Below are 539,708 nucleotides of genomic sequence, written 5' to 3' on the forward strand. Positions count from 1 at the left end.
TGAGAGTTTTCAGCGAAGTTCTCATATTACTAAATATTTTTTCTTGAACTCTTTATGGCTTTGACCTGTATTTTGGTGTTAACATTCAGAAATGTGATTTTTTTTTTTCTTCCTTCAAATATTGCCTAAGTACATGGTCTGTGTAGATACACACCAATTAATTGTCCTCAAAAATACAGGCATGAAAGTCCTCACATTATTTTGCACTGAGCCTTCCAGTTTTGTTCGTCATAAATTCTTGCACTGTATTATTATAGTTCTTCAAGATTATACAAGTTAATGCTTAATATTAAACAATAAAATGTTTGAAGTTCAAATTCTGAAGCACAAGGCCTCTGACTGAAGTACAAATTCTATAACATGTGATGGAAATACTGTAGTTGCTGAGGTTAGCAGTATACCAAGCTCTCCTTTCTTTCAGACATTATCAACTCACTTTATGATTTCCAACCTTCTTCAAGTTTAGCTGCCTTTCTGTCCTTTCAGCTGTGTCATGATCCAGTGCTGAACAAAAATGTAGCACTTTACTGAGTGTACGAATACCACACCAAGCTGTTGCTCTGGTAAAGAAATATAACTACCTCAAGAGAGGTTGTAGACAGGTGGGGGTTGGTCTCTTCTCCCAGGCAACCAGCACCAGAACAAGAGGACACAGTCTCAAGCTGTGCCACGGGAAGTTTAGGCGGGAGGTGAGAAAGTTCTTCCCAGAAAGAGAGATTGGCCATTGGAATGTGCTGCCCAGGGAGGTGGTGGAGAAACCATCCCTGGAGGTGTTCAAAAAAGGATTGGACATGGCGCTTGGATCCACGGTTTAGTTGTCATGAGGTGTTGGGTGACAGGTTGGACTTGATGATCTCTGAGGTCTTTTCCAACCTTATTGATTTAATGATTCTATGATAATGCACTTCTAAAACAAACAAAAGCATAGTAAACTGTATCTGAAACACAGCTACCTTCCTAAACAAGTCTACAAGTGCTTCTTCCTACATCGCTGTCCAACATTGCTTTAGTTTACTTTTCATAATTGAGAAACTAAAGTTTAGTTTGTGACATCCACACTATAATATTGTTAGAATAACATTAACAACTCTATACTCTTTTGCATGCATTGTTTTCCCAACTGGTATTTCTTCAGCTGTATCAATTTGCATCAGCTTGAAATGTGCAGTGTCATTTGAATTTCATTATATCTTAATATAAAAAGCCTCTCGGTCAGAAATTAAATAAGTGAAAATCCCAAACCTCATTTACAACCTACAGACTAAGAAATGTTTTTGTTTGTTATTTTTTTTGTTAGAGGGAGGTGATATTTTAGTCAGATTATAAAACATTTTGCTGCTTTGTGTAATTTATATGACCGAAGCACTCCATCTTGGAAGCAGCATATTTGTTCAGCACTGAAGATTTCCAAGGGCTTTCTAATACACTATTGCTGTGCATGTTAAACAGTTTTACATCCATTATGTTCATCAACCCTTTTCCTGTTGCGTAGTTGGGACTGATCCTCATTAGTTAGATGCAGAGAATTATCTGATTTCTGAGTGTTCAGACATCCTCCTTGCCTCTACTGAATTAAAGGTGTGATGACTACTTAAAATTTGCTTCATGTTCTGATGGGATAGCCAAGTAGGATTCAGCTAAAATGCTTCATCAGACACTAAAACACCCACCTGCACTTTGAAAGATGTTAATAAATGAAATGGTTATTAAAGAAAAATCAGTGCAATACTGATTCCTTGTATAATCTTGGAAGCTCTTTTCCATAGCATGTGGAATAGAGTGAGAACAGTGTACATTACCAGGAGGACTGAAGGCGAGGCAGTTAAAAATTGTATTTTGATTGTGTCTGGCATTTCTTAACTTGATTTAATAGGCTTCTTTTCCTGTGTTATCAAGAAGTAATGACAGTTGATAATCCATAAATAATGACTGTAATTTGCAAAGAGATTAATGCTCATGAGCACATAGGTCAGGGGCACGTTTTGCCATGCGTGAAGGATCCATGCAGACCCCACACATTTGCAGAATGGGAATTAATTTCTTGCCATTCTCAAGGCCTCTAGCAGGCAGTTCTCCTCCTGATATTCAACTGGCAGCTTTAGGAAGGTTTCCCTTATGCCTAAACCAGTAAAATTTCTAGAATTTTCCTAAAACTCAATTTCAGTAGTTTTCTGGAATACTAAAGTGTTATGTGTCTGCTGAACTGCTGTGAACGGCACATTCAGTGCCTGCCTATCAGGCAGATAAAAAGGGTTTTAGGAAACTGCCCCTCTTTAAAAAGATGGAACAAAGAGTAATTGTTTAAGGACCTCATCAAAGGAAATGTTAAAACTGTGAAATGTGAGGAGTGCATTATGCTTTCAACACTGCAGTCTCCTTATTAGACTTCAGCAAATCACTCTCATTTAATCTCCACAAGCCCTGGTGCCGTTTATATTCAGGATTCCAGGCAGCACACAATGGAGTGTCAAAACCAAAATACTGACAGGACTCCAACATGTGTTTTTACCTGACTTTCACCCAAATTTCTGAACATTATATAGCACCATCTGGTTTTGGGGAGGGGGATGGGGGAACATATTTATTCCTGGTAATCGATCAGGGAATAACATATGTTCCCATTATTTTGGGTTGGAGGAGAGTAGGCAGAATTTATGGATCCAACATGAAGGATTATTTTTATAATGGATAAGAATAAGTAAGATAAGTTATTTTTGACCTGAAGCTATTCTGCAAGAAACTGGGATAGATAAACTTCTTTAAAAAAAAAATAATAAATCCAAAAATTGTGATAATTAATACTGTGCAGTTTAAGAGAGAGGGGAGAAGAGTCACTTCTGCAGTAAATGCTGCAATTAGGGTTTCTTCAGGTTACAAGTGAATAATGAAAAGATACCATGATCTGGGAAATAACAAATACTTGTGAGGGTCTCTTCATGAAAAACAAACAAACATTGTTATTAGGAGGAAATCTCTGATCTAAATTGTTTCTATTTTTTCCACTGAGTGACTGTTTAAGCACTCATACAAATGTACTAGTGACATTTCTTAGGGTTTTGAGTTTTGTGTGGGGGTTTTTTTTCCCCAAGAAACTAAAATCTTTACTGTGCATTCACTGATTTTTTAAAACACCTGTGTATTATAGAGAGCTTTATATAGTTAGCTTTATATATTTGTGGTGATTTGGCCCCGGCTGGGGACCGGATGCCCACTACAGCCTGTCTATCACTTCCTTTCTTGTATGGACAGGGGAAAGGGAAAAATATAATGAGAGCCCTGTGGGATGAGATAAGAGTAGTTTAATAAAGCAAAAGCAAAGGCCATGCACCGAAGCAAGAGCAAACAAAAATATTATTCTCTGCTTCCCATTAGCAGTGAAGCTCAGCTGCTCCCCAGGAAGCAGGTCTTCAATATGCATAGCAGTTGCACTGGAGGCCAAATTCCATCATCAAATGCTCACACACTTCCCTCTTTCTTGTAGCTTTTCTATCTGAGCTCACATCATATGGTATACAATACCCCTTACATCAGTTTGGGACAGCCGTGTCCCCTCCCAAGATCTTGCCCACCCCTCAGGTTACTGTTTGGGAGTTGGGGGGTGTGAGTAATGATGGAAAAGCACAGCCTTGGTGCTGAGCAAGCACTGGTCAACAGTAGCAAAACCAGTGGTGTGTTATCAACACTCTTCCAGCTACTGCTACAAAACACAGCTCTACAAAAGATGCTGTGTGGATAACTAACTCTATCTCAGCCAAACCAAATGCAATATTTACTTTACATGATTTTTTATATTACACAGCAAGTCTTTTTTTAGCAGCTGGGTCACAACATTTCATTCAGTAGAAAAGTAGAAGTTGCCATGCAGACAACATACAGCTACTTCAACTTCCTTTCATTAATAAGCCAATATCAAACATTTTGGAGGGAAACCAGAACAAGGGGACACAGTCTCAAGCTGTGCCAGGGGAGGTTTAGGCTGGAGGTGAGGAGAAAGTTCTTCCCAGCAAGAGAGATTGGCCATTGGAATGTGCTGCCCAGGGAGGTGGTGGAGTCGCTGTCCCTGGAGGTGTTCAAAAGGTATTGGACATGGCACTTGGAGCCATGATTTAGTTGATTAGATGGTATTGAGTGATAGGTTGGACTGGATGATCTCTGAGGTCTTTTCTAACCTTACTGATTCTGTGAAATTTAGGATCTCCACATATGTGATATCATCAGCCACATGTTATCTATTATCTGGACTTCTAATAATTAGGTTGCTGTAAGGGTCTATTTGAGCAACACTGAAATACAGGCCATGCATCCCTTGGAAAGGGTTACACTTTCTAAAGGTTTACAGTCTCTCAGGGAACAGAGAGTGGTACCAATATGCATATACTGTGACATTAGTGAGAAATTCTTTAGATTCCAGTTTGGATCCAATTGCAGTTTGGATCCACAGGTAGCTTTTGCCCTCCCTGGAGGGTGTTTTCCCCCTGGGAAACTGAATTAGTCTGTTCCACTCCCCCTCCCTGCCCACAAGGCTGTAAAAAGAAGGATACTGCAGCCCTTAGGTCTCTTTTGGCCCTGGCTTTGCCTGGACAAGGACTGCCACTGGTTCCCCTGCTTCTCTGCCACGTGGTCCTCCTGCTGCCCCCACACCTTTGCAAAGGACTGCTTTTGTATTTCATATTTCTTTTTTTTTTCCATCCATCCTTGTTCCCTACCCTTGTGAACCCTACCTGTTATTGTTACAAATAGATATATAGATACATACATACTGTTTAAAGAAAAATCTTTACCTCTCTACTTCCAAGCCAACTCCAAATTATTTCTTGATGGATTTGCTCCTTTCCTTTCTTTTTCTTCTCTATTGGGAAAGAGGAGGGGGGAGTGGGGGAGGTATTCTCAGCCTGGCCCCCATCTGAGCTCTTAAGTCCCAGCTAAGGCTCAAACCACCACAAGCTCTAATTCTTCCAAGCCATAAATCATTTGATCTTTGCACTTCTGACTCAACTCATTGCATACTTTAATAAAGAATAGAGGTAAATTCTATTGTAACATACACATACATATATCCTTCCCTTTAATTCATTATGGATGTAAAACCTTTCATGGCAATTGTTAACTGTGATAAAGCGCACACATGAGTAGGTTTAGTTACATTTTAGAAGATAGTCAGTTTGAATTAAAGATCCCTTAGTATTTGGAATACAAATTGACAAATTAAAATAATTTATGGGAATTTTATTGCAGTTTTTGCAATTCCATAGCACATATCATAATTAAAAGTTGCTTGGTACAAGATGCAGGACAAAAAATAGCCAATCTGTATTAACTAGGCAGTTGGCATAGGGGAAGATTATGACATTTCTGGGATGCAAACATTTGGATCAGAGTAAGGTTGCCAAAACCACATCAGTGTAATTTTTAAGTTTTTAGTCCATTTGATGTGCATGTATATCTTTCTCAAAGTCTTTGGAAAGTAGTCATTGAGTAGCCAGGTTTTTAGAGGTACAAATGGTACTTAATTTACAGAAGCACCAGGAGGAGCTGAAATTTCTCGGTGTTACCATTTTAAGGCAATGCCTGAGGTGTTTTTTTTCAGAGAATTCAAGTTTAAGGATAAATGGTTTCAGGGATTGGACACAGGATAATGCAAGATAAGTTTATCTCATTCCATTGGCCTGCTGAATTTTGTAGCACAAACTTGTTTTCTCTTTGCTCTCCTGGCTGCCTCTTGCTTTGCTTCTGGATGCTTTATCTCTGACCTTGCATTGCAGCTGACCTGTCTTCTGGTTTGGCTGTGTAAGGTGCAGGGGGAGGGAGACACAGGGGGCTGGCTATTAATACAGCTCCCTGGCTTGTTTGTCTGGGGTGGGGGGTGGTGGTCTTGTGCTGTTGTTGAGCTGTAAAATATAAATAAATATCCCTTGTACATGTTTATTGCATTTTATACTTTTACATTTAGTCTTAATTTGTAAATACTATATCATTTCACTTCTGAAATTCTGAGCCAAGTGTGGTAAATTTATCCTGGGGAGTAAAGGGGCTAAATTTCCAATTTGTTGGGGTGCAGTCAAACCCACAGCATTCTGAAACTCATAGGTTTGGATTTTCAGTATATGCTGCTGGTGCATTTTCCATTTGGAGAATTTTCCAGGCTAATTATTGCGGCAGCCTGTTCTTTTATTCCCCATCTGTGTGTTTACCTCCGAGCAGCTGTAAAGATCAGGGTTTTGCAGACACGCTCCTGGGTGGGTTATTGACAAAAAACGCGCGTCTGTTACAGCGAGCAAATCCCATCATGGAGATCATTACAAGATGTTTGTGAAACACTGTGGAGATGTTGTAATTGAGATGACAAGGTCACGTGGCTAAAGCCACCTGTAGAAAGGAAACTTAGAGGGCAGTGGTCCCTGAGCTTGCAAGTGGAGATAATGGCCAGAAGGGGTTTTCCAGTATTTTGTGGCAAGAGGCAAGTTGCAGGGAAATGTTTTTCCTCATAACATTCTTTAAGAATGCATACACACGAGTTAAGATTTGACTAATAAATGAGTGTGAATAAACATAGCATTACCCCCAACCTTTTTAATCAAGACTTGAATTGATAGGATAAGAAGCATGCAGAAAATCTCTTCTTAACACATTTCTCACATAATGAGGGTTCTCTGGATTTTTGTAAACCACAGATGATGTTGGTGAAATTGTCATCTGTACAGAATAATCAGCACAAAGCCTATGCTAGCATGAGCTTTAAAGTAAGTCTCTTAGCTTCAGAATCCTCTCAGCTTTGTGGATTTTGGAATAAGTGTTTCTAAGCAAAACAAACAAAAGAAGTTAGCTATAAATATATTTTTCTGTTGCATGTTTTTCTACAGCATTTACTATGTTAACTCTTGCAACAACTAAACAGGTATAGGGCTTGTTACAGCTACTGTGTCATCACAAGCAAGCTTTCAAATAAGTAAAAGTGAGAAAACTTTTCTTAAAAAAACAAAAAACTCTGTCTTAATCATTCTACTGCATTCAAAACACAAAATTCTATTTATTTAAACACAACTCAATGCAAAATTCTATTTAAAGCCTACATCTAGCAGTTTTTCATGTTCCCAGCCTCTTGTCTGGCTAACCCAGCCAGTATGCTAATGTAGAGGACTGAGCCAAAGCTATTATAAAATCAATTGAAGGGCTACCTTTGGTTTCAATAGGGTTTACATCAGTCTGAGATGCACTGTGCTGTAAACCTGCTGCTTATAACCCCAGTGGACTAATTATGCCAAAGTTTTATGGCTGGAGAGAGATCATACATCCACTACACGCATTTGACTGTGGGTATTCCTGGGCTGCACCAGAGATGGCTCCAGGAGATCACAGAATCACAGAATGTTAGGTATTGGATGGGACCTCCAGAGATCATTGTGTCCAACCCTCCTGCCAATGCAGGATCATCTAGGGCAGGCCACACAGATACACTTCCAGGCTGGCTTTGAAAGTCACAGTATCACAGTGTAACTTAGGTTGGAAACGACCTCGAGGATTATCGAGTCCAACCTATCAACACAGACCCCATGACTAGACCATGGCACCAAGTGCCACGTCCAATCTCCTCTTGAACGCCTCCAGGGTCGATGACTCAACCACCTCCCTGGGCAACACATTCCAATGACAAATGACTCACTCAGTGAAGAACTTCCTCCTCACCTCGAGTCTAAACCTCCCCTGGCGCAGCTTGAGACTGTGTCCCCTTGTTCTGGTGCTGGTTGCCTGGGAGAAGAGACCAACCCCTTCCTGGCCACAACCACCCCTCAGGTAGTTGTAGTCTCCAGAGAAGGAGACTCCACAGCCTCTCTGGGCAGCCCATTCCAGTGCTCTGTCTGTTGATATATTCTCTGGGGATGATAGCTGTGATGACTCATGCACAAGAGCCATGTAGTTCAAACATTGGAGTTGCACTTCACAACAGCCTTATTCCAGTCCAGCTGTGTGTCTGCCAAAAGTCATGGCCTGTCTCATCAGCCACATGCTCCTGTTCCAGCTTCCCAGTATTAGTAATTTGGCGACCACACTGTGAGAAAAATCAGCTCTGTCATTTGATGACATGATATTAAATTGTCAAAAAAAAATAAGTTTTCTCTTAACTTCTCCGACTGGTCCAACTCACTGCATACTCATAAGATCACTTATATTTTATACAAGAGAGGAGTCAGCTACAAGTGGCCAAGTTTAGAGAGGAAAGAAAAGAAAGAGAGGAAAAAGAAAGATAGGACTTCCTACAGTCTACTTTGTATCTAATGTGCAAGTGTTTGAAATGTTTGCACACTCTACGAGCCCCATATGGGTATGATTGTGCTATCTCTGTGTCCCTAAGTCTATGTCTTCCAGAAAATCCAGAATTTTGTAGCACGCTGCTTGTACTATTAAAATCACTTAGAAAAAAATCAATGTGACTTTTCAGTCTGATTTCTTCCCTTTTCTGCCTTTCAGATTCTTTGAAAGGATTTATTTGGTTTCCTCTTGAATTAAGCAATCCTTTCTTTATTTCCTGTCCTGTGGGGATAACCAAGCTGCTTCCTTCAAGACTTCTTATGGCACATGCTTAATTCTCTTGGTCTCTTCTCCACTTTCCTCATGTTTATTCTTTTTTCTCCATAATAAAATAAGTCAGCAACAGAGGTTTGTGCAGTTTTTCATTTTATGAACTTTTGGCCTCATTTATTGGTTCGGTACCTTGGGCATAGAGATTGTACTCAAAAGAAAACAGATGATGTTTTCCATAATTGCTTTGCACACACTGAAAATGCTGAAGTATCTTAAGGGAAGGCTTTTTATCTATGTAATCATAACCTGAAATTGAAGCCATGACATGGAAAAGAGAGAGATAAGTAGGAATGAAATTAGTACTTATTCAGGATAGCTCATCCTTCCGCACACTTCATTATGAACTATAGATCTGGAAAATGCTTTTCAAACTATGATTTCTAACGTCCTAAACACTTCATCATCAATTCCACTTCTGACTAGTATACAATGATAAATGGAGCAAGTAGTTCAGGCACCCTTTTCCCATGGAAATGAGAAAAATTATAAACTTCACAATCCAAGCTAATGAATTCAGTTGAGTGCTCTCAGCTATACAGTTTTCCAGTTATGGAAAACACTGAGTATCAAAGAACATATATTTACTTAAGTAGTTTTGCAGGGCCAAGCAAAGAAACAAGAAACAAGAACTGGACACAGGACTCAAGGTGTGTCCTAACCAGTGCTGAGTACAGGGGCACAATGACTTCCCTACTCCTGTTGGCCACACTATTCCTGATAGAGGCCAGGATGCCATTGGCCTTCTTGGCCACCTGGGGCACGCTGCTGGCTCATGTTCAGCCAGCTGTCAACAGATCATATAGTCAACATTAATTTCTTGGAAAGCCAACATTTCTTGGAGGAATGGACTACCTAGTTCTGTATCAACTTAAAAAAGAAAAAAAAAATGAGGTTGAAACAACTGCTGACATCAGAAGTTTTTAAAAGCAAGAAGTGAAAGGCTCCCAGGAAACAAGCAGAATGCTACCAAAGCAATCATCTTCAGTATATTTTTCTAACACCATAATATGAACATGGGGAAAGCTTTTATTGCTTGTGATGCACGTGCTGATACAAAATTCTCTGTTAGCAATAGATTTGCTAGGGTGTTTGGCTGTTCCCTGCAAGATTGCAACGCCCAGTCCTTGTGGTTTGAAGCTAACATGGCATGCTTCCTGCTGTTGGCAGTCACTGCAATGCTGTTCTCAGGCACTTTGAACAGAGTGCTGACAGCAACCAGCAATGGCTGCCACTGCCCATCTGGGACTTCTGCATCTTTGTTACCAAAGGTCTATTAAAATTAAACTCCCTGCTGACAAGCAAAAATGTTGTGCTTTCTCTAATGATTTTCCCTGCCAAACTACATTGCCTAACTTCACATGTAGCCAGTTAGCTATATTTGAGATCCACCACTGCTACTTTGACAGGATTCAGATAACACATTCTGAGATGAACATGCTTTCAGACAGGCTGAAGTAATCCATAGCATTTTGTATAATGGATTGCTGCTGACTTTAGACTCTACAAACTATGAATGGAAATGACCTTTTCTGCAAAGAAGCTGTCCTGGTTTGCTCTCTTGCCCCTTAGAATGGCAAAAGAATGACACACAAATGGATTGCAGAAGTGATGGAAAGTTGGAAAAGCAATTAGTGTATTACAAGAACTTCAAGCACAGTGACAAAAGAATCCCAAAGCATACAGAGTCCCCTCTAGAGTTGTTTTGTTAGTACTTAGCCAAAACAAAGCAATGCAGCCAAGGTCATCAAAGAGCCAGCAGAAGCACCAGCCAGAGTGAGAAAGCTGAAAAAAGAGAAAGATAGTTTACCTAATTATGTTTCATGGAAGATATCTGTCCAATGGGGTTACTTAGATCTTATCATCATTTTCCATTTTACACCCAATAGTAATTTGTTTACATTCTACCACTTTCTGTTCAAGATCCATGGAATATTTTCTAGGCACAGCCTGAAACTACCACAGTCTGCAATAAATTTTTGTACTTTCTGAGCTTTAACATACTGTGCTGCACATGAGTCAGTAGTTTTTCTCACTGGGAATAATATAATGAAGGAACTTTTTTTGCAGCAGTAAATATTTATAATTCATTTTAATACTGATAGGGAATTGCATACACATATTCTTAGACTAAAAGGATAAAATCCTGGGACCACTCTTGATTAACATCTTTGTGGGTGACATGGACAGTGGCATTCAGTGCACGCTCAGCAAGTTTGCTGATGACACCAAGCTGTGTGGTGCAGCAGACACGCTGGAGGGAAGGGAGGCCATCCAGAGGGACCTTGACAGGCTGGAGAGGTGGGCACAAGCCAACCTCATGAGGTTCAACAAGACCAAGTGCAGGGTCCTGCATCTGGGTCGAGGCAATCCCAGGCACAAATCCAGGCTGGGTAGTGACTGGCTGGAAAGCAGCCCTGAGGAGAGAGACTTGGGGGTGTTGGGGGTCGAGAAGCTCAACATGAGCTCTCAATGTGCACTTGCAGCCTGGAAAGCCAATCAGATCCTGGGCTGCATCAAGAGCAGTGTGGCCAGCAGGTCAAGGGAGGTGATTCTCCCCACCGAGTCAGCTCTGGTGAGACCCCACCTGCAGTACTGCCTCCAGTTCTGGAGCCCCTATTACAAGAGGGATATGGGGGTGCTGGAACATGTCCAGAGAAGGGCCATGAGGATGAGCAGAGGGCTGGAGCACCTCTCCTATGAGGACAGACTGAAGGAGTTGGGGCTGTTCAGTCTGGAGAAGAGAAGGCTCCAAGGTGACCTCATTGTAGCCTTCCAGTATCTGAAGGGGGCCTACAGGAAGGCTGGAGAAGGACTTCTCAGGATGTCAGGTAGTGATAGGACTAGGGGGAATGGAATGAAGCTGGAGATGGGGAGATTCAGGCTGGATGTGAGGAGGAAGTTCTTCCCCATGAGAGTGGTGAAACACTGGAATGGGTTGTCCAGGGAGGTGGTTGAGGCCCCATCCCTGGAGGGGCTTAAGACCAGGCTGGATGAGGCTCTGGGCAGCCTGATCTAGTGTGGGGTGTCCCTGCCCATGGCAGAGGGGTTGGAACTAGATGATCCTTGTGGTCCCTTCTAACCCTGACTGATTCTGTGATTCTGTGAAGTAAATATGAGAAAAAAAGTTGCTACACTCCAAAACCTTGCAGAGGAAATGAAAAATCTTTTCAACTGAGTATCAGAAAGTGGTAGCAAAGGTAGTGACTATATTTCCTGTTAGCAGATACACTGGAGACAGCAATGATTATGCTTTGCAACAATAGAGTATAGTGTCTACTGCCAGTAGTTCTAAATCTCTCACAGTGAGGAAATCCTTCCTGTGATTAATTTTGTTACATTTAGGATTTCAAGATTGATATTTGGCAAAGGTTTTCTGTGGTGAAATAGGGAAGATTATTTGTGTTTCATCTAGCATGAGATCAGGAGCAAGCTTTTGATGTTGACTGTTTCCTTGCTCTATCAAGAACAAAGAATACAGTACTTAATTGTGCCTCCTTCAAAACTCATGATCACATGCTCAGAATCAGTTATGGATAGAATGCTGTAGTGAAAGAAAGTAATCAAGATCACCTAAAATCCATTTTCTTTCTCAGTATCTAGACTTAAACTTGCACACTTCAGTGAACTACAAGTTAACTTTGTTCCTATGTTCTATCAAAAAGTGAATCCAGATTAACATTGCAGACAAGAGACCATAGTATTTATTTTCTAAACACTTGCCTAATGTGAAAATCCTGAAGTACCAAGACAAGGAATAAAGCTGTGCTGGAATAAAACCCTCTCTTTTGGACTATCTGAAAAACTTATGGAATGCCACCTTGCAAGGCATGAGCACTTCATTTCTTGCACAGAACCAGCCCTTATGTTATCGTGAGCTATTTGAACAGCCATGTGCAGTAATACACATTCACAAGCTAGTGAGCAACCTTTAGGGGCATAAAAATCCTCAATTTCCTAAGATAACAGAACCTTTTTTTCCCCTCTTGGGACAGGAAAGCATAAGGCTGTTTGCTTCATTATTAGCTTTTTACTTCAGGGCAGTGGCAACATAATCCCTATTGTTTCTACCACCCACTACTCACGGGGAAAACACAATCCTGCTGCATGTGTTTGTGGCTCTCTTTTCATTTGTGTTTCCTGCTGTGCCAGTGCTATGACAGGGCAACAGCAGGTGCCATAAATAAAGGAGAAACCTGACAGAAAACAGTAGAGAGCTTCTGAGCTTTTGAATTGGATGCTTTGGAGTGCTGTTTTTTCAAGCACAAAAGAACAGGTTTTGGGGTTTGGGTTTTTTGTGTGGTTTTTTTTTTTTGTCTGTCCAAACTGCTTTCAGTGCAGCAAGGATAAACTCCCTACCTTTTAGCAGGAAGCAACAATAAAAGCAATGTTTTTGCTGCTCCTGAGAATAATTTCATGATTAAATTATATTTGTGTGTTTCTACTCCTGTTGGGCTTGGAAAGTGAAATGAAATTTTAACTCGCTGTGAGTGAATGGAAAAGGAAGGATTTCTCCTTTATCACTGTACATGAAATATGATTGTTCTGCTTGTTACCCATGGAAAGATTTTAGTGGTTCCTGCAAAAGAAAATAGTGACCATAGAATAGAAGAGAATAGAATAGAATACAATAGAATAGAATAGAATAGAATAGAATAGAATAGAATAGAATAGAATAGAATAGAATAGAATAGAATAGAATAGAATAGAATAGAATAGAATAGAATAGACCAGGTTGGAAGAGACCTTCAAGATCATCACGTCCAACCTATCACCCAACACCACCTAATCAACTAACCCATGTAACCAAGCACCCTGTCAAGTCTCCTCCTGAACACCTCCAGTGACGGCGACTCCACCACCTCCCCGGGCAGTCCATTCCAATGGGCAATCACTCTCTCTGTGTAAAACTTCCTCCTGACCTCCAGCCTGAACTTCCCCTGGCGCAGCCTGAGACTGTGTCCTCTTGTTCTGGTGCTGGCTGCCTGGGAGAAGAGACCAACCTCTGCCTGTTTGCTTCAGTTCTTTTGCATTCCCTCTGATGAATATACCTGGTGTGTTTTTAAATGTCTGGTTGGTTAAAATAGATTTCCATTAAGGCAGTTTCAAATTCTTGTCCAAAGCAAAATGACTCCGGCTGCCTTTTTTACCAAGATCCCCTTGAGGCACTTAGCAATTTTGGAAATGTGTGAGACCAAAAGGGAAGACTCCACTCGATCAGGGTAGCAACCATTTTCTTGTTTTCCAAGCTCCCAGTGTGAGCTTCCTTTTGTCATCAGACCAGAGAGCTGAGCCAGCACCATGCCCAGCAATCTGGTAACATGTAGATTTTCTCTTGCAGAGAATTTCTTGTCATTGCATTTCTTTCAACATCAGAACAAAAGCATTTATTGTCCAGCTGGGCTAGGGCAGAGTTAGAGACCAATGAGAGTTAGAGACTGATATTTTATTTAGAACTTCTCACACAGAATATAAAACAGGAACAAAATATTTCAGTTCATGGTTTAACATTGTATATAGACACCAGATTTCTGTTTGTTATAAAAAATGGTAGTTAAAGTATTTCTTGTTTTCCTAGAGTCTGCATTGCTGGTAGTATTACTTCACATGATTCTTTTGCAACAAGTAACAGCACAAGGTACTGATATAAATTTTAAATGTCTCCCTGGACTTGCTTTGCAGTACAGACAAGAGTAGGTGAGTAATCTGTATGTAATTTCTTGATGAATTATAGAGCCTGTATTTGTGACAGTGAATCTCTCTTGGGTTTGCAACTAGTTACCTGTGCATTGTCAGTGGTAGTAATTTGACTGGAAATTTACAGAAATAAGTGCAAAATGTGCTAGAAAAGGTGGAGACACTGAAATTGAATCTAAATATGTGGCACAAAAGCTAAAAATAGGTTGAAACCACTAATCCTCCTATGCAAATCTGAAGTTCATTGAGTGTTTTGGTTACTACAGTAAGTTGGTAACAGAAGACTGTATCACTTAGAGGACTAGAATTAAAATTACAACTATTGCTCTCACAAAATATGGCCACAAATAACTAAAAAGTGAAGAATTAAGCTGCTGCAGTTTCTTGGATCATCAGGAAACCACATGAGCATTAAAAAACAAAAAAAAAAGGTAATAAAAAACTGTCTCCTTTGCATCCTACAGAAGATTGGTCAGATTCAATGAACAGAGAAGTAGCCACTTAAATGTGGAGCATAAGCAGACTGAGGTTGCTTTCGGTATGATTAGATGAAGAACCTCAAGCATAGAAAGTCATAGTGAACACACAAAGTAGAAAATTAACAGATTGAATAAGAGGATTTCTCTGGCCTATTAAAAGCCTAGATCTGACATTCTTAAACTTGTCATGTGTGAAATACTGCAAAGTGCTTATGAAAGCCATGTATCAAGAAGTTTCTTTCTCAGCATACGAGTAGATGAGGAGAGAGGCTGGGAGATGCTTGTGTTACCAGTGCAAATAGTGGAATGTGGCCACAATACTTATAGTCAAAATGGTATGGTTCTTAATGTCAGTCTGTGTTTTGCAGTGTTTGCTTAGCCAATAAATCTATGCTGAAAGAAGGTTGCAGCAGGGTAGAGTTTGGTCTCTTCTCCCAAGATGGATCAAGAGGAAATGGCCTCAAGTTGTGCCAGGCAAGGTTCAGATGGTACATTAGGAAAAATTTCTTCACCCAAAGGGTTGCTAAGCATTGGAAAAGGCTGCCCAAAGAAGTGGTGGAGTCACCAACCCTGGCAGTATTTAAAAGACCTGTGGAGGTAGTTGAGTGGTGCTTGGCAGTGCTTGGTGGACTTGATGATCTTAAAGGTATTTTCCAAACAAAACAATTATTTGGTTCTCTGCTTATATCACAACAGGTCATTAAAAAGTACAAAACACTTTTCTTAAGTGTAGACTAAGCTGTTTGTTGTGGGCATAGACACTTTATTAGAAGACTCATTTGAACTTGGAATGTGAGTAGCTTTATGTGATAAAAAGGACTGACGTGGAATTCAGACCTCCTTGGAATTCAGCCTTGTGGGGGAGGTCAATGACAACAGAAAGGGCTTCTCCAAATGCATAGCAAAAAAAGCTAACAACAGAGTCAATGTAGGCCACTGGTAAATGAGGTAGGTGCCTTGGTGACAGAGGACACAGAGAAGGCAGAGTTGCTAAATGCTTTCTTTGTCTCTATCTATACTGCTGGAGGCTGTCCTCAGGAGCCTGAGGCCCCCAAGGCTCCAGAGAAAGACAAGACAAAGGAAAATTTTTCCTTGGTTGATGAGGACTGGGTTAGAGAACAGTTAAGTCATCTGGACATCCATAAATCCATGGGTCCTGAAGGGATGCACCCAAGGGAGCTGGCAGAGGTCATTGCCAAACCACTGTCCATCGTCTTTTGTAAGTCATGGTGGGCAGTAGAGGTGCCTGGGGACTGGAGGAGGGCAAATATCACTCCAGGCTTCAAAAAGGGTAAGAGGGAAGACCCAGGTCAGCCTCACCTCTATTCCCAAAAAGGTGATGGAGCAACTTATCCTTGGCACTGTCCTTAGGCATGTCAAGGACAAGAGGCTCATTAGAGGCAGTCAACATGGCTTTACCAAGGGGAAGTCATGTTTTACTGACCTGATAGCTTTTTATGAGTATATAACCAGGTGGATAGATGATGGTAGAGTAGTGGATGTGGTTGACCTTGATTTCAATAAAGCATTTGACACCGTCTCCCACGGCATCCTTGCAGTTAAGTTGAGGCAGTTAGGTCTGGTAATGAGGTGGATTGAGAACTGATTGAAGGGAAGAAGTCAGAGAGTTATGGTCAATGGGACAGAGTCTAGTTGGAGACCTGTGTCTGGTGGTGTCCCTCAGGGATCAATGCTGTTCAATTTATTCATCAATGACCTGGATGAGGGCACAGAGTGCACTGTCAGCAAGTTTGCTGATGACACCAAACTGGGTGGAGTGGCTGCCACAGCAGAGGCTTGTGCTGCCATTCAGCCAGATTTGGACAGGCTGGAGAGTGGTCAGGGAGAAATTTAATGAAGTTCAACAAGGGCAAGTGTAGAGTCTTGCACCTGGGAAAGAACAACCCCATGTACTGGTTGGGGCCTAAGCTGCTGGAGGGCAGTGAAGGGGAAAAGGACTTGGGGGTCCGGGTGGATGGAATGTTGACCACAAGCTATCAATGTGTTCTTGTGGCCAAGAAGGGCAATGCAGCTCTAGGGTATACTAGAAGGAGTGTGGTCAGTAAGGCAAGAGAGGTTCTACTCCCTCTCTACTCTGCCCTGGTGAGGCCACATCTGGAATATTGTGTCCAGTTCTGGGCCCCTGAGTTCAAGAAGGATCTCAGGGAACTGCTTGAAAGAGTCCAGTGCAGAGCCACAAAAATGATTAAGGGAAGGGAATATCTTCCTTATGAAGAGAGACTGAGGGAGCTGGGGCTGTAGCTTGGAGAGGAGGAGGTTAAAGGATGATTTCATTCATGTTGATAAATATGTAAAGGGTGAATGCCAAGAGGATGGAGCCAGGCTCTTGGTGATGCCCAATGACAGCACAAGGAGCAATGGGTGGCAGTTGAGGCATAGGAAGTTCCATGGAAACAGGAGGATAACTATTTCCCTGTGAGGGTGACAGAACACTGGAACAGGCTGCCCAGGGGGGTTGTGGAGTCTCTCTCTCTGAAGATATTTAAGACCCACCTGGATGAGTTCCTGTGCGACCTGGTATAGGTGATCCTCATCTGGCAGGGGGGTTGGACTCAGTGATCTCTCAAGATCCCTTCCAGCCCCTAACACTCTGTGATTCTGTGATTTTTTCCCATTCAGAGTAAGTGGGCAATGAGTGAAAAAAATGCAGCAGTGATAAACCATTTAAGTTGACTGAAGAGTATTAGTAGAAGTCAAAGTGACATCTCGAAGTCAAATGTGACAGGCAGATTATGGTATCTTTATTGCATAAAGACAAAAAATAAGAGTAATGTTAAGGGTTTATTTTACTGGTAAGATCTGCTGTTGAGACTCCCTACTCCTTCAGCACCAGTGGGAGAGAGGCATTATCCATAGTATTGGATAATGGAGCTAAGGATCACTTAAAATAGTTAAATAGGGATGAGCCCATGGGACCAGAGGGGATGCACTCAATGGTGCTGAAGAAGCTATGTGATGCCCTTGCAAGGCTACTGTCTATCACCTTTCAAAAGTCATGGTTATCAATGGAGGTTCCTGGTGGCTGGAAAAAAAGGAAATGTCACACCTGTCTTCAAGGGAGGCAAGGTCAAGAGGATCCAGGCAAATCAGTGTCAGGTTTACAACTACATTAACAACAAAAACAAAGCCAAGGAAAATGTCCAGCCTTTACTGGATGCAGAGGGAAACGTTGCTATCAAGGATGAGGAAAAGGCTGAGGTACTTAATGCCTTCTTTCTCTCAGTCTTTAATAGTCAGATTCATTATCCTCAGGGTATTCAGCCTCCTGATAGGGATGGAGAGCAGCATCAACTCCCAATAACCCATGAGGAAGCAGTTAACATGTTATACCACCTGGACACCCATAAGTCTGTGAGGCCAGGTAGGATTCACCCAAGAGTGCTGAGGGAGCTAAGCTTGCTAAGGCATTCTCCATCATCTATCAGCAGTCCTGGTCAAGAGGGGAGGTGCCAGATGACTGGAGGCTTGCCAATGTGACACCAGTCTACCAAAAAGGATGAAAGGAGGATCCAGATTTTTGGAGAATAGTTTGAGCAGTCAAAGCTTGGCAATGTCAAAGCTTCTGTTCTCCCTTTCCTCAGGAAGCTCATGATAAAGCTGGAGTCAGTCATGTGTTGTCAGACTTTTTTCCATTTCTCATTCTGCTTTGTCAATTTTTATTACTGCCCCTCTACTCTTGTTCTTAAGTGTCGATGCGGCTTACAGTGCTCACCTGTGAGTGGTATGGCAGGCTCAACTGAGCAATCATTACAGTTGTAGATCATTCTTGTTTGTGATTTTTTTTCCCCAAATGGAAGAATACTTTCCTCAACAGTAACATTTGCTATTTTCCATATACCTTGCTTGTTTCAGTTTATGCTGGGTGTACAGAACCTCAATCCACCTTATGTGGACAGCAACACTGAAAATATTTATATTTCTTCCTCTCATGCAGTCCACAGAGCAAATTCACCTCAGAGTTGCTAGGAGTTGTAGTAATGTACCTCAGTCCTGAGTCAGCCTGTTGGAACTCAAGTTGTTCACAGCTTGGAAGCCCCAGCAGTTCTTCAGGACAGCTGGGAGGAAAATAGGTAGGTTGTTAGAGATCTGTTGAAGCTTCTTTGTTTTTCCCCAGAATATCCATTTACTGCAACTAGCATTTTCCAGGGAAAAACTATTTTGTTGATAAATTGCTGAGCTGCTCTAAACAAGACCAGCAGGAGAGGTCACTGTCAGTTTGGCAGCCTTAAAACACAGCTATAGCTATGACCCTCTGAGTAACAAACATTCATTTACATGAATTCAATTCATGAGGAAATGAGTACATGCTAATGGGTATGCTGACTCAAGTAGGGAACAAGACACTAGAATCAGAGTGTCAAAGATACAGACTGGGTATCTACTAAGAGAAACAAGGCTGGGGAGAGGTCTGGAGCACAAGCCCTATGAGGAGAGGCTGAGGGAGCTGGGGTTGCTTAGCATGGAGAAGAGGAGGCTCAGGAGAGACCTTCTTGCTGTCTACAACTACCTGAAGGGTGGTTGTAACCAGGAGGGGGTTGGTCTCTTCTCCCAGGCAACCAGCACCAGAACAAGAGGACATAGTCTCAAGCTGTGCCAGGGGAAGTTTAGGCTTGAGGTGAGGAGAAAGTTCTTCCCAGAAAGAGTAATTGGTCATCGGCATGTGCTGCCCAGGGAGGTGGTGGAGTCACCATCACTGGAAGTCTTCAAGAGGGGATTGCATGTGGCATTTGGAGCCATGGACTGTTATGGCATAGAGCTATTTCAGGGGGAACCTCTGTTAGAAGTTGAGCTAATTTTCTTTATAATAATAATGTCTATTGTTTTCTTCTAAGGATAATTTAGCTCTTCAAAGCAAGTAGAAGCATCAAATATGACAAAATTGCTTTAATCACTGATGTTGGTAGACAGAGGTCAGAAGGGGGAGATCTGTTATTTTTAAGATTATTCTTTTTAATTAAGATAATTGTTTTTCTAACAGGTCTCATTTCTATTTGGCATCATATTTTAAATAACATGCCACACTGGAAATCTTTACTATTTGGTATCATGTGTGATTTTCTTATTTGGCAGTGTTATCAGCTTAGTCTGACAGCAGAGCTTATCAAAATCTTGTCTCCTCAGCATTGTGAATTTGTTCACATTCAAAAACTTCATTGTTTTATTAAATTAAGAAATCAATAGCTAAAAGGATCAATGGATTGGGTAGCACCTGGTTTAATCTCAGCAGAAATGGATTGCTGCCAAATCCTGTGTTGCTTGTTGATTCAGCCAGACATCTTTTGCTCACAAAGTCAATTATGGTGAAAGAAAAGCATTTTGTTTAAAAGTTGTATGTAAAATGGGTGGGGTTTGTGCCTGTGTTTGCATTAACACATACATACATTACCACCTTTTATCGAAAAGACACTAGAAAACAGAAATTGCTTCACTCAAGAGACCATCTCAGCACCTTCTGATAGGTCTTTCTTTCTAAAGCTGGCACTAGTGCTTATAAAAATGAGAAAGTATTAAATTGGTTTTCTCCTAATGTGTTGTTGGTTTTTCTTCTCTACATCTCTGTGCATGTGATGCTGCTTTCTATTTTCTCAGTCACTCAGGGTATACATGTGACACAGATAATTTTCTGTGTTGTTGCTGAATGCCAAGTGAAAGATAGCTAGGTACATAGCAGGCATTTTACAATCCTTATCACACACCATTAGACACTAATGTACTATAATAACGATCTTGATAATTGCCGTCTCACCTCACAGCACACCTTCAGCTTGGATAGCACATTTCAGATCTTTTTCTTGTGTATAAATTAAATCTCTTTATCAGTGTTACACAATGAAAATTCTGCTGTTAATGATGGATAGTGAACATGTAAAGAACCATATATAGAACTGTGATTTAGATAAGCATGAAACATTAGAAATTCTACTGTCTGATGAGACTGCTCTTTGGAGAAAAGGGTAACATAAATGTCCATTAATTTTGGAATATTTAAGTAGAGGAACAGACTGGGTTGCTTTGTCTAGAGCCAGAAGTTTCCTACTTTTTCTTTTTTATAACATTAGTAAATTGTTTACAGTGAATTTTAAATGGCACAGGTTATAAAACTTCCTTATCCTTTGGGAGAGTATTTCACAGCTGGAAAGATATTGCTGTTTAAAGTTGTTTTTTTTTTTCTCAGCAACTGGACTGCACTTTTCCCTTTGTTTTCCTTTGCCTATTTTTAACTTTGCACTGTTACCTCCACTAACCTAGGGCCCACCTTATCCTCACTAAGTACCTTTTCTGTGTGATTATATGCTCTACGTATTTCTACAGTGTTTTCCTCTTCTGGAGTCTGCTTCTTATCCAAGCTCCCAATATTTAGCCATTTTTATATTTGTTAGTTTCTGTAGCACAATACATTCCCCTTATTGCTTTTCTTTTATACAATACCTGCTGCTTCAGCTCTTTCTGGAAAAGGCAGTCCCTGAAATGCAAGTAATATTGCAGCTAAAAAACCATCAGAAATGTTCATCAATGTCTGTTGCTCAAGGTTGCAATTGTGCACTTGATGGAGAATGGCTTGGCCAGCTCATCTGCCAGCATTCTCAGCACCCTAGGATGGATCCCATCTGGTTCCATGGACTTGTGGGGATCTAAGTGGCTGAGTAGATCTCTAACTAACCCATCCTGCAATACAGGGAAACTATGCTGCTCCCTGGCTCCTTCTGCCAGCTCTGCAGGCCAGCTGTCTGGAAGACATTCTGTCCTGCTAGTAAAAATTGAGACAAAGAAGGTGATAAGTAGCTCTGCCTTTTCCTCATCCTTTGTTACAACATTCCCCTCTGTGTCCATCAAGGAGTGGAGGTTGTCCTTGCCCTTCCTCTTGCTATTAATATATTTATAGAAGGACTTTTTGTTGTCCTTCACAGCAGAGGCCAGTCTAAGCTCCAAATGTGCTTTTGCCTCCCTACTCACATGGAGTTTTTCTGCATGATGTCTTCCAAAACAGACCTGTGGCCAGTTTCCAATCCAGGCTTTCCTCCTTTCTCCCAAACCCAAATCTGTTTGATCTGAAAAGCCAAATATGAGAGAAAGGAACATTTCTTTTAGTTTGTCATATCTCTGTACAGAGTGCTTACAAGACTCAAAGTATTTCTGCCTGTTTCCTGTTTGAGATTTTCCTGTCAGGGAAAATAAAAGTTTTCCTTTCTTCTTTTTGGGTCCTTTTTGAAATCAGTTTTTCCTTTGATGTCTTATCCCTATCTTGACTATGTCCTGAGGCTCAGTCTCTAAGATCATAGAAACCTGCATGGGGAAGGCATTGCTTCTGCCATAGACCTAGACACATGCCTTGCTGTCTACTTCAGATCACTAAAAACACAAGGACAGAGAATAAAATCATTCTCCATCCATATAACAGTTCCCAAGGTCTCATCACTCAAGTAGTCTCCTCTGATTCTTATGAGAATTTACTTCTTATCATTCAAAAATCCTTCAACAAAGAAAAGAATCACAAAAAGATTAGGAAGCAGTTATGTCAGTGCTAGCTATTTGGTCCCTGCAAGAGACAACTCAGAGAACAGTCCTCCTGTTATTCACCTTCTCAAAGGGAAGAGCTCTCAGAATTTTTCACCTCTGTTCTAGTATTTCCCCTAAATATTTCCAATCATGTGGTAGCACAGGAGAAGGAGTTTGGGCCTCCTTTTCAGTTGCTGTTTCAGTCTATTAACATTTTCAGAACACATTTCCATGCCTTTCACTAAGACTTTTGTAGATAAAAATGGATAGATCTTGTCTCATGCTTCAACAAGTAGCTGCTAGCTAGCTTACAGCTCTATGGGAAGCGTGTAGAGCTTAATTTAATCTGAATTTGGTCTTCGTAGTTTGATTTTAGAATAGGGACCTTAATTTTCACTAGAATTTAGGGTTAATGATGCCCATAGCATGAAATGCATACCTGCAATGTATCTTGAGGTGCATTCAGTGACTAATGAGTCATATTCCTTTAATTCCCTCCACATTAAGCTAACCATGTTCTGGTGAGGGGCAGAGAATTGTGTGCTTCCTTCACCTTGTTGTTCAAATTGTCACTACTAGTACCTGGCAATTCTTCTCACTCACCCCAATCCATCACAGAATTTCAGTGGGATGGAGAGTGGCAGGCAATATAAATCTCCCAGAATATAAGTCCACTCCTAATTTGTTTTTCTCTGAGCCATTATTTCTTGCACAGTGGACATCTCCCAGGTGTTTTATGCCTCACAATGAGTTGTTGCAAGAACTTGTTTTTCTTTTCCAAGTTGTGGTATCTGTGGACCTGGCAGTAACAAAGTGAAACACCTAGCAGCTGCATTGCCGTGTTAAACCTAAGCAAAATGCAAAGCTTGTCACAAAAATCTAAACCAAACTGCATTACCAGAAGGGCAAAGTGTGCCATGAAAGGATCTAGTTCAGTTCCCTGGATGTTGATGAGAGAGTGCTCTGATCACTGGTGGAAAATTAATTGCCATAAGACATTGACTGATAGAATCAGGATGTCTGTGCCTTCCATGTCACAGCAGAGTATTTTGGGATGTAACAAAAACTTCTGTGCATTGGTACTGCCTATGCATTACAGAAATTTGCCTCACAGATGTGCTCTCTGGATGACATCCCTTCCCTTCAGCGTGTTGACCACACCACGCAGGTTTGTGCTGGCAAACTTGCTGAGGTTGCACTTCATTCCATTGTCTCTGTTGACAGCCAAGATGTTAAAGAGCCCCTGAGGATGCAGCGATGCAGGCACAGTCTCCAAACACAGTTCCAAGCTAAGATGTTTCAAATGAAGATGTTTACTGCATTACACAGCATATCTGTTTCTACACAAACCTAATGCATCATCGTCACACCTAAATTGATTATCTTTCTACTAACATGCACTCAAGCAAGGCATACAATTGGTTAATGCTAGCAAACAAGCTTTTCAAACACTCCTCAGCATATCCAGCCAACTCCTCTCTGGTCCCTCTCAGTTCCTGATAGGATGTTCATTCCTAACCCAAGGACAGAACATAGCCTCCTCAAAGCTACTCGAATACGAACCTTCTCCTATACGAGGGACTCTGCCTGTTATTAGTCTGCCATTGATCTCAACTCTTTGAGAGTGGCCATCTGGCCAATTCTGTATCCACTGTGTGGTCTACCCGTCATACCCACCTCCTTCCAATGTAGAGACCAGGTTGTCATGTAGGACAATACCAAACACTTTGTACAAGTCCAGGAAGATGGCATCAGTTGTTGTTCTCTTATCCCCCTATACTGTGACCACATCACAAAAAGCCACCAAATTTGTCAGGCAGGATTTGACCTTGGTGAAGTGATCTTGGCTGCCAAGAATCACCTCCTGATTTTCCATGTGCCCTATCAGAGTCTTTGGGAGATCAGTGAAAACGGTTTCTAGTCCATACAAGTAGGTTTCAAAATATTTACAAAACTGAGTTAGGGTTAGCAAATGGTTAGGGTTAATGAAGGAATAAGGTTTATATATTATTATATATTTATTATTTGATATTTATTATTTGATGTATACTGCATCACCACCTTAACAGGCCTCCTCTGTAATTTAACAGCTGGGCATGTTAAGGTCTGTATCGGTATTCCTATGAATTGTCTAATAGAAAGGAAATGTTGGCAATTGCCAGGTGTTTTTCTTTAGTTTCATGTACTAACAAATTCTCTTTCTTTCCATTCTGTCCATTCTATTCTGGGTAAAGTCTGCAGTCAGTAAAAGGATGCATTTTTCCTGTAACATTTTTTTGCCTGTGAGGAGAAACAGTCAGTGATTTGTTGGGGTCAGTTCTATTGGTGTGTGCTTTCTTTGAACTCAACGTGTCAAAGAAATAGAGAAAAGAGTAATTCCATGTCCCTTGAATTGTTTTAATGGACTGAAATAAGTGAAAGGTGGAAGTTGTGTCACACTGCATCTGAAATAACGTTCATTTGTTAGGATATAATAAAGCCTGACCACTACACTACTTAACATTGAACCTGATGGTACACTTGTTGGATTTGCCCTCCCACTAGGAGGATGTTGTTTTCTGCTAGCAATATCTGTTTCATTCCATGAAAGGCCTGCCCAGTAAAACGGCAGTTTGAACAGCTTAGCTAAAATCACCGAATTCAGCAGTGAGTTGTTTGATGTTAAGTAACAGAGGATATATTTCATAAAATGTAATATTTAGTAAAATAAAATCAGCACTAATTTATAAAAAATGTAATCACCCATTGCAACAGATGGGCTGGATGGGTATGCATAAATTGTAGTCATTCCAGCTTCTTTCTCACTCCACTGTGTATCAAATGCCTGACCTTTGCTTCTGTATGTTTTATACAAAAGACGAGAGAGAGGTGACACTGCCAGTGGTCACTGAAATATTTTTACAGGAAAAAAGACCTCCCTGTCTTGGGGATGATCTTGGGGACTTCAACTCCTTATCTATGCAGAGGCTAACACAAAAGTATCTCTTCATCTTTGTACAGTTTAGGGGTGCCTTGAGAAATCTGGGCAAATTTCCTTATGTATACTCAGGCAGCCATAATAAAGGGGTGATTGTTGTTTATGTTGTGAGGAGAGGTACTCCTTTTTAGCTGTATTTGAAAAGTCAACTCACTTTTTGAATTCTAGCACTTTGCTACTGGCTATGAGAATGGGTAATCCAACAATCATGATGGTTACACACTTGCCTCAGCAGTCTGCCTGATTCTCAGCCTCCTTGACAGTTATTGAACAGGACGGGAAAGGCACTATTTACATCTTTCACCTCTCTCAGACATGTTAGCTAGCTAAATCATGTTGCTCTGAACAGCGTTCTCATCTTCATGGCTACAGGACTATACCGTGTCAAAGCAAGCTTTTCCTGGTCTCTTCCAGTTTGCTGGAAGTGAGTTATGAGAGTCACTTGTCAGAATGTAGGGGCAATATGTCTGTCTTCCCCAGTGTTCTTGAAGTGTCAGTGCACCTGATGAACATTAGCATTAATGATAGGAAGGTGTCTGCAGCCATAATGCAGTATTGGCACAGCTTGAAGCTCCAGTTTTTCACAGACACCAGAGAAGTCCTTTTCTGTCCCTTGCTGTAACAGTGATAACTGATAGGCACTCATTTTCTAGAGCTCTTGCAGAAATGATCTTTTAGAAAACAAGCTTTTCTTTCTCAATTGGAGAACTGCAGTTTAAAGTTCCTCCTGACTATGACTTTGAACAGATGAGTTGGAAGTGGTTCTGATTTCAGAGTTCCTGTAGCTTCCTCATGAAAGCATGCAATTTGGGTCTTCAAACAACCTGCTGGGAAATGCTTCAAAATACAGCTTCTACTTTCAGGCAGGATGCTGAAAGCCATGCCAGCAGCATAGGTTAAAGAGTATAAAACTGAACACAAATGTTGCTGAGGTGGCTTATTAGTGTGACCAGTATGAACTTTTAGTATTTACATTAATGTTTACAATTTCTTTCTCATAACTTCATCCTCATCCCCTCAGTTGAAAGGCTAACATTGCCATCTGGAAGGTGATATTGCTGGGTTTGATTAGATTATTGGGAAAGGAGATTTTTCATCTTCCCACACCTCATGCCAATTAAGATTAAGAGTCTCATAGTTGGTTCAAATCTCATTAATCCACAAACATTAAGGTTGCATGTACTTCAGTTTTGCATTAGAATGGAGTCTATAAAGAAGCATCTGTAATATTATGGATGAAGTTTTAATGACTTAATTGAGATCATGAGGGAGATACTAGGAGCATTATGAAGCCTTAACACTTTATGTACCACTGAAAAGAGCTTCCTTCCAGATTTATTTTTCAACAACATTAAAACCTAGTGACTCACAGGCATCCCCATTCTGTTGGCTTTTTTTCTGTTCTTATGTTTCTTGATAGCTAGGTTAAGTCCTTTTTCTGTCAATATTCAAAGAGGATCTGAGTTCATTATTTTCTTCCAAATATTATCAAAACTGACTGGGAATCTAGCTGACAGTCATCTTTGTATGATGTTTGTATGCCTTGAAAGCTTATCTGTGTTATATGAAGGAGACTGGTTAGACTGATTGGTAACCATTCTGTATGTGCAGTATTTATGATATATGATGGAAGAAGTAGGGGGGACAATAGAGAGAGCTTGTAATTAATTCCAATGTATTATAAGTATTATAGATCATAGACTGGTAGCATGATCTGATGTCAATAATTATGTCAGAGATGTTGCATTTGTTTCTCCAAACCAATACAATCTGTAAATTAAATTACCTGTAATTCCAGTCTTGTGCCCTTTATAATCAGAGCCAGTCAAGTTCCTTGCTGTCAGATGTGGAAGATTTGGAATGGGTACATACAGATTTACAACTGAGATTAGTCTGCTTATATTAATTTCCATTTTTGACCTAAGATGCTGCTTCCTTTGACTCCTAAAACATTTGTCATTTTATGAATTACAAATCCAATATCAAGAGGTGGAGGACTATTTGCCATCCTTAGGTAATATAAGAGAGTCTTCTCATTTTACATGCTGTTTCCATTTCGTAACAAAAAGAGTTCTTGTATCACATAAGTGGCATTATGTATTATCAAATGGAAAGCTGTCTGGTTTGGTTTTTAGTTTTTCTGAGTTTTCCAATTAATTTTATTTCAGGAAACTTGCACAAATTTTGAGCATAAACAAGCCATCTCTATCTGTAGTATGTGCATCACGGTGAAGACTCTAGTCTCACCCAGAGCTCCTGATAGTATAATGAATCACACACAGAATCAACCAGCTTGGAAGAGACTTCCAAGATCAGCAAGTCCAACTGATCACCCAACCCTATTTAATCAACTAGACCATGGCACTAAATGCCTCATCCAGTCTCTTCTTAAACACCTCTAGTTAGAGACAATAACAACGCTGGGCAAATAAGACTCATGAAGACAATGAGTACCCACTGGTTTGGGCACCTGTAAGAGCTTTATCATCATCTGTGCAACAATCCTTGCCTTCTTCAACACAATTTAAATTAAAGTTTTAGTACCTAAGAAATTGATTCCCCCTCTTGTACCAAGATTTCTTCCTTAATGAATTTTTATTGCTGTGTTGCTGGCACAGAAATTTGCTTTCTTTTAAATTCCCATTTCATGCAGATTCCACCTTCAACACAGTGGTATTAACTTCTAGTTTATTTTAAACTTCCCAGCCAACAAAGCACTTAGCCATTTTTCACTTCCATAGCATCTGACCAAGATGCAGGCATGCTTTCACTGAGGAATTGTATAGCTTTTAAAAATGAAAATACAGAAAATGTATGGGGCCTCTTCAAACTGGGAACACAGAGTTGTAGCTTCAAACAGCACTCTTAATAATTCTTACTAACATGGAACATAGGCAAAAGAAATTGGAAGAAAGGTAGAAAAGGCACAACATATTTGGGGGAAAAAAAAAAAAAAAAAAAAAGAGAAAATAATTTTTATTAATTCCCACATACAATGAAAGCATTTTGTTGTGTGTTAATTAAACACACAAACACAAAACCCCATACAAAAACAAACAAGCAAAAAAACCCCACAAATATCGAGTATTATGCCCCTGTACTCAAAACCAGAATCTGTAGAAGAGAAAAACAGATTCTGATATAATTGCAGAAGGAAAAGATGGGAAAACCAGCTTGGGAGGCAAGTAAGATCATCATGGTAGAGAAGAAAAATTGCAGATTCTTTGAATGAAAACAGTATGGAACTTCATAAAGCAAGTGATCCATGGCATTGTTCTAAGGTAGATGGCATTTGCAATAGAGCTGGAAATCTATTGCAGGAATTCAGAATAGGTGACCAAACTGATAGTTACCAATGACCATACAGTGAAATGCTGTGACAAATACAGGGTTTTAAAAACTAAGCATTGTGTGACATGCATGTTTATGATTTGATATATTAATTGACAATGTAGGTGGCAAGTGTAAATTGCAGTATTGTGGCTGAGATGAACAGAGCTGGCTGTGCCTCCCCTCAGTTTTCAATCAAAAAAATTAATCTATTAAATAAGACCAATATGATATCAAAGAAATATGCCTGTGATGGTTTAACCCACCAACAGCAACAAAAACTCAGCTGAGCCCAGTTGGGGAACATGCATGTTAGACAATTTAAACTTGCTTGTTTGTTTTCTCAGAATTAAATCTGTCATATGAATTAATGTATTTTAAACTAGCAGGATACCACAGTTACACAACCACACTTAAATGATGCCAGTAACTTTAAAAAGAGCCTTTAAGCTAAATGATCTGTAATTAAAAGTTCAATTTCATGCCAAATGTGTGTCTGGTCATATGTTTGCAGCTGAGGAGAAGCTTAGGGGGGAAAAATAAATCTCTTGTAAGCTGAACTTGGCTGTTGCTGGTTACTGTTCTGTGCTGTCTGGCTCCTCATTTAGCTAACTACAGCCCCCTGCCTGCCCTATGGATTCCAAAGGTGTTGCACTTGTAGCCAGGATAATTAGCTGGGTGTCCTTGTCTCTACTATAAATCATATTGACTTCTCTAAGCTTAAAGTTCTGGTTGGGATTTTTTGAGGAAGGAAATAATGATTTATACTTCCTTTGGAAAGCACTGAATGCTGAAGTGTGTATCCATTATAGCTGGAAACAAGAAATAAGCTACTCAGGTACTTCAGCAAACCTAGGAACATTCAGATGTTACACAGAATTAATGTTCTTATGCTCAGATTTCTCTGTCCATATTGGGACACAGTCTCAAGCTGCACCAGGGGACGTTTAGGCTCGAGGTGAGGAGAAAGTTCTTCACTGAGAGAGTCGTTTGTCATTGGAATGGGCTGCCCAGGGAGGTGGTGGAGTCACCATCCCTGGAGGAGTTCAAGAGGGGATTGGATGTGGCACTTGGTGCCATGGTCTAGTCATAAGGTCTGTGGTGACAGGTTGGACTCAATGATCTTTGAGGTCTCTTCCAACCTTGGTGATACTGTGATACTGTGAGTCTTACTGGAGGGAGCTTTTCTCACATCAACCTGGTTATTTGAGTATTTATATTAAATCCACGGTTCATCACAGTGAGATTCCTGTGAAATTACTTAGTACATTCAATAGTGATACTTAACTGTAATACTTATCATCAATCAAGTGAAATATTCTAGACACAGTGATTGAAGGGAAATGCCACATAACTTGTTTTGGTGAAACAGAAGGTAGAAAACCTCTTCTGCTAAAGGGCACTTTCATAATCTCTGATTTACTAAAATGGGGTTGGATTTGCATCACCAAATGACTCAGTTATTCCTGTCATATAAGGCAAATAGAGGAGTATTTGAGATGATGTTCAGAGCTTTCCCTTGGTTTACCAAGGCATTGGCTATTTATTGAAATTTATACAAATCCAAGGGCGGGGGGGAGGGGTGTTTTTTACTTGTTTCTAACCAAACAGTTTAGTAGTGTGTAGTGGTTTAAGCCTTAACTGGAGTTTAAGAGCTCAGATGGCAGCAAGAAACCAAGAAATCCTCCCCCTGCCACTGAAGAGACTGGAGGTAAATCTACCAAAAAGTAATCTGGAGTCGGTTTGGAAGGAGGAGAAGTAATTTTTTTAACAGAATATATATATAGCAGTAACAGGGAGGAGTTACAAGGGTAACTAATGAGTAGGAAAATATACAAAACCAGATGTGGATGGCCTTGTATCTCCCTTGATGTATATAGATTTCAGTCCTTTAGATGAGCATGGTTGCAGCAGGGAGAAGATCAGGCCTGACCAGGTGGCAGAACCAGAAGGCTGACAGTGGCTGCTGGTCCTTTCAAACAGGCAAGGCAGGAGCAAAGAGAGGAAAAGGGCTGCAGAGTCTCCTTTTTTATAGGCTTGCTGGACAGGAAGGGGGAGTAGAATAGACCATCTTCAACCTGGGGGACCCCTCCTCCTGGGAGGGGGAAACCAAGTCCCTCTCTGTTCACCTGGATCAGGTTTCTTTTGTCCCCTGGGGAAGCAGGGCTCTCACAGCCCTCCCGCAGGATGGGGCTAACCCAGCACATAGTGTTTGCTTAATTCATTGCTAAGATCAGTTTGTGGTTCTTGCATAAACCCAAGGCTGTACTTTAACATTGCTCTTCACTATTCTATAGCCAGTATTCCTACTGCAGAGACAACAATGTGTGGTACATATCAGGGCAGATAGTCATAAATGTATTTATGTAAATACAATGAAGTAATTAATAAAATTTGGAACTAAGTTCTGCAAGCAGTTCTACATGTATGCTGGGGAAAGGGGAAAAAGGGGAAAGAGAAGGGAAACTTGAATGAATTAATTACAGAACATGCTGTGCTGCTTCCATGGTAAAACTGGCTGGAACAAAAGAACAAGAAAACTAATTGTTATTGATGTGAGAAATAGATTAATGTAATTGCTCTTACCTTGATTGTGAGCTGTAATTAATGAACAGCTTCCTGAAAGATTGACAACAACACTGGACAACACAAAAATAATTTTGTATTAAAATCAAGGACAATTTGACAATAAGGCCACTGAAGTTTCTGAGAGCAATCTTTCAATAAATCTCCCTCTATTTTACAGGCAGACACTGTTTTTGTAGGACAAAAATGCAACCAACCAACCAATGAAAACCCAAACCAACCAAGCAAAACCTGCAGAAAACCAAAAACCACAACCAAGTCAGAAATAAAACTGAATGTGCAGTTCTTTTATGAGTTATTGACATCACTGGACATTCAAATGGATGGATACATTCCATCACACAATATATGGACTACAAGTTGATGAGGTTTATTAACAATTCTCTGTGACACCTAACAGCCACAGTGGTGATCACTATTTAAATATTGTGAATGTTGCTGACATGAGATGTGCCTTTATCCTGAAGTACCACATCATGTTACTCCAGGTCTTACAGTATTGATAGAATATAATAAAATTACATAGTATCTAGTACGATAATGTAGAAGATACTGTCTCAGTCCAGAGAGGGAAAGAGCCTCAGTTCTTTTGAATATTCCCGTGTCATGATATTAGAGGCACAAATGAGGCCAAAATATCAACAGCTAGGCAATTTATTACACAAATAAAGTGGATGGATCAGAAGGGGAGAGAGAGGAAATAGAGAGTGAGAGAGAGAGAAGAGAGAGAGGAGAGAGAGAGAGAGAGAGAAGGGGAAAGGAACTATATTACCATACCACTCACCCCCCAAGACAGTTAGAGTCTGTGGAGGAAGGCTGCTGCAGCTTTGGAAGGGAGGAGATGTTGGGTGTGTGAAGAAAGGCTACTGCAGCTTTGGCATAGAGGAGGAATTGTCCTTGTTGGCTGTGCTGTCCTCTGAGCAGCCTCTTCAGCTCCATGAGTTGAAGCAGGTGGAACTTAGGACACGGAGAGAGGATTCCTCCGGGTCTGCTCCTTCCAGGCTACATGGTGATGTCTCTGTCAGTTTTCTTTGCTGGTATTCTCTCCATTTTTCTTCAGAGCAGAATTGTTCCAGGCTTTTCCTTCTCTCCTGTTTTCTTTCCCAGCGGCATTGTCCAGGTCTTTTCCTTCTCCTGAGCCAGTAGTTGCTCAGATCTTTTATACAGTTTCTAGGTATGTATATTCCAGAGAGTGGCTTCTGTCCATTATTTCCAGAACAGCTGCATTCTGGTGAGCAATCCTTATCTATGCACCTTCCTGAGAGTCGTTCCAGTGGCTCTGCCCAATACACATCAGCTATTGTCTGGGCAAGCAGCAAAGGTGATTTTATCTTTGTTGAGTCACATCAAGAGAGACAAGATTTAGTCTCTCACAGATACAAAGATGTGTTTGAAATAATTTAGAGTGAGGTTGAAGGGGCTCAGAGAAAATACAAATGAAAATACAAAAGAAAATAACATTCGGTTCTCATGGAAGCATGAGAGGTTAATTTCCTTTGTTTTTGAATATGGTAGATGACAGCTGAAAGACTCCCATCTAGGGGAGTCACTAATCATGTTTGGTGTATTTGAAAATCAAGCTTGTGAGTTTTCTACAAACACACCAAAATGGATTTTGTTTGGAAGACTAAATGCCCAATTTTATACAAACATTTAAGATTTGTTGGGTTTTTTTTTTCCCCATCAGAAACTGCACACCTGTATGATTACCTTTTTTTTTGGGGGAGGGGGAGGGGATTTATATATTACCAATGATTACAGCAATTGTGCGTGCATGCACAAACTCCTGACTTGTACATGCAAATAAAGCAGAGACTTAAATAAATTGCACATAAAAATCTATATTTGAATGTGCAGTCTTGGTAACCATAATTAAGAACATAAATGCATTTTTGAGCCTCTCCTTTAGGGTCATAAAGTATTTCTTAAAGGGTAGCTTCATTACTGTGATTTGTTGCTATGAATTGTTGCTAATAGTTACACTGAGAAGATAAAAAGAGAATTGCGTAGCTATAGCTGATCTGTTATAAAAGCTATTGGTCCTGTGATAGTTGTGAACCCAAAGAATGAGCACTGAGATAATAAATCAGTAAAAACTGCAGCCTTATAATAAGACAGTAACAAAAAATGGTATCCTTGTAAATAGTGACTAAACTATTATTCAGATCTTTATTGTTAATAACTGTCTGTAAGAATATTAAATTCCTTCAAGGTATGTTTTATATAGGAAGCTATTCTACAGATGTGTAATAAAGACATAAGTCATGTCAGGGAGAGCTTTAGTAGGCTTTCAGAGTGCACCTTGAGTGTGTTCAGAGGCATGAAGACAAGCACCATTAGTTATTTAAGAAGTGTACTGGTACCTTTTTATTCTTACACAGAAAATCAGCCTGACATAATGGCAGGCAGCAGATGACATTGCAACAATTAGCGGTCTTGGAGTTTTGGTATTTGTCAAAAGTTGAGACCTTTCAGCTTCAGAAAATCTGATTAAAAAAACAAAACCAAACTACAAAATTAATTACATAATTGCTATCATAGGAATTCATTAACCAAGGCTAGCTGATTACTTTGTTAAGGACATAGAAAAGTGTGTCAAATTATCTGTTCTTGCACATAGAATAGAGAAATCCAGGATGAAGTAGAATAGAATAGAATAGAATGGAATGGAATGGAATGGAATGGAATGGAATGGAATGGAATGGAATGGAATGGAATGGAATGGAATGGAATGGAATGGACCGGACCAGACTGGAAGAGACCTTCAAGATCATCATGTTCAACCTATTATCCAACCCACTTAATCAACTAAACCATGTAACCAAGCACCCTATCAAGTCTCCTCTTGAATACCTCAAACGATGGTGACTCCACCACCTCCCCGGGCAGCCCATTCCAATGGGTAATCACTCTCTCTGTGTAGAACTTCTTCCTAACATCCAGCCTAAACCTCCCGTGGTGCAGCTTGAGACTGTGTCCTCTTGTTCTGGTGCTGGTTGCCTGGGAGAAGAGACCAACCCCCACCTGTCTACAACCTCCCTTCAGGTAGTTGGAGAGAGCAATAAGGTCTCCCCGAGCCTCCTCTTTTCCAGGCTAAGCAACCCCAGCTCCCTCAGCCTCTTTTTTCTAGCATTTAGTTATTATGCTTAGACCAAGAGATGATGATTTTAGAACTGTTATCACCACTGTCAGACAGCTCTTTTTTAACATTCTCACAGAGGAAAATCTGTTTTGAAATCAACACCACATTGGCCACTACCTGAATGCATTTTTGATACTGGGGCAATTCTTACAAATAATATAACTGATATTTACTGGAACTAGACCACAAAGCAATTTAATTGGAAGATGTTTTATGGGTTTTGTTTGGTTTTTTAGTTATTATTATAAAAAGAAGGCAAAAGGCAGGTTGAAGAGGAAGCTGAAGGACTGAGTTTAGGGAGTAGAACCTCAAGCAATGCTCAGCTGATAGAAGGAAATGTTTTAGCTCTTGTGGGCCATAAACACTGGGAACAATCTGCAGCTGTGTAGAGAGAAAAAAGCATTTAGCTGATTACCAATGGCCATTGTGACTCAGGGAAGCTACACAATGACCTGAAAATAGGAGCTGGTAAACATTGCAACTGAGTCTTTTGTCTTCTGTCTGAACTTAGATAAGAGATGTGTGTTCATTTGTCTTTTGTCTAACACCTGTCTGAGCCTTGCCAAGGGATGTGTGTTCCCTGGCATTTTCATGGCAGCCAATCATGAGTCTGTAACTGTCACACGGACACATCTAATAACCCATCACAAGTTGCTTTTGATTATGTTAGCCTATATAAAGAAAATATTTTGTACAATAAAGGAAACACTTTTGCTTGTATCAAGCTTTGTCCCATCTCTCAGTCGCGGTAGGAGGCCATAGCTTAAATGAGCTTGACCATTTATTCAGGCCCTACACTAGCATTTGATACAGTCTAATGCCTGATTGCAGTATCTTCTGATGTGGTAGGAGTCTTAAACTCTACACAAGAGTATAAATGATTCTATGATATGATACAGAAGCATTCCAGCAAACACAGGTTGCTTACACAGTTACGTTTTTCAGACTTCCCTTTTGTAGTGCTCACTGCAGTGTTCAGAAACTTACCACTCTCCTGCCTTACTCCGTCCCCTAAAAGCCCTTCCAGCTACAGCTGCAGCCTAACCACTCTTTCAAGTTTCATTTATGAAAAGCAATTTGTTATGCTGAACAGCTCCCAGCAATGTTAAATAAAATACTGCATTCTGATACTGTGTCCTTGTTCTAACAGATTTTCTTGCTTTCCTTATGTCTTTAGTTTCAGGATTACAGCAGCAAGAGTTTGTTGGGGGGTAGGGGTGGTGTTTGTTGGGGGGTTGTTTGTTTTGTTTGGGTTTATTTGTTTTGTTTTGTTTATCTGGCTTTGTTTGGGGTTATTTTGTTGGAGGGTTGTTTTGTTGTCATTTGTTTGATTTTTCTTGGGATTTTGTTTGTTTGTTTTAATTTTTAGGAAGTGGTAAAGAAGCAGAATCTATCCTCTTCAAAAATTCAAGGAAGGACATGCCACTGCAACATGCATCTGATAAGAGTAGATGTGCTGCACTCTCTTTACAAGTCCACAAATTCTTCCATTAAACCTTGGCTTGTGCATCTACAATGAGCTAAACATGTCAAACAGATATTATTGAAGTTTACCTGGAGATGCAAGCATTCTCTCCACTATTCTGACATGTGCTATTGAGCTTTCCTGACTCGTGCTAGCTACCCTTTTGGTCCTTTGTGTTATGAATAAAGCAGGGCAGCGAAGTAGACAAATGATTCTTCTGGCCTAGAGATGCTCTGCAGCAAAGACGCTGGGATGTCTCTATTACAGCTATTATCTAGTATTTCAGTGTAAAATACTCCTTGGCACTTCTGTTGCTCCACAGAATTCAGATACCAGCTTTTTACTAGAGAGAACTGAAGGAATAAAGGAAACATTTTCTTTAAAAATAAAGCTTTGCAATAATGGAGCAATAATGAAAAAGTAATAAAATGCATTATTAAGATTATACTTAAAAATTAAAGAGTTTTTACAGCTGCTATGGACAGACTTTGTGACTTAGTAACTTTTGCCATTTACTCCAGCACTGCAATGCCCTGAAGTATTCTCAGGGTTACATTTCTCTTGCTAGTTAAAGGTGGTTACTGGAGATGCTGGAGGTGACTACTTGAAGATGCAATGATCTTTTCTTTCCATTCTTTTCCTGCAGACCTTCCTGATCCCTAGAGTATGCATTAGTATATTGCAAGAAATTACTTCCCTTCTTTTTCACTGTTGTTCTTTGATTATAATGTCTATTGTGCTGTGTACCTTAATTAGCTTGGCTGCTTTCTTTGGTTCACTAGCTTCTTAAAACACAGTTGCAAAATATGCAATGTAAAAAAAATAGTATTCATACCACTTTCTTCAAAGATTTATGAAGTCTGTCTAACTGTGGATTTTCTATGGAATCTAGCCATAAAATATCAACAGAAATAAAGAATTCTTTAGGTATGGAACAGTGTGTTTGCATAGGCATAGTTCCCACCTCAAACAATTTATTAGACTTCAGGGATCCTCACAGCATAAATAGTTGCTGGCCTTTACAGGGAGGTGACAACCACAGAATCACAGAAATGTTCAGGTTGGAAAAGACCCTCAGGATCATCAAGTCCAACATCTAACCCTATTTTACAAGGTTCACCCATAAACCATATCCCCAAGGACCACATCCAAACAGCCTTCAAACACACCGAGGGTTGGTGACTCAACCACCTCCCCAAGCAGCACATTCCAATGCCTCACCTTTTTTTCCATGAAAAAAGTTTTCCTGATATCCAGTCTAAACCTATCCAGCCACAGCTTGAGGCCATTCCCTCTTGTTCTATCATGAACTACCTATGAGAAGAGACCAGCACCAGCCTCTCCACAATGTCCTTTCAGGTAGTTGTAGACAGTGATGAGATCTCCCCTCATCTTCCTTTTCACCACATTTATTCTCCAGGCCCTTCACCAGCTTCATTGCCCTCCTCTACACTCGCTCCAGCACCTCAACATCTTTCTTGTATTGAGGCGCCCAAAACTGAGCACAATGCTCAAGGTGACAATCACCTCCCTACTCCTGATGGACACTGCATATCTAATACAAGTCAGGATGCCATTGGCTTCGTTGGCCACCTGGGCACACTGCTTGCTCATATTCAGCTGCTTGTCGATTAGAACCCCCTGGTCCCTTTCTGCCAGACAGCTTTCCAGCCACACTGCCCCAAGTTTGAAAGGGTCATGTGTGGTTTTTTTAATGCTGGTTCCTTGTGATAATTCCACTAATGCAGTGCTGCAGTAATGTGGTAGTGCAGTCTCTGTGCAGCTAAAAATTGGAGTCTTCCCACCATAATAGCTTCTGCTTTTTACCTAGGCAGCTTTTTATTGACTCAGATTCCAGAAACAATTATGTTTGTCTCAAATCACTGACACATCTTCACTAGTCAGAGAATAATCACTAATTCCTTACAGAAAAGAGAGCTGCTTTTGTTTTGATTTTACCCTGAGTTTGTTTTTCACTGCTGGAGCTTACAGAGGCATATGTAAAAGGACCTAACAGAATGAAACTGTACAGGCCTCTCTGGGTCCCCCTTTAGGAAGGTGTATCTCTGCTAAATGCAGATAAAATAAGTTGCAGTATAGCAGCTTTCTCTTAAAAAGAAATAAAATAAACAGTATTGATTCATCAATACAATTTATAAAATGACAACTGAAACTTCTTAATTTTGATTGATGGGTTCTCATCAGGTTATACCAGTCCCATTTTCATGAGAAATATCTTCTCACCGACCAACAACATCAGACATACTTAAAAGTTGCTCCTTAGTTTCCTCATTTTTCTGTTTCAACTAACCTGATAAGATTTGATGCAGATGTTTAAAACTGAAACAACTGAAAATTGGAGTCAGCTTCTTTCTTTCACAGTGACATGCTCTCACAGAGCAGCAAAAGGACCCTGTTTTCATGTGTGTATTTTCTGGATTTTGTGTCTGTATGTTGTACACCTCCCATGCTGGCAAAGAACTTAATGGCTATAACGGTCTCAAGCAGTAATGACTCATCTGCAAGAGAGCCCACAGCTATATTTTGTAACAACTAACCTCACTCACTCAACTGGTCGATTCAAAAGACCTTTAAAAGTACTGTCCTGTCCAGCATGAAATGAAACCCTCACTCCTCAATGCCTGAATAATGCCATGAGACCAGGTCCTGTGTCCTGCCAGCCTGCACACAGCCTGCAGACTTCATCTGCCTCCCCCTGGGTTTGGAAACATGTCTGATTTCCCAGAGAGATCTCAGAGAATTATAGCTTTCTCTGCATTTGCTGTAATATATATCAAGCCCTTGGTTTAGGTCACTGTGGCACCACGGGGACAGCACCTCCCTGGGGTTCAGTAGTAGCAAGGGCTCCCAAGCAGGGCCTGTGCCACCACCTTGGGCTTTTGGTGGTGGGCTGGGCCAGAGTGTCAGTCTGCAGGTGACCCAAGCTTGGCAGGATCTATTGCCAGGCAAGGCAGGGTTGTGTCATGGCCAGGCAGTAACCAAGCCCTCGGCCAAAATCAGCTTCCACAGGCAGAGGTCAGTCTCATGATCACTCTGTCAGAGACCCTTTTCCCATAGCCCCACCAAGATGGAGCCACCCTCAGTTATACTGCTGCTGAGCCAGCTGTAAGTCCATACAGCCAAATTCCTGGCAAGGAGATATAATCAGGGGCATTTAAGGGTGGTAACCACCCCAGATCAACCATGTAGCCATGCATGGAGAAGGGTGGTGTCTCACAGAGTCCTGCCCCACACACATACCATCCTGTTTGGAACAGCTAAGATCATATGTAATTTTAGGCAGTAAGTGTACAATACACCTTGAGAGTTTTTCCAGTCTGCTTCAATACCTCTGCAAATAATATCAGCAGGGCTAAACTGATTGCTGCTGCTTCCCACTCTGTTCAGGCTGGAAGGCTCACAAGCCATGAATCATTTTGTTTAAGACTTCACTAGAGCTTTGTGTGGCGTCAATTTCTTTTTGCATGCGTCTATGTCTAATATAAACAAAACAATATTCCATAGATTCAACATTAATTAATTGCAAGGTTTCTGTAGTTTAAAAACCTCTCAGTCAAATCCTGATAAAGCTGCAGCAAAACACATGTATAGATGTGTTATCTTTTATGGTGCCAAATAAATAATCAGTGCTTCTTTGCATGGTTTCTGGTATTTTATAGGAGAAAACTTTACTGTCTTTGAATTGTTCAGATACCCTGCTAATTACTCAGCCATTAAGATACACATTGTCTTCCCTTAGGCTTTACAAAAGTCAAATCTAATACAGTTCATAGAATCAGTAATGTACAAAGTCACTTCTGTTAGATAACATCAGGGAAGATAAGATGCATCCCAGTGATTTGAAAGATAGAAAACAATACTCTATGATAACTAAAATAACTAACTTTTTTTTTCCCAGATGGCAGCTTTTTGTAGTTTGAATTTTAGTTTACACTAACATATGATCAAATATCTTTTGAAAATGATTGATGCAACAACTTTAGCTAAGTCAATAAAATGGTATGAGAAATGATCTGAAAACAGTGATTTATCAACCTATACAAAATGGAACTTTCTCCATATATACATCTGAAATAAACTTCTAACTTACTAATACATATTTACATAGAGAACAGTTTTGCATGGAAAATAATGGCTTTTCTCCTTCTCCAGATACAAAACCACGACTCATAATTAAAAGTGGCTGTTGCCGATCGGGCGGTTTGCACACTTATTTTGTGTGGCTGTGTGCTGGGTTACCCCCATCTGGGGGAGGACTGTAAGAACCCTGCTTCCCCAGGGGACAAAAGAAACCTGATCCAGGTAAACAGAGAGGGACTCAGGTTTCCCCCTCCCAGGAGGAGGGGTCCCCCAGGTCAAAGATGGTCTATTCCACTCCCCCTTCCTGTCCAGCAAGCCTGAAGAAAGGGAGCCTCTGCTTTCATTTTCTCTTTTTGCTCCTGCCTCACCTGTTTGAAAGGACCATGGTTCTGCCATGTGGTAAGGCCTGATCTTCTCCCTGCCACATCCATGCTGATCCAAAGGACTGAAATCCACATATACCACGAGAGACACAAGGCCATCCACATTTGGTTCTATATATTTTCCTATTCATCCTTATTCCTCACCTTTGTAAATCCTCCATGTTACCGCTATATACATTTTGTTAAAAAAATTGCTTCTCCTACTTCCAAATTGACTCCAGATTATTTTTTGGTCTCTTTGGGGGTGGGGAGAGGATTTCTTATAGTTTCATTCATTCAGGGTTGGAAGGGACCACAAGGATCATCTAGTTCCAACCCCCCTGCCATGGGCAGGGACACCCTACACTAGATCAGGCTGGCCAGAGCCTCATCCAGCCTGCTCTTAAACACCCCCAGGATAGTTTCATAGTTTCATTCAGGGTTGTCATAGTTTCATTCAGGGTTTCTTGGTTTTCTTGCTACCATTTGAGCTCTTAAACTCCAGTTAGGGCTCAAACCACTACAGGCTGAAACCACCACCAGAGAGTAAAAAGTAAAAATAACAGGGTTGTAAGCAAAATCTGAGGAACTTTATTCAAGTAAGCCTATTGATCAATCTCTTCACAGAGTGGTATCCTACTACTTACTTTTTACTTGCTTAGCTAACATGTGTCTTTAGGACACAGTGTGTCAAGAGGACACAGTCTCAGGCTGCACCAGGGGAAGTTCAGGCTGGAGGTCAGGAGGAAGTTTTACACAGAGAGAGTGATTACCCATTAGAATGGGCTGCCTGGGGAGGTGGTGGAGTCGCCGTCACTGGAGGTGTTCAGGAGGAGACTTGACAGGGTGCTTGGTTACATGGGTTAGTTGATTGGGTGGTGTTGGATGATAGGTTGGACGTGATGATCTTGAAGGTCTCTTCCAACCTGGTTTATTCTATTCTATTAACTCTAAAGTTTTATACAACATCTAGTGCTTGTGTGTGGTTTGATAACACAACCTAGTCACACAGTGCTTCACATGTAGTAATGCAATCTGCAGTCTCATAGCAAAACATTTGCAAATCCCACTTTAACAAAATGTTATGCATAAATCAGAAATTCGAATGGAATGCGTATACCATCGGCTCCTTTGTGCAGTTTTCCTGTAAATTTTAAATTAAATTGCTGTGGGCTACAGTTGGCTTACTGTAGTTTTATACAGCCTTGAAATTCCATGAAGACACCTTAGGGTGAGAGAACAGGGATTCTTTACTTCAGAGGGAGATACATCTCTGAAATCACAGCAGTTGAGCCATTTTCTAAACGAGCTTTTAAAAGCCTCAGTGGTAAGTCTACTGCTTACAAATTTGCTGTGGAAAATGGTAAATACAGCAATTGTTTTTGTCGATTGTGTTACTGCAACACACTATTTGTTAGCAGAGTGTAGATATGTACAGCATCTGTATTTCAGATTCATCTTCCCTGATAGAGTAATAGTTTAGTTTATTTCACCTTGAATGTTGGCAATCCACATTGAGTTACCCAGAGGTGAGTTATCTCAAGCTTGTGATCATTTAGAGATATTCAGCCTGTGTCATTTTATCTTGTTTATGAAGTGTGATTTTGTTATTTGAAAGTTATCTAGTAATCATGGTTGTATGATTCTGTATCTGGGCAGGAAGTGTGTTATCCACAGCCTCAGAAACTTACCCTTTGAAAAACTTCCCTGATACCTTCATCCGCCGCAGAATTTGTGGTGCCTACTGGCTTAATGCAAAAATGTATTTGGATTGGTTTCAAAAGAAGTAAAATGTTCTACTTATTCATTTCCCTGCCCCCCCTTTCTTTTAAGAGCTACACCATAGCAAAACCATAATTGCTTGAAATAGATTACAGAAGAACATTTCAGAACAAATCATTCTCTTTTTACAGTTCTCCTGGACTTGTCTTTTGCAGTAGTGAGCCACCTGTAGTTTAACAAAATATTTTGCTTGAAAGACAACACTATGTTACTTCTGATCCACAGTTGTGGTGGTGGTTTCAGGCTATGCCTCTAAAATTTAGTTACAGATTTTGAGCAGAAAAGTAGAAAAATATAAATAGATCACTCTTGGGTGTAAAAAGGAAACCAAAAGATTATTCTAAACAAATTCATTGTGTAAATAAGAGGAATAAGAGGAGCTGTACCATAACAATTCTTCCCTTTTCTCTTCTGATCTCAGCTGTTTTGCTTTGCTCAGGAGAGATAACCTGCTTAATGGCTGGCCTTGGCTAAGCCTAACTTCTCTGCTCCTTTCTCTTGTCCCTTTTATACAGGGGGGTAAGGGAGTAGGGAGGGAGAAGCTGGTAGTTTCCCCTGGTCCTTGGCCGGGGAGGGTCCTTGTGCTGTTTATTAATTGTAAATATCTGTATACTATTGTAACTCCTGTATGTTTTGTACACATTCATTGCATTCCATCATAGAGTGTAGATTGTGCTTGTAAATACAGCTCCATTTGCTTCTAACTGAGTTGGTCTGGCAAAGTTAATGCTGGGGGAAACTTCAACCCACCACAGTTGTTTGTGGTTTGGGTTACAGAAGGGAAGGGACGGATTTCAGAAATAATAAGGACTTTCAGGAGCACTCATTTTGCTTTAACTGACACTGTAACCTAGAATTGCCAGCTCTTTGATTGGAGACTTCATTGTATCACACCACGTGTATGAAGACTAGATACTAAAAGCAAGAATTTAAAATTCATCCTGAACAGGATTGAGAGGATTGAGAAAAGAAGAAAGGAGCAGGCAAGCATAGCACCTTTCCCTGGTTTTGCCTTGCCTCCTCCCTTCCTTCCAGGGTTGTCAATGCCTATGGCCTGTATTGACAATGCTGCCTTCAGTGCACTAGACCTGCTGTCTTTCCAATCAGTAGAAAATTACCATTCACTAAGACCCTTCTCTCAAGGGGAAAATCCCTGCTGTTCCCATCCAGAATCTTTTTTACTTCTTTTTCATGTCAGTGACAGCATGGTATGATGCCTCCCTAATGTCTATTCAGCAAACTCAGGAGAACACACTGGGAGAACTGCTGGAATTGTTAGTTCAAAAATAATCTCTTACAATTACATTGAAAAAAAAATGGTTCCTGGATTCTGACAGGCAATCAAGTGTTATTTTTTTCAGTTCCATCTTCTCACTCCTTTCTCTCATCTACTAGTGAAGCTGCTTTTATATCAGGCAAGTCCTTTGGAATCAAAAGAACAGCTACTCTATGTATATGGTTTTTTATGAGTTCATAAGCTTTAAGAAGTTACTTAACATGAGCTGACAGTGCATACTTTTGTGAGTACTTTTTACAGAACACCTCATTTTAATATTGTTATTTTGTCCTATTGCAAGAGAAGGAAGGACTGCCTAGCTCCTCTAGCAACGTACGGAAAGCTGTCTTGTATATGTCCAAATTAGAAAAAGCCACAGGAGTCTTCAACTTGCTGTCTACAACTACCTGAAGGGAGGTTATAGCCAGGTGGGGATTGGTCTCATCTCCCAGGCAACCAGCACCAGAACAAGAGGACACAGTCTCAAACTGTGCCAGGGGACATTTAGGCTGGATGTTAGGAAGAAGTTCTTCCCAGAAAGAGAGATTGGCCATTGGAATGTGCTGCCCAGGGAGGTGGTGGAATCACCATCACTAGAGGTGTTTAGGAAGAGCCTGGATGATTAGTTGATTAGTTGATTAGATGGTGTTGAGTGATAGGTTGGACTTGACAATCTCGAAGGTCTTTTCCAACCTGGTTTAATCTATTATATTCTATTTATAGCAATGGTTTCCTGTGTCCTGCTGGAAGAGTCAGAAGGTATGTGGGACTGTATGGTCTATACATATTTGAGTTGCTCTTTCATTTGTTTCAGTTCCATTTTTGGATTGGGAAACCAGAAGACAGAACTGCAATACATATTGGCATATGTGCGTGTGGTAGCAATGTGCAGTGAAGTCTTGAGTATGGCTTTAAAATACCTCAGAATGCAAAGCTGGCAGAGTTATGATAAGATTTATTTTAATTAATTGCTTCTGCTTTAAAGACCAGCAAAAAGGCATGTAAGGTCATGCTATGGTTGGTAATGGCAGGGACCCCTACTCCAGGAAACTAGGAATGTAGGGAGTTCTGACTGTTGCAATATGCCCCATCCTCAGGGCAGCTGCTATCCAGGTTGTTTCCTGACACAGTTAAGGGTAGCTTGCAGTATTTTATGTGCTAGAGGATATTGGCATCTCCTCCCTATATCTCTGCAAATGGTTATAGCAGCAGGACCCAGCTGATATAGCCTTTCTGTCAGACTCTTCTCAGGGGACTGTAGACAAGTCAGACTCATCTATAAGTATATAAAGATGTCATCTTTGTCTCATCAGGATGTCTCGAGGGTAAACATATTAAGCATTACAATACTGAAGCCATAGAAATAGCTTTGGTGGATGGAACCAACATAAATCATAGATAATGTGCTTATGTTTAGTAACTGTAGCAATGTTGTCTGGATAGTTTCAGGTAGCAGTAAGGACTCTGTAAATTTGAAAACTGTATCTTGTAATGATATCCTATTACATGCCAAGGACAGATTATTTTTATCTTTTTTTAGTCCACATACCAAAACAAAAACTGTGAAGAACTGTATGATTGAAATGGCAAATATATCTGGGCTGGAAAGGAAAGTGCATTATGACTTCGAGGATCAGATTTTACTTATATCTAAAACTTGCTTCTATTAAACTTATTTTCTTGTTTTACAGCTTGCAGGCCTGGATTCTATAAAGCATTTGCTGGAAATGTGAAGTGCTCCAAGTGCCCTCCACACAGTTCAACTTACATAGAAGCAACATCTATCTGTCAGTGTGAGAAAGGTTACTTCAGAGCTGAGAAGGATCCACCAACTATGGCATGTACCCGTAAGTCTGATCAGTACCAGTGTCTTCAGTTCTCTTCTCCTGTGCCTCATTTATTTGTTTTTGCATTTAAAAAACACAAACTACATGAGTTTGTACATTTTGTGACAAATTTCATTCTAGAACATTCTGTGCTACAGCTGTCCTCTTCGTAATACAATGTATATTTTTATATATTTTGCTATTTAATGTCTTGGGCAGTGGGATCTCCAAACACCACCATATCTTACTTACAAAGTATATTTACAGGGTGTGTTATTCAGCTGTGTGTATTACATTCCACATATGAAGACAGTTAAATGATTTAAGCAGAGATCTAACATTTCCAATACAGTGATTCAAACTGGAAATAAAGGTTCTGAGATCTGCAGTTTCCCACAAATGGGATTCTGTGGCAGACTAGCCAGGGACTCACGACTTGCTCCTCTCTATGGTATCTTCCCAAATGCTGTGACTACAATTCAAGTTTCCCTTGGCTTGGAAAGGGCTAGGGGTGCTCTCTCTTGTGTGCTCCATCACTGGGCTGTAGTCTTTCCATGGCTCTTCTGGGATTCAGTTCTCTTGGAGCTTTCTCCTTTCTCTCCTTTGGTCCAGGTGCCAGGCCTGGGTGTAGTCATTGTCTGTTAGGATAGGTTCTTCAGTTGCTACTTGGGCAGCATTTACCTCTTGTCTCTTTTGTAGTAAGAACAAGGTATAGTTGGTCTGCTAGTGCAGGCCCTTCAGCTGCTACTCTGGCAGCATTTGGCTCTTGTTGCTTGCTGAGTAAGAACAAGGCAAGTTGCCTGCCTTCTTTGGTTTAAATACTGTCCCAAGACAATTAATGCCCTGACAACTGGGCCCATAGGATGGGGCATATCCAAACATGGCTAGGGATACACACAGTTCACAGCTGTGTCACAAAGTTAATTACACATGCTATGTGTTTATCTGGACCCCAGGAAGTGTCCAGGTTTGCACATCCACAGGTGCTCACAAGGTTAATTACAGATGCTGTACATTTGCCTGGACCATCTGGACCCCAGGAACTGTCCAGGTTAGCACATTCACAAGTGCATAACCCATTGTCTGGGCTAGGGCATGTTTTGGGGTTTGACCTTTCAGGACACTGTTAAGAGAATGCTTAAAAAATCAACATGTTAAATGCATGAAGTGTTTTAATAGACTAAGTATACAAAAAGCTTAAGAGGTAAAACAATAAACCCAAAGCACTGTTACAACAACCATCAGTGTACTGTCATCATTTTGGTATGTTTACACCATGCAAGACAGAATCATGTAAAAATAACTGAGCTGACAGAATTGAACTACTAACACTACTACTAGCACAACTGAACTGCCTCTTGTGCTGATGTTAGTCTCCCCAGATGTTAGTATACTGGGAAAATTGGGAATATACCAGATTATTTGGAGCTGATCACAAAAGCATAGTAATCCTGAAGCCATTACATAGACCAAGACATTACTCATCTACTACATGTGAATAATGGTTACTAAAATTGGCTTTCCTCAGATCCAAGGCACTTAGCAGAAAGCTGTCTAATCTAACCACAGAGTTTACAGGGGGCAAGGATAAGTGCCAGCCTCCAGGTACTTAAGGCACATAGGGTTCAGAGAGGCAGCCCAATCAAACACACACCATGTGCTGTCAGTTCACTTCAGAGCAAGACAGCATCGACCTATCTTTTATGCACAGAATATGTGAGGGGATAAACAATGTTGTTCCAGACTCCTCAAAAGAAAATAGCAATTACAAATAATTCCACTTAAATGAGTGCCCCTGGCACAGGCCATTAAAAAATTACACACAGAACTAGCACATCTTCTGTGCTCTTGACAATTTCATGCTTAGAAAGCCTGTTTCAGTCATGTGTTATGCAGATGTGGTTCCATATTATTTATACCATTGATTTTTCATCTCCAGAAGACAGCTTTTCTCAGAAAAATTATTCATAGATGGCATTATGTTTCCATAATTATCTATAAGTGCACAGCTTTAAGCCTTACTGCCCATTGGTATCCATAAGGTGAGGAGGAGCATGCGATCCCTGTGGCATCAGGTACCTTCAACACACAGATGTTTTCCAAACAAAAGCAGAGTGTAGAGAGCTGCTTTGGCCAAAAAACTGTCACGGGAGGACAGGCTGTTAGACCTCTCCATTCGTGCTGAGGATGTCAGCCTGAGTGACTGAGTGGGTGGAAACAGGGAAGAAATCAACCACAGTAGAGGTACCAATGCCTCATTTCACCCTGACTTGGAAGAAATATGAAATAAAGGAGAAAGTGAACTACATTTTAGTTTCTGCCTTGCTCTAGGTTTAGTGCCACCCTGCATTGTCTCTTATTTAGCCTAGATTGCAAGGTGTGAGTATTTCATTTACTGTAACAGCAGATGCATTCATCTTATATCTAATGATAATTATTTCATTAATTGTCAGCTCTGCATATGACACTGAGACTCTTGTTGGGCAGACTATGCTCTTATCTTGCTCTTATCTTCTTGTACATCAGTAGTAACGAAAAGTCTGCAGGCCAATTTATTCACCAAGTGGTATCTTTAGCCCCAATGTTTTCAGATTATGCTCTTAGTTATTGAAATTAGGTTTCTGTAATAAATGCAAGCTCACTGCCTTTGGTGGGTCTGTACAGATGTGACTAATTTAAATGTAATAAACAAAGATACGGATATGAGTGGCTTAGATTGTCCCTTCTAAATTGTCATGCTTTACTGTAGTAAAAGAAGTTGATTGTTTTGTTGTGTTTTTTGTTGTTTTTTTTTTTCCCAATGGGGGGCAGTTTCACTAAATAGAGAGGAAAGGCTGTTCAGTAAGAAAATACCCTTTCCACAGAACCACTTTTGGGGCAGATCTGCATTTTGGGTGTTCATTTGGCAATTTGAATCTTGAGATGTGATGTAAGAGATTAGAAATTTTTCTTACAGCTTTTTTAATGAGAATTGTTCTTGAATGAACCACAGAATGAATAATGAATCCCCTTTAAAAAATAATTCATGTTCAAAGTTTGGACAAACAGCATTTGTACCTATTTTATTTGATTCCCCAAGTCCTGAAAAGCAATATGCCTGCAATAGGTAGTTATTTTATTCTCTCTTTTCATTCCTGTATAGGGTTAGACAGTGTGTCTCACTCTAGAATTTTTCCTCAGTACTGGAAAACTTGCATATGCAGCATTATGGAAAGGAAGGATTTTGATTTAAGAGGCTATGAAATTAAGAGTTTGGCTTCAAGCATCCACTTTTTTCAAGATGAGCTTCAAACCTAATTTCATTCATTCTATGAAAGAGCATACACTCTGCTTTTCAAACATTGTACAGTTGTACAGTTTTACTCCACGTAACTGTAAAAGCACAGTGTGCACAAAGAGAAAAGCATATGGAAATCTAATTTTAATAAGACAAATGAAAATGTTATTAGGATATATTGTTAATCTCTTTCACCTAGCTTTTTTTCATTTGTTTTGCACTTGGTATCAATCTCTTACTGCAGCTCTTTCTCCTTCTTGTATTTCTTTGTCCCATGCAACTACTCTGTCAGTGATCTCTGTGTACACAGTGAGTGACAAATAGCGTCATATCTAATCCCCTATCTGATTACTCTCTGCATAAAGTGTAACATTCATCACTATAATGTAATTGGATACATTGGCTTATATTTGGGATCTGAATCAGAATGCATCCATTTTCATGTTATGCGCTACAAAAAAATTGAACTCAATAAAGTTATGCTTTGTTCAATAATCTTTGCCACAAACTATAGCCTGTGTTTTTAAGAATCAATACAGTATTCTAGCAGCAAAACAAAGCAACAAACTTTAAGCCTTTGACTCTACTGCCTCTATAGTTATTTATATATATATATTTGTTTGTGATTAATCATTGCATTCAGACTTAGGAGTATTGTTCTGCAGTCACTGGCTTCCATTCTTCCTGCCTGCCTCACAGAAAGAGAGTAAACGATTCTGAAAAGGAAAAAATATAATACAACATTGCACATCATGATATAACTTATCTCTGCTGTGTATATATGTATATAAAAAAAGCAGTATGTATATAAAAAAGCAAACAAAAATGGTACAGGAAGATGTTTATTCTGAGTATTCTCAGAAGACAATGGCTACTTTTTGCCCTTCTTTGTAAATTCAATAGTCAAAATAACACGCACTTCTAAGAGTCCAATAGTCAGTAATGGACAGTACAGCTTTTTCCAGACAGTCATTGCTCTGTAGTGTTTAAAATACTGCACTGCCCTCACTGAAGGTCTGCAGCATTGAATTTGCTCATCTCTCCTTCCATAAAGGTCAAAATGCACTGTGCAGGAGAGAATATGCAAACCAAGATGAGGTGCAAATCATTGCATGAGGCTTTGCTGCTTTTGGAGTTGCCCTGCTACTCTGTGAGACACCAATGCCAGTCCACTCCACAGAGAATGTAGAAATACTTTTTACATTGTAAATGAAGCAGAAGACATTGCTCACATTTGAGCTGTGTTTCAGCTAAGAAATAGAATAGCTGCATGTCTTTTAATTCTTATCCATCAGAATCGTGTTTTACTCTTCTGCATAAAATCCAAAGTCATGAAATTTGCTATGAGGAAAGGATCCGTCATTTTCACCAATGTATCTGTTTTCCCTAAAAAGTCCCTGAGAGCTTCGCACACAGATATCTCCTGAAGGGTTATTGCTGCCAAGTTTTTCCAGTGTGTCAAATAATCTGTGTAATGTACAAATGATAACAAAACAATCAGGCCACATTCATAAAAGCCCAGTGACACACAGCTTAGATGAATCTGAGGAACAGAATTAATTGTCTATCTTTGTTCCAAGTTCTAAATCTTAGTAAATGATTCACTGCTTGTCATTATAGCTTAATATTTCCATGAAATCAGTTTAACTGGCATAATTTAACAGCAATTAAAAAGCTATTTAATTGTCATGCAAATTGGCATGAGGAGCCTCGAGTATGAAGTGTGTCTGAGTTCTTTTGCAGTGTTTGCAGGCGGACAGCCATATACTTTAAGACACTTCTAACATAATTGATAATCTTCTCTCTTTTCATTGAAATGTGATGTATAATAATTCATATTTTCTCTTACAACTGAAGATTAAATCCCTAGTCATGAATTTAACAACCTTCACTTTCTAGCACAAATAAAAGTGTATTTTATCTAATGTATTGGGGGTTTTTGCTGATGCCACTTATATACAGTACAAGAAAAATCTGATAGATTAACATTGACAAAACTAGACAAAACTCTGCTATTGCCCAGATTCACCTTAATTCCTGTTTCAGCCTGTGAAAATTGATGAAGTAACATTAAAAACACTGAGCTTTAATGACCTATTGTCATAATAGCTATAATTTATAGAAGAACCTGGCAGGGGGGTTGGACTGGATGATCTTTTAAGGTCCCTTCCAACCCCTAATGTTCTGTGCTCCTGTAATAAATTTGGGCCAGTTTTAAAACATTGGCTCCGAGTCTTTGAGCAATTACACAGATGTTTAGTTTTAAGTGCCTGAATATTACCAATTATTTCAAGGGGATTACTGATCTGCTTAAAGTTATGCACATATGTCAGTACGATTAAGGCTCATCCTCAATATTGCTAAAACTTTTCATTGGTTTTAGCAGTGGGAATTTGTTAAGACCAGTCATTATTTAATTCTCACAGCATGTTTAGAGGAAACATAATTATTCCTGCTTTCTGCACATAAATACTAAGATCTGAATCTGAAGTAATCTTTGCTAGTTTTAGCTTATTCCAGTCTTGGGACTGTTTTTCACACTAGATAGAACCATCAACCCCATGGGAAGTGTAAGGATTTGTAAATTTGAGAGACTCTAAAATTATAGAGGCTTTTGCACCACATCAGCATCTTCAAGATTCTTCCTTGTCTGTGTTTTCCACACCACTGGGAAATTATATATGAATACAATAACTCTTTGTTAACAAATTACATTTATAAATACTTGCATATTTTTGTTTGAAGACCAGCAGCTAACTCATCACTTACTTTAGGGCACAAATCATCTAAATGAAAACATAGTCTCCATCATTTAAAGTTAAAAATACCAGAAAGAAAAAAAAAAACACAACTCCCAACATTCAACTACTCTTCACAGAAAACCTTAATGTTTATTAGTTCACATTGTCTTTCCCACACCCTACAAACTTTTTCCCTTTTATGAGCTTCCAACTGCTATACCCACATTTATGGAACATAAGTAAACAAAAAGCATCCTTTAAAAGTTGGTGAATAGTGGCTTTTATTCTTCTGCATTTATACTGCCTCTTTCTATCATTACAGTTAGTATTCACTCTTGCTGACATGTGTAGGTGTTGTAGTATAGATACAATAGAATAGATCTATAATTTACTAGTAAAATGTGATATAGTAATATTTTCTGTTACAGATAAGTATTCAGTGCTGTAATAATTCCAGATCTTAAGAAAAAATAAATGGAATTGAATTATTAGGAAAAGAAAAGGGGGTTGGGATTTGGGGTTTGAAGTTGTTTTTTTTTTTGGTTGGTTTTGGTTGTGAGTTTTTTTTCCCCCTGAGATTTGAGATTGTAATTTATGCAGGAAATCTTAGGGGGATATATCCCTTTTTCCATCCTAACACAAAGTTTTGGTCACCATTTTTGCCCAAGTTTTATGCTACAAATTTTAGATCTGGAATTTACAAGACTGTAAATTTATATAGTTGTTTGTTTCTTTAGTTCTTCTCTCACTGTCCTAAAATTTTTATAAAGGTTATGATATTTTAATTATCTGACTCTTAGATTTGCTGTGCCACTCAATTTGTTGGGTGAAATACACTCTGTGTAAGAATTGGCTGATGCCATTTGTAAATGTTTCACGTAGTCTTTCAGCCCTGTTAAGAGGCCCAGAAGTAATGAAAAGCTCATTCAAAGCTGAAACAGAGCTTAATCAAAACTTTATACATAAGTGTTGTTGGCAGGTTGTATAAATCAAGAAAGCTGCAAAGCAGGCTGAAAATTTTCAAAGTTCTGCTAACCATTGGTGAAGTAAACCAAGTGCACTGTGATTTTGTGTTGAGACCTGGGAATACAGTGCTTACTCAACTCATTCAGCTCAGAACCCCCCAGAGATCACTAGCTGAATTTACCACAGTCATCTTTAATGTATCAAGACCTTGCACTTTGCCAAATGTTTCTTCCATACTTTTTATGGTCATGTCTTGGCCTTACATGCAAATAATTTTTGAAAATCACACAAGTGCTTGGTTGAAATATGTTATGGAAGAATAATACAGTAAGAAACGGAGATAAGATTTTTCAGCCTTCCTTGAACAATTTCTGCCTTCCCTTCACCCCATCACTAATTTGTCAGACTATGGAAGCTGATACACAAAGCCTCAGATGATTTACACATGATCCTACACAGTAGACTAGCATAACAGCTTAGAACTTTGGTCATACCTTGACTGTAGTGAAGCTAATCTCAATGATGGTCTCTGGAGGCCCCTTCCAGCCCCTACCATCTGTGATTCTGTGAGATCAATGCAAAATAGATCACTTTAGGCTGACAGTATACAGAGAGCTTTACTACCTGCTTGCTAGCTGAGATTTCCTATGCTCTGCCTGCAGCTATTATCTTTGCAACCCTCTCCACAGTCTTCAAGAATGATTTTTTTTCTGCTTTGCAGCCATCCTTTTAGACCTTTAACTTGCAAAGTTATTGTCTTCATTGTTACACTGATGCTTGTTAGGTGCCAGGTGGGAAAGAAAAACCCTGTAAACCTTCTCCTGTACCTAGTAGTAATGGCCTGTAGTCACCTAATCAGTTAATGAACAGCAGCAAGGAAATCCCTAGAGAGTGAAGGATGAAAACAAATAACTGACACTAATACAACCAATTCTAAAGCTGCTATTTATTATACAACTTGAGTCTTATAAAACATCAAAGATGTTTCAGGAAAATATCAGAAAAGTCTACATTACTAGACATACAAGTAAAAAATAAATTTTGTGGTTGAAACTCTCCCTCAGTATCTCACAGGGTCAAGAGATACCTATTATAAATTGTGTGATCGAGTCTAGATTTGACATTCCCAAGTAATTTTTATGTTGACTTAAGTAATACCTGAATTAATTCTGATTTATTCAGATTATTCAGCATTTCATGATCTAACCCATTAATTCTTCTTGCTTAATTTTCAAAGACTGTAAGTGTTTACATAAATTTTAATTTTGGCATTGAATTTGTTATGAAACATAACCCTTTTAGCTTCTATTTGCATGTAATTGCCTGAAGACAAATGAACTTTTTGATGTTGATTTTTTTTCTCCAAGATAAACAATTGTCACTTAGCAGGCTTTCTCCTTCCCTGCAGGGCCACCTTCTGCTCCAAGGAATGTGATTTTTACCATTAATGAAACAGCTCTCTTGTTGGAATGGAGCCCTCCAAGTGACACTGGAGGAAGGAAAGATCTCACTTACAGTGTCATCTGTAAGAAATGTGGATCAGACACCAGCCAGTGTGAGATTTGCGGGGGAGGGATCCGTTTCATCCCCAGGCATACAGGTCTCATCAACTCCTCTGTGACAGTGCTTGACTTTGTGTCACACGTGAACTACACCTTTGAAATAGAAGCCATGAATGGAGTCTCACAGCTGAGTTTCTCTCCCAAGCAGTTCACAGCTATCACAGTTACCACAGACCAAGATGGTAAGTCCCAACATTGCATGGCTGTTATGGGGGCCTTGTCATCTATGCACTTATTAGGGGGATTGTTTTATTATTTGGAAGTCCTGGTCAGCAATTTAGGATGTTTTGCAGATTAAATGTTTTTAAGTGCCTTTGGTGAGGACTTAGAGGTTCCCCTGATGAGGACATTAAATGCTTTCGGCAGTTGGCCCATGACTCCATTATGCAGGGTACAAAAACATAGCCTGCTCTTTAAATGCAAGTTTTAACTACCTGAGACTAACTATGTAAGTAGTTGATCAGAACTGGAGTCTGTGTCTGGTTCTTTGGTTCTTTTCCAAGTCTTTCTTTATGATTTCAGTTTTGAAAGAATAAAACACTGCAGGTTAGGACAGTTTCAAAATTTACAGGCAAAATCAAAGTGAAGATGCTTCCCTTAGGATACATTTTTCATAGTATTAATACAGTATTCTGCACTGTAAGATATTTCAATGTCTGTACAAGCCATTTCTTTAGGTGAGGTATCCTAATAGATTTCTTTTTTTGTTCCCTTAATTGTCTGCTTTGCCTTATTGGTTTCGAGCTTGCTCTTCCCCCATTGTAGTTCAAATGGTCAACCTTTATGAGAAACATGGGAAACTAACAGAGCTCTGCATCTTTATTTGTTTCTGCAGCTTTCTCTGACTATGCCAGGAAAGAGCATCATAGGTTACCAGCAAAGCAATCTATATAGCAGCATTATCTTCTGGCTTGTGTTACTGTAGATGAGAAGGTTATTTAAAAATTATCCCTTGCTGACATTTGTTCCAGAAGTGTTTTTCACCCACTGTGCTGTGACATTGTAACTGCAACTGAAGTGTTTTGTGTAGAACAGGAACTAAACTATCAAAACCACTGTTTTGAGTAGAAGACCTTTGATAATATGAAAGTATTTAGTAACAGTGCTAATGTTCAGGAGGATGCTGTTATGCTCCAATTGTAGGAAGACCCTAGGTTCTTTCACTGATCAGCATAGCAAAAATTTGCTTACCTGTGTGTCTGGGACAAGCAGTTCTGTTGATGAGTAAGTAATGACTTGTTTGCCTTTGGGCATAGAAAAATTAACAGCTCGCTGTGATGATGATCATGATAATGACAATGATGGTAATACTAATAATATTCATTAAAATGGATTAGAAGAAGCAGGAAAACTACTCCCTGTTCATGTGATGATGGTTACAGAAGAGCTAATTATATACGATGCCTAATGATCTATGCCTTGCACTGAGAATTGCCTTAAGCTCTTAGGCTATGCATCATGTTGTGAACCTGTATCTCTCTTTTCCTTTCTTATTAAAGGAAAAAGCCATGGTGCAAGAAACGTCCCTTATGCATACTTATTTTTTGATGTTTTGGTACAGGGTACTAAATGCAAGTCACCAAGCATGCACAGGTGGAATTCACCAGAGATATGGTTAGGTTTTAAACTATGAGCTGTGTGAGCACAGCTTGTCATATGTATTTATATGGTGAGCTTTTAAAACAATAATGGCTTTTGCTGTTGGCTGTTCCTGGTTTAAGACTACAGATTTTCACTGCAGTTTACTCAAAACAGGGAAAAAAAAACAATGTTTGGGTATTTTGTGACATGCTGACAGTAAACTCTAGAATGTAGACTGCTTGTGTTCCCTGTAATAATTCCTACATGACTAAAAATGCTGTCTTTAAATTTATTTGGATATAAAGAGACAGCTTTACAGGATAAAGCATTGTAATAAATGAAGCAGAGGCATCTATAAAATGTACTTATAAATACAAAACCCTTTTTGTATTTGTAGGCTTAGAAACTGCGTAGTTATATAAAATCATAAGCACATTCACTGTATATTTAGAAGTAAAAAAGAGAAGGATAATATATAAAATATGGAGAAAATTAATGGTGTTTTCATTGATGGAAACTGTGAGGACAATAAACATTTTTTGTGAGTTGCTTTTAATCATAAATACAAAGTGATACAGAAAAAAACTGGTATTTCTAACCTCAGAAAAGGTAGCTGTGGAACTAAAGCTTCAGAACATTGCAGAGATTTTATTAATGTTTATAGATCAAATTTAAGTTCTCAGATAAAATGAATGACCTTTTGAATTCGATTAATGACCTTTTGAATTTTTACTATTAGACAGCTATTAGTAAACAATTTACACTTCTGCATTAGCCCCATTTACCAAAAAAAAACCAACCTAAATAATCACCCTTATATTGCATTTTGTTTTCTATCTGTACCACCAAATAGTAAACCCACTGTTCCAATCTTTCCTTATCATCTTAATTATACTGAAATGGACAGTATTTATTGCAGGTTTGTGCACATGCTCCTATAAAACAGTCCAGTTCTGGGCCCCTCAGTTTAGGGAAGATGTTGAGTTGCTGGAAGGTGTTCAGAGAAGGGCAACAAAGCTGGGGAGAGGTTTGTGGCACAGCCCTGTGAGGAGAGGCTGAGGGAGCTGGGGCTGTTTAGCCTGGACAGGAGGAGGCTCAGGGGTGACTGTACTGCTCTCTACCACTACCTGAAGGGAGGTTGTAACCAGGTGGGGGTTGGTCTGTTCTCCCAGGCAACCAGCACCAGAACAAGAGGACACAGTCTCAAGCTGTGCCAGGGGAGGTTTAGGCTGGGTGTTAGGAAGATATTCTTCCCAGAAAGAGTAATTTGCCATTGGAATGTGCTGCCCAGGGAGGTGGTGGAGTCACCATCACTGGAGGTGTTGAAGAAGAGACCGGGAGAGGCACTTGGTGCCATGGTTTAGTTGATTAAATGGTGTTGGGTGATGGGTTGGGCTTGATGTTGAAAGTCTTTTCCAACCTGGTTAATTCTATTCAAAGATCCAAGATCATACACATGATGTGGCAACATATCAAAAATGTCTTAGTGTGTAGGACTGCATTACCAGAAGTCCAGTCATAATGGTTTAAAATGTGGGTGCTTTTTCCCCACAAGATCTATAATAAATTGTACCTACACATCATCTATATTCCATGTTCATGCTACCTTTCTATATATAATCTTTTCATATATTCTATTTCAATGCTTTTGCTGTACACACTGTGTGAAGTGCTATACCTCTTTATAAACATGTAAATTGTTTTTTTCAGCTGTTACACTTTTGTTAAGAATAAGAACAGTATCTTCAGCTGTTGTAAATCCAGACCATTCTGTTAACTACAATAATTTACAGTAGCTGAGGAGCTAGCATTTTATTTTCTTTAAGCATATTGGATGTACTTGCCCCTAGTGGCCCCTTCTTTTAGATGGCTTATGTGAAATTAACAGATTTTTCTTTTCACTAGCAAAATGATTAGCTCATTCTTCAGGGTTTTTTCTCTCTTTTTGGTGAAGATATGTTTGTTGGTATCCCTAGACACTGAAGAATTGTATTCTACCACAGTTAGTGAGAACATCAAAGAGGGAGAATATTTGCTAGCAGCAGAAGTGAACTAATTCAAATGTGATTAAGGCTCATCATTATGCACAGAGCTCTAGCACAGCTAATATTCAAATCTTAACTGCCTTCTAATGCAATCATCAGTATCAACAAGATTAAGTATACTGCTCAGCTGTAACAATGACAAGCAGACTAAAGGAAAGTAACACTTTGGAAAGGCCTTGTAAAGAGCACCCCACAAATCTTCCTATGATCTGATGACTGAAGCATTACCAAACTTGAAAAAATACTGGGGGAAAAAAGTTATTGGCATTAACATAAGTCATAAAATTAGCTTGGTATCATTCATGACTTTTTTAGTTATTAATGTTATGTAAGTATTCATAAATTCGCTCTCTCTGGTTTTCTCTTTTCTTTCTGGGCTTCATAAGGAACCAAAGTTTGTGTGCTCACACTGTCTGTCAAATCCTGTGAAGAACTGTGAAGCTATTAGCCCATATGAATTTGATAACAGGGAAAAAGGATCATAGATATTGTGTTCTCTCAACATAAGTGTGGCAAGTAACCACTTAGCCATCAAGCTGTTGATTTGGTCTACAAGTTGAAAAGCAAGGTTCAGCTATGTAAGGCTTGCCTACTGGATGCCAGCTGGCTGACTACTTCACTTGTCTGTTGGCTACTTGTTAAGGCAACTGTATATAGAGTTTCTCTATAACCGCAGCATATGCTGTGCCTTGGTCAGCAAGTGTGGCAAACACACAAGAATGGGATGTGTTACGAAGTGTAGATTGTGCAGATGGAGAGATTAGGCAGGTAAGCTGCCAGTCTTGTCTAACTTTGTTTAAAAATGTTTTGAGCTATCAAAGAAAAAAAAAACAAAACAGGGGTTTTTTGGACAAGTTTAGGGGTTTGGTTATTTTTGTTTTGGTGGTGTTTCATGGTGGGTTTTTTTGTGGTTGTTGTTGGTTTTGTTTGGGTGTTTTTGGTGGTGGTGGGTTTTAGGGTTTTTTTTTGGTAAGTGTGTAAAATCATTTGTTACTGTACCCACATGACAAACTGGAAAGTCTGGACCTGAGGGGTGGACCATTCACTGGATAAGGAATTGGCTGTAAACACTCAGAAAATTGCAGTCAATGGCTCAATGTCTATATGGACACCAGTGACAAGTGACATCCCTCAGGAGTCAGTACTGGGACTACTGCTGTTTAAGATCTTTGTCAACCATATGGGCAGTGGGATTGAGCACACCCTCAGCAAGTCTGAGGATGACACCAAAATGTGTGGTCCATTTGACAAGCAGGAGGGAAGGGATGCCATCCAGAGGGACTTGGACAGGTTGGCTTACTTGGACAGGTTGAACTCACCTCTCAAGCCACCCTCATGGAGTTGAACAAGGCCAAGTGCAAGGTCCTACACCTGCGTGAGGGCAATCCCAAACACAAGCATAGGCTAGGTGAGGAGTAGCTTGAGAGCTGTCTTGAAGAGAGGGACTTTGGGGTGTCAGTTGATGCAAACCTCAACATGATCTGGCAATATGCACTTGCAGCCCAGAATGCAAACCATGATCTGGGCTGCATCAAAAGAAATGTGACCAGCAGGATAAGGGAGGTGGTTCTGCTCTACTACTCTGCTCTCATGAGACCTCACCTGGAGTATTGCATCAAGTTTTGATGCCCCCAGTATAAGAGGGACATTGAAGATGATCAGAGGGCTAGACACCTTCTCTATGGGGACTGGCTGAGAGAGTTAGGGTTGTTCAACCTGAAGAAAAGAAGGCTCCAGTGACCTTCCAATCACTCCAGACCTTCCAGGGGGCCTACAAGAAATCTAGGAAGGGACTTTTTGCAAGGGTTTGTATGACAAGAGGGAATGGATTGAAGCTTGATAAGGGTAGATTTAGACCAGATGTTAGAAAGAAGTTATTCACAGTGGGGGTGGTGAGACACTTGAACAGGTTGCCCAGGTGAGGCCGTGAATGCCCCCTCCCTGGAGGTGTCCATGTTGGATGAGGCCCTGAGTGACCTAGTCTAGTGGAAAGTGTCCCTGCCCATGGCAGGGATTTTGGAGCTAGGTGATCTTTAAGGTCCCTTCCAACTTAAACCATCCTGTGAATCTATGAAAATAATCCCTGCTTTAAGGTCAGATAAATGAACAGATAACAAGATTCTGCTCAGAAAAGGATTTAACCAAAGTGCCTGTTGAAGGAGAAACATTAGCACATATTCTTTCCCAAATCACTGCTAAATTAATTTGGAAACAACTGAAAAGATTTTGGTTCTTTTCTCCTCAAAAAAATTCTTGTTGAAAAATGTTTAATAGTCCTGTTGCTTGGAAAAGTGTCTGGATGCCTTTTCTTTATGAGATTGAGAAAGTTTTATACAGCAGTAAATGTGCTGAGTATAAAGTAACTGTACTCAATTGACTTTAAATCATTGTGTGAAGAAGCAGAGAAATATATGCTGAATTGCAGTTTATGTTTCTCTTATGACTAATGGAAGCAAGAGGCACCCCACTATATATAACTTTCTTAGCATGCATTAGGATCTGCGTTGCCCAAAGAAAATTCAGAACTACTGAAGCTTTTTCATGCATAATTAAAGTAGTATATAATGAATAATTAAGCAAAACAGAACTTAACACAATAGTTTCTGTTTCCAGATAATAGTCTGCATAGACATTCACTCAGTGGGTATTCATATGTTCTATTCCTTGAGAACAGATGAGTTTTTAACATTGCACTGTGCAGAGTGGAAGAAGAGTCATGAGACATAGCCCAAGTACATCATTCTACCAAGAGTGGCCTGCTCTGTTTCAGTTCACCGTTTCAACTCCACCACTGATGAGTGAGGCTTTGTAGCTGTTGTGTTTCTCTGAATTAATAATCTCCTTATCTTATGATCTGCATCTTCACTGAATCATGTCCCTGCTGTACAACTCCATGCTGGCAGCACCCACCTCACCTGTTGCCTGAATGTCCCAGAGCAGTGACCTGCCCTAAAATCAGAGTCCAGACATGTGGCTCCACAGACATCATTCCAATTGTGGACTCCTTCTGCAAGTCTTTTCTTCCTTGGTGGAAAGTTTACACTCCTGCCACTGCCTCCTGGGAATCTCATTTTCTCCCTCCTCAGTTCTTCATTTTGTCTGTGGTCTCCATGACATAAAAGACCTGATACCAATGGGCAAAGTCTGAGGCATGAGTCTTTACTCTGTCTAGGCACAGGCTTTATTGCTGCGTTAAAGACCTGTCTACTTTTGCTGTGTCTGTCTAGTTTTGGCAGCCTGTGACTACCTGAGGTTCTCAGAGAGGCTCAGAAGCTGGCAGGTTTCCTTTGCCCATTTTGTGTGGGCCACTGGTAAATATATTCTAGGTGGTTTTTCCTAATCTGATGGGATACTCTTGACAGTGTCTGAAAGGTATTGCCTTTCATCTAATTCTTTTTTCCAAGTAACTTATGGCCAGTTCATTATTCCTAGTACAGGTGGCTCCTCAGACTTATTTGTAGCCTAGTGTGGATGTTTGTAGCAACAACAACCTCTCTTCTCTCTCTTAGAGCTATGGGAATTGAGGAACACATGGATGGATTTCAGTGTCCCTTTGGAGGAATAGACATGACAGTATCACCATGAAATAATGGTATATAGCATTGCAATAACAATGCAGATGTTGTGAATTGTAAAGTGCCTCAACCAATTATCAGAAAAGCTTCTCAGTGACAGTGCCAGGAGAATTTAACAGGATTAATTCTTCTGGCTGATGTCAGTATACTTTCAGGATGCTCACTGAGGTGGCAAGGATGTTCCTCGTTCACTCATCCTAAATTGTAGCATAGCATAGTAACATCTGGCATTCACCCTAATCAAAAGTTAACTTTCCATTTTTTTCCTCTGAGACTCAAAACTCTACAGATGTGATTGTCCTTTGTAACTTTAAATTCAAGAAAGCTTCTCTTTTCATAATGACATGGAGGCCCTTTGAACTGCCTTTCAAACTGTTTATGTTAATGGAATAGCTGTTTCTAATCACTGATTGTCACAATGGAACAGCAGGTCATCCAAAAACCTGTTATGAAACAACCATTGTCATATATTGCCTGAGCTCAAGCTGCATGAAAGAAAGAGCAGGAAATTTTCATTGATAACAATGAGAAATTTATGACATCTGTTTAACTGACACTGTATCGACAGTTCTACCAAACACTGCATTGTCATGGGAGCAGTGCTGAACAGTGCTGTTGATGGGGGGGAAAAAGTGAAGATAAATATCAAATTGTTTTTACTGGCTAGGAATAGTCTGTAAACATCAATACTGAATGCAGTTTGAAGACAGGAAGAGAGATTACTAACAACAGCAAAAAGTTTGAGATATGTGCTCCCTATGTTGTCACTTCTGAACAATACATTTAAATGATACATTTTTAAGAAAGGTAATTCAGCATTATGTAGCTAATAGCCAGGTCAATGTGTTAAACTATATGAATGTATATGCATGTTCATGTCAGCGTGTGTATTAATTAAGCACTTACAGCTGGAAAGAAAGCCACAAGGCAAGAAACGTTAAACCTCGGTTCTCAGACTTGTTCAACTAACATCCTCTGTTCTCCAGGAACAGAACATTTTGTATGCTCTTCATCCATCATAATTCAAAGTTTTGAGTCAAGGTGTTAGTTGTTACGCACAGATTTCATCTGCTACCCTGTAGATTTAGACTACATTGTGCTAGTGTTTCTTGGCATGTAGCCCTGATTGTTAACCATCGGTGGGAACTGGCTTTTGAAACAATCTTTAGTTATATTGTGAAGGTTTTTGAAGTACATTTTCTTTAATAAATATGGTCTTTTTCGTTCTGGTAGATATTAATGTTCAGTCTTTAATGCAGAAAAAGTCAATCTAGTTCAATTTATTTTCATCTCTCATTCTTCAGTATCATCCATTAAGCTGGTCAGACTATGCATAGCTTTAACATAAGTTTCTTCAATATGGGGAGAACAAAATGGAATTCTAGTTTGAAGGAGGAGAAAAGGTTAATCAATACTGCAAATTATTTTTCCCATAGTATACTTAATCAATGTGTTTCTTTCACCTTTTATAACAGTTTCTCTCATTGCATTGCACACTATTATTTATAACCACTGGCAATTTATCTGTGATGTGTTTTCATCAAGCTTCTCAATGAAGGTGTAGTCACTGAAATATGTTCTAATGCTGCAACATTTGTATGGTTAATAATAATAGTTAATTTCAGTATGTCAAAGGGACATTTGTGGAGAAAAATGTAAAATGGTAATTACAAATAAAGAGGCAGGTATGAGGCACTTGGGTAAGAAATATATTTTTCCCTTTTTTTCCTATTGTAGGTAGTAACTGTGAAGGGCATTCAGCACTTAAGTCCTCTAAGAAGGTTTACTCATCAACTTTGCTACAACAACAACGTCAAATAAGCTTATTGCTGCTACCTGCACACCAGTCAGCTAAGAATTGATTTAAGATAATCAAATACATTCCAATTAACTGCAGCCTCTCACAATGAATAATACACAGTTAGAAGAATCATTCCAGTCAAGGTAGAGTGCAAGTTACTTCAACTATAAACTGGTAACTTAAGTAATTAGAAACTTCTGCCACAGATTTCAATTAATCAACTTCCAAAATCCTTCAGAGTTACTTTAGGAACCTTCTGTTGTCAAAGATTACCTAAACATTTCTGAAAGCTATTTAATTATTTGTTTTTTTAACAAAAAAAACAAAGGCAACTGAGGTGTTCCCAGTATATGAGAAGCGAAATTAAAACTTCTGTTGCACTCTTGGCAAGAGGAATGATTTTGGTCAATGGCAGTAAAGGAAGACATACATCACAGATAGTCAGTCTGAAATAAATTGTGTTTTTAGATGTTGTGACTTTCACGCAAACCTTTAGGGAGTGTGTTCAAAATGAAGGACACGGTAAATTACAAACCAATTTTGCTGATGTTTGCTATGGGGTCTTTAAAGCAATTAGATTGGCAGCAGGTAGCTCTGATTTATTTGCTTCTTAAAATATAGTTTCTTCATTATACTCAATAACCCTTCCACTTCCACTTCTGTGACTCTTCTATATGCATTTGGCTTAAGCTCACAATTTGGAAAGAGGTGGGGTTTTTCCATGTGCAATAATGACATTGAGGTGTGCATACGGGAATAAGGTTTAGAGTGGGCTCAATATTACATAGTTTCCTAAGCTTCTGAAGTCTATTTATTTTACAGTTCTATTAACTTCAATATAATATTTCTAATTACATGTTTTCACCTCTTTCTGCCTGGACGAACAACAGGAGATCTGTTTATTATTCTCAGATTTGCTGGTGATACAAAACTGGAAGGAATGGCTGATGCACCAGAAGACTGTAATGCCATTCAGCGTGACCTGGACAGGCTGGATAGCTGGACAGAGGTGAACCTCAGGAAGTAGAACAAGGGCAAGTGTGCAGTTCTGCACATGGGGAGGAATAACTCCATGCATTAGTAAAGGTTAGGGGTTGACGTGCTGGAAAGCACTTCTGTGGAGAAGGATCTGTTGGATAACAAGTTCACAATGAGCCAGCAATGTGCCCCTGTGGACAAGAAGGCCAACAACATTGTCAGGGATTAACTCCACTTCTTTTTTACCTTCCCCTTTTCTCCACTGGTAGGAGAGTAAAAAAAAAGAAAGTGGAGAGCTTTAGTTGAGTCACACGAAATGATTTACCACTCTGCTGCACAGATATCACATGTTACACCAAAAGAGAAACGGGAAAGGGAATAAAAAGGAAAAACATACCCACCACATGGGGGAGGGGGCGAAAACAAACACAAAAACCCAACAAAAACCAAAAGAAAGCCCAGCCCCCGCATCTTGCAATTGTTATTCCAGCAGCACCCATTTCCTGTCGTGTTGCCAGCATTGCTCAGAACAGCATCTGATATATCATGCGGCTCAAACCATTACATTCTCCACCTCTCATCCTACACTGTCCTGCACCATGCTCAACAGCAATTAACATCATACACTATACATAATTTACTGTGTATTCTCACCCAAAGTGAGATAATTTTGTGGTACACATTAAATTTCTCTGTCTTCCTGCATTACCCACTAGGTGCATCCTGGTTCTTGGGCAAAAGCAATCCTATGGATGGGTTTGCCTTTACCTGGAGCAGGGCTAACCCAGACCTTCTTCCCTAGGATATTCTTCATGTGTACCATGGGAACTTTATCACCTTCTACAGCACGTGGCAGTTTGGATTGGGCAGGACTGGCCCAATTAATAGATCCTCTGGTGTTAAGTAGCCAAGTTGCTATGTGCTAAACATGCATCCCAGTTTTTGAAGATCCCTCCTCCCATTGCTTTCAGAATGGGTTTTAGTAGGCAGTTGCAACATTCAACCTTCCCAGCAGCTAGTGCATGGTAAGGGTTGTGATACACCCACTTGATGCCATGTTTCTTAGCTCCAGTGTCTATAAGGGTGTTTCACAAATGACTCCCATGATCTGATTCAATTAAATTTCTGAGGTACTGTGTTGTCACAGGACTTGTGTTTCAAGGCCTAGGATGGTGATTCGAGCAGCTGCAGAAGCCACCCCAGCCCCCAGCCAGCCCAGCAGAAAAAAGACCAACACCCCATACCTGGAAACTGAAAGCAGCAACTGGAACAGGAAGCTACAATCTGAACCCCAAGCCCCATGATACTTTGCTCCAGCCACCACTTTCATTTTGAAGCTGGCCCAGGACAGTATGGTATTGAATATCAGCAGTATATTCAACTCAAACCATCAGTGAGATGCTTAATGGAAACTGGCTTGTTTAACAAGCTGAGCCATTTCTTAATCAATAAAATTCACTGGAAGGATAACATTTATTTGAGAAAGATGAGGGGTCACATTATCTTGTACCCTGGAATAGTGTGGAATAGAGTGGAACAGCTGTGGAAGCAAATGATTTCAGCACAATGTGCTGCATGAGTACTTCTGATCCCTTGATGTAAGTTGAGAAGGCCAAAACTGAGAGCTTTATACTCTTATCTTTCTTGCTAGGTGGCAAGTGTTTTGACCAGATTTTTCTGTTTCCTAAAGCATTAATAAAATCACCTAATAGATTCGGGATTTTTTGCCTTTTTGCCTTTTCTTTTTTCTACCTAGAAACCCCTGCTGGTCTATTGAATTTGCTTAGGTACCTTTACAGTAATTAAATATAAAAAAGATTTAATAAGGTTAAATGTTATTACAGTACACTGTTCAAACTTCGTTATATGAAAACTTTCCATTATTCTGAATTAAAGCAATATGAGATAGTGCTTGCAGAAACAGCAGGATTTGCAACAGGAAGCAAGACCAGCACAATGTCATTGGCAGTAATACAAATACTTCAGATTTTAATAAAAGAAATTATTCATCCTCAAAGAAGCCTAGAAACACCACTGGCATTTTCACAACAGTAATTTTAATGAAGTATCTTCTTCCGTTTTCTAATTTCTCTTAAACATTTGTTCCTGACTTCTATCTGTGCAGCACCAACTGTCTTAGAAGAGGGAATGCAGATTATCACAGTATCACCAAGGTTGGAAAACATCTCAAAGATCGTCAAGTCCAACCTGTCACCACAGACCTCATGACTAAATCATGGCACCAAGTGCCACGTCCAGTCCCTTCTTGAACAGCTCCAGGGATGGTGACTCCACCACCTCCCTGGGCAGCACGTCCCAATGGCAAACAACTCTCTCAGTGAAGAACTTTCTCCCTACCTCGAGCCTAAACTTCCCCTGGCACAGCTTGAGACTGTGTTCTCTTGTTCTGGTGCTGGTTGCTTCAGAGAAGAGACCAACTCCCTCCTGGCTACAACCACCCTTCAGGTAGTTGCAGACAGCAATAAGGTCTCCCCTGAACCTCCTCTTCTCCAGGCTAAACAATCCCAGCTCCCTCAGCCTCTCCTTGTAGGGCTTGTGCTCAAGGCCTCTCCCCAGCCTCGTTTCCCTTCTCTAGACACGTTCAAGTGTCTCGATGTCCTTCTTAAACTGAGGGGCCCAGAACTGGACACAGGACTCAAGGTATGGCCTAACCAGTGCAGAGTACAAGGGTACAATGACTTCCCTGCTCCTGCTGGCCACACTATTCTTGATACAGGCCAGGAGGCCATTGGCCTTCTTGGCCACCTGGGCACACTGCTAGCTCATGTTTAGGCAGCTGTCAATCAGCACCCCCGGGGCCCTTTCTGTTTGGCAGCTTTCCAGCCACTCCGACCAGAACTAGCAACAATCCAGGCAGTCCAGAAACCACCATTTGTATATTAGTGCATTCTTCTTTAGGACGAGGCCCTCCTACTTGCTTTGCAGTTTTTGCTGAGAACATAACATGGATAGTCCACTTCTGCTCACATAACAGCAGGATACTGCTGCTGTAAAAAGTTATTCTCACTATTCAAGTGGGAAAAGAACTGTTTGAAACATTAAATTCTTTCTGTCAGGCAGCTGGGATTTAACTGGAGCACACTCACTTATAAAACAGGTTTTCATTGATCTGAGTGTTTGAATTCTTAACTGCAGTTTATTTTCCCTGTGATTTTGAAATCCATATCTGCCAGTCATAGCTCTAAGAACTAAAATCATTGACATGAGAGTTTAAATTAAAAGTGATAAATGGAGGCTGCTAGTGACCACTACCTCCACCAAACACAAATGCCATGTCTGCAGCTTTAAACATTGCTGCATGCTACAGTTTAAATTATGTGTGAAGAATTAGTCAGGGAGTTAATTGCTCTCTTAGAATAAAAGCAATTATGCTGATTGGAAAAGGCATCATAAAACAGTTTTCTACTTTACCATAAGACATCAAAAATATAAATGAACACTAATAAAAATTAGACTGATTGGAAAGTGGGCATGTGCTTTGCATTTGTGTATCTGTGACAGTGCCTGTGTTCATATAAAAGTGATTTTCCCTTGAAAATGTCTTTATCACCTCAAATATAAGAGCAAATTGAAAGATGCATGAGGCATTCTTACACCTAGGTTGAAGGTTGTTGGGGGTTAGATTCATATGCCCCTGTACTCAGCACTGGTTAGGCCACACCTTGAGTCCTGTGTCCAGTTCTGGGGCCCTCAGTTTAGAAAAGATGTTGAGGTGCTGGAAGGTGTCCAGAGAAGGGCAACAAAGCTGGGGAGGGGTCTGGAGAACAGCCCTGTGAGGACAGGCTGAGGGAGCTGGGGTTGCTTAGCCCGGAGAAGAGGAGGCTCAGAGGAGACCTCATTGCTCCCTACAACTACCTGAAGGGAGGTTGTAGCCAGGTGGGGGTTGGTCTGTTCTCCCAGGCAACCAGCACCAGAACAAGAGGACACAATCTAAAGCTGTGCCAGGGGAGGTTCAGGCTGGATGTTAGGAAGAAATTCTTCCCAGTAAGAGATTGGCCATTGGAATGTGCTGTCCAGGGAGGTGGTGGAGTCACCAGCCCTGGAGGTGTTTAGGAAGAGCCTGGATGAGGCACTTGGTGCCATGGCCATGGTTTAGTCATGAGGTCTGTGGTGACAGGTTGGACTTGATGATCTTTGAGGTCTCTTCCAACCTTGGTGATTCTGTGATTCCGTGCTTTAGTTGATTACATAGTGTTGGATGATAGGTTGGACTTGATGATCTCAATGGTCTTTTCCAACCTGGTTAATTCTATTCTATTCTATTTTATTCTATTCTATTCTATTCTATTCTATTCTATTCTATTCTATTCTATTCTATTCTATTCTATTCTATTCTATTCTATTCTATATTTCTATATCACTACTGACTAGAGTTGCCATTAACTGTTTTAGTGGCAGCAAGTGCCAGGATAAACAATTACTCTTCGAGACTGTGACCTCAAAGACCAAACAGAGGTATAAATCTTATATCTCTTTAACTAGTTTGTCATTTATTTTACTTTTATGGCCACTATGCATAGGTATAAAAACCAGACACAATATTGAGTAATTCACTGACAACAGCTTTCCTTTTCTAAAGTTTCAGATCTAATGCTAGTTTCAGTATCAGTGAGACTATTTCTCAACTAATCAGCTATTTGTCCTTTTTGGCAACACATTAGTTGCTCATTAGTAGTATGAACATGCCCTTACTAATATATAAATTGGTGAAATATTTATGTTTGTCACAGGTGAAAAAAAATATTTTTAGAAGGAACTGCAGAAGGTGAAGTCAGTGCAAATGAGTCTTTACTTCCTAAACTAAATACATAAGCATTTGAAGTTGAGCATTTAAGCTTCTCAAGTTTCTACATTACAGCCCATCTAATACAGTCTGAGGAGTTAAAATAGAGCTCTCAGTTGCAAGGGTACCAGTAGAGAGTGATAAACTAAGCTTTTTTGCTTTCCTTGTTATTAACAAGTTTGATTTGTCAGTTACCATGACATTTGTTACCTTCTGCTTTTCAGTGAGCTGCCTTCACCCTACCATCCATCTCAGTAGATGAGGCTGCACATTTATTACTCACTAAGGTTTCCTTGCCGCAGTCCCCAATCTGATGTTCAACAATAAACCTTTATTTAGAATAAATCAAACCGGGTTGGAAGAGACCTTCAAGATCATTGCGTCCAACCCATCAACCAATCCAACCCACCCAAACAGCTAACTCATGGCACCAAGCACCCCATCAAGTCTCCTCCTGAACACCTCCAATGATGGTGATTCCACCACCTCCCCGGGCAGCCCATTCCAATGGCCAATCACTCTCTCTGTATAGAACTTCTTCCTAACATCCAACCTGAACCTCCCCTGATGCAGCCTGAGACTGTGTCCTCTTGTTCTGGTACTGGCTGCCTGGGAGAAGAGACCATCATCCGCCTGTCTACAACCTCCCTTCAGGTAGTTGTAGAGAGTAATAAGGTCACCCCTGAGTCTCCTCCTCTCCAGGCTGAGCAACCCCAGCTCCCTCAGTCAGTTCAGTTCTCTTCTCTTCTTGCCAGATCTCTTCTGTCTCCTAAAACAATTATTTACAGTATCTTTTTCTATCATCTTGCTTGTCTTTCCTCTGTAGCTACCTTTGCCTGTTTTCATTGTTCCCAAAAAGTCCTCAGTCAAATGATTTCTTTCACATTGTCCACTCAGGCCACACTGTACTATTCCTCCTTCCAGAGTACCCAGCAGGCTTGCCATTCCTAACGTACTCTTTTCCTACATCTTATGTTCCTGTACATCCTATTTCACATCTCCTGAGCCCACAACTCTGCCTTTTGCCTTTTAGCTTTGTATCCAAAACAATCTTTTAGTAGCTTGCTCAGCATTTCCCTTTTCTAGTCCTGCAGTTCCCTGTTGATTCATTATTATAATTCTTTTCCCACTGCAATGTTGATAGCATGTTCTGTGTATGTTATTATGCCTGAGAGTGGTTATACATACATGTATCTTCAACAGTTCATCATACTTCATGGCAAGACTAACACATTTTTCTGAAGAACTAGCAAATAAAAGGGACCATGATGGGCAGACAGCATGCTCCCATAAACTGCTTTCGTGGAAGAGAAATTGTTTTTCATTTTAAAAGGCAATATTTCATCCTACCTAGAATTCTTTTTTTACTTTGAGACACAGACAATGACAAAGGCAGAATAAATTCATTGCAATTTTTCATTCATGTCAGGCCTGCATTTTCTATACACAAACACACATATGGACATATATATAAATACATATGCATGCATATATAATAGAATAATAGAATAGAATAATAGAATAAACCAGGTTGGAAGAGACCTTCAAGATCATCACATCCAACCCGTCAACCAATCCAACCCACCGAAACAACTAACCCATGGCACCAAGCACCCCATCAAGTCTCCTCCTGAACACCTCCAATGACGGTGACTCCACCACCTCCCCAGGCAGCCCATTCCAATGGGCAACCACTCTCTCTGTATAGAACTTCTTCCTGACATCCAGCCTAAACCTCCCCTGGTGCAGCCTGAGACTGTGTCCTCTTGTTGTGGTACAGGCTGCCTGGGAGAATATATATACACATTTATGTAGAGAGAGAGAAAGAAAAAAGTTAAAAATAAGATCAACAGGGTTTCAACTCTTTTTTCTTGCCATCATGGGCAATGCTTGGTGTGGCAGTTTTAGGCTATGCCTTTAAAATTAGCTGCAGATTTCAAGCAGAAAAGTAGAAAAATATGAATAATTCACTCTTGGGTGTAAAAAGGAACACAAAAGGTTATTCTAAAGAAATTCATTGGGCAACGTCTGGGGTATAGAAGCAGTTATACCATAACATCTTTCACATTTCACTTCCTTTCCCATTCCTTTTCTTTTCTCCTGTGGTCTTAGCTGTTCTGCTTCATTCAGGGAGCTGGCCTTGAGAAAATCTAAGAACACTAACACTGCTTCTCTCTCTTTACTCTTTTTTTTCTCTTTGGTACAAAAGGAAAGGGAGGGGGAGGTTTGAGGGGAAGGAACAGTGGAACAGTGTCTTGGTCCAGAGAGGGAAAGAGACTCAGTTCTTTTGAATATTTCCATGTTGTGAAATTAGAGGCACAAACGAGGCCAAAATATCAACATCTAGACTATTTATTACATAAATAAAGTGGATGGATCAGAAGGGGAGAGAGGGAAAATAGAGAGTGAGAAAGAGAAGAGAGAGAGAGAAGAGGAAAGGAATTCTTTTACCACACCCCTCACCACCCCAAGACAGTTTGAGTCTGTGGAGGAAAGGAGCTGCAGGTGATGTTTGGTCTGGAGAGAATGGGTGCTGAGGCTTTGACTGTGGAAGATATGTGGTCCTCTGGGCAGCCTCTTCAGCTCCATGAGTTGCAGCAGGCAGATCTTAGGACATGGTGAGAGGGTTCAGTCTGCTTCCTCCAGGCTCCATGATAATGTCTCTGTCATTTTTCCTCTCTTGGTATTCTCTCTGTTTTCCTTCTCAACAGCATTGTCCTGCTCCTGTGGTTTTTTTCATCTGTGTTTTCCTTCTGTGTTTTTCTTCTCCTGTGTTTTGGTTCTCTCTCTGAGCCAGTAGTTGCTCAAGTCTTTTATACAGTTTTTAGTTCTTAGGTATGTGTCCAAGTATTGTCCCTCAGGAAATCAGGGGCCAGGTGGTGAATCCATTGTCTCAGCATCCTCCCCTTCCAGGGTACTTGATGGGTGGACATTGTCTTGTTTTATACATATTCCTAAAGGTGGCCTCAGTCCATTGTTGTGAGGCCAGCTGCGGTCCAGTGAGTAATGTTATCTTTGCACCTTCCCAAGAGTCATTCCAGTGGCTCTGCCCAATACACATCAGCTATTGTCTGGGCCAGCAGCAAGTGATTTTATCTTTGTTGAGTCACATCAAGAGAGACAAGCTTTAGTCTCTCACAAGCAGCTTCCCTCATCTCTGGGAAACCAGAGCGGTGCCAGAGGTGTTTCTATGTTATTTGCTAATTGTATATACCTGTATAATATTGTAACTCCTGTATATTTTGTACACATTCATTGCATTCCATTGTAGAGTGTAGATTTTGCTTGTAAATACAGCTTCATTTGCTTCCATCTGAGTTGGTTGTGTTAAGTAATGGGAAACTTCAACCCACCACACTTGGCCAGTACCAGCTTCACTCTCCAGGCTGTTGCACAGTGCCATTCCACATCTCATCTCTGCACGTTGGCTATTTGAAAAGACCAAATGAGGAAATAAATAGACTTCTGCCATTTGGTGAATGAGCTCTTTGCTTTATTAAATTTTGTATCATCGTGGTAAGCTCAGAACAGCAGTATGAGAAAATAAGTAATAATCTATGTTCTCTCTAGGCTGCCCCACAAAACTGTAGCAAAACAGTAAGAGTAGGAGCCTGAGACTAAAACTGAATGAAGAGGCCAAGATCCAGGTTCTGTGCAGCTCTGAATTGGAGTGTCTCGGTGTGGCTGCTGGTACTTGCTGCCAGGAAAGTTAGTGCCTTCCTTCTTTATCCTCAGAAGCAAAACTGATGCCAAATTGCACTCCTTCCTAGGACAGAACAGCTTTCAGCATAGATTTTTGTCTAATGTTTGATGGGTATGGAGGAATTATAAAAGCTTTTACAAACTGAGTTTTTCTTTTCAATCACTGTTGAATCAGCATTGCAGTAAATCTACTGGATGTCATCCCTCACAGTCATGTAAGTGACGGATCTGTCTGTCACATAAGACCTCAGAGAAAGGAGAGGCACAGACACTGTACTGAAGAGGTTGCATATTCATCTGGAAGCCAGATCTGACTTGTATCAGCAAAAAGCTTTGCACTTCTGTACTCTCAGCAGCAGCTATTATTGTAGTCTGAAGTCACCTGAAAAATTGGACAAGATAATTTCTGGAAGATCTGGCAGCTTCAATATGCAAAAATTAAGTCATGTATGATAATCACCCCTGACTTAATGTGTAAATAAACTTGGTTTTGCCTAACTTAAATTAATTAGGAATTGCTTTCTACATATGCAAGTTATGTGTGAATATGCAAATTAAATTATTAGCACCAAATGCTTGTAGGCTTGGAAATTATCAGAGCCCATTTGCTGCAGTCTTGAATTACACAAGAGTCACTTCTCATGTGCCTCAGAGCACTGGAAGGAGCACTATGAGAATAGCTGCAGCAAGGGAAAACAGTGAATGACATCTTTATATTTGTAAACACGGGGCAAAAATAGAAATTCCCCAAACAGAAAAGAGTTAAAGATATTTGGTTTTTCACATATGCTGCAGAGTGAAGATTGCGACAGTTCTGATTGCCTTGGCATTTTCGTGTTGATTTCTAGACCTCTGGGGGTCAGATAAGTTGTGAGCAACTCTCCAGTTTGTAGCTCAATAGCAAAGCCTGCAGTAATCAGTATGCAGCACATTGATTGTTATTTTAATAGTACTACTAGCAGGATTGTTACTGATACTACTACTCTAAACTGTCACTGTCCTTCCTATGGCCCTGTGAACAGTCAAGTCCTTGAATGTTAAAGGAAAAGATACAAATTCTCATTTGGATTATATCTTTCCCCACCAGGCTGTGAGTTGCTAAACTCACTCTTGAGGGAGTTTTTCAATTCAGGTCAGGTATCTATTTTCCATTTCGAATCAGTGTTTTAAAAGAGCACTTTTATTGCAGTTGATGAATCCTAGTTTGGGAATATGTTCAAAGCTCTGAAATTAAATGGGGTATTACAGGAGTGTTCTAATCTCCTGGTGCTGCTGGTGATGGTGCCCATGCAAGCAGATGAAGATTTGATCTCTTCTCTGCCCCCTAAGCTAGTAAGATCCTTCTCAGTGATCATCCTCTCACCGGTGTCTCAATGCTTTTGTTTGAAAGCATGGCAAGAATTGCTTCCTTCTGGACACAGAGCAGAAGCTCACAAGGTCTCCTGTAGAGGGATCATCTTCTGTCCTTGCACCTTTGCAAGGTGTTTGCAAATGGGGCTACCAATAGGTGGGTGTCATTTTTAAAGTGAAGATTTTCTAGACCAGCAAGGGAACTGTTCACAGCACCCCAAACGCAATAGTATTTTCTTAAGTCATTCTGTCTGGGACCTGAGCACGCACACAAATATTGCATGCCAGTGCAGCATAAAATTCCCAGTAATGGGCTGACATATAACAGGTCTCCACTGGGAACTCAGCAGAGCATTTGAGTGGTGCTAGGATGTTAGAAATTATCATGCTGTAATTTAGCCACATCCCTTTAGATTTTGTGTTCACCTCTGGAGTGAGATATGTCAAGGATTTATTTATTTCTGAACTTAAATAAATCCAGAGATATTTGAAACAATTTCAGATCTTTGAAACAGTTCTTGTCCCAAGAAATGGCTTTTCTGTTTTCAGTAAAATATAATATTAAAGCCTGGAGTACAATTACATAATTTTCTGATGACTTGAGAATTTCTGGTAATTGGAGCACATACGAAAACTAATGTGAAGATAACACACCTTTATTGTAAATGCAAAGTGATCAGCTGTCCAGCTAATAAAGCACCATGCATGTGCAGGCTTCATCACTTTCACTGGAGTATATTTAACTAAGGTACTGTATGCCTAAAAGGCAAAAGCATTGAAGTTTGGGAATTGGAATGGAGTGACTGGAGACACGTAATTCAATTGGCATTTGCAATGTAAGTAGTCAGAAATGTGCTCTAAAATGTGATTGATTCAGACAAATGTGCTGATGAGGAAATTTCAGGTACAGACCTTGTGGTGGTTTTAGGCTATGCCTTTAAAATTCAGTTACAGATTTTGAGCAGAAAAGTAGAAAAATATAAGTAAATCACTATTGGGTGTAAAAAGAAAACCAAAAGATTATTCTAAACAAATTCATTGTGTAAATATCTGGAATAAGAGGAGATGTACCATAACAATTCTTCCCTTTTCTCTTCTCTTCTGATCTCTGCTGTTTTGCTTCGCTCAGGAGAGATAATCTGCGTGCTTTGGCTGGCTTTGACTAAGTCTAACTTCTCTGCTCCTTTCTCTTGTCCCTTTTGTACAGGGGAGTAAGGGGAGAGGCAAGGCGGGAGAAGCTGGTAGCTGCCCCTGGTCCTTGGCCAGGGGGATCCTTGTGCTGTTTATTAACTGTAAATATCTGCATAATATTGTAACTCCTGTATATTTTGTACACATTCATTGCATTCCATTGTAAAGTGTAGATTGTGCTTGTAAATACAGCTCCATTTGCTTCTAACTGAGTTGGTCTGGCAAAGTTAATGCTGGGGGAAACATCAGCATACCACAGACCTTCTCACTTTTATGCACTAGTTCTGCCTTTCCACAAGAAATGAAGGGTATAGCTGATTTCCTTTAAGCCTTGCATGATTCCATATACTTTTCTAAAGTTTGAAAACAATGGCTGTAAAAAAACATGTGCAAAAATGCATACTTTGGAAACAGCAGCTGTGGCCAGAGAAAGGCAGCAAACAAACAGTTGAAATTGTGTAAGATTTTAGAAGTGGGGAATTATATGAAATAGCATATATGAATAAGAAACCATTCAAGCTTTAACTAACTAAAATGAAATATCTCTGAGAGTATATTCAAGTGCAGATTATATTTCACAGCCCCAGTAAATATGGAAAGCTTTCAAAATTTTTGCCTCTCTAACCTACACTATTTTCTTGTTTTTTTCATGATTCCCCAGATCATTACTACTTAAGTCTCCTGAGCAAATCTTTGTGACTAATTGATTTTTTCATCTCACTGACCATAATGAATATTAAAAAACTTACAGTAGGTGAATATTTATGAAAGCTTCTAAACGATAAGTTCAACTCAGGCATGCAGGTAGCAACCAAAGCTTTATTCTTTCTCCAAATTCAGTTTTTGAATTTTCTAAATGCACTGCCCTTCATGCTAATTGTTTGTCTTCCTTGCCTAGCAAAACCACTTAGACAAGATAATTAGATGTTAGGCGTTATGGAGGGTCCATTTAAAATTGCGGGCTGTGCAAATGATGGGTCTGAGAATCTCTGTATAATCTCACCACTGATTTCTGTCACATCAGACAGATTTCAGTCTGATAAAAAAGATTCCTAAACATATCTGCTCTTAAAAAGCTTAATTTGGCATTAGCCAAGGCTAAACCCTGTCATGACTCTCTTCTTTGTTTACAGAGATTTTACATCATCCCCTAACAAAGAGTTCTCATTTTTAGCAATTATGAAACCTCTTACTGTCAGTGATTAACTAAGCAAAAGACACAAGGCCATTTATTTATGCTAGGTCTTTTAGTTGTTTGTTTTTTTTACTATTATGGATTGATTATCAAAGAAAGACTTTGCAAATGGTTCTAGAAATACAGGGCCAGAGGGAAACAGATAACCGACATCACACAATGATGCGTGGTTCCAGTCACTGCTGGAGTCAGGGAGGCTTTTACCTTTTACTCACCTTGAAAATGGGTCCCAGAATTACTTTTTTAGAATTTCTTGTGGCATTAGATCCTGCCTGTGCTGAGAAATGAAGAAATGAAGAAATCTGTATTCCTTCTGGAAATGTCTCCTGATAAATAAACTGTGTTATATGTAATTAACCAAAACTAATTTCTCATGAGAGTAAATATGCCAGACTGAGATAATTTTGTTTATAAAGTAATCATTCCTCTCTGAAACTTCTAAACTTCATGATTTCAAATACCTTTCTGACCAACAATAAAAAAAATTTGGTTGGTTGGTTTTAAATGTCAAATATAGAATCAATTGTTCCCTTAGTCCAGTAATTATTTTTTTTCTGATAGTTATCAATGTCAGATAATAAGGAAAATTCAATAACTATTTCTCAGTTACAAGATTATCTTCAAAAGATTTATAATATTTGTTATAATTTATCTCTTTCAAAATGTTTATTTGCTTTAGGGTTTCCTGTTCTTTACATATCAACATCCAGTTTGTTTTAGATGTATTTGCTAAACATTTACCCTTAGCTAGTGATGATTTATGACAGGTAGAATCAGATTGTCACAAGTCCAAGTGCCGGGTACTGCACTTTGGCCACGGCAACCCCATGCAGAGCTACAGGCTGGGGTCAGAGTGGCTGGAGAGCTCCAGCCAAACAGGGAGGGACCTGGGGGTGCTGATTGACAGACACATAAACATGAGCCTGCAGTGTGCCCAGGTGGCCAAGAAGGCCAATGGCATCCTGGCCTGCATTAGGAATAGTGTGGCCAGCAGGAGCAGGGAGGTCATTGTGCCCCTGTACTCTGCATTGGTTAGGCTGCACCTTGAGTCCTGTGTCCAGTTCTGGGCCCCTCAGTTTAAGAAGGACATCGAGACACTTGAACGTGTCCAGAGAAGGGAAATGAGGCTGGGAAGAGGCCTTGAGCACAAGCCCTATGAGGAGAGGCTGAGAGAGCTGAGATTGTTTAGCCTGGAGAAGAGGAGGCTCAGGGGTGACCTCATTGCCCTCTACAACTACCTGAAAGGTGGTTGTAGCCAGGAAGGGGTTGGTCTCTTCTCCCAGGCAACCAGCACCAGAACAAGGGGACACAGTCTCAAGCTGTGCCAGGGGAAGTTTAGGCTCGAGGTGAGGAGAAAGTTCTTCACCAAGAGAGTCATTCATCATTGGAATGGGCTGCCCAGGGAGGTGGTGGAGTCACCATCCCTGGAGGTGTTCAAGAGGAGATTGGATGTGGCACTTGGTCTAGTCATGGGTCTGTAGTGACAGGTTGGACTCGATGATCCTCGAGGTTTCTTCCAACCTTGGCTATACTGTGATACTGATATACTGTGATTTCACACGGTCACATAAAGCTATTAAAAGTACTTAAAAAGTCTGATTAATTTCTTTAACTGGATGATTACTCGGAGGATTTCCACTGCCACAGGGATTAATTTCTGTAACTTGCTGCAGGAATTTTTTAGGCAGAAAATATCAACCAGTTTCAGTGGCTTTTGATGGATCTGTACACAAGGCTGCTGCCAGTGGTGCTGTTGTTGCCCAGAATGGATGCGATCGTCCTATTTCTGCATCTGACTCTCTGCAGGGATTTCAGAGCAGTTTAGATCCCTCTGGAAGCTCATTGAGACAACGTGGGCATGTAGCTATCATTAGGAAATACCACAAAATCCTCACCACCACAGAAACAATATCTTAAACTTCCCTATTAGAAAGATGATTGGACGTGGCACTTGGTGCCATGGTGTAGTCATGAGGTCTGTGGTGACAGGTTGGACTTGATGATCTTTGAGGTCTCTTCCAACCTTAGTGATACAGTGATACTGTGATAAATATTGTTTTATTCCATAAAAAAAAATAAATATATATTTGCATGTAATTTTGTAGTGGTTTATTGCAAAGGCTAACCTGTCTGCTCCCCAACACAAAAGTGAGGGGAAAAGTAACACACAAACTCACAGTTGAGATAAAGAGATAAGAGTTTAATATAACATAAGATATCATAATCAAAATCTATAATTACCTTAGATGATAATCTAATTAGAATCATAGAATCATAGAATCAATAAGGTTGGAAAAGACCTCAGAGTTCACCACATCCAACCTATCACCCAACACCTCATGACTAACTAAATCATGGCTTCAGGTGCCACATCCCATCCTTTTCTGAACACCACCAGGGATGGTGATTCCACCACCTCCCTGGGCAGAACATTCCAATGGCAAATAACTCTTTCTGGGAAAAAACATTCTCCTCACCTCAAGCCTAAACCTCCCTTGGCACAGCTTGAGACTGTGTCCTCTTGTTCTGGTGCTGGGTGCCTGGGAGAAGAGACCAACCCCCACCTGGCTACAACCTCCCTTCAGGTAGTTTTAGAGAGCAAGTAGGTCTCCCCTGAGCCTCCTCTTCTCCAGGCTAAGCAACCCCAGCTCCCTCAGACTCTCCTCATAGAGATTGTGCTCAAGACCTCTCCTCAGCCTTGTTGCCCTTCTCTGGACACTTTCAAGTGTCTCAATATCCTTCTTAAATTGAGGGGCCCAGAACTGCATGATTACTTTAGCTTAGCCTATTTGCAGAAGAACTTTAGTGAAATACAGGGGAAAAAACAGCGTAAACCAGAAAACCAAAACCAGCAGCTACCCAGCTCCCAGCCATTCCACCACCATGCCTGCAGGAAGAAAAGCCAACACCCAAGAACCCAGAACCCAGAATCAGCAACCAGAACAGGAAGCTTCACATGTTGCAATCTAAACTTGAAGCCCCATAATACTTTGCTCTAGGTAGCACTTTCATTTTTGAAGCTGGCATGACTGCAGCATGCTGTGAATAGCAGCAGCAGACTCAAATTTGCAGCAGAGAAAGAAGAAGCCGTAACATTTACGATTTTCAGAGGCTTAGGCAGGAATTTGCACACTGTCATAAAAATTTGTAGTAAAGCTTCAGTGTTTGGAGAGTCAAGCTGTGTGTGACTTCCAGAGCTGGAGAGAGTTTACTGAGAAGGTCCTGCTCACTGTCTTGAACAGTTCAAAGGTAAAAAGTTAAAGGAGTGGCTGCACATATTGTACTGTGGGACAAAAAAGTAAAACACAAAATTCTCCATGAAGCTGCAATTCTCTGTAAAAGCTGCTGTCCAGCGTTTTGCCCAGGCAGCAGGCTTACACTTTCTTGTTGCTTATTTAATTTTTTTTTTCCTTTTACTTTGCTAACTCCTTCTCCACCTTGTCATTTACTGATTCTTATTTCTCATCCTTTCATTTCTTATTTATTTTTTATTTTGCACTCTTTATGCGGTTGGAGCACATCTACGTGAGCTGCCGAAAAGGCTTGCTTTTTTAAAAGGAATTTTCTATTTGTTTGACTGCTAATATTACACAACAGAAGGAACACAGCTGCCTGAGGCCCCACTGCATCTCATGGTGGGGTGGAAATAGCCCACAGCAGCAGAATATTTTGCAGTAACGAGAACAACATTATTGTAGAAGTCATGCCACAAGTAGTCTATCACTATTTGGGTTTTCTGGAAATGGTTTTCAGGATAAGGAGATCTTCACATGCATAAAAATAATGTGAATGTTTGTGCTTCATTTTATTATTTTAGCCATTTCTTAAATATATTCTCTACTGTTTTCTGCATTTTCACTTTAGCATTTCTAAACAACTTCAGTAAAACCGGTACCATTAGCGTCTCTTTAGTAAGCTGATCATGCCCTGTGAGGAGAGGCTGAGGGAGCTGGGGTTGTTTAGCCTAGAGTAGAGGAGGTTCAGGGGAGACCTTATTGCTCTCTACAACTCCCTGAAGGGAGGTTGTAGCCAGGTGGGGGTTGGTCTCTTCTCCCAGGCAACCAGCACCAGAACAAGAGGACACAGTCTCAAGCTGCACCAGGGGAGGTTTAGGCTTGAGGTGAGCAGAAAGTTCTTCCCAGAAAGAGTAATTGACCATTGGAAGTGTGTGGCACTTGAAGCCATGGTTTAGTTAGTCATGAGGTGTCGGATGATAGGTTGGCTTGATGATCTCTGCGGTGTTTTCCAACCTTATTGATCTGTGATTCTATGATTCTATGGTCATTACTAATACCTGGCTTGATATTGCCATCTAGTGAAAAAAAAAATGTCAGGAAAGGTGACAGGAAATACAGTGCATGTCAACTTAATGCAAAAAAAAACCCCAAACAAACAAACCACCTGTGACTGGAATGTAAAGTAATTGAAAAAATAAGAAAGGACATGATTTAGATTACACATAAGGAAGAATTTCTTTACAATGAGAGAGGTAAAATATTGAAACAGGTTGTCCTGGGATGTGGTCGAGGCACTGTCCCTGGAGACATTGGAGATCAGACTTGATGTGGCCCTGGGCAACCTGATCTTGTTGGAGGTTGCAGGGGCATTGAACAAAATGACCTGTGAGGGTCCCTTCCAACCCAATTCAATGTGTGAATCTATGAGGGAGGTCAGAAAAGTGAAAAAGATTGTTTGAAGTTTTCTCTGTGTGATATGTGAGGACTAATTGGAGCCCTGTCTGCCCATGCAAAACTCCTTTACAAGACAGGGATCTGATCGTGCTCTGGCAGTATCACATGATTAGTAACAGTCTGAGGAAGAATCAACTTATTTTAGAAATATACAACGTGTCTTGGGCCAAGTAATTTCCATGGGCTTCTTGTGCTTCTTAGACATAGCACCTCTGCTTGTGAGGAGAAGGTTCACTGGTGTGAGGACAACTACAGTAGATGCCCAATACAATTAATCTAATGAGCAAAGACAGATGAGCTGCTGACAGTTTCGCTGTTTATTTTGAAAGCTCTGCCTTGATAGTGTATTGTGTCACCATCTCTGCAGGCATATTATCCCATATGTGGACACAAAAGGATATAGCAACACATGACACAAAACTTTAGAAAGTGGGTGTTACACTGCAGGTGTTCTAACATTGACATTGTCTATCTCCAACATATGTATCTGGCTTCCCCAAGAACAGTGAAAAGTCATTTTTACTAGAGTGGTATTTGCTCACAGGTTTCCTATGTACAAAACCATGAGTTGGCTTTTAGTTTGCTTTTTTGTTGGAATGTCAGAAGAGCCTGTTTGTTGGCCTTTAGTTTTGTTTATAAAGCAAAAATAATGAGGAATCGTTGTGATTATCCAATTTGTATGAAAGGTTATGCTACAGCATTCTCTTTTTGCCTATTTAATGGCATTATACTAGCAAATTTCATTACTGACTTGAGGTATTTTTTTTCCTTTTTATATATGTTGTGAAGATATTTGCTTAGTAAAACTCTGAAACATCTATTTGACAGACGTAAGTTTATTGGTGGTACTGCCTTTAGCATTTCATTTCAGTGAAAATGTCCCTGGATGGTTTCCTTTGTACATGTGACCAAACTCTGCTTGTAGTCATCACTTTGCCTTAATCCCTCAGTGTGCCTTCCAGGGAGATTGTGCAGAATGAGAACAAATGACAACAGGCCAGCTTTTATCATCATCTACTGTGTGTACATAGGCAGTAAATACTAGAGCAAACTGAAAATATGGAAATCTTCATCAGCTGCCACTGGGCCAGAACAGTTGTTGGGCAGTAGTTTACTGTTCTTGGTGTTAATTTTATGTTAGCATGACTGGCATGTAGCTTATCCCATGGATATTAACCCTGACATACTATGCCTGACAGTATTTGAGAGGAAAAGTTTCTATTGGACTTCAAGCTGACAAACCCTTGTATATAGCAGTTCTCAAGACAAATAGCTGTAACACTTACATAGGCTACAAAAGACTCTCTGCAGTCTGTCAAGGCACTGCCCCATATTCACTTGGAGAATTGTGGTGGTTTGAGCCTTAACTGGGACTTAAGAACTCAGATGGGGGCAAGGCTGAGAATCCCTCCCCTGCTCCCCCCTCCTCCTTCCCAACAGAGGGGAAAAAGAAAAGGAATGAGCAAATACACCAAGAAATAATTTGGAGTCAGCTTGGAAGTAGAGAGGTAAAGAATTTTCTTTTATGTATATATACATATATTTACACACATATACACATATATATATATGTGTGTCTGTGTGTGTGTATATATATGTATATGTATATATATGTGTGTGTGTGTATATACATATATATATATATGTATAACAATAACAGGTAAGGTTCACAAGGGCAAGGAACAAGGATGGATGGGAGGGGGAAAAAAACCCACCAAGAATACAAAACCAGTCTCTCTGAAGAGGCATGGAGGCAGCAGCGAGAAAGATCAGGCCCAACCACATGGCAGAGCAGCAGGAAGCCACCAGCAGTCCTTGCCCAAGCAAAGGGAGGGCCCAAGAGAGCTAATGGCTGTAATATCCTCCTTTTTATAGCCTTGCTGGGCAGGGAGGGGGAGTGGAACAGACTAATTTAGTTTCCCAGGGGAAAACACCCTCCAGGGAGGGCAAAAGCTCTCACAAGCTCTCCCCTGCTGCTTCCAGGATGGGCGTAGCCCATCACAAGAACACACATTAAAAACTCAAATGCAGAATTTCATTTTTAGATCCTATTTAATTTTCAAATATTAAATTGTAGCTAATTAGCAAGCTTTTAAATATCATAAATATCAACATTTTTCATCTCTATATGTGCCTCGGTGATTACAAAGAAGAAAGAATCAGACTGCTGTGTTTTCTCTGTAAATGGGTAAATATGCTATATTTATGGTGAAAAATAACCCAGCTCTTAAAAGACTTAGGACATCAGCATTAAAAAAAAAAAACCAGTACTGGCAGAGAAATACAGGATCAATAACTACAATTCACAGCAGAAGTCTTCTTGTTTTTTTCCAAATCCAGAATTAGAGAATAGAATATTAAAGAACAAAATAATTGGTACAGGACAAGATAGGTTTAGAAAATACCTGAAAATACCTGGAAAAAGCTGAATTGCTTTTAGTGAACTGTCCATCATATTTATTGTGGTAGAATTTTTAGGTAGAAAGGATTGACAAAGAAAACCATCAATTCAGAAGAACATATTCATTCATTCATATTACAGGAAGAAAGTATCAATTCCCTAAAAACAAACAAACAAACAAACAAGAAGTAATATATTCTTGAAATATTAATTTCTGGTTCATTTTTTCTTTAGACAAAATCAAATAATTTTGACTATTATTTTCAAGAGAAAACTCAATTTCCTGTTATTCATGAAAATATGCAGCCTTTCTGAGTGCCTGTTTTAGTCTGTCCTATATTCCTTTTAAATTAATGTATCAGAGTCAAGATCTGTGGCTTCAGACCTTGTGCATGAATTGGTCATGCACAGCTAATATAGCCAATTTCATGCCCTTCCTACAGTCCTGCAGGAATTTCTGCAAGAAAATATTCTGCAAGCTGATGTAGGAACTGGAGGGAGAGAACTGGGCTGTCCTTCATGAATAAGAATCTCTTTTTCCAGAATAAATTCCCTAACAATATTCTGCTCATGGCTTCATGCTCACAAAGAAATGAGGAGACAGCTAAGAAGAAGGACAGATGCTTTTCCCTTACTTGTTTAGGAATCAGTATCAGTGGATTATATCAGAGATAGAAGAAAGAGGTGACTTTCCTCAGTGTAAAAAGGGATTTAAAATGTACCCAGTAATCTATACAATACTATATGGAAAAATGAGGACACTTTTGTGCTACTGAGAGCTCTGCTAGAGACAGCTTCACAATCTGCTTCAGACAGTTGTTTTATTTAATGATGTAGAAAAAGCACTAAATCAGGTAACTATTAGCTCTTTATATTAATTTTTTATCTATGTGTTTACCAAACTACTATGTCCTCAACATATTTCCTGTGCTAGCTAACATCCTACAGATTAAAAGGCCTGGAGGGAAATATTGTTCGCTTTCTTTTTCCCCTTTTTTTCCTTCTCCAAGTATTATTCTATTTAAGGGAAAAGTCTCTTGGTAACAAATGGAACCTTCAATAGAATAATGCTTACATGAAACAAGCTGTCATTTGAGAGCTATGTGGTTGAAATGCTGCCAGTCAATAATTGTTGTGGTTTAACCCCAGGCAGGAACAAAGCCCCACCCAGCCATTCCCAGTAGGATGAGGGAAGAAAATCAGAAAGGTAAAAGTGAGAAAACTCCTGGACTGAGATAGGCAGTTTAATAGCTAAAGCAAAATCCACACAGACAACCAAAGCAAAACAAGAAATTGATTCACTACTTCCCATGGGTAGGCAGAAGTTCAGCCACCTTCAGGAAAGCAGTGCTCCATAACTCTGAATGTTTTCCCCTTCCTTATTCTTCCCTCAGTTTTACATGCTGAGTATACTCTATAGAATATCCCTTTGGTCAGCTGAGGTCAGCTGTCCCAGATGTTTCTCCTACCACCTTCTCTTGCACCTCCAGCCTACTCACTGGTGTTGTGATGTGTAGCACAAAAGATTGACTCTGTGTAAGCACCGCTCAGCAATAACAAAAACATCCCTGAATTTTCGATTCTGTTTTCAGCACAGATCCAAAACATAGTTCCACACCAGCTCTGTGAAGAAAGTTTGAGGCCTTTGAGGATGATTTTTAATATAAAATCACAGTAACAGAAAACTGAGATTACTAGTAGCACATGCTCCTTCATAGACAAAGAGGTGCAATATTCCATAAGTGGCAATGTCTGCTTCCAGCCTCTTTGAGAAATAATAGGGAGGGTTATGAAAATATTTTCTTAATTAAAATGGAAGGTAATTAAGAAAACATAATGCACACTAAGGTTGCAAAAGTTCGTGCACCTGGTGGCCTTTACAGATTTGCAGGAATGTTATAAAATTATAAGGTGTTGTAGGCTAGTTTCTTTACTGCCTTTCATTAGGGATGTGCTGGGTTGAAGTTTTCCCCAGCATTAACTCTCCTTTTCCGTATTCATATTTCTACAATTCAGAGCTTAATTTTTCATGATATTTCAGCCCTCTAAGTTGTGGATACCAAGAAGTTTTTAAGTGCAGTTTACTTAAACCTAAACAAAGAAAACAGTTTTAAAACAGGCATGTGTATTCTTTAAACTGCTTTATTGCTCCTACTTATTTCTGGGGATAAAATGTAGTCACACTGCTGAAAGAGTAATTTTGGTTAGTTTAGTATGTCTCTAATGTTAATGCAGGGTATTCTCAATTGGTAGGGAACGAATCTTGGTTTGTACTTATGTCTACACTTGGTTTTAGCCAGAAGGAAAAGTAGCAATAAAGCACATGGAAATTAGAGCCAGATTCTTTACTACATTTCATTTTGTGTACACATGTACTGTTTTGCAAGGAGAAATTGTGAGCTGATGTCTTTTAGCTCTCATACTGCATGAATCGAGCCACTTATAGAAGATATATTGTAATAAAGAATAAGACTCAATATCTCCTTAAGGAACAGCTTCACCTATATGCCATTCTTTAAAAAATGTTAAAGGTACTTGATACAGGCTGTGTGCAGTCTTACACATTGCTCACAGTCATCTATGGGTGTAGTTTTTCTCAAAATAAGCTGTTGTGGTTTGAGTTTTTTCCGGAGCCCAAAAGCCCAATGGAACAGATTTAGGGTGCCTCCTCTCTCTCCCCTTTTCCTGGTAGGGAAAGAAAATTAGGCAGGAGGAGAAGAGAGAGGTAAAACTACAAAAGAACAGTCTTGAATCAATTTGGAAGTAAAAAGGTAAGTTTAATAAAAACATGAAGGCATTTGAGTCAAAGGAACGTTACAAAGGTATAGGGAAAAGGGTTAAATAACAATATATACAAAACCAGACACAGCTGCAAAGGATTCTCTGAATGTAAGATGGATTCTCTTTAGATGCAGTTCCCTTCGGTGTCTGGAACAGCATAAAACAGGCCTGACCACATGGTTAACAGCAGCAGGGTGTCAGCAAACTAAGGGGGAACAAAGCAGAAAATCACACACACCCCGTCCCCCCCCAACACACACCCTCCCCCTGGTCTCTATCCCCACCCGGGTCAGATTTCCTTTGCCCACATGAGGCTAGGTATTTTCCAGCCCACTCCTCCTGGGCTGGCCTTAACCCTGCACACAAACTAATACTGAAAAGTGTAAAGGAAATAGATTATTTCTTTTTTTTTAAGAGTGAGGGTACGAGGCAGGACTGGTAAGCATTGTGTTGTACTTTGGAGCATTTTGTGCTTGTATAACCAAAGCGGCAGGTATATTAATACAAACTCTTTTCAATGTCCTCAAAAGCAATTTCTTTGATAATGTAGTTAGAGGGTTTAAATTTTAAATGACCACCACAGGTGGCATCTATCTATCAAATAACTTTCTATGAAGTAGGGCTGATTTCTCTCTCCCATGTTTTTGCAGCATGGCATAAAAAGAACTACTCCTTTGGGAATCTCTTTTTTATTTAGGTGCTTCCTCCTGAAAGCCCTGTGACCATACTGTTCCTTGGCCAGCCTGAAATACAGAGCAGACACGAGAGGACACAGTCTCAAGCTGTGCCAGGGGAGGTTTAGGCTGGATGTTAGGAAAAAGTTCTTCATAGAAAGAGAGATTGGCCATTGGAATGTGCTGCCCAGGGAGGTGGTGGAATCACCATCACTGGGGGTGTTTTCCGGGAGAGACTGGATAGGGTGCTTGGTGCCATGGTTTTGTTGATTAGATGGTGTTGTGTGATAGGTTGGACTTGGTGATCTCAAAGGTCTCTTCCAACCTGGTTAATTCTATTCTATTCTATTCTATTCTATTCTATTCTATTCTATTCTATTCTATTCTATTCTATTCTATTCTATTCTATTCTATTCTATTCTATTCTATTCTATTCTATTCTATTCTATTCTATTCTAATTCTATTTGAGGCTGCACAAGCCTGAACAGCTCCCATGACTGTTCTTAGTGGCACTAGGGGCCAAAGATCATGAGCCAGCCTACCCCAGAGGCATGAAAACTGTATTTTCTTTCCACTTCACTAATGCTTGACTTATGAAGGAGAATTCACTAAGCCCAAGTGATTTTTAAAAGTTAGTGAAGTGTCAGTGCATGTATTTTCATATTCTTTGAAACTTTTAAGTTGTTTTATTCCAAAATTTTAATCCATTACTAATATATCACCTGTCTTGTAAAGGATTGTTCATTTCAACATAATAATAAGTATTGAAAGCAGAACAAAAGATTACAAGATCTCTACAGAGTTATTTTTGTGAAAACATCTCATGATTCCCACTGGATTCAACATTCTTTTAAAAAAAAATAATTTTAAACCAGTAATGCTATAGTGTTCTTTCTCTTGAACTGCCACCAAGATCAATGATCTGAAAAATCACATTCCTGACAGTTCAGAAACTTTCTACTTCAGATTCTGAAAAGAACTAAATTGTGTCTCACTCTTCACTGTATAATGTGATACAGCAGTCATCCATTAAACAATACATAGACCATAGAGTCACCATCCCTGGAGATGTTCAAGAGGGGATTGGACGTGGCAACTTGGTGCCATGGTTTAGTCATGAGGCTACGGGTTGGCCTTTATGGTCTTTGAGGTCTCTTCCAACCTTGGTGATTCTGTGATTCTGTGAAACAAAGTTTGGAAAATTTCCAGAATTTTTGAATGAGTTATATCTGAGACTTTACACCTGTGAATGTCGACTAGAAACAGAAAGATTTAATGTTGACTTACGAGAAAGGTGTACTTCATGGCCTTAAAAATGCAGTTATAAGTAGAAGGCTTTCAAAGTAAGTTTTGTCCTCTAAGCTAGACAGTCTCTAAGCTGCCAAATTTCTACCACAGCTGTTAGAAAAAGCAACATTCTTGATGTGAACAGAGTAAAATGTAATGTATGTATCTTTGCAAGAAAGAAATCTTTTGCAAATAATTATTTATAACCTAGAGTGAGGGTAGAAAGTAGCCAACTGAAATATAGTTACTGGAAAACTGGTTTTCCAGTAGTGGCAACCTAGGGAAAGTCTGGCATAGAAAAAGTGTCTAGAAGATATGTAGAAATGAAGAAAGGGTTGAATAGCAAAGAAATCCCCAAATCATTGTCAGGAAGTGCTTTAGAGGGAGGATGAAGAATTATATCAAAAGGACATTTTGCTTAAGGCTTCCACTGCACTAGGCCATTTAAACTTTGAGAAGACATATGAAGGGATTTGCAGAACTGTTTCTAACTTCCTGGTGCGTTATTCAGATTTAAAAGTAATAATTCTACACATTCCACTTAATTTTCATGGAATTTAACTCTAGACATGAAAAAAAAAAATAATTAAAAATTCTGAAGGCTTTAGTGAAGTGAGGACAGGATTCCCTCACCCACTGTCCTGCCATCCTTGTTCAATAGAATGTTTCCTCTCAGGATACTAACTAATGCATATGTTAGCATCTCAGCTCTGTGTCCAAAGAGGTGAGAGAATGTATGACGCAAAGTGAAAGAGTCAATGGATAAAACCCTTTCTAGCAGAATGGGCAGTGCTAACACCACCAAGAGTGAGGCCTGAATTCTAGAGATGCAGGAAGATACACTGAAAATGCAGGAGCAGTGTAATAGCAGCTGTAAATGGAGTATATTGCAATAGACCTGTCTTGAATCTGGGACCACATAGTTCTTCAGAGCAACTCTGCCCTCAGGACCTGAAGGGCAATGTGGAATCAGTACCAGACTGACATTTGATTGTAGAGCAAAATCAGGGAAAATGTAGTCTTAAAATACTTGGATAGATTTCATCTTGTCCCCCTTGTCCTGTCTCTGTAGCTGAAGATTGTTGCACCCCTTCAAAAGTGAGAGGAAACATGGATTTGAAAGATTCGATATCCACAAAAATATTAACAGTCAGTACAGGTTGTAGAATTAGACCTCCAAAGACCTCATCTTGCAGTTCAGTACTTCACAGGGTACATTTCATTGCCCAGGGAAGTGTGTGAGAATACAGAACACTGCTATGCTTCCCAGACTGTGCGCTGACAGATCTGCTGGCAGTATCTGCTGGCAGTATCGTACAGGAAACCCAACACATATTGTAGGCTGCATCTTTAGCTAGCACTTTTTCTTCTTTGCCTCTTACATGATTGTGATGCTGTAATTGTGCATGAAGGAATGCATATGTGTCACAGATGGAGCATGGCAGAATGAGTGTTGCTGGGAAAAAAATGTGAAGGTTTTAAGTGCTGGAGAACAGAGTAAGATACTGGGAGATGGTAAGGGACTTACTGTAGGATGATGGAGATGAAAAAGAAGAGGGAGGCATTTTGTTGATGAGAGGTTTTACATGGCTTTTGCACCAGCTAGTGTGCTTTACTATGTCACTGTAGGCACCGCTGAAAAAAAATGTCAAGTTTTATTTTTCTGTATGATGAAGATGCATTTGAAACCTGCAAATGTTATGATGCTGCTGAGGAGAGATGTATAAACTTAGCAATATTTATAATTTTCATTTACTTGCCTTTATATGAATGTATTCCTATTCTAAGCTCTTTCTAGAGTAAAGTAATCTTTTCATTATATGAATTAAGTGCCTCACGCAATGGGATGCTACTAATAATATCTAATCATAAGTTCAGAAATTATGACTGTTTAACTATTAAAAAAATGTGTCCATCAAATTACATTCACATCATCATTTAAACTCAGCTCAAGGAGGTCTGTGATTCAAACCAAATGTTACTTGTTTCAGTGCTCATTATAGCCCTGTGTCTATGTTTCACAGATTTTAATTATTCCCTTTACCAAGTAAGTGAGGAGTCTCTGCTTGTGTAATAGGAATAGAACACTAATAGCCTGTACCTTTATAAGCATCTAAAGCAGCATGGGTTGTTTTTTTTTTTGCCATTTAAGATCAGATTGTCCTACATTTCCGGTCTGAGTGCTTATAATCTTTGCAGAGCAGCAACGGCTGGGAAAAATACACCTCTTTTTGCCAAGACCCCAGCTGGTGTCTCTCCTTTCCTGAGATCCTTTTGATATATTAGCTGGCCAACTAAATAATGAGTGCTGGGAAAACAACTCATTGTTGTTCCCAAACCCAGTAAGTGTCAGGACATGATCAGAGTTAAGGGAATGCATTCTGTCTTCTGAGCTGGCAAAGCAATGAGTACTGCAGAATATGTGAAAAAATCTGCCAGTTACAGTGCAGTAAGCAAGCTCCTTCCCTGTGAAGCACTGCCACAGTTAATGACATACTTCAGAGGGTCGAGAATATTGGCATTACAAGAAACTCCTAGGGCTGACAAATCCTTCTCAGGTAAAGCAACAAATGAGCATTTCACAGGAAGGAAAGAAAGTGACAGGACAAAAAGCAGCTCTTTGCAAGGTTTATGAGGCAACTTCCTCTCCTCCCTCACAAGATACAAGTCACACAAATATCCAAAAAAAATCTGCCTTGGAGGTTTGTGATGAAGAGGTTATTAATTTATGAATATGAAATGTCAATTATGTAAATAATATTATTATTCTCAAAATTATTAATAACCAATTAATCACTATTTTATATACATGTTCTAGTGCACGATTGTGAATTACATCCTATAAGTATTTATAATTAGAGCTCAATTAGAATATTTACAGAATCACTTTCTATTTATATCACGAAGGGTGCAATTCTGCCGCTTGTCCACCAGATGGCGATTCGACTGGGCGCGGGCGGCTGCTAACTATATACAGCGAATGTTTCTGTGCGTCAGAGGTGACGCTGCTAGACGCGGATGCTTTGAACTGAATGTTAGTGGGTGGAAAGCACGTGGAAGATAACCTGTGTCCTTTGTTTGTAGCGAGGTTGGGTTCCGGTGGACTACTGTCGCTGGACTGGTTCCTAGGCTGGTCTGAATGGCAACGCTGGATGGCAATCCTCTCTCCGCGGCAGTGGAGAGGAGATGGAACCTAGGCTTAACTGGTAGGCAGGTTCCCTTCACAGGAATCCGACAGGTTCCCTCCAGACGACAGGGAATGGTTCTGCAGGGTCGGCCCGGCAGGGCCGGTAGGGCTGGTCCCGGGATGGGGTCGGTCCTCACAGAGTCAGCTCGCACGGCAGGGCAAGGCGACAATTCCCAACAGGTGGGCTCGGAGGCACGGTAGCAGGCAGGGCTGGACCCAGAGGGGTGAGCCCTGCGGCAGCGGGCTTCGAGGCTGGTGTGGATGGCCCATAACGTGCCTTCATCACAAGGTTCCACCCAGCCCTGACTATAAACTACAAATCATTTTTTTAGATGGAACAAAAGTGGTGGGGAATAAAGGGCCAACAACACAGCTGGCATCCTTCTCTTAGAACTGAGTAAACATTTGCCTTCTCAAAGTATCATTTTCCCTTATCTTTGCTTTCTGTCACTATGAAAGTAGTAGATTACAAAGCCTCCAAAACCAAAGGGTCCAGGGAGATCCATGGCAATTATTCTGTCTCTTCTTACGAGAGTTCTTGTGTTAGGAGAATACTTCGTATTTCCTCTTGTGAAAGACTCAGGAATGTTTGAGAGAAGTAGAAGGTGTCTTTGTGTCCCTAAGGGGAAGAACGTATAACAGTTTCTCCACATTTGGAAATTATCTGAATATCTTGCACAATAAGTTATTCCACAGTAGCTGTCTTTATACAGAGATTAGTGTGAAATATTTGATGCATTTTCTGACTATTCAAAGGAAAAAAACAATTCTAAGATAGAACAACTGCACAGGGAGTTAAATAGCTAAGCTAATTCTTTAATAATCGTTCTTGTGACCTAGATAGGCAGGATGTGAATGCTGTTTGTTGTGATACAGGTAACATCCTACTGCCTGTCTGCCTGTCTCAGAATCTCAGGACTCTTACTGGAACTATTTGACAGAATTAACATTTGCCTCTGTTTTCCAGTGCCCCAATAAGTACTTGCTAGAACAATCAGATTGTTTCATTTCTTTAAGTGACAGATACAACAGATTTGAGATTGCTGGTGATAAATGCACTAACTGCAAGATTATCTCAGGTACCCAGATTTATTGGAGACAAAAACCTTTGCAACAGCTTCAATATATAATAGAAATGCAGCAAAAGTTCAGCTGCACATTGAAGATGCAATTCTTACTAAGAAAGGTGTGCCTGCCTAGGGTGGTGGAAAAGCAGCACAGCCTGTTAACACCTCCTCATCTCTGTCTTTCCCTCCTGTCTGCTACTGCTGATGCTGCTATACCTCTTGCAGCTGGTCCTGCAACTCTTGCAGCTGGCCCTGCAACTCTCGCTGCTGGTGCTGATGACAGTGCTGGTGCTGGTGGCAGTGCCCCTGCACACCAACAGGTATTGCTCTTGTGGGTTCTACACAGTAGCCCTGGCTGTCTCTGACTTCTGGGTGGTGCTTAGCATGATCTGGGGGGGAGTTGAGCAACATAGTCATATATGTTTAGCATGCACTCAGTTTAGCTCATTAGCATACTGGGGGGTGTCAGCTTTAATGTTAAAATTCCAGTTAATTAGGCAAATGTATTCACTCAGGCACTCTGGCCCTCAAAATCTGCTATGAAGTTGTGTGTTTGTGTTATTTAGCCTTGTTTAATCAGTTTTAGCCAAAATAGGGCCATCTTATCTTCACACAGCCCCCTCCTTCAGCTGTTTGGCAGGCCAGCTTCATGGATCTTCCCTTGACACAAATTCCTGCTGATTGTAAAGAACTTTGGTCCCAAGGTGTGCTAAATCAATCTGCATTCCTGTCCCATGGTAAGCTAGACAGTTATCTCACACTGTCCATAGCGAATAAAAATGTCTCAGTTTTCCCACCAGTTGTACAAAGGACATTCTAAGTTATACTCACCCAGTGAAGTGCAATAAATGTTGGATCATTTAGGGTTCCGACACTGCTTGAAATTTAATTTCCTTAACAATTAAAGGAATTAGATCTGGTTTGTGTTCAGCATCACTGAATTACTCAGAATAAAATATAAATGAAACCCACTTGGGAACGATTTGTAGATGTTCAATGAATAGATCCTAAGCATCCTACTCAGTTATGCAATTAACTCTGTCTTTTCCCTCCTAGCACAAGTTTCTGGGTGGGAAGAAAGAAAGGAAGTGATATCTTGCTGGGAAAAAATAATCATGTCAGTCAGTTTTGGTTTGTTATACTTGGGCAATACTGATGGGCTGCAATGTGTAATGGAGGTAGAATTTTGCTCACCCTGTGTTTAATTTTCAGTTACCCTGTACTCCTAACTTATTAGTAATTTAGTTCAAAATCTATCCTCCTGCTTCTTTTCTATTCATATTAATTAAATAGATTTCTTGTGAGCAAAATTCTTCCAAGTTTAATAGTACTGGCACTTGGGTGCATTTATTTTCTGTGAGTTAAAATGTGAGGAAAATTTGGGAAATGGGTGGGGGCCAAATGACATGTCAGAACTCATTCTTGATCTCATTTAGCAGTCTGCTCTCCTCAGGATGCAGTATAATGATGCTGAAATTACGATCTGCATTTGCTAAATCAAGATAGGCAGTTCTGTGGGATGAAAAACAAATGCAGATTTAAAATACCTGAAGGGATGGTGCAAAGCAGGCAGAAATCAGTGACAGGAAAAGAGATAATGTTTGGAACTCAAGAGGTACCATCTGAACAGCAGGAAACCCTTTGCTACTGTCAGGGTGACTGAGAACTAGCAAAGGTTGCCTAGAGAGATGGAGTCTCCATCCTTGGAGACATAAGCAGGCAGTCAAGACATTTAGGGATGCAGGGGGTTTCTCTGGGTGTCTAAGCTCTCTGCTGACAAAATCTTTAGCTTGCAGGAATAAGTCCTAGTATGTGACAGGTGTGAGGTTTATTTATTAGTTTTTATAAAAGAGCAGATTTTGCTGTAATTTGCTTTTCTCACTATTGCTGGTTAATTTTCACCCTCTAGCAGGAGCCGATTTCTGTTTTCCCTTTGAGCATTCAAAGCCTGTCCTGTCATCAGATCCAGGCAATGTCAAGAAATTGTTCAAAAGAGGCTCTTTCCCTGGACCAAGTGGAAAAAATATTATGTCCACAGTTTAGAAGTGCTTGGTAGCTCCTCCAGAATGCTTCTTTTGTTTTGATAAAGTCAAATTTTTGAACAGGCAAAACTGCACTCCTGTAGACACAAACACCTATTTACACAGGTCGGGGGGGGGGGGGAAATGTGAAAGTTTTATTTTGTTTTGCTTTAATTTTCCTTCTTGCAATATCAGTTTATGATATCTGTCAGCTTCAAGGGTGTCAAAGAGCACAATTTTAATAGGATTTAGTCTGGTTTGAGATTCCGTCTTTCCTATCTCATCATTACTTCATGTGTAATCAGGTTTGTTTCACTATAATTTGTTCCAAGGAAGTATCCAAGTTGAATTAAGATTAAATTCCAACTAAAAGAGCCTTCCTTCACAGTAAAATGCAGTAGCTTTATTGGAGAATATTCTTTCAGGCAATGAAACAGTGATATCTCTCATCTGGAAAAAAAAAAACAAAACACCAAAGATGAATTAGCGTTTCATGTTTCTTCACCATAGTAACTGAATAATTGCTGATGTCTCTATTCAGATTAAAACTGGGTTAGCTACTTCTGTCAGCAAAAAAAAAAAAGGAGTGATTTAATTTATACTTGACTGTTTGACCCAACTTCATGTGCGTATATCTGCCATAAAAGATATCTACCATAAAAGAAAGTCAGTGATCTTATGAAAGTAGGACACTCATAAGGCTTCACCAGACAAACTGAGAAATATATATACTGTTAACTTCAGTAGGTATACAGAGTGACATACCAAGCACAGGCCAGGCCAGCCCACAAGGGAAGACATGCACGGCACCAATACCAGAGCATGTCTGATGCCATCTAAAGTTACTACATTGTGTGAAGTTATTCATGCTATTTTAAAAGTGCTATGGATTATAGGTCTATGCAAAGATGGAAATTGTCTACAGTGGAAAAGACAATAGCTCCTAGGCTACCACTTGGAATCATAGAATCACTGAATGGCACAGGCTGGAAGAGACCTCTAAAGGTCAACTCCCAGGAGTTGCAGGCCAAAGTTCTTGATCCTTGCTCTAGTTTTCCTTACACCAGTGCAAGCCAGGAGTCCAGGTGCTGAAGTTAGCAGGCTTACCTCAGTGTAAATGCAGAAGGGATATGAAAGTAGCATCAGCTATCTCATATAGAACTGTCCAGTGTATAGGGGCATTAATCTAAAGGCCTTCTAAGAGCTGCCCTGTTGCCTTCAGTGGTCTTTTGACCAGAGCTCTGCACACAAATCTGTCACAAACAGCTGAACAATTTTGTATTACTTGACCCTGAACAATATTTTTTTATAGGCAGGACACAGAACTGGGGATGCTGTGAGCTGCAGACTGCACAAAAATATACCCATCTTTAACCTTCATAAACATCCAGGTAACTGTGAGTGCCCAGTGTGTATGAAAAGCTACTTATTTAGAGGACAACCCGCTGAGTAGGCAGAGGTCCTCAGCACCTTCTTCACCTCTGCCTTTACAAAACTGCAGGCTGATGCAGACACAGACCTGCTTGCAGTGAAGGAAGAGTTGGTGTGTCAACTATTACAGGAGCTTAATCAATACAAATCAATGGGCACAGATGCCATCAACCCGAGAGTCCTAAGACAGCTGGTTGATGCTGCTGTGAAGGACCTTTCCATTGTCTATGAGAAGTCATGGAGATCAAGAGACATCTCTGAAGACTAGAAGAAAGCTAATGCCACCCCCATTGTAAGAAGGGTTCCGAGGAGAACCCAGGTAATTATAGACCCATTAACCTCACTTCAATTCATGGAAAAGTTATACAAAAAAAATCTCCCTGGGTACTGTCACAAGTCATGTGAAACACGCGTTTGGGAAAAGCCAATGTGGATTCACCAGGGGCAAATAGTGCTTGACAACCTGATCGCCTGTGACAGAGTAACTTGCTCCGTTGATGCAGGGCAAGCAGTTCACGGAATCACAGAATCAGCTGGGTTGGAAGAGACCTCCAAGATCATCAAGTCCAACCAATCACCCAACTAAACCATAGCACTAAGTGCCTCATCCAGTCTTTTCTTAAATACCTCCAATAACATTGACCCCACCACCTCCCTGGGCAGTCCATTCCAATGGCCATCTCTCTTTCTGTGAAGAACTTCTTCCTAACATCCAACCTAAACTTCCCCTGGCACTTCTTGAGACTGTGTCCTCTTGTTCTGGTGATGGTTGCCTTTGAGAAGAGACCAGCCCCCACCTGGCTACAACCTCCCTTCAGGTAGTTGTAGAGAGCAAGAAGGTCTCCCCTGAGCCTCCTCTTCTCCAGGTTAAGCAACCCCAGCTCCCTCAGCCTCTCCTCTCAGGGCTGTGCTCCAGACCCCTCCCTAGCCTTGTTGCCCTTCTCTGGACACATCCCAGCAACTCTTTCCTAAAATGAGGGGCCCAGAACTGGACACAGGAGTCCAGGTGTGGCCTAACCAGTGCTGAGTACAGGGCAGAATGACTTCCCTGCTCCTGCTGGCCAGGTTGTCTACCTGGATTTCTCCAAGGCTTTTGACACCACCCCCCCACAAACCTTGTCCTAGAGAAACTAACACATTATGGCCTAGGTGGTCTGTGCTGTGGGTGGGGAACAGGCCATACCTAGTGGGTGGTATTAAATAGTTCTTTTTCACCCTGGCAGCCATTCACATGGGCCCAATGGGCCCAATGCTATTTAATATCTTCATAAGTCATCTGGGGTTTGGGATCAATAGCATTCTTATGATGTTTGCAGATGACACCAAAACAAATGGGGAGGTTGACGTTCCAGAAGGGAGAGCCACCCTCCAGGAAGACCTGGACAAGCTGAATGAGTGGGCCAGCAATAAACTTACCGAGTTAATGGTGACAAATGTAGGGTCTTGCACCTGGGAATACATAGCTCAGGTGTGTAGTTCAGGCTGAGACCCACCTCTCTGGAGAACAGCACAGGGGCGAGGGACCTGGGGCTCTTGATAGATAACAAGCTTAGCATGAATAAGCAAGGTACTGCAGTGGCAAAGAAAGCCAATAGGATCCTGGGTTGCATCAAAAAGGGAATTACCAGCAGAGATAAAGAAATCATTATCCCACTCTACTCAGCACTTGTCTGACCATACCTGGAGTACTGCCTTTAGTTTTGGTCCCTGCTGTACAAAAAAGATGTGGACAGACTTCAAAGTGTCTAGAAAAGGGCCACAAGAATGATCAGAGGACTGGAGGAATTGCCGTATGAGGAAAGGCTGAGAGAACTGGGTTTATTCAGCCTTGAGAAGAGAAGGCTCAGGGGAGACCTTATTACCATGTACCAGTACCCAAAGGGTGGTTACCAGTAGGATCAAGACCCTTTTTATAGGGATTCACATGGAAAAGACAATGGGTATAAGTTACTCCTGGGGATATTCCAATTGCAATCCAGAAGAAAATTTTTCACAAGGAGAATGGTTGGACATTGGAATGATCTCCCAAGGGAAGTAGTGGATTCCCCTACATTGTTCAGTTTTAAAACTCAGCTTGACAGGGTGCTGGGCCATCCCATTTGAACTGCATTATCACCTGGAAAGGTTGGACCAGAAGATTCTTGAGGTCTCTTTCAATCAGGCATTGTGTGATTCTGTAAAGAAATAAAACCTCATAGATAGTATTGGAAAATCACTTTTCCTTTTGCTTCAGTAACAAAATGGATGAAGATACCAGATTAAATGCAGGAAGAAATTTCAGACATCTATCGTCCACTAAAGATGAGTCCAAATACTACTGTGGGAGACTCTGACCAAATCCACTCTTCATGCTTGGTATTTTTATTCTACTGGACAAATTAATTCATGGCAAACTCCAACACTGATGTCACTGGGAAGCCTGACAAGGCATCAGTATCGATGTACTTCCAAACCCCCATGCAAGAAGACATATGACAGTCATTATAATGTGCCTTGCTGATTTTTTTTCCTATGTCACATACAATATGAATAAGGTAAATTAGTTCAATTTTGCTGAAGATGAATGGCCTTTACTTTTATAAACATTGTAGTGCTGGTTTAGTAATCAGCAGCAGAGGCAATTTGTTGTTTCACATATTGCTTCACCATTAATGGCATTCCCAAGATAATTTCTCAAGTAACTGATTAAGTGTTGCTACCATGCCCATAGAATGATACTTACTGGAGACACAGAGCAAAAATAATGAGAAAAATGGCAAGAGCTAAATTGCCTGACACAGGAGTCTAAACATAGCATTTTTAAGGGGTCCCTCGACCACTCTAAACAAAATTTCTAGTTTATGTGTTAAAGTGCTATCAGGAGAGGTTGGGCTTTCGTTGTATGGAGGGGTTTTTTAAGTGCAGAGTTGGTGGTTCACGAAGATTGTCTTTAGCTAGTCCAAACATTACCTCAACTTTCAGATGTTTATTTTTGATATGCTGTTAGTCAATACTGCAATCACGACATTTTATGCTGGAAGCTGGCATGTCAACAAGTCCCTTATTCTCTACAGGCAGTGCAGTGGCATTTGCTAACATTTTCTATAAGCATTTCATTGAGCTGTTAGTGATTGAATGTCACTAACTGAAGCAAATTTAAAACAATATAATAAAAGCAGGTTTCTAATTTTTCCTTCAATAATGCATGTCTTGGGATAGCTCTGATTTCTGTGGACTATTTTCTTGAGGCAGTCTTCTTATTCAAAATGTGCCCTTAATTAAGTGCACAACAAATGCCGTGCAAAGGTGAAATTCACGTAGAGCCATATCATCTTGGCTTGCAAACCATTTTCTCTTATCTTTGGGGCTTACACTGTCTGAAGAATATGTCTGTTATCTTGAATTATACAGTCTTAATCTTTGTTGAATACTTGAAGAAAATGAAGTACTTTTTAAATCTAAATCCTATTCTGACATGTCATGAAAACAGTGGGATTTGTTCTTTTCATCCTGTAGTTTTCAACTGATAGAAAAACTACTGTCTTCAGATGCCTTTGAGCCTGTTTCTTTCAAATTAAACAGCACACCAAATCCACATCCTCCCCCTCAGCTGTGTCCTCTCTGCTTCTTGTTTTCTGCTAATTTTCTCTTTATCTGAAGTTTTCTCCATTCTCTTCCTCTTTAATCTCAGCATGTGATGTGTCAGCATTTCATGCTTTTTAGCCCAAAAGCTTCATCCCTTCCTAGGTAGTAAACCACTGTAGAATATATGTGCCGTGGCTCTTTGAGCTTCTCTTATTAAATCGATGCTTCTGAATACTCTATGTGCTTCTGTCTTAACAAAGGAAGTGGGTTACTAAGGCATACAAACCAGTATGGGAAAGCAGGGTCTCCCGCTGTAAGTCCCAATGTCAGATGTTCCTAGGTCATTCCACCATTTGATTAAGATATAGCAGGCGTGAATTAAGGTTCTGGTGTCTTGAACTGCTGCTTTCGGAACACAGGAAGAATGTGTATCATGCAGTGCTAGTGTAGTTCCCAGCGTGCCATAAAGTTCAGGAGTTGTGTTTTTTTCCTATAGTGTGCGATAGAAAGTTACAGTATACTTTATCATGGTGTACATTTCACTGCATCAAAGGCATCATGCACACATTTGAAGAAAATTCCATTTAAAATGCTTGCCTTTTTTTTTTTCCCCCTTGCAAAGTGTACAACAAGAAATTTGTCACTGTATTTTGGTACTACACTTGCAAAATCCCAGAATGGCAACATGGATTTTTAGAGCCACAACCTGCTGGCTTAGTCTAAGAAATGTTGAATGACTACTCTGGAGGGTGGCTATCCTGCTTGTTTCAGACCAAGAGCACACCAGAGGATGGTGCAGTAACTTCCTCAGCCAAAAAGCCATAATATGGCAGCTCTGAAAAGGACACTGACACCAAGTCAAGCGTTCTAGGGCCTGTCTAAACCTGGAGAATGACATTTACTGTGGTGTTGCAGAGTGGCTGCCCTGGTCCTTGCTGTCTTGTCTTTTAGAGACTCAGACATAGAGGAAGTCAAAAGGAGACCATGACATGCTGCTGGAGTGAGCCACACAGGCAGAGACTGCATGTACTCTGCAAGAACCTTGAAACAAGATAAGGACTTATGATTCTGGCAGAGTACTTGCCAAGATCTAGCTTGTTGTTGGACAGTGGCTGACCCAATTTTGGCCATCCTGCCAATTTCAGCCTGAGGCAGAGACATGGAGCACACCAGTGCAATGTCTTCCTCAGTCCAAGAGCCAGAGATGTGGCAGCTTTGAGAAGGACACTGACACAAAATTCAGTGTTCTAGGGCCTGGCTTAAACTAGAAGAGGACATTTTTTTGTAGAATTATATGGTGGCTGCTGCATTGCTTATTTTCCTGCCTTTGACTGTCTCAGGCCCAGAGCAGCACAGGACCAGCCCTTGATGTCTTCTGCATGGCCACTGAGAAAAGATGAGTAGTCATGATTCTGGCAGAGTAATGGGCAAGGTTTAGCATGTTGACGGAGGGTGACTGACCCAATTTTTGCTATTCCCCTGTTTCAGCCTGAGACCAAGACAGGGAGTAGGCCAAACAATGGTTCAATGCCTTTGTAAGCCACAAAGCTAGAGATGTGCTGCCTTTGCAATGGACACTGACACAAAGTTAAGCTGTTAATGCCCTGGCTGCACTTGGAAGAGGGTGTTAACTGTGGAGATGGAGGGCAGCTTTCCTGGTCCCTGTTATTCTTTTAGAGCCTCAGGCACAGGGCAGAACAGGTCCAAACCACATCATGCTGCTGCACTGAGCTACACAGGGAAAGATTTCTTATGCTCTGCAGGGACCCTGAAAGAAGATAAGGACTCTTACAGTAACAGAATCATTGAATAATCATCTGATCCAAGCCCAAATCAAAACATACCAAATGAAATCAAGTTTCTCAGGGTCTTGTCCATTTCAGTTTTGAATATCTCCAATGAGATAGATATATCCCACACTCTCTCTGGTCAACTTGCTCCAATCAAGTTTACTCTAATGGCAAAATAAAATAAAATAAAATAAATGAAAAATAAAATAAAATAAATTAAAAATAAAATAAAATGAAATAAAATGAAATAAAATGAAATAAAATAAAATAAAATAAAATAAAATAAAATAAAATAAAATAAAATAAAATAAAATAAAATAAAATAAAATAAATAAAATAAAATAAAATAAAATAAAATTCTTCATATCTAAACATTTAATTTCCCTTTTCCTCTAGTGTATCAGTCACTCATGCAAATTTGGTATTGATCACAAATTTGATGAGTGTTTATTCCATCCCACTGTCTAAAATTATAATGATGACATTAAGTGAAGCTGGCCCCAGTAAGGTATTTTAGGTATCTTAGATGGTTGGTTTGTTTGTTTGTTTTTCCTAAAGCCTCTAAAACTAGTTTTGTTTAACTCCAAATTTTGCCTTCCTTTGGGGATACTAATTGATGATTGCTGAGTTGCTTACAGCCCTAGGGTTTCTATTATTGTGGTATGACTATACTTTGAAGGTGTCTGCTATGATATGCCTGTATTTCTTGATGCTGCAGGTATTCTGTAATTATAGATAGTTCATTCAACACACAGTAACTCCTTGTCATCACTGGCTATTAGTAACAGAATGTATACATATAACACAAAGCTCTACACCACATAATCATACAGAGAAAAGAAAAAGCTAAAACAAGTTAAATGAGGACCAATCCCCTGGCCCTCAGATAGTTGCTGTGATTAACTGCACTAGTTACAGCTAACCAAGCTGAAGAACACTTCAGGCAAGCCTAGGTAAATCCAGGGACCTGCACTGTTAGCTTAACTCCATCTGGCCTGTCACGACCAATGGCAACACCACATTTACTGAACTATGACTCTGCACACAGTAGTAGACTTGCAACTTGACCTGGATGAGGATATTGAGTCCATCATCAGTAAATTTGCAGATGACACCAAGCTGAGGGCAGGAGTTGATCTGTTAGAGGGTGGGAGAGCTCTGCAGAGGGACCTTGCCAGGCTGGACAGATGGGCAGAGTCCAAGGGCATGAGACTGAACATATCCAAGTGCCAGGTTCTACACATTGGCCACAACAACCCCATGCAGTGCTACAGGCTGGGGGCAGAGTGCCTGGAGAGCAGCCAGGCAGAAAGGGACCTGGGGGTACTGGTTGATAGAAGGCTGAACATGGGCCAGCAGTGTGCCCAGGTGGCCAAGAAGGCCAATGGCATCCTGGCCTTTATCAGGAACAGTGTGGCCAGCAGGAGCAGGGAAGTCATTTTGCCCTGTATTCAGCACTGATTAGGCCATACCTTGAGTCCTGTGTCCAGTTCGGGGCTCCTCAGTTTAGGAAAGATGTTGAGTTGCTGGAAGGTGTCCAGAGAAGGGCAACAAAGCTGGGGAGGGGTTTGGAGCACAGCCCCATGAGGAGAGGCTGAGGGATGTGGGGTTGCTTAGCATGGAGAAGAGGAGACTCAGGGGTGACCTTATTGCTCTCTACAACTCCCTGAAGGGAGGTTGTAGCCAGGTGGGGGTTGGTCTCTTCTCCCAGAACCAACAGAACAAGAGGACAAGAGGACACAGTCTCAAGCTGTGCCAGGGGAGGTTTAGGTTGGATGTTCAGAAGAAATTCTTCCCAGCAAGAGAGATTGGCCATTGGAATGTGCTGCCCAGGTTGGTGGTGGAGTCCCCATCACTGGAGGTGTTTAGGAAGAGACTGGATAAGGCACTTGGTTCCATGGTTTTTTGATTAGATGGTGCTGGGTGATAGGTTGGACTTGATGATCTCAAAGGTCTCTTTCAACCTGGTTAATTCTATTCTATTCTATTCTATTCTATTCTATTCTATTCTATTCTATTCTATTCTATTCTATTCTATTCTATTCTATTCTATTCTATTCTAAACCCATGCCTACAGCTAAATTTTCACATTTTAATTCTCTTTTTTCTAAAGTATTGTAACCAGTAAAGACTTTTAATCACACCTAGTTAATCAGCCAGAGGTCTGAAGGATGAAATCTTTCTTCTGGGTGATCTGTTACTGATAAGAAACACACAGTATGCACCACAGAGGAAAGGTTTAAGGGAACTTCATGGCACCCAGGGTGACACATCAGCAGACAATAAAGGTCTCCAGGCTATGTCTGTGTGTCTGCATTGCCTCACTCTCGGATCAAAGACAGGCAGTGTTGCTGGTGTGAGGAACACTACCCAGAGTGGCTAAAAGCCACTGCCCAAAAGATTTGGTTTGTTTTCCACAAAACTGAATGATTCTTAATTGGTGGGGGTTTTGTTATTGTTGTTTGGTTGGGTTTTTTTTTCCTGGAGAGTTGGTTTGTGATTTGTTGGATGACAGGTTTATCCATGCTTAATTTACTCATTCAGTTGGGCTGTCCAGCACTTGGCAAACTTCAGACTGAATTAAAAATGGTTCATTACACTTATTTTCCAGGTTACATCTGTAGTTTAATTTAATTCACAATCAATTAATCATTTACTTCCCTATGTATTTATTAGATTAATGTAATTTAGTGTACACAAATTGATGCCTTGGTGCTAATGTGTCATTTTCATTGCCTGTGGTGTAGGTTTTAGGAAGTTTTGTCTTTTTCTTTTTTTTTTTGTGAGCTTTTGTCCTGAAGGCAGAACATTAATTCTGAAAGCAGTAAGCCCAGTAAAGCTTCATGTGCTGTGGTTTCAAATCTCAGGCACTCCCATGTGGATTGTCTGGTGTTTCATAAGAGTTGAGAGCTGCGTTTTTATTCAGTGAAGGATGCTAATAAAAGCTTTCTACTCTTCTGAGCTATGTACTTAGTACTTGTGGAAACTTGATACCTTGATGACTCCTACTCTATCTTTGGAATTATTCACAACTTTACTACCCAAAGCCCTGAAAATCTGATCCAGTTTGGCCCTCTTTTGAGCAAAGGGTTGGACAAGGTGTCCTCCAAAGTCCAGAAGTATTCCTTGTTTCCATGTAGAGCTTGACTGGGATTGACCATCAACTCAGAAGCCTGACAAGCATGTATATGGCAGGGCATGGTGATCATTTTAACACTATCCCAAGCTAACAATAAACAGGGTTATATAAGTACTCTAAATTTAGGTACATGTATCTGCAGGATATGTTTTAATAACAAAACAAATTACTTGTATAGGATTTTTTCGTTTGCATCTGAGTTTTGGCTCATGTAATTAGAATTTGCAGTCTGGTTTTATAGAACACTGTTGAAATGCAAAGATGTATTGGTTTAAGTAGGCTGATTAACAGGATTTTCATTTTGTTTAAACAAACACCTGGTACATGCTTCTACTACAGGAATAGAAAGATCAAAAAAGATGCTAGTCCATAAGCTAAAAAGAAATGAATAGTTCTCTTATTATTCTTATTGTTGGCTTTCAGACTTTTGTGTAAATAAGTTAAAGTAGGGAAGTTAAGATTTCTCAGTAGGTCAAGTGTAGACTTGAGCTCCATATTTGAAAAATGCTCCCTGCAGTAATTACAAAACCTCTATGTGTTTCTGTGTCTTTTAGGTAGAAAGGAAGGCAAGTATAGGAGAGTAATTTATAGAGGAGGTTGTTGAAAGCATCACTGCTCTAGGATTGCTTGTGGATGTCATACAGCACAGTCGCATGCCCAAATTTAAGACTTTGTGAATAAAGCCATTTAAATTCACTTTCCTATATAATTACTAATGACAGAAAGAGAAACTGAGAGTTTCCCCCCTCTTCTTCAAAGGCATGTCTCTGAATGTATTGCCTTGGCAAAAGCTAAGATTTTTAAAGTAGCTATTTAACTATCATCTTATCAAAGAGAGTAAGTATCACTCTATTTTTACTTATTGACCACATTTGGTTGAATAGGATTGCTGCCAGATTTGGAGAAACAACAATTGGTCATGCTGTGAAATGACCTGTCGGCTCAATAACTGCAGAGAGAGCTGATACAGGCTGGTGTAGTGCAACACCACAATTATGTTAGATCTGCAGTGCATTTTATTTCAAAAGCAAGCTGATTTTTTTCTGTGCTGTAAAAAAGTCTTAAAATAAAAAACTATTTTTGATATAATGTACTCATGTGCTCCAAAGTGGGGCTTTCCCCCCACTTCCTCTGTAAACAGCAATAAAAGATACCAACAATAACTACCACAAGAAAACTTAAAAGATTCACAGTTTTCTTGTAGTTGCATTAACTGCATTTTATAAAATGTTTTAGTCTTCATTTTTGATTCTATCTGACAAGATTAGACTAGACTAGACTAGACTGGAATTAACTAGGTTGGAAAAGACCTTTGAGATCATCAAGTCTAACCTATCACTCAACACCATCTAATCAACTAAACCACAGCACCAAGTGCCCCATCCAGTCTCTTTCTAAACACTTCCAGTGATGGTGACTCCACCACCTCCCTGGGCAGCACATGCCAATTTTGTTTGTAAGAAACTTTTGTTTTCCTTTTTTTCCTTTTTACACCCAGCTGTGGATTTGCTCAAAATGTTTTTAAAGGCACAGCCTGAAACTGTCACAGCTACCCACACAGCCTGGGATGAGAGGCACATGGTCCTTCAGAACATGCCAAAATTATAGTACTGTCCAGTGTACTTATGCCACATCTGTGGCTTTCAAAGGAGAATATTTGGTTTGGTCATAAAAGGGTTAACAGTATAGAATACATAGAAGAATACATAGAATAAACCAGGTTGGAAGAGACCTTCAAGATCATTGCGTCCAACCCGTCAACCAATCCAACCCACCTAAACAGCTAAACCATGGCACCAAGCACCCCATCAAGTCTCCTCCTGAACACCTCCAATGATGGTGACTCCACCACCTCCCCAGGCAGCCCATTCCAATGGGCAATCACTCTCTCTGTGTAGAACTTCTTCCTAACATCCAGCCTAAACCTCCCCTGGTGCAGCCTGAGACTGTGTCCTCTTGTTCTGGTACTGGCTGCCTGGGAGAAGCTCAGTAGGCTCAGTAGGCTCAGGTCACATTTCAAAAGCAGTGACTATGTTTAAAGCTCCTCCTCTGATTAAAACTTTTGATTACCTGGCAGGAAAAATAGATGAAATTTGAAGGAAAATTCATGTAACAGGAACTGCTGAGAATACTGTTGCTGAACTAATATCAAGGATGCAGTAAAAAACATTTTTTTTAATCTATGCCATTTTATTACACCTCTTCTTCAGACTCTAAAAACAAAGTGTTTAATAATTTTATTGTTAAGAGGTTATTCAGTCATGAAAATTAATCCCTACTGTTTTTCAAGTCTTGTATGTTTTAAAAATACTGCTGCTGAAAAGACATGGGTGTCCTGCTGCTGGCAGTACAGCACGGTTGACATCACTCTGCTTCATCTGCACAGCTATTGATTTTTCTTTTTCTCCTCATTTTGACATTTCTCATTATTTAGTCCAGGACTCACCTTTTTGGAAATGCCAAGTTTAAGGTAGTTCTTTTTTTATTGTTTGGGAAGAGTAATCTTTTAAATGGTTTGCTACTTATCTTTTTTTTCAGACAGTTGGCTAAACACAGCACTGAATCAACTCGGAACTGACAGACCATATTTTTGCTTTCCTCCATAGCATATTCCAATGTGCCTTTTTACTGAGTAGCTAATTGTATCAAAGTCAAAGACTGCAGCAGTGTTTTGGATAGATTTCCAGCATCTCAGCACATTTCATGAAAAAAAGCTCTCTGGGGATAAAAGCCTTTATGCAACATCACACTATGTGTTGGGAAAGTTATAGAAAGCAAGCATGAAACATACTAATGCAGTATATATTATAGAAGTAGCAGCATTCCTGACATTTATTCAACTCCTAATAGTTAGGTTTATAGTCAACGGATGCATAGGGCATGAGAGGAGTAGGAACCTGAAAGGAAAATGGCCATCTGAGCTCAACAGAGAAAAGTAGGCAGCACCATGGACTTCAACTTCATACAGAACTGGGGCTACTGCTTTGTTCAACTTTATGCCTGTTTGCTCTCCAGATACCTGGCTGAAAGCTGAAAAGTTTCCAGATCACAATGTGAACTTGAATGTCTTTCTAATGGCTGCTCCAACACACATCAAAAATGCTGAATGGCTGCTGAAAAGAAAACTTACAATGTTTGTTCACTGTGTAGTGTCCCAGCAAACCCTCCAAGCAACACATTAAACTGTGTGGCCTATCAATAGATCTAAGGTATGTGCCACACCTCAGAAACCAGAGAGGAGCTGGCCACCAGGAAATTACAGAGGCTCTCTCCATGTTTAGGATTTCATTTTGACACAGGATTGGCATCAGAAGACATCTGGCTCCCAGGGAAAACCTAGGGAGTTTGCCTGCTACTGTCTCACTTTCTCTCATTGCTGTGAGTCTGCATTGTCAAGCAGCCATTGTGGCAACCTTGCTCCCCTGCCATGCAGGAGAAGTAGGGGCCCTCAAACCATATGCAAGCTGCTTAGTTGGTTCCTGAAGCAGTCCCAGGACTGGTTCACTCCTGTAGCAGCCTTGGCGCTGCCCTGGTCGCAGCAGGCTATGTTTGGTCTCTGGCTAATGGAAGTTTCACTATATACAGATCTGATCTAGACCATGCCACTTGCTTTCTCATCTCTTTTTACTGACTTTTATGTATCTGTCAGAATTTTCTCTTTACATCACAGCACCATGTGGCTGTCCTACATAACAACACAGCTCAAGCTGAGGCTAGCTACTGCTTGCTACATTCAGTATTTGCTGAAATGTTAACCTCTTATTGTCCTTCCCTGTGTGGTACTTCCTAATGGGCAGCACTATCTTAAAATTATTCAGAAATTTTCCATTAAAGATTCATGAGGGAGGAGACATGTCTCACACAGATAAATGCTGCTTTGAATGTCTCAGTGGAAGGTATATTGGCAAGATGATAAACAGGGCACGGGATATGTCTTTTGAAACACTAAAGCATGTATGGTTTACTCATGCCATGCAAGAGTTTAAATGTATGCAAGCAGAAGCTGTCAAAAGAACCACAATAAAACATTTCAAAGGATCACAGGATCACAGGATGTTAGGGGCTGGGAGGGCCTTCTGGATAACTCCAAGTCCAACCTCCCTGGCCAGAGCAGAACCATAGAATCTAGTGTAGGTCGCACAAGAACACACCCAGATGGATCTTGAAAGTATCTGGAGAATGAGACTACAATCTCTCTGGGGAGCCTGTTCCAGTGCTCTGCGACTCTTATAGTAAAGAAGTTCCTCCTCACGTTGAGATGGAACTTCCAGTGCTGTAGTTTACATCCATTGCCCCTTGTCCTATTGCAGGGTGCAACTGAGAAGTGGCTGTCCCTTCCTTCTTGACAGCCAGCCCTCAGATCTTTATATACATTTATTAGGTCCCCTCTCAGTCTTCTCCTCTCCAGACTAAAAAGCTTCAAGTCTCTCAGCCTTTCCTCATAAGGCATATGCTCCAGTCCCTTAAAATCATCCTTGTATCCCTCTGTTGTACTCTCTCAAGTAGATCCCTGTCCCTCTTGAACTGGGGAGCCCAGAACTGGATGCAATATTCCAGGTGGGGCCTCAATAAGACAGAGCAGAGGGGCAGGAGAAACTCCCTCAATCTGTCGGGCACACTCTTTTTAATGTACCCCAGGATATCATTTGCCCTCTTGGCCACAAGGGCACATTGTTGTCCCTTGGATAGCTTGTTGTCTACCAGGACTCCCAGGTCCTTCTCCACGGGGCTGCTCTCTAGCAGATAACCTAAACTCTACTGGTGCAGGACTCTGCACTTATCCTTGTTGAACCTCATTAGGTTTCTCTTTGCCCAGCTCTCCTGTCATCCTTGCTGAATGGCTATACAGCCTTCAGGTGTATCAGCCAAGCCTCCCAGTTTGCTATGGTCAGCAAACTTGCTGAGCAGACACTTTCCCATCATCAGTGGACCAGGACTGGACCCAGCACCAATCCCTGGGGGACTCCACTCATCACAGGTCTCCAGATGGACTTTGCACCACTGACCACCATTCTGCACTCTATTGTGTAACCAGTTCTTAATCCATCTCACTGCCTGTTCTTCTATCCCACACTTGTTCACAAGGATGTTATGGGAGACAGCGTCAAAATTCTTGCTAAGGTAAAGGTAGACCACATTCACTTGTCCCCTTGCATCTACCCATTCAGTTATGGCATCATGGAATGATATCAGATTACTCAAGCAGGATTTCCCCTTGTTAAATCCACGCTGAATACTCCTGATAACCTTCTTCCCTTCCAAGTGCCTAGAGATGACCTCCAGAAGGAGCTGCTCCATCATTTTTCCAGGGATGGAGGTGAGGCTGACTGGTCTATAGTTCCCTGGAACCTCTTTCTTGCCCTTTTTAAAGACTGGAGTGACATTGGCTTCCCTCCAGTCCTCAGCACCTCTCCTGTTCACCACGACTTTGCAAAAATGACGGAGAGTGGTGGAGTAACATCAGGCAGCTCTCTCAACACTCTTGGGTGCATCTCATCAGGGCCTATGGACTTGTGAATATTCAGTTTGTGAACTGATCCCCAAGGTTTTATCTTCATATGCTGAAGGTTGATGAATTAATATTTGAAATGCTTCTCTGTTCTTTGTCTACTATTTGTCTAGCATTACCTGGGCATGGCAGTAGTTGCATAAAGCTTTGTCCAGTTCCTATGTCCTCATCATCATATTCAATACACTTCCTAGGACCCCATTTTCTTCAGCATATGTGATTCAAGATTTCTTCTATTAACTCCTCCTAACACTCTCATGATATTAAAGACATGCCCCTAAGCAAATAAGAATTTAATGTTCTCTAAAAGAAGTTAATCTAAATTTGAAATACAAGATTTTATGAACTGCTGGCTCTGGCACATCAAACATTCAGCCTTTTGATAAGATGATTCAATTTCTTACCTTAAGATTTCATGGGTATGAAGAGTGATGTGTTTCTCTGGTTTTTAGTTTCCTATCTGTGATAATTTCCTTTCATCTGAGAAATGTTTAATACCTTTGTACATTAAACATGGGGAGCATCCGCTGAACAAAGCAAAACAAAGTAGAAGTCTTCGTATCTTATTACATTATTTAAAGCATTGCTTTCAGAATAACCCTAACAACTGATAAATTTCAACTATTTCTCATTCAACTGGTTTCTTCTTGCAGTGTTTTCCTACTGCCATTACTGTTTCTCATCATTTCTTTACCAGAGTGCATATTACGACCCCAAAGACATAGTACTGCTGTGACATACACAGGAATGGATGCCTTTGAATGGTATGTGAATTTGATGCACAGAGGAGAAAGAAAAGAAATTCTTTTGCACTGTGAAATTAACCTTTTTCAGGAAAACATATTAATATTAGAAACCATACTTGTCCACTGCAAAAACTGTGTTACAAGAAAGAGATAAATAATGGCAAAGAATGAAGGGAGAAAAACGCAATAAGGCCGGATATGTCCAGCACCGCCTCAAGCTCTTATCACTTGTGACAGCCATGAAGTCCATGCATTGTGTATAATTTTAAAACACAATGCAGCCTCCAGTGAGTGTTTCTGCTGAAGGTACTCCTGAAGGCCCCATAGTACTTGAATCTAGTAAAAGTGGACCAGCAGTGTGATTTACGCAGCACACTGATAAAAATAATTTGGTAAATAAACATGCTAGATCAGCACTTTGGCTTTTAAGAAACAGCTCTTATCATGAGATTTAGAGCTAAGCACTCATAAATAAATAAATGTATTTTATGCCATAGAATAAAGAGGATGACAATAAAATGAGCAAGGGAAATTTACTCTGCTCGTTGTAATTACTGCATGTTCTATCATAGTATCATTCAGGGTTGGAAGGGACCACAAGGATCATCTAGTTCCAACCCCCCTGCCATGGGCAGGGACACCCCACACTAGATCAGGCTGGCCAGAGCCTCATCCAGCCTGGTCTTCTGTAATAATATAGCACAAGTGTTATTAACTACATTACTACATACACCCAGTAAACAGTTTTCTTACACCTGCTTTTTTACATTTTGAAGACAAAATCTTGCATTTTTTTGTATTTTTCAGGACAATTAATGAGACATTTTGAAAGATACTGGACAATATTTCAAAGTGGAGATACCTGACTCAGTAATCTTGAATTATTCCTGACAAAAAGGTTGACATTGTTCTGCAGATAAAAGTGTTTGCAAATAACATCGCTACTGATCTCCAGTTCAGCTTTAACTTTTTCATTCCATAGCATTTATTAGACTAGCAATTTTGAGCCTGTAGACTGAAGGCAATATGAATAGGAGCCATCATTGTTCTCTATCATATTTATTCTATTTCAATGAGGTTCAAGAGAGGCTTTTCTTTAAAATTCCTGCACAGAAAGGGGTCTGGGATTTGGGAGTGTGTCTTGGGTTTTTACGGAGCAGACAGATGCTCTTTTACCCATTCCTGAAGGAGTAAAAGAAAGCACTCCACACAGGATTGGAACAAATTGGAAGTACTATTCACAACTACATACAACAGTACAAAAACATTCCAAAATACCCAACCATTCATATTCAGCCCAGCTGTCCAGTTTGGGCTTCTGCAAAACCTCACTAGGCCATCACCTTCCAAAACCTTTCCCCAACCAGGCCTCAAAGCACACTCCCATACCGTACCTCCCTACCCCTCCTTACCATACCTCCCTACCCCTCCATGCCATACCTCCCTACCCACCCATTCCAGGCCCAAATGTCACAGCTCAAAATCAGCTTGCCAGCATCAGGCCACACTCCCCAGCATTGCAAGAGATAGCAGTCCATGCTGGGAAGGGAGCAGGGAGAGGAGAACTGAGAAGAAGGAGTCAAACAGCCTGTCCTGTCCATTTATAAAGGGGAGATACAGGCATTATGGGAACTAAATGACAAAAGATTACACTTTCCATTGTCCACTTCCTGGGCAATCTAGTCCCTCTGGAGGACTGTACTGTCTGGTTAAGACAACGAGCCTTAAATCCACAACAAAGGGGGATGAAGGGGCACAAAATCATGCCCTGAAAAATGAACAGGACATGCAACCCCTTCTTTCTTGTAAGAAGTCAATAAGGCAGTGTGCAATGGGTGCAAAGCAGCACTGCAGGGGACTGAGCTAATTGCTGTCACTTTTTTCTGCTTTGGGCAGATATTCCTTTGATAGGAAATCTGACTTTCTTCTAGGTGAACTTTGAAGAAGTCTTGGAATGAGCATTCCTTAGTGAATGCCTTGCTGATTCCATCTCACCTAAATGTACATCTCCCCCCTATGGGGAGGTCAATGCTTTCCTTCTAGCACACTGGTAAATCACTTGGAAATTATGAAGGCTGTGATGATGGCTCTTGGGCAGGCAGTACTTGATTAAAATTTGTCATGCACTATCTTGAATAAAATATTGCTGATTCCCATAAGAATTAGCAAAGATGTGATCTAGTTAGCTGTGTCCATCTAGTTAACTGTGTCTCTTTGTGAATGCCAGGACAACCAAATAAGAAGCAAACATTTCAATGCTGCCAAACACTATAAATTGCTAAGCAAGTTATGCTCTTTTTTGACAAGTTTTGTTTGACTACAATTCAGTGAAGAGCACTGAAAGCAAAAGATAAGTGAAAACAGAATGCTAATGTGATTTAAAACTAAACAAGGCATCTGTCTTTCAAATGAGGCAGAAGCACAGGTCTGTGAGCAACCAACCACACTGTATGCAATTTCTGGCAATTGCCTCTCTTAAAATGAATGGAAGCAGCAGAAGTATACCTCACATATGTGAATTACATTAAGCAAGGCAATCATGCTAGCTTAAGGTATCCAGTTCTACTCGTGAAATGTTATCTCTAAGAAAACCAAGATGGCCTCTGGGATGAAGCTGAAGGATGAGATGTCAGAGAATAAGCTCCATCATGGCATATAGAATAGTTTCTCCTCAAGGGTGGTAATTTGAAGTAATGAGTAGTCCTTGTTGAATGACCTTGTGCATCTGCTGTACTGCCTATTCAATCTGTAACTCACTTTCCATCAGTTGCACTTTTAGTGCAATTAAATGTGCTATCATGAAGTCCTTAAAATTAGCAGCACAATCTCTGCATATGTTCATAGCTATTTAGCTTGGGACTGGCAGGGTGGCAGAGGTCCATCTTAAACCTTCTGCTCATGCCAAAGTGCAATTTGTTGATTGAAAGATGCTAGCTGATAGAGCTGGAAGAGGACAGCAGGATTTGCTTAACATGCACAGAAGCAAAGACAAAGCAATTTGCAATTGGAATGCATGCTTGAGCCAACTTGCTGCTAAGAGGCCACCTGGATGGTGGCATGAAGAACGAAGTGCCCTTTCCCTTCCCACCCCTACTGCCTTATTCTAGGCAATTTAAAATCCTTTATAGCATAGCATGATTAAAAATGTGCTGCGATGCTGACAACAAAGAGGCATGCCTGTGTTGTCATAATAACATCAAAGGAAGAACATTTTGTACTGCTTTTGCTTTCACATGGGTTCTGGTAGAGCCAGAGTCCTTTTGTTATGCATATTTATAATTTGGCACATATCACGAGGAACTTCAATTCTCTCTAAGCAAAAGTGAACACCCCCATCTTGCCAGAGTATCTATGATGATGGGGCCTCATGACACAGAACTCTGAGGCATTCCCTTGGGGCTGCTGAGCAATGCTTTGCTGGCTGAGATGCTACTCCCCCTGAATGCACTTCACAGGTGAATGCCACTTGTCACCACCTTACCACTAGTGGTTTGCCTAGGGCAGAGGAGCAAGTACCTGTCTCCTGGTCCTCTCTCACACTCCCTGTGCTTGCTACAGCCATGTACCCCAAAGAGTTCATAGAATCAGTAAGGTTGGAAGAGACCTCAAAGATCATCAAGTCCAACCTGTCACCCAAGACCTCATGACTACTAAACCATAGCACCAAGTGCCACCTCCAGTCCCCTCTTGAACACCTCCAGGGATGGTGACTCTACCGCCTCCCTGGGCAGTCCATGGCAGTGAATGGAGCTAAATCCAGTTCACAGCTGATCACAAGTTGCATTCCCCTGGGCTCAATAACTGAGCCAGTTCTCTTTAATATCTTTATCAATGATCTGGATGAGGGAATTGGTGCACCCTCAGTATGTCCGCAGATGATGTTAAATTGGGAGGGATTGTTGATCTGCTTGAGAGTAGGAAGGCTCTACAGAGCTGCCTGGACAGGCTGATTTGAAGTTGTAACAATCCCATGCAATTCTACAGGCTTGTAGGAGGAAAAACTGCCAAATAAAGACCTGAGAGTGTTGATTGCAGACTGGCTGAATATGAGCCAACAGTGAGCCCAGGTGGCTAAGGCGGCCAACAGCATATGCTGGCCCATACTGGAACTAGTGTGATCAGTAAGACTAGGGAAGTGATTGTCCCCATGTACTCAGCACTGGTGAAGCTACACCTTGAGTACTGTGTTCAGTTTTAGGGTCCCCGAAAGACCTTGAGATGCTGGATTGTGTCCAGAGAAGGGCAACAAAGCTGGTGAAGGTTCTGGAGAACAAGTCCTGTGAGGAGCAGCTGAAGGAACTAGGGTTGTTTTATCTGGAGAAGAGGAGGCTGAGGGGAGATTTCATTGCTCACTACAGGCTGAGGAGAGACCTGAAAGGTGATTGTCATGAGGTGGGTGTCAATCTCTTTTGCTTAGTGGCGATAGGGCAAGAGGAAGTGACTTCAAGTTGTGCCAGAGGAGGTTTAAATTGAATATCAGAAGAAACTTCTTCGGTGAAAGGGTTATCAAACACTGGAATAGGCTCCTCAGGGAGGTGGTAGAATCACCGTTCCTGAAGGTGGTGAAGAGGTGCGTAGATGTGGTGCTGAGGTACATTGTTTAGCACCAGACTTCATAGAGTTAGATACCAGTTTGAATGATTCTATGGTTCTATGACATATGACCAAACTCATTTATTTCAAAATTGGTAGTAATTTACATTTAATCTTTAACTGTAACAGATTATACCTTTGGCTTTGACTGTAATGAAGGGATCCTGGAGCCAAGCCTGTTCTGCTTGAAAGGCGGTTTCACTGTAATGTGCCTCTGCAGTATGCAGCTGATTCTGATTAGAACAGTATTTCTGACACTTAGGTTAGTCTAAACACATTTCAACAGCAACCAGCACTGCTTATGCATTGTTTAGGAAAAAGTCTCAGATAATTTTGAGTAATTTTATTAATGTTGTTACATATTCCAAACTTTGATACAGCCTGCTAGGAGTGAAAGGAAAACCCAAATTATACCTTCAATTAGGAAATAATATCTTCCTTTCCCTCCTGTGTTTTCTTTAATTCCTCATCTCTTAGATTCAAGCCTTTGAGAAAGGGACCTTTTCCTCCTACCCCCACTCTTCTTCCTAGATTATAAATAATGGATCATAGTCAAGCACTTTGAAGTACTTCTATCAGCTTCCAGTGTCATCTCCAGTACTTAGCTTGTCTACACTTTCCTTCAGTGCTTCCAAATTTGGTAAATCTGAGACCCAGGCCTGGTAGTAATCTAATCTTTATGATCTCATCGATTGAAAAATCAGATATACAATCCCTGGTTTTCCTTCCATCATATCTTAAGAGCTTCCTTTTACTGTGTCATCAATTGTGCAATACTAGATTTGCTTTGTCACAGAAATAAGATTCTCACTTTTGTCTGATTTTGAAAATTCTGTTCCTCAAATGTCTCATTTGCAATGCTTGTGGTGAACCAACATGTGGAGTTGTGGGATTAATTAGAATTCATCAGGCTAGCTGCAAGCAGCCACCCCCGATCATTGCACTGTATAAATTTTGTAGGATTGTAGTACATCATTATGATAAGAGGGTTTTTCAATTACTCAGAAAATGTGCTCTGCCTGTGTCCCAGATATGTATTCCAGAAAATCCTGTGTGCTCCAGGAGGAACCTGTGTGTTCACAGGCATCCAAATCTTTTGTAGTTCTGATACATTTAAAAATGGAAGTGTATCATACAGGGAGAAAGTAGAAAACTTATAGAAGAAAACTTATAGATGTAAACATAGCCAGACTGGCTAAAATTTTCCACTAAACTAATCATTACTGTTCATTTTTACCTATACAAAGTTTGGTTTTATTGAAAAGATTTTGCTTTCTATTTAAGAATCAAAACCTTGAAAACTGAAATTTAGCTGTGATCAGAGTTGTAATTTTCTCATGTCTTCATCAAACAGTGTCTCACACCGTCACAACTGCCAAATGTCCCTAGGATTATTTGCCTTCTTTGCAAGTAGAAGAGAAATCTGCATGGACCCTGAATAGCAGCTCATATAAAATGCCATAGGCACTCCCTCCTCCTTGAGGGGAGCAGAGAGTTCAATATGCCAGATGGACCCTCCCAGGTATGATGTCTTCCTGGAGCTCTAGTAAAGGGCATCACTAAGATTCTTCCTGGTTAGTATGGCCTTTGGATTGCTATCCCTTATTTATCTTCCATGTGAGTGGGGAACAGGCTGTGACTGGTAGTTTAAAAGCAATCAAAAGAGGTTTTCATGCCCTGAGCAGGTGGTGAGGAATTCAGGGGCACAGGTTATCTGTCTCTTCTCCCAGTTGCAGGCAGTGACAGTAGAATAAACATAGCTGGATCCACTCTAACAATTTTGGCTTCTTCAACAATGGGTTAATATACAGGACATCAGGTATGCTGGAAACAAGTGGGGAAAGCCTAACCCAAAGGGGAAGAAGGATCTTGGGACAACAGTTAGTAGGGTCCATTAAAATGGCTTTAAACTAGGTTTGAAGCAGGTTGGAGAAACCACCATTACTAGAATGGTGCCTGGGAGCAGCATGCTGGTGATTGTGGGCAAAAACACTAGCAAGGATTTGCAGTCTGCTCTCAGTGGAGGATGGAATCCTTTTGGTAGGGATAGGTTGATAACTACAGAATTGTCTGAGCATGGTCAGATGGGATTTAGGGCTTATCTCCCAAAAAATGAGGCAGGACAATTAACCCAGCTGAAGTGTGTCTACTCGAATGCAACAAACAGGAGGAGTTGGAGGCTATTGTGCAACAGGAGAACTATTATACAGTTGCCATCACAGAAGCATGGTGGTATGCTTCACATGACTGGAGTGCTGCAATCAATAGCTACCAACTATTCAGAAGACATGGGAGCAGAAGAAGAAGAGGTGGGGTGGCCCTCTCTATCGGGAATACACATGAATGCCTACAAATTAATGAGAGGGATGATGAGGTTGAGTCCCTGGGAGTAAGAATTAGGGGGATGGCCAACAAAGGTTCCTGAACTGTGTAGAGGATAACTTCCTGATGCAACTGGTAAAGGAATCAACTAGGGAAGGTTCTTTCCTGGACTTACTGCTTGTGAACAGAGCAGGACTTTTGGGGGAAGTGATGGTTGGAGGCTGTCTTGGGCATAGTGATCATAAAATGTAGTTCTCAATTCTTGAGGAAGGTTAGTAAAACTGCTGCCTTGGACTTCCAGAGGGCAGAGTTTGATCTGTTCAGGAGCCTGATTGATGAAGTCCCTTGGGAGGTAATTCTCAGGGGTAAAGGAATCCAGGAAGTATGGACATACTTCAAGAAGGAAATCTTAAAAGCCCAAGAGCAGGCTGTGCCTGTGTGCTGAAAGACAAGTTGTCAGCCTGGCTGAATAGAGAGCTTTGGCTGGAGGAAAAGAAGAATTTATGGCCTTTGAAGAGGAGGCAGGCCTTTCATGAGGTCTGCAAAGATGTGGTGAGGTTATGCAGGGAGAAAATTAGGAAAGCTGAAGCTCAATTAGAACTCAACCTAGCTATTGCTGTTTAAAGACAACAAAAAATGTTTCTATAAATACGTTAACAAGAAAAGGATTAGGGAGAATCTTCATCCTTTACTGGATGCAGGGGGTAATAGAGTGACAAAGGATGAGGAAAAGGCTGGGGCAGTTTAATGCTGCCTTTGCCCACTCTTTAGCAGTAGAACTAGCTGTTCCCTAGTCACCCAGCCCCCTGAACTGGAAAACAGGGAAGGAGGGCAGAATGAGACCTTTGCAGTCCAGGACCTGCAGTCAGTCAGTGACCTGCTACGCCACTTAATCAGACACCAAAAGGTCCTGAAGGAGCTGGCAGATGTACTCACCAAGCCTCTTTCAATCATTTACCAGCAGTCCTGGCTGTCTGGGGAGGTCCCAGTGGTCTGGATGGTAGCAAATGTGTCTCCCATCTATAAGAAAAGCTGAAGGGAGGCTCTGGAGAATTACAGACCTGTCATTCTGAACTTGGTGTCAGGGAAAGTCATGGAGAAGATCAACTTGACTTCCTTCTATGACAGGATGACCTTCCTAGTGGATGAGAGAAAGGCTGTGCATGTTGTTTACATGGGCTTCTGTAAGGCCTTTGACAGAGTTTCTGATGGCATTCTGATGGAAATGGCTGCTCATGACTTAGATGGGCACACACTCTGCTGGGTAAAGCACTGACTGGATGGCTGGGCCCAGAGGGTAGTGGTCAATGAAGCTAAATCCACCTGGAGGCCAGTCACAAGTAGTGTTCCCCAAGGCTCAGTATTGGGACCTGTCCTGTTCAAATTCTTTATCAGTGACTAGGATGAGGGGATGCAATGCACCCTGAGCAAGTTTGCAGACCACACATAATTAGGTGGGAGTGTTGATCTGCTTGATGGTAAGGAGGCTCTACAGAGGGACCTAGATAGGTTGGATCAATGGGCTAAGGTCAACTGTAAGAGCTTCAACAAGGACAAGTGTCAGGTCCTGCACCAAACCTGGGCCACAACAGCTCCATGCAGTGCTACAGGCTTGGAGAAGAATGGCTAGAGAGCTGCATGGCAGAAAAGGACCTGGGGGTACTGATTGACAAGTAGATGAATATGAGCCAGCAGTGTGCCTGGGTGGCCAAGAAGGCCAATGGCATCCTGGCCTGTATTAGAAATAGTGTGGCAAACAGGAGCAGGGAGGTGCTTAGCATTGGTGAGGCTATATCTTGGGTACTGTGTTCAATTTTGGGCACCACAGCACAGGAAGGACATCAAGGCACTGGAGCAGGTGCAGAGAAGGGCTACCAAGCTGGTGAGGGCCTGGAGAAGAAGTCCTATGAGGAGAGGCTGAGGGAACTGGAACTGTTTAGTCTACAAAATAGGAGGCTGAGGGCAGACCATTATTATTCTCTACAACTACCTGAAAGGAAGTTGTAAAGAGGTAGGCACTGGTCTCTTCTCACAAGTTTACGAATGATAGACAAGAGGGAATGACCTCAAGCTGCACCAGGGGAGGTTTAGGCTGGACAGACCTGGCGGAGTGAGCAAAGTGGCTGGATTTGGTGATCGTGGAAATCCTTTCTGGCCTGGATGATTCTATGATTTTCAAATTAAAACATTTAGAGTAATGGCCTGAATTATATGACATTGCTATTCTTTTTAACCAATTGCTTAAATTGATAATTACAACAAAAACATACTTTATTTTCTGCTCAGATTTCTCTGGGTGGGAAAACACCCTTGTCATCAAGGATGCTATGAGACAGAAAGGGACTAGAATGGCTTCAAGGCAGGAAACCTAAAGATTTTCTGTGAGCTATTGCTGGCCACTTTGACAACATGCCATCTTTACCCTGACTACTCATAGAAGGGTCAAAATAAGCCACACTGAAAATAATAGAGTTTCATGGTTAAATCAGATATAAGTCGCTCACTTAGTTGATCCCACCAGTCACATATAAGCTCACAAGGTTAAACCGTAGTCTTGTGTTGTAGATGAGCACACTGGGCCCCTCAGTTTAGGAAAGATGTTGAGTTGCTGGAAGGTGTCCAGAGAAGGGCAACAAAGCTGGGGAGGGGTCTGGAGCACAGCCCTGTGAGGAGAGGCTGAGGGAGCTGGGGTTGGTTAGCCTGGAGAAGAGGAGGCTCAGGGGAGACCTTCTTGCTCTCTACAACTACCTGAAGGGAGGTTGTAGCCAGGAGGGGGATGGTCTCTTCTCCCATGCAACCAGCACCAGAACAAGAGGACACAGTCTCAAGCTGTGCCAGGGGAGATTTAGACTGGATGTTAGGAAGAAGAAATTTTTCATAGAGAGAGTGATTGCCCATTGGAATAGGCTGCCCAGGGAGGCTGTGGAGTCACCATCATTGGAGGTGTTTAGGAGGAGACTGGATGGGGTGCTTGGTGCCATGGTTTAGTTGATTAGATGGTGTTGGATGATGGGTTGGACTTGATGATCTCAGTCTCTTCCAACCTGGTCTATTCTATTCTATTCTATTCTATTCTATTCTATTCTATTCTATTCTATTCTATTCTATTCTATTCTATATAAGCACTGGTTCTTACATGCACTTCTCAAAGTAAGCAGTGTCTACTACAGTTGTTAGATAACAGTAATAGATTCTGATCTGTACCTGTTTTAAATATATTTTCACAATGTGCATTGACAGGAAAAAAAAAAACCACACCACATTTTCCAGAAGCAATTAATTTTCTCCAATTATTACAGATTGATATGTCTAGGGGAAAAAAAAGTGTTTAATGAAAATTAAAGCAAAAGTTGGGGAAAAAAAGTGCTAGTGTGTTGCAAACAGAAGTGAAAATGTATTCTTAAAATGAACTACAAAAATGCTCTCTCTGGGAACCTGTATAGCTTTAATATTTTTGGTCAGAATTCTCTTTTCATCTTGTGGGGTTTTTTTTCTATCACCATGGTTGCTTCACACCTCTTAAGTAATGCACAGAGATTTTCACAAGTATGCAGTGTACTTCAAGTTCAGACCTTACATTTTCTCCATCCAAAAACTTTTCAGTAGGTTGTTAAAACTTGACTGAAGCCATCTGGTATGTCAATGTGTTCATGGTGTGTTTCTTACCCCTGGATAAGAAAACTCAATTTAAACTTCCAAAGAAGTTTCGTGTCTTTATTTTCCACTGCATGGTAGTAGCATAATCGTGAATAGAAACTGTGAGGGCAGAAGGGATGATTTGTTTGGGTTTTTTTTTTCACATGCTGAGACATCTCTCCATTTTAAAAGAATGGTACATAAATACATGATGACCAAAAAATGTAATGCATGTAAAGCCACCCAGGAGCTGAGTATTTTTATGCATTTTTAAGTTCACATACCAGGTAGAATTAAACCTAATCATTGCAGAACCTTACTTTCTGGACAGTTAAGACAAAACAGTCAGTTCCTACACAGGTGATCCACTGGACTAGTGAGGGTGCAGCATATAAATGGCTGTAGGCAATGATAATGATGTAGTTGTGAGCCTGACATGCCACCCTTGTCTCAGGCCTTCAGATGCTTACCCACCTGCAGCTAAAGTGTTTGTAGGTGCCTTTCAGTGCACAGGTAGGGTAGAACTCAAGCTTGGGTCTCTGAGTCACTTGCAACATGCCTCATACAATTTGTTGTGAGAATACAGATGAGACAGCCACAGTCTCTATGTATTTTCATTTTGATCAGTAGCCAAAATGTGCTTATTATTTTCTGACCTACTGAAGGGGACTAGATAGTCCTTATTTTATGTACTGCAGGATGTATACAGTGAACAGAACAGAATACAGAATTAACCAGGTTGGAAAAGACCTTTGAGATCATCAAGTCCAACCTATCACCCAACACCATGTAATCAACTAAACCATGGCACCAAGTGCCCAATCAAGGCTCTTTTTAAACACTTCCAGGGACAGTGACTCCACCACCTCCCTGGACAGCACATTCCAACGGCAAATAACTCTTTCTGGGAAAAACTTTCTCCTCACCTCAAGCCCAAACCTCCCTTGGCACAGCTTGAGACTGTGTCCTCTTGTTCTGGTGCTGGTTGTCTGGGAGAAGAGACCAACCCCCCACTTCTGGCTGCAACCTCTCTTCCAGTAATTGTAGAGAGTAATAAGGTCTCCCCTGAGCCTCATCTTCTGCAGGATAATCTCCCTCAGCCTCTCCTCACAGGGCTGTGCTCCAGACCTCTCCCCAGCCTCGTTGCCCTTCTCTGGACACATTCAAGTGTCTCAATGTCCTTCGTAAATTGAGGAGCCCAGAAATGGACACAGCACTCAAGGTGTGGCCTAACCAGTGCTGAGTACAGGGCACAATGACTTCCCTGCTCCTGCGGACCACACTATTCCTGATGCAGGCCAGGATGCCATTGGCCTTCTTGGCCACAATGTTCAAGGGTTTATGATTTCTATCAAAACTAAATGTGCTACACAAACTTAATTAAGTAATAAATATTTTCATATAGATTTTTCAACCCAGTTCCATCTTTACTGAATTAAATGGTTGCTGGTTGATGTTTTGATAGCGATGATGCTTAAGGCAGTGCTGCGTTCTTTATCCCAGAGAGTGATGTTAAGGAGTATAGTTCATACTTTAAATAATTTCTGAGCCACTCTGAGTTATGAAAAAAAAAATCAGTTCAGTGGTGTATTAATTTCAGCATCTACTTTGTGTGATTATAAAAATCCACAGGCAGTATAGATTTCTCTTGGAAAATCCACTCATACAGATGAGTTACTATTGCAGCTTACCTGGTTTTTGGTACAATTTCCTGCAGACATTCCATAAATTTTATAGCAGTGCTTCCCTCCATAGGATCGTTTTCTTCTTTGTTGCTGTGGTAATCCTACTGTCTTCATTTCTGCATTTCTCTTCACTCAATGCACATCTTTCATCCTTCACTCATCCTCAGAAACAGAACATGGCTAACTAATGGACCAGTAAGGAATCCTTCTATTCATGACCATCCCAGAATAGTTTTTTCACCTAGGAGTCTGCCTCCGGCCAGAGAAACAAAATAACCCTCCCCCTGGGAGCCTACCTGTACCCACTATCAAGAAATTGCCTCATTTTACCTGTCTGCCTAGCAGATTACCTTGGTCAACTAGCTGGCTGTCCAAAGAGTGGATCTGCAGAGGTTTGCCAACTGCCTCACTCTGGGGGCACTTAGACTGCCTCAGCCACCAAACTGGCTGAAGAATTCCTGTGAGTGTTGTACTCAAGATTAAATGAAAGAGTTCTGTGCTTTATGTTTACTTGTTTATCTCACTCGTGTGGCTTCATGCAAGTTCATGACAGACTGGCATCTTCCTTACAAAACATGCTGAATTAATCTCATGCACAGATTGTGAAGATTTGTACAACACGCCATATGCAAGCAGTTTCTTTATGCACATGCAGTCAATTTAGTGAGAAGGTACCAGACATCACCACCACCCACACAGAGGCTCTTCATCAGGCTACTAAGTACAAAAAAAAGTCAGAAGAGCAGCTATATTGGATGTCACTTTTAGTCCATCTGGCTTCTCTCTGACAGTAGCCAAACTCTGAAAATTAGAGATTAGTAAGAGAACATAAAAACTTTGCAGGAGTACTCATCTGGTTTCTGACAAATTGCACTTTGGGGACTTCTTTGCCTAGTAGCAGTATAATAATTTGTTCCTCAAAGAAATCCAGTATGTCACGAAGCATGCCTTCCCCTTAAAAACCCTGTATTTATTCATTCCTGGTAAATCCCAGGTATCTGGGAAGCCACTAACCCAAACATCAATCAGCTCCCTGCTAGGGTTCCCACAACTGCAAGGAGCAAGAGTTAGAGCCTTAGAGTCAAGATAGTAAGCAAGGGTTAGAATCAAGGTCAAGGCACTCCATTTATGTGGTGACTGGGAGATTAGAGTGTCAGTGATGGTTAGCTGCAGGTTTATCAGGCTCCTCATCAGCAGAGGTAGGGACAAGGGAGGCTGCAGTCAGTAGTCACATGCCTAGGGCTGCATCTCACTCCCTAGTATGGCTGGAAGTCAACAAGGGAATAGGGGAGCCAGATGACAGCCCCACTGTGCTCATCCTGGGGAGTCCTGCTCACACAGGAGGTGCTCCTTCCCTCAGCAGCCTGAAGTGCAGACCTCAGAAGGGCTGTCCAATTTACTGAACTGCTGTATGCATGCACAAGCAGTGGATTTGATATCATATCAGATTTCAGGCAACTTCTTACACTGAAGTACATAAGTCTTCCAGCTCATGGAATCGCTTCCCGTGTTTATTATCTCATGTAAATAAAAACTTCAAGTACATGTTCTCCGATCTTTTTTTTCTCTTACTTTATAAAAAAATAAAATCTCCATGAGCCAAATTCTAAACAAGAGTTGTGCTTATTCAGGATTAGGTTTTGAGTCTAGTCATCAAAAATTATACTAGAAATACGAGGAAACCTAATTTGATTTGGTGTTGTAAGAACACCTCTGATTCCATATGCTTATATTCTGAAATTATAAATGTACATTTGTCTTTTGTGTGTTTGTTTAAAGCAAAGAATGGGAAACAGCTATCTCACTTCTACTGAGATTTTTTTTTTCCTCAGTGCTGCTTTATATGTAAATATGAATTATTCATAGAGAAAAAAATATTGCATTCACCTATTACCTTAATGAGACAAGAAGTCTAGATAGCTTGGTAATAGCATACATATAAGAATTCCTTCAACTTGTGACTTGATTATGTAGAATATAAACATGATTCAGAGACTGAGATTCGTCTGGTGTCTGAAACAGAATTATGATAACTGAATATTTCAGTTCTGTATTATCATAACAGTTATATTTACAAATTATAATTATTAATATAAACTGTCTAGAAATCACATTTAAAGACAATATTTTCCTAATGATTTCATCAAGCCATTTAAATGTATCAATCATTGTCTTCCTTGCTAATTCAAGTTATTTAAGAATGCTAATAAATAACACATCCAAGTGCCGGGTTCTGCACATTGGCCACAACAACCCCATGCAGTGCTACAGGCTGGGGTCAGAGTGGCTGGAGAGCAGCCAGGCAGAGAGGGACCTGGGGGTACTGGTCGATGGTAGGCTGAACGTGAGCCTGCAGTGTGCCCAGGCAGCCAAGAGGGCCAATGGCATCCTGGCCTTTATCAGGAACAGTGTGGCCAGCAGGAGCAGGGAGGTCATTCTGCCCCTGTATACTGCACTGGTTAGGCCGCACCTCGAGTAGTGTGTCCAGTTCTGGGCCCCTCAGTTTAGGAAGGAGGTTGACTTGCTGGAATGAGTCCAGAGAAGAGCAACAAAGTTGGTGAGGGGCTTGGAACACAAGCCCTATGAGGAGAGGCTGAGGGAGCTGGGGTTGCTCAGCCTGGAGAAGAGGAGGCTCAGGGGTGACCTTATCACTCTCTACAACTACCTGAAGGGAGGTTGTAGACAGGCGGATGATGGTCTCTTCTCCCAGGCACCCAGTACCAGAACAAGAGGACACAATCTCAGGCTGCACCAGGGGAGGTTCAGGTTGGATGTTAGGAAGAAGTTCTATACAGAAAGAGTGATTGCCCATTGGAACAGGCTGCCCGGGGAGGTGGTGGAGTCGCCATCATTGAAGGTGTTCAGGAGGAGACTTGATGGGGTGCTTGGTGCCATGGGTTAGCTGTTTGGGTGGGTTGGATTGGTTGATGGGTTGGACACGATGATCTTGAAGGTCTCTTCCAACCTGGTTTGGTTTATTCTAATAAAGGTTTATTCAATCAGCTATTTTGCATTAATTTAGTATTCAGGTTGTGTGCTTAGAAAAACCTTATGCAATAATGGTTCTTGTTGTCTTGGAATCCACAGCATCATGCTTATGTTTCTACCTATTTTAAACAGAAACAGGCAATATCCTTGAAAATTATATATCAATGTTATGACAGGATTATACCTGAATACCCTGATGGGAGGTTCTGATACAAAAGGTTGCATTACAAAGTGTTTAATTAATCATTTTAAAGACAGTACGTGGTGGTATTTTATAGAACACAGTAGGTTTAGTGTGATTGTTATCTTTAAAAAAAATCAAGGTGGTTTTTTGAATGTGGATCAAAGATCAGAATGTTCTATGAGCTGAGAAAAGAGAACTCTGTTTTACAGACTTCAGCATATTTGTGTAATTTTACTAGCAAAATTCATTAGCTTTTATGTCAGTGCAGATATTCGTGTGTAGATATGCTTATGTGGAAGGCATTGCTCAGGGATAAAATGCAGAGATAGATAGCATGTCTTAAATTACCATTGCACACATTGTAGCTATACTCCTTCTCTGTTCCTTTGAGCAGTTCCACCAATCTCAGTGCTTGAGGAGTAAATTAGGACCATATAGTAAACTAAATGCTCCCAGCTGGAGCGGTGCATAAGTAGACATGCAGAGTAGAATACATAGAATACATAGAATAAACCAGGTTGGAAGAGATCTTCAAGATCATCGCATCCAACCCATCAACCAATCCAACCCACCTAATCAACTAAACTATGACACCAAGCACCCCATCAAGTCTCTTCCTGAACACCTCCAATGAGGTTAGGAACTTCTTCCTAAACCTAAACCTCCCCTGGTGCAGCCTGAGATTGTGTCCTCTTGTTCTGGTACTGGGTGCCTGGGAGAAGAGACCATCATCCGCCTGTCTACAACCTCCCTTCAGGTAGTTGTAGAGAGTGATAAGGTCACCCCTGAGTCTTCTCTTCTCCAGGCTAAGCAACACCAGCTCCCTCAGTCTCTCCTCATAGGGCTTGTGTTCCAAACCCCTCACCAACTTCGTTGCCCTTCTCTGGACACGTTCCAGCAAGTAAACCTCCTTCCTAAACTGAGGGGCCCAGAACTGGACACACTACTCGAGGTGCAGCCTAACCAGTGCAGTGTACAGGGGCAGAATGACCTCCCTGTTCCTGCTGGCCACACTGTTCCTGATGCAGGCCAGGATGCCATTGGCCCTCCTGACTGCCTGGGCACACTGCAGGCTCATGTTCAGCCTACCATCGACCAGCACCCCCAGGTCCCTCTCTGCCTGGCTGCTCTCAGCCACTCTGACCCCAGCCTGTAGCACTGCATGGGGTTGTTGTGGCCAATGTGCAGAACCTGGCACTTGGATGTGCTCAATCTCATGTTGTTGGACTCTGCCCATCTGTTCAGCCTGTCAAGTACATTTGAGACACACCTCTCAACAATTAGCAATCCTAGGTGAGGGAAAAGCCACATTTGTCTCACTCATTCTGATCTCTGAAAAAAAAAAAAAAAAAAAAAAATAGAACCAGGAGCCACTTTTCAACTCAGCTCTGTCTGTCCAGTCTAGCCACTGAGAAGAGATGCAGAGCATGGATCAGACAGGCTGAGGTCATAACACTTTTAAGATGCACTATTTTATAATCTTCAGAGTAAAATTAATTCCTAAATTTCACTGGCAAAATGATGTTTTATTGTGTATGTCATAGAATAGAGTCATAGAATTGTTTTGGTTGGAAAAGACCTCTAAGCTCATCAAGCCCAACCATTGACCTAACACCACCATAGCCACTTAGACCATGTTTTGAAGTACCATGTCTTCACTTGTCTTTTTTAACACCTCCAGAGTCCTCTACCACCTCCCTGGGCAGCCTGTTCCAATTCCTGACCACCCTTTCAGTCAAGAAATTTTTCCTAATATCCAATGTAAGTTCTTGTTTCACTGTTTGGAAAGTGAACAGTGCAGGATTTTTTTAGAGGAAGGGGAAGTCATCTGTCTCTGGTCAAGCAGCATTAAAAGACAAAAACCCATATAGCTCCTTAGCTACTCCATGGAGCACCAAAGAAGGTGTGGTGTGTTCAGTAAAGTTGGACATCTAAACTCAGTGCTCTGCATCTCCATCTGGAGGCATTATGTGTCTGCAATATTTATACAGGGTCCTGATGTTCCAAGCTTCAGATCTTCCCATTGAATTCAATGCCTAAAGTAACTGAGAGTAGATGATCTGAATACCCTTGTGTAAATGTAATGGGAACTGACCAGTAAGTGAGCACCAGTAATAAACACTGACAAACTCAAAGCTGTTACAGTTAGAGGAGTTCATTCCCACGGCAGCTGAACCCTCCTTTGTCAGCTGGAGCAAATTAGTTAAATATGAAAACAGCCTTTATTCCTCACGATTTTTTTCATCAGTCAAAGTAGAAATTTTTGGAAGGACATTTCAGGAAAGATCAGCTTGCATAAGAGGAGCAGTTGCAAATCCAATCACAATGTACCTGACCACCCATGGCATTAGTAGATATGTTACCACCACAAGACCTTTGTCATCATGCACAGAAAATTCTAATTTAGGAGAGAGTTAGCATGATGGCTCAGCAAATTAATGCCATTGATGCAGCTCCTCAAAATGATAAGTGTATTTCAGGACAAAAAAACTTCGATACATAAATCTCTCATTCATTTTCATTAACTCCTTTACAAAAGTTTATCAGCACAGAATCACTCTGTGCAAGCAGAATAATATTTTTAGAAAGCTATTTTGAAGTTCTTCTGTATGATTTATTTTCTTGATATTTTAAACTTCCTTTTTGATCACATTTTTCTAACCCTTATTTGCTGAGCAGTGTATATAAAGAACTAGTAGATCTGGAGTGCAAACATCTAAATGTGACAGGAACCTTTCATAGCCATGCTAGTAGAGTATCCTCTAGATGGTATTCAAAGAATTGCTACATGTGGAAGATATTTTATTTGTATCAAAGATTCCCTTAGTAATTGTGATGTTTCAGTGGTGGTTTTGCTCAGGTGTTGCCATATATTTGTGTACACAGAGGGACATGAGATGATTGTCTTGAATGTTGCAGAATATTTAATGTAACATTACATAGAATTACATAGAATAAACCAAGTTGGAAGAGACCTTCAAGACCATCACATCCAACCCACCTAAACAACTAACCCATGGCACCAAGCACCCCATCAAGTCTCCTCCTGAAAACCTCCAATGACGGTGACTCCACCACCTCCCCAGGCAGCCCATTCCAATGGGCAATCACTCTCTCTGTATAGAACATTGATACTGAGAATCATAGAATACCACGTTGAAAGGATCCTCTGCTTCAACTTTCTTGGCAGAAGCCTGGTCTAGACAAGATGCCCAGCACCCTGTACAGGTGAATCAAAGTTATCCAGTGTTGTGGAATCCACCACTTCCCTGGTGGATTATTCCAGTGACTCGTTGTGAAAATTTTTCCTTTATTGTCCAGTTGGAATCTCCCCAGGAGTAACTTGTATCCATTACTCCTTGTAAAAAGGGACTCTCCAAGGGACCTTGTTTTTATGTTTCCTAAAGGATTTAAATTATCCTGTGTGAACACAATAATTTCCCAAATTTTCCAGTCAAACTCCAGACCCACAAGTGAATCACAAATCAAAGTGTGATATTGAACAAAGAGAATTATTTAAAATACTTGAGGATTCAAAATAGAAAGATTTACTTAGTGAAGTCATAGCTGGACCAGCCACTAGACAAATGATAAGTTCTCTGTTAAACCCTCTTCCTTCCCAAATGGGAAGAAAACAGGAATGTGGGGGGGACATTATGACTGCAAAATAAAACAGCTGTAGTGAAAACAATAACATTATATATATATATACAAATATATAATCAATATTCAACCCAATCCCACTCTGATGCTGTGGTGAAGTTCCAGAAAATACAGTTAGAAGACTTAGCTGAAAAGGAAAATCACTGAACAAAATTAGTTCTGCTCTAGCTCAAACCAGCATAAATTATAATCATATTTTCCTAAGGAACACATTATTGGGTGGGTTACTTCAATGTGACAATATTAGTTGTAATCAGTAGTGCAATACCAATGTCTAACCCTGATGGTGCTTAACACCCATGTGTATGCAAATCTGCTCTCAAGCTGGAAGTTGTTTCTGTTTTCAAATTCTGGTTTTGTGCACATTCTGTATTGTTTCTGTTTTGGTAGTATTAAAGAGTTTGGATAAGCAGCATAATTTAACTCTAAATTTTATTTTGGGGATCAAGCACTTAAAAGTTAGACCCTGAAGCAGTCAACTCCATGTCACTAATGTACTGTGTGGATATAAGCCATTAGCTCTGACAAGCAGCTCCCTAAGCTGCTTAGCTGGGTCGTTTTCTCTCTGTAAAATTTCTGCGGCACAGGAGGTTGTTCAGGTATAAATAAATGCTTATTCCAGAGGAGTGCCTTTCTGCTTGGGACTGAGTTGAACAGAAGGCTCTCTAATCAGATAATATTTCTGATTTTTAAAAGGCAATCTAGTCCATTACTTTGTCTCTGACAATAAGCAACAAGGAACATTGATGGAAGAAAATCAGGAAAGTATCAAACAGTACTTCTCTCTGAGTATTCTTCTAGCTCCCAGCATTAGCCAGTTAGTTAAGGCATGTTTTCTCTGTTTCTTGCCTGAATTTCTCTCAACCTCCCAAGCTTTTGGAGGCTGCAGAATTATCATGGTCCTCTTTAGAAAGTGACCAGTGCGAACTCTGCTTGTGTTGGCTGCTCACCTATGCCTTGTCCCTTACAGAAGAAGAAGTTGTGAAGAAAGGGACAGCAGTGCTCAGCAGTGCTTCTCAAACCTTCTTGCATTTCCTTTCTATACAAAATACTTCTGTTGTGCTGGTTTGGCAGAGCGACACGACATGAAGAATAGATTTAGAGGAGGAAAAATACGAGGGCAGAGTTCAGCATGGGGAACACTGAAGAACACAAAAAATGGTTAAGACAGTGCTAAAAAAGAGAGAATAGAAATACCAAAGAGGCAGAATGGAAGAGTTCTGAGAGTTCAGAGGCTCTTGGTTAGAGGACAGTTATCAGATAATTACTTTCTTGGAAACAAAATTCAGACTCCTTAAGCTAAGTAGTGCACTGATCTGCAGGTGTGAATGCACAAGTTTCTCACCTGGTTATCTGTCAGGAGATTGCCTATTGTGCATAAGCATCAATATGTGTATTAAGTATAAAACCACAAGCTTCAGGGCATGAGCTAACTAGTAGATAGTGTTTGAAGCTTTCCTTTTGAAAGGTTATTCCAAAAATGCCCACGGTTCCATAAACTTTCATTTGAAACATCTTCTCCTGCCATCATCTGATCTAATTTCTAGGCTGCTCTTTTTTCTTGGTGTTTTGATTTTTATGAAAGTCAGGAAGATGAAAGCGCTTTAGCTCCCGATGGTTGTGCAACTCTGGGGAGTTTTGTCTTTGAGAGTAAATAAATAAATAAATAAGAACTCAATCTTCTAGAAAGATAAAAACACCCCCAAAAAAAGGACATTTCAAATGCATTTGATATTAGTGTGACATCTTTTCAGAATATATGACTAGTCAGAAAAATCTATTGCCTCTTCTGAACCTCAAATCCTGGACATTACAGAAGTTGAAAGTGACAGCTACCTGGCTGCTGTTCAATTTTATGGTTGATTTGCCCTGTTTCCTTCAAGTGTCATTGCTTCAATCTCTCACCTTGAGAACCTATCCTCGGACTCAGAGGTGTGTAAACATCCTTTTCACCTAACGAATAGAAGGTGTACTCTTCTACTACAGAGAGTGTGTTCCCTGATTTTTGTCTATGGTTTCTTGAAAACTTGACCATACTACTTCATTAATTCTTTTTCCCACTCACAGACAGCAGAAGAGAATTATTGCAACTTACCTTTGTGAACTGCTATCATTTGCACATAAGCAGTGTGAATCTTTCCTTAAAATTACCTCATGGGTCTCCTATCCATTGTTCTTTTCAGTTCTTTATATCTTTCTACTGTATTTCCAGTACAGAAGTACTGTCTCAGTATATTGTCCAAAGAGTTAATAAGGCCAAGCTAAAGCAGATCTATTCGTTTCACTATACAAACTGGCTAGCTGAGATATGTCTATGCAACACCCAATTGGAAAAACAAACAAGCAAACAAAACAAAACAAAACAAACCCCACTTTATTTAGGATGTTGACATACCAAAAATTACTCTTGCATTATTCTAGATGTCACCTTTAAAGAAGATCCATGGCTGATTTTGCACTGAGCTTCTGTGCCAATAGCAGTGATGCATATGTTGAATGTGTGGCTGAAACTCGGGGATATATTTGATCTATCTGCAGCTGTTGCAGTTCATTGTCTAAGCAAGAAGCTTCAGTGTGCATTGTGTGCCACACTAATAGGATGCCTGCAACAGGAATGATAAATTACCTTTTGGAATTGTCTGTCTCCCTCTAGAGGAACTCAAAACAACTTCACACAGAATCAACCAGGTTGGAAGAGACCTCCAAGATCATCAAGTCCAACCTATCACTCAATTCTAACTAATCAACTAGATCATGGCACTAAGTGCCTCATCCAATCTCTTCTTAAACACCTCCAGGGACGTTGACCCCACCACCTCCCTGGGCAGCCCATTCCAAGGGGCAATCACTCTCTCTGTGAAGAACTTCTTTCTAAGATCAAGCCTAAACCTCCCCCTGCACAGCTTGAGACTTTGTCCTCTTGTTCTGGTGCTGATTGCCAAAATTAAACCCAGTTTTTAAATTGAATCAAGTAATATGAATTCCACCCTTCTTAACTAGAAATTGGACACAATTGAGTACAAACCATTGACTTACTGGCCTTCTAGGAGTGTTTCTTATTGTCTGTATGACAAAGTTTAAAAGGATGTTCTTCTCTTTACAAAGGTCTACATATAAAGGTTTAAAAGGTACTTGAACCTAGGGTAGATAGGCTAAACCATAGAGTTCATTGTTATCTAGTGATTCTTTGTAATCAAGAGATGTGAGTATACCTTTGGAATAATTGTGTCTATTACATAGTATGTAATTTTGTTTGTAATATCAGTGGGAATAAAAATTTATCAGGGCATATTTATTTAGGGCACACTATGATCGAAAAAATGCTTTGTCAAAATCAGCATTTGCAGGGAAGTTATTTGATGTACTTTGTAAGTCAGTATCAGATGTGCCTCTAAGCACTTACAAATAGTCATTCAAATTGTTGGAGTACAATAGCTTGACATTTTCTGTACATGCCAATAAACATAGCTTTTACAAAAGGTTCAGAGAAGATGTTAAAATAAAATATTCATTATTTTCTTGCTAAAAGAAAAACTTCTTTGAGACCTATAAAGTACTGTTCTACAGAAAATTACCTGCGATCTGGTATAAACAAGTGCAGGAAGGATTTGCTGAAAGGAGTGTGCATTTGAGGTTTGTCTTCGTTACATCGCAGGATGAGTAGCAATTAATAGAGTGGAAAGATTGCAGATTTCCTGGTGCTTTTTAACCTGCTTGTTTCATTTTCAAACTTCTGAGATCAATTTAGCAGCAGGAAGTTCTGCAGAGTAATTTGGTTCCAGTTGACCCTGGAGAGATTTTTTGCTGAATGAGACTTACTTACAGTTCTGTTTCTATAATGACACCTTCCTGCAAAAAAAAAAAAATGCTGCCACCTTAACCTCAACTTGTATTTCCAGTAAATTTATAGCAATTTCCAGTTTACATTAGCAAGTTGGAAACAAAGTTTTCCAGAGAAATATTGTCCTCACATCATAGGGCATCTAGAAGTGCTGGCACAATATTTATAATCTAACTAATACGCTGTCTGGAGCACATCCTTTTATCAGGCTGATTAATGTCATTATAGTAGCAATCTCAATCTGCTGATAAATAGATCTTCCTTACCTCCTTCTCTTTTAGTACAGATTTATCTAAAAAGGAAACCCTATAAGCTATTCTGCCTTTATTCTTAAGAGGAATGAATGAATGCCAGTGTACTTCCCCAAAAGACCATGCACGCCAATTTCAATTGCCGATGGCTGCGAATCAGTAGCTTGCCACTATAGCTGAGTCAGGAGAAACAGTGAACAGTATAACACTTAACATCTGAGCTTGTGAAAGCAGCACAGATGAAGAGCATGGATTTCCATTACTTATGCTGTAGGTACCACAACAGGGTTTATTAATTGCCATAAGAGGTGATAAAAAGGGGAATTATGTGTCTGAGAGTTCTCTTGAACCCTTCATTCTGCCATCAAATAACATGTTTCCTTGATCCGGAACAAAAAGTCTGAAAGAAGCAAATTAATGGAGAGAGTTTTTCACCCCAGTTGCCATGTTCTTGCATTCAACCACATACGTTGCTGCTGCTGATGTGGGTTGCTATGCCAGTACTACACAACCATAGTGTTCTGTTCTGCCAAATAAGAGCAGAGAAGCTCTAATTTGGGGAGAGCTGTTCCCTCAGGAATCACAATGGCCTGTTAGGTCTTTAAGTGATGTAATATCTCCTGCTGCTCCAGTAATAAAAGGCAATGGAAGGGAGCCAAGAATCTCCTTATTCAGCACTGGTTAGGCGACACCTTGAGTACTGTGCCCAGTTCTGGGCCCCTCAATTTAAGAAGGACATTGAGACACTTGAACGTGTCCAGAGAAGGGCAACAAGGCTGGGGAGAGGCCTTGAGCACAGCCCTGTGAGGAGAGGCTGAGGGAGCTCAGGTTGCTTAGCCTGGAGAAGATTAGGCTCAGGGGAGACCTTCTTGCTCTCTACAACTACCTGAAGGGAGGTTGTAGCCAGGAGGGGGTTGGCCTCTTCTCCCAGGCAACCAGCACCAGCACAAGAGGACACAGTCTCAAACTGCACCAGGGGAAGTTTAGGCTCAAGGTGAGCAGAAAGTTCTTCGTAGAAAGAGTAATTGGCCATTGGAATGTGCTGCCCAGGGAGGTGGTGGAGTCACTGTCCCTGGAGGTATTCAAAAAGGGATTGGATGTGGCACTTGGAGCCATGCTTTAGTTAGTCATGAGGTGTTGGGTGACAGGTTGGACTTGATGATCTCTGAGATCTTTTCCACCCTCATTGATTCTGTGATTCTATGAATCCCTTTGCTCTGGTATGATTTGACACGATTTCCATTGATTTGGCAGGCAACCTATTCAGTTATGCAGATTATTCTTGTTTGCATGTGATTTCCTGGAATCATAGCTTTCCACTACAACTGTTGAACTTCATTCATTCCCCTGCTTTCAGAAATACAATAACTCCTTAAGACATAGGTGTGATTTTAATATTTTTTTAGCTACTGTTATTTAAAGAACCATGTTATTAACATATTAAGATATTTTAAATTATTCACTATATTATAAATTATGCTAGCTATCTCACAATACTTTTTAGCTTGGAGAGTTTTGCACATACATGAGAGATTGGAATGTCCACATAGGCTGACTGACAGCTGGTAAGGCTTTATTTTATACAATTGCTCTTAAATATCTTCTACTGTAATTCATTTTGAAGAATCGGGGACTGAGCAGGTTCCGTTAGAGGAAAAGATCTAGAAGTGCTTCTGTCTCAAGCTTGCAAAATATTGGATGGCAACACATTCTGTAAGTGAAAGAAAATCTGCAGTGTTGAAAAACGGCATGGGTGAACAATTACTGTCTTCATATATCAGACTGACAATAGAGCATCGAGAAATTAAGCAGCAAGGAAGAAAGAATTGCATTATGGAATGTAATAGGGAAAAATTGTGTTGAATCTGTGTTTAGCCTGGAGGAAATTGCAGGGTTGCATCTATCATGACCTGTAGCCCACAACACAGCAGCAAAATCCATTTTTAAATGGTAGCATTAGGTTCATACGTCTTCCATCCACCATTTCTGAGCAAGCAAAGAAAAGGCAAACAGATGATAATTCTAGCTTGCTGGAGGCCTACTTTTCAGTAAATTAAGTACCTCAAATGAAGCATACTGTTGTGTTGTTGTTGTTTGAATGCAAACATTTGGGAATTGGTGTAAGAAAGTAAAGTTAAAATGTTATTTTTCACCCTTAATTTCTTAATTTGCCGGCTCCTATACCTTGTCAGGAAAAGTCCATGCTCAGCTTTGAATCTTTGAATCATAGAATTATAGAATCAATAAGGTTGGAAGAGACCTCAGAGATCATCAAGTCCAACCTGTCCAATCCCCTCCAGTGATGGTGACTCCAAAACCTCCCTGGGCAGCACATTCCAATGGCAAATTACTCCTTCTGGGAAGAACTTTCTCCTTACCTCCAGCCTAAACCTCCCCTGGCACAGCTTGATATTGTGTCCTCTTGTTCTGGTGCTGCTTGCCTGGGAGAAGAGACCAACCCCCACCTGGCTACAACCTCCCTTCAGGTAGTTGTAGAGAGCAAGAAGGTCTCCCCTGAGCCTCCTCTTCTCCAGGCTAAGCAACCCCAGCTCCCTCAGCCTCTCCCCACAGGGCTGTGCTCCAAACCCGTCCCCAGCAAAACCTGTTTGGCCATAGCCCTTTCTCCTCCCTCCCTGTTCAGGGTCCAGGTTTGAGGTCAAGGAGCTAATAGGCAGGCACTTTTGAGGCCGCCTGGAGGGGGTGGAAGCTGGACCCTGTGCCTCATGCTTCAGAGAGGCAACTACACGTATCAGAGGCTATGAGAGAAGGCTGTGCAGTTTTGCCCACCAGGCAACATTTTGAACTGATTGGCAGGATTTGCAGAGGTAATCTGCCACTGGGCCATTCAAAAAGGGAATTTATAGGGGAAGATTTCAGAGCCCACATATCTCTCTCTCTCTCTTATCTCTAGTCTTCTCCTCCCCTGTTTGTTAATGGGATTCAAGGTGGCGACAAGCACCTACTTTGTGCTCCCATCTTCAGGGCAATTAGCTTCTTTTGTCCTGTCTCTCACTTCCTCTAATTTTGCATACTCCCCTTTGGATTATTCCTGCCCTTTGGATTACAAATATGAACTCAGAGCATCCCTTCATTCAGCAAAGGTTTTGGTAGTTAACAGCTCAGCAGTTAATGAGTAATTTATGCTAATTTACCTGCTTATTTCTAAGGTTTATAGCTTGGTTACCTGTTGGTTAGCTCTGTTGTGAACCCAAGGAGCGCCATCTTACCACCCAGAGTGGCATTGCTGTTTGTTTTGTGTCTGTAAGAAGATTCCAATTTGTTCCTCTGCATTCCAAGTTCTGATTTCTCTAGACTGTTATTCCACTGTTTATTAGCCTATTGTGTGTAATTAACCTATAATCGACCGGGCAAATGAACCTGGATCAAATTGGCTCAGAAACATACTTTTTAAATATTTAATAAATCATATTCATATTTTATCATATTTCCAGCTTATCAATTTGATCAAAACTATATCAGTCACATACTCGAAACAATAGGAGACATTGACATTCAGGTTGTATGTTAGGATAGCTCAGTCAAAAGATTAAAGAGAATCTCTAGAGCACAACAAGAAAAGAATATAAACACAGGTCTCCTGAGTCCTGAATTCCTGGCTCAGAAAATAGTTTATCTTCCCTTATCCTACAAAGATAGCAACAAAAATATTAACAAGTAAATGCAAAAGAAAAAAAAATAAAAGGATGAAATGCATCTCTGACGGAGGACTAATAATCATACTGCAAGAATGAAAACTGTAGGTGATTGGCAGCACAACTCCATCCTTGTTGGTTACTGGTAATACATGTCATGCATGGCTTTAGTAACAGAGATTGAAGGCTTTTGGCTCTCCTTCCTTGGTAAATAGTTCAAAAGCTAACAATACTAGGGGCATTAGCATTGATAGGAAATGTTGATTCGTTACTTACAGATCTGTTACTGGAGTAAAATGTCTTCCCTAAGAAAACATCTTTTTGTTACTTATTCCCTTCCTTACAGACTTCCTAGAATCAGAAGTAAAATCAGTGTTTTTCCATACTGTGCTCTGAACTAGCAGTTTTTCCAAGGATGGGATCATGAGTAAAATCTCAAATGTAATCTATTGATAATGTAATCTATTGATATGTGTAATATAAAATCATACTCAGTGTCCAAAAGTATAGGAATTCTAACACAGTTACAGAACCTAGAGTTCTTTCACCTGGGAAGGAAGAATAAACTGCAGCAGTACAGGTTGGGAGGGGGTCTGCTGGAGAGCAGCCCTGTGGAGAAGGACCTGGGAGTCCTGTTGGATAACAAGTTCTGCATGGGTCAGCAATGTGCCCTGGTGGCCAAGAAGGACAATGGGGTCCTGGGGTGCATTCAGAGGAGTGTGGCCAGCAGATCCAGGGAGGTTCTCCTTCCCTTTACTCTGCCTTGGTGAGGCCACACCTGGAATATTGCATCCAGTTCTGGACTCCCCAATTCAAAAGGGACAGGAAGCTACTAGAAAGAGTCCAGCGGAGCGCTAGGAGGATGATTAAGGGACTGGAGCACTGCCCTGTGATGAGAGGCTGAGAGCCCTGGGGCTTTTCAATCTGGAGAAGAGAAGACTGAGAGGGGATTTAGTAAATGTTTATAAAGATCTGAGGGCTGGGGGTCAAGAAGGAGGGGACAGGATCTCCTCCATTGCCCCTTGTGATCGGTCAAGGGGTAATGGATATAAACTATGACACAGGAGGTTCATCTCAACATGAGGAGGAACTTCTTCACTGAGAGGATCACAGAGCACTGAAACACGCTCCACAGAGGGGTTGTGGAGCCTCCTTCTCTGGACACTTTCAAGATCCATCTGGATTCTTTCCTGTGCAGCCTGTGCTAGATTCTATGGTCCTGCTCTGGCAGGCAGGTTAGACCCAATGATCTTCAGAGGCCCCTTCCAAGTCCCTAACATCCTGTTAGCCTGTGATCAGTGATCCTGTGAAAACACTGCCTACACATAATCACATTTTCTGGTATAGAAAAAGGTGCAAATGTTGGTTTTACCAACATTTAAATGGAGCCTTGGTACATCTTTACAATTAACAATTATAAATACCACATATGCATGCTGTGGCAAAAATTTGACAGTAGTTTTGTTAAAGTATAGCTGTATTTATAAAGAGAAACACATACCAAGATGACTTTTTCCTTATCAATATAGTATTAATTTTAAAAACAACTTTCTACTATTACAATTATCAATTGACTTTGACCATAACAGACACAATACAGGGGGCAAGGAGAAAAGATGGCAAAGATTATACAGCCAGTCTTGATTTTTGGATGGTAGGTAGGAGGAAAGTGATTGTGAATACCTGGTAGGGCCTATTCTGCCAGTGAATAAAAGGCTATTGAGCTGTCAGGATTTCTCTTCACCAGAGAAAGAAGAATTGATATGAGATACCAGAGGGGTATAGAATCATAGAATCATAGCATCAATAAGGTTGGAAAAGACGTCAGAGATCATTGAGTCCAACCTATCACCCAACACCTCATGACTAACTGAACCATGGCTTCAAGTGCCACGTCCAATCCGTTTTTGTACACCTCCAGGGATGGTGACTCCACCACCTCCCTGGGCAGCACATTCCAATGGCCAGTCTCTCTTTGTGGGAAGAACTTCTTCCTAACATCCAGTCTAAACCTTCCCTGGCACAGCTTGAGACTGTGTCCTCTTGTTGTGGTGCTGGTTGCCTGGGAGAAGAGACCTACCCCCACCTGGCTACAGCCTCCCTTCAGGTAGTTGTAGAGAGCAAGAAGGTCTCCCCTGAACCTCCTCTTCTCCATGCTAAGCAACCTGAGCTCCCTCAGCCTCTCTTCACAGGGCTGTGCTCAAGGCCTCTCCCCAGCCTCATTGCCCTTCTCTGGACACATTCAAGAGTCTCAATGTCCTTCTTAAACTGAGGGGCCCCAGAACAGTACTCCATGTACAGACAGGCATAAAGTATCATTTTGTCATCAGCTGATGTTGTGTCGGAAGCTTCTTCTCAGTGCATAGACACCATATTAAAGTTGTTCAACCCTGGAAACCAGTGGGGAAATGCTGGCAATTCTTGCCTGCTTTAAACAGTATGAAACAAAACATTGAAAAACTGGAAAAAGTGAAAAATTAGAAAAATGCAAAAAAGTTTCAGAAATGCTACAGATCTCCTGTTTCAAATTCAAGCACAGATAATGGAAGTCAAGTTCAGAAGGGAAAGTCTTTAGGGAAATGACACTGGAATTCAGCCATCATTTAAAGTACACATTTTCTGTCCTTTGTGTAGTGTATGAGAAAAGGGATTCCGAAAAAGAAAAGCCAAAGAGATTTAGAATAAAATGAGCTCACTCTGAATTAAGGAATGAACTTCCATTATTCAACACAAATTGGAAGAGACAAAGAAACTTCTCAGAATATATTAAATTAAGGAGCTCACAGCATTGTAGATGACTCATTGTAATTCAAGAAATTTATAACAGTGTAGAGGAAAGCATAGTGAACAGATGGTGCAAAGAATCCTCAGTACAAAACAGAGATCAGCGCTGAGCTCGAGAGCCAGAAACCATCCTTCAGACAAGTACCAATGGCAAGAAAATGCAGACATTAAAATGATTAAAAGCCTTGCTGAGTTTCTAAGCATTTTTTTTTTTTCATATGGTTTCATCAGGTAACCAAATTAGAGCTCTTCTGCTGCTACTGTATTTGAATGAACTAATTAAAAGGACTTCCCATTGATTCGCCCTAGGAAAATTAGAGCAGTCTTTCAAGTGGGCAAATAAGATTTACCTGCCTTAAAAAGAGCTTTAACAATAAGTGGGTAGGAACTTAAGGGTCTGAACAACTTTAGTTAGCACCTGTTACAATAACCTGAACTTTCTCCATAGAAAGTACTGCTTTTGGTAACAATTCATAGCAGCTAAAGGAACAAGACCTGAGCTAGCAGCAGCTTTTCATAGTTTCATAGTTTCATAGTTTCATTCAGGGTTGGAAGGGACCACAAGGATCATCTAGTTCCAACCCCCCTGCCATGGGCAGGGACACCCCACACTAGACCAGGCTGGACAGAGCCTCATCCAGCCTGCTCTGAAACACCCCCAGGGACGGGGCCTCGACCACCTCCCTGGACAACACATTCCAGGGTTTCACCACTCTCATGGAGAAGAACCTCCTCCTCACATCTAGCCTGAATCTCCCCACCTCCAGCTTCATTCCATCCCCCCTAGTCCTATCACTACCTGAGATCCTGAGAAGTCCTTCCCCAGCCTTCCTGTTTGTCTGTTTCATTGCACAATCAATTTCTGCCTGGAATCCTTTTCCTGAAAGTCATTATTTCCTCTATGACATGAATAAATAACTTCTGCATGGCAAATACAGGATCATTCTTCTGAACACATTAAGAGATAGCCAATTCTGGCTCATTTGTGGCTTTTTGTTAAGAAAAATGTTTTTTATTCATACCAGTTACACCATAAGAAGCACAAATACTTTTCTCCTGTTCATAGCCTTATGTACCAGTGCTACTTGTGTAATGTGAGTTTTGCTGTACAGGGGTTTGAGTTTCAAGTGCAGGTCAAGCATAGCTGGTTTAGGAGAGGACTAAAGTCATTGTCTTCCATTAATTTGCTACGGAGTTGTTTCCCAGGAAGAAGATTTGAGCTATTTCTTACACCAAAGTTTTGAGAGGATCTTCTTATGCGCCAGGACTGTTTTGACATCCGCTTCCTCAAATGGAAGAGTTATTGCAGGGAACTGAGGCTGAAAACATGCATAAACTGCTGTATAAATTTGAAAATCAGAACCCAAGGAAAAATGCACAGTATGGTACATTTGAAAAGTTTGTAAGGACTATGTCACAATTTGAAGCCTAGAAAGGCCAGGAATGTCATTATGTATTTCTGCAGTTTAAACTGATGTTTTCTGTAATCAACTGTAATAGTTTTGCAGGTTTTGAAGCCGTGGTGTGCTGTGAAAGGTGACCCAACGGGTGTCCCTCGCCTGTGACGCCTATCTTTGTTCCTAGTTTGGAGTAGCTGATTTTACCCCAGAGAAATATTACAAAAGCTCAGCTCTACCCTCAATTTCAAGTGCAGAAATGTCTTTTAAACTGAGGGAGGAGTATAGGTACCCAGAGACAACATTTTGGCCCAGAACCTATGAATGCTTTATATTCAATTATTTGCATTTTGTTATCTTCAGTTACTTATATTATGCTGTTTAAGGACTTCCTGAAAAACAGTTTGATCTTTTATTTAGCATAGCAGAAATTCTCCTTTTTTTCATTTGCTTGCATCAGACTTGTGGCTAAAATGACAAAAGTAGTAGAAATCTGTAGTAGAGAGTATAGAGAGTAGAGATCTGTCTAAGCTCTGTTTTACACACTTAAGACTTTTGGGAGGGTTTTTTTCACATCAGACAGGACTGGACCATTATATTGCAGAGTAGTTATCCACAGGGAGGATTGACAGTGGATGGCATTTTATTTTCTCTCTCAGATAAATGCACTGTCGCAAAGAAAGAGATTGTTATGTGAATGTCTCTGTGTGGAGTTTTCACTTTTTCAAAGAAAAACAACCAGATTTGCTCTCTTTAGTGTTTGTTTGCATACTGGAATTTATTTACTCTTTTCATTTCTTCACTTTCCTGAAATATTGACAGGAAATGTTGTGACTAGAAGCAGATTCTTATTTTGTTTTTTTATAGGGAGTCTTTCATTGGAAAGATAGAATAGAATAGAATAGAATAGAATAGAATAGAATAGAATAGAATAGAATAGAATAGAATAGAATAGAATAGAATAGAATAGAATAGAATAGAATAGAATAGAATAGGTTGGAAGAGACCTTCAAGATCATCACGTCCAACCTATCAACTAATCCAACCCACCTAATCAACTAAACCATGCAACCAAGCACCCTATCAAGTCTTCTCCTGAACACCTCCAGTGATGGTGACTCCATCACCTCCCTGGACAGCCCATTCCAATGGTCAATCACTCTCTCTGTGTAAAACTTCCTCCTAACCTCCAGCCTAAACCTCCCCTGGCACAGCCTGAGACTGTGTCCTCTTGTTCTGGCGCTGGTGGCCTGGGAGAGCAGACCAACCTCCGCCTGTGTACAACCTCCCTTAAAGTAGTTGTAGAAAGCAATAAAGTCACCCCTGAGTCTCCTCTTCTCCAGGCTAAGCAACCCCACCTCCCTCAGCCTCTCCTCATAGGGCTTGTGTTCCAAACCTCTCACCCAGTCAAAGTCATAACAATGTTTTATTTTAGGAGACAGATCTCTGGAAGCTTAGAAGAGGTTAAGTAAGATTCATAATATAAGTGGGGAAGGGTGTGTAATGCACTGGTATTTGTTAGTGGGAAGACAAATGGTGAAACCCATGCACTCTGGAAGAACTTTTTATTATTCTTTTTTAACAACAGCTGGTCTGTTCAGCTTACTCACTTGTCTTGAAGAGTGTTGAACAACATTATTTGTTTGTTGTAACAGTTGAGAAAGCTGCACATCAGTATTTTTGGAACAGAATCAGTGTTCGGAGAATATTAGACCTTCTTTGGCATGTTTGATCAAATTAATGAAGTAAGCAAAGATCATTTTCTAGAATGTTACTTTATTATTGCATACAAAATAGTACATCTTCTTTTCCAAAAGGGCAGAAAATATGTATCCTAGAATTAATTAACCCCAAAGTGAGATAATTTGGCTGTTGGGTGCATCTGCCTATGTTAAGCCTCTTCCAAAAGCTGCTGGAAGTTGTTCATTCTTGTTGCCGTGTTGCAGACCTTCATTATGAGTTACAGCAGGTTTGGGGGCATCTTTGCCCCATGGTTTGCTTGTAACCTAGTCCGTGCTACTGGCCTCCACTAACAAGCTGGCTCTTCCATGCGCAGAGCTACCTCATGGTGTGCTCAAATGCCCTTGCTGCTGCCAGTCTAGCTAGCAGAAACAGAATTCATTGCATCTGTTTTAAGCTGTGTCACATTATTTTACCCCAAAGAGTAAAGTGAATATACATTTTACACAATGGCATTCTAACATTTAGTGAAGATTATCTTGAAGGTAGAATTTACTGCCTCTGAAATATGGTTCTGGACACGATGTCCTAGGATCCAGCAGTGCAACCTGGTTGCACACAGCTGGCAGTAAGGTCTGGCACAGGTGGTTATTTCTACATTTTTATATATAGCCATTTTTCAGAAATTAGTCTGCACTTCAACAAAGAAGTTACTACTATGTACTTGGGACATTAATTCCAAGTTGTATGGTTTCCCTGAGAATTGCCATCTGTCATACTTTTCTGTCTGGAGGTCACTCAAAGTTGCCTCAGGTTGGTATCCTAAGACAATAGGTTGAAAGGATAAACCGTATGCTTTGTCTTTAACCCTTAGTTATCCTTTTCCCTTTCAGCACCCTCCTTGATAGGTATGGTAAGGAAGGACTGGGCTTCCCAAAACAGCATTGCCCTCTCCTGGCAAGAGCCGGACTTTCCCCATGGAGCAATTGTGGACTACGAGATCAAGTACTATGAGAAAGTAGGTTTCACTTATAGCATCACCCAACCTCAGAGCCTAAAAAGCAGTATGTTTTGTATTTTTAATATTTAATTAAAAATACTTTAAACTTTTCACTTGATCCTGCATACAATGCTGTATAAGTAGACATTTTATTTTATGTTGCTTTTTTTGCTGTTTTACTTCTAACTTGTTAATGACTGTCTTCTTTCACATCAGAATCAAGCAGAGCAGCAAGTAGGAAGTAGATATACCTGTCTCATAGCAATTCATTTACAAACATCAATAAAGGATTGTATTGATCATATTGAATATCATGTTGAACATATTTTGGGCTGTAAAAATTTATTACATTCACGTGACACTGTCAAGACGAATGCCAGTGTGATTTAATTTTGCAGTATTACCTAGCAATAATCTGCTTAAATGACAGCATGCACCAGCCCTGTTTAGAGGGTTATGAAAGATTGCAAGAGAGAGAAACTGCATGGCATTCATATAAAATTTCAGGCATTCTGCCAAATTAGTGTGATTTCACTAAAAAAGAGGCTAGCAATATACATTATGAGTAAAGGTACAAAGGTGCACAAGGCATAGTATGTCATGTGAAACTGTCATTTGAAGTCTGCTTCTCCCAAAACACAAATCATATTTTGTCCATTCCAGCTGGCTATGTAGCATTGTACCAGTGTAAAATTCAGTGCTAATCAGTGCCTTCATTCCTAAAGACACAGACAGGGATTTTTTCATGGTCATACTTTAAGCAGCTGCCTGCTAAGTCAGGACTTGCTGTTTCTCTGACCTTATCTGAAAGTCACAATGAAGCTAATGGACACGTGAGAAGATCACAAATAACACAAATATAAGCCAAGTCATGAAGGAAAAATTTAGGAATGTTAAGCCCTGTAAATATCTGAGAAATTTCATCCTTGGCTGCATTTCTGTATTAAGATTAAATAATTGAAGTTTTAATGATGCAGAAAAAAAAGAAGGGTGAACCGGGAAAAAAGCCTAACCAACTTAAATATCACAGCTAACAGGAGGAGACAGGCTGCTTACAATATTTTGTAGCCAAGGCCAGGAAACCTTATATTCCTGTCCTTGAGGTTTTAATCCATTACCATAGTAAGCCACATTATGGCTTGCATTGCTCTTGTTTCCTTTATTGTTATTTCAAATAATAACCAGGTGAATTAAACAAGGGAATTAGAGAGATTTTCTTCATTTGAATGGGAACAATGCCAAAGATCAAAAATCATTTCTACAGATGTCACATTATTAAGTTTATAAATATTCTTTATCAATAGATTGCAAATATCTGCCAACAGTGGCATGACAAATAGCTGTCCTTAGAGGTCTACATACTGTGTAGGCTTTTCTGTTCTAAGACTACATGCACAGGCTTCACAGCCCTTTGATGCATGCATATTAAACCACTCCTTTCTGTTTCTACTAAAAAAAAAAAAGAATCATTGGCTGTTTTCATCCTTTATATCACTGTTGTCATCTGGTACTGGTGCACAGGCATTTTCTTGTTAATAAGTTAGAACAGGCATGCTCTCTGGCAATGATATATAGTAGACAGAATGAGAGACAAACAAGCCAGCAACAGCAGTAAGAAAATCTCTTATTAGAGCAGAGGAATAGGTATGTGACAGATCTTCAAGAACTCTTGGAGATCAAATTCTAGAGCAGAGGAGACAAATCATCTAGTACTCCAAGTCAGTCTCCTTGTTTCCCCAATTAAGCTAGAAAATATAGAAAGTATTAGCGTATTCCACTATAAGTGTATTTAAATACTGTTGAAAAAATGTGCACTCTAACTGTAACAATGGGTAAGTAAATGGTCAAATGTAAATGGCATATATTAAAGAAAAAGAGGGATGTTTCCTAACACAGTTCATTCAATTATTACCAGTTTCAGTTAACTCATTCTTCTTCACCTTGGTTTGTACAATGTCAGGTCTAGTTATAGCAAGTGAAACTGTAATCTTCTAGGCTTCTCAATAACCCTCAAATACACAAGTAACAACATTCATGCTCTCAGCAGCAGTGACAAAATAGGAATGATGTTGCATGCTCATAAGAAATGTGGTAGAAGAGAAATAATTGTCTATGTTTTAGCATTAATTTTCCAGAGACATCCCTCTACTGAATAACAAAAAATGCAGCTAGAGTTCAAGAACATGTTAAGTATGAAAAGCTCAGAAGTTTTATTAATGTCTTAAGGAGTTAAGAAAAAGGCAGAAAGCAGAACTCTCAGGTACTAATAAAAAAATTATTTGTAAAATGGAACAGCTTTTGCAGGCCTTTCCTTGTTCCTTTTTACCTGTCATTTACATTTACAAAAGAAAAGAGGTTTTGTTCTGATATACAATATAATCACTCAATCCCCCAGTTTCATCAATACAATCAGTGTGAATGTCTGAAGAACTCTGCAAGGCTTTAACATTGCACAAGTATGAACTACTGTTTCTTAAAAGATAATGCCTTCTCTGTGAAAATTATCCACATCTTACCAAATAATAACAAAATAAAGTACAAAGGAAAACTGTATAAGGTTGTCAATAAGCCATAAGTATGTAAAACATACATCAGTTTTAAAATCTAGTAAAGCTCAGCAATGTGTCTCCTTCAAAGCACCTTCTTCCATGACCTTCAGCAAATTTCTTCAGCAAATGGCTGCTAAGTACTCAGAATTATAACTTCGTGAAATATTGTTTGGCTTTTCATCTGTCTCTAAAAATCAAAATCTTGAGAATATAACAAAACATTGTTGTGAGCCAATTCTGTATGGATTATACAGATTTTTAGTTTCCTATTTAGGAATACACAGGCACATATTTATATGGTTGTCTGGCAAGAGGTCACTGTTCCGCAACTTTTCAGCCAAAAATGTAGGGAATATAAGCTGGCCTAGGCCATAATTAGAGAGCTGACTTGGCTTGTGAGGAGAACAAAAATTCCTAAACATTCAGTCCAAGAACCATACATGTTCCAGTTAGACCATTCAGGGATATTTCTTATTAGAAGCCACATCACGTAGATCAGACAAACCTCTGAATTTCTGGGTGATATTTTGGAAAGGCAAAGTCAATTCTCTTCCATAGGCCTATACTGTTCTGTGAGACCTATGTGGCATTGACTCTCAACCTCTCTGCTACTTACAATAGCTGAACTGCTCCAATCTTTCCACCTCTTTAATTACAATTTTGCATAATGTTTAACCAAGTTAGAGCAATCACTTTTTTTTTAGACACAACTGTGTTATAACTGCGCCAGGGGAGGTTCAGACTCGAGGTGAGGAGGAAGTTCTTCACCGAGCGAGTCATTCGGCATTGGAATGGGTTGCCCAGGGAGGTGGTTGAGTCATCGACCCTGGAGGCGTTCAAGGGGAGATTGGACGTGGCACTTGGTGCCATGGTCTAGTCATGGGGTCTGTGGTGTCAGGTTGGACTCGATGATCCTCGAGGTCTTTTCCAACCTAAGTGATACTGTGATACTGTGATACTGTGATAACTTCCCTATGTCCCTTAAGTACCAAGGATTACCTTCTTTGATAAAATTTTGCTTACATTAGATTTGTAAATCATGAAGAATAATATATGCACCAGCTCTAATACATGTGAAGGAAGCTGGCAGACCTGGGAGTACTGGTTGGCAGCTAGCTGAACATGAGCCAGCAGTGTGCCCAGGTGGCCAAGAAGGCCAATGGCATCTTGGCCTGCATCAGAAACAGTGTGGCCAGCAGGAGCAGGGAGGCCATTCTGCTCCGTACTCAGCACTGGTTAGGGCACAACTTGAGTCCTGTGCCCAATTCTGGGCCCCTCAGTTTAAGATTTTGAGTTGCTGGAACATGTCCAAGGAAGGGCAATGAGGCTGGGGAGGGGTCTGGAGTGCAAGCCCTATTACGAGAAGCTGAGGGAGCTGGGGTTGCTTAGCATGGAGAAGGGGAGGCTCAGGGGAGACCTTCTTGCTGTCTACAACTACCTGAAGGGTGGTTGTAGCCAGTGGGGGTTGGTCTCTTCTCCCAGGCAACCAGCACCAGAAAAAGAGGACAGAGTCTCAAGCTGTGCCAGGGGAAGTTTAGACTGGATGTTAGGAAGAAGTGCTTCCCAGAAAGAGAGATTGGCCATTGGAATGTGCTGCCCAGGGAGGTGGTGGAGTCACCATCACTGGAAGTGTTTAAAGTAAGACTGGATGACGCACTTGGTGCCATGATTTAGTTGATTAGATGATAGGTTGGACTTGATGATCTCAAAGGTCTTTTCCAACCTGGTTAATTCTGTGTGATTCTGTGACTGCGTGACATTACTCATGAGCAGCAGTAGCTCATTCGGTACTGTTGTCTCTGGATTTTTAGCATGTACTGCTTCTTTCTCTGGGCACATTCTTTCATTGTTGCTATACCTACCACTGCATGCTTCCTAACTTTTCATGCTTCAAAGTTAACATCAGGGGCAAGACTGGGGAACAGGAAAAGGCTTATAACAATAGGGATGAACATAGGAGGACTTCAAGGGCAGCCAGTAAGTCAACTCTGTATAAAATAGCGAGCACTGTGCTGTTAGCTTAGAATTGTTTGGGTAACTTTTAGCCTTATGATAATAATTCTCTTTTAAAGCAGTAATTTTACTCTTGTAATATTTTTCAGTTATTCAAATTATTTGAGGCATGAATATCAGTCTGCTTTTTCTGATATGATTAGAAGCCAGAAATGCGGGGCTTAGGCAATAATTTTCATAACCTTTTCAGCACATTCTTGTAAAAACAAGAGCAGTGAATAATTTGGATGTATAAGGACCTTTTGGACAGTAGCATTAAGGAGTTCTTAGTATCTGACCATAGCTGTAGGAACAGATAAGCACGTTGCAGTGAGATGTCAGGCCTTCAAGGAGTGCCTCTGGCATTCTTGGCCATTCAGAGCTCCTGAGAAATTAACCATGTCTTGCTGATTATTTTTAAAAAATAATCACTACAAATGTGCTTTGGGAGGCAATTAGTAAAATGAAATCTCCTTGCTTGTTTTAGCATAGCAAGTGATGTTAAACAAGCTTCTCAGTTTTCTGTTATTAACCTAGTGTCCTAAGGGAAGACCTGCAAAAGCCTTGGATTCTAAAAAAGAGGAAAAATCAGGTCCCAGAAGTGTTAAAAATGAGAATGAATAATTATGAGGCTTTCTGACCAGACATCATTTTTGCCTGCAGAGAGGAATCTAAGCACATTGCAACAGCCATTATCAATGACACTGATATAATTACTATTAGGAGGAAAAGAAATCTGGCCTGGAAATATCAATTACATGCAGCAAAGGGCTTATCAAGAATTTCTGAACTAGGCCTTCTCCATAAGATGCCTGCTTTGGCTAGCCTCCTAATCCTTGTTGTCAATTACTTAGAGATAGCTTCCAAACCTTTGTATTTAATAATGAAGTAGCCTATTATTGTTGTTATTTCTGCTGAACCAAAAAAAATCTCAATGAGAAATACAATGCTGTTTAAGCAAGCCTAGTGGATCTGATTTTTTAAAAAGCATGGTTCAGTCTCCTGATCTTATGTCTGTAGCCAATACCATTTTCCCCAAGGAAAATTGCACATACAGTGTTTATTCCAGTAACTGCTAGGAGAGCTGTGCAAATGCAGTAAAAGTGCATTAATAGTTATGAGCAAATGGTTTTCAAATTCTTTCAAAGGCATAGGAGGTATGCAGACAAAGCAGCACAGCTAGTTCTGTACCTTGAAGAAAGCTAAGAAAGCCTAATCCACAGATAGCAGAGGCTGATTCCTAATAAAAGGAATTACTAAGGATTGTACTAGCCATTCAGGCTCTGAACTTCAGGGAAACAATAAATTAACAGTTTGCTGACACATCAAGAATAATAATGTTAACCACAGGAATCAGCTGCTCATCTTAAGCATGTGATTAAATGGAGTCAAATATCAGCTATTTCATAGAAAGTTTAAGCTCCCTCCTGAGAACAAACTTTAGATTATTTTGATGGACATACTGTAGAAAATAAAGGTTGTCTCTTCAGATAGAATATATCAATTGCACAAAAGAAAGTGGTAAGAAGTTTAACATGTTTAATCCTGAATTAATGTACTCTCAACTTAGAGCATTTTATTATTGCTGTTCTTGCTATTTTTATTAAGTAGTGTGTTTGCCTTTGAGTTTAGGTGCAGTAAGTTTTAGTAGTATCTGAAGTCAGAGCTGCAGTTTCCTCAGGTATCTTAACACATATTCAGGAGTCAAATTCTGGATTTGAAAGTTTGACATATTTTAACAAAGAGAATGGTGAGTTTCATGAGCAATGAATAGAATAGAATAGAATAGAATAGAATAGAATAGAATAGAATAGAATAGAATAGAATAGAATAGAATAGAATAGAATAGCTCACATATCTGCCAAAAGATAGCCAAAATAATAAAACAAGTTAAATACAGTGTCCAGGTCTCCATTTCTCTAAAACCTGTCAGAATGTTTCCTTCGGACCTTCTTGAAGTAAGAACCAGCTTAAAAGTTCTCCAAAGTCTTCATCTATGAGCCCAAACTGTTTTAAAAGCCAAAGCTAGGACAGTGCTTTCATAATACAGAAGCTACTTAGTGTTCAAAAATTCTTGTTTCACAACCATAAAAAGAAAATGAAAATGAGTGAAAAAATAACAAAACTCTTCAGGGACATCTAGAGAGGCTGAAGTTAGAAAGATTCCTGGAATATGGCTGCAGAGGTTTTCTCTGGTAAATATTTTTAACTAGCAAACAAATATAATTATAGTAGTTCATAGCTGCTAGGAAGATGCAATTTAATATCTGTGCTTATCTGGCAATTCAATTCATGTTTCCCACCTTGCTTGGTTGCATTTTGAATTGCACACTGTTTCATCACCAACTTAAGGCACACACCTGGTTTTATTCCTTAATCTCTTCCTAAGTATGATCCACAGGATCACATTGGCTGTCTTCACGCCTGGTGTTCCTGCTTGACCCTCTTGCTTTTGCTCTGCCCATCTCTCATATCATTTTCCTAGCAATAGCGTTAACACTGGTTTAAAGTCACCCTGTCCTCATCTCTCCTCATTTAACTTAGTCTTTTTCATGATACATACCACATCAACTCATTTCTTCCTTTCCTAGTATATAATGCAATTAAAATGAGATTTGGGTGGGTTTTGGCCTTTCTATATCTTCTTTATGATTGGTTATCTGTTCTTTCCCTTTTTTTGTTGACAGCTTCACTATATGTATGGAGAAAGTGATGAGCTGACTGACAGGTAATCAAACTATAAAATATTGAAAGGCCAAACTGGTAAATTACACTTTAGTATTACAGCTTCCCCAAACTGCTATGTCTCAGATTAATCATAAGGGAGGTCAAGAAGGAAAGGCAAGAAGATTACAGCCTGAAGTGGCTGATGCCTTAAAATGCTGCAGGTTTCTCCTCTGAAGCAAATACTAGTGCTACTGGAATTTTCACTCTTTCCTGTCATAATTTTCATCTTAGCTCAGATTGGTCCTCAAATCTCTTTATTCACTTTCCTAAATTTACTTTAAGTTTCTTGGTCATGTGGAAACCAAAGGTATAAGATTTCTAGAAAATATTTTTTAAAGAACATGAATTTACTATTATTTCTAATGAAATTTTTCTTATCACTGTATTGTGATGAGAATTTACCTAATCTTGTTGAAATCATATTGTAATCAGATATTAATTAATGCTAGAAGCACATTTTTTAACATAGGAGTGTGCTTTAATAGCTTCCAAATATTACTGCTGGCAGTCATGTTAATAAATATACTGCAGGTCAAAATAGTCTTCTAAGAGAAAATCATGCATGAATTTATTAAATACAAAGGAGCTTCCAAAGGCAGACTTTGAGTTTCCCAGGTGGAGTTAATTTTACTGATTTCAGTGCAATTACTCCTCATGTACAACAATCTGTGCGAGACAAGAAGTGGGATGCGGTAAGGGCAATAAGGGGCAATATGTATTCTGTTGTGGGTTGAGCTGAACCTGCTGCTGTTACTCACCATTCTGCAATCATGCCAGCTTCAGAAATGAAAGTACTTAGCTGGAGCAAAGTGCTATGGGGCTTGAAGTTCAGACTGCAACGTGAGAGGCTTTCTCTTCTGGTTGCTGCTTCTGGGTTCTTGGGTGTTGTCGTTTCCACTGGGATGGCAGCGGGACAAGGAGGGATGGGGAAGTAGTTTTCTGGCTTGGGCTTTTGGCTCACTTGTTTCTGCTTCCTGCTGCTTTGTGCCATCCTTTTTCTGCAAAGAGGCTAAAGTAATGATGCATTTACTATTATGTTTATCTGGTTTTGCTTGATAGACTCTGTTCTTACCTCACTTGGTCTCAATCCCAGTTTTCCTATGTTACTATTCCCTCACTTCTGTGCTGGGTTAAACTGCTAGTTCAGCTTGACCCGAGTTGCTCTGATTTAAACCAGTACACATTCATAGACCATATCACAGAAGTATTTTATTCCAAAGAAAGACAATAATGTTTGAGAAATATTAGGGACAATTAGTTGTGAAAGCAGTATAAATCAGAGGCAATTTGCAAAATTTAGAGCTGTGAGGGCTATGTAATTTTTGGAAAACACAAACAGGAGGCACAAGGTCCATAGTTAGCTCTTATTTGATTGTGACCAGTTCTGTTCAATGTCTTCTTTAGTGATATAGACAGTGAGATTGAGTACACCCTCAGCAAGTTTGCAGATGATACCAAGCTGAGTGGCGTGGTTGATACGGACCGGGACACGCTGGAGAGGTAGGCTGTGGAGAATCTCATGAGGTTCAATAAGGCAAAGTGCAAGGTCCTGCACCTAGGTTGGGGAATCCTCAATACATGCTGGGGGATGATGAAACTGAGAGCAACTCTGCAGAAAAGGAATTGGGGGTACTGGTGGATGAGAAGCTGGATGTGAGCCAACAATGCACACTTGCAGGCCAGAAGGCCAATTGCATTCTGGGCTGCATCAAAAAGAAACATGGCCAGCAGATCGAGAGAGGTGATTCTGCCACTCTACTCTGCCCTGCTGAGACCTCACCCAGATTATTGTGTCCAGCTATGGGACCCTCAACACAAGAGGACAAAGACCTGCTGGAGCAGGTCCACAGGAGGGTCACGAAGATGATCAGAGGGCTGGAGCACCTGTGCTATGAAGACAGGCTGAGAGATTTGGGGCTATTCAGCCTGGAGAAAAGAAGGCTCCAGGAAGACCTTATAGTAGCCTTCCAATACCTGAAGGTGCATATAAGAAAGCTGGGGAAGGACTGCCTAGAAGGACATATAGCAATAGGATGAAAGGCAATGGTTTTAAGCTGGAGCAGGGTAGATTTAGTTTAGACATAAGTAGGAAGTTCTTTACAATGAGAGTGGTAAAATACTGGAACATTCCTGAAGACATTCAAGATCAGAATTGATACAGCCCTTGGTAGCCTGATGTAGTTTCAGGTGTCCCTGCTGACTGCAGGGCAGTTGGTTAAGATGACCTTCAAGGGTCCTTTCCAACCCAATGCAATCTGTGAATCTGTAATTTTACAAGAGGCAGAATATTTTGACTTGCAGTCAGCAGAGCACTTCAGGCATCAGATCAGGGCTGGCAGTTGAGCCAATTAGTTGACACTGAAGTGCTGATATGCACTGATGCTGTGAGCTCACAGCTGGCAGGATAGGGCCTGTGCAAAATACAATTCTAATCAGTTAATTACCTTGTGTATATGAAGTGTTGGAGAGCAGCTCTGGGGAGAAGGACCTGGGAGTCCTGTGGACAACAGGATGACAATGAGCCTGCAATGTGCTGAGAAGGCCAGTGGCATCATGGAATGCATCAAAGAGAGTGTGGCCAGCAGGTTGAGGGAGTTTCTCCTGGCTTGCTACACTGCCCTGGTGAGGCCACATCTATAGTATTGTGTCCAGTTCTGGGCCCCTGGTTCTACAACTACCTGAAGTGATGTTGTAGCCAGGTGAGGGTTGGTCTCTTCTCCCAGGCAACCAGCACTAGAAGAGGACACAGTCTCAAGCTGCACCAGGGAAGGTTTAGGCTGGATGTTAGGAAGAAGTTCTTCGTAGAAAGAGTAATTGGCTGTAGGAATGTGCTGCCCAGGGAGGTGGTGGAGTCACCATCACTGGAGGTGTTTAGGAAGAGACTGGACGGGGTGCTTGGTGCCATGGTTTAGTTGATTAGGTGGTGCTGGATGATAGGTTGGACTCAATGATCTCAAAGTTCTCTTCCAACCTGGTTAATTCTATTCTATTCTATTCTATTCTATTCTATTCTGGACAGGGACTTCCTAGAGAGAATACAGAAAAGGGCTACAAAGAGAAGACTACAGCATCTCCCTTATGAAGAAAGACTGAGATAATTGAGTCTTTTTAGTCTGGAAAGGAGCAGACTGAAGGGGAATCTTATTGATGATTATGAATACTTGAAGTGTGGGTGTCAGGAGGATGGGACCAGTCTTTTTTCTGTGGTGCCCAGTGACAGGACAAGACGTAACAGGCACAAACTTGAAGATAGGAAGTTCCATCTAAACATGAGGAAGAACTTCTTTCATTTAAGGGTGATGGAGCACTGGAGCAGGCTGCCCAGAGAGGTGGTGGAGTCTCCATATCTGGAGACATTCAAAATCCACCCAAATGTGTTCCTCTGTGACCTTCTTTAGGTAAACCTGCCATGGCAAGGGGGTTGGATTTGATGATCTCTGGAAGTCCCTTCCAACCTGAACCATTCTGTGATGCTGGGATTAACTTAGCAGTTACTGTTTCATTCTAATGTGTATCAAAACATTAAAGTTTAGGTGGCTCTGGAGGTAATTAACTGCCAGCATAGTTGATTCCATCAGAAAAGAAAGAGGTTGAAGATTTCATTTTGTGAGGGACCAGAGCTATGATTCATAAAAATTCCTACCTTCCGTAATGGTGGTCATTTATGTCAAATAATGATGTTTCATTTGTAAGTCATATTGTATGTATCCTTCAAACAGTTATATCTAGGAAAGAGGAAAAAATATGACCAAATGCTCTTTAAAAATATTCTTTTTTTTTTAATATTGGTGCTTCTCTTTAAACATTGATACTGTCTGAGCCACAGAACTCCGAATCTTCTGTGCTTTAATGTGGTACTTATACAGCTCTGACATTGTGCTTTAGTGCACAGGAGAAGTACCTCATCCCTGTGGTATATAGATTTAATCTCTATTAGTATTTCTTTCTCTTTAAGTGATAGCACTCCAAAAAGGCTAAGCAGGATTATATAGCTTAAGTACAGAATTTTCATGTTGGAGGACAATGGATACAAGGTAGACAATGTATTTGCAAACAGTTCATATTAAATTCAGCTACTCTCTCCCTAGCTTCTTTCCACAGACACATATTTGAGAGTTGTAGCTACAGAATAAGTATGTTTTCAGCCGTCATGAAGAAGGTTTTCAGTTATTCATGGGACTAAATGCACTGAATACCTTGATTGTCATTCATAAGATAAGCTAGACAGAGTCAATTGCAAGAGAGTGGTAATTCCTGGATACTGTTTTGACTACAGAACCATTGAGTCATTTGGGTTGAAAAATGCCTTTAAGATCACTGCACCTAACAGTCAACCTAACACCACCATGGCCATTAAACCATGCCTTGAGGTGCCACATCTGCACATTTTTTGAACACCTCTAGGGCCTGTGACTCCACCACATCTCTGGGCAACCTATTCCAAGGCCTGGACACCCTTTCAGTGAACATTTATTTTTCCTAATATCCAATCTAAACATTCCCTGGCACATTTTCAGAATATTTCCTCTTGTGCCTAGATTTTTATCCGTGCTTTACTGGTAAAGTTCATCTTTTGAAGGTTATTTGAGCACTTCATACAAAATTCTGCATTTCACCTTTTGGTTTTTAGTTTCATATACTTTTTCTCACTCAGAGCATTACAAAGTAAACTGATTGCAGTGTGAGTCTAAGCTGACAAAAGGTCATAATATTTTGATTTGTCTTTATTTTATTTCATATATGTGCACAAAATTTCCATTTTCTGAAGTAAGGTGGGGATAAAATTAGAGAGCAGCATGTTCACAGAAGTGTGGCATGTGGAGGTTTATATTTCTGCAGGTGTGAGTCATTGGAGCATATGACAAAAATTCTAATAGTCTTCATGATAGCATCTGGGTATTGAATGAATAGGACATTCATAAGTAGATTATTTCAGTTAGTGCATTCTAGTGTACTGCAAAAGATGAAAGCTTTTGGTTGCTGTTGTTTGCTCTTTTTTTAACTCTGATCCTGTTACTCCATTAAATTGGTTTGTTTAGTCTGAGACTGTTGGCAGCAATATATGTTACATTCAGTCAGCCTATTTCTTTAGATATGAGGAAGTGTCTTAGCTATAAAGCCAGGTATAAAATTAGGATAGATTCAGTTTCAGATAATCATGCAGAGGTGACCACAGGAAAGCGTCACATATCTGTGAAGTCAGAACTGAATCCACTGACAAGAGGAATCATACAAGCAATAAGAAAAATGCAATTTCCTTAGAAATAGAGATAGCATTTTCAAAGTTCATAAAAAAGAGATCTTCAATGTGGAAAGCTAGTCATAGGCTCTGTATTTCATTCTGTAATAACATTGGCATCACTTGTCATTTGGATTGCATTTATGTTTTAATTACAGATTTTCACCAAGATAAATTTGCTATGGAGAAGGTCTTATGAATTTCTTTGTATCAGATTTTGAATAGTAGCTACAACAGTATATTGTATTAGATAAACTCATTTCACTTATTCTTAAACACCCAGCCACTTTGTTCCCAGAAATTATTCCTATGAGTCCTATGCCATCTTAAGATCACAAATGCTGCTCTGATACTAATATGAAGAGTCATAGCACTTCTTTTGCTTCTTTTAAACAAACTCTGAGATGTATGTAGTAGCCAATAGTTCTCTTAATGCTTACATGCAATGGGAAATGCAACCATATCAGAGAAACTTCTATTTTGCAGATGTTTTAGTAGCACCGCGTAGTTATCAAGAAATACAGAACAGATGTAGTCCTTGACATTTCCCATTGATCTTGGTGCTGTTACTGTCCAGGTCAGAGTTCTGTCACAGACCATATTGTGGTTTCTTCTAGGCCACAAAATTATCCTTCCTTCCTATGGACAATATGGTGCATGACTGGAGTGCTGATACATGTCAAAACTTTGGCACAACCTAATCAGGGTCCAGTTAAAGCATGCACTAGCAGGAAGTACATCTAAGTCCTGCAGTCTAGAATTCACATTTTGAACCCAGAACTCATGCAAAAGTAAGTGTGTATTCTCTGTGGCAAGAATAGGACAAAGCATCCCATACTTCTCTGCAGGCTAGAATTGTATGTTTTATTCTGAGACTGTGGCAGAAAGAGTGGCCAACATTGAAAGTCACCCCCATGAATCCCAGATTTTGTCTCTGAGGAAAATTAGCTTCCTAGGTCAACTGCAGATCATGTCATTGTTTTGAGAAGGCAGTAGTGGCGAAGCATCCACTCTCAGGGAATTTTCTCATTTATTAATCCAGCCTAAAAAGGATGATTTCTTTGTGTGAACACTCACACAAAACAGAGTGAAGTTTCCAGCTATTTATCATTTTGTCTCAAGTTTGAGCAACTCTTTTTTCAGGTACAGGCTTCTGAAGCTTCTCAAACACACCAAGGTGACAAGTTTCCATTTCCCTAATATACAGACTGCATATATACTTTCAGCTTGTGGTGGGTTGAAGGGCTGATCCTCCCTTCCCTCCCACCATGGGCAAAAAAGTGAGACTCAGACAAACAGATTGCAAAAGTGGTGGAAAGTTTCAATGGAAAAGCAGTCAATGTTTTACAGAGAACCACAAGCACAGTGACAAAAGAGATCCCAAAGTATACCCAAAGAACATCCCAACACTTCCCTCTCCCCACCTGAGGGTACACCCAAAGCCCCCAGGGCTCTTTCTTCCTGCCCCCTCTTCCACTGTTAGGCTAATCTCAGCTGGCCAGATCTGAGATTGCCCTTCCCCCCAGCCTGGGGCCTAGCCAGGCCCAAGAGGCCATGAGATGAGTTGTCCCCCCTCATTACCAGACAGGGACCAATCTCCATGGGAGTGGTGAGGGAAGAAAGAGGAAGTGCAGAACCTCGGTGATGGTCGTACAGGGAGCAGGGCATTATGGGATGAAACACATAGCTTCCCATGTCCCCCGCTGGGCTGGACCCTCGGGACACCGCAGGTGTGGCTTGTGTGGTGGCAACAGCAGGCACTGAGCCTGAACCACCACACGGCTTAATTAATAAATTCAAGTATTGTGTTCCCTAAGGTTGCTTACCCTGGCAAGTTATGTGTTAGGTTATACAACTATTCTACACATGACGACTCTGGAATCTGCACATATAAAAAGTCTATAGAATAAAAAATAGCCACGGATGACACACTGAATGTTTGTGAAACATCCATTGAGTAATATGAAAACTTCCCTCTCTGTGTAGGACGCCTCCATTTCCTTACAAATTTGAATATTAAACCATTATAATTTGTTTTTGCTCACAGTGTATTTATCAAGTTCAAGCAAATCCAAATCCACCTCTTGCATAAGATGGTCTACTGTCAGAGGAAAATAGATATATTCTGAAGTTTTTACAAAAAAAGTGTATGTCTAAAATTCACTAACCTGTTCCAACTGAAGTTATAGCACTGCACATAATCAGGAGGGATCTCAGTTACAGAAGTGTTTTGGTGATGTATTAATCATAGGATTATAGGCACACCATGTCTCACTGTTTCAGTTTAAATGTATACTTGTTGTTGTTTCAGAATTTGGAAATAGACTATAGAACAAGTCAACACTTCCTCTTACTATAGTTTTCCAAATTATTTCTGCTGCTTGAAGTAAAGATTAAATGCAATTATTTTAGACACTGGTCATTGTTGCCTTCTTTCTGCTCCTTCACTTAACAGAATCATTAAGATATTACTGTGTGGGTTTGGGTTTTTTTTTAATATGGTTTTCTTTGCCATCTCCTTATATGCCTACTCAGGGAATACTGATTATATCTAGAGCCCTATGCTAACATGACTTTGTTAAACCATGGCCAGAGCTGACTCAGCATATTTTATATAAAACTGTTTGGTTTATATTAAAACAAACCCTCATTATTGCTCAGAAGAGATTGAATCCAACATAATCCAACTGAAACCTATTCTTCTGTTTATATCTCTTCTATGAAACAGATTGTTTCCTTCTTAACAGACTGGAAGCACCCTTTGAAAAACTTATACCTACACTAAGTATCACTGCACGGTATAACAGATGTGTGTGGTGCCCCATGGGTGTTACAGTTGGGTTCTTAAGCATATGCCAAGGACATTTCTACTCATATGTCAATTTGGAGACAAATCCTGCTGCAACAAAGTAAAGCTAGCCTTGAGGCATCATATAAAATATTACAGATTACTGACTTACCAAGTGACAGTAACTAATGATAGGGAATAAACTTCCTCTTCTTCTAAGTCATCCCCTCATGGAAAAGTATCATCAATGAGCTGTCTAGCAAATCAGCAGAGCAATGGATGTGGCTACTGTCCAAACTACAGCATCTGGTCTTCAGTGGTAATTCCCAGTGTTCTCTGCACATGCTAATTTTCAGTGATCTCTGCAGAGAGGCAGAAATTCTCAGCAGATGCCCAGGATCAACCGCCTGGAGATTAACAGGGGACTTTGGCACAAAGTGTTTCCCCTTATACAGTGTGAAAGGGAATTTCATGTACACAACGTTGCAGCTGCCTGGAAAGAGAAATAAAGTTCAACAGCAGCAAAGCAATTGAACCATAGTAGAAGTTTACAGACTTTAAAGAAAAAGTTAATTTGTATTTTCTTTTACCCACAGGTCTACCCCCGGATAGCGCCGGCATTTTGGCACTACCTGCGGGTAGAAGTGAGTAGCGGGTATTTGAATACTCCCACATCTTTGCTTTACAGCTTTACAGCTTTACAGCTTACTTTACAGCTTACTAGTATTTACCTCCCTCCTAGTTTGTCCATTGTACAAAAATAATTAGCTGCCATTTTAGCTGCCATTTTCTGTGAATGTAGTCTTGCACTAATTCCATACTGGTTTGGCTACAGTGTAATTACTAACCCAAGTCACAGAGATGTAGTACCTTTATATGCAAGATTAAAGACCAAACCCTGAAATCTAAGCCAAGGCCATATCATGCATTATGAGTGTAGTAAAAATCAAAGTACACGAATCCATACCTGCACCTCCTTTGATAAACACGTTTTGCATTCATGAGAAGGATATGGAGCTTCGGTGCTGCGATATCATTTGTGTGAAGTTTGTGCGACTCAACTTGAAATCATCTCTCCCCTCTTTTGTCCCTCAGGAGCATGAGCAGCTCAGCTATTCCTCCACAAGGTCCAAGGCTCCAAGTGTAATCATCACAGGTCTCAAGCCAGCCACCAAGTATATATTTCATATCAGAGTCAGAACGACAGCAGGATACAGCGGCTATAGCCAGAAGTTTGAATTTGAAACTGGAGATGAAAGTAAGTTTCACTGAAGGAAAAATAAAACAAATACAGTAGAAGTAGCATCTACTACTAAAACAATAAGACACCGTGAGTTGAATGGCTGAATCTATTTTTGTTTATAACAACAAATAGAAAATTTAGCCCAATGCTGGTATTGAAAGATGTTTTCTTCTGCAGAGTTTCCTTATGGGTCCCTTCCAGCTTGAGCTACTCTATGGTTCTATGATCCTTTCTTTGCTTAAAGGTGGCCTTTCTTTGGACATCTAGAAATACCCCTAGTCAGGCTTTATGTAAATCCAGCAACTTCATCCAAGCTCCCAGAATGCAGTGGTGAAATCTTTTCTCTCTAGATGTTAGTACTCTCAGACTCTAAAAATCATGAAAAAATAAACCTTCTATTTTTCTGTTCACAAATAAGCCTACAAAATTTGCCCACCAAGAAGAAAAAAGCCTACATATTCCTGCAGAATGTGAGAAAGGACCTGATGCTGTGTGATGTTCATGCTCAGAACAATTTTGTAATTAAATCCTATATTGTATTTCATGTTCAAAGAAAGTGCAAATGAGGTATTTGCAAGAATTTCAGCCAAAATTACCGTAGCAGATACAACACTAAAACACTTGTTAATGAAATTAACTTAGTTAACCAATTCTGTAATCATGTTTCTCGTTACTGTTCTAGAATTTGTGTTGGTTAAGCTAAAGTACAGACTCGAAAATATTTAAGTGTTTTCAAGTGCACCCATGAGTTTGTCCTTCATTGCTGCTTCTGTTTCAAAAATGCTTTAGGGACAGCTTTCCAGGTGCTTAATGCCTAACTGGACCTTTAAAAAATTTCTTGGTATTCAACCCAATTGGTTTGAATAAGAGCTGAGAACTTGGGTGCTTTCAAGATCTTGCCTGTATCTTCTGATGCAACAAATACTAGGCTTTAGGCACACTGGGATATAACTCTTATGAAAAGTAAATAGTATTTAAACTCCTATGGGCCTGAGTCATGTTTGTGAAAGTGTGACTTACCCACCTAAATCAGGAAGACTGTGGTTCCAGTGACATTTATTTGGCACTGCTGACAGAAACATCTCCTGGGAGTGAGATTCCACCCACTCCTTCCTAGCCCCACGTCTCCTTCTCTTGGGCTGCACAGTGACCTAGAGTTTACAACACTCTTAAATATTTATTACTTCTATTACTTCTAAGCACCCAGTGTGAACCTTTATAGTGAAACATAAATATATACTGTATGGTTTTGTTTACCAACACTTACTATTTGAGCTGGTGCTTGACTAGAAGTGTTTGATTTATTATAAATCTAAATCTTGTGATTTAAAGGAAATGTAGACAGAAGAGCTTTTGTTTATGATCAGTTGAGATGGATGTTGAAATAAATTCTGCTGCTATAGGAATGGTACCTTGAGCTAGATAAAAGCTTCAATTAAATTAAAGGGGCAGTTCAAAGGACTATAGCCTTATTAAAATATTTATACAGTACTGCTTTAGATTTCACAGAGGAAAAATAAAAAAGGGGGGGAAAAGCAAAGTGTCTGCTGGTAAAAGTTACTTATTTTACATTGAAGCAATACTCAATGATCAGTCAAATGATGCCTTGTTACTGTCCAAATATCTAATTTCCTCAATGTGTTTTGAAAACTGACCTATTTTAAACTTTAGGGCAATATCAGATGGTGATTCAGTTGGCCCTTTCATAAAGCAGGACGAATGTCTGTAACTCTGTAACTTTCCCAGGTGGCTAATGCTAATAGATTGAAATGTAAAATGTACCATGTACAAATAGTATTTATTTAAATTCTTACAGTAATGGGGAGCTGTAATGGACTAGTGAGCTGTAATGGGTTAGCCTTACTGTTTCCCCCCAAGGCAGAAATGAGGAAAAAGTAACATACAAAAAAAACCCCTCTGGGTTGAGATAACAATAGTTGAGATTAAAACAGTTTAATGTAAACAAGATATAATGCACAATTGCTTTACCTAATAATACAATGTACAATTACATTAGCTTAACCTATTTGTAGAAAAATTGCAGCAAAATGCAGGGAAAAAATCCAGCATAAAGCAGAAAACCAGTGAGCTAACCAACTCCCACCAGCGTCACCAATACCCAAAATCCAGAACCCAAAAGCATCACAGGCTCACCGGATGTTAGGGGTTGGAAGGCACCTCTGAAGATCATTGAATCCAACCCCCATGCCAGAGCAGGACTATAGAATCTAGCACAGGTTGCACAGGAACACATCCAGACAGGTCTTAAAAGTCTCCAGAGAAGGAGACTCCAACAACCTCCCTGGGAAGTCTGTTCCAGTGCTCTGTTGACCCTTACAGTAAAAAAGTTCTTCCTCAAACCAGAAGAGTCAGCCTCTCATGTTACAATCAGAACTTCAAGCCCTGTAATACTTTGCCCCAGCCAGCACTTTCATTTTGAAGCTGGCATAAGGCAGGATGGTTTTGAGAAACAGCAGCAAATATTCAGCTTAACTCATGAGAGGAGCTCAGCATGTTTGTAGGTGGATAGTGCCAGTGCATAAGCCTCGCAATTAAAAATCTTCACCTCATTACTAGCCTGATTTTTTAAATTAGCTTTTACCTTGTGACCTTTTTCTTACGAATTAAAAAGGCAAATTGTGTAAGAAATGCCTTCTTCACCTAAATCTGCATATGTCATTTTAAAGAATTCTCTTGTCTTTCCCGTAAGTGATATAAACACTGTCTCTCACTCTAAAAATACCCCATTGTTTCCAAACAGTAAATCATTTTGTAGCTCTCAAAAATTTTAGCATCTTTTTTGAAGTATAACATGAGAGCTAAACTGTTTATTAGAGCTCCAGTTCTCACTGTCATACAGATAGTCACTATTATCTCTCTAGCTGTCTGACCCTTTTTTATCTTTCAGTCTGTGGGAAGGTCTGCTGCCTGATAGATGTCAAATTGAAATAACCAAAGGACATAGTTAAGAGGCAGAAGAGAGCTGTCATTAGGGCTTTATATACCAAATTATACCAAATACAGAGCATTTTTAAAGATTTTGGAGAAATTTCTTCAAAGAAAAGAAAGAAAACAGATCTGGAAGATTCTTTTATCCTCTTGCACCATAAGTAAAACACGTGCACCATTTCTTCCAGTCTTCCCAGTGAGGAAGTGAAGAAGCCTCAGGATATTTACTTTCAGTCCAGGGAGGAGGAGCAGTTCCTCCTCCATACATTCAGCTGAAGAATCCAGGGAAGACCTGAAATAGGGCATGGATGTAAAGAACAGATAGTAGGGACAGAACTGTCACCAGGCTGTATGCACAAGGGATTACTGGGCATATTGTTAAGCAACGAAGCTGGAACAATAGAGTTAGAGACTTTATATGTCATTGTGGGCATATAACCTGAGTTAAGCACGAAGAGTAACAGGAGTGAAGAGTTTATCTGGATAATAAACTTCTGGGTATGTGTATGATGCATGCTGCAGTTTTGAAATCAAATCACAACGCTGACTAATAACATTAGTTACAGCTACAATGTGTTTGGGGAGTTTTGACACAAACAATATACTATAATCTACTGGGATAAGTAATAGAATCCTCTTTCTCCTTGTCTTATGCTACTCATTTTGTAAATTATGTTTCTGCCAAAATGAACTTACTGAGCAGACAGGTGAAGAGAACAGAATGTACTATCAGATAAAACAGCCAAACCAGTTAGATAAGTACTAACTTCCCTTATGAGTCTTAGTACTAAAAGTGGTTTTCATATTCCTATGGCACCAGCACTCCCTCACCCCCTTGCCTATCATCTTTAACTACCAAATAGGGTATGGCCACATATATGCTACAGCCACATTCATCCCTCTGATCACATTGCTACTAGTCATCCCTGCACTGGACAGATTTGGCTGGTGCATAGGTAGCAGACTGTACACTGGACAGTGCAGAGACAAGAAAATACTGATTTTATCTGTAGGAATGCTGGTTGTGTAGTTTAACAAAAGAGATTCTGGGGGAAATGGTATGTACATCTATGATTAAATGCAGCACTCTAATATGTACACACAAAGAGATGAAATAAGATTGCAGAAGCTTGCTTGGATTTGCCACCTATCATGATTTGCCTTTTTTTTTTTTAACTGAGTTTTTCTGTCTTGAATAACCAAGTAGTCCTGAGAAGAAACAGAGGAGCAGGGAGGTCATTCTCCCCCTGTACAACACACTGGTTAGGCCACACCTTGAGAGTCCCATGTCCAGTTCTGGGCCCCTCAGTTTAGGAAAGATGTTGAGTTGCTGGAAGGTGTCCAGAGAAGGGCAACAAGGCTGGGGAGGGGTCTGGAGCACAGCCCTGTGAGGAGAGGCTGAGAGAGCTGGGATTGCTTAGCCTGGAGAAGAGGAGGCTCAGGGGAGACCTTCTTGCTGTCTACAACTACCTGGAGGGAGGCTGTAGTTGGGGGGGGGGGGGTTGGCCTCTTTTCCCAGGCAACCAGCACCAGAACAAGAGGACACAGTCTCAAGCTGTGCCAGGGGAGGTTTAGGCTGGATGTTAGGAGGAAATTCTTCATAGAGAGAGTAATTAGCCCTTGGAATGTTCTGCCCAGGGAGGTGGTGGAGTCACCATCCCTGGAGGTGTTTAAGAAGAGACTGGATGAGGTGCTTGGTGCCATGGTTTAGTTGATAAGATGGTGTTGGATGATGGGTTGGATGCAATGACCTTGATGGTCTCTTCCAACCTGTCTATTCTATTCTATTCTATTCTATTCTATTCTATTCTATTCTATTCTATTCTATTCTATTCTATTCTAATATGCACAGCTGATATAGAGGAAAAACTGAAGGGGGGAAAAAAAAGCAGGAAATGACAAAAAAAGATACAAGAACATACACAACAGAAAAACAAACCCAAAACATGTTAAAGATTTGCAACCTGAATTTTACCTTAAGATAAGTATGGAGAAATGAGAAAAGAACAGAAAGATTGAGAAGCATGCTGGCAAAATTATATTTATAAAAAATATTATTCCATGCCACAGATTACTTTTTTTTTCTCACTGCCTAGACAGCATTTCATGGAACCCTTTCCCTCTGTATGAGGACTGTGTGTATGAACATATACATGTGCTTATACTTGTGCTGGTCACTGCACTGTGCCTTTATTGATTTCTAGAAGGATCACTTCAAGCACAAATAAGTATTTCCATCACTTGCCTTACCTGCCTCTCTGTCAGTTTTTAACAACTCCACAGTTTCCAATTATACTTTTCCGTCATTTGACATTTTTATCTGACAAGTAAATTAAGGTCATTGGAAAGTTTCAGGATTGAAAGCCCCTTAGAGTGGTTTGGCTACTTGAAAAAAAAAAACTAATCATTATGTGTTGGACTCTGGCACCTCTGCCAGCACAGCAAAGTACAAACAAGAGAAACAAAACGATCACTTTTGAAGTACATACAGTCTCAACTAAAAATGGCGTTGCTCAGAGGTGGAAAGAAGTCTGTCAGTCTGGAATTGTCCTCCTTCATGAATTTGACTCTGGTTCCTCAGAAAATATATGTTATTAAACTTACATTCTGATTTAGATAAAACACCTGGAAATATCAGCTCTATTCAGCAGCAATTACTTTCTTCATCTGGATAGCTACAGAGTGCTGCTTTTGACTATGGAATCAATCCCTCCAACTCTTAGGAAGAAAGGTCCTTGATTGTCTCCTTGGCAATAATCTCTGTTGAAGAAAACCACAGATAATTTGCTAATTTATGTGAGCCCATGGCTTGCTTTTCTCCTGCTGAATTAATTATTTTTGCATGGCTGTAGTTCATTCTCTCACTGCCATTGTAAGGATGGGCAAGACAACTCATTTAAATCCTCCTCCTCCATTGACATCTTCAAATTCTGCCTGGCTTTAACAATCATTGTAGCATTTAGCACAACCTCAGCTACTCTGAAAATAGTATTGAGCATTGAGGAGTGGACTGCTCTCTGGATAAGAAATTGGCTAGCTGGCCACACTCAAGAGAGTTGTGGTCAACAGCTCAACATCCAAATGGAGACCACTGACAAGTGGTGTCCCTCAGTGGTCAGTATTGGTGCCAGTGTTAACATCTTTGTCAGAGATATGGACTGTGGAATTGAGTACACCCTCAGCAAGTCTGAGGATAACACCAAGCTATCACAGTATCACAGTATCACCAAGGTTGGAAGACACCTCAAAGATCATCGAGTCCAACCAGTCACCAGAGACCTCATGACTAGACCATGGCACCAAGTGCCATGTCCAAACCCCTCTTGAATGTGGTCTGGTTGACACACTGGAGGGAAGTGATGCCATCCAGAGAGACTTGGACAGGGTTGAAAGCTGGGCCCACACTGTCCTCACAAAGCTCAACAAGGCCAAGTGTAAGGTCCTTCACGTGGGTCCTGCAAACCCAAGCACAAATATAGGCTGGCCGAGAAGTAGCGTGAGAGCGCTCTTGAGGAAAGGGACTTGGGGGTGTCAGTCTTCCCTCATGGGGCTTGTGTTCCAAACCCCTCACCAACTTTGTTGCCCTTCTCTGGACTCATTCCAGCAACTCAACAGCCTTCCTAAACTGAGGGGCCCAGAACCGGACACAGTACTCGAGGTGTGGCCTAACCAGTGCAGTGTACAGGGGCAGAATGACCTCCCTGCTCCTGCTGGCCACACTGTTCCTGATGCAGGCCAGGATGCCATTGGCCCTCCTGGCCACCTGGGCACACTGCAGGCTCATGTTCAGCCTACCATCAACCAGCACCCCCAGGTCCCTCTCTACCTGTCTGCTCTCCAGCCACTCTGACCCCAGCCTGTAGCACTGCATGGGGTTGTTGTGGCCAATGTGCAGAACTCGGCACTTGGATGTGTTCAATCTCATGCCGTTGGACTCTGCCCATCTGTCCAGCCTGTCGAGGTCCCTCTGCAGAGCCTCTCTACCCTCCAGCAGATCAACTCTTGCCCCCAGCTTGGTGTCGTCAGCAAATTTACTGATGATGGACTCAATGCCGTCATCCAGATCAAGGCCCAGCACTGATCCCTGGGACACTCCACTACTGACTGGCCGCCAGCTGGATGTGGCACCATTCACCACCACTCTCTGGGCTCGGCCATCCAGCCAGTTCCTAACCCATCACAGTGTGCTCCCGTCCAAGCCATGGGCTGACAGCTTGGCCAGCAGTTTGCTATGGAGGACGGTGTCAAAGGCCTTGCTGAGGTCCAGGTAGACTACATCCACAGGCCTCCCCACATCCACCAGGTGGGTCACCTGATCATAGAAGGAGATCAGGTTGGTCAGGCAGGACCTGCCCTTCCTAAATCCATGCTGGCAGGGCCTGATCTCTTGGCCATCCTCTAAGTGCTGTGTCCTAACCTCCAGCCTAAACTTCCCCTGGTGCAGCTTGAGACTGTGTCCTCTTGTTCTGGTGCTGGTTGCCTGGGAGAAGAGACCAACCCCCACCTGGCTGAAACCTCCCTTCAGGTAGCTGTAGAGAGCAAGAAGGTCTCTCCTGAGCCTCCTTGTCTCCAGGCCAAGCACCCCCAGCTCCTTCAGCCTCTCCTCACAGGGCTTGTGCTCCAAACCCCTCCCCAGCTTTTTCACCCTTCTCAATCAAACCAACAAAAATTATTTTTCCTGATAAATATAATTTTTCTTTTATTTTTGTCATTTTTTTATTCTTCCAGAACAATGTTATATTTGCTATGGAAATGGACAGTAAGAATTTGATAAACATCTTGTGGTAAAAGTGTTCAATTGTAACAGAGTTTAAAAAATAAAACTTTGGAGTCATAAGACAGGCGGGAATGAAAAAAAGTTGACCTAATTCTTTTTCTGCTCAGGTAGTACTTGGACAGTGAGGAACAATTGGACTGTAAGTAGGTAATTTGTCAATGTGACGATTTAATTGTATACAGGATAAACTAATAAAAAGACTGAGTGTCTGCAGACCAGATGATTTCAGGGGTTCTTTTTTAACTCCTAATGTTCTATCCCCCCAAAAAAATAGAGAAAAAAAAAACAAGGCATATGAAATGTTGTTTCAGTTGCAGTGTTGCAAATCATTAGAGCATGTTAAAGGTACAGCTGAAACACCAATCATACAGAAGTGTGCGTGAGGCTGCACATTAAGTGAGCTGAAGGTCTGAATTAGGTGCGAGGTTAAACTAAAGCTAAAGAAAACAATCCACAATCTTGTCATATCCACACTTCAGTACAAGTGTCTAATAATGCTAACTCCACATTTTAAAAACCTGCAAGCATCTTCTCTCCTTCACCATCGTTGGGACATGGATTGTATTTTTTCACTTCACAGGCACATTGCATTTAATGTCCTTCATAAACACCAAGAAAAGTGAACCTTATTGACTGATGGAACTTCATGAGTGGGATACAAAGTATCTCATGAGGTTCAATAAGGCAAAGTGTAAGGTCCAGCACCTGGGTCAGGGCAATCCTCAACGTCAGTACAGGCTGGGAGATGATGAATTTGAGAGCAGCCCTGCAGAAAAAGACTTGGAGGTGCTGGTGGACAAGAACCTGGACATGAGCCAAAAATACACACTTGCAGGCCAGAAGGCAAATCGCATCCTGGGCTACAGCAAAGGAAGCATGACCATCAGATCGAGAGAGGTGATTCTGCCTCTCTGCTGAGACCTCAGCTGGACTACAGTGTCCAGCTCTGGAGCCCCCAACATATGAAGGACATGGACCTGCTGGTGCAGGTTTAGTGGAGGGCTGGAAAGATGATCAGAAGACTGAAGCACCTCTGCTACAAAGACAGGCTGAGAGAGTTGGGGTTATTCAGCCAGGAGAAAAGACTGCCCTGGGGAAAACTTACAGCCACATTTCAGTATCTGAAGGAAATCTACAGGAAGTCTGGGGATGAACTGTTTAGACGGGCTTGTAGCAATAGGACAAGAGTCAATGGTTTTAAACTGGAACATGGTAGACATGAGAATGAAGTTCTTTACAATGAGAGTGGTCAAATACTGGAACAGGTTGCCCAGGGGTGTGGTTGAGTCCCTATCCCTGGAGATATTCAAAGTCAAACTTGATGGTAACCTAAGAACCTGGTCTAGTTGGAGGTGTCCCTCTTAATTTGAGGGGGGTTTGGCAAAATTAACTTTGAGGATCTTTTCCAACCCCATGCATTCTGTGATTCTGTTATTCTGTGAAAGTGTTACAGAGTAATTGCAACATTTGACCAATTAAATGTTTTTACCTCTGCTGCAAGAACCCTATTGATGGAGCTTTAACCACTTTTTCCCCCCATGTGCTTCTCTTTCAGCTTCCGATATGGCTGCAGAGCAGGGACAGATTCTTGTGATTGCCACTGCTGCTGTTGGTGGATTCACCCTTCTGGTCATCCTCACTTTGTTCTTCCTGATCACTGGGAGGTAATTGACACAACAATGTTCTCAGGGTCAGAGTCATCCAAAACTAAGAACTTAAGAATAGTGGTGCAGTCATTCAACCATGTTTTCAGTGCTAAAATAACTGTTAGATTAAGTGAGGCGAATGTCCTCCTTGTTCAGCACTGCTCATATTCACGGCTCCATTGAGAGTGTTGCTCTTCATAAAAACCCAATTTGGGTAAATAAACAATTATCTGAAATCAGGAAATAGTTTGGCTATTGTCATAATAAGTTTCTGGACCTCTTGCCTGCAGAGTGAGAATTGAAAAATACAATTTATCTGCAAGCCCAAAGCTTTACAAAGTCTCCCAACTTTAAATTGAAAGCTTTGGCAAGTGTAACCTTAAGATTTTTGATGTCTTGATGTTGACAACATAGCTTGCTAAAGGCACTTAAGTGTACAATTTTTAGTACATTTGAAATATTGAGTTTGTAGGGAAAATCATACACAATTATGCATATATTTTATATACACATATCTCCATCTATTAAGATAAAATACAGGAATTAAGTAATGAAGTTAAACAAAGGAAAAATTTACTCCAAAATACAAGAATGGTTCTACTGTCTGTGATATCACTGGTGAATGAAAAATATGGTTATCAGCGACGGAGATAGGAATCAATACGGCTGACCAATGTGATCGAGTATTGTTCCTTTATTGTTCCAGTGTTGCAGGCCGATGGTGCAGGCCTGAGGTGCAGGCCTATGGAGCAGGCCTGTAGTGCAAGTATAGCTCAGTAAAGTGTAGAAGAAACAGGAGACAGGAAAGGCAGAAGTGCGTAGCAAGACAACTGCTACAACTTATATAAACTCGGAGTGCCCTGTTGGCATAGCTCCATTGGTTCCCTATGAGTGACCACACATTGCACTATTACAGATTATTGGTCCAACTACTAATGACACAACGAGGTTGTTGACGCAGGTGCATGTCCTGTTGTCCCAAGATAACTGTCCATGTTTATAGCTACCAGTGTCTTCTTTTAGTTACATGCTGCAGGCACAGCACTGTTTTGCTCCACTGCTAGCTAACTCTGCATTTATGCTGAGCATGGCCTACCATCATGTCAGGCTCTAGGCCTGCACTGCCAGATTGCTCACACTGCTCGTCGCTGGCATTGCCACAGAAAAAAAGCTTCCTGAAGGTCCTGTTTTATTGCTTTTTACTTTTGGGTGTTTTTTAATTGGTTCAAAGATAGAATCATAGAATCATAGAATCAATAAGGTTGGAAAAGACCTCAGAGTTCATCAAGTCCAACCTATCACCCAACACCTCATGACTAAACCATGGCTTCAAGTGTCACATCCAATCCTCTTTTGAACACCTCCAGGGATGGTGACTCCACCAACTCCCTGGGCAGCACATTCCAATGGCCAATCTCTTTCTGGGAAGAACTTTCTCCTCACATCCAGCCTAAGCCTCCCCTGGCACAGCTTGAGACTGTGTCCTCTTGTTGTGGTGCTGGTTGTCTGGGAGGAGAGACCAACTCCCCACCCAGCTACAACCTCCTTTCAGGTAGTTGTAGAGAGCAATGAGGTCTCCCCTGAGCCTTCTCTTCTCCAGGCTAAACAACTCCAGCTCCCTCAGCCTCCCCTCACAGGGCTGTGCTCCAGACCTCTCCCCAGCCTCGTTGCCCTTCTCTGGACATATTCAAGAGTCTCAACATTCTTCTTAAACTGAGGGGCCCAGAACTGGACACAGGACTCAGGATGTGGCCTAACCAGTGCTGAGTACTGGGCAGAATGACTTCCCTGCTCCTGCTGTCCACAATATTTCTGATGAGGGCCAGGATGCCATTGGCCTTCTTGTCCAGTTGGGCACACTGTTGGCTCATGTTCAGCTGGCTGTCAACCAGTACCCCCAGCTCTCTTTCTGCCTGGCTGCTCTCCATCCACTCTGTCCCCAGCCTGTAGCACTGCATGGGGTTGTTGTGACCAAAGTGCAGCCCCCAGAACTTGAACTTGTTGAATGCCATCACGTTGGACTCTGCCCATCTGTCCAGCTTGTCAAGGTCCCTCTGCAGAGCCCTTCTACCCTCTAACAGACCAACATCTGCTCCCAACTTGGTGTTGTCTGCAAACTTACTAATGGTGGAGTCAATCCTGTCATCCAGATCATCAATAAAGATACTGAACAGGACTGGGCTCAGCACTGATCCCTGGGGGACATCGCTAGTGACTGGCTGCCAGCTGGCAGTGGCACTATTCACCACCAATCAAATCTCCATCACAGCATGCTGTTGCACATGCAGGGGAATTCACCAGGCTGGACAATTTTTATTTATTTATTGTTTTAATAGCTATGCTGATTCTTATACTTACTATTCTTGTACTATGGTGCTCATTGTCCACCTGCCTTCAGTTGATCTGTTGATCGGGTGTATTCATTCTGATGCAAGTGGCCAGATGCCATTCTCAGTTACACACTGAGGATTTTACGATGACTTACAAATTCTACTTGGACATGCTAGGAAACGCACATAGATTGTGTCTTTTCTGGAACTCTGATTCCCATGGGCTTAGCTGCTTCCATGATGCCTTGTTTCCTTTTTCACTGACCCTCCAAGTCCTTCCTCTATGATTCAGGACTTCACCTGCCTCCAGTGGGAAGTAAAAACAAGATTTAAAAGGACAAAGATGTGTCCCCATTTACTCTGTGAGACATCAGTAGGGCCAAAGTGCTGCCTTTGACCAAGAAAGGCTAAAACCTGACTGATATTTTGTAGAGCTATGGGCCTTTGAGCAAAGGAATCAGGCTCATAACTCCTGCAGTGGGTTCTGTGAGAGATTTGTATAGACTCTGGAGCCTCCCTACCCTTTTCCCCTCTCACCCTTGCAGACAGACAAAACAGCTGTTGGAAGACACTCCATGCAAGGATTCTCTGTGGAGTATCCTTCTCACCTGCCTCGAGGATAAAAAAACCGAACCAAGAGTTGGAATAGGATTCTGCATTATTCCTGTCCTGATTTAGTGCCTGTGTTTGCACTTAGAGAAAAGATGACCAAATGGTGGGTTAACACCCATCCTGAAGAAGAACAAAACAGGGTGGAGGGCTTGTGGGTGCTTTGTCCTACCTGCAGGGCATTTTCCCCCTGGGAAACTGAGTCTGTTCCACTCCCCCCTCCCTGCCCAGCTAGGGTATAAAAAGCAGGACATTGCAGCTATTAGCTCTCCTTTTGTCTCCTGCCTCCCCTGGATGAGAGCTACTGCAGCTGCCTTCCTGCTCCTCTGCCACATGGTCAGGCCTGATCCTTCTCCCTGCTGCCTCTGTGCCTCTTCAGAGAGAGACTGGTTTTGTATTCTTCTTTATCCCCCTCCCATCCATCCTTGTTCCTTGCCCTTGTGAACCTTACCTGTTGTTGTTATATATATGTATATTGTTTAAAGAAAACTCTTTACCTCTCTACTTCCAAGCCGACTCCAAATTATTGTTTGGTGGATTTGCTCCTTTTGTTGGTTTGTTTTTTTTTCCTTTCCCTCTCTTTTGGGAGGGAGGAGGTGGGGAGCGGGGGAGAGATTCTCAGCCTTGCCCCCATCTGAGCTCTTAACTCCCAGTTAAGGCTTAAACCACACCAAATAAAGCAGTACAGTAGCTACTACTATGTGAAATAATGATCTCTCTGTTGAATAATAGAATCAGTTAAATCTAACATTCTGATGAAGCTAATGGGAACAGTTAGCACTTAGATAACCATGGACACTAAGAAAATAGCTCTGTGATTACTGCAAACACTGACAAACAGTAGTGTCTTTCAGAAGAGAGAGGAATTATACAAAGACAATTTTTTTTGAGAAAATGTGTGGAATCCTTACACAGAATTTTAAAATAAACATTTCCTTTAGAAAAATAAAATTAAATCACCAAACTCAGGAATGGAAAAAAAAAAAAGTTTTTCTCTGTGTTTATTCGCCCTGCTTGTTAATGTTAAAAATATTAAAGATTCTCTTAGCTTTCTAGCATCTTAATGGCACCTCTTCAGTTACATAATATATTGATTCATTTTGAAGTGCTGCTTAAATGCAGTGATAAGAGTGCATTCCACACAAGACAGAGCAAGAAAACCTTGAATAAATACTTAATTTACTCTAGGACTGGAGGCAAATTTCTGTGTGAAAAATGGGACTGGCACCCTATAGATGTGCTCTACTTCACAGTTTGGAATTAACAATTTGATGAGCTGTTGAGTCATAGGGCTACTGATGAGTCTATTCAGAGTGGAGAGGCTGGGTTAAATGTGCACCTGCCTCTGCACTTTGCTGATTACCCAGCAGGCAGGAAGCACAGTTGTCAATTGCACACAGAAAAATGAAAGCAACAGAGACTTGAAGGTGCAGGGCATGCAGTGAGAAGGGGGTCTTGGCTAAATTCCACGAAACACAACGTTGAAGCTCAGTTTGATTTATTCTCATCATTACAGAAATTATTCCTCTCTGTTCTGTAGCCAACACTAACAAGGAATGGGGAGCTAGAAGACTGCTCTGTTGGTAATTACTCACTGTCTTCTGTAGTCACACTTTGGGGCCACATGCATACTTAGAAGGATTGGTGAGAGTTAAAGCCTTGTTTCTTTGAGTGCTTACTTGAGCAGACACTTTTAAGAGCTTGTGTTCAATGTGCTTGACAATTGTCACCTGCAGACCAGTTCTTCAGGTCCTAAAAATGACACTGGCATGTTTAGTGGTCCCACTAACTGGTGTGCTATCAAAACATTTCCACAGAAGCTGAGGATCTGCTAGTTGTTGTTTCCCTCCATAAGGGTACGTAACCATAATAGCCTCAGAAACTTCTGCCCTTCAGAAAGAGGTGCTCATCATCAATCTGTAGTAATGAAAGAAGCTGTGAGTGTTCCTACCCTGTTTCAGAAGCATAAATGAACCACTAAAATGAGATATTTCCCGTATGACCACTGTCATTAACACAAATAGGCCACTCTTATTTTGCAGGCTGGCCTTGGAACTTCATGTCTGTACATCAAAACACGTGTCCACATGCACTGTTGCTCTCCACTGATGTCAATACATCAAAAGTCCTGAGCCCTTAGCCTTGCCCTTAGACCAAAAGATTTCCCTCCCTTTATTAGGCTGTTCAGTGAGTTAGAAAAAACTTTGACTAAGAGTAAATATTTTATTTCTTCTTCACCAAAACAGTTGCTTCTTGGCATTGACTCTTTTGGCCACCAGGGCACATCATTGTTGTCCTATGGAGAACTTGCTGTCCACTAGGACTCCAAGGTCTTTCTCCGTGGAGCTGCTTTCCAGCAGGGCAGCCCCTAACCTGTGCTGGTGCCTGCTGTTATTCCTCCCCAGATACAGGACCCTGCACTTGTCTTTATTGAACTTCAGGAGGTTTGCCTGCACCCAGCTCTCAGCCTGTCCATATCTCATTGGATGGATGGCTGCACAGCTTGATGGGGTGTCAGCCACCCCCCTGCCACCCCCCCGTCCAGTTTTGTATCATCAGTGAATTTGCTGAGGGCACTCTCAATCCCCTCATCCAGGTTGTTGATAAAGATATTGAACAAAACTGGACCCAATTCCAAACTCTTGGGAACATCACTGACCACAGGCTTCCAAGTTGATTCTGTGCCACAAGAAACTATTACGAAGAAAATGTGAACTTTTTTTTGACAAGGCTGGATGTTAGGAAGAAGTTCTACGCAGAGAGAGTGATTGCCCATTGGAATGGGCTGCCCAGGGAGGTGGTGGAGTCACCACCATTGGAGGTGTTCAGCATGAGACTTGATAGGGTGCTTGGTGCCGTGGTTTAGTTGATTAGGTGGGTTGGATTGGTTGATAGGTTGATGGAAGTGATGATCTTGAAAGTCTCTTCCAACCTGTTCTGTTCTGTTCTATTCTATTCTATTCTATTCTATTCTATTCTATTCTATTCTATTCTATTCTATTCTATTCTATTCTATTCTATTCTATTCTATATGAAAGTTGATAGGGTAAGGTTAAATCAGCACAAACTAATGTATACCAAAAAAAAAAATCAGGAAAGCAATAATTTATTCAAGTATCAGGATTCCTTGGAGGAGTCCAACTGTGCAATAAAGTATTGCTTTATGGAAAAAGTGGCCAGGCATTGGAGTGTGCTGCCCAGGGAGGTTGTTGAATCACCAACCCTGGATATGTTTAAAGGTCATTTGGATGTGGTGCTTGGGGATATGGTTTTAGGGGTGAACCTTGTAGAGTTATTGGTTGGACTTGGTTTTCCTGAGGGGTCTTTTCCAACCTGAACGTTTCTGTGATTGAGTTGGTGGTTCAAGCTTTTTTCATACTAATCATTCAACTATGATTTATTTCTATTTGTATCTAATATCTTTATTGTCCTTCATGCATATTTCTCTCTGCTGTCTACAACTGCCTGAAGGGAGGTTGTAGCCAGGTGGAGGTTGGTCTCTTCTCCCAGTTAACCAGGACCAGAACAAGAGGACGTTTAGGCTCGATGTTAGGAAGAAGTTTTTCCCAGAGAGATTGGCCATTGGAATATGCTGCCCAGGGAGGTGGTGGAGTCACCATCACTGGAGGTGTTTAGGAAGAAACTGGATGGGGGCACTTGGTGCCATGGTTTAGTTGATTAGATAGTGTTGGATGATAGGTTGGACTTGTTGATCTCAAAGGTCTCTTCCAACCTGGTTACTTCTATTCTATTCTATTCTATTCTATTCTATTCTATTCTATTCTATTCTATTCTATTCTATTCTACTCTACTCTACTCTACTCTACTCTACTCTACTCTACTCTACTCTACTCTACTCTATTCTTTAGAGTCTTAACTAAATAGTCCAAATGCAAAGATTTTTGCTTTCATCAAAGTGAATATAAGACATGTATGCATGACAAATATTGTCATTAAAAACTGACTTGTTTTTGTTCAAAGGTGCCAGTGGTACATAAAGGCCAAAATGAAATCTGAAGAGAAAAGAAGGGCTCATTTGCAAAATGGACATTGTAAGTAGTTCAGCACTGTTTTATGTAATATTTATATAATTTCTTAAATTAAGAATGTTCATTGTTTTCTGTGCAGCTTTTGCCTTTAATGTTTTATTTTGACCAGTTTAGGAGTTCCTTGTTGTCTGCATCATCAGGGGTGTTTATTTGTATTTTTATGGCCTCTTGAACAATTTTACTGAATTCATTCTCCCTAATCAGATTTTTTGGTATTCTATCAATTCATCAGTTTTTCAGATAAGTGTCTGAATTCTCAGCTGATCTGGACCCTATTGAAATTCTGCCACAAAATTCCTCTCTTGGTGTCTTATATCTACTCAGTTCTCTTTGGCTTTTGGGATCTACGCTTCCAGTCATCCAAGAAATAAAATGTGGAATGAGTTGTCTTCCCTCATGTTCCTGCTCACTGATCAGTACAGTGATATAAAAACCTGTCAGTCTCTTATGGGAAGTATATCAGGTTATTTAGTTTAGCTACTTAGTTTACATTACCATACTTATTGCTTTCCACTAGATTGACTATTTCAAATTTTTATATATTCAAAGAACATTATTTTTTTTGTTTGGTTTGGTTTTGTTATTCTTTTATAACACCCCTGGAAATACTATGACCAAGATAGAAGCTTAATCACCAAAGGTAAAATCATTTTTTTTTCAGGTGACACCACTATATGCAGCCAAGTGGCTCTTTCTGCCAAGGAAAAGGGATGTCCTCATAAAGAATAGGAAATTTTTTTGTAGTTTCCTTCAACCATGGTCAGAGAGGAAAGAAGACCTTTCTGCCACAGAGTTTGATATATGCTTCTTAGAGAAAAAGCCTCACTTAGTGTTTTTTAGGCCAGGGTAATTTATAATTGTATCTCATGATGACACGAAGCTTCATCTCAGAGCCTTCTCATTCATTTGCAGTTATCACAGTATCAGACTTGACAGGGCAAGTCTCTACTAGTGCATGTGCTCCATACAACCAAGGCTAAAGACAAATTACTGTGATTTGGTCCAGCTTCTAAAACTCTGTAATCAACAATACTCCCTTCTTTTGCCTGAGTACTCAGCACCTCCATAAGAACTGACTCCATGCTAGTAGCAATCTTTATCTCTCTGGTGATTACCTATAGATTCAATATCTAATATCTCAGATTGAAACAATTTGTTTGGCTGCACAGCCTCTGATGAGATCATTTTAAAGGTGACCTTTCCTAGACTGGCTGAAGCTATTTTTAAAAAACCTTTGTTGCACTGGTGACCATCACAGGTTCCTGCTCCTAGATTTGTCAGGTCCACACTTTACATCCTATGCTTCTGTTGTGTGCAAAAGAAAACCATCTCCTGTTCAGACTTCTTTCCCTTGGGAGCTCAGCATGAATCAGAGGAAGATTTCAGGAAATAAACTCATTGAAGGGAGTTGGTAAAGGGTCCTTGTCAATATGACATCTCATGATACTCTGGGCAACCTGATCCAGTTGATGATGCCCCTGTTTACTGCAGAGGGAGTTGGACTAGATGACCTTTGGGGGTCCCTTTCAATCCAAATTCTTCTGTGACTCTTTGATTCTGTATGGTGTGTGTACTTACTGGCAGTGGTCCAAATGATTGTGGCATGCAACTTAAGGAAGCCTAGCCACATTCACGTGTCCTAAATGTGTGTTTTTCACCTAATGCATTCAGACTCATCAGATAATAAGCTGTTTTAAACTCAGATATTAAGTTATAAGAAGAAGGAGGCTGAGATGTACTTAATTCTTTTAAAAGAGGTTCTCAGGATCCAGCTGCTGTATCTTCCTCTTATCCTGATAAGTTCATGCATTATCTACATCAACTTCTGTAAATAGATTGAAAGTTTTACAAACTCAATCACTGCATCACAGCAGCCTAAAAAAATCCCCATCCACATAGTGCAAGAGAAGCCATGTAAATTCTTGAACATGATATCCTCAGGAGCACAGGGGATATTAACCCTGCCAGAAAATGATGGCTTGCTGGAGCCTGCCAGAGAAATTTGGCATCAAACAACTATTGCCACTGCCGTCTCCAAGGAAGCAGAGAGAAATTATTTAAGACTTTTAAATAGATTTGAATATTTTTGTTTTTGTCTTGCACCTGGCTTTCTGTTTTTTCCAGCTGATCAGAAGAAAACAAAGCAGCACACTCCTCCAGGACCCATCCTCAGAGAAAGGGATCTCAAAAGCTGGACCTTCTTGACAAAAAGAACATTCAGACATCTATCCATAAATGAAAGGAGTGAATTAGGAAACATTACTATCATAGTAAGGGACAGATTGCCTAAATCACCCAAGGAGCAGCAAAGGAGACTATAAATGGCTTGGACCGTAATCGGTGTTAGCCTTTGAGAATCTGCTTTTCACTGTATCTTTGAGCACTCACTTGGTGTCCCTGTAGTCAAGTGACCTGCAGATTTGCTGCATTCTCCAGATTTACCAGCTGTACTTGAAGCATTCCCTAAGGATGACAGCTAAGAGCAGAGTCTCCAAGGAGCCTCTGCAGTCTAAAGTACTAGATAGCATTTACAAATTAAATGCTTACAATTTAAAAATGTTTAAAAAAAAAATACATATATCTTACCCAAAACAGCATTTTCCTTACAACTTAGCTAGGTCTCTTTTAATTTTTTTTATCCTAAGGAAAAGCTTCCAAAATTTTTATTGTCATCTTAATTTTTCAGCCTGAACATCTCCTCAGGAGATCCTTGTGCTCAGCTAGGATAGAAATAAAACAGCATAGGAGTTTGACACTACCTCATCACTTCACTACCAAAGAATGAACTTTCTAAAGGCCTTTGGCTTATTATTCCCATAGGAGAGGAAAAAAACCAGGAGCATGTAGCTAGCAGACATGACAGTAACCAAAGGGATAAATAACATTCAGAGAGCCTAATACCTTTATGTCCTCCATTCTTTTTACACTCACACTGGTTATCACTTATAACTGTAAGCTGAAAGGATGTTTGATGTTACAATGCACTGCAACAATCCTGAAGTATCCATGTATCCATCTGAGATGAGCAGGGTCTAACAGAGCATGTCAGGAGCACAGGGAATATTAGCCATGCCAGTACTTTCGAAAGCTGCTCTAATGTTGTGTTGGCAGAGGCTTGTGTGCTGCTAGTGAGGCTGTAACACCCAGCTCTTTACTGTCTCAGAAGCCTCACCTAAAATGTTTAACTCTGTGCTCAGTCAGTGTTTGAAATCTCTGGCACTAACAGCAAATGGAGAGATTCTTATATTCTGGAGCTGGTTTCTGTGAAATCAGTAGCAAGCTTAGTAATTCAGGGTCAATAGTTTCATCTGTTGGGTTCTGGAACTTTAAAAGTGGAATATACAGTAAATTATTTCCAATCCTTTCAATTCTTTAGTAAAAAAAAATGAAAACAAGCAAACAAAAAACCCACCACCAACACACACCTCCCTCCCCCCTCCCCAAAAAAAAGACAAACCAAAATGACCAAGATCACAAACCAATCCAAATATATTGTTCTAATGCATGAATGTCAAAGAATTCTTCATTCCTAGTATTCTCTCTTTTTTTACAGTAAGTTTCCCAGGAGTCAAAACATACATTGATCCAGACACGTATGAAGACCCATCTCTTGCTGTCCATGAGTTTGCAAAGGAGATAGATCCTTCAAGAATTCGCATTGAGAAAGTTATTGGAGCAGGTAAAATTATGCTTGCTTTTTAAAACATCTAAGCATGGGAAGGCTGCTGCTCTTAAGTCACCAGGGCAATGCAAGCAGTCAGGTATTGCACAAAATGTGGACATACTTCTCTGATCACACCAGCTAGCTCTCAAGTCTTGTGTGCATGAGGTATTTTATTTGGCCAATGTTTCAAATGTATATTCAGATAAGTTCTTGACAGGCTGTTTTCTAAAGCAATAAGTTTCACCCAAACCTTTTTTTAAGGCTTTCTCACTTCTTTGAGTAGGGCTGCTTTTTTGGTTAGGGTTGGGCTTATTTTCCCTCTTTATTCCAAATACTCCAAGTACTCAAAACACTGTGATGCAGCATTTGCGATAGTGAGTGTCACATATTCTCTGTCACTAAGGCAAAGATTAGATCAGAATCTCTTTCTCTGGGAAGATAAGGTTGGAATATTCAAGATTGAGAAAAAAAAAAAGAAAGAAAAAGAAAACCAGAAATAGGAGGAGTACAAGATGAAAAGATGAAGCTGGCTGGGGACAAGCTTTCCTGTAGCTGCGTGTGGTGGGTTGAAGTTTCCCCTCAACATTACCTTTGCCAGATCAACTCAGTTAGAAGCAAATGGAGCTGTATTTACAAGCACAATCTGCATTCTACAATGGAATGCAATGTATGTGTACAAAATATACAGGAGTTACAATATTATACAGGTATTTACAATTAATGAACAGTACAAGGACCCCCCCTGGCCAAGGCCCAGGGGAAGCTACCAGCTTCTCCCTCCCTGCCTCTTCCCTTACCCCCTTGTACAAAAGGGACAAGAGAAAGGAGCAGAGAAGTTAGACTTAGCCAAGGCCAGCCGACAAGCAGGTTCTCTCTCCTGAGCGAAGCAAAACAGCTGAGATCAGAAGAGAAGAGAAAAGGGCAGAATTGTTATGGTACAGCTCCCCTTATTCCAGATATTTACCCAATGAATTTGTTTAGAATAATCTTTTGTTTGCCTTTTCACAGCCAGTAGTGATTTATTTATATTTTTTTACTTTTCTGCTCGAAATTTTTAACTAAGCTTTAAGGCATAGTGTAAGACAGCCACAGCATGGAAAAGGATCTTCAGCAGAAAGGGGGAAAAGGGAGATCTGATGAGAAAGCTTAGACAGTCTGAAAGGTGTTGTGGAGCTGGGAAGCAGAACGAATGAGAAAAATAGCAGCAGACTTTCTTCTTACAGCCCAGTTTGTCTGTGTGTGGTGAGCATAGAAAGGAATTACTTGTGAACAATTGTTTTAGACCCTGGTCTCATCTATGGGATACTTACCTTCAGCTGAGAACATTTCATTGGAGCTGTAACTGTAAGCCATTTCATAGCTTTTTGAAAGTAAGTTGCAGAAGCTCATTAATCCAGCATCTATTTTGGCCCTTTTTTTTCAAAGGAAGATACCATGGCCTTTGTATTTTCAGGGGTCTTAACCTTTGCTAATATGCTGTATTTATAGGCTTGGAAGTGTTATCCTCTTGTCTGAGCTTTGGTTTAATTATCAGGTTTTGCTGCTCGGGAAGTGCTGTGTAAGTGTTCCTATGCATTCACTGTTGGAAATCCTTTTTTGTAGAGACAAACTCTTATGGCTGCTGTATAGAGCTCACTGGGGCTCCTGGTGGCTGTTCAGTGGTGACAGAAAACACACTTGTGGTTAACACAACACAAGTGAAATATTTATAAAGATCAGAATCATGTGAGACCATTTCATGTAACTTGTTCTGCCTATCTAGAGCAGATAGCATTTCATTGGTGACCAGGTCCTGAGATTGTTTACTCCCTGTTTTACCCAGTTGTAGTTTACTGAGGACTTAGAGAGACAAAGCTAGAGAAAAGCCTTACAAACTTTTCTAACTAGTGGATCTCCATGTGTGGTTTGTTATCATGTTATCAGGAGGCCCACCAGCACTTCTCACAGTTATAACAAATTGAAACAAAACAAAGCAAGGAGACAAGGAGAGCTTTAAATTCCTGTGATGCATTATGTTCTCTGTGTTACCCATACACTGTCATTGGCTGGAGACCATTAGTCATTTCGCAGCCCCAACAGAAAATGAAAGGTAGGAGAGCTAAGGGTCTGTGTCAGAAATTTTGATGAACATAGGAACAGAATCCTGAGTTTTAATTCCAGTCCTGTAAAGTAATTTCTTCCTGTGAAAGGCATTAACATTATACTTGTCTTCAGCTTACACAATATGGGTATTTCTCAGTGTCCTTAGGATATTAAGAATGACTGAGTTTTGTAAATTGCTTTCTGAAAAGTACTTATAATGCTGACTACACAGACCTTTCATCTTCACCTCACTGCAATTTTATTTCAGTAGCAATAATTAGTATGTTCATTCTCCAATGCCCATTTTGAGCTATCTATTCTGAGCTTTCTTTAACGATATTGTTTTATTACTTGCTAAGTAAATGCCAACAGTATTGTCAGAAAAATTACTATCTGAAGGCATAATGCACTGTGATCCTTCTTTTTAAGAAAGAAGGATGCGTTTTTCAGTTGAAACCCCTCATTTAATGATATATTACTACACTGATAGCAAAGGAAATGTCTCCAGTGTTGTCAAAAATCGTATTATGCACAAGAAAATGTTGTGGAAAAAAAAGCCATAACAGAAATAAACACAGGGGTTTTAACAAACAGGGGAGAAAAATTACCAGTCTTAAAGCAAAAGACTTTCACATTGCAGTCCATATCACTGCAGTAGAGTTTACTGACTGCTTAAGCTAAATTATATGTAGCCAGCACTGTGCACCATTGGAATTATGAGCCTGAGAGAACACCCAGAGGGCTGAATTACCCAGAAAACATTATGTCTGATTTCTTTCATTTTTCCCTCTTCTTCAGACTTACTATATTGATATCTTAGATTATAAAGCATATTAAGCTACATTCAGCACTCGTATAACTGCTGATTTTTAAGCAGCTGAATATGACAGGCAAGCCTATTTATTTTCAGGGAATACAGAATACAGAATTAACCAGGTTGGAAAAGACCTTTGAGATCACCAAGTCCAACCTATCACCCAACACCATCTAATCAACTAAATCATGTCACTAAGTGTCTCATCCAGTCTCTTCTTAAACAATTCCAGTGACGGTGACTCCATCGCCTCCCTGGGCAGCACATTCCAATGGCCAATCTCTCTTTCTGGGAAGAACTTCTTCCTAACATCCAGCCTAAACCTCCCCTGGCACAGCTTGAGACTGTGTCCTCTTGTTCTGGTGCTGCTTGCCTGGGAGAAGAGACTAACCCCACTGGGCTACAACCTCCCTTAAGGGAGTTGGAGAGAACAAGAAGGTCTCCCCTGAGCCTCCTCTTCTCCAGGCTAAGCAACCCCAGCTCCCTCAGCCTCTCCTCACAGGGCTGTGCTCCAGACCCCTCCCCAGCTTTGTTGCCCTTCTCTGCTACATTCCAGCAACTCAACATCTTTCCTAAAAAGAGGGGCCCAGAACTGGACACATTTTAGTTCAGATAAAAAATTTATCCTTATTCTCAGCTTAATTATTTTTTTATTTTTTTTTTAATTAGCTGTCTCTCTCTTTTCTTGCCTATGTGGCTTTGAATTTTTTTCCTCTTTCAATTTTTTTTTTCCTTTTTTTTTCTTCCAAAATTACTTGGATACTGAGCTCACAAGATTACTGTGAGAAAAAAACAGTATTCTCTCTCTTTAAAATCTTTTTTCAGGTCCTTCTAGTGGGCATGATGCTTCTAGTGATACAGAGCTGATGTTTTTGAGTGTACCCACTGCATTCTATGGAGCCAGTGAATTGAAACTTTGGTCTCAGCTCTTCCCGTCTTCTCCTCTGGCATGCTTTTGGTGTTCCAGTCTGCAGATTCTCTGAATAGCTGTCATTCATTCTGATGCTTTGATGAAAATCAAGCAAGTAAAATACAGGCTTTGCAAAGTCCTTCCTACATTTTTTGTGGTTTACTTACTCCATGTGTAGATGCAAGAGATCTCCATTAAAGTAACAACTTCTATCTGCACATACATACAACACAGATGTGTAGTTAGGTTACTTTCTTCATGTTGTTTCCCATCACCTCCTACCTTACACCTGGTTCATCTGGGAGAAAAAAAATAAAAAATACTGGTTTATGGGGTGGGGGAGGAGGCAATTTTGTGAGCAGCTGCCTGGGGCTTGACTGCCAGATGGGTCTGAGCCACTTTCAAACATAGCTAGGGAAGCACATGGTGTGATTTGTTTGTTTAAATTAAATAGAAATAAAACAAATAGGGGTTTCTTGGCAGAAAGAAGACCTAGGGACACTTGGCTTTTGTTAGCAGTTTAAGAAGCTGCCAATTTATTCAGAGGTTATGTTCGGCATCTGTTAATTGTACTATTGCACATGATGATGTCTCTATTTTGAAGTGAAAGGCAAGCTATGAAATTGGTCTTTTAGTTCCTCCACTTTTCCTGGATTTTCTAGCCTAACAAAATCTTATTTTGTTTTAGTGGAAGGGATAGAACCTAATAAAATAAAGGCAAAATGACAATATCCATTTTAATCCTATAGCATCAGGGAGTTATAATTTTCTGAACTGAAGCTTCTGATGTTAAGGCCTCTCTCTGCTAGATTCGGTTCATAACTGAAGACACAATGTTACAGGATAGAGCTCTCTTATTTTGTTTTCTTTTGTTCTATCCTCAAAGTTTAAGGAAAGCTAATTCAGGCAGCACTCAATGGAAGGGGTAACAAATTATTTCTTCCAGTAAAATATACATCTGTTTATGAGTCCTGTTTTGTTTTTACAAAGTTCTGATTCAAAAATTACTGAGGTAGAGAAATTAGTGTTGGTGTGGAAGTACCCTGCAGTGAAAAGTGCTTTGAAATATTTTTGTGAACATTAATTTTCATTTACTGAATTATGACCCATTGAAAACTGACCTGCAGGCATCCAGAGTATATCTGGTAGGAGGGCTAAGTAAATTTTGCGTGGCTTCAAGATCAAAGGAAACTTGTGATTTCCACATAAACTTAATTAGTAAATGTGTAAAGGGAATTCAAGGAGACAAGCATTCTTTAAAGGCCCTCACATGTGCAGGAAAACATCAGGGGAACAAGCTTTAAGATTCCTTTTGTTACACAGCTCAGACCTGATTTGCTGAAACTGTTGGTCTTTGGGTGTCTGAACAGTGAAATATGTAATTTAACACAAGTAGGTGTGGAGGTCCACTTAAATAAATCATATACAAATGCTTTGGGGGGGTGGGGTGTTTAATAATATTGTCTATTTTAAACACTTTCTACAATTGGAGGACAGTCAGCTATTCTAATATTCTCCTGGCATTTCTTTTCACATAAGTCTTAGTACGTGACACCCCTATAGATAGATGCTGCTATGAATAGATATTTTAGACTGATATTTTGTCATCATCAGAATTAAAATCTAAGTTTCATTACATTCCTTCCTCATAGCATACTCAGTCATATCACAAAGATATTGATATTAAAGTTCAGTCTCAAAGTGTCAGCCAAGCAAGATGAACCACACTGGAGGGCAGATGGTTTGACTATTGTAGTGAAAGTCTCCAAGATCTCATGGTGTGTCACAAAGGAAAGGTGATTATTTGTTGTGAAGTAATGGTGAACATTTTTCTTTTCTGGGATGTGATGAAACCAGGGAACTTGAATATCCCATCTATTATTTCTCTGTCCACTTCTACAGGACCTGCCCAGGGTGGTGGTGGAGTCACCATCATTGGAAGGGTTTAAGAAGCGGCTGGATGAGGCACTTGTTTCCATGGTTTAGTTGATTAGATGGTGTTGGGTGATAGGTTGGGCTTGATGATCTCAAAGGTCTTTTCCAACCTGGTTAATTCTAAATTCTGTAAGTTTCTTGGATATTTTTGCATTCTTGTTTCACTGACAACTATGAATAACCTTTTTAAAAGACAGCTTTTAAGACAGCTATTGAAGGTTATTTTGAAAAAGGATGTATGTAAGACCATTGTGGTGGTGAGAAAAAGTTCAGTTCTCCCACACACACACAAAGAAACCATGGCTAACTCAGTCAGAGAAGCAAAAAAATAAATTGATAAGCTATATTTACAAGCAGAATGACATGCAGATGACTATATACACAGTATACAGTATTTACAATATATACAAAACTATACAGCAAAGAACATAACACAGAAAATCCTGCCCTCCTCCGGCACGGAGGGTCCCCCAAAAAAATACTCCCTTCTCGCCCTTCCTCCCTTTTTTCCCGAAAAGGATTAGAGAGAGAAAAGGTAATTATTAAGGAGGAAATTCTGTTAGCTCAAAGCATATGCAAGAATTAGTTTTCGTATCGGGTTAGTTGAAAGGTCAGCACCTGCCAGCACAGACAGAAGACAGCTGTTCAGAGAGACTGGAACAGGCAGACTGAACTGACTGACTGACTGAGACTCAAACTGAACTAAAACTTAAATTTTAAAGTTGCATTCTACCAATCTACCAATGAAATTCATTTAGAATATCTTTGTTTTCATTCTTACACCAAAATATTCAGCCAGAGTGTCCTAGTAACTGTCCCTTTCTTAAAGGCACAGCCTAAAACGGTCATAACCATCAATGCAAACTGTGTTGTTGCTTTTCTCCAGGCAAGATGAATGATCCAACAAATGTTTTATGTATTTCAGGTGAATTTGGAGAAGTATGCAGTGGACGTCTGAAGACACCAGGAAAAAGAGAGATACCTGTTGCAATTAAAACTCTAAAAGGTGGCTACGTGGACAGACAGAGAAGAGATTTCCTGAGAGAGGCTAGTATCATGGGGCAATTTGATCACCCAAACATAATTCGCCTTGAAGGAGTTGTTACAAAAAGTAAGTTGCTTTTAATAGCTTGTTGTTGTTTTCCCCATTCTGTTGTGGTTCAGTATCAAAATTAAGCATTACTTCCACATTCACTATGGATTGTGGTTCCCAGAAATTACCCAAATCTTTATGCGACAGCGGGTACTGCAGAGTTTGGGACCACCACAGCAAATGCATAGTCTGTCTGCTTTCAATCACAAATGTTTTGGGTTTATCTCACAATTAAAATGCTCATTCAAATGAAGTCTTTGCATGTTCATATGAAATACTGTAGCATTTTCTTATAGGTAACTGGAATACAGTAGAGAAAACCATAAATGTAATCGAGTTGACAATGAAGTCAAATTGTCTTGTAAGGTAACAGGTATATTCCTTTTTTTCTCACTGATTTTGGTACCAGAAAAGAACAATTTCCTGGTTTAGAGAAATTAAATGTAAACTCTTTCAAACTTATTGTACACTTGCAAAGGAATCACTAAAATTCCTGAAAAATCTCTGAAATGTCTTATTCTTTATTTTTGTTGGAGCTTCCAAGATATATCCCTTTCCTCCAAGATATATCCCTTCCTTCCAAAACCTAGCATTTTTTAGCAATGTTCCAAGCTTTTCTGAAATGCTGAAATATCTAGTTGGTGTTTAAGTGTTTAGTAAAAAGTCTTATTAATGTGCATCTCATTTCTTTCATTTCAACTTTTTGCAGTAATGAATTTAAAAAATCATAACATAAATAATCACTACTTCAAATAAATCATGTTGTTTGCTGATTTGAAGTACTACTAGCTTTTGGTAAGATCAAGTGTTGTATGTGTAAAGCAATAATACCATCACAGTAAATATAATAAGTAAGTCAAGAATATTTCCTGTTTTCACCTTGTTACAACATCAAAAAGCTATGTTCATAAAAGACAACTTACTAGAACATGGAGGAAAATCTTGCTCTTGAATTCATGTTCTTGGAGTGGAATTTCAAAAGGTTTATTGGGCAACCTTGTTCAAATCCCTCTCTAAATTAAAATGAAGAGGATCTTTTTTATTTCTTCACACAATATTGCAAGGATAAATTCATTATTATTATTATTATTATTTAGAAATGTTGAAGACTTCTGGAAAGATACAGCTTAGTCTTCTCCATTGCTCTCCTGTCAGCAACTGCTCTGCTGACAACAAAGAAGTTAATAATGGCGGAGGAGCATTAGAGATCTTTGTCAGGAGTCATAAATACATAGGAACTTCATTGAATTTAACTCCTTACTTCATAATAAGCAGTACAGCAGCTGTTCTGCCAGTCTTCAGCAGGATAGGCAGTTTATGAACCAGATATGAGTAGGATGCATGTGGTGAATCTAGTAGTGTATGTCTCATTTCTGAGAAAGGCCAATGGCTGTAATTTATGAACATTGTTTAAATCTAATTAGATGCTGCAAAGAGAGTACAGTATATTTGGCAATGGCACACGGGTTTCAATTTTGACATGTTTATGAATTTTCTTTCATCATCAGTCTAGAGAGAAATGAAGATGGCATTCAGAAAGCAGAAAAAAAAAAATAAAAAAATAGATAAATCAGTGCTCCAAGAATAGAGTATTTTTGCTCTACAGGAAAAGTGATTATGCACCAACTGTAAGTCAAGAAGTCATCATTAGCAGTTCTGCTTTTCTCAAAGGAATGAGCAAACTTGATTTTTGGTTTTGGAATGTTTATTTAGGGATAATGTAAAAATAATACATGCTACTGTTATAAACATTGTCCTATAAAATATGCATCTCCCAGATACCAAGTAAGCAGAGAAAGGTAGGAAGAAGACATTACTGGGTCAGGCAGGTTAAAAACCAAACCAAACCAAACAAACAAAACCACCCCAAACACAATTATACAGCAGTAATTATAAAATGGACAAAATACAGGAGTTATTGCAGTGGGTTGGAAATTACCCCCCAACATTACATTTGTCAGACCAGCTCAGCTGGAAGCAAATGAAAGCTGTATTTACAAGCAAAACTACAATCCACAATGAAATGCAATGAATATGTACAAAATATACAGGAGTTACAATATTGACAGATACTTACAATTAATGAACAGCACAAGGACCCCCCTGATCACAGATCATGGGAGCTAACATCTTCTCCCTCCCTGCCGCCTCCCCCACTCCCGTGAACACAAAGGGACAAGAGACAAAGCAGAGAACTTAGAACTCAGCCAAAACAATGCAGCCAAGGTCAAGCAGAAGCCAGCAGGACAACGTTAATATCTCCCAGAGTGAAGACACATGGGGAGAAATTATTTACCAAACTAATTTTTATGGCAGATAACTCTGCAATGGGATTGTTTAGAACTATCAGTATTTTCTTTTTTACACCCCATAGTGATTTATTTACATTTTACTGCTTTCTGTTCAAGATCTGTGAAAAAATTTTAAGGCATAGCCTGAAACTACCAGTATTCACCCCTTCCAAACAATTCTATTGGTTGCTAATACTATCCATCTAATCTAAAACAATATCTATGGTAATGAGTAAATAAAGTTTGTAGTCCATATCTTCAGATTATCTTCCATTCTGGCTATCTCAGATTTAGATGATTCAAAAGTTCACAGAACGAGAAATAAGAAAAGAGATTGTCTCTTTGCAGATGAGATGAAGAAAAGGAACAGGGACTCTCAGGTGACTCAGGGCTCTCAGGGTTCGTGCACTGTAGATTCCTCGTGGATTATTCCTTTGGGCGCGATGTTGTATCTGTACTCTGAATTTAAACTCTCTCAGCTAAAGTTAGATTTCTTTGTTGAATGCACTGAATTTCACCATTCTCTTGCATTACCCAGTAAGTGTGACCAGGATCTTCAGCAGAAACCGCCCTTCGGGCATGTCTGGCCTCTTCTGAAAGAGAAAATAACCAAACAGTTTTGCCTAACAGATTCTTGTCTTGAATAACAGGAACTTTTGCTTTTTGTAGCAAATCTGAGTGTGCAGGTCCAGCTTGATTCACTGAACCTCTACTATTTACCAGCTAGGTTGCTTTTGCTAGATGTTTTTCCCAGTTTTTCAAAGATCCACCCCTCCATGGCTTTAAGAGTGGTCTTCAGCAAACCGTTGTAGCGTTCAGTCTTCCCTGAAGCTGGTGCATAGTAGGTGATGTGGAATATCCACTCAATGCCGTGCTCTTTGGCCCAGTTCTTTACATGATCGTTCTTGAAATTAGTTCCATTGTCTGATTCAATCCGCTCCGGAGTTCCGTGTCTCCACAGGATTTGTCTCTCCAGACCAAGGATGGTGTTGCGTGCAGTTGCATGTGGAACTGGATAAGTTTCCAACCATCCAGTGTTTGGCTCTTCCATAGTTAGCACACATCGCTTATGAGAATGTGGTAGAGTGATATAGTCACTCTGCCAAGCTTCACCATACTTGTACTTGGACCATCTGTCACCATACCACAAGGGCTTAAGTCGTTTTGCCTGCTTAATAGCAGCACAAATGTCACAGTCATGGATGACTTGTGTGATAGCATCCATGGAAATGTCTATGGATCTGTCACAAGCCCACTGTTAGGTTGCATCTCTGCCTTGATGTCCTGACGAATTGTGAGCCCACTGAGCTAAGAACATCTCACCTCGGTGTTTCCAGTCAAGATCAAGATCAGAGTCCATGTCTACTTGAGAAACTCTTGCAGCTAGATCTGCCTGATAGTTGTGTTGCTGTTCCTCAGTAGCTTTGCTCTTAGGAATGTGAGCATCAATGAGTCTCGCCTTCACTGGAATTCTCTTGATTCAATCAGCAATGTCCTGCCACAGGTCAGCTGCCCAAATAGGCTTTCCTTTCCTTTGCCAACCATTCTTTTTCCAGTCCTTTAGCCAACCCCACAGAGCATTGGCTACCATCCATGAGTTGGCGTAGAGATAAAGCTTTGGCTATCTCTCACATTCAGCTACGTCGAGAGCTAGCTGGACAGCTTTTACCTCTGCAAATTGACTGGATTCTCCTTCTCCATCCTTCGCCTCTGCAACTCGGCGTGTTGGACTCCACACCTTCGCTTGATCCTGACCAGCCGACAGGAACCGTCTGTGAACAAAGCATATTTCTTTTCATTATCAGAAAAGTCATTGTAAGGAGGAGCCTCCTCAGCACGAGTTACTCTCTCCTCTGGAGGTTTAGCACAGTCAATGCTTTCAGGCCAACTTGTGATCACCTCCACCAGACCAGGTCTTTCAAGATTTCCCATTTGAGCTCTCTGTGTTATCAGAGCCATCCACTTAGACCTTCTGTCATCTGTGGCATGATGTGGTGTAAAACCTTTACCTTTGAACATCCAAATCAAAACTGGTAATCTGGGAGCTAAATGAAGTTGTGACTCAGTTCCAATTACTTCAGAAGCAGCTTTTACTCCTTCATAAGCAGACAGTATCTCTTTCTTTGTTGGAGTATAGTTTGCTGCCATGTGAACTAACGACTCACCCCCCTTTGCTGGTGCTGCCGTGGTTTGTTTCTGCCTGTGTCATTGGGAATTTATTTTGCTGTGGCAGCACATGCACCAGAGGTACCCATATCACCTCTGGATCAGAGGAAAATTGGGGATCTGGGGCTTCTCTTTCCTTTCTAAAGGCACAGCAGCCACATTTTTTCACATGCCACTTCTCTCTTCTCCCCCCTTCCCCACTATGATCCAAACCTGTTTGTTAACACTTAGCTCCTTACCACTGCCAGCAGAAAAAGTAAAACACCTGCCTAGTTTTACATCTTTTCCTCCACAATGCCATAGCCAGCTGTAATATAATAACTGAAGACTGCCAATTCAAGCACAGAAGACTGTTGTAGGAGTCAAATCACTTCAGTAACTTGCTTTAACTCCAGAAACTCAGGTGGAATATGTACTGAAAAATTACCATATTTCACATGACTGACAAGACCAAGGCAATAATCACCAGCATCCCCAAACACTGCCTTCACTGATTTCCAAAGCCTAATTTTGGTTTCCTTAATCTGAGGAGGAATTAATCAATCAAGCAATGCCCTAAGTTGGGTGCCAATTAATTTTGTAATGTGGTGGGTCAACAAATTTTACCCTTAGGCATGGAAGGTGCAAAGCATATAAAACTCTAAAGGACAAAGTTGTGCAGTATTGTTCTGCTGCAGGGAGGAAGCTAGAAGGCAGGCTGAGCAATGGACGCATACTCTGGTCTGCTTTTCTTTTGTCAGACTATGTTTAAGATGTTGCCTTGCATTTATGCTGCCCTGTCTGCAGTATTTAGAGAATAGGATGGCTTCAACTGGAAGCAAGAACAGTTAGTTACCTTTCATTTCACTGAATTTTAAATCTAGGATTGCACAAGCAGATATCTGACAGAAATTTCCTGTAACTAAAAGGTGTGTTGTAAAAGTCAGATAGGACCTTAGCCTAGCCAAATTATTTATGTAGCAACAGCATGATTAGAAGGTATTTAATGATAAAACTTACATTAATAACAGAAATTATCTGGTGTGCATTACAATTCCACTAACCTGTAAAGACACATTTGATGCGGTAAATTCAATTAGTAAGCATGTAATGCTGTCCTTAGCCTGTGATTTCCTCTTTGTGACTGTTAATCATTAACTTCTAGTAGTTGCTGATATATATTGCATCAGTTTGTAAGCAGTAGCTCCCATTACAGTGTCATTGACTCTTGAATAAAAATGCATTCGGTTGTAATAAGCAGGAGTGCTCTACCAAGTCAATAGCTATTGACTGGGGCAATAACAAATTTGCCTGTTCATTACAAATGAGAGCCTTTCTCTCATTTGCTGAGAGCTAAGCAGCTGTTAACTTTTAAATAGTAGTGTTTTCAAAGTTGTTATGGCATGTGTACTGTACAGGATGAAAAAAATGCTACATTAAGTCAGCTCAAAAGTAGGTCTGAAACAGAGTTTTAATCCCCTTTTCTGATTGCTTCATTTCTCATTTGTCCTAACTTCAATCCCTCTGCACAGTGGGTGAAAAAGTTGCTATAGCACAGCATTCTGTTAGCAGAGTTCATTTGAAGGGCAATTTGTGGGACCAAGGTAAATATACATCCAGCATAGAGGCTGGATCAGATCATTCACTTACATTGCTAATGAGAAGTCACAAGGGAAAATTCATTTCTGTTTGGCCTGGTTTAGTAACACCATTCTTTGGATGATTTGCCATAAAAGTCTACTTATTGCCTTGCAAATGTATGAGATGCTTGGGCATTTTATAAAAGCATCCAAACTTCCCTTTCAAGTCATACTAGCAAGTTATTATTTTAGAAACTCTTCTTGGGTGTGTCAGGGCATGCTCAGCTGGGTTGTATCTCATTGTCCAAGCTGCTGGTACTTCATAAGCAAGTGTATGGAAAATAAAACTTCTTTCTCCAGCATGAACATATGTAACCAACACTGAGATCTGATTAGCAGGAAAATGCATCTTCCACTTCTCCATCATGTGGAAGCCTGCATTGCAAGTGAAGTAAATTGTGAAGTTAAAGCTGTTCTTGCAGCAAACACTTGCTGACATCATTATATTAGAATCATGGAAAAATTATCTCTGACCATTATAATGGTGCTGGAATAAAACACTAGTGTTGCACTAGCTAATTGGAATCCATATTTATCTTAGCTTGATGGTATCTCACACAATAAAGAACAGCCTTGTCAGTACTGTGTAATAATACATGCAAGGGCTTTCTTGTTGTCATAATCTTAATTTATTCCTCCTTCCCCTCAGGCTTTATCCCAAATAACTTTGTTGACATTAATTCATAAGGAATTATTTCTATTTCTGAACTGTGAGTAGTGGAGAATTTGCACCTTCTCTTGTCACATGTACAAGAGAAACATTTTTAATGAATTCATTTTCTTCAAAAACATTATTCTCCAGAAGAATTTTCCAAATAACCCTTCACAAAAGGAGGTTGAATGAAGAGAGCACTTTGATTTTTGGTTCTGTGTATGCTCAACATCCTCATGGCATCAAATCAGGGTTTGGAATGACACCCTTCTCACACTGCTTTGGTGACTTTCAAACTGTGCATGCTATCACAGCTCTGAAATCTTTCATCTGTCCGAATAGATTCAGTTTTTTTAATCATTCAGTTTCATATTAAATTATTGTATATAAGTTGTTCAGTGCACAAAGTGTCCTTGCAAGTCCAGTGCAAGAAGTGTATCTTACCTTGTCTATGAGGAAGGCAAAATAGCAACACAATCCTCTATCACTACAATTTGCAGTATGTAGCACTTTGTATCTGGCCCATTTTCCATTTTTCAAAACTGAAGGAAATGAGTTTAGGATTATATTTTTTTTTCAGCCAAGACATGGTACTCTAGGCCTTTGAGCCCTTAGTGTAATGAATTTAATGTTGTATTTTTCTCCACCCTGCTAACAGCTTGAGACTGTTAAATGGAGTTCAGAATTCATTTTGGAAGGTGACATATTTTTCAACAATAAATCATTTTCGTGTAATTCACAGCATGTAAAGCATTGGGCTGTAAAGGACGCTGAGAGGTCATCTTGTCCATCTTCCTGCCCCAAGGCAGAATCAATTGTATTTAGACTCTTCTGGATAGATGATTGCCTATCCTCTTCTCAGAAACCTCTCCTGGTGATGATTCCAGCCTCCTTGAGCAATCTGACTGTTTAACTATACTCAAACTTCCTTGTGTTAATTTTTTTGGAGGGGTTGGGGTTTTTTTTGTTTTCTGTTTCTTTATACCATTAACTCTTTTCATGTCTGTGGTGGAACAGTTTGTGCCATTCCTCTTTGCAGCAACATTTTACCATTGTGGATCATTAAAATGTCTTTACCACCTTCAATAAATCACCCAGGTTCCATCAAGTCTTTCTTCCTGGCATATGTTTGCTAGACCTTTGGTTGGTCTTAATGTTTTCCTTTGGACTCTTTCTAGTCAATTCATATAGTGGTGTTTTTTTCTAAGTATGGCTTTCAAGAGCATCCACAGTGGATGCTGAGGCTTACCTTCCACTATCAAACAGGAAATAATTATTTAAAATGTGATTTGTGTTATTCATCTTTAAATATGTGTGGTTTCCAATAGCAATTGTTGCTGAATTTTATTTTGATTTCTTATTACCCATAGATCCTATTCTACAACAGCTGGCTGTCTAGTTTTTCCTCCAGGATGTATTTCTGTGACTGTTTACTGACATTTCTATTGACCTGCTTTGTCTTCCAGAATGCTATCCTATTCTCACACCTTTCCCTAAAATGCCAAATCCCTCCACTTTGCTGTCTTTCTCAGATTCAGAAACACATGCCTACTTCCAGCACTGCAGTCATTAAGAAAGCAGGACAGTAGCAAAAGCTCTTTTATCCTTTCCAGGTTAATAGTGGATCACTGAGGACAGTTTCCCAGCTGTTATTACTCTGACTGTGCAGTAGCCTCATCAGCAACTGGGGAACTTTGAGGAAAGCATTAAAGGAAAAAGTAGATGATGTGAACTGTTAGAGAGAAAGAGAGAAGGCAATGTGTAAAAAAATACATTGTTTTACAACAGCTTTAGATGGTGTAAGTTTACAGAGTTTAAGTATGTTCTTAATATAAGCACAACAACATCAATAAGTAGTTGAAGGGAGAACACCAACAATGTGGCAAGGACAAGTTACAGTCCACAGATTTACCTGAACTAGAGTAAGAAAGAACCTATGACCCCCAAATATGGAGACCATCAGCCCTAAGGAACTGCTAGTTCCTCAGGTAGCTATGGTGCTGGTGGTCCAGAAGTCACACATGTTCTGTTACATAAACCTCTGCCTCACGAGATCGTGGTGTGGTCTTTACTATAGCTTAAAGGCTCATACTTACATTTCTAATGGAAAGCAGCCAGCTTGAACAGCAGACTTGTATGAAGATGAAGAAATGAAATATGGATTGGTAGTTCTCTCATGTAAATGGAATGGAATGGAATGGAATGGAATGGAATGGAATGGAATGGAATGGAATGGAATGGAATGGAATGGAATGGAATGGAATGGAATGGAATGGAATGGAATGGGATGGGATGGAATGGGATGGAATGGGATAGACTAGAATAGAATAGACCAGACCAGACCAGACCAGACCAGACCAGGTTGGAAGAGACCTTCAAGATCATCGTGTCCAACCTATCATCCAACACCACCTAATCAACTAAACCATGCAACCAAGCACCCTATCAAGTGTCCTCCTGAACACCTCCAATGATGGTGACTCCACCACCTCCCCGGGCAGCCCATTCCAATGGGCAATCACTCTCTCTGTGTAGAACTTCTTCCTAGCATGAGTTGGATGTGAGGAAAAGACACCTCTTGTAATTAACTTAATCTTCTTTCTTATGCAAATATTGCTGTAAACAACTACAGTTTTGACGCTTCAGATGGGGCAGAAAGAGAGCCAAAGAGAAAAGAAAGGAACTTCTTGAGAAGGAGGTAATACCAGTTTGTCTTAGCAAAGTGTTACAAGTTTCTCTGAGTAAGGGTTTATCTCAAACCAGACACATCCTCCTCACACAGGAATCAAAGCTGTTGTATGGAATATTGCCAGCTGGGACATGTTTCCCACAGAGAGATAGATTTTCCAGTGTACAGAAGTAAAAGCTGCTGAAAGTTAACCATTTTCAGTGAGCAGCAAGAAATCTTTGAAATTTGGAAGCGAAACAGTCATATTATGCAATGGCAATCTGTTCAGACTTGCTTGAGTCATGGTCTGTTGAGAAGTGCCATGTGTTTTCTATATTCTCTCCTGGAGATCAAGTGATATCTTCATGACAAAGGTTTGCAGTGAAGATACATTCATGCATTTTGCTTTCTGATCTCACTCAGCATTGAGCGAGGGGAAGTTTAGGCTCAAGGTGAGGAGAAAGTTCTTCACAGAAAGAATAATTGGCCATTGGAATGTGCTGCCCAGGGAGGTGGTGGAGTCACCATCCCTGGAGGTGTTCAAAAAAGGACTGGACATGGCACTTGAAGCCATGGTTTAGTTAGTCATGAGGTGTTGGGTGATAGGTTGGACTTGAGGGTCTCTGAGGTATTTTCCAACCTTATTGATTGTATGATTCTATTTCTGCTTCAGACCTTCCTCTAGCACAGTCATCAACATCCACACAAAATAATGTCATCATTTTAATCATCTGTAAACAATTTATTCAGAATCTATTAACTCAGCCCATCACTACATTCTTTATCTATTTGTGACCTCTACATTCTTTTCTTTATTTTCACTCTGCTGTGGGTCTTACAATATCCATTTCACAGACTATAATTATCTTCCTGATTCTTAATACACATGTAGCTCAGGTTCCAGATGAGTAAATAATTTACATCTGGGATCCAGTCCAGACTCCTGAAGTTTTGATCCAGAACACAGTTTGCAAAAATTACTATTTCTTAAATCTGAACAGTTCTTCACAGATAAACATAGCCTGTTTATAAATCATGAGTAGATGATGTAAACTGTTAGAGGGGACACAATTGAAAGAGAGAAGGCAATGTGTAAAAAAATACATTGTTTTACAACAGCTTTAGATGGTGTGAGTTTACAGAGTTTAAGTACACTCTTAATATAAGCACAAAATAGTAAAGACAATCCTGTAAACACATTTTAAGAGGCAAATGTACTGTCTGACATTCAGAATCGATACATGACTATGAGAGCTGGTAAATTTTGTCAGTTTTCTACTAAATTTTAACAAGGTAATTTCTGCTGAATAAAGTTTGAAAGTAAGTTCCGCTAATCATGACTTAATTTCAGTATTTCATCTAGGGATGCACAGTACAGAATTTTCCTAATGGTGGAAACCTGAAACACTGGCTACCCAATATTCATCTTGCTAGAATCACTGTTGCCAAAACTAGCACAAGATCAGATCAGATTCACCCTTAGAATCATAGAATCAATAAGGTTGGAAGAGACCTCAAGGATCATCAAGTCCAACCTGTCACCCAACACCTCCTGAGTACTAAACCATGGCACCAAGTGCCATGTACAATTCCCTCTTGAATACCTCCAGGGGTGGTGACTCCACCACCTCCTTGGGCAGCATATTCAAATGGCCAACAATTATCTCTGTGAAGAACTTTCTCCTCACCTCAGGCCTAAACTTCCCCTCACACAGTTTGAGACTGTGTCCTCTTGTTCTGGTGCTGGTTGCCTGGGAAAAGAGACCAACCCCCACCTGGCTACAGCCTCCCTTCAGGGAGTTGTAGAGAGCAATAAGGTCTCCCCTGAGCCTCCTCTCTTCCAGGCTAAGCAACCTCAGCTCCCTCAGCCTCTCCTCACAGGGCTGTGCTCCAGACCTCTCCCCAGCTTTGTTGCCCTTCTCTGGACATGTTCAAGTGTCTCAGTGTCCTTAAATTGAGGGGCCCAGAACTGGACACAGTACTCAAGGTTACAATAAGTGATCTTTGAGCTGGAAGGAAAATCCTCTGAATATACCAATATACACAAAGACATAAGTGAAAACCAAAGCTAATGCTCTTTTCTCACTAGCATTACAGAAAAAAAAAAAAAAATAAGAAGCAGGCTCCCAGGGTGTTAGGGGTTGGAAGGGACCTCTGGAGATCATTGAGTCCAACCCCCCTGCCAGAGCAGGACTATAGAATCTAGCACAGATTGCACAGGAACACATCCAGACATGTCTTGAAAGTCTACAGAGCAGGAGACTCTAAGAACCTCTCTGGGAAGCCTGTTCCAGTGCTCTGTTGACCCTTACAGTAACATTCTTCCTCATGTTGAGGTGGAACTTCCCATGCTGTAATATACATCCGTTGCCCCTTGTCCTATCACAGGGCACAGTGAGAAGAGGCTGTCCCTTCCTTCTTGACACCCAGCCCTCAGATATTTATAAACACTTACTAAACCCCTTCTCAGTTTTCTCTTCTTCATTCTAAAAAGCCCCAGGTCTCTCAGCCTCTTCCTCACAAGGCACTGGTAGCTCAAAGCTAGTACAGGGGAAAAAAGCAAAATGAATAAAAAAGAAGCAGAGGAGCTGTAGATCTGAAAATTCAGCCTATATCATGAGTTTCATCAAGAGGAGTGTGGCCAGCAGGACAACAGAGGTGATTCTTCCCCTTTACTCTGCTCTTGTGAGACCTCACCTTGAATACTACACCAGTTATGGTGTCCCCACCATAAGAATGTCCATGCATATGCCATAGCCCTTCAGGTTGGATGTTAGGAAGAGGTTCTACACAGAGAGAGTGATTGCCCCTTGGAATGGGCTGCCCAAGGAGGTGGTGGAGTCGCCGTCATTGAAGGTGTTCAGGAGGAGACTTGATGGGGTACTTGGTGCCATGGGTTAGCTGTTTGGGTGGGTTGGATTGGTTGATGGGTTGGACACGATGATCTTGAAGGTCTCTTCCAACCTGGTTTGATTTATTCTAAATTCTAAATAAAGATAGCTACAGGAGGTCCTTACAACCTAGCTTCTAGCATGGGTTATCAAATGTGGACTAGGACACATTCCTGAACCCAGGCATCAAGGGTTTCTTTTCACCTAACATCCAGATTTATAAGTATTAACCATTTTATAGTACACTCCTAATCAAAGAGTCCATCAATCAATTTTTTTTTTACTTCATTTCACTGATATTAATGAAATGTGAATTGTGAGTTAAATGACTTTGAAAAGTGAAAGCAATCCTCACCCTCAATTTATACTCTACATTTTTTTAGCAAAAACTCATGGCATCAATAGACTCCCCGGAAATTCAGGCCCAATGTTTGGCATAACTGAAAACAGTGAGCCTTTTTCAATGGTACTAATTGCTGTCTCAAAGTGGAGAACATTTATCTCCTACTTCTTTTTCATTCTTATTACAGGCTAGCATGGCTGAAAGACTTGATAATCAGAGCTTTAATTGCAGAACTGTAGCATGTACAGCAGGCTGCATGAATGCACTCATCTTCAGATGTCACCCATAAAAAGCTATTTCACTCATAAAATTAAAACTCATTGCCATTTTTAAACATGAATTACAAAATTAAAACCTATTATCTCTCTTTTTATGGAAATACCATATGGAAAGGGACATCTGAAAAATCTGAAAGGCCCTGGAACTTCTTAACCATCCCATTTATAAGACCCCATTAATATTTCATGAGAGGATCCTGTCATCCATATCATAGGAATGCTAAGATTTTACTCAGGAGCTTTCCTCTTAAAATCACAAAAAACTGAGAGATCAGAAGATTAATTCATATTGTTAATTATTAATGGGGTAATCAGTCCCCAGAATCATGAAGCGTATGAAAGTAATCATAAAAGTTTAGACTTTATTGTAGGCTTTGGTTTTTCTATCATGAAAGCTCTCATTTTGAAGTCTTTTGTTTCCAGCTAATTTGATAATACACTCAGGTTCACAAAGTCAAAATGCACAGCATACAGAGCTTGGAATGGTGTTCTGGTTATCATACATATGTATAAATACATGAAGACTTCAGAGTTCTTGTTTAGCATCACGCTAAATCTATTTTCAGTTTAAGCACTGACTGAAAAATACTTAATAGACAACAGAAACATGCACAGAGTGGTTTACACCATAACAGAAGAACAGCATTTCCAATTAATATTGCATTAAGACTACATGGATGATTTTAAAAGCAACAACAACGACAAAAAACCCCACCTTGCTATTGCTGTCAGATATTAATATTGTCACACTGCTCTTCTCAGCAACCAGTGTGCACTGACATTTAACACATCGCAAAACAAATAGCTGTGGGGTTTGTAGAGCTCTTTTCAAGCAATTCCTTCTCTTTTTGTCCCCCCAAAACTGCCTGTTGGTCTAGAAGCAGCAGGGAAATGAAATTAGATGTTAATATTCTACCCAAATGTGGTGGGTTGAGAGAAGGCCTAGCTCTCCCTCCCCCACAACAGAAAGAAACCACAGCTAGCTCAGTCGGAGAAGCAAAGCTGTATTTACAAGCAATATGGAATGCACGTTGTATATACACAATATATACAGTATTTACAATATATATACAGAAATATACTGCAAAGGAAAATACAGGAACAAAATTCCCTCCTCCAGACAGAGGAGGGTTCCCCCCCTGTATCCCCCTCTCTCCCCCTACCTCCCTTTTTTCCCAAAAAGGGTTGGAGAGAGAAAAGGCAGTTATTAAGGAATTCTTATTAGGCCTCCAAGCGCATGCAGGATTAGTGCTTATCTGGTATTCAAGGTCAAAACTCTGGCTAGTTGCTCAGAAGCAGACAGGCTGGAAAGGGAGAACAGAGACAACTGAGCAAAATTCCAACTGCACTAAAACTTAAAGTTGCATTCTATCAATCTACCAATGAAATTCGTTTAGACCTATCTTTGTTTTTTCACAACATTCAGCCAGAGTGTTCCAGCACTGTCCCATTCTTAAAGGCACAGTCTCAAACGGTCACACCAAATATTCTCTAACTTCCATCAGCTCCTCCTTAGGGATGATAAACTTCTTTCAGCATTTGCTTTTTCTCCCAGAGAAGTCATAAGTAAAGCCAAAACTTACTGTAATTAGGATTTTGTAGAATAATCTTATTCTATGTACATATTCCTAAATCTGGATTTATGGTCCTCCACCAATCAAGAAATAAGACAACTCCAGCACTTAAAGTTCACGGGAAGGTATTGTCTTTCACAAGGATATTAAGGATAAATTCATTAGGGCTGGAGGCCTGAACAGCAGCATTACCCCAAAAATGTTTGTCCTCTTCACGTTTCCAAACAGACTCCCCAAATTTAAATCTGGAGCAGAGATTAGGAGACTTGATATGGAGAAGCAGGCCTTGCAAAATCTTTTTCCAAAAACTAGCTTATAGTAGTCTACTTCTTAGAATAAACAATAAACCTTATTAGAATAAACCAAACCAGGTTGGAAGAGACCTTCAAGATCATCGTGTCCAACCCATCAACCAATCCAACCCACCCAAACAGCTAACCCATGGCACCAAGCACCCCGTCAAGTCTCCTTCTGAACACCTTCAATGACGGCGACTCCACCACCTCCCCGGGCAACCCACTTCTTAGAAGTGAGGCCTAAATATGTGACTGCTTTATTATTCCCAAATGATAAAATTAAGGAAATTGAATGTTAAAATGGAAGTGAAAAGCAAACCCAAAAAGGCATGGGAATAAATCACCCAGACATCTGAATTATGCATTATACTATCAAGCAACAACATCTCAGTGAAAAAAAGCAAAATGGCATTTGTAGCAAACAGGGTGATGATGGTGATGATGATGATAATGATGTTTATTACTGGTGGTGGTGTTATTATTATCATTATTGTTATTATTATTTATTAGTTATTTTCACTGGAGAAAACAGAAGAGTTTTCAGACACCGAAGCCCTTCTTCAGATTGTTCTGTTGAGCCTGGGTGCTTGAAAGTTTCTCTGTTCTTCACGAAAATGTTCACAGAATCACAGAATGTTAGCGATTGGAAGAGACCTTGAAAGATCATCTAGTCCAACCCCCCTGCCAGAGCAGGATGACCTAGAGTAGGTCACATGAGAATGCATTCAGGCAGATTTTGAATGCCTCCAGAGGAAGCTCCAAAACCTGTCTTGACAGTCTGTTCCAGTGTTCTGTCCCCCTCAATATTGCTTGGATAATAAAAGAGACAGACCTCTGGGTTTGTATAATACTTCCATAAGGCCATCAGAAGTCTTACAGTGCTTGTGACACGGCAGTGCCTCTGCCCCCACACCAGGTCAAACAAAGGCAACACTAGGTCTTCCTTAGCCTACTGGCAGAGGTGTAATTTGGGCATACTGAGTGTTTTGTAAGACTGATGCAGTTGTCCAAATAATCACCTAGCTGTAACTAAGATATAATTTCAGCCCTATTGAGAATAATGACAGCTGACTTGCTGGGGCTGTTGTGCCATAGGGATATTACTCTTCAGCCCTTTCTAAGAGAGAAACTTTTGTGTGCAAAATAACAGGGAAAAACCTACCTTTTATTATAAAATAAAATTTCCACGTGCACACAACCCCTCTAACATACAGTAAAAAGAGAAATTGTAAGCGTCTGTTCCATTTTTAAGACTATTCAGGCCAAATATATGATGCAGTTTGTTCAATTGTGTGGAAAGTTTTTATTAAGGAGTGTTTTGTTTGAAAGTAGAAAACTTGCCCATAAATATTCAGAAAATCTATCCAGTTTTCATCAGTAAAACTCATCAACTGGGACCGGATGAATTATTGCTTTAAATGCACAGCAGAGTTTAAGACATACAATTTCTTCAGGATTGAAAGAATTATCTGTGAGTGCTCTGAGATGATGTCATTTACTTGAGTGGAAACACTCATGTGCTACTGGGCAAACAAAATTGGACCACCCTTTGAAAAGTTGCTGCTGAATATTAGAGTACAAATTTACATCTGCACAGCAAAATGTATTTCATATAGGTTTTGGGTTTACTGGCTTTGCTACTCGAGAGCAGAAGTTTTCACTGTGTTATTTGCAAGGTAATAGAAATCTTTCCATGATTTAGTTGGACTGGGTGACTTCAAGAGGTCTCTTCCAACCTCAGCCATCTATGATTCTGTGCTTTCAATACAGATAATCACACTCAGTCTTGTTAATTGTTGTTGTTGTGCTCCAGTATTTTGTGATATGCCATTAGCGCCCACGTGCCATCATCTCAGGCCCAAGCCAGCCAAGACTCCATCCCTGCAAGTCTTGTGGGCCCAGAGATTGCCGCATCATTAGCTCAAGTGCTGCTTATGGTAGTGGGGCAGAGAAGCCAGTAGCTGGCAAAGAAGAAAGAGTGGGATGTGGGCCCTTCAGGATGGCATTTTACTGCATATGAGGCCAAAATTGGTGGGAAAGTTTTCACTCAAGTCATCAGACACAAGTGAGAATGTACTGCCATTAATAGATTATAACTGTGTTCAGCTTCTGCTGGAAGTTTCTGCAAAGTGTCAGCAGCAAATATCATGGATCAGGGTAACACTTCTCAGCTTCCTCAATCCCTGAGAGCTTTGAAGCTTTTTACTGTAGCTTACCAGGGCTTGTCCACCCCCCATTTAAACAGAACTTGTGCTTAATTCTAGTCCATTGGGTTCCACCACTACTGCACTGGGTGTGTTTGGTGCCATTAATTTCATCCACCCATCCATCTGTTCACTACTACTGAGCCATATGCTTTGCAGAACTTTATGTCCTTTGTAGATCTAGGAACCCTCATCACAGTTACACTGCCATTACACCAGGCCATAGGATGTGCCTTTGGCGTGGGGAAAAAAAAGGCTGTTCCTTCTGGCTGGCCATGCTGTTGTGATGCAAGTGCTAGCAAATATGTGCAAAATAATGCCTGTGCTCTGGAGCTGAACTGAGCATTTGTGTTTCTTTTACCTATCTATCTATTCTTGCCCTTCTAGCTCTGTGTGATAATAAGCTACTAAAACCATACCAGTTTAGGATGCTATATGAGTGACTTCCCTATCAAATTCTACAATTAGTGGGGTGAAATTCCCTCTGGAACAACAGATGAAGGTGCAAGACAGGCTAATTGAATCAGCACTCACAGACTGCCTCTGAGCCAAGCCACCTAGCTGTAATAATTGTGAAACAAAAGAATTTACACTGAGTTATAAACTGGTATCACAGGACACAGTAAATCATGTATACTTTATGAACTGTCAGCTATCAGAGTATTGCCATATATTTTGATTGTTTTAATGCACTTTTCTAACTAATATCTGTAGCTAATGAAGTTTTCCATGCTAATGTATGTGAAGGAGGGAGGAGGTTGGAGTTCTTTTTTCTCAATAAATCCATGGCTGTAAGCTGCTAAATAGCAGCTGTATTTCAGGGCACTGAGGAACATTGGTTTAATATTCATGTTTCCTTTTCCCAGCTTAGAACCAGTAAGACTTTATACTAAAGACTCTTCCCATCATTGTACCTGTTATCTGCTGCAAAATAGAGTATTAACTTTCAGAGAAAACAACAGAACAGGTGTAAACTACTAGTGTCTGTATGATGTGCACTGACAGAATGGCATTTCTCAAGAAAGTTTAGATGAACTAAAGAAATAATATACTAGCTGTTATGATTATATGGTTATTAATGTGTGATTCGTGGGATGATTAATAAAAATATTAATAATGTTATTAACTCAAAATCCCATGCCAAACATCAATACACTTATTTACAACTCATTCAGGTTCGTGTATCCAGTGGGGAATTACCTACACAAAATGTTGGTGTAAGGAAAACTTCTCTCTCTTCTTAGAAGTTTCTCTTCATAATGGAGACAGAGGAGTTGAGTAAGGCTTTATTCGAATAAAGGGAGAGCCCACAGGACAATTCCTGGTGGTATCTCTCAAATTGCTGGGAGATGCAGCTCCCTTTTATCCTAATTTCCCAGCCACAAATTTCCCTCTCTTTTTCCGTATAGGCTAGGTACTCAGGATTTACAGTCTGTCCTGAAATGCCTTCTGTCTGTCCCCTTTCACATGCAGACCCCACACACACACTACATCCATTGTATGTGCATTTAAATTAGGTTCTTCATGACTTTGGGTGGAGAAGTTAATATTTAGAAGTCTATTAAACCTGTGCACTGGTCAGAAAGTTCAGGAGTTCAGGAGTTCAGTGTCTTGTCATCCTCTGACAGACTCGCACTGGTTTACCTTGAATTTAAGATAAAGGTCTTTTGCAGCTGCTGCTTCGTTGTTTATACACATCGATAAGGGAAACTAAGGGACACAAGGATGATCAGAGGGCTGGAGCACCTCTCCTATGAGGACAGACTGAAGGAGTTGGGGCTGTTCAGTCTGCAGAAGAGAAGGCTCTGAGGTGACCTCATTGTGGCCTTCCAGTATCTGAAGGGGGCCTACAAGAAGGCTGGGGAAGGATTTCTCAGGATCTCAGGTAGTGATAGGACTAGGGAGAATGGAATGGTGGGGAGATTCAGGCTGGACATGAGGAGGAAGTTCTTCCCCATGAGAGTGGTGAAGCCCTGGAATGGATTCTCCATGGAGGTGGTTGAGGCCCCATCCCTGGAGGTGTTTAAGCCCAGGCTGGATGAGACTCTGGCCAGGCTGATCTAGTGTGGGGTGTCCCTGCCCATGGCAGGGGGATTGGAACTAGATGATCCTTGTGGTCCCTTCCAACCCTGACTGATACTATGATACTATAACTGTCTGATTCTCCTCCCTTCTTCTTCCAGCCCCCCTTCAGACAATTCTTCCTTAGTAAAGACACTAGTTACTTTTAATCCCAGCATTGGTAATAATAATAGTGTGTGCAATTTAGGGAAAGGAAGGGTTCAACAAAAGTAACTGTACACCTAATACCAAGTTCAAAGTTAGAGGGAGAGCGAAAAGCCTCAATTCTTGACTCAGCAACAAGATGGGCCTCCATTGCTCCCTGATGGTTCAAAGGCACAAAGAAGAAAGAAAAAGAAGAAAAGAAAGAAATGTCCAATATGCTTTTATAGAGTCACTAATCAGGAGCACTTACGAGAGCAGTATTCAGTTTGGAAATTCTGGTCAATCCAAGACGTGGCGTTGAGAGCGGCAGTCAGGACATTTTATAATCCAGAAATTATGTTCTTGATGTAATTTTGTAAAGCCAAGGGAAAATAAAATAGGAACCAAGCATCTTGTCCAAAATGAAAGTAAAACCGAAACCATGTGGTGAGCGCTGGAGGGGGATGGGGCCAGCAGCACACAACCAGCAGGCCGGCACATGGGCAGGAGCCAAGAGGAAAAAAGGGGAGGATTTAGCAAAACCCCTCTATTTAACTGCTTTTGAAACAAAACAGACCACTGGCAGAAGAGTGATTTGAAACTTAGCCAATTACTTTCTGAGCATCAGCGGAGCAGCGAGTGGTCAGGGTACCTGCCAAACTGATTTGTTGACTTCATGCTGCCTGCAAGTCTGGACAAATCTATGTACATGTTTTCTTTTCTTTACCTCCCCCTACTTCTTAGGGGCTCATAATGCAACCTGTTTGGGCCTGGTCATGCCCAATCAGGACACTAGCATCTTAGAAGTGCCGACTATGGTTGGTTCAAAGAGACTGAATTAAGCATTGAACCTGTTGCTAGCACACATCTGTAAAAAAAAGAATATTGCTCTTGTAATTTAGAGCATGAAGCAGAAGGATATAAACCAGGTAGATTTTTTTCTTTGGTTAAACATAATTCCAATTTAGAACAGGAGGAAAGACTACATCTTCATTGCCAATTTAAATAAACAATGGAATGTTCAGATAGAAGGAGTTGCAATTATTCATCAATTTCCACACAAAAGTTTATAATATTTCTGAGAAGCTGGTATTTACTCTTTAATATCATGTTCTTACTTCATTTTTTCAGTATTTACTCTTTAATATCATGTTCTTCTTCCTTTTTTTGTTGTGTTAGCAGAGAGCTAGAAAGCTCTTGAACACAATTTGTTTGTGGCACACCTTCTTTCAACTATTTCAAGATACACTCACCTTGAGTACTGTGTCCAGTTCTGGGGCCCTCAATTTAAGGACATTGAGACTCTTGAACGTGTCAAGCTGCACCAGAGGAAGTTCTTCACAGAGAAAGTTGTTAGCCATTGGAATGGGCTGCCCAGGGAAGTGGTAGAGTCACCATCCCTGGAGGGGATTCCAATCCCCAAGAGAGGATTGGACATGGCACTTGGTGCTATGGTTTAGTAGTAATGAGGTCTTGGGTGACAGGCTGGACCTGATGATCTTTGAGGTCTTTTCCAACCTTATTGATTCTATGATTCTATAAGATAGTTTACACAAACAAAAAGAAATTTGAGTAAGCTTGTAAATTACTATAAATTCCCAAACTTCTGTCCTTCTGGGGGTGACTGATGGGACTTAGTGAGAATTAATTTTCTTTCTCAACTACCTGCAATGGTAATCACCTTCCACTTGTATGGTCATGTAACATACTCTAATACTCTATTCATTGTGCAGATAATGTCACCAAAAGCACCCATCTGTTCATTCTGGGACATTTGCTGTATTTTAATTTAGGACCAGGCATATTTTAAGATGAATGAACTTTCAACCTCTCTTTTTTGTGCATTTTTATATTGATTAATACTGATCAAGACTGAACACTACCTTTTTCTTCTCAGAAGCTGTTTGTGGGCTTCTAGAGAGACTAAATGAGGTCTCATTCTTGTAACTCTGTATTCTGCTTAATCAGAGACATTTTTTACATGAGGTGAGACTATTTGGATGGCATTCAGTTGCCTGAAATAACAGTAGGTGCCTACTGTTAGATACCAACAATTGCTTTGCCTTTTGCTGCCACTTTCAAAGTGTGCAGATCTGCAGGTCTTGTCAAGTCTGGCACTGAAATGTGAATGCCTCAGATTTTCCAGAGGTTCTCAACTGACGCAAAGCATTTGCACTTAAGCAACTGAATCCTACCTTGCAAGTGTGAGAGAAAAATACTATTTATGTGCATTCTTTTTGTGATTTGCTGCTTATAAAGCCTCAATAATTTTAGCCCTCTATCTCTCCTTTTTATATCACAGATTGGATTACTGCTTTTTGTTTTCTCAATATGTACAGTAAGTGGAATAAATTTGGTTATGTCTTCATGACTTTCTGTAACACAATAATTTATTGCAATACTACTAGGAAGCCTGAGTTATTTGCCATTTACCAACATTTTTATGTAGGAAAATGTCAGTGGTGAAGCTCAAGCTGTGTGGCTTTTCCAAAGGTCTGTGCCTATGGCATGTGACTCATTTTATGGTTCTGTAACTCATATTTTGGAACAGAGAAGCAAAGCTTTATTTGGGAAGTCTTAATATGTTAATTCTATAACCTTCATGATTTAAGATGCTGTTTAGTACTAAACATCTTAGAATTAATGAAACAATTTTCCATGTCAAAATCGAATTTCTGTTTATTGCATTCTGGACTCTATCCATGATCACTTCTGAAAATATTTTGAAATGGGAGTTGTGGAATTTGGAAACACTTTTAGAAGAATGCCAAAGGGTTCTCTGGAGTAGCCTTATCTTCAGCCTTCAGATAGAAAAATACTGCAGCCAGAGCATTAATTAAGCAGATTCTTTTTCCACAGACTGCAGCAGGTCTAATAGCAAATCTAAATGGCAAATGTTCTGAGGAGAAACAATAAAACCCTTGACTGAAAAGAAAAGAAAAGAAAATTTAAGAGTTTTCATAAGCTACTTTAAGTTCACTAAGTTTATATCTGTATGTTCTGAGGCTAAGTTTTCCTTACGATATTTTTACTCCTTCTTTTTCCTCATAGTATATAAATATTAAGATATTTTCTGTCTCTCAAAAGAAATATGAAATAGTGCAAAATTATGTAAGTGAATTTGCTATTGCCTGATGTACTTGCAAAAATACACTAATTATTCTGATTGTTGGTTTAAATTTATTGCAAGGTAGGACAGTCTTGACTCTGTGCTTTTAATCAAGATGTTTAGACCTCTCATTTCAGATCCATATTTGAGGCTGGCATGCACTGAACACTTGCATTTCAACCAGCTGAAATGATGTCCCTAGTTCTCTGTATGTACGCTGAAAGCTGGAACGGTGTCTTATCAGTCCTTATTTATCAAGACTATAAGAGATATGTCACATGTACTTATTTTAAAAGAGGTGCATGAGATAGTCATTGTTTCCAGAAATACAACTGTACATTGAAGAAATGAGAAAACTATAAAGTTTATTTTATTGAAAGCATGAAATGTGTTAAGCTTCTGCTGAGGCCAAAGCCGAAAGGGGCCATGTCTATACTCATGGGTTTTGTTTGCGTTAGTTTATTGACAGGTGCTGGGAAATGTGACAGAAGCTCAAACTGATGCAGCTGCCTTGACACAGAAGTCAATAATGTAGCTGCCAATTCTGGTTCCTCGTCTCTGCTTCCATGACAAAACTTCTGTCAGGTGGCTTTAAAATATCAGTATAAACCAGAGCTTTACTAGCAGAGCTTCGCTTCTAGTGGTCTTCCTTTAGTTTGTATAGAAAACTGTAAAATACCTTTATGGTAGAGTAATTTGGAATGTATTACGAATATCCAGTGGTTATAATTCACCTTTAAAATATCTAACTTCTTCATTCCTTGGTGAAGTGGCAGAATTCTCTATTTGTGAAGCATGCAGGAAGCAACCTTTTTGTGGTTAAACTGTGTATTGTATGATTTGTTTAAAAAGCAAACTCAGACTTTTAACTACTTTGTATAGGATCTGTTCCAGTGAAACCACTGTTAACTCTGCAGAGATTTGGTTATTCTTTCTTTAAACAGTCAACTTCTTTCTTTGCCAGCCAAAGAACAAGTCGTTTGATTAATGATCATTTTTATCTCTTTAAAAGGATCCTTTCCGACCATTGGGGTGAAGTCTCTTTCGAGATTCCTGAGGGCGGGGTTTTTAAATAGCATCCTGGCCTCACATCCCGTGTCAGGGGGTGGATCTTTACCCCCCAGCATTTCCTCTGGTAGGTATTCCAGCCTATTCCCCCACATCAGTTTTTCCTTTCACCCTTTGCCTCACCTGAGAGAAGCAAAATTTGGTATTGGTAAGACAGGAAAATTAGATGCCGGTTTCAATAAAAAGCCAAACTGAAAGGAAACTGAAAGGATAAATTACTTTTCAAGAAATAGCTGTTAACCTGAAGGGATGTCTGGGGGAAATTGTAAATGAAAGTGATCTGTAGTTAAGCAGTCATCCCATCTATTGGAAGAGGGAGCCTGGTATCCTCTAATCATGCACTTTGTCAAGCATGCCTGTGTGCACCAGGGACACATAACTTTTAAAATGCATCTACAAAAATTAAGATTTTATTTAACTCTGTGTATCCTTCTTAAAAATTTACAGTCTCTTGCTAAAATATGGAAGAAAAACAAACTTGGAAAGGGAAAATTTAATTATGCATTGATATAGTGAGGTCCTCAGCAGAGACACTACTGTGTGATGAAACAATGCACCCCGGAGGGGTGTCGTAAGATTGAGCATAGGCTAGGAATGAGAACACCATACCAGCAAAATGAGGTTCTGTCAGATACTGAGCTGGAACAGGAAAGAAGGACATATTAGAGATGTCCTTTCCCACAAAGGTTGTATGTGTTACCCATTCTCTTCTGGAGCCATTGAACACTATCCTCCACCAAATCTGACAAATGAAGAATGAATACATGTATCCTACTTATAGTTAAAATTGGATCAAAGTTCAGTTTAGTTCCTTTTCAGACTACATATTTCTATGTCAAGTTAATCTGTACATGGGCTAATTAATGTCATATTTGTATCCTTTCAGAACATCTTACTTGTAATGATACTTACAGTTTTGCTTAAAGAGGAAAGATCTCTTATGGTCAAAGTAGGGAGAAAGGAAAGCTCCCTGCCCCTCCCTCCCTGCCCCTCCCTCCCTGCCTCCCCCTCCCTGCCTCCCTTATGCCCCTGTACAAAAGGGACAAGAGAGAGGAGCAGAGAAGTTAGACTTAGCCAAAGCCAGCCGATAAGCAGGTTATCACTCCCGAGCAAAGCAAAACAGCTGAGATCAGAAGAGAGAAGAGAAGAGAAAAGGGAAGAATTGTGACGGTACAGCTCCTCTTATTCTAGATATTTACCCAATGCATTTATTTAGAATAATCTTTTGTTTTCCTTTTTACACCCAAGAGTGATTTGTTTATAGTTTTCTACTTTTCTGCTCAAAATCTGTAACTAAATTTTAAAGGCATAGCCTGAACCCCCTGCACTTAATCATATCAACAACACCACAAAAACTGAGCCAAGCAGCAACCCCACAGAAAGGGAGAGGCTGCCCGGCTTCTGGAAAGTGAGTATTGTCATGTAGTTGAAAGTCACTGAAGAAATGTTCTAAGTCCAGTGGGCGAGATGCATTCCCTGGAAAGAGGGGGCTGGGTGGCATGAAAGTCTGCACGAAGTCTCTTAACAAATGAACCCTAACAAAATTATCTGTAGCGCTGTTATTTATCCCTTCCATTTTTACTCTATCATATTTGTATTTACATTCAGCATAATCTTAATTGCCTCTCCTTGTCAAAGAGATGACCAGAGAATGGCATTTCCGTTGCATGACGACTTTCTAACTGACTTGCTAAACTTTCTAAATGGTTACATTCTGAGTTGCTAAATTGCTAAATTACTGTATGTGTGATGCAAAATCCCACACATTCGCTGCATTTTTACCAAAATAAAATATTTTGGTAAAATATTGGTAAAATATTTGGTAAATATCTGGTGAAGAGAGTACTGCTCTGGGATGTGAGAGACTCAGAACTACATGTCTTACTACTCATGACTCAGCGGAAAATCTTAAGTCCTTGAATCCTTTATCACTTTAGTACAGAAAATTGTATGTACCCTTTGTTCTTTTGTATCGAAACTTACTGCGCTAAACACTTGACCTTTCTTCTGAGCGTTGCTTTACCAGCGAACAAAGGCACCTGCGGCAACTATGCTCCAAGATACTTAAGCAATGATATCCTTGTTATCACGGGAGCCTCTGGCTGTTAGAACAACAATAAGCAGGCAAAACCAAATGCCCTTTGCAGTCTTGAAGCTGTCTCTTGAGACTTAGCCTCTCTCATTAAAAGTGAGAGGTCCGCAGTTTGGGCAGTTTGTATATTGGTACCAGAAGGAAGCACACTAGACTGCTGCGTCGGAGAGCGCAGTGACCCCACCCTCATCTGCCACGGTGGCTTCATATTGTCAGCAGCTTTCATAAGTCTAACAGAAGTACTAAACATTCTGTAACTTTGCTGAACTCTAACCTAATTGCTTCACATATAACTAGGGTGAAAGATTTCAGTGAATTTAATTACATGGAAGGCTGAAAATGCCTGCATTATTCTGCTATTAGGATCAGTAAGAACAAAGATAATGGGATTGCTTTTATTTATCAAAACCTTTAACTCAAGCTAAGTGAACAGAAAAGAACAGAATAAACCAGGCTGGAAGAGACCCTCAAGATCAAAAAGTGGTAGATTTACTTCAAAATAGTCTGAAAATTTATCCCTTCCACCCCCACCCCACCACCCCACCACTCCTTTTTTTTTTTCTTTACAATTTTCCCCACAGATATTTTAAGTATCACAGTATCACCAAGTTGGAAGAGACCTCAAAGATCACCGAGTCCAACCTGTCACCACAGACCTCATGACTAAACCATGGCACCAAGTGCCATGTCCAATCCCCTCCTGAACACCTCCAGGGACAGTGACTCCACCACCTCCCTGGGCAGCACATTCCAATGACTAATGACTCTCTCGGTGAAGAACTTTCTCCTCACCTTGAGCCAAAACTTCCCCTGGCGCAGCTTGAGACTGTGTCCCCTTGTTCTGGTGCTGGTTGCTAGAGAGAAGAGACCAACTCCCTCCTGGCTACAAACACCTTTCAGGTAGTTGTAGAGAGCAATGAAGTCACCCCTGAGCCTCCTCTTCTCCAGGCTAAATAATCGCAGCTCCCTCAGCCTCTCATCATAGGGCTTGTGCTCAAGGACTCTCCTCAGCCTCATTGCCCTTCTCTGGACACGTTCAAGTGTCTCAATGTCCTTCCTAAACTGAGGGGCCCAGAACTGGACACAGTACTCAAGGTGTGGCCTAACCAATGCAGAGTCCAGGGGCACAATGACTTCCCTGCTCCTGCTGGCCACACTATTCCTAATGCAGGCCAGGATGCTGTTGGCCTTCTTGGCCACCTGGTCACACTGCTGGCTCATGTTTAGGCAGCTGTTGATCAGCACCCCGAGGTCTCTCTCTGTTTGGGAGCTCTCCAGCCACTCCGACCTCAGCCTGTAGTTCTGCATGGGGTTGCCATGGCCAAAGTGCAGCACCTGGCACTTGGACTTGTTGAATGCCATCCCGTTGGACTCTGCCCATCTGTCCAGTCAGTCAAGGTCCCTCTGCAGAGCCCTTCCACCCTCTAACTGACCAACATCTGCTTCCAACTTGGTGTCATCTGAAAATTTGCTGATGACTGACTCAATCCCTTCATCCAGATCGTCAGTGAAGATATTAAAGAGGATGGGGCCCTGTACTGATTCCTGGGGAACACCACTGGTGACTGGACGCCAGCTGGATGTGACACCATTCACCACCACTCTCTGGGCTCGGCTCTCCAGCCAGGTCCTAACCCAACACCAAGTGTTGTGGTCCAAGTCAGGAGCTGACAGCTTAGCCAGCAGTTTGCTATGGAGGACGGTGTCAAAGGCCTTGATGAAGTCCAGGTAGACCACATCCACAGGCCTCCTCACATCCACCAGGCAGGTCACCTCATCATAGAAGGATATCAGGCTGGAGAGGCAGGACCTGCCCTTCCTAAATCCATGTTGGCTGGACCTGAGCCCTTGGCTGTCCTTCAGGTGCACAGTTATTGCTGCCAGGATAATCTGCTCCATCATTTTTTCTGGCATTGAGGCCAGGCTGTCTGGCCTGTAGTTTCTGGGTTCCTCCATTCAACCCTTCTTGTGGATGAGGACCACACTGGCCAGCTTCCAGTCATTTGGGACCTCACCGGTGAGCCAGGACTGGAGGAAAATGATGGAGAGCGGCTTGGCAGCTCATCTGCCAGCTCTCTCAGCACCCTAGGATGGATCCCATCCGGTCCCATGGACTTGTGAGTATCCAAGTGGCTCAGCAGGTCCCAAACTAATTCCTCATGGATTTCTGGGGCATTACACTGCTCCCTGAGAAGTGAAACAGAACTAAACTGGAAAGTCTGCTGTAAATAAATACCCAGAAAACAGCTTGTCAGGGCAATGTAGCTATTGGTTTCCTTTGTTCCTTTTCTACTTGTCACTCAGTAGTTGGGAGTGTATGACTTTTACTATTGCACTGGCAGCTCATGTTCCGTTTTGTGTGTTTTGGTGTCCTCCACACTGTGCAGCAGTTCACTTCTGTAGAAGGTATGGCCATTGAGCCAACTTGGAGATTAATTTACACTGCTGGCATGGCACATTGCATCTTTCTACATACACAGAGTGCCTCAAATGTAGGTGGCTTTTAATCCTAGACATAATTATGGTAATCCAATTGTGGTTATAGTTGATAGTTACATCAAAAAATACCTTACTGCTACACAGCCATTTGACTAAAAGCAAAGCTTTCAGCCGGCCTCCATCCTACTTTTTTGCAAAAACAAGCCCATTTTCAGACATTTTCTTTTTTAAATGTATGTGACTATTGTTTATGTCACATATTACTGAGTTTCCAGATATCCCACCTGATAGTAGTGCAAATTCCCATGAGTTATATTAAGAAAAATTTCTTTCTGAAAAGAGTGGTCAGACATTGGAATAGGTTGCCCAGGAATGTGGTGTGGGCACAGTCCCTGGAGGTGTTCAAGAAGCATGTGGACATGGCACTTCAGGACATGATTTAATGGCCATGGTGCCGTTAGGTCAATGGTTGGACTTGATGGTCTTAGAGGTCTTTTCCAACCAAAACAATTCTATGATTCTCTGACTTAGTTGATGGAGGTCCATAATGACAGATGGATTCACAGAAGCTATAAGTACTTTTGCTCAAGTGATACCCTTGTGCATATTAGAATTCTTAAAGCAGTTAGCAGTTTCCACTCCTTGTCATTCACACTGGCGCAAGCTGTGTTAGCTTACCCCCTACCTTCCTACTTACACACAGACACACACACATATGCCTATATATATCTATGTGTTAAAAAAAACAACTAAGTAAATTGCCACTGCTATATCTATTTCTTTAAATTCCAGCACTTTCAAACTAAGGACAGTGTTGTTTGCTCCATTTTCAGGAAGTTCTTAGCTTACTTCTCTTACTGTTTATTGGCAGCTTCTGTTTTCAGCCACAAGTAAAGGGTTTGTTATATAAATGTGTACCCATATTGCCCAAGAAGATACAGACAGAAAAAGGTATAGTATGCCTCAGCCTTTGAAGAGTGTCTAATTGCTAAGCTTACTGAGTTGGAAAGGAAGGGAGGAAAGCAAATACATTTCCTACTGTCTTCTTCAAGCTAAGCTCCTTTCCTGAGTTTTTCTGTTGGCAAGAACAACTAGAGATGGGGTGAGACTATGAGAAACTATAGAAAAGTTTCTGTTAAGTGAACCCCTACCAGACATTCTTCACACTGTTCATTGTATCAACATGATTCTTCCCATGCACACCTTTATATGAACATCAGTGTTGTGATTTGCTTGTCCATCCTCTGGTCTCCCCGAGCAGTCAGCATTTGCATCAACACCCCCGATTTCATTAACAGAGCATCTCTCTGAAGCCTCTAGAAGAGTATCTTGATGTGACTTTCTAAGTGAATTATGAGCATCATTTCTTTCCTACTACTTATTTTATATTTTAGGAAAATGGAAGTAAAGGTTATGGCTTGATGAAACAAGCCCATGTAAACCTCTAAAAACATATTATATGCAGGCAATGGGGTTGCAGTTTCCAGAAACATAGAAGAGACCCAGGAGAGTTTGCTCTTTGCTGTCGTGGATTAAGTCATAACAGGACTCCTCCTCCACATAAGGCACATTATACAATGGATAGATATTTCCTTTTCAGTGTTTTACCCCCAGTTGTCTATGTTTATCTAACACACATAGCTGTAGAATACTAAACCAGATGATTGTGAGTTTCCCCCCAAATTAACATCACCATTTCCAAGAGCACCTGAGCGAGCCCATTATTCTTGACATTGTATAAGATAACAACTGAAAGTAAATGGTGTTGAATCTTATGAACAAAATTACTTAACATGAACCATCAAGGAACAATCGTTCATACTGAACGTTCATACTGAAACACAACTACAATTATGGTACTCCAAAAATGAGAAAAGTGATGTATTTATTGTTCAGTTCATGCATTTGTCCTTATTCTGAATTCCAGCATAAAAACTACTGTATTTGTTTTTTAAATTGTAATTACTAATCCTTTCCCAATGACTAGCAAATTGATCTTTTAAAGAATATGCATAGGCTATCTGAGATAAATCTTTCCAGCCTCAGCGCTATTTCCCTGACACACCTAGCCTACACCTAATACATAAGGGTGTGCATTTTCTGAGAAGTTCTAATGTAGCAGAAAGTGCTCTCCAACCAAAATATGAATGAGCCATAATAACATGAAGAGTGTGATAAACTTTTTTTTTGTGCTGGTCCATTAGGATTTAGCTTGAACAGCAGAACTGGGATTAAGCTCTCAGTACAGAATATGATAAAAGGAAGACTTCACCTTCTTTCTAAAGGTGGTAGTCACTTCCTTCACACTTCCTGAGCAGCTCATATGGTCATCATAAACAATTCCAAGAACTAAAAGTTCAGAAAAGTGTTTTTGCTTCTGTGGTCATTTTAGAATGGAATGGAATGGAATGGAATGGAATGGAATGGAATGGAATGGAATGGAATGGAATGGAATGGAATAGAATAGAATAGAATAGAATAGAATAGAATAGAATAGAATAGAATAGAATAGAATAGAATAGAATAGAATAGAATAGAATAGAATAGACCAGGCTGGAAGAGACCTTCAAGATCATCGCGTCTAACCTATCAACCAATCCAACACCACCTAATCAACTAAACCATGGCACCAAGCACCCTATGAAGTCTCCTCCTGAGCACGTCCAGTGATGGTGACTCCACCACCTCCCCAGGCAGCCCATTCCAATGGGCAATCACTCTCTCTGTATAGAGCTTCTTCCTAACATCCAGACTAAACCTCCCCTGGCACAGCCTGAGACTGTGTCCTCTTGTTCTGGTACTGGCTGCCTGAGAGAAGAGACCAACATCCGACTGTCTACAACCTCCCTTAAGGTAGTTGTAGAGGGCAAGAAGGCCTCCCCTGAGCCTCCTCTTCTCCAGGCTAAACAATCCCAGCTCCCTCAGCCTCTCCTCACAGGGCTTGAGGGCTTCACATATTATACACTACTATTCCATATTTTTTAAATTCTGGTTATAGAAAATAAATTGTTCAAGCATGTGAATTGAAGCGAGGTTCTGTGCATTGCTAACAGAAGCAGAAAGATTGAAAGAGGAGAGCCGGAGGAGCCTCCACAAAGAAATGTATTTGTCAGTAAGATACACTCAGTTAATCTTTGTTTCAGGATGAAAGGAGTAAAAAGTCTCAACTCTCTTTTTAGCCTAGTAGTGAAGCATTGGCTGTGAAAACAGATTCAGAGTTGTTCTAGATTTTGTGAGGTGGGGGACAGGTCTCATAGCTAACTTGAATGATGTTAGGGGAGTTTGGTCTCTCTTAGGTAGGAACTCAGTGTATCTTTTAAGAAATTCAACTTGCTGAAGTTGAATTTCTCAGGGCTGATACTGTGCATGGGAAATAACCTGCCTAACTCTGGGTTTTACACACTGGTATTTAACAAGCCCATTTAGGTGCCTACACAGTTGGTGAAGACTACGCAGTTCTGAACTGATTTAAATTATCTGTTTGTGATGTGTAGTTATGAAAATTTGACTCCTTCCCTTGAAATGCCTTTTCCTTTTTCAGAAAAAAATATAGGTCTTGCTGCTTCTCTGGATATCTCTACAGCTGTGGGAGTTATGGGAGATGAACGGTTTTGGTTTTCTTCTTCATACCTCAATGAGTTTCCAGAGTTTTCTTGTTTCTTTAAGACGTGTATGTTTGTCTTAAAAGCTTCCACTCTAAAGTTTTGTGTTTCACCTGTCTTCATTGTAACTCTTGGCTTTTGTTCTTTGTCAAGGTCAGACTTTAAGGGAGAAGCTTGAGAGTATGTGCCTCCATTTCCTGAAGGTACAAAATCTCAAAGAGAAATAAGACAAAGCCCCACAAGATGGTAAAAAAGCCACATTGTTAGGTGCGATGCATCATTATTTGTTGAACTTCTTGTCACAACCCCGTTTCCCCAGCTAACCCTGGGCCACAGGGGGTCATGCTAAGATTCAGAAATTTCTGTTGGAATAAATTAAGGTGGACCCACACCAAAGGGCTGATGAGTTAGGTTTATTAGATCCAATGAAAATTCTCAGTCACCTGCACCTTAAGGACTGACTCATGATGTTTTTTTCTTAATTCTGGGTTTAGCAGCTTCCACATTACAACCAAAGCTTCAGGAGAACTGCTGTGTGGCCTTCCCCACATCTTGAAATGAGAAATGATGCCTTTCCTGCTTGTAGAAAGAAGCTAGGTACACATAAGCAGTGAAGGGAGGAGGCGGTGGCTCAGAAGTTTTGTATTAGCTCAGAAGTTTCAGGTTAATGTAGACCAAACGGAAATAGAGGCAACACATGTGTGTTCAAATAGCAAATGGAAAAAATGTATAAAGGATACTTTAAAGTGCAAGATATGTCAGAATCTTGTGAAAAATCATAATCAGGCCTAGTAATGAATAACGAAAATATGCCTTGACATTTCAGAGTAGGATTAAAATCACACCTTCACCATGTCATTATACTTAGGAAAGCATAAAAAATAGGTTTACTGTAACTCTGTGTTTGCAATCCTTCTTAAGCTCATTTTTAAAGCTCTGTTGTAGCTTACAGATTTTAAATACAGCACACACATGGTAATGAAGATTAAATAAGTTCTGTTTCTTATGTCCCATAAGTATTTGTTTTGTATCATGGCACACTGAGTGCCAAATCTCCTGATGCACGGACTTAAGTTTTTTTAAATTCATTTACATGCTCTAGGCTCAATAGCACAAGTGATCCTTGATGCAGTTGGTCTGTAGAGTAATTCTGAGCCAAAGAACATCCCTTGCTCTTTCCACAAGAGAATGTAGAGTGGTATGAACATTGAAAATGTTAAGAGTAACTTGAGGGTGAAATGTCATTAGATGAAGCAAAACATTCTGAAATTCAGTGCACAGGGGGAAAAAATATGAATTTGTTTGGTAAATTAAACTGAACCTGAACAGAATTTGTTAATTATGATGTGTGGTGGGTTGAAATTTCCTCCCCAACATTAACTTTTGCCAGACCAACTCAGTTAGAAGCAAATGGAGCTGTATTTGCAAGCACAATCTACACTCTACAATGGAATGCAATGAATGTGTACAAAACATACAGGAGTTACAATATTATACAGGTATTTACAATTAGCAAACAACATAAGGACCCTCCCAGTCAAAAGACCAAGGAAAGCTCCCTGCATCTCCCTCCCTGCCTCCCTTGTCTCCCTGTACAAAAGGGACAAGAGAGAGGAGCAGAGAAGTTAGACTTAGCCAAGGCCAGCCCATAAGCAGATTCTCTCTCCTGAGTGAAGCAAAACAGCTAAGATCAGAAGAGAAGAGAAGAGAAGAGAAGAGAAGAGAAGAGAAGAGAAGAGAAGAGAAGAGAAGAGAAGAGAAGAGAAGAGAAGAGAAGAGAAGAGAAGAGAAGAGAAGAGAAGAGAAGAGAAGAGAAGAGAAGAGAAGAGAAGAGAAGAGAAGAGAAGAGAAGAGAAGAGAAGAGAAGAGAAGAGAAGAGAAGAGAAGAGAAAAAGGAAGAATTGTTATGGTACAGCTCCTCTTATTCCATATATTTACCCAATGAATTTGTTTAGAATAATCTTTTGTTTTCCTTTTTACACCCAGTAGTGATTTGTTTACATTTTTCTACTTTTCTGCCCCAAATCTGTAACTGAATTTTAAAGGCATAGCCTAAAACCCCCACATGATGGATTATTTTTCTATTGTTCTTTGCTCAAGTGCTAAAGTGAAGGTGCTGGAATCTGCAAACAATATTCATTTTATGCCACAATCTGGTCAGTTATGTGTTATTTTTTCTCCCTGGAAAATAAAAGTGAGTGGTTAATTTTTTGTGGGGGGTCAACAATAAATCAGGTACTCTTGCAGAGACAGACACACATTCTCCCTCCTGCTTATATACTCATAAAGCCTGTCTTTAATGCCTGGATTTCTTGGTTTAAAATGGGATGATATAACAGTATTTGATATAAGATGGTCAAAAATTCAATCCTTGAGCTCTGTTTGTTGTTCTCACTCACAATTACATCATCTCTTAAAACCTCTTTCAAGTCAGTATAAGGTGGTCCTGTTAGGCATGGGAGTGACAGAATGATTTCAGGGTGCATGAACAAGATCTTGATGAAAATGTGAGCTGCTGTAATGATCTGTGGAAGCTGTTGGAGCACTGCCCTCTGAGGATCAGGGGAACATGAAGACAATGTGAAGTTTTATCTGTTTATACATTAGTATTTGAAAAAAATAGCATAAAGCTCTTGAATGAGTTGCATCAGTTGTACTTAAAACAGTTCATGCAGCAGCTTTCAGGACTGGTCTACAAACACACCAGCTCTTCTTCCACTCCATGTGGAACTTGAGAACTCTAATAAGCCATCTTGCCCTAATGGGGAAGGTATTTCTTTCCTATTTCTGCTTATAAACATAAACATTCTGCAGGAATAAACTGGAACTTTCTTCATCTATATTGTGTTTCTAATGCTGATAAGTATGCTGAAAGAGAGAATATAGATAACCCACCCAACAAATGTAAATTTGAAGGAAAAGAATTGTATTTTCAAAACTATGTGGATGGAAATTCCAATTCCAGGGGGAAAGAAAAGTATCAAAGTGGCAAGTGATTCTCCTATTTGAGATGTATGAAATTATTTTAACTGGTGTGAGATCTGAGCCCTGGGTATTTCAGTGAGGGACACAGAGTTTTACTGTGGATGCTTTGCATGCTATTGGAGTGCTGAAAGGCCCAGTGCCACCTAAAGGAGAGCCTGTGCCTTTTTGCTCTGGTAGTCCTTCCTATGCAGTTTTAGCAGGAGGTAAGTAAGTGTTGAACCAAACGCAAAACATGGCTTTTGAGTGAAAAAATGCCTGCTAAGGAGGTGATTTTCTGAGACACAAAGTGAGGGAGCAATATTTTCGTATGTGAACTAGAAAAAAGATTCTGATCTTTGCTGTTTTAAGTGGAATGTTAAGTATCCCACGTTTCTGTTAACAAATCTATTCTCCATAATGGGTACTAAAGATTTTGTTATGAGTGAAGACTGTAGAAATGGACATGTACCAGCTGCATTCTTCCTGGAGGATTAATCTTGCATAAAAATTTCATTATAGTAGGCTTTGTTGCATTATTTTAAATGATAACAGGAGACAATAAGCTGAATGTTTTGTCATGGATATGACTCTTCAGATTCTGCTCCTTCTTCATCACTCAGATAAATTACCTATTATAAAAATCCTGTACCATGGAAAAAAAAAATAAAAAGGAACTGAAAATACATATGAGGTGAGTTTTGAATATAACTGGCATTTAAAAATCAAGCAGATTGATCCATGGAAAATATAAAATTGCAACATGTTCCCAGATGGCATGACATCAATGCAGAGTGTCATTTATGCTGGTTTTATTTGAATGGCATTGCAGTACTTCATTGCAGTTCTTCATTGCAGTAGAAAACATTCCCAGGGAAGAAAACCCATGTCAAAAGCACTCAGCATCTTGTCACAAGGTAGGAGTTGCATCGACACAATTCGTAACCCCCAAATAGCCTCCAGATTCACTTAACTTTTGAGTAGTGGAATTCATGTCCTTTTCCAGCATCATGCCAAGCACTGCTACTGCTCTTGCTTGTTCACTCTGGCTTTCTGAGACCATAGGAGTCTGAAATGGATATGCCAAAGCCAGAGTTACTCCATGTGCAAGGAGGTGAACCTGCTTTAGCAAATACCTGGAGTGGGAATATTTATGGTTTCACAAAACATACAGAAAACTGTGAATGTGGCTGTGGTGTCAGCATTTGTCATGTATCAATATGATTATAATTAAGTATTGTCAAGTATGTGGTAAAATGATAAATCTGTTTGCACTTAAGTGCTGCAAATGCTAAATGTTATATACCTGGTGTGTAAAATCCGTATTTGGGGTTAAAACCTATTGCCTCAGGACACTATAGAATTCCTCTATTTTAAAAATCTTTTTTCTCACAGTGCTCCCTACTCCAGCACTGCTAAAATTGCTTTAAGAATGGCTGGACTGATTCAATCATTAAATCCATCTTCAAATATTTTTATATGTTGTCCTTCCCCAATTCAAACATGAAGCTGTGTGCTCTCCTCCAGTTGCATCTGCACTTTTAAGCTCCTAGATGCTCTGGACCTCTGTCTGCTATTTCAAGTTCTCAGGCCAAGCACACAATTTCCACAGTGTCTTGTATCCATGCCTTCTCTGATGCAGATCCTGGCTGGAAAATTAACCTGACTCTTCTTCAGACACTTCTTCAGTGCCTGTGTTTGTATCTGTGTGAAAACACCTGATCAAGTCTTTAAACTGAAGTTCGAGTGTTCACCCATCTGGTGGACCCATGCCACAGAGGGAACTCATAACTATTTGCAGGAGTGCCATTTGATGCATGCTCTCTTGCCAGTACCAAATTCCCTGGGGGTGTGTGTGAGTTCCCACAGATGCTCCCATAGCAGGCTCACACAGCAGTGGCATAGCTGTCTCCCTGCTGCAGTCTGTGCCTTCCTGCTGAGCCCTGAATTCTTTCCCAACCCCCAACTGTATCCCCCTTCCACTGCTGTTTGTCATTATACCTGTTCCTTCAAGCAGAGTTGTCCATGTTTTGCATGTATAAACAATCATAAATGCAGGAAAATAATTCACTGCCTTCCAGAACTGCATTAACCTACCCCGTGATAAAATAATCAGATTGCTTCTCCATCTCGGAGACTTCTCTGCCCATACCCAACCACTTATTTGTTCCTGTCCTTGTTTTGAGGATGAAGAATTCATCTTTGTTAGTACTATGACAGCAACATGGATTTTCATAAGTCTTTTTTCTTTGTCTAGAGGTGAACATCACATTAGTCTAGAAATTTTAAAGTATGATTTTTGAAAGTCAATTTTGTAGTTCTCTTGAAAACCAAAAGCAGTATTCTGTGTTTGTACATAGTTGAACACAGACCTTAATCTTTTCTAGACTCCAACCACCAACCTAACACCACCACAGCCATTAAACCATGTCCCAAAGTGCCATGTCCACATGCTGTTGGAAGAGAAATGCAACTTATTTTGATGTGTTTACCAGATTATGTTGTTCCCGTGCTATGAAGTGGAAAAGCTGGCTATGTGTTAAATAATATAATGTTGAGGGATTAAATGGACACATCAAGCAGTTTTAAAATGTATAAACATTATCCAGTGACAAATACTGAAATCTCTTCTTTAAACCCACAGATAGATGCACAGAAATACATTCTGTAGGTCTTTTAGACTGGAAGTTCATACAGTTAATCCGAGTAAAAGGAAGTACCGATTCTTGGGGGGATTTTGGAGGGGGCAATATTTTGTGAGACAACGTAGAAGAATTTAAAATTGCTTTTACAAAATAAGTGAAAATAATTTGTTTTGAAGAATATGAATCTAAGGAGCATAAAAGATGTATCAAGAGCCTATGAATTCTAAAGAACCTTACAAAATAGCTTCTGGAAGACACAGGGTGAAAAAGGATTATTAACAGAAAACTTGGGCTGATGTTTTGAAGCTCAGTTGCTAGAGTTGTGATTTCCTTTGAATGCAAATCTCCCATAAAGTATTTTTAGGTGTTGATTTACCCAGAAAGAGAAAATTCTTAGTACCTTATGCCTGACCAAAGACACCATCCCTATTTATCACACGACACTGCTGTCTGCAGCAATTTAGAAATTACTGCTTACTTGATGGAGTTCTGCATATTACTAGGATTGTCTAGCATCAGGATACTGTTTTGTTGTTTGGTTTTGGCTTTTGTTTATTTCTCTAGATTTTAGAATATTCCTTTCATATGGAAATGTCAGCCCCTTGATGGTAAACAAGTGGTAAATGAATGAGAATCTAGGTCATTCATGTGCTTCAAACTAAAGAGACTAAACTGTAAAACTAGTCATCATTAGGAAGGTGGAATACAGAAAATATTACTGTTTAAAATGCTGTGATCACTGAGAGCTTTAAAGTGATGTACTGTTTAAGCTCATAATCCAAAACCAGGGTGTAACCAGTGGATGCAGACTAGTATAATTTGACTGGCTAGCAGATGCAGATCTGCAGCTGAGACCACACATACAATTGAATAAAAAGAAGCTAGTAATTCTTCACATTCAAGGCATCTGAGAATTTTCACACAGGAAGAAAACTACAACTGGGCAAACATTATGAAACACTGTTTTATTCATTGAGGACCTAAACGTGGGGGTGAATACAGCAAGATCCCTGAATTTTGTTAGAAGAAAGGAGAGAGACTAGTCTAAGCTGTGTGAATGAGCACCCTTGGGGCATCCGTAATCCAAGACTGGGACAAACAGAGAAATTACTTACTCACTCTCAAAGTCAAGGTTAGCTATCTGTAACAGCCCAGGAGAAATACCTGGCTGTGGCTTGCTGTATATGGTGGACAGTTTAATAAATACTTCCATTATTAACCAAGCTGAACAGAGAGTTAGCTTGCACCAAAACTGCTGGAACATTCATAATGCCCTTCTACACTTTCTCACCCTGAACACTGTTTTTGTTTCTCGTCCCCTCATTCCAATAACTACAAACATGATTTGAGAAGCAGGGTGGGGAGGGGGAAGTCATGAAAGAGGTTTACTTTGGATTCAAAAAATATTGTAACAGCTGATGTTGTACTAAGAAAGTGAATTGGGCAGACACAAGTGGTGTCACCACTTGACATACATCCAGCTTCCCAAAACCCCCAAAAGAGACAGAAATTCCCAGGGGACTAAAAGTGTGCCAATTTAACACCCTTCTCAGTTTTACTGACTTGCTTAATCTTTATATTAGTTTGGCATCTATTAGAATGACTCCTTTGTACTACTAACAATTCTAAACAACTTCTTGTGTATAGCCTGACTGATGTGTTAACTGGGCCCTTCTCATCAAACAGTTCTAGAGTGGTAGATCGTTCCTGGGTTTCAGCAGTGAAATGGTATCTAGTTAAATGCCCAGTTTAAAAGTTTACCCTCAGATTTGGATATTCCTTTAAGAAAGAAATATTACCTGTTATTCTACTTCAATTTGGATATGATCCTACTCTGGAACCACACTATACTAGTTGAGCAAAGGCAAAGCTTTGAGTATAAGTTTATTATAGTATATTTTGAGTAATTTGTGTATATGTTATGTGTGTACAAACCTGAATTCAGAGTTTTGCTGGATTACACACACCTTGCTTAGCCTGGAGAAGAGGAGGCTCAGGGGAGATCTTCTTGCTGTCTACAACTCCCTGAAGGGAAATTGTAGCCAGGTGGGAGTTAGTCTCTTCTCCCAAGCAACCAGCACCACAACAGGAGGACACAGCCTCAAGCTGTGCCAGGGAAAGTTTAAGCTCGTGGTGAGGAGAAAGTTCTTCCCAGCAAGAGAGACTGGCCATTGAAATGTGCTGCCCAGGGAGGTGGTGGAGTCACCATCAGTGGATGTTTAGGAAGAGCCTGGATGAGGCACTTGGTGCCATGGTTTAGTTGATGAGATGGTGTTGGTTGATAGTTGGACTTGATGATCTCGAAGGTCTTTTCCAACCTGGTTAATTCTGTTCTGTTCTATTCTAGTCTAGTCTAGTCTAGTCTACTGTAACTGTATTCCAAAGTTCTACACAGAAAGAGCTGATCTTTAGAACTAGAAGGCTCTTCTTTAGTCCTTTCTAAGCAGAGGCTACAATGGAGCAAATGATGCACAGTCATCTAATCCACAAGAAGAGAAAAAAAAGAAAGAAAAGTAGTAAAAAAATTCTTAGAGAGCACCACAGGGACCTGGTTTTGTGATATAAAGCAGGGTTTTGAAAATATGTTAATAGTAATCTGTGCTTAACAGCTGGAGTTATAAAAGTCCCATAAAATATATAATCCTAATGTGTTCCTTTGCTGTTTTGCAGGCAGACCAATAATGATTGTAGTTGAATACATGGAGAATGGATCCCTTGACTCCTTTCTGCGGGTGAGGTGCCATTTTATGATGACATTTGAGTAAGACACCATTCTGGGTTAAGATTTTAAATCATTTATCATAAAACAATTTCTGCATAATGTTACTCATGGATTTTTAGTGAAGAATAGAAGCATTTTCCCCAGGGTACAGTTCCAATGTACAGTGATACATTAGAGCATAGCTGGCAAGAAAGAAGATTTAAATTTAAGAATATAATTGATTTCTTCTACAAAAGTAGTTCCCCTGTTTAGCAAAATATGTTTCAAATAGTGTTTTTGTGGAGGAAAAGATAAATTGCAGCACAAATGCTTAGCCTTATGGAAGCTGTTCATTTTTCTCAGTCACCTTCAGAAACACTTTTTTTGGGGGGGTTGATGGACTGTAGAACAGGTTCATTAATTGGTTTATAACTATTTATGATTCCTTGCATTTAACAAAATGAATTACAAAACAGTTCATGGGTGATGTGCCCTGGCATTAATTAACCCCTAGAGGTCAGAAATTAACATTAGAGAAGGGCTACAGAAAGCATTAATATGTTGACGCAACTGTATTTCATTTCTCTTAGAAAAGCAGAAAGAAAGGATGACCCTAAGCTAAACTTACTCCAAAAGAGTCTCTGTTAAAAAACGCTTCTGGAAATGCTCTGGAGGCCCACTGACATAAGATCTTCTGTGAATAATTTGTTTGTCAGGTATTTAAAGTGAGTCTTAAAAAGTACACCTCAGCCTTTACTAGCGTGCTGTCTTGCCGTTGCCCACTTGCTGGGTCTGTAGGCGAGGTTGTGGCAGGGTGTAAGGGGATTAAGAGCTTGTGAAGTTCCTTGAAAGGGTATCCCAAGTGCAAAGGAAAGGTGTTCAACATGGAGCTGTGGAAATATTTGCACAAAAATTGAGATGATGGTGATTCAAGGATGCTTTGGTAGCAGGAGGAAGGAACTGCCCAAAGAGTGAATAAACAGGAGGGGGAAAACAGCCAACACTTTAGAAAGAAGACTTCAAGCAGAGAGATGAAGTTATATGAAGAGTAATTGCTTGATAGCAGTTTGAGCAAAGAGGCAGCTACAAGAAAAGAGTATGTGGTACAGAGGTTAATACCCTAAAATCACATAAAAGCCATTATCTTAGATAACTCTAGACATTGTTTCTGCCTTCCTTTTGCTTCTGATCACACCCTAGTATTTTTTCTCCAACATTTCTCATCATATTCACTGCCTCTCCCAAATAATTATTTTCTTTTTCTTTGTCAAGATACATGACAGATATCTGCTATGTTGTCAGAAACACTCCAGCACCACAGTTTCTGGTCAGAATTTGTTGATCTCTCAAAATCAAGTTGTTTTTCTGGAGAGTTTGATATCACCAAGTTCTTCTTAGAAACTGGGTAGGTTTTGAAAATTCACCCCCTTTGCCTTTCTGGCTCATCTCTCAACCCATCTGCAGCAGACACTGATTTGAGTACCTGGGGCTCTCCTGGTCTGTAATTTTTCACTAGTGCTCCAGGCAGGCAGGCAGGCTAGTGAAAGGGTTCTGTGTGTGAACAGGTGTGTGTGCAGAATCTCAACAAGGATGAAACCAAAGTGCTGAAATAATTCATGTGAGAGAATTACCTTTCTCTAAATCGGTCTAGCATGAGAGCTATATTCCAGTTATTCTTCACATGCAGTTATTCATCAGAGTAGTTACTTGTGATTGTGATAAAACTGCTATCAACAAAGTGATGATGTTATTGTGAAGTGATACTTCTCACATTGCATCAGATATATTTTTAGGCAAAACTGATGGAGAGAAATGTGAGCTAATCATTTCTGCAGCTGGTTTCCATCTGTATTATTTTACAGTTTCAATTCACACTTCAGATATGGTTTATTCTTCTAAAATGCTTTTTAAAAGGGCTTTAAATAATATTCAGCATCCCAAGGCACTGTGGATGTATCATCAGCATTTCTGTTACAATTAGCAGAGCAAATGGCTGCAAAGTAACCTATTTAAGAAGAAATCCAGATGCTGCATTAATAATATCTGCTTCCTGCTAGAAGTCTACCCTTTAAAAAAAAAGGTTTGTGATCATAAAAAGAATCAGAGAGGGTTTAACCTTAGCAATCCCAATGAAAGCTGTTCAGTGAATATAACAATTCTTATGTGGTGGGATTTGGAAGGGCCTACAAGAGATTCTGCCTTTCTTAGTATTTAAAGGAAGCACCTGCTACAGTGCAAAGTGTTTTTACTCCTCTTCACACCTAAATCCTAAAATCTTAATGGCCTTTACTTCCCTGATTTACAGATAAGGAAATAAAGCACCAAGATGTTATCTGCATAATATTGTGCACAAGTGCATGGCAGAGAATAGAAATGAAATTGGTTTCACTGAGTCCCAGGCCAGCAGCTTACACATCCTTCATCTTACTCAGTGATGTATTTTGGTTGCAGTTATGTGACCAAGTCCTCAAGTCAGTCAGTGCATTATTTTCTGCTGTTTGTATGAATTAAACAGCAAGCTCAGCTAGATTGTGATGTTCTCCCCACAAAATATCCTGTATACTGGCTGCTAACTTTGAGCTTTTGGGTGAAAAATTTGGAATATGAAAATACTTCAGATATATTCTTAGTGAAAAGCCATCAGCTAATTAAAACGAATTCTGTAAGCTGATGATCATTAATTACAGTGATTGTGCACCACTCGATGCTAAATTTTCCTTAGAAATCCTTCATTATTTTTGTGTTATATAAAACTCATTCCCAGAAGATGAAAGTTTGTTATCTTTTTCACTCGTATAAGGCCTAAGCATGTAAGCTAAACACCTCATGAGAAATTTGCCCTCAATGAAGTGGTCATTTGACTAGAAATAAGGTACATGTGACTTCAGTTCTGGTAATACATGCAGCAATGTCTTTGAAAAAGAATGTGAGTGTCCACCTCAGTATTTCCTTAGGGCCTAGAAGCTCCTTTTTCAGTATTACTCCAACAGCTGCTGGGTAGAAATAATCTCTGTGTGGAAAGAAAAAGGATATCTTAGGATTTGAGGTACAATTTCCTGTTACCAACATCACACACAGACCTTGGATGGGACACAGAATTAACCAGGTTGGAAAAGACCTTCCAGATTATCAAGTCCAACCTATCAACCAACACTATCTAATCACACAATCACAGAACAATAAGGTTGGAAGAGACCTCAAAGATCATCAGGTCCAACCTGTCACCCATGACCTCATGACTACAAAACAATGGCTCCAAGTGTCATGTCCAATCCCCTCTTGAACACCTCCAGGGATGGTGACTCCACCACCTCCCTGGGCAGCACATTCCAATGGCGAATGACTCTCTCAGTGAAGAACTTTCTCCTCACCTCCAGCCTAAACCTCCCCTGGCACAGCTTGAGACTGCATCCTCTTGTTGTGGGCTGGTTGCCTGGGAGAAGAGAGCAACCCCCACCTGACTACAACCTCCCTTCAGGGAGTTGTAGAGAGCAATAAGGTCTCCCCTGAGCCTCCTCCTCTCCAGGCTAAGCAACCCCAGCTCTCTTAGCCTCTCCTCACAGGGCTTGCGCTCATTGCCTGCATTTCAATCACTTGCCTGTGTCTTGGGAGATCTTAATCATTTATTCTGCCAGCATATGAGGAAAATGATAAATATACAAAGAGCTGAAAGGGCAGCTATCTATATTGACAGGAAGATGTACTTGGTAATTAGATAGGATAGTTGCGGTCAGAGGTATTTGCTCAGGCTTGTTGATACCAGCTATATGGCTGGCATATATATGGCAAGAAATGCAACAAAAAGAAATGTATTTTTAAAAAAAGGCCTAAAACCCACAAAATATTTTTAACAAACAGTTTGCTACTGCTGTAGGTTTGAGATGTCTGTTTTCTGAGCATGGCCATGACTAAGCAAACCCCACGGGTACCGAACCACCGCTTGATCTTGCAGTCTTCATACACGACATAAATGCAGTCCTATTTTGCTGTGGGAAGATAGAGATGAGTGCCACATTGCACTCGAGCCCATCCAACAGTTCAGAGGGTGATCAGTATCTGGGTGATACCCAGATCTGAGTCCCAGTTTCACTCTGTTTATCACTTTTTTCCACAGTCTTGTCCATCAGATGACTGTAATTATTTCTGCAAGTGTTCTTTGCCCTGCGGTTGGTCCGCTCACCCTATCACATGCTCCTCTGCTCATTCCACTCTCTAAGTAGATGCCACACAGACTTATGAAGCTATCAAGAGTCATCTACTCTTTTCACAGCTCCACTTAAAAAGTCATTCTGGGATAAAACAGTTTGAATTTAGCATCACATAGACAGCAACAGGGTGATGAGGCACCTAGGTGGCTTCTGTGCTTGCTGGGGCTGCTACTTATTAGGTTCATTTGCACAGAATGACAGCTGAGGAGCTGGCTGTGATCTTCTCTCATTCTTCTTGTGCATCATTCAGCATGGGCATGGATTTAAACCACAAAAAAGGAACGCATCTGGAAGAGACTTTGTGGATTTTTGTTTGTGGTTAGCTACATAGAATCATGTAAAATCAACAAGAAATCTATGACCAGAGCACTTTGCTATATTTCTGCAGCTGTAGACTACCAGGCTACTGTCAGTTTTTTATTCTTGCTCAATATCCAAGGTGTGCTTACCAATAGTCAGTGCAGTGAAGCAAGAACCAGGGACACAGCAATATTAATCAGATGAGAACTTGTAGTGCAGCAGGTTCTGTAGTGTAGCAGGCCTGATACTAAAATAATCCATCAGCTGTATCCACTGCGGTACATTTTCTCACCCTTCTTTGTTAGGCAGGGAATGTGCACTCTCCGGGGATGAATGTGGGAGAGAAAGCTCCTCAGGTTTTGCAACATTTTCCCTTAAATGCACCCCAAAGAGATAGATGTTTAGGTTTGAAAGATGCTCCAGTCTTACCCAGTTTTGTGAATCTCTAAGCATAGGAGGAAGTAATTAATTTACCTACAGTAATCACAGCGTCATCCTGCTTTCTTCATTGTTATTACTGGCAATACTAATGCTCCTCTTGCTACCTTAAAAATTCTGACTGATATATACCCTTCCACTTCAGGATATTACAATACTTGTAAAAAAATATTAGATTAGATTTATTTACAGTCATGCATAGTAGGTAAAAATGCTGTAAAATATATTTTGCTCTTCTAAAGAAAGTATTTTCTAAAGTTTCTATTAAAAACTATGTGTACTTAACTGCCTTAGAGCACTAACTGCAGCAGACTGTACAGCAAATGAAAGCCTGGAACTCAGCACCAAATTTTCATCCCTTGAGGCCAGTCTAGCAGAGGCTAAGTGTAAAAATGTGTTTAAAAAAAAATAAATATATACTAGAAGGAGAAAATGCTGCGATATATTGCTCTGTGATTGCTCTGTGATTGTTATGAAGTTATCCTCAGAGCAGCTCAGGCTCACCCTTCTTTTAACTAGAGCTGGATGCTGTGGCAGACACCTACATTTAATGTGTTTGGAGGAAAACTTGAAAAAGAAAAATGAAGGCTTGTAGAAAGTTCTATGAAACGATGTTGTGGAGTCTATGTTGTACATCCATCTAACATGGCCTCACTAGACAGAGTCAGCTTTGGGGAAACGAGACCAGATGGCCTTTGCTGAGTTTAATGGTTCCTATTATTATTTATCTGCATCCAGAGAGGCAACATTAAAGCTCATAACAAATACACCTTCTCCTGCTTTCTCATGCAGCATTCATGTGTGCTTTTATTTATTGGAGGCATGTTCATTTCCTTGCAGGATGAGTGGTGTTTTGCTTTCAGAAGTGACTCTGTAAAGGAGGAAAACAGCACTGGGGACTGTTGATACCAGTTACTTTTTCTGAAGCAAAAAAAACCCCAAACTGAGCAACTAGAAACCAAGTTTGAATGAATGTGTTACCTTAATAGTGAAATTACAAGCAGTATATATTTATGTGATTGAAGATTACACTGAGAAGCTGTCATTGATGCTACAGAGCCAACATTTGTCCACAAGCAATGTTTCACCCTGCTGGAGACAGCTACTGCTCTGAGAAGTTAATTTTAAAATGATGGGTATTTTTAATCACTGTGTATATTCTTCCTACTGAGCCACAAGAAATTTAATACAAGCCATATTGCATTTCAAGTCAAAAGAATTTGGTAGGGAAGATGCACACTTTTCAGTGTGCTCTTTATCTTTGTGATATGTGGAGAATATGTAAGAAACCAGGAAATCAGAACAGAGCCAGTGCTATCTAGGCCTTTAAAAAGAAAGGAAGAGAAGCCAGAAATTGCAGGCCAGTCAGCTTAATGTCAACTGCTGTAACATTTCTGCAACAAATTATCAAGAAAGTATTTATAAGCACCTTAAAGATAACAGCAAGATAAGTGTGAGCCAATCTGGATTTGTCAAGAACAAATTACCTTGAACAGACTGATTCCCTTTTGTAACAGGGCTCAGACATTGTAGGTATGGGAGAAGCAGTTAATGTCTTGGATTTTGACTTCAATAAGGCTTTGAAACTCTCTCACATGAGATCCTTAAGAGCAGCTAGAGCAATACAATTTTCATTAAATGTCTGTTGTTGGACACTGCACTGGCTATGTACTGTATAGAAAGAATGGACTCTGGATGAAAGTAGAGTTGTTCTGCAGCCTGTGATCCCCATATTTTCACCCCCTTGCCTGGTGGATGTGGGGCAGGCTGTGGATGTAGTCTGCCTGGACTTCAGCAAGGCCTTTGACACCGTCCCCCACAGCAAACTCCTGGCCAAGCTGTCAGTCCATGGCTTGGCCAGCAGCACTCTGAGCTGGGTTAGGAACTGGCTGCAGGCTGAGCCCAGAGAGTGGCGGTGAATGGTGCCACATCCAGCTGGCAGCCAGGCACTAGTGGGGTCCCCCAGGGATCAGTGTTGGGCCCCATCCTGTTCAACATCTTCATAGATGATCTGGATGAGGGCATTGACTTTATCATCAGTAAATTTGCAGATGACATCAAGCTGGGGGCAGGAGTTGATCCGTTAGAGGGTGGGCGAGCTCTGCAGAGGGACCTTGTCATGCTGGACAGATGGGCAGAGTCCGAGGGCATGAGATTGAGCACATCTAAGTGCCAGGTTCTACACATTGGCCACAACAACCCCATGAAGTGCTACAGGCTGGGGTCAGAGTGGCTGGAGAGCAGCCAGGCAGAAAGGGACCTGGGGGTACTGGTTGATAGAAGGCTGAACATGAGGCAGCAGTGTGCCCAGGTGGCCAAGAAGGCAAATGGCATCTTGCCCTGCATCAGGCATGGTGGCATGGTGTGGTCAGCAGGAGCAGGGAAGTCATTGTGCCCTGTACTCAGCACTGGTTAGGCCACACCTTGAGTCCTGTGTCCAGTTCTGGGCCCTTCAGTTTAGGAAAAATGTTGAGATGCTGGAAGGTGTCCAGAGAAGGGCAACAAAGCTGGGGAGGGGTCTGGAGCACAGCCCTGTGAGGAGAGACTGAGGGAGCTGGGGTTGCTTAGCCTGGAGAGGAGGAGTCTCACGGGAGACCTTCTTGCTGTCTACAACTACCTGAAGTGAGGTGGTAGCCAGGTACAGACCAGCCAGTGGCTGGTCTCTTCTCCCAGGCAACCAGCACCACAACAAGAGGACAGTCTCAAGCTGTGCCAGGGGAGGTTTAGGCTGGATGTTAGGAAGAAGTTCTTCACAGAAAGAGTGATTGGCCATTGGAATGTGCTGCCCAGGGAGTTGGTGGAGTCACCATCACTGGAGGTGTTTAAGAAGAGACTGGATGAGGCACTTAGTGGTTGATTAGATGGTGTTGGGTGATAGGTTGGACTTGATGATCTTGAAGGTTTTTTCCAACCTGGTTAATTCTATTCTTCTATTCTTCTTCTATTAACTTTCTGCATCCTGAGATTGCAACTAAACTTAAAAAAATTTCAGTCAGTGCAAAGTTGAGCAGAAACACAGGCAGACAGAAGGAGGGAGCTAGAATTTAAAATAATCACTAGAAATTTAAGAAATAATTTAACACCTACTTAGTTTTAAAAGCTAATTAGAAATAAGTAAAGACAAGAGCGTGATACTCCACCAAGGATGGAATGATCAGCTATAGAGGACAGAGAAACCTGGTTTGAAAGAAGTCTGCTGGAAGAAATTATTCTGGAGGTTGCATTAGGTCTGGGATGTCACATTGCAGTGAAACAGAATCTAGGAACAGGATTATCCCCTACAAGGTCTGCAAGGTAACTTTTGCTTAGTGAGGCCTCAGAGTATTGTATTCTGTTCAGAACTTAATGCTGCAGGAACTGTATGGAGTAGCTGGGCAGAGTCCACAACAAAATCACAAAGAATATTTACCAAGTAAGTGACATCTCTGGACTGAACCATTAAGCCCAAAGAAAAGAGCAAGATAGTTATTTAGTCTTCATGGGCATAAAAAGTAGTTGTGAATAAGAACTGAAATCTGTGCCAGTCTAAGTGCCGTTCTCAAGGGAGGCATCTTATTTAAGAGAGCGTCTTATTTAAGGTGTGATACAGAGTGAGTGGGATAAAAAATACTGACCCTAATGGTCTTTAATTGCAGGTTAGGAATGCAAGTCAGAAATTACACAGGGTGGAAAGGTGATTTGACCCCACCTCAAATCCCTTCCAGCTCTGTGATTCTGACAGCTGTATTCCAGTGCACCAAAGTGGGTAGAGACATCTGGTTATTCATAGCATCATAGTATCAGTCAGGGTTGGAAGGGACCACAAGGATCATCTAGTTCCAATCCCCCTGCCATGGGCAGGGACACCCCACACTAGATCAGGCTGCCCAGAGCCAGAGTATTCCAGGACATCCCTCTCTTACTGATGTAGCTGAGGAAGGAAAACAGGATTGCAAGTTGAAAGGCTACAGCTGCTATTCTGTCCAGATTTGAGAGAGGATATTTCATCCTAAAATGAGTTCAGAATAGATTAATCTTGTAAAAAATGTATTTAATAATTTTTAGAAAAGGTATTTTTAATGGCTGAAGAGGCACTTGTATTTTTGTGTAAGGTCACTCAGTAGCATTTAAAATGAACTAAAGTAATTTCAGGGGTTTATGTATTCCATTTAATGAAATTAGGTGCTACTAATTGTATGGGACCCTGTTAACAGTTGATTAAAGAAATTGGCAATTGACCTTATTCGGTACAGGAACCTGAATGCATGAGTTATACTTGTAAATACCAAACTGCAGCTTGAATATTGGAAGATTTATCCTGGTAAAGTTCTATCATTTACTTTGCATGTTAGAATAGGAACAATAAATACATAGCAAAAACTGTATGTATATACTGACCAGTAGGAGCCATTGGTGGTAACTATGATCTAAGTTAGACATAGACATAGCATTTTCAATGCTATTTTCTATCTAAAATCATATCTAAATCACCTTCAGTAAAATATTTAGACCTGTAGGAAATCCTATACTCTTCTAAGAATATAAGGGCGTAAAAGTGCTCTGACTTACATGGCAGATTACAAACTGGATTTCAGAATAGAGAAAAGTCCAGAAACAATACAGAAAAAAATCAGTGACCATGACTCCAAAAGTTTACTCAGTACTAATACAGAAAATACCTTCTGTGAAAACAGATTCCATGGACTTGTGGGAAAGCACTGAATTAGTGCCTGCTGCAGCTGGAAACAAGAGCGTGAAAAGGAATGAGAGAAAATTAGGTTATCATCCTTCCTCCCCTACAGTAACTGACCCTCTTCACCAGCTATTGTCAGTGATATTGAAAAGTCTGTAACAGAAGATTCCATGTACATAAGGCTTTCAAAATGAATGAAAAAAGAAATGCTTATTTTGGGGCATTTCCAAGGCTACATAAATGCAATGGTGACTACTCAGATATTGCCTCTATACTATACTGCTGAGAAAAGTTTATTTGGCAAAGCCATTAAAGCCTGATTAAAATTTGATGGAATTATAAGATAAATGTGGTTAAGTCCACTGTGGTCTGAATAGCTGCCAGTATTGATTAACACTCCAGTGGGAATCCTACCAAAAGCATATTTCAGATCTAAGTCATGGGAATCAGAATAAAGCTCTGGATAATAACAGCCATATCATTCAGATTCAGATGAGGGTTTTATGTCCCTAAAAGACAAGTGAATGAAACAGGATAATGAGTTGGTCTGACAGGTGTACATGGGGATTTACAAATGCTGAAAGCACAAGGCCAGTTTCATACTTAGTTGAATTTTCCAAGTGTCAAATACGGCCCATAGGTTCTGTCCTGAGCAGCCTAAATCAGACAAATATTTTGATACAGTAGAAAATAAAAGTTTATAGATTTTAAGGGAGTACAACAGGCATGGAAAGTGATTACAGAGAGATCTGAGAGAAGATTGTTAACACTGACAGGAAAAGTTGCAGTTGGCAATAAAAAGATATAAAACCAAGCATGAGAAGGGACAGAGGAGAATACAGGCAGAAGAGGATGCAGAGAAATATACAATGGAAGAGGGAGAACAGAATAAAATTGCAACTGGTATGTTAGAAAGTCTGTCATTTCCTTAAATGTGGGGATAAGCTTGGAAGTTTTTGTTCCAAGGCAGATGCCCAAAGAAATTTGAAAGAAGGAGGGAGAGGATGGCAAAAACATTGAGATTGTTTTTAGCTCAGCCATTTCCACTATACCAGCAAGGCAAACACTGAGATTTGGAAAGAGCAGAAAAAGGTTATGTTTTATGAAAAAACAGTCAAGCATGGTCTGGATTTTAAAGAGCACAGACTGAAAAAGGCAGGAATGAATGCTTGTCATTTAAGGGGACAAAAGGTTAAGGGAGGTTTTGCAGATGACTCTGGAGTTTGTTGAAAGAATGGAGCTGTTCATGATAATGAGGAGGAGGTAAGATCTAGAGGTTTAGGGGCTTGCTTTTGTTTAGTGCTTTGTGGTGGGGGCAGGAGGGACTTGGTTGGTTGGTTGTTTTGCAGAAGTAAGTCATAGGTGCTTTGTTCCAAATCCTAATTCTACAGCTAAAATAGTAAAATAATAAATAAAATAAAATAAAATAAAATAAAATAAAATAAAATAAAATAAAATAAAATAAAATAAAATAAAATAAATAAAATATATGTTGGATAGAGTTCACATCCTTCCTTTATAGGAAGGATCTTGAAGTACTTAAGAATATTCTCTTTTGTCTCTCTTTGCTTAATGGCTAGATGGGGTGTTTTGGCCTTTGAGAAGTTCCCCTTGTGGTAGGGGCCTGTGACAGGGAATATCATAGGCCCATAACAGCAGATGGCCCTCTGTAAAATGTCTGGCTATCACACTTGTGTCTTGGCCCTCACCTGAGTGGTCTGCAGAACTAATTGCTTTCAGGTGGTTCTCATGGAGACAACAAAGGCATGGGGGTTGCTATAGGTGTGACAATTACTCTGAGAGATCTGTCTGCACTTTTGTATGGGCAATTTAGAGTAAAAGATGTTCCAGAGCACTGACACAAGGGGAAGAGCTTGCAGTGATAGGACCAGAGACAATGGTTTTAAACTGGAGCAGGGTAATTTTAAGTTGGACATAAGGAGAAAGTTCTTTACAATGAGGGTGGTAAAATACTGGAGCAGGTTGCCCAGGGATGTGGTTGGGGCCCCATTCCTGGAGACATTCAAGATCAGACTTGATGTGGACCTGGGCAGCCTATCTGTTTGGAGGTGTCCCTGCTCACTGCAGGGGAGTCAGACAAGACAACCTTTGACAATGTTGTTCAACCCAGTCAAATCTGTGAATCTGTGGAAGTTTACTGAATTTGTCCCCTACAAATATCATGCTTCAATGTATGAGCTACACAATAGGAATACCCTGAATGCTTATCAGAAAACCTGCTACGTGTCTGTAGCTCAGTGCCGAGGATGTCACAAGAAAATATGGAACGTTAAGATGCTTGCAGAGAAGCTGCTCTTGTTACCATAAAAGCCTGGCTCACTGAATAATCCACAAAAAGCTAAACATCTGCCAGCTGAGGTCACAAAAAAAATACTGCTGCAAGCTGTGCTCTGTAAATGGTATCTAGAGTGGACCTAAACCAGTCAAAGAAACAATAAGCAGATCTCTGTATGGATACTTGCTTGGTCCCCAGTGCCACATAATTCAGGAGCCTTCTAATGTAGCAGGCTTAGAAGTGTTAACTTTAGTGTTGTAAGTGGGAAATTAAGGCCCACCAGGACTGACCAAGTGGCTGAGCGTAGTTAATGACATAAGTATTATTTACATGTTCAACTCCAATAGATTTCAGCAGGAGTTAAGCTGCTTAATGCACTCATGGGTCTGAGCTAAATGGGCTTAGTCAGCCAGGAAGACTTTGGAAAAGCTACATGACCTGCAACCTGAATCTGTTTTCTAATCTAGTGTTCAGAGATTGTATAGCATTAGGTGCAGAACGGATAGAAGGTAAAGCCCCTCATTTTTTCCAGGTTTATTTTATTTTTCAAACAAACAAGCCCTCCAAAACAAGCAAAAAGCAAGGTAACATCAGTACCTCACACAGACGATCGTGGCAGAGGCAAAAGGGGAGCAGGAAGTTGTTTCCTGAGGCCATGGAGTAAGAGATGAAGAGACAATTTTCCTGTGCAGTGTCATTCTTGTATCCAAAAATAGTGTATGGGGAAAGAGTTCTTCATATCTGAGGGTAAAAGATATTAACTGCTGTTAGTAAAAAGATTGTGGAGTACGTGAAAATATGTAAGAAAAGGGGGATAAACTTCCCAATGAGAAATGGGATAGCTTGAACTGCTGACCAACTTAAATACCAGAAAAATAAGCTTGGTCAGGTTGGTTGCATGGGATAGAATAGAATAGAATAGAATAGAATAGAATAGAATAGAATAGAATAGAATAGAATAGAATAGAATAGAATAGAATAGAATAGAATAGACCAGGTTGGAAGAGACCTTTGAGATCATGGAGTCTAACCTATCATCCAACACTATCTAATCAACTGCAAATACTAGAAATGTATTTAAATATACACTGTTACCTACATTAATGTGAAAATGATGAAAAGTAGCTACATTCTTTGATCCTGCGTCTTTACTTTGCAGAAGCACGATGGCCACTTCACAGTCATCCAGCTGGTTGGCATGCTGCGGGGGATTGCATCTGGCATGAAGTACCTCTCAGACATGGGCTATGTACACCGTGACTTGGCAGCCCGTAATATCTTAGTCAACAGTAACCTCATGTGTAAAGTCTCTGATTTTGGTTTGTCACGAGTGCTAGAGGATGATCCTGAAGCTGCTTACACAACAAGCGTAAGTTTATCTTACCTAATTTGAACAGCTGATTGCCTTGTGCCTCTTCTATTCCAGATTCAGATTTGCCTATGCCATAGGAATACTAGCTTGAACTGGTTTTGTTCCATTCTCAATCCCTGTGGTTTAGTAGCACTGTAAATATGTTTAAGGGCAGTTGTTTTGGGTTTTGGCTGTGTGTGGTGGTGAGAGAAGGTTCAGTTTGCCCTCCCACACAAAGAAACCACGGCTAACTCAGTCAGAGAAACAGAAATGGATAAGAGCTATATTTACAAGCAGGATGAGATGCAGTGAATATGTACACAATGTACAGTATTTACAATATATACGGAAATATACAACAAAGAGCGTAACACAGCAAATCTTTCCCTCCTCCAGTGAGGAGAAAGGTCCCCCCAACTGTACCCCCTTCCCCCCTGCCTCCCTTTTTTCCCAAAAAGGGTTAGAGAGAGAAAAGGTAACCATTAAGGAGGAAATTCTGTTAGCTCAAAGCGTATGCAAGAATTAGTTTCTTACCTGTTAGTTGAAGGTCAGCACCCGCCAGCACAAACAGAAAACAGCTGCTGCTCAGAGAGGATGAAACAGACAGACTGAAAAAGACAGACTGAGATTCAAACTGAACTAAAACTAAAAATTTAAAGTTGCATTCCACCAATCTACCAATGAAATTCATTTAGACTTATCTTTGTTTTCAATTTTTATACCAAAACATTCAGCCAGAGTGTTCCAGTAACTGTCCCTTCCTTAAAGGCTCAGCCTAAAATTGTCACACTGTGTAAGGGAAGTGTAATAAATCCAGGCAAAAGAGGGTTTAAGCAAATGTGTAAGCATAAATGTGAGACATTTTACATTCTTGTTTGGATTTTGTTTGGGTTTTGCTGCTTGGTTTGGGTTTGGGTTTTTCCACATAATTTCTGCTGCTTCTAACTTGTGCTCATTTACAAATATATGGAGGGGAATAGGAAAGGAGAGAATCTGACCAGCTCCACTGTTGTAAACATGGTGTCAAGCCTTATATTCAAAAATTAAAGCTTATTTCACTTAAACTTACCTTCTAACAGGATATGTAGGATCTTTCTCTCAAGGTTTACATCTCACTTCCTTAATGCTTAAATTCCTTATGTGATGAAATTATATGTGATAATTCATAGAGTGGAACGGGATTGGGATGGGTATTTGGTGGGGGGGGGTGTTCAACTAAAGTGAAAAATTCTTGAACATGGAGAAGCTTGTTCAAATTTGACTGAGAAGCAAAACACAAATTGCAATGTGAAGAAAGGAGGAGGAGTGTGTTGATGCTAATAATATTACAAGTTCAGATACAGCATTTTTTCACCATTACAAAATGTTCAGTTACATTCCTGTTATGATTACTACCACAACATTAAGAATCTTGGCTAATTACAAGCTGATTTCAAGTAATTTTCATTCCTATTGCTGAAACTAAAATTATCTCAGAACCAGAGTGCATTCTCATTAGTATTCTCACAAAATGCACAGAATTTGTATTTCCCATGAAAGGGCAAAGTGACAGAATTTTAATTGAGATAATAAATTGGCATTACATTTATTTTGACCTACTTCAACCTTCTTTGCTCTTTCACTTTAAAAAGTGATGTATGGCCAAGGTGAGGAACTCATCTGATTTAACTGTTTTGTAAGCATTCTGCTGTATCTCTTGAATTCTAGATAGCTATTGTAATGGGATTACAGATCTTTTACACCTCTATTTATGTATTTATTTATTTCTAGTTTAAATCAGAAACAGGGATATTCTGATAAATTAACTGTAAATTCCCCTTCTTGGAACAAGGTTGACATGGAACTGACTAGACCAAAGCCAGTCCCTTTGCAAAGTTCTCTATCAGTATCAATACACAAGGTGGGGGAGTGTGTGGCATCATAGTTTTTCACCTTAGAGGGGAAATTTTCCTCATTTAGTTCTCAAAACCTCTTTTGCTTCACACTGCTCCTTAGAATGAGGCTTGAAAGGAAAAATAAACATTATCGCCGCATAACAAGGGATTGCACGCTGCCTGAGCCTTGCTAATTGTCCCTGTGAGTGTGCTCAGCTGGTAGCAAATGCTCCCAGTGACAGGCGACTTACATTACATTGCTCAACATGGATCATGGACTAATCAGCTCAGCTGGTGGAAGGCACTGGAAATTGCCAAGCAATCTCTCCCAGTTAGGTTCAGGAAAAATACCAAATAATAATTTGAGGCTTTCAGCTATTGTTTATTCTGTAAGTTTCTACTGGGTACCAACACAATTGTATTTTCAGAGCAATTAATGCCTGCCTTTTTCACCATAGCTAGAGCTGCTTTTAATCAGGAAGTGTGATGTTGTTAGAAAAAGGAACATTCCATGGCAATGTATGTGTGTTGAAGGACTTTCTTGAAACACAGGACAAACTTTGATGAAATGCTCACTATTTTTCTGTTAGTTCACCTAACATGAGAGTCTGTGAGGCAGCAGTTACAGGTGGAATGCCCCAGAGCCATTGCTTCAGTCACAGAATCACAGAATGGGGGTTGGAAGGGACCTCTAGAGATCATCTAGTCCAATGCACCATGCTAGAGCAGGCTCACCTACAGCAGGCTGCACAGGAATATGTTCAGGTGGGCTTCAAAATTACTCCAGAGATGGAGACTCCACCGCCTCTCTGGGAAAACTGTTCCAATGCTCTACCACTCTCAGAGTTAAGAAGTGCCTCCTCATGTTCAGATGGAACTTCCTATGTTCAAGTTTGTGCCCATTACCTCTTGTCCTGACACTGGGCACCACTGAAAGAACACTGGCCACATCCTCCTGACTCCCACACTTTAAGTATTTATAAGTCTTCTCTAGGCTAAAAAGCCCCAAGTCTCAGCCTTTCTTCCTAAGAGAGATGCTCTAGTCCTCTAACCATCTTCATAGCCTTTGCTGTACTTTCTTGAGCAGTTACCTGTCCTTCTCTAACTAGGGCGGGCAGTTAGACATCTCCTAGGTTTCATCCACATGCTGTACTAGAAAATTATGCTGAGCAGGTATCAATAGTATGTTCATCAGAATATTGCAAGTAAGAATGGGACATCAGAGAGGCTGATGGCCAGCGACAGGACCCCATATCTGCCAGGAATTTAATCTACTTCAACCATGAACTCCTCAAAGATCAAAAAGCTTTGAAACTCAGGTGGGGAAATGCTATGTGTCGTTATAATGTGAACTAGAAACTTTGAACATAAGAAAAATTCAATGCAAAAAGTCAGGCACAACAGAAAGTAAAAAGCATTTTAAATCACTTGTTCCTTCAGCTCCTGCTCTTTCTGTCCTTGAAAATGGGTCTTCACATCCAGACTATTTCAATCACTGTGCCTGAGTCTGCCCTACTCTCTTTTGCCTCCAGTCCTTGGGAAATGTCCTCTTCTCATCCCTGAGGGTAGATTGACTGCTTCAGTCCCTGTTCTATGTTGCAGTCATTCTGTAAGATCTGGTGATTGCCAAGTTTTCTGAGAGTTGCTCTTTCCTGCCATATGCTCCATCCTCAGGGTATTCCTCCCCCTTGAGTAGGCCCAGCAGATGTTCTCCATAAGACTGCTCTGCAGGGAGTCAAATAGCCCTGTCATTTTTTTAAAGGAACACAGCACAATTGTGAACAAGATGGAGATGGCAGGGGAGAAGGAAATGTTTGTCACAGTGGCTGTGTAGGATTCAGTAAAGACTTCTACACTTCAAGCAGCCTTTCATGGTAACAGTGAATAGGACCTCACACTGGAGGTCATGTCCTCTTGGAGATTTCACTGACCGTTGTGATGTCATTGACCTTTTTTCTCATCATGAACATTTTCCCAACAGCAGGACATGTGTATTACTAGAAGTTTTTATAGCATCTATTTAGTTCCATACTGTGCTTTTGCCATATGAAGGTTAAGCCCTCAGTGCTCTTACAAAGGATTTCATGCTCTTAGAATTCATGTTTCTTTTCCACTGAGATTTTTCCTGATAACAGCACAGTACCTGCAGCTACGAGAAATCCTTAGGGTGAGTCTGCATATTGAACAGTGGTATTTTTAGGTTCATATCTCCCAGTACAGCACTGTCAGTGCTCAGAGGAAACTGTGATTATTTTTTGTCTTAGTCCTGATGTCACAAATAAGACAGGTCAAATGAGATGTTTGCTTTGGAAATAAGAGCAACAAGACAACAAGACAACCTAAGCCAAGAAATTAGATTGATTTATTTATTTATCTGTGATGCTGTGGTCAATATTTTATGAATGTTTTCCCAGGCATAAAAATGTAAATTGGTGCAAAAGACAAACTGGTAAAATGGGTTGCCTGCTCTCAAATATTAGCCAACAGGCCCTCATACCTTGGTAATTTACCACAGCTGCTCAGTCCCGAGTCAAACAATCATGTTCTGCTTTGTCTTCTTGTTATTTAACATATGTAGCTTTCTTTAGAAGAGATTTAGAATAGATCTTGTGTCCTTCCTGTTGGCACATCTTCCCATATGCAGGTCAAAATTTAGGAATGAAAATCTAGGAAAAGCAATAATAGTCATAGGGGAATATTTGAAAAGGAAGCCACCTAGGAAATTTCTGCGTTGTGTGCTCATGCTGAAACATGAGTTAGGAGACTATATGCAACTGAAGAGTTGTGGAAAGCTTGACAAATGCCCCAAACCAACACAATCTCAGATCATTACATTTCCCAGGAATTTCAGACTGTGACAATACTGTTTGGAGTGCTGTTGAATGTTGCAGACAAACCTCAGAAAACATCTTTCTGATTTCCATGAAGGCTTCATTCTTGTCTTCCAACCTATTGAATCAAAGGATATAAATAAGTTTTTGATAGGAAATAAGTTTTGATAGGAAATAAGAGATTCTGTTTGCTATTGGGAATCACAAAACTTGCAAGATATAATTTTAGAGTAGAAAGGAGCTTGGAACATCCAACAGCCAATCTTTGTGTTTCAGATTGGTCAGGAAAAGATCAGGTAAATTTTGGGGTAACTGGATAGCATGGGCCTTTGCTATGAAGACAAAATCTTCATTTTCAGTAGTGGTTTCCAAGGTAACAGCTGCTTATAAAAAGACATCCAGGCTCTTGCATCACTGCTTTCAGATATACTATGTTATATGATATAGATTCATTTAGGTCAAAACAGATTGATAATTCATGTGTATTTCAAAAGGAACCATTGTCTACCTGTAGCAAAATGTGTACACATATGTGGTCATATATGTAATCTTTTTCTTGTCTCTGCCATCACATATGCTCGATGACCAAGCATCAGATGCAGCATATTTGCTGAGACAGTGCTTTCTAAAATAACAGATTATCTGGAAGTGAGGGAAAAGGAAAAGGATGGTTACTTCCATTACTCTTACCACTTAGTTAAGAGGCAAATATATATCCCCTGTGGCTACAATGTTAAATGTGTGCCACTCGTGACCTGACTCACACATTTTTAGGACAAGCACTGATACTTGCAGAAATCTTTTAACTAGAGGTTGTATGCTTCCAGGGTTGCTGTGTGAGATTAGAATATTTTGCCAAATTAGAGGTACAGAACGCAATGGGACCATGAAGGAGAATGGGTTGTCTTTTGGTAAGGCAATCAGCATCATCTTGTTTCAGTGCTGGTAGCTGCTGCCTATCTCCAGACACTGCAAATCCCTGTTTTTAGCTGGGTGTCAGCCTGCTGAGCGCAATGGGTTGCTTTTAACTACTATATAATAGTAGGAATAACTCCTGTAGGGCTCAGGTACTAACATAAAAAGTAAATATTTTCAAGTAGTTAATTTCTCAGTGTATGAGCAAGAAGTCAAGAAGGAAGTTAGTAAGAGCTATGCTAATATGGTCAGCCTGCACTAGCGGATGGGAGATGCAGGAGCTAGTTTTAAACTGTGTTGCAATTTGGTCAAGTAGTGGTGAGGTGAATGACCTGCATGTAACTTGCCAGCTTCAGCTGGATACATTCCCCACTTCCTACAACCCAAGGGGGTTGGAGGCCCTGCAGGTGTGCCCTTCAAGCCTCTGTCTTCTATTGTGTTGGCCTAGGCAAAGATAAAATGTGCTTAGGTTATGCTCAAGGACAAATAGCCAGTGGGTAAAGGAGTAGCCAAAGGAAGGAATGTCTTAAAAGAAAAAGTCTGCCTTCTGGGTTCTAACTGTGAGATGTGATGACTTTTAGTAAATAGTTGTATGTTTAAAAGATGCAGAAATCCCAAGCTTACTCATCCAGTATAGGACATGGTGTTTGCTATTTACTTGGCTTATTTGTAGTAGCCATTTGACATGGGTTGAGTTAAATCTGCTGATGTGTATTCAATACCATGCTGCCATCATGCAGCTTCAAAATGAAAGTGCTGGCTGAAGCCAAGTATCATGGGGGCTTGAAGTTCAGTAACATGAGAGGCTTCCTGTTCCACTTGCTGCTTCTGGTTTCCATTTTGAGATGTCTTTTCATCTGTGCTGGCTGCTGCATGCTTGGGTGGAGTGAACTGTTTCATTGCTGGCTTCTGCTGCTACTTCTGTCTTTGCTAAGGTAATTGCACAGCATAGAATCTCAGTAAACTCCTTTTCTCAACCTAGAGGGGTTTCTGTGTTATTTTCCCTCCTGTCTGTGTGTGGGGCTGGGTGCTTGCCTGTTACAGCAGGCTTTGTTAACCCAGGACACCCTTCAAGATGGAAATCTGCTTTCAACAAAATTGAAGCATTTTAACACATCCATGCTTTAAAATTCTCTGCCCAGCTTCTATCAGCTGTGATCTCAAGTTCATTTAAGAGTGTTTCTGTTTTATTTAACCCTCCTGAAAGTTAGCAATAGAAACGTTAACACAATATAACACAGTCCACAACCAGCCTGGCCCAAGGAGCTCTTGCAGGGGCTCAGGGAAAAAGGAGAGTTTAGCACCTTTGGAAAGAGGGGCAAGCAACTCAGGAAGAATACAGAGATTAGGTAGGTCATGCAGAGAGAACATCAGAAAGGCAAAAACCCAGCTCTAATTTAACCTGGCCTCTGCTGTGAGGGATTACAAAGGAAAATAAAAAAAGGTTTTTACAACTACATTAACAAAAAGCAAGCCAAGAACAATGTCCACCCTTTACTAGATGCAGGGGGGAACATTACTATCAAGGATGAGGAAAAGGCTGAGGTATTTAATGCCTTCTTTTTCTTAGCCTTTAATAGTCATACCCATCATTCTCAGGGTATTAAGCCTCCTGATAGGGATGGAGAGCAGTATCCACTCCCCATAATCCAGCAGGAAGTAGTTAATGACCTGCTGTGCCACCTGGACACTACGGGGTGTCTATATGGCTAAATGAGATTCACACAAGACTGCTGAGGGAGCTGGCAGAGGAGCTTGTCAAGCCACTCTCCATCATACATCTGCAGCCCTGGTTAACAGGGGAGGTGCCAGACAATTGGAAGCTTGCTGACGTGACACCCAGTACAAAAAGGGTCAAAAGGAGGATCCAGGGATCTCCAGGCCTGTCAGCCTGATCTCAGTACCATGGAAGATTATGGACCAGTTCATCTTGAGTGCACTCACATGGCAAGTGCAGGACAATGGTGGGATCAGGCCCAGCCAGCATGGACTCATGAAAGGCAGGTCCTGCTTGACCAACCTGACCTCTTCCTATGGCTAGGTGACCCACCTAGTGGATGAAGGAAAGGCTGTGGACACTGTCTACCTGGACTATAGTATAGCCTTTGACACCATCTCCCACAAGATTCTCCTCAAGAAACTTGTGACCCATGGCATGAACAGGTGGACTCTTGGCTGGATTAAGTTTGCAAATGACACTAAATTGAGCAGTAGTGTTGATGTACTCAGGGGCAGGAAGGCACTGTAGAGAGATATGGACAAGTTAGATCAGTGGGATGAGATTTAACAAGATCAAGTTCTGGGTCCTGTGCTTTGGTCACAACAACCTCAAGAAACACTCCATGCTTGGGGAAGAGCAGCTGGAAAGCAGCCCAGTGGCCAGTGAAATGTGAACATTGACAGGAGCTGTCCCCAGGTGGCCAAGAAGGTCAATGGCATCCTGGCCTGTATCAAAACCAGTGTGTCCAGCAGGAGTAAGGAAGGGATTGTACCCCTGTACTCTGCCCTGATGAGGCCACATCATTGAATTCATTTCTGGACTCCACAGTATAGGAAAGACATTGAGGTGCTGGAGCATGTCCAGAGAAGAGCAACAAGACCGGCAAGGGGTTTGAAGTGCATGTCATACAAGGAGCAGCTGAGGGACCTGGGGTTGCTTAGTCTGGAGAAGAGAAGGCTAAGGAGATTTTATGGCTTTCTACAACTACCTGAAAGGAGGTTGTAGTGAGGCTAGTGTTGGTGTCTTCTCCCAAGAAACTAGCAATAGAACTAGAGGAAATGTGCTTAAGTAGTGCCAGGGGAGGTCTACATTGGATATTAAGAAAGATTTCTCTGCTGAATGAGTGGTGAGGCATTGGCACAGGCTGCCAGGAGAGGTAGTGGAGTCACCATCCCTGGAGATGTGGTGCTTCAGGATATAGTTTAGTGGTCATGGTAGTTGGGTTATGGTTGGACTCAATGATCTTATAGATCTCTTCCAATGTTAATGATTCTATGATTCTAAGAAAAGCAGACCCTTAGAAGGAAAGCACAAAGTAAAAAGAACGAACCATAAGTAGGAAATTACATTCTCACTCTATGTTTTGTCTAACTTTCTACTTCTGTAATTACTCTCTTCCTCACTCAGGCTTGGGTTGGGATTTTTTGTTTGTTGTGTTTTCTATCACAACTTTGTTAAACAGTTGCCATTGGTGTTCTAAGAACAAATGAAAAAAGGCATGAGAAGTTTTATTTAGATGTACAGAGAGTCAAAAGGAGTTTAATTCAGATAGAGTTCTAAATTGTGTTTGAATTTAATTGTAAAACTTAATATAATAGCACTCTCATCCCTGCTTTTCCACACCCGGGTAGGAACTCCAAATGTTGTATTTGGCAGAGAAACACAGTTGGTGATTTTTCATTTCACTTTTCTATGCTCAAACATTTCCAAATTGCTTACAGCGTAGGATTGAGACTGAACTACTTACAGATCTAAAGTGTCAGTGATGTAGATTGTTGCATCTAGGAGACAAGTGATGAATCTGTTTCTGACATTTAATAGTGATTGCATTGATTATTTTTGGTCTAATATCATCCGAATATGGTGAACATTTTGGTGTAGGGGTTGTCTACCTCCCTCAGCGCATGTATTTTTTAGATGTATCCAGTGGAGATGCATACTTTCATAGTTTCATAGTTTCATTCAGGGTTGGAAGGGACCACAAGGATCATCTAGTTCCAACCCCCCTGCCATGGGCAGGGACACCCCACACTAGATCAGGCTGGACAGAGCCTCATCCAGCCTGCTCTTAAACACCCCCAGGGATGGGGCCTCGACCACCTCCATGGACAACCCATACCAGGGTTTCAGCACTCTCATGGTGAAGAACCTCCTCCTGACATCTAGCCTGAATCTCCCCACCTCCAGCTTCATTCCATTCCCCCTAGTCCTATCACTACCTGAGATCCTGAGAAGTCCTTCCCCAGCCTTCCTGTAGGCCCCCTTCAGATACTGGAAGGCCACAATTAGGTCACCTGGGAGCCTTCTCTTCTGCAGACTGAACAGTCCCAACTCCTTCAGTCTGTCCTCATAGGAGAGGTGCTCCAGCCCTCTGATCATCCTTGTGGCCCTTCTCTGGACACCTTCCAGCACGTCCACATCCCTCTTGTAATAGGGGCTCCAGAACTGGACATAGTACTCCAGGTGGGGTCTCACCAGAGCTGAGTAGAGGGGGAGGATCACCTCCCTCGACCTGCTAGCCACACTTCTCCTGATGCAGCCCAGGATCTGATTGGCTTTGTGGGCTGCAAGAGCACATTGAGAGCTCATGTTGAGCTTTTTGTCCACCAGCACCCCCAAGTCTCTCTCCTCAGGGCTGCTTTCCAGCCAGTTACTGCCCAGCCTGGATTTGTGCCTGGGATTGCCTCGACCCAGATGCAGGACCCTGCACTTACTCTTATTGAACTGCATGAGGTTGGCTTGTGCCCACCTCTCCAGCCTGTCAAGGTCCCTCTGGATGGCCTCCCTTCCCTCCAGCGTGTCTGCTGCACCACACAGCTTGGTGTCATCAGCAAACTTGCTGAGGGTGCACTCAATGCCACTGTCCATGTCCCCCACAAAGATGTTGAATAAGACAGGTCCCAGGACTGATCCCTGAGGGACTCCGCTTGTCCCTGGCCTCCACTGGGACATGGAGCCATTGACAGCCACTCTTTGGGTGCGGCCATCAAGCCAGTTCCTTATCCATCTAGTGGTCCACCCATCAAACCCATGTGTCACCAGCTTGGAGACCAGGATGTGGTGCGGGACAGTGTCGAAGGCTTTGCTCAGGTCCAGGTAAATGACATCAGTTGCTCGCCCCTCATCTATGAATTTTGTCACCTGCTCATAGAAGGCCACCAGGTTGTTAGAAAATGCCTGTTTGTGGGGTCTTGTGTAGCACTTTGGACTTTGGAATCTTTCACAGATGTCTTTCAAGTATTCCACAGACTCTCAGTGGTTCATATACCCCAGGCTGAAAAGTTGCTCAGTGTTGGGGTATTTTCTGTTGATTCACTGCATATGTACTTGTATTGAACTCATGGTAGCTGCTGCAGAAAGGAGAGACACAGGAATTACAAAAGATATCCCAGGTTATGAGAGGTATCCCAACAATCAGAACAGATCTGCCTAGCTCTGACTGTGCATACCATTAAATTCAGCTGCTATTCCAGAGGATTAGCAGGAAAGTGTACCTGCATCCTGCAGAGACATCAAAATACTGGAGGAAATTCACATCAGTGACTTTCTTATCTAGATTAAAAATGAGGACCAAATGATCACTGGAAACATGCTATGTTGAATAATAAGCAGCCTGGGTTAGACATTTGCATTTCTGTTTCACAAAGTACAAAAATAAAGATACTTTTGGCACAGTTAAATGATGAGAAATTCAAGACTATTTTAAGCATGGCAAATAGTGTTAGCACAAAATGTGTAATTAATCATGCAGGAGGTCACTACAGAAAAAAATTGAGCCAAGATTTCAACAAGTTGGGGGTTTTTGTTTGCTTGCTGGAGATCTGATTTTTTTAAACAAAGGTAGTAAATATTCTTAGGGAGAAAAGATATCCAGTTACCCCAGTGTCTCGGTCTGAAGGTTGGGAAGGAGATGCTGTTCTCTTTTGAACATTCTCCTGAGTGAAATTAAGACACAAACAAGGTCATGATGAGACTATTTATTGAAAAGAGAGAGAGAATAAATAAACAGAGAAAAGAAGAAAAGGGAGAGAGGGAGAGGGGGAAAAGTAGAAAGAGAGAGCAGAAGAAATAGTTACCACCCCATGGTCTTTCTTTGGTGGTGGTGGTGATGACAGGAAAGATGTCCTGGGCTGCTGCTTCCAGCCTGAGATGTCCCAAGTGATATTCCCCCCATAAATTCAGGGCTTTTATATCAGGGATTGGACGTGGCACTTGGTGCCATGGTTTAGTAGTCATGAGGTCTGTGGTGACAGGTTGGACTTGATGATCTTTGAGGTCTCTTCCAACGTGAGTGATTCTGTGATTCTGTGACTAAAAGATTGAGTCTGTGACTATATTGTTCCTGGTTCTTTCATTGCAGCTCCACCTGGCCCACACCCTAGTCACATATGCATATGTGGCTGCCAGGTCTCAGTGGACAGAGCTGACACATCAGGTTGTTCACTATGAACTTGTCTTTGTTGCACATTTCATGGGGTCTTTACACCACAGCCCTGGACAGTAGCTGTCTTATGAGGCAAGCCATCGAGGATGTGCTTGTCTTTGTTGAGGCATTCCTCAGTTCTTAATGTAATCATCACATCCCCAGGTGATTCACATGTTCAAGACAGGGCTCTCTCACACAGTCAAAAGCAATTTTAAAGAGATGAAACCTCTTATTGTGTCTTAGGGAAGAAAGCAAGGAGGACAGGAAGAACATAAATGTAAGAGAGAAGCTTCCACACCCTCGTGGTATGACACACACAGCTGCTATGACTACTGCCGCAGGTTATGGGATTAGAGCACCTTGGGTTGGATTCCACAACTCTTGCTTCAAATAGTAAGAGTAGCTCTGACCCCTAAACCAGGTCATGGATGTAAAGATATCTGTGAAAATCTATTCTAAGAAACATACCCTGTCCTATGCAGAAAGGGCTGTGCTGGATTCACACACTGAAATCCTGCACCACATAGATGAAAAATGGTGAAAAATAAATCACCCTGGCCTCAAGATTTCTCAGTAAGTCATTGCTTTTAAGTGGCTTAATTCTGCAAAATGCATTTGTTAATAAAAGTGATGGCAAAATATGACAATGGGACTCACCATCTGAATGGAAACAGTTATGTAGTTGAGTACAATCCAACAGAAAGGCTCTAAAGTGGTGTACCAGGCAGACAAGTGCTAGCATCTAGATCTGCAGTATTTGAAAACATTTCATGTGGCACCAGTGAAATTTGATATAGACTATTAAATTGTAATAAAAATCTCTCAGCTGCTCCTATTCTCTAGACCTATTCTCTAGAGTGTCCATCAGCTTTGTTACCCTTTTCTGGACACATTCCAGCACCTCAATGTCTTTCCTGTAGTGAGGGGCACACAACTGAACACAGTGTTTGAGGTGTAGGCACACCAGTGCTAAACAGAGGGGCATATTCACTTCCCTGCTCCTGCTGGTCATCACTCTGTTCCTGATACAGGCAAGGATGTGGTTATCATTCTTGGCCACCTGAGCACACTGCTGGCTCATGTTCAGACAGCTGTCAGCGAACACCCCCAGGTGTTATATTATTAACTGGTAGCACATGTGGAAAGTTATCTGGGGGAAAATAATCATTCCTCACTTATGGTTATATAGCTAGAAGGGGAAAAGCCAGGGCTTTATTTTCCCCTCACAGATAATGTAATAAATCTATGATAACTGTGACATATTGTAATAGAATCAACTGTGATGACTATGACAACTCACAGTCAAGAGCATTAAGTCTGGCTTTGGTTTAAGATTCAAAACTGTGGTGGGTGGAAGGGCAAGGCCAAGAAGCCTCCTCCCTTCCCCCTTTGTAAAGTAAAAGGGAAAAAAAATTGAAGGGAAAGGAAAAAAAAACTCGCAAGCTGAATTAGCAAAGCAGTGGAGCTATATTTACAAAGCGATGTAGGGTTTGCAGGGGATTATTTACAAATTTACAATATCTACAATATATACAAAGATATACAACAGAGTAACACAGAAATGAGAGTGACCCCCCTCTGGACAGAGGGGGTTCCCCACCTCCGCTCTCCCCTCTCTCCCCCCTTTCCCCAGAGTGGGATAGGAAGAGAGAGAAAAGAGAGGAAAGAAAAAAAAATGTTAGAAGCAGTTTGTGTTAATTGGAAAAGAGTTAATACAGGCCTGTTATCTGTTTTTCTCTCAAGGCCGGAGCCTTGGCAGAAAGCCCAGGACAGAAAGCTGTTGCCTGAAGAAGAGGCGGAAGCAAGACTGACTGAGAAGTGCTGGAAATGTCCAGTATAGTCCCAGCTCAGAAGTGCTTCCTCCCACTCGTCCAATGAAATTAGTTTAGACTATTCCTTCCGTTTACCAACTTCCGTCCACCATGTTCCCTTTCTTAAGGGGGCAACGTCAACCGGCCACAAAAACTTATTGGCATTGAACTCGTGCAAATAGGCAATGCTACCTCTCTAAGCAAATCTTAAACAGCTATGCAGGGACAAGCCCTCAGGAATCTCACTTGCACACTTTTCTGTATTCATCAGGATTTCCAAAACTTTGCAATGGTAAATATATTCTTTTTATTCTCTTTCTTCAGCAGCTTTTCCAACTCCTTGCCCAGCTGTTGAGTTCTTCCCATGTTATATAAGTGAGGGAGGGAGGGTTTCCTTTGAACAGAATGCCACAGGAACGTTGCAGCACAGTGGCTGGCTGTCTTAAAAACACATTAGACCTAGATTTGTATGACTCTGATAAATCTGGGTCAAACATCATAATCTTTGCTCAGTACTTATTCAGGCAAAACTCCCATTGGCTTCAACAGGAGTTTTGCCTGAATAAGCACTGTGGGAATTTGCCCTTAGTATCTAAAATATTTGATCTGTTCCTTGCACTTTGGAAGCATTCTAGAAGTAAACCACGTCTTGTCCTTGACTGCCCCACTGTGGCTGTATTATCTTCATCGTGAAAGGTGGCAGACTATCCTGTCTCCTGGCATTAAGCATTAATCTTCATTGTCAGAATTACATTCTTTTTTTTACCAGAAGGACAAGCTCTCTATTTATTATCTTTGAAGTAAATAGAAAATCTGCATTATTGTATGACGCTTAGATTACTTGTTCCACTTCTTTCTACTCTAGAGCTTCAAGTTTTTGGTTTGAATTACATTTTGGGTTCAAGCAAACAAACACAACTTTTCTCTTAGGAAATCTCATGGGGTTTTGTCTTCTCTTATAAAATGTTTCACAGGTTCATATTATGGCCTATTTCATATGAGGCTTCAGGTTCACCATTCAAATGTTAGAAACTGATCATTTGGACGAGCGGATTGAGTCCACCCTTAGTAAGTTTGCAGACAACACCAAGTTGGGAGCAGGTGTTGATCTATTAGAGGATAGGAGGGCTCTGCAGAGTGGCCTTAACAGGCTAGACAGATGGGCAGAGTCCAACAGGGTGGCATTCAACAACTCCAAGTGCCAGGTGCTTTGGTCACGACAAGGCCAGGCAGTGCTACAGGCTGCTGTCAGAGTGGCTGGAGAGCAGCCAGGCAGAAAGGGACTTGGGGGTACTGGTCGATGGTAGGCTCAACATGAGCCAGCAGTGTGCCCAGGTGGCCAAGAAGGCCAATGGCATCCTGGCCTGCATCAGGAATAGTGTGGCCAGCAGGAGCAGGGAAGTCATTCTGCCCAGTACTCAGCACTGGTTAGGCCACACCTTGAGTCCTGTGTCCAGTTCTGGGCCCTTCAATTTAAGAAGGACATTGAGTCACTTGAATGTGTCCAGAGAAGGGCAATGAGGCTGGGGAGAGGTCTGGAGCACAGCCCTGTGAGGAGAGGCTGAGGGAGCTAGGGTTGCTCAGCCTGGAGAAGATGAGGCTCAGAGGAGACCTTCTTGCTGTCTACAACTCCCTGAAGGGAGGTTGTAGCCAGGTGGGGGTTGATCTCTTCTCCCAGGCAAGCAGCACCAGAACAAGAGGACACAGTCTGAAGTTGCACAAGGGGAGGTTTAGGCTGGAGGTTAGGAGGAAGTTCTTCCCAGAAAGAGTAATTGGTCATTGGAATGTGCTGCCCAGGGAGGTGATGGAGTCATAGTCCCTACAGGTGTTTAAGAGGGGATTGGATGTGGCACTTGAAGCCATGGTTTAGTTAGTCATGAGGTGCTGGGTGATAGGTTGGACTTGATGATCTCTGAGGTCTTTTCCAACCTTATTGATTCTACAATTCTATGAAATCCATTCCATGAGGGTTAGGCCAACACAGACATTTTTGTGAAGTAACATGAGGCAAATTTAATCTGCTGTCTTAAAATAATTTTTCTTTTCAGGAAACCATTAGGTAAACATGTTTGATTGACCTCAGATAGAAATTGCAGAATCACAGAATCACCAAGGTTTGAAGAGACCTCAAAGATCATCAAGTCCAACCTGTCACCACAGACCTCATGACCAAGTGCCACATCCAATCCCCTCTTGAACACCCAATCCCCTCTTGAACATCTAATGTACAGCATTTGGAAATAAGAAAGGGCACATAAAATTTGAAACCTTATGGAAGAACAAGTTTTCTTCTCTGTAATGTGGCCATGCTTACCGCCTTGATCTTGTTTTTTCTGAAACTAACTCAAGTACATTTTGAGATGAGACTTGTCATACTCTCCCATAACACCACATGACTAACCATGGTTTCATTCCTACTACAATTTCTGACTGCCTTTATCTTCACTCTCAGTGCTTCCAATTATTGCTCCCTGTATTTTTAACTTGTAACTTTCATTGCATCACTACACCAGAGCCTCTGTCTGGAACGAGCACATTTTTTCCATCGGGCACTCTGCTTTTAATTTAAATTCCCTCTTGAAGATCCACATCTGAAGTTTTAATGCAAACCCTTTTGAATAAAAATGCAGTCACTCTACTCTTTACTTTTGAAAAAGCCTGAGGGTAAATCTCATAATAAATGTGTTCTGCATTTCCTTCAAAGGTTTCTTATCCTTACTCAGGCTGAAGAGCTCCCAAATCTTTAGTGCTTCCACTGAGATAAATACCTCTAGTCATGGATAAGTTGTTATTCAACATGAACAATTATCTTGAGTGTATAGGCTCTTTCTCCCACTCTAGCACTCATTGACAATGCAGATGTATATCTGGTAAACAGTTGTAGCCTGAGAAAAACATTTATCTAAAATGACAATATTGTGACAATTAAGAAATATTGACTTCTCTGTACTCAGAGTCCCTACAGAGTCGCTGTAGTAATACATCCAGTGAACCCTACGAAAATAACCACAGCTGCCTGAATCCTGCAACTCAGCCACCACACTTAGCAATTCCTCTTATTTCACCCTCCTTATCAATGTCATGGTTATGCTTAATTTATTTTGAGAGGCTTTTCAGTGTAGATATATTCCCAAAACTACAGGAGAGCTACTATCAATTAAACACTTTGGCAGGCATTCTCTGTTCTTAATCATTTTCTCCTGGAGAAGCATGGAATATCCAGCAGTCTGGTTCTGGTTTGTGTCTGTATTCATGAATAAACATTGCACAAACATTGTAACTGCATTTGCATATTATGCTTAACATGCTTATTTAAAACACATTTCTCTGAATTGATAATTTAATTTTTAAGCAAGTTATTCACAGTGTTAGCTTCCTAAAAGTATCTAATGTGAAGGGACTCTCTTCAGCCTTTTCTCTAACAAACTAGAATAATGAATTCAAGTTACCAGCTAATATATACAAGTAAGTGAATGCTTCTTATTAGCATTTTGTAGCTACCCATTTAGTTCTATCTTAATTTTTGAGTGCTTGACTGTGCAGCCTTAAAATTTTGTTTCACTGAATTGTTTGGTTTATTATGTAATATAAAAATATATTCCTTTATCAAGATATTCTGGATTAGAAGGGAAGCAGGAGTACTGCAGTTGCCCCTGTCTTTAGGATCAGATACTTGCTGAACTACTCTATTAAACTGGGACTTCATTTCATGTGGTACTCTGAAAAGCTCTAGGCACTCTCTTGTAGGTCACACTAGAGTAAATCAGTAGTCTCAAGCTACACCAGGGGAGGTTTAGGCTGGAGCTTAGGAAGAAGTTCTACACAGAGAGAGAGATTGCCCATTGGAATGGGCTGCCTAGGGAGGTGGTGTAGTCACTATCATTGGAGGTGTTCAGGAGGAGACATGATGGGGTGCTTGGTTGCATGGTTAGTTGATTAGGTGGTGTTGGACGATGGGTTGGACACGATGATCTTGAAGGTCTCTTCCAACCTGGTCTATTCTATTCTATTCTATTCTATTCTATTCTATTCTATTCTATTCTATTCTATTCTATTCTATTAATTTCTGCTCACGTTTTTGTAGTACTGTCCCATCAGTGAGGCATGCCACATGGGCCAGCCCACCTGCTTCTCAAGAGCTCTTTTCTGCACCAAGGTGCTCTGTGTTGTCGATGTGCTAATGACAGGTATTTCCAGCCAGAACAGGATGGCACACTTTATGCCGTATAAATGGATTATTTCATATAAGCAATAAATTTCCTAGTGTTGATTTTTTTTTTTGTCATAAAGATTGAAAAACTTTCAGGGATCCCTTTAGTGTCTTGATCAAATTGCCTTTGTTCATGGTTCAGCAACGTTACAATGAAAGGAAGTATAGCTGTGACTAACAAAAGGAATATATTTCACTGCATAATATTGCTTCTAAAATTTTCTCGCTTCATAAAAGCAGGGGAGGTGGAAATCCATACCACAAGAGACTATAAATTATTCAATGAAATTAATGCACACTGTGTGTGCAGACTTTCTTTTCAAAGTCTTTTCTAAATGCGAGTTGTCAAAGGTTCATGAAGCTGTCATGCTCGTAAATTATTTAGTGGATCTGCTACACACTTCTTGAGAGAAATGGGATCCATAGCTTTACTAAATTGAGGTTTTAATATGTTTACTTCTTTCCAGTTGCATATACAACATTTGACCTCCATCAGAAAGAAAAACATAAGTAACATCTGCTTCTTAATTGGGAAAGGATAATGGGGAGGGGTTGCATGTATTTTTGGCATTAAGTGCCCTCCACAAAAGAGTGATATCACACTGTGTGGCAGAATCATCTACAGTGTAATGTGGCTTACAGATACCATGTTTCCATGGTTAATATTTTAACATTAGCAGTTCTTTTGGATTTAACACCCTCAGGGCTTTTCCTTTTAAGTCCCTATTGGTAATGTGGGAGAAAATTTTTGTGGCAGGACCCTGAATCAGACAGAACTTTAGCAGATGTGAAGATCTTGGTTGCAGATTAGGCTTAGTCAATGACCTTATGTATTGTACCAACAACTTCTTATGTCTAGGAAGTTCTTAGTTTTCTCTCTGAGGTTTGGCTACGTGTTTCTCAGTGCACATTCTTCCAGCTCTTCTCAAGGCTGTCTCTTGCCTGTCACTTCTTACCTTCTCCCAACACATCTCATCTAGAGTAGATTCAGTAGTGCCCCAAGCAAAGGGGCCTGCATCAGAAGTAAAACATGGCATCTCTCCTGGGTCATTCACCTCACTGCAGTGCAAGAAACAGGTGGAAGCAAACAAAACAAACAAAAAAATACCTGTAATTGTTGCCTTTTTCCTGTATCTTGTTCAAAAAAGGCCTATTACTCCTCCTCCTCTTGACTGAATGTCTAAGAACCGTGTGGTTTTGACAGGTTATACCTCAAGGCTGAGCCAGGTCATTATTAAAAATATAACACAAGTAATGGCTTACTGGCTTCATTGACAAGATATTTTTTCCTTGAAGGGAAGATTTGCCACAATGGAAGACTCAGAGAAGACAAAGAATCCTGTCTGACTCTGTGGTGTTACACCTTTTTCAGTCTGCTGCTCCATCCATCCGACATTAACTGACCCATACTTTTTCTTCCATGTTCTATGTATCCTGTCAGAAATCAGGCTTCCCTGCTGGAGATGTTATGTTTCTCCCATGGATAGAGTACACAAATATTTTCATTGGATTCTTTGATACCTGGACAGCTTCTTTCCAAGTGCATGTTATGTCCCAAAGAAAGTCTTCAATTCTTTCCACTTTCCCAGTTTTTGGAAGGCAAGTACTGTTGCTGGGGGTAGTTTTTTCCCTTTTGCATGATTTTCTTTGTTTTCCTTTTTATTTAGTATCCCTACCAGTGTCAATGTGGTATCCCAGGGCAAAGGTAACAAGCTCTACATGCTTCTTGACAGCACATATAGAAGGTTCCTTTGAATGGCTGCTCTGGAAGCCTCTCTCCATTGCAAAACAGTTGGCCAAGTAATGAGCGTGCTGCTTCTTTTAATAAAGTTGTGGCAGCTCAGGCTGGGTGCCTCCTGTTGCTGCCACACAAGCTTCATCTCCAGTGTCCCGAGGGTGCAGCCCAGGAGGTGGACTTGGGAAGCTGTGTATTTCACACCCATAATATCCTGCACCCTATAAATCTAGCTGCAAAGTCTTTCTCTTCCTCTTTCTCCCCTCTCTGCTCCCGTGGGAGATGCTCCCTATCAGGTAACACTGGGGGAGTATCTCAAGGCCTCTTAGGTCTGGCTGGGTCTAATGCCAGGAAGAGACAGGGGAGGGGCAGCCTCAGACCTGGCCAGCCTGAGACCAGCCTAGTAGTGGGGGGGGGAGAAAGAGCCCTGGGTGTATTTGTTATACCCTCAGGTGGGGAGAAGGGAAGTGCTGGGAGGCTTTTGGGTGTGCTGTAGGGGACTCTGTATGCTTTGGGACTCTTTAGTCACTGTGCTTTGTAGCTCCTGTACAACACTTACTGCTTTTCCATTTAAACTTTCCATCACTTCTGCAATCCATTTGTGTGATGAGTGTCATTCTTTTGCCCCTCTCAGGGGCAAGAGAGGATCTGCCTGGCCTCAAACCAGGACAAAAATCCATGCAGCTGTCAGCTGAGCCATGCTTTTTGGCCAGATACTGTTATATCAAGCTATTGTATGGTTGATTCCCAAGATGTCTGAGTTGTAGGTTGCAATGTAACAAGATGCATCTTCTCTGTGCCGGAGTGCCTCTTTCTAGTCCTGTGTGTATCATGCTGGAGCTAAAATTCCTGTGAATTATGAGATGTATAGAAGAAAAAGCAAGAAAAAGCCTCTTGCTGTCACATTGTTTTTGGAAATACTTACAAAACATGAAGTGTGAATAACATCAACTATTGTGAATAATCTAATTATAGTGTTTGGAACAGTCATTATTGGCCAGCACACCTCAAACAAATGCTTTATAGGTTTTTATGTAATTGGAAGACCACTGGGGAACAATACAAACACAAGCTTGTTTTTCTGACTTGAGATTTTTGTATGGTGCATTTGCTGCAATAACAATGAATCTAAAGCAGGCAGTTTCAACCCTTAGGTTTTTAACCCTCAAATGCCAAAATAAACAAAATTATTTCACTATCCACTGTCGTGGGTTTGAGAGGAAGGCCCAGCCTTCTTCCTCCCACAAAGAGATAGGCATGGTGTCCCTTTCTTAAAGGCACAGCCTCAAACAGTCACATCCTCATGCTTATTTTTGGTATGAAGCAGCAATTGTCCATATCCCATTCTAGAAAACCCTAAACAACTGATAGGTTTTGGAGCGCTTTTAAAAGACTAAATGTGCAATAAAATATCATGGCTTTAGTCCATGGGCACACTGTTTGATGATACTGCAAAAAGCAATACACATGGGGAAAAAATGCTCAGTTCCTTTAATCCCACACAGCTGTGGGAAGTTGAAAATTCTTTTTCTCCTTTATTCTTGGGTCTTGTTTGTTTGTTTTAGTTCCAAACTGTAAACAAAATGGGGAGGAAGGGCCAGAAAGACCAAGAGCATGCCATCAACAACTTAATTTAGACAGAGGAGGTGATGATCACTCCCTCATGCCAAAATAAACCTAGAGTGTAAAACACTGTCTTCAGAAAAACAGTTTGGGGAAAGCAAGGAAACATCTAATTGCCTGGGGATGTCTAGAAAGCCATCTGCAATTTTATCTCCTTTGAAAATAGAGAAAGTGAAAAGAATTGAGTGAGATACTGTCACTAACAATAATGCCTAAAACCATGGAAAAAGAGGTAAAGATGTTTAATTGAATTCTATGATCCCAAACAGATTAAGAGTGAAGATCTACCTTTTTTTATTCAGTCAAGATAAATCAGTATAAGCAGTGACAGAGACATTCAAAAGCTGAAGATCTCTAGCATCCACTTGTATCTAGGAAAAAGCAAGAGTTCCCAAATTGAGTATCACTTGTAGCTCAGCATAGCAAAACAGAGACATGGAGGTGAAGAGAAAAACTTTTCATCAAGGAACTAAAATGTGAGGGCCCAGTGAACAATTCAAGTACTTGGATTCAACATGTGATGACCAAGTGAATGACTGCATTGTTGGGTCAGGATCCTGTGTACATCCTGTTGGGTGCAGCACAGAAAGGCCGGACAGAAAGAGCAGTGAAGGCTTGCATTCTGAATGTTACATCTTATTCTAGGAAGAAAATAATGCATGTGTATATATGATTTTTTCCTTTTAATTGATTTCTATCTACCTTTCATTAGTCATACCAATATGTCCTGTAGAGATATTGATGTCCCAGACATGAAGAAAGTTTCAGAGAGTATGCCAGAAGATGTGGAAATTGGTGAAGGAGGATATATGGCTCATCTAGGTAACCTCCCAGAGCACGTTCTTAAGATTGTAGTTAGTAAGCTCTCCTGTACCTGGAATAAATCAAATAGTGTTCTGGAAGTTGCTGATAACTCTTCAGTGTTGTTTTTGATGGTACTAAATCAATGGACACTGAGATTAGTTAGCAAGCTTTTCTTCTTGATACCAGTGTTTTTACTGGGTGTAACTATGATACCCATCCCTCTGCAAGATTCAAGTTTTTTCTTAGTTCTTTCACTGAAACTAAGGAGACCCTGTGGGTTGTTGGGAATTACTGAAAATTATCACCAGTCTACTCCAGAATTTTTCAAGGCTAAGCCTAAACAAGAAATGGAAGGATGCATGTGCTATAAAATATAACCCACTTCATTGTGGCTGTGAACATGGGTGGTGTTTTGATTATCATCGTGGCTCTTGGAGTGATGCAAATTTCTGGTTTTGAAGATAGGTTTTAACTTAAAAAATTTACACACAAGATCTTGAAACTAAGGAACAAAACCTGTGCATTGGCATTCCAAAACTTCATACTTCACTGACACCAAAACCAGTTGGCTTTAATTCCCGTAAGCACACAAGGTCATAATCCAGAAATCAAAGGAAGCAAAAGTGTAACTTATCAACTATCTATAGACAAAGGAGAAAAATGCTTTTTCCCAAAAGGTCATTAAGTTCTGCTGAATGCCTTTGATTTGCTCTCTTCCCCAGTGCTATTATCTGAGAGTTTATCTTCAGATACTGTAAGCACAGCTGTGCCAGAGCTGACTTTTAGAATCATAGATTTGTCAGGGTTGGAAGGGATCTCAAGGATCATAAAGTTCCAACTCCCCTGCCATGGGCAGGGACACTTTCCACTATCACGGTATCACAGTATCACTTAGGTTGGAAAGGACCTCGAGGATCATTGAGTCCAACCTATCAACACAGACCCCATGACTAGACCATGGCACCAAGTGCCACGTCCAATCTCGTCTTGAACGCCTCCAGGGTCGATGACTCAACCACCTCCCTGGGCAACCCGTTCCAATGACGAACGACTCGCTCGGTGAAGAACTTCCTCCTCACCTCGAGTCTAAACCTCCCCTGGTGCAGCTTGAGACTGTGTCCCCTTGTTCTGGTGCTGGTTGCCTGGGAGAAGAGGCCAACCCCTTCCTGGCTACAACCACCTTTCAGGTAGTTGTAGAGGGCAATGAGGTCATCCCTGAGCCTCCTCTTCTCCAGGCTAAGATCTAGATCAGGTTGCCCAGAGCCCTATCCAGCCTGGCCTTAAAAACTTCCAGGGATGGGGTTTCCACCACCTCTTTGGGCAACCTGTTCCAAAGAGTGTTGAAACGTGTATTAACCATCCACCAGACCTTTGGAAATCCAACTAATTTTTGTGTATATGTATGTGTGTGTGTGTGTTCATTAGTCAGTGCCAAAATGTAACTGAGATGATTGAGAAAGAGCCAATGCATATGCTTCATTAAAGCACCAACAAAGGATCTTCAAAAAAAGGATCTTCACCCATATATTATGCAAGCTGGCCGTGTGAACACAATTGTGTGGTAGCGTGGAGGTTTAATCCTCCCACCACAGCTAAACTCAGCCAGAGAAGAGAATGGAAAGCTGTATTTTACAAGCAGAATGAAATATATACAAAATATGAAGTATTTACAGTATATACAAAATTCACATGAAAGAATGTAACACAGAAAAACCCTCCCAAGGAGAATCCCCTGCCCCAGGGTTTCCCCAAAAACCCTCTCTTCCCCACTTTCTTGTCCAAGCTAATTGGATGGAAAAAGGATTAAAAGAGAAATGGATATTAAGGGAAAATCATTAGTTCAAAGCAGTTGTTAAGAAAGTTAGTTTTCTTATAAGTTTCAGTCCAAGGTCAGCTGCATGCACTCCGGCCAAGAACAGAAGAAAGGCAGAACTGAAGACAGACTGTAAGTTCTTAAAGCTACATTCTACTGATCTGCCAATGAAGTTCATTTAGAATTATCTTTGTATTCCTTTTTACACCTAAACACTCAGCTAAAGAATTCTGTAGCTTGTCTTTTCTTAAAGGCACAGCCTAAAGCTGTCACAGATTGCCATGCACCTGTGCCTGAGTTTATCCAGATTTGCCATAACTTAGCCAGATGCATAAGTTTAATTTACATGAAACCTGGATGCTAGAAACTATTTCAATGGCTGTCTCTCAGTGAATTTGTGGTTAAAAAGACCTGATATTTGCCTAACTACCTCTGATAAATTAACATTTCTAGATTAAGAAAAAAAACCAAACCACTACACAAAAAAACCACCCCACCAAACTAAGAGCAAAACCTCACCATGCTTCATCATTAAGAATTAGGTAGATGTTTTAGTGAAATAAACATATTGGTTTGGTTGTGGTTTTTTTCAATCTGTAGAGATACTCCAAAAGGTCAAAGCAAATTCCAGCTCCTTTGACAAAGCTTTTTGGTGAATTCATAAGTGTAATGCAAAAGTCATCACTGCTTAGAGGCTGTATAGCCAGTCTGATGTCAGAGAATAATCACATCTCTTCATGTCATGTATCTTCCTACCTTTGTATTACACTATGCTGTTAAACAAAGTACCCCTTGGGGTTGTTTATTCCTCTACTTTCTACTGTTAAATACTACTTCATCAAAATGTTTCCTTCTGATGATGTCTTGCAGTAATATATCATAAAAGTGACAACCAATATATTATTTGGTAAAGTAAACTATTCCCTGAGCAAGATGCAGGGATGATAAGTTATGTTAATATATCATTCCCATTATATTATGATCAGTCAGATGATGATTTAGTATGATGCATCATCAGAAAAAATATCATCTAGTAAGCTTGTAATGTGTTAATATAGTCTGGTTTTTGCTGCTGTTCCCCTCTCCCTCCTCTGTCTCCCCACTGATGTGAGAGGAGGCCAAACCAGAACCGAAAAAAGCCCCAAGGACCCAACCCCAGAACAAGGAACTTTACAAACTACATAACACACCATGAGTCTCACAAATCCCAGCAACCCCCACTCCTATCATGCTGCAAGCATCTCTCAGAATGGTGTAGGATATGCTATCCAGCTTAAACCAATACAAAGGTATTGTTCAAAACTATACCATTTGGGCATAAAAAGGTAAATTCAAGTAGTAGGTATGAGGAGCAAAATCAACTGACTCACAGGACAAAATGCATCCACTGCCACAATTCATGAACAGCCTAAATTAAAACATATCAAGATACAAAAAAGAAGTACAAAAATCTAGGAAGTGCAATATTAAGAAATGTCACCATAGGTATGGTCAGAAGAAGATCCTCAATGTTTGCAAACCCACATTGCACTAGCGTATATAAACACTAGATATTAAATTGGTATTCCCATTTCTAAGAAGGGAGCTGCTTTGTCCTGTTAAACTGATGACAGTAAAATAGAAACTAATTTATTCAGACAGTTGACAGAGTTTTAGTTGAACATGGATATCTACAGGAAGGCTTGACCATACTTCTGTGACCAACTGTTCCTCATCAAACTGATAATTGTCATCTTCAAGACTTTGCTTAATACCACACTGCAGTAACCTGTGGACAACAGCAGTATGTGTCCTGGTTTGAGGCTGGACAGATCCTCTATTGCCCCTGAAAGGGACAAAAGAATGACACTCATCACACAAATGGAGTGCAAAGTGATGGAAAGCTTAAATGGAAAAGCAATTGGTGTATTACAGAAATCCTACAAAGCATAGTGACAAAAGAATCCCAAAGCATACAGAGTCCCCTACTGCATACCCAATGGCCTCCCAACTTTCCCTTCTGCCTCCTCCTGAGGGTATACCCAAACCCCCAGGGCTCTTTCTTCCCACCTCCACTGCTGGGCTGGTCTCAGGCTGGCCAAGTCTGAGGCTGCTCCTCCCCCTTCTCCTCCTGGCATTAAGCCTAGCCAGACCTAAGAGGCCTTGAGATACTCCCCCAGCATTACCTGATAGAGAGTATTGCCCATGGGAGCAGAGAGGGGAGAAAGAGGAAGAGAAAGACTTTGCAGCTGGATTTATAGGGCACAGGATATTATGGGTATGAAATATGCAGCTTCCCAAGTCCACCTCCTGGGATGCACCCTCAGGACACTGGAGGTGTCGTGGAGCAACAGGAGGCACCCAGCCTGAGCTGCCATAATATGTCACTAAATCAAATAGAAAAGCAAGCAAATTTTGTGAAGCAGCCCTTAACATTCACTGAGAACTTCCTCATGCATTCATTTCTTCGTGATTGTTTTGTGATGTGCTTGATCCATATTTGTTCAGTTATGGTATGATGTTGTTTTCTTATCCCCAATTCAGGAGCCATTGGGTGACAATAAAGTCACAAACCCCCTTGCTATATAGCAATGAGATTCCAGAAATGCAGAGGGCAGAGAATCTCAGAAGTTCTCCCCAGAAGTCCTTTATTGCTGCACTGTAGAATCCCCAGCAATATAGAGTCTCTAAGTCTCACTTACAGAAGAAGTCCTGGAAGCCCTTAACAGACAAAGCAGCTAACAGAAATCCCAAGCATATCACAGAATCATAGAATCACAGAATCACAGAATCACAGAATCAGTAAGGTTAGAAAAGACCTCAAAGATCATCAAGTCCAACCTATTACCCAACACCTCATGACAACTAAGCCATGGCTTTAAGTGCCACATCCAATCCCCCTTTGAACACCTCCAGGGATGGGGACTCCACCACCTCCCTGGGCAGCACATTCCAATGGCCAATTACTCTTTCTGGGAAGAACTTTCTCCTCACCTCCAGCCTAAACCTCCCCTGGTGCAGCTTGAGAGTGTGTCCTCTTGTTCTGGTGCTGGTTGCCTGGGAGAAGAGACCAATCCCCACCCGGCTACAACCTCCCTTCAGGGAGTTATAGACAGCAAGAAGATCTCCTCTTAGCCTCCTCTTCTCCAGGCTAAGCAACTCCAGCTCCCTCAGCCTCTCCTCACAGGGCTGTGCTCCAGACCTCTCCCCAGCCTCATTGTCCTTCTCTGGACACATTCAAGAGTCTCAAAGTCTTTCTTAAATTGAGGAGCCCAGAACTGGACACAGGACTCAAGGTGTGGCCTGACTAGTGCTGAGTACTGGGCAGAATGACTTCCCTGCTCCTGCTGGCCACACTATTCCTGATGTAGGCCAGGATGCCATTGTCCTTCTTGGCCACCTGGGCACACTGTTGGCTCATGTTCAGCTGGCTGTCAACCACTACCCTCAGGTCCCTTTCTGCCTGGCTGCTCTCCAGCCACTCTGACAGCAGCCTGTCACACCACATGGGGTTGTTGTGACCAAAGTGCAGCACCCGGCAATTGGACTTGTTGAATGCCATCATGTTGGACTCTGTCCATCCCTAGCAGCATCCCTACACCAAAGCCCTTGCCAGACAAAGTAGCCAAAGTCCCTAGCAGCCCTCACTATGCTGTTCGTAAGTCCCTAACCCAAGAGTGGTTTTGCTCAGAGTGGCTGTCTTTTATACTCTTTGTTATCGATCCCTTCACCAGTAAAACCCAACCACATACATAAGCTAAAATCTTTTCCCAGTAAGAGGTGCCAGCTTGTCAAGGAAGTGGCTTCTGCACCATGTTCCAATCCAAGGGTGCCAACGTGAGGATGTTGTTCTTGGCACACATGGAATGTTATTGTTTTGCTCTATGCAGCGCACTAAGGAATTGGTCAGCTGAGCAATCAGGCACTCTGTGTCCAGCAGCTGCCCTCTGAACAGTGGCTGCAACAGTATGATAATCCTATGTTGCAACTTCTGCTGTAACAGGATACTTTGCCCTATGTCCTAGGGCTCCATTACATGCATCAACTTCATTTTCTTAATTCAGTTATCCTAGTTCTTAGACTGTCTCCTTCAGCCTCAATAGCATAACTTCTCATCTTCTTAGATTCTCCCCATGGCATTTTCACCTCCAGTCTCTTGATGTGCTCCACGAGTTTCACTTCCCTGATAAAGCTTACATTCTTCCCACATCCCTGTGGTCTCATACAATATCAGATTACTCACAAACCCTTTCCACATCTCTATACTTATCTCCCCAGTAGCCCACATGTTTGCCTAGATTGTCAGCTGGGCAAGCAGCAGTGTCTTGTGGTAAAGGGTGCATATGCTCAGATTTATGCCCCAAATATTCCCAAAACATGTCCCTACATGTTTTGCTCAAACCACACTTCCTCCTCCCTTCTGGAATGAGTACTCAGCCCAGAGCTGAGAAAACAAAGGGCTAGGCATCAACAAGCCTGGGTAAACAACCCAACCTGCCTTTTTGGGGTAAACAAGAGCATGCGCCACCTTATGAGATGCTTGGGCTCTGATTATGCTTCTTCCAAGTATGGGCATAATCTGGCTATGTGCTCTGTACCATTGGGTAATGGTTTATTGATTAAGTTTGACTATTGACTAAATCCAAGCCTTGAGTAAATTGTAAATATTACCCAAAATTGTAAACAACTTGCTCTTTTGCTCTGCTCTTCCTCTTGGCTGTCTTGCATGTGCCCTGCCTTTGTGCACATGCTCTGACCTTTGTCTGTAGTCCAGAGAAGCCTTGTTACCTGGGAAGAGCCATCACGCCTCAGTTTACCAAGGAACCAGCAGAGAGTCCTTCACATAAGCTGTGCTGAAACTATAGCCGGCTTAGCATTTTATCTTCAGTCCTGTTGGCAGGAAGAAGTTGCCTAACTGCACCCTGAAGGGACAGAGACCCAGGAAGCCAAGCCCTGGGGAGAACTCACCAAAATCCCTTTCAGCAGTTCTAAGCATGTCTTGCTGCAGGCATAAAGCTGCAGACTTGAGAACCAAAGCCACCTTTCATGCACTGCTCACAAAGCCAGATCTGTGCCAGCCACTCCTGTGCCAGCCACTAAGTCATGGGAGAAGGAGCTGCCCATTGCTCCACATGCCTGAGAGCCCAAGTGCCAGGTCTCTTGCTGCTCAGGCAGCTTCCTTATATGCCCCCACTCTAGCTTTGTTCTGTTTTCAAGTTTCTATATGCTTTTGGTTTTTATTGGCCACTTGAAATTGTAGAGTGTGGTAGGAGTTGAGGCAGGGCTTCAGGGGCTAGGCAGGAGAGAATGAATGATCTGGACATTATGGCAGCCATTTGATTGCTGAAAGATGGGAACTGTTTGTTGTGCATGTCAACTAGACACAAGTGTGGAATTCACTTGCTGTGAAATCATTAATGATAGTTAATGTCATGAAGTTAGTGTCAAGCAGTGCATGGTAACAGTTTACTTTTGAAATAATAAACACTTCATGAAGCCCCAGGCAAGGCAGGGGCAAGCCTCCACTAATGCTTTTTAAAAAGCATAGTGCCTAGTAGCTTTTTTTTTCCCCAACTCAAATCACTTCTTTTAGAGAAATATTTGTATTCAGTAACCCAGTTTCAGATGTAAGAATGGACCTTGTAGCAAATTCCTTCATTGCAGAGTTGTGCAATGTAAGGCATCCTTCAAATAAGCATCTCAGAACAATTACTTCATTGCCTCCAGTAGGGCTACTTGGGTAAGCAAAAGTGGAGAGGCTCTGGATGGGCAGACTTTAGGGTTCTGTAGGAGCAACTTTCAATAAATTGGTTACAGATATAATTTGAACTGTGCTGGCACAGCTGGTAGATAGCTTAAAATTGATGCTCTTGAAAAGAGATAGATCTTTGTCAGAAATATTAGGTTTGAGAAAAATCACATTTTTTCCTGTCATTACTGTCAAGTAGTGCCATAGTTTCTAAACTGAATTTGGTAGAGATGCATGGTTCTGATATTTAATTTCAGAAAAGCAAGGGATTTCTCAATTACTGAGGGCCAAGGACCCAGTACTGCAAAATTTGCTGGTCCATTCTTAATTCTAGGGAACTGCAAAGTCACTCCCTCTAAAATGTTATGAGACTCCTTGGCCCCACCAGTCTCACCATTACCTTTGAGACCAGTTTCAAAAAGATTTTGCACATGAATGTTATTTATCTGTCTGTACAATTGTACAGTCCTTACCAGGGTGCTGAATACACCATCAGTCCCTACTGGCCACCCCTGAGACTTTCCCCTATCTCTGCCCCTATTTCAGTTTAGCCCAGGGTCATCAATCCCTGCTCCAGTGACATTGTAGCTGGCCAGCCCCATTGGACTGAAGATACTTGGATTTGCTTGCTATGTTGCCTTCACAGAACTGTTGATAGCAACCTTTGCCATCACCATCCTGTCCTGCTCATTGCCCTAGGCGCTGTGGGGTATACTCTGTCCACAAGGGCATTGCCCTGACTGAGTGGTGGCTGCTTCTGACTCCCAGATCTTAGGAAGCAGCCCTGCTCTGACAGCTTTAGCTGTCTGCACTGATGTGCAGGCTTCTGAAAGTTGAATCTTTTTAATCTCTTCTCAGTCTTCTTCCTCTTGTCTTTCTCTCCTGCTCCTTTTTTGGAAAAGGCACACTGAACTTTCATCTGTGGAAGAGTGAGATCTCTGCCCACCTTCAAGCAGAAATCCCTTTTGCTTGATCTCTGGAAGGAATTACTTTGTTCCTTTAAAAACTAAATAGTTCTAAAAGTAGAAGAGTCAAAACCTTGGGTCTTTCAATGAACACTTTGTAGATAAAGACATCATGGCTAACAAGAAAAGAAGTTTGTAGTCCATTTAGTCACACAAACAAGATAAAGTTATCAACCACTTGTATTCAGTAGTTTGCTGTATCTCTGTCATTTTATAATGCTCTTTAAATTGCACTGTCAAGAAAACATGAACGCAGGACAGATGTTAAGTTGTCAGAAATATTCACTACCACTTCACTGATGTGGATTTTGTGGGTCAAAGCTATGCATTTTTATCAGACTTGTTATCCTTCAACGCAAGTGAAGATCAGTGCCTCCGAACAGGTAAGGTGCTGCATGTTGAAGTGTTTTGATTCAAAAAAAAATGCTCTTGCTACTTATGAGAATCCCAGATGTCTTAGAGAGCATTCCTGATTTCATAATTCTGCTATTTTTAGCAAAATTATATAATATATTAATTATTTATTTTTTTTAACTAGAATACACTGGAGTAGGTTATATCTTTCTGGAGGTTTTGTGTGTGCATATACCACTGCTCAATTCATCTTACTGATGACCTTTAAAAAGACAAAACAGTAGCTTGGGTGGAGTGTTTTGGAGAAGCATCCTGCTATACCCATAATGCTAATGCTAGTTAATAGGAAACGTTTCTGATTATCTGAGGACAGACACTTCATCTTGGCTGGTTTAGTTCTGCCAATTATCTCAAATGCTGATTCTTTTAATCAATGAGCAGCTTTTCCCCTTTTAGAAGACACAAATAGATATGTACTGTATTCAATCATAAATAACTTGTTCTAAAAAAATGGATAGCTAACATGGGGGGGGGGGGGGAGGAAATCAAGTTCCATGTTTAACTTCAGCACTGTTAATCAGAATATTTGAAAGGAAAATGAATATTTTTCCCAGAGATTAAAAGCAAATCTATTCTTTTTAAAATTAAGGGGGTTTGTTCTTTTCAATTCTGAGGCAATTGAGAGACTGGTAGAACTGATTGGAATTTGGCATAAGGAGAGCAAATTCTGAAATGTCTTTTCAGAGCAGCTTTGCAATCTTACTGTGTAGTTCCTCTGATATTTCAATAGACAGTAGAGGAGACTCTTGATAATGCTGAATAGTTCTAAATTAGGATTCGAGGATGCTACATTCTGAATGTTTGTAACTTCACACATAACAAAAAATAAATTATTCATATGCTCAAATAAAAGTATCACTCCAGTAAAGTGGCCACACCTTGAGTCCTGTGTCCACTTCTGGGCCCTGGAAGGACATTGAGACACTTGAATGTGTCCAGAGAAGGGCAACGAGGCTGGGGAGAGGTCTGGAGCACAGCCCTGTGAGGAGAGGCTGAGGGAGCTGGGGTTGTTCAGTCTGGAGAAGAGGAGGCTCAGAGGAGACCTTACTGCTCTCTAGAACTATTTGAAAGGAGGTTGTAGCCAGGTGGGGGCTGGTCTCTTCTCTCAAGCAGCCAGCACCAGAACAAGAGGACACAGTCTCAAGCTGTGCCATGGGAGGTTTAGGCTGGAGGTGAGGAGAAAGTTCTTCCCAGGAAGAGTAATTGGCCATTGGAATGTGCTGCCCAGGGAGGTGGTGGAGTCTCCATCCCTGGAGGTGTTCAAGAGGGGATTGGATGTGGCACTTGAAGCCATAGTTTAGTTAGTCATGAGGTGTTGGATGATAGGATGGACTTGATGATCTCTGAGGTCTTTTCCAACCTTATTGATTCTATAAGGCTTTTGTACAAAATGATGAATTATCTCCAATATTTAAAACTAATATCTCATTATTTTTCCACTCTTCACTCTGAAGTTGTTTTGGGTTTGAGGTGGTTTTTTTTTCCTCATTTCCATCATTTGGAATGGGAGGGGGGAGGAAAGATATACACTCCACTCAAGTCATGGGACACAATTCAGTAACATCAAACAAGAAGGACTATTGACTGACAGATACATAGGAATCAGTGCACAATGGTACACAAAGTTCAGTACCTTTTGTCCTAGAAACAGTCAGTTCTAGATGTCTGTATATATGCAACTAATGGGTTTTCACCTCACCATTTAGTAAAACTGCAGCCTGCTGTATGACAGCCCCTCTGCACTGTTATTCAAGGAAAAGACAGAACAGGCTTCTCAACAGAAACAGGCATTGTTGCACATCACTGCTAGCTCTGGGAGATCGTGAGTCTGATGCTTGTGTTTGTTTCTGGCCACTTAGGTGCATTGCTACCTCTGCACACCCAGTAAGAGCTCATACATCTTACCATTAGTTTTATATCTAAGGTTCTCAGTGGTGTCACTCCTCACTTTAATTAGCTAGGAGGGCATGCCAAAAGTTCTGGGCATCCTTCTTTGCTTCTGTGCCCTCTCTGTCATATTGCGCACTAAGCATTTTGAGGTTGCTGACATATCCTGACATTCACCTTGGTAGAACAGTGTGCCGTAGCTACATTACACTGTTCTGCTGGAAGTTTAAAATGTGTTTAAATATTTATTTAAAGAAACTGTAATGCCTCTTGTTTTTTAAAAAGTATGTTCCAACATGCAAAATAAATTAAAAAAAAAAGGTAGATGGCAAAAATGCAGAGTAAGGGAAAGACTTCGTGACCCATTGACAGCAGGTAATGTCAGTGTCTGTTGCTTCACCAGGGTCTGTTCACATAAAAGATCATAAGCAGGCTTTTTTTTGTTCCAAACTTCAAAATGAGATGGCATTTTGAGAAGACTCTCTCTCTCTCTCTCTCTTGCATGGCTTCAGGTAAAGAACAAGCCATCTGCAATATGTAGTTCCAATTCTGTCTTTAAATATGTGGCAAACTGTGCTGTTGCCAGCTCTGTAAGGAAAACAGGCCTGTGTGTGGGAGTGTGTGGATGAGGGGTAAATTTCATTTCAAGGGCTGGTCTCTAAACAGTTCTACAAGCTAAGCAATATAAGCCTAATATTCTGATTGCAAGGGCACTCTTGGCACACAGTGAAATTGCTTATTCAATTAGAGTCAAGGAGAAAATCAGAAGATAGATACTATTCAGCTGGCAGCATAAGGAAAAAGGCTGAATTCTAATTATTTGAATAGCAGTCTTAGTGTTTTGTTTTTACCATGAAAATAAAACTAGCTTCTTACTGCTATCATTATTAATGTATGAGATGAGGCAGAAATACAATTTGGTTCACAACACCCCTTCTGCCCCTTTCCCCTGGCCCCCCATAAAGAGAGAATAACCAAAAACCAAAAATGGGCTTGCATAAGGGCTTCCTGATACAGGGAGCCGTGACAGATTCCATTGCTGCAGTAGTAGAACGTAAACAGTTTACACATTGTGTTAATTTGAAGGTGAGGCATTGTGTAAACAGCATGGCATTTATTATTTGCCCAGTTAGATCCAAATGTGAAAAGGCATATCCAACATCACTAACACTGTTTATTACACTAATCAGAAACAAGGCATGTACTTTCAGCTATTCCAAACATAATGTGGTGTTTTATTATGCATGAGCAGCTATTACTACTGTTCAGTCATCTACACCTCTTAAGGTGCAATCCTCACCTTTTGAATGGCTTTCAAATAAATAAACCAACTTTTCTACATAAAAAGATACTCTGCAAACACAGTTCAGTATTGAAATTTACATTTTTATGAATATAATATCTTCATACAGAAGATGAGTCCATTGTAAAAATATTAGAGGTTTTGCTTCACTTTGTCATTAGAGCTAGCAGAAATTACAATACTGAATATATCTTATGCCCTTGAGTGTGAACTGCCTCATTTTCACACTCAATGAGCCACTACTCTTTCAGTCCAAAAGGGATCAGTCAGGACAGGAAAGACAAGGGAAGAAAATATGCATTTTTTCTTTTGCATCCTTCCTTGAATGCTGGTATGGCACTCCAAAACTATCTGGAGTGTACATAAAGTGAAAGGCATCCAGGGAGATTGCTTAGTAAGACAAGGTTCTGGCAATGAATTCTTGTGCTGGATTCACCTTGGCTTGCTGCCTTCGCCTGATGGCCACCTTCTATGTCAATTGTCAGCCAGGACTGACAGGATGCTGATGAGGAAGGATATTTACATTAGGTTAGAGTCTCTTGTGAGATGGATCACCATGACTGTTGTTTACATTTTTAAGTGCATATATCTAGGTCCAAAGGAGGATTTAAATGCCTACTAAAACCCTGCAATTTAGGCCAGAAAAATATTGGTTGTCCCCAAAAACCTGCAGAAGCCGGGGACCTAAGGATGGAATTACATTTGGCAATTAAATGTTCAAAAATAAAGGACTAAGCCTGATCCAATAAAAAGGATAAAATATGAGGAGATATTCTGAACTACATTTAGACCTAACACTGTTTCTCAGAGGTCACATCCTTTTGGTTTGACAGCCCAGCATGTAGTGTATGTCTGGGGCACCAAATATCTAAATCTTTCACTGACTGGGACTTAGCTATCCCACCAAAATACTATTGCAACCAAATTGCTCTTATCCAACTTGCTTAGAAGGTTTAACTCTTTCCTGTGGAAGAAATGAGAAATTAGGCTGGTCTTTCCTTGGATAATATCTTACCACAAATCTACCTTTTCACCTTATCTCTTCAAGATACGCCAGGGAAGGTTTAGGCTGGAGGTTAGGAAGAAATTCTACACAGAGAGTGATTGCCCATTGGAATGGGCTGCCCAGGGAGGTGGTGGAGTCACTGACATTGGAGGTGTTCAGGAGGAGACTTGATAGGGTGCTTGGTTGCATGATTTAGTTGATTAGGTGGTGTTGGATGATAGGTTGGACACAATGATCTTGAAGGTCTCTTCCAACCTGGTCTATTCTATTCTATTCTATTCTATTCTATTCTATTCTATTCTATTCTATTCTATTCTATTCTATTCTCATATCCAAAAGTATTTGTAATTGCTTCCCAAGTGGAACAATCGTAACAGGAGGGGACCATAAGCATCACACCCTGCAGGGCTGGCTAGGGCAGGCTCAGAGATGGCAGCACATGGGGCATAAATTCCCTTGCACCTCTGACATGCTAGAGTAGTGATCTGACCACCAGATTATTGCACTAAGAAAAGGGAGTAGGGGAAGCTCCTGTAGAAAAATACGAAATAATTATTTTTACCTTACTGTTGCTAAAATCAGTAAGTGCTTTGCCACTGACTTCAACCAGAGCTAAGCAAGAAAACGCTTTTTAAAAGCAGCTGCAATTTAAAAAGCAGCTGCAAAAACTGTATCATGCAAATGACATCTTGGCTGCTATCACACAACATAAACTTTAACCATACATTCTTCAGCAGCACCTGAGACTTAGAGATGAGAAGTTAGCTTACTGGCACATCATCAGAGACACAGAGCTTTGCTTTTGAACACTTGTTTGGTAGAAGAAACATCTCAGTCAGTTGAAGTCAGGCCTCAGCAACTTGCAGACAACTTTCTATACATTCACAGCAAATTAACAGAGATTTACATACTTAAACTGTGGCTTCTCTTCGATTGCAAAATGGATGTTCTAGTTCATTTCTTCTTTTGCTTCTGTCAGAAATACAATTACAATGCTAAGCAGAATCTTAGTGCTTGTTGAAAGCAACTGTTGCTAAATGAGCTCAGTTCTGCCTGCCTCCTTCCACCATCTACTGGCAGTTTAAGCATACTGCTCGCTCTCTCTAATTAATGAATTAAGACTGAAATGAAGAATGATAACAAATGTATACTTTTTAAAAGATAAATCTATCTGGAGAAGTCATACTTTGTTCTGAAATGGAAAAGAAGTTTTCTTAGAGAAACTAAATAGAAGCATAGAAGAGCGTAGAAGAGATTCAATGGTTTAAATTGCAAGTGACAGAAAGAAGTTCTGCATGCTGTGGTCTTACAACAAGTCAGGTTTGTGGTTTGGGTGGGTTGTGTTGGGATTTTTTGGTTGTGGGTTTATTTTTCTTGGGTTTTTTTGGTTGATTTTGGGTTTTGTGTTATTTTGGTTTTGGTTTTTGCGGTGTTGGATTTTAAGTTAAACAGAACAAAAATACGAAATATCCTAAGGAAACACCTAGCACATCTGATTTGCTACTGGCCTGGATATGTAAAGGGCACAATACAAATGAAAGGAGATTATCAAAGCAAAAAAAAATAAAATAGAAAACCTGCAGTTCCCTTTCTGATTATATAATTTTATTAAATGCTTTAACATTTTTTTGCAACAGATTTTTCTATTTCATTTAAGGAAAAAGAGTTTAAATGTCAACATGCTGAGAATTTTGGGCTTTGGATGTTTTCAGTGAAAAGACATCTCCTGACTAATTATATGACTGAACAAACATGAATTAGGCTAAAATGGCTTCTCTTCTTTGAACTGAGTTTTGTTTTCTAGAAGTGCTGGTTTTCATGAATTAGAGTACCAATGAAAACAAATTTTTATCAAATTCTGAAAAGTTTGTATTTCTTCCTGTCCACTTGCAGCAAATTGACAGAGGAGAGAATGGAGAATCTCAGCATCTCCTGGATCCATTTTTTTTTTTCAATTTTCTCTTAAATATATGTTATTCTGCATTCTAGTCCTACTGACCAGTTTTCAACATCTTTTCCAGGGTGGAAAAATCCCCATAAGGTGGACTGCACCTGAAGCTATAGCTTACCGGAAGTTCTCTTCAGCAAGTGATGCATGGAGCTATGGGATTGTGATGTGGGAGGTGATGTCCTACGGTGAGAGACCATACTGGGAGATGTCCAACCAGGATGTAAGTACTGCCTAGGACTAATCTGCAAGCTGATAAAATGTTTCTTCAAAATTATTGTCATTCCCTGACCTGCTATGCTTAATCCTTCCCAACTGGGGGAAAACCAAACCACACCAAACCAAAACAAAACAAATCAAACCAAACCAAACCAAACCAAACCAAACCAAACCAAACAACACAAAACAAAACAAACAACAAAAAGGAAAAAAAAAAACCACACACCCTCCCCATATTTGCTTATAATAAAATTGATATCTTGTTCTAGGAAATGCATCATGGAAGAAATGGGTTTTCTCCACCACAATTTACATTTTCACTAATTATTTTGTTTGATATGTGCCAATGGCAGATCAAACTGGTATACTCAGTCTTCACACCAGCCATCAATATCTATACCAAAATCCAGTATATTAGGCAACCCATCTTAACCTCTCACATATGTGCCTAGAATGCCTCTGCATTGGTTCTGGAGAGTTGAAAAGACTTTACCTGGGTGGCTGGGTTTATATTGTTGCTAAGTTATTCAGATATTCAAGCTTGTTAAGGATGATCAGTCATTTGGGGATTAGGATCTGAGAGGGATTTTCATTAAAAAAAACTATCATTTCAGAGTGTTTCAGAATGAAAAGGGGGGGTGGGGGGTGGGATATCACCCCAAAATATCCAGAAACACACAAAAAATACTAGCAGGGCTAGCATTATTTCCTGTTGATCGACCAGGCAGTAGTGGCTGATTGAAGAGACCAAACAGCTACAGATCTGAGATAGTCCTTTTCTTTTCAGTGAGGACATTATTTTGGTACTGTCTGATGTGGTGGTTTAGGAGCTGATTGATAACGAGTGTGGGACATTGCTTCAGCCTTGCAATAGCAGAGGGTTCTATTCTTGAGCTCTTCGTTCAGAACAGGCAATATCAGCCTAGCCATCGTTAGTATGCTGTTACAGAACTTGATGACCCTGCATTGCATGGAATGTACCTTTTATCAAAATTCACATTTTCTGCCTTCCCAAACTAATAGATGCATTGGTTAGTTTCACTGCAAGCTTTCTTTTAACTGAAGACTGAACAATACAAGAAACTGGGAAAATGGTAGTAGCTGTCATGGAATAACACAGCAGCTGAGGTTGAGGGACCTTTTGAGATTGTCTAGTCCAGCCCCACTGAGCTGGGTCAAGCCAGGTCAGCTAAAGCAGTCTGTCCATGGCTGGCTCTGATCATTTTTTTAGTATCTCCACGAGTGGAGACTCTACAACCTGTCTGGGCAGGCTGTGCCAATGTTCAGTCACATGCACAATAGAAAAGCATTTTATTATGTTTTGATGGAATTTCATGGGTTTCAGTTTGTGCCTTAATGGAGCACAAACTTGTCCACTCAGTGCTTTCTGAGTAGTAAGTGCAATGTCCACATGTGCCTTTACAAGCAGGACTCCCCTTCCACCCCCATTAGCCCTCCTGGGTTGATGGACTGCACCATCAAAAATGCAGCATCAGCTCAGAGTCCATTTTGCTGTTCCTGTCAGTTGCCACTGGCACATTCTCTGAATGTATTGTGCAGTAGAATTTTACCTGGTTTTCCTTAACATATAATTAGCATTTAATTTCCCCCTTCCCTCTGCAGCACACCATTCATAGCTGGGCTTTTTTTAGAAATCAAAGAAGCCCATGAAGACAGAAAATTCTGAATAGTCAGCCGTACCATGGTGTCTGGCATCTGTGCAGTGCCAGTGCTTCTAACTGCAGTGTCACCTCTCTGTAACTCTGCTTCTGCCCCTCATCTTTCCAGTCTGTTTATCTAACTGCAGGTGATGGTATTGACTGCAGCTCTAGGAGGTGGTGAGGGAGAAGATGTTTTTTCTGCTGTGTCATCTTGCCAGCTGTGATTTCATCTGATGTTAGGTCAAGTCTCCATGAGAAGCCCAACTGCCATCATCTCTTTTTCTATAATGATAATCCTTCTCCTCACACTGTGTCCTTCACCAGCCCACCTCTTGACTCTCCCACTTGTGATACCACTATTTTGGAACTAGTGGAGACAGACAGTTGCCCCACTATTCACCTCCTAGGAAGAGGGCTTGAATGACCGGTAGGACCCTCACATACAGTCCAAGCCACGAGGTGAGAGTAGTGCACAACACGTACCTTCATTCCAGCTGCCTCTCCCTTTCTTTGAGGCTGGCTTCAGCTTGTCCTTTTCCCTTCCATCAGACCCTATGACCATGGTATCAGTTAGAATTCATAAAGCAAGCCCTCCATTTAGAGTATATTAAATATTCTGCTAAAGCATGAAGACAGCAATGTTTAATTATTCCTACATTCATGTAATAACATTTATCTGTTAATACAGAATAAAGGTGTGGGCCCTATTGATGCTGGTTTTGTTATCAATGCTGACTCCTGGGGGCCTTCCCTGCAGTTCAGCAGTGCACAGCACAATCCTTTTCTCCAGAGCCCTACCTACAGACTTTCAGTGCCAAAATGTTAACAGTGAGCACCTGTGACCTTCTAAATACATTTAGTGACTCTAAATGTCATTAGGAAACTTCAAGTTATTAGACATATTGTAAAGCTTACTTTGCTGAATGTTGGAACATTTCTTTTAGTAAAATAAATTGCCCTGAATTCACATGAGCTTATTTTGAGAAAGAATAGTATTTTCCCAAAGGTCAGTGACACTGTACCTACGGCAGTGTGGTGGTTTAAACCTTAACTGGGAGTTAAGAGCTCAGATGGGGGCAAGGCTGAGAATCTCTCCCCCACTCCCCCCTCCTCCCTCCCAACAGAGAAGGGAAAAAAAAGGAAGGAGCAAACCCACCAAACAATAATTTGGAGTTGGCTTGGAAGCAGAGAGGTAAAGAGTTTTCTTCAAACAATAAGGTTCACAAGGGCAAAGAACAAGGATGGATGGGAGGGGGGCAAAAAAGAATAATACAAAACCAGTCTCTCTCTGAAGAGGCATGGAGGCAGCAGGGAGAAGGATCAGGTCCGACCACATGGCAGAGGAGCAGCAAGGCAGCTGCTGTAGCTCTCATCCAGGAGAGGCAGGAGCCAAAAGGAGCTAATAGCTGCAATGCCCTGCTTTTTCTATACCCTAGCTGGGCAGGGATGGGAGAGTGGAACAGACTCAGCTTCCCAGGAGGAAACGCCCTGCAGGGAGGGCAAAGTACCTGCAAGCCCTCCACCCTGCTTTGTTTTTTGTTTTCAGAATGTGTGTTAACCCACCACAGGCAGTGAAAGTGACAGAGAGGGACATGCACTAAGCAGATTCATGAGACACTTAAAACTCTTAAGGTTCAGTCAGAGGTTCTGCTACAAAAAAAAATGAAAAATGCCTGGCAACATTAACACTGGAACACTTAAATGTGTTCAATCCTGATGGAACTTTTCTCTAGTTAGTCATAAAGATGTTTATTGAATTGGGTGGGGTTTTGTAAAGTACTGGAAATGTGGCAAGTATAACACCTACAGATCTGTGTCTGGTTTTTGCTATTTCCCTTTACAAACTGCTTTTCTAATTAACTTTGGGAAATTGATTCACTTTTAGACTCTGCATAGGCAAGCGATGTTTTCAGTGGCTGATAGACAAATGTTTATTCCTTACATGTTGTGGTTTAAGGCCAGGCAGATCCTCTCTTGTCTCTGAGAGTGGCAAAAGAATGACACTCATCACACAAATGGAGTGCAGAAGTGATGGAAAGCTTAAATGGAAAAGCAATTGGTGTTTTACAGAAATCCTACAAAGCATAGTGACAAAAGAATCCCGAAGCATCCAGAGTCCCCTACTGCACACCCAAAAGCCTCCCTGCACTTCCCTTCTCCCCACCTGAGGGTATAACAAATACACCCAGGGCTCTTTCTCTACCACCCCCCACCCCCCCCCGGCTAGGCTGGTCTCAGGCTGCCTAGGGCTGAGGCTGTCCCTCCCCCTTCTCCTCCTGACATTAGGCCTAGCCAGGCCCCCAGTGTTACCTGATAGGGAGCATCTCCCATGGGAGCAGAGAGGGAAGAAAGGGGAAGAGAAAGACTTTACAGCTGGATTTATAGGGCACAGGATATTATGGGTATGAAATATGCAGCTTCCTGTGTCCTCCTCCTGGGCTGCACCCTCGGGACACTGGAGATGAAGCTTGTGTGGCAGCAACAGGAGGCACCCAGACTGAACTGCCACAATAACATAGAAGGCAATGAGATGCCCAGCCCTACCCAAAGGGAGATGATGTTAGGAGAGGCAAGTTCAGAGCCATCTGAGGCAGGTTTGCTAGGTCAGCACATCTTCAGGCAGATGTATTGTACGGCTGAACTAACACTTCTGAGGGTCTCTTGTCTCGGCCCCTCAGTGACAGCTATGAAATAGTGAGCAGCCAGCACAGGTAGCACAGACCCCAAGCTGATATGAAGAGTTAAACTGGTACCTGCCACCTAAATAAACCCAGTCTGATTATCAGACATGACAACTCTTCACAAGTCCTATCAGGTCAGTGCAAGCCAGACAGCCTCAACACCTCTGCAAATTTAGCACCCTCTATTTATATTCATAAGCAGGGATTTGGAGACTGAACTCTAGGCAACTGAGTTTGAAAATGCCTCTCATATACTGTACACAGTGTAATGTAGAAGCTTAAAAACATAACTAACATTGAGAAATGCTCTTGTTTAAGTAAATAACCATGTTATTATTCTGGTAAGTCACTTCCAACCTGTGTTGGTGCTGATTAATGCACTTCATAGATGTGTGGCAGGCACCAGAGGTGTCCCTAATTAGGGCTGCTGCACAGTCTGTCATATCTTATTGCTTAATTAATAAACATTAGCTAAGATATTGAACTTTCCAAGGAAACTAATGTGCTGATGAACAGACTGCACTAAGAGCCTGGCTTGCTAATGCTCATGTGAGGAAAGTACGATTTATATTCCATGCATTTGTTTTGCAGAACAGCTGTGAGTGAAGTCTACTGGGATACCTGTTAGAGGCCACTGTATAAATTAGTGCATGTTGTAAAACTACAGCATTCAAAAAAAGATAAAAATTAATGTTTTGTAATCAATACACAAGAAAACTACTATAGAAAACAGAAGAGAAGTAATTTCATCTATATAAGGTTCTTGTAACAGTATAAATAACCTACCCTAATAGAGTTCTTTCATCCTAGAGACATCAAAACACTTGGCAGGCACCTGGGATTGGCTCTGTACCATGAGGCATGAGCAGCTGCTTCTCCCTCCTGGTAGATTTTTCAGATGTCAGTAGGACACAGGGGCAATGTCCCTCTGGATTGTCTTCTGTCTTAGTCTCATTAAAAAATCTGTCAGTTAACTTTCAAAAGCAAAAATCTATGCTACTGTTAATAATTAAACTATCAGAAAGATTACATCTTAATTTTCTAATGCCATTTTGGCCAATTTCAAATTATTGATGCACAAGAGTGCAGACATTTTATGCAGAAGTCTATAAAGTATTTTTCAGATGATTTAGTACCATAATTTGTATTTAGTATTAACTCTGCCTTCAACCTTTACAGCTGTGTCTAACATGAAATAAAAAAAAATGACAGAATGTATTTAACAGGCTCCAGTGTTCAATTTCATCTGTCTACAAAACTATACAAAAAGTAGAGTTCCCTTTATATAAATAAAAGCCTAAGCATGAAAAAGCATGGAAATAATTACCTGTGTTACCTGCAAAAATATTCCCTTTCCAAGTCTATAGTCTTACCTGCCCAGAAGTGTTACTTATAAAAATACACCTGACCCATTTTATTCACCCTAATGCTGACCAACAAGACCTTCTCATGATTTTTAAATATAGTCATCACTGCAAATAAACATGCAGCCTCTGTCCCAGTGTTTGATGGCAGCACAGAGTGATTTCACGTTTTCCTTTTGCTACTCATCAAGTGTGCATCACAAAACCAGAACCAGAGAGCAGTAACTGGCCATTTTGTTATCAGACTCAGGGCTTAGGTTGCATAGTAACTCAGCTAATGTTTCAATTCTTTTGGGCTGAAGAGATGGGACATTGACTTGCCAGCGTGGAAAGAGTGACACCAAGTGCTAGACCTGCTGCTATGTCCTCCTGGAGATACAGATGTTTATATCATTTTACAGTTCATGTGGTCCTTTTTCACCTTAAACTGGCAAGGAAAAAAAAAAGAAAAGACATTTAAAAGATGTTGACAGGAATAACTTTTAAATACTATGTAATTGTATGTTACCAAGAAAAGTGTAATACTTGTTCCCTTTTATGTATATGGATATCTAATTCCCCTGTTCAGAGACGGGTGCTATGCAAGTAGCAAAGCGGGAGCTAAAATACCTGAGTAACTAACTGAACAAGGAACTAAGCAGCTCTAATTCTTTCTTTGAGATTTAATTCCCATTGCAGTATTAGATACTTACCATATCTTTACCCTTGTTTCTTAATCTCTAAAAATAATACTTGCCTCACAAGGGCAATGAGGCAATATTTGCCGTTTATTTTTAAAGCGTGCTGGTATTGATGAGAAATGATAATTATCCCAGTACCAGCTGGCATTTCTCTGCGTACTGAAACATTCCCCTGGAACAAGAGAGGAAACAAAAAGCGCTGCAACTTCTTTTTGAAAAATACAGTGAAATAGAGTGTGTCAGGGAAAATACAGTTTCTGGGAAATTGTGGTTGCTTTTGGGTTTTTTTTTTCCCTGAATAAATTATTCCAGAAACACCTCATCAGCTCGCTATTGTTGCGCTGAGCGAATACTGCACGTCTCGTAAAAGCAGAGAAGCTTTCCTTTTGCCTTAAAAAACACAATATATTTGATAAATTCATCATCTGCAACAGGTACATTTACATGCAAAGGCTGTGATATCTGCATTTCTGTGCCACTGAAGATTGCCTCTTCAGTCACCATCAGCTACGCTATACCCCACAGTACAATATATACCTGTGCTTTATGAAGCCACTTGTGACAAAACTGTTTTAGACACACAAGAAGGACAGTTTTGTGAATAAAATTTCATGCACGTGGGACTATATCTCACCCATCCTGAGTCTGTAACAGGAGGAATCTGAGGGACTTCATCATCATGAGGAGGAAAGGCTTTGGAGCACATATTTCTCTGATGATCTGGTAGTATTTTTCCCTGTAGCAGCCATTTCAGCAGCCTGGAATTTGGACCATTAAAGCAAAACCCAGGGAGATGAACAAATAGCCAGAGCAGCAGGTGGAAGGATTATCATATTGACATATCATTTACTGTTAGACGTAGCCAGACCTGTCTGCACAAATGAGATCTATCAGTATTCACAGCTGTATAGAATTCAGAGATCCCTGTGGCAAGTAATGTTGCCTCTGGAGTAGCCTGTAATTCCCAGTGCTGTTGCCGATGGCTCTGACACTTACCCTGTGCAGATCCATTGCATTGCATTGCATTGCATTGCATTGCAAATACTTGTTTTTCATGCGTAGCTGTTTCTGCCATGCTACAAGAGGGCTATACACTGCAGGACCAAGTCACCTCACTTTATAAAACTCAGACACCCAGCTGTGTCCAACTACAAGACCTTTGTTCTATTTTTTACCATGCCATGAAGGGTAGCTAAGGTTATAATGCAGTTTCATTATTCTTATTTATTTGCATAATGCTTGCAGCATAAGCTTTAGGCATTGCTGAACAAAGCCAAAGATATCAATTCAGAATTCATAATGAGAATGAGGATATATTCCAGGATATTAAGATTGAATATATTGAAGCTACAGCTTGTGCTATAAAACACTTACTTGATGTAAACAGATTACTGTACCCCCTTCCAATTGCATTAATATGTTTGCAGTATCTACACACATCAAGTGAAAATTATAAATGTCTCCTTAAAGCAGGATAAATGTAGGTATAAATGCAGTAAGTATGTTTCTGATAAGTGCACTGTGTTGCTATAAATGTGTGTGCAATCATTTATACTTTAGAGAACATCAGCGTTAGTTGGATTTTTACTTGCAAGGCTTATGTGTGTGTGTGGCAGGGGTTGGTCCTTTTCCCTGCTTTGTTTTTGATTGTCCACTTACTATCTTTCCATTCTTTTATTTACAACACCATTTCATTTTACAATGTCACTTCTATCATCATCCCCCACTGCCACTGTCACTCCTTGAAGAACCTTTCCTTCCCTTTTTAAAAATCTTACATAGAATGAATCCAGACAGCTTTCCATGGACCTTATCTACGTTCATTACCTCCTATCACACAGGGCCGCTAATGTCCTTTTCAGACATTGCTTTTTGTTACAAAGAAAGCCTCCCTTAACTCTGATCAAATGTGATTTTTAATACATGGGATTTAAATGTGATTTTTAACACATGGAATTTATCTGTGACATCAGATCCATTTCTTCCTAAATCTTGATCAAATAGGATTTCCATATCTGCTGAATCTCAAAGTTTTACTCACTTTAGGGTATACAGTGACATCACAATGTTAATAACTTTTCTTTCATCATAAACAGCTTGGACATCTAGGTTTCTGGTGTACAAAATAATATTGTGCTTCACTGCAACTCGGTGTGCGAGGCATTGCTAGAATTAATCAGACTCTTAGCAATTAGCAGGAACATATTATCACCAAATAAATTTGCCAAGTGCTGCAATGTGCACGTGTAGTGCTTCATTGTACCATGACATTGCCACACACTGACACTTTGTCAGGATGCAAATACTAGGGCATTCCAGTATGCAGTGGCTATATAAGGTGGTCCTGTAACCCCCACCAGTATGTCAGTCTGAAGTGGATGAAAAAGGGGGTGATACAGGTTAGTTATTTCTTCTCTTCTCTTCCTCCTCCTTTCTTGGCTGTTTGAAGAGGATGGCCAGAGAGCCTTTTAAAAGTGCCTATTGTGCTTCATATGCTTACAAAATATTTCATGTCTCCTCTGGCCACACTCTAGCCAGTCCCCATGTGCTGAGTAAAACCCCTGCAATGTATGAAGTGAGGGTGGTTTAGTTACTCATGAGGTGCTGGGTGATAGGTTGGACTTGCTGATCTTTGAGGTCTTTTCCAACCTTATTGATTGATTCTATGATTCTTTAGGTTATACTGTCTATTGAAGAAGGCTACAGGCTTCCAGCTCCCATGGGCTGCCCAGCTTCTCTTCACCAACTAATGCTTCACTGCTGGCAAAAGGAGAGGAACCACCGCCCAAAATTCAGTGACATTGTCAACTTCCTGGACAAACTGATCCGCAATCCAAGCACCCTTCACACCCTTGTGGAGGACATACTCGTGTAAGACTCTTTTCAGTAGTCTGGGTTTTGGTTTTGGTTTTTTGTGGGATTTCTTTTTGGTTGGTTGTTTTGTTAGTTTTTTTTTTTTTTTATAATGCATGGTAGCTACCCCTTAAATGTTTTAGGGCATTAACTAGAGGTTGGAGAGAGATACAAAGTTTTGAATTCATAAAGTTGGGGGGGGGGTGTTCAAATAACTTGAAGCCTCTTTTAAGGTTGGTTTTATTGTTCATGCAGTGTTTTTCTCAAGTCAAGCAGGTTGTACTAGGGTTGTTTTTTTTGGTGTGTGTGTGCACTGTCTGTCCTTAATCTTTGTGAGTCTCTTTGTTCAACTTTTTTGTGTGTATGTGTGCTTCCCCTGTGTGCTTGTTTGCTCTTTGTAATTTTTTCTCCATTGAACAGCCTGTCTCTCTACCTGACAGTGCTCAAGCAATTTCTGAACTGCCTTGGAGTAATTTCCTGCAGGAAGCAGTTGTGTCTTAGCTTGCTAAATCTTTATTTATCTACAGAAGAATGGCAACAGTGAGCAAATGAGATATCATGCTGCTGCCATTCTACAACCAATTCTTTATGGTGTTGCCCAAAGTTTTATACATTAACAATAATATTACTGAAATAAATGCAGCAATAGGAGAAACAAGGCTGTGGTAAAAGAATCTATCATTTCTGTCAGATTTTTTAGGCTTATTGATCCAAGATGTCCCTGGAAATCTGTGAAGGTCCAGATGGCCTCACTTACTTCACTAGCTGAAATTCACTTGACAATGAAGGTGTTTTCATAGAGACTCCCTGGGTTTATAAGACCTCTGTGGGTCTTGGTGAGAACTTCCATGGATTAAGAGGATGGTTTATATGGTTTGGGGAAGGGCTGAGCAACAGGGTAAAGAGTGTGGCTGGTACCTTGCTATAAGAAAGGCTGAATGTAAACATTAATAGGAAAGCCTATATTTAGGGCTACAGCCAATTTATCTACCACAGACTACTCAGACTCAATGTCCATGCACTAGAATTAGTGGTCTCTGCATACATGCATGTAAATACATATATGACTTGCTACTGGGTCACTTTATTTCACAGAATCATAGAATGACTTCCCTGCTCCTGCTGGCCACACTATTCTTGATGCAGGCCAGGATGCCATTGGCCCTCCTGGCCACCTGGGCACACTGATGGCTCATGTTCAGCCAGCTGTCAATCAGTAGCCCCAGATCCCTTTCTGACTGGCAGTCCTCTAGCCACTCTGACCTCAGCCTGTAGGGCTGCATGGGGTTGTTGTGGCTAAAGTGCAGCACCTGGCACTTGGACTTGTTGAATGCCATCCTGTTGGACTCTGCCCATCTGTCCAGCCGGTCAAGATCCTTCTGCAGAGCCCTTCTATCCTCTAACAGATCAACACCTGCTCCCAACTTGGTGTCATCCACAAATTTACTGATGATGGACCTAATCCCCTCATCCAGATTATCAATGAAGATATTAAAGAGGATGGGGCCCCGCACTGATCCCTGGGGGACGCCACTGGTGACTGGCCACCAGATGGATGTGGCACCACTCACCACCACTCTCTGGGCTTGGCCCTCCAGCCAGTTCCTAGCCCAACATATTGAAAACATTATTTGAGACTGAAAAAGCAAGTTATATATGACTTGCTACTGGGTCACTTTATTTAGCAACAGAGTAATGCATATTTATCTATTCTTCTTTTAAAACTTTATTTGAGATTGAAAAAGTTAGTCCTCTGTTCTTGCAATCAAGGTTTTATTGAGCTCGCTTGCTTGGGAAAATTTCTCCATTCATTTGGGAATGTTCAATACAGTCAGTCTGAAGGATTATTGTGTTACTATTAACTTACAAGGTCAGCAGTTATTCTATAGAACTGCACAATCATAAAAGTAATTCAGGTTGGAAGGGCTCGTGGTAAGTACTTAACTGAGGTTTGTATTTACCTGTGTTCTCCTGTCCTTCAGTTTCTTTCTGTTGTTTTGATAATAAGAATGAAAATCGGTGTGTTGAATACTTCAACATACACAGGTGAAATTTGGTCTGTTGCGTCCTACATTATATGTAGATTATATTCCATTAGTTAATGTTGGATGGCTTTCACTGCCTAGAGTTTAATTTTAAATAAATTACACCTCTTTCCTAAAAGGTATCATAAATCTTTTACAGACAGCAGTGTGTATTTACTGCATTCTGATCCTACAGTTTCATTACACAAAATGTACAAAGACAAAGGAAGTTGTGAGCCTTCACCACTGTGGCCACAACAACACCAGGCAGTGCTACAGGCTGGGGACAGAGTGCCTGGAGAGCGGCCAGGCAGAGAGGGACCTCGGGGTACTGGTCGATGGTAGGCTGAACATGAGCCAGCAGTGTGCCCAGGTGGCCAGGAGGGCCAATGGCATCCTGGCCTGCATCAGGAACAGTATGGCCAGCAGAAGCAGGGAGGTCATTCTGCCCATGTACACTGCACTGGCTAGGCCACACCTTGAGTCCTGTGTCTAGTTCTGGGCCCCTCAGTTTAGGAAGGACGTTGACTTGCTGGAGAGTGTCCAGAGAAGGGCAACAAAGTTGGTGAGGGGTCTGGAGCACTGCCCTATGAAGAGAGTCTGAGGGAGCTGGGGTTGCTTAGCCTGGAGAAGAAGGATTCAGGGGAGACCTTATTGCTCTCTACAACTCCCTGAAGGGAGTTTGTACTGCTTTGGTAACCTTTGCAATTGTTTTCTTACAGAATGCCAGATTCACCTGGTGAAGTTCCAGAATATCCTTTGTTTGTTTCAGTCAGTGACTGGCTGGACTCCATAAAAATGGGTCAGTATAAAAATAACTTCATGGCAGCAGGTTTCACAACTTTGGATATGGTTTCAAGAATGACTATTGAGTAAGTATGTAACCTGTTATCCCTACAGTGACTAATCTGTGCATTTGTTTGGATGCTGCAATGACATAATTGTAATGATGTATGTAGCAGTGCTTTCATTTCCTGGCATACCCAAGATAATAAACTACAAATACTGTTTATTTATTAATGACAATACAGGAGAAAGATATGATTAAAAGTCACTATTCTGTGACTATACCAAACACTATCAAAGATCAGGCAGTGATCATACTAAATGTTTCTTGGGGAATCAATTTTGATCTAGACCACTGAAATCTGTGGCAAAAACCTCTACTTACTTTGCTATGAACATCATCAAGCCTATGTCAGTCCTTACAAGGAAGTTGTTCCACACCTTGATGCCTTTCTGACACCACTGTGCCCAGTATATAAGGCCCTGGATTAATAAGGTAGGAAAGATATGATCGACTTTGTTCTGTTTTCTTCACATGAATTCCTAATCTTTTATTTCATTCTGGGACAGTCTGCATTAAGATTCAATAACTTTACATGTGAGGTCAGGACTGGTGTGGTAGTTTTAGGCTGATGCCTAAGAAAATTTTCCACAGATTGAGTAGAAAGTGGTAGAATGTAAATAAATTACTGTTGGATGTAAAGGGAAAATAACGATAAGGTCTAAATAATCCCATTGGACTGATTACTAACGTAAAGTTAGTTGTACAAACCAACTCTCACTCTTTTCAGCATCTTTGCTCTAGCTGATACTAGCTGGTGCTTTTGCTTGATTGTTATTTACCTTGGCTGTGTTCTTCTTGTGACTAAGTACTAGCAAGCTGCTCTCTGCTTTTCCCCTCTTTCTTTTTTCCCTTGTCTGAAAGGGAGAGGGGAAAACTAGTGGAACCCCACCCCCAGTTTTGTCCAGCAGTGTTCTTGTGTTGTTTATAAGTTGTAAAACTATGTAAATATTGTACATTTTTAATATATTCATTGCATTTTGTATTTCTAGATTGTAGTTTTGCTTGTAAATATAGCTTCATTTCCCTCCATCTGAGCTAGTCTGTCAGTTTTGGTTTGGGTGTAATTCCAACCCACCACATTCTGTTAATAGTTTTCTCCCATGTCTATCATTTTACACTCACCTACATTGAATTTCATTTACTGCTTTATAGCACAGTCACTTAGTCTTATAAGATCCTTCTAAAACTATTCAGAACTAGCCCCTTCCCTTACTATCCTGAACAATTCAGCCTCACCACCAACTTTTTCACCTCTGTGCTCATCTGTTTTCCCAGACCATTTACTGATTTGTTGAACAGTAATGTTCAACATTATCCTAGCATAGATCCCTGACAAATTTACTCCTGACATCCAGGCTTTAAACCAGTTATTTAGTCACACAAAGACCCTTTTAAGCCACAACTCCTTATTTTCTTTGTTTGATAAGGAATATTCTCTAAAGCTTTTGGAAGTCCAAGGGGAGTGTATCAAGTGAATCATTTCCATCCATACATGTGCTGATTCCTCCACTGGAAATAAGTAACTGTGGTGGGTTAACGCCTTTTTCTGAAAACAAAAGAAGAAAGCAGGGTGGAGGGCTTGAGGGTACTTTACCCTCCCTGAAGGGCGTTTCTCCCTGTCTATTCCACTCCCCCCTCCCTGCCCAGCTAGGGTATAAAAAGCAGGACATCATAGCTGTTGGATCTCCTTTTTGGCTCCTGTCTCTGCTGGATGAGAGCTACTGCAGCTGCCCTCCTGCTCCTCAGCCATGTGGCCGGACCTGATCCTTTTCTCTGCTGCCTCCGCACCTCCTCAGAGAAAGACTGGTTTTGTATTATTCTTTTCTGTCCCCTTCCCATCCATTCTTGTTCCTTGCCCTTGTGAACCTTTTTTTTTCCCTGTTATTGTCATATATATAATTTGAAGAAAAAATTATTCACCTCTCTACTTCCAAGCTGACTCCAGATTGTTGTTTAGTGGATTTGCTCCTTACCCTGTTTTTTTTCCCTCTCCCTGTTTGGAGGGAGGAGGTGGGGGGAGTGGGGAAGAGATTCTCAGCCTTTTCCCCATTTGAGCTTTTAACTCTCAGTTAAGGCTCAAACCACTACAGTAACTTTATAGAACTCTTTGCAAAAGCCACAGTGACTCATGCATGTATCCAAGCATTCCATAACTCTGTACTTTACTGTAGTTTCCATTATGCTCTGTGGTGGTTTTAGACTCGGAGGTATGTAGTTCCCAGGATCTCCTCTGGAATTTTGTTGTTGGGCATCACTCTCCATTCCTCAAGCACCAAGATGTTTGTAAGCACATGGAACACAGATGATAACTCCCTCTCTTGCATCCCTGTTAGTAATTCCACTATTTCATCCTTAAGCTCTTTCAAAACTCTTGGCTAAATATAGTCTTGTTCTGGGTTGTTGTATTGGTCTTCCAACAGTGGCCAGTCTTTCAGTGCTCTTTAATACCCAAATCATCATTAGACTCTACAGATAATCTGGAAGGCTTCTTGTACCCAATGAGTTTGCAAAAGGTTTTATTGTGCTTTATTATTAAATGTCATTTTCCTGATTATTCCTCAAATTCATTTTTTAGCCTGCCCTACCATGCTTTTACAGATAATCTAAGGTTACCATCCTTTCTATTTTTTTCCCTTAGATACCTCTTCATCTTTTTGAAACATTCCATCTTTCTTCAAAAAGCTTCTCTGTTACTTTAGGCCTGGTGGCTTCTTTCTGAGCTTTACCAAGGCCTAATAAATGCTAAGAATTCTTCCTGCATTTCTAGTACTTTTATTCTTCTAACTGACTCTTTCTCGCTTCCAAGACACTCAACATTTTTTTTGGACAGTCCCTGATGACCTTAAGTGTTGTGTGGATTTAAAGCCTAAGTACATAATAGTTGCTGCTATCCAGTAGCTCTTCATTTGAAGGATACAGAGGCAGGTGTCTTGAACTGCAAATCTGAAGCTCATGAAGGTCATGCCTCCTCTTGTGAGCTTCTTTACTAGCTATATCAAAGATTTTGGGGGCATACCTAAACATACAGTATCTATGCTATGTCCTGGTGTGGGACTGGCACAACTGACAAGGCACATCTGAAGTTTTCCTGCCCTTGCCACTTCTGTGAACTTTTTCAACATCTTGCAGATGGTGATGCTTAGAGAAAACAAAACTAGTGGTTGTGATAGATGCTGAAGGTTGTTGATTTCATTCCTGCCAAAGAGTCAGGCTCTGTAAGTGAGCTACCCACTCCAGGGTGCAGGTCTAGATGCAATGAAGGGAAAGCAGGACAAAAATCTATGTCAAAATGAAAGATTCGCTGCTATTCTGATCTTTAGACCACCTCTCACCGCCATTCCCCAAATCATCCAAAGCACAGACGGTAATTTCCAGCTCAGGACTGCAAGAGTGAGTTGCAAGAATGAGTGGGAAACATTTGCTACTAAGACACTGCTTAGGAAAGGGCTATTAGACTCCATATCTCAGGTCCTTCATTGAGATTTAGAAAAGTTACTTGACCATTAGTATCACCAAAGGTATCAGTGCTCTAATATTATTTTCATTTGTTTCTTAAATGGCAGTCTTTAAAAAATTGGAATTGAAAGGTCCAGAAAACTTGGAACATTTGATGCTTTCTTATATGTTCCAGTTAGGAATGTGATCTGTCCTGAAGAAGAGCAATGCATCACATATTTACTCTTTGGTGTACAAGAGGATTTAATATACTTGCATCCAAGATTTAACTTTTTGTCTTGCAGTGACATTAGAAGAATTGGAGTTGTACTCATTGGACACCAGAGACGAATAGTCAGCAGCTTACAGACTTTGCAATTGCACATGATGCACATGCAGGAGAAAGGATTTCATGTATGAAAGTACCAGAACCAACTGTGTTTTGTGCCTCAGCATTTCTAAAATGGAAAAATATTCTCATTCTTCTGCTCTTCCCAACTTCAAGAACTGCAACCTTCTATCAGACTATAAAAGTACTTCTATGTTAATGCTTCCAAACAGGAATTTTTAATCACACTGCGTAGTTCCTCCACCAGTTATCTGCCGATAAAATCCTGGCCTACTGCAAGACTGTTGCTACACATTGATGAATAACTCAGCATGGATGTGTAACTTTGTATAACAGTATTTGGGAAACTTTCATGAACTTACTTGAAAGTAGTAATCTGTTTGGCCTGGTGTGGCTTCTTTATTGATGTATTTAGAGTTTACTGGTAGATCAAAAAGTATTTGACTTCTTTCATGTTCTGTGACCATGTAACTTCCAATACCAAATGTGCAATCAAAAAGAAGTTTAACACAAGTATTGATTTTATCTCTTAATTAAATCCAAATGTATGGGTCCTATCATTTTATAATAGTTTGAATGCTGGTGCCTGAAAACATTAATATTGTTTGCAGAAATGACTCGTTTTATGTAGCAAGTTTTCACTGTGTGAATAATTGGGAGGAGAGAGAGAGAAACCTGTTTGAAATCTTTAAGGTCCGTGATTTTGAAATTCTTTAGCACTCAACAGCTTTTATGTTCAAAATTTTAGTTTAGGTTGGAAAACTCGTTCATCCCTGGGATTCTTCACTACTCCAGACCTTTTTTCTTTTTTTACTTAACTCAGCATTTGCTTCTACTACATGCAGATAGCCATTGCAAAACTAATTGTAACATTTGCATAACAACATATGAAACATGGTTGTCAGCTATATCGTGGCCACAGAGACTTCAGAGCACTTTCTGTTAAAAAAAAATACAGGCTTCCACTGCTTGAATTAAGCATACTTTCCACCAGTGGTAGTAGACCTTGGGAAGCCAGCCATCAGTGGGTGGTGTACTTATTCCCAAGGGAGAAGGCCGGCCAATATCATCCTCCAGCTGAAGGCAGTGGTACAACCACAAACTAATGCTGGAAGTTACATGCTGTGGTGTTCAGTTATCTTGTACAGAGGCAAAACAGGAGATGTAGGACAGCAGTGTAATAATATGTTGCCTTGAGTCTACTTCTGACTGCTTTTAGAATTTAAAAGCAGGCAGCTGAAATGGAGCTCTGGTTGCAATAGTCTAGATCTTCATTTAGTACAGATATCTAAATGACATCAAAGACAATTACCTTTGAAAACTCTTCGATAGCCATATTTACATGCAAGCAAATGTCTGCAAAGGCCTAACTTAACATTTGTACCTCTCCAAGACTTACAGTTTTCATCTTTTCTTCACACACCTCACACAGGTGTGCTGGACTACATTTCCAATTTTTTTTCCTGGGATATGCACTGCTGGGAACAGGGGAACAAGCACACGTCTGCATGCTGTAGAAGTCACACACAGTTCTACATGCATGTCACATGTAAATTTGGTGCAGATGATTGATACAGCTTGGAGGACTTTTTTGAGTTATGTGGCATTCTGATGTACTCAAGCATTACAACTCCTCCATTAAAGCATGTGTATGGGTAATTAGTATAGCATATATGCATATCAAAATGAATTAACTACTTCATGTAATCATAAAGATATTTACTGCTGGTGAGGGGTTTGGAGCACAGCCCTATGAGGAGAGGCTGAGGGAGCTGGGGTTGCTTAGCCTGGAGAAGAGGAGGCTCAGAGGAGATCTTATTGCTCTCTACAACTACCTGAAGGGAGGTTGTAGCCAGGTGGAGGTTGGTCTCTTCTCCCAGGCAACCAGCACCAGAACAAGAGGACACAGTCTCAAGCTGTGCCAGGGGAGGTTTGGGCTGGATGTTAGGAAGACGTTCTTCACAGAAAGAGTGATTGGCCACTGGAATGTGCTGCCCAGGGAGTTGGTGGAGTCACCATCCCTGAAGGTGTTTAAGAAGAGCCTGGATGAGGCAGTTGGTGCCATGGTTTAGTTGATTAGATGGTGTTAGGTGATAGGCTGGACTCAATGATCTTGAAGGTCTTTTCCAACCTGGTTAATTCTGTATTCTATTCTGTATTTATAGCTTGTAAATCCAAATCTATTTCCTAACTCGTGGAAGACGCTGCCATTGTATACTGGTGGCAAAGAAGGAAAATCAGAAAGCAACTCAGAAAAGATTATGCTTCCAACTAGGTCAGAGTAAGACATACTAAGCCTGATTCACAGTTATCGCAATAGTTTGGAATAACTGCATTAATTTAGGTGGGATAAAAGTAGTGCACTAAGTAAATTTTCCTTTCTTAAACAAACAAAAAAAAAAAAAAAGAAAGAAAAAGAGAGAAAGAGAAAGAGAAAGAGAGAAAGAGAAAGAGAAAGAGAAAGAGAAAGAGAAAAAGAAAAAGAGAAAGAGAAAGAGAAAGAGAAAGAGAAAGAGAAAGAGAAAGAGAAAGAGAAAGAGAAAGAGAAAGAGAAAGAGAAAGAGAAAAAGAAAGAATTTAACTGAGGAATAAGTTTTGTAAAGATTAAGATTCACCAGTGTTATGCAATGTCAATTTGTTGATCTCGTTTAAAGAAGGCCAATTCCAATCGTCCTTTAACTACAGAATTTTCCATCATGAATAGTTGCACTGAACTCGGTAGGACTGTACAAGCATGTAGGTTTTGCAGGAGCACAGGCCTTTAGTAGGAAAAAAAAAGTTTTTTTTTCCTTCTCTGTGACTGCCCCAGTTACACATCTGAATAATGTTTTAGGGAAGGTTCTCTTATGGAAAGAAACTCATGCTTACCTGAAGCCTTTAGAGGTTTGTTAGATACTTTGCCTGCCATTGCTTCTGTGACAAAGAATGTGCTATCTGTGGAAGGAACCTCTCTCACCATCAAATGCAGTACTGAGGAGGCCTAGCTCTGTTATTTCTTAATGGGGTTTCAAAATTACTCATTACCCATTTAGATAATGTATGTGCACTTTTAAATTCCCCTTTGCATGTTTTCCCATTCCTGGTAGTGTGAATGGAGAGGGTTACATTATGTGAACACAGCTTCAATATATTCCATGGAAATTAATTTCAAAAGTTACCACTCTACTGACAATATATTTTCAATAGAAGAAAATGTAACAATTTTTCAATGTTTATTAATTAGATATATTTTTTTATATAAACAAGAGTTTAGGTAACTAGAAAGGCAAGAGCAAAGGATTGTTTGGGTGAGAACATGTATTAATCAATTTGTAAATCCAGGATTTTGTGAACTTATATAGCTTGGGGTTTGGTGGTGGTGGTGGTGGTGCAGTATGATGCTTTTGTAATAGTTATTTTGAACAAGTTTACATTTTTCTCATTTTGGAAACATTTTATTTGCTCTTGCTCTGATTGCAAGCCTGCTCTTGTCGTGAGATTGTGGGGTCTTTTCCCCCTAATTGTTTCATTGAAAAACAAAGAGACAACAGGTGTTATTTTTCAAATGTCAGCTTAAAACTCTTCAGGCCACAAATGTGTATGAGAAAATACAGCAACATTTTTGTTACAGGAGATACTTCCTTCAGGTGAAAATTAGCTCTTTTTAGTTATCCTGCATATTGCAATGTGTGGTTAGAGGTTGCATTTAAGCAAATTTGCTATGTTGGTTTTGAGACTCTGGCCTACATTGCAGAGTGCTTCATGACTGAAAGTACTCATCAAAAATTCAAAAATTTGAGTGCATGTTATATGGGAGAGGGAAAGAAAAGGCATTGGCATGTATGTGGACATTAGGAAATAGTTCTACATTATGTACAAATAATATCCATGTGTAGATTTTTCAAACAGATACAATTAGTGTTAATCTAGGGTAAAACCCATCCATCCGTACTGTTACTACTATGACTCATTAATCACTTGAGCCTCCAAAATGCAGCTTAGTTGAGGACCTTGACTGTTGAGCAGGACCAGGTTAGTGTCTTCTGTATACAATTCTGTAATTGAAATACTACTTGTTCATCTTGTTGCATACTGGCTTTATTGAGAGAAGCCTAAATAAACAGTAAAGGGTAGAGCTATCCAGCTAAGAGTGGCTTACAAACTGAATTTTCAGTTTTCTCTCATTAAGATTGAGCTTGTTTGAGAATGATTAAAAGGGAAAGAAACCAAACAAAACAAAACAAGGATTATTTTTTAATAGGTTGAATGCTCTCAGCTGTATAACTTGGCCACTGGAATGTGCTGCCCAGGGAGGTGGTGGAGTAACCGTCCCTGGAGGTGTTCAGAAAAGGATTGGATGTGGCACTTGGAGCCATGGTTTAGTTAGTCATGAGGTGTTGGGTGATAGGTTGGACTTGATGATCTCTGAGGTCTTTTCCAACCTTATTGATTCTATGATTCTATGCTCACAGTCCATTTATATACAATAGGAGTAGCTGGAAAACACAAAGTGCAGCCAATGTTTCAAATCTGTAGATTAATTCAGTTACTAAATGTCAAATTCTTAAGTTTTCTTTCTGGGAAGGTTCTGCTCTAAAACTACTTGGTATTTCCAGGTTTTTAATATAATTATATGATTTTAATAACATTCTTGATGGAGTAATTCTTGGGGAAATAATGTAGCTGTGAGGAATTAAATGTGTCAATGTCAATAAGCACGATCTTGCTGTGACCAAATTCGTTAAGAGTTGTTACCAACTTGAGTTCAGTGGGAGGAAGTCCTACGCTACACTTGCTGTATGTAAGATTCAGCCCTTTGAAGAGATTCTCCTTTCCTACATCCCACTACTGTCATGCTTGATTTGTTGTTTGAGAACCAGCACTTACTAGGTCGCATGCTGTCAGCCATTCAAATGTTTTGCTAAAATCATTTGCTGGGTTTAATTTATCTGTTGAGAGTTTCAGGTTGAGATGCAAGTTGGTCCTTCAGGGCATGATCCAAAGTCAGTTAAATCCATAGAAAGACATCAATAGACTGAAGCAGGTTTGGGGTCAAAGGTTTCTTTAGATTTGCATGGACTGGATGGCCTCATTTAATAGGGGAGAAGAGAGTGCACTGAGCATAAAAGACAAGGCTACTACCTCAGGGATGCGTTGAAATAGATTAAGGTTAGCTTCCACATGGCACAGATGAACTTCAAGGTGTAAAAGATGGTTGGTTGCTGCACTGTTGTTTTATTTGAAATGAGCTACTATATCTGAGTCTGGAGTAAATGTTTTAAATGACCTACCTATCTCATGGCATATCTAACAGAAGTGGGTTAGGGATTATTTTTTCTCCCTTAGTAAATTCCCAGAACTCTTGTCTTAAAAATCAGGATTAAACCATTACCCCCATCAAACAGGGAGAACCTACAAAAACCCAGGATTTGTCTATCCTCCTTCTTTCCTAATCATATACCACTATGCAATATGATCTCCCCTTCATAACAGAAGTTCTGTTTAGCTGCCTCTTTGAACAAGCTGTTTGTACTCCCTAGTGCATTACACGTGTAAGTTTTGAAACTTATCAGTTAATGAAATGTATGGGAGCAAATAATTAATGTCCTTCTAGTGGTTCTGTTTATTGGGCTCTCATTAATTCCCTATCTCAAGAACACTGTCCCACTCTAAGATTCCCAACAAGTAAATGCATAAGCTTTTTGAAGCTTCTGGCCATGGTTTCCTATCTGCCTCTCCCCAAGAAACAGCTTTAATTGGCTATCTGAAGACTATCTGAAACCCCATTTACTGAAAGGAAATAGTTTGTTTTCTGGCAAAGCAACCTTCACTGGAATGAATTGTTTTAATTTTGTCATCAGGGTGCTTTTTTAGGAAACACATCCATTTGACTTACAGAAAAATACAAGAAAAACACTTGACTACCTTCCAAAAATTAGCTTTGATTTACCCTTGGAAGATAACATGGTTGGTACGTTTTCTCAGGATATTTCCTATTTCTGTGTGTTGGTTTTAAGCATATCTGAATGAAAAGGGGCTTACATTTCTGTCTCTTCCGTGAAATTAGATTGTACACAACTAAATATGACTGCTCTTCACAGTTTGCTGTTCTAGCATAGCCATAACATGTATTAATGTATGTATATATATGAATAACTATTTGATGACAGACACTTTAGATTATGTATTTAAGCAGCCATGTCAAACCTTCAAAGGTAGATGGCTTCAAAGGTAACGGTATAATCATAATACTTGCAAACTATTTTACAAACAGTGCTCTCAGCACAAATCTTTTCACACACCTTTACTGAAAACCACCTTTTCTTTAAAAAACTCAGATAACATTTCCTTTTCATTGCTTTTTTTTTTTTTCATCATACCAAGATGTATTTAAATAATGACAAGTACCTGTGACTCAGTCTTCATCATTCATCCCACAGAAAAGCAGCCTCGGCACTGTACCTTTAAGTTCACTGGTCTGAACTCATGTAGTACTGCAGACAGCAGGCATTATCTGTTCATTCTGAGAGACTGAACATTTCACAGCTGGTAACATTGGTTTCCCCCCTGGGACTGCCTCACTGTTCATAATGACTTTTTTTTTTTACATCATGTGTTTTCCATACATGTTCCCACTGCATTTTTCTTTCTGCCTATATATCTGTATCTAGACTGAACTGCAGTCCCAAGGGCAATTTCCATTAGAAGTAAAGTTGTTATTCTTTACTGGAAAGTGGTGTTATCTTTATTTTTTTTTAATTATTACTCTATTCTTATGGTAATATGATGTTCCATGTAAATTTTCATATGCTGGCATGCCTACAAGTTTAATAGTGTAATCAAATGCTCAGCTCTCACCATTAGGGTGTTTTTAAGGCGAATTGCATTACATATGCCATCTCTTTACAGAAAGAATATGGGGTTTGGCAAAGCTACCTGCTGAGCAACATAATAAGATTTTTGTACAAAGTACAAGTTACTGATAATTATTGTATTTTATTTTTCTATGATTTCCTAAGAGGCATTATCAGGTCTTACAGATGGGGTAAGCCTGTTTATTGAAATATTTATTAGCAAATAAAAGTTACAGTAATGGTGGTTATTTCTGAGTTAATGGTGTTTGTTTTGCCTTAGGTTAGTAATACAGTAAGACACAGTGAAGCTCGTCATACATGAGCATGCAAAAAAACCCCTCAGCTGTTTAAAAGAGGGGCTGGTGTACTAATAAAGATGGACCAGCAATATGTTCTAGCACTTGAGATGTTTCAGGGTGGTGGTGGGTGGTTTTTTTAGCTAAAGAAAGCTTAATGAGTAGTGGTCTCTTCCATTGTACCACCAAGCATTTATGCTCTGATAAACACTTTGTCAAAATGCTCATACAGTTAACACCATCAGGAAAAAAATATACACATTAAAAGTTCCAAACAAAAACACTCTCTCCTTCTTGAGAAACACCAGGAACATGAATTTTAAACAGATTTTAATTTGCTATTAAGATTCTGCAGTACTCTTCACCCTCCTTATGGTGGTTCACTGAGTGATGAAACAAATTATTTATTTTCCACCCCCCCCAAACTCTCACTGATCTTATTATATAAATAATACCAGGGCAGTACAGAGTGATTCACAAAGAGGAGAATGCCCTATACAGTAATCAAACTGTAGCTGGGGGGGGAAAAAAATAGCCTTTTGTTTCATAGTATCATATGCATGCAATAAAAAACTGAAGTATATGTAGATCAGTAGCAAATCAATGTCAGATGTCTACAGTCTGTTGCATCCTGAATATTTCACATCGGAAGAGCTTTCTCACTGAGGACTGTCAGGTTTAACATAGCATGTGCAATGAAGAAAGAGTATTTCATTTTAGACCCATGTGCAGAAATGCCTTGCTATTCTTTGTTCTTCATTGTGTTTAGAACTAGTTTATGATGTGGACTGATTTCAAGATTACACTCTTCCCTAACACATACTTACCCCACAACATGATTAGCTTTTAAAAAGTGCTTGAATACAGAATGTCACTGTGAGACTTATGCTACTTGCTTTTCCTTTAATTGCTCATAACATGACTATGAGGGAATCTCATCTTCCAGTCTGGACCGTTCTGGATACAGGGAAATCATTAAACCATTACCACAAACGTTGAATAATAATGAAAGCAACAATAAGAAATAGAAAGCCAAACAGCAGACAAAAAGTTTGCAGTATTTTTAATCTTTGAAGTTGAATGCAAAATGCATTACAAAATGAACTGTCCACATCACCATCAAACAGCCATTTCCACTGCTCACTTCTCTCCCCAGGGCAGAAGTTGAGAGAGTAGACTGAGAGCTATTTCAACAAAACTGAAATTTAATCTAAGATTAGAGTTTTTCAAAATGAATAATGCTCTGTGAAGGAAAATTGCTTCTTCAAGCTTCTATAGACCATCATTTGGGAAGCAGGGGCAGAACTCTACACTCCACTCTCCACACATTAGTTATCTTTGTTCAGAAGTGAAGGACAAACCCCAAAATATGCTCAACACTGGAATCATATTGTAATAAGAGGAGTATAAGAGACTCTTACTCCAACTATTTGGCTTGCACTGCCAGACTGAGGCGTGAGTGCGGGACAGTATGCTGAGCTCTTCCATGCCTCAACATTTTCTTGACCATATAGGGTGTCCTTAGGGGACAGTATAGGAGGGTGCCAATCTGAAAACAGGCAATGGCACAATGCAGCTTTCACAGTTATATGGAAGAACGTGGTAGAAAAGAGACTGCACTTTAATTTATATGCGCTCCTGTTTGGAGCTCATCTAAAGCTGCACCCTACTCTAGGCTCACTTGCATTAGCAGGAGGTCTGGATGATCTCCATAGGTTCCTCTCAATCCCTACCATTGTGTGAATCTGAATTAAGGACATTGAGACACTTGAACGTGTCCAGAGAAGGGCAATGAGGCTGGGGAGAGGCCTTGAGCACAAGCCCTATGAGAGGCTGAGGATGCTGGGGTTGCTTAGCCTGGAGAAGAGAAGGCTCAGAGGAGACCTTCTTGCTCTCTACAACTCCCTGAAGGGAGGTTGTAGCCAGGTGGGGGTTGGTCTCTTCTCCCAGGCAACCAGCACCAGAGCAAGAGGACACAGTCTCACAAGAGGACACAAGATGTGCCAGGGGAGGTTTAGGCTGGAGGTGAGGAGAAAGTTCTTCCCAGAAAGAGAGATTGGCCGTTGGAATGTGCTGCCCAGGGAGGTGGTGGAGTCACCATCCCTGGACATGGCACTTGGAGCCATGGTTTAGTTATTCATGAGGCGCTGAGTGATAGTTTGGACTTGATGATCTCTGAGGTCTTTTCCAACCCTATTGATTCTATGTTTCTGTGATTCTAAGTAACAGTAAGCTTATGCAGCAGACCTAGAACCAGCCTGACTGAACTGCGCAAAAAAGTTGCTGCATGTATTTCTGGACACTGTGTCTAAAGAAGCTATGTTCTTTCCAAAGCCTGGTTGCTGTAATTACCTGTGCAACAGGTAGATTCGAGATTTTGCCGGAACACTGCATTACACCAAACTGCCTGCTTAAAACCAGCAGCCGATACGAACCCCTTTGATGGTACTTTTTACTAGGCTTTTTATTTCTGCATTAATTGTAATCCCCACGAGGGTTTGTCTGAGCACTCTTGTGGCAGCTGTACAAGACAGAGACGCATGGGTCGGAAAAACATTATGCAGGCGCTGTACACAGAGGACAGAACGACTGCTGCTCGTATGTGCAATCTGCATGCGACGCCTGCCTGCTGTACGTGATAGGAGACCAGGCACAGTTACAAGCGATGCAACTGACGGTAAACTTAAGCTGTCCCACCGCCCACCCTGCGGGGAAACCCGCGCTACCCGCCCCTCAGCCGACGTCTGCCAGGGGCGGAGCCTCGGGCCTGCACCGCCCAATCGCCGGCCTCAACCGCTGGCCGGAAGGGGCGGGGATGCTGAGGGCGGGCCGGGAGGCGTTGCGCGGCCTAGCCAGGGAGGCGATTGGTGGGGGCGGGCCGGCGGTTTCCTCGGCAACGGCGCCAGCGGCGGCGGGTGCTGACGGTCGGGTTGAGCTGGGCCCACATCTCGCGGGCCGAGGTCTGTGCTGCGGCGGCGGGGACCTGAGGGGTGCTATCTGGGCCTCCTGTGCCGCGCCCTGGGGTTCTGGGGTTGAGGACTCGCACCCGCTGCCTCTTTCCGCGACACTTGGGCCAGCCCTTCCCGGGGCGCCTCGGGGCAAGAGCTCCCGCTGCAGGGGGCGCTGCTGAAGGGGCACGCAGCGAGGGGAAGGGAAGCCCCGTCCGGGCAGCTGCTAGCAGCCTGACCCCGATCCCGGGCGCCGAGGGAACTGGCCTGAGGCGTTGCTAGGGCCGTGCTAGGCCCTGGCTCCTCGCCCACTCACTTCAGTGCAGTGGCGGTTAGGGGTCCTGGAAAAACAAACAAACAAACAAAACCCCCCAACACTATAGCCAGGGCGGTAATTGACCGCCGAAGGGGCCGCCTGTGGGTGGTGTGGGCAGCCTTGACGCCTCAGCGTTTGCATTTCAGTAATCCACGTGAATTACATGGACTGGACTTTCAGTGTCGTTTAGTTTAGAGGGGACATCCTCAGGTCTGATCGCCTTCTCCACAGCAGGGTATGTATAGCGTTGTATGGAGTGTCGCTTTCACAGCTGACAATGGGAGTAGCCGGGCGCGCTGTGCTGCTTTAGCAGTTACCGGAGGGAGCTGGCGGTGCCTGCCCGGACATCTCTCCGGGGGATGTCTGCACATCTGTGAGGGTAACCTGGCGCTGCTCCTCCAGACGCTTCTTTACACGGCTGGTTTGTCTTCAGGAGTTTCGCGGCCTGGTTAGTCACAAGTGTAAATCACTGATGCCTCGGACGGGCTTACAGTTTTCGATGAAGGTTTATGGAGTCTGATAACAAGTTCCAGCGCCAAATTTCATCTTAAGTATTTTTAGGACAAGTCTAATGTGTATAGCTATATGGCACTGTAGGCTAAATATCAGCTGGCAGAGATAGAAGACTGTGCTGCCTGTTAAGTGCTGTAATTTTTCATAGCTGAGAAAAATGAGAGAAAAGGGCTGGGGCAAGAAGCCAAGGGTACTTTTTTTCCCTTTGTTGTCTTTAAAAATTACTTTGCCAACTGTTATTAAAAACTGCTAGAAAAAAAAAAATGGCTCTAATTAAAATGTTGGTAGGAATTGTTTCCAAGAATGTGTATTTAGGCTTCTGGGTTTAAAAGTGAAACCCTAGGTGTATCTTAAGTTCCTACATTTTCTCCTGTTCTAAGAGTACCTGCAAGATACTTTATTTATTTATTTATTTAACCTTATCATCTAGAATATATATTTGTATGTATATATGTTTGTGGAAAGCTCTTGATTGGACTATAAAGCAGTGCATTTTGGAGCAGGGTTTTGTTCCATTCATTTGATAATAAACAGTAAGCCTTAATCTGCTTTCAGATCTGTATATATATTAAGAAAGAAATAGGGCAGAAACCAAAAGGAGTTAGAAGAGAAATCATGGGGTTTTTATTTGAGGGAATTACTATAACTAGTGCTGAGCTTGTTTAATCTGGTGACAGTTGTGTGTAGCTGTTACACCAGGGAGCCACTCTGTAGATCACTACCAGTCTTGAATCCAAATGCACTAGATAAAGCTTTTAAAAGGATCTGTGTTTTAAAAAAGAAAAATAAACACTGGCTTATGTGACTTTATTATATTGAAAAAAATTACAATTATTTCTATCAAAATGCAGTGGCTCATAATTCTGTAATCAGTGAAGTGAGACTTAATACCTGTCATTGGCATTTTTCTTCTTCTTCCTCTTGCCATTGTTTTCCAGGGTAATGAAGATTGCAATCTGGGTTGTCCAGTGCCATGTGAATTTTATTTGTTAAGAGAAAAATCAGCCTTTATCACTCTGCAAAATTCCTCTGACATTAGTTAAATGCTTTTTTATTAATGAATGAGTCACTAATATTTCAGCTATCTTTGCTGAAGTTACTCTTGGTGGACAGACAAGGTTTATCTTCTTTGCAAAATATGTTCAGTCAGGTAGCACAAGGGAACATGTGATGTGAGCTCCCTAGATTATGCTACTGATAGCTAACTTCAGTCCTTGTCTGGGAAGGACTAGGAGTTTGGCATCTGCCTGACATGTGAGTGAATGTTACGGGGTCTGCTTTCATGTCCATTAGATCCTATTATAATCAGTTTCTATTTGTAGTGAATTAATCCCTAATTTATACATGTTAATATTGGCAAAGCCTGCTACAGTTAATTTGAACTGAATTGACAGAGGGTACTTTATTGTCTTTGGGGTCCAGTAAGTGATGTTGTAGGTGCTGAAGAAAGGAAGTCTTGTTTGGCTTTGATGTCTAAATTATCACAAGAGAGCAGGCTACTGACAATTGAAGTAAAGTGTCAGAGTCTTCCTTTTTTTTTCCAGCTTGGTAGACGGTGAGGAAGCATTGTGGTTGTGCCCCCGTTTGGACTCCCAGAATGATGGCAATATTGCTACCCAGTGAATCAAGGACATTGTGTTATCTAGACAGGGCTATAAACGGCCAATCTACTTTTGTATCAAGTCCTCTTCTCTCTAATCAGCTTACACTCCATTTGCTTAGTATACCGAGCAAACCTGCTGTGCCAGTGTTTGTATGGTGTCTTACTCACTCTGTCCTTTTAAAAATTTAAGAACTACTTAGCCACATGCCCACCTACTGTGCTAGCACTGCTGTGCATATAACTGTTCTCCAACAGTTATTTCCTTCTCTCATTTTGTGAACAACAGGTGATCCCTGTGCACTTGAGCCAGAAGTATGGGATTGTTTGACAAGCTAGCAGGATGGCTTGGGCTGAAGAAAAAGGAGGTTCATGTTTTGTGCCTTGGCTTGGACAACAGCGGCAAAACAACAATCATCAATAAACTTAAACCTTCAAATGTAAGTAGCTAAGCTCACTGCTGAAGTTTTTACTGTACAGTTGATGCTTGTTTAGACTTTTTGTGTGTTGCCATACTAAATCTGTCCACAGAAAGGATGTGGGGAGCTCTTTGCTTTAGTACAGGGGAATAAATATGTATTAAGAGTTTCCTATTAAATAAAACAAAATGTAAGCATCCTCATGCATATTATCAAAACATTCCCTCAAAAACCTTGCTGTTAGTGTGGCACGTTTTTTCTAAGAACACCCAATACAGAAGGATTTATGATGGCTCAAATCAGAAACCAAAACACTTATTAAGTCACTTAAATAATTGCTACAAGGCTGCAGTTAAAAGTGATGTTGAACGTTTGGGTTTAACACATTTGTAGAACTTGTCTGCATTTATCATGTTTATTTTAATCTCTTCCTGAGATGTAATAAATAATAAAATGGGAAATAATATGAAGATACACACTCAATGGTGGCTTCAGCATTTTTGAAGCAGAATAGCTTTCAAAATGAGTATCATTTATATTTGCAGCTCATTCATCCAGTGAAAAGTGTTTCAGTCCACTAAGAGTGTGTAGTATTCTAGGCAAAATTTAAAGCAGGATTACCTTGTTTCTAGATATAGATAGATGAATTTTCATAGACATGTGTGAAGCCAGAGGCTTGTGCATCTTGGCTTATATGCATCTGGTAAACTGCAGTTTCTGCTATTTACATCAGATTTTTTCCTTTTTCCATTGAACTTTTGCTGAAGAGTACCACTGAGCATTATTTTAAAAGCATGAAATGCTTTTAAATGCTGCTGCTCCTCCTGGCAATTATTCTTCCACTGGCAATTAAATAGATTTATAAACAATTAGATTTATAAACTGATTCTTATCTGCTGCCAATTGTTTGGGAGAAACGATACAGTTTGTATCAGGCAAATTATGTATTTATGTAATTTTTGAGATCTTTATTCTAGTAGGATTTTTATATCATGCCTTAAGCAGTAAAGAATTCCTAACTGGAGCTGAATGTAGACTTCCATGATTGATCTTAATATTAAGTATTAGAGAAGGTCCCAGTGGAATTACACAAGTAGAATAAATAGAATTTGTTTACTGTAGATCACATCATGAGGATTCACTTATTAATGGTTTTATTTAGTGTGATGCCTTGGGAGGGTAGTTTTGCATACATTCATCCTGTCCTTGCAAGACATGACAAATTTGCAACAAATGTTGAGAGATTAGGCTTGATGAAATTGTTTATTTTTCAGTAAGTTCCACAGACAGATGATTCTGAATTCTGAATCAACACCTGGTCTGCTTAAGACCTGCCCTACGGGTGATATTAGGTGTCTGGCAAATACATGCATTTCTCCACCTGTTTGCAGTTGTTTCTTCTGCTCCTGATAAATACATCTGAAATAAATATTAAACAAGTAGAAACTCTTCTGCTCTGCACAAATTTTCCTTTGGTGACATGAACTGACTGACTAAGATGCTACAATTGTGGAATTCCATTTTCACAATGAAGCTGCAGGTGAATACGATAAGCTTGCTTCAGTGGCATGTGAGGAGTCAATTGCTTACAGATACAGTTTTTAATAAGGATTGCATGTCACACTCTCAGACAACTCTGTGATCTAAGGAATGTGGCCTTTCTTCCTACTTAATATCAATGCTTCTTAAAAGAGCTATGCTGTTGCACCAGCCTAGCTGATAGGTTCCTTGGCTAGCTCAGCAGTAAACCTTATTGTCAGACAAGTCTGTGAATAATGCTTTACATTTTGGCCTTTCCTCTGTGGTAAATGGTGATTTCTTACAGTAGTCTAGTAGCTTGAATAGAACTACAGTTAAGCCATTATATAATGTCTGCTGTATAATTCTCAATGTCACATAGACTTTGCCAGCCTATGAATAGAAGCTGGGACTATGGCCAATCTAATTTCTTGACAGAAGCCTGGAGAAGAGACAGCTCCAAAGAGACCTTATAGTGGCCTTCTAGTACTTAAAAAGGGCCTACAGGAAAGATGGAGATGGTCTTTTTACAAGAGGATGTAGTTGTAGGAGAAGGGTTACAGCTTTAAACTGAAAGAGGGTATATTTGGGTTACATGTAAGGAAGAAAGTCTTTACTGGTGATGAGGCACTGGAACAGGTTACCTGGAGAGGTTGTTGATGCCCCATGTCTGGAAACATTCAAGGCCAGATTGGATGGGACTTTGAGCATCCTCATCTAGTTAGAGGTGTCCATGTCCATGGCAGGGAGAGGGGTGAGAACTAGATGATCTTTAAGGTCCCATGCAACCTAAACCATTCTGTGATTCTCTTTTATCTAGGTGATTTGAGGTATTATGCAAACTTGTTTAGGTTGACATTATGATTTCCAAAGTGCACAAATATTGTGAACTTTGACTTCCATAATAATCTTTAAGCTGTTATAGAATCATGGAATGCATTGGGTTGGAAGGGACCTTTGAAGGTCATCTGTACCAAATCCCCTGCAGTAAGCAGGGATGTCCCCAACTACATCAGGTTGCTAGCCCCATCAAGCCTGGCCTTAAATGCTGCCAGGGATGGGGCCTACAGCACTTCCCTGGGCAACCTGCTCCAGTGTTCCACCACCTCATAGTAAAGAACTTATTTCTAAAGTTCAATATAAATCTGCCTTTCTCTAGTTTAAACCTATTGCCCCATGTCCTAGTGCTACAAGCCTGTCTAAATAGTCCTTCCCCAGCCTTCCTGTAGATACTCCCCTTCAGATACTGAAACGTAATTTAAAGGTCTCCTTGGAGCCTTCTCTTCTCCAGACTGAACAGCTCCAATTCTTTCAGTCTGTCTTCATAGGAGAGGTGCTCCAGCCCTCTGATCATCTTAGTGGCCCTCCTCTGCACCTGCTCCAACAGGTCCATATCTTGCTTGTGTTGAGGGCCCCAGAGCTGGATGTAGTACTCCAGGTAAGGTGTCACTAGAAGAGTGGCAGAATCACCTCTCTTGACTGTCTGGCCACGCTTCTTTTGATGCAGCCAGAATTCAGTTGGCCTTGTGGGTTGCAAGTACTCGTATTCAGCTTTTCGTCCACCAACACTCCCAAGTCTTTTTCTGCAGAGCTGTTATCACATCCTCCCCAAGCCTGTATTGGTAGTGGGAATTATCCTGACCCTGATGCAGAGCCTTGCACTTGACCTTGTTGAATCTCAGGAGGCTCACCCCGGCCCACTTCTCGAGTTTGCCCAAGGCCCTGCGGATGACATCCCTTCCACTCTGGCGTATCAGCTGCACCACTTAGCTTGCTATGATCCGAAAGCTTGCTGAGGGTGCACTGAATCCCACTGTCTGTCTCATTGGTGAAGATATTAAACAGCACTGGTTCCAGTATAGACCCTAGAGGGACACCATTTTTCACCTGTCTCCATCTGGACATGAAGCCACTGACCACTACACTGGTTATCTTTTGTTACCATTACGTGCTTATCTTGTATGTTAACTTCTGTTAACTGGTTATTTCGTAGGCAACATCCACACATATGTGCACGTGCAGGTTTACATGAAGGGTGTGATCTCACTCTTGAGGCTAAAATGTCTTCCATGCTCTTGTCCAGTAACATTCACTGTACTTCCTAGAAAACACAAACCCTGAGTTTTTACTTGCTGTACATTTTAATATGTAGTGTCTGAATTTGTAGAAAGTTTTTTGTATTGCATAGTTTGGGGGAAAAGATCTGTAACCTATTCATTTTTCTAATGTATTTCAAAATTGAAGTTTTCTAATTTGGTTGTAAAATTTGTACTTTCTTTGCTTTAAAGGCTCAAACTCAGGACATCGTTCCAACAATAGGATTCAGTATAGAGAAATTCAAGACGTCGAGGTAGTTCCTTTCCTTTTCGTCATTTATCAGCAGTACAAGAGTTGGACTTAATTGCCTCTTTGAGTGGGATGTAATGAAATATAATATGTAGTGGCACAATGAAATCACATGCACTTTGCTGAAAAGTTGTAGTACATTGTCATGCATCCTGATCATGATCCAGGACAGATAGCATTAGAATACATTGTGTGTTCTGTGGTGTTATAAAACAAAAGTAAAAATAAAAAGGTTTCTTATTATTATTTTAGTTAAGTGTATGTAAGCATCTGATTCCTGTCTGTTACGACTGTAGAACAAGGCACTGCTACAGACTTTAGGAGAGACATCTGCACTCTCACTGGAGGAACTCTGCAAAGACTGCAGTCTAATCTCATTAAATGAAAAATGGTGGTCACAGCATTGGCAATGTAAAGATGGCAGGTGCAAAGGTCAGGAAAGGGAGAAAGGAGTCATTAGCTGAATGAAGGCTGACATTCAGAGAAGGAATGTTGTGTGACAAAGACAACTCAAGGAGGTAACAGTAAATCACTGTATTTCAGTGGGGGCAGTTAGTCTTCAAATCAAGCAGCATGCCCCACTGAAAGAGAAATCTGCAAGTAAATTGTTTATTCCTTGAACTGATATGTGGGACTGAGAGATTTGATATTTTTATAGAAGGCTCAACAACTGTATTCTGTCTCAGTAATCCTCATGATGCAGGTTTGGGGTTTGGCTGTGTGAGAATGTAAATCAGTTGATGTGGCTTTTCTTTATTCTGATCCTGTAATAGGAGAGGTGGCCAGCAAATGAACCATGTAGAATGATTAAAAAAACCCAAGCCAAACAAACTGACTCCCAGTCCAAAACCTCATTAATCTAATGTTACAATCAAAATGTTGTTTGCAGATTGCTAGTAACTTTATACATTGCACAACAGCTAGTCTAAAATCAGATAATGTCTAGATGTAGAATGGGAAGAATGTCTGGAGAGCTTCTATTTCCAAACCTTCTCATTTTAATGTGGCTTCCACCTGGGGAGCTATTTGGGACTACCCAGGAAAGCCTAATAGTGAAGTCAGTTTTGCCTCATGAGGGGGTCAGTATTTTTTGTGATGTTCTTTAAGTTGACTTGCTGTATGTAGGATGAATCCTCAAAAGTGGCAAAGGCTACCTTTGTTTGGCTTTTATGACCAGCAGATGATCATTGTTATGAAGGTGGGATATTTCTAAAATTTTCAATTTGTTTTTCATAAGCCTTTTAGTTTGTGAACAGAAGCCTTGGGATGCTACTGGTGCTTGTCTAGGGACAGAATTGAAGACCAGATATGGTTTTTAAGTCATAGCTCATCAGAATTTAATTTGCTCAACATTATAAATATTTGATGCAGACATAAAAAGAGAGGCTGAATGGGAACTAATTCTCTATTTTATGTACACTTTTATAAGTGGTTTAGTTCTGTTATTTGGAGAATAAAGAAACACATCTTCCCTTGTGAAATATTTCTACAATAAGATATGAGTAAGATGTTTTGAAGGCAGATAGAGCCCCAAATGAATTCTAGTTACTCTTTCTCAGCTGACTAGAGTTCAAGGTGATCTGTCTTTTTTCCCTGTCAGGATAGCAAAGAAAATAATTTAGGTTTTGTTCTTTGGTTTGTGCCTCACACATTTCTTTTCTTTGCAGTTTGTCTTTCACAGTGTTTGATATGTCAGGTCAAGGGAGATACAGAAACCTGTGGGAACATTATTACAAGTAAGCCTATCATTTATTTTAACACCTTGCTGTCCAGATGAGCTGTTGTGTACATTATCTAAACAGATAAACCAGAGCAGTGGTTAGAAATTGTTCTGTTGTTTGACAGAAGGTCATTCTGGATAGATAAAACTTTTTTCCTGTTTTAAAAAAAAAAAAGAAGCTGTTAATCCACGTGCTTTTGAGGACATTGTGTTGACTCAGAGGTGCAGGGAGCATACCAGAGATGGGATTTAAACTTGAAAGCTAATCCTGTAAGAAAGCATCAAGATGAGTTAGGTTTCCTATTTTATTGTTCTTCTGTAAGTGGGTGACGTAACCAAAAGATGATGCCTGAGATTTTCAGGGGTGAGGACAATAGTCTTAGAGAATTAGACACATTTAGTATGATAGTATCAGTCAGGGTTGGTAGGACCACAAGGATCATCTAGTTCCAACCCCCCTGCCTGGGCAGGGACACTCCACACTAGATCAGGCTGGCCAGAGCCTCATCCAGGCTGGTCTTAAACACCTTCAGGGACGGGGCCTCAACCACCTCCCTGGACAGCCCATTCCAGGGCTTCACCATTCTCATGGGGAAGAACTTCCTCACATCTAGCCTGAATCTCCCCACCTCCAGCTTCATTCCATTCCCCCTAGTCCTATCACTACCTGATATCCTGAGAAGTCCTTCCCCAGCCTTCCTGTAGGCCCCCTTCAGATACTGGAAGGCCACAATTAGGTCACCTCGGAGCCTTCTCTTCTCCAGACTGAACAGCCCCAACTCTAAGAACTTGACCGAGTATTCTTGGATATTATTTATAAAGCAGGATATTCACTGTACCCTATAACACTGTGGAGTTGACTTATTGTCTACTTAGCATTTTCTGGTTTTCTAGTTTCTAATGAAACTTGAATCTTCATTTATTTTGTCTCGTTCTGTAATACCTGATGCTGATCTAAGTAAGATGATCAGTAGTAAATCACACAGAAATATCTCAGAGAGAATTCTGAAGATGATAATCTTGATTAAATATTAGTATTTAATTTAATAGAGTTTAAAGTATTCTGTAATTGAGGATTAACACTTCATTTACTTTCTGTGCAAAATATGTGTTAGCAATTTAAAAACGTGAGTAGGTTTTCATTGCTCAAGAGTGGTAGATAGATATTTCCCAAATCTTGTTTTAATAACTGATGCTCTTAGGCTGCTCTAAGAATGCTGAGTGCTTCATAAGTAAACTGTTTTTTCTGACTGCAGAGTGACTTACCCTTGGTGTGGCATAAAACAACTTTTGTAGTCTTAACAGTAGGTTAAGACAAAATGTTAGGTAATGCAAACAAGTGAAATAAATGTGCACTTACATCCACCTGTGTTCCTGATCCAGTGCAGTAGTCACATATTTATGATTAATTTATAAGAATAATTTGGAAATTATAAACTGAACAGCACATGATGAAGTTAAGCAAAATGGTAACCAAATCTGATCAGGTGGCTAAATAGATGCCTTGGAGTACACAGAAGTTGCCCTTTCTTCTGTTTGGCTTGAAACTATCTTCTAGGATGTATCAAAGTACACTTGTCCTAAATGTTTGTAAACTCCTGGCATATTGTGTCTATTACAGTTACTTGTTTGCAAAGTTATTGTTTTGGTAGTAAATGTATTAGAGCTCTGATTGCTTTAGAAAAATACTTGGGCATTTTCACCTGGTATGCAAAAGCTTTATTTGATGTTAGAGTCACTCTGTGCTCCAGAAAAGAATAGACCTTCTCATACAATTTTGGGCTGGTCAAGTTATTTCTATTTTTCAGTGGGTCTTGACTGTTTCTTATGGAAATACAAAGGTAGTTGGTGCTGGGGGGAGAAGCATGTATGTGTAATGCTTTCTAAGAGGAGCACTAGGAAGGAGAAGTGCATAACATTGATGTAAATTAAAAATACTTTTTGAGAGGTTTTATGACTGCTATCTAAACTGGTCAGACTGTATTTTGTTTTCAAATAATTTTCAGTAAATGGAACATCAAGTCATAAAGTTTCCTGAAATAATGGATTGAGCAGTACTGTATATATTGAGACTGTGATTATGCTCCCAGCAAAATGGCTTAATGATCTGAAATAGTTGAAAGATTGTACCTGTTACTCAAAATGAAAGATCTTGTTTATGCAGATTTCTGTAAAAGGTAAATCTGCATATGCCTCCTTGTTACACAGTGGTGGACTCAGGCTTTTTCTAACAAGGTAATTGACCTTTTTCTGAATAACCTTGGTTCATTGTGGGAAATACAGAATTTCTACAGGAACTTGATTTGAGATTTTCTCTGCCTTGACCACACTGTCCGAGCAGAGTTATTAATTTTTTCAGTGATGTATTTTCAGTCTTAGTAGTGAAATGAAGCTTTTCTGAAGGACAAAGCTTTTCTTTGCAGACAAGACCAAGTTGGGGGCAGGAACTGATCTGTTAGAGGGTAGAAGGGCTCTGCAGAGGGACCTTGACAGGCTGGACAGATGGGCAGAGTCCAAGAGGATGGCATTCAACAAGTCCAAGTGCCAGGTGCTGCACTTTGGCCACAACAACGCCTTGCAGTGCTACAGGCTGGGGTCAGAGTGGCTGGAGAGCAGCCAAGCAGAAAGTGACCTGGGGTGACTGGTTGATAGCAGATGAACATGAGCCATCAGTGTGCCCAGCTGGCCAAGAAGGCCAGTGGTATGCTGGCCTGTATAAGGAATAGTGTGGCCAGCAGGAGCAGGGAAGTCTTTGTGCCCCTGCACTGAGCACTGGTTAGGCCACACCTGGAGTCCTGTGTCCAGTTCTGGGCCCCGCAGTTTAGGAAAGATGTTGAGTTGCTGGAAGGTCTTCAGAGAAGGGCAACAAAGCTGGGGAGGGGTTTGGAGCACAGCCCTGTGAGGAGAGGCTGAGGGAGCTGGGGTTGCTTAGCCTGCAGAAGAGGAGGCTCAGAGGAGACCTTACTGCTGTCTACAACTACCTGAAGGGAAGTTGTAGCCAGGCAACCAGCACCAGAACAAGAGGACACGGTCTCAAGCTGTGCCAGGAGAAATTTAGGCTGGAGGTGAGGAGAAAGTTCTTTCCAGAAAGAGTAATTGGCCATTGGAATGTGCTGCCCAGGGAGGTGGTGGAGTCCATGTCCCTGGAGGTGTTCAAAGGGATATTGGATGTGGCACTTGAAGCCATGGTTTAGTTAGTCATGAGGTGTTGGGCTATAGGTTGGTCTTGATGATCTCTGAGGTCTTTTCCAACCTTATTGATTCTATGATCTGTGTAGTTTGAACTTTGAGCCATGCAGCTAACAACCTTATGTCTCAAAAAAAAATGCATGTTACCAAACACTGAATTTCAGAAATAATAGTGGATTCAAGTGTTAATGGTAAATAACATAAAATAATAGAGAGATGGTGGGGGGAGGGGAAATCAGGTTTGTTTGCTTCTTTTGGGGTATTTCTTTTGAAGCCTTTTCTTAATCACAGTTTATGAGAACCTGTAATTTGCCTCTTTGCTCTTTTTATGTTATGCAGAGAAGGCCAAGCCATTATTTTTGTCATTGATAGCAGTGACAAATTAAGAATGGTTGTGGCCAAAGAAGAACTTGACACCCTTCTGAATCATCCAGGTGAGGAGGCTTTTTTCCCCTTCTGTCTTCATATTTATTATATTGTCTTAAGAGAACTAACCTGACTCATTCTTCATTCTGAATACTTTAGAAGTGTTGTGGAATGTGAGGACAATAATAGCATTGAATAAGTTTGGGAGGGATTTCTTTTTTTTTAATATATCTATCTAATCACAGTTACAAATGGTCATGCTTCATTTAGCTGTAGTGAGTTGGACTGGTCCCTCATTAATCAATAGAGATTAAAAGTTGCATTGTCTTGAGGACGAATAGTCTTTGACGCTTCGGAAGCTGAAGAGCCTGTATGTGATGAAAAACATACACAAAAATGTACCTCCCTGTGTGGATTTTTCCATGAAGACAACTGATTCCTTTTGTGTAACTTTATTTATTTATGTATCTATTTTATTATTGTTATGCTTGAGCTAGAAATAAGAAGGGTTCATTATACTAGTCAGCTTTTATTGCCTATAAAGAGGTACATGGGATGGAAGAAGATGTGAGATGATTCATGACAGGAGGGTTGATTTTAGGGTTTATGTTTGTTTTGCCATTTTTACATAAGGCTACACTTTTTAAATTTCTGAGATCAGTCAGTTCTTCACTGACTAGGCTGGAGTTGAGGAGAAAGTTATTCCCAGAAAGAGTAACTGGCCATTGGAATGTGCTGCCCAGGGCAGTGGTGGAGTCACCGTCCCTGGAGGTGTTCAAGAAAGGATTGGACATGGCACTTGAAGCCATGGTTTAGTTAGTCATGAAGTGTTGGGTGATAGGTTGGACTTGATGATCTCTGAGGTCTTTTCCAACCTTATTGATTCTATGATTCACTTCTACTCCCTTCTGTATAGCCAAAATCACTGGAACGTTTTTAACTACCTTAAGGGAGGTTGTAGGCAGGCAGATGTTGGTCTCTTCTCCCAGGCAGCCAGCACCAGAACAAAAGGACACAGTCTCAGGCTTCGACAGGGGAGGTTTAGGCTGGATGTTAGGAAGAAGTTCTACACAGAGAGAGTGATTTCCCATTGGAATGGGCTGCCTGGGGAGGTGGTGGAGTCACCATCATTGGAGGTGTTCAGGAGGAGACTTGATAGGGTGCTTGTTGCCATGGGTTAGTTGATTAGGTGGGTTGAATTAGTTGATAGGTTGGACGTGATGATCTTGAAGGTCTCTTCCAACCTGGTTTATTCTTTTCTATTCTATTCTAAGCATTCTTCAATTTCGAATTCAAGCACTTCAGGTAGTTGCTCTGACTAAACAGTATATAAAAATTCATGCAAGAAATTTAAAAGTGAAATAATTCCTGTAATTCCTTGCATATTTATTAAGCTGGCAGAACTTCAACTTGTGAAGTTGCAGTGCTGAAACAAAGAAATAAGAAGCGAACTTGCATTTCTAATCAAGAAATGTAGTGTGTGGTAGGGGCAGCTATGTTGCTATGATTTTATTTTCTATGGAGACTGCATGCAATATATTAATTGGCAAAGATGCTGTAAGTGAATTTGTATTAGTCCTCAATTTTTTTTGTTCAAGGGTATGAGCCACTGCAGGTTCAGGCACTGAAAAGACAGTCTTGCAAATGTCAAAAGGGAGGATGAGCTGAACCAAAGGCTGCAGGTGGATTACATGGAGGCCAGGGTGCTTGGTACTAAAGCAGTTACTAACCACAGTAGTAAAAGGCAGTTCTGTTGGTAAAATGGAAAACCATGCAGTGCCCAGGGTGAGTGGTAAAGACTTGTGTAATGAATTTACTGGTTTATTAGAAACAGTGTGAAAATGCTAAGCCTGTGGAGATGCAAGCTATGGTGAGGCTTTTCATTTAGACATTAATAGCTTATTAATGCTAATGTCACAGGTCAATGCTGTTTAATTATTGCTGTGTCTTCTAGTCTAGTCTATTGCTGTGTCTTCTAATTATTGCTGGGTCTTCTAGTTCGGAGAGATCATAGCTACGGCCACCTAGTACATTCCATAAACCAAGGAGAAGGCCAGAGTTGTCTATTTCTGCCTTGTAGCATCTCAGCTTAAATGCAGCAATGATGTTCCTTTTCTGTTGTTTCATGTTTTGACAGACAACTTCTAAGACAACCAAAGAGAACTAGAAGTTATTCTAGTAGTAATGTTTGATAAAAGCATCTGTTTAATTAATCCATGCATTGATACAGTAAAGCAGTTACATTTTCACTTGTATTATTGTTCTGGTTTTCTTCTTGCATACCCTACTTTCTTCCCATCTATTTCTGCCTCTGTGAACCTTCTGAAGTGGTTTACATTGACATGTTTACTTTAGGTGTAAACGGATGTAAGAACCTTGAATCAGTTCCTGGCTAAAAATCTTAGCAGTGCTTCAGTGAAAGAAGTTCCCTCTCTTTTTTGCCAAATTTTGCCTGGGGTTGTCAGGGGAAAACGAATGAATGTGTACTCTGAAGCATTACTGAGTTAGAAGTTGTACTAGCTGGGGCTGCTTTGTGAATCAGAACTATAAATTATTTATACTTACATAAGTGGCAGCTCATTAAACAGCTCATTTAATGATCACTTGTATCTTAGTACATTTTTAATCAAAGTTAATTCTTCAGCATTTTGCAAGGTAGTAGTCTTTAGATACTCTTGGGTCACTTGACTTTACAGCACATCTAAAATGAACTGAAATTCACATGAATTTGAAATTCTTTGTATAAAGTTACATTATGGATACAGATTATGGAACAGGTCACCTTGAGTGCAATCACACAGCACTTACAGGATGGCCAAGGGATAAGGCCCAGCCAGCATGGATTTAGGAAGGGCAGGTCCTGCCTGACCAACCTCATCTCCTTCTATGCCCAGGTGACTGCCTGGTGGATGTGGGGCAGGCTGTGGATGTAGTCTGCCTGGACAGCAGCAAGGACTTTGACACTATCCCCCACAGCAAACTCCTGGCCAAGCTATCAGCCCCTGCCTTGGACAGCAGCACTCTGAGCTGGGTTAGGAGCTGGCTGGAGGCTGAGCCCAGAGAGTGGTGGTGAATGGTGCCACATCCAGCTGGCAGCCAGGCACCAGTGGTGTCCCCCAGGGATCAGTGCTGGGCACCAACCTCTTTAATATATTTATTGATGATCTGGATGAAGGGATTGAGTCTATCATCAGTAAGTTTGCAGTGACATCAAGCTGGGGGCAGGACTTGATTTGTTAGAGGGTAGGAGAGCTCTGCAGAGGGATCTTGACAGGCTGGACAGATGGGCAGAGTCCAAGGGCATGAGATTGAACACATTGAAGTACCAGGTTCTACACATTGACTACAACAACCCCATGCAGTGCTACAGGCTGGGGTCAGAGTAGCTGGAGGGCAGCTAGGCAGAAAGGGACCTGGGGGTACTGGTTGATAGCCTGCTGAACATGACCAGCAGTGTGCCCAGGTGGCCAAGAAGGCAAATGGCATCCTGGCCTGCATCAGAAATAATGTGGCCAGCAGGAGCAGGGGAGTCTTTGTGCCCCTGCACTGAGCACTGGTTAGGCCACACCTGGAGTCCTGTGTCCAGTCCTGGGCCCCTCAATTTAGGAAAGATGTTGAGTTGCTGGAAGGTGTCCAGAGAAGGGCAACAAAACTGGGGAGGGGTTTGGAGTACAGCCCTGTGAGGAGAGGCTGAGGGAGCTGGGGTTGCTTAGCCTGGAGAAGAGGAGGCTCAGGGGAGACTTTATTGCTGTTTATACCTACATCTTTAAATGTATGTATAAGGTAGGGGGAGAGGGAGTAGAAGATCCTAAATCCTGCCAGAAAGTTTGTGAGCATTCTTGAAGCATGCATGTGACCCAACAATGACCCTACCCATCTTGGTAGGATACAACCTTCAGAGAATTGCAGTTACAGGTGAGCAAAATACCTTCCTGTATTGTGTGTAGCTTATTACATGTAGAGATTAGTAAGTGTTGGGTAATGCCATGACAGTTCCATTTCCACTCATGCCTAGATATTAAGCACCGTCGACTACCTATTCTCTTCTTTGCCAACAAGATGGACCTCAGGGATGCAATATCATCTGTGAAAGTATCTCAGTTACTGTCATTAGAAAACATCAAAGACAAGCCCTGGCATATCTGGTAATTTTCCCTCTTTTTTTGTGTAACCTTATATGGGAATTACTTTGTACATTCAGTTTTAGCTCTATCATAACGCTCAGTGTTACATAACATAGATGAAATCAGCCAGGTAAAACGCTGTGTTGCCACATGTGACAATAGTAATATTGTAGTACTTGCTATGGAACTTGTTTTAAAGACACAATACATTTGTGCAGACTGTCTTGAAAATCTTCACAGTAGAACTGTTCCCTAATTAATGAAAGGAAGGGCCTCTAGTGGAATCAGAAAGCAGTATTCTTATCAGAAAATGAGCTGTCATTATTTTTTGATGGGAAATGGAGTAGAATTGTTAGCAGAGTACTGCTGGTCGTTTGTCTTGCAGGTTTCAGAATAGCAACAATAAAACAGTTAGAGTTGTTATTTTTTCCCACTCTGCAGATGCTTCAGTAAACTGCTGTTGAAAGACTGTTAGTAAACTTGTCACGTGAATTCAGAGGGACACCACTCTTTGTACCGTGTAATATTTCACAGGATTTTTAATTGTAGGAGCCAATGTCTTTTCTTTGAAGGATGCACACTTTCATATAAATAGAAAGACCATGGAAAAAAACTCTCCTTATATCAGAAGTGTTTCATGGAAGTTAGACTTCTGTCTTATTCAAGTCCTCAGATACCATAAATAAAATAAGTGAAGTCAGAAGCTAAATGCTCCTAAAAGCTGCAGCTTTCATTTTTGCCCCTTTATTATGAACCTGGTTACCCAGGTGTCCCTGCTTTTTGTCTCAGAGATTCCCAAGCTTCATGGAACAATTTTATAAGTAACCACAGTAACAGTCCAGTTTCCCTGCTGTCCAGCATTCATATGCTGAAGACCGAGGTGCTTTTTAAATAGTTGCACCCTTGTGATTCACACTGTTCTCAGTGTAGGCTAATATTCATTCATTAATAAAAGACAGTTGTAGAGTTGCTGTTGCAATGAAGTATATATGCACTATAGTGTCTTCCTCCAGTACTCCAACATTGTTACTATATATATTAATTACACAGAAGGGCAGTTATACTCAGTGTTCTTCAAGGTCTTTCCAATCTGAACAATTCTGTGATTCATCTCTGTTGTTGTAGGGAGTAAACATCTTTTATAGCATAGTTTGTGGAGGGAGTTAACCTAAGTGGAGGTGCCACAGAACAGCGTGGCTGATTTGAGTGAGAGCTGTTGCAGGATCCCTCATGTTCTAGGAATAATTCCTCAGCCTTGAAACTGGAATTATAGTAGAGTACATGTTGAAGTGATGTTTCCATATTGGGAAGGTACTGTAGAATATATAATTTGGGAAGCTGCTTTCTTCATGTGGTTTCTTCATTACTTGATGCTACTTTGCAATTCTGTGAATTACAAGGGCAGTGATGATTCCACTGAAACTGCTATTTTTACAGTGTTTTGGTAATTTGGTTTGTTTGTTTCAGTGCCAGTGATGCTCTTAAAGGAGAAGGACTACAAGAAGGTGTGGACTGGCTGCAAGGTATATCATATGTAATTCTCTTGCTCTGCTTTCATTCTGTTTAAACTTTTTCATTTTTTAAGTTTTCTTTATTATTTTCTTTGTTTTCTTTCTGTCCAATTCTGCTGTCAGATCAAATTACACAGTGAGTACTGGTGCTCTATCTCATATTTGCCTTTCATTTACCTCCTTAATGTGCACAAAACATCACGTCAGTTTCTCTTGACAAGTGCATGCTATGAAATATTAATTCATACTCTTGCAAACAGTGTAACACTGTCATGTAAACAGTAATACTACCAGCAGTTTATTATTGTGAAAGTTCAGTTTGTTCTTTAATTTATTCTTTCAGTCCTGTCCCAGATTTACATAACTTAATGTCCTATATTAGGAAATGTTGAATTAGCAGGCTAGAAAATTAGGTGAAGTACAGAGACAAATACACCTGTTTTGAGTATTCAGCTTCAGTTCTTTTATCTAGAGCCGAAATAGGAACAGCTTACATTATAACCATCATAGCATATGCAGACACTCATGACTACATAGAGAATAACAGATCCATCTGAAAATACATACACGTGTATGTATTACATACATATTTTTAATTGCAATCTTGATATGGGTATCCTTCTACTGTGTGTTGGTAAGGATCTGTCCCCTCTTGTCCTCCTGCTTGCTGCTACATGTATAGAATAGTGAAGTGTGGTATTGTCGTGGTAGACTCGTTCTAATTTTATCCTCCCAGATTCTGTTGCTTCCGTTATGAGTGTATTAGCTAGTGTAGCATAATCGACATCTGCAGGGCCGTCTCTGTGCTGGCGTGTCCTGTGCCGTGCAGCCGCTAGATGTCAGCGATGTTCCAGAGTCAGTGCTGCTAACCTCATTTCCCTCCCACTACAACCGAGGAATACCACTCATAGTCCCATTTATCTATGGATACCAGACTGGGATTCCTACTTGGAATCCTTACTGCTAATTAGAAGGTGATTATCGAATCATAGAACTGCTTAGGTTGGAAGGGGCCTTAGAGATCATTTACTCCATCTCCTCTGCCATGAGCAGAAGCACCTCTCAACTAGACTGACTGCTCAAGGCCTCATCCAACCTGGCTTTGAATGCCAGCAGGGAGGAGGCATCCACGATCTCCCTGGCCAGCCAACTCCAGAGTCTCACCACCCTTGTACTGAAGAACTTCTTCCTAAGATACAATCTAAACCTACTCTTCCTCAGCTGGAAAGCATTCCCCCTTTGTCTTGTTGCTTGATGCCCTTATCAAAAATCCGTCTCCAGCCTTTTTGTAGGAGCCCTTCAGGTATTGGAAGGCAGCTCTAAGGTTCCCCAGAGTCTTCATTTTCAAGTACACCAAATTAATTTATTTGCATTCCAGACATCTGTCATGAAGTTGTAGGGCAAGCAGCACAATTAAGCCAAAGTGCTGCACCCAAGATTTTGAGATGGTTTATTTTACTGTGTTATTACAGAATACAAAACCATTTGATCTTGTTTTCAGAGGAATGTATACTAGCCAAAAATACTCTTCACAAAGAGATTAACTGCCCTGCAGAAGAACAGTAACACATCCTCATCATCTGAAAGAGTTCTGGCATAAGGAAGTAGCATCTTACTACCAAGTTTCCTTCAATGGTGCATCCTATTAACATAAAGGCAGATGCCAAATCATTTACATTTTTCCTAGTTTCAGGCACAGTTCTTACTCTGCAATCTTTTCCTGTGATTTTCAGGGTCTCTTATCTTTGAGGAACCTTCTAAGTTGAAATCCAAATTTTGAGTCCATGGCTTTGCACATAGCTTCAGGCTACATAAAAGGATCTCAAATGCTGGTTTAAAGATTTTTGACAAAAATTTAAGATGTTTATGTAGATTTCTAAGCACAGTAAGCATGTGCTTCTGCTGTCACTCACATAGCTCTTCAGAGCTATTAATTTCTAATGGATTGTTAAACTTCTTGATTTTCTAAGCTGAATTTCTTCATGGATGGGCTTTATCTGAAAACTTTCTTTCAACACACCAATTCAGTGTCCACAAAAGCTTCAGAGGGGTTGGATTTAAACTGTACTGTTGCCCATGCACATGCAGTTTGGCAGCTACAGTTTTAGTGGATGAAGACTTTGATATGTCAAGAACAAATTTTCACTATGATTCTCCTCATTCCTGCAGCACTAGATTGACATATTTGGAAGTTATAGTGGTCCCTAAATCACAGCCTGTGGATGCAATACAATTCAGTGGAGGAAGTGGTTAATGAATGCACAGATCTTGTCAACAGCCCTGCTTTCTTTAGTTACCTTTTGCAGACCCATTAAGGGTAGGTCACAGACCTGGGGTGGCAAGGGCAAAAGGTTTTGCCTGTTTTTCCCCTAATGAAGGCTGAGTTTGCATATTTCTGTTTTGTAATGAGGTTACTATTGCAACAACCTGTCATCAGTAACCTGTCTGACAGCAGTCTAAACCCAGCTCATGTTCCCTGTTAGGGGAAATTGTGCTGATTTCCACATTTTGTAATGGGAGTGCAGTGCTTTTATGCTAACTAAGGAAATGTTCAAAATGAATTGGGAAGTCCAATTAGGCAGCAGTGTGAAGAAGTGTGGCTACTGAAAGTAGTTTTCCTGTGACTTATTCAAAACCAAACTTTTAGTCCTTCGCTGTTGAGGAATTAGATCACATTCATAGTATCATAGTATCATTCAGGGTTGGAAGGGACCACAAGGATCATCTAGTTCCAACCCCCCTGCCATGGGCAGGGACACCCCACACTAGATCAGGCTAGCCAGAGCCTCATCCAGCCTGGTCTTAAACACCTCCAGGGACGGGGCCTCGACCACCTCCCTGGACAACATTGAGTTATATGACAGCCAAAATGTCAAGGAACTGAAATGTGTGCTTCAGAAAGTAAACTTCTACACCTTACTCTTCTCAAAATTACATTTGAAGCCTGAAAAGGATAAAAATCAAATTATGTAGAAGAGTGTTCCTGCTTAATTACCAATATTTGGGGGGAAACAACTTTGCTGTGGAGGTATTTCAGAAGTGGATGAGAGAGCAAGTTGAAAATAACTCTTAACTGCATTGTCCCACATACAACATACCAGGTTGTGTTTTCAGAAAGCAAAATATAACCAGAATTCAACTTTGCTAAGACAAGCTGTTTCTTTTTACTAACAGATCAGATCCAAGCAACGAAGACATGAGAGACAAATAAAAGATGTACGGTGTTCTTCTACAGACCTTGTCAGCAGGTCTACAAGTTCCTTGGAAAAGAAGAATTAAGGAAAATGAACAGTTCAGCTAAAATACACTGTGGTGACTTGTTTCCTTTTAGTATCTCTTCCAGGAAAACTGAATGTAGACAACGTAGCACCTCAGGTATGCACACTGATGAATGAAATTGACTCTTCTGACTGGAGAGCATTTTATTTTTTTTAAGATATGTGTTAACAATAAGCATCTGCATTTGTTTCCATTTTAGATGATAATTAGCCATCAGAAAATGCCTTTCTGGTTTTTGGGGGACAACTTTTGACCAAATTGGAACATTTATTTTCCTGAGAGAGAATCATAACCAGCACTTCCTTAAATACAGATGCATGATACACCTAAAAATGGGCACCTAAAATCAGCAGATATTTCTGCAGGTTTTTTTATTCTAAAGTTTGGTGGTGTGTTTTTAATAACTGTCTGCAAAAGGCTTCTAGAGGAGTATTTTGGTTTAAGATGCAGAGATTGATATATTCAGTGTATTTGTTATGGATGGTTGCAGGTGTTTTTAAGGAATTGCTTTTAATGAAGTGTTACTAATTGGTTTTGTGATATGCCATGCCTATATTTGCATTCCATTAATAAAATTTAAGATATACACAATTTCTTGGGCTTCTTTTTTCACTGAAATATGTTCACTGATGATCTTTAAATCCAGAGATTATTTTTTTCCTGTTAGTTTCATTTGGCATTTGTCCATTTTTCAATGGAATTAGCACTGTATACTGGAATGAAATGGTGTCTCTCTGCCAAGCTTTTTTGTTTGTTTCTTACATCTATTTGTTACACTTTCTAATAAACTGCCCTACTCTTCCACATGTTTAAGGAGTGTATGGTTGAAAGTTCTATTCTGAAACAGTTTAGAGACAGTTCACTAGTTTACTGGATTGTTAATATGAAACATCTTACACTTGTGTATAAAAACTGGTTTATTTTCAAGGAAAAAAAATCATTTTTCTGGCTTCAAAGATGTATCATAGGTAACAGAGTAAGCCAACGCTAAGAACTCTTTTTTTGTCCTGCCATCCCTTTCAATCTTTCCTCCCTGTCCAAGAAACAAGCAGACTGGCAATAGGATTGCTGAAGCCTGCATTTAACTGATTCCTGTGGGAAATACGATATGCAGGCCTAGCAACAGCTTCCCCACTCCATTGTCATATAAGACACACAAGTCTTCTGTAAGCATGCCCTCAAGGTCTCACTTAATAGAGGAATATTTGGAGCAAAGGTACCTGACTGTAATGGTAGAACCATTATTGTTTAAAGAGTTTAACTCTGCTGTGCTAGGGGGAACTAGATCACAGTGCAAAAAAAAACCAAACTTGTCTAACAGGATGCAGTAATTCTGACAATTCAGTTTGTTATGAAAGTATCTTCCATGTCTCTTTCTGTGACAGTTTTGGCCTTCTGTCAACTCTGAATCTAAATATCGACATGAAATAAAGTCACAGAATGCCAGGGCCTGGAAGAGACCTCAAAAGATCATCCAGTCCAACCCCTCTGCCAGAGCAGGGTCACCTATACCAGATCACACAGGAATACACCCAGGAAGGTTTTGAATATCTCCAGAAAGGAAGACCCCACACCCTGCCCCGGGCAGCCTGCTCCAGTGTTGTCACCCTCGCAGGTTTATTTTCCTTATGTTTCCATGGAACCTCCCATGCCCCAACATCCACCCACCGCCCCCCGCCCTGCATTGCTGCATTGGGCATCACCGAGTGCAACCTGGCTCCGTCCTCTTGGCACTCACCCTTTACCTTTTACATCTTTTAAATGCAAAGAAGGAGAAAGCATAAGCAGCCCTGTGCCTCAGAATGCAGCTCATGCCTTAGAAACTCTACCTAGGAAATAGCATTTTGTTAGTAAAATCAAATTAACATTGATTCAAAATACATGTCCTTAAAAGCAAGTATTTCTTATGCAAAGAAATGCAGTTTAATCTTAAATGTTCTGGTTTATTATTACATTTTGTTAATGTTTTACTTCTTTGGTAAATCACTCTCCTTATGATTAATTTCTGTCATCTATTTCTTTACTTCTCTCTGGCCCTCCCTAAGTCTGTTTCACAGAAATCCTTACAGATCTTGCTTCTAAACTATTTGGTCTGCTTCCTCCTCTAATTTTTGCTGGGTAATCTACTAGCAAAATTTTTCAGCTCCTTTCTGTGTTGGTTTGGTTGTTGGGTTTTTTGTTTCTGTATTGGTTTGGTGGTTGGGTTTTTTGGTGGGTTTTTTTTTTTGAGAAACAAAATAGGTGATGATAGAAGGTCACAGAAGAATGGAATTGAAGGGGGAAAATGAACTACTTGAAAAAAGCTTTGACTTTTCTCTTTCAGAAAGGTCAGGAAAGTTTGCCTTGAAAGGTTAATGTGATATGCCCTAATCTCTTTTAATGCTTGACCACTGTTACTATGCAAAAGTAATACTTAGTGTACTAGCTAATCAACATTCAGGACTTACACTGCTATCTTACAGCAAATGTCAAGGGGTTTTAGTAATGTTTTGTAACCCTACTTTAATTCTGAGGCTTTGTAGCTCCTGTCACAGTAAGTTACATCATGAAAGCATTTGTCCTGGTGTGTACCAGCACTTTATAATTAATTTACCAGTGTTCCATCAGTTGGATTGCTATTTAATTGGCTGAATATTTCTAGTCATGTGAAGTTCTTGTTCTCAGAAGTACAGTGTGTGATGGCCTGCCATTCTCTTGCAGTGGATGTCTCTCTGCATGTCAATCAGCCACGTTTATTCCACTTTCATAATGATAGCATGAAATCCGCTGCCACTAGTGTTTTCCAAAATGAATCCTTAAAATGAAAGCTAGATTGTTCATGTCTCTTGCCTGCCATTAAATGATCTTATGCTTTACAATTATCAGAAGATAAACTTAATCATACTGCCTGGGCATCAAGGGAGTGTAATTTCTCTGGGTTTCAGGGGGCATGTCTGAAGACTAGGTTACCTTTCCACAAAGAAGTGTAAATTTACAAACTTCACCTTTTAAAAACAACTTTCTGGGGATCAGTAAGTAGATTACAATTGTAGGCCTAGCAAGATACTTATTGGAGCAAATTTGTTTTGCTGAAAAGTAGCCTCACAGTACTCATTAAAGAGAAGAAAAGACAGTAAGGAAAGGATGTCAAAAATCAGGGAAAGTGTGACGTGTGAAAGAAGTTTGGGTTGAAGTAGAGTCATGCTGATGCTAAAAAATACTAAAGAAACTCAGGCTCCTTGAGGCTTAATGAAAGAACCATAATTAATGAAATGGATGCTTGGCCATACAGGCCCCCTTGTAAGGAGAGCAGCCCTATCAAATTGCTTGTCCAGAGCAAGGTAGTTGGTGCTGAGGACCTGATGTCCCCAGTTTCTGTGTTAGTCTCCTTTGGCCCAGCCCCCTTCTGAGTGCCTTAGCTGTTGGAGCACATTGGGCACACTGAGCTTTCCAATGAGGTTTCATCCAAAAATAGTTTTTGTACTTCCCAGCCTACTTTGTGATGTAAAAGCACTACTAGTGAGGATAATCTTTGAAGTCTTAAACCATAATGACCTTAACTGTAGGCACACCTGTACAAACTTAAGAGGGAAGCAGCCCCAAAGTTTTAAAACCATGGAGTTGAAACGATGTAAAAGACAGCAGAATTTGGCAAGGGGTCTCCAGACACCAAGGTTTCTCGGGAATAATTCCAGTGAAACATAAAAATACAAGTTGGTAGTATTATCCCATTGGAACTGGGAAAGTTTATTCCACTAATAAAGGACATAACCAGTAGACAGAGATTAATAATAATAATAATAATAATAAACCAGGTTGGAAGAGACCTTCAAGATAAACCTTTAGAATAAACCTTTATTAGAATAAACAAAACCAGGTTGGAAGAGACCTTCAAGATCATCGCTTCCAACCCATCAACCAATCCAACCCACCTAAACAACTAAATCATGGCACCAAGCACCCCATCAAGTCTCCTCCTGAACACCTCCAATGATGGTGACTCCACCACCTCCCCAGGATTAAGTGGTTACACTTCCAGTTCAGAGAAGACAGTATCATGTGATCTGTGCAAAACAGGCAATCATGAATAAAAGGAGTTATTATCAGCTGTCAGGTATTGTCATTGTTCCTAACATTATCAGCATTTGTAATCACTCAAGTTTAAAGGTGTTAACTAGAAAAAAAACTTTGCAATGCTTTGGTTTTGGGTTTGGTTTTTGTTTTGACTTAAAATTCCACTCTGCAAGTAAATATCTGGATGTTTTAATCTTGTCCACCATCCAGCATAACTGAACAAGAAAAGTGTTGACAAAAATGATGCAACAAATTAATTCAATGAACCATACATTGTATTTTTTTTTTAACTACAACAATATTCCAATAATATTTTATTATTTATTATTACATCAGTAGAAGCAACTTGGTCCCAATGTTTGCGATATGATTTTGTTGGCCACTAGCTACATTCTTGCCGTAGAGGAGTAAGGGTAGATGTTTTTGTCAGGAAAGGTGATGCATTTCTCTTATAATGCTTGGCCCCACCACCCTCTTTGATAGGGGATCTTTTACAGTCTTAAGGTATTCTTCAAAGGGAAAGCATTGCTCTATTTTGAGGTGCCTAGAACCTATAGGCAATTGTCTGGTTTTTAAATCCTCTGCTGAGGTCTGAATTAAGAGCAAGGTCATGCTCTAAACATTTTTGGTGGTTTTAAAGCAGGCTGAATTATCTGTATAATAATCCAATCTGGTGGTCAGGAAGAATTGCTGTGTACTGCATTGAAGCTTGAGCCTTGTTATTTCTTTGATTGGCACCATTATAAAATAAACCAAACAAATTTTATCTTAGAGATCAATTGCAGATTAGCCACACCAGTGCTGACTTACCAATATTAGCATGTGTAGAAACCTTTCTTCTTGCAGTATTACTGTTTCTGGAAATTAAGACACATCAGGTTGTAGAAATATTTTGAAGTACCAAATTTCCTTTTCACTCATTTCATAACTTTCAAAGTACCACTTAGTTTTCTGTCCACTCTGATGGTTAATACAATAGTTAAAGGATTTTAAAAAGACACTTTTGTAGGTGATAAGGGTCATGCTTTCCTTGAGGTGTGTGTTCTGTCATCATGTCAGGTTTTTAACACTTAAGTACTTTTTAATACTTTTAAAGTAAGTTTTAATACCTAAGCACTTGCTTTATGTAGGATACAAAATACCTGTACGCTTTCTTCCAGATTGTAGCAGTGCCTAAGGTGTTAGGGTGAATGTCAGTTGATCTGTTGTTTGTATCATACTAAATAGGGGAACTTCAATCCATTCCTAATACAAAGTGTACAGCTTTATTTGTGGAATTAATCTAATGAACAAATAACATGAACATTTCCTTCCAGCAGCAGTTTGGCACACAAAATCACAGAACGTTAGGGGTTGGAAGGGACCCTGAAAGATCATCTAGTCCAACCCCCCCTGCCAGAGCAGGGTCACCTAGAGTAGGTCACAAACAAATGCGTCCAGGCAGGTTTTGGATATCTCCAGAGAAGGAGACTCCACAACCTCTCTGGGCAGCCTACTCCAGCATTTTTCACCCTCACAGTGAAAGTTTTTCCTCATGGGCACATGGAAGCTCCTATGCTCCAGCTTGCACCCATTGTCACCTGTCCTATCATTTGATACCCTGGACAAAATTTGGAAAAGCTGCTGTACCTCTAATATTTATAAAGTGCAGTAAGTTCATTCTATAAAATGCTGTCTTCCACTGCAGGGAAGCCCCTGAACGAAGGCTGAACATGACATACCAAAAATATTTCTAAAGAGCAACATTAGATAAAAAGATTGAGCTTCAAGCTTATACCCACTCCCATTAACCACACATTTCTTTATTGGTGGTGTTTTCTTCACTGAAAAAGCTTTCCTTGTTTCACCTGGAATAACAATGAATGCTTTAATGGGGAAACATGGATGATTCAGAATTATTGTTCTTGTATATTAAGAGAAATCTTTTTGACTAAAGACTGAGGGAGCTGGGGTTGCTTAGCCTGGAGAAGAGGAGACTCAGGGGTGACCTTATTGCTCTCTACAACTACATTAATGGGGGTTGTAGACAGGCAGAGGTTGGTCTCTTCTCCCAGGCAACCAGTACCAGAACAAGACGACACAGTCTCAGGCTGCACCAGGGGAGGTTTAAGCTGGAGGTTAGGAGGACGTTTTACACAGAGAGAGTGATTGTCCATTGGAATGGGCTGCCCAAGGAGGTGGTGGAGTCACCATCACTGGAGGTGTTGAGGAGGAGACTTGATAGGGTGCTTGGTTGCATGGTTTAGTTGATTAGGTGGTGGTGGATGATAGGTTGGATGCGATGATCTTTAAAGTATCTTCCAACCTGGTCTGGTCTGGTCTGGTCTATTCTAGTCTATTCTGTTCTAGTCTATTCTATTCTAGTCTATTCTATTCTATTCTGTTGGGCTTTAAAAAAACAAAGAGGGGTTAATTTGTACTAAATAGGCCAAGTCAGATTACAGGCCAATTGCTTCTTGCAAACTTGGACTTTCTTTCTTTCTTCCCCTTCTTCTGTGTGTGTATACATAATGTTTAATGTTATGCAATACCTGTATGCAAAAAATTAGACTTTTACTCTTGTTCTGTAACGAGATTGAAGTATTTTCTGGCCATTTGGATTATTTTATGGATATAATTTGTATACATAAGAGGTCTCCTCTTTGTTTTCCTCTAAAAATCTATTTATGGAAGCTTAAATGGAGAGGAAAAGAAGTTGTTCCATGAAACCATATGGGTTTCTGCAACATTTTTCAGCCAAAAGCTTTTATGATCGTTTGGCTCAAATCTAAAATAATTCTGCCTGAGACTAGTGTACTTAAAATCACTCTTACATACAGGATATTTTTCAGTGTACTTCACACACGAATGTTGATTCTTCCTTTTGGCATATGCTGATACATGTGCTTGTTATGAATGTCACAAGAGTTTACTGTTTATACAGTCTAACTTGCAAACGTTATTCAAAATGTTTTCTAAAGGGTTCATACCATTGGGTTTAAAGGGATTCTGTGTTGTGAAATCCAGCAGGATAAACAAAGAGATGGAACTGGTGCATCTCAAACAGTGTTTTGCAGTCAGTGGTTCTAGGAAGCCATGGGGTCCAGGGCTTAGTTCCAAGAATCCTTTGAAACACAAGTCTAAGTGCCAGGGGCTCCTATGGGCTACATGTGAGTACTGTAATCTGAGGTGGAAAGGAACTTTTTTCTCCCATCTGTTTTGGCTTGCACGTGTTGGTGCTGCTGTTAATGCTGACAGCTGTGTTAATATGCAAGGCCACCTGCCACATGGTAGATATTGCATCTTTGGGTCAAAGCTTAGCATTTTTCCCTTTGTGGATGGCATAGATAGCTAAAACTGGATTCCTGATGGTGACTCTGGGGGCAGGTCCTATTTCATTAATTTAAATGTGTCAGAATTATTTAATCTTAGGTCATGTGGTACTCAATTACTCCCAGGTACAGATTATCTACAGGATTATCTAACCTGGTCATGCTCCTCTTTTGATACAGTTTTAATCTGTTGATTAGAATTTATTCCCGTGCCTCTGGTTGAACTGCCATTTGGTTTGTTTCTGTATTTTCTGCTCTTCCATGAAGTGAAGAAAAGTGAAAACAGATCTGAGCACAAAATGTTACACTTTGGGATTGGCATTTCTGATTAGGTTGTCTCTTTATTCTTGGACAAGCACAGTCCTGGTAATGCTTCATGCTGCACTGTAGTACCCCTCCAGGTGCCTCCCTGGTAGAGTGGACAGATTTTGGATGCAGCGAGGTGTTTCTACTGCCTCTGTCTCTGTGTGCAAACTACTCACCATATTATACTTAACTACATCCTGAGGTGGTTATAAGAATTAATTAATGCTTAACTACTTTGAAGATACTGGATGCTTTATAAATGCTAATTACTATATTCAGGTTTGCTACAGCTTGGGAGATGAGACTTTACTTAAGCAATGGGTATGAAGCTGTGATATATATGTGGCAAAGAATTAAAAGTAATAAACAGTCACTGAGAGCCTCCCTGCAGCCTGTTTGTGCAGTCCCAGTAAATTGCCACTCTTCTAATTTTGTTTTGGAGCCTTAATTACTTTCATTTTTGACTCTCAGAGGGAGTGTCTCCTCTATAATGTTCCTTCCTTAGGGGCTACTGTTACATTTTGTAGAGTCAACCCTGACTGCAATTTCCCTGAGAACGGCTGTCTGTGTGTGGATGCTCTCAAAAAGTGCTTTCTTTTTCCCTCTGTACTGTTCTGGAATGATACATTTCATATTTTTGTGCTAGGTATCACTGAAAGAATTGACCGCATCTTGTCAGGATACTGAAAACTAGGCAGGACATTGCTGTGCAGTAACCACAAAGATCAGTTTATGACCAGTATTTATACTATGAGAAAGCTACTTTCGGCAACACATGTAACAACCAGCAGTCCCAACTCAGAGTGACCAGTGAAGATTTAAGTACATGACCGACATCCACTTGTGTGGGTGTTTCTTAAAAATCCAAATCAAGACCATATGAGAAAGGTAGCTGTTTGAGCATTTAAGGGTTTATCTCATAGCTGAGGCAGTGGAAAGTAGACAGAGAAGTAGCCAATATTGTATTTCCAGGCTGTTCTATTGTTGCTGCTGTGCCTAGCTTCATATCCACCCCAAGCTGGCTGGATACCATGGCACAGCAGTAAAGATTATGGATAAAGAAGCCTTGGGTTTAGATGGGTTTGATCAAGGTTAATGAATGTAAAAAAATTCTTACAGAAAAGTGGTGAGCTGCCCAGAAAGACCATGGAGTCTCCCTCCTTGAAGATATTCAAAATCTGTCTGAACACGGTCCTGGGCAACCTGCTCCAGCAGGGAGCTTGGACCAGATGAACTCCCAAGGTCCCTTACAACTTTACCCAGGCCGATTCTGTGATATGGCACAATGCAAGAAGGAGCTGCTAAAGAGGTGTGAGGCACAGGCAGTCACATGAACAGCAGAATGCTCATCAAGATGAGACAGAGGAAAATGTAGTTCAGAATACCAGTAATTCACACTGTGTGAATCATTAGGGGTTTGTGTGTTGCCTCTAGATTGATGTTAACTCAAAGAGGCCACAGTCATTAGAGGGAAAAGAGCAAATGTTTCAGTATTAAAAACAACAGCAAAACCCAAAGCTCCTTCCTAGGAAGAAATCTTTTCTAAAAGCAAAGCTGCCTTCAAGTCAGCCTAACTTACCGTCGTGAGTGGTGGCATAGCTGTGCTGCTGTGTGCCTTTACTTGACACAGGTGCTTTGCCATGCTGTCAGAGCAGGCATGTACCTTCTGGGCCGGGCATGTCTGGCTGCCACATGACAGTGTGAAGTCAGGTACTAACTCTGCATCGACAGCATGCTTGGGATCTCAAAGTTGGCACAAGTTAAAGACAGGAGGCTGCTGTCGGTGTTTGCAGTCAGGCGGGAGTATGAATTCTTCAGGCTCTCTGTGCTTTTGCTTACGGAGTTGATGTTTGCTTCTGATCTTTCCTCTTTGTTCACAGTAATGATGACACGTTAATTTAAAACAAACTCAAACCCAACCAACAACTCAAACTTACAACCCCCCAAATACTCCACCCCCAAACAAACAAAACCGCCGATCAAACAACAGAAAACTCTACAGAAACCCAAGCGCACACCCCTCCCCGGGAGGAGGCGTCAGCTGCCTGCAGCGGTACTTCCCTCGCGCTGCCATCGCCTTCCTGTCGCGACCCTGTGCGCTCCGCAGGGCAGGACCTGCCTCCTCGTGGCTGCGAGCGCCGCAGCCGGGCTGGGACCCGGCCTGAGGACAGGAAGGGGGCGGCCGCGGCCCGACCACTGGTGAAGCGCCTTCTCGTGCCTCAGCGCCTTCCTCTCATGCCACCGCGGCTGCACTGCGCAGGAGCCGAACTCCCGCTTCGCCCAGGCGCAGCTTTCGTCCTTCCCGCCCTCCGCTGAGCCGCGGCCGCCCCGCTGGCCGGAGGTGGAGCGGCGTCTCCGCCCCGAGGGCGGGCGGCGGCCGCCTCTGCTAGAGGAGGAGGGAGGTAATTGCGCCTGTACTGCCTCCCGCTGCCGCGGGAGCTCGGTGCAGGGTGGCTGCTGACGGTGCTTCCCGTCCTTTCAACGTCTTGTCCTGTCCCGTCGGCAACGAAGATGTCCGGCGGCGGCAGCCGGCGGCAGTCCGGCCCCTCCTGGCACAGCACCTTCTCCCGCTTCTTCTCCAGGAGCCCACCCGGCGAGGGGACGGTGGTGCCAGGGCGTCCGGCGGGCGCTAACAGGTACGTGGGGGGTGAGACTGGACTGGACAGGCGCGGGTGGCCCTCCCCGTCTCCGCGCCACCAGCCCTCAGCTGGCCACCCCGGCAGATGTTGCGACACTGGTGCGCGGGTGTGTGAGGGACGGAGAAGGAGCGGCTGTGTTTAGTGCGGGATGGGGGGTTACCCGGCCGTCCCGGGGCCGCAGCCCCAGCGGTGGGGTGCAGCTCGGCCGCTGGTGGGGCTGGTGTGGTCCTGGCGGGGCCGAGTGCGGTTCCTCGGGGAGAAGCCCCGCGGTGGGAGAGTGGCGGTCCCAGCCGGGGCGGCTTGTCACATGGAGTCTGCAACTGTGGGCAGGGGATGTTGGCTTTGCTGCTGGCATTGTCTTGGCTTGTGAGATTTTAATTTAACGTAGCAGGAACGTGGTGCGAGGCAGGTCCCCACTCGAGCGGTGGGGATGTTGAGGGGTGTCCTGGGAGTGAGTCTGGCTTTCGGGCGAGCACCGGCGCCCAACGACCCCACTCTCTGCGGCCCTGTGAAGTTCTGCCGAGCTCAGGGGAATGATAGAGCCCTCTCCCTGTGAAACACCCGTTTGCTGTAAACAGCCGCCTCTGGGGCTCCTTGTTTGCCCTGGTTAGGGTGGTGTGGGTGTCGGCGGTGGGGCTGTCTCACCCACTTGTTCCTCAGGTTGCAGCCCCTTCGTTGGAGACCGAAAGCAGGGCAGAGCATACAGGGTTGTTGATGGGGTTTTGGTTGGATTGTTGGTTGGTTTGCGGCTTTGGTGTGTTTGTTTATATTCTCAGTTTTCACACTTGCAGTGTTCTTTTGGACTGGTGTAAATCAGATGCTAATGCAGTATAAATATTACTGGTGTGTTTGTCTCGATGCAAAATTTGTGGTTTATGGAAACCTGGCTGTTAATAATTATTTTTTTAGTGTAGGGAGACTTACAAAATTCAAAGGCTCAGAAACTTATTGTGCATTTATTCTCTTTATCCCCCCCCCCCCTTCTCTAGTGCCTGGTTGTGAATGTAGGAAAGAAGCACAGATAAAGTTTCCTTCTGTTTCTTATTCAGCCACATTATTTGCCCTAATTAAAGATATTTTTGTGGTGAAAAGGTGCTAGCTGGCTGGGGCTTATTTCCTCAAGTGTAATATTTATATTTTGCTTTTAACAGGTTAGTTTTAATATTTGTGTTTAAACCAGCAGACAAGGAAGTACACTTTGGTCAGATAAATAGTGGGCATCACAATACTTTTTTTCAGTGAAAAACTTTAGAATCTTGCTCTGCGTAATCTCAGCAGTCATGAGAAACAGCAGAGTGTTTTGATGTCTTACACTGACAGTCTCACAAGTGCACCATGAAGACTTTTTTTCCACCTTGGGGGTTTTGTTTTCCTGTAGGCATTTGTTACACCAGTGCGCCATGAAGGATCTGCCACTCTTCCATGGACATGAAATATTGTTTTATATTTCCTGCAGGAAGGGGGTGAGGGGAGATCAGGAGCAAGGCTTCTAGATCAAAGGCATCTTTACAGTTGCAGGAGTAGCATGACTGTTAAGTCCAGCAGGGGTGGTTAAGATATAGGAGAAGAAAAAGGCTTCGATCAGGCTGAGAATCTGAAGAGGGCAGTAGGAGAGATTTTGTTGGAATCCTTGCCAGCTCCCTACAGCTGTGGTTCGTAATAAACAAAAAAGCATCGCAGTTGCCTTGGTAGAGACAGGTGATGCTTGTTTGGTGGTTTGCACACTAAATAGCCTACCTGTAGGTAGCATTCATGGTAGACCTGCTCTGCTTAAATTGAGGCTGGAGACTTTATCTAAATCACAGTTTCATTTCCTGCCGCCAAGAGCCTTTCATTTACTGGGAAGCTGGGGTAGTCCTCTTGGCCTTGTTCTTGAACTCCTCATGTGGTTAGCTAGAGGGTGGTAAGCATGATTCCTCTCTGGACTTGAATCGGGCAAAACCCTTCCTGCTCTGAGGAGTCCAATTTGGTATGTTAATCAGCTTTTTTCCTTTTTTTTTTCCCCCCCCTGTTACACTGCAGCGTGGCATGTTAGTTAGGAATGCTGACGTTCTGGTATTTGGTTTCCACTGGCAGCCTTCTTTACAGATTAGTGCAATTGCATACATTAAAGAGTGCTGACTTGGGGTGAGTGCTGCAGGTTTGCTCGTCATGTTTATGTAGTGAGCTTGGCGCTGTAGGAAAATGGATCGCTGAAGAAAGCATGCATGTGGGGAGGGGGAGCCTAAGCTGCTTTGTATGTTCATGAATGTGTGGAGCGTGTGAGGCGAGTTGGGGAATATGTCTTTTGTGTAGTATTACAAGAAACGTGTCCATCAGGGTGCTGCCTTTCCCCTTTAGATGATCAGTATGTTAGGCATGGGAACCACGACAAATTTGAAATGTACAGGAATTCACTTCCATGTGGATATGCTTTACCGACTGTTTGGTTTCAAAAAGCAAGCACCCAAGTAAAAGGTGGCAGGAGAGAGAGAAGGGCCAAATGCACTTTCAGTGGACCTTATGCACATCTGGAGATGCGCATTGTGCTTGATGCCTGTGCAGAACAGTTTCTTAAACATTAAAAATGTACAGAAATGAGCCTGTGTCTGTCCAAAACTCATTCTCCATCTGCTCCTGCAAGTTTGGCAACAGCAGCTGGATAGAAGCCCCCAACTTTCCTTCCCCCCCCAGCCCCATAGCTGCCTTGCTCCTTGCATGGTGTTCAGGCTTTAAAAACAAAAACAAAAAACACAAAAACCAAACCACGAAAAACCCTAACACAACCAAACACCAAAAACCCAACCCCAAACCTCCTGTGGCCCTGGTTTAAAAGAGGAGGAAGGGGAGGGGGGAATTGCACTGTTTGTCAATCAGTGTCTTAGACTCTTCTGAGAACCTTATTTGACAAAGAGCTTATGTTAATAACTTGCCCTTACAGCAGTTTGTAGCTCTGATGAACATGAGAATTGCTGGAGGCTGGCTTGCTTGTGGAAAAAATAACCCGTGCAGGTTGGTTGCAAGTTCCGTGGCAGCAAAGAGCACAGCACATGTGTCAAGGGCTTATTTGGCTTTTACTAAAATATAGGCAAGCACAAAGTGTTACCCATAAGTGTGTTCTTCAGGGTTGGGGCTGCTTAGAATGAAGGCTTCAGTGCTTTTCACCCCAATTCCTTATCATTAATTACAATCAGAGGCAGTCATTATGCGGTTGGCTATTTTCAATGATATTCAATTGATTATTTGTTACCTCAGTGTTTGGCCTGGAGCAGTCTAAATCCACAGAGTGAGAAAGTCCCGTTGAGTGTTCACTATTCTGATGGGAGTTTGATTTTTCTAATTTATTTATTTTTAAATATATTTCTTGAGTCCATCCAGATGAAGAGACACGGCTTTTACAGTGTCAGTCTAATGAAGGTTCTTCCACAAACATGCAGCTTTCCTGGCTGAGCTATTGTTGTGCTACAAATAAATGTGACCTTTGGGGTCACGTTAGAAGCTGCCAAGGAGGTGTGACAGTTTTCACTGGTCACTTCAAGCCAGAGCTACCGCCAAGATCTCCTTTAAAGGATGGATTCATTTTGTTTAGTTACTCTGTATATTGTTTAGCAGGTTCATTCAGGTTTATGCTTCAAGTGCTGTTGGCTGGTCAAAAAATTACCAGTGCAAGTGGGCCTTTGTTAGGTTTGTCCAGATATCTTTTTTCTGCATCACTGAAGTGTCCCAGGGAAATCTAACGGGGAAGAGCAACCTTTTATTTCGTTTCAGAGAGCTGCTGTTTTTTCAGGCTGAGATTATTATTCTGTTCATCCATTACTTTCTAAGAGCTTTCAGAGATGGAAGAACTTTGTTTATTCTGCCTGAGGAGAGATTAGAGAGTCTCTTTCTTCCCTGAGACTGCCAGTCATTGTTCCTGTTTACAAAGAACATGCAGTTTTACAACTACAAAAATACATTTGGGGACTGCCGGGAATGGATTAAAAGGGGAGTAATACACTTCAAACCTACTTCTTCTGAAGTTGCTGCCTCCTGGCTTGTTTTGATTCAGGTACCATTAGCATCTTTGAAGAAATACAGTTTGCTGCCGAAGTCAGTCTCTGCTTTCTAATAAAGAAACTTTCTTTCGAAAGGCAGAGCAGATTTTTTGTTGTTTATGAGCTTATATTAAGGATGATGATTTGTGGAACTGTCAAGGAGAATGCTCCAACTGTGTAGAATTCAAATTGGACTTACCGAAGCAATATGCCTTATGGAAAAATCCTGTTCATTTGTTAATTTGGGCCTTTTTTTGTTTCTTCTTGTGTCCTAGGTTTTTCTGTTATGACTTTTATTGATCTTTGAGGTCTCTTCCAACCTTGGCGATACTGTGATAACTCAAAATGGTACCAAGGCCCTGATTCAGTCGGGTACCAAAGTAGTTGCCTGTAATGAAGTAAATAGTTCTGTGAACTATAGTGGGGACTACTGGTTTGATTAGAATTAGGCACATACCTAGATGTCTCGTGGGACTGAGACTAGGAGCAAGTCCAGAAGCTGGCTATGTATGTGTGAGACACTTCCTCAAGGAAATGTTACTAGAGTACTGCAGTAATACTAGTCCTTCTTGGAAGAAACAAAGCAACTCTTTCCTGCCCCACTGTTTTAAATACTAACAGCATTGTCTCCTTCCCAATTACTGGCATAAGTACTGGAGTTAATACTTAAGTATTTCCAGGACAGCTATGAGTCTGTGGTTTTAAGGAACAGTTTTGCAGTGATTAAAACTCTTCAGTCTTTCCTGGCAAATTAAATGCTCACAGGTGGAGGGACAAAAAAAGCAAAATTCAGAAATATTTTACTGTGGGGGATTGAATTTCTGATTCCTGAAACATCTTAAAAGGATGGAAACCCAACTACTGCTTTTATTTTCTGAGAGGTTTTTGGATTCAGTGCAGCTTAGTTAGCGTGTGCTGTTACGCTTCCAGACAGTAGCACCGCACTATGTTGCTCAGGCTTCCCAGAGGTTATTAATACCTCTGTCTTTCTGTAATGTTAGTTTTCATTTCTTAAAGATTTTTTTATAGATTCTAACTGCCTTGACATTACCAGTTTTGAAAATTGTAAAGATCAGAAATGTGGGTTCCCATGGTAATTTCACTTTCTTGTGTAAGGGTTGTGACATGAAATAAATACTGGGTCTGTGTTCTGTTAATGTAATTTCATTAACAGGCTTATTTTGAAAAGGAGTCTCGGTTTACTGAACATTCTAGTGCTTCTTAAATTGCTGAAATGTTTTACTGAAGGCAGTATATCTGCTTAAACAGTTTGGAGGCCTTAATGCTGTGCAGATCTGTGCTTCACCTATGGACAGTATCACAGTATAACTTAGGTTGGAAAGGACCTTGAGGATCATCAAGTCAGACCTAGGACGGTGTTGCATAGGGCAAAAATGTTGAAGTGTTTCTTGTGAGCCCATGAAGAACAAAGGTGGAAAGAATTGCAGTGACAACAGACTTCTTTTTAATCATCAATTTAGCAATCCAAATTTAGCAATCAGATTTATTTTGGTTGCATGGAAAATGTGTACTTTCTCCACAGAAGAGGGAACCTTGATAATAACCTTGGAAAGAGTCTGTAGGATGCTTCCCATTGTATATTTTGTGAGTAAAAAAGGGGTGAACTGGAGAAGTATTTTCTTCTGTTGAACTGGTAGCCTTGTGTGCCTCTACTGAGTTTTCTGGTTGAGCCTGACTAGGAGAGCTCACTGTGTTTTAGTGGTGACACCAGTCTCTCCTGCTTGTGTTTTCCTTGGTCCTTTTCCTTAATGACTTATTTTTTAAAGTGTGTTATGCTCTGTCTATCAGGAAGCAGTTGCTGCTGCTTTAAAGCTTTCCTGGTTGGTTGGTTTGTTTAGTTGGGTTTTGGGGGTTTCTTATGTCTCAAATTTTCATGCCATTTGTGAGTACTATTGTTGCTGCCCACCCCTGCAAATGTGCCATTCAAAACCAGTTCTATAATGGACTGTCTGCTCTCTATTAATTCAATCATTTTAACCTTAATAAACTTAAATGGTTTATAAATTTGTTTCTGCTTTTATACTAAGTCTATGTGCTAGTGGCCAGTAATGTTTGTTTCATAACAATGCTGTACACTAAATCTAACCAATCAGACTGGCAGATACAGAGCAGATTCTACATTAATATGTTGGTTACTATGCTTGACAGATGCCAGAAGAAAAACCTTGGTGTAATCCGGTGTAATCATACTGCTGAATATCAAAGTAAGCTCTACTCAGAAACAGTTATATTTCTTCTCCCTAGCCTTTGTACAGATGTTCTGTTCCCTTGCACATAAAACTGGTTAAGTTATTCACAAGAGTGACCATGGACACACTTCACTTGGTCATAACCTTTAAAAGTACATGTTCAGTGTAAAGACGTGGTCTGGTTCTTGCACTTTTCATGTAAGTTTTCATTGTAAAATGTAGCATATCTATGGTTTTTGTAACATCTTTATTTTTCATGGTAATTTTAGTTGCATTTGAAAGAAGATTTAAAAAAAACCCAGCTCATCATTTTATACTAACACACTCCATGTAGCTTGTGTAGGCTATGTGACACAGCACCACTAATACAGAATGTGAAGCTGACCTAGCTTTGCTATACAAGCAAAGGACAATAAGTAAATAAGCAGCATAAACAGGTCTGAGAGCAAACAATGTTTCAGTTACAACAATCTGAATTACTTAGTACTGTCTGTAATCAAACCTGTTTCAAAGTGGCATAGTTTAAGTGAATATAATACATTTTGTTCTATTCCAGCACTTAAGCTGATCAGCTGATTGTAACACTTCTGCTCAAGTTCCTGCCTGCCTTCCTCCTCCTGGCTCCATTTTCTCCTTCCTTATCGTTCCCTGCTTTCTGTTCCTTTTCCTCTGCTTCTCTTACTTGTTTTAAATGAAATAGCTTTCCCTTGACCCTCCACTTTCAGGCTCCCTTACTTGTATTTGTAATTTCCATTTATCTTATAGCATCTTTACTTCTCCTCTGTGTGTGTGGCCTAAGGTTAAGCACAGTAGTAGAAGTCAGAAATTTCACATCCAGATTTTTCAAGATAAGACCCAGCAGCCTTGCCAGAGACTAGGGGTATGCTTTGCCATTGCTGCTAGCACTTGGTTTCCCAGGAATGGTGTTAGCCTTGCGAGTCTGTCTGAGAAGTTGGCCCAAATTCTTCATTTTGTAAATGTGCAGAAAGGGCAGTATTCTATTTTGGAGGGAAAGGGAGCAGAGAAAAGAGCTCTTTATTCATCACTATTTTCTGTTAAAATGCCAGTATCTCTCTTTTCTGATAAAATACTAAGGTATTTTAACTGTAATTTGAGATGGAAAGCAAGTTTTAGGAATCTTTGTTGATTTCCTCGCATCTAGTTGCTACCGAGCTTTACAGTAACCTTTTCCTTTGGATTCATACAACAAAATTTTAGTGCATGTCATTCAATATACATGACAAAAGTTTGACTCTTCAAGAGTTGTCTGTCTTCTCTTTACAGATCAGGTTCTGATAGCTCTGCCTACACAGCACACAAATGGCTTTGCAAGTGTGACATTATCTGAAGTAAGGTGTTGGCATTTCACTTTTATGTATATTCTGTTTGGTTGGATTAAATAGGAAGAATGGAAAAGTTGATTTACCCAGTCCCCTGCGTGACCCAGGAAGTTAATGAGTATGATGTTTCTCCTAACTTCACTGAAGGATGAAAATTGGCAAACACAGTTTTGTTTATGACATTACAGCTTCAGCTGACAAACTGCTGGAATAGTATCTTCAGACTCTTAAAGACATCTGACTTGATTCTGATACTCCAGTTGAGATACTTGTGGTGCTTTTAGGCTATGCCTTTAAAATTTAGTTACAGATTTCAAGCAGAAAAGTAGAAAAATATAAGTAAATCACTATTGGGTGTAAAAAGGAAAACAAAAGATTATTCTAAACAAATTCAGTGGGTAAATATCTGGAATGAGAGGAGCTGTACCATAACAGTTATCACATTTTCACTTCTGATCTCTGGCTGTTTTGCTTTGCTTGGGAGAGATAACCCGTTTTGGCTGGCCTTGGCTAAGTCTAACTTCTCTGCTCCTTTCTGTCCCTTTTGTACAGAAGGGGTGAGGGGAAGACAGGCAGGGAGAAGCTGGTAGCTTCCCCTGGTCCTTGGCCAGGGAGTCCTTATGCTGTTTATTAATTGTCAATATCTGTATAATATTGTAAGTCCTGTATATTTTGTACATATTCACTGCCTTCCATTGTAGAGTGTAGATTGTGCTTGTAAATACAGTTCTATTTGCTTCTAACTGAGCTGCTCTGGCAAAGTTAATGTTGGGGGGAAAATTCAACCCACCACAGATAGTTACAAGTGTAATGGCAGTGGACCAAAAATCAACATACAGAAGGATATAAAAAGAGTTTGAAAAATAATTTTCTACTTCATGTATTTGAAGAAAATTAAAAGGATGTAGTTTTGAATCAGTTTATTTACTGTCTTCACAAATAATCTGAAAGAGGAGAAAAATGTAGCATGTGAAGTTTGCAAATGGCTGGAGTGAAAAGTATGGAAAACACACTGCAGGTGACAATATTAAAAGCAGGCTAAGTCCTGTGCCTGACAGTCAGCTCAGCTTAAGCCAATGAAGTGGTGCCTTGGAGAGAAAATGCAATTTTCAGCTGTATAAATAACAGAGCACATATATTCTGTGGATTAACATTGTTTACTGATGCTTTTTGCTGTCCACAATTTATTATGAAAAAGGTGCAGACTAACTAAAAAAGGCTCTGAGAAGAGCTACAGAACAATTTCATACCTGGAAAATCTCCCTTACAGAATAAAATTAAGTAGCTCAATAACATTTTGTTCATTTAAAAGAAGGTTTTCAAATGATAGGGTTACAGTTGGAGGAATAGCTCTGCCTCAGGGTATATAACTGTGAGGGAAATGAGAGTTAAGTGCTTAATGCTGTAGTAGACCTGTGGCTTGAAGAGTCTATTTGAACTGAGGCCTTTGTAATCTGTTCCACATAGATGTAGGCTCATCTTGTGGCTGAGAGATAAGGCTTGACAAATCAGACTACTAAGTCTAATTTCAAGTAGCAAAATGATTTTCATTGATTAATGGTTTTCAATTAAAGCTCTCATCTTTTGGTCAGGTGTTAAAGGCTTGGCACATCTCCATCAGTGAAATTCCATAATCTGAATTATGCAGGATGCCATTTTAAGTGATAGGGGCCTGCACAGCAAGTAGGGCAACTACTGGTTTGTATAGAAAAATATAACTCAAAAGGTCTGAATTTTTAGCAGTTGTCTTCTTAATTGCCTCTTAGAAGGCAGGACAGAGAAGCCAATGCTAGTTAACCTATGGCTCTTTGCTTATGTATAATAAAAGTTTCATAGCTACTGCTGATCTGTGGATGTGGTTTGGGAATGCTTGTGATGTGCTGACACTTCATGGAGATTTTGATCTTGTACATCTATGTTTAATAGTAGTATTAGACTTGTGGTTTTCCACTCATTCACATTCGTGGAGCTTCTTGCATGGATGCATTGCATGGATTTTAAAGTACTCGGTGAAGAGATCCTCGTTAACAATTTCTCTGTTCCTTCCTTGAAATATCCTTCTGGAAGGTCACCACTGAATGTGTTGCTATGCTGTCAGTAAATAAAACTGGAGAAAGAAATTGTGACATCAAAACCAAATGAGGTGCTACTTCCCAGAGAGAAGCATTACCTTTGTTCTACGAGTGATAAAAGGCAGGGGTCAGGAACTAACATTACGCCTCAGAATGCTGAAATAAAGAGACTAGCAAGGAAGAAAACCTAAAAATTACATTAGCCTAAGCGAGGACTGTGATGAAAGCAAATTGTATCAACAGTTCCAAAAAGACACATCATCTTGAAGAAAACTTGATAAAATACTGGGAAGATGTCATAAGTAATGTCATAAAACCTAGATAGATGTCTGCATAGGTCAGGCTTATTTTATTAGCATTATGTCACAGTATCACTTAGGTTGGAAAGGACCTCGAGGATCATCGAGTCCAACCTATCAACACAGACCCCATGACTAGACCATGGCACCAAGTGCCACGTCCAATCTCCCCTTGAACGCCTCCAGGGTCGATGACTCAACCACCTCCCTGGGCAACCCGTTCCAATGACGAATGACTCGCTCGGTGAAGAACTTGCTCCTCACCTCGAGTGTAAACCTCCCCTGGCACAGCTTGAGACTGTGTCCCCTTGTTCTGGTGCTGGTTGCCTGGGAGAAGAGGCCAACCCCTTCCTGGCTACAACCACCCTTCAGGTCACTAAAGCCAGATGTAGAAGCTTTTCACCTCTCATCTTTCAGGCTAGGTATTGCTAATGGTCTGACTATTACAAGTCATCACATTAAATGGCCAAGCATTTTCTGAGTTAATCTGAATACTAGTTAAATAATGCAGTTGCAAAGAGGGTTTGACTGTTTAGAGAGTCATTTGTCCCTGAAAAGAGAGCAAGAGATGGCAAAATGACGGAGCACTTGCCTATCTGGTAATATCTGGACTGCATGAGAAGTAAATGCTGAAGCTGCTGTTCTGGGAGAGGCTTCACTTGTAAGCAATGGGAGAAGGAGAGAGCGTAAACATCCAGAAGTGCTGTCAGAGTGCTGTTGAAGTTGAGCTTTAGCCAACTGTTCATTTCCTTAAGAAACTGCCCATTATTTCTCCCCTTCCCCAAAAAGCATTCAGCAGACTGTACCTTCTCCTTGTAAAAGCAACCTAAAATACCACAATGGTTGCTTTCAGTCTGGTGAACTGTGCATCTATTCACTCTGATCAGAGTGCAGTTTGTGCTTTATTGCACTTAGATACTGCCTGTAGCCCTTCTTGTTCAAATGTATCTGAGACAACACATTCACAATCTGCTATGTGCATAACATGGGTGGGGTGGATTAATAAAGGAAGAAGGCAATGGGCTTTTAATGTGCAAGTTCCGAGGGATTGTTGTGAAGGACAAGAATGGAGGAAGCAGACTTCTTGCATCATACGGAGATGCTATGAGGGCCTCTTCAAGTTGTGATTTTTTGTAGTTGTTCTCTTCAGGTTTTAGAGGCAAATGGAAAAGGTTTCACAAACATGTATTTAAATTTGCTCCATTAAATTGAATTTTTTTTGATTGATTTTACTCTTTCAGTTAATAAAACTGACCTGAGTTTGTTTGTGTTTATTTGTGCACTTTTTGTGTGAGCAGCAGTGCAGAATAGGAGCATTGGTCTCCCCTCTTAAGAACCTTTACAGTGTCACCAAGGTTGGAAGAGACCTCAAAGATCATGAAGTCCAACCTGTCACCACAGACCCCATGACTAAACCATGGCACCAAGTGCCACGTCCAATCCCCTCTTGAACACCTCCAGGGATGGTGACTCCACCACCTCCCCGGGCAGCACATTCCAATGGCAAATGACTCTCTCAGTGAAGAACTTCCTCCTCACCTTGACCCTAAACTTCCCCTGGTGCAGGTTGAGACTGTGTCCTCTTGTTCTGGTGCTGGTTGCTTGCGAGAAAAGACCAACTCCTTCCTGGCTACAACCACCCTTTAAGTAGTTGTAGAGAGCAATGAGGTCTCCCCTGACCCTCCTCTTCTCCAGGCTAAGCAACCCCAGCTCCTTCAGCTGGACATGTTCAAGTGTCTCAATGTCCTTCTTAAGTTGAGGGGCCCAGAACTGGACACAGTACTACCGGTCTGCTGTCTTCAGTTCTTAGCAAAGGTGTAACAATTCAGTGGTGTGATATCATGTAGCTACCAAGTCAACCTTCATAACAATATTTAGTTGCAGAGGTTCATAGTATCAGTCAGGGTTGGAAGGGACCACAAGGATCATCTAGTTCCAAGTCCCCTGCCATGGGCAGGGACACCCCACACTAGATCAGGCTGGACAGAGCCTCATCCAGCCTGGGCTTCAACACCTCCAGGGACGGGGCCTCAACCACCCCCCTGGACAACCCATTCCAGGGGTTCACAACTCTCATGGGGAAGAACTTCCTCCCCACCTCCCGCTTCATTCCATTCCCCCTAGTCCTATCACTACCTGACATCCTGAGAAGTCCCTCCCCAGCCTTCCTGTAGGCCCCTTCAGATACTGGAAGGCCACAATTAGGTCACCTCGGAGTCTTCTCTTCTGCAGACTGAACAGCCCCAACTCCTTCAGTCTGTCCTCATAGGAGAGGTGCTCCAGCCCTCTGATCATCCTTGTGGCCCTTCTCTGGACTCCTTCCAGCACGTTCATATCCCTCTTGTAATAGGAGCTCCAGAACTGGAGGCAGTACTGCAGGTGGGGTCTTAGCAGAGCTGAGTAGAGGGGGAGAATCACCTCCCTTGACCTGCTGGCCACACTTCTCCTGATGCAGATTGTCCTGAAGAAAATAAAAATATAGATAAGGCCCCTTACAATGCAGTTGTCAGAAGTATAACATCTAGCAATTTATGATAGGATACAATGAGCACATAAAGTTAAAGGATGGATAATTTTTAGCATAAGTACTAAATGCCTTATATATTTCCCAAGAATTCACTTGGGAGTGCCCAACAGGATGGCATTTAACAAGTCCAAGTGCCGGGTGCTGCACTTTGGCCACAACAACCCCATGCAGTGCTACAGGCTGGGGACAGAGTGGCTGGAGAATAGCCATGCAGAAAGGGACCTGGGTGTAGTGGTTGACAGCAGCTGAACATGAGCCAGCAGTGTGCCCAGGTGGCCAACAAGGCCAGTGGCATCCTGGCCTGTATCAGAAATAGTGTGGTCATTCTGCCCCTGTACTCAGCACTGGTTAGGCCACACCTTGAGTCCTGTGTCCAGTTCTGGGCTCCTCAATTTAAGAAGGACATTGAGACACTTTAATATGTTCAGAGAAGGGCGACGAGGCTGGGGAGAGGTTCTGCAGCACAGCCCTATGAGGAGAGGCTGAGGGAGCTGGGGTTGCTTAGCCTGGAGAAGAGGAGGCTCAGGGGAGACCTTATTGCTCTCTACAACTACCTGAAGGGAGGTTGTAGCCAGGTAGGGGTTGGCCTCTTCTCCGAGGCACCCAGCACCGGAACAAGAGGACACAGTCTCAAGCTGTGCCAGGGGAAGTTTAGGCTTGAGGTGAGGAGAAAGTTCTTTCCAGCAAGAGTAATTGGCCATTGGAATGTGCTGCCCAGGGAGGTGGTGGAGTCACCATCCCTGGAGGTGTTCAAGAGGGGATTGGATGTGGCACTTGAAGCTATGGTTTAGTTGTCACAAGGTGTTAGGTATTAGGTTGAACTTTCTAATCTTGAAGGTCTTTTCCAAGCTGGTTGATTCTGTGATTTGAACTCAGTGAGCAGTAGCCAGGCTGTTCTTCAGTCCCAAGTCCAGAGCATGGCACCAGCTACTGTCTGTTGTATTTCAGCTATAGAAGGTAGTCTTGACTCTTTGGGAAAAACAAAACAGTGTTATCCTAAACAGTCCAAGAGGCTTGTTTCCAGCAAAGCAAGCTTTTGTGCTGTAAACTTCATTCATTCAGCATGAGTCATTTGGGTTCAGTCAGAGATCCTTTTAAAACTGGGCCCTGGCAAAGGGTAAAAGAAAAGTAGCTTCAGTGGTGAAATGAGCTGCAGTGGTGTGTGCTTGCTTCTTCCTGCCTCTTGAGTGGCATTTGTTGCCCCTTCATTTGTGTTGGTGCAAACCACTCTATTCTTAATTGGATCACAAGCTGATTGTTTTTCTTGGTGAAAACTTGATGTTTGCCCTTTGATTTTATCACCCTGCTGCGAGCCTTGCTTGGCTGAGTGGAGGGTGGAAAGAGATAAGTGAGGTTGAGGAAGGCATGGAAATTTCTGAAGCTGGTTCTGCTGACAAAGTCAGCACCTTGAAAAGCTACACCCTGAAGGAAAAGGTTCAGGAATGTAGAAATGCTAGAATACAAGATGTGAAAGGGTGTGTGGAGTTGCTTCCAGATTTAGGTTTACTCTATGCTGGGAAGTAAAGTTTTGATACTTTTAAAAGATGATTTATTTTTTTGGTTGGTTGGTTTGGAGTTTTGTTTTGTTATGCTTCTAAGATTCCTATCTGCTGAATTGCATTCTTCCCATTTTGGTATGTACACTGTGGAATTTCATAGCAACCTGTCCAAGCCTGGTTAGCTAAAAGAAAGTAACACAGGCATGTATTTCAAATTCAAACAAGGAGTAGGAAAATGGGGAACAGAAAGAAGGGGGCAGGAGAGGAAAGGGGGGAAAAAACTGATAAGGGAAGAATATGAGCAAAACAAAGTGACAGAAGAATAGGACTCTGGTGATCTATGCTGGCAATACTTAACAGAAGCAAGGATCTCTCTTGTGGGCTGCAGACAAGTTCCATAAAGAGTGATATCCTGAAGCCAGGAAGAACATCTGGTGGAGATCAGCCTCATTATTCCACTGTTAAGTACAGGGAATTCCTGCTCCTGTCAAGTGTGTCAGCATCAGGAAAAGCTATGCAGATCTGAGAAGGAAGGGTTTTTTTTTCTTTCTTTCTTTCTTACTTGTTTTTCTTTTTTAAACACTAGAAGGGAGAAAATAGGTTATGTACTGAGAAGCACTTTTTATTAGCGTGCTGCATTGCCTGGTGGTGATTGTGACATCTCCTTCATGAAACATTAACAGCAGAAGAGATTAATAGGATAGACTATTAATTCGTCTGCTCTGTCTTACAGGGAGACAAAGAGCAGCCAAGACTTTCTGTCTGATGCTGTCCCTGGAAAAGCATCTTTGTGTTTATGAATGCATTATGAAAGATTACCTAAGGTGATCTAAAAGTACATGGTTTTCAACTTGAAGAGAATCTATAAAGAGAAGGAGCTTTTCTTTTGATGTATCTGAAAGGTCTTGAAAGACTTAATTGCAGGGCAGTTGTGCTCTTCTTTTTTTTTTTCCCAGGGAATGTTGCCTCTAAGCAGCTAAGAGGGAAACTAATGTGTAGTCAGACTGGCTTTGGTTTTATTGTGTGTGTATCTACATATATTTAACTTAGATGCCTAATCCACAATAGGAAGAAAATCTTCGTTTTCAGCAGTCCTACTGAGAAAAACTTGCCTGTAGTTAACAGTCAGTAGCAGTAAGAGTACCACTGCATCTAAATCCTTTCTCTAGATCCTGGCAGAATTTCACCAAAATGTAAATAATTATTTTTTAAGTTTTATTTAAAGAGCCTTCAGCTCATGTCTTCATACAAATTCAGAATAGAATAGAATTAACCAGGTTGGAAAAGACCTTTGAGATCATCAAGTCCAACCTGTCACCCAACACCATCTCATCAACTAAACCATGGCACCAAGTGCCTCATCCAATCTCCTCTCAAACACCTCCAGTGATGGTGACTCCACCACCTCCCTGGGCAGCACATTCCAATGGCAAATCTCTCTTTCTGGGAAAATTTCTTCCTAACATCCAGCCTAAACCTCCCCTGGCACAGCTTGAGACTGTGTCCTCTTGTTGTGGTGCTGGTTGCCTGGGAGAAGAGACCAAACCCCACCTGGCTACAACCTCCCTTCAGGGAGTTATAGTCAGCAATGAGGTCTCCCCTGAGCCTCCTCTTCTCCAAGCTAAGCAACCTCAGCTCCCTCAGCCTCTCCTCACAGGGCTGTGCTCCAAACCCCTCCCCAGCTTTGTTGCCCTTCTCTGGACACCTTCCAGCAACTCAACATCTTTCCTAAACTGAGGGCCCAGAAATAAAGCCATGTGCCTTTGTCAGTAGCAAAGATAGTTTCTAACGTTGATGAAGGATGCAATGCTGAGCATTTCTCACGTGTTATATTGGTACAGCTGTTTTCTTTAGCTTGTGATAAACAATGCAGGAAGTGATGTCTCTCATTGACATTCTCTGTTTTTCTTTATACGTTTTTGCTTTGAAGTTGCATGTAGCATAAAGATTTTGATTTAAGTGTTCCCTGCTAGATTGTCCTTAAGGATTGCTTTAAGAATTGGAGGGGGAGTGAGGGTGGATGATTCCTTTGATTCCAAAGATGTGCTCTGAAGAGAATATTGACCAAGGTACATTTGTAATAAGGCTGTGCATGACTTTAGACTTCTGACTTTTAAGATGGACCAGCAGGTCTTGTACCCCTTGTAAAATATCTACTGAATTTGCCTGCAAACCTCTATTGAGTTATGTGCACCCTCAGCAAGTTTGCTGATGACACCAAGCTGTGTGGTGCAGCAGACACACTGGAGGGAAGGGAGGCCATCCAGAGGGACCTTGACAGGCTGGAGAGGTGGGCACAAGCCAACCTCATGAGGTTCAACAAGACCAAGGGCAGGGTCCTGCATCTGGGTCAAGGCAATCCCAGGCACAAATCCAGGCTTGGCAGTGACTGGCTGGAAAGCAGCCCTGAGGAGAGAGACTTGGAGGTGCTGGTGGATGAGAAGCTCAACATGAGCTCTCAATGTGCTCTTGCAGCTCAGAAAGCCAATCAGATCCTGGGCTGCATCAGGAGAAGTGTGGCCAGCAGGTCAAGGGAGGTGATTCTCCCCCTCTACTCAGCTCTGGTGAGACCCCACCTGCAGTACTGCCTCCAGTTTTGGAGCTCCTATTACAAGAGGGATATGAACGTGCTGGAAGGTGTCCAGAGAAGGGCCATGAGGATGATCAGAGGGCTGGAGCACCTCTCCTATAAGGACAGACTGAAGGAGTTGGGGCTGTTCAGTCTGGAGAAGAGAAGGCTCCAAGGTGATCTAATTGTGGCCTTCCAGTATCTGAAGGGGGCCTACAGGAAGGCTGGGGAAGGACTTCTCAGGATGTCAGGTAGTGATAGGACTAGGGGGAATGGAATGAAGCTGGAGGTGGGGAGATTCAGGTTGGACGTGAGGAGGAAGTTCTTCCCCATGAGAGTGGTGAAGCCCTGGAATGGGTTGTCCTGGGAGGTGGTTGGGGCACCATCCCTGGAGGTGTTTAAGCCCAGGCTGGATGAGGCTCTGTCCAGCCTGATGTAGTGTGGGGTGTCCCTGCCAAGGCAGGGGGATTGGAACTAGATGATCCTTGTGGTCCCTTCCAACCCTGGCTGATACTATGATACTATGTTCAGTGAAGATCTGTTAAATGTGGTAGTTGCAATTTTTGATGATTCCATCTGCCCTGAGCGCATCCCACTCGATCACAAGTCTTTAGTATGAAGACTTGGGAGTACCTTCAGGCTGCCAACTGTGCACATAGTGCTATGAATTCTGCTGGAGTAGGTGACTGGTTAACTATAGTACCATTTTTCCAGCAGAGAAGAATATATAAGCACAGAAAGCTCGGGGGGTTTTGAGCTGGAAGAGCTGAAATACTGTGAACCATTTGAGAATGCTTGAGTTTGAAAACTCTGCATGAGGTGAAACACACATGTTGCTTCCATCTTCAGCTTTTAGGGGCTTGGCTTTATGAGCTGCAGTATGTGCAGAATACGGACTTAGGTTTGGAAACTGTGTCATTCTCATCATTTAATGCTCACTTGTGTTTAAATTGAATGATACTGTGTTGGCTCTCTGGTAGACCTGACTAATTCAAGTGCTCAGTGTTACAAAATATCTTTGTTTTTCAGTTCTGAAAACAAAGGGAGAGAAGCCATAAATTTAAGGGGCAACCAAAAGGAAAGCACAACTCAGCCTGCACTTTTGAAGGTATGATTTTTTTTGTTTGCTTTTCATCTTCTGATATTTAACTGAGCTAAAGCCTTCCACCTCTGTTTGCTTGCTAGTGTTCTGATGTTGGATGTATTCCTGCACTGTGATGGAGCAGCAGGTTGCCATATTGACTGCATGCAAGAGAGTTTCTGTCAATGCTCAATGTCCGTATGGAGTCTCGTGACAAGTGGTGCCCCTCAGGGGTCAGTACTGGGAGCAGTGTTGTTTAACATCTTTGTCAGTGATATGGACAGTGGGACTGAGCACACTCTCAGCAAGTTTGTAGATGACACCGAGCTGTGCAGTCCGGTTGACACACTGGAGGGAAGGGATGGCATCCAGAGGGACTTGGACAGGCTTGAGAGGTGGGCCCAAGCCAACCTCATGAGGAACAGCAAAGCCATGGGAAAGGTCCTGCACCTGGGTCGAGGCAATCCCAAGCACAAGTATAGGCTAGGCTAGGAGTGGCTTGAGAGCAGTCTTGAGGAGAAGGACATGGAGGTGTTGGTTGATGAAAACGTCTACATGAGCTGGCAAGCTTGCAGCTCAGAAGGCCAGGCATTTCCTGGGCTGCATCAAAAGATGTATGACCAGAATGACAAGGGAGGTGATTCTTCCCTTCTTCTCTGCTCTCATAAGACCCACCTGGAGTATTAGTGTGCTGGGGCCCCCAACACAAGAAGCATATTGAACTGTTGGAGCAGGTCCAGAGGAGGACCACAAAGCTTCTCAGAGGGCTGTAGCCGCCTACCTTATGGGCATAGTCTGCAAGAACTGGGGCTATTCAGCTTGGAGAAGGCTCCAGAGAGACCTTTATAGTGTCTTTCTAGTACCTAAAGGGGGCCTACAAGAAAGCTGGGAAAGGACTTTTTACAAGGGATTATTGAGATAGGATGGAGGGGAATCGCTTTAAGCTGGAGGAGGGTAGATTTAGACTAGATATTAGGAAGAAATTCTTTACAATGAGGGTGGTGAGACACTGGAACAGGTTGCCTAGAGAAGTTGTGGATGCCCCCTCCCTGGAATTGTTCAGGGTCACACTGGACAGGGCCTTGAGCAGTCTGGTGTAGTGGAAGGCATTGGAAGTGGATGGTCTTTAAGGTCACTTCCAATCAAAACCATTCTATGCTTCTGGGTTCTGATGTGGCAGAGTACGCACGCAGAAGACAGAAGAACTCTGCTTCAAAAGTTAATGGGAAATGGGAGTCTAGTGCTGATTTTACAATGCAGCTAGCCAGTGAAGTGGGAAGCTAGCACTATTTTTCAAGCAGTGGTTTCAGGCATTCCTCTAAAGCACCATTCCTATAGAATTTATGAATACCTAACCAACAAGTGTTTGCTTGGCTGAAGGTCTGCTGGCTGCCAAGCAGAGTACTGTAAGATCTTTCTGCTGAAATGTGTGTGTGTGTTGGCTGTTCTTCAGCAGTCTAATCCTTGTAAATCATGCTTCTCTTGGCTTGAAAGCTTTTTACTGAACAAATAAACACAACAAAACAACAAAAAACCCCACATGTTTCTTAGTGACTGGGTTTTCTTCTTTGTCACTTGGCACAAAGTGACATCCTGGCCTGTATCAGGAATGGTGTGGCCAGCAGGAGCAGGGAAGACATTCTGCCCCTGTACTCAGCACTGGTTAGGCCACACCTTGAGTCCTTTGTCCAGTTCTGGGCCCCTCAGTTTAGGAAAGATGTTGAGATGCTGGAACGTGTCCCTAGAAGGGCAACAAAGCTGGGGAGGGGTTTGGAGCACAGCCCTGTGAGGAGAGGCTGAGGGAGCTGGGGCGACCTTATTGCCATCTACAATTACCTGAAGGGAGGTTGTGGCAAGGTATGGGCTGGTCTCTTCTCCCAGGCAAGCAGCACCAGAACAAGAGGACACAGTCTCAAGCTGTGCCAGGGGAGGTTTAGGCTGGATGTTAGGAAGAAATTCTTCCCAGAAAGAGAGATTGGCCATTGGGATGTGCTGCCCAGGGAGGTGGTGGAGTCACCATCAGTGGAAGTATTTAGGATGAGGCACTTAGTGCCATGGTTTAGTTGATTAGATGATGTTGGGTGTTAGGTTGGACTTGGTGATCTCAAAGCTCTTTTCCAACCTGGTTAATTCTGTGTTCTGTAAGTGGTGACTGCCCACAAAGTCGTGTTTATATTTGGTCAAATATTATAAATAACTGGTACAGACCAGTTGTCTTTGCTACTGTCACATCGTGCTCTGGCAGAGCCACTTTTAGGGGTTCACAAAGCCCTTGTGCTTGGTTTTTTTTGTTCCTTTTCCTAGTCATTCAATACAGATAATATTGTGGCTACTTCCCTAAAAGGGCCTTGGCTAGTCAGACAGATTTGTTTTGGGATGCTGTAGGCTTCTTAACACACTCAATCTGAGATTCTTGTCCTCTGTTGTATTTATTGAGCACTGACATTGTATGGAGAAGGAAAGTCTCCATAGTTGCATCTGCAGTATCCAGGAACTGTTTGGGCTTTACAGTTGCCTCTATGGAGACCAGTTTTAGTCCAAGAGGATTATTAGCTCAAAACAATTCCATGTCGAACGTAGTTTCTCTACGTCAAGGTGCAGAGCAATGCAGTGATGTGTGTTCAGCAGCCCTATGGATTCAAGCCAGTTTGGAGCTCCTGGAACATGCCACTGAATACCTTCCTGTTACCATATATCATGGAGCATCGATTTTATGCCTTGAAATGCAGGCAGAAAGGATTCTGGTAAACAAAGGAGATCATGGTACAATAGAAGCGGTTTGTCTACATTTTAAAGACACTGACTTCTTCTCAGAACTTGTGGGGTTTTAATACTGTACTAAAAGGTGGTGCAGCTATTAATGCTGTAGAGTTTTGTCCCCAATACCTCTTTTCTTGCCATAATTTTTTTGTGACACATGTTTAGAAGTCTAAAGTGTTACATTATCTTTTAAATAATATCTGGTGTTTGCACAGACTTTATGAAGAAGGAAGAGTTCTAGTGTTACTAGAACATGTCAGCCTCACAACTGTACTGAGAGCTTCCTGTCTGACTTCCCCTTTTCTGATGTACTTGAACAGTTTTATGTGCAGTGCAATGAGTAGCTTTAGCATTGTCATTTTATACTTTGTGTGCCCTGAAGTTACAACTGGGTAGTACATACTGATTCAGAGGGGGTGGAGAAAGTATTTATTTTCTACTGCTGGACAGCCCTTCTCCCCTTTAATGTTTTTGGGAAGAAAATATTTTGGTTGGCAGGTTGTGGGGTTTTTCCCCACCAGTGCTCCTTCCAGCACACATGTGCCTTTTGGTAACACCACCTTGTCCAGTGGCCAAAATAAACTGTCTTGTGCAAAGATCAGTGGAATGAAACTGAACGCCTAAAGAAGTAAGTGTGTCTCATTTGAAAGTCATATTGAAAGACATTCTGGTTTTGATCATTGAGTCATCAAGGTTACAAGTGTTTTATTGTTATGGAAAGCATACTTTGTGAGGAGTGTCTAAATCTATGTATCTACAAGGGTCAGGTTTCCATACATGTGTGTGTGTGAACCATGCTTCTACCTAGTACTTTCTGATGGATGGTGGCTTAAAGTTGAAACCATTGTGTGTCTGTCTGTCACCAAGTGAATGAGCTACCATGTTTCTGATAGACTTTCATGTAGACTTAGATGCTGTGATCTTATACATTCACTGACCATCTCAGCAGGAGATGGGGCAAAATAGTGAGGGAATGGCAAGTCTCTGATTCAGCAGCAAAGGCTGGACATTAAAGTTACAGCTGACTAGGTGAGTGGGGCTGGGAAACATGCTGACCTGCAGCAGTGATTTGGCTCTTCTGAGCACTTTATTTACCAGCTCTGTAGTTTACTCCTGTTATTTTTCCCCCCCTTCAGTTAAATATTTAGCTCATAAAGAGAGAAAAAAATATTTTAGTGCTCACCTTCATGAAAATATGCAGCCTAAACTTTCTGTGCCAAGATGACTTTGTCAATCACCATTTGATCACTTTTGAGGAAGTATTACTGAAATATATTTGCTGTGTCTCTGAATTCATTGTCAGAACACAGAGCAACACCCACCACTGTTTATGTACAGGTGTTGGTTTGCTTCTGTTTCCTTGAACTAGAGCTGTAAACACTGCTCTTTGTGTAAATGGTCCGTTTGAGTGATGTACTTGTTAAACAGGTAGTTGTGTAGATGTAAGCAGTTCTTGGACTTTATGTGTAATGCTCTAAATTGTCTCTGAAGTGTACTGTACATGCTGAGCTATCATTAACCTCACTTGTAGTGCTACAGGGACTGGTTTTAAAAGATGTATCCTAACAGTGGGAATGTTGGTAATGCACTTAAAAGAGAAGTTTAGAGCTGGGACATAAATATTAGTTGGATTGTGGGGAAAAGCTACCACCTAAGTTAACAGCACTACTGTGGCTAGCCACACACTGGAGAATGTCATGTTAATCTAGTTTGGAAGAAATCACACAACACTCTTGTTGGGCGTGCTTATGCTGCAACTTTAATTTGGCTACTACCAGTATTACCATACTGTAGTGGTAGCAGCCATGATAGGTGCTTGAGTGAGTTTCAGTAGTAATGAATTGCTTTAAGGTTCCAGGCTTGCCCTTGCCTGGGGTTCTCATCCAGCTGAAGGCTTGCCTTGACAATGTAGGCAAATTCACTTGCTTGCTGAGCAAGCTGTAGATACTCTTCCTGTAGAAGCGTATGGAGGACAGGTGTCCTCCTGCAAATGATAAGACACCCACACAGTCCCCCAACAAAAAACCTTGAGCCCCAACCACCAAAAACCAACGATGCCCAGATTTCCATTTTAACTTTTCCATCTCTGCACTTCTCCAATCCAATTTGCAGTTGCTGCTGTAACCATCCTCTGCTACCAATAATCTGTCCTAGTTTGAGGCCAGGCAGATCCTCTCTTGCCCCTGAGAGGGGCAAAAGAATGACACTCATCACACAAATGGAGTGCAAAGTGATGGAAAGTTCAAATGGAAAAGCAACTGGTGTTTTACAGAAACCTCAAGAACAGTGACAAAAGAAACCCAAAGCATACAGAGTCCCCTGCAGCACACCCGAAAGCCTCCCAACACTTCCCTTCTCCCCACCTGTGGGTCTACTCCCAGGGCTCTTTCTTCCCCACCCCACTGCTAGGCTGGTCTCAGGCTGGCCAGGGCTGAGGCTGCCCCTCCCCCTTTTCCTCCTGGCATTAGGCCTAGCCAGACCTAAGAGGCCTTGAGATACTCCCCCAGCATTACCTGATAGGGAGCATCTCCCATGGGAAGAGAGAGGAAGAGAAAGACTTTGCAGCTGGATTTATAGGGCACAGGATATTATGGGTATGAAATACACAGCTTCTTGTGTCCACCTGCTGGGCTGCACCCTCAGGACACTGGAGGTGTAGCTGCGTGGCAGGAACAGGAGGCACCCAGCCTGAGCTGCCACACATATTCTCTCATAACTGATTAGAAAGGAAGTCTTAAGCATCTCAGCACAGTAACTGCTATGTGAGATCTGTCAGACAGATGCAAAATTTTTACAAACTATATGCAAATACAGTATACCAAATACATAATTTAGACTTCAGTATGTCAGTGTCATTAAATAGTTTATCATCTGGCCCACAGGCTCAAGCCTAGGTGCTAGTCGCCTCTATTAACCTGAGGCAGTCTCAACATTCATGGAAAACACAGGAGCAGAAAGTACTGCAAAGATTATATAGTTCAGTCCTCTCCCCCAGGGTGAGATCTCTGCATCTGCTGTACCTGATAGGAGGTTGTCTAACTTGTTCTCAAAGACCTCAAGGAATGGAGATCTCTAGGATCGCTGCATCTTCACCAGACAACTGTTCTACCAATTTCATAAATCTTCTAATTAGACAGTCTTTTTCTTAGCATCCTATCTAAAGCTATCTAAAGCTTTGTTCCTACAAATTAAACCTGTTGCTAATTGTCCCCTGACAAGTACTGCTGTATACAGTAAACATGGAGAGGAGATTACTCTGTAGCCCTGGTTTCTCAGGTGAATTTCATTTCAAGGTAACATAAAGATGGCTGTGTTTAAATAATAGACACAGTGTTAAAATCTGATGGCGAGGACTGCAGTAGTGCTAACTTTTTGGAGTTGTAACAAACAGGCCAAGAGGCAAGGGCTGTAGGTTGGAACAGAGGAAATACCAGTCACCTGTATGAATTTTTTTTGGTTTCCCCTTCCTTCATTGTAAAAGTGATCACATACTGGAACAGGTGGCCCAAGAAAGTTCCAAATCTTTTTCCTTGGAGGACACAGTCTCAAGCTGTGCCAGGGGAGGTTTAGGCTGGATGTTAGGAAGAAGTTCTACACAGAGGGAGTGATTGCCCATTGGAGTGGGCTGCCCAGGGGGGTGGTGGAGTCACCATCATTGGAGGTGTTCAGGAGGAGACTTGATAGGGTGCTTGGTTGCATGGTTTAGTTGATTAGGTGGTGGTGGATGATAGGTTGGATGCGATGATCTTTAAAGTCTCTTCCAACCTGGTCTGGTCTGGTCTGGTCTATTCTATTCTATTCTATTCTATTCTATTCTATTCTATTCAAAATGCAGCTGGATGAAGCCCTGCTCTAACTGGAGGTGCTTTGAACAGAAGCTTAGACTACATGACCTTCACAGGCACATTCCTTTCAGCCTAACTTGTTCTCTAATTCCCTGTCACATCATTTTTCATTTGGTGTGTGAATTCAAATTAGCTTTTTGGTTTTTTAAGTCCCATGAGCTTGCTGAATACATGTAGCTATTCTTACTGGAGGTCCCCAATTCTGATTTTCTAATGAAAGCTCCACAGAAAGAAATCAAAATTAAGCCCAGTGTCTTAGTCAGTCATGTACTTCTCCATATAGCATGGAGGTTTTGCATGTTGTTGTGGGTTTCTTTTATATTTTGTTTCATATCTGTGTTATCCAAGTACTATCTGCTCTTAAGACACAATGTTAAGGAACTCTTAAACTCCTTCTACATGCTGGCAACAGAAATTCTGAAGTAGTGCTGTGACAGCTTTTCTGATGAGTAAATTGGGATGTTGGGGGTAAATTACTTGTTGAATGTCCCTGGGGTGAGTCAATCGGTGATCATGAAATCCTGATGGCTAGCTGTCTGCTCTCACAACTGAAGGTGAGATGTGGTTCAAGTACGTGAGCATAAATGTGCAATACACAGAATGTTGTCCATCAGCAGCTCCTAGCACAAAAGGAGAGATGATCTGTGAGAGGTCTTCATGTGGCTATCTGGAGTTTTTGCTACATAATGAATGTTGGTTCATGGGGAGTGAAAACCTAAATGTCTGGCCGTTGCGGCTGGAAGCTAATTCTTTCTGTGTTTAGTGCTTTGAATGTTTTCATTTTGTTCACCTGTAAGGGCAATGAAAGAGACTGTATTTTCAGCAGAGGAAGTAACCACTGCTGAATAAGAACCTCTGAAAAATTGAACTTTTGCCATCTGACTGCTGAGAGACAGTGGCTACTTGGTGACAGTTCCTGGATATGGGAGGCAAGGCAAATCTGGCAAAGCAGGCCTGCTTCAGAGTGCTGTTGTGTTGCTGGAGTCACTCTCTGCACTTCAATGGTTCACACTGGTAGCAAGCCTGTACCTGACTGTGTAGCGGCATTTAGACTTTGAGCATGTTTGTGCTACAGTCAGGAGTGGATTACAGTCTGAAAACATACCTAGTTTACTGCTGAATAAATAACATTAGGTAAGAACCATGCTTGACACATAGAATAGAATAGAATAGAATAGAATAGAATAGAATAGAATAGAATAGAATAGAATAGAATAGACCAGGTTGGAAGAGACCTTGAAGATCATGGTGTCCAACCCATTAACCAATCCAACCCACCTAATCAACTAAACCATGGCACCAAGCACCCTATCAAGTCTCCTCCTGAACACCTCCAATGATGGTGACTCCACCACCTCCCCAGGCAGCCCATTCCAATGGGAATCACTCTCACTGTATAGAACTTCCTCCTAACATCCAGCCTGAACCTCCCCTGGAACAGCCTGAGACTGTGTCCTCTTGTTCTGGTGCTGGCTGCCTGGGAGAAGAGACCAACATCCGCCTGTCTACAACCTTCCTTCAGGTAGTTGCAGAGAGCAATAAGGTCACCCCTGAGTCTCCTCTTCTCCAGGCTAAGCAACCCCAGCTCCCTCAGCCTCTCCTCATAGGGCTTGTGTTCCAAACCCCTCACCAACTTCGTTGCCCTTCTCTGGACTCGCTCCAGCAAGTCAACATCCTTCCTAAACTGAGGGGCCCAGAACTGGACACAGTACTCAAGGTGTGACCTAACCAGTGCAGTGTACAGGGGCAGAATGACCTCCCTGCTCCTGCTGGCCACACTGTTCCTGATGCAGCCCAGGATGCCATTGGCCCTCTTGGCTTCCTGGGCACACTGCAGGCTCATGTTCAGCCTACCATCAACCAATACCCCCTGGTCCCTCTCTGCCTGGCTGCTCTCCAGCCACTCTGACCCCAGCCTGTAGCTCTGCATGGGGTTGTTGTGGCCAATGTGCAGAACCCAGCACTTGGTTGTGTTCAATCTCATGCCGTTGGACTCTGCCCATCTGTCCAGCCTGTTGCGGTCCCTCTGCAGAGCCTCTCTACCCTCCAGCAGATCAACTCCTGCCCCCAGCTTGGTGTCATCAGCAAATTTACTGATGATGGACTCAATGCCCTCATCCAGATCATCAATAAAGATGTTAAAGAGCATGACATTGTAGGCTTGTCTTCTTAGTGCCAGTTGCCAGGTTTCTCTGCAGCACTTGCTCCGGCAAGGTGAGACCACACTGACTGCCTGCACAGGAGATACAGCTTCATTTATTTCTGCAGTCTCTTCAGTCACCTGATTTAAGTCATAATCTTGTTTCACACTCTGCTGAGCTCTGCAGCAGCTTCATTGCATGTGAGGTCACAGGACCATAGAATAATTAAGGTTGAAGGGACCCCAGGATGTCCTGTAGCCCAATCTCCTGCTTAAACAGGCTCAGCTCTAAGGTCAGGCCAGGTTAGCCAGGGCTTGCCAGTGAAACTCAGTAGCAAGTTGTTAAAGGAATAAAAACTAATTAAAGCTTTATGAAGCATGTCACAAGCAGGAAGGCTCAGAGAATGGGAAAGGGGAGGCAAGGAGAAGGCTGATGACAGTTCATATGGGAAAACAGCAGAAAACCAAAACTGTGGCAAGAAAGCTTTTATTCTTTGCAAGAGCCAGGGGATCTGGCAAGTAGGTTTTAATCCAAAAACTGTTTGTATGGTAAGCCAGAGCAGCTGCTCAGACTGCTGTGATGCTGGAAGTGGATTTATTTTTGATTTTTGAATTGATGGTGTAAAGTGTAAGTAATACAAGAGTCACTGGTGTGCTTCCTGTGTTGTATCTACCCAACTGCTCAAGCCCAATTGTGACACAGATGCAACTGCTCTGTCAAGGTCAACTAAAGGCCCCAACTGGTTGGAACTGGTGGGATATATCAGGACAAGGATTACTTTGCATGTACCCTACACCCTTGCCTTTTTTGTCCTGAGCATTTGCTGGGTGCTTCTATCAGAGACATGCACAAAAAGAGGCTTAGGAAATAATAAGGGAAAGCTATCGTGATGTCGCCTTGTGGAATTGCCATCATACTGCTGTGCTCACCAGGCACTTGTGCCTGATGGCTCCTGCTGGGTTAAAGGCTTACTGGCCTTACAGATCCGGTGCTTTCATCTCAGTAATTTGAGTATGGCACTGTCTTAAAATACAAACTTTGAAATGTGTAGCAGCAACAGCTTTGTTTGTATAATGCCTAAAATGTGATTCAAACTTTGAATTGAGATTTTATGGGCAAATGATGAAACACCAATAGCTTGTACTGTTGGTTATAGCAAAGTGGAGCAGGAGGGAGAATATGTGGAGAGCAGGGTTGATTATGCTGAAGAGAAGAAAGAAGGATTTGCATAGTTTCTGTGTTGGGACTTAATATCTGTGTGTATTTTCAAGTATGCACAGTGTAAATGTTCTCCAGGTTGGTTTTGTTGTTGTTGTTTTATGCAATACATGTTAAAAGTGTGGAAGGACCCTTTCAAATTAAAACTTCCTGTTCTTTTGATTTATCAAAAGTGAAGCAAGGAAAGGATGATTAAAGAGTAAGGAAAGCTTAAATAGGTTCCTATTTCTGGAAAGAGAGACTACAAAACAGCTTTTCATGCAGGGCATGATTTATGCTTACAAATGAGCAGCACAATCTTCACAAGTGTTATGTCTCAGAGCTGCCAGGTGAAGAACTTCACATGGAGATGTAGCCATATTTGAAGTCTCAGTTACTTGTAGTCTAAGAACCTCACTAATTCCTGAACACAAATAACTTCAGACAGAAACCAACCACCACCACCATCAAAAGCCACAAAACCTCCATAATACCAAACTGTTGGCAAGTTTTGAGAGTAATATTTTCTAATTAATGCATTTATTAGTTAATGTCATAGGTATCATAGTAATATAAATGTTTATAGTCTATAATGGTTTATGTCTGCAGGGGCCTTTTCTCTTTCATATCTTTGTTCATGAGCTACATACGGGGGTGAAGCACACTGTGAGTGAGTTTGCAGATGACACCAAGTTAGGTGGAAGTCTTGTCCTCCTTGGGGGTAAGAAGGTTCTGCAGAGGGACCTGGACAGGCTGGATCGATGGGCAGAGGTCAGTTATATGAGGTTCAACAAGAGCTAGTGCTGGGTTCTGCACTTGGGTCACAACAACCCCATGCAATGCTTGGGGAATTGTGGCAAGGAAGCTCCCTGGCAGAAAATGACCTGCAGGTGTTGATCAACAGACAGCTGAATATGAGCCAGCCATGTGCTCAGATGGCCAAGATGCCCAACAGCATCCTGCCTGCATCAGGAATAGAGTGGCCAGCAGGAGAGGGGAAGCAATCATTCCTCTGTACTCAGCATTGGTGAGACTGTGCCTTGAATACTGTGTTTAGTTTTGGGCCTCTCACTACAAGACTTCAGGGTGCTGGAGCTTGTCCAAAGAAGGGCGGTGAAGCTGTTAAAGGGTCTAGAGAACAAGTCCAATGAGGAACAGCTGAGGAAACTGAGGTTGTTTAGCCTGGAGAAAGGAGGCTCATGGTAGACCTTATTGCTCTCTACAACTCCCTGAAAGGAGGTTGTAGTGATGTGGGGGTTGGTCTTTTTTCCCCAAGTATGTGGAGTTGATGGAAAGATGGCCAAAGGGTGCAACACAGGGTTGCTAAGGGTAGCAGGTAGGATTAATCTCTGGCATATGAGCTGTGAGTTCCCATTATACAAATACTGTTCTTGATTCGCCTGGATGTTTTCTGAGTGCAGGTTGCCCTTGTGTTTAAAGCTCTGGTATGTTTGTATTTTGCTGTGGTGTTCTTGTGTGTATTTGAAAACTGTTCATCTCACCAGTGGATACAGATTCCTTTATGAAGCTGTACTTCTTCAGTGGAGTAGAATCTGGAGTGTGAAAAATTGCTTCTTGCTTCTTCCTAGGGAATTTTTCTGCAATTGAAGTAATTGTTCTCTACCTGTCCTTCTGTGTTTTACTTCCACGGCAGCAGGTTTTGAATCTTCCAGGTTATGTAGTTGTGGTGGGTTGAAGTTTCCCACCCCCAGCATTAACTTTTGCCAGACCAACTCAGTTGGAAGGAAATGAAGGCTTTTTTTTGGAGTAGGGTTCTTTTAAGTACAAGAGAAGAAGGGGGGTTTATCTTAAAATGAACTTTTAAACAGATCTCCTGAAAGGAATACAATGCATGGGAGACAAAATTAAGGGATTTGGGTATATGGGAAAATGAGAGGAAATGTCTTCTTAACATGCTTCTTATATTTATCTTAGGTTTATCAAAATGAAGAGAAGAACCATTCCACAGGAGAACTTGACAAATCGGAAATCCAGGAGGAGCTGAAAAAGGCTAATAGCCTTCCTAGCTTGAGTCCTGCAGTCAGGACAGCAGACAAACAACCCCGAGAAGGCTTTTTTCATTTTCTTGGAAGCTTATTTAATATTGCTACAAAATCTTCCTTGGTAGAATCTAAACCAGCCTCTACCTTCAAGTATGAATGCAACAGAAGTGAAAAGGATTTACAGAACAGAAACACCCTGGACATGCAGCCAAAGCATCCAAAAATTGAAGAGCCTGTCAGCTCTGCTGCTGAAATACAAGAGGATTGTGTCAATAAAGCTGATGCCATCTTAAATAGCACTGAGAAAGAAATCTCACAGGATCTGCAAGGAGGCCGGAAACCACCTACAGATGCACAAAAGTAAGTTCAATAATTCAGTATTAGATATGTTATCCTCTGTGTGTGTGTATGTGTGTGCATACACAGAAATACCTTGACTGAGTTCTGCTGACTGTATGACACATTGCTGTCATTGCTAAGGATGGTTGAAGTGTCCTTGACTCAACTTTGTGCAAAACTCTAGTAGCAAGTACCTTGAATAAATGAAGAGAAGTTGACTGCAACAAAATCTTAACTGGAAAGATAACTTCTAGAATTCTTCTATGGATGGATGCAGTGTAGAGCCGTCCAAGTGTTAAGTGAGGTTAAAGATGTGGCATTCAGTGTTATTCTTCTTGCCCATATTATGGGCTAAATAAAGGTTTGAATGTTTGTCCCCTTTATCTCACTAGTTCATCAGTGGTTTTATTTCTGCAAGTAAGGTTTCCTCATTTCAAAATTATCTTTGCGGGTTTATTTGGCTTGGTGATTTTGCTCATGTGTTTCATTTCCCCTTGTTCTTTGGAGTTTTCCTGTGGTGTAAAGAAGGTTATGTAAAATATTCAATTAGCCTAAATCTGGAACACACTTAACAGTCCTGTAGTATTTCCAGAAAAACAATGGTGCCAAGGGCACCAACGTGTGTTTGAGAGTAGAAAAGCAAAAACACTGGCTCTGCTGCACACCATGCTTTACAAAATCTTTCTGACTGTGCAGATACATAGGTAATAGTACTCCAAAAGCATTTGTATCTCTTGAGTGTTAGACTCAACAGTACAGTACAGCACAGGTTTGGAGTTGTGTGTATGTGTGGTCCCTGTCTGGTTATTGATAGTTATGTAGAGTATGGACTTAGCCCCAAGCAACAAATCTGTAAGTTTTGTTTACTCAGATTTGTCAGTACTGCCCAGGATAATTATTTCAAATTTAATACTGAAGTAGTGATTTGGGGTAACTAGCCAGCCTGTCAGAGTGTCCCTGCTTGTATTGTCAGAAGGATGTACTGAAAATACAGTTTTTTTTCCTTTGGGTATGTTTTTCTTTTGTTTATTTTGTAGGTGTGTTGGGGGGGTTGTTGTAAGGTTTCAAAACTTATTTGCGTTACAACAGATAAATATATTGAACGTATGTGAAGTGTTTCATCTCCATATAGGAGATGCTGCTAAATGTAGCTGCTTAAAGAATTTCCATGTTGTGGATGCCTCCACTCTGTCCTTCCTTACTACTCAGTAGACTAATGATTTGGGGTATCTGCCACTCACCCTTATATTACAAATGTAACAATGGCTGATCAGGATATGAGTAAGGGATGTGATGACTGTTTGGGTGAACTTGAGATTGTTTCTACCACTAAAATACAGTACTGTTTAGTAATAGTAATGGTTATGTTCTTGTGAGTGCTCTGGTTTTGTCTGTGGCATGGTTGGCTGGTTCTTATTACAGATTCTTAGTGTGGTAGCACACATCTGACTGATGCTTTTTCTAAACTGCCTGTTGCAGCCCAGCACCACTTCCTTATCAATTAATGAAAATTTCTCCTCCCCTTAGCTGTTATCTGGAGAGGCCTAGGAGCATTGTGTTATTCAATCTAGCTCCTGAACAGACTGTATTTCTTTAAAGCCTGTTGGACAGGCTGGTTTGCTGCATTAGTTTCTTGCTGCTATTTATTCTTCCTGTGGTACACTCCAAAACCAGCAGGTAGCTTGCATGCTGCTGTGCTAGGGGCTCTGCAGAGATAGAAGTTACTCCTTGCCTCAAAGAGAGCTTAGACAAAAAAAGGCTGTAGACACTAATCTTCTATACTTTTTATTTTGTTCTGTGTAGTTTCTTCCATGTTGTATCTTAGTATATTTTCTGCTTTAGTTTCTTAAAGTTTTGCTCTTTTTCTCACTTTCTTCACCCACAGCTACTGATCATATTCTTCACTTTGCAGTGGTAGTCTGTGAAGGATTTTTGCTCTCTTCCCCAACAAAGTCAGTCCTCTTATACTTTACCCTGCACCTTACCTGAAGTCTCTGCTGTCTGTTCAGACAGATATGAATCTTGGGGATTCAACTGAAGGCCCAGTGCACGGTGAACTAACCATAGCAATCAGAACCTGCAGTAAGTAGATGAGAGGCAGCTGTGGTCAACCCTTACAAAGTCAGCCTTTCTCTAGTACCCTGGCTGGTGCAATAACAAACTGGTGCACATCTTTCCTTCCAGGTGGAAACCTCTGCTTACACTGGTTTTTCATAGTGTGAACATGAGCTTTGTTTTACTTTCCCATTTTATTGATGCCCACAGGCCTGTGAATAGGAGTGGTGGAACCGACAGAATGTCTTGGGATTTCCTTGCTGCTCAGCTCTTTGTATATTGCTCTATTTGAGTAGCTATTGAGCAGCAAACTGATAAGGTATTGGGCAGTCTGTATGCACAGTTTAGAGGGTCAGGTGGTCTCAGTCTCTGTTTGCTTCTTGTGAATCCTTCAGAACAGTATGAATTGATGAGTTTGCTATTAATAAAAGCTTACAGAGTTTGGAAGGTGTGGGTATTGACTCCTTACTCTGTGCAAATATTTTTGAGCTATTTGGGTTTTCATGAGATCAGAGTTGCAGGTGGCCTTTTCAGTTGACCATTTTCTCATGATTTCCTATATTGTTAGATAACCTGTGCAAGTCAGCATAAACTTTCTCAGTATAGTTTACATGTCTCAGGGCCAGGCAAGCACTAGCAACAATGTATGTTAGTAGTTTGGAAGTCGGGACAAGTTGGTCTGTATGCAGAATGAAGTTTTTCTGTGGAAAATTACTTTTTAGTGGAAGAAAATTTGTGGATTTTTTGTTGTAGCTGTTGTAAAGTCAGGCAACCATGAAACCAGTCATTCTCCTTTCAAAACTGTTCTCAGAAGTACAGTGTACATTTTACCCTTTTCCACTCACGGTACAAACAGATTAGGTAATCTCTGTGTAACTTTGTGTATGTTTCTGCCTGTCTTTCTACACAAAGTGAACTGTTTCTGAAGCAATTAGTAAAGAGAAATGGAAATGGCATTGTGGGAGCAGAAGTTCGTGCTATTCACCTTTTAAAAAGTTAGAATCAAGGCTACCTCTTTTTTCTGTTATGGAAGTGATTACACCAGGTTTATTCTCTTACTTTATAAAAGATTAAAGTATGGAGAGCAGGTTTGTTTTCTTCAGTACTAGCTAGCTTCTTTACTGAATATTAACTAATTGGTATTCATGTAGCATAGTTAAACTGCAAAAGTGCTCCTGACTGCTGACAGCTGACTAGATAGTTTTGTACAAAGTATCACAGTATAACTAAGGTTGGAAGAGACCTCGAGGATCATCAAGTCCAATCTGTCACCACAGACCTCATGACTAGACCATGGCACCAAGTGCCACGTCCAATCTCCTCTTGAACACCTCCAGGGTGTTCACCACCTCCCTGGGCAGCACATCCCAATGATGAACGACTCGCTCGGTGAAGAACTTTCTCCTCACCTCGAGTCTAAACCTCCCCTGGCACAGCTTGAGACTGTGTCCCCTTGTTCTGGTGTAGTAAGAAGTAGTTGGAAGTGGATACTAAAAATCACACAAATAGTGATGGGGTGAAGCTGTAGCACAGAGGAACAGGAGAACAGGTGGATACCATGAAGGGAAGGGGTGGTATGAATATGGTCTTTTGCTAATCTCTTGAAGACAGGGTCCCAAAAGACAGGCAAGAGATATAAATGCAACGGTATTACCGATTCCATTGCTTGCTGGGTTAAACTACAATTTGTGCATTTAGTGTAGACACAAATTGAAGCTGAGGGCTTTACAAATCGTTGAGACCACTGCATTATTAATTTCACAACTGTTTCCTTTGTCATGAGGAATATTTAAACAAATGTGTTAATTTTAAGCTACTGCTAAACATTAAATTAGAGGCTATCTGTGGTTAGGGAGGAGGCTGCAACGATAAGTGCAAGAAGGATAAGAGATAAGTTGTTAGATTGCGTAATATTACCCCAATAGAATTGTTTATTAACAAAAAAATCTTAAACAACTTTTCATAAATATAATACCTGCCAAATGGTCTCAGATGCCTCTACCCAGACAACTTCATTAAACTCACATCCTTAAAGCAATCTTTTGCAAAACACAAGGAAATCAGACTGCTCTGACCTGTAGACCAAGGTTAATTTTGCCCTCGGTGGGAGACCTGGCAGTTGGTAAGGAGTCAAGTTTCCAGACCTTGAGCCAAGGAAATTGGAATTCACGAGCTTAGTCTGTGAAGCACATGTTTGTGAGGGACAAAACTATAGGCCATGTTATTTCTCCATCACCCTGGCTGGTTGGCTCAGAGGTAATTATACCTTGAGGACTTCTCCTTTAATCTAGACAGTGGCAAGTGGTAAAGGACGAGCAAGCACAGAAGACAAAACCATGATAACTTTGGCAGTCTCTAGACAACAATTACAATTACTGTGGACAGTAACATAAGATGGGCAAGGAGAGTTGAGTTGGCTAAGTCTCTGGTTATTGTGTCCCTTAGTTTTCCATTTGTCTGGGATAGCTAAAAGTTTCCTTGCCATTCAGAAGTGAAGCTAGCAATTTGGGTTACATTGTTCTATAAAAGGTTAATGATGGAATGAAGTTGGTAAAATATAACAGCTTTAAAGTAATGCTTATTCAACTGCAAGTGGAAAAGAAAAATGCAAAGTAAGATATTTCCTACTAAGTGTAGACAAATCTCTTAGGTAAGGTGGCAGCTTTGGAGTAGAACAAGGCCCCAGTGGTGGAGGGGTAAGTATAAAAGTGGAAAGCTTATATTTAGATTTAGCCTTTGCACTCTTTATTCATGATGTTAAAAGCCAACCTTTAGCTGACAAAATAAGCCCCCAAAAGAAAATTGGGATGCACTTCACCTAATTCCTCACTGCTGAAAATCCACATGAGAGTGATGAAGATTTCAGAAGTAGATGACAAATACAAAACATGGATTTTCCCCCATAATTTTTCTTCCCTGTAATGTAAAATTCTTTCACTTACACATGTATTGCCTTTCACTAGCAAGCAACAATTTGACTTCAGAATTGAGGCTGTTTCCCTGGGAGTTCCAATAATAGAATTCAGTAGGACATACCTCTCATCTTTTCCTTTTTTTTCTAGGGGAAAAATTACAACCAAGTAGTGCCCCAGATCTGTTTCATTGATTGCCTGCCATTTGCCTATCTTCTAGACGATTTTTTTTCTTATTTTCATAACTTCCAGTAACAGTAAGTGAATGTTGTATGTATTGATGTGCAAAGCAGTAGTACTGGTGAAAACTACACTGCTTGTTCTGGAGTTCAGGAAGAGGCTTTATCATGTCATTGAACATGGTTGATGAGACAGAAATCAAAGTTGTACCCACTCTAGATGTCTGGTTTATACAATCCTGAACACTGGTTAAGACCAGGTTGGACTCAATGATCTTTGAGGCCTCTTTCAGCCTTGGTGATACTGTGATACTGTCAGGGGAAGTTTAGGCTCGAGGTGAGAAGAAAGTTCTTCACTGAGAGAGTCATTCGTCATTGGAATGTGCTGCCCAGGGAGGTGGTGGAGTCCCCATCCCTGGAGGTGTTCAAGAGGGGATTGGACGTGGCACTTGGTGCCATGGTTTAGTCATGAGGTCTGTGGTGACAGGCTGGACTCGATGGTCTTTGAGGTCTCTTCCAACCTTGGTGATACTGTGATGCTAATGCCCATATTTGACAAAATATCTAAGATGCTGACTTCTCCCTTCTGTTATGAACCTTGTGAACTTGTAAGAGAGAAAAAGCTTCTAACTCCACAACTTCAAGGATTTTCTAACTGTAGGTAGAAGAGGAAAGGGAGTCATGTCAAAAGCAAATGCACAGGATAGTATGCTTTTGTACTTCACATGCTACTAGGAGCTAAGTAACAGTTTAGCAAGACCATTACAAGCTATTTTATTCTGAAAGGTTGGTGTCCTTGAGGAGAGACAAATTTCACACTGTTTAGTGCCTTACACATTGTTGGGTTTTATGAAGGGTCGGCAGGTTTTGTTTTAAAGTGAAATAAGCCTGTTCTAATTGCATCTAATTGCATATCATTTCCCATCTTAGTACTGTCAACAGTCTTGTCCTCTTATTTTGCATCTGATAAAATCCTTCAGGTCTACATTATTCTGACCAACATGTCTGTTTCAGAGCTAGTCATTCACCTTTGTGAATGGTCACTGGTCAGATGCAGTGAGATGCTTGTGGTGAGGCAGAAACATATCCATTAATTTTTCTGATGGGTTGCATATTGTGGTTTTGATTCAGCCAGTAGCAGCATCATTTATCTTTCCCTGTAGGTACCTTTGGCAGACAATCAAGAGCATGGAAATTAAATTACTTAATTCCAAGCAGTGGTCTTGCCAGACAACAATGTAGAAGAATGAGGAAGCTGCTGCTGCATCTGTTGAAATCAAATCCATCTTGTGGTCACAGCCATGTCCTTCTCAGTAATTGCTGCCCAAGACCTATTTTACCTATGAGACCTGAACATTTAAAACCATAATTATACACACAGCGTGGTCAGTGTTCATCTGTCTTTGAAAGCATCTCTTTGATTATGACACTGAGAGGAAAATAAGAGCACTGGTTACTTCTGTTGTAATAATATCAGCATAAAGATTTCCGTCGTGCTGGCATGTGTATTTATATGTAGCCTGCCACAGACAGGAGAGACAGCTACTTCTTCCCTTTGTAGTAAGAAGTTGCCTTGGTGGTGGCTCTTGGAACACCAGAACAGCTGTGAACCCCAGGTGGTCCAGCACGTGCCTTGCATACCTGCAAGCATTGCTCTTTGAACTTAGATCGGTCACTTTTGGGCTTAATTCTGATTCAGTTTGCTGCACAGAGACTTCAGGCAGCACAGAGAGGAGTGGAGAGCAGAGGTGTCCATCTTGGGGTGGGTAAATGGGAAGGGAGGGTTTAGTAATTCTTCCCATGGCTTTCTGGCTTCTGCTTTCGGAGACTAACCGTGACAGTTAAGTGTTGTTCAGTTGCTGGTGCTCAGCTGGACAGGGAGTCATTGCTGACACTGACCTATCGCTGTTTGAGAGAGGGGTGAACTATGAGTGGCTCCAGCCTTCTAGGACAGCCCAATATGGCCCAAAATGTACTTAGAAGGCTGTACTGGGGAAGGTTCAGGTTCATCCTGCCTCACTTTCTTGGTAAACTGTGTAGGAAGGCCTCCAGCAGTGATTGCAGGGCTATACCCAAACTCCCAGGGAATACTGAATAATGAGGTCATTAAAGAAGAGGGCATCATTATTCTTAAATCTTTTCTTAGAAGCACATCTCTCTGCATACCCTGCTTTGAACAGGATACCCTGTAACACTATCACAGACTTGCATATTTGGACAAGAGCCCGGGTCTAGGTGAGTCAATTGAGTCCTTGTCAAGATAGGTGCTGCGCATTCCAGCAGTGCTGTGGGTGGATTTCATGGCTTTGCTGTAGGAGAAATGCAGGCCCAGGCCTGCCTGCCAGGGAAGGGTACCTGCCCAGAGCTGGGACCTGGGCCAAAGGAAAGGCTCTTGTTGGCACCAAAGCAAAGGTTTCTGTGTTTCTAAAGGTTGAAAGCTTCTTAGTAATTCGTAACAGATGTAAAATACAAAATTGAGCTAAATTAATTAAGCTGAAAATTAATGGTCATTTTTCCCACTAAACTTCTTTTAATAGGGTTCAGCTCTGCAATGTATTCAATTAATAGAGACTGGGTTTTAGAAGCAGCATTTTACAGTGTGATTTTCAGGTAAATCAGTGTAATTGTGTGAAAACAGTGTAAAGCAGTATAATTGTTCAGGCCTCCTAGGCCCTTATTTGTCAGTGAGAACTTAATCCTCCTGCCTTATGCTTGACTGTTGTTGGAGTGGCAAATAGTGTCAGAGAGAGGGTATCCCTGGGTTCCTCTTTTAAGGTGGCATGTGAACTGCTTAGAACATGGAGCACACTGCACCTCTGTGTGTGTGCTCAGAGGCAGGTTCCAGTATAACCTCCTCATGATGTATCTGCCTACCACCCTCCAGCATCAGTGTATGTGAAAGGGAAGCCTAATCTCTTTGTTTCTGGCATTCCAAAGTCAAACCCTTTGCTTTTCATGCATCTGAAGCTACAGTCTTGCTTGAAATAAGGGATGTCCTATCTTTAATTCTGTATTATGTGCAGGGACAAACCAAGAGGAGTGTGTCTCTTCAGCCATGAGAAGGCTACAGGAAGATGTCACTGCTGTCAGCTCTCCTATGGAGACCCTAGATTAGATGGAGGCAGACTGTTCATAGACAGTTGGGATGAGAGGCTGAAGGATCATAGGATATTAAGAAATGTGTTTTCACCATGAGACTGGTCAAACATGTCTTCTGGCTGAAGTTGTGTGGTCAGATGTGATCTAGTTGGCTCAGCCTGGAACAGGGATGGAATTGGTCTGTCTTCCATCTTCCTTTCCAGCCTACTTTACAGTTGTGTGCCTGAAGGTAAGGCTGTCTCACACAAGGTAACTTTGTGCCATTCAGCTTCAGAATGCAGTTTGCTTTTCTTTGGGATTTGCAGCATCTTGCAATCCCACCTTGCATGTTAGCATGAGGCAGCACATGGCAAACTGCTGTACAGGTAGCACAGGCCATGCTTGTCCCTGCTCCCTGGATAAGGCAGATCACAGGCATTTGAGCACCCGAATATCTGAGTGTGACAGAGGGAAAGGAAGGGTTATGTGGGAGGGTAAGGGTAGCAGGTAGGTGTGCATGGATACTTCCCACAGATATGAGGCAGAAAGGTTGGCTGCTCCCAGGTGCTGGGAAAGCTGGCATTGAAGAGCCAGGAATGGTCCCAGGCCCTTCCTACTGGTCTTGGTCTTGTAGATGTTGGTGGTTTGGGTCAGCCTTGATCTGTGCTTTCTTCCTTCCGACACAGAGTTGGGTTGCATTCCCAGATGTGGAAAGTTATTTCAAGAATCATGAAGGACAGAGGGGAAGAAAAGCTTTTCTTCCAAGGTCTCAGACTACATCTAATTTCATTAAGGGGAGGTGGTGGAGTCACCATCATTGGAGGTGTTTAGAAGGAGACTTGATGGGGTGCTTGGTGCCATGGTTTAGTTGATTAGGTGGTGTTGGATGATAGGTTGGATGCGATGATCTTGAAGGTCTCCTCCAACCTGGTCTATTCTATTCTCTGAAGGGCAAATTGTCACTGAGTCTTAGTTATTCCTTATGGAACATTAGCTTTGACATTTCCAGCAGAACCAACTGTGTGCAAATAACTTTGTTCAGCTCAACTTTTGACCTCTCAAAATATACATTGTGATGTCCTAGGATGCTGTCTCAAGCCTCAGGTTTTAATACTGGAACTATTTTCTCTGGCTAAACTATATTTTTATTTCTTCCAAGTTGTGTATGGCAACTTTTCAGTTAGCCCACAGTATGATTTTTTTTTTCAATAAGAGTCACCAGCTGGCTGGCTAAGTTGGATTCCACCAGAAGGTTTGTCAAAGTGAGTTTAAGAGAGTTGTTTCCAGACCATGAGCCTTAACATAATTTAAAGAGAGCTGTCAGTTAAGTATGCAATAGGAAAAAAGCTGAGTGGCAAAATGTAAAACAAAACAATTGCATCATTTTAAAATAGGGAAGAGTAGAAGGGAAATGCAAGACAGAGTGATTTAAATCAGTGGTTTTCAGCCTGCAGATCTCTCTGCTCTGGGAGCTAATTCTGAGGGGTTTGTGAGAAGATGATTAGGGGAAACATACACATGTGTGCTTGAGAAAAACAGACTGCTGTGCTGGGGAGAATATACCTGGAAGAGTGAGGTATGAGGACTAAATGGCCAGTGCATGTCTTGGGAAATCCAGGTGTTGCCTGATGCTGAAACAGGCCAGCTAGCACTGCTGAGCCTGAGAGTGGAAGCCTGGAGCAAAGCAGTGATGTTGGATGTAAGGGCATTCTAGCGTGGGTGCTGTTCTGCGCAGATAGAGCTGTGCCGCCTGGGGATCTGAGAGCCACGCAGTGCTGGGTCCTGCTGGGAGCTCTTCCTCCAGCTTTTTGAAAATCATCTGGGGTGGTTTGCTTTCAGCTTCATGAGGATTGGAGGGGTCATACACTTCACAAAGATGTAAACAGTGTAGTCAGTTTGGTTGCACTGAGATGAGGTATTTAAGGTAGTAAGCTTCCTCCAGCTACAGGGCTTCAAAACCAACAAGATGTTTCATAACTAATGCCACTTTTGGGGCAAGTTACACAAGATGTCTGTCATATGACATGTCAGGTGTCCCCCTCTCCTCCTTAAATTAGCCCCTCTTGAACTTTTTATTTTCTTTCAGAACAGAGGGAATCTCTACAAGCATCTAATTTTGACAAACATAAGTCATGCTGACATCCTTTCTTGTTGCTGTCAAATACTCTTTTGTGAAACTAAATTAAGGCTTTATTGGGAATTGAATATCGTCCCGCGAAGAAGGGAAAGAAGGAATCTCCAATATTTGAAATATGTGATAGAATGTATGCAGGGTTCTGTTAGGCTTTCATCTGTATCCTCATATGAGTTTAAAGACTTTATTTTTTTTCAGTTTTTAAGGTAAGTTCTGAATGTCAGAAGTGAAATGTTACTTTAAATGTCTACAAAACAAGTCTCTAGTGACACTTGTAGAAGATTTTTCCATGACACAGCCTGCTTCTAAATGTGTTTCATAAGACTTGCAGCTGAATTGCTGCTGCCACATAACAACATGGGTTTAAATTTTTTAAGTGTCATCTTATTGCATGTGAGCATTCAGAATGAACACTGTGCTTTGTGCTCTAAAAGTAGAACAGAATTAACCAGGTTGGAAAAGACCTTCAAGATCAGCGAGTCCAACCTATCACCCAACACCATCTAATCAACTAAACCATGGCACCAAAAGCCTCATCCAATCTCCTCTTAAACACCTCCAGTGATGGTGACTCCACCACCTTCCTGGGCAGCACATTCCAATGGCCAATTATTCCTTCTGAGAAGAACTTTCTCCTCACCTCCAGCCTAAACTTGCCCTGGCACAGCTTGAGACTGTGTCCTCTTCTTCTGGTGCTGGTTGTAGCCAGGTGGGGCTTGGTCTCTTCTCCCAGGCAACCAGCACCAGAACAAGAGGACACAGTCTCAAGCTGCCCCAGGGGAGATTCAGGCTGGAGGTGAGGAGAAAGTTCTTCTCAGAAGGAATAATTGGCCATTGGAATGTGCTGCCCAAGGAGGTGGTGGAGTCACCATCACTGGAGGTGTTCAAAAAAGGATTAAATGTGAAACTGGTGCTATGTTTAGTTGTGCCATGAGGTTTTAGGTATTAGGTTGGACTTGATGATCTTGACAGTCTTTTCTAAGCTGGTTGGTTCTGTGATTCTTTCTTTTGTCCACTTATTTAGCTTCTTATCCTGTTCCTTAGCAATATGTTGAGAGCTTGGATAAAAATTTGTTTCAATATTTTGATGCACATTACTATTCTTTCTTTTTTAGGCTTTTCAGTTACAAAGTTTAGGCATGCTTTAGTAGGGTATAACGTCTGTACAAAAGCATGCTTATTTCTGTCACTGCAAGTGTAGGCTTGCAGTGGCATTTGTCAATAGCCATTCCATTGTCTAATAGAGAGCAAATGATGGAAGTTGCTTATAGCAGCATCTACTTTTTGCTTATAGTTAGGTTTTTAAGTAAAAGGAAGTGTGTCATCTGTCACACAAACCCATTTTTAGGAAGGGCAGGAGGAATATAGTATTGTGTGCAATCTGGAGTTTGTGCTAACCCATGGAGGAAAACAGTGCTGTATATCACCTTTGGTTTGTATTAACCTTTGTTATCACAGTAGGGCTTCAGATAGTCTGCCTTGTGCTAATGATGATGCTTGTTACAGGCGGATGCAGCACAAGCCCGAAGCACCCGCGGTCACTTACGCGACATACCGAGGTTCTGCCAGGATTAGGCAGCTGCTGAAGAATCAATTAGAGAGAGATGAAAAAAGAGAAGAAAACACTGAGAACAGAAATGCTGCCATGGTAAAGGAAAATGGAGAAATCCAAACCCCCGTCTCTTCACAATCAGGATGCTTAATTAAAACCAATGGAGTAAATGGGAGTAAAGGACATGAAGATGATGCCACATTAAATCCTTCTGCAGTTAAAATGGGAAGGAAAAAGTGTGGTGAAGCTTGGCATTTCCCAGGTAGCAGTAAACATGAAATAACTGTAAAGGCCACAACTTCATCTACTGAATCATCTCAGGAGATGGACTTAAACTGTATGCCTGCTTTAGCCACAGCAAAAGTTAAAAGGACATATTCACTAGATTCATTATTATCATCTACTAGTAGAAACAGTGATATCCTAACCAGTTCCACTTCCCAGATTACAAATTCCCTTAAAATGAGATCTGCAAATGATTTGTTTGGAAAAGATAATGGACTGCTGGGCGAAGCAGAAACTCTGTTTCAGGCAGACACAAATGCCACGTGTAACTTCATTAAGGAAAACAATAATAGTAAAACAGCTAATCAGGAGTCCATGAAAGAAATGCAGGATGGTTGTTTACATTCACCCAAATCAAAAAGTAAGACAGTTAATGAAGAACTACAAGTGAGTACTCATCAAATGGCTAGTAACTTGGAGATTCCAGTGGATGTCCACGTGCTTCAGTCCAATACCACTGCATTTAAGCAGCAAGTAGATCAGCATAAAGATAGTGCAGATGAAGACAGCAATACACAGAAAATTGTGGCAGATGTAGGGGGAGAGGAAAATGCACAAAACTTTCTTGCTGCCATTCTCTTGCCTCCTTCACATAGCATGGAGTCCGGAAGAGGAAAACACATAGCCACTGGTAATCAGACTATTATGGCGTCATCTGTTAATGAAGGTGTAGTCATGGAGAAAGGAACTTGTAATAAAGACCTCAGTGTGTTAGGGGAACCAATGCACATACAAAATGATCACAAATTAATCCATGTGGAGAATTGCAGGGATACTGCCACACAGCAGTCTGATTTACTCTCTCTAGAAACTGCGAGTTCGGAAACAAGTCAGTCTTCAGCTGAGGTTGCAGTGGAAAATCTTGCCCATGTGTCGTGCACACAAGTCTGTGGAACTTTGAAATCTGACTTTGATGAGCCAACAGCAGCTCGCTCTGTAACTGATGAGTCTTCTGAAACTAGAAGCTGTTGCTCAGCTTCCCTTCATTCTAGTTTGGAGTTCAAAAATAAAGCTCTAGGGAAAAGAGAAGTTAGCTTACCAGGTAAGAGAGAGTCACTTTCTTCTCCTGGTCTTGAATACAAGAAGAGCAAATCCTTTGAGCCTGCAGAGATGAGCCTCTCAGAAAACCCTACTCCTGTCCACAACCATTGTCCTGTTTCCCTTGAAACCGTGCAAGATGCTGGTGCCAAGGCATTAGTTATACATGCAGAAGATAACACAACGAAGCCTGCACTTTGCCCTTTAATCACCACTGACAGGACAGGCAACTGTACTCCTGCTGCTTCTGAAATTGACAAGACTGGTATGTCTGAGGTAGCTCTTCTTTCTGAGCATGAAGATTGCATCTTTGAACTTTTCTCTCACATTTCTGAGTTGCAAGAAAAAAGTCTAGAGGTTTCTCACTCTGCCTTGAGATGTGGAGGAAGACATTTGATGAACCATTCTGCTTTCATCTGTGAAAAAAATGTTGATGCAGACATCATTTCTGAATCTCTACCCGTTTCTGAAGATAGTTATACTAACTTTTCTTCCACAAAGGAAAACAGTAATAACCCTGGGATATCACCTACAGTACTTGATTCTTCATCTGGTAACAAAGGAAAAATGCATTCTCCTCCCACTGACTCTGAAAATGGCCACATTGCTGGATGGTCTGCTGCTTCTGAACAGGACAGCTTTATTTTTGCAGCTGTTGAGTCTAGCATGATAATCCCTGAGGACAAAATGACTGTGCCACTTTGCTTAGGAGACCCAAGTACTTTATGCCCTGCAAGCTCTCTGGAATCTGAACATACTCCAGCTATGCTTGATAGTTCTGTTGCTGAAGTAGATTCACGGGGTGTTTCCATCCCTAGTCCCACTTCAGCTACTCTGGAATCCAGAGAAGCCTCCAACCTTTCCATTTGTGATCTGGAAATGTTGGGCTTTGCTCAGGGGAACTATAGTTCTCCCAGTCACACAGTTAGTGATGGGGCAGAGGAGGCTTACTCCAGACAACAGGCTGGCAACAATGTTGTGGCAGAGGCAATGCCACCACCCATCTGTCCTCTGAAAATTTTGGAAATGGCTTCCAAATCAGCCTGTACTGTGAGGATGTGCAGAAATGCAGGGGGACAGGTGATTCTTGATAACCATGTTTCTGCTACCTCAGAAACTCCTTCTGTGATGGATGATCAAACAGCTGCTGTACCTACAAAGTCAAATGATCTCTGTTCTGAGGAACTGTGGAAAGGTATCAGTGTGAAGGGACAAGAACATGCTGATGGCTTGTTCAAAAAAGCTGAGGAAATAGTGGATTCAGTTTTACACTTGGCTATAGAAGAAATAATAGCAGAACACACTATTGGTGTCCCCTGTCTTTATGGGAGTAAGGATAGTTTAATAAGTACAGATATTCGAAATGATCAGAAAGCTGAAACTGTGCCCCTGGAAGCAGAGGAAATCCAGTCAGCTGGGCAGTCAACACAACATTTACATGAGGTCAGTGGAGGAGGCTCATCTTCATTGACAAGGACAGTGGATGCAAATAATCAAGAAGAGAAGATAGTATCTTACACCCCTGATAAAATTGATCTGCATAGTGCACTAGCATTAAAAGCAAAAGAAACAATTGATAAAGTCATCAACTCAGCCAAACAAGAATTGGCATCCCATCAGTGGCAAGGCAGTGAGAGTCAAAGGCCTTCTGAAAAGGTTGAGCCTAAACCTAGGGCTGAAACGCCAGAATACTTCAATTCAGATATGAAGTTACCTGCCAAAACACAGGAACCAGCAGAGAAGGAGGAAACTCGAAGTGTAACTATAAATTGTGACCAAGCAGATTGCTCAGGTCCTCCTTTCCTTCTGAATAGTAGAGAAAATGGCATAGATTGGCCCCAGCAAGGTGAAAAGATACCAAATAATGCATTTGCATGTCAAACAAATGGATTTCTATCCACTGGTAGCTCAGCAAGGCCAGAATCAGATCTTATGCCATCAGCAAAAGAGCAACACAACAGAAAAGTGTGTGACCATCTGGCTGCTGCAGAGATGTGTGGCAAAGATGGATTATCAGCAACTAGTCGAAAATCTGATGGATCTTCACATTTAGTACAGAAAGATGCTACTGTGACTGAAGAGATGATTTTGTCATTGCACTTGAAGTGTTCATGCAGTAGTACAAACACACTAGAGCACACGCTGCTGCCAACTGTAAATGTTAATTTATCATCCTTTATGCCTGGTGAAGAATGTATCAGCATGCAGGGTGAATCCCCAGACAAAAGCAGTCCTCAGGGGTCTCTGGAAAACAGTGCACAAGATGGTCTATGTGAACACTGTGGAAAAGAGGCTGCAGAAGTACCTGCACAAGTAAAAGCACCCTTAGACGATTCAAAGAGAGTAGAGAGTAAAGAGGAACCAGCAGAAGGTGCAAGTGAGGTAGCAGACACTAATGTTGGATTAAATACACAGTTTATTGTACCTGAATTGTCTGTTATTGGAGAGGACAGTGAAGGGAAAAACTGCTTCAACACAGACCTTGCCCAAAATAATGAGAATCTGAAGCAGGTACAAAAAAAGGATCAAGATATGAAGAGAAAAAATCAGCTTGAAGAAAATGGTCTGGACTTTGTCAATGACATGAATGAATCAGCAGCTGCTTTGGCCTTTTCTCCGCTAACTGAGCAGTGGGAAAACAGCTCTTTTACTATCGTTTATGAAGGTGCACTTCAAACTGAGAGCAGATCTGTCTCAACTGATGATATGCAGAGGGGTTTGCTTTCTTCTTCTGATTTGCCTGCAGATAATATAGATCATCTAATGTATGAAAGGGCAAAGAATAAACCTGAGCCAGTCTGTCTGTATGAGATGGGTAACAAACTGAGTGAAGCAACAGACAGCCATAGCTCAAAGTCATTTCTGAGTGTGGAAGCCAAGCGGTATAGAGTATATCCTTTCTCTTTGTCTCCAATATACGAAGATGACAGCTCCCAAGAAGATATACTTTCCACAGGCATGTCACCAGAAGGCTGTCCTAGTGGAAAACCTAAAGATAACTCTGACCATGCTTCTGTGCTTTCCCTTCTCCAGTCAGTTTCTGAGCGCTTACAGTTTACTACTCAGTTCAATAAAGAGGAGGAGGAAGAGGGAGTGGAGGAGGAGGAGGATGAAGAAGAATCATCATATGAAGAAAATATTCTTGAGAGGGAAAATGACTGTATTTCTAGTCAGTGGAGAGGAAATTCAAAAGCCACCCTTCATTCCAATAACAACAATAGATATTTGTTTCCTGAACAATCACTTTTTCATTCAAAAGAACAACCTGATTCTAAGGAACAACTAGAACCGTTTGCAGATGCAGCTTCTCCTAGTCACACACTTTGTAAGCCAGTTTCACAGAAAGATGATGCTGCTCTAAAGCATCCTCCTGCAAGCGTGTACTACCAGTATTTGAAATCTACCAACAATTGCTCCTCTGAGAAGAGGACAAGGTTTGGAAGCCTTCTCCAGGATATGCTGCAGCCAAAGATTCATTGGTCTCAAGACACCACCATACCAAAACTGGAACAACTGTCAAAGGTAAGATGTCACATAATAATAATCAAACTGGTTAGCCAAGATTCAAAATCACTTTCTCTTTATTTTCCTTCTCCTCTTTTTAAGGTTAATTCTTTTATCATAAATAAAAGTAATCAGATTGTGTAGGATCATAGGGTTTTTTTCTCTAAGAAAATCTTGTGGTGCAATAATTATGAAACCATAGTATCCTTGGTTCAGCCCACAAATGAAAGTGACTTTAATTGTAAAACAGAACATGTGAACAGAAAATATAAGGGGGAAAAGGTGTAATAACAAGTCTCTATAGCAGCAAGACACAGACTTGTCCACATGAAGGACATTTCAAGCTGAAGATGATGGAAATGCCTTTTGTGTGAAAATTGTTCTTTCATTTCTTCCGCTTCTGAGATTAGTAGTGCTGTATTGTCCAAAAGATACCTGTTCACTGGGGTATTTGATTGTTTTATCACAGTCTTCTACAAATTGTAGTTCAGTTAGCAAGTGATACAGCTTCTTCCATAGAATAGCTTTTTATTTTTTTAGTTTATTTGAGGCAATGGCAGATGATGATATGGAAACAATTCTTCCAGCATTTAGAAATTGGAAGTGCTGCAAAGACCAAATGTGCAACCGAAGAACGAAGTCTTTCCATCATGTTGGGAATATTTCAGTCTGTTGGGAGTGTCTTTTGGTTTTGCCACTGTTAAGGCATACAGTTTATTGGGATTGGGGAAAGGATAATATTTTTCCAGAAATCAGAACTTCCATAAGAGTTCTGCCTTTCTAGCACATGCTGTTTTCTGCTGATTGAGTCCATTGAACCATTTGGACCAACTCTGAACAACAATGAAACAAATCCCAGTTGTGTCTGCTGCTGACAGTTGCATATACTTCCAGAAATGGTGGACCCAGAGTAATCTGTGTGTGCTTTGTGCTGCAGTTATAGATGTCAGTAGTCATTTTCCATGTCTTTTTAATTTCAGAACCTCGTTGACAGGACAAGTCTCAGATACAATCCAAGACCAGGAAAGGTAAGCAGGGTTGGTTCAGTATGATACACAGAGTCAAGGAGTCGTAGAATGGGTTGGGTTGGAAGGGACCTCAAAGATCTAGTTCCCTGCCATGAGCACTAGACCAGGTTGCACAAGGCCTCATCCCACTTGGCCTTGAACACCTCCAGGAAGGGTTCTCTTTGCAGTTCTCTTTGCTTGGTTCTCTGAGTTCAAGACCTGAGGGAAATATATAGTTTGTGTCTGGCTCGTGTTCCCTAGAGGAGCCGTGGGATGCAGGCCATAAGGGATGAAAAATGCTCTGGTGGTTATCCCAGAGAATACAGAGATTTCATCCAGGAACAGGGGTGTCTGTGGGAAGCAGAGAGCATTCCTGGGAGCTGTGGTGGAATCATTTCTTTCCTACATGGAATAATTTGTTATACTAGCATTTCAGAATGGAGGGCATTTGAAGTTCTCTAGTTTTCTGTATTTTAATGATTCATGTCCTTGCATAATGCTAATAATGAGGTTATGGTATTAAAAATCCTGCCACTAATTTTACTGTGTCTCTATCTGCAACTGCTGGTTTAGTTCACTGCTGTTTCATAAAAGAAGAAAGTGTGTAGCATATCAGTTGAGTGGGCACAAAGTGAAATGGGGTTTATCCCAAACAAATAACGAATGTCTAGACTGTATGTTGAAATAAGCCCTCATTTGTATGCATTGCATGTTGTTTCAGATGATTATTTATGATATTTGTGGTGACAAAAGCAAACAAGAAGTTCATTCTGATGTGCTAGATGCCACATCCTGGATCTTTCACGTTGGAACGTTCCTTAGAATAATTAGAGGCTGGTAAGAAATCCAGGCCATATTTAAACAGGCTCTTTCCAAAAAATTTCTGTGTTTCTCTTGCATTTTCATTTACATGTGACACATCTGGTCTGCAAGAATGTCTTTTTTTTCCTTTGTTTATAATTTGACTGATACCAATCAAAAAAGCATGGGGGGAAAAAAAAGCACCCAAGCATCCAATGTTGCAGTACAAAGAAAAACCCCCCAAATCCAAACCAAACAAAAAACCCAAACAAAACATTGTGTCTCTTGAGGAATAGTTTCAAACCAGAAGTTTCTAATAGTACCTCAGTTAAGTCTGAAGTGCTGAGACAGTTCAGCCATAATCATTGCTGGAAGCATGTGTACTGTAATGAAAATGGTTCTTCTTACAGTTCAGTTTCATTGTACAGTAGCTATTGGGAAAGGACCATAAAATGAACAATCTCAGCTGCTGTTTGTAATGTATCATCTAGAGGAAAGTAGATACAGATGGATGTGCAAGTATCTTTAAGGTAGATTTTGCAGGCGTTTCTCAGGGTGCTTCAGGAAGCTGGGGCTGGGGCCATCTCAACTTCTGTATTAAAATTGAATTGGTGGTGCTTACAGTGAATGTTTCCATCAGCCAGCTATCAGTAATGACGCATGACATGCAGTTTGAAGGCAGCCTTGTTTGGGTTTGCATACATTTCTTTCACATCCTAAGAAGTAAGGAATGCCATTGTATATGTATATGACTTACACCTTGCATAGTATCTGCCTGAGCAGGACATGCTTTAATATATCAATTAATACACTTCTTCTGGTAAAATAAGGAATTTTATTTCCATGCTGGTTTAGCTGTGGTTTTATACAGTTATAAATTTGTTGGACTCCATCTTGGAGGAGAACTGTTTATATTACTTCTGAAGCACAGAAGTACGAGCCCCATGCTTATCTAAAGTGAATGTTACTACTGAGGAGCAGCATAAGGTGTAATAGTTGGCTTGATGAGCAGAACTCATTACTGACCTTTGAAGCAGACATGCCTTATAAGGACAGTTTTACCTCATAGTAACAACTCAGTTCATTGTATCGTTATTACAGTTGGATTTTGTATGAGAAACCAAAGTTCCGGGGTCGGAAATATGTACTAGAGGAAGGAGAGGCTGTGCTGGATCACCTTTGGGATCTTCCAGGCATGAAACATCATCAAAGAAACCTCACAGTTGGTTCAATCAAACATGTAACAAAGGTATAGACTTTGTTAATCATATACTCATATATGCATCATTAATTTAGGTTTATAATAGTGGTGTATTTGTTGCAATGCACAACATGTTTATGCTGCATTTCTGACTTCATTCAAATGTACAGTTTTTCACCTTCAAGCTAAATTCCAGGGCTCTTCCTGTGCTGCATTCTTTTCCTGAAGATAATGGGCAGATTGATTGTCATTCTTTTTAATTACCTTCATGTGACACTGTGACTCCCTTCCTTTTAGATGTTTACCTGTCCAGTCAATAGAAATTAAATGAAATCAACTAATATTTTTCAAAGTGTTTATCTTAACCTTAAACTATCTAGTGTATCCGTATGGATTTTGTTTCAGAATTTGGTGGTTGGGTTTCCAGTCCTGTTTGTACATCATAGCCTCTTCCTCCTCAGCTTTCTGCCATGGACAAGTGGTACACCTACAGCATCTAGCTCTTCTTACAGCCAGAAGTTTAAAAGGCATTTTGTTGGAAAGATGGGAATCAAATGCCAGGAGAAGTGTGGCTAGCAGGTTGAGGGAGGTGATCCTCCCCCTCTACTCAGCCCTGGTGAGACCCCACCTGGAGTACTGTGTCCAGTTCTGGAGCCCCTATTACAAGAGGGATGTGGAGGTGCTGGAACGTGTCCAGAGAAGGGCCACAAGGATGATCAGAGGGCTGGAGCACCTCTCCTATGAGGGCAGACTGAAGGAGTTGGGGCTGTTCAGTCTGCAGAAGAGAAGGCTCTGAGGTGACCTAATTGTGGCCTTCCAGTATCTGAAGGGGGCCTACAGGAAGGCTGGGGAAGGACTTCTCAGGATGTCAGGTAGTGATAGGACTAGGGGGAATGGAATGAAGCTGGAGGTGGGGAGATTCAGGCTAGATGTGAGGAGGAGGTTCTTCCCCATGAGAGTGGTGAAACCCTGGAATGTGTTGTCCAGGGAGGTGGTCGAGGCCCCATCCCTGGGGGTGTTTAAGCCCAGGCTGGATGAGGCTCTGTCCAGCCTGATCTAGTGTGGGGTGTCCCTGCCCATGGCAGGGGGGTTGGAACTAGATGATCCTTGTGGTCCCTTCCAACCCTGAATGAAACTATGAAACTATGAAACTTAACATAATGCATCTGTTGTTTGTCAGTGAATGAGGAATATATTGACCAGATCTTGTGATTCAAGAAGACTTAGTGTTCTTATTGTTTAACATAACATTCCAGTCATTCACAGGGAAATGTCCCTTCAGTGCAAGTGAATTATCATTTGTATTGAAACGTGAAAGTCTTTCCAAAAAAGTTCTGTGCTGGTATGGAGGCCATTTGGAAACTGCTAAACTTTTTGTCATCAATACAGGGGCATAATGTCATCCAAATTACAAATACCTTTTTATTCCTTTAAAGACTCAACTGTAAATAAATTCAATGGAAGCTCGCTGAGGGCATGATGAAGTTAAACATTTATTTGAGCTAAACATGAAACATAAATATTTGACATACATGAAAAATGAGTATTGATCAGTAGTGTGGAATGCTGCTGAAAAACTAAAAATATACCACAATACCATGTGGCAGTGAGGGAAGGCATGTGTGTCGTGGTCATAACCCTCCTAGGATGCACCATGGTTACTGTCAGCATGCTCGACAAAAATCTTTGTAATGTAGCTGGGTAGCTTCAAGTGTTCTTCTTTCAGTGTGTGGTTCATTAGTTGCAACATAGGTGGAAAGCTTTGTTACAGTACATTAGTTAGGTAATTTACACTGTGTCTCACGTAACTTAAACCTCTAAGAGGTATGATTAGTTGGAAGGACTTCGGCTAGTATTCCATAGGGATGTATGGAGCTAGTGAGGGTGTGGAACTCGCTAAGGCAGTCATTCTGCATCTCTGCTCAGCACTGGTTAGGCCACACCTTGAGTCCTGTGTCCAGTTCTGGGCCCCTCAATTTAAGAAGGACATTGAGACACTTGAACGTGTCCAGAGAAGGGCAATAAAAGCTGGGGAGGGGTTTGGAGCACAGCCCTGTGAGGAGAGGCTGAGGGAGCTGGGGTTGCTTAGCCTGGAGAAGAGGAGGCTCAGGAGAGACCTCCTTGCTCTCTACAAACACCTGAAGGGTAGACGTTGGTCTCTTCTCCCAGGCAACCAGCACCAGAACAAGAGGACACAGTCTCAAGCTGCACCAGGGGAGGTTTAGGCTGGATGTTAGGAAGAAGTTCTTCACTGAGAGAGAGATTGGCCATTGGGATGTGCTGCTCAGGGAGGTGGTGGAGTCACCATCACTGGAGGTGTTTAAGAAGCGGCTGGCTGAGGCACTTGGTGCCATGGTTTAGTTGATTAGATGGTGTTGGGTGATCGTTGGACTTGATGATCTCAAAGGTCTTTTCCAACCTGGTTAATTCTATTCTATTCTAAAATATAGCTGCAGATTTTGAGCAGAAAAGCAGCAAAATCTGCCCTCACACACAGGTTCAATGCAGCTCCTACAGTGGAGTCTGTTTAGCCAAGCCAAGCCAGTTCCCTGGTCCATGGTAAATGCATATATTTATCATATGGACTTAGAAGGCTTTTCCTATCTGTTTTTGGAAGCCCAAAAGGTTGATAAATGTTACTTTACCAAAACCAAGAGCTGAGCTCTGATGTTTCCATTCTGGACTAATCCTGTAAACCACTATTTTGGAAGGTGGCAAGAGAGTTGAAACAGCAGTTTATAATCACTCTGCAAGGTGGTTGGCAAGAAATAACTGGATTGCTTGTGGACACTCTTAAAGCAAAGCTCTTTGTAATGGTAATGTTCACAATATTAGGTGACAGGTGTGTTTATTTTTGTGTGGTTTAGGTGAAAAGAACTACTTTGACTACTTTGTCTGTTGCCATAGGAAGACACCCAGCAGCTTCATATTGTCTCATCTGTTAGTTGGTATTTTCAGAATGCTAATCATTCATTTCCTTAATATTTTATTTTACTGCCAGCCCTGTTGAGGTCTGTAGTTTGGTTTGGTGGTGATGGGTGGTAGCAAGAGTGGTAGCTAGCAGGAGAACTGGGATAAAGAGTTTTGAATGGGTGAAAAAGCTGGAGGATGAACAGAGAGATTTCAAATGAAAAATGCTGCCAAAAATGACATCTCCTAAGGTCACACTCTATCAACAATAAGATGCGTGTCTAGACTGTATTAAAAAGCAATCATGTGAATACCAGAAGTAATTAGGCCTGGTTTTCAATAGACTCTTCTTTCATCATTGTTTTGACACTTAGCTTAATTAAGAAGCTGAACTTTAGACATTCTTTGTCCTCTTATTGACATAAAAAGCTGGCTTATTTAAATAGGCCAGTCTGATTACTGTAGTCACTACAGCTCCAAGGAGGAGACCCAACAATGGTGAAATTACTTATCCCTGCTAGTGCTATTTCCATAGATCCAGAAGAAGGGTAAAAGGCCAAGATCACACCACACCTGGAGCAGATTGAAGACTCTAGGTCTCTCACTTCTCATAGAGCTCTTGGTCAGACTAGAACAATGTCAGAAATGCCACTGAATTGGCAGAAATGCCATTTCATGCTAAGGTATTGAGGGTTGTCTTAATCTTCTTTGCCAGAAGCCTTAACCTTTCTGCTGATGACCCCATTACTGTTTTGTAAGTATCTGTTCTCCATGCTTTTGTTAACATCTCTGCCCGCAAATGGGGGAGTCCTGGGCACTCCAGAATGACTATGTAAAGGTAGGAGTACCATAGAATAAAGGAAGACAAAGTAGAGTGCCCAAAGGTTGTGACCTACCTGAGCACTTACTGGTTCTGTATTATCATTGGCCGTGAACGCAGCTACCTAAAGTGCTTGCCATGCTTTTTACTCTGTTTTTGCCTGACATGTCAGTAAAACAAGGAGTACGAAATGAGTTGTAACCACTTCTAATGGGGGTGGCAGGGCCAGAGGAGTGTAGGGAGGAGACTTCCCTGTTTTGAATCTGTCCTGAAACACTGTTACAAGAGTTTTGCAGGGTAATAGTTTTGCATGTAGGTATCTTATTTGGAAATCTTGACGCCTTGCAAATGATAGGCTTCCGACTGAAGGAGCTAGCTCTCAGCCTGAATCTTGTCATCGTTGTGTGGTTTTCATTTTGCTTCTAAATGTGGTGATTTTATTAGGAAAGCTAAGCCTCTGAAAGTAGTGGTGCCTCTTAATTATGCTCAGGTAAATATGAGCATGCAAGTTTACATGCTTAAAATACACAAATTAATGAGACAGTACTTGTAGGTACATCTACAAATACATAGTGTTTGCCTGATGTAGTAGTACTGAATTTTACCTTTTCTGCAGTCTGTGAATTAATGTCAGCTGAACTTCAAGAAACTATTCTCTGAAAACCCAATGTACATATTCCTCAAACATATTATGACCTTTAAAACAGATATTTGATTGTTTTTGGTGAAGGCCTCAGCTTACTCTATGACACTTTATGAAAGGACTTTGTGGACTTAATCCAGTACCTACAAAAATACCATCACAATGAGCAGAGTAGGAGAGCAGGCTTGAAAAGAGCATACAGACTGACTTTTTCCAGCCTTCAAATGGAAGGGGGGGGAACAAAAAATAACAACAGCAAATCTCCTGTTGAATTAAAATTAAGGATAGTCTGTCTCATATTCTGTCTGAGCCTGCAGGCAAAGACACTTTATTTTGCCACTTGTCTAGTCTTGTAGGTCTTTTGTTTCAGAAGTTATCTGAAACCATTAAAAGTCTCCCACCGTTCTTTGTGGAATTCTTATAGGTGCAACTTCTGATTTTTCATATCAAGCTTTGTTGCTGGAGTCACAGATTTCATCCTTGTCATGTATCAGGTATTATGGGGGGGGGGGGGGGGGGGGAATCGAAAGGACCATAAATTATGTCTTAACTATGATTTAATAAAATGCATATACATATGGAAATTATGAGGAGATGTTTTGTGGCTGGGTTGGTTTGTTTGTTTTGTCTGGGTTTGGTTGTCTTCTAAAACAAACAAACAAACACCACACACCCCCCACCTTGCCTAACAATAGACTTAGAATTGAGGAATGGTGTTGCTTAACACCTTGTCATAAGGCATTGTACTGGAAGGTCATTTTTTTTCCTAGCTTTGCTGGGCTTCCTCATCTGAAAATAAAAATGGCCACATTGCAGACTTTGTTCTAGAAACAAGTAGCATGCATTGTTTTCAAGGTACAATACAGAGGAAATACAATTGTGCATGAGGGAGAGTTCCCAAAACAGTATACCATGTTACTTTGGGTCTCATGAGGAAAGTGAAATAATATCCTGAAGTCCATCTGGTATAATGGCCAAGTTTACTGCTGACAGTTAAATGACTACCAAAAGAACTTTGCTAACTAAGAAACACATTTCTTGGTGAGATGTCACTCAGTGTTTTGAAAGCTCCACTCAAAAGCAGTATGAAAAAGGAGACTATGTAGGGTTGTCACAAGGTGAGGAGCTGTAACTTTAAGAGCTTTTGTGCCCTGTTGCAGAGTTTCCCTGCAAGCTCTTGTGTTTCGCCTTTTGGGCCTGTCAGAAGCCACAGACAGTCACACCTCTGTCATGATGTGACCCTCCCTTTTGTCCTCTGCCAATTCAGTAACCAGGTGCCTGTATGAAAGCACCCTCAGAGGCGGCTACTCATCACTCCTCTCTAGTGTGCATTCAAGGTGCATCTTTCTCCAGCCATGTTTAGGACGTTCCAGGTCCCTTTGTGCTGTCCACACCCTTTGGCCTAATGCAAATGGACCCATGAGTCAACAGGATGAGGGAAAGGATTGTGTGAGGTTAACTCTCAAATCTGAAGGTTTCCTGTTACAGCTAAGCAAACTGTACGCATGTGAGCTGCCTTGCACTGTAACAGGAAGATTGTTCTGCAAACAACTGCTGAAATAGGGCCTTATAGAAGGTCCTCATTGATTCATGGTGTGTTTGGCAATGCAGTTCATAGAAATATTACAAAATGTATGTGGTCCAATAAAATGCCTGCAAATTAATAGAGAAGAGCAAGTGCTCTATCAGTAGAAAAACTTCAGAGGTGGTTGCTCCATAGTAAGAGCAGAATTGCTAAGGTGTCTATTTAACAGAACAAACATTTTCTAGCACTGATCTTTTTATTTCTTTGCCTAAGATACTGTAGGTTTGTTTAGGCTTGACAGAAAAACTGAACTTAATATGGCTTGTGTCTGTAGTTGGATGCATTACAGAACCTAGTTAATCTCTGAAGGAAGGGGGGTGGCAATGTTTAGTTGTGCATGCATCATATGTATCCATGTGTGTGTTATGGAAGTACTATCTTTAAAAAAAAATGCCACAGTCTCACAGTATCACCAGGGTTGGAAGAGACCTCAAATATCATTGAATCCAACCTGTCTCCACAGACCTCATGACTAGACCATGGCAGCAAGTGCCACATCCAGTCCCCTCTTGAACACCTCCAGGGATGGGGACTCCACCACCTCCCTGGGCAGCACATTCCAATGGCGAAGACTCTCTCAGTGAAGAACTTCCTCCTCACCTCCAGCCTAAACTTCCCCTAGTGCAGCTTGAGTCTGTGTCCTCCTCTGGTGCTGGTTGCCTGAGAGAAGAGACCAACCCCTTCCTGGCTACAACCTCCCTTCAGGGAGTTGTAGACAGCAAGAAGGTCTCCCCTGAGCCTCTTCTCCAGGCTAAGGAGCCCCAGCTCCCTCAGCCTCTCCTCACAGGGCTGTGCTCCAGACCTCTCCCCAGCTTTGTTGACCTTCTCTGGACACGTTCAAGTGTGTCAATGTCCTTCTTAAATTGAGGGGCCCAGAACTGGACATAATAAGCAGTATTTATGCACTGTTTGTCTCTCAGTAAGTACTGTCAGATCCTTCCCATAGAAAGCTTTTTGAAGCTAGTCTAGCAGACAAATTCAGAGTTCTTTGGGAGTGAATGGGGGTTGGGAATTGACTTCCATTAGGTCTTCATTTAATCAAACTAAAACCCTTCCATCATAAAAAGCCAGGAGTTACGTTAGAAGAAGAAGAAGACAGAGGGGAAAAATGAAACAAACATTACTAGTGCTTCCCCTGCTGCTAAGAGGCATTCTCTTCGAGCATGGATAAGCCTGACCCATTGATTTGTTTCTGCAGGACTGTGGTGTTCCAGAAGTTGAGTTTTGCCTGGCAGCTGGTGGTACAGAAGGGCTTCCTATCTGCATACAGAGTGCAGCTGCCAATTTAGAAGAACTGGATGTTGAGAAAAATCCTTATATAAGAGTCAAATCAGGAGTGTGAGTACTGAACCTTTTTAATAGCATTTTCCCAGCAGGTAAGGGATAATGTCATGGGATGAAAGTCAGCCATAGAAGCAGTATTTGGGGGGTTTCACTACAAATCTTAACATAAAGTTAGATATTCCCAGCTCTACACTTCAGCATTGTGCTGTGTGGGCTTCTAGTAGTGGAACCAAGTTTTTGAAGACATTGTTCCTCCTGTTGCTGGCAGAAGTCTTCTGTATTTCCATCTTTTAGTAGCTTTGTAAATAGAAGCAGCAGCTCAGCTGTAATTTAGCTTTTATTTCATTGGAGAATAGATGTTGTCTCCCTAGTCACTGCCCTGTCATGGCACTGTGACTGAAAACACAAAATATTACATCATCCAAACATTTCTCAAGCTACAGCCATATCCTGACTTTCTGGAGAGAGATGATGCAATATGATAGAGGCCCCTTGGTAGCCCAGCATTTCCTGTACTGAGCAGCATAATCTGTTTCTTGGACAAATAGCCAACACAACAGTTCTGAAGTTTGGGATTTTAGTGCCTCTTCCCATAAACTGTTGCAGAATGACATTGACTATTCTGTTACAAGAGTCTTGAGTTTGCTTTTCTATATGAGCCAAGCCTTCCCTCCCACAGTCTCGCAATATGTCTGTGAAACTGGAGGTGGTGGAGGAATTAAAAACAGTCTTAGTTTTGATAGCACTTAGGACAGTTTTTAACTGTTATGGTCTGTGTGGGTAGGTTTAAGAAAATTGCTTTCCATATGACTCAATGCCTCTTCCTCTGTTGCTTATTTGGTCTGCTAGCCTTGTGTCCATCTTTTACATTTGCTTTTCCTTTGGAAACAATCTGAAGGAGTCTCAGCATTTTTAATCTTATATGTCAGAATGACAACAGCCTGCTTTCCAAAGGAGTGTTACAAATCACTGTATTTTAATAACCTCACTTGAAAAACAGTATTACTAATATTAGAAGCCTTTTAATTCCTAAGCTGACAATCCTGCATAAAATTTGATGCATCTCATCCTCAGTACTGACATCAATTTTATGTACACACAGTGTAAAGAACTGGCTCCTTAAAGTGAAGGAATCCACAGTTTTCATCTCTTTTATTTGTTTGGCTTGGACTGAGGAAAAAGCATCTGAGCTCTTGACACTGATGTTGTTAGTGTATTTAAATACAGCTCTGTTTTGATGTGCTGCCGGTGTCTAAAACACATTATCTACTTCTTAGGACTACAAAAACTAAAATAATTGTTATACAATGTTTCTAGTTGTAATCTGTCTAACGAGATTAATAAACTCTTTATCCTTACTGTCACAGATGGCTTGCTTACTCAGACTGCAATTACAAGGGAGATGTGAAGGTTTTGGAAGAATGTGGTTCACCGTCTGAAATTCCTTCAGCAGATGTAAAATCTCTGCGCCCCTTAAAAATGGTGAGGACTTCACAATTCTGTAGTATGTTTTGTGGCTTCCTTTTCCTGTAACTGCCCCCCAAAAGGTTTGCCCTAGATAGAGCAAGGGCATGATACTGAACACATCTAAGTTCCGAGTTCTACACATCGGCCACAACAGCCCCATGCAGTGCTACAGGCTGGGGTCAGAGTGGCTGGAGAGCAGCCAGGTAGAAAGGGACCTGGGGGTACAGGTTGACAGCAGCTGAACATGTGCTTGCAGTGTGCCCAGGCAGCCAAGAAGGCCAATGGCATCCTGGCCTGCATCAGAAATAGTGTGGCCAGCAGGAGCAGGGAAGTCATTCTGCCCTGTGCTCAGCACTGGTTAGGCCACACCTTGAGTCCTGTGTCCACTTCTGGGCCCCTCAGTTTAAGAAGGACATTGAGACACTTGAACATGTCCAGAGAAGGGTAACGAGGCTGGGGACAGGTCTGGAGCACAGCCCTGTGAGGAGAGGCTGAGGGAGCTGGGAATGTTAGCCTGGAGAAGAGGAGGCTCAGGGGAGACCTTCTTGCTCTCTACAACTCCCTGAAGGGAGGTTGTAGCCAGGAAGGGGTTGGTCTCTTCTCCCAGGCAACCAGCACCAGAACAAGAGGACACAGTCTCAAGCTGTGCCAGGGGAAGTTTAGGCTGGCGGTGAGGAGAAAGTTCTTCTCAGAAAGAGTAACTGGCCATTGGAATGTGCTGCCCTGGGAGGTAGTGGAGTCACTGTCCCTGGAGGGGTTCAAAAAGGGATTGGATGTGGCACTTGAAGCCATGGTTTAGTTAGTCATGAGGTGTTGGGTGATAGGTTGGACTTGATGATCTCTGAGGTCTTTTCCAACCTTACTGATTCTATGATTCTAAGAGAAAATGCTTTTGTTGTGTTTGCTCTTTGACCGCAGACATGAATACATCAGCCTATATTCTCTCTCATGTTATTTATAGATTTTTAGGTTTCCACCATTTGTGATTAAGAAATTTGCAATACATGCAACAAATCCTTAAAAGTTAATTTATACTGACCAATTTTTAACATTATGTTAAAACAGCATAGTAAATATTTGCTTTGGATGGCTAATAGCCACTGAAGGAATAGTCAGATTGCCTCCCTGCAGGCTTGGCAACACACTGATTTGTTTGGAGGTCAGATTTATGGTGTCCCTTGCCTTTATGAATTGCCAGAGTATTCAAGCTAGTGTTTGATTTGGCCAGCATTGAAAATGGTGAATTTAATTACAAAGGCTTCATGCTCTGATAAGATTATAATATAACTTATGCTTTGATATGTGTGTGTGTGTATATATATATATATAAAAATACCATTTTTCCCCCCCATCTTTTTTTAGGGTGGACTAAAGGTACAAATGCCAATGAATGTCAAGGTAAGCACTGAGGACATTGAGAGGGGAAAAAAAATAATATGAGCATGTTGGAAATGTCAAACCCTTATTTACACTGCTTTCTTTTTGTTTGGTATGTGATGTTTGGTTAAGTATTCAGTGTTTACTGCTGAAAAAAAACGTTGAATGTTGTCTCACCAGTGTTTCGTGAGATGTAAAAGTAGTAAGCATTTGTGTGTTATGTATTAGGAGAATGTGACTTTGCATAGAAAAGCTGTAAGTCTTGTACAGAGTAAATCAAGTTTTCCTGACTGACACATCAGGAATGGAAGAATATCAGGAGATGTTTTTGTGTTTAATGTAATGTACCAAGTTTCAAACAAGTGAAGGAGGAGAGGAGAAAGGGGGAAGCAATAGTATATTTCTCAGTCTCAATACAGGAATCATAAGTGAGATCATGACCCCATCCAGAGTTATTGCTCATTCACCTTCCTTTTTCTAGTTCTCCACAAAAATGCTAATGCTTTAATGCTTTTAATTATACAGATACATGCAATAGTGCATTTCTCTACTAAATACTGCAATAAATGTTAATACTATTAATAGCCTCTCTATGGCCTCAGGGAGGTGTTAACTGCAGTCACTTAAATAACTTAGCAGTGTACAGAGAAAAACATCTTGCTTGCTTGCCGAAGATTAAGCTCACTGTGTCTGGCTGTGAGTAGGTGGGATTCACTGCAGGCTAATAGACACTGCCCAGGCACAGAATTGTAGGATAAGTCACAGTCATATAGCTGCAGAGTGTGTTTTTGTATATAGAATTGTTTAAATAACTACTCTTCTCTGGAAATGTCTGCAAATAGCCTGACAAACCTGTCTAAATCCAAATAGGATCTCTTCAGCCTGCAGGACAGTCACACGTCAGAAGGGCTGAGGAATGCAGTTCTGAATGCTCTTCTTGGAGGGGGACTAAAGCTGCTTTCCACATACTGTAGCAGCACACGCAACCAAACGTCTGGTTACACTTTGGGGTGTACTCAAGGCATTGTTCAACATCCTGTTTTCTAGATAATAATATATGAGAAAACCCACTTTGAAGGGTGGTCCAAAGAATTTTCAGAAAATGTCAGTTCTGTCCCAGCTCTGTTTGGTAGTGAAGAGGAGTTTCAGGGAATCGGATCAATACGTGTAATTGGTGGAGTGTAAGTATATTTCGCCTTTATATTTATTTGCTGCAAATTAGGGAATCATAACTTAAGACTAAGAAGTGGTAGCAAAGGGGTGATTAAAATTTTTCACTGGTAAAATATTTTTAAAAGAAAGGAATGTATATTTCTTTTGTTAATTACCAGCTTTGAATAAAACCACCTCTCCATTATGGCTTATCTGTTGAAGGGAATAGAGGAAAATAGAACTAAGCATGTGAGAAGTGTGAAGCCAGTGTTTACCATTTGGATGCCAATATACTAGGCCATTTAGTTCCTTAATAACACCATTCACATAGAGCTTTAATTTATAGTGCTTTATACTCCTGGTAGTCTTTATTTAATATACTTTGCCACCCATTGCATGCTATCTGGAATCAAGAACATAGGCTAATTTTCCTTTGGTGAGGCCTCAGATGGATGCTGTGTTGCTGTGCCCCTCTCTGTGTCACACACACAGAGGAGGGCTGTGTAACACAATCCTTATATGGACTGCTCACGAGGTAGGCTCAGTGAGAGAGCTGCCAACCCCACACATTGTTCTTTCAATGTCTCCCAGGACCCAACAGGATAGGGCTGTTTGAAAGCATTGCAATATGGTTGTTTCTGAAAAGAGTTTAACAATAAAATCGTCTTTAGAAACTTTTTTTGTGGTAATACTTCAGTGTAAAGCTTTGATAACATGGATGCTTTCAGACTGTTGTCAGACACTTGGAAGCAGTAAATTCAAAATAAATTTAGTTGTGAATGCTCAAATCTAATAATAAATACCTTATGTATTCACTATGTGGGAAGGCTCAAATTATTAACAAATCATTCTTCTCTCTGTTGTGGCAGTCTTTATTTTTAATGCTGCTGTAGCTTAAACAGCTGAATTAGTGTAAACTAAATGGTACTAAAAGGACAGCTCTCCCTGCCTGCCAGATTTCAGTGCTGACAGAATTTGTACAGCAGTTCTAATAATTGCAAGGGAGCTTTAATGAAGGGAATGCTTACGAGAAAGGAGGAGGAGGAAGCACTTTTTCAAGTTAAGATCCATTAGAGCTTTCAAAGTTGAAGTGGAAATGCCTTATTTTCATTGAGCTTTATCTATTTGTTCATAATACTTTAAAAGGTTGTCTTGCCTTAGTAGTAAAACATACTGCATCTGCAATATATTGTATGTACTCAGGTCAGTTGTCTGATGTGTATGGTTTATGTAAGAGCAGGAAGCAGTATCAGTGGGTGAAATTTTGTTCTGCTGAAATCTATTAATTTTGTCACCAGCAAGTGGAGAATCTCTTTGTTTATTAACACACTAAAAAGATCTACTACTTTCTTTCTTTTTTTTTTAATCATTAGCTGTTGGTTGTTTGCAGCATTTTGGCTGTTACATGCACAGTAGCTTCCAGAGTACCAAATGCTGGTATTGGGAACATGGCTGATGGAGAAGGAAGTACATGCAGAAGCGTTACACAAATAAACTGTTGTTTGAGAGAGAATCACATGGTGTAATTTTGATCCACAAAGAACACTTCATGAGTGCCTGTTGTGATATCAAACAAGCAGTGCTTTGTTAGCTAAGCCTGTGATACTTGTTTGAGTGTTCTTAGGATGTTCTCTTCCCCTTTTATTTGTTATCATATATGTAGTTGATTTGCTTTTAGTTATTTCTCTCTCTTTGCTTGTGTTGTTGCTGTAGATGGGTTGCCTATGATAAGAAAAACTACAAAGGCTGTCAATATTTGTTGGAGGAGGGAGATTATGAAGACAAACCCTCTTGGCAGGGAGCTGACAGTGTCCTCCTGTCTTTCCGGTTCCTTCAGGCTGTAAGTACTTGTATGAATTCCACACACATTATGCACAGTTCCATACATAAAAAGGAAGGTTATTCTTCATGTATGGTACAGCTGTGTTGGGTTTAGTCATTCCACCTTTGGCCCAAGTTCATTCTCATTCTTGTCCTACTTGCTGAAATTTAGACTGCACACTACATTGTAAAGGAGAAGCAGGTTCTAAACAGCCTTTGTCAAGCTCACACAGTGAGTGTATCATGCAGCATTCCTTGCCTACCTGCCAGATTTTCCAGATATCTCCCTTTGCACTGTAAGCAATTAGAATCCCTAGAACAGATTTTGCTTTCAAGTTCAACATGCAGAAATGTACAGTGCAGTTCTTTATTAAAACAAAAATAGCTTTTCAACACAACAGCTGTTGCAAGCCTTAAAACAGCATTACCCTCTGTCCTGTGATTCTTTTTGTGCCAGAAAATTTTGGCAGCAAAATTAACCATGGTAAAAACAAGTCCCTTGTACTCAAATGTGTTCAGCTGGGGACAAAGGTGAAACAACAAGAACTGCATCAGAGTCCAGTGGTGGAAGCAAAGTTAAACTTTTTAGCAATGGGGAAATGTGAGATTAGAGTTTCTTTATCGTTTGCTTTGATTTGGAGGATTTTTTGTATGTTTGGATGTTTAAGGACCTTTTAAAAATACAGTAGTAACTCTGTGAGCTTCAAATACAGCTGCAAAGAGTGGCTTCATCTGAAAGCTAGGATGTTCATTCTGAGATTGCTCAGTCTCGTATACGCAGATTGCTCTTATCCTCAGTGATATTCCTGACCCAAGAGTTTTGTGAAGTTTGAACACAGGCATTTGAAGCAAACTTTCATTGTCTCAGCAGGCATTATTAAATAGAAATAAATAACAAATTTTGAAAGTCAATGGGAACCCAAGAGGCCATGGCTACAGTCACAATTAGCAGGTTTGATTTCTAGGAAAGTCACCTAGGAAAAGCAATGTTTGCAATCAGAATCTATCATACAACTTACAATCAAGATAGGAGAATAAACCAAATTGAAGAGAGATGTCCTTCTCTAAATAATTTATTTTCCAGTACCTGAGACAGGAATTTTCTTCTAAGTCCCTGTTTTGAATACACAGAGTCCTATTCAACCACTGACTAATCTTTACTTTTTCTTTACTTCCAAGCTATATATATAGGATATTTGATTAACTTAAATTGATAGTTTTACATCTTTCTTTTGGCAGAGGACGTAATTACAAGTTTCAAATCATGCACATGCCTAGCCAGGATGACGTTCCATGTGTAGGCAGATACTTCATTTGTATAGAATAGAATAGAATAGAATTAACCAGGTTGGAATAGACCTCAGAGATCACCAAGTCCAACCTATCATCAACACCATCTAATCAACTAAACTATGGCACCAAGTGCTTCGTCCAGTCTCTTCTTAAACACCTCCAGTGATGGTGACTCCACCACCTCCCTGGGCAGCACATTCCAATGGCCAATCTCTCTTTCTGTATAGAACTTCTTCCTAACATCCAGCCTAAACCTCCCCTGGCACAGCTTGAGACTGTGTCCTCTTGTTCTGGTGCTATTTGCCTGGGAGAAGAGACCAACCCCCACCTGGGTACAACCTCCCTTCAGGCAGTTGTAGACATCAAGAAGGTCTCCCCTGAGCCTCTTCTCTTCCAGGCTAAGCAACCCCAGCTCTCTCAGCCTCTTCTCATAGGGCTGTGCTCCAAACCCCTCCCCAAGCTTTGTTGCCTTTCTCTGGACACGCTCCAGCATCTCAACATCTTTCCTAAACTGAGGAGCCCAGAACTGGACACAGGACTCAAGGTGTGGCCTAACCAGTGCTGAGTACAGGGGCACAATGACTTCCCTGCTCCTGCTGGCCACACTATTCCTGGTGCAGGCCAGGATGCCATTGGCCTTCCTGGGCACACTGCTGGCTCATGTTCAGCCTACTATCAACCAGTACCCCCAGGTCCCTTTCTTTTTGGCTGCTCTCCAGCCACTCTGCCCCCAGCCTGTAGCACTGCCTGGGGTTGTTGTGGCCAATGTGTAGAACCTGGCACTTGGATGTGTTCAGTCTCATGCCCTTGGACTCTGCCCATCTGTCCCACCTGGCAAGGTCCCTCTGCAGTGATCTCCTAGGTGTGATTTGACTCACACCTAGAACAGTCAGGATGCTCTAATCATTAACAGTTAAAAACGCAGGTATCATTCACACTCATGTGTCATTCAAAGTGTCATATAAATATATACCAGCCTGTACATATTGGTATAGAGATGTAAATCATAGCTTTCCTCAAATTGTTGCGTAACTAAGGTCAGTGAGCTGTTTGCCAATAAAATGACAAATGGCACTGGCATTTTGTTGTTTGGATTGACCAACAAACTGACTACCTCTCTGAGGGACAATACATAGCTTAGTGATCAAACTCACCAAATGCTCTCTTTGTGGCTTTGTAGACCATACTCAAATTCAGGATTTTGAAAGTGTTTTGGTACAAAATTCTTGTTTCAGGGGGCCTGGGGAAAAAATCCCAAACTAGCTGTGCGTGCTGAAGTCAACAGGGTAGCTCTTCTCTTGCTGCACAGTGACCATGGTAGCTCCTCTCTCTAATCTCGGAAATTCTGTGAGAACTTCAGTAAAGGTTGCAAGGATCTTTGACTCTGCAGGGGTGTTCCTTGATATCAAGTCTTGATTGGTATTCCCTAAAAATTCGGTTTAGTCAGATGAATTCAAGAGTCTCTGTGGAAGACTAGTCATGTCTAGTCATGGGGTCTGTGTTGATAGGTTGGACTCGATGATCCTCGAGGTCCTTTCCAACCTAAGTGATACTGTGATACTGTGATACTGTGATATTAAGGTCTTTGTGAAATAGAGCAGTGACATTATTTGTAGTTAGCTGAGGTAGGGAGGGGGACTGCACATTAACCCTGCTATTTATTCATATTGGTCTCATGGTTTTTTGTTTGTGGTTTTGGGTTTTTTTTGGCTTGGGAGTGACACCAGCTGACTTTGACACTGATGGCTTTAGGACCGGACCAGACCTGATCAGTTTAGCCTGGCTCACATGGCATGAAGCTGAAGCTAATGAGCCCAGTTGTACCTGGGTCAGTTCCAGGCAAACTTGGATCAGATGTCCTTGTGCCACGCTCCTAAAACAGGGAGTGTGGTGATGAAGCACATAAGTGGCTCTGCAAGAGCCAGGCTGGATACAGGCTGCCTCATTAGCCTGTGTCAGAACCAGCTCTGTCATTGTGGCTTAGTACTATGCAAAGCTATTCAGACGTTCCAGTGACATGGTGCTCAACATGACAGATTCCACCAGAGTTAGGAAAATCCAACCTGTGTTTCTGCACACATACAGTGACTGCAGTTGAGCCCAGGCATTAATTTAATTTCCCAACAAATCAAAAAGGTTAAACACCACACACAAAAGAGGGATTTTTGCAAGTCAACCCTCCCCACCCACTGGTTGAGATGTACATGTGTATAGGCATACTGCAAGAGCTCTCAGTTTAGGTTTGTCTGAAATATTTCTGCTGTGAGCAGTTTCGAGCTCTGCTATGGGGATTTGGGGAGTGTTTTGAAAGCAAAGACAGGAATTGCTTGTAGAATTGTTTTCATTAGCGTACCACCACCAGCATCTATTCAGGTGTTGATCTGTTAGAGGGTAGAGAGGCTTTGCAGAGGGACCTCGACAGGCTGGACAGATGGGCAGAATCCAACAGTATGAGATTGAACACATCCAAGTGCCAGGTTCTGCACATGGGCCACAACAACCCCATGCAGTGCTACAGGCTGGGGTCAGAGTGGCTGGAGAGCAGCCAGGCAGAAGGGGACCTAGGGGTACTGGTCAATGGCAGGCTGAGCATGAGCCAGCAGTGTGCCCAGGTGGCCAGGAAGGCCAATGGTATCCTGGCCTGCATCAGGAACAGGGAGGTCATTCTGCCCCTGTATACTGCACTGGTTAGGCCACACCTTGAGTACTATGTCCAGTTCTGGGCCCCTCAGTTTAAGAAGGATGTTGAGTTGCTGGAAGGTGTCCAGAGAAGGGCAACGATGTTGGTGAGGGGTTTGGAACACAAGCCCTATGAGGAGTGGCTGAGGGAGCTGGGGTTGCTTAGCCTGGAGAAGAGGAGACTCAGGGGTGATGTTATTGTTCTCTACAACTCCCTGAAGGGAGGTTGTAGACAGGCAGATGATGGTCTCTTCTCCCAGGCAGCCAGCACCAGAACAAGAGGACACAGTCTCAGGCTGCACCAGGGAAGGTTTAGGCTGGATGTTAGGAAGAAGTTCTACACAGAGAGAGTGATTGCCCATTGGAATGGGCTGCCCGGGGAGGTGGTGGAGTCACCATCACTGGAGGTGTTCAGGAGGAGACTTGACAGGGTGCTTGGTTGCATGGTTTAGTTGCTTAGGTGGTGTTGGATGATAGGTTGGACATGAAGATCTTGAAGGTCTCTTCCAACCTGGTTAATTCTATTCTATTTAGACATACTGGAGTCAAATATAGACTTGTTCCTGAGGGCAGACAGCAGTTTGCACTGTGTGCTAGTTTGAGGGGCAGTTGCATTTGCTTCTTCTTGCAATTGGAAATAACAGATTCTGTGAAGCTGAGATTTGCTTCTGGTAGTCATGATTAGGGAGTGAACAAAGTTTCTGAGTCTTCTGGTGGAGCAGAGTATGTTGTCTTTGCAGCTTCCCCACTGATGTTTTCAAGTCTGAAATTATTTGCCTTGGTCTGGAAGTCCATTTTTAAATATTTCTCCTTTGCTTACTGCAAGAGAAGCTGTAGTGAAAGCTTAGGGAGGAAAATTGATGGCTGAATTTGAAATGTGTTTTAAATGCAACTACAATTATGGATGTATTTCAGCATTTAAAATGTAGTCACATTTTGTGCAGATTTGATCTAAATGGCTTTTCATGAGTTCTTACACAAAGTCTTTGTGTTAGGATTGTTCAGGGTAGCTGTTTTTCACCTGAGCTAAAATGGCACTAGGTTGTGGAGGGTTTTTGCTAAAAGTAATCTGAAGCTGCTCACGATGATTTTGACAGACCTGGCACCTGAATTTCTGCTGTATACCTGAAGGTAGTTGCAACTTTTTACATAAATGAAAGCAGGAGATATTAGGCCAACCAGTTTTGCTACACAATTTGTTCCATCCCTTTTTAGAGTCCTGTAAACAACTCAGGGAGGTTGAGCCACATCAAATGTTAGTTCTAAAATTGTGTTTCATTATTCATCATATAAAGACATGGTGTCCTCTAAAGAGCCTGTTTGATCAGGTTCACCTGACTACATGAATATGGCTACATGCTTGGTCTGGCCTTAATTTTTTTAAGTGGGTTTTGATTGTTGTATGTTTTTGTTTTCGCAGTGTACTGCTGTCTGGTTGGTAGCTTGTAAGGGCTAGAAGGTGTCCAGAGAAGCTGGGGAGGGGTTTGGAGCACAGCCCTGTGAGGAGAGGCTGAGGGAGCTGGGGTTGCTTAGCCTGGAGAAGAGGAGGCTCAGGGGAGACCTTCTTGCTCTCTACAACTACCTGAAGGGAGGTTGTAGCCAGGTGGGGGTTGGTCTCTTCTCCCAGACAACCAGCACCAGAACAAGAGGATACAGTCTCAAGCTGCACCAGGAGAGGTTTAGGCTGGATGTTAGGAAGAAATTCTTCCCAGCAAGAGTGATTGGCCATTGGAATGTGCTGCCCAGGGAGGTGGTGGAGTCACCATCACTGGAAGTGTTTAAGAAGAGCCTGGATGAGGCACTTGGTGCCATGGTTTAGTTGATGAGATGGTGTTGGGTGATAGGTTGGACTTGATGATCTCAAAGGTCTTTTCCAACCTGGTTAATTCTAGTCTAGTTCTAGTTGCTTGATAGCCTTTTCTCTGCTTTGCAAGATGTACTTAATTTCAAGTTACTGGAACACTATTTAATGTTTCAGAAACAAATCTTATTTAAAAGTTGAAGGAACACAGTGATTGGATTGCCATTTTCCCAAGTAGTGCCTGAACTCTGTGCCTAAAATTCCAAAGTGGTTAAAAAGTTAAAGATTTGAAACTCAAATTCAATTAATTTGAAACTGTGTAACTAACTGTGCTGGCTGAAAGCAGAAAGCAATGTCACATGGCTCTATGAGAAAGAACAGGACAGTGTCATGTGGGATTTATTTTGTAGCTATAGTGATTAGTTATACAGTGGATGTATCCAGAAACTACAAACCCTTTATGTGAGCAAGGTGATCCTGCCCCATCTTTTCTTCTCCTTGATTACTGCCATGTCACTGGGAAGGGATCACAGGATCATAGACTGGTTTGGGTTGGATAAAGTCCAAATCTATCCTTCCTTAAGCTTCAGTCCATTCCCGCTTGTCCTATTCCAACAAGCCTTTCTAAAAAAGTCCCTTCCTGGCTTTCTTGTAGGCCTCTTTCAGGTACTGGAAGGCCACTATAAAGACTTCCTGGAGCCTTCTTTTTTCCAGGCTGAACAGCCCCAACTCTTGCTGCTTGGATTAGAAAGGAGAACTTGGAGTAAAAGACTGTAGTCATGATAATGCTTGAAGTAGTCGTTTCTGAAGGTGTGGGAAGTTCAGTGGTCAATCCCTAACCCTTCTCTTTCCCACACAGGCATCTTTGCACTCTCAGTCATCCTCATTAGAGGAAAGATGATACTAAGGAGCATCAGGTGGTGGTTCTTCTCAGTGAAAACCACAGAAGGGCACATCAGATTGCCAGGCTTCCAGCAAAGCACTTCAATACCAAAATATACCCACACAAATTACCTAAGTCCATTCACTGCTTTGTAAAGTTTTATTTCAGGCCACAGCTCTTTTCCAAAATGTTTTATGTTGTGAATTCTGGCTGAGCTGTGACACACAGTCATCTGAGTTCCATGCTGCCTCTTAGGATTTCATCGAATCATCAGTGACGCTTTTTGAGTCTGATGATGAAGATGGGAAAGCATTAGACATCATCAATGAAGAAATCCCTGATTTGGAGCAAGCTGGCTTTGGCTCAGAGACAAGCTCAGTTCTTGTGAGAAGCGGAGTGTAAGTCTACTGAAGTATATGGATGGAAATATTAAGTGTTTTTGTGCACAGTTGGGTTTGACTACATCTCTTGAGAGGCTGTATTTCACATGGTGCAGATGGTAAACGTCTGGGGGAGAACAGTGTTTATTTCAGTTTCCTTGGTAAATGGAAGGAAAAAGTATATCTTAGGCTTTCTCTAAACCCCATGCCAGCACCTTGATTTGGATCTGGACATCCTTGCTGCTAGAGAAAACTTGTGCTGTCCCACCAGAGGTCACAGGGACTCTAGTTTCATGATACAGCAGCAAAGTAACACAGAAAAGGGATTTTAGTTATATTAAAAAAGGATGAACTGTGCCTTATTTGTAGTAAATTCAGGGGGCTGGCAACAAAAGTTCTTCAGAGAACTACTTCATCTGAAAACAGGAGATTAAACCAACAGATGTAGAAGACATGGTCAGGGTAGACTTGGCTAAATTTTTGCTGTGCATAATGAAGTCCCAGAGGAGAATAAGCAGCACAATTAAAATAAATAAGGAAGGTAAACTAGACTGCCTGCATCATGTGTTGATGGTAAACTGATGGAGCAAGAACAAAACTTTATTCTAGAAGCTTAAAAAAGGTGTGGGGGAGCTAGAATGCTTGGCATGAAATAACAGCTCTGATACAGCAAATACCACAGAGACAAGGGGGTGATACTGTGCATAAAGAATGATATCACATGATAGAACTTAAAATGTAGGGGGGAAACCATTATGGAGTCATGAGTGGAAATTTCTGACTTCACTAGTAATTTTAAAAGTGCAGTAGTAACATTGTCATACCTACCCTGATGGTGGTGATTATGATGATGATAGGGATTATCAGCTGTTGAGTAAGACTGAAAAAGCTTCAAATTTAGGATGCATAGCTATAGTGAGAGATCTGAACTTAGGGACTGGGTATTAGTGTCTCATGGGGATGAGGCAGAAGGATGAAAGGCTGGGACTCAGTTTGAAAAGAGATGGCTGAGGAGGGATGTGAATGCAAAATTCTGGAGATGGTAAACAAGCTTCATGCAGCAGTGTTTGCAGAACCCTGCCTGACAATCATTGGAGGATGCTTTACAGATCTATATTAAGATTTCTTTAAAACCGATTAGAGGTGGAGCAAAAAGCTTTTCTTGCACTAGAGGCCATGAATTACTGAAACTTGCTCCTAAAGGAGGCCGTGGTAGCAGACATCACCAGGAGGTTTAAAAAAGCATTAGAGAAATTCACAACAGATTCATAAACAGGTGCTAAAATGACTAGGAAGGGAGGTACACTCTGATATCCCTAGTATAATAGTCCCAGGTGCTGGATGATAGAGAGAGGAATGCACCACCAAAAGCAGTTAAGTTGGTGACATCTCTTTAGCCAGCCTCCATCTATTTTTGTCACTGATACAGAGCTTGTGCAGGGCTAGAGGGACCCTCAGTCTCAGTAGTTGGAAGTTTTTCCTTCTTAAATCACAACAGGGAAAGCAGGATGAAAGAAACTTGAACTGCCAACTGTTGCAGGCTTTTACTTTATCTTCCAATACCAAGGCTTCCTCGTGTATTTCTGTTTCTTCTTGCAACATTTTTCTTAAATCCAACTGAAAAAGTTGAAAGAAAACCCCCTCTGGTGGGATGCTGAACAAATAAGGATTCAGCTGAGAGAGATTTCAGAACCTGTCAATTATGTGTCTTTCCTCTGGGCTTCTGAGGAAGATATCATCTCCTGCTGAATATATATTTGATAGAAAGGTGGACACCCACTGTTGTGTGTTTTGTCAAAGCAAAAGCAGAAAATCAAATGTGAGACTTACCTTCCTCCCATTGGGTTTAATGTTACATTCTCAGATGGACTTACCAAGAAAACTCCAAAGTAAATTGTTCTGTTTAAGTGTTTTCATCAAATGATGCAGACAAATGTGATGTTTTCAGTTTAACTTTGGTGTCTTTCTCTAGGTGGGTTGCATATCAGCAGAAATATTTCTGTGGAGAACAATATATATTGGAGAAAGGAAAATATAAATGCTTCTTTGACTGGGGAGGATCCAGTAAAATCATCCTGTCAGTTCGACCTGTTAAGTTGGTGAGTTACCAGGACTAGCTTGAACAAAATGAGACCTCTCGAGTTCAGAGCATACAGTAATGTTGTAATTGGGGCTGTGCTGTTAAATCAATTTGTCTATGGGCCAATGGCATCCTGGCCTGCATCAAGAACAGTGTGGCCAGCAGGAGCAGGGAGGTCATTCTGTCCCTGTACACTGGTTAGGCTGCACCTCGAGTACTGTGTCCAGTTCTGGGCCCCTCAGTTTAGGAAGGAGGTTGACTTGCTGGAACGAGTCCAGAGAAGGGCAACAAAGTTGGTGAGGGGTTTGGAACACAAGCCCTACGAGGAGAGGCTGAGGGAGCTGGGATTGCTTAGCCTGGAGAAGAGGAGACTCAGGGGTGACCTTGTTACTCTCTACAACTACCTGAAGGGAGGCTGTAGACAGGCGGATGATGGTCTCTTCTCCCAGGCAGCCAGTACCAGAACAAGAGGACACAGTCTCAGGCTGTGCCAGGGGAGGTTTAGGTTGGATGTTAGGAAGAAGTTCTGTACAAAGAGAGTGACTGCCCATTGGAATGGGCTGCCTGGGGAGGTGGTGGAGTCGCTGTCATTGGAGGTGTTCAGGAGGAGACTTGATAGGGTGCTTGGTGCCATGGGTTAGTTGTTTAGGTGGGTTGGATTGGTTGAAGGGTTGGATGCAATGATCTCGAAGGTCTCTTCCAACCTGGTTTATTCTATATATTCTATATAAGACTCTCTGAATGACATAGGGAATCTCTTCAAAATGGACACTGAAGTGGACACTTTGGATCTTTCTCTCTAGTCAGAAAATTGTCAGGGAAGCTTCCTGAGAATTTCCCTGTGCTAGACTGAATTCATGGAAAGAATAACCTAGCCTGGAAAGATTCATTTGCCTTAAAACATAGTAATGTGTAATGCCTAATTTATGATGGATATAAAAATACTTGAGAATTTATCTGGCCCATATTGTTGTTGTGTAACAGAGGCCTGGTTTATTTTTTCCTTATTTTTATGCTAAAATATTTATAATACATATAGTGAAAAGAGATAGGAAATATATTTGATCTATTATTAAAGATAGTGTAACTTGCCCAAATAGGTCAAAACTTTGATGCAAAACAGAGACAGTTCTCACTAGTAAATATATAATAAATGATACAGCTGCACTGAAACCAGGAAAGATTCATTTCATGTTATTTTGAAGAGCACGTGATAAAAGAGGTGTCACAGTCTTCTGCTGGTTTTGTTTATGGCCTTTTTCAAGAAATAGACTCAAAAATAAATGCAGAGACACTTACATGGACTCTGCCCCATGTTACATGAATTAATTAATCCTGATGCAAGTTCTCTTTGTGAAAGGGAGTGAAGAGTCAGGCAGGTGGTTGTGAGCTTGCAGACAGCTAATGCCAGAGGCTGGGAAAGAGAATTGTGCCAAGAGCCTGCAAAGTGCATTTTTTTTCTCTGCTCATGAATTGGTAATTAGCAAATTTCTGGGCCTAGACATGTCTTCTTGTAAAATAAGTGTAAATGATTTTATTAATTTATATGCATGTATGTATTTTTATTGTTCCAGGAACCACTTGGAATGAATGAGCCTCCACATCTGGTATGTTGACATTATATAATAGTCTCTAGCACTACACCCCATTTAATATTTAAATGCAGGTAATTTTAATTTCTTGCTTTGGTGCTTCCAGTGATACCTGAGTATTATCATTTCCTAAAGCAGAACACTGATGGAGGTAACTGGTAGATGTATACAGGTTAAGTTTGCTAATGTTCTGCTTTTTGTTGGCTTTATTTTGGGTCACACCCTTCTACTCAAAAATCTAAGCAGTTCAGTAGGATTTGAGTAACTTTGCATCTCTAGAACTATTTTTTTTCCTCTTCTTCATGTTTCTGGAAACTTGCTAACACATGCATTCATCCCTCCTTTTGTGGCTTATTTTCTTTTCATTAGTCTGCATTGTATCTGGTTTGTCACTGTCTTGTTCAAATTTGAGATGAAGAAGAAGGTATAAACTGCAGAGCTGCACTCTGGAAGCTGCAGATGAATCAACAGGATAAATTGGAATTTTCAGTCTTGTGTGCTGGTAGCTCTGCTTTCCATGGTCTCTCAAGCATGTAATTTAAAGAGTAGGCACCACTTGCTCTGTGCTTTCATCTTCCTTGCAGTGACACGTGACCTTAACTGAACACATCCTGGTTATGATATAGTTGTGACAAATATATTGTACAACTCATTCTGACAGTTTCCCTGAAAGTTGTGTCTAACTTGGGAAGAAATTGCAAAAAGAAAGTGGTCCCTATAATTCACTTTCAGTCTCCGGGTTCCTCCATCCGACCCTTCTTGTGGATGGGGACCACATTGGCCAGTTTCCAGTCACCTGGGACCTCACCGGTGAGCCAGGACTGGACTGGTGGAACATGATGGAGAGCAGCTTGGCCAGCTCATCCTCATTATCATTTGGAGACTTGCTGGGGTGCTTGGGGCCATGGTTTAGTTGTTTAGGTGGATTGGATTGGTTGATGGGTTGGACACAATGATCTTGAAGGTCTCTTCCAACCTGGTTTATTCTATTCTATTTCTATCTGCCAGCTCCCTCAGCACCTTAGGATGGATCCCATCCGGTCCCATGGACTTGTGGGTGTCCAAATGGCTCAGCAGGTCCCGAACTAATTCCTCATGGATTTTGAAGGTCTCTTCCAACCTGGTTTATTCTATTCTATTTCTATCTGCCAGCTCTCTCAGCACCCTAGGATGGATCCCATCCAGTCCCATGGACTTGTGGGTGTCCAAATGGCTCAGCAGGTCCCGAACTAATTCCTCATGGATTTCCAGGGCATTGCACACTGCTCCCTGACCCCATCACCCAGCTCAGGAGGCCACTCGTCCTGAACTCTTCCTGCCTTACTGTTAAAGGTAAAGGCAAAGAAAGTATTCAGGACCTCAGCCCTGTTTCTTAACACCTTCAGGGATGGTGACTCTACAGCCTCACTGAGTAACCTATTCTAATGCCTGACCACTCTTTCAGGAAAGAAAATTCTCCTAATATCCAATCTAAACCTCCCTCAGCACAATTTCACGCCATTTCCTCACATCATGTCATCTGATACTAGGGAGAAGAGGCTGACTTCCATTTCACTACAACCTCCTTTTAGATAGTTGCAGAGAGCCCTGAAGTCTCCACTCAGCCTCCTCTTCTCCAAACTAAACAATCCCAGTTCCCACAGCCACTCCTCATATGACTTGTTCCCTTCACCAGCTGCTTTGCCCACTGTCTTTCCTTTGCTCACTGTCTTTCCTGTAGCAAGGGGCCCAAAACTGAATGCAGTATTCAAGGTGCAGCCTCACCAGCGCCAAGTACCGGGGCACAATCGCTTCACTACTCTTGCTGGTCACACTATTCCTGATACAGGCCAGGATGCTGAACACACTGCTGGCTCATGTTCAGATGGCTGTCAACCAATACCCCAGGTCCTTTTCTGCCTGGCAACTTTCCAGTCACTCTGCCTCAAGCATTGCACGGGGTGGTTGTGACCCAAGTGCAGCATCTGTCACTTGGCTTTGTTAAACCTCATGCAACTAATCTTGGCCCATCAGTCCAGTCTGTCCAGATCTCTCTGCAGAGTCTTCCTACCCTCAGGAAGGGCTCTCCTCCTTTCCTGGATTAGTTCCTTGATTTCTCTTTTCTGTCCTGGAGTGTGCTGCTAGCATGGGTGATAGTTTCAGCAGTTACATTGCTTCCTCTAGGGCATGTTTTTAATTAAGCAAATTTGGAAAACTTTATTTCAGGAAACATGACATTTTTTTCAAAGTAGAGAAACTGTAATGCTCAATGGTTCTGTTTTAGAAAACCTAAGTCTTCTTTTGTCATCTGGACACAATCTTGTTCTTGTTTGGATGAGTATAATCGCCGTGAGCGTGTGGGAAAGGCACACATTGTGTTGCTTAGCAGGTTGGCCACACCCGTCTTTTTCTCCAAGTATTCTAGTTCTACAATTTTATGATTAACCCAGGACTACAGGAAATGTTTCCTGCCTGAAGACATAATTGGTGTATTATTTTAGTCTTAAACACTGATTTCCTGCCAGACCTATTCATATGGCAGTTTGCAGCCAAATTCAAAGACTTGCAAGTACACTCACAGTAAGGCCTTGGTAAATGATACCAGGTAAAATAACTGACTTGGAGGAAGCCAGTTGGATCAGCAAAGTTGAAGACAGTTTTCTCTCTAACTCTTGTTTTTTCAGAATCTCCCCAAAACCATTTTTAGAGCTTTAATCCAGTTCGATAAACCTTAAAGATCAATTCAAATCTCAGAAGTTTCAATCAACTGTGCTTTAGAGTCTGTTTCCAGTAAGAAGTGGTAAAAACGTGTTTGTGTGCACAGCTACTGTTAAATACTGATGTGTGTGAGACTGTGCTTTGCCTTGTGTGTTTCTTTAATAGAAGTTAGTTAAAACTTACTTAAACCTGCAGAATGGATGCTAAGACCACGCTTTAGTTCGTAAAAATACTGTGCTGATGTATCACAATCCTGAATTCAATAGGATTCTGCCCCAAAGCCAGAGGCTCACTCCTATGAGTAAGTTTGTACAGGAAAACATTTAATCACTTGGGCTAAGTAGAGGACTGTCTTTTGGATGGATACAATTTCCCATTTACCACAGTAAAATAAGTTTCCATGTATGCAACAATCTCTTTGTTTGGAACTTCAAAGAATGGTGCATATGATCTGGCAAGTCCTTAAGCATCCTAGTGTTTGAGCCTGGTATTTTGATGGTTCTCTTATCTTTAAAAACACAAGTGAGCTAAGAAAACTGGTTTTGCTGTCTGCAAGAGTGTGTCTCTTTTTCACTTCTGCTTTTAGTTGCTTGTCAGAAATTGAAAAGCAACTAAATTCTTTCTAATCTCTCTAACTCCCCAGACTCTTCTCTCTGATAAAGTTCATTTATTATAAGAATGTCTGAAATCACCAGCTCTGAAAAGCCCTTCCCTTTATTTCAAGTAAAAATTCTGCCCAGAAAGAGCAAAGCCTCTTTCAATACAAGTGAGTTGTACAAATTATTTAGGAAGCAGAGATAATTGCTGTGATAGTTTGTATTTTAACATGCTGCCTGTTGACTTTTTAGGAAGTGAAACCTCATATAGAAATGTCAAACTCTGACAAAGCTGTAGCTTGAGACCAGTTGCAGCTCTGCAGTATTTTCATGGGGGAATCAGTACTTCACCCCAGCTTTTGTCAAGTACCATCACTGATTATTAGAATAGAATAGAATAGAATAGACCAAACCAGACCAGGTTGGAAGAGACCTTCAAGATCTTCATGTCCAACCTATCATCCAACAGCACCCAACCAACTAAACCATGCAACCAAGCACCCTGTCAAGTCTCCTCCTGACCACCTCCAGCGATGGCGACTCCACCACCTCCCTGGGCAGTCCATTCCAATGGGCAATCTCTCTCTCTGTGTAAAACTTCCTCCTGACCTCCAGCCTGAACCTCCCCTGGTGCAGCCTGTGTCCTCTTGTTCTGGTGCTGGCTGCCTGGGAGAAGACACCAACCTCTGCCTGTTTACAACCCCCCTTCAGGTAGTTGTAGACAGCAATAAGGTCACCCCTGAGTCTCCTCTTCTCCAGGCTAAGCAACCCCAGCTCCCTCAGCCTCTCCTCATAGGGCTTGCATTCCAAGCCCCTCACCAACTTTGTTGCCCTTCTCTGGTCACGCTCCATAAAGTCAACATCCTTCCTAAACTGAGATACATTCTGTATAAAAATTACTCACAGAACTTTTTTAAAGCCTTGTGTAACATCTGGCCTGTGAAAGAAAGACAGTGTATGGATATGTTCCTTTATAAAGAGCTTTTGAGATAAGCTGGTGGAAAATAATGTGTAATTGCATCCTGAGCTGATGCTTTGTGAAATAGCAGTGCAAGCGTATTTACAGGAAAACCAGTTACACTTTATTTATTATGTTGTAGCTGATTCCTGTTCTTCAATTTGAAGTTACAGAATGCAAGGCCAGGGTAAACCTTTCTTGTTCTTTCTAACAGGAAACATTAATTTCATCTAAAGACACAGAGCTTTTTCAAACAAATTCTTTGATACTTGCATGTGGCCTTTTCACTCTGTACTGGCAAAAGCATTTGATTTCTTAGGCAGGAAGCTAAGCCCATTTGGGGCATGAAGGGGGAAGTAGGCCTTGCAACAGCCGTGGTGGTTTTCTTCCATTAAAGAATCTGAGCTGTTCTCTTGATACAGTTACCTGTTCCAGCCTTTTCCAGCCTCTCTTTGAGGCTTTAAAGTGAAATTCACCTCAGTAACATAGTGGCAGCCCAAGGGTACAGAATTCTAGGTGTCTTTGCTGTAGGGCATTGACTACATCCTCCTTTTTTTTTTCTTTTTCTTTTTTCCCCTCTTATTGCAATTACTTCAACCTTGCTGCTTTTTCAGGGTGAATTGGTCACATCTTACTGGTGGGATAAGGTGAATATGGCTTAAATTCTCCACCATGACATGTAAAACCAGCTTATCTGAACTTCAGAAGTTCATGGTGCGTCTACCAGGCTGTGCCCAGTGCCCTGCTCGTTCTGTGATCACTGTGGTCACCAATTTCAAGGCAGTTTGTCAACAGTAGTGTTGTGTCTTTTGATCAGTGCTTTGCCATCCTGCTTTGAATGCTGAGTTGGTGAGCTCTAGCAAGTTAGATGCAGTACAGGAGTACTTTGGCTGGAAAATAACATCCTTCAGTCCTAGCCTTCTCTCTTTCTCTAGGCCCTCTCTTGCTATACTTGAACTTACACTTCATACCACTGCCTTAAAATTACTGGGAAGCATCCTGTACCCAGCCCAGAGATCATAAAACACTTGATCTTTCTCAAAATATAGGAGCTGTAGAAATGTAAAAAATACCTTAAATGAGAACTAATTCTGTTTGTTGTATCTTTGTGAACTGAATGGATACTTCTCTAAGACTACAGCTGTCTCTGTTTACGTTAATAATTATGCCTTTGTTTTCCTTCTAGTCATTGCTTTTGTTTTGTTTTGTTCTTGTAGCTCAGAGCTTTCAGTAATACACATTTCCAAGGAGCATGTCTAGATTTCACAACAGAAGTTTCTGATTTTACATCATTCATACCATGTTCATTTAAGGTTCTTCGGGGATGGTAAGTCTGTTGTATTACATGCCAACATTTTAAGTAAGATGTTTGAGGTTTTTTTAAAGCACTGCTTAGTTTCAGACAACCCAAAGTGCATTACACATGGCCATCATATACCATCACGTCTTAGGCTCTTTGTCTTGTTGTGCTTCTCAGTAACCCTTGTTGTGTAATTGGCTTGGGTAATATGGATTTTGCTTTCCCTGTGGGAAGTTTGCACAGGTAGAATTTATTCCAGGTTTTGATCACTTGGTACAGCAGAAGTATCTACATTGCACACATGTAGTTTAACTCTGGAACCAAGGTTTCTGTACCACATGATTTGATTTTGCTGCTTTGGTTGCTTTGTCACATAGCCTTTGTCACCTTGCTTTTAAGCTTAAGAAGAACAAACAGAATTTTTTTTTATTCCTTATTTCCTTAGCAAATACTAAAGACCAAAAAAACACCTTACTGTTAAAAAGCAGCCTGAGCAGCTAATCTTTTGTTGTTGTCTTTATATTATTCTTGCAGTTGGCTCCTGTGTTATCAAGGGGAAATCACTGACAATCACTGTGTGCTGGAAGAAGGCCTCTACATTAACCTCAGTTCCTGTGGCTGCCCAACTGCTACAATCAAATCCCTGAAGCCTATTCAATATGTAAGGACTTTATTTAAAAAACAAAACAAAACAAAACAACCACACCACAAACCAAAAAAAAGTCCACCACCACATTTTGGAACTCTTTTCCTACTCAGATGTCTGCAGCAAGTGCTTTTGCTACACAAACTCCCACTCAGGGAAAAGAGTGAAGTTTGTTTTCCTGCCGTGTCTGATTTTTCGGGTGAGGAACAAGCCAGGCTGCATGCATGCATGCACATGGTCACTTCTAGGTGCATGCTGTTGGGTGTTGTGGGCCCAGAGTTGCTCTCTTTTGGAAGATTTACATTAGTTGGCATTCGTCTGACTGCTATTTATAATACATCTCCACAGGCTTTGTATGCAGCAAGACATTTTGTCGTGCTGTCTAAGCATATGGGGTTTCTTTTGTTAGGCCTACAGCCAAGGTTCAGTCTTAAAGAAAAGTACACACAAGGCACAAAAATGGAAATTGCAGGGTAACAGGTACTTGCCATAATGCTGTTTAATTTACTCACAGAAATACAAAAAGATTTTCACCTCCTGCTGGCACCTCAAGTCATGGGTCATGAAAGTGGTATTGTACACCACCTGTGCAAGCCATGTATGACACATAGTGGAGTCGAAAGCTCAGGTAGCCATCCTCTCTCACTTGATGACTTCTGACATCCAGGGCAAGTCCTCATTACATATGCACATGACTTTCAGGCCACCTTGTTGTGCTATCACAAGTCCACAAGTTGGAATCAAGTAACATATTGTAGCAGTAAGGTCAGATATGAGGTCCTTGTGTATGGCCAGGAGATTGGATAGGAATGCATTCTACAATCCAGTACAAACTAGATACAGCTTTTTGTACATCCTATTGTAATCCTGCACATGGGTCATATGCCTCTGGAGTCTTTGTCCCATATCTCAGTATGCTCCTATGCAAGAACATCAAAGAGAAGCAAGTGGCTGCTCTGCCTAATCCTCTATAGCACTGACCAATTTCTTTCAAACTCTTCCTTCTTCCCTGACTGCTGAACACAACCTCTGTGACTTGTGCCCTTCAATGTAACTGTTACAAAACTGGACTTTAGTGATTATTCAGTTGTTCTCTTCAAGTATTAAATATGGGGTTTTTTTTCCCATGTGTGAACAGATTTTTAAAAACTAAACAAAATTAAAATCTAAAACACCAACTCCCCAGAAAACCCTTAACACCAAAAGCCCTGGGCATGGTGGGAAGCATGTACAACTTGTTTGAGAGCTGGCCTTTTCAGCACCGATTCAGTGACTGTGGTGGAGTTAGAGCTTCCCACCTGCCGAGAGCCTGATTTTCAGACTAAAGATCTCCTTTTTGTGTTAGGCTTTTGGACTCTGCCCTGATAAATCAGTGGGGTCTTGACATGAAATGGTAGGTCTTATCCAAATCCTGCAATCTAACAGGGAAGTAACTGTGCAGGCTGGCATAGTAGGAAGCTACTGGCAGTCCTTGATTACTGAGAGCCAAGCCCTGGGTGAAGTGTGTTTGGCAGGCTGTGTGTGGGAAGCATACACACATCTTCCTGTACTTTGTATGTGGCTTCACTCTTTGTTTATTTTTTTTATTTTTAATTTTATTTTTACTTTTTATTTTATTTTGCAACTGGGAGCCCTTGTATTTCACAAAATCCAGGCACTGAAGAGCATAAAGAGCACTGTGGAACCACACCTGTTTGACAAACAGAAATGCCCTCATGGGCCCCTAACACATTGTATGTACTAATGGCACAGGGCAGTGCACAGAGGCATTGTGTAGTACAGAGGTGGTGCTGAGCAGGCAGCAGTGAGTGTGCTCATTCTGTGCATTGTCTGCAATGCACTGTTCCTGGAACAGTGCCCTTTGTGTTACAAAATATTTCTGTTTGCTCTTTCAAGACAACAACAAGCATATTCCCAAGTGGAATTGTGTAATTTGATTAAATTCAGTAGTGACTTCCATTTTTCAGCTTTAAATATCAGCCCAATTTCAGACCTAAGGTGTGTGTCACAATGGTTCACATGCAAGAGGGAGAATGTTAATCACAACACCAAGTGTTAAAAGGGCATTGTCCTGGGCTCACCTTTAAGTGAGATGTATTTGCTGCAAGTGTAATTGTTGGAAGGACTCTCATAGAGGAGAAAGCCATGTATTCCTTCAGTGTGTGAGGTTTCTGCATCCCAGATGTTGACTGGAAGTGGATGAAATTTGCTGGTATTGTTGGTAATAGTCATTTTGCAAGTGGGTAAAAGCCAAGCACACATTAAGGGTGCTGCATTTGCTGCAGCAGTGCTGGTTTCCATGCCTGCCTCAGCAAGGACCTGCCTTTTGCATTGCCATGAACTCATGGATAGGAAAGTGTGGCCTGCTCACCTAGTGGCAAGAGAGCAAGTGAAGTCAGCTGGGCCATTTATAGTGCTTTCATTGCTTATTGGGGCATTTTTCCAGTCTCTGTTGCTTTGAGAGGTTAATCTTTTGGGATAGAGACTCTTAAGAGATGTTCTTACATCGGGGGTGTTCATCTTCAGTGCTGCCTTTTCTGAGGTATTGTATTGTCAAACTCCCTGTAATATTTGGTGTGACTTATGTGGACAAGAGTATCCAGCATAGTTGCAGTAATTAGTTTTCCTTCTAAAATGTTAACTTCAGCCCTGCAGTTAAACCACTCTCACAGTTTCTAAAAGCAAAAGTGAGATCTATATCGTAGGTTGTGCAGCAGTTGGATTTTTCCCCTCTCTTCTTCTGAGGCATTCTTTATTCTTGCTGTAATCAGTTGTGATAATTCTTGTATTTTCTGTGTTGATTATCTTTTCTAAGTTAAATGCAGGTGTTAACTAATCTCCCCAGCATGCCTGTGAGGCAAATAATGAAGTCAAATACGCAAATTAATCGCTGTTCCCAGTGTCAGGCAGTGAGTCATTTTGTGTAGCTGGGACTGGACCGTGGGCATTACTGTCATCCAGCACCATGCTCCTCTCCCTCAGCCAGGCTTCCCTCCCACGCTGGAGGGAACAGCCAGGCGAGTGTAGCTTCAGTAAGGACAGTTTTAAATTGGAAGGTAGACAAGACTAAAGGGTAAAGATTTTTCCAAAGATGATGCAATACAGCTGTGGAGTCTCCTCCAGTTAAGGTGACAGCAAATGCTGTTTGCATTGCAAGAGATCAGCAGCGGCGCAGCATGGAGAACTGGGTTACAGTCATGTGTCCTGGCTTGAGACCAGGCAGATCCTCTCTTGCCCCTGAGAAGGGCAAAAGAATGACACTCATCACACAAATGGAGTGCAAAGTGATGGAAAGTTTAAATGGAAAAGCAGCAAGTGTTGTACAGGAGCTGCAAGCATAGTGACACAAAATACTCCAAAGCATACAGAGTCCCTTACTGCACACCCAAAAGCCTTCCAACACTTCCCTTCTCCCCACCTGAGGGTATACCCAAAACCCCCAGGACTCTTTCTTCCCCCCCTACTGCTAGGCTGGTCTCAGGCTGGCCAGGGCTGAGACTGCTTCCCCCTTCTCCTCCTGGCATTAGGCCTAGCCAGGCCTAAGAGACCTTGAGATACTCCCCCAGCGTTACCTGATAGGGAGCATCTCCCACGGGAGCAGAGAGGGAAGAAAGAGGAAGAGAAAGACTTTGCAGCTGGATTTATAGGGCACAGGATATTATGGGTATGAAATACACAGCTTCCTGTGTCCACCTCCTGGGCTGCACCCTCGGGACACTGGAGATGAAGCTTGTGTGGCAGCAACAGGAGGCACCCAGCCTGAAATGCCACATCATGCTTTAGTCCAGCTCTGTTGATTTATTTCCTTGGCTTTTCTATCACCGTTTGCAAAAGACAGTGCAAGGAAAAATATGTTGTGGAGTGAACCCTTCTCCAAAGGGCTTTATTAGCAATAATTTTACACAAAATTCATAATGAAAAATTATCCTTATGTTATCCCATAGCTAAAACTATTTTTGGTTTTATTATAAGCATATGTGCAAATCCACTTTTGCACTTGTGTTTCAGTTGTAGCACCCTTTGGTTAGCTTCCTTATATCTTAGGCTAGAGGTGAGGAGAAAGTTCTTCCCAGAAAGAGAGATTGGCCATTGGAACGTGCTGCCCAGGGAGGTGGTGGAGTCACCATCACTGGAGGTGTTCAGTAAGGGATTGGATGTGGCACTTGAAGCCATGGTTTAGTTAGTCATGAGGTGTTGGGTGATAGGTTCGACTTGATGATCTCTGAGGTCTTTTCCAATCTTACTGATTCTATGATTCTAAGCACCTAAGCCTTGCACTGCAAATAAATGGCATTTGAAAGGAAGCTCATCTGGCACTTTTCTTAATATCAAACAATTGAGACTTGCATTGCATCTTTTTCTGAACTGTTAAAGTATAAATTTCTGTTATGAATTGTGAAAAAATTGTGGTGCACAGCTTCTCTCCATTAAAAAAAAAAAGTGCAGGTCATGGAGGGGTAATGAGCTGAGTTGAACTGTGCAAGAGATTTTTAGTGTGTTGCTTTCCATGGCCTATCTCTGAAATCACAGTGTGTCATTTTCATAACATCATATCCTGTATTAGCCATAGACTACCCCACCTGTTAAGTAAAGAATACCACTCTATTTAACAGTTCACAAAGCTGTTCCTATCTTGAAATACTGTGTAAATATAACCCTCTTTAATCATTGGTCTCTGGAATATATTAAATCTCTCCAGATTTCTCTCTGGGCCTTGTCATTACAAAACAGGACAACAGGACATGCAAATCTTCTAGAGAATTTACTGGGGCTGGCTTAAGAAAGGCAATTAGTTCCTTATGCACAAAAATCAGGTTAACTAATTCTGTAGTGCTTTGTCATGATTGCAAGTGTCAAGCTTGCCCCCAAGGATGGCACTGTACCCATTTTCATTGAAATAGCTGTGAAAGGAAGTTCTGGTATTCCTGACCTAGACATGGCAATGACTGTGGTGGGTTGAAGTTTCCCCCCAGCATTAACTTTTGCCAGACCAACTCAGAAGAAAATGGAACTGTATTTACAAGCACAGTCTACACTCTACAGTGGAATGCAACGAATGTGTACAAAACATGCAGGAGTTACAATATTATACAGATACTTACAATTACTAAACAGCACAAGGATCCCCCTGGCCAAGGACCAGGGGAAGCTACCAGCTTCTCCCTCCCTGCCTTCCCTTGCCTCCCTATACAAAAGGGACAAGAGAAAGGAGCAGAGAGGTTAGACTTAACCAAGGCCAGCCCATAAGCAGGTTATCTCTCCCAAGTGAAGCAAAACAGCTGAGATCAGAAGAGAAGAGAAAAGGGGATAATTGTTATGGTACAGCTCCTCTTATTCCAGATATTTACCTAATGAATTTGTTTAGAATAATCTTTTGTTTTCCTTTTTATACCCAATAGTTATTTATTTATATTTTTCTAATTATCTGCTCAGAATCTGTAACCAAATCTTAAAGGCATAGCCTAAAACCACCACAATCCACCCCTTCTAAATAATTTCATTGGCTGTAGTACTATCCATCTAATCTAAACTAATATCTACATTAATGAGTAAATAAAGTTTGTGGGTAAACAGAGATAAATTGTTAGCAGACCTTTCAAAATTGGGGACTGGCATCCACCTAAAGTAACACCAGAATCTGAGGCTGTCCCCTCTTGTACTCTCTGCCCAGTTGCCCTTCCTCATGCTCTCAGAAAGCTCTGTTCTTGCCTAGCCTGTCAGAATTGGACCTCTGTGAAGAAAGCTGATCCTGTCAGTTCCCCACTTCTCTATCAGTAATGACTGCATCCTGGAAATGGGTGGAAGTGCATCTCAGCAGTCTGTAAGGCAGGGTGGGAGCAGGATGTCTCTGTAGTAAGTGTAACAACATAGCTTCAAAACTTTGTTTTTTACTGTTGGTAGTTTCCATGGAGCTATGAAAACAAAATCAGAGAAAAAAGCCAGGCCAAGTCACTGCTGCCAGCCGTTGGTGTAAAATGGTATCTGTAAAGTGAGTAATCAGCTCATTGCTCTACATATGGCTATGGAAATATGAGAGCTTCAGTGCTTGACACAGCAGAGTGTTTTCTGTGCTTCATGTCTGTGCCATGGTCAGTGGAGTCCTCCTGAGGTCTCTGGAAAGATGGTATCAGTCCTTGTGATCAGTTGGGTGTCTATGTCATCAGTGCAATGCCTGCTGACAGGCTGGAACTCTGAGTGCAATGATACTGCCTTGCTGAGCAAAGCAGCAAAGAAGTAGCTGTCTGCACTAGTTCTGCTGGTCTAGTTTTCAGACTAAGCTTATAGACACACCCCATGCAGCAGAGTGCAGGTGGGAAGAACTGACATTCCAACATAAAAACACTATGGGTTGTAATCTCTTTCTGTTTTGTGACATTGGTTTTGTAGGAGTGTAAGTGGGCTTTAAAAATATCTCTGCATGGATGATCCTAGACTTCTCTTTAAATGTCTCTGCAAACTCCCTTTCCATGTAGTGTTGCATAACTTACATTGTCCCTGCACTGGTTGGCAGAGAAAAGCAGTTTCTCTGAGGCGGAATTTGAACAGGCTACATACCAAGTTCACTGACTCAGTGCCAGTAAATTAGTAAGTCCTGAGTCACCACTGAGCCCTTCAGAGACCCTTCACTACAATACATGTGCCTCTCCAAACATGAAAGTTAAGTTCTCTTAATTACTCAGTGCCTGTGTCAACTTTAATTCAAGATTTTGTTTCATTCATTCCACCTGAGGCCATGCCTTCACTGCAGAAGAAATCCTGCCTTTTCCTGGGCTCACTGTCTGAGGGTAACAGCTCCTAAGAGCAGGGTGACCTCCCTAGAGAGGCTGCTAATTGTAGCAGTTACTCAGACCTATTCCCTCTCATTGTAGCAGCTGCATCAAGAAATAAATCGCAAGTGCTTGTGATTTTGGTTGTAATACTTCCCTTATGGTTTCGAATTCTAAATACTGAAAAGCTGTACAAGTGTTCCTTGTACTAAGGCACCAACTTCGTGTGTTTAAATGTGTTCCCTCTGTGCTTTTGTGCTGATCTTACAGCTGTACCACATTTTCATGCAAGCCAGTCTTTTTATTTGCTTTCATAGGCAAGCTCTCAACTGTAGGAAAAGGACATTAAGTGAAAAGTGCTCCAAGCCTACATGAGCTGGAAGAGGCTGCTAATTATGCCATTTGTTCAAGATTGTCAGGAGAAAAATAGGAATGTTAAAAACATGGAAAACTTTTCTTATTCTGACATTTTTAACCTTTTCCAATTTGTAGATCCCTAATTTTTTTCCAGTGAACCACTACTAAATGAAGTCTATGGACAGGAGGCTTCTGGTTTGCCTCACTGCCTTGGATGCAGTCTGCAGGTCCCACTGAAGACTGGTGTAATGAGAACACGTTACAATAAATTAATATATAATAAATAAATCAATAAATTAATAAACTGGACCTATGAAAAGGAATCAAGGCCCTGATGATGCAAATGAGATCAAGAAGAGTTTTGTCAAATGGAAACAGAGGTGTTTCTGCATTTCAAAGTAACTCACCATGTCTGGCCTGTGTCAGTGAGGGACTATATTCTGGTGACAAAGCCAGTCTGTTTCAGCCCTGTGTGCTCTGGTGGTGGGTGTGCTTTTTTTTCCCCTTGCTGTTACATTTGCTGAGGGAGCATGATCTAATACAAAAGCATATGGAAATGAAACTGAAGAGGGCAAATGTGTACATCGTGCCTAGTAACTGAAGGTAGCCTACAACTAGTAAAACTTTGTGGCTTTGTTTTTTTCTCCTTCTGCCACTAGGTTTTTGCTGAGCCCTCCATCAGTCTGTTTGCTCTGGAATGCTGCAAGGGCAGAGAGCTGCACTTCACTGAACCCGTCAATTCTGTTCTGAATGAGGACCTTCATTTTTACACTCAGTCTGTATGGGTTAGAAGTGGATTGTAAGTATGGAAGAAATACTATTGTCAGTTTTGCATTATAGGAGCTAATACTGAGCATCCATTTGCTCTTGATTACTGCCTTTTGTCACAGGATAGGTTTCACATTCTGACTTTGAGACAAAATTCTACAATCTGTTTAAATGCTAGACCTACTTTTTGTATCAGGACCCAAAATGAACAAAAACTCTGGGCAGAAGGTGTATTTGCCCCTGTAGGAATTGTCCTTTTATCCCTGTGTGGTGATGAACAATAGAGTCCATTGCTCAAGCCAGGAATGAGTTTTGATTGCTGACTTAAAAACACAGGTTGAATAAACTCAAGCTGCCCCTATTAACTGATTGTAAAATACCAGCTATAAAATGCAGTGATTGCACTTAAACCACTGCAGTGGTTCAGTGGAGCTTGGTGTGCTGGTCAGCTGCCAAAGCCTGGGGTGGATGTGACAGCTGAACAGGAATTTGCTTCTGTTATTTGTTTACCTCCCTCCCTCTGTGAGTGTGAATGCACACCCTTGGTCTTTGGTGAAAACTACTGCACTTCTGCACAAGTGACCTCATCTCTTCCACATCTCCCTGTTTCACCTTTTGGATACACTCTCAAGTATTCTGCCTCACACAGGCTTTCCACATCCACAGCAGCACGAAATAACTTGCAGAGTCTTGTCCTGCAGTGGAGACTGACTGGAAACTGCTTTAATTCTAATGTGACACATTTCCTGTTCATTTTAAATCTTCTCTCTACCTTTCTCATGTAGATACATCTGTAATTTTCTTGAGAGATCCTAGGGGATGGCATAAAGACACAATATTTGAACTAACTGGGCAAGGAATCAGTGTAGAGTGTTGACAGCTTAAGTATATCCCTGGAGTGATTTTTCTTACAATGAATTTTTCAAATGCATCAAGTCTGTTGCCACCTAGAAGTCAAAACCATTCTACAGATACCTCTGCTAGCACTACTGAGGGCTCCCCTGGTTCTCTGAGCTTGGCTAATGCTTTCAAGCACTATGGACTGGTTTGTTTCAGTAATTTCACACCAATGTTTTCCTGAAATATTGGTGAAGGATTGAGCCTCCCTTTCTTTAAGAGCAGTCAGTAGCTGTTTAATTTACCTGTGGGCCATAGTGAATATAAGCTTCCTTGCAGAGCTTTGCCAGTTCACTATAAGATCTAGTCCCTAACATCTGTGCCCTTTCCGTCCTGAACTGATGTTGTCTTGAGGTGCCCCATGGAAGTAGCGGCCCTTTGGAGCTGGCAACACCACACAGGCATTCCCTGGATCTGTGCTAGTTTGGATGAGACTACCTGACTTATATCTGGTGGGAGTGTGTAAACCTTTATGCCTCTGTGGGGGTGTTACAGTCTAAAGTGTGTCCTGTTGGGGAATGTCACTTTGCCCATGCAGTTGCCTGGTGTAGGAAAGATAACACAGTGGAGGCTGCTGGGCTTGCATGAGTGCCAAGATGAGTTTTGTCTGTGTGATTGAATGCCAGAAGCGCAACCTGGTTATTACTGTAACAATCTTTCCTCTGTTTCCTATAAATGCCTGCTTTGGCAACAGAAACTGCATTTCCAATGAGACTGATGCTCCAGGAACAGTGTTAACAGTCAATTCTCAGTGACTTCACAGAAAGCATCACAAGAAGGTCAGGAATGTACCAGAAGCATAAGGAACACACAGTGGTGGTCAGGTTGCTCTGAATACCTATTAGTCAGGAGATAATTTGAAGAAAGAGTGACACAGCCTCAAGGCAGTTCAAAGTCAGCATATTACAGCTTCCATGAAGTCCTGAGCAAGGATGGCTGTCAGTTTCTCCACATTACTTATACAAAAAATAAATTACAGGTGCTTTGAGCACTGTTTGGGGATGCTTTTTCATGGAGTTACAGTGAAACCATCCCTCATGTTCTTGGCAGTTATCTGTAAAACAGGTAAAGTGGGGAAACCAGTATTTGCTTTGTGTTCAGATAAGTTAATGAGTCAAGCATTTAGGATTCAGTCTGCACAACAACGTCGTGTTGATACAAACAAAACCAATCTGTGATCCTGAGGCCGCCTTTGTAAGCAGCAATGCAGAACTGACCGAGCAGATGTCTAGATAACAAGAGATCTGTGTGTGCCAATGCCTTAACTGTTAGAGGATTCAGCCACGTCCATGGCTCAGATACATTCAGTACAGGAAAGTCTGCTGCAAGTGGAACAGCTTTAAAAAGCTTTAACTGTAACAAAAGAAAGCGCTGGGAAATATCCTCTCATAATTAATACGGTGTTACAGTTTTGAAGGGGGAACTTTAGCCTAGATCCTGACTGCAAAGGCTGAAGGTAAAATTACTACCATTGGATGTAAAGGAAAAATAATAAGGTCTATATAATTCATTGGATTACTAATGGGAATATAGAGCAGAGGCATAAACAGTCCTTTCTCTCTTCCTCTTCTCTTGCTTCTGCTGGCAACTTTCCCCCCCCTCTCTTTCTTCCTTGGCATTGCCAGGGTCTCTGTTTTGACTACTGTGTGAGGTAATGGGAAGGAGGGACAGAGTGGGGGAGGAAGTGAACCAGTCCCCCTGGGTCCATCCACGGGCATCTGAGGAGTTTCTGTGTTGTTTTATAAATATATATATATACACACACACATACACACACACATATATAGTACATATATTGTATAGTTTGTGCATATTCATTGCATTTAATATTTCTAGATTGTAGTTTGCTTGTAAATATAGCTTCATTTGCTTCCATCCCAAACTGAGCTAGTCTGGCAATTTTTGTTTTGGGAGGCAATGCTCTCAAATTAGTTTAGGGGGGAGAGTAATTTCAACCCACCGCATATGTACAACCAGGCAAAGCTGTAAGTAGTGCAACCTTCCCATCTGGGTTCGTGCAGAGGTTTTCATGTCTGTGTGAAAAAATTGGGAGGGGGAATATGAGTTTACAGTTTTCAGGTCTTAATTTAGACAAAAACCAGTGAAACCACTGCAATGGATGGCATTTTGCTGTGTGGTAAGAGGTCTGATACCAGCACTGCTATGGAGAACTTCGGGGGCTTTCAGGAGCACCATCTTGAGCACGTCTGTAGCTCAAGTTTTGCTATAGTTAATGTGTGGTCTTTCATGCTCTGTTTTTTGCATCCAGGTGGATTGCATATGAAGGATGTAATTTTTCAGGAAATCAAATTCTGCTGGAGCCCAGTGAGATTTCAAACTGGAACGAGCACAGTGGCTGGAAAGCAATTGGCTCTCTTCGACCTGTGAAGCAAGTATGTTAAGACTGTATGAGGACCTTTGGGGTTTTTGACAGGGTTTACTGCACAAATGTCAGCTCTATTAATATAGTATAATGGTGTGCACTGTACTCCATAGATCAGGCCAAATGATGACAGCCAGCAGAACCTACTGGAAGATAGCTGAAGCAGAAAATTCATCCAGTGGCAGTTACTGAGATCTGTATTAAACTCCTGAAGGGACACAATTCCTAGTTTCTTAGGGCCAAGTTTTGCTCTTCTGAATGGCTCAGTAGGATGTTCTGTAGATGCTGTTTTTACTTTTTTGACACATAAAAACAATAACCAGAGAACCAATTCTCCCTTGGCTTGTTTTGCAAAAGGCATAAATGGAAGCAAAAACAAATCTAATTGTGCTGAAGCCTGGATTTCCAAAAGCAGGAAGGTTTATGCAGTCAGTCCTGCCAGGTTTCCCCTCTCTGCCTCACCCCAAATAATGTCAATTTCAGTCTCATTCAAAGATTCAGCTATGGAAACTAAAGTTCTGAAGAGCTTTGTGAAAAAGGTAGAGCAGCAAGGGTGAGATAAATGGCCCTCGTTCAAGGGAAAGCAGGCAGAGTTTTACTTCTCTGCCCTTCCAGGACATGTCAGGTAATTGGTGACTCACCCAAGCTCCAAACCAGCCAAAGCATGTGTTGCCACGTGCCCAGCCTCGCAGGGTCTGGGAGATAGGGAAAGGACAAAGGAGAGTTGTCAGAAGCGTGGCAGTAACTCCACTAGAATAGAATTGTTGTTACCTCTGCTTCTTACAGAAGAGCTTGTGAAAATTTAGTGACAAATGCTACTTTATTTTTAAACACTAGATTCAACTGGGGAGCTGTTGCAGTGAACAGAAACAACACTCTAGCATTAGTTATGCATTATCTGCCTCTGCTCAAAAAAAGTAAAGGAACTTCCTCCCCTTCTCACCCTGCCTTCCCAAAAAAAGTGGGAAAAAAATTCCCTCCTTTCTCCAATGATTTTTCAGTCCAACAAACTGACAGCTCCCTGGAATTCTTTGGAAGTGGTAACTGTGAAAGGATCTCAGTTTGTCTCTGGTTTTGGAAGTAATTTGTGCTAGTTTCTGAAACAGAATTTTCTCTTCAGCCAGCAATCTGAAAAGCTTTTGTATTTGGTAGCATCGTTTTTCACACTGCCACAGCAGGGACTGATACAAGGCCTATTTCAGCTACTTTTCTGGGCCTTTGGCATTTGGGGGTTGTGGGATTATGGTTTGTATTTTGCTTTAAATCCTGCAAACTGAGAGTTTCCTTGAATTTGTGCAGTCACCTACCTGTGCTTGACACTTCTGAGGGTATTTTTCTTACTGAGACTGGAAGAATACTACAAACCTGTACCACTTCTGACTGCCTCCTTCATTGTAAATTGCAAGAACAGTCAGATCTGCCATTGTAAGAGGTAGCATAAGAAAAAGCAAAACATTTGAAACTCATGCAAAGTCAGACACAAAAATGCTGCTCAGTGACTTCCTAATACAATCCCTTCCTTGTAAAGAATGACTGCACACTGCACTGACTCCCTGTAGCTCATGGATGCTTGGTGGGAGAGCAGTGTAGAGCTTGTTTTAATATGAAAAAACAAATTCAAAGCTCCTGGGAGAGAAGTTCTGCTTGTGCTGTGTTCCAGCAGAGCTGCCCTTTCTAATTCTTTGCTCTTTATTTGCACTGAAATCAATTAACAGAGCAAAAGCTCAACCCCTGTAGTAGCCCTACAGAATCTCACTTTTTCAGTAAAGAGGGATGCCAAGCCAGTACCCCATTTTCCACATGTATCACAGTATCACCAAGGTTGGAAGAGACCTCAAAGATCATCAAGTCCAACCTGTCAACCAACACCTCATGACTAAACCATGGCACCAAGTGCCATGTCCAGTCCCCTCTTGAACCCCTCCAGGGACAGTGACTCTACCACCTCCCTGGGCAGCACATTCCAATGGTGAACGACTCTCTCAGTGAAGAACTTTCTCCTCACCTCAAGCCTAAACTTCCCCTGGTGCAGCTTGAGACTGTGTCCTCTTCTGGTGCTGGTTGCCTGAGAGAAGAGACCAATTTCCTCCTGGCTACAATCCCCCTTCAGGTAGTTGTAGACAGCAATGAGGTCTCCCCTGGAGCCTCCTCTTCTCCAGGCTAAACAATCCCAGCCCCCTCAGCCTCTCCTCATAGGGCTTGTGCTCAAGGCCTCTCACCAGCCTCAGTGCCCTTCTCTGGAAGGGCACATCCAGTGTCTTGATGTCCTTCTTAAACTGAGTGGCCCAGAACTGGAGACAGGACTCAAGGTGTGGCCTAACCAGTGCAGAGTACAGGGGTACAATGACTTTCCTGCTCCTGGTGTAACTTCTCTGACATGTATTCCAGTTAAAAGGGGTTGAAGCTGCTGGATACATGACTCACTGGGTTTTATTACTAAGAACAAAATGCTTGTGGAACAGAGCACATTTGCTGGTCTTGGAATGAGAGAAACGTGCTGAGTGAGATATTTGCATATCACAGGAATTAGTTCTATACTTAAAAGAATCTTCTCTGCCATTGCTTCTTACAGCTGTCTCACCTACTGCTACCTTAGCTGCATATTTGTTTCCAACAAAAGGTTTTCGAACATCCTCATCTGAAAATGGAAAATACACTTTAGAAACCCAATAAAAGACGGAGGGGAGGCATTCTTACATCAGTTTTCCTCATCTTGGTTTTGTAACTATTCTTCTTCACACTATTTCAGCCAGCAGTGTACCTCAGAGTGAAGAACCAAGCCCAAGGTAAATATTTAACAGTTGCTGGGAGCCCAGCAGATGCTAAAGCAACATCGGTGTGTGCATCCCCATACAATGGCAAAAATACCCAGATCTGGCACTTCTCTCGTGGACTCTTGAAATCCAAGGTGAGTTTCCACGTGCTGGAAGCGAGCGGGTGGTATCGCTTCCCGTCCTCTCACCTTCACTTCTTGCTTTTACTGTAAGCTACCATTAACACCAGGATAGCTTTTAGGCTCTCTTACGCATCTTAAACCAAACCTCTTATGTTCTACATCCTTCTGCTGTGTACAGACAGATTTGATCTGTCTGATTTGGTGAGTGGGACTACTTTTCAAATGTCTGATGCGACTGATGTTCCTGGAAGTAGAAACTGGATTTTGTCTGAACTTGCAAGTTTAAACTTATAACCTTTAAAGGGTTAGGAGCTTCTCTGAAAAGTAACATGCAAAGTGATTTTGTATTAATGGTGCCCTTGAGAGACTGCTATTAATACAGAAAACTGATTTCACATCAGACACACCTGAAGCAGCAAAGACCACCACCTTCAATCGAGCAACTTAGTCAGTTGTCAGATCATCTGTTCCCAGCTTGCTTGCCAGGCCTATTGCCTGCTATAGCACAACTATTGCAATATGCTCAGTGCCAGAACAGAAACAAGTCAGGCACAAAACTGAGGCTTTGTGGCCTGGATGTCACTTCTCTTTTTGTTTCTTAGGCTAACAATGCCTGCCTGGATGTCATTGGTGGCAGAGATGTGCCTGGGGCCAAAGTTGCACTCTGGGCCGAACATGGGAAGGACAGGCAAAAGTGGAGATTCAATGAGGATGGAACCATCAGTTCATACCTCAGTGACCAACTTGTGCTTGATATTAAAGGTAAGTAAAAAATAAACAAAACAAAAAAAAAAACCACTAAAACCAAGCACAACTAAGCCTTACAAGTTCTAAGGGCATTTTTTGATTGAGGTTAATTCCTGTGTTCCAGCTCTTCTTGTACTTACGGTTAAATACCGAGTCCTGTCTCTCCAGTTCAGTTTATGTCCAGCTGCTTGACAGCAGGACAAGAAATAACAGGGCAGGGCAGAACCTTACTCTCGATCCCAGAGTTTTGTTTTATTCTGCTTCAGGGAGTTCAGTAGTGCTGATGGCAAGAAATGAAAGTTACAGAAGACAAAATGGTGAAGAGAAAGCAACCAGGGAATATCTGTGGCTCAAAACCAGACAAGTGCTCATTCCTGACATTTTCAGGCTAGTTAAAATTATTATTGCTCAAGTCCTAGGCTTTCTAATTATCCATCATGGTAGAACTAGCTCACTGAAGAACAGCTACTCTCCACACACAGTTGGTTTAAGCCCTCCTGCTCCTAGGAGAGGTAGTGGGGCAGTAGCTGGTTATGAGGTTGGGGGCTCCAAGGTGCTGTCTTCTCAGATGGAAATCTGAAGTAAACTAATTGATAGGCTAATGCATCTGCAGGGCTTGGGCACATCCCACAGGTGAAGTCATCAGCTTCTTCAATCAATGTCCTGTTGACCATGACACATCTGACCTCTGCAGCTCAAACAGTGGCAATTAATCCTCTGCCCTGTGATGCTGAATTAATAGAGCATTCCTGCTTCCGGAACTTAGGGTTTTATCTGCCATTGCTAATTCTTACAAAGTTACTACAAAGCCATTAACTGCTACCTGGTGACACAGATGACAACTATGGAGAGTATCACAGAGCTGTGCTTCCTAGGTTACTGCAAAATACAATGTTAAAAGCTGGGGTGGCAAGATACCACTTGATAGCTCTTCGTAAAACATTTCTATGGGTTTCTATTTAGGGTCACACAGGGCATTTTTTTGTCATCACTGCAATGCCACATGTATTTGTAGGAGAGAAATTTTCCTTTAAGGACTTCCTAAGTTTGTTGTTGGAATGGATATGCTATGCCAAATAATCTCACATGTGTCTGTGAATCTGGGTATTTCTGCTGTAGCAATATGCTACAAGTAAAGATCCAGACACAGGGAGCTCAGTGTCTGCCAGATGTACAATCTCTTTGGAGGTGCTGTTTCTGTGCCCAAAGGTACCTTTGAGGACTCTGGTTTGTGGTACACTCTGCTTCCAAACTAATGGAGCTCTTCAGGGCTTATGCTGACAAGTGATTGTGAGAAGGAGGCAGAGGGGCAGACACCAGCCTTCTGCCTCAGGGAATCCCAAGTTTTCAATTAGTTTTCCTGCTGAGTCACATTTCTTAAAGATTATGCAGAGACTTTTCTGGGAATTTCTTTTTTAGAACTTTCTTTTCTTCTTACTTTTAAGGAGGAAATCATTACGACAAGAATCACATCATCATGAATCAGCAGACAGATGACAAGCTGTCACAAAGATGGGACATTGAAATATTGTGAGTAAGACCCACTGCACAGATGGACCTCATATGGGTTATTAATATCTAGAGGGGAAAAACAAACCTCCTGAAGTCTGCCCTAGGCAGCAACTCCTCTCCACTTTCATTCATGCCAAGCACCGACTCTTAAGCAATTGGATTTTGCACAGATCTGGAAGATGGGAAGCTGACCTTGGGTCTTCCTGCAGGGAAGCTGATTCTTTAGAGGCTGCCACTATTTGTCTTCATCTGAAGTGTGAAAAGGAAATGCAAGAACTAGAAGTAAGTTTTGCAGGATGCAAACTGCAAGAGATAACACGGGAAAGGCTCTTGAGAAGCTTCCTCTCAAACTGGTGGATGTTTACTGAAGAGTGAATGCACTGTGTGTGAAAGAGGTTGTATTGGACTTTTATGGCCCAAGCGAAACTGTGTAGGCTCCAAGCAGTGCTGCAGCTAATCATACCTCTTGCTAAAATGCAATTTATTTTGTTCATAAAGACAACCTTGAACTGGAATTACCAGCTCACCTTGTGAAATGAGGCAATACACAAAGCCTGGCTTCTTCTCCACTAACATTATTGGTAGACCTCTATCTTCGTTTAACCGTACCAAATCTCCAGATTCAAGAACCAGTTTTGCACTGACCCATGCCCTGTTTCCAACCCACAAGATTCTGAAGCATCACTGAAGACCACCTTTAACACGGAGCCCTGTGTGCATGTATCAAAAGAAAATAACAGTCCTGGGTCAGGCTAGACTTCTACAAGGGCTAGCTGCATTTAGAGCAGTAATGATTTTTAACTATTATGTCTTGATGTATATAGATTAATTTAATACAATGTGGTTTGGTCTTGAAATCATGTCTTCCTTCAGAAAATAGCTCACTCCAGTCTGTGTTTTCAAAGGTGCTAGCAGCCTGTATTTCAATGTGTTTAATGTTAAAAGAAGAGCATAACTGCATGTTAATGTTACTGTGGCTCATCAAAAAGATGCAGTGTTTTAGCCCAAAGGACAAGGACTTAGCCTGCAGTCCAGACGGCATGCTGGTGCTTTCCTCAAGCTTAGCACTGTGCAACCAGCCTACTTAGCAATGACTTCAGACAGAGCCAAGTAACTTCTTGGACTTCAGTTGTTGTAGGCTTGAAAAGCATCTTCCTTACTCAACACTGCAAGTGCAGAAGGGCTGTGAACACCTGATGTGGAGGATGGTCCCTTAGATCACTGGTATTTGATTTCAGCATGACTGAATTCTTCTACTTCATTGAAAATCATCTGGGATTGGGGGGGGTTATTTATATATTGAGGGTATGTATTTCTAGAACTGTTTAAAGAGGTTAGGGTACCTAAAGAGTTTAGGTTACCATATGCTTCTTTAGGTTCCAAAACCTGTAAATAGTGCAGGATTCACCCCAAGCAAACAAAACCACATACCCCTAATTTTGCCACAGAATTAAAGTATATGGATGTCTATTTTTATATGAAATGGAGTTCTATAGAGTACTATTTAAAAGAGAAAATCACTTGCACTTACTATTTTACATTCTAAAGTTACCATAAATCTGCTGTTTAACTAACAGATCTTCAAATGTATGCATATATTTTTCCAACTACAGCACTTGTTTGGCTTTTTTTTATGTCAGTATGTCAAGTGTTCTACACCTGGCTGGCTTTCCAGAAGGGAGTGTAAAAGCCTGTGTAAAAAACTTCTGTCTTTCAAACCAAGGATGACTGCATCCTATTTGGTGGATCAGTGTTACACAACAGAGTAAAGCAGGCTTCTGTCCTGAAGAGGTCTTGAATGTAAAATGCTAAGCATGTATATTTTAATTGTATAAAGCCTTTTTTAGAGGAAACATTTTGCTTCTTCCTTTTGTAAAAGCTATTGCTCTGCTTAGGGTTTTATCAGATGTCAAGCACACTCCTGTAAAATACTCTTTCAAATGAACAAAAAAGGGAAGTGCACTTGAAAATGTGACAGTACTGTTGCATGAGTGACACTGACAGCCAAGGATTAAGATGACTGCACTGCTCCCATGAAAACCCACTCAAGTGAGCAGTGATGCGTTTGAGTTGCGTTCACGTTGTTGGTGCTGGGGGGAAGCAGAGCTGTTCAGCAATGTTGTTTGTGTAGTCCCCTTTGGGAAACAACATACACTGCTTTTACTGAGAAGCCTTTGTTCTCCCAGGGCAAACAGAACAAATGGATTTTCTTGCAGTGAAAACACAAGTTAGTAGATTTCCCCCCAGTCCTGGGGCCTGCTCCATGCACACCGCTGGACGTCCAGAGCAAAGGGGATGCCAGAATGCTGGAGTTACTCCGAGTGACCTCATCTGTCCTCACACAGGCAGCTGTAGCTCACTGGACACTGAGCAGCTGTTTTCCCTAAGTGAAGGAAGGAAAGCACCACTTTGCACAAGGAAGTAGCAAAGTATGTATGTTACTGTGCTCTGTTAAACAGCAATACAAACCAAAGGCTGGATGATAGAAAAGTAATTTAATAAGCCTTTCTCTCAAGAGATTCTTAATGTCCAGAAATACTACTTACAGGAGCAGCTCATTCATAAAAGCATCAAATAACTTCAATTAGACATTCAGTCCATAGGGACAAAGCAAGGTTTTCTTTCTCTTCATCTGAGATAAGGTTAAGCTCTTTAACATTAACTGTGCTGCCACTCCAGATCTGCTTCAGGGCATCCAAGTACGACAATGGAAACCGAAGTCCATGAGTCTGCTGGGGGAGGAAAAAAGTGATTTACCAGAAGTCCTTCAGCTGAATGCAGCATCCCTTATTACACAATAGTGTATGAGGCTACAGCAGCAGGGGTGTGCTCCTTTCTTACATCACACTGCTATTTCTGAGAGCAATGTCCAGAAGGTGCAGTATTATTCCACCAGCTTTCTGAACAGAAAAAAAGCTGAAATCTCCCCTGTGTTGTAGCACACATTATAAGGCAGGGAGATGTGTGGCTTCCTCTAGGCCGCTTCCACACTGAAGCATCAAATGACTTTGCATTTACACCCTTACATGACCTTCCAAAAATAAGGGGTTAGGAAAGTGTTTTTTTCTGTATGCCACACACAGTCTTTGGACACATTGTCACAGAAGCACAGAGGGCTGGCATTTCCATGGTAGGAGTAGTTAAGGGCAGGCAGGTATATTCTGGAACTTGCACATACGGGACAGGTGCCCCTGTAGAGCCTCACTTTGCTGTATTATCTGCTCTAGATGATGAATGAGGTTAGTACCTGCCAGACAAAAAGCCCTGCTCTTAATTACTGTGACAGGAACAGGCTCTGTTCTGTTTTGCTTCCACAGTGTGTTTGTGTAGATGCGTATTCAAGTATTTTAGGTCACAGCCCTAAAATAAAGTGTCTTGCTATCATAGAGTGGAACATAAGGTACCAAAACTTACAGCTTTGCAGGAGTATTTATGATTCAAGTGAAAGCACACTGTAGGTAATGAGTAAGAAGAGAGCTACAGCCTTATAAAAGTTCCCTCCTTAGATGTCAGTGAAAGAGTTAACTCTTTACTGCCACTGCTGACCCAGTACCCTGAAACAAACACCCTTGTCCTGTGCTCATGGATCTAGAATCCTCAACATGGCACAAACATAGCACAAACATGGTACACTATTAACTGCCTCTGTGTTGCAGCCTCAGTTCCTCTGGGTATTTGAGGATAAGCAGAAATGCTTTGGGTACTGAGGAGTACAGCACAACCCAGGCTCCTGCTGCCATCTCAGTCAAGCTCATCTAATGCAGCAACACCCAACATGGCAGTGTGTCTTTTGGTGTGTGTTTGTGGGAGCAAACCTGTACTGTGCCTTCCTCATTAGTATCATCTTCTGTCCCCATCATGTGAGTTTCTCTCCTGTTCCTCAAAGAGTGATACACGTAAACCATCTCTCTGCGAATTTCATCCTAAAAGACAGTAGGAGAACAATTACTGCTGCTCCATGCCCTTGAATTCATCTCACTCACATGACAGTTAATGCTAGCTCATTAGAAAGCTGTCAGTGTGGTTTCAGCAGAAAGTGCTGGGTGCTAGGTCCAGGTGGATGAGGCGGCTTTCTAGTAACAGGTAGCCATTGTCCAAGCACAGTCCTGCCAGGACTCGACAGCTCTCACAAGCAAGGCTGACATAGCACCAAGTGGGCACTGCCAAGAGAAACCATGGGCTATTGAATCACCAGCAGCCCTGAGCGCCGCAAGCAGGGCACCAGGCAGACAAGGCCTGGCACACCCATCTGTGTGGTGTTCCACACAGGCAGGGCACTAAGACACAGCTAGGGACAGGTGGTAACCACTCAGCTGAAGCCATGGCTTCCCTGTGTTCTGCAGCCAGCAGGGCCCGTGCCGCTACCCAGACAGCGCTGCAGCCCGAGCATGCTGCCAGCCAGGCGTCACGCTGCAGGGTGCGTGCCGCTCTTGCGCCAGCATCAGCTGGCAGCGGTGTGCACAGCTGTGGGGGGTGTGCACAGGTGAAGGAGCTCCTCTGCCTCCTAATGCAGCTCCAGGGAGAAGTCAGCTATCAGGGAGTGCAAGGAAGAGATGGACAAGTGGAGACACAACCTGACCTCCCTGAAACAAACCCTCCAGGCAGCTCCCACCACAGAGGACTCCCTATCCCTTCTCTGCCTGCCCAGTCATGGTAACTTAGAGGATGGGGGGCAACAGCAACAAGTCCCTGCCTGACACAGCCTCCCAAATCTCCTTGCAAACCAGGCACAGTACTCTGCAAGGGGATACAATGACAAATAGGTTGGCCTGGCTGAACAGAGAGCTTTGGTTGGCTCTCAAGAAAAAGAGGAACGTCTCTGGGCTTTGGTAGAATAGGCAGGCAGCACAGGATGACCACAAGGAGGAAGAGAGGTCATGTAGGGAGAAAATCAGAAGGGCTGAAGTCCAACTAGAACTTAATTTGGCCAAGTCTGTGAGAGATAATAAAAAAATGTTTCTGTGAATGTATCAACAACAAAAGGAGGGCCAAGATAAACCTCCACCCTTCACTGGGCACAGGGGGAACCATAGTGACAAAGGATGAGAGGTTCTTATCACTTACTTGGCCTCAGTCTTCCTTTAATGGTAAGAGCCTTGAATACCCAGCCCTCGGTGCCAGAAAACTCAGACAGGGAGCAGAATGAAGCTCCCATGATCCAGGAGGAAATGGCCAGGGACCTGCTTTGCTACTTACACACACACAGGTCTGTGGGGCCACACAGGATCCACCCAAGGGTGCTGGCAGGGGTGATCTCCAAGCCCTTTCCATCATCTGTCAGCACTCCTGTCTCACTGGGTAAGTTCCCCTTGCCTGGAGATTATAAACGGGTGTCACGTTTGCCAAAAAAGGCCACAGGAAGGATCCAGAAACTGCAGAGCTGCCAGGCTGACCTCAGTGCTGAGGAGGGTCATGGAGCAGAGCCTCTCAAGAGCCATCATGCAGCACATCCAGGACAACCAGGGGGATCAGGCCCAGTCAGCATGGGTTTATGAAAAGCAGGTCCTGCCTGATGCACCTGATTTGTAACAAGGTGACCTCTCAGTGGATGAGGGAAAGGCTGTGGATGTGTGGAGCAGGACTTTGACACGGTTCCCCACAGCATCCTTCCTGGACATGGCTAAGTACTGGATCCTGCACTTTGGTCACAAAACACCCGTGCAACCCTACAGGCCTGGGGAAGAGTGGCTTGAAAGTGACTTAGAGAGTTGACAGACAATTGAATATGAGCCAGCAGTGTGCTCAGGTGGCCAAGAAGGCAAACAGATCCTGGCCTGTATCAGGAACAGTGTGGCCAGCAGGAGCAGGGAAGTGATTGCACCCCTGCACTTGCCACTGGTGAGGCTGCACCTCAGGTACTCTATCCAGTTTTGGGCCCCTCACTACAAGAAAGACATTGAGGTGCTGGAGTGTGTTCAGAAAAGGGCAACAAGGCTGGTGAGAGCTCTTGAACAAGAGTCCTGTGTAGAGCAGCTGAGGGACCTGGGGTTGTTCAGCCTGGAGAAGAGGAGGAGGTTGAGGAGAGACATCCTGGCTCTCTACAACTACCTAAAAGGAGGTTGTAGCATAGTAGGGGCTGGCCCCTTCTCCCAGGCAGCAAGTGAGAGGAAATGGCCTTAAGTTGTGCCATTTTTTTACTTTTTGTTTTAATTAAGCCAAGAAAAAGCACTTCTACAGGTTCATACCAATAAACCTTCAGAGATAAGAAGTAGTCTGACCACAACATAATCCAAGATGCCAGCATCTATTTTGTACAACAACTGAGCAGCACCACTGGCACCTGCTTAGGTACAAAAACTAAATCCAATATACAGACTAAATGCAACCACAGCAAGCAGCAAGCTGTAACCAGCAGACTTCCCCCTCTTGGGAGAATGTGATTTTATAATTTGGAGGCTGAGGGAGCTGGGGTTGCTTAGCCTGGAGAAGAGGAGGCTCAGGGGAGACCATATTACTCTTTACAACTACCTGATGGGAGGTTGTAGCCAGGTGGGGGCTACAAGCACCACAACAAGAGGACACAGTCTCAAGCTGTGCCAGGGGAGGTTCAGGCTGGATGTTAGGAAAAACTTCTTCCCAGCAAGAGAGATTGGCCATTGGAATGTGCTGCCCAGGGAGGTGGTGGAGTCACCATCACTGGAGATGTTTAAGAAGAGCCTGGATGAGGCACTTGGTGCCATGGTTTAGTTGATCAGATGGTGCTGGGTGATAGGTTGGACTTGATGATCTCAAAGGTCTTTTCCAACCTGGTTAATTGTATTCTATTCAAAGAATAAAAAATTCCATGATCAAGAGCTACACGGGCCATTTAGCAACCAGAATGGTCCAGCCACCTAACCACACATGAAAGCCATCAAACCACCATGCAGAATCACACAAACTTAGTTCTGTAGCTCTCCTCCAGAAGGAACCAATGTGCCACACTACTGCATGACAGCAGCCCCATGATCTCCTGACAACCCCTAATGGATTGCAGATCCCACTAAGTAAAACTGATTGATCCTTTCAGAGCAGGACAACACAGCAACAACTCACACACCGCACACTTCCCACTCCTACCCTGCGCTCCCACCCCAAGCCTACCAGAATTCATACTTACAGAATTCTCTTGATCTGGCTCCACTGTAATAATGGCATGGTCTCTAAACTGCAGCCTGATTTTGCTATCTATTTTTGGCAACTTTCCACCTAAGAAAAGAAAAAAATTCTCCATTAGAAAGGAAGGAAACCAGATGAAGAGAGCACATCCAGCCCTCTGTGCACTGCCCGCTTCCTGGTGGCCAGATTTTGTTTGTTAAACAGTATTTGATCATGTTCTCAAACTTGAAGGGGTGGGAGGAAACAAAGATACTTTATAATTCTATCATAGAAACACAGAATTAACAAGGTTGGAAATACACCTCAGAGATCATCAAGTCCAACCTGTCACCAAACACCTCATGACTAACTAAACCATGGCTTCAAGAGCCACATCCAATCCCCTCTTGAACACCTCCAGGGATGGGAACTCCACCACCCTGGGTAGCACAATTCAATGGCCAATTACTCTTTCTGGGAAGAACTTTCTCCTCACCTCCAGCCTAAACCTCCCCTGTTGCACCTTGAGACTGTGTCCTCTTGTTCTGGTGCCGCTTGCCTGGGAGAAGAGACCAACCCCCACCTGGCTACAACCTCCCTTCAGGGAGTTGTAGACAGCAAGAAGATCTCCCCTGAGCCTCCTCTTCTCCAGCCTAAGCAACCCCAGCTCCCTCAGCCTCTCCTCACAGGGCTGTGCTCCAAACCCCTCCCCAGCTTCATTGCCCTTCTTTGGACACATTCAAGTGTCTCAACATCCTTCCTAAACTGAGGGGCCCAGAACTGGACACAGGACTCAAGGTGTGGCCTAACCAGTGCTGAGTAACAGAGGCAGAATGACTTCCCTGCTCCTGCTGGCTACACTATTTCTGATGCAGGCCAGGATGCCATTGGCCTTCTTGGCCACCTGGGCACACTGCTGGCTCATGTTCAGCCTACTATCAACAAGAACCCCCAGATCCCTTTCTGCCTGGCTGCTCTCCAGCCATTCTGACCCCAGCCTGTAGCTCTGCATGGGGTTGTGGCCAAAGTGCAGCACCCAGCACTTGGATATGTTCAATCTCCTGCCCTTGGACTCTGCCCATCTGTCCAGCCTGGCAAGGTCCCTCTGCAGAGCTCTCCTACCCTGTAACAGGTCAACACCTGCTCCCAGCTTGGTGTCATCTGCAAACTTTCACAGTGTACAACTAGCTGTAATAGCAAGATAGACAATAAGGGCAAATTCTGCCAGTTAAATATTCTCAGTGCAGAGCAGTTTAGTAAAGCTGCCAGTTTCCATGTAAGAGACTTCTAAGAGACACAGGGAATTAACCAAAAGGTGTGCCAATGCACACAGAGAAACTAAGCACAACATGAGGGTGACACCACCCACCATACCACAGCCTACCATAAAATACCACAGTCACAAGAGGCAGAGCAAGCAACAGCTCTGCCATCACATCAGCCAGTTTGGTAGTTTCAAAAGTCTACCTGGAGTCAAATGATCAGAGTCAGGTCCCAGGCAAGGCGGCAGGCGGTTCATGATGAAGTCCTTCTTCATGTCCGATGATCTCAGGTCTCTGCTGCTCTCCAGCCGGTCTGCAAGCCTTCGCAGAAGGCTGCTCAGTTTCTTTGTCGAGTCACCTACATCCACCTGCTAAATATGCACAGAGCTGCTCTCACATGAATTCAAGCTAAGCATACTAGCCTAGAGAGGTGCAGTAATGCAGTGAAAATCAGGACACTCTTCTTCTAGAATCACAGAATCAGTAAGGTTGGAAGAGACTTCAGAGATCATCAAGTCCAACCTATCACCCAACACCTCATGAATAACTAAACCATGGCTTCAAGTGCCACATCCAATCCCCCTTTGAACACTTCCAGGGACAGGGACTCCACCACCTCCCTGGGCAGCACATTCCAAGGGCAAATTACTCTTTCTGGGAAGAACTTTCTCCTCACCTCCAGCCTAAACTTCCCCTGGCACAGCTTGAGACTGTGTCCTCTTGCTCTGGTGCTGCTTGCCTGGGAGAAGAAACCAACCCCCACATGGCTACAACCTCCCTTCAGGCAGTTGTAGAGAGCAAGAAGGTCTCCCCTGAGCCTCCTCTTCTCCAGGCTCAACAACCCCAGCTCCCTCAGTCTCTTCTCATAGGTCTCTCCAGACCCCTCCCCAGCCTCACTGCCCTTCTCTGGACATGTTCAGACAGACAGCAAGGGCAAAGGGCAACGTTTACTCTCAAAACAACAAACTGGGTTTGTTTTATATTCTCTTCATGACATGTTCACATACCAAAGCCAATGCTCACTTTCCCCCACTCTAGGACTACCTGCAACACGCAAGGACTTGCAAGTGTAGTTGAAAGAGAGGCTCCTTCCTTCTGCATGCAGATGAGCTAATCAGCAGCACAACTCCACTACCATGAACAGGTCACAGAACAACTTACAGCTTTGCTAACTGTTAAAGATTCAAAAGTGTGGCCTGAGAGGAACTGTGCCTGCCTGACAGCTCCAAAGCCAACACCAGTACTTATAGAATGAAATCAGCCACACCAGGACACTGTGATACGAAAGAAAGGCAGTGCAGTGAACAAAGCAGTGCTTCAGATGAAACAAACCTCTGAACACTCATCCTGAAGCCTTCAAAGGCAATGTTTGTGCTGCAGACAAGACAGTGCCATTGCACTGAACCTTCAGAGCAGAGCAAGAGTTCACAAGCTTGCCTCTCAGTGCTATGCACTGTTACTCCCATAGTGCTATCTACTTACCATAAGCAGTTGCCTTGGGATGCTTGTGCGCAGCGCCACATCTTCTTTTGCTGTCTCAAACACCAGGCCAGGAATTGCATCCAGCAAGAAATCTCCCCAGGAGCTTAGGGACAGGAAGTGAAAAAAAACCCCTCTTACTAAAACAGTCACACTGAAACAAAACAGACATCTTAACTGATGTCAATAGCTGGAAACATAGTGCTTCATTTCCACATCTTTATGCCTTTGGCCCTTCCATTACCACCCTGTAGTATCCTACACAGCTGACTCTCAGCTATAATGGCACACCTACAGAAGAAGTAACTGACCTGAGAAGCATCCAGTTTGCTCTGCTTCAGATGCTTGCCATTTATTATCTTAAATCTGACCTCAGTGATGAAGAAATTCCCACACTGGGGACATTATCATCCAACTGCAGGTACATAGAGCCCCACTGCACACAAGGAAGTGGAGGAGGCTGTGTAATTTAACATGCTTTTGAGACACTTGTATTGAAGGAGGAAAAGTACCCAGGGTTACAGAATCCAACAAAGTATCAGTTTTTAGCTTTGCTACAAATTTAATGGTGACCCCAGAAACAAGATCACTTCATGTCATACAACCATAAAATGGTTAGAGTTGGAAGGGACCTTAAAGATTATCTAGTTCCAAACTGCCTGCCATGGGCAAGGACATCTTCCACTAGATCAGGTTGCTCAAAGCCCCATCCAACCTGGCCTTGAACACCTCCACCTCTTACACTTCATTAACAACCACCTTAAGGGATGATGACTCCACTTTTTATCCTTAGAAGAACAGCACTTTTCAAACTTTTCCTTTTCCCTGTTCTTCATTCTGACACAAGGAACATGGTCCCCTACAGCACCATGGCTTACCACCATTGGAATGTGCTGCCCAGGGAGGTGGTGGAGTCACCATCACTGGAGGTGTTGAGGAAGAGACTGGATGGGGTGCTTGGTGCCATGGTTTAGTTGATTAGATGGTGTTGGGTGATAGGTGGGACTCTTCCAACCTGGTTAATTCTATTCTATTCTACTCATGTAATACAGTGGGCTGGTACTTGGCCTATGCTGTCACAGAGAAGCTACACTGACTCTACACAAGCCTGTCAGATCTCCAGCAACCTTGTTACAAGCAGCTGAATTCTTGACTCCCCAGCACCACTTGACCAATAACTCTTTCTGGATCAAGCAGGACAAACCCTGTTCTGTGAATTCAGCAGAACTCCCAGTCAGTAAAACATCACTCCAGCCAAGCCTCCATCAACATACCACACACCCACTTCTAGCATCACTCTTTCATACAACTCACTGAACCAGGGATGAGAAGCACCACTTCAACACAGGGAAGTGGTGGAGCAAAAAAGGCAGGGCAAGAGAGGAGGAGCAGGATGTCCCATTGAAGGTCACTCACTGCTGGTCACTCTGAAATTTGCCCAAGCAGTTAAACACCCACATTCCCTCCTGCATAACTCACGGAATCATTCTTTGCAGCAGCAGTCAGTGCTTCCAAACTCTTTTTTTCCCTTTCTGAACTTTTTTTTTTTCCCCTTCAGCCACTGGTGAGAGATTTTGGAAACACAGCTCTTGAGTTTGCAGCTGCAGCATTATCTCCCACATTGAAGTCTACAGCCAGTAAATAATACAACAAGCCCTTAAAAAGCAGTCAAGCCTGCTGTATGAAAACAGGCTGCTTCAAACCACAAGGGTCTCACTCCCCTACTTCCCCCAAGCCCCAAAGTCTCAATTACTGATACCTGAACACTATCTTAGATTACATTACTAACAGCAGGGCACATAGATAATCACAGAATCACAGAATACATCTGGTGGGAAGAAGCCTCAAAGATCACCCAGTCCAACCACCGACCCAGCCCTGAAGGGTCGACACTAAGCCGTGTGAAGTGCTTACATACACTCCATGTCACCACATCTCTCAGTGGAAGGTGACATGCCCTATCCCTGTATTACAGAAACAAAATCAAGTCACACAAGGGCTAAACAGAACACAGGAAAGAGCTAAACAGAGCTCATTACAAGGTGGTTTAAGAAACAGGACATCACTTCTTTGAAATACTGTTTTCGTGTCTGTACATCAGACATCATAGAGTCAGTGAGGTTGGAAACTACCTCAGAGATCATCAAGAAGAGACCAACCCCCACCCAGCTACAACCTCCCTTCAGGCAGTTGTAGAGAGCAAGAAGGTCTCCCCTGAGCCTCCTCTTCTCCAGGCTAAGCAACCCCAGCTCCCTCAGCCTCTCCTCTCAGGACTGTGCTCCAGACCCCTCCCCAGCCTCGTTGCCCTTCTCTGGACACATTCAAGAGTCTCAATGTCCTTCTTAAATTGAGGGGCCCAGGTGTAGACACAGGACTCCAGGTGTGGCCTAACCAGTGCTGAGTACAGGGCACAATGACTTCCCTGCTCCTGCTGGCCACACTGTTCCTCATCCAGGCCAGGATGCCATTGGCCTTCTTGGCTACCTGTGCACACTGCTGGCTCATGTTCAGCCTACTGTCAACCAGTACCCCCAGGTCCCTTTCTGCTTGGCTGCTCTCAGCCACTCTGACCCCAGCCTGTAGCACTGCATGGGGTTGTTGTGGCCAAAGTGCAGCACTCAGCACTTAGACTTGTTGAATGCCATCCTGTTGGACTCTGCCCATCTGTCCAGCCTGTCAAGGTCCCTCTGCAGAGCTCTCCTATCCTGTAACAGGTCAACACCTGCTCCCAGCTTTTTGTCATCTGCAAATTTACTAAACATAGAAACAAAAAAAGAAAACAAGGGGAGAAGGTAAAGAATAATTACTTGTTTTGGTAGGTACTGATGGTCACATGTGTAGAATGGGATATGCCAAGTGGAGTGTCAGCTTGGTGAATAGTCCCTCTTGGGAAGTACAGTAAGTCACCTGGCTGCAAGAAAATTAAAGAGAATTTATGTATTTAGGGCACCTGGTCAAACCTTATGGTAGCCAAAACAGAAAAACACTCTCTGAGCAGACAGACTGAAAACATGTTTCTGAAAGTCACAACATAGTGAGATCCTCCATTATTTGAACAACATCAAGTACTCCAAGTCAGAAGCTGGATACCTTGCACTTTCCAACTTTCACCTTTCTGTCAGTATTTACTGTACACCTGTCTGAACAAACAAAGCAAGCCTTCACTATTACAGAACATGAACACCGCTACTCAGCTGCATAAAGGGGACAAAGAAGCAGCTGAGATGGACCTGCTGACAGTACCATGGGCTGGCAGAGGACCAGTGAATTTGGTGAGATCACACCAAAAGAAAAGCCCAGTATTGCATCAGAAAAGACAAACCTTCCATAAAGACAGTAATCTGTACAGTGCTGTTTGAAATTTTCAGTTAAAATACTTCAAGAATAAATGCCACCTTTGTCCTCCCTATCTTTCTTCTCCCCTATCTAAATTAAATCTCCACACTGATAAAAACTTACATTAGGAAAGTCAAGATAAAAGGGAAGTGCAAAGCACATGAAATGCACCCAAGAAGGAAAAGCCAGTTTATTTATGGCTTCTCCTACAAACATCTCTACAGTTGGATAGCACAGTCAAACAGAAAATTCATGAAGAAACAGTGATGCAATTTGATCCCATTTTAATTTTACTGTTCCTTATATTTGGTCACATCACCTATCACAAGCCTACCAAACCACACTTCACACAGACATATTTGAAATAAATAGTGCTCATGAATAGAATAGAATAGAATAGAACAGAATAGAATAGAACAGAATAATGCAGGTTGGAAGAGACCTTCAAGATCAACCTATCATCCAACGTGATCAACTAAACCATGGCACCAAGCACCCTATCAAGTCTCTTCCTGAACATCTCCAGGAACGGTGACTCCACCACATCCCCAGGCAGCCCATTCCAATGGGCAATCACTCTCCCCGAGTAGAACTTCTTCCTAACCTCCAGCCTAAACCTCCCCTGGCGCAGCCTGAGACTGTGTCCTCTTGTTCTGGTGCTGGTTGCCTGGCAGAAGAGACTAACCTCTGCCTGTCTACAACCTCCCTTCAGGTAGTTGTGGAGAGCAATAAGGTCACCCCTGAGTCTCCTCTTCTCCAGACTAAGCAACCCCAGCTCCCTCACTCTCTCCTCATAGGGCTTGTGTTGCAAGCCCCTCACCAATTGTTGCTCTTCTCTGGATATGCTCCAGCAAGTCAACATCCTTCCTAAACTGAGGGGCCCAGAACTGAACACAGGACTCAAGGTGTGGCCTAACCAGTGCAGTGTACAGGGGCAGAATGACCTCCCTGCTCCTGCTGGCCACACTGTTCTTGATGCAGGCCAGGATGCCATTGGCCCTCCTGGCTGCCTGGGCACACTGCAGGCTCATGTTCAGCCTACCATCAACCAGCACCCCCAGGTCCCTCTCTGCCTGGCTGCTCTCCAGCCACTCTGACCCCAGCCTGTAGCACTGCATGGGGTTGTTGTGGCCAATGTGCAGAACTCGGCACTTGGATGTGTTAAATCTCATGCCGTTGGATTCTGCCCATCTGTCCAGCCTGTCGAGGTCTCTCTGCAAAGCCTCTCTACCCTCCAGCAGATCAACTCCTGTCCCCAGCTTGGTGTCATCAGCAAATTTACTGAAGATGGACTCAATGCCCTCATCCAGATCATCAATAAAGATGTTAAAGAGCATGGGGCCCAGCACTGCTCCCTGGGGCACAGCACTAGTGCCTGGCCGCCAGCTGGATGTGGCACCATTCACCACCACTCTCTGGGCTGGGCCCTCCAGCCAGTTCCTAACCCAGCTCAGAGTGCTGCTGTCCAAGCCATGGGCTGACAGCTTGGCCAGCAGTTTGCTATGGGGGACGGTGTCAAAGGCCTTGCTGAAGTCCAGGCAGACTACATCCACAGCCTGCCCCACATCCACCAGGCAGGTCACCTGCTCGTAGAAGGAGATCAGGTTGGTGAGGCAGGACCTGCCCTTCCTAAACCCATGCTGGCTGGGCCTGATCCCTTAGCCATCCTCTAAGTGCTGTGTGATTGCACTCAGGATGACCTGTTCCACGATCTTGCCTGGCACTGAGGTCAGGCTGACAGGCCTGTCATTCCCTGGCTCATCCAACCGGCCCTTCTTGTGAATGGGCACCATATTGGCCAGCTTCCAGTCTTCTGGGACCTCTCCAGTGAGCCAGGACTGCTGAAAAGTGATGGAGAGGGGCTTGGCCAGCTCATCTGCCAGCTCTCTCAGCACCCTAGGATGGATCCCATCTGGTCCCATGGACTTGTGGGGATCCAAGAGGGTGAGGGGATCTCTAACTACCTTGACTTGATAGGGTGCTCGGTTGCATGGTTTAGTTGATTAGGTGGTGTTGGATTATAGGTTGGACACGATCTTGAAGGTCTCTTCCAACCTGGTTTATTCTATTCTATTCAACGTGTCACAGCATTCCTAAGCTACCCACAGACAAAGGCTGGTCTGAACACTGGGAAGAGCAGAGACCTTGCAGAGGGAGGCCCTGTGACAGGCCACAAGGCAGGGAAATTAATGAGGCTTCCAACACAGCACAGCACTGTCTGCTGGATAAATAACATGCTTTGAAAGCACAGGCATGTAGAAGAGAACAAGACAAGCAGCAGAGGCCTTGCTGTCAAAGGGGCTGCACTCATTAATCTTCATGAAATGTTCTTTTTATTTCAAATAAAACAAAACAAGCAAACAAACAAAAAAAATAAAAGGAAAGGAAAAAACCCAGCCAAATACTTCATTTTCAGGCTTGAGTAAAGAAAAAACAGCAAATTCATACAGGGTTTACTTGATGCTTTTGTTTATCAGCCAAAGAATAAATATTTAAATCTAATTCACCAGCACAGGGACAACCTTCAGTAATGCAATTAAGTCTTAGTGCTTAGAGGGACTAGCTTCACTGTTTATGGACAGCAGGTAAAAGCATAAAACATTTCATAACCATATATAAACCAACCAGTTTCCCTGCACATGACTCCATGGGACAGCAATGTGCAGTTGTGGCCAAGAAGGCCATGGTGTCCTGGGGTGCATTAAGAGTGTGGCCAGGTTAAGGGAGGCTGTCCTCCTTCTCTACTCTGCCCTAGTGAGACCACATATGGAGTATGGCATGCAGCACTGGGCTCCCCAGGTCAAGAGGAACAGTAAAATACTAGAGAGAGTCCAAGAGGGCTACAAGGATGATTAAGGAACTGGAAAGGCTTAGAGACCTGGGGCTGTTTAGTCTGGAGAAGAGAAGGCTGAGAGGGGATCTTTACAAATATCTGAAGGGTGGGTGTCAAGAAGAAGGTGCCAGTCTCTTTTCAGTGGTGCCCAGTGATAGGTCAAGGGGCAACAGGTACAAACTAGGTCACAGAAGTTCCATCTCAACATCAGGAAAAACTTGCTTCCAGCAAGAGTGCCAGAGCACTGGAACAGGCTGCTCAGAGAGGTTGTGAAGACTCCTTCTCTTCAGACTTTCAAGACCTATCTGGACATGCTCCTGTGTGGTCTGCCCTAAGTGATCCTGCTTTGGCAGTGGGGTTGGACTAGACGATCTCCAGACATCCCTTCCAACCCTTACCATTCTACGATTCTAACTCCACAGACATGAGTCAGGGTGTCCAACTTGGAAAATACTGGAGAATTTCCAGAAATAACTGATTTCTACAAAAGGCTACCTTTGACAAAGTAGAGGTTACACAACTATGAGCCAAACTTCTCATGCTCACAGTGTTTTGTGCACCAATGCTCCCCTCTGTTTAATAACCACAATCATTCAAACCGCTTGTCTTCAAGAAGTGTACCATTTTAAACATTACTACTTTTCTGGCAACCACACCCTAGACCACAAAAAGCAATTCAACTGCAATACCTTTAATATGAATTCATGTGTGGGACTCCCAATCCTGTGCTCTGGTTCAACATTATACTCCCGAGCTAAGTGCACCGTTGGTTTATAGAGTCGCCAATGCTTCTCTCCTTCTAGCTGAAGAACAAACACCTGCAAAAGGCCACAAATCCAAAAGCATAAGGAACCTTTGCTGCGCCTCATTCATCCACCTGATCAGAAATGAAGTCATCTTCTTTCCTGGTCTGTGGAACCATGCCAGAAATCAGGGATAGAAAGCAAACAGTAGCAACCTTGGTTGCTTTTCCAACAATGAAGAAACAGATTTCACCCTCCCTGCTCCCAGCTACTCCGCTGCATGGCAAACAGGATTCCTCTCAAGTTACTTTTTAGATGTCTACTATGCAGAAATTCACATTATAAAGGCTCAACTTAGAGGCAGCAGAGAGAAGAGTTGTGAAGAGCAATTTTTATCTTAAGGTAGACATTGGACATCCTTGTTTCTCTCCAGTCACTTCAGTGCTAGAGAACAAACTCAAAAGTAACACCATCACTGGAGGTGTTTAGGAAGAGACTGGATGAGGCACTTGGTGCCGTGGTTTAGTTGATTAGATGATGCTGGGTGATAGGTTGGACTTGATGGTATCAAAGGTCTTTTCCAACCTGGTTAATTCTATTCCATGCTATTCTATTCTATGCTATTCTAATCTGCCACAAATTCACTCAAAATGTCAGGTGAGAAAGGTCTTATCACTGTTCACCCACAAACAGCCTCAGAAACATCTAGGGGATGCTGTGAGGGCTGACAACACACACCAGACCATGCAGATTGTAGGGCTGTAGGGAATAGGAAACTCAGATTTATTTAATGGAAATGAAAGTAATAAAAAGCAGAAAAACACATGTGAGGGGTTGAGTTCTCTTGGTTTGGTTCAAGTGGGACAGCCCTTAATGCAGTGTCTATTTGAGTGTTTCTTTTAGAAGCTATTTTAAAATGCATCTGGACTACAGGGCTTGTAACAGTTGCTTCTTACAAACAGTAGGACCAGCAAATGGGAAGCAGAACAACCAGTCTGTTTTCACTGTCCAGCTGAAGAGCAGCAAGTACTTAGTGAAGGAAAAATTACTTCTACATTTTTGGGGTCTGAATGAAGTGAAAATGAATAAAAGGTGCTAGAAAGTTTCCACAGCTGGGAACACACTCACACCTTGTCAGTAAAAATTACAGAAGAAAAACAACTACAAAGAAACATTTGCAAACAAGTTTTCAGTGGGAGAAAAAAAACCCCACACATTTTTATGGAGTAAGTTAATTTATGAGAGAGAAGGGAAAGAAGTGCACTCACAGCTATTCACCACCACTAGCCCACACACACAGTTTCACAGACAAGGTTGTGCAATCCTACCTCAACATCATCATAGTGAGGAGGAAGGCCCTGTGACCCCTGGGGAGTAATGTAAACATTGGAACCAACCAGAGACCCAAAGTAGCATTCCAGCTTCTCCTGAATCTTCCACAGCTCCTCCTTTAAAAAGAAATGATGCTATTACTGAGGAGCTCAGCCAAGCCAGACTGCCACTGAGCCCACAACCCTCCCACCATCACTTGAGAGGTTCAGATGCTCTGTATGAGTGTTTCTCCTCAACACAAGCACCACAGACCCAAAACAGATCTGCCATAAAGGTAATCAGTAAGCCAAGAAGTCTGCTGCCCCAACGAGGCACTGGTTATTTGTTCTCCTCCCTACACCATTTTTAGGTTGCAAAACCAGATAAACACAGCTAGATAGACCAAAACAGACCACACATCATCCCACCAACAAAACATCTTAAAACAATAGCCACATGCAGGACTTGCATTATATGCCCTAGCATCAGAGTACACAAAGTTTCAGAGACCTTATTCCACTGACTCCAATTGCTTGGGCATATTTGAGAACAAACTTCATGCATCCACATCTGGTGCTCCAAAGGGTATCATCAGACGATGCCAACCACCAGACCTGTGCAAGTGCAACTTCAACCAGAATTTATTTAGGCTCAGCCCAAGCTCTAGATTTCAGCACAAGCCATGCAGCATTTCAGTTTCACCTGCAGATCACACTGCTACTGGCCATTACAGCCACACTCAATACTGAAATCAGCCAGGAACTCTGTACTTGGGAGTGAGCTGTGCATTTCAGTCCACATGGGACACTTCACAATCAAAATGTGTTGACACCGTGGGACAGAAAACTCCAAGCAACCTGATGTAGTTGGAGGTGTCCAAGCTTACTGCAAAGGGGTTGGACTAGAGGATCCATAGAGGTCCCTTCAAATTCAGTGCATGCTACGACTTCCTAAATGCAGTACCTACAGTATCTGAGTCCTTTACTCAACAGTGTAGACACCACTACCTCATTCTCCATACATGGGGGGAGACGAGGCATCAAAAGAACAAGACAGAGACACTCAGCTAAAAGGGGTGCACTTTCATGGTGCAACTCAGACAGTCCATTGTCAAGAACAGTGGAGTGTCCTGGAAATATTGTTTCATGGTTTCATAGTTTTTTTTCCATCTCCATGGTTTCACACCATGCCCTCCAATACAGAAGAATGGTAAAGCCTCCATTTGCACAAGGAAACATCGAGGCAGAAGGGATCACTCAAGCAGTCACATGCATTTGTGCATTTTTTTGTGACAAAGTAATTTTGAAAGGAAAATACTTCATATTGTAGCATTAAACAGATTTTGCTCTGATGGACAGCACCATCAGAAATAAACCATGGTTTAATGAATCCAGTAAATGTATAGATTTCAGCAGGTCATCAATGTCAGATACTTCCCCTGGATTTATTAAGGCTAGAGATGAAGCTGTGCCTAGCATCAGTCAAGCAATGTATACCACATTATAAAGCATGCATTAATTCTAGGCAATGAAAAGATCCAACCTTAAATCTCTGAGGTTGATGAAATTGTATTGTTGCCTTTTTCTGGTCAAAATCCTTCTTCAGCTGCATGTAATTCACTTTCCCTTCTTTATTTAAAACTTTCTTTTTCCCATTCACACACCTGCAGACATTTATATCTCGTCCATAGTACAAACCCTGGATGCACAGTTCCTTCAAATCTGACAGCTGAAACAGTGACTGGTAGTAAGCAGCCAGCAAAGGATCATTTCTCTGAACCAGCAGTGGCTTTTGCTCCCAATATTCCCTGAAAAAGGTCTCTGGTTTGACGGGAGAGATCAAGCTTCCGAAGAGGCTGTCTGGGCTCTCGAAACTCATGAGTGACGGAGAACAAGCTGCTTCCACCTTCGCTCGTTTACACTGCACCTGCATGTCTTTGCCCATGTCAGCATGCTTCCCTCCTTTCTTGGGCATCTTCCTGCTCAAGAGAAGAAAGAACCAAAACAGTCATCCAGTAACACAACCTCAGGAGCTCACAGGCCTAGCGCAGCTCCTCTTGCTATATCCAACGGCACAGAACAGCATGCTAGAAACAGCTCTGCTTTCAGATGCTTGCTATTAGTGCCAAGCCCTCCACAGGCCTCCAGTCCCGTCTCAGACCTCTGCAATCTCTGAAGCGCTCTACTTGGAGCCATTGTTCACAGAACAAATCCCACGACTCAGTTTATACTAAAGCACATGAAATGAAACCCAACGGCTGCACAACAGATCTTTCAACATGCAAGAACCCACCCACACAAGGAACCTGTGGCAGACTGCTCTTATGCATAAAGAGCTGCAAGCTAATAAAAAATCAACTCAGCTTTAAGAGACTTAATGACAGTCTGCAGAGAGGGGTGGAGAGAAGGGCCAGGATCAGAAATCTGTGCCCATTTTCTTGAGATGCATTTACACTGGGGAGGAAAAAAAAGCACAACGAATACTTCCCAGTGCCTTTCCAGCCAGAGCACAATGGTGGAGGATGTATGATGGCATTTCAAGTGCAGTTAAACACAGAAGCTGGTGTGCTCTGTGTTAACAGTTAAGATAAGTTTTCCTGTCAAGTTGACTTACATATCATAAACCCAGCATCTACACAGGTGTACCTGCTACCCATTTACAGCTTCAGTGGGACCCACAGAGAAGGCAGTTACGGCAGTGAGAGGAAACTGACACCAGCACAAAGGTATGCACTAAGGAGTGTGCAAGAATATAGTGAACAGAGAACACAGAGAAATGGAGTAGGGAAAGAGGGAGGCAAAGTGAAAGAGAATAGATTGCTGTGAGGCAAGGAGGATTCAACCAGTTTCAGGGGGCAAGGATTATTCAGTCAGCAGGAACAATAAAACTGCTTCCAAAGAAGCAGGAAAATCAAGAGGAGACTTCCCTGCAGGTGAAGCAGATTTTAGAAACATGAAGGACCAATACCTGCTTAAGGTCTCAAGGCTCTCAGAACAATTTTATGCTCAGTGATGTGGAAATGCCATATGTCTCTTTAGGATAGATGTTGAGATGCTAGAAAGTGTCCAGAGAAGGGCAACAAAGCTGGAGAGGGGTTTGGAGCACAGCCCTGTGAGGAGAGGCTGAGGGAGCTGGGGTTGCTTAGCCTGGAGAAGAGGAGGCTCAGGGGAGACCTTCTTGCTCTCTACAACTACCTGAAGGGAGGTGTTAGCCAGGAGGAGGGGGTTGGTATTACAGTATCACTAAGGTTGGAAGAGATCTCGAAGATCATCAAGCCCAACCTCTTCTCATCGAGCCTCCTCTTCTCCAGGCTAAACAATCCCAGCTCCCTCAGCCTCTCCTCACAGGGCTTGTGCTCAAGGCCTCTCACCAGCCTTGTTGCCCTTCTCTGGACATGTTCAAGTGTCTCGATGTCCTTCTTAAATTGAGGGGCCCAGAACTGGACACAGGACTCAAGGTGTGGCCTAACCAAAGCAGAGTCCAGGGGCACAATGACTTCCCTGCTCCTGCTGGCCACACTATTCCTAATGCAGACCAGGATGCCATTGGCCTTCTTGGCCACCTGGGCACACTGCTGGCTCATGTTTAGGCAGCTGTCAATCAGCACCCCCAGGTCCCTCTCTGTTTGGGAGCTCTCCAGCCACTCCGACCCCAGCCTGTAGCTCTGCATGGGATTGCCGTAGCCAAAGTGCAGCACTCGGCACTTGGACTTGTTGAATGCCATCCCATTGGACTCTGCCCATCTGTCCAGTCAGTCGAAGTCCCTCTGCAGAGCCCTTCTGCCCTCTAACTGACCAACATCTGCTCCCAACTTGGTGTCATCTGCAAATTTGCTGATGACTGACTCAATCTCCTCATCCAGATCATCAGTGAAGATATTAAAGAGGCTGGGGCCCAGCACTGATCCCTGGGGGACGCCACTGGTGCCTGTCTGCCAGCTGGATGTGGCACCATTCACCACCACTCTCTGGGTTTGGCCCTCCAACCAGCTCCTAACCCAGGTCTCTTCTCAAAGACAACCACCAACACAAGAGGACACAGTCTCAAGCTGCACCAGGGGAAGTTTAAGGCTGGATGTTAGGAAGAAGTTCTTCAAAGAAAGAGAGATTGGCCATTGGAAAGTGCTGCCCAGGGAGGTGGTGGAGTCACCATCACTGGAGGTGTTTAGGAAGAGACTGGATGAGGCACTTGGTGCCATGGCTTAGCTGATTCGATGGTGTGGGGTGATAGGTTGGACTGGATGATCCTGAAGGTCCTTTCCAACCTGGTTCATTCTATTCTATTCCATTCTAAAATGCTGGAACAGGTTGCCAGGGGATGTGGTTGAGGCCCCATCCCTGGAGGCATTCAAGATCAGACTTGATGTGGCCCTGCACAGCCTGCTGTAGCTGGAGGTGTCCCTGCTGACTGCAAGGAGGTTGGACAAGATGACCTTTGAGGATCCTTTCCAACCTGATGCAATCTGTGAATCTGTAAAGATTTCTTCCAGGGAGCCTCAGAGGAGTTCTGAAGGAAGAGTTTGGTTCAGGAAAAAATAATGCAGCTACAGCCCAGGCACCTTTGTGTGTGTAAAGTAAAATGGTGGTGGAGTCACCATCACTGGAGGTGTTTAAGAAGAGACTGGATGAGGCACTTGGTGCCATGCTTTAGTTGATTAGATGGTGCTGGGTGATAGGTTGGACTTGATGATCTTGAAGATCTTTTCCAACCTGATTAATTCTGTATTCTGTTTCGTGATGCTCACCACAAAGTGACAACACCTGACAGCTCAGCCTCTGTCAGGGTCTCCATCCTGTATCTTGCATAGCCAGGTTTAGCAAAACTAAGTTTACCAAAGTCAAGAAACACTGTTTGGCCTTTCTGTTGATGCTATGCAATTACACCAAAAGCTAAGATTCTGCCTTCATTTCTGCAAATCTTTGTTGTTGATGTAAAATAAAAGTATTCTTTCACCCACTTTCTAGTTTTAAAGTTGGAAGTCTTTTACTTTTGTTTTTCCAGGTAGGTAATATGCTTGTCTAGCATCATGTAGAAATAAAATAAAACACATAATTCACAAAAGTATAGCTGCCAAGTTCCCAGGAAAATTAAAGCAAAAATGAAGTAACAGTAGGTCCAACACCACAGTATGTGCAGACATGCTTGCCTTGACTGAGTCTGCACCAGCATTTCCTGCACCAGGCTAGCCCAGAGCAGCAAGCAGCAGTAAAAGCCTGTCTGAGACAGTAAGTATCCTGACAATGAGCTAGTACCAAGCCCTCTAGCACCACAGCTCACCTGCTAGGTCTGGGTTGACCAACTCAAACTGGCTCTGGGCACATCTGAGCAAGTTTGTGAAGCCAACATATGAGGAGTTAGAGCCTCTTATGCTTTCATTTGTAAGTAAAAATGACAGCTTTACTCTCATAAGTAAATGCTCTCATTTATTAAGATGCTTTTATTTACACAGATGCCTTATCATGAAACCTGAAGTCTAGTTCTAGTATTTTCACACAGCTCTCCAGTGCTGCAGCATGCAAGACACCCTCACTGACACACTAACTCCTGGGACAGCCCTCCCTGTAACAGCCCATACCTCAGCTGTAACCCACAGCCACCTCAGCCCTGCAGGAGGGGATCCACATCATGGATCCACACAGACATTCCAGGCTGCAGCAAGCTGCAGTTCTCCATGAGGCAAGCAAAGGTCTTCCTTTTTTTAGAAAAACTAAAACACAGTTAGTGCCCAATTGCTAGCAACATCTGAAGATGTTGTCAGCACCAAGATCTACAACTCACACCCCCAAATGCCAGCAACACAGATGCTGCAGGCAAGCCTGAAATTCTGGGTTTGAATTCCAGACCTAAATCCCTATCGACATGTCAGCTCCCTGAAGTATGTAACAAAGTTAAAATACTATTCAGAGAATGCATCTGCATTTACCCAGTGTGCTGTTTGTAGTGCTTTGTAACTTCTTACAGCACTTAGAGGATGGCAAAGGGATCAGGCCCAGCCAGCATGGATTTAGGAAGGGCAGGTCCTGCCTCACCAACCTGATCTCCTTCTATGCCCTGGTGGATGTGGGGCAGGCTGTGGATGTAGTCTGCCTGGACTTCAGCAAGGCCTTTAACACCATCCCCCACAGCAAACTCCTGGCCAAGCTGTCAGCCCCTGGCTTGGACAGCAGCACTCTGAGCTGGGTTAGGAACTGGCTGGAGGCTGAGCCCAGAGAGTGGTGGTGAATGGTGCCACATCCAGCTGGCAGCCAGGCACTAGTGGTGTCCCCCAGGGATCAGTGCTGGGCCCCATGCTGTTCAATATCCTTATTGATGATCTGGATGAGGGGATTGAGTCCATCATCAGTAAATTTGCAGATGACAGCAATCTGGGGGCAGGAGTTAATCTGTTAGAGGGTGGGAGAGCTCTGCAGAGGGACTTTGACAGGCTGGACAGATGGGCAGAGTCCAACGGCGTGAGATTTAACACATCTAAGTGCGAGGTTCTACACATTGGCCACAACAACCCCATGCAGTGCTACAGGCTGGGGGCAGAGTGGCTGGAGAGCAGCCAAAAAGAAAGGGACCTGGGGGTACTGGTTGATAGTAGACTGAACATGAGCCAGTAGTGTGCCCAGCTGGCCAAGAGGGCCAATGGCATCCTGGCCTGCATCAGGAAGAGTGTGGCCAGCAGGAGCAGGGAAGTCATTGTGCCCTGTACTCAGCAATGGTTAGGCCACACCTTGAGTCCTGTGTCCAGTTCTGGGCCCCTCAGCTTAGGAAGGATGTTGAGTTGCTGGAAGGTGTCCAGAGAAGGACAAGGAAGTTCCTGAACAGTCATTTCAGATCAGCACTTTTCAACTCTTACTCCAACTGCAGGTCTCTAAACTGGCCAAACGCTCATCTTCCTCCCAAGCTACGGGGTAGAAGGCAAACCGACCCCGGGGCCACTCAGCCCCGCCCACCCCACGGCCCTTCCACAAGGGACAAACGCAGACACTCGTGTTCCTGTACCCGCAGCAGAGCGCAGCCGGCGAGCCTTGCCCCCAGCCAGCCCCAACGGCGTGGCCAGGCTGCCGGGACCCCACTCAACTTGGACAGAGGTGCAGCGCCTAAGCCGCTCTAACTCCTTCAGTGCCCCGGTGGGTCGGCCACGCGCCCGCCCGGCCCGGCGCTGCCACAGCGTGCCCCGCGCACACACACACACACACACCGGGCCCGGCGCTGCCACAGCGTGCCCCACACACACACACGCCGGGCCCGGCGCTGCCACAGCGTGCCCCGCACATGCACACGCCGGGCCCTGCGCTGCCACAGCGTGCCCCGCACATGCACACGCCGGGCCCTGCGCTGCCACAGCGTGCCCCGCACACGCGCCCGCCGGGCCCGGCGCTGCCACAGCGTGCCCCACACATGCACACGCCGGGCCCGGCGCTGCCACAGCGTGCCCCGCACATGCACACGCCGGGCCCGGCGCTGACACAGCGTGCCCCGCACCCGCATACGCCGGGCCCGGCGCTGCCACAGCGTGCCCCGCACACGCACACGCCGGGCCCGGCGCTGTCACAGCGTGCCCCGCACCCGCATACGCCGGGCCCGGCGCTGACACAGCGTGCCCCGCACATGCACACGCCGGGCCCGGCGCTGTCACAGCGTGCCCCGCACCCGCATACGCCGGGCCCGGCGCTGTCACAGCGTGCCCCGCACATGCACACGCCGGGCCCGGCGCTGTCACAGCGTGCCCCGCACCCGCATACGCCGGGCCCGGCGGCCCGGCGCAGTGGCGAGAGGCTTCCTCCCGCCGCCATCCATCCAACCCAGCCCTCCCTCTCCCCTACATTCTCCCGGCCCCCTCCCCGCAGCACGCACTCACCCGAGCACGCGGGCTGCAGCGGGCGGGGCGGGGCCGGAGGAGGCGGTCGGCAGCCGGGAGGAAATGGCGCTGGAGCTGAGGGGGCGGTGGCCGAGCGGGCGGGAGCGCGGGCAGGCGGGGAGGGCGGCGGCCTGGTAGCTGCTGAGCAGGCGTGGGAACGGGCGATTGTTGCTGGCTGCTACGGGAGCCGCCGCTTCGGGCGCCCACAGGAGCTGTCCTGCGCCCTTGGCCGCGTCCCGGGCGAGCGGGGCGGAAGGGTCTGCTGCGGCCTGTCTGCCTGTGCGCCGGCCGCCACCGGGGGGTGGGTGCCGTGCTCCAGGTGGTGGAGAAACCCGATTTGCAGCGGCGAACGTTTTGTCGGGGCTGCCAAGGATGAATAAAGAGACGTGACAAGCTGTCGAGAAGCAGTAATGTCCGCGGGTGCTGGTGGCCAGCGCTCCAGGCCGTTCAGCCTCATTTAATGGAACCTCATTCCTGGTTCTTCCCAGAAATGTGCTGCCCAGGGAGGTGGTGGAGTCACCATCACTGGAGGTGTTTAGGAAGAGACTGGATGGGGTGCTTGGTGCCATGGTTTAGTTGATTAGATGATGTTGGGTGATAGGTTGGACTCTTCCAACCTGGTTAATTCTATTCTATTCTATTCTATTCTATTCTATTCTATTCTATTCTATTCTATTCTATTCTATTCTATGCAGAACTACTAGTAAACGGTGAATGTTAGAAATCTCAGCAGCCTTTGAGTGCATGATGAATGCAAGCAGAAGGTTATATTTGGCATGTTAGCTACTAGAAGGACCTTTCAGTGACAGATAAGAGGGGTGACTGTATTCTATCAACAACTTATAAAGGGTAATAATGGAGCCTCTCACATTAAAATACTGGTTTAAATCCCTTTACAGAAAGTGGTTATGCAGTCCTGTGCCTCCTTGCATTGTGGCTGTTATTCACACAGTAATAACTCCTGCTTCCTTGGCACTAGCTGGATATCACAAACGTGATTCCAGTGGGTCTAGTGTTCATGAATGCATCCAGCAAACTCCTGTTTGCTGAGCAGAGAAACTGGCAAAATATAGGGTAAAAGGGGGTGGAGGAGAGAAAAAGGCAAATACTGCTCATCCAGTGCAGGCCTTCTTCCTTTATCACCTGGATCACTTTGATAATGAGCTGACAAAAAACCTTGTGGCCACTCGATCATGAAGTACAGATTAATCAGCATGTTTCTCCATCAAGTATTTTTCTTTCATTTTGAAGAAAAGGACATTTTCTACTTTCTCACTTGTTTGTAGCTCATCCTGGTGTCACTCCACATTCTGGACACTGCAAAATTTATTAAACTCTGAGTGTTTTAGTGTAGACACCCAGCAATAGTTGGGGTGTTCAAAGGCATGCATTTTTTGGCTCTCAAAAAAAGATCACAGATTGGAAATTCTGCTTACTTTTTTTTTCATGAGAATTATGAAGCTTAGTAGAATGAAGCAGTTCTCCAGATGTAAAAGCATGTATTTACCTACATTAACACTTACAGGATGTTTTCTTACTGCCAATGGGTGTAGCAGCAGATGCTATAAATAGGGAAGCTACATCCTGCACTTCAGCTGACCACAGAAATCATTGCAAGCTGTTACTTCTGTTCCAAAAATCCACAAAGTACTCTCAGCATAATTGCCTGAATTCCACTAGCATGAATACTCAAACAAATAGGTATTTACAACATGACTGTGGTATTTTAACTTCTAGTAAATGCTGTGGGAAGTAAACTCCACACATTTAACTGGCTGCAAAACCAGCCACAAATAATACTAGGAGTAGGGAAGTCATTGTGCCCTGTACTCAGCACTGGTTAGGCCACACCTTGAGTCCTGTGTCCAGTTCTGGGCTCTGCAGTTTAGGAAAGATGTTGATGTGCTGGAATGTGTCCAGCACATCCAGACAAGGGCAACAAAGCTGGGGAGGGGTCTGGAGCACAGCCCTGTGAGGAGAGGCTGAGGGAGCTGGGGTTGCTTAGCCTGGAGAAGAGGAGGCTCAGGGGAGACCTCATTGCTCTCTCCAACTCCCTGAAGGGAGATTGTAGACAGGTCGTAGACAGGTTCTCCCAGGCAACCAGCATCAGAACAAGAGGACACAGTCTCAAGCTGCACCAGGGGACATTTAGACTGGATGTTAGGAAGAAATTCTTAATAGAGAGAAAGAGGGAGGTGGTGGAGTTGCCATCATTGGAGGTGTTTAGTAGGAGACTTGATGGGGTGCTTGGTTGCATGGTTTAGTTGATTAGATGGTGTTGGATGATGGGTTGGACACGATGATCTTGAAGTTCTCTTCCAACCTGGTCTGGTCTATTCTATTCTATTCTATTCTATTCTATTCTATTCTATTCTATTCTATTCTATTCATTATTACCATCCCTCTCTGGAAGATAAGACAAGCTTCAGATGGGGATCACGTGAGTTTTAGTCAGCCCTCTAGCATTAAGTAATAAACGTTTTTTTTAATACTGTTCATTTTTCACTTGTTTATACATGCAATAGATTTTTTTTTTAAAGTAATAATTGATCCTGGTATCATCCCTGTCACTGGATTAAGGAAATAAAAATTACCAGCTTTGCTGTAAAGGCATGCCGTTGAGTTTCATCATTCTAACATGCATTCTTACTCATTATCATAGTACCTAATGCTATGTAGTACTCCCCAGGGGAGACAGTTTGTCAGTGGGTATCACAGTATCACCAAGGTTGGAAGAGACCTCAAAGATCATCGAGTCTAACCTGTCACCACAGACCTCATGACTAGACCATGGCACCAAGTGCCACGTCTAATCCCCTCTTGAACACCTCCAGGGACGGTGACTCCACCACCTCCCTGGGCAGCACGTTCCAATGACAAATGACTCAGTGAAGAACTTTCTCCTCACCTCAAGCCTAAACTTCCCCTGGCACAGCTTGAGACTGTGTCCTCTTGTTCTGATGCTGGTTGCTAGAGAGACGAGACCAACCGCTTCCTGGCTACAACCACCTTTCAGGTAGTTGTAGAGAGCAATGAGGTCACCCCTGAGCCTCCTCTTCTCCAGGCTAAGCAACCCCAGCTCCCTCAGCCTCTCCTCATAGGGCTGTGCTCAAGACCTCTCCCCAGCCTCATTGCCCTTCTCTGGACACATTCAAGTGTCTCAATGTCCTTCCTAAACTGAAGGGCCCAGAACTGGACACAGTTGAAGGTGACTAACTGTTTCCTCAGTCAAAGCAAGCTGTGCAGCTTTCAGGCACCTGTATGGGACATGCCCATAAGGTAATTGTAGGCAAGGATCTCTTTTCCTCCTGTGATAGTTTCAGGCTATGCCTTTAAAAGTTAGCAGAAAAGTAGAAAAAATATAACTAATTCACTCTTGGGTGTAAAAAGGAAAACAAAAGATTATTCTAAATTAATGTCTTTGGCCAGAATGTGTGGGATGGACGCAGATGTACCCTAACGATCTTGCACATTTCACTTCTTTCCCATTCCTTTTCCTCTAGCTGCTTAGCTCTTCTGCTTTGCTGGGGAGAACATCATCACTTCTGACTGGCCTTGGGAAACAGTTTAGATTAACACTGCTATTCTTCCAGCTTCTCTCTCTTTTTTTGGTACAAGGAGGGTTTGGGAGGTTTGGGGGGTGGGAGACACACAGTGGAGCAGTTTCTCTGGTCATTTTGACCAGGGGGGTTTCTGTGCTATCTTCTGATTGCAAATATCTGTATATTTTGTACATATTCATTGCATTCCAGTGTAGTTTTTGTTTTGTAAATACAGCTTCCATTTGCTTCCAACTGAGCTGGTCGTGCTTAGTTCATGTGAATGGGAAGCTTTAACCCACCATACCTCCACACTTCCACATGTGGGTCTGTTTGCTGCGCTGTGCGGCTTCTGCTGCAGATCCCATAAGAAATGTAGAAGTGTGAACTGGTTTGGGTCAAGAAGCACATGGGTATTTTTTTCTGTCAGAGGCTGAGGATTTGTTGTTGGCTACACAACAAAATACTTCTTCCTGTAAGGTGGATTAAAAACTTGCATGAAAACAACGGTGTTATGTTAGTTCATGTGGAAAGTTTAGGATGCACACATCTGGAGCAATTATTAGATGGGATCTTCTCAGGCAATCTGGAACATCTGTGCAGGGTGCCTCCATAATAAAGAGGCTGTCATGGTCATATTTTTTTTATGCATCTGTATTACATATTTGCTCAGCTTGATGTCTAGTGTGATGTTGCTGTTGCCAAAGCTGCATGTCCTTTGGTTTTCCCAGTACTGTCATTCCTAGCACAGCTCTGCTTTCCATGACGGGATTTCATGGAAGAGTATCAAAGCCATCTTAGCTCTGATCATTTGTCTGGCAGTGAACTGGCTTCCAAACTACCCACTCCATCAGATTTCAATTAGCTGGCATGCAGTGTGTGAACAGCTTCTCCAGCTCCGTCGCTGTGAGCTTGAACAATACAGCTTTTTGAAAGAGATGTCACCATGCTATGAGCAAACAGTATTGGCTGGAGCAGGGAAATCAAATAAACCAGAGAGTGGTTCAGGCTTCCAAATTTATTCCCATTTCCTCATCTTGACCAAGCAGTGACCAAGCATTTGCCTTGTGACATTTTTGCCACCACAAATTATCATTTTGAATTGACTTTGTAAATGTAAACTCACTTAATTAAATGACAGACAAACCCAAGGAATTTAAGTGGAAAATGCTCCTTATTGTGGGAAGGTGACAAAAATAGTCTTGATTCTTTTCTAGAGCTGTGAACACTTTCTGTATGTGTCCCTGAACATCTTTAATTCAACCTCCTCAGTCTGAACCTAAGGCTGTTTCCGTGGAGGATTCATATGGAACCAACACAATTCCTGTATTTGGGTCTGCTTTGGCACATCTGCTTCCTTTTATTTCCTGTGATATCCTGAACTGTGCACAGGATCACTGCTGCAAGCAGGCATCTGTAGCTTCTCCACACTGTAACATTTGATCTTAAAAGCCACAGGGAAAGGGAGGGGGCAAAATCCCACCCTGGTGTACGCAATGCAAAGCAGAAGCAGTGGATTCTGCTGAAGACAAAGTTTGTTTTCTTGACAAAGTTTTCCCAAATCCTTTCCTCAAAGCCTGTGTTTCTGAAATGAACAGGTATATGGAAAGCAGCTTACTACAGCAGGTCTACATGAGGCACAAGTGTGTAGATGTCACTAGAGAGGCAGAGCTTGTGCAGATGATGCTAGTCATCTACCTGGGAGGTGGTTGTGAAATACTGCATGCACAGGGTCTGGGACATTGTTTCTGTGCTGACTCAGGGATTAGTGAGCGAGATTTCTTCAAAATTGAGGCCCTTACCAATTGTCCTGTGGAAAGTCAGGGACAGCTAAACAGGCTGAGGGGATTTCTTGAGGTGTGGATGGTGTGCAACGTACAAAGTCTCATCAGCTTTGTTTCCTGCTGTCTGCTGGCCCCTACTTCACTGATAAGCCATAATCACTTTCCTCCTATTTACCATCTGAGGACAAATGCTGCTGAGGTGACTGGCAAGTTCAAAATGCAACAAGTGAAATAAGGGTAGGAGATATTTGAAGGTGATTGGTGCTGTCTACTAAAATGGACTACAAGTGGAGAGCAACCAGAAAGGCTGATCACAGAGGAATGGTTAGAATGTAGATTAAAAACTGAATGATACCTGAGGTGGCAGCTGCTGTTTAGGTGGGTGACAAAGGGCTCCTTTAGTGAGCAACCACTTCTATGCTAATGTAGTAGTCCTATGTGCATTAGATTGCCCCTTTGAAGCATTGCACAGTCCAATTGAAAAAAAAAATCAAACTTTTTTCATTAAATAATTTTGCTGCTAACCAAACAAGTCCTGGTACGATACAGAAGTCAGTTTCAGAAACTTCTCCTTCACTGCTGTTGCATTACTTTGGAGCATGATGCTGCCCTCATACACAATTAGTGTCTAGCTTACGGTGGCTTTGTTCATATGTACAAACCCCAGTAAAAAACATTGAACACAATATACACACTGGGAAATATAATCCTGGAATATGTGTCTATAACATGATTGTTCTGTAAAATAATCCTGCCCACATTTCCCTTCAGAGACCTCTTCCTCTTTATTCGAGTTGTGTCCGTACTGGAGACACCTGCTGCTTGTGCCCGGCTCTCATCCTGCTCACAGCGGTCTGAGAAAGCAGTCAGCTCCATGTCCACATCCGTGTCGTGAAAGCAGCCATCGAAAGCCATTGCTTGCACTGCATCAATACTGTACATTCCTGAAGCCTGGCAACAAAGAATAGTTATTCTGTGTCTAGCAGGAGCCATCTTAGTAAGTTATAAGTAAATAAAACAGACAATAAAGAAAGGTTACTCTTCTGTGTTGGTCACTCTGTGGAGAGCAAATGGGGAACAAGGCTACCTCACAGTTTTGCTCCCTTGGGCAGGCCAAGAGCAAGGAAAGGGGATGCATATGATAAAACACACTTGTCTGACTAGTTATTGCCAGATTCTGGCTGACAATATGTGCTCCAGTTTCTGAAGTAGAAAAAATCAAACTCTGCCTGTCCTGTAGGTTTCTGGGCTGCCTAGGGAAGTGGTGGAGTCACCATCACTGGAGGTGTTTAAGAGGAGCCTGGATGAGGCACTTGTTGCCTTGGTTTAGTTGATTAGATGGTGTCGGGTGATAGGTTGGGCTCAATGATCTCAAAGGTCTTTTCCAAGCTGGCTTATTCTATTCTAGTCTAGTCTAGTCTAGTCTATCCTAAATTACTTCAAACATTTCCATGAGTAGTTTTTTAATGGGATTATCAAATCATGTGAGCAACACAGGCACCTTTTTTGTGTTTCCCCCCTTGTGGTTTTGCAAGAAATGATTTTACATGGCAGATATTCTTGAAGCAGAGGTTTTAAGTGAGTGCTTAATAGAAAGCCTATATTTGATGTGACTATTTCTGCTTCAGAGAAACTTTTCTTAAAATGATCATTCATCTGATCTTGGGAGAAAAGGCATCATTAAACCCATCTTCCTAATTGAAAATGTGAAGCAGGAGAAGGAGAAATAGACTCAGGAAGGAATCATTCATAAATGTATTCTTGGGTATATTTCAGAGAGAGAAAAAATACCTTGATCAATAAATATTCAAGAACAGAATGAATGTTGCCTTCCTCTGGGTAAAAAGAGAAAAAAGGGGGAGAATAAATAAAGCAGGAAGTGTATTCCCTAATCTCTGCCACAGGAAAAAGAAGGGAGAGAAAGCACAGACCTTTTCAAGAGGATGATATATTTCCTCCCTTCAGCCAAGTGAGATATAGAGTGGAGTCACAGAGATGGTTACTGTATTGTTATCACAGCATGTATCAGGATTACTCTGGTTTCTGTGATGTTTTCTGAAGGCAATAAAACAGAGTATTGTACCTTGCCCCTCTTTTTGAGTTGATTTCGCTCTTCAATTGTGGTGAGATAGTTCACTGCTGCATATTCGATGACAGACAGGAAGACAAAAAGGAAGCTGGTCCATAAATACACATCCACAGCCTTTATGTAAGACACTTGAGGCATTGAGGCACTAACTCCTGTCATGATAGTTGACATTGTCAGCACTGTAGTTATACCTGCCAAAGAAAAAGGGGAGGTTATCATAATACTGGCCAGCTGCTTCTGTTTAACTCATCATCATTGCTTGGAAGGCACAGCTTTGTGAGGGCATATGATTGACACTGCCTTTAACTTCATTGCACATGCTCTGAAAAGTGGAGTGAACCATGAAGGACTTATCACATACAATACTGAAACCAGTTAATCATCCTTCTGCTCAGTGTGTGCAGTTAGAGCTGTGCCACACCATGTTCTAACAGGAGGGAGACAACACTGGTGGTTCTGCAGCATAAGGAACACAGTTAGAAAGGGACCTGAGGTAGCTACAGTCCTGTTTTTTTTCTGGACTGTTACAGGTACAGGCAGACATTCAAGCTCTCTCAGTACACACAGGTGTGTTTCTTACACAAGTTCCTCAAGTTTTCACTTGTCTGAGAAATGAAGCAACATAGAGTTTGCTTCTCAGCATCAGTGAGAAGAAAGAACAGAAGCTTTCTTATTAATTCTTAAGTCAATGGTTTAGGACTCAGCTGCATTATATTTACATTAGATAACAAACTTCCATTAGATCTTGACAGAGGTGCTAATTAACCTTTTTCTCCTGAGCTGTGGTGTTCTAAGCTAGATGTGTGAGAGCAGAAACATGCCCAGTTTACTCTTTACTTTCCACAGGTGCCTGTCTTCCTTACAGAGATAAGACACCAAAGCAAATATTTTCCAGGTGCCTAGCAAAGAAAGACTTTGCTACATAGGACAAATCAGGAAATGGTTTCAGGCTGGTAGGAAGATATCAAATGTTTGTAGAGAAGAAGCAGAGCTGCAAAGCTTTTAGATAGATTGTGCTGCACCTGTTAAGTCTCTCTCACAACCATGGATGCAAGGAGGCATTGATGACTTGTTAGTACCTGTTAACTTTGATGATCAAACATCTCATTTCCAAATCCTGACATTGACTAAAGAAGTTTGTGGTAGTGACAACAGTGGCATTAATAGTGTTGTTCAGGCAATTGCCTGATAAACTTCATAGAATCATAGAATCAACAAGGTTGGAAAAGACCTCATAGATCATCAAGTCCAACACTTCATGGCTAACTAAACCATGGCTTCAAGTGCCACGTCCAGTCCCCCTCTGAACACCTCCAGGGATGGTGACTCCACCACCTCCCTGGGCAGCACATTCCAATGGCCAATCTCTCTTTCTGGGAAGAACTTTCTCCTCACCTCCAGTCTAAACTTCCCTATGGCAGTGTAAGACTGTGTCCTCTTGTTCTAGGGCTGGTTGCCTGGGAGAAGAGACCAACCCCCACCTGGCTACAACCTCCCTTCAGGGAGTTGTAGACAGCAAGAAGGTCTCCCCTGAGCTTCATCTTCTCCAGGCTAAGCAATCCCAGCTCCCTCAGTCTCTCTTCACAGGGCTGTGCTCAAGGCCTCTCCCAGCCTCGTCGCCCTTCTCTGGACACATTCAAGAGTCTCAATGTCCTTCTTAAATTGAGGGGCCCAGAACTGCACGCAGGACTCAAGGTGTGGCCTAACCAGTGCTGAGTACAGGGGCACAATGACTTCCCTGCTCCTGCTGGCCACACTATTCCTGCTTCAGGCCAGGATGCCATTGGCCTTCTTGGCCACCTGGTTACACTGCTGGCTCATGTGCAGCTGGATGTCAACCAGTACCCCCAGGTGCCTTTCTGCCTAGCTGCCCTCCAGCCACTCTCACCCCAGCCTGTAGCAAATGAACAGCAGATGCTCATCATAAAGCAAAATCCTTTTCCATTTTTCCTGTAAACAGAAACCATGGCATAGAGAGCAGAGAGGTGTGGCACATGCCCATATTACTAAAATACTGGATTAAAGCACAGACAAGATCTACAGTCAGATCTAGCAATTCAGGCTGCTCTCCAACCACTCTGACTCCATCCTGTAGCACTAACTTCTCTCACCCTGTCTAAGTAAGTAGCTATGGAAACTGCAAAACCTCTCCCCTATCCATTCGATGCTTCCCCAAAGAATATACATTAATGGTTTACCTAGTGATACCCTGGCAGGAACAGCTCTTCTGTCAATCCAAAATGAAACCCAAGACAGCATCACCATCAGCATGGCTGGGAAATAGGATTGTAGCAGAAAAAAGAAAATATGTCTCCGGAGCGCAAAGTTTATAAAAAGCCGATTGTACCACCCTGTGCAAGAAAGAGAGAGGAATGGGTTGGGGAGGAGGAGAGCTGTGTTAGTTGTGAGCTCTTTGCACTGGCACCCTGCCTCCAGTACAAATGGTGTATCCACAGCAGTAATACTAAATGCCTAAGATATATTGCCAGCACCTTGTTTTTACATACTGCTTTACAAACCGTCCTACCTCATTGGAATAGCACTGCCTTGGGAAGGAAGCATCACTACTGCAGAAACAAAATAACTGAGGTTATAACTGAGGTTAGAAAATTAAAAGAAAACAAATGAAGAGAAGAGAAAGAAGAGAAGAGAAAGAGAAGAGAAGAGAAGAGAAGAGAAGAGAAGAGAAGAGAAGAGAAGAGAAGAGAAGAGAAGAGAAGAGAAGAGAAGAGAAGAGAAGAGAAGAGAAGAGAAGAGAAGAGAAGAGAAGAGAAGAGAAGAGAAGAGAAGAGAAGAGAAGAGAAGAGAAGAGAAGAGAAGAGAAGAGAAGAGAGAAAAGAAAAGAGAAGGAAAGAGAAGAAAAGAGAAGAAAAGAGAAGAAAATAAAAGAGAAGAAAAGAAAAGATAAGAGAAGAGAAGAGAAGAGAAGAGAAGAGAAGAGAAGAGAAGAGAAGAGAAGAGAAGAGAAGAGAAGAGAAGAGAAGAGAAGAAAAGAAAAGAAAAGAAAAGAAAAGAAAAGAAAAGAAAAGAAAAGAAAAGAAAAGAAAAGAAAAGAAAAGAAAAGAAAAGAAAAGAAAAGAAAAGAAAAGAAAAGAAAAGAAAAGAAAAGAAAAGAAAAGAAAAGAAAAGAAAAGGAAAGGAAAATTAAAGGAAAAAGAAAATTAAAGGAAAAAAAAATAAAAAGAGAGAAGAGTGAATAGACTTCAGATTAAACTCGCAGGAGAATACAGACAGTATGTAATTGTCCAGTCCAGCTAGGACAGCGAAGCCATCTCCCTGCCTCCCTGAAAAAGAGTAGCCTGCCTTCTCTCAAGTTACGAATCCCAAGGGACAAGGTGCACGTCTTTCCTTGCCGTCAGGCGCGTTTGCCTGCTCAGCGCTGACTTTAGAGGAGCGGCTGCCATCTAGTGAACTGTTCGGCATGCTCTGCCTGCGTGCCTGTGCGCTACACCTGCTGCCACGGGAGAGAAATCAGTTTACAGTGAAGTTGGAAGACAAAAGTGGTCGGTTGGGCAGCATCTGCCTGTCCAGCACAAAAGCAGACATTGATGAGCCTGTGCTGAAGCTGTCATGCTATCACAAAGAGAGACTTTATACGAAAGAATATCTCAACAATTACTCTATCAAATGTTTAACATGCACTATATGTTTTCAATTGTGGACAGGATTTTTTGCTTAAAAAATTATTCTCTTTAAAATAGATTGACATTATTGTTCCTTTGGGTGCCAAAGAACTCCAAAAGCCTAAAAGCTATGCTTGTGCAGTTCACTGAGATTCACAAGAAAGGAAATGCAGAACCTGAAATGTAGACCAGCTGCTTTGTGATCATCATTTTTATCCCTTTTTACTCAAGACTCATCAGGAGGATATGTATTCCATTAGAGTTGAGCTGATTGATCCCCACTCTTACTTCAGAAGGCAGGGTCTGTGTGTAATTGTTTTCTTACAATAAGAAGCAAAATAAAAAAAAACAAGAGAAAGTGGAGTGTCCTAGATCATAGAATCATAGAACCAATAAGGTTGGAAAAGAACTCAGAGATCATCAAGTCCAACCTATCACCCAACACCTCATGAATAACTAAACCATGCCTTCAAGTGCCACATCCAATCCCCTCCTGAACACCTCCAGGGACAGTGACTCCACCACCTCCCTGGGCAGCACATTCCAATGGCCAATTACTCTTTCTGGGAAGAACTTTCTCCTCACCTCCAGCCTAAACCTCCCCTGGCACACTTGAGACTGTGTCCTCTTGTTCTGGTGCTGGTTGCCTAGAAGAGACCAACCCCCACCTAGCTACAACCTCCCTTCAGGTAGTTGTAGAGAGCACTAGATGAAACAAATCCTCAAAGACAAATGAAAGTGTGTGTCTATGAAGGGCATTGCTCTAATTAACAACCATGGCACACAGAATTATTCTGGTACTTCCCAGTGTGACTTTAAAAAATCTTTCCTCTTCCTTTTACCTTACTGGGTAAACTCATGATCAAAATATCTGCACATAAATTTTAAGCAGTTAAACTTTGCAAAGACAAAGGTGCTATGAAGGTGCTGGCAAAGGCTGGACAGGGGGTGGCATGAGGTTCCACTCTTGTGCCCTAGGCCGTATTTGCTTGCATAAGTGCTGGGGCTTTTTTAATGAGAATAGCAAGGCAGACAGAAGTCAGCTGAGTTCCCAGGACCCAATTTCAACAAAGTGATGGCAATTTGGTGGAAAATATCCCAGTCTCCTTCTTGCAACAACGACAAATTTGATGTAGCTCTCAGCATGGCAGTTATGATAGTAAAGTATCACTCCCTCTCCTCTCATATGACAGTGGCTCTTGAAAGCTGGAGCTGTTCTTAGATCATACACAAGCAAGAGATAAGCATGAAGAACCTGATCAAGCTGTGAATTCCTCACTGCTTAGGCTGCACCATAAATTAAACTGGGATTTCTGCATTCATATCAGGCACTGAAAACTTTTTTAAAAATGCAAAAAGAAGCTATTCTGTAAATAAGATACAGTCAATAAATCTATCTGCAGCTTTCCTGGATGTCTTAAAGGCTTTTTTAAAAGGTGATATGCATGTCACTGTATTATATGGGATAATTGCTATTTTATTAATCCACCTTGACATAGAGGGCAATATCCACACTGAAATGAGTCGACTCAGGACAATACCAAACATGCTGTTTCATCTGGTTAAAAGTATATGTTCTCTTTAATATCTTTATTAATGATCTGGATGAGTGGATTGAGTGCAACCTCAATAAATGTGTAGATGACACCAAGCTGGTTGGGTGTGTCAGTCTGCTAGAGGGTAGGGAAGCTTTAAGTAGGATCTAGATACATTAGACAGATGGGCCAAAGACAGTTAGGTGAGGTTCAATAAGGCCAAGTGCCAGGTCCTGCACCTGGGTCACAACAAATCCATGGGTAAACTACAGACCTTGGGATGTGTGGTTGGAAAGCTGCAACTTGGAAAGGGACTTGTGAGTATTGGTTGATAGTCAACTGAATCAGCAGTATACCCAGGGAGGTGATCATCCCCCTGTACTCAGCACTGGTGAGGCCACACCTTGAATATTTTGTATTGTGTTCAGTTCTGGGCCCCTTACTATAAGAAGGACATAGAAGTGCAATGAGGCTTGTGAAGGGCCTAGAGCACAAGTGCCTAGCTGAGGAAGCTGGGGTTGTTCAGCCTGGAGAAAAAGAAGCTGAGGGCAAACCTTATTGCTCTCTACAGCTATCTGAAAGGAGGCTGGAGCAAGGGGGCCAGCACCTACACCCTAGAAGGAAGCAACAGAACTAGAGGAAATGGATACAAGCTGTGCCAGGGGAGGTTTAGGCTGGATATTGGTCAATATTTCTTCACTGAAAGTGTTAACAAACACTGAAATAGTCTGGCCAGAGCAGTGGTGGAGTCATCATCCCTGCCACTTAGGGACATGGATTATTGTTGACCCTGCTGTGCTGGGGCAAATGTTGGAATAGATGACCTTGAAGGTCTCTTCAACCAAATATGTTCTGTGATTCTGTATGGTTAGACTACTTTCAGAGAGAGGTATTTCAAAATTAATAATTGCATGTACAAATACAAAGAAAATAAAGGCCACCTTGAATGAAATTGAACTATGATAAACTCCTCAGGCCTTGTGGAGTTTGCAGGAAAGTAGAATTAAGGAACTACAGGGAGAAATAAAAACCTGTCTGGGGAAGATACCTGTGTTTAAACAGTGCAGCACTGACATCATGGGATTTCTTTTCTGCAGCTTTATGTATAAACATGGAACATCAAGCAAACCATGAGTTAGAGCTCAATAGGTTATAAATGATCTTATTGTCACCAGACTTTTAATGACATTTTACAGCGCCAAAAATGAGGAGATTTTAGACAATAAACCAAACTGGAGTTCCTGTTGTTTGCTTCCTAGTACTTCATCTTTTAGGGTTTGCATTTTCAAGCTTTTCTGTATAACTCAACACTCCAGTGGCCTTCAGAGAAGCACTGTAATTTTGCAGGAGCTCACAACAGCATATATTTGGTTGTTGTACCTTTTTCCCCCCTCCCTCCCCCCTCCAGGTTCTTATTGTCAGACAGACCTCATTGTAACAGATCTCTCTGCAGTAATGAATTTGGATGTGAAAGACATTCTGCATTATTGCATCCTGTGCTCTTCTTTCTAATGACAGAGGCTTACTATACCAGTACTGCTGTAAAAAGCTAGTCCACTGGAAGCGCTGAATTCTTCGATGAAAAACTGCGAGAGGGAGATGTGCTCATCTGTGCTCAGGGACTTGTTTCCATGTTTCCAGTATAACATCAGATCATCTTCATTGTATGCATCTATGAGAAAGTAAAAACTTAATCACCTGCTGGAATAATGCTTCTGTTCTCCTTACTTTCCCTCCTTTCTTTCCTTCCTTTCTTAAGTCTCTTAGGGATAAGAGACCACTACAACAATTTAGGAAAACCCCAAAGAAATATTTTTTCACAGCAATTTGCCATTTAGTTGCCATAGAAAAAATGGCCAGAGCCATATTGCATCTTGGCCCAAATGGAGGCCAGTCCTGTGCCCTGCCACCTGCTTACCTGACAGATGGAGGACATGGGCGTGCTCAGGGTCATAGGGCACATAGGACCAGAACTCTGGAGCTGCTATATTGAGCAGACTGCCCAAGTGCTTGGGATTTGTTCTCTTTTCCAAGACTAAACAACAAGCCAGCATCCTAGTTTTCCTCACAATCCAAGTAGGAATATATTTTAAGACATTAAGAGGCTTTGCAAAACAGAATTACTTTTTGTTGTCCAGCTTTATAGTTTACTACAAAAAGCTGAGTCAGGGCTGAGAAAGCAGACGTTTCACAGCACCACAAGCACTCATTCTCGTTTTTCGTGAGGTCAAATATCAACATTTTACTTTTAACTTGCACCTTCCCTCCCACCCCCTGAAACAAGACCATGATTTTTGACAAAGGAAGCATTTTCAGATTTGGCCTTGGAATATCAACCCAGTAAAACAAAGCAGGGTACATCATGGGTTTTCTGTCTTCCCAAAGCTCATCAAGCTCTGGAAAGATCCCAAACAAGTCACAGTTTAATATACAGAGGTTGAATGTTTCAGGTCACACACCAAAGTAAGTGATAAAGGTATTATGAACAAGATGGAGTGCTGGTAAGAATGCATGTGAAGAACAGGTATGAATTAAACTTACAGCTCTCCAGTTCTAAAGAACAGTTTTGAGTGTCCAGAGGAAACCTACTGAAATCCATGAAACACATAGCAGAGACTGTTATTCTGCAGAAAGGATCAGAAAAACAGGCATTAAATCATAATATTCACACTTTCTTGGGGCTGTGCAGACCACTGTCCAAACAATCTGCTGTTTAGAATCCTAATGACTGAGTTTTTCTACTTTTTTTCAGAGGCTTCTAAAATTACTTCAAGATAGTGAGATAACTCTACATCAGTAAGAAAGCAAATCTTTTTAAACATAAATGGTCTTTCTTGCTTCTCAGTTTGATAAGGACTGATAGAGAAGGAAAGGAAGAGGACACGACACCTGCCCTTCTTGCTTTCATTGAGGAAGAAATCCACAGGTTTGGGAGGAACTTCGGGGCTCTGCTATTCACTGGCACAGGAAGGTGGGTCTGGCTGCAAGTTAACCTGTCCAAGCAAGGAAGAGTCATCCAGTGCACACATCAGGGCTAGGGAAAGATAACTGTGAAAGCAAAGAGGCCAAGGGCAAGGAGAAAAGTGGAGCACTAACTTGAAAACATGATGCATGCCACACAGCAAGGGCTGCCATCACAGAGGGGACTCCATGCAACAAGAAAACTTAGCAAATTGATTCACACTGTATCTGCCCCTTGTCTCTACTTCCCCCTTTTCTATCCCTTCCATCTCACTTTTCCCATTCTCTCCATTTCTGGCCTTCCCATCACATCCTCCCTTTGGTTTATAACTATTTGTGCACAATTTTTTACTGTTAATTTTGAGGACACTTTACCTCTCCAGCGAGCTGACAGAATGTGTTCACCTATCTCATGTCTCAGTGCCACTCTTCCTTCCCCTTGCTGATTGTACATCATACCCCTCACATGGAGAGCCACTGCTCTAAGCCTCAGTGTATGAATGTAGTTCCTCTGTTCCCTTCCTCTCTCTCATGAAGCATGGAAATAATACAGCAAGAAAATACATATCCCCCAGTTGCTTCTTACTTGTCAGTGTGATTTTTGACCATATACTGTTCTAAAGTGGAGTGCAGCTGTTGTGAGGGTTTCTGCGTGACTTCATGACAAGCAGATAAACTCATTACTTTTTGGAACAATTATTACATAGCCAGCTTTTCAACTACTTGCATAAATATTCAAACTATCCAGAGGAGGTGAATTATTCACCTCTGTGCACAGGCCTGATGAGTAAGAAACTGGAGAACCCTAATTTCTGCAATGCACAGGCCTCAGGGCCTTGACCCTAGGGCAAAAACATCCTCCATAAAAACTAATTCTGATACATTATCCAAATATGTTCATAAAGAAAAGAAATAGCACAGGGAGACATATTTGATGACCTTGTTCCAGTCCTGGCATTGCTGTCCAGTTCCTTGTAGTAACAATGCCCCTGTCTAACACTGCTGGTATCATCAGCAACAGTCTGCTCTCCATGTCCATCTGAAGCCTCAGTTAACACCAATGCCGTGTTTTGAGGAGTATCCAAGGTGCAGTGGGCTGACTTTGCCTGGGCTCTGGATGCCTACCCAAGCCACTCTATTTCTTCCTCCACTGGACAGGGGAAAGAAAATGCAATGAAAGGCTCATAGCTCAAGATCAGAAAAGGAAGATCACTCACCAATTACCATCATGGGCAGAACAGGCTCAACTTGGGGAAAATAAATTTATTACTAATCAAATCAGAGTAGGATAATGAGACATAAGCTCAAATCATAAAACATCTTTACCTCACACATTCCTTTTTCCTGGACTGAACTTTCCCCCTGAATTCTTTACCTCCTCTCCCCTAGTGGCAGTGGGGGGACAGGGAATGGGGGTTGCAGTCAGTTCATCACACATTTTTTTCTGCTGCTCCTTCCTCCTCACAGGGAGGACTCTTCACACCACTCCAGCATGTGGTCTTCCACAAAACTCTCCAGCATGAGAGTCCTTCCCATGGGCTACAATTCCTCATGAACTGCTCCAGTATGGGTGCTTTCCATGGGGCACAGACCTTCAGACTGGAAAAGACTGTTCCAGTGTGAATCCCTCACAAGGTGACAAGTCCTACCAGCAAACCTGCTCCCATATGGGTTCCTCTCCTCACAGGTCCACAGGTTCTATCAGGAGCCTGTTCAAGCATGGGATGCCCATGAGGCTACAACTTCCTTGAGGCATTTATCTTCTTTGTCATAGGATGCTCCACAGGCTGCACATAGGTATCTGCTCCACTGTTTAACTCCATGGGAAGCAGGGAATCTCTGCTCTGGCACCTGGAGCACTTCCTCCTACTCCTTTACCAACCTTGGTGTCTGCAGAGTTTCTCTCATGTATTCATATGCCTCTCTCCAGCTGCTGTTGTGCAGATTTGCTTCCCCTTCTGAAATACATTATCACAGAGGTGCTACCACCATGAGTGATGGTCTCAGCATTGGCTGGTTGTGGGTCCATCTGGGAGATGACTGACAGTGGATATGGGGGAAGCTGCTAACAGCTTCTCACAGAAGCCACCCCTGTAGTTCTCCCACTGCTAAAACCTTGCCATGCAAACCCAACACAGCAGATTTGAAAGGCTGTATTAGGACAGGTTAACATGGCAGGTACTAGGAAGGGTGAATTGGGAAACAGTCCATGGTTGGCCCACGAATATTTTTGACTCCATAGGCAGAACACACTGCTCTGAGATAAGGAACTGGCAGGAGGGAGTCTTGAAAGCAAGACTAATTAGGAAAGCATGCAAGGATGACCGGGAAAAAACAACAGCTGGAACTTTATGATGACCACTGCCGGTGCCTGTGGCCCCCCAAAGCTAGCAGATGCACGTGCAGGATCCTTCACCCTGATGTAGGCGGAGGTGGGGTTTGGCATCTCTCCCTGCACGTTCTGGCCACACATGCAGGGAGAGGGGCTGGACCACCACACAATAAAAGGGGGGACTTCTCCCCTGCTAAAATCACTGGCAATGAATCAATACTTGACAAGCTTCAGTGCCATTTGCAACAGATGAAAAAATGCCATTAACCTGTGACAGGAAACAACATGTGAAGGATGTTATCTAGATGTTACCAACCCGAAATTTATCTTCCCAGTAGTACACTGGTAACCAGTTTCTGTTATCAGATACCAGGGGATTAATGCCAGTTCAGCATCAGAATCTCAACTGCAGGTATTTCCAGTGATTTCTCACTGCACACACTCTTGGTCCACAACTGTAAGTCACATATTTTCTTATAAAAGGTACTGTTCTTACCGTAGACTGAAGAGGACATTGCCGTCAGGGTATACTCGCAGCATGACGTTTTCCACAGTTGTGTCATGGATGAAAGATCTTTTGGAGTGTACAAAAAACACGTCAGGTACCCAGATCTTTTTTATCAGTCTTCCATCAAAAGTCATACTTTTGTTTTTGTTACTACGAAATGAAAGTCTCTCATCCTTCCAGTAATGTCTGAGATATAAAGTCATTGTGAAGTCCTTTGTTTAATTAAAGATAAAAGAAGACAATGCTTGTTTTATTCACATGCAGTAGGAAACAGCACAATGTAATCAACTCATGCAAAGGATCATTTTTTTTTCTCTGGACATCATCTGGTAGATCCTCAAAAAGAGGAATCAAATGACACTAAATACAGACTAGAACTCCCTCTGAGATACTGGCTGTTTGTCTTGTCACTGGTGTCTAAGTCTGAGGTTTATACTTAATTGATCTTCAGATAAAACTTGTACAGATTTCAGTGGTCTGCCTGATTGGGCCATCAGGGAAGTGATAAAGAAGCTGGAAGATTAACCAAAGGCAAAGGGAAACAGATTTCCTTTGAATATCTTCACAAGCTTTTCCCAGACTCAGCTGTGGTTTCTTTACAAAGAGAGTCATTTAAGTTCTTCTTGAGCACTTGGTCAGTTTGTAAAATCCACTACTTGCTATGCTTTGTGCACAGGGTTTTAGATTAGTATATTTATGAAAGAAATGCACCATAAAGAAATAATATTATTAATATCATAGGAGCCTAGAATTGTTTCAGTTGGAAAATACCTCTTTAGAGAAACAACATGACTGCAAGTATACCTGTGGAAAGAGATGGAGGGGATGCTGCAGCCCAGCCTGAGCTTCTGCACATACTGACTGCTCTGTACTCACCCACAGAACTTTGCATTATTAGGCAGACATCATTTATCTCAGTAGAAGAATTGCTTCTGATGAGATTATTGGGAAGGCATTTAGGTCTTCCCCTACAATGGGGTTTTTATAATTGGGGTAGGTTTGCAGAGGAATGCAAGGGTTCATACTGCGGTGGTTTTAGGCTATGCCTTTAAAATTTAGCTGCAGATTTTGAGCAGAAAAGTAGAAAAATATAAATAAATCACTATTGGGTGTAAAAAGGAAAGCAAAATATTATTCTAAACAAGTTCATTGGGTAAATATCTGGAATAAGAGGGGCTTCATTTGCTTCTAACTGAGTTGGTCTGGCTAGAGTTAATGCTGGGGGGAGACTTCAACCCACCACAATACTGACGTTGCAAAATCAGCACTTGAAGTGGAGCTACAGTCACTCTGAGACGACATTGTAAATGAGATCTGTTTGCAAAGTTAACGTGCCCTGATGTTCTAGGATGGAGAAACCTGGCACTAATATCTGGGCGGGTTTATTAGTGGCAGTTTTGGCTAAGGAATGAACAGCTTGCATTCCAGTGCCACACATCCTTGGTTGTAGTGAGGGTGTCTTGTGCCTAGAACCATTTCTGGAACTCAGTCTGTTTATTTCCATTTGCTATGGCTACAGCTGCACCCACGACAGAAGCCATGGGGATATTCAGCCCTGCATAAGCAAAGGACGTGAAGCCTCATCATCTAACGTGCAGGGCACTAAGAGCTCACCTGGAAGCCTATGTGGCTTACTGAGTGGTTGACATCCTAAAATCAGAGCACTGCCTATTCTAATCTGTTCATCTTGCTCAGAGAGAGATTCAACTTGTGCTGTGATATAATACTAGTTTAAATGAAATAACTTGCATGCTTCAAGGCAAGGTTTTGCTCTTTAAGGGTTTGTAGGGATTGTAGATCATCCAGCTGGAGGTTTTTTTAGCCCCTGAATTTTGGCTGAAATTCCTTATTCCAGTTCTACTAACCAACTTACCATGTCGACTTCAGATATGCTGTCAATGCTTTCTACCTGCACATCAATGCCCACAGGAATTGGAGACCCTTTAACATAACAGAGTGAAAGACTGATGAGGAACATAAATCCATTTTTTTAAAGGGAAGACTGTTTATTAACAACATACAGAGGACCCCATCCCAGCAGTCACTGTGGTCCATCCACTTTAGTGCACTGAATGAGAAAATCCATCCTAAAAAAGTAAAACCCAATGCTAAACTGTTGCAAAAATAAGTCCAAATTTTTCAGTGATCCTTTTGCAGCCAGACTAGCTGTTGTTGGCACTGCAGTTTGGACAGCAATGACAGCTTCCTAATGAACTGCTTGGAGTGCTGTTTGCAACTGTGACAGGCAAAAGCTAAGTAAACATATCAAATACAGCAAAGACTGCAAAGCTTTCTTACCAGTTCCAATGCTTATCCCCACGCTTATGGACAAAATATCTATTACACCCCATAACCATCTTTAGTTACTTATCTGTGTAGAGTTTGGAGTAGAAAATTGTGAAAAAGGATTGATCACTACCTCATGTGGGGAAAGCTGCACACTTAGTAAGCATGTTCTGTGTGTTGTGTATTACCGTGTACATAATCTATTCACAAGTGCAATACATGTTGAACTGCACTAGGTGGCTTTATTTTATGTGGTACCCCACCACTTCATGCCACTGAAAAAGGCAATGAGTTTATAACACAATGTGTTGAGAGAAATCCAGCCTCAGCCTTTGGCCTCAGTCCATGCAGTTTAACAGGCATATTCAGACTGAGGTGTGGTGGCTTTTGACTTGGAAATGCCTGTGACTGAAAGTATGCAAATGAACTGTACCTTATCTCACCTTATCCACTATGAAGCTTCAATTTCTGCATACTGTATGTATGTCCAAACTCTTGCTCGGGGACTCTGGCAGAGGTGCACGGTAGAATGTACTGAAAGTGCTCTCCTATGAGGACAGACTGAAGGAGTTGGGGCTGTTCAGTCTGCAGAAGAGAAGGCTCTGAGGTGACCTAATTGTGGCCTTCCAGTATCTGAAGGGGGCCTACAGGAAGGCTGGGGAGGGACTCCTCAGGATCTCAGGTAGTGACAGGACTAGGGGGAATGGAATGAAGCTGGAGGTGGGGAGATTCAGGCTAGATGTGAGGAGGCAGTTCTTCACCATGAGAGTGGTGAAACCCTGGAATGGGTTGTCCAGGGAGGTGGTCAAGGCCCCGTCCCTGGAGGTGTTTAAGCCCAGGCTGGATGGGGCTCTGTCCAGCCTGATCTAGTGTGGGGTGTCCCTGCCCATGGCAGGGGGGTTGGAACTAGATGATCCTTGTGGTCCCTTCCAACCCTGAATGAAACTGTGAAACTATGAATATCTGGACATATATTTGATTTGAACTGCTACTATGAAAACTTTGGGGAACTATTTGCTCAACTATTATGTTAGAAACAGTGAACTTAATCTTATTTATGTAGGATTCTGTGAGTTGAAGGGGAGGAGATGGGAGCCGATCTCTACCTAAAACAATGACTTTACTAGCTCCTGAGTCAAGGACAAATCTAAAGTAAATTAAGATTAATATCTACCATCAACACTCTTCAAACAGGCAAGGAGCTACTCACAAATCATATCATAGGATCGATAGGATGACTGGCTTTCTAAGCCATGAGCCATATGCAGTGAGGGAAAGGTTTTTCTTCATGACAGCTGCTTGAAATGTGAAAATGGCAGTTCTAATACTATCTTGGGATTTGCAAAAATCACAGACAATTTCCTGCCCTAACAAGCACTGTTCCAGTGTGGGCACAATTTCTTTCAATAGTTAACCTTATCTGGGCAGACAAAAAGGAACTGATCACAGAACTAGAAAGTAGTGGCAACTTATGATTACATTGGTTACCTGCACACAAACTGCAGCGCCAGTTACACATAGATGCACACCGAGGCACTTGATTCTCTGAAAGGACAGCTTGCACTAACTTGGGAACTGTTACAAAACCAAGTCAGTGAGGACACTGGATAGCATAAAAGAGATCAACAGCTGTGGCCAGGAGAAATACAGGATATGGTTCTAAAGTGAATCAAATAAAAAGGAAACTGTTACAATGAGATGTGTTCCTTTTAAGGTAGAAATGCCAGAACTGTGAAACAGACTCCTAAAAAGAGATTTCTCTTCTCTATCTGGGGAGAGGACAAAGACTATACTCATGCTGCTTAATGAGAAAATACTGTTCAGTCTAGCATTCACCACAGGCAATTATTAAACCATATCCTAGCCCTGACCTATTCTTGACAGATCATAGCATCTGCAAATATTTTCTTCCTGTTTTGACTCTACCTTGGTAACAAATGTGAGCAGATGAAGAAGGCACTGAACACTGCATGTATATTCAATCCCAGTCACTTCAGTGGGCTCTTCACTTTTCTAACCTGAAGCATTATTAGATTGTTATCACTAACTCCACCACCCCCATAAGATAAATATTGTCCTTTCTCTGGTCTAGGCCTTCTGAACTTTGTAGTTTTCTGGGAAACTTTCTTTTTATGATTAAAATCAACTCCACTAGAAAAAGTAATCATTAACATTTGGGAACAAGTTGCTGAGAACCGAAATTTCTTCAACACAGAATCATAGAATGATAGGGATTGGAAGGGATCTCTGGAAATCACCTAGTCCAGTCCCCCTGCAAAGGAGGCTCATGAAGAGCAGACTGCACATCACTTGGATTTGGTTTACCACTATTGTGTGCTTTGTTTTGTTTTGTTTTAAAAAAAGCCTTTCAAAAAGCATTGGAAAGAATTCTTAACCAGCCAGAACAGTGATTTGTCTACTTCTATGTCTGCTAGCAGGCTGAGAATTTCAATCTCTGGCTGACCATCACACAAGAACAGCAAATTCACTATGCAAAAAAAAAAGCAACCAGAGCAAAGCTGTGTGTTTTTATTTCCCAGTTTGACAAGACTGGGGATAGCAGAGGGGATTTAGTTATTAAATTGAGCAGCCTCAGTTGTTTCTGTAGCATTCCTGCAAATCATTATTCTAGATGGATTAGTGATTTTCACAATGGAGGCTCCACGGATTTTCAAGATAATTACTCCTCAGAAGAAAAAATAGAATTGTTTTCAGATCGGTTTATCTTCACACAAGCCATTCCCAGTCTTTCATTTTAGAGGTTTAAACATAGCAAAAGAATTCCTAGATGAACATGGAATTTTTTTAACAGCTAGCACAGCAGACAAATTCTATAATACCCTTTTTAGAGCAGGTATTACATAAAAAGGGTGTCCTTTTAGCAATTTGCAATCAACTTCCAAATAATTGACTGGTTTCATGAATTCTATAGCATTTTCTTAACCATCAGAGCTTTGAACAGGCAGCGGATTTCACCAGAAATTTATCTGTGGGATAAATGCTTAATTTAGAAAACACAGCCACCATATCCCAATTGGCAATAGAATAGAATAGGATAGAATAGAATAGAATAGAATAGAATAGAATAGAATAGAATAGAATAGACCAGGTTGGAAGAGACCTTCAAGATCATAGTATCATAGTATCAGTCAGGGTTGGAAGGGACCACAAGGATCATCTAGTTCCAACCCCCCTGCCATGGGCAGGGACACCCCACACTAGATCAGGCTGGACAGAGCCTCATCCAGCCTGCTCTTAAACACCTCCAGGGACGGGGCCCCAACCACCTCCCTGGACAACCCATTCCAGGGCTTCGCCACTCTCATGGTGAAGAACTTCCTCCTCACATCCAGCCTGAATCTCCCCACCTCCAGCTTCATTCCATTCCCCCTAGTCTTATCACTACCTGAGATCCTGAGAAGTCCTTCCCCAGCCTTCCTGTAGGTCCCCTTCAGATACTGGAAGGCCACAATGAGGTCACCCAGGAGCCTTCTCTTCTCCAGACTGAACAGCCCCAACTCCTTCAGTCTGTCCTCATCGCGTCCAACCTATCAACTAATTCAACCCACCCAACTAAACCATGCAACCTTTGTAACAGCATATGCTGGGAAAAAATAAAAGAGGGGGGGGAAAAAAGCTAGGTCTGCAGAAAGCTCCCAGTAAGAGACAGAGATCAGGGAAGAATGAAGTTCTATAGGAGTACTTTTTTCTTTAAAAGCAAGACTTGTGGGCCAGTAGAGGAAGTTAAGTTTCTGTCTGCTGCACACTTCATAATCAGCATTCTTCAGAGAAACCCATACCCTGTCTCTGCTGTTGTACAATAAATCTGGGCATACTATTTGGATTCATGTTTCAGTTGGTGAGTTTTGTCCTCTGACAAGGTCACACTTGTGAAAAGCAAACCATTCTTTATTACTGTAACATCACTGCAAACTGTGGTAAGAAAGAAATAAGGGAAGGAGTAATTGGGATTGACATTCATTTCACTGAGGCTTTTTTTTAATTGTTTGCTGTAAAACTGTTAATGGATTCATGTTTTAGCCTCAGAGAGATTCAAGCATAAGTATTCAACATATTAAGAGGGTTCTGGAAAATTTGAAGTGTCTGAACTGTTGGATGCCACAGGGAAAAGTGCCTTGCATGCCTCATGGATGATCGAAGAGAGGCAAAGCTGATGCACTCTTCTGCTGAAAGTTGTTTCTGAAAGACAGGAGTACAGCTAAGATCACACCCTTGGCAATGTCATTATTGAGAGGCTTGTGCAATGAAGTCGGTGGAAAAGCTACAACTGGCTCCCATAGGAATTGAATGGGCTCTATGAAAATAAAAGCACAAGAGGAAAAAGCCTAGTAGGGAACTGCTGGGTGGAAAACAATTCCCAGTGCCTGTGGAAAATTACAACTGCCAGATCACAGGGTATACTCTGAAAGCTGATTTTATGTACATAAGTATTGTTTTCTGGGATGATCCAGTAATAAAGTACATCACAGAATGTCCTTTGCTTTCAAGGAAATGCTGCTTCCTTTCTGAGCTGACACTCTCAAAAATTTAAAATCCTTGTGTGGCAAAGCAGGTGGCAACAAGATGTCCAGACTGAAAGACATTAGACTAGAGAGGGATTTTGCAAGAGGCAACCCTAAATTTGCTTGTCAGAAAACAGATGTATCTCAACTATTGTTCAAAATCTGACAAGACTTGTGCTTTCTAACAAGACAGAACTCCTAGGGTAACAATAAAACCTTTCACATCCTCTCCAGAACAGCACTTCTTATCTCAGGTCTCCTTCCTAGAATGCTTGCCAGGCCCAAGGTCCCAACAGCAGGCGTCAGCAAGAATAGCTCCGCATACTTCAGCTGGTCTCCCAGATTTATGTTTTACACTGCTGATTACTGCTCTTCATATATTTTATTTTGCCTTCATAATCCAGAGCAGTTCAGTCTATTTTCATGAATGATGAACACGGAACTGGTGACGCAAAGGCTCAGACAAAGCTTATTAGCGAAGCAGCTTTCCCATTTTGCATTTCATGAAGGAGAGTCAAAATGGAATCCAAACTGCAAACATCCCATTGAATGCTCCCTTTATCCTCATGCAATTCAATTAAATGAATAAATAATCAAAGTCCCCAACAACACCAACCCAACATGATAACAAACTGAAGGCCTTTGGGTAGTTTTGTACCGAGCAAACAGATTTAGGAACTGAATGTTCATTTCAATCACTCAAAACAGATTTGGTCAATAAGTAATTTGCTAATTGCTACTGGACTAGGCGGTTTACAGGAATACCTTAATCACTGCTCTCAAAGAATCTGAGTCTATTTTTTTTAACTAGTTGTGAAAAAGAGACAATTTGAACAGTTTCCCTATTGATATGCTAAACACAGGAAAAGTCTCCTGCCTGCAACTGTTTCTGGATTTCTTTCATTATTTCTTGGAGTACAACAAAATAGGTGAGCTGCAATTCAGTCTGTCATTCCATCTGGGGTGGCACTGGAGGACAGTTGAAGTAAACGACACCAAGCTGGGGGCAGGAGTTGATCTGCTGGAGGGTTGAGAGGCTCTGCAGAGGGACCTCAACAGGCTGGACAGATGGGCAGAGTCCAAGTGCCGGGTTCTGCACATTGGCCACAGCAACCCCATGCAGTGCTACAGGCTGGGGTCAGAGTGGCTGGAGAGCAGCCAGGCAGAGAGGGACCTGGGGGTGCTGGTTGATGGTAGGCTGAACATGAGCCTGGAGTGTGCCCAGGCAGCCAAGAGGGCCAATGGCATCCTGGCCTGCATCAGGAACAGTGTGGCCAGCAGGAACAGGGAGGTCATTCTCCCCCTGTACACTGCACTGGTTAGGCCACACCTTGAGTACTGTGTCCAATTCGGGGCCCCTCAGCTTAGGAAGGATGTTGACTTGCTGGAACGTGTCCAGAGAAGGGCAACGAATTCGGTGAGGGGTTTGGAACACAAGCCCTATGAGGAGAGGCTGAGGGAGCTGGGGTTTCTTAGCCTGGAGAAGAGGAGACTCAGGGGTGACCTTATTGCTCTCTACAACTCCCTGAAGGGAGGTTGTAGCCAGGCAGATGTTGGTCTCTTCTGACAGGCAGCCAGCACCAGAACAAAAGGACACAGTCTCGGGCCGCACCAGGGGAGGTTTAGGCTGGATGTTAGGAAGAAGTTCTATACAGAGAGAGTGATTGCCCATTGGAATGGGCTGCCCAGGGAGGTGGTGGAGTCACCATCATTGGAGGTGTTCAGGAGGAGACTTGATGGGGTGCTTGGTGCCATGGTTTAGTTGTTTAGGGTGGGTTGGATTGGTTGATGGGTTGGACGCGATTATCTTGAAGGTCTCTAACAACCTGATTTATTCTGTTCTATTCTGGTTTATTCTAGTCTATTCTAAACATCCAGAAAGAGAATAAACTATTAACCAATACAGGGCAGACATGCTCAGCTTACCTCCAAATCCAGGTCTCAGTGCAAAGTCATGGTCCTGTATGTGGAGAAGCTGCTCAGATTTAAGTGGCCGTACTTTTGTGCTGTCAAGTTTCCTCATCCTAATTTCCCGTTTGCTATGTTAACAAAACCAAAAAAAAAAAAGAAGAAAAAAAGTAAGAAAGTTTTGTTTGTTTGTCCATTTGTTTGTTTGTGTGGGGTTTTTTCTGCCTTACATTCAGAATGCTAGTTCAACATCAAAAAATACTGGACAGCTGAATCTCCTGCAGAGTCTGAATCTGTTCTGCAGATTTGTCCTGTAGTCAAACACTGCTTAGGATGAGGTATTGAATGCCTTAGGATAACATATGTGCCTGCATTTATTGATTTTATTGTTCTCCTTGCCCCCTTTTTGTCTTAATAATGAAGCCCAAGAAATTACTGTTTAAAGTTCTCTTGCAGGAATGATGAAGTGGCTGTTGGGCTACTCAGAACCATTGGGCTTGAACAAATTTGGCTTAGTAATCTTGAATGTCTCTGGCAGCGCTCTCTGAACCAAACTATCAGGGCAATTAGAATACCCATCAGGCATTTCCAACACAGACTTTAGCTTTCTAAGTATGAAAATTCTGTGGATGCTAAAATGAACCCCCATGCTTCAGAGAATTAAAATCACCACAGAACAAGCCTGTACCAGAGCAGAATGAGCAGTACAACTGAACATCTGCAACAGAGAAATTCTGCTGCTCGGGAACTGGCATAAGAGAAAATGAGGAGGTATGTTCAGAATGCCATGGCACAGCTAATGCAATTTAGGGTCATTAAGTTAGTGGTTATCTGATGTGCCAAGGAAGATACCTGTTTGATGCTCTATTGATTTAACTGGAAGAAGCAAGCTAAAACTATCACACATCTATTACAGCTTTTTAGTAGAAGCAAGTTTTGTGACTAAGGAAGAATGTTCTCCCTAGTCATGGGAGGTAAAAAAGTAAGTTTCTGGGGCAGGAATATTTTTAGTAAATGAGCTAAGGAGATGTATAGGCTTTGAATACTCATTTCATTTTCCTGGATGGGGGCAAACTAAGCAGAAATGCTACCCCTATGAAAAGCATCTTTTGTGCCCACTTCCTTGAACAGACAACGTTTTATATACAAATGGTGAAGTAACTATAATTATTTCTAGCAGCTATTGCAAGTGGTTGTTCAACCTAGGTGTCATGGTAGGGCCAAACAGCCCCAGCACAAACCCAGACAGACACTAAGGTGTGTAGACATGGTCCCTCTCTCCCCACTCCTTCCTGCAGAAAGCCAGGGTAACACAGGAAGAGGAACAAAGGGACCATGCATGTCTGGTAAACAACCCTGTATCTATGGTAAGGGTATGTGTTCTGGGCACAGCCTGGCAGAACCCCCTTCCCATTGGGTAAGTATGTGCTGGTTTCATGCCCTATTGGTCCAATCAGTCTCAGGCAAGGTTTATATACAGGCTGATTTCTAGTTGCCTGTGCCTTGCTTTTTCCTGCTGAAGCCTTGCCTTTGCCTTGCTCAGCCTTGTGTGCTTGAACCTGCTTGGACCTTGTCTGGCTTAAAACTGCCTCGAGTTTCACAGCCCCAAGTTGCCCAGCCCAGCGCCTGGGATAAAGCCATGAGCATACACACCACAAGCTACCAGAGAAGCCATGAGCCTAGGAGTCAGAGCCAAGCCTGCTTCCCCTTGCAACCAGGATCCTGCTGCACCTCACAAAGCCAGTGCCCATCACGATAGTGTCATTAACAGCCTGCTGTCTGCTGAAGCCAGACCAGCCATCAATGACCGCGTGGCATTCCTGCCAGCAACCTGCCGTGCCTGGTGCATGAGAGCGCCCCAAAGCCTCTAACACACAGCAGCAGCGCTCCCTACCTGGGTACAACCAGATGTGAGTAATTAACTAACTGCCTCTTAGGCATCACGGTTCTTGCTGAGTCTCCACCCCAGTGTGGTCGATGCCATTTTGCTCCCAGGGTATTCTCTTTCTGTTCTATTCCTCCTGGTTTGCATAAAAGAGTTAAATTGTTGTAGTTGCCCAAATCCTGCACACTCCCACTGTAAACATATTCTAACCATACATCCAACCTTTTGATATATTTGGCAATTTTCATATTAATAAAGGTTATGAATGTTTTGATTAATATTGTTACTTCGTTTATAATAAAGGAAATATTCTATTCCTTTTCAACACCAGGTAAGTTCTCACAGGGCTGAGAAGAGCATTTAGGTAAGTTCTCACAGGGCTCAGAATAGCATTTCCATTACAGACATGGCACATTCTCTTCTTTTTTTTTTTTATATATATCTTCCTTTGGCAAAATACATTTCAATTGTAAAGGAAAATAGGCTTCCATGTAGACACTTATGCTTATGGTACTTGGAATTAATTTCACAGAGAGTGGTAAAGTTGTGTGTCTAGAGGCACAAAACCTTAGGAAAAAATCCATTAAAATTTCCAAAATAATTAATAAAAAATACACATCTTCACATTTTTTCTTCTTCTTGACTGCTTCCTCCACACAGCTGAGAACTGTTCTCCAGCAGATATTCCTCTAACATCAGCATCTGGACTACAGATGTTGCTCCCTGGTTAAGAGTTACAGTATTGTATTTTCCCCACTGCACCATTACAATTACTTAACTGATGAGTCAAAGGAAGTTGCATGTATGTATTTGTTTACTCCCAAGCTATCTTAGACAGGTATCTATCTATTGATCAGCACTACGGCATTGTGAAATCATCAGTAGATGTTTTCTTTCCATGGTACCAAGTCCATTAAAAAGCAGGAAGAGGCACATCTAGCTAGCCCAGGTCTCAGAAAAGCTTCCCAAGGTCAGTCAAGATAACACTTTTCATTCTCACAGAAGCACAACCAAGGTACAGATCATATTTTGGGGGCCTAGCTCCCTGGTCTCTATCACACAGCTTTGGCCAGCTGGCTGTAATCTGGAAGTCTAAATGCAGTTATTGATTCTGCACTTTCGTTGTATGGCAGATGTCAGGCTACGGTGTTTGAGAGAAAAGTCCACACAGAATCAGAGAATCTTAGAAGCATTTAGGCCAAAAAAGACATTTGAGTTCAGCCATAAACCTAACCCTGCCAAGTTCACCACCAAACCACTTCCTAAGTACCACATCTACACCTCTTGTACATATTTCCAGGGATGGTGACACAACCACTTCCTTGAATAGGCCTTTCAGTGAAGAAAGTTTTGTGAAATCATCAGCAGGTGCATGTGCCTGAGGAAAGGAAATCTCTCTCTACCCACCTAGGGTACTAGTAATAAAGAGAACTCTGACAGATGGCTTACTGTTGGCATAGATCTGGGCAATTCTAAACACAAGTGTGCTGGTCTCAATGAGGCACATGCTGAAGCAAATACTGCTTCCAGCTATAGTAACTCTTTTCCACAGCTGTATAACAGACAACATTTTACATTATGCAGATGGAATGGTAGTCTATAATTGAATCCCAATAGAGGTCATAAAAAGCACTTGAAGCATTTCAGATCACACAGGAAATACCCTCCTGCTGGTGGAGGCACTAGCTCTTTGAATGAAAAAAAGTGAGACACACACCTTGGACACTTCACTACCCAATACTATTATATGGACTCTTGGCTCAGTACCTTGGTATCTGACGGAGATCTCAGAAAGCAGTTAGTCACTGCCTGCAAAACCAAAGCAATTCAGAATTCTTTAATAATGGACAAATATGTGGCAGGCTTTTAGAAACAAATTTAGTTGTGCCTACATAACCTTGAATACCTAATATCCAATGAAAGGTCAAAGTTCTGCTCAAGGATACTTGAGCAGCTTCTGCGGTTAAAGCATTTAAATGAGCATAGTTCCGTAGCCAGTGGCATCCATGGGATTCATGTGGTTATCATCACATCTGGATGTCTTTAACTTATAACATTATAAAAGTTTATGCTGGCTCAAGGAGAAATCAGACAAGTTCATGGAAATTAAATCCACTGAAGTTCACTAAATCTGCATAAGTCACACTGAACACAGGAAGTATAGGGGAAATCTGGTATCTGGACTTGGATGGCAGTATTAGGGGGGAATATCTAATTTATTTGCCTTGTCCATCTTTTTCCAAAGCTGTGCATACATCCTTTCATTGAAACATGTCACTATCGTGCATGGACCTTGGGTAAGATCCTGTATGTCTGTCCTTCTCTTTTAATGGCCAGCCTGATCTAGTGTGGGGTGTCCCTGCCCATGGCAGGGGGTTGGAACTAGATGATCTTTGTGGTCCCTTCCAACCCTGACTGATACTATGATTCTATGATAACTAATGATATGGTAAAGGTTCTTGGTAGGAGACTGCAGGAAGCACTTCTGGGTAATTGGAAAGACATAAACACATTTCCAGCACCATTCATATCATGACAGATTTTGAAACAGATGTCTTAGGAAGTATCATTAGGAAGTGATTTGGTTTCAGTTATATTAACTTAATATCCAAGATACCTCACTTCATTATTGCTGCGGTATGGGCATAGCAGGGGAAAAAAGTTCTTTTATTCAGAATAAAAAGCAGCAAATGACAAACCCATTTATGGCAAGAACACCCTGGATTTAATAGCCATTAGCTTCTTTACAGTGTTATGTCCCCAAAATATGCTAGTTACTCCCAAATCAAAGGCATCCAAAAAGGCAGAAGTCATAGAAATCTTACTCCCAACAGACTGTGGAGTTATATACCAGTACGATCTCTTAAACGGTTTAACATCTTTATCAAATCTTGAAGTCTAGATAAATGTAATAATCAAAACTGCACAGTTCTCACATAAGTAGGAATTTCTAAATGTTCAGTAGCATCAGCAACATGCACCATTTTTGACAAAATGCCTAAATGTTTTGACAGTCAAGTATTTTGTGCTTTGCTGTCAGAAATGGACCATGAGAATAATCTCTTTCTCATGTACTTTTAGTTAATGCTTTAAAATCTTCTTTGCAAGAGAATGCAGACAAATAGCTTCGGAGGGAGAATTGGGTTATTCTATTAAAACAGTGGAAGTTGTAGGTTAAGTAACATTTTCACATGGAATTCTTTTTAAAAGGCCACCCATTTAACCAAGGCCATCTGTCAACCATGTCCCTAATAACCCTAGTGCTCGCTGAAAGGCTTTTCCCCAGAAAGAAAAAGGCTGGTGGAAAGTCAGACCCTGTTGCAGATACTGGGGGATAACGCTGCCTTTAAAACAAAACCAAAAAATCAGACAAAGAAGCACTAAATGTATTTGGATCCTTTCCACAGAAAAGCTGATTTGCAGCTGTCAAGCTTTGGGATCTTCTGTGGCTCTGATTCTACAGTCTTCTTTCCAGTTCCAAATCTCTAAGACCTAGGAAATGAAGGCCAAAGCACCACCTTGTGTAAAGAAAACTGCCACACCGGTCAGCACCAGCTGAGAATGCAGTCCTGGCGTTCCTCTTTGTTCTATTCTTCCTTTCTCTTAGCACTCTTCAGCCCATTTCACAGGACTGTTTTATTTGTATTTATTAGCAGAGATCTGTGAAGATGGAGAAGACACTGTGCAAGTATTGTTACTGCTGTCCCGTGGCAAGTAGTCAGCAAAGGATGTCCAGCAGAAAGCCACAAAATACATTGTCTACCACTAGCCTTCTCTCCTGCTTTCTGACTTTTTTCTATCAGTGATGGATCAACTCTTCTCAGTTATTGCAGAACAGGATAAATGCAAACAGCACTAGCATATGCTTCCCTTTTACCACTGACAAACAACTATCATCTGATCTTAAAATAGACCTTCCTTACCACTACAGCAATAAGATTCTACTCTGTTTGTCTGATTCTTAACTGTTTCCTGAGATTAGCAAAGCACCAGATTAGACCTTATGAAGATATTGAGGCTAGTTCTGTTTATTTTGTTTTGTTATTACAAATAATCATGCACTAGCACTCCCTCCAAATCCGCCAGTGAGTTTGAAATACTCTGCTGAATAATCATTCTTTTCTTGAGCTTTTTGGACATAGGTTCAAGTTTGGACTAAACCTTAAACTGAAATCCAGAAGCCCTAAGAGATACAGCATCTCCAGGCACCTCCACTGTGTCACTGGGATGTGTTCTGTTGCCTTGAATTGCTTAAATATGATTTTATCAAGACATGAAGAGACTCAGAGATGTCACCGCTGGATTATCAAGTGATATAGAAGGTAAACAGCTTCGTACCTGTGTCCTGGTTTTGGCTGGGATAGAGTGAATTCCTTTCATAGTAGGTGGTACAGTGACGTTGTTTGGATTTAATGTGAGAATAATGTTAATAACACACTGGTGTTTTAGTTGTTGTTAAATAGTGCTTATCCTACATTCAGGGTTTTTCAGTTTCCCATGCCCTGCCAGTGAGCAGGTGCATGGCAAGCTGGGAAGAAGCATGGTCAGAACATCTGCTCTGAACTGCCCAAAGGGATATTCTTTACCATAGAACATCATGCTCAGTGTATAAACTTGGGGGAGCTGCTAAGGGAGATGGATATTATTACCATTGTCATCATAATCAACATTGTTATCAATATTGTGTTTTGGTTAAACTGCCCTTAGCTCAACCCATGAGTTGTACTTCCCCTCCAAAACTTAATTCCCCTCCCTGTCCTATTGCAGAAGGAGGAGTGAGCAAGCTGCTGCATGATACATAGGTGCCAGCTGGGTTTAAACCATGACCACCTGCTACGAAGCATGCAACTTGAAAAGACAGCTCAAACACATCAGGAGCCCACTTATGTTACTTTTCCACAATAGAAGATACTATATGAATAAACTGTGAGTTCCCCTGCTTAATTTAATAGGGGGGCTAATGTGTAGAAAAATGTTACAGTTGTATTCCTTCACTTTCCTTAAATGGAGCTACTGATTACAATTTCTACTACTTCCTAACAGAGAGAGATTTTGCTTGGATTATCACTGGGAGTCATTGGTCTGTTTACATACTGTTAAGCTGGAAACACATTTAGAGATCTCACAAGGAAGATTAAAAATTGCATTTGTGGGGAAAATCACTAACACTTTGCACAGAAACTTTTGTATTAGTATTCATTGTAAACCAGCTACTTGATTGGAAAGACTAAGAATAGACAATTTTCACTATCTCAGAGCATAAGTATATCCCCAAAATGGAACACACTCTATCATCACTACAAATAAGGTAGAGTTTACCTAACTTAGTGGCATAAAAATACCTTTCCTATCTTGATATCATACCCACTGTGCTGTTCCCATAATGGGAATCCCTTCATAACATTGGCAGAGAACTTTGGAAGGCATTTCAGCTTCTTGTAACGGGAGTGAGAAGGACAGGATGAGAATACTTGGTACAACACAATAGTAGGCTGGTACCACAATGGTAGCCTGGTATCACACGAGTTAAGATTTGTGTGTGTGTGTGTGTACATACCTGTGTCTATACAAAGCATTCATGAAATCACAATATGAAATGTCTAGTTATGAAAAATTAATAGCACACCATTTTTGTTTGGGGAATATCCTATCAATACTTCACATATTTCTAATCCAGAAACTGACAAAAGAGGACAATGAACCAAAAGGGTGCATTGAAAGGTTGCTGACAGCAGCCAGTTTGCCAGTGAACAGATACAGGATCTTGCTTACCTGTTGTGCTTTCTCAAGAATGAGAAATTTTGCTGATGAAGATGGTGATGCTGACTTTGAGAACTGTGTAGCATTGCTGTTGGCCACAGGCAGGTGAGGAACAGAAGTTTCATAACCAGGACCATCTCTTCCAAAAAAAGAGAAATGCAGGTGATCAGCCAATCCACCTTGCTGACTTATTTTTAGTGTTTTTAATGTTTAGAAACAACATAGCATACAAAGGATGAATGTGAAGCAAGGCATCACCAGAGACAGAAGACAGGGGCATCACAGTTCTGATGCCCTCACTGAGTTCCCCTCATAAAAAATCCTTCAGCTCTACATCCCTGCAGTATCTGCTGTCAAACCAGAAGCATCTTGCTTTTAATAATGTAGTAGATACAGCAATTTGTTTGTCCAGGCTGTGGTCTGATCCATTGCTTCCACTCTTTCAGCACAGGCACATACTTGAATTCTCCATCATGCGCACAGTAACCTCTTCAACATAGTCTGTGCAGGCAAAGTGATGTCAAACATTTAATCCCCCTTAAATCCCACACAAAACCATACAAAAATCTGCTTTAATGACAAAGGTCTCTAAATTAATCTTGCTTTCTATATGTCTGTCTGCTCAAAATAATTTTCTGTACAGATGAAGCTCTTTCATTAACTGGCTACATTCTCTTCTCTTCCCAATCATTAATACCATTGCTGTTTCTGTAACCTGCAGCAGCAAGTACCTCGTCTGCAGATACAGAACTACTTTGGGGCAGCACAGTATTGTGGAATAGGCCCAAACTAGAAATGAAGTTTTGTTTCAGTATTCCCCAATAACACTTGGAAATACCAGTGAATTTTTCCTCTTTTACTAACCTCTGCAGATATTCATTTAATTTGCCCTAAATTTACATTGCACATGCATGTCTAAGGTCTAGCATCCTCCCACCACTCCTAATTTTACCTGTGTGTCGTTTAGCCTGCTCTGCCTGTTCAACAGCAGATTGAATTGCAAAATGTGTTATCAACAAAATGTTGCTTCAGCAACAACTTGAACAAACCTGCTCCTCCTATGGAAGGTGATAAGATTTCTGTGGGCTGAAAACTATGCAACATTGGACACACCACCTTAGATGGCAATCACCTTTATCCTTTTCAAGCCATCAGCAATTGAGCAGTTATCAAAGCTGATAGGATATGCTTACTTTAATTTATCTAGAAAATTAGAGACACAAGACTGAAGGTGAGGGAATTTGAAATACTCAACAATATCTAACAAATGTAGAAGCAATTTAGGTCTCCCAGCAGTAGGCTTCTTCCTTTGTAAGACAGAGGAATGAAAGGGAACTCAACACCATGTCTACTGAGACTGTTAACACCCAAGTACTCTGGGATAATAATTCTGTGATGTGGGCCTCTGCCTCCTCAGAAGTTCCTAAGATTCCCACCTAACTTCATTTTGGCAAAGAAATAGTTCTCAGATGCAAATTATTTTCAGTAGGAGGTTACCAAAGGAGAGCTAATTCCCAGTGCTTTTTCCATTTGGAGTTGATCTGCCCTATAATTAAAAATAAAAAGAGGTACTTCCCAACCATGCATAAAACTTTATCAGTACTAAACTGAACTCAGTGGCCTATATCAAAAAGGCTTTCACCCTTGTTACCCTCATTCTACAATATACCTAGCTCAATCCCTCCCTGTTCAGCAGACTTATGGAAGATTCATAGCCTGACCCAGGGATAGTCAGAGACTGCTTCCAGCAGATCTGATGTATTGGCAGGGTGTTTCTGGAGAAAGCAAACACAAGATAGAGTTAATAAGTCCATTATAACAAGGTTCATTAATTTGCACTATCATTTGGGTGGAAAAGGGAAAATAAACAATAACCTTAAATGATAAGTTATTCCAGGTAGAGATACTTGTTCCTGAGCCAGTCTCATTAAGTTGTCTAGTCTTGCCCAGCCTACATGCTGTGGTGGTAGAATTCATTCTCACTCATAGGCCTCTTGCTACAGTATGTGACTGTTCTCCCTGCGCCATGAAAGGATCCGTTGGAAAAGACAAATGCAGACTGTGAAAGGCAGTGTGCCAGAGTATTAAGGTGCCACCTCAAAATACTTGGCTCCTGCCTCCCCCATTCTCTGGGGACAAGAAGGACAATTATGATCAGTTGACCCTCTTACAACTGGTACATTTGAGCTGTGGCCTGAAGAAGGGCTATGAGGACCTCAATACACAGCAAGTTTGCGGCATAAGCAAGTAACTCAAAACCTTAAAATCTAACAAGTTCTGGACATATGAAAATCAGAATATTACATCACTTGAGTTAGGCCAAAGTGAAAAAGTATCTGTCAACAGACAACTACTTTGGACCTTGCAAAAAATTATCACCTTGCCCAGGGGTGAGCTGGAGTCCCATCTTTGGAGATATTTGAGTCATGTAGATGCAGTGTGTAGGGATGTGGTTTAGTCAAGGACTTCTCAGTGTTAGGCTCATGATTAGACTCAGTGATCTTAAAGGTCTTTTCCAATCCAAGTGATTCTGTGAAAATGAGACTCTTTGAGCTCTCCTTAATCACACTGGGCTGCATCCAGCATCTCCTCAAGTTGGGCTGCCTCTTAGGACTGTTTGTTGGCAGAGTTGATAAAAAGTCTGTGCAAGACCATCTCCTCAAGTCTCAACTCTCACCTATTGAGACATGCCTGTTGTGGTGGCTTGGCCCTGGCCAAATGCCCACCACAGCTGTTCTATCACTCCCCTTCTTAGATGAACAGGGGAGAGGGGAAAATATAACAAAAGCCAGCAATAAGATAGGAGCAATTGACTTAATAATAATCATCATCATCATCATCACAAGTAAAAGCCACATGCAGAAAGCAAAAGTGAAAAGAAATGTTAATTTCTACTTCACATTGTCAGATGGTGGTCGGTCTCAGGAAGCAGGGCTCCTCACACAAGGGTTAGTCTAAAGGACACCATGGACAAATATCCCCACTATTCCTTCTTTCACTTCATTCATATATCTGAGCTGACATCATATGGCATGGAATATCTTCTCTGTAGCCAGTTTGGGTCAGCTGGCTAGGCTGTGTCCCCTCCCAAGATCTTGCCCACTCCTCAGCGTACTCTTGAGGCAGGGAAATGTTAGAAAAGTCTGGATGCTTGTTCAGCAGTAGCCAAAACACTGGTGTGTTATCAGCTACAGCACTGCAAAACACAGCACTAGACAGATGCTTTGAGGAGAATTAACTCCAGCTCAGCCAAACCGTATACACCTATGAACTGTATTTATCCTAAAGTCCAAGGGCAAAATGGTGACTACAGGCTAGCCTCTTTTACCCACCTGTCAACTTATCTAGGTGTTTGATTTTATGCATTTATTTAAGAATGTGGGCATCTACATACTGCACTGGCCAAGTATTTTTGTGTCTGTATGCTTTGTATTTATGTACATATACATACTTTGGTTTGAGATACCTTGCAGTAAGTTACCATGAACCTTGTCATCAATTAAGTCACTGTTTTACTGCATCACTTCTTATGCTAAGTGTTGCTGAAGTCAGCCTTTGCTTTGTCTCGTTTTATTAATAAATCTTAAATTGCTGAAAAATCAGATTGTGTCAAACATTCATCCACAACACATATACCAAAGTATCAGCAGACCTGGTTAAAACACACAAGAAAAAATCCAAGAGCCTTTGGACTCTTCTCTTTCCCCTTCAGGCACAGGCCCAGCAGTAGCAGCAACAATAGCAAACCATATAAAAAGCTAACCACACTGCAGGCTGCTGATAAATGTTACCACATTTCTGCATGCTCAGCTATCTGCACATTCAACAGTGCTAGCTAATTTCCAACCATTTTGCTCAACTACAAAGAAATAACAATATGCATTTATACTGTCTGCTAATAGCAATCATCCATATTATTTCCAGCAACACTTGGGGAAGCTGTAATTTAGACATTGACATCATACATTGCTGAAACTGCTAGCTGTTTTCTTCCTTAAGCAGGGGACACAGAATGATGAAGGAGAGGATGTTTCAGGTTCTGAGGTTATTCACCAAGAGCTCTAAAGGGGACATAATGTTACTTCATCTCATGTGAATACATAGGTGTGTTGACTATGTGTGCTGAGCTCAATGAAGTCTAAAGAATCCACTAAAAATAAGTAGAAGTTGTTTTGTGTATTTGTTTCCCAGCTGAAAAAAGGAGTGGTTAGAACCTCTGCTCAAGGCATATGTCAAAGACAAACAGTTTGTCTTTGCAGAGTGACTGATGGGCCCCTGACCAAGTTGCATGTGGACACCCCAACCTCCAGAAGGACATCAGCAAAGAGGGGAGTCTTTAAAACAAAGCAGCAGTTATGTGCTGCTTCCATGCAGCTATCAGCACCCTGAGGTTTTATTATTACTGGCTGTAGCAAGAACTTTACTACTTACCCATGTTGCTGGGACTACTAAAATCAGCTTTAATCTAAAGAACTGGATGCACTGACATGTTCCACCACCTTCACATCATTGATGTCATAACACTACATATTACCTTAAGAAGCCTTGCCTAAGTAAACTGAACAACTATGCACTACCATTCTGCGGCTGTTTCCAGAAACTAATGGTCTAGCACACACAGTTCAGGTTGAACTGTGGCAGAGGGAAATGGTGAACACTTCCATTCATGGGTGTGTAGTATCAGTGAAGGCAGGTAGGCAGCACCCACAGCAATAGTGTTTCTTCACAACAGAGTTGTTTTCATTTCCGGGGGGTGTGGGGGTGGGCATGTAACAGAGCATTACAAAAGCAGATTATAGTATCATTATGAATGACCATTAAGGAAACAGGTTAATCTCCCCTGCATTTGTCAATAAAAACATCCGTCTCTGCAGCAGAATAAAATCAAGCTAATACACTTTGCTTGCACTGTGGAAGTCCTCATATTTAAATGCAAGTCATGTTCTCTTTGCTATCATTGATATTTTTTGTTAATTATCCCTTCTCTGGAGCCCATGAAAGTGTTGTAATGCTGATCTCTCGAGGACAAAGCCCAGTGCACAGCGATCTGCAGAAAGGAACCCCACAACTCCAGGGAGTTATGGAGCAGGCATGTTTATTGCAGCACTGGGTACAGGGGGGAATCTTCCCACCAAGCCTCCATACCCTATGCCAGTACACACAGGTATTTATGTGATAACGACATACATACTCATTAGTTTTCCAAGAACAGGTGAAGTTCAAGTAAACTTTTTCCAGGAAATCATTAATACAGGTGTCCTCCCATTCTCCACCCAGGTTTTGTCATCCAGTGGTCATTTGGGATGAAGTAAGACTCTTCCTCACAGTGTATTTTTCAGTTTGGTCCAATTACTGGTTTTCTATGTGCCCCAGTTCCTCTTCTCTCAATTTTCTTCTTTTTTGTTAAAAGAAGGATGCAAACCTTGACCCTTCATGGTTACACATTTAACTGTTTTATGCTTAACTATATATTAACTATATATTGGAATGGGCTGCCCCAGGAGGTGGTGGAGTCACCATCACTGGAAGCATTTAAGAAGAGCCTGGATGAGGCACTTGGTGCCATGATTTAGTTGATTAAATGGTGTTGGGTGATAGGTTAGGCTTGATGAGCTAGAAGGTCTTTTTCAACCTGGTTAATTCTATTCTATTCTATTCTATTCTATTCTATTCTATTCTATTCTATTCTATTCTATTCTATTCTATTCTATTTCCTATAGGTACCCCTTTGAGGAGGAACTTGTGTCTGGTCTCGTGCAGCCCAGTGTTTGCAATGTATAGTTACACATTACCTCCTTTGATCAATAATGGGTCTCTGGTATATGGTTAGAAAATTAAAGGCCCTTACTCAAATACAGGGTTAGAAAATTAAAGGTCCCTCCACCAATGTTCTTTGATTTTATATTTCTCCTTCATCAATGGTAGCAGTGCATAAGCTAACAAAGAAAGAAGAGTTAAATACATCACATAGTAGGGGGAAAAAAAGAGACGACGACAACAACCCCCTTTTTTTAGTAACCAAAATGAAACAATTTCAAGTAATTACAGTCTGTAACTACAGGTCCCTCTCTGCCCCAGACCACAAAGCAAAGTAAATTGACAACAGCTATTATATAAACAAGAACATAAAAACACTAGGGATGAAGACATGTTTCAGAGGCTGGAGTTTTGCAGAAAATCTAAAAGCACATCTGAAGGACATTTTAGACATAAAGAGCTGAAAGGGTCATAGCACACTGGTACTTGACCACCTGTAAATTAGCTGTAGTGAGAAGAGAGATGATGTGGAACAGGCAGCACAGTTTCACCTGGCAGGTATTTTATTTCTCCTGATCAGAGAATGAAACACAGGCAAAACAAACAAACAAAATATATATGTGTATACATATACCCAAATCTCATTAAAAAGGCCAGAAAATCACAGAGCAGTGACTGCAAGAGTGTGAATGCAATAATACAGCACTCAAACAGGAAGCATTTTTTCTTTGCCATGGTAACAGACTCAGCATGTAGAATTTAACCATTTATATTGTGATGTCTACATTTAGTTTGTGTCTGGGGCTAAACTAGGAAAGATGTTGAGATGCTGGAATGTGTCCAGAGAAGGGCAACAAAGCTGGGGAGAGGTTTGGAGCACAGCCCTGTGAGGAGAGGCTGAGGGAGCTGAGAAGAGGAGGCTCAGAAGAGACCTCATTGCTGTCTGCAACTCCCCGAAGGGAGGTTGTAGCCAGGTGGGGGTTGGTCTCTTCTCCCAGGCAACCAGCACCAGAACAAGAGGACACAGTCTCAAGCTGCACCAGGGGAGGTTTAGGTTGGATGTTAGGAAGAAATTCTTCACAGAAACAGATTGGCCATTGGAATGTGCTGCCCAGGGAGGTGGTGGAGTCACCATCACTGGAGGTATTTAAGAAGAGCCTGGATGAGGCACTTGGTGCCATGGTTTAGTTGATTAGATGGTGTTGGGTGATAGGTTGGACTTGATGATCTCAAAGGTATTTTCCAACCTGTAAATTCTATTCTATTGTATTCTATTCCATTCTCTTCCATTCCATTCCATTCTATTCTATTCTATTCTATTCTATTCTATTCTATTCTATTCTATTCTATTCTATTCTATTCTATTCTATTGCAATTACTTTATTCACCCAATGACCCCTCCCCAGCAGAGAAGGGGAAAATCAGAAAATGAAAACCAAAAGGCTGAAATGAAACAGACTTAGTGAAATGGCCAAATTAATACCAATGTTAATAAAATACATAGAAAGTTATACTCAGTCCAGCAAAAGTACAGCAATCATGATGGCCAGAAAGGCAGCCCTCAAGAATAGGAAAGGGTAAGGATGTGTCCAAACAAGACTCAGCAAAATTCCTGTGACAGTTTAGGCTGTGCCTTTAAGAAAGGGTAGCTGCAGAATTCTCTAGCTGAATGTTTGGGTGTAAAAAGGAAAACCAAAGAAACATAATTCTACATGAATTTCATTGGTAGATGATTGGGATGTAGTTTTACAATCTTACATTCTGCTCTCACTCTCTCCATCTTCTGTCTCTTGGCTGGAATGCATGCTGACCTTGGGCAGAAAGGCATTTTATCTAGAGAACCCTCAGATAAGAAAAACTAACTTCTTAACAAAGCTTTGAGCTAACTGAAAATTCCCTAATATTTTTCTCCTTTTCTCTTTTCTTCTAATTAACTAGAGGGAAAGGGGAGGGAGAGAGAGGTTGGGGGGAACCTGAGGTGGGATCCTCCTCCCGAGGAGGATTTCTGTGTCGTTTCCTTTTTGTAATTCTTGTATAATGTTGTAAATCCTGTATAATTTGTATATATTCATTGCCTTCCATTATTGCTTGTAAAATACAGCTTCATTTGCTTCTCTGGCTGAGTTCAGCTGTGCTTTTTGTTGATGCGGTTGGGCTAAACCATCACACTACAACAATTCCTAATTTAGGCTGAGTGTGATGCTCGTGATATGGGATACAGCTGTGAGCCAACTTGAGTCAGCTGTCCTGTCTGACTTGAAACCGCTGGTGGCCTGCAGCCCATGGCTGCTCTGTGATTCTGTCCCAGGAAAACCAGGACAGGTGACTTAATTCAGAATTAAGGACAGTTTGTCCAGCTTATATTAACACAGATGACAAACTGAGTTACCAGAAATAAGGTATCAATTCACATTTCCTAACAAGACAAAGAGACAGGAAAGCAGAAACTAGGTATTATGACTCCACTTTGCATATCTCAAACAGATGAAGTGCTCTACTTAACACTTGTAGTGAGATCCAGCTCTTACAATTCCCGTTCCTTACTACATCTCCTAGGATAGGTGAAAGTGAGCATTCATCACTGCCCCAAATAGTCCAAGGTACAAAACTGGGCACATAAGGACTGCAAAGTACTAAAAGAGGAAATAATTACAAGCCATCAAAACCCACTGCTCAGCTCAAAATCTGTGCAAAATGTTAGCATGGCACTTGCTGAGATGGACTGTCATTCTGGGGTTTTACAACCAGCTTAAAGGGAACTAGCAGGACACAGATGAAACACTGTCCCCCTTTTTATCCCTGTAGTGCTCTAGTACTTGCTACCCTTACTTCACCGTCATCAGCTGTTAAATCAGTCTTTAAAGGAATGGGCAATGTGGGAAGGAGGACCAGCCCCCTCTCTTTGGCTAGTCTGGTTTAAGCCAACCTTGAAACTGTACACTCGGTTTCTGCTAGGCAATGTGAAAAATAGCAATAATATTGAAGTAAGCACAATATTTTCTGATGAGTGTTCTACTGCAAGAAGAAAATCCTGATTGTTTTCCTTTTGCCTTTTATGGGATATAAAATTTTGATGGTCCGAGTACAAATTTCCTGTGAAATTATGATTCTGGACTTATTGTTTCTTATATTTTCTTATATCACTGTCTGTGGAATTCTCCTATCATAAAAGGGAGCATTCCTGACATCAGACAAAGTGTACTGCAAAGGCAAATGACCATCTACAACTGCACAGTCACCAGCTACAGCCTGCACATACAGATCGCCTGGATCCAGTTTGGTCTTGCTTCTGATGGTCCTGTGAAGTCTGTCCCACTTCACAACTGCTTTAGCACGTTGATCACAGAGTCTCGAGCATGTTTTCCTAACAGTTCCTTCTGCCATGGATCTGAATGTAATCCGCTATTCTAACCCCTCAAACATTCCCATTATCAGTAAAGCTAAATCTCAAATATGTGACCTAGACTCTAAAGCACAACTGGGAAATAACACAAATTCAGAAGCCAGCATGAGAAATACAAAATATTTGGCTTCTTGTTGGCTTCATTGGCAACTGAATGGTCAATAGATCTTAAAATTTGTACTCTGTAAACAGTCAAGTCAGAAACACATGTTGATGAGCACTCAAAATTCAGCAGCCTGACTTTTCTTCTTATTAGAGAATTGCTGTCAAGTTCTTTTAGAATCACAGAATCAATGAGGTTGGAAAAGACCTCAGAGATCATCAAGTCCAACCTGTCACCCAACACCTCATGACTAACTAAACCATGGCACCAAGTGCCACATCCAATCCTTTTTGAACACCTCAGGGATGGTGACTCCACCACCTCCCTGGGCAGCACATTCCAATGGCTAACAACTCTCTCTGGGAAGAACTTTCTCCTCACCTCCAGCCTAAACTTCCCCTGGCACAGCTTGAGACTGTGTCCTCTTGTTCTGGTGCTGGTTGCCTGGGAGAAGAGACCAACCCCCACCTGGCTACAACCTCCCTTCAGGTAGTTGCAGACAGCAATAAGGTCTTCCCTGAGCCTTCTCTTCTCCAGGCTAAACAACCTCAGCTCCCTCAGCCTCTCCTCACAGGGTTGAACTCAAGGCCTCTCCCCAGCCTTGTTGCCCTTCTCTGGACATGTTCAAGTGTCTCAATGTCCTTCTTAAGTTGAGGGGACCATAACTGGACACAGTACAGGCTCACTTTCCTCCACAGACTGAAACAAAAGTATTCAGCAACTGTATTCCCCCTCTTCTTGCTACCACACTGATGCTTATTAAGCATTCTCTAAAAAAGGGACATCAGGACATTCTCAGTTTGTTGTCCCAGAGTCACCAATACTTCCAATGGGAAGTAATTTATGAAATCCATTGCACCTCTTCAAAAATAATTTGCTGTCACCAGTGACACATAGTGGAAAAAATGTGCCTTTCAGCTTTGGCACTGCAAACTTTTTTCATCTTACAGTCAAAACAGGGACAGATTTATTGATTAAAGCCTGATCTCTATTGATGACAAAACCGTTTCAGAAGGCATCAAACAATTCAGAGTGGCTGCTTTCCAGGATTTTCTTTCCCTTGCATAACTGCCAGATAAACATATGTTGACATCACAGAGCAGGTGCTCATTTCAAACTGGGAAGCCAATTTTAATTATCTTAATTTTACTCTTAAATTTTATTTACTTAAGACTTAGCAAGGGGAACCCATATTTAGGTCTGCTAAGGTTTTACAGCCTCGGTTTTCCTGGTGGTTGCCAAAAGAATGTAGCCCTGTGAGGAGAGACTGAGGGAGCTGGGGTTGCTTAGCCTGGAGAAGAGACTTAGGGGTGACCCTATTGCTCTCTACAACTACCTTAAGGGAAGTTGTAGCCAGGTGGGGGTTGTTCTCTTCTCCCAGACAACCAGAACAAGAGGACACAGTCTCAAGCTGCACCAGTGGTGGTTTAGGCTAGAGGTTAGGAAGAAATTCTACACAGAGAGAGTGATTGCCCATTGGAATGGGCTGCCTGAGGAGGTGGTGGAGTCGCCATCACTGGAGGTGTTCAGGAGGAAACTTGATAGGGTGCTTGGTTGCATGGTTTAGTTGATTAGGTGGTGTTGGGTGATAGGTTGGACACGATGATCTTGAAGGTCTCTTCCAACCTGGTCTATTCTATTCTATTCTATTCTATTCTATTCTATTCTATTCTATTCTATTCTATTCTATTCTATTCTATTCTATTCTATCCTATCCTATCCTATCCTATCCTATCCTATCCTATCCTATCCTATTCTATTCAAATCTGCTCAATGTCTGAGAGTGCATGTTCCCAGCAGGAGCTGTTCCTTCCCATAATGTCAATAAAAATTTCTCAAATCAAGGCAGATATAACCAGGATGGAAGTGAGAGGAGAAAAAGTTTTAGTCTATCTGCTGAAAAATTCCATGTACTGGCAAGTCAATCCTCCAATCACCAGACCCTCATGCCAAGCGGTCCCACAAAATGGCAAGATGGTTACACTGCTCATTGCGCTTTTCAGTGTCCTAGTGTCTCACAGTGTCTTTTGACAGATAAGGCAATGTAGGCATTCAACAGGTCTGTCACCTTTCTGGGACTTACAGATTAGGCCAACAGGATTATATATCAAACCTGGTTTCTGAGCCCTTGCCCAAGCTCTGGTTCACCTGTTCATTATTTCCCTGTTGATATAAAGGTAATGCCATACAAAAGTTCAGGCTGTGAGCTACATTACAGGTGTCCCAGCTATGCCATGTTTCATCTGTAAAAAAGATACACAAAGTATAGCTGAGATCACAGACAAAATGGAACACCTTCCCTGCAAGATCACCCCTGCTGTGATGCCTTCAATGCAGAAATGTTGAAAGGTAATTGCCCTTAATAGCAGGAAAAGCTATGAAGGATACCAGAATGTGTGCACATGGTTTCCTTAAGGGTTATGAGGGTCTGTCTTGTTGCAAAAGAAGAGACAGACAGACTCCTACAGGCAAAAAGAGCAAGGCATCATCTTTTCAAAGCCAAGACAGACCAGAGATATATCTCTTCATATCTCTATAAAGATGTTCCAGGATCAATGGAAGTTTCTACAGGCTGTCAGTGCCCGGAGGATTGCTTGCATGTAATATAAGAAAAAGTAGTACAATCACTCACCAATGTGTACACATAAAATGTAAAAAAGGCATCAAGATAAGTAACTGTAAGGAAAACTGTTGTCACTAAGGTTAATGTCACAAAGGAGAGAGAGGAGTCTTGTAAGACTTTACTTGAACAATGGGAGATTCGACAGGGCATATCCCTGTGGGGTCTCTCAAATTGCTGGAGGACGCAGCCTGCTTTTGTCCTAAATTCCCAGAGGCATGTAATGCTTTTCCTTTCCCCATTAGCCGAGGTACTTGAAATGTACAGACTTCCCAGTCTACCTACTACATGTTCCCCCCCTTACATGTACACCCCTCTGCATCATAGAATAAACCTTTATTTAGAATAGAATAAACCAAACCAGGTTGGAAGAGACCTTCAAGATCATCACGTCCAACCCATCAACCAATCCAACCCACCCAAACAGCTAACCCATGGCACCAAGCACCCCATCAAGTCTCCTCCTGAACACCTCCAATGACAGCGACTCCACCACCTCCTTGGGCAGCCCATTCCAATGGGCAATCACTCTTTCTGTATAGAACTTCTTCCTAACATCCAACCTGAACCTCCCCTGGCGCAGCCTGAGACTGTGTCCTCTTGTTCTGGTACTGGGTGCCTGGGAGAAGAGACCATCATCAGCCTGTCTACAACCTCCCTTCAGGTAGCTGTAGAGAGTGATAAGGTCACCCCTGAGTCTCCTCTTCTCCAGGCTGAGCAACCCCAGCTCCCTCAGTCTCTCCTCATAGGGCTTGTGTTCTAACCCCCTCACCAACTTTGTTGCTCTTCTCTGGACTCGTTCCAGCAAGTCAACCTCCTTCCTAAACTGAGGGGCCCAGAACTGGACACAGGACTCAAGGTGTGGCCTAACCAGTGCAGAATTTTTAGGGTTGGAAGGGACCTCAAGGATCATCCAGTTCCACCACCCCTGCCATGGGCAGGGACACCTCACACTAGATCAGCTTGCTCAGAGCCACATCCAGCCTGGCCTTAAAAACCTCCAGGGCAACCTGCTCCAGTGTTTCACCACAAGTTTCCTATGCTATCATCTTCATTTGTAAAGACACATTCTATCTCAATTCCATCACAACAGAGGAACTGACAGAGAGAGAAGCAGACAAAAGAGCATGCTGAGAAATTAGTTCCCCCTTTCAGCTCTTCCCTCTTCAGCACCGGATGCTGACAGGGAACCCAAGAGAGATGAACTCTCCCTTTTTCCTCATTTAATTTTTGATATTCTGAGATTGTCATTTTCATTCTGGAAGCATCTTGGCAAAAGCCTGAGTATGTTAGTTACCTTTCGAGGCCACAAGGCAAACGGCCAGCAAGCAGCAGCAGCGCGCTGCGGCTCGGCGGCGACAGGAGCTTGCGCGAGGCATGGCCTCGGGCGGCAGTGCACGCCCGCGCAGCGGCTGTGAAGCAGCAGCCGCTCCCTGCGAACAGCCGCAAGGTGGCAGCCTCAGCCACGCCCGCGGAGCGCTCCTCGCCCCGCGGCCGCCGAGGCCCCGCGGTTCTCCGGCGCGCGGGGGTCGCACCCCAGACAACAGCGGGGCGGGTTCGGCGCCCGCTGGCGTGCGGGGGGGGGCCCGCGGCTCGGCCGCTGTGCGGCCTCCCTTCCCTTCCCGCGGCTGCGGCGGGGAAGGTTGTGGGGCGAGAAGGGCTGGGGAGGGGGGAAGGAGAAAAAAATGTTCTCTGCAGGTGGCAAGCGGAGCAGGGGGCGAGGCGGCTGGAGGGTGAGGGCGGCGCTTGGGCAGGGTCCTAAGCACGACATGTGAAAAACGCCTGATGAAGCAGCAGGCGGTCTGAGCTGGGCATTTTCTGAACACACAAGCAGACAGAATGAGACAACAAGCGGAGAAATGCAAGCGGTGGAGCGGCTGGTTCCGTGTCCTCGCTTGGCCGCAAGGCTCTGTTCACACAAGGCTCTGTTCACACAAGGCTCTGCTCACACAAGGCTCTGCTCACGCAAGGCTCTGCTCACGCAAGGCTCTGTTCACGCAAGGCTCTGTTCACACAAGGCTCTGTTCACGCAAGGCTCTGTTCACACAAGGCTCTGTTCACACAAGGCTCTGCTCACGCAAGGCTCTGCTCACACAAGGCTCTGTTCACACAAGGCTCTGTTCACACAAGGCTCTGCTCACGCAAGGCTCTGTTCACACAAGGCTCTGCTCACGCAAGGCTCTGTTCACACAAGGCTCTGCTCACGCAAGGCTCTGTTCACGCAAGGCTCTGCTCACGCAAGGCTCTGTTCACGCAAGGCTCTGCTCACGCAAGGCTCTGTTCACGCAAGGCTCTGCTCACGCAAGGCTCTGTTCACGCAAGGCTCTGCTCACGCAAGGCTCTGTTCACGCAAGGCTCTGCTCACACAAGGCTCTGTTCACGCAAGGCTCTGTTCACGCAAGGCTCTGCTCACGCAAGGCTCTGTTCACGCAAGGCTCTGTTCACACAAGGCTCTGCTCACGCAAGGCTCTGCTCACGCAAGGCTCTGTTCACGCAAGGCTCTGTTCACACAAGGCTCTGTTCACGCAAGGCTCTGTTCACACAAGGCTCTGTTCACACAAGGCTCTGCTCACGCAAGGCTCTGCTCACACAAGGCTCTGTTCACACAAGGCTCTGTTCACACAAGGCTCTGCTCACGCAAGGCTCTGTTCACACAAGGCTCTGCTCACGCAAGGCTCTGTTCACACAAGGCTCTGTTCACACAAGGCTCTGCTCAGCATCTGGTTTTCTTCAGCAGGCTTTTGACACAGGTTGCCCACAGCAACTTCTGTGACATTCCTTACAGAGACTGGTTGCCAAACCCTTAGCACAAGACTAAAATATGCTCTGGTGACTGTAATCTTAATTCCTTCAGTGCTCAGAGAATTACAAAATCATAGGGCTGAGCCCAGAGAGAGGTGGTGAATGGTGCCACAGCCAGCTGGCAGCCAGGCACCAGTGGTGTGCCCCAGGGATCAGTGCTGGGCTCCAGCCTCTTCAATATCCTTTTAGATGATCTGGATGAGGTGATTGAGTCCATCATCAGTAAATCTGCAGATGACATCAAGCTGGGGGCAGGAGTTGATCTGTTAGGGGTAGAAGGGCTCTGCAGAGGGACCTTGCCAGGCTGGACAGATGGGCAGAGTGTAAGGGCATGAGACTGAACACATCCAAGTGCCAGGTTCTACACATTGGCCACAACAACCCCAGGCAGTGCTACAGGCTGGGGGCACAGTGGCTGGAGAGCAGCCAAAAAGAAAGGGACCTGGGGGTACTGGTTGACTGCAGCTGAACATGAGCCTGCAGTGTGCCCAGGTGGCCAAGAAGGCCAATGGCATCCTGGTCTGCATCAGGAATAGTGTGGCCAGCAGGAGCAGGGAAGTCTTTGTGCCCTGTGCTCAGCACTGGTTAGGCCACACCTTGAGTCCTGTGTCCAGTTCTGGGCCCCTCAATTTAGGAAAGATGTTGAGTTGCTGGAAGGTGTCCAGAGAAGGGCAACAAAGCTGGGGAGAGGTCTGGAGCACAGCCCTGTGAGGAGAGGCTGAGGCAGCTGGGGTTGCTTAGCCTGGACAAGAGGAGGCTCAGAGGAGACCTTCTTGCTCTCTACAACTCCCTGAAGGGAGGTTGTAGCTGGGTGGGGGTTGGTCTCTTCTCCCAGGCAACCAGCACCAGAACAAGAGGACACAGTCTCAAGCTGCACCAGGGGAGGTTTAGGCTGGATGTTAGGAAGAAGTTCTTCCCAGAGAGAGAGATTGGCCATTGGAATGTGCTGCCCAGGGAGGTGGTAGAGTCACCATCCCTGGAGGGGTTTAAGAAGAGACTGGATGGAGTGCTTGGTGCCATGGTTTAGTTGATTAGATGGTGTTGGGTGATAGGTTGGACTCAATGATCTCAAAGGTCCTTTCCAACATGGTTAATTCTAAACATATAGGATCTACTCCAACCTCCCTGCTATGGCCAGGGACACCTCAACTAGACTCAGCTGCTCAAGGCTCATCCAACGTGGCCTTGAACACCCCCAGGGAGGAGGCAGCCACAACCTCCCTGGGCAGCATGTTCCAGCATCTCACCCAGCTCATCCTTGGTGTATGACATGGTACCAGAGATCATTAGAAGTAATTCAAAATAGAGGCAGCAGATTCATAAAGTATGGTTAAAAAAAAGTGTAGATGAACAAATGAAGAAAGGCTGAGAGACCTGGGCCTTTTTAATGTAGAGAGGAGAAGATTGAGAGGGGATGTAATGTATATAAATATCTGAGGGCTGGGTGTCAGGAAGGAAGGGACAGCCTCTTCTCTTCTGCACCCTGTGATAGGACAAGGGACAATGGATGTAAACTACAGCACAGGAAGTTCCACCTCAACATGAGGAAAAACTTCTTTACTGTAAGGGTCACAGAGCACTGGAACAGGCTCCCCAGAGAGGTGATGGAGTCTTCTTGTCTGAAGACTTTCAAGACTCATCTGGATGCATTCCTGTGCAACCTACGCTGGATTCTGTGGCCCTGCTCTGGCAGAGGGGCTGGACTCGAAGGTCTCCAGACATCCCTTTCAACCCCAAACATCCTGTGAGCCTGTGAAATGAGCCTTTGCCAGACTGATAGGAAGTGACACCACCAAGAAAAGGTGAAGGTGTTCATTAGTGTGAAATGAGCACACCTCTCCACAAATAATGTAGCACTGGTAATAGCCTAATGACCTTACATGGATTAGGAATATTTTAGTTACAATAGTATACAGGAGGAACCTGCTGAGAAATTAGGTTCTTAGCTACAGAGACCTAGTCTAAAGCATCGACTTCTGCAACAGTCTGCTTCAAGAAGGCAGCCTTATTACCCAGCCCAGGGTAGTTTCATAGTTTCATAGTTTCATTCAGGGTTGGAAGGGACCACACGGATCATCTAGTTCCAACCCCCCTGCCATGGGCAGGGACACCCCACACTAGATCAGGCTGGACAGAGCCTCATCCAGCCTGCTCTTAAACACCCCCAGGGACGGGGCCTCGACCACCTCCCTGGACAACCCATTCCAGGGCTTCACCACTCTCATGGTGAAGAACCTCCTCCTCACATCTAGCCTGAATCTCCCCACCTCCAGCTTCATTCCATTCCCCCTAGTCCTATCACTACCTGAGATCCTGAGAAGTCCTTCCCCAGCCTTCCTGTAGGCCCCCTTCAGATACTGGAAGGCCACAATTAGGTCACCTTGGAGCCTTCTCTTCTCCAGACTGAACAGCCCCAACTCCTTCAGTCTGTCCTCATAGGAGAGGTGCTCCAGCCCTCTGATCATCCTTGTGGCCCTTCTCTGGACACCTTCCAGCACCTCCAGATCCCTCTTGTAATAGGGGCTCCAGAACTGGACACAGTACTCCAGGTGGGGTCTCACCAGGGCTGAGTAGAGGGGGAGGATCACCTCCCTCGACCTACTGGCCACACTTCTCCTGATGCAGCCCAGGATCTGATTGGCTTTCCAGGCTGCAAGTGCACACTGAGAGCTCATGTTGAGCTTTTTGTCCACCAGCACCCCCAAGTCTCTCTCCTCAGGGCTACTAGTACTAGTACTTGTACTAGTACTGCCACCACCTTTTACTGTCATTCTTCGTGCATTGTTTTGTTCTTTGTTTGCGTGTGGTTACTCACATTGGTGATCTGAAGTAAAATATTTTAGTCTATTTTGACATTAAATAGAGGTCCTGAATTCTTGTAATTTGTGTTGCATGTAGAGGGACACACACACCAGTCCAGATGCTGGTTCAATGCTATCAGACTCAAACAGATCCTCTGTTGTATAACCTCACCCAGACAGAGTGTTCTACTATTGTCTGGTCCCTGCCAGATTACATAAGGTGACACACCATCTGCCCTGACATCTGTCACCTGATGCAGGTGGCATCAGCCTGTAGCACATTAAGGAGGGGAAGAGGGCAGAGGCTCCTTACAGCCCACATCCTTTTTTGACTTTTAATCTGATCACATTGGCACAAGGCATTCCTAGGGACTAAGCAAATGTATAGTACAAATAAATGCCACAGAGTTGCTGGTGTGGAAGTAATTTGAGGGCGTTTTGCCCCCAAACTTCAAAATCTGTCAAGAGCAAAAATTCAGGGTGGCTGGAAGATTAGTGATTTTAAACAGCAGACATGAGAGGCAGTTTCACTTGCCTTCTGCTTTGTTAGTCCTGTGTGGTCACACTTGAAAGCGTTTCTACTAACAAGAGCCAACAAAGGTTGGTTTTACATGGAGTGTGGGTCTGCAGAGTCTTACATTACAACCTTTCCTAGATGTGTAGTATTCAGGAAATGCCATAGAAGGGTGATTGCTAGGTGCAGCTGTGGAAGTTAGTCCACAGTGCATGGACTGGGAGAACATGAAGAAAAAAAAATGTTATGCTTGGAAATGCAGAGAAACTCCAGCACCCTAAATGGCAGGAGTGTGATTAGTATGGTGTGGACGGGGGAGTGTACATACAAACTCTGGCTGAGTCATTTCCAGAAGTATGAGCCTGATGAGACTTGACCCTGAGTCTTAGTCAAAAATAAGGTTAATTTTTAGGAGCACTAGATTTTTGCCTCTTTCTGGATAAAAACCAAGCTGATTAAAACTTGTAGCAAAGCAGTGGGTTTCACAGGCTTGGGGACTTGGCACCTTAGTCTTGCTGCAGAATTCTCTCCAGTATTCCTGAAGTGGATTTTTTTCTTCCTTCAACAAAGGAGCTTTGCTCAGCATGTGGAGGGCCACACGCAGCTGTTACCAATGCACACCATTGTGTAACTCGGTAGGACATAATCACTCCCAAAGAGTGTGGCTCTCCTGCAGGTATCACCCAGTCCCGGAGCAGGCAGGCTCAAACACACCAGGGCTTCCAGACTTACAGTCGTTGGCCTCAGTCAACACCCAGCTCCCAGCCTTGCCAGCTTCTATCAAGCACAGATCTATATGCCCTGGTGGGTACGTGGGTGCCTCCCACCAGTGCTAATAGGGATTTTATTCATAGCATGCTTTTTTAAATCACACTGAGAATACATGTGATAACATCTCCATTTGCATCAGCTGAGTCTCTTCCCACTGCATCAAGAGAGAACTGAGTAAAAGCAAGGGATTCAGGGCTCTGGAAATCACAATCTGTGAAATGCCAGGGGAAAAGAAACTCATTCAGATTGTTTCACTGAAAAACTGTTTCTCTCTTTTCTGCTTTTCACAAGGCTTCTTTTACCTGCAGATCAAGGTGTTCAGCAATAAAGAGAAGAACGGTCTGCAGGACACAGAGTGCAGCATATCATGATTCAATGCAACAGGAAGACAGGGTCAGTTATTAAAGCATCTGCAGCCTGCAGGGGTTTCAGCATTTTGTAAGGAAAAGGGTTTGAAAAGCTACTTTCAGTCCTGAAGCATTAAATGTACATGCCTACTTTGGTATTTTTTATCATATTTAGTTGAAAGCATTGGGCAGGCATCCACTGCTCAGTGGCTGTAGAGTTTCTATTCCTCTACTCCTGATCCTGCACAATCTTAATTCCAGCCTGTATAAAGCTAGTATAAAAATATATATTAATGCAAATGCTACTACTGCCATGAGTGAGGAAGGCAGCTAAAGATTTTTGCTTGTTAAACACTAGATCAGCAATGCTTTGATATGAAGCCTTACCTACAGAAGGAAAATGCAGTGTTTAGAAAGATTGTACCTAGTCACCTAGAGTCATGGAAATGCAACTGTGCAAGCTGAGGTAGAAAGTACTCACAAAGCTCTACACCCATTGGCAATGATTCACATTTTTATTGATAGAATAGAATAGAATAGAATAGAATAGAATAGAATAGAATAGAATAGAATAGAATAGACCAGACCAGGTTGGAAAACACCTGCAAGATCATCAAGTCCAACCTATCACCCAACACCATCTAATCAACTAAACCATGGCACCAAGCACCCCATCCAGTCTCTTCCTAAACACCTCCGGTGAGGATGACTCCACCACCTCCCTGGGCAGCACATTCCAATGGCCAATCTCTCTCTCTGGGAAGAACTTCTTCCTAACATCTAGCCTAAACCTCCCTTGGCACAGCTTGAGACTGTGTCCTCTTGTTCTGGTGCTGGCTGCCTGGGAGAAGAGACCAAACCCCTCCTGGCTACAACCTCCTTTCAGGTAGCTGTAGATGGCAAGGTCTCCCTCAGGGGGAGACCCCCTCTTCTCCAGGCTAAGCAACCCCAGCTCCCTCAGCCTCTCCTCACAGGGCTGTGCTCCAAACCCCTCCCCAGCTTTGTTGCCCTTCTCTGCACACCTTCCAGCAACTCAACATCTTTCCTAAATTGAGGGGCCCAGAACTGGACACAGGACTCAAGGTGTGGCCTAACCAGTGCTGAGCACAGGGGCAGAATGACTTCCCTGCTCCTTCTGGCCACACTATTCCTGATACAGGCCAGGATGCCATTGGCCTTCTTGGCCACCTGGGCACACTACTGCTTCATGTTCAGCTGCAGTCAACCAGTACCCCCAGGTCCCTTTCTTTTTGGCCGCTTTCCAGCCACTGTGCCCCCAGCCTGTAGCACTGCCTGGGGTTGTTGTGGCCCATGTGTAGAACCCTGAAAATCCTCTTTGCTTTAAAGTTTCTCTTGGGGACGTGTGTTTTCACGAGACAATTTCTTACTTTTATCCTCTCCTGCCCAGAACACAGCCAGTCAAATAAAGGCTGTAACTCTCAGCAAACCCTACCAAATATATAAAAGAATTAGTTAAAGGTATTGTTATTGGCTTTATCATCAGTGAAAATAATGCATTTTCATTACACAGGGATATCCTTATGTTTCTAAGATCTTACAGAAGACAAAGTGATAATATCTATCATGAGGTAGCTATAGTAATTCTAATGAGAAGTATAGGTCATGAGAGTCATACTGTAGCAAAAGCTCATGAATCATCTCCAGCATGGTTCACTCAGTGTCAAACATCTCCATTTATTTATTTTATGTTATTATTTAATTGTTTTAATGTGAAGGCAGAGGACTCTGTTATCAGTGAAAAAAAATCAAGAGAAAAACAGGAGATCATCACAAATCCATTTTACCCATTTTGGTAGTGGTGGTGGTGAGACTTTAAAATGGTCCAAAAGGACCATCCAGTGTTTTGGCCACTGGCTTTCCTTTCACAACAGAGGTAAGATTCCACTTTCTCCATTTTACATAACCCAGTGGGTTGATTAGCAGACAGTAAGGGAAAAGAGGACAAATGCAAACACACCTCATTGAAATAGCACAGTACACAAATATGGCAGGCTCAACACAATTCCTGTTTCTGTAGCAGTGAATTTTAGAGCTAAAACAAATGGCTCCCAACATTTGTTAGCAGCAAGTCCTTTTTTCCAGCCACTTGAATATATTTTTTAAATCTTAATAAAATTAGTATTTTTAGCCTAGGGAAGTGGCTAAAGACTTGAGTCAAGAAGCAGCAGGAGGTCAAGATCTTATGGATGGATATAAAAAGTTTTAAATCTCAAAAAAACCCCCCACACAGTATAAGGCAGAGTCTTTATGTGATAGCACAGCCCTTCAGCATCATCTGCAACCACAGGAAATTAAAGAGCTAAAATTGAAGCTGACAGGCAGAGCTAAGCATAGTGCTGCCTGCAGCACGGTATTTCTTCAGTGTCATTGCCTACAGACCCATGATGCCTGTGGTCCATCCAGCAATAGGTCTGCTGCCAGCTTACAGGCAATCTAAAACTACTTTCATGTTGCAGACCCTGAAACAGAGAGATTTGCAAGCACTGTCAGTGAGGTTGGTTACCAGGAGCAGCCTGGCAGCTCAGGCAGAGCTTAGCACAGGCAGAGCAGTAGAAATTAGCTGCCATCAAGCTCCTTGCTGCTGTGGTTTTTGGGCCAGCTTTAGTGTGCCATGGAAATGAGATTGTGCAGAATTCTTGTCCATTCATTAGAATAATGAAAGGGGAACCTAATTTCCCTCTCCCTGCAATATCCTCTCTCTGTCATTTTTACATAAAATACTTTGCAAAGCTTGATTCATGCAGTTGCTTCCTAATCCAGGTCCAAGAACAGCCTGGATGCAGGGGATGAGCAGGAAGGGGATCACAGCTGTCTTAACACCTGGTGTGTAAGTAAGCCATGCTGCTGTTACTGGCAGGCAGGGTTTATATGCATTTTTCCAGCACAGAGTACAGCAATGAATCCAACAGCAGGGAGGGCAAGGAAGAAAGAGCAGACCATCATCAAGCAGACATGCTTCATGTGTTGACCTTAGCTCATAGCTGAAGTCAGCACACTCATGACTGCATAAATCTACATCAACACTGTATAGACAGGCCATTGGCAGAGAGGTACCACTCTGGAGAACAGAACAAAGCATGTAGTTTCAGAGCCTCCCTCCCTCCCCAAGTTCTTAGAGATTTAAAAAGACAATGGTGTAAATAGGCAGTCCCTCTACTGCTCTAGAAGACCAATTAGAGTTGCTGCCACAGATGATGTCCTTCTAGCCTCCACATCCAGAACTTTCCCCATGACCCCCAGCTTACACTTTTTTTCTTGCCCTATGGATCTCAGTTCAGAGAATACTCAGGTATTTTCTACACTTTAGGAAGACTAGCCTAAAAGTAAACTACCATGTTAACACCTGAGATAAAACAGGGAAAGAGACAAGCCATGTGGAGTGGAATTTTGGTGCTGGATATTGCCTGGATCCTTGTGTCTTTTCCCTGTGGGCTGGGGTTGCCCAAGGCCACTTGCTGCAGCAGCATCAGAACCTTGGAGGAGTCTCTGTGAAAAATCCTGTTATAAGACTTGCCAAGTATGGGAGTTTTAGGCTATGCCTTTAAAAAGTTTTCACAGATCTTGAACAGAAAGTAGTAAAATGTAAATAAATCACTATTAGGTGTAAAGAGGAAAATAATTATAGTTCCAAACAACCTCGCTGGAAAGATAATGGACTTTAGCTAGAAATGTAAACAATTTCTCTCTCACTTCCTAGGGCTAGGAGATACTAATTTGCTTCTGCTTGACCTTGGCTGCACTGCTTTGTTGTGACTGATATTAACTTCTCTGCTTCTGTCTCTTATCTCTTTTGTGCAGGGGGGTAAGGGGGAGGCAGGGAGGGAGAAGCTATTAGCTTCCCCTGGTCCTTGGCCAGGGAGGTTCTTGTGCTGTTTATTAATTGTAAATATCTGTAAATATTGTAAATATTGTGCATTTCATTGTAGATTGTAGTTTTGCTTGTAAATACAGCTTTCGTTTGCTTCCACCTGAGCTGGTCTGGCAAATTTAGTGGAGTGTGTGTGTGTGAATTTTCAACCCACCATACCAAGATAAAGCTGCTGTTCACCTCTTGCTTGAATCTCAGCAGTTCTGTCTCTTAGCCCCACTGTAGACCATTACTGACCATTGTATAAGAAAAAAGACCATAACTGACCCAGCAAGGCTCAGAAAATGTTTGATGTCTGGGCAAACCTCACAGGATGATAGCAGACATGCTATCTGAACAGTAGGCAGTCAAAAGTGTTGAGGAAGCACAAGAGTATGGCAGGGTAAGGAGATCAGCTCAAAAGCAAGATAGAACATACTGGAGAAGTTGAGGACGTGACTGCTTGGTTAGACTGGGGGAGACTAGGAGAGACAGAATTGCAGAGAAATGTCATACACAAATGGTTGGAATTGCAGCTATTTTGCACAGATCACTTTTGAGAACATTTTAATTCCCTAGTTTAAAGAAATGTATTTCTCCTTTCTTCTGTGCATGGAGCAATGCTGCCGGCTTCCGTGTGAGTGAGCGTAGGGGGCTATTGCTCATTCCTAGCCATATGTTTCTGTCAGACTTTTATTTGCACAAGTGACAAATCATTCTGAGCTTTTGAAAAGCTACAGGAGGCATTGCCATTTTTCACTCCTACCTTATGTAGTCACAGCCTGTGCTGCTGTCAAAGAGCAGGCAACTCCCAGGCAGGCAAGAGAGAAGGAACAAGACCCACAGACCAAGGAGATGTGGGCTGTGGAACAGTACCCTTAAATTGCTGTGGAAGTGACCCTTCAGTAGTTACCAGGAGGGCCAGTCACTCTGGAGAGGAAGATGTTCCTTTCTGAAAAGGAAAACAGTGAAACAGAAGACTGGCATCTCTGCCACTGCCTCCCTCTGTTGAGCTATCAAAGAATTCTTAAACCTCTGCAGTTTAAACTTTGTGTCCTCTTAGCACCATTATTCTTAGCCACAGTGCCATCCAGAGGGACCTTGACAGGCTGGAGAGGTGGGCACAAGCTAACCTCATGAGGTTCAATAAGAGCAAGTGCAGGGTCCTGCATCTGGGTCGAGGCAATCCCAGGCTCAAATCCAGGCTGGGCAGTGACTGGCTGGAAAGCAGCCCTGAGGAGAGAGACTTGGGGGTGCTGGTGGAGGAGAAGCTCAATATGAGCTCTCAATGTGCACTTGCAGCCCGCAAAGCCAATCAGATCCCGGGCTGCATCAGGAGAAGTGTGGCCAGCAGGTCAAGGGAGGTGATTCTCCCCCTCTACTCAGCTCTGGTGAGACCCCACCTGCAGTATTGCATCCAGTTCTGGAGCCCCTATTACAGGAGAGATGTGGAGGTGCTGGAAGGTGTCCAGAGTAGGGCCACGAGGATAATCAGAGGGCTGGAGCACCTCTCCTATGAGGACAGACTGAAGGAGTTGGGGCTGTTCAGTCTGGAGAAGAGAAGGCTCCCAGGTGACCTAATAATTGTGGCCTTCCAGTATCTGAAGGGGGCCTACAGGAAGGCTGGGGAAGGACTTTTCAGGATGTCAGGTAGTGATAGGACTAGGGAGAATGGAATGAAGCTGGAGTTGGGGAGATTCAGGCTGGAGGTGAGGAGGAAGTTCTTCCCCATGAGAGTGGTGAAACCCTGGAATGGGTTGTCCAGGGAGGTGGTTGGGGCCCCATCCCTGGAGGTGTTTAAGACCAGGCTGGATGAGGCTCTGGCCAGCCTGATCTAGTGTGAATGTGTCCCTGCCCATGGCAGGGGGGTTGGAACTAGATGATCCTTGTGGTCCCTTCCAACCCTGACAGATACTATGATACTATGATACAGTGAGGCAAATGAGCAAATGAAGCTTTAAAGTAATGCTTCAGGTTTCTCTGTGTCTCTTTTTAAAGAGTAAAGGTCCTGTATTAATGCCCATGTTACTTACTGGCAAGTTTGGATGTGCACAAGATGTTGAAAGAAAGAAATCCTGTGCCACAAGCAGAAGAGGAAAAGGAGCATTACTCAGAGCAGCTGATGAAAGGCACAGCTGTAAGATAAAGATCTGGAGGTTATCACAGAATTAAATGTTCACTTTAAGATATATCCTTGGTATGAGATGGTAACAGTGGCTCTTTTTTGAAGCATGCTTAACTGAAACTAACCTTGGTAGCTCTTAATTAATCAGAGACTGGTCCTACCCACCAGCATCACCATGAAAAGGATGCAGAGAAAATTTGCTTTTCTGGGCAGAATTTCTCCTCCTTCCAAGGAAAACCACAGGTTTTTGCTTTGCTCTGTTGCGAAGAGCAGATGGAGGCTCCGTTATCTTAAGGGAGTTGGGGGTGGTAGGAAGTGGAATAGATGCCTTTGATGGTCTGGTCATCACAGCATCCATATGCTAGAGTATTGCTAGTTTATCTTGAACCCCAGTAAAGCAGCCATTTCCTAGCAGTTTGTGATTTGCTAGGCTGTCAGCTTTCAGGAGGTTCAGATTTCTACAAAGATGGCAGTTGTGCTAAAAGCTTGGTCCTTGCAACACCTCAGGGGCAGCTAATCCATTTTGCACGCTCCTTAAACTGCCCCTTCATTTCCTTCTCTTTTCATGTCCTAGTGTTCCTTCCATTATTTTCATCTGCTTTGTCTTCTTTGCTTACAAGTGCTGTACTACTCTAATCTCAGGGGAAATGCCCTCCCTCCCACTACTTTTCTGACTTTCAGTAAACTAGCTGATGCCTCTATGACAACAAAACTGATCACATCTCCTCAAGCTGTCAGCGTAGGTCTCAGGCAGGCTGTCTTTTCATGGGACCTTGTCTTCTCTCTTGACAGCTTGCTCCCTGGTTTTCCTCCAGTGCACTTCCACAGTAACTGCTAAGTTAAAGGAGACATTTCTGGTGCTGTTTTACCTGATTGTTCTGCCACTCAATGAACATTTCCTTCCCTGGCTGTCAATGATTGCTCTCTTTTTTATCCTGTCTGCTTCACAGACTATTTTGACTAAACTTTTGCAATTTGCTGTTTGTATATCAGCCAGAGTGTCTATCAGCCTATCTTGTCACTTTTCCTCACTGGAGCCCTCTAACTTTTTAACTTCACCTAGCAGCTCTGTGCTGCTGACTGCAAAATTAAACGCTCCTTTACCCCATCTCTACAACCTGGATAGCTTTGTACCTCCAGCCATTTGCTTAACATCTTCTCATCTTTTTCTCCCACAAAACTAGATGAAAAAGTCCTTACTTTATACATCCAGTTAAAATGCAAGTGATACTTCAGCTTTTACACTCCTTCCAGTTTAAGCAGCTCAACAGACTCAGACAACAGATTTCATATCAAATGTTGTAGATTTATAGCTTATTTGTCTAATTATACCAGGTGAGAAAGATTGCTTCCCATCTCTTCCACCATCACTTAAAGTCTTTAACTGTATCTGAAAACAAGCTGAGTGTCTAGCTGCAAACCTGTGGTAAGAGTAGAAGAGCAGTCGTACCTAATATTCAGCTCTTCACAAAACCAGCACTTTGAGAAGGCTTTAAAAAATATTGTTATTGCTGTTGTTGTCAGTAGTAGTAGCAGCAGCATTATTTGGTAGTAGAAAAAATGAAGGTGAGCAGACTCCAAAATACCTGATTAGCTTCCACCACTGTCAAGTTATGGCTGGAATGTATTCTGTAATAATTTGGCCATTAGTGGTGTCCCCCAGGGATCAGTGCTGGGCCCCATCCTGTTCAATATCTTTATTGATTATCTGGATGAGGGGATTGTGTCCATCATCAGTAAGTTTGCAGATGACACCAAGCTGGGGGCAGGAGTTGATCTGTTAGAGGGTGGGAGAGCTCTGCAGAGGGACCTTGCCAGGCTGGACAGATGGGCAGAGTCCAAGGGCATGAGACTGAACACATCTAAGTGCCAGATTCCACACATTGGCCACAACAACCCCATGCAGCACTACAGGCTGCTGTCAGAGTGGCTGGAGAGCAGCCAGGCAGAAAGGGACCTGGGTGTACTGTTTGACTGCAGCTGAACATGAAGCAGCAGTGTGCCCAGGTGGCCAAGAAGGCCAATGGCATCCTGGCCTGAAGCAGGAATAGTGTGGCCAGCAGAAGCAGGGAAGTCATTGTGCCCTGTACTCAGCACTGATTAGGCCACATCTTGAGTCCTGTGTCCAGTTCTGGGCTCTGCAGTTTAGGAAAGATGTTGAGCTCCTGGAAGGTATCCAGAGAAGGGCAACAAAGCTGGGGAGGGGTTTGGAGCACAGCCCTGTGAGGAGAGGCTGAGGGAGCTGGGGTTGCTTAGCCAAGAGAAGAGGAGGCTCAGGGGACACGTTCTTGCTGTCTACAACTTCCTGAAGGGAGGTTGTAGCCAGGTGGGGGTTGGTCTCTTCTCCCAGGCAACCAGCACCAGAACAAGAGGACACAGTCTCAAGCTGCACCAGGGGAGGTTTAGGATGGCTGTTAGGAAGAAATTCTTCCCAGAAAGAGAGATTGGCCATGGGAATGTGCTGCCCAGGGAGGTGGTGGAGTCACCATCCCTGGAGGTGTTTAGGAAGAGACTGGATGAGGCACTTGGTGCCATGGTTTAGTTGATTAGATGGTGGTGGGTGATAGGTTGGACTTGATGATCTCTGAGGTCTTTTCCAGCCTGGTTAATTCTGTATTCTGTAAAGGTTTGGGAGGCCTGTAAAACATTATTAACTGCCTCCTTAATTGCCTGACCCATAGGGGTATCTGCCCTTTCAGAAAGAGACGTTCTGTAGCTGCATTTCTGCAGATGGTGGGCATCTAATACTAGCATCCAATCTCAGACTAAAATGAGGGACACTTGGGTGGAGGTCAAGGAGAACAAGCTTCGTGCTGTCCAAACAGAGACTAGAGATTGAACAGATTTTCTCAGCCTAGAGGATATAGGCTTAGCTCCTGCAAAAATCTTTGATATATAGTTCAAAAAATAAAAAGCCCTGGCCAACAAAGCTCTGTCTCCCTGTGAACCAATACATCCTATAATCCCACATATATGTATGGGGGACAAAAAAGGCAATCAAAACCCAAACCACACCAACAAAAAACACTGCAATTTATTAGTGATTTTTCTGGGCTGCAGGCTGGGCTTTTATCTTTGCTCAGCTGTCAATCCCCTTTCCAGTGAGAAAGCTATAATCTCATTTGTTCTCAGCTTCTGGAGTGCATATTTCAGTCCTAAACATCTTTTGATAACACTGAGAAACACCTGTTGAAGAAGAGGGAAAAAAATATGTGCAGACAGGCTAACCAAAGGAAAACAGAGATACCCTCACTGAGTGGGGAGGAAACCATTAGCAGGTCTGTGCTGATGCCCTCGCCTGCTTCAGTACCTTTCACCTCAGGCACCAGTTGTGTCCTTGCTTCTGAATGGATTGCAGCTTGCTCTGTATTTCTGTTTGTAATCAGCTTAGCAATATTCTGCCTGCTCCACACACAGAGTGATTTTCATCCACAGCCACATGGCAGATTCCTTGCTGCTAGCTGTGCAGCTATCAGCTTCTTAGTGCTCTAAATAGCTCCCGTGCGTCACATACTGAGTGGCTTCCCTGCTCCCAGCTGACATGAACAGCCCATAGAAAATTATATTCCTGCACAGCTCCTCAGTTTGGGAAATCTGGAAATAAGTTTATTATTTATTTCTCTGCAAGTTTTGACTTGCAGATCTTCCAGAGGTAGTAAAAACAGGAGAAAACTTCTGCATGCACGGCACTCCACCAATACATGACTCTGCTTTTTAACTGGTTCGTGGGCACATTTGCCACTGTGAGGCTAAGTCACCAGGATAGTTCTTGCCTTGCGTAAGAGGAGCCTAGATAATTTGTCTGCAGACTTAGAAAGGTGGCTCTAATTTCAACTAAAAATACATTTACATTCCTTCTGCCTTATTCTTAACCACACAGCTTCTCTCTCATAGAGGTGCAGCCCCTGCGCACTGCTTTTTCCCTTGTCCAAACTGTCTTTACTCACCACTGCTCCTAATCAGAACACAGCCCTGTGTGCATCCTTCCCTGCTCAAACTTTCAAGCTCGATCTTTCTCTCAGGTGAAAATGACTTAGATTTAACCTCCTCAAAACTCTCAAAACTAAACTTGATTTCCCCTTGTTTAGGCAAAGACAGGAAGGATTTCTGAACATTATGTCATGTAAAGTGCATCAGTAGGTAGGATGTTATATTAAAATAAGGTCAGAGAAAGACAATTTATTCCATTTGCACCAAAGCTGACAACTGTTTTGTAATTCTTGTTTAGCTAAGACAAGCTCCAGGTTCTTCCTCAACAATATTTAATGATAATAAATACTAAAGTACATTATATTATAATCACATTAAATACAATGAAGTAAACTTTGCTTATTAATCAGAAAGTGTTACTGTTACCCAAATTTAATCTGGAAAGAGTCTTTTCAGTTTCACTGCCTTGAAGGCTCAGTGTTACACAGAATTTGATATCTGCTTAACATATGTTGTAGTTCAAGGCCAGATTTCTCTCTAGTCATCTCTAGAATTTATTGAGGCTTGAGATTACAGCAGCCCAAAAAAAATCAAGGGAGTACTTTGGTAAGGTACAGCCCCACTAGGAGGCAGAGGGAGGCTGAAGTAGCTGGGTAGGTTTGAAGCCTCTGGGTCACTTTGAAAAACCCACTACACATTGTCTTGCAGCAGCCCTCACATTGCATTGCATTGCACAATCAACCTCAACATTGCCCTTCATGCTGCACCAGCCATTTGTTGCATCAAAACACGTGACAAGGGTACCTCTGAGCATAGTGCACCTCAGAGAGAAGCTATCACGACAAAAATAACTTCTTCTACATCAGTATTCCACAGTTAACGAACACTAGCATGAAAACACCTGAGTATCCACTTGCCTACAAACAAAAGGCCCTCCCTACCCCTGCAACAGCTGTCACATTCCAATGGTTGGTGCAAAGTTAAAAATCTAATGTGCAGTGTAGTTCTGTTGTTGTGAGTTGGAACAGAATTAGGTCTGAAAGTTGCAGACACTTCATTGAGTACTCATCCTTCTCACAGGGGGAAGATTAGATGCTGAACATGAGGGTACGTAGCAGCACTGATACTGCTGGTTTAATTTGCTTCCTTACCCAGTTGGATGCTGAAAGAGGCAGATTTAGGGCTGAGTTTGTCACCCTGAAATCCTAGCCCCTAAACATGGCTGCTTGAAGCCTGAAGACAACTTGGAAATGTAGTTGAGATATACGCCAACCTCTCCCTCATAAGGGTGTCCCATCCTCCTGGGGCTGTGCGGCCACAGAACTGCACAGTGAGGGCTGGGTAGGAGAAACTGAGAAGCATTGCCTCCTCAAATTCCTGCACGCTGCAAATGAGAATGTGAACAAATTATATGGCAATTAACAGCAGAGAGAAAGTTAACATCAGTCCAGTTTTCCCCATCTTAGCGTAATGCTGCATCTTTTTCAACCTGTGTATCAGAATAGATCAAAGTGATAGTTTCATGAATCAATGCTCTTAAACAAAAAGAGTGAGTAAAAGACAAGATCATAATGACCTTCTTGAAATGTCTTCATGGTTCATATCTTCTAGGCAGAGGCACTGGGGATCAATTATTTCCTTTAAATGAACAAACAGACACACAAAAGAACCTACAACAAAACCCCCACAAACAGCAATAAAAAACACCACCAGCAGCAGTGATAAAACAAACAAAGCCCCCCAAACCCCCAAGTGACCAACCAACCCAAACCCCAACACCCCCCAAACACCCAAAAGGAGATATTTGCCAGCACAGCTGAGGTGCCTCTATGCAAATGCACATGGCCTGGACAGCAAACAGGATGAATTAAGGGCACTGTCCATCTAGGATGCTATGACATAGTGGCTGTCACTGAAACTTGGTGTGATGATTCCCATGACTGGCATGTAGGGATGGATGGGTACCAGCTCTTTAGGAAGGACAGGCAGGGCAGGATGGGAGGAGGTATTGCTCTCTTATATCAGTGACCAGCTGGAATCAGTGGAGCTCCACCTGGGCAAGGTTGATGAGCTGGTTGAGAGCATATGGGTGAAGATTCAATGGAAGCCAGGGGAAGGTGATGTTACTGTAGGGGTCTGCTACAGGCCTCCTGACCAACAGAACCAAGCAGATGAGGCACTCCATAAGCAAACAGAAGTGGCTTCACGTTCACAGGCCCTGATCCTCATGGGGGATTTCAACCACCCTGACATCTGCTGGAGGGACAACACAGCCAGGTACCAGCATGCCAGGATGTTCCTGGAATGCACATATGACAACTTCCTCCTCCAAATGGAGAGGTGAGCCCATGACAACCTCATGGTGAGCCCATGGCAGGGAGGTTGGAAGTGGATGATCCTTGAGGTCCCTTCCAACCCTCACAATTCTATGCTTCTATGATTTTAAGAATACAATTATTTTCTGCTGGCACTTCTACCACTGCAAATCATGTAATGAAATGTAGCCTTAAAGCAGTTACAATAGGAGATAATTTATGAAGCACTAAACAAGAAGCCTTCCCTCCCCCCAAGAACTAAGACAAGAACAGAAAGAGTAATTACAGGTGATAATTGCATTGTCTCATTCCATTTTCTTCTGAAATCTTATTACAGCTGTCCCAAGAAAACATGCATTATACAACCCAAGTAATGAAAGAGTAATTCTAAAAGCTAATTGTCTATAAAAATCTAGAGCTGATCCTTTACTCCTTGGATGTAGGGAGGTAATTGCATTGGGGTGCCAGTTCATGGAGATCATCCCTGGAATACTAAATCCAGTTTCAGCATACCAATTTTTCTATCTCATGAGGTGCTGGAAGAATAAAAGTACATTTAAATATTGCAGTGAGAACCTTCCAACACAGAGATCACTTCTCATTCCTTATGGATCTATGTCTGAGATTAAAATGCATGCAAGATACAGCAGCTAAAAACTGGTGAAAAATTCCACAGTCTCATTATCCTGGCACCCTCAAGTCTTAAAGTCTATTAAACGGACAGACCAGTTAGGAAAATGGTAATGTATCTCCAAGCATTCCATCCAAGATACAGGAAACCAGAATGAGAAAAGAAAGCATAACACAGGGGGTTACATGCAAGCAATTTTTTTTTGTTGCTCCATTGATCATTTTTCATGCCACAGTAGTTACCTCAGATTGCAGTAGGGACATTGTTCCAGGGGGGCTGATTGAAGCCCAGACATGGAAATATACTTTTTGCCCACTAAGGTTTGTCTTCCAGCTATTGCAAAGACAGCAAATGAAAGCGAGAAGAAGCCTTGCTGTTCACCAAGAGAAATGAGGACACTGAAGATATGCTCTGAAATGCTTTCTGAATGAAATTTACCCCTGTGAAAGAAAACTCATCAACTCTGCTTGGGACTGGCTAAGCAAAGTGTTGAGAAAGGAACATGAAAGAATCTCTTAAATCCTTGGCTTGGTTTTCCACAGTTATGGGTTTGGGTTTGGGGTTTTTTGTTGGGTTTGGTGGGTTTTTGTGGACTTTTGTTGGTTTGGTTTGGTTTGGTTTGGTTTGGTATGGTTTGGTTTGGTTTGGTTTGGTTTTTTTGCAGGAGTAAATCATTAGGAGACTAAATCTGTACTCCAGTCCACCACTTATCATTGCCTCTGCTACCACCATGGCTCCAAATCAGTGGTACAAGAGAGTCTGACAGCTTAAATCCTTTGGGACTTCAGCTGACATCAACATATCTCTGCTGAGACATATCTCATGAGAAATTTGATTAGGATCAGCAGTGTAGGCATTTACCATGAATGACTTGAATCATAGAATCAATAAGGTTGGAAAAGACCTCAGAGTCCAACCCATCACTCAACACCTCATGACTAACTAAACCATGGCTTCAAGTGCCACGTCCAATCCCTTTTTGAACACCTCCAGTGATGGTGACTCCATCACCTCCCTGGGCAGCACATTCCAATGGCAAATTACTCTTTCTGCGAAGAACTTTCTCCTCACCTCCAGCCTAAACTTTCCCTGGTGCATCTTAAGACTGTGTCCTCTTGTTGTGGTGCTAGTTGCCTGGAAGAAGAGACCACACCCCACCTGGATACAACCTCCTTTCAGGTAGTTGTAGAGAGCAAGAAGGTCTCCCCTGAGCCTCCTCTTCTGCAGGCTAATCAACCCCAGCTCCCTCAGCCTCTCCTCACAGGGCGCTGCTCCAGACCTCTCTCCAGCCTTGTCGCCCTTCTGTGCACGTGTTCAAGTGTCTCAGTGTCCTTCTTAAATTGAGATCATCAGTATAGACATTTAGTAGTGCTATTTCTATGTAGACAATGCTTAATAGACATGAAAAAATACACGGGTGTGAAGTGCCAAACCACTTTTTGTAGCTGAGAGAACCAACCGTGCTCATCTTGTGACAAAAACAACCTTGAACTAAAATATTACACACATCCAAGTAGACAAGTACCATAAATAATTATTCATCTTCACAATAAAACTATGGGCTGGTAAGTATATGATCTTCAGACCTTAGCTTAGTGCTAAGGTAGAAGAGGTTCTATAAACATAGATGTTTGTGACAACGCAGTACCTAGGAATTTATCTGACTTGCAGATAGATCCCTATGCAAACCACTGTATACAAAATAGGTTACAGTTGTTGGGGGGTTTTGTGGGGCTTCTGTTTTCATGTGAAGAAAACATAAAATCCATATGCAGATGCAGTGATTAATTTCTCAGTGATTTGGTGAAATGCTCGTTTACAGGTCAGATTGCACAACTATTAACAGTCTCTGAAGTGCAGTGTGGGGTTGGTCTCTTTTCCCAGACAACCTGTGACAGAATGAGAGGACACAGTCTCCAGCTGTGCCAGGGGAGGTTTAGGCTGGATGTTAGGAAGGGGTTCTTCCCAGACAGAGAGATTGGCCGCTGGAATGTGCTGCCCGGGGAGGTGGTGGAGTCACTGTCTCATCACCATCCCTGGAAGTGTTTAAAATAAGACTGGCTGAGGCACTTGGTGCCATGGTTTAGTTGATTAGATGGTGTTGGGTGATAGGTTGGACTCGATGATCTCAAAGGTCTTTTCCAACCTGCTTAATTCTGTATTCTGTATTCTGACAGTACATGAGTTAGATAACTGAAAATAACTGTAGGGTTGTTGAACTGATGAAGTGAAATGTATGGTGTAAAAACCAGCAACAGCCTCCCTCCCCCCCAATTTGATTGTATTTTACTTTCACTGGAGCGCCACAAGGAAGAGGGCAAGTGATCTTTTTATGCAAGAGAATAGTATGTTTCCTTGTAGCCTGAACTGTACAACCATCCTAACAAAAATTGGAAAGAAAAGGAGCTTCTTTGTCCTGATCCAGAATTGTGCAGCATCTAATCCAGAATTGTTCAGATTAAGTGTAGGATTTGGGTTCTGTGCCTTTAAAAACTGGCAGTTTAGCAAAAATGCCAAGCTGCACCGGATAGAAAAATATTGCTGCTGATCTCTCAGGTGAAACTGAGCAAGAATCCTGATCTCACACAAACAATAAGGAATTTGTTTACTCTGTGGTGTATGATAAGGAATCTGGTGTGTTCTTTGCTTTTCATTGTATGCCAAACTGCAGTGTGGCATTGGGAAATACTCCTTGTTTTGGCTTTTGGTTTTTAAGAGCTCCCCCCAATATATATCTTGGCTATAGGATTGAATATTATCTCTAAAGGAGGCCTAGGATTCAATTTCCACACACTCAATTAATCTGTAGATTAATTAATCTGCAGATTGTGCCACATAAAATCTCTGAAGTCATCTCTCAAGCAAGATTGTTGATATATGAATAAAACTGGTGCATTTGTCCTGGACTCTCCAGCTTATATCATGCAAACTGATGACACAGACCCCAGAGTGAATGAGCCTGTTCTACAACCAGCATCCCTTACAGCTGAGAGCCTTTAAAAGCAGCACATCCGCCAGCTGGTGACTGCTTCACACAAGAAGCAGAAAGGGATACGTGTCAGATTTGTACAGTACAGGGTTTCTAATTTGAGTTATTTATAGTGAGGCAGAAAGCCTAAGTGGAGTATTTAGAGAGTATTTACAACAGCCACTTTTTTGTATCACCCCTTTCTGGTGCCCCCGCGCCCCCCTGTCCCCCGGCTGCCCCCCGGAGTAAGAAATCAGGGAAATAGGAAGCCATAGTCAGCCTTGCATGGTTTAAGGCATGGACTTCTGAAGTGATTCTGCATTGACAGCCTTCAAGCAAAACAATTGACATTGTAAATGGATGATGTTGAGAACGCAGGCAGCAGAAATAAATGGGTGTCAAAAATAGCTCTAAATGGGCCTCATCTGAGACAATGGACTTGATCTGTATGAGCACACTGACTTTTTGGCAGCTGGCACCCACACCACATACTCTTGTGATGCTTGAGTCACAGCCCTCCTAGCAGCCACACATGTCCTCCAGCCCCTCTCTCCCTAGCCCAGGCAAAACTTCAACCAGGAATGGTGAGGAAGCTGGGGTGAGGGTGTCATGATAGGTAGGTGGGACACCATTTACCCAGTATATGGAGGTGGAAGCTTCGCAATGTCATCATGAAAGCTGAGACATCAGAGCTGCAGTCCTTTCTCCTATCAGGAACCGGACAAGAGACTATCTTCCCCTTTCCCATGACCCCCTAAAAACAAATCTGCAATTTTTTTACCATAACAAGTCCATGTGGTGTTTGAGACGACAGACCACAAAGTCATGCACACTGAGTGGTGCAGAGAAACGGAGGAAAGCTCTCTACACTGCTGCTATTACAAGCTCATTTTATTCACTAATTTTAACTATTCCCTTTCCTGCCATCTCCTATATTGTTTCTCCTTTGTTCATTGGCAAAGGGACCTTACTGGTTCTGCCATTTTGGAGCTGCCTTTCTTAAAAGAACAAAACACAGATGAGAAATTTCAGGCAAAACATGGCAAATCCAGAGGATGGTGGTACAACCTGTTGATAGAATTCAAATCATAGTATCAGTCAGGGTTGGAAGGGACCACAAGGATCATCTAGTTCCAATCCCCCTGCCATGGGCAGACACACCCCACACTAGATCAGGCTGGCCAGAGCCTCATCCAGCCTGGGCTTAAACACCTCCAGGGACGGTGCCCCAACCACCTCCCTGGACAACCCATTCCAGGGCTTCACCACTCTCATGGGGAAGAACTTCCTCCTCACCTCCAGCCTGAATCTCCCCACCTCCAGCTTCATTCCATTCCCCCTCGTCCTATCACTACCTGACATCCTGAGAAGTCCCTCCCCAGCCTTCTTGTAGACCCCCTTCAGATACTGGAAGGCCACAATGAGGTCACCTCGGAGCCTTCTCTTCTCCAGACTGAACAGCCCCAACTCCTTCAGTCTGTCCTCATAGGAGAGGTGCTCCAGCCCTCTGATTATCCTTGTGGCCCTTCTCTGGACACCTTCCAGCACCTCCACATCCCTCTTGCAATAGGGGCTGCAGAACTGGAGGCAGTACTGCAGGTGGGGTCTCACCAGAGCTGAGTAGAGGGGGAGGATCACCTCCCTCGACCTGCTAGCCACACTTCTCCTGATGCAGCCCAGGATCTGATTGGCTTTGTGGGCTGCAAGTGCACACTGAGAGCTCATGTTGAGCTTCTTGTCCACCAGCACCCCCAAGTCTCTCTCCTCAGGGCTGCTTTCCAGCCAGTCACTGCCCAGCCTGGATTTGAGCCTGGGATTGCCCTGACCCAGAGGTAGGACCCTGCCCTTGGTCTTGTTGAACCTCATGAGGTTGGCTTGTGCCCACATCTCCAGTCTGTCAAGGTCCCTCTGGATGGCCTCCCTTCCCTCCAGCGTGTCTGCTGCACCACACAGCTTGGTGTCATCAGCAAACTTGCTGAGGGTGCACTCAATGCCACTGTCCATGGCACTGACAAAAAATGATGATGGCTAAGTCTAACTTCTCTGCTCCTTTCTCTTGTCCCTTTTGTACAGGGGGTGAGGGGAGGGCAGGCAAGGAGAAGCTATTAGCCAGGGGGGTCCTTGTGCTGTTTATTCATTGTAAATATCTGTATAATATTGTAAATACTGTATATTTTGTACATAGTCATAGAATCATAGAATCAAGGTTGTAAAATACCTCAGAGATCATCAAGTCCAACCTCTCACTCAACACCTCATGACTAACTAAACCATGGCTCCAAGTGCCATCTCCAATCCCTTTTTGAACACCTCCAGCGAGGCATTCCATCATAGAGTGTAGATTGTGCTTGTAAACACAGCTTCATTTGCTTGTAACTGAGTTGGTCTGGCAAAGCTAATGTTGGGGGGAAACTTCAACCCACCAGATTACAAAAAATAGTACAGAAAAGAGAAACAGAACAAAAGATAAATCAGATATTTCTAGTTCAGCAAGAAAATGGTCTCTGAATTTAGCCCATGCAATTTATAGAATAGAATAGAATAGAATAGAATAGAATAGAATAGAATAGAATAGAATAGAATAGAATAGAATAGAATAGAACAGAACCGAACCAAACCGGACCAGGTTGGAAGAGACCTTCAAGATCATCGTGTCCAACCCCCTAATCAACTAACCCATACAACCAAGCACCCTATCAAGTCTCCTCCTGAACATCTCCAATGACGGTGACTCCACCACCTCCCCGGGCAGCCCATTCCAATGGGCAATCACTCTCTCTGTGTAGAACTTCTTCCTAACCTCCAGCCTAAACCTCCCCTGGTGCAGCTTGAGACTGTGTCCTCTTGTTCTGGTGCTGGTTTTATTGGAAGAGAGAGGCTAAAATTATCTCCAGCTAAACCAAGGCTCCCATATCCTTGTCTTTTAGGTAGTCATTTGGTGACAGGTAGGCAAAGACTGATTATGTTTGCAACAGAAAAAAAAAGAACAACAAAATGGAGGTTACAGGTCGAGTCATTTATTGTGCTCATCTGACAGCCCAAATGAAATGAGATGAGGCAGAAGTGCCCAGGCACTATTTACAGGAAGAATCATCTCTTGAAATAGACTTTCATTTCTCTTTGCTTTGTCCTAATTAAGATTGTTAGATTTCTTTGAGAAAAATGAAGGCATTGGAGAAGAGGAGGTTTAATTTCCTCTTCTTCCTCAGTAAATGAAAATAGGAGTAAGAATTGAAATACCTGGCTGCAATAAATATTTGCTTGTTCATCCTAAGGTTTATTTATGTTTTTCAAAGTGTAGAGTACATTGTTCATAACCCAGTTAGTTTATAGGAGGTATACTCAGGTCTGTTAAATACCAATTCTTTACCTTTGAATGATGATAAATCTGTTATCAGAAGAGGTACTTCAATGCACCCCAAAGAACCTAGCCTGAGATACCAGTAAAACAGGAATAATTTAAGCCATGCTTCAAGTGAAAAGCAGCAGCACAGCTGAGCAGTGCAGGGAAAATGTGGCACACAGAAATTGTCCATAGGTTGTGGATCCTGAGGAATATTTCCTTTCTGAAAACAATGTTGGAAAATGAATTTAATGTAACACCACATTTGCTGTGATGTGCACTGCACACAGTATAAAGGAACCACAATACGAGTGGTTCCCCACCACCCCCAAAAGAAAGCCCAAAGCAGCAGTTGTCTCAAACCAAACTGACTTTTCATACACCTATGGTGCTGGGTTTCTTTTTCTTTATTTTTTATTATTTTTTTTTCCCCTCTCCAGATTTTTGCCTCTAGATATGGGAGCATCCCACTTGCTCAGATTTTGTGTACTCCATACCACACGCTCTCCCTTATGAGAAATGCTCTTGTTAAAACACGGTCTTTAGAATAGAGTGGAATGGAATGGAATGGAATGGAATGGAATGGAATGGAATGGAATGGAATGGAATGGAATAGAATAGAATAGAATAGAATAGAATAGGAATAGAATAGAATAGAATAGAATGGACCAGGTTGGAAAAGACCTTTGAGATCATTGGGTCCAACCTATCACCCAACACCATCTAATCAACTAAACCATGGCACCAAGTGCCTCATCCAGACTCTTCTTAAACACCTCCAGTGACAGGGACTCCACTGCCTCCCTGGGCAGCACATTCCCATGGCCAATCTCTCTTTCTGGGAAGAACTTGGGCCCATGCTGGAACAAGATGTTGCTTCTTTCCTTTTTTTCATTTCAAATTGTTTGGCAAACAGAAAATTCTGAGGACATTTGATTTTGGGAACATTCCTGTAACAAAATATGTTGCCTGTGTTCTGAGAGTGGTTCAGTGACTCCAACATCAATTCCAGCTTGCAGCTGCCTGGGATCCCAAGTCCTTGGCTCTGGGTGTACCAAAGGCTGCCAAATAGCTTCACTTCCCAGTGAAACAGGAAGGCCTACCTGTCTCAGCTGGCTGCTCCTGAGAACAAGCTGTGGGAGTGCCAAGTCCTGGGCTTGGGGCAATCCATGGGGCTTTCAGGTGGGCTTAGGTTATGCAAGAATTCATCAAACCTTGCATGTTTCATGGCTCACTGAGCAAATCTAGGAACAAATTAATGTTTTCAACTTAAATTTTGCCTGCAACTGGATCTCCTCTCTGCTTCTCCACTACAGAACCTCCCCACTGCCAACTCAGCTCCCCAGGGAGATTTCTGAGTCTGTGTCTGGCTGTGGAGTACCATCCCCTGAGGCAGCTGAATGCCATCCATCTGCTGCCCGCCAGCCCAGAATTTAGCCCAGAATTGTGTGTTTTCTTAAGCACATCCCATTCTAGGCAGTTACCATGGCAACCCAGGGACAGACTGTCAGATGCCGATCCTTCTGCAGCTCCGCTTCTGTCAGGCTACAGCTAAATTACTAACAGACTAGTTGTAAGTGGAAGATACATTTTGTAGTCTTTATTGTAAGATGTGAAGTGACTGAAGAGCTCAGGTCATACCTGCACAAACCAGCCACATGCAGAGTTGCTACTCCCATATCAATCACAAGTAATTGCATTTTTGTACCAGCCTCTTTACATTTACTGTATTGAGATAGAGCCCTAGGATCAGTCAGGTTTATTATCACGTGGATCTGTACAGCAACAATGCCACTAATGGTTTACCAAGAAATACATTCCCTCTCTTGCTTCAAAAGAGAATTTGAAGTTGCCAAGGTAAAGGACTGTGATCAAAATTTTCTACTTCCTGTTCTTTAAGATGTTCTTTAAGGCTGGTGTAAGGGGATGCACCTCAGGAGTCTTAAATAGTTTCAGGATTTATTACTAGCCTGTTAGGGTTTGTGAAGAAATTTGTATCCTCCCTCCTTCATGTCCAATTTCTCCATCTGTTGAAGGGGAATTCTGACACTGGTGTCGGTCTTTGTAAACTGGATCCAACATCATTTCGAGGCAAAGCTGTGTTCAAGCTAAACATTAACATCATCACACTTAGATTGTCATTCTGGGAGATTCTGGAGCACTGTCAGAAGATGACAGCCTTGGACCTGGATAACCATGTGGTGCCTGAGCATATTCTTTTGGCTGTCTGGTCTCCAACAAACTTAGCTTCAAAACCCTGGTGGGGACAAATCCTAGGTTCCAGTGCCAGAGATTACTAGTCTCGCTTTCCTGTCTACTCTTTCTTCAGTAATATATTCTAGTGCACACTGCACGTTTTTCAACCTGTAGTTTCCCTGAGATGCCAGCTACCTTCTCATAGGAAAGAAGAGCCTTTTCCTCTTCTGGATGTTGTAGCACAGCAGAGTTCATTTTCCTGCATCTCTGCAACTAACAAAATGCTTTCTTGTAGCACTGCCTTACAGCTGTTACAGAACCACACAGGAAGCCATATTAATCTGACACTCACTTTTAATGGGGTATACCCCCTGCCAGAGCGCGTGCAGGTGGCACTGGAGTGTTTCTTGCAGCTCTGCTACCGTCTGGTTATTGAAAATCTTTCAGTGAATCAGAAATGATTGCTGCATTGACTTTTTTTTTAATTCAGCTTTTCATTTCTCTTCACATTGTTCTCTTCCAGATGCTCTGTTTGCTTTCTGTGTGGAGGAAGTGGAGAGCTTTCTTCTCCAGCACCTCGTGCCTGCTTTCTGCCTGACTATGGATGGTCCAAAGGGCCAGGGGTCCAGCTACCCCCTGCATCTTGGGCTCCCTGTCTCACATCTTAGTACCTACACCAAACCACTTGATAGTAGCCAGCTAACCAAGGTGAGGGAGACTGTGAGAAGGGGGATGAGAAAAATATTGTCTCAAATTAAATAATGTTCATTCAGTTTCTCCTTTATTTCTGTTGCCCAACTGTTCTCTATAAGAGCATGTAACAGACCAAATTTAGAACCTCCAGACTGCTAGCAAGTCTATTCACTGCAGCAATGTGAAATTCATGTGGTGCAAAACAAGCTGAATTTCTGAGCAATCACATGGTTCTTCAGCATGGTGGGGGAAAGTGCACAACTGGCCCCACTGGTGACACCCTGTGAGAGACTAAATCTTGTCTCTCTTGATGTGACTCAACAAAGATAAAATCACCTTTGCTGCTTGCCCAGACAATAGCTGATGGGTGTTGGGCAGAGCCACTGGAACGACTCTCTGGAAGGTGCACAGATAAGGATTGCTCACCAGAATGCAGCTGTTCTGGAAATGGGCAGGGGCCAATCGATACTCTCTGGAATATACATACCTAAAAACTGTGTAAAAATCTGAGCAGCTACTGGCTCAGGAGAAGGAAAACACAGGAGAAGGAAAACAGGAGAAAGAACACAGAAGGAAAAGACCTGGACAATGCTGCTGAGAAGGAAAACAGCAGAGAAGGAAAAGCCTGGGGCAATGCTGCTCTGAAGAAAAATGGAGAGAATACCAGGAGAGAAAAAATGACAGAGACATCACCATGTAGCTTGGAAGAAGTAGACCAAGAGGAGCCCTCTCTCTCTGTCCTAAGTTCTGCCTGCTGCAGCTCATAGAGCTGAAGAGGCTGCTCAGATGACAGCACAGCCAACAAGGACATCTCCTGGATGCCAAAGCTGCAATAGCCTCTCTTCACAGAACCAACATCTCCTCCCTTCCAAAGCTGCAGCAGCCTTCCTCCACATACTCAAACTGTCATGGGGAATGAAGGTTGTGGTAATGTAATCCCTTTCCTGCTTTCTCCCTCTTCTCCCTGTTCATATTTCTTCCCTCTCTCTCTCTTCCTCCCTTTGTTATTCTTTTAATAAATAGCCTGGCTGTTGATATTTTGGCCTCATTTGTGCATCTGATTTCATAACATGGGAACATTCAAAAGAGCTGAGTCTCTTTCCCTCTCTGGACTGAGACACACCCCCATACCCTGAGTAGGGACATGTAGCATGGTTGTGAAGGGGCAAGAGGCTGGGAGTTGTTTCTGCCACAGTGAAGGCATGTTGATGGAGGCGATGAGTAGCTCTGGATGTCTCCTTGCACTGGTACTGAGCCATAGCTCCTGCTAGAGGGAGGGCCATCCCCTGCAATGCACTTACAGTGTCAGTACAGATATACACTACAATTCATTTTTGCAAAGAAAAAAGTCCTCACTTCAGAAAAAAATGAAGAGAATTTTATAGTTAATAATTTGTTTTACATTCTTGAGCCTGTAAGGCTGCTGTAGTGCAACCAATTTCCAAGTCAAATGGTTTTATCACAGCACCTAACTTTATTTGAAAAGCCATACTGACTGAAAGATTCACAGAAACCTCTCTTGCTCTGTACAATCCCAGATAAAATAAGCACACCTTATTTTAAGCATACTCTTTGAATGCTCATGACATGAGACAGAGGGCAGTCCCAGACACTTGTTCCACAGGCAAAAGCCCTGAATCAGCATGATATGCTCTCAGAGCTAGAATGAAAACCATGACAACACTGAGTCAGCCAGAACTGAGAGCACCTACTGCATCTTGCACCTACTACCAAATAGCCATCACATTTCTGATGAATGGAAATACAGTCTATCACTGTCTCAGTCCAGGAGGGTAAGAGCCTCAGTTCTTTTGAATGTTCCTGTGTTATGGAATTAGAGGCACAAACGAGGCCAAAATATCAACAGCCCTCGAGGCCATTGACTAACAGAATAAAGTGGATGGAACAGAAGAAGGGAGAGAGGGAGGGAAAAAATAGAGAGGGAGAAGAGGGAGAGAGAAGTGGAAAGGAATTATATTACCACACCCCTCACACCCCAAGACAGTTTGGGTCTGTGAAGGAAGGCTGCTGCCACTTTGGCGTGGAGGAGAGGTCATCTCTGCTGGCTGTGCTGTCTTCTGCTGGAGGAGGGGAGGGACAGATCCCAAAGTCCAAGCCCTTCTCTGAGCAGCCTCTTCAGCTCCAAGAGTTGCAGCAGGCAGAACTTAGGACATGGAGAGAGGGTTCCTCCTGGTCTGCTGCCTCCAGGCAGCACGGTGATGTCTTTTCTCCTGTGTCTGGAGGCTCAGGCTAGATATTAGGAAGAAGTTCTTCGCAGAAAGAGAGATTGGCCATTGGAATGTGCTACCCAGGGAGGTAGTGGAGTCACCATCACTGGAGGTGTTTAGGAAGAGCCTGGATGAGGCACTTAGTTGATTAGATGGTGTTGGGCGATAGGTTTGACTCAATAATCTCAAAGGTCTCTTCCAACCTGGTCTGGTTCGGCTCGGTTCGGTTCAGTTCAGTTCTATTCTATTCTATTCTATTCTATTCTATTCTATTCTATTCTATTCTATTCTATTCTATTCTATTCTATTCTATTCTATTCTATTCTATTCTATTCTACTCTACCCTACCCTACCCTACCCTACCATATTCCCTTCCCTTCCCTCCTGCTATTTTCTTCATTTTTCTTCAGAGTGGCATTGCCCAGGTAATTTCCTTCTTGTGAGCCAGTAGTTGCTCAGGTCTTTTATACAGTTTTTAGGTATGTGGCCAGGTGGTGAATCCATTGTCCTTTTCACCATCCTCCCCTCCCGGGACAGCTGATGGGTAGAGATGATCTTGTCTATGCACATTCCAGAGAGTCCTTATCCAGTGGCAACTGCCCAATACACATCAGCTGTTGTCTGGGCAAGCAGCAAAGGTGATTTTATCTTTGTTGATGCACATCAAGAGAGACAAGATTCAGTCTCTTATAATCACTTTTTAAGGTGTGACATTCAACTCAACATTAAAAGTACCTTGTATAAGCTGCTGTTCCTTTAGATGGCTTAACAATTCCAGGGGCATTTTTAGTCTACCTTGATTTTAGTAAGATTCCTTCAGACATGCATGGGCATCCAATGCAAAAACTAAAATTAGATATGCAAGAAATGTTATGTGTAAAACAGATAAGGAACATCAGAGTCTCAGCAGAGGTGAATCTTTCTTGGTGTATCTATCCCTGGAAACAAATGAAAACTGAGTAACAAAACAGCCAGTTAACAATCATTGTGCTAATTATAGAACATGAAGCAGTTGTATTCAGTTCAAAGCAGCCAGGTAATTAGTAGAAGACCTGGGTCTACAATAGCTGGCTTCAAAGGTGCAGAGTAGGACCAGAACTCTTTGTCATGGGGTCGTGGCATTGCCATAGCTGTGCCAGATTAGTAGAGTGGGATGGTCAGTATAAACAGAGGTGAAGGTGCACTTAGGCTGGACTCAGAAGGGACAACAGCTTATCATGAGAGGAAAACAATAAAGCATGGAGATGAGCATACCTGAGGTGCATGCACAAGTCTACCAGGGATAAAGGAGCTAGAATAACTGAGCATTTGCCTTTGGGATGCCTCACAGGCTGAGCAAAGGCAGTTCTCAGCTAAGGAAAAGTCTTCTTTCTTCTTGGCTCTCCTTCTGTCACTACTCACCAGTACTAAATATAGTAGCTGGAAGTGGCCAGATTGTATGGGGTTAAGAAGAAAGGAGAAAATACTGCAAATGGGGTCTGAGCATTGTCGTCCTAGAGGGGACGGAGAAGGTCTACAGTGCTGTTCAAGAAGAGCTGCAGATCTCCTGGGATTTGTTTTCCAATTAGTAACACAGCCCATTAATAAAGTCTGTTTAGAGAGTTTTTGACTAAAGTGAGACCTTCCTAAATTAGTAGACATCAGTTCTGACTTGAATAGTGTCAAATCCCATGGATTATGGCCTTCTCCTGCAGAAAAGCAGAAGCATGGTAATATGGCAAGTCACCATCAGGAGCTTGCTTTAAGAGTAGAGTATGCCTGTTCTTCCCAATCAAAACACCTTGTCATGCTTGTTAGTAGTTTTAGTAGCAGTAGCTGGGCTTGGATTCTACTTTGAACTACCAGCAAAAAGGCTGGTACTTAAAGGCAGTGAAAGGTAGGTGGTACCCTTTCACCTTGTATCACAGTATCACAGTATCACTTAGGTTGGAAAGGACCTCGAGGATCATCGAGTCCAACCTATCAACACAGACCCCATGACTAGACCATGGCACCAAGTGCCACGTCCAATCTCCCCTTGAACGCCTCCAGGGTCGATGACTCAACCACCTCCCTGAGCAACCCGTTCCAATGCCGAATGACTCGCTCGGTGAAGAACTTCCTCCTCACCTCGAGTCTAAACCTCCCCGGCGCAGCTTGAGACTGTGTCCCCTTGTTCTGGTGCTGGTTGCCTGGGAGAAGAGGCCAACCCCTTCCTGGCTACAACCACCCTTCAGGTAATTGTAGAGGGCAATGAGGTCACCCCTGAGCCTCCTCTTCTCCAGGCTAAAGAACAAGCCATTGCAAAAAAAAAAGGAGCATTTAAAACTAAGGAAAATAAATGCCTGTGACCCTAAAATGAACTCAGATTCAACAACAGAGAGTATCACTGAGACAAACTGGATGCATACACAGATAAAGGTATCCGGACATGTTATAATACATGAAAATAGCTTTAAAGTGATTTAACCTCACATTTCAAAGTCTGTATCAATCTCTTTCTAGGCAGGGCAGATGACCTCACAGCTGCCTTCTGTGTTATTTCCTGTACTTCAGCTGTGGCCTTTAGAGTTGGCCTCTTGTAGGGGATTGATTGTGGACCAGAAGGTACATGGGTTCTGGCCTTACTAGTACTAATGGGTACATCATTTTCAAAAGTGTTGTCAGGCCTGGCCCATGAAACTGTGCAGCACAAAGAATTCCCAAGAATTGTTAATGGCCTTTGCAATAGGCCAGAGCCTCAGATACCAAACCTGGCTCAGAACTCTCTGTCCATAAAAAAAATTACTTTGTAGACATGAGCACTCAGCTTTTGAAGCAGCATCTCAGAACATATTCTCCCATCCCTTGCACAGAACACACTTCAACGATAGCTATTTTGGTTGTGCAAATGCAGTGAAACCTGTATTAAACATTTACTTCTATAATTTCTTCCTCAGAAACATCCTCTGGGTTGTTCTAAATAGCTTAGGACGTGCACAATGGTTTAGGATAATGTTTCATTCAAGCTACACTTCAGAATAAAGATGATTCAGGATGTTGTATGAACCTTGTCCCACCTCCACCAGAGGAAGGCATGGAGAACTAGAACTTCAGCAGACAGTGGTTTGAACATCTTTGGCATTTAAACGAGAGATTGCTTCCTACAGCAACCATCTGCCCAGGCTTTGAGCCACCAGATTATTTACCAGGAATTGTATCAACACGTTAAAAAAGTTACCTGTGATCTTTGCAATGGTCTTAAGAAATGTCCTTCATAGAACTGAGTTCAATGACATCTGAACTCTTGCTTTTCACAAGTACTCTTCCTACAATGTAAACATTGACAGCAAGCTGTCGTGGGACAAAGATCAGCTTGAGCATATATGCAATCTCCAGTGTGCAAAGGGGGAAAATATTGGAATGTGCTGCCCAGGGAGGTGGAGTCACCATCACCGGGAGGTGTTTAAGAAGAGACTGGATGAGGCACTTGGTGCCATGGTTTAGTTGATTAGATGGTGTTGGGTGATAGGTTGGATTTGATGATCTCCAAGGTCTTTTCCAACCTGGTTAATTCTGTATTCTGTAATAAGGTCCTCCCCAAAGTCTCATTCTCTGTCCCATCAATCAAATTTGTGCTATTCTTGTAATTAGAAACTGGAAGATTTGGATATGTTTTAGTAGCCAGCTAAATCAACTGGTCATTTGATTTTTGCCAGGAGCATTATAGACTGTTGCTAGTTGGTCTTTTCATTGGCTTACTTGAAAAGGGGAATGATCATGTCCACTCTTGCATCACTGTTAGTGCGGGGTACACATTCCCACGTTCGTTTCTGCACACAGGATGCACACTTCCACCAATGCAGCACGAATGGTGGCACTAGAGGGAGCTCCTGCAGCATCACCCACCTCAAAGCCCCAAGTCTGAAACCAGACCTTACTCACAAGAGTTGTGTCTGAAAACATAAGGGTCTGGATTGTGGGTTGGTTTGTTTACTTTTTCACTTCCATTTGAACAACATGCTCCATTTTTTTTTCTGCTACAAACTCTAGAATTACCAACATCTCTCCTGCTCCTGACAACAGCTCCTATTGCATGGTTCCAGGAATTGAGGCAGCCTGGTAGCTAAATGTTTATGAAAATAACCAACTCAGACACTATGGATAGTGACATTTGAAAGAAAATAGAAGCATTAATCTTCCAACTATTACACTTTTGCCCTTGAGACTCGACCCTCCTTTTAATCAGTAAACCCACAATTACAGAATACAGAATTAACCAGGTTGGAAAAGACCTTGGAGATCATCCAGTCCAACCTATCACCCAACACCATCTAATCAACTAAACCATGGCACCAAGTGCCTCATCCAGTCTCTTCCTAAACACCTCCAGGGATGGTGACTCCACCACCTCCCTGGGCAGCACATTTCCATGGCCAATCTCTCTTTCTGGGAAGAATTTCTTCCTAACATCCAACCTAACCTCCCCTGGTGCAGCTTGAGACTGTGTCCTCTTGTTCTGTTGGTGGTTGTCTGGGAGAAGAGACCAACCCCCACCCAGCTACAACCTCCCTTCAGGGAGTTGTAGAGCGCAATAAGGTCTCCCCTGAGCCTCCTCTTCTCCAGGCTAAACAACCCCAGCTCCCTCAGCCTCTCCTCATAGAGCTGTGCTCCAGACCTCTCCCCAGCTTTGTTGCCCTTCTCTGGACACTCTCAAGTGTCTCAATGTCCTTCTTAAATTGAGGGGCCCAGAACTGGACACAGTACTCAAGACTGCTTAGTATTTCTCCTTGTGTCACCAGGACAAAAAAAGGAAAGAAATACCCAAGTTGGCCATTACATTCACTCCATACTTCAGCAACTTACCTTGCATTCTCTTACTCTCCCTCCATCACAGTGGATACCAAATGCTTACCATATGTCCAGCCTCTGTCGGAGGTTGTAACATCTCTCAGTGTAGTTTTCATTCTTGACAACACTCATGTTCCATTTTCAGCAGCCTCCATCTCCAAAGCCCTCTCTCCCACCCAGTTATTTTCTCCTTTCC

At 41.8% G+C, this 539,708-nt stretch overlaps 5 protein-coding genes across 13 annotated transcripts; 3 read left to right on the forward strand and 2 right to left on the reverse strand.

The window, feature by feature from the left end:
* Positions 1 to 45,059: 45,059 nt before the first annotated feature.
* EPHA6 (EPH receptor A6) lies at positions 45,060 to 300,527 on the forward strand. The gene is made up of 15 exons (XM_068144634.1): positions 45,060 to 45,139; positions 53,511 to 53,846; positions 143,746 to 143,870; positions 160,243 to 160,405; positions 169,672 to 169,780; positions 176,683 to 176,753; positions 180,304 to 180,429; positions 187,081 to 187,266; positions 210,557 to 210,679; positions 227,022 to 227,083; positions 240,126 to 240,335; positions 277,404 to 277,553; positions 286,613 to 286,806; positions 289,535 to 289,684; positions 293,403 to 300,527. The coding sequence occupies exons 1-15, from the start codon at positions 45,127 to 45,129 to the stop codon at positions 293,515 to 293,517; spliced, it is 2,133 nt and encodes a 710-aa protein (XP_068000735.1). The 5' UTR covers positions 45,060 to 45,126; the 3' UTR covers positions 293,518 to 300,527.
* A 2,913-nt stretch (positions 300,528 to 303,440) lies between these two features.
* Positions 303,441 to 325,222, forward strand: ARL6 (ADP ribosylation factor like GTPase 6). 3 transcript variants are annotated; one of them, XM_068144636.1, is made up of 10 exons: positions 303,442 to 303,535; positions 303,986 to 304,074; positions 306,242 to 306,392; positions 310,178 to 310,239; positions 311,903 to 311,971; positions 315,484 to 315,578; positions 319,526 to 319,655; positions 321,102 to 321,157; positions 321,269 to 321,281; positions 324,320 to 325,222. In XM_068144636.1, exons 3-10 carry the CDS (start codon positions 306,270 to 306,272, stop codon positions 324,354 to 324,356), a joined length of 585 nt encoding a protein of 194 aa, XP_068000737.1. In that variant the 5' UTR covers positions 303,442 to 303,535; positions 303,986 to 304,074; positions 306,242 to 306,269; the 3' UTR covers positions 324,357 to 325,222. The 3 variants fall into 3 exon arrangements, with proteins under 3 accessions (XP_068000738.1, XP_068000737.1, XP_068000739.1); XM_068144637.1 differs by lacking the exon at positions 303,986 to 304,074 and having other exon boundaries at positions 303,441 to 303,535; XM_068144638.1 differs by lacking the exon at positions 321,269 to 321,281.
* Positions 325,223 to 334,403: 9,181 nt separating this feature from the next.
* CRYBG3 (crystallin beta-gamma domain containing 3) lies at positions 334,404 to 432,686 on the forward strand. 2 transcript variants are annotated; one of them, XM_068144639.1, is made up of 22 exons: positions 334,408 to 334,730; positions 352,292 to 352,370; positions 364,222 to 364,649; positions 376,493 to 381,383; positions 382,346 to 382,393; positions 383,094 to 383,209; positions 384,275 to 384,422; positions 391,531 to 391,670; positions 392,984 to 393,098; positions 394,446 to 394,481; positions 395,508 to 395,641; positions 397,326 to 397,452; positions 404,345 to 404,487; positions 406,442 to 406,568; positions 408,124 to 408,156; positions 413,610 to 413,719; positions 414,227 to 414,353; positions 422,122 to 422,261; positions 425,397 to 425,520; positions 428,260 to 428,418; positions 429,009 to 429,168; positions 430,599 to 432,686. In XM_068144639.1, exons 1-22 carry the CDS (start codon positions 334,606 to 334,608, stop codon positions 430,685 to 430,687), a joined length of 7,599 nt encoding a protein of 2,532 aa, XP_068000740.1. In that variant the 5' UTR covers positions 334,408 to 334,605; the 3' UTR covers positions 430,688 to 432,686. The 2 variants fall into 2 exon arrangements, with proteins under 2 accessions (XP_068000741.1, XP_068000740.1); XM_068144640.1 differs by lacking the exons at positions 395,508 to 395,641; positions 404,345 to 404,487; positions 406,442 to 406,568; ... (6 more) ...; positions 429,009 to 429,168; positions 430,599 to 432,686 and having other exon boundaries at positions 334,404 to 334,730; positions 397,326 to 397,442.
* A 459-nt stretch (positions 432,687 to 433,145) lies between these two features.
* On the reverse strand, positions 433,146 to 456,599 carry RIOX2 (ribosomal oxygenase 2). Of its 4 annotated transcripts, none has more exons than XM_068144645.1 (10): positions 456,556 to 456,599; positions 450,249 to 450,684; positions 448,724 to 448,843; positions 447,342 to 447,470; positions 443,291 to 443,394; positions 440,487 to 440,589; positions 439,210 to 439,375; positions 437,765 to 437,853; positions 434,481 to 434,588; positions 433,146 to 433,394 (listed from the first exon to the last, which is right to left on the reverse strand). In XM_068144645.1, the coding sequence occupies exons 2-10, from the start codon at positions 450,678 to 450,680 to the stop codon at positions 433,236 to 433,238; spliced, it is 1,410 nt and encodes a 469-aa protein (XP_068000746.1). In that variant the 5' UTR covers positions 450,681 to 450,684; positions 456,556 to 456,599; the 3' UTR covers positions 433,146 to 433,235. The 4 variants fall into 4 exon arrangements, with proteins under 4 accessions (XP_068000746.1, XP_068000742.1, XP_068000745.1 ...); XM_068144641.1 differs by having other exon boundaries at positions 433,146 to 433,397; XM_068144644.1 differs by lacking the exon at positions 456,556 to 456,599 and adding an exon at positions 456,180 to 456,193 and having other exon boundaries at positions 433,146 to 433,397.
* Positions 456,600 to 461,048: 4,449 nt separating this feature from the next.
* Positions 461,049 to 504,496, reverse strand: GABRR3 (gamma-aminobutyric acid type A receptor subunit rho3). Of its 3 annotated transcripts, none has more exons than XM_068144647.1 (10): positions 504,469 to 504,496; positions 491,301 to 491,427; positions 483,662 to 483,774; positions 476,800 to 476,867; positions 474,915 to 475,138; positions 471,667 to 471,749; positions 470,657 to 470,797; positions 466,166 to 466,318; positions 463,962 to 464,158; positions 461,049 to 462,829 (listed from the first exon to the last, which is right to left on the reverse strand). In XM_068144647.1, exons 2-10 carry the CDS (start codon positions 491,423 to 491,425, stop codon positions 462,527 to 462,529), a joined length of 1,407 nt encoding a protein of 468 aa, XP_068000748.1. In that variant the 5' UTR covers positions 491,426 to 491,427; positions 504,469 to 504,496; the 3' UTR covers positions 461,049 to 462,526. The 3 variants fall into 3 exon arrangements, with proteins under 3 accessions (XP_068000748.1, XP_068000747.1, XP_068000749.1); XM_068144646.1 differs by lacking the exon at positions 504,469 to 504,496 and adding an exon at positions 491,519 to 491,945; XM_068144648.1 differs by lacking the exons at positions 466,166 to 466,318; positions 504,469 to 504,496 and having other exon boundaries at positions 491,301 to 491,945.
* Positions 504,497 to 539,708: the final 35,212 nt, after the last annotated feature.

The sequence above is a fragment of the Melanerpes formicivorus genome, unplaced genomic scaffold (assembly GCF_026170545.1).
Source record: "Melanerpes formicivorus ecotype bairdi unplaced genomic scaffold, bMelFor1.0.p_v2 SCAF_11, whole genome shotgun sequence".
Classification (NCBI taxonomy): Eukaryota; Metazoa; Chordata; class Aves; order Piciformes; family Picidae; genus Melanerpes; species Melanerpes formicivorus.

What these genes read in the sequence shown, in the direction of transcription:
- RIOX2 (XM_068144641.1), bottom strand. Translation starts at nt 450,680, where the DNA reads ATGCCCAAGAAAGGAGGGAAGCATGCTGACATGGGCAAAGACATGCAG. An exon ending in ATCAACCTCAGAGATTTAAG is followed by an intron (nt 448,844 to 450,248) that starts GTTGGATCTTTT and finishes TTCTTTTTAAAG; the next exon opens with GAGGAGCTGTGGAAGATTCA. An exon ending in ATCAGTACCTACCAAAACAA is followed by an intron (nt 440,590 to 443,290) that starts GTAATTATTCTT and finishes CCTGTCCCTAAG; the next exon opens with CTCCTGGGGAGATTTCTTGC.
- ARL6 (XM_068144637.1), top strand. Translation starts at nt 306,270, where the DNA reads ATGGGATTGTTTGACAAGCTAGCAGGATGGCTTGGGCTGAAGAAAAAG. An exon ending in ATAAACTTAAACCTTCAAAT is followed by an intron (nt 306,393 to 310,177) that starts GTAAGTAGCTAA and finishes TTTGCTTTAAAG; the next exon opens with GCTCAAACTCAGGACATCGT. An exon ending in CACCCTTCTGAATCATCCAG is followed by an intron (nt 315,579 to 319,525) that starts GTGAGGAGGCTT and finishes ACTCATGCCTAG; the next exon opens with ATATTAAGCACCGTCGACTA.
- GABRR3 (XM_068144647.1), bottom strand. Translation starts at nt 491,425, where the DNA reads ATGGTCCTGGTTATGAAACTTCTGTTCCTCACCTGCCTGTGGCCAACA. An exon ending in AATGTCCTCTTCAGTCTACG is followed by an intron (nt 471,750 to 474,914) that starts GTAAGAACAGTA and finishes TCCTTTCTGCAG; the next exon opens with AATAACAGTCTCTGCTATGT. An exon ending in TCCTGCCAGGGTATCACTAG is followed by an intron (nt 464,159 to 466,165) that starts GTAAACCATTAA and finishes TTTCTTTGGCAG; the next exon opens with GTATAACTACAGTGCTGACA.
- EPHA6 (XM_068144634.1), top strand. An exon ending in AGTTACCACAGACCAAGATG is followed by an intron (nt 53,847 to 143,745) that starts GTAAGTCCCAAC and finishes TTTCCCTTTCAG; the next exon opens with CACCCTCCTTGATAGGTATG. An exon ending in TCATTTGCAAAATGGACATT is followed by an intron (nt 176,754 to 180,303) that starts GTAAGTAGTTCA and finishes CTTTTTTTACAG; the next exon opens with TAAGTTTCCCAGGAGTCAAA.
- CRYBG3 (XM_068144639.1), top strand. Translation starts at nt 334,606, where the DNA reads ATGTCCGGCGGCGGCAGCCGGCGGCAGTCCGGCCCCTCCTGGCACAGC. An exon ending in GTATGGGTTAGAAGTGGATT is followed by an intron (nt 422,262 to 425,396) that starts GTAAGTATGGAA and finishes TTTTGCATCCAG; the next exon opens with GTGGATTGCATATGAAGGAT. An exon ending in CTCTTCGACCTGTGAAGCAA is followed by an intron (nt 425,521 to 428,259) that starts GTATGTTAAGAC and finishes ACACTATTTCAG; the next exon opens with CCAGCAGTGTACCTCAGAGT.